The sequence below is a fragment of the Diabrotica virgifera genome, chromosome 3 (assembly GCF_917563875.1).
Source record: "Diabrotica virgifera virgifera chromosome 3, PGI_DIABVI_V3a".
Lineage (NCBI taxonomy): Eukaryota > Metazoa > Arthropoda > Insecta > Coleoptera > Chrysomelidae > Diabrotica > Diabrotica virgifera.
This window is the reverse complement of record NC_065445.1, coordinates 244,905,686-245,406,684: the sequence shown is the minus strand read 5'-3', so window position 1 is coordinate 245,406,684 and position 500,999 is coordinate 244,905,686. Positions and strand designations below refer to the sequence as shown.

Here is a 500,999-nt window from a genome sequence, read left to right as displayed (position 1 = left end):
AAACCCCCCAAATGCTTGTGTACGTTCCAATTAAACTATTATTGTGGTACCATTAGTTAAACACAGTGTTTTTAAAACTTTTGCCTCTATCTTTTTTTCATGTCACCTTTTATCGAGATGTAGCTTCTTTTTCAAAATATACCTGAAAATGTAAATTATAAATAAATTTTCAGATTATTAACAGGTATCTATAATCGTACTTAACCATATACAAATATGTAGTGGATTCGACAAATATTCAAAATATCTCGATAAACACTGGCTTATCGAAAAAGTACTAGGAGGAAAATAAGTTTTAAAAACATTGTGTTTAACTAATGGTGCCACAATAATAATTTGATTGGAACGTACACAAAAGTTTGGGGGGTTAAAGGGAATAAAACCCCCATAAGATTTTTATGTGGTGCAAAAATTTCACTTTAATTTTTTTTTAAGATGTGGCTGCCATAAGAATGCCGCATGTCCATTTTCAATAAAAAATCTCTGAGCGTTTTCGATATATGAAAAAAAATCGATTTTCATTTTGTAACTTCAAAGGACTGTAACTTTTTTTGTGTGTACTATTATATACAGAGTGAGGCAGATAAAGGGCCTATTAGAAATATCTCGAGAACTCAAGGTAAGAAAATTATGAAAATCGGAATACAGGGGTTTTGAGGTGTGCACTATTTAATGAAAATATTTTGGTCTCTTTGCTACTTCCGGTTATACCGGAAGTTGGTTGTAACTTCGTTTTTTTAAATGGGACACCCTGTATATTTTTACATTTTTGGATTCTCCTTGATTTCTTCTTTCTTAAAATATAAGTTTTTGTAATATTATACAGGGTAGGTTAAAAGATACTTACGTTTTTTTATTAATTTCGTAGCAAAATTCACACCCTGTAGAATTGTATTAGTTTGACATAATAAACTCTGTTTATGTTCAAATGATTTTTAATATAGTCTAATATGTTAAGAATTATTGGTATAGTTAAATTTTTCCTTTTTTGTATACAGGGTTGGTCGAAACTCAGAATGAGTATTTTCTGAGTTTTCTTAAATGGAACACCCTATATTTTATTATCGTAATGAAATGATATTTTATGCTACTTTTTTATATCTTAAGCATTCCATATACCTAACTGCTTTAATTTGTGAGTTATTGGTGATTCAAGCCAAACATTAATTTCAACAAAAAATACATGAAATTTTATTAGGTTGGCCGTGAAAATATTCAATCTCAAATAATTTTTCGGAAATAAATACATATTAATCTTGACTGATCTTTAAAATTGCCAATAATGGTTGAGGTATCAAAATACCTACGTAGTTAACATTCTTGGCGCGATTAACAATTAAGCACAAACTAAAGCATTTAGGTATAGGGAATCATCATCATCCAACCAATTTACGTCCACTGCTGGACATAGGTCTCCCCCAATTGTTTCCACACTTCACGGTTTTGTGCTGATTTTTGCCAGTTTTTACTAATCCGCCTGATATCATCTGTCCATCGTGTAGGCGGCCTTCCTCTACTTCGTTTATCTTCTCTTGGTCTCCACTCCATCAGCCTTCGTGCCCATGGTATAGGGAATGCTTAAGAAATAAAAAAGTACCATAAACTGTCTTTTCATTGCAATACTAAAATACAGGGTGTTCCATTTAAGAATATTCAGAAAATCCTCATTCCGAGTTTCGACCAACCCTGTATACTAAAATTTAACATTCAGCTATACTAATAATTTTTAATAATAGTAGACTATATTAAAAATCATTTTAACATAAATAGAGTTTTTGATATCCAACTACTACAATTCTACAGGGTTTGAAAATTGCTAAGAAATTAATAAAAAAACGTAATTAGCTTTTAAACTACCCTGTATAACATTACAAAACCGCATATTTTAAGAAAGAAGACATCGAGTAGAATCTAAAAATGTAAAAATATACAGGGTGTCCCATTTAAAAAAACGAAGTTTTAAACCACTTCCGGTATAACCAGAAGTGGCAAATTGATGAAAATATTTTCATTAAATAGATCACCCTTCAAAACCCCTTCATTCCAATTTTCATGATTCTGTTGCCTTTAGTTCTCTAAATATTTCTAATAGGCCATCAGTTATCTGCCTCACCCTATATAGGTAAGTGAGGTTTAATCAACTTATTTTTGACCCCAGAATTTGTGGTATAATTTATGACCAATCTTTTCGGGACACCCTGTATATGTCTGACGGTGTTTTCAGTACCATACAGTCACCAATTCAGCATTGCGGCGCCTTCTCCACTCTCCTCTCAATTCATCCATTTGAGGGCTAAATTATCATTTTGAGAACCTTCCTTTCACATACCAGCAGCTTATTTTATTTCCCGCTAATGTAGAGTCCATGATTGACTTCCATATAAATATAACAACTGGACGAATAATTGACATGTACATGTTTAATTTAGACTGTCTTTTGACAGAGAGTATAATATAATGCTCTATTCCCCCTATTATCCTTGCCGAGACCTCTTTTTCTATGTGGTTGTCATCTGTGATTGCCGCGTGGTACCACTGCTCCCAGACAGTCTATTTCGCCAGTCGTTTCTGTTGTTCGCCAACCGTTGCCAGTGTGTTGCGCCGATATTATTCTTTCCGTCTTCGTCTAAATGATTCCTTCATCTCAGTATTGGCCTACCCCTAGTATATATAGTGGCTAAAACGCCCTCGTGGGGGTAGCGCCGCTTTTACAGGCTCTCTAGATCATGTTTTCGAAGTGGATCAGTCCTCCATTCTTCTCTTTCTTAAACTGCATTACATATCCGGTTCCAGCTCCTTCTGTCTCTTGCTTTTTCTTCTGCATTTCTAATTCCCATGCCCTCTAGATCTCGCTTCACCTCTTCCAGCCATTTGGACCTCGGTCTTCCTCTTCGTCTCCTTCCCGCCGGAGACCACTTTGTCACTATGTTTATTATCGCTTCTTCTCCTGCTCTCCATACATGCCCAAGCCATCTCAATCTTTGTCTCTTTATTCTCCTGACTATATCTTGCCCCTTCAATTCTTCATTTATTTCGTTATTTCTTCGACTCCTGTATTCACCCTCTGCTGTTTTTATTGGTCCTAATATTGCCCGAATTATTTTTCTCTCAGTTCTTCTCAAATTTTCTTCGTTTGTCTTGGTCATTGTCATCACTTCAGCTCCATACATTAATGTCGGTCTAATTAACGTTTCATAGAGCCTTAATTTAGTAGTTTTTGTTAATATTTTGCTTTTTATCATTTTTTTGTTGGCTTGGAATGCTCTATTTATTGCCAATGTTTTCTCTTTTATTTCGTTTTCTCTTGTTCCATCACTGACAGCATGACTCCTAGGTACTTATATTTACTTACTTCTTCAAATTTGTATCTTCCCACTTTGACTTCTCTATTAGTAGGATTTTTTCCTAATCTTAACATTTTTGTTTTGTTTTCGTTAATACCTAGACCCACTGTTTTTCCTTCTTGAATGAGTTCCTCTACCATTTGCGTTAATATATCTCTTCTCTTTGCCATTATCACAACGTCATCGGCATATGCTACAATTTGACCTCTTCTATTTCTGAGTGTACCTTTGTTCATTTTTCTGGTAATGTAGTCTATTGCCATGTTGAATAGTGTTGTGGATAAACTATCACCCTGCCTCACTCCTTTGTTTGTTTCGAACTCTTGTTTCCCCTATTTGCGTTTTTACACTCGCTCTGGTATGGCTCATCGTCATTTTTATAAGTTTTCTTAATTTAAGCGGTACCTGAAGCGTTTTTAATATTTCTAATAGTTGGTTTCGTTTGATGGAATCAAAAGCTTGTCTAAAATCTACGAAAAGTATTTCTAAGTTTATGTTAGCTTCGTTCGCCTTCTCCATTATTTGTTTTAGTATGTATATCCCATCTATTGTGGATTTTCCTTTCCTAAATCCACATTGATATTGACCTATCTTATTGTCCGCTGCTTCCTGTAATCTTCTTTGTATTATGGTTGACAATACCTTATATACTGTACTCAGTAATGTTATTCCCCTGTAATTTTGACATTCTTGTTGGTTTCCCTTTTTATGTATCGTTATTATTTGGCCTGTTTGCCATTCTTTTGGCATTTTTTCTTCTTTCCAGATGTTTACTATCAGTTTGTGTATTTCCCTATGCAACGGTTTCCCTCCTAGTTTTATGAGTTCGCTGTTTATGTTATCTTTCCCGGGGCCCTTCAGTTTTTGTTATTTTTAATTATTTCGATTACCTACCCCTAGTCCTATTAGGTAATTTTCATTTGCTTTTGACAAATGTTCAGCTCATCGAAATACCTATTTTCATAAAAGTTTACTGTATCCCTAGCACTTACTATTTCTTCTTTATACTTCTCGTACAGTTCGACATTATATTGGCCCCCAAATATTTCTCGCAGATTGCGCCATCATTCTTCTTAATATCCTCCTTTTAAAGACGATTTGCGTATTTTTTGGAGATTCTCTATATTTACAACCCTTACGTCAGCACTAGTAGGAGAGTTCTGTATATTGTTAGTTCGTTTTTTTTTTGGCTTAAATTTATATTTTTAGATGGTTAAGCCCAAAATAACATTGATTCGCTAGCAGTATCCTTCGTTTTATTTCTTCAGATGTGTCATTATCGCTTGTAATGAGAGAATATAGAAGATTTGAAATTATGTGGCTATACTGGAGAACACTTAAGATCTCGTAGACTGACCCGAGACACAAATGACGAGGTACTCAGAATGATCTAGAGGTACTGACCACCAACAAATCTCGAAAACTACAGTACCTTGGACACATTATGTGAAATGAATCCAGATATCGGAATGAGACATAATCGTACAATCCATCTTGCAAGGAAAATAAGAAGGAGACCGTTCTGATTAAAGAACCTCTCAGAATTTGGTTCAACACATCTGTGCAGGTTTTCTACACTGCTACACAGACAAGATTACTATGATAATCGCCAGCATTAGTCACGGATAGTCAATAATCACACCAAGAAGATGAGGGATCCCAGGTAGATAAACTTGAAAATTGTACTAGTCTATGAATCTATCTATCGGCGTGTCTAGCTCTATCTTTGCTATTCGGGATCGATGCCAACACTTTGGTTTTTTCTTCGTTTATTTTACGGCCCATATTTTGTAGAGGCGTTAAAAAGGTGGAAACCAGCTGTTTAAGTTCTCATGTGACGCATGCGGTCAAATCGCAATTCGTCAGCTTAAGCCATTAAGATGCTCTTAACGATCGAAATGCTTCAGTTAGATATTCTGTGGACATACCTATGATGTCTATGTCATCTGCGTATCCCACAATTTGTACTGATTTGTTAAAGATAGTACCATTCGTAGTAATCTGGGACTCTCGAATTATTTTTTCTAATACCAGGTTAAATAAGAGACACGATAGTCCATCACCCTGTCTCCAATTCAATTCTATACTAGGATTTCTTTATACAGAGTTCTGTAAACTCATGTGTATTATTTAATTCTAATGCAGATACGACACTATTTATAAGAGAAAAGTGTGGGCCCATTTGCCTCAAATTTTCTTAAAATAAACATTTTTTCTTTCAAATAATTTAAAAAATAAAACATAATTTTTGTAAGCTATTTATTATCCATAGGTGATTAAATTACAAACTTACTATTACATATTTTATACTGTATGTTCATTTATTTAATCAACTGAACATCAAAAATCACAATATTCAGATACTTGTACAAAACTTACTGTTTTAGTATTAACTCTATCTTCAGACTTAATCAGCAAGGCTTCCCAAAATGTATTCTAGGACATTGAAACCTTTTTATTGTTAAAAACGTTTCACTCAGTCATTTGATCCTAAGTCTTGTAGAGTTACATTATTTCTAAAAGGTTTTTTGATATATCTTTGATCAAGTTTTATATAAAACAACACAATGAAGAAAGATAAACAAAATGTTTTCTAGCACTATACTTTATTCCAAAATACCAACGTAATACCTAGCAGACTAAAAGTTGAGCTTAACTTTTCGTTATTATTTATAATAAACAATTGGTTACGTTTACATTAATTGACATCATTTTTGATATGACCAGCATTTCAGTCTTATCTAGAGCGGCATGAATTGACAATTCCTAGATTTTCCTAGGTCTTCCCAACTGAAGAGTTGACAATTCCTATGGCATGTAATGGAATAAAGTATAGAGACTATCTTTTTTATAACTGAAACATATACCAGATAGAGCAGCGGTTCTCAACCTTTTTGAGTAATGTACCACCTACAGATATTTTTATTATTTTTGGTACCACCTATATATTTTTAAATTGTATTATCAATACTTACTAAGTACTACTATTTTAATTTTTTCTGTTTTTGGTGTACCACCGCCAATAATGATATGTACCACCAGTGGTACATGTACCACAGATTGAGAACCTCTGAGATAGAGGTATTAAATACTTAAACATTTATAGACTTACAAGTAATCTAAGAGACTCATTAATATTTAGCTAAGCGGGTTGCTACTGTTTTATGAAATAATCCTTTGTTTATGTAATTTCACATCTTTAACAATCCGCTGACTATGATTATAGGTCACGTGGTACACTCTGACGTCGCGGAGGACGATCTTATGTGCGATTTACAAACACAAGAGATTATTTAAAATTTTACTATTAATTTTGTGCTATGAATTTTCAGACTGAAAAATGAAGATTTTAAGACTAACAACCGAAGTGTGACGTCACGACTGTCATATTGTTATCATCACTTTGTAAACAAAGGTTGAAAAACCAGGATTTGCCAATTTCAACCGTTTTTAATTCCTATAAAGTTGAAATATTGCTTCTGCTGCTTTTTCTGCTTAAGTATAGTGTTTGTAAGATACTACCATCATAATTCGGTCTTAAATTTCTATGAAATATAGTTTTTTAGTGATATTCACCAAACAAAGGTTAGGAACTTTTGTGAACCATTGTATTTTGTATAATAAAACCGGTTTTGTGCTTTGACCAGGATTGTAAATACTATAGTGAAAGAGGAATATGTAGATTCTTTGTGTTTCTAAAGGATCTGGTTGAAAAGAAGGGGAGGATTTCATTACTAAGGTAAGAAAATATAGTGAAGAAAAAGAACTGAAAATAAAAATGTATACCATTTTTATTCAGTTGCAATGCGAAGGCAAAACAATCTTATTTTTCACTTAGAATACGGAGCGCAGTGCCAGCATTCTGAATCGACGATTTTCGACTCTTGTTGGAGTCTCATCGGAGAGAACGTAGGCCTGCTGCTCCATACTCTAAGTGACCAACACCGAGAGTTTATCCCCCACATCGCAACTGACGTGAATGGACTAGGTGACTAACGTCATCTGGCAATTGAAAGATGAAGTAGTTTTCAATCCTAATAGCAATATTAATAATATTTAAAAATATTACTAAAAGATTTTTAAATTGAAAACTTATTGGTCCATTTTCTTGGTGACACCTCCTAGACTTCTACAATATGCAAGCTAGATAGACTTGCAACCTAATGCATACACGTCAGTTGCAATGTGGGGATAAGCTTTCATGGTTGGTCACTTCGAGTATGGAGAAGCAGGCCTACGTCTCTCCGATGAGACTCAAATAAGAGTCGAAAATCGTCGATTCAGAGTGCTGGACTGTGCTCTGTATTCTAAGTGAAAAATAAGATTGTTTTGCCTTCGAATTGCAACTGAATAAAAATGGTATACATTTTTATTTTTATTAGTATTACTCCCATAGAGTAATTAGGTCCATTTTCCGTTGGAACTTTACTAAGCTGCAGACGGGGGTTGTGAATTGCATAGTGTAGAATTTATTCCCTTTTGTCTTCACTGCAACTGCAAAGTTGCTATTAGGATTGAAAACTTTACCTTTTAAAAAGAACTGAATTTATCGCCCGTGGGGGACGACATACAAATTATGGTATCATGAGAAGCACTGTCGACATGGCATATCCCTTCCATGTCAACCCACCCAACGGATAGCACCCTGCTGATTGAATATTAATAAGGCTCTTAAGAAAGATTGTAAAACCTTACATAATTTGACAGTGTACAGTAGTTTAAATAAAACATTCCTAAGAAGTGCAAAAGCGTAAGAATCACTGGAACAAGTCAATAGATCTATATAATTATATTATTATAAATCATCTTTAATTGCTCATCTGAATATTATTTCATTTACAGACAGTATCTGTATATGCAACGTTACAATAATATTTAAGATTATTTATGATTTCAACAAATTAATGGGGTTTTAAATTTCATAACGTAATAAATCTAATCAAAATCTAACAAACAAATTTTGTAAACAATTAATAATTTAGACTAAAGCCATATAACAATAAATTTCAAATCATTTTCATAAAATAAATTTCATGATGCTCTACTGCTTTATATTAAAAAAATATTTTAATGTAAAGCAGTAGAGCATCATGTTGCTTTTAAGTAATCCATTGGCATCCACTTTGGGAAAAATTCTTTTATACCTTTTACTATGTAGTTGGAACATATAACTTAACCAGTGTTTGGCATTGTGGCTATTTAGCAAGGACAGGGAGTAAGTAATCTTAACTACACTTTTCAATTTTTAACAGTCAAAATTTCACCTTTTTCAATTTTATTAAGTGGGATTACTTACTTTTAGGTTCACTGATGATGGACTGATAAGTCCAAAAACGTTTTGAACGTAATGCTTTTGGATTTTTAAAAATTTTAAATTTTTATTAAAACATACCAACACTACTCCGATGTGTGTATGTAAGTCCCGAAAAGTGCACCTTATTCTTGCACTTCGAATTCGATATTTCCAAAAACTTCGTTTAAAATTTCACAAAAAGAAGAAAAATGGCTTTCCAATTAAAATGGTAACAATGTAAAATGAAAATTAATAATAAATACAAAAATTACTTAATCCACGCAAATAAATATGAATTCGTTTTTAAAAATACAACAATATTTTCCAATCGGAATAGTTGTCAACTTACAACTAATTCAATAAAAAGCAAAAATAAAACAAAACAATACTTATTGTATGATACCGGCTTCAGATACTATTTGTAAATTATTCTTAATTTATAAAATATGAATATAGTAATCTTGAAAATACACCAAGCAGAATATTCAGTAAATCATTATTTTTAAAAACAATTGCTAATATGACACACATAGAACACAGTAAGTTGTGAGATAAAAAGAAATGAAACTAGTGGAAGTGGAAGATTTAGCGATAAAAACCTAAAAATATACGCTCTGAGCTTCGCTGGTGTCGCTACTAGCGGATTACTAATGCAACTTTCGCCGGTAATTTTTAAATTCATTATTTAATTGTTATCGCTTAATATTTACAACGCAAAAAAGTAATTAAATTGTAATCGATTTTTTAAAGATTTTCGGATACTTTCACAATTATCGTGTAGATGGCGCTTAGATTAATTTATAATTACATATCGATGGCCTGGTTAATATGGCGAAATATTAAAAAAACTTAAATTCAGTATTTAAAATGTAAGTATGTATATTTAAGGTAAAAATATACACCACAGCTTTGACCAACTAATATTTTTTCCTATTAATGTTTTTAATTTCAATGTTTTAAATTAATCACTGTGACATTTATGTCAAATTTCCACCGAACGGTCACTGATTTGTCACTACTGGCGCTCACGAAATTTTAAATATCCCCTCTACCTACGAGCTCACAGCGTATACGCTCTGAGCTTCGCTGGTGTCGCTACTGGCGGATTACTAATGAAACTTTCGCCGGTAACTTTAAATTTATTATTTAATCGTTATCGCTTAATATTTACAACGCAAAAAAGTAATTAAATTGTAATCGTTTTTTTTTAAGATTTTGCTAATCATTTAAACGTTCTATTAATGAAATATTAATTTCTTACTTAGGATACTTTCACAATTATCGTGTAGATGGCGCTTAGATTAATTTATAATTACATATTACGATATATTAAAAAAACTTAAATTCAGTATTTAAAACGTAATAGCCAGGGAGGTAGTGTCAAATTTGACCGGAGCATTTTAGCATGGCTGTTTTCTTTTTATTTGGGTAGGTGTTCCAAAGCTTATTAACAAATGATGTGTCAGCTGGCCCAAAACCGGGGATTTTAGACAAAAAAGGTAAAATATGAAAGTTGATGGACAAACCCTACAACTTAAATGTCAAATATTTATATACGTTACTCAGAACATTTGATAGACTTGCTTACTTGGCTCCTACCTTTCACTTAGGAGATCCGGGTTCAAATCCTGGCGCGGAAAATTCTTTTTGTTTTTTAAATTGACATTTTATTTTGAAAAATAGTTATTTTTATAATACCACGGCATGTACACTTGGCCAGCTAACATTTTTTGCAACGTACATGATGCACCTGACGCTTTTTTATTACAATTTAAAATTCATAAATTATTGATTTATACTTTTTAATCTTTGCCACACTAGTCCAAGAATATTTTTTTATTATTAACTAGCTGACTCGGCAAACTTCGTACCGCCTTAAAACTAAATAATGTTTGAAAGTTTAATACCTAAAAATTACCAGAAAGCCAAAAAATACTAAAAAATATTGCGTACCTATACTTTTTTCTACCAAATGCATAGTTTACGATTCCATAAGGGACATAGGTACAGACAAACATTCATTTTTATGTATTATAGAGAATAGGGAAATATTTAGATTGCTATTAAAAAATGGGGGTTGGTGAGAGAAAAGTGAAAATTTAGGGTTGTATCTTTCGGTTCTACAACATATAAAATTAAGAAAAAACAGTTTGTCCAAAAAATAACAAATAATGTCTCCCTTTCCACTTAGATTGTTGGTCTTACCAACTCAGGAACCTTCAGAGGTTCATGTACAACAAATTTGCTTATTAAGATCAATCATAATATTATGACCAAAAATGCAAAGTTTGCGATTCTATAAAAGACAAATAGATTTTTTTATATTGTCTCGTAAAAATAATAAAAACGTGGTATTATAAAAATAATTATTTTTCAAAATAAAATGTCAATTTAAAAAACAAAAAGAATTTTCCGCGTCAGGATTTGAACCTGGATCTCCTGAGTGAAAGGTAGGAGCCAAGTAAGCAAAGCTATCAAATGTATTGAATAACGTATATAAATATTTGACATTTAAGTTGTAGCGTTTGTCCATCAACTTTCATATTTTACCTTTTTTGGTCTAAAATCCCCGGTTTTGGGCCAGCTGACACATCATTTGTTAATAAGCTTTGGAACACCTACCTAAATAAAAAGAAACCAGACATGCTAAAATGCTCCGGTCAAATTTGACACTATCTCCCGGGCTATAAGTGTATTTAAGGTAAACATATACACCACAGATTTGGCCAACTAATATTTTTTCCTATTAATATTTTTAATTTCAATGTTTTAAATTAATCACTTGGACATTTATATCAAATTTCCACCGAACGTTCACTGATTTGTCACTACTGGCGCTCGCGAAATTTTAAATATCCCCTCTACCTACGAGCTCACAGCGTATACATTATATTTATTGTTTCCCACCTTTAGACGTATCAGAGGAGTATGTCAATTAAAATTGTCACTGTGACAGTGGCTGTTGCCAAATTCGTCCGATGCGTCTAAATATGGGAAACAATAGAATATATATTTTTAGGTTTTTATCGCTAAATCTCCCACCTCCACTAATTTCATTTCTTTTTATCTCAAAAACTTAATGTGTTTCCCATCTGTTGCGCTATTTTGCCGGTTATTGGCGCGCTCATCACTGTATATATTAAGTATTAAGTAAATGAACACATATACACTTAATTTTCATTTGGAGTCTTCATCCTACTCCGGAGCCTCCGTCTTCTTATTCCGCAGATCACTTCACTACTACAGTCACTAACACTAGACACAGCATTACAAAGTAAACGGTACAGTGTAAAGTACAAGTCATTGTATTAGTGAAGTAGTTCTGAAACTATTTTCTTGTGAAATTTCTACGTTATCTACTATATTTCACGGGGCCATAATTTTAATTGAAAATAAACGCATTTTTAATTAAAATTAAATATGTTATAGATACCATGGTATGCTTCTTTTCATGAGCATTTTTCAGTGCGTCACAAATGATAGAAAAAAGGTAAGTCCGTGATAATATACATTTTAGTGACATGACATTTTAGTTAAATCTGACAGTTGTCAAAATTTATTTGCAATTTGGCATAAAAACAAATCATTTCTGTTTATTGCATTTATAAAATGGTATTTTCTTTGATTTGTATAGTCTTATAAATTGTACAGATTATATTCGTAGATATATTATATAATTCGAAAATAATTTTTATTTCGATTATAGCGCCATCTATTGACAACTAAAATAAATGTTATAAATGTCACCGACGAAATGTAATCACCGACGTGCGTTTTTTTCTGTCACATGCAATTTAACGCGTTAGAAAGAAAACCAAAAACTGTAACGCACTGAAAGATCCTCATGAGAAAAAGCATAGTGAAGTGATCTAGTGACAGAAAACTGAAGACCCGGAATAGGTCCTGATGAAAACTTCAGAGAAGAGGTTGAAAGCTCCTTTCGATCCAACCCGGAAACTAGGTGACATATGAACGCATGCGTACAGCTTAAAAACAATCACTAAAGTATTACATGTGTCTAAATATTTTCTTGGTGTATTTTAGTAATATATTTACAACAGCAAATGCTTATACGGCGATGGACAAGAGTCTGGAGAAAAATTCATAAAACAATTTATAGCGCTTTGGGAAAATACCAAATTTAATAACTCTAAAAATCTTTTTCTGTTTCCAGACTTATGCCCATCGCTACCTCTATAAATTAGGGATACCTATATAGTTAAAACAAAATCACAGTGTAAATTTCAAACAAAGGTAAGTAAAACAATTATAGTGGAAGTCACATTGAGATGGCAGTGTACGGATATAGGATAACAGTGTTGCCAATTCTACTGCCATTGTAAAACTACATTTTTAAAATAAGCAGGGCCAAACTCAAAAAAAAAAGTTCACAAAAGTGTAGTATTTTTCTATTTTACATTCATAAATATTTCCCAAATTATAATAGGGAACTTGCACATTTTTTTATTACATAATAATGTGCAGTTTTGTTTAAAAATGAGATTTCCAAAATTTCACGCTTCAAAAACTCGTAATAACTTAGAAATACATATTTAAAGTCTTCTGCGGTCTAAAATAGTTCAAACGACCCGTGACGTCACATAGTTTTACAATAGTTATTATTATGGTTATATTTCGCTGTGTCTAGGTACACGCTAACGTGTACGCAAATAAAAAAGTTAGGTACACGCGAATTAAACTTCATCAAGCCAGTGACGTCATTATTTAGCGTGCGCAGTAACTGTATATTTTGGTACATGCTAATTTGATATATTTAGTGTTTGTTTGGTAGAAAAATATTTGTTAAGGGAAGGGAAGCAGAACTATTCAGATGTTTCAAACTTAATTGTAATAAATCAATGTATATATAAAAGTATATATTTAGGTTAGCAAAATAAATATATGTATTTTGTTGACATGACACGTACAAAATATTGTTAAAGTAATTTTTATACGTAAGTTAATTATTATAATCAACTATTCTAAATGGGAAATAAGCCACAATTTAACTAAAAAAAATGATTTTATTAACGTTTCGACGTCCAAATCGGATGTCATTGTCAAAATACAAAAATTAGTCCGATTAAATAAATTATTAGAAAAAATTTTTTACTAAGCAACATTTGTTTAATTTAATAATATTTTGTATTTTGACAACGACGTCCGATTTAGACATCGAAACGATAATAAAATAATTTTTTTAGTTAAATTGTGGCTTAGTTTCCATTTAGAATAGTTGATTACAAAAATGCCACAGGGAAATAGCTTGAGAACAAGTTAATTATTATTGTGAAAGCTTTAGGTCTTCCTTTTATTTTAATTTTGGACGGTAATACTATTTCACTTATAACTAAAAAAATATATATTAATTTATAGTCTCTTAACTTTTTCATACTGTTTTAAAATGTTGTTAAACTCATTAAAACAACTAAATAATTGTCCACACTGCATAGTTAATTTAAAAACAAACACTAAACAAATAAAAAATAAGAAATCTCTTTACAAAAAAAAAACAAATTCCAACACTCTGACACTCTAACTTTTTTATTTGCGTACACGTTAGCGTGTATCTAGACACAGCGTTATATTTAGGTATATTCTTCTTCTCCTTCTTTAGTTTATTGGCCTCCACCTACTTGGGTATTTGGCCAGGTCGTCGTCGGGGAATAAAGGAAAAATATTTATATTCTAATGACATTTATCGTATAATATATACCAGTTTGTTGAGATTGGAGTTTGATACAGTTTTTGAAGGAAAGGAAAGAAGGTTTACTATTGAAAATAAAACCATTTTGTAAAAGTACAAATTTTCTATGAATAGTTCAAACGATCAAAAACACTTTTAACGTCACATAACTGTATTTTTTACTGACGTTTATAATGTCTAATTTAAAATTATATATACAATTGGTGTAGAATGTAAACATACAACGTTGTGACGTCACGACGCGTTTTGGGGTGGCTGGTATAAGTTGAATTTTTAGTCGTCTTTAGGGGCCAAACGAAAAACAAACAAAACTTTTTTATCTTTGATACAGGTTCTAAATTATGTTCTGTTGTGATTTATAACATTTTTTTCGAATTTAAAATTTTATGCAAGTTCCCTATTCTTTTATAGGAGCCGGCCCATAACGTAGATTAAAAACTTTGACAACATTGTAGTTATTTCTGCCATATAGAAACCACAGGCGTATCTCCGTAACGCTGCCATCTGAATGTGAACTTCAGTATAGGATTTTAGAATATCCGCGAAAATTTTGATTACACGATAATATTTGGAGGTTTTATTTGTTTAGGTACAGCTACAACAATGCCCTTCTAGAAAAACTTAAATTTATTTGATCTGTTTTGTGATTAGATGATGGGCCCTGAAAATAATTATACGCAACAAAAAAGAATATAGCCTTAAGTTTAATGCTAATCTTAGAAAATAAGAAATTAAATAAATGAAAAAAATTAAATAAGAACTTAATTTAACTTAAATTTAATTAAATTATTTTAATGTGACAAATTCATTTTTGACGTAGGTTGGTTAATTTACTTAATTAAATTCAAATGAATTTAATTTCAGTTAATTTTAAATCAATTAGATTTAAACTAAATAAGGATTTAAGTAAATATACCTTAATAGAAACGAGAAGGAACGCTATGTCAATATAGGAGGACCGATAAAAAAGACATCTCATCGGGCAGCCTACGAGACGCTAAATGTATTGGTTCCATAAAATTTTATCTAGGTTTTGTATAGTAAACCTAATTTTTCAGCTGTTTTTTATATGCCAGGGTCCCGCGTACCAAAAAAAGTTTATTAATAGCAAGCTGACAATTTGTTAATAGCTTAATGGTGTTTACTCGGACAAACTTTGATGTATGGGAACAATGGAACAGGGAAAGTTTTAATTGTGGAACAGGTTAAAAATTTGGAACGTCAGACCACGAAAACGTCACATGTATTTTGTCCGACAGAACTTACAATTGATTTGTTACCCTTTCATTAAACTGTCATGCAAAAATCAGACTGTTATATTTATCATCAACCGGGCATTTTAATAAGTCCGACACATGGAACATGTCAAATGACAGGAATTATATTGGTGATAAATAGCAGGCTGATTTTTGCATGAGAGAATAATGAAAGGGTAAAAAATCAATTAGAAGTTCTGTCCGACAAAATAAATGGAGCGTTTTCGTATCTGACTTGCCAAACCTGTAACCTGTTCCACAATTAAAACTTCTCCTGTTTCAGTGTTGCTGTACATCAAAGTTTGTCCAACTAGACACCGTTAAGCTATTAACAAATTTTCAGCTTGCTATTAATACGTTTTTTTTTGGTACGCGGGATCCAGGCCTATTATGCCTACCAAGGATTTCAAGTTGATTTTTACAAAGGGAATATAGACAAAAAATTAGGCTAATTGTAATTCCTTTTTTAACGCATATGTCCAATATTAAGGACACATACAAAGAGAGAAGTGATAAGGCTGCTAATCATCTCAATGAACTATTTTTTAATAAAAATGGTGTTACATATACCTAAATACACTATTATTGCATATATTTGTAACCTTGGATACCTAATACATATAAAAATTGACATATTTCAAGGAAATTATAAAAATGTACAACCAAAATTATAAAGCTAGAAAACAGAACTACATAGTTGGCTGTTGAGTAAGTTTGCGGTTCGATAACAGAGGGGGTTGGTACTGACTTAATTTTATTTTGTTATATTGGTACACTCTACATATGAACATATGTGAAGTTTCATTTCAATCTGTCAATTCATTATTTGTTTACAAGCCCTTTAGTAACGAAGTGTCACAGTATTTTTTTACATTGGAAAAAATCAAGTATCGTGCAGTGATCGAATTTTTATTTTTGGAAGGTTTAAAAGCAAAGGAAATTTATGAACGAATGTTGAAAGTGTATAAGGACTCTTCGCCTTCAATCAGTACAGTAGAAAGATGGGTTCTTGAAATTAGTAGAAAGATGGGTGCAAGCCTTGAAGACAATCAACGTCAAGGACGTCCAAAAACAGAAACAACACCAGAAGTCGTAGAACAAATACTGGATATCGTACTGGGAAATCATCTAGTGACTGAAAAAGATTTAGTAGAAGCTCTTGGCAGTGTTGTCTTGTTGGGCAGTGTAAGCAATATTTTGACTGAAGTATTAGGTTCCAAAAAGCTGTGGTCACAATGGGTGCCGCATTCGCTAACAAACAATGTAACAAATACCCATTCGAATGCGACTTTCTCAGCAACATTTAAAGCGTTTTCGAAAGGATAAAGTAGATTTTGTTCGTCGATCCATCACTAAGTACGAGAATTGCGTCTATAACCATGATACTGAATCAAAAGAAGAAGCTAGTGAGTGGTGTGAGCCTGGATCTTAACTTCGAAATGAGTTCGTTCGTGTCCAGAAACCGGCCAAGAAGGTATTAGCATCAGTTTTTTGGGATTTGAAAGGAATTATGTTTGTAGATTACTTACAAACTATTAAAATAATAAATTCTGAATATAGGCTATTGATTATGTATTTTAGAATGGAACTACAACGTTAACGGGGTTTTATTGTTTCATATAGTCAATGGACCTCTAACTATGAAAAAACCGCTGAGTGCTACCATTTAAAGGGGTGCGTTTTTGAGAAAGGGGTGAATTAGTCCCTAGGCACAGGGTGAATTAAGGTGAGTTCTATGCACTTTTGATGCAAACACGTCTACAGCAAAATTGTTTAAGGTTAAATTTACTATCGAATTGTCAGATTTTAAAGTCAAACGTATTTTTTTACAAAAATATATTCAAAAGAAAAGCAAGAAAAAATCACGATAGATAGCAATTTTGTTTTTACCCCATAACTTTTTTCCACGGGGATATAGGTATAGGCATTGCTTCACAGAAAAAACCTCCATCCTTCTTCTTTAAAATGCCGTTTGTTAGAAGTCCCTATGATCCAGAGTTTCCAAAATATGATTTTTCAAAGTTCGCCACTTACAGCGATTTTGGGACATTTTCCTTGTTACTTCGCAAAGATTGTTCTGTAATTTTTTTCTGAGCAGATTTAGGTATATGCAATGCTACATTTAATATGAAGAAAAGTCAATTACCTTGAAAATGATCTACTGCAGAAGGCCGTATGACTGTTTTTAAGCAAGATATTGTTTTTCAAAATTTTTACTTTTAATGATTTTTGATATATTTTACGATTATTTTTAAATTTCTCATTATAACTTTTTTATTGTATATTTAGGTATATACGTTGTACAATAAAAAAGAAACCTTATTTTCTTTACTTTACAACGGTGTATTGTAAAAAATTCTAGGCCTATTTTTAAACAAGATATGCTTTTTCAAAGTGTGACATATACACATGTAATAGGTCCCACTAAGTCGAAACTATATGGAAAACTTTTTTATTATTAACTTTATGCAAAAAAGTTATTCTTTATAAAATGCTCTGCATACTCTAAAACCTAAGATGCAATCATCAGATATAAAATTTTATCAATATTGTACGAGGTATGTTAAAAAATATGAATTTCGCTCAAGAGTAAAGTACCTTTATATTTCACAATATCGAAAAGTGTTATTAAGAAAAGATATTTGGAATTAAAAGTTATGTTATAATATGCAATTATATTCTTCTATATGAAAAAAATAAAAGAATTTAAAATTTTTCTCAAATTACGGATACACTTGGATATCCTACGGATATCTTCTTTAAAAATGGTCCTAGAATTTTTTGCAATACACCATTTTAAAGTAAAGAAAATATGCTTTTCTCTATTTCACAATGTATATTATGTACAAGATCATAATGAAATTTTTTAAAAATAATCATAAAAAATACCTTGAAAAAGCATAACTTGCTAAAAGTAGTCGCACAGCCTTATACAATAGCAATAGACCATTTTAAAGACAAGACTTTTATTTCTACTAAATGTACCATTGCATATACCTAGAAATGCGTTGAAAAAAGTTACAGAACAATGTTTGCGAAATAATGGGGGAAATGGCCCAAAAATGCTGTGAGCGGCGTACTTTGAAAAATCCTGTTTCGGAAACTATAGATCCTAGAGACTTCTGCCGAACGTCATGTTAAATAGGAAGGAGGGAAGTTATTTTTCGCTAAAGCAATGCCTATAGTATTTTTACTACAAAAACGTTATTACGTAGGTCAAAATTTTTGACGTAAGAGAACTGTCAAAATATTAGAATGTGACTTTTCATTATTGCTATGTTTATTATAAACACGGCAATAATGAAAAGTCACATTCTAATGTTTTGACAGTTCTCTTACGTCAAAAATTTTGACCTACGTAATAACGTTTTTGTAGTAAAAATACTATATACCTATGTCCCTGTGGAAAAAAGTTATGGGGCAAAAAACAAAATTGCTTTTTTTCGTGTTTTTTTCTTGCTTTTGTTTTGAGTATATTTTTGCAAAAAAAGATATTTTGCACTTAAAAATGTAATACTTCGACAGTAAATTTAACCTGGAACAATTTTCCTGTAGACGTGGTTGTACCAAAAGTGCATAGAACTCACCCTAATTCACCCTGTGCCTAGGGACTAATTCACCCCTTACTCAAAAACGCACTCCTTTAAATGGTAGCACTTCGCGGTTTTTTCAAATTTAGAGGTCCATTGACCATATGAGACAATAAAATCCCGTTAACGTTGCAGTTCCTTTTAGCTCTCTTATTTTGAACATAGTCAATAACCTAATATTATTGTAACCTTTTAGACCAGCTGAGGGAAAAAATTCGTGAAAGAAGACCCGGTCTGCAGAAGAAAAACATCCTTTTTCATCAGGACAATGCACCGTGTCATATGAGCATTTTGCAAATTGTTGAACCATCCACTGTATTCACTACATTTGGTCCCTAGCGACTTCCACCTGTTTCAATATCGAAAAAAATTCATGCGTGGAAAGCATTTTTCAACAAATGATGAGGGTATAATAGCCGTGGAAGCGTATTTTGCAGCCCTTCCACTTCAGGAATGGAATTCATAAATTGGAATCTCGCTGGAACAAGTGTATTGATGTTGAGGAAGACTATACTGAATAATGAACTGTGTTTCAAACCATAAAATTGTGTTTTTCTTACCGAACCGCAAAATTACTGAACATACTGTTAATAAGGGCGCCAATGATGCTGTTAAAAAATGAAAGAAACTTTATAAGTACAAAAACCCAAAAGCTATCTGATACCCCAAGGCTATCAGAGATTCGCTACGCGAACAAACTTTTAAAAATCTTTATTGCTCATGCGTAAAGACATCAGCATTAAAAAATATACAAGAGCACATTCATAAAAATACCCAATAGTTCTTGTATATTTTCTACATCATCATCATCACATCGAAACACAAGATGTATAATTAATATTCCCGATAGATCTTTGAGCATTGTTAATATTAGTTAAGATAATAAATATTTACTTATTGTCACTATCTGGCTGATATTAAGTAGGAGGATCTTTGCAAATCCTTTGAGCCATTTCTGCTAACGGTTCTAGTTCTTTTCTATTAATTAGTTCAAATTCCGTCACGAAGTAGTAGAAATGCTTGTAACATGTGTTCACGTGGGCTTCCTAAAACAAAGTTAAGTTAAAATTGAACTTATTCTACAACAACAGAAGAGTCAATAATTAAGATAAGCTATATGTTTTCTCTTGGAAAAGCATATAAGGCAAGGAGACTGTAGACACCATCTCTCCTAAACATGTCTTGTCTTGTCCTTCCAGAACATTGGCGATCAGTCGCCTTTTTACTTTGGCAGAGTATTATGAGAAACAATAATTTTATGAACAACTTGAGTTTTACAGACCACATAGTCCTTATTTTAGACCAGGTAGATCATGCATGCCACTTCTTTAAGACCTTCAGAGCTCTTGTGCACGAGTGGATCTTAAAATTAACTTTTATAAAACACAATACATGACCAACCTTTTACTGGCCAAAAACATTTTAAAGTGTGGCACGTAAATTGTATAAGTGTATACCTATAAGTATCTGGGCCACGAGATTAAATTAGGAAGAGACAAGCAAACGACAGAGTTAAAAAGGATAATAAGTATAACATGGACAGTTTACGGAAAACCAACGGAAGTCTTTAGATCAGATAGTCCCATATGCTTAAAAAGAAAGATCTTTGATCAATGTGTACTCCCAGTTCTAACGCATGAAGCAGAAGCATTGGCCTTTACCAGAAAAGTAATAAATACAATACAAGTGGCACAGAGAGCAATGGAGAGGTAAATGTTGAATATATTCTCTAAAAAACTGGTCTTACGGACACTGTTAAACTAATTAATAATAGTCTCCCGTTTTATACCGCACGCGGCTTTGGGAGTATAGCAGGGTAGTCTGCTATATCTAGGGACTACGGTATACAAGGAAGGTAACAGGGCCAGTGCTACGCTTCAACCGCCTATTATTACCCCTGGTTTTACCCAAGGTACTCATTTTATTCAGGCTGAGTCGACCTGGGGCCTATAAACATTTTAAAAATGTCTAGTTGTTCTTGCCGGCGGTAGGATTTGAACTCAGGACCACCGGCATGCGAGGCAAGCACACTACCACCTGCGCTACGCCGGCCCTTTGTTAAAATAATTACAACGCTTAAATGAAAGTCGGCAGGCCATGTTGCTGTTGCTAGAGTTAATAATTCGAAAAAAAAACTTTTATTGGTGTGAGCTCGAGATAGAAGCTCGGCTTGAACTTCGAGCTTGCAGGTTGAGCTCGTGGCTCGTGCCGGCTCGGCTCGAATAGTTCGAGCCGAGCCGAGCCGAGCTCAAAAACATAATAATGAATGTAAAATATAACATTCGTAGTAATTTTTTTTACTTATAATAGTCAAATATAAGAAATAATAAGAAATTCACTAAATGCTTTTCACATAATAGCTACATACTCTGTCATAGTAACGTTAGGAGACAAGAAGAGCGAGATATTTTTTTTCTTAGATTAATGAACAAATAGGAGAAATTAAAAATGTTTATTTCACAGTTTGTCTTAATTTCTGTTTAAAAAACTATGATAATGTATGATTTTAGTGTTCGTCCTGAAATAATGTCAGTCTTTTTAAAATAACCGGATTTAAAGGAAGCCAAGAAAATAGTTTTATCGCTGAGAAACTATATAGGTAGATATATTACGATAGTTTAATATAAATTTCAAATAAGATGGCATATTTGTATTAAGTATTATGACAAGATAGTGGATGAATTGTTTGATAACACCCGGATTTCGTATAGTGTAGTGATAATAAATAATACAAATAACAATAAAAAGTAAAGTCTAATACGACCAGACTAATCCATAAATAATCGGAGTAGGAAAAAGCAGCATATTTTATGAAAACATTTTTTTAAATATCAATATTCATATGTACATACAGTGTGGCCAAGCCAAATGGAATAAATTTATTATTTCGTGAATAAGCGCTTTTGGAAAAAAAAATCCGAAACAGGTCGGTTTTTATTTTTAAATTACAATTTTTTGGCATATACTCGTATATGATAGTAGCTCATTTGAACGGTTATGAAATTCTCTATTCAGTAATATAAATATTAACATAATATACAGGGTGTCCAATTTTTTTTTAATTAAATTAATTGACACAAAAATGGGAATGTATATGTAATTTATTTAATTCAAAATACATTTTGCTACTATCAGTAAACAGAAAGAATGTTCATTTGACAAATAAACATAGCTTTTCACTTAAATTCAATGTTCAAGATGCCACTCACCTGCCTCTTGGTAGTTTGAACATTTAATTTAAGCGAAAAGCTGTGTTTATTTGTCAAATAAACATTTTTTATGTTTTCTGACAGCAGTAAAATGTATTGTGAATTAAATAAATTACATACATTCTTCTTTTTGTGTTAATTAATTTAATTCGAATTTTTTTTTGGACACACTGTATACATAATTATGTTAATATTGATATTACTGAATAGAGAATTTAATAACCTTTCAAATGAGCTAGCACATGACCCCTATTCCCATTTAAAAAAATAATCGATTACGTCATGACGCCCAGATGGATGACGTCATTAGTATGATATATGTAGGTATTATATATGCCAAAAAATCGTAATTTAAAAATAAAAATCGACCTGTTTTGAGATCTTTTTCCAAAATCGCTCATTCACGAAATAATGAATTTATTCCATTTGGCTTTGCCACACTGTATAATACTATTGGTAATATTGTAATGTAGTACCTACCACCTAAAAGGCCTGCATAAATAAATAAAAAATATAAATAAAAAGTATCAAGTATTTTATTGTCTTATATTACTAGATTCGCATAAAATAAATCTTTCACTAAACTTAATACAGATGAGTTGTAACTCTTTTTTTTTTTAATTTAAGTAACTAAAAAACCTGTGTCACCTGAAAAATATTTTTGTACACTTACAGTCAATTATAAATAGGTACATAGTATCTCCATTAATATTTTATATCGGAGATACTATTTAAAAAAAAATTACATTGTTAATAAAAATCATTTACAAGAGGAAAGGAGGAAAGTGTAGGTATATATTTAAAAATAACATTATAACTCTATTCTTACCAAATTATACATATACGACTCTACTTCAACAATAAATAAAATTAAACCTAGAACTAATTTAAACGATTAAAATTAAAAAAAAAAAATTGTTTTACACATTTTTCAAAATTGGGTTTTCTACCCAAGAGTTTAGACATAAGAGGCACTTAGCCGATTCATTAGTCAATCTATTGCGTTGTTTTCGAATAATTAAGCCAGCTTTCGAAAACAATCGCTCAGATGGTACGGACGTAGCAGGAATACTTAGTAAGTCTCTGGCCATTTCAGCAAGAACAGGAAATCTTCCTTTATTTACCTGCCACCACTTTAAAATATCTTCGTTGCCAGTACTTTGCGGGAGTGCTATGTAGTCATAGAATTCAGTACTTAAGTCTTTTGGTTTTGTTATGACCTTTGATTGATAATAGCTTTCGAAATTGATTTCAAGCTCATCTTGTACTTCCATGACCACCGACGATTCAGATGTACTTTGCGTTATATTTTCTACAGCTTGCTGATTTCCTTCATACTTTTTTAACAGTTTTTTAAACACTGAATACGATTCGTTCTTTAAGTCCCTTCCCCAAAGTGAGTTATCAAATGCTTCAAGTTTATGTCTTGGGTCTAAAATAAGTACTGCACAGTAAATCCAATTTGTTTGTCTGTAATGTTTTAAAATTTTATCTCTGGCCTTTTGAAATGCAGTTAAAAGTTGTTCATCTACACAGGAACGATTCGGTTTATCGTCAAGCAACTTTGATTGTAATTCGATTTTGTCTAACAGTATATTTAAACTGACTATCACTGATGGAAGCGTTGCGTATTTGTCTCCTCCAAGGTTTTCGCTTACTATTTTAAACATCTTTAAAAATTTACAGACGGAAGCTAACATCTGCCATTCGTTTTGGTGTAGTCGAAAATTGTTTAATTTATTGACACTGTCGCTTGCACATAGACAGTCGATCCCCTTTTTTAACTTTAATGCGACATCCAACATATCATGAGTGGAGTTCCATCTTGTTGGAACATCCAGAATAGGTGAAATCTGTGTAGATGCCCCAGCAGTTTGGCACGCACTTTTAAAACGGATCCGTAATTTTTCAGATTTTTTTATTTTCTTAAATATATAACGAATTTTATCCAAACAGTTAGTTGGTGTTTGAATATCTTCATCTAGAACATCGTTGTGTTCGAACTCAACCTCTTCATCTACGTTACTGCTTTCTTCATCTTCAGCCTCCCCTCCTACGTCTTCTTCTATTTTCAGAGATTTTAAGCAATCTTGAACAGCCAAGTTCAGAATATGTGCTACACATTTAAAATGTTGATTAACGTCATCAAAAGAAGGAATAAGCTTTTTTAACTCCTGCATGAACGTTGTATTTGCTGCAGTGTTGTCAACAGTTATGCCTTGAATTTTCGATGTGATGCCATAGCTCTGCAAAGATTCATAAAACAACTTGGCAATATCTCTCCCAGTATGAAGCCCATGTGAAGGTGAGAAATCGATAACTACAGACTTGAGTTGCCAATGGTCATCAATAAAGTGGGCGGTGATCCCATAATAAGATTTTCCATTAATTGCCGTCCAGCCATCAATGGTAAAAGATATTCTTGATGTGTTTTGTTGTAGTATATGCATAACTTTTTTTTGATCCTGTTCAAAACGGGACACAACCATTCTCTTTAAAGCTTTTCGTCCAGGCAGGTTTATTCCAGGTTTGATTTGATCGAAGAAGTTCCTTGTTGCTTCGTCGTCAAAAAACGAAAAAGGTAGGTATTTAGTGGCCACCCAATCAACGATAAAGTTTTCATCTTTAGGTTCATTCACGGATTTCTGCAATAAACATAAACGAGTGTAAATTACTTGATATTTGAATGTAAATTTGAATTATTTTTAAAATAAAGCTATTATTTTATTGTATTTATTTTGCTATTTATTATTTCCCAGCCAACATGAATTCACACTAAATTACCAGAGCCCGCTAATAGTTAAAATAGGATTGGAGGTCGTTGGGTAGGTACAATGAACTGCACACTAAAGGGATTACCGAATTGGGCGCTGAATTTTTTGAACTTTTTTTTTGGTTTTTCCATAAATAAACAAATTAAATTGACCTAGTCTTTTAGAAAATTATGAAATATAAAATATTTTAATTATAACTTTTATTTGTTCTTTAAGTCAATATCATTTACATTGTTAAAAAACTAAATCATTGAGAAAAGTAGTAATAGATAATGAGAAATTATCTAATTGTTTAGAATTATTATAGCAGCCCAGCGGGTAAACAAAATTATTTTTACCAACTTTACGGCAATTGAACCAACAAGAATATTAGCAAGAATAAGGAGACAATGGTTGTTAAGTGTTAAATGTTCTTTACGTATTTTATATTTTAATTTTTGGTTCCTTTCAGACTTTTGTAAGCTTTGGTTTCAAACAACACAAAAATAGAAGTAATTAAAAACTAAATTATGGACGAAAACGGCAAGAATTACTTGTCGCAGACGGAAAAGTTTTATAAAAGTAAAATGAAAGTGATAAAACATGGTAAAAAACATAAAAGGGAGTTTGGGTGTGGTACCAATTATTAAAGATAAAATGAGATAAGTTTAAGGTGGTTATGGCGCGTACAATGCGCAAAGGTACCATTTCATCCAAAAAGCGAAAATGTGTGTCGCACCTGGAGCTAGTAAGAGAGGAAGAAGAAGCCGTTATGGTAAAGTTAGGAATGACATGGCGGTAAAGAATATTTATTCTGATTTGGCTCAAGACAAAAAAGGCAAATATGTATAATGATGATGATGTAATAGAAGAGAATATATTAGGCTATTGATTATGTTCAAAATAAGATGGCTAAAAGGAACTACAACGTTCACGGGGTTTTATTGTTTCTTGTTTCATATGGTCAATGGACCTCTAAATATGAAAACACCGCGGAGTGCTTCCATTTACAGGGGTGCGTTTTTGAGAAAGGGGTGAATTAACCCCTATGAACTAAGGTGCATAGTATGAGTTCTATGCCCTTTTAGTACATACATTTCTACAGCAAAATTGTTCGAAATTAAATTTACTATTGAATTATCACCTTTTAAAGTTTAAAAGTGTGTTTTAAAAAATATAATAAAAAAATGTAAATTCATCCTTCCTCTTTAAAATGACGTTTGGCAGAGGTCATCGCTTATAACTCGACAACAACTAATTTTAGACAAATATCACAAGAGACCTTTTTTGCTCAGAATTATCCAAAGAATCTAAAAAGACCTTAATACTATCAATTTCTTTACAGGGCTTCTCATAAAGCCCTTATTTTACCATAATTTGTTAATAACAATTAAACGGACCATATTTGGGCTTCCAGACCACTTCCATTGGATTCAGCGACCCAAAAAACTTATAATACCATCATTAAATCACGGGGAGCTCGAACTTTCCCACGGGACCCCCTCTGTTGCGACTAGACAATGGATCTCGGATTTGCATTTTAGGTTAAGTAGGTATATCAATTTTCATTATAATTAATGCAATTGTTAGTACTGAAAACTAACAGCTTAAAATTTTATAATTTTACTCAGTTTGACAACATTGTTTAACGTTAAGCAATTATTTAATGCCAAATATTTATCAGATTATTACATCGACCAAAATTTTATTAAGAAAATTCCCAAAAAAACTGGTTATGAACAAAAAATTTTATTACACTTTTTTTTCCAACAATAATAAATAAAAACTGAAACATCATGCAAAAAAATAATAAAATATTATTTTTGAATATTTGCATTGTTTTGGCACATCGAAAACTTTGGCGTTAATACTTTGAATATTGACATTACAATAGTAAAATGTGTTCTTACCTTAATTGTTAAGAAATTATGAAGTGGTCCAGCTTTGCTAGTTCCAGGTTGAGAGAGCTTTGGAAAAATAGTACCATATTCCTTTGGATGTTTACTTAATAAGTGCCTTTTTAAAGTAGTTGTAACGGAAAGTTTTACTTTAAACTCACTTTTAATTTTTCGTTTGTTACATAATTTGCATGTCGCTAATTTGTTTATTTTGTCAATAATTTTAAACTCAAAAAAGCATGTAAACTTGCTCCGAAATGTCGAAGTTTCGTCAAGAGTATAATCGCCGCTAACGCTTTCAGTCGACTTAGTTGACACTTCACTATTTTCACTTGGACTTGGAGAAGGAAGATTTGTGTCCATAAAACTATCATCACTATCGTAATTAAACATTTTAAAAACGCGAAAAATTTGGAATTAGGTTCCTAAACAGAAATGGACGAACAGCAACTTCAACTTCTTTCTCAAGACTGAAAAGATTGTAATAACTATTAGATTTCTTTCCTACTACCCGTAAAATACAAACGTGCTAGTTTTCTTAAAATCGGAATTATTTTCTTAATACCTACAGATTTAGCAAAGTTTATACTGAGAAATAAGTTACAATAAAACATTCAACTGTACAGATTAACAGTAAATTTCTATTGTTAAATTCATATCATTATGTCCAAAACCATTCAAGTATGGAGGTACGAGGTAGAATCCCAATTTTATAATCCTCCATAAACTTAAACTGCCTCTTGTAACCTTCTTAAGAATTTGTTTATCAAAAAGACTAACTTCTAGGAATGCGAATATTTACATTTTACCATAACAAAAAAATATGTTCATTAAAATTTTTACCTCTTCCGAGTAACTATAGTAAAAATGAGAAGTACATAACTGCATTTTATAAATCCTATTCAAATATTTAGTGACGATATTAGGGATAATCGAAATGCAAGAATATTATTTAAAAAGGAATTTATACAGAGTGTCCGTAAAATATGTAATAAATTAGATACTTCCTTAATCCTTTTTAAAAATATCTGGAATTCGTGGAGTTTTAATTTTAATGTTCTACCTTCTACCATAAAATTTTATTATACAGGGTGATATACATTAAGCTGATATGTATGAGGTAAATGTACACTCTGTACCTACGTTGTGACATTTTTAGATCGAAAAAATGAGCTGATGTTAAAAAGGTATGATACTTGGGGTCTAACGGACAGAATTTCAAAGATATGCGCTATGAAAATAAATTTTATTGATTTCAAATTATTAATCTAAGAATTTGAAAGTAATCCAGTAATTGATACATGACTTTATCTTAAATTTTCACACTCCCACGTCTTCCAATCCACCTGTTCGGAAAAATTTCGTCTACGTACCTTGGAACATCTACAGCATAATGCGGAGGCGCAATATCCTATTGAAACCATAAACTTTCATCAAAACCTCCAGGATTAATTCTACTGGGAAATAAATAAATTAAAGTAGGTGCGAGATACCCCGTTAAAGACTGATGTTATGCGACTCGTTTCAATTACCTTTGAAAAGTAGGGTCCGATAATTGTTAGCCCACATATTTACCTTTTGCAGGTATTGTGTATGAAGCTGTTATATTTACAAAAAATCCGATGGCGTCATCACCTTTATGTGTATCACTCTGTGTAATTAAATTTGGTTGTAAAATGTAGATCATTAAAATTAAAAATCGACGTGTTTTAGATTTTTTTCAAAAGACTTTTAGTTTAGGAAATATCCCATTTATTTAATACATTACGGACACACTGTATATTGCAAATACATATTTGTCGTCTAAATTACTTATTCTCAAACAAAAGTATCAGTGGTATCAAAAATAAATAGAAAAAATATTAGAGTATTAGCTAAAATATTGACAAGCTCGTTAAGGAAAGCTCGGCTCGTTTCCAATTCAGCTCGGCTCGGCTCGAAAAAAATTTGGCTCGGCTCGAAGCTCGGCTCGCAAGAAACAAACAGGCTTGAGCTCGAAGCTCGGCTCGTCAAACGAGCCGAGCCTCGAGCCGAGCCGAGCTAAGCTCGAGCTTGTGTCCATCCCTACTGAGCTTGTAAAATATAGCCTATCTTTTTAATGTCCACATATTTTCTAGAGCTTTCTACAATTCTATTGTTATTGGATAGTAATACTTACTGCTGCAATGGTAACAACATTTTGGAAATGATGTATATACACATGTACAAACACCCTATGCAGTCTTGCCAAAATCTTACTACAAACGGTCGTGAAATTCTTTGGAAAGGGTCTATCACTCGTGCAGGGAAACACATCTTGATTATTTATTTGGATTTCGATCCAGTCCATGAGATAACTGATGTACTCTTTGGCTGGTAGCGGTGTCGGCTTTTTAAACTTATCGCCGTCTGCCCAGAGATACTCGAACCTGGGCCCTCCTGACATCGTTGGGCATGTCTGCTCGGTGCAAAACTCGCATATGGTTCCATAGATGAGATTAATACGGTTGAAGAAGTCCACAACTAAAAAATATTTCATTGTAAGAATAAATTATTAAAAGCTTTTTTAAACGCTTTTCTTAGTTCAATCGTTTGGATCAAATCTTTAGACGTTAATTTGACTGCCTTTAGACGTTAATCTTCAATGCAAATGAATGAAAATTTGCAAACATATGCATTCGCGTGAACAATACACAAATAGTCAATAAAATTTTTTTTATGTTTATTAATTTTTTGAATAAAAAACGATTTTAATGGAAAATGCTTAAATTCTCTTGTTTTTACAATGTAGAAACTTGAAACTTTTACAGATTGTAGCTAATTATATGAACTATACATAATTTCACTTTTTACGTTAATTCTTTAGGCCCGAAACAATTAACTTGAGCCCGAAATTGGTGTATTTTGTTTTGTTAAGGTTAAAATGGCGCAGATAATTTAATTGTTTATAAAGCGAAAAATGGTACTTCATTCTTCATCAATTATTTATAAGTAAACAATTAAAATTGAATACACTATTTTAAAAACATGAAAACTTGAGACCTTATGAAGATAATGAGACCAAAAAAGCCTTTCTAAACATTGACAAAACACCTATATAGTTATTTGAAAATAGCCTTTTTTCTCAAATGGCATAAACAAATAGAATAATTGTTTAAAAACTATTCGAACGATCGGATTATCTTTTGCGAACCTAGTAACTACATAAAAAGTCGTATTGTGAAATGTGTTTCAAATATTTTTATTGTTTATTTCAATAATTATAAACTATTGAAAAAATTATTACTTTCGGGTTTAATTTGCAATAACTTTTTTGATTAAAACATTTTTTAATTTAGAAAATCTCATTTTAAAGAAGTATTTTCAAGAAGCCTATGTTGAACGTTTTAATGCGTATAATGCGTTTTTGTAGCTTTTGGTCCTCCCACCTTTTCCGTGGCCTTCCTTTTGGTCTTGCGCCCTGCATTTTATTATCTAGGGCTCTTTTCGGCAATCTTTGGGCCTCCATTCTCATTACATAACCGGCCCATCGAAGTCTCTGAAGTTTAGTCTGTAAAGATTTAGTCTGCGGACCACCGGCAAGGAACCGAGCGCGCATAAATTCCAACGCACTCCCACTAGACTACTGATGGAAGCCAGGTGAGGGGCCACCGAAATGATATTTAAGAATAGAGCCGAGGATGAACAATCAGTCTTGCGGCGTTAAGCTCTAGGCTCCCTGGCTAACCAGTGTACTGAACCGGTAGGTCAATCTGGGCGAAGAAACTCTGTAGTGAAGAGATGCTTCGCTCGTAATCAAACAGGATCCGTGTAACCGTGTAGTGAACGGTTGCCGCCATCTCCGATCCGGAGTTGTTGTATGGGTGTCTGTATAGTTATTGATATTTTGATTGTGGGAGTCAAATCCTCCCACTCAATGTGGGATTGCGCGGCGCCGAGAAATAGACCATCCAGCATATGATTGCCGAATGCCCTCGGGGAAAGTATGATGGAGATCCTCTGGACTTCGCCTCTGCAACACCAGCGTCGATTGAATATATTAATACATTAGATGTTAGACTATAACATATGTGTGATAATGTTGTGTATCAAATTGCCATACGCTAAATAAAAAAATACACTGGATTGAAGTGAAATGATGTGTGAGTATGTGCGTAATTGCTTCTTGTATTACATTAATTGCATTTTCTTTTAATAGTAATAAATACAGTCTTATTTTTCTTTTGCAGACATCCGCCAAGGGAGTTTTCTCCGGAACGGAGCAAAGATAGAATATTATTTTATTTTATTTTTTAAATTTTAAACTGTATATAAATAATATCCTTAATACCCCAGGCTGTGGGAGAAAAAACGTGATATAATTCAGGAATTTTTGAAACCTATCAGGTGTTGTAAAGGACGATGCCAGGAATAACTTCTACTAAAATGTAACCAAAAATATGGTGCGCTTTTTTTTCTATTGCGATTTTCATTTGTTAAATTTGCAATTTTTAATGATTTTTAATTTTTCAGCTTAGGATATTGATTTTAGAAAAAAACTTTTTAATAGAAAGTTGTAGTAAATTAAAAAACCTACAATTTGAGCTATGGTAAGTTTAATTTCGTTAATTGGTTATTGCAAAACAGCCTGCGAAAAGTCCAAAATGGCCGTTTTTTACAATTGCATTATTTATTGTACGAATAATTTTTTTTATTTTTTAAAGCTTTAAAATGAAGATCTTTCAATTCCAAACATAAAAAAAAATTGTAAAGCCAGATTAACGAATTTGTTGCTTAGATATTATAAATTGTTTATCCCAAGAGGTCAAATGTCGAAGGCTATAAATTTTTGAAAAAAAATCGTAGAGAGTTAGTGAAACACCCAATCTCCTTCTAAAGAGTTATATTTTCATATTCTGATGTAAATAAATACATAAAACATTTTTAAACCTCTAATTTTTGGGTTTGAAAATAAAGGGGCAAATTTCGTTAAAAACATTTAGAGCTGAAGCGGCCCTGTACATCCTATGAGTTTTTAACTTACAGATTATTGTTGCTGAAGATTATCCGAATATTTATAAAAAAATAAAAAATTTCTACGACCAACTGAAGCCGAGATAATTTTTGGGTTTGAAAATAAGGGGGCAAATTTCGTTATAAACATTTAGAGCACGTAAGAAGTTATACTTCTATTATATGATTTCAGCGAAATAAAATATTTGTATCAGTTTATTTTTTATTTTATTAAATATTAAACTGAGTTTAATAGTTACTTACCACTTTCCAAAAATCCAAAAATTAAAAAAAAGACAGCAAATGTCCGCATTTGAACCCGGGACCTCTCGATTCGTAGGCGAATGCTGTAACAACGAGGCTACGAAGGCATTGTTTTGACGGTTTCTCGGACATTATGACAAGCCACGGTAACAAATTGACGAAGTGAAGTATTAAATAAAAATGTTTTAATAATACGTATTACCTTACTCCCGAGGAGGACAAATCCAAAGACACAAAAATTATAATAAATATATTTACTAAAAACACTAATATATTTTTCCACACCTTTTTTGGACTGATACATATAACTTAAAAGATTTAGGAACGAACAACATACTGTCTCTGTGCGCATGCGCGCAGAATCATAAAAATTCTCTCCCTATCGCGCCTAAAGAAATATAACTTAAAAAAAAAATAAGTTTCTGCATAAAAATAAGGTAGTGTCATGCTCCATGGCACTACCTCACCGGCCGCCACTGCATACTTGTAATTCCGAGAGTCCATGTTTCCACTCCGTATAGCAATATGGAATAAATGAATATTTTTACATTATTACTCATACAGAAGTATTAAATTAGAAAACAAGAGAAATCAGATATCATCAAAAAAAAATATTAGAATACCCATACACTGTACAACACAAAATATCAAGTGCTAATACATATCAAAAAATATTATGCAGGGTAAGATTGATGTTAAAAAGGAATTAAGTCATAGCTAAGAAAGGCAGAAGACACAAAAAAGAAAAAGATTCCATTAATAAGAAGTAAAAAGCAATTCTATAAAATCAATTATTGATTAAATTAATTAATTGATTAAAATAAATTTATTCTCTCCTGTAAAATTATAAGGCACATAACAGGTTTTCAAATATCAGGCCCTGTATGACATTTTTTATTGCATACATTTTTGAAGTACGCAATTAACACCTTAATAAATGACTACTTGTCTATGAGTACAAGTATTTTTTTACGAAATACACTAAAAATTATTACGTAAACAGCAGAATATACTAAATCAACAACTTCAAACTAATATTTAAAATACCTAGTTGAGGTCATATTTATAATTATATAAATAAATTATAGCCTCTCTAATTATAAATTCAAATTTTGTCGCATGAAGGTAACGTATTAATACTACGTAAGGAGTAACAATTCTCTTTTGTTTAAAGTATATTTAAGGGGGTAACTGAATTAATTAAAGATTTTGTGGCACAATTCTTTTATCGAAAGTAAAGTGCATTACCAATAAAAATATTTTTTGCATAACAAGATTAGTAACTTTATCCACTTTAAATTTTCAGCCATATCTGTACTACGAAGTTAAAAATGGGATGCAAAAGAGTGAGATGATACGGTAGCCATTTTGCGCAGATGGTCAAATTTTATTACCCGAGACATCTAAATCCAACATTATACCAACGAATATAGACGCATGTCTTTGCTTACTATGATTATACAGCTCACGACTAAATCAGAAACAATAAACAAAATATTTTCAGCTATTTCATAGCTACATTACGATATTCGTTTACATTAAAATCTATAAATTCTTGTAAATTCTTCTTTTCATAAAAATAAATTTTTATTAGAAAAAATTATAGATGATACTCTACGTGGCAGATGTTTATGCGCGTATGTAAAGAACGCCGATTTTTTACAAAAATTATTGTTTTTAAATTCGTCGCAGGCATTTGGAATTCGTCTCCAAATGTGATTGCATGTTTCTATTTATTGTAAATAAACCATTGATTTAGGTAAATAATATGTAAAAAAGTAAGAACAATCCTACTTTTGTGGGCTAAATGTCCATCATGAATAAAACAAGTTTTGCCGAATCCTCCTCTATCTTTTCTCTTTCGTAAGGATGTATTTTGTATTTGAGTCATCTTTTGACTATTTCTCCCAAATTATCTCTCTCCTGTGCGTGTTGTTTTGCTTCGGAGAATGACTAACTAGCCATGTCCTTTATTTAGTCCGACCATCATGCTGGCGCCCTTCCTCTGAATCTTTTGCCCGCTATGTTGCCTTCAACTTTCATTCGTTCCATGCCTCCTCTCTGGCTATAGTTGTGGTGAGTCTAGTTTTTTTTATTAAGTTCTAACGAATTATTTGTGCGATGTGCGGCCCATGGTATGAACAACATTCGGTAGATGACCTAACCGTAGATCCTATTTCAAATACCATATACGCTTTGAATCTGCTTTTTAACACGTTCAGTGCTGATGACGCACCAGTGCGTCAAGCTGTTTCTTGTAGAGGGGCGCACCGGTGAGTCATATACCTTATCGAATATAATTTAATTTAAGTTTAATTGTATGCTAGCACTTGTAGTATGAGTATCGTAGGAGTGATAGCACTTGTGGTAAGGTATGTAGGTCTCAAAAAATAATCTGGGATTTAAAATTATGTTTTTGTTTATACAGGGTGAGTCACCACTAACGGGACGGAAGATTACAGCGAAATAGTAAAAGATTTGAAAAAATTTTTAAATTAATAGTTTGTAAGTTGATAAAAGCTACATTTTAAAATTATTTTGAAATATACAGGGTCTCCCAATAAATGGCGGCGTATCAAAGTTATATTTTTTCTTATGGAATACCCTGTATTTTATTGCATTTTTTAATTGTCCCCAAAAAATAAGGTATAGTTTCATAAGGCTTCCCTATACCTATGTACAGAGTGTTCTGAGTTATGTTGACGTTTCTTAAAATGTAAAGTTTTAAAAGAAGGTTTAGTCTCAAGTTATTTAAGAAATTATAAAAATATTACTTTTACATATAAATTGTTGGATATTGGTTGAATGTAATCCATGATTAATTATTACACATTTACCTACAGGGTGTTCAAAATTTACAGTTTCATTATTGAAGTATTCAATGTGTCATGTGATGCTTATTTTAAATGGAACACCATGTATATTAATAAATAATTATACTTAACAAATTTACCTCTTTCGAATGGTATATGGATGTCCTATACCTAGGTCTTATAGTTCTTGCGTAATTTACAATTATTTAAATTCTTAATCTGTAAATCGATTTTAAAACAAAAGATGAAGTTAATTATTGACATTGTATGACATTGTCATTTTATGACAATACGGTCTGGTAATTATCTTATGATTAATGCATACCATGATTGATTATTACACATTTATTTACAGGGTGTTCAAAATTTACAGTTTCATTATTGGATTATTCAATGATTATACTAAACACTAACAAAGTGTTCATTACCAAAAAAAAATTATAGTTAAAATTTTTAGTTTGGATTATCAACAATTGTGTAAACCAATTTTTAATAAACATCAAATTTTAACTTTCTACTGCCTATACATGTATAAATGTTTACTTTATGTAAAAGAGGAAATCAATACATATCCAGTAAATTCAGACAATTACTACTATATTGTTTCAGATATATATGGTACTGACTTTATACAATCACTTACCAAAAACAGTAAAAGAAATACCACTTTCCACGAAATTAAAAAAAAATGTTAAAGATTTAGGGCCGGTTGTTCGAATGCTAATCAACAATGATCATTATTAAATATTTAATTACTGTCACCAAAACTGTCAATGTCAACTTTGTTTGGGTTGCTGAAAACATAATTAATTACAATTATGAGATTTATTATTAATTATGTTAATAATTATTGTTATATTAATTGATTATAGTCTCAGAATTGTAATTAATTATGTTTTGACAACCCAAACAAAGTTGACATTAACAGTAATTAATTATTTGATAATGATCATTGTTGATTAGCGTTCGAACAACCGGCCCTTACTCTTAAAAAAAGCCTATTATTCTATAAATGAATATCTTGAGGACCAACTGCAATAGCTTCATATTTTACTTGTAAAAAATGTTATTTTATGTTTTGTGAGTTTTGTTACACTGTGAATATTGTACTATACAAATTGATGATGTTTTTTTTTCATACTGAATTTTGTAATGACATATCCTATACATTTTTAATGTCTTTAGGGATCAATAAATTATGGCTATGATGCAAACAATCACTTTTGTTTTTCTTAAAACATGCGAAAGGCTTAAAAGTGTCACAAAAATGCCTTTGTGATCCCTTATTTATACATATTGAGCCGGATACAGCAGGTTTTACTGTATTGAGAAAACTAAGATAATGTTAGCTGAAGAAGTAGATATCACTCTTGACGATAGGAAGATTGAAAATGTAGAATGTGTACTTGGGACATAAATAAAACAAGGCAAAGAAAATCAAACTGCAGAAACCAGAAGACACCAGAAGAATAAGAATGACTTGGATAGCAGTAGGTAAACTAGGTAAAATCCCAGTTAATTTGAAACATAAGGTTTTTGACACATGTATCCTTCCTGTCATGACTTGGTTGGAAATGGAGACCCTGGCACTTATTAACCAGTCTCTCAACTCTCAACAGACTTATATATAACAACTGAAAGAGCTAATGAGAGACATGATAAATGTCAGCTTAAGATATCACATGAGAAACAAAGATTGAAGAAGAACCATAGTAAAAGATGTTATAGGAGCTTGAGCTATGGCAAAATCTAAATGAAAATGGGCAGGGCATGTGGCAAGAGAAAGCAAAGAGAAGTGCGCAAAAGGAATAATACAATGGTGACCAAGACTACATATAAATGAGGCATACAAAGACAGCAAAAAAGATAGATCTAAGGCATTGATAAATGCAGAAAGAAGCTCATACCAGATAGCTCAGGATAGGCGAATATGGAAAGATAAGGGGAGGCCTATATCCAGGACTGGTCCAGAAGAGGCTGCTAAAGAAGAAGAAGAATAAGAAATAAGACTTAATACTCACTGCATAACACACTTTCAAAATGTATCAAATAAAATGTAGTATGTACATACAATAGCTAAATGTGTAAAGCTTTTGGATACCAAATGTGTAAGGGATTAATAGACTGAATTCTGATAAAGTGTGGAAATGTCAACTTTCTGCCACAATAAAAAACACTTATAAATCATCAAATATAAATGAGAGTGTAATGTACTGCCTCAAATTCTACTTCTATGTACCGGGTGTCCCAATTAGAATGGCTCTCGGCCATATCTCAGGAACCGTTTATAGTATAGCTTTGAGAAAAAAATATTTATAACAAAAGTTGCATTGGGAAAAGCCTGGATATTATTTTCATAATTGTAGGTCCACCGCTAGAGGGCGTAATTGAAATTTACCTAATGAAAGGGCACTGGAAATCCAATCGTCGTATTCTTCATAAAATTCTGCGCATATTTGATTTCACAAGTTTAAGTCTACCTTCGCAAATAAGAGGTGGGGGTGAGTGGGAACCTTCTTAAGAAAAAATGGTTGTAATTCCAGTTTTGCTAAATCGAATTTTACATACTTGGTCTTGTTGAAAGCAGCTCTTTTTCGTCAATCTAAGAGTCTTATTTTAGAAATAGCCTAATAAGGGACCGTTCAAGTATTACGTAACGCAGGTTTGGGGGGGGGGGTCAAAAATCTTCAAAAATTCCGTTACGCAATAGTTAAACGCCCATTAGAGTGCGTTATGTAGGGGGGGAGGGGTCAAAAATCTTCAAAAATCTTCAAAAATCGCGTTACGTAATACTTGAACGCTCCCTAAGTAATTTGCAAGCTAGGAGGCGATATTTAATTATTTTCAGAAATCTAGTTTTCTTTGGAAAATATTAAATGCAAGTACAAAATTAGACCAAATTAGCAACATAATACCGAAAAACGCATGTCGATACCTTTTTTCAATCTCGAGATATCTTAAAAAATGTGTAAATTTTAAACATAACTGTTACTGTCATCGGTAAACGAGATTAAGGAAAAGTAATGTGCTATGGAAAAAACAAATAAACATTTTCCAGATGTAAACGTATATAATTAATTAAAACAATAATAAGACAAACAACACTATAAAATATAACAAAGAAATAAAAGCAACTACAGTGGAACCCCGATAAGTCGGCCCCCGATAACCCGGAAGTCCGGCTAACCCGGACCGATTTTTATCAGACAAACATTACAACAATAAAAATGTATGTCCTTTATGCTGGATTTTCCAATTTCTTTTCAACATCTTAAAATATTTTCTTTTATCTTTTCTTATAAACATATTGTTCGAATACTATAATATCTTATATTTTTCAGGCTAATTTTATTTATCATAATAAACTTTCTTCGTAAAAATTTGTCGTTTTAGCGAATTCCTATGTAGTTCATTCGTTTCAATTTTCAATGTCAAACACATTATACAATGAGAGATAATGCGTATTTGTGTAATTTGATACATAATATACCTTAGTAAAAATAACGGGCATGGCAGACAACGCTCATTCTCGTGTTATCGAAACCAATAGGCATCTGTAGTATCCTTTATTTACTTGAAACTGTCTAGCATTGTTTAGAAAAGACTATTAAAAAATTATTTTTCAAACAATGGTCTTAGTCTTCACTCTCATAGGAACTCATATTAAATAACATAAGTTCGTTCTCGTTGTGAGACGGTATTGTGTGTGTGTAGTAAAGTCTCATTGTTCGTTCCACGTAAATATATTCAGATTTTGTTGTGTTTGCGTGATTTTTTGTCTACGTAATGGCAATAAAACTTAAAATGTTGTTTTTGTTTCAAAATGATAACAAAAGACAGTTTGGACAATCGGTGCAAAGCTAAGAAAGCTAAAAATGAGACTCTCGACGACGCTTTGTATGTGTGGAACGCGAACGTGGTTTACAAGTGTCTGTGTGCCAATTATAACGGAGTTTATCTGTAAGCATACCATATTTTAATAATTTTTACCATTTTCTCCGGCTAACCCGAATTTTCGATAACCCGGATCGACCGCGGTCTCGATTAATCCGAGTTAACGGGGTTCCACTGTACTTACTTAGTCTTAGTGACTGCCTAAATGTTCAAATTGTTGCCCATCATTTACTCTTTCAAGAGTAGATTGAATAGCAACAGATTTAACTGTTTTAGACTTTTATTAACGGATATTTAGATGGATTAAAGACCTTGTTTGTGCCACTAGGCCCACTACTCGAGAAAACATGATCTAGACTAGAATCTAGAGAATATGAAACACCATTCAAAGCATTGCGAAAGCAGAAATTGAGACTGCTGTTCAATCTACTCTTGAATGAGTAAATTCTTGCATCGAAAATGATGGGCAACAATTTGAACATTTAGGTTGTCACTAAGTATAAGTAGTTGCTTTTATTTCTTTGTTACATTTCTAAAACTAGATTTCCGAAAATAATTAAATAACGCCTACTAGCTAGCATATTCCTTATTAGGCTCTCTCTAAAATAAGACTCTTATGTTGAAGAAAAAGAGCTGTTTTCAACAAGACCAAGCATGCAAAATTCGATTTAGCTGAACCGGACTTACAGCCATTTTTTCATAAGAAGGTTCCCACTCACCCCCACCTCTTATTTGCAAAGGTAGACTTAAACTTGTGAAATCAAATATGTGTAGAATTTTATGAAGAATACGATGATTGGTTTTCCAGTACCCTTTCATTAGATAAATTTTGTAAAATTTTGATATTCAATTACGCCCTCTAGCGGTGGACCTACAATTAAGAAAATAATTTCCAGGCTTTTCCCGAGGCAACTTTTGTTATAAATATTTTTTTCTCAAAGCTGTACTATAAACGGTTCCTGAGATATGGCCGAGAGCCATTCTTATTGGGACACCCGGTACATTTAAATAGTTCTTTATCGACAAACTTACCATGAACTGCTATCCAGTCATTTAAATCTTCACCCTGGGGTAGTTTTACAGCGTTTCTTAAATTAATTCCTGAATTTAAACTGGCTTGAGTTATACAGACTATATCATTGTTCCATGAGCAAATTTCTTTTTGGGTCTGAAGGTCTAAAATTAGAAATATGGACCAAAGAAAGAGCCGTGAGGACCACTCCCATAGCAGCTCTTGAGGTTCTGCTGGATTTATCTCATGTAAATCTCATTGTAAAGCACAAAGCTATGATGACAGCCTATTGTCTCAATTGCTCTGGATACTGGTTGGGAATGAATAGGCAGATGGGCTATTGTGACATTTGGAGACAAGTTATCAAGTGTTGTCCTGTGCTTAATATGGTACAAGACAGCATGTGCTGAAAAGATTACAGACAGGGCTTGCTCAGGCAGTGCTAAGGGCTTTGGAAGCGCCCAAGATCAGCTCAGAGCTGGTTCTTGAGTGCAAGAGAGCAGTGGATGATGTTGCTCTGACCAACAGGGTTAGGTTGGTATGGGTACCGGGACATACAGGTGTGGAAGGCAATGAATAGGCTGATGCCCCAGCAAGACAGGGCTCATCCACTCTGCCTATGGGACCCAAACCAGTGATTGGAGTGCCCTTCAGTACTGGCCGGGGTCGGGGTATTCTCAGGGAGCTTCTTCTGCAGAGGTTCCAGAACTTCTGGGTCAGTTGTGGAGGTTTGAGACAGGTTACGTTCCACATACTGGGGCCATCCAAGTCTCATACCCCAACTGCTTCTTCTAGCTAGATCATAGAAGATGCCCCCTAGTGGTCAGTATGCTCACCGGCCACTGTAGAGTCCGACAGCACCTTCATCTGCTTGGATTGGCTGATGGTTCAAGATGCTGTCTATGAAATGAGTAGGAGGAAAACCTCTTCACATGTCCTCTGGGAATGCCCGGCATTGGCCTACCAGAGGTGGCAGCTCCTGGGATCAGTATCTATGTAGCCGAGCCAGGTGAGGAAGTTGCCTTTTAGGAGACTTGTGGCTTTCTGTGAGGCCATAAGGTTTCTGGGGGACAGGATGTTCAGGGTGGCTCTACTGATCACAGACCCTACTGATTCTGACAGACATGGGAGCCTGGTGCAACCTGGGTCCAAGAAACACCTGGTCCGTAAGATAGGGGTGATACAATGGACCCGCCGTAGGAGGTCTAAATGTCTGAAGGGCTCACAAGTGGGCCCTGCCCCGATGTACCATAACCCTATCCAAACACTGAATAACACACTTTCAAAATGTATAAAATGAAATATATAGATACAATAGCTAAACGTGTAAAGCTTTTGGAAGCAGTGACTAACAGGCCAAATTCTAATAAAGTGTGGAAATGTCAACCTCCTGCCACAATTAAAAACCCTTATAAATCACCAAATATAAATGAGAGTGTAATGTACTGCCCCAAATTCTACTTCTGTATATATTTAAATAGTTTTTTATGTACACACTTACCATGAACTGCTATCCAGTCATTTAAATCTTCACCCTGGGGTAGTTTTACAGCGTTTCTTAAGTTAATTCCTGAATTTAAACTGGCTTGAGCTTGTTTATACAGACTATACCGTATTGTTCCATGAGCAAATTTCTTTTTGGGTCTGAAGGTCTAAAATTAGAAATATTTTGTGAGGATTTTATCTCTCTAGCATCCTCTCAAGTCAGTATAACACTAGCAAAAAATAATCCTCTGTATTAAAACATTGATTTACCTTTCCTTTTTGGAAAAAATCTAGGAATCCAGTTAAAGCCATGACTGTGTACTGTTAATATTAATATCGCTAATAAAAATAAAATTAAAAGTGTAAACAAAATACACAATTACGCAAATTCAAAATGTGTTCTTTTCTGTTGCTCTTTTGGGTTTGTTCTTTAAATGTCAAAATTATCAAATGATATAAAATGACAATTGACTGTCCGAGAACTGACATTTCAATTCAAAACAAGACATAGAACTGCAAAATGTTTTATCTACAGTCCGCTTAGTATATATATCGTTGTACGTCATTAAGTTCGTCAGAAATCTAAGTTGACATTGTTGCCAAAGTATAAAAAAATCCTGAATCCATTTTAAATCAAATAGTATCACATTGCAGAAGTGGATTGTATTATAAATAAATAAAAAAAAAATTGAAATAGAAAACTAGAAATAATATTCTTACGTTACAAACAACAAATATAGTATTTTTACTACAAAAACGTTATTACCTAGGTCAAAATTTTTGACGTAAGAGAACTGTCAAAACATTAGAATGTGACTTTTCATTATTGCCGTGTTTATAATAAACATAGCAATAATGAAAAGTCACATTCTAATGTTTTGACAGTTCTCTTACGTCAAAAATTTTGACCTACGTAATAACGTTTTTGTAGTAAAAATACTATCCGCTGGGAGCGTTAACTTTGACACATGGTCACGTGGTACACTGTGGATGTTTGTGGGACGATCTTATGTGTATTCCTTATGGGTGATTTGCAAAAACAAGAGATTATTTAAAATATTACTATTAATTTTGTACAATTGTATCAATACATCACAAGAAATTCGCTATAAATACTATATATGGTAGAAAATGTTTGATATAATACATAAATATAATTTCGATATACAAACTTAGGAAGAGATTTTTAGGTTAACAGCCGAAATGTGAGGTTACGGCTGTCAAGAAGGACTTCGTAAATGTAAACAAAAGTTGCAAAGTCAGAATTTGCCCAATCTCAAAGCCTTTTTAATTCCTATAAAGTTGAAATGTTGCTTCCTCTGCTTAAGTATACTGTTTTTAACATAATACCACCATAATTCGGTCTTAAATTTGTATGAAATATAGTTTTTTAGTGATATTCACCAAGCAAAGTTTACAAACTTTTGTGAACCATTCTATTTTGTATAATAAAAATGGTAATGTGCTTTGCCCCGGATTGTACACAATATTGTGAAAGAGGGATATGTAGATTCTTTGTTGTTCCCAGGATCTGGTTGAAAAGAAGACATTGATTTCATTACTAAGGTAAGAAAATATAGTGAAGAGAATGAACTGAATTTATCGTTGTATAATTGATTCACAGACTGAAAGATAGGGAACCATCTGTCTATTCTTTGTTGGTTTGCTCTTGCCACTTTGGGAATTCCGACCAACAAAATGGCACAGCAGTTTTTGAGCACAACAAAGCCAAAGGTTTTTTGACAGACAATCAACCTTTACTTACATCCAAATTAAAAGAGTAAAGTAAATAATTTTACTTGTGTTGAAATATCTGCTACTTTTTAGAATCTATTTTCAAGGACCCACTCTGCATAAATATAGAATATAGAGGTCCTCTCAGTTCGCCATGTTGATTTTCATTTTTAGTATTATAATATATTTGTTGGTCCATTTATATTTACCTTGTCCGCCTGGTATATAAATTTTCAATTTTGTATACCTAAATTCCAAAATTTATTTCCATTATCTCAAATATACTAAATTTACAATCAAGATGCAGTAAAAATAAACAAACCAAGACACGTTAAATGCTACTAGGAGCACTTCCGAATCATAATTTACAATGTATATACATTTTAAATCCCAAATCATTATTTCTTAAGTTTATACATTGTAAATTATGATTCGGGAGTGCTCCTAGTGTAGCATTTAATGTGTCTTGGTTTGTCTATTTCTACTACATCTTGATTGTAAATTTAGTATATTATTTATTGAGAAAATACTATTTTAGCTTGCCATTTTCATTATAAATTATTTCCAGTAAAACAGTCATTCTCTTTAGATATTTTATTTCAAAACTAATTATTTATCAAGTGCTTAATTTTTTGTAATTTTGTCTTAATAGAAATACCTACTTCTCTATCTGCTAATATTGACCTTCAGGTAATTTCTTTTGCTCATATAAATATGAGCCGGTTTCATTCAGGTTCATTTGTATAGATTCTGTTCAAGTGAAACAAATCTAGTTGGTTTTCTGATTATATTGCTTAATTTTCTGTTCACATTTTTATGAATTGACTAACACATTTGCTAATTTGCATAATATATTTGTTTGATAATTTGATTCATCCAATTAGGTAAAGAAAATATTTGTGGGGTATTTATTTTCTGTTAATGCTAATTCATTGATATATCAGCAGTTATGTTAAATAATAATTTCTCAAGTTTCATTTATCGGTTTAAAAATTTGTTAAATTTATAGAAATATTCGTGATTCAATTAATTTAACAGAAAATTGTATTTTCTGATTAAGGGGTGTTTCAATTAAAACATTTTAGAAAAATAGGAAATGGTTGAATGCTCGAATATATGAATTTTAAAAGTCAAAAGGCAGATATCGAGCACTGAATTTATTAAATCTTGCCCAAGTATACTTTCGCTATCTAGAGCTAGAGCATCCTCAGGGGCATTTCGTCAATAAAAAGAAGGTATCCTCGAATGTCATTTAATTAAAATAAATAATTTGGTGGCAAACTTAAATTAACATCTAACTAAACACTGAAAAGGGACAAAACAGATAAATTAAAGTGCTAGTAGGTTCTACATTCTTGCAATATTCTGCCTCCATATTGCAAGAATGTAGAGCCTACTGGCACTTTAATTTATCTGTTTTGTTCAGTGTTTAGTTAGATTAATTTAAGTTTGCCACCAAATTATTTATTTTAATTAAATGACATTCGAGGATACCTTCTTTTTATTGACGAAATGCCCCTGAGGATGCTCTAGATAGCGAAAGTATACTTGGGCAATATTTAATAAATTCAGTGCTCGATATCTGCCTTTTGACTTTTAAAATTCATAAAACATTTTAGTTATAACTTTTAGTTCAAAAGTAACCTGTAAATTTTTCTGTACTGCTGACAGGGAATATTAAGGTTTTGTTGGCTTGGGTGGTAGGGGCCCTTCATAAATTTATGCTGCGGTTGTCTACATCTTAATTTCTCTTCTAGGCACCCAGGAGAAGGGCATGGCCCTAACCCTCAAATATGAGTATTATAGAAAATTAACAGTTACCCAGGCAACCATCCAATGAGAATCGTAGGAAAATTAACAGTTCCACAGACAATCATCCAGTGACCACATTGTCTCTTTTTGGACATACCATCTGACGCTTTCTGAAGATCTTGGGGTGTAAATAACCCAGGACAGCACCGGAAGAAGCCGTCAGACCACAGGCTAAATTCCTTATTAAAATCTATAGCTTGCCTATAAACAGAGACAGACTATTTTTATATAAAATAACTTCATTAGTTCTAAAATGTAGATCTTGAATTGTGACCATAATAAAATGAGAAAATAAAGTGTTTATACTGAAGTTCATTCCTTTTTACTTTACTGATGCAGCAGGAGCAGAATACAAGAACCCATAAAGGTCTCAGGCTTGCTGTGTTATGTTGGCGATGTTATGTTGAATTTGTTTCTTGGTCCAATGTTGGCACTTGGAAATGAATTCAATATTTCATTATCAATATGATCACGACAATGTATTGAAATTTTGTAGAAATCAAATTCAAAATGTGAAAAATGAAACATTAGTCAGTACTTTCCAGGAGGCCTTTACCAGGACCCAGTACCTCTCGTTGCAAATCTACCTACTTCTCCAGTGAGAAGTGAAGAAGAAAGTCAACCCGGCACTGCCAATGAAGCTACTCAGTTTCTACTCGTTTGGTTGCAACTATGGAAGCTGAAAATGACTTTTTGTAGAATGTCAAAGTACTTCAAGAAGCAGTAAATATTGCAAAGTAGTTGTCTTCTTGTTTTTCATTTAGATGTACTGAAAGTAGTGATGAAAAAATTGTGCTTTATATAGTTCGTCCGCTCTAACTTTTCCGTTTTGACTTAATTTTCAAACAAATTAAGTCAGAATTAAGTCATTTTGTATACTTATACTATATACTACACACATCAGTGTACGTTTCACTTTAGGTTTTGACTTAATTTGTTTGAAAATAAATCGTGACACATGGGAAAAGTTAGAGCAGACGAACTATACTGGTTTACCATGCAAATATGTATTTATGTGTTTATAATATGAGTTTAGACTGATGTCAATTAATTGTTATCAAGATTGAGCTGTGGTCAATGTACCTAAAATTGATCCGTTACTATTTACAGTGATGAAATTGAAACTAAATCTTGTAAATGAAGATTTAGGCATTATATTTAAAATTTCAATGAGGATTTCATCCTACTGAACCTGGTTTAAACATTATTTCAAAATATTATGAAGGATGTTCACAGCAGGAATAAAAATAACTTATTGTATGCCAACATGATTCAAAAATTTTATAAATTGTAGAATAATTTTAGACTGCACAGAAATCTATTGTAACCAACCAAAAAATTGGAAAAACAGGTAGAGTAACATATAGCTCATATAAACATAGAAATACTTTAAAATGTCTAATTGAAGTGGCTCCCAATGGAGTAGTTACTTATGCAAGTAAGGTTCAGTATTTGACAAGAAGATAGTAAAAAATTTAGTATGTATATTACAGCACATGGTATCAGGTGACTTAGTAATTGCTGATAAATGATTTTTGGTTTCCCATTTGTTTCCTTCAGTTGTAAGTTCAAAAAATAGACCACCTTGAACAACTGCTCAATTTACACCAAACCAATAATTGCTAAAGGAAGAATACATGTCAGAAAAATCATAGCATGTGATTTGACTTTAAAAAACACATGCAATGATGACAGTCACATTCTCATGTTAGTGGTCACACAGTAAATCACTAGAAAAAACTCCATTATACTATCCCGACATGGTAAGTATGGGTCATTCGTCATTCTATGAATATACAACTCTCTTGGATTATCTCGATAACGAATATTTTACTGTGCAAAATATGAAGAACGAAAGTAAATTGAAAATTACATTGTTGTTTATGGGAATAATTACTCTAGAGCCATTTACTTTCGTACTTCTTATGTTGCACAGTAAAATATTCGTTGTTGAGATAATCCAAGAGAGTCATATATTTGTTGAATGGCCCATATTTGATCTTACATTTAGTTTACTCTCAAAATTAACATCAAAGTCTGATTTTATATGTATGTTATTTTAAAATATAAATTATGTATCCTTGATATGTTATTGACTTACTAATCATGGTACATATGTTCTTTCTATTGATTTACTCTTTTAATATGGGTAACCACATCTACTTAGGAATTTGCAACACAATTGGGTTCAGTAACATAATTAGAGTCACTTCTTTGATTTTTCTTTTTATCATTCATTATGGAAATAAATATTGTAGAATCAATGAGTGAATGAATTAATTCAATGAGCTATATAGTTAATTTGTTTCAAGTAACATTTTAAAATCAAAAATGTTTTATGCATGTAATCTGGAAAATAAAAATAATAAATTTCTATTTTTGCTATCTTCAATATGTATATGTTTAGATATATAAAATAAACAAAAAAATGTAATTTTAAAGTGCTTTATTTCCACATAAAAATGGTATATACTTATTTATTCAAATAAAATGTTTTTAATAATTTTATATTGTGTTCCCAGCATTCTTCAATACCGACATCATACATGATCGATTCTGAAGGCATCCAGATCACTAGGTGGCACACCTTCCTTTTTATTAATTATAAGTTGCCTTGAATTTGGTTGTAATAATCGTGCTTTGTGTTCAGTACTCATTTTTTCTTTCATTAAAATATATGATATAGTCCCTATAAAACATATCATTAACCAATGATTTGTACTCTTCTTTGTTCTTTTCCAAATTTTATGGCCTTTATTTTCTGAAAAAATAAAAAGAAATATACTTTTATTTTACCTACTTTAAAATCGTTTTATTGTCTTTTATTTATTTATTTTGCTCTGAAGCAACAGTTTGAAGCCTCATCGAAAGGTCAGTCAAAAATGATGTGTCAACAATTATTGCAAAGTTAAAACGAATTTTCAATTAGCTAAATAATGGGCTTGAAATGAAGCAACTAAGTAAGGTACCAGAGTAATGATTATATGCAAAATTCTACATTATTTTACCTGGTCAGTATGAAAGCTAGCTTACAATTAGCAAGGCAGTGCATGTAAACAATGATTTAAGTTGTTAAAGATGTTCAAAATTTATCTACTCGTTTCACAGTAATGGTATATTATTAAAATATTTTTTATCATTTTTTCTCTTTTCTCGATTATTAGTTTTTATTGTATAGTATATAAATTATTCTAATTACTGAATACATAGATAGTGAAAAAATAATCCCATTAATTACATTAATGAATAATTTACGTAATTGTACAAATAATAAATAACTGTTATTCAAAAATTGAACGGAAATATGACCTAGTTCTCATTCATTGCTGATGACGATATTGCTGTCAACTTATGTTTACATCTACTACATTGCTTATGTGATTTTACTATATACTTATATAGTAAATATATACAGGGTGTCCCGAAAAGATTGGTCATAAATTATACCACAGATTTTGGGGTCAAAAATAGATTTATTGAACCTCACTTACCTATATACAATAGTGCACACAAAAAAAGTTACAGCCCTTTGAAGTTACAAAATAAAAATCGATTTTTTTCATATATCGAAAACACTATGGAAAATGGACATGTGGCATTCTTATGGCATCTTATCTTAAAAAAAAATTAAAGTGAAATTTGTGCACCCCAAAAAAATTTTATGGGGGTTTTGTTCCCTTCAACCCTCCCAAACTTCTGTGTATGTTCCAATTAAATTATTATTGTGGCACCAGTAGTTAAACACACTGTTTTTAAAACATTTTTGCCTCTTAGGACTTTTTCGATAAGCCAGTGTTTATCGAGACGTTTTGAATATGTGTCGGATCCACCACATATTTGTAAATGGTTAACTACGATTATAGACCTGTTAATAATCTGAAAATTTATTTATAATTTACATTTTTAGGTATATTTTAAAAAAGAAGCTGAATCTCGATAAAAGGTGACTTATCAAAAAAAGACTAAGAGGCAAAAAAGTTTTAAAAACACTGTGTTTAACTTATGGTACCACAATAATAGTTTAATTGGAACGTACACAAACATTTGGGGAGTTTAAATGGACAAAATCCCCATAAAATTTGTATGTAAATATATTAAAACAGAAGCCGCATCTTGATAAAAACTGGCTTATTGAAAAAATACTATGTGGCAAAAAAGTTATTAAAATGTTGTGTTTATCTAATGATACCACAATAATAAATTAATTGGAACATACAAAAAAGTTTGGGGGGGCTTTAAGGGAACAAAACCCCCATTAAATTTTTATGTAGTGGACAAATTTCACTATAATTTTGTTTTAAGATGTTCCTGCCATAAGAATAATACATGTCCATTTTCAATAAAAAATCTCTAATAGTTTTCGATATATTGAAAAAAGTCGATTTTCATTTTGTAACTTCAAAGGGCTGTAACTTTTTTTATGAGCACATTTATACTAAGGTAAGTTAGGTTCAATCGAATTATTTTTGACCCCAGAATGTGTGGTATAATTTATGACCAATCTTTTCGGGACACCCTGTATAGTTTCACACAATGAAGAAGTAAAAATTTTTGAAGCTGCGATAAAATACACTTGGTAACAAGAAGAAGCTAGAGCTGTCGATATTATGAAGCTACAGCGATGGCGAGACTTAGCAGCATCCAAACGAGATACATCGTAAAGGCAGATGAAAATCACTAGTTTTTTCGTGCATTCTAAACTATTCTATCTACAAAGTCAGATGTAAATCAATGTTAAACTGATTCTAGTTTTATTTTAATCTTTTTTAAATTAATATGTGCATACAGTATACAGTACATAATTAAAGACTTTGAAGAGTAAGCCCATTACAATAGACGTAAACTTGTGTTTCATTTAACCCTCCCTATTATCCGCCATTTTAGCTTATCTGCCCTTCCGTTGGCCCATTTATGGCGGATAACCGAGACTCTACTGTATTTATAGTAAATTAACAATAACAATGGACCATCTTCATCTCCAACAAGTAGACCAATATGCACTAACAGAAGCAGAAATACAAGACGTAATAAAAAAATGAAAAATAACAAGGTCCCAGGATGCAATATAATAACTGTAGAAATATTAAAATATGGAGGACATAGAATACAGAGTGAAATATCAAAGTTAATACTAGAGATATGGACCACAGATATATAATGCCGGAACAATGGAAAGTTGCAGTGATATGCCCTATACATAAGAAGGGAGACAAGTTAGATTGCAATAATCACCAGGGAATATCACTACTAAACGTTGGATATAAAATATTGGAAGGAAGACTAAATAGTATAATGGAACAAACAACAGGGGATTATCAAGGAGGATTCAGAAAAGGCAGGTCAGCTATACATCAAATATTTACAGTAAGACAAATGCTGGGAAAATTCTACAAGCGAAATACCGAACTACATAATCACATCATCTATTTGTAGATTTCAAACAAGCATATGACTCAGTATTTAGAAAGGAATTATATAGCTCAATGCAAGAGGTAAATGTGTCAAAAAAAACTAATCAGATTAGTAAAACTATGCCTAGTCAACACCAAGGCAAAAGTAAGGATCCAAAATCAACTGTCTGATGAATTTAACATTAATGAAGGTCTAACACAAGGGGATGTGCTGTCAACAACACTTTTTAACCTTGCGTTGGAACAAGTAATCAGGAAAACTCCTATAGATAGGTAAGGTACAATATTTACAAAGCTCAATTAAGTCCTTGCTTAGGCAGATATATAGACATAATCAGTTGAACATTAAAAGACCTAGAAAAAATTTATACATAAGAAGCGGCACAGACTATGGGCTACAAGTTAATGTCTCAAAGACAAAGTACATGATAAAAACTGGGGAAAAAGTACAAAAGAATGGCAACAACATATCCCTGAGTGGGCAAATATTTAAAAGAGTAGACTGTTTCAAATATTTACGATCAACAATTACAGAAGGAAATAAAAACAGTGATGAGATAACAGTGAGAATTTCATTTGGAAACAAATGCTTCTACAGCCTACAGAACATCATAAAGTCAAAATCAGTATCTATTAATTCAAAAGTAAAAGTATACACAACAGAAACCTGTAGTAATGTATACATCAGAAATGTGGACTTTGACTAGTGAACAAGAGGAACAACTTCTTAGATGGGAAAGAAAAATATATGGACCTATAAAGGAGAAAGGCGTATAAGGGTGAACCACAAAATAAATAGAGTGTTTAACAGACCGACTTATCATAAAAGAAATGCAAAGTAAACACCTGAGTTGGTTGGGACAAGTAGAAAGGATGGGTTAAATACAAAAAAGTACTTAGAAAATAAACGGGAAGAGACTGAGAGGTAGGCCTAGAAAGAGATGGATTGATGGTATTCACCAGGATTTGAAAGACCTAGAAATATGAGAATGGGAAAAAAACAAAAGAAAGGAAAACATGGGCCATGGGCAACTGTAGTCAAGCAAGCAATACACATAACGCCGAAAAGACCTCAAAAAGAAACAAGAAAGTAATATAGATAAATAACTTTTAGAACTTTTGAGGTGTTACGAGTGTAGCTGGCCTTTGTCATGCAAAACTTTAGAGCCTAGAAACCCTAACGGGTGGCCATGGCCCTCCATGGGCTGTTAGTGGTCACCGATGATGATTTAATTCTTTAATTCAATAGATAAAAGTGAGGTTAACATACTTTTGTCTTTGAATAGCACTAATCCATTTTTTTCTTTGATCCTGCCTATATTTGGATGTAGGAAAACGAAAGAATTTCATTCCACTATTTCTCCATGTACAATGACAGTCAAAAACAACACAAGAACCGCATTTTAAAAAATTAACGGAATAATAATTATTTTGATTTATAGAAGCAATCGCAGGTGACGGTGTTGCCAGAGAAATTTTTGTAAATGCACTGGAGTGACTGGAATATTGACTAAAATGTACTACACCAACACATTTTGTACAAAAACTTAAAAAACGTCGTTTTATGTTATTTGAAGCAAATTTATTATATCACAAAATTTTAGGGTTTTACTTTAGATACTTTAGTATCACAAGTTTGGTTGTTAATTGTATCAAATTGGTACAATTGTACCAACTCTGGCAACGTTTGTGGGACGAGCTTCCAATTTTCGCCACCATGAGAAGAACGGTCGATATGTGTCATCCCCTCCATGTCAACCCTCTCAACACTTTTTTCGTTAAGTGCACTTTACATCAACAATAAATTGAACAATAAATTGACCAAGTTATTCAAGGCCAAATTTGACATGTTCTCAAAGCACAATTTGACATCCAAGTTTGTTCGTTATTAACTTGACGCCAATAAATTCGTGAATTTCTTGAAAGCAAAATTTTCTTGTCCTCAAAAAAATTGAAGGAACTTGGAATAAATGTTGTAAAAATGTCAATATTTTCAGTAGTACCAATGCAATGATTTTTTTATTAGAAGCTTTTGAATGTCGTTTGTTTCTTTGTTTGAGTAAAGTGTTTGATTTGAAACAGAATAGAATAGAACAGATTAATAAAATAAATAAAATAGAGAGATAGATTAGAATAGATATATAGTATAAAATAAACTGAAATAGAATAGAGTAGAATATAATAGAATAGATGTAATATATATGTAGATACTTACTAATAAAGTATTTGATTTAAAACAGAATAGAGTAGAATGTAACAGATTAAATGAAATATATAGATAGATTAGAATAGATATATAGTATAGAATAAAGTAAAATATAATATAATATGTGAAATGATTGTGAAAAACAATAGTTTTAAGTACCTAGGATCGGTATTACAGAGTAATGGAGAAATAGATGGAGATGCATGCAGTAGAATTAGGGCTGGATGGATGAAGTGGAAAGAAGCGAGTGGTGTGTTGTGACAGAAAAATTCCAATGAAGCTGAAGGGAAAATTCTATAAAACAGCCACAAGACCGGCTATGATGCGCGGAACTGAATGTTGGGCAGTGAAAAAGAAAGCGGAACAACGAATGCATGTGGTGGAAATGAGAATGCTTAGATGGATGAGTGGAGTGACAAAGAAGGATAAAATTAGATATGAGTATATTAGGGGAAGTCTAGGTGTGGCACCAATTGATGCCAAAATGAGAGAGCATAGGTTAAGATGGTTTGGTCATGTTCAACATCGAGACGTTAATCACCCAATACGAAGAATAGCTGAAGTGCAGATTCCTGAAAGGAGTAGGAGAGGAAGACCAAAGAAGACGATAAGGCAGGACATGTTGGTAAAGGGGATTAACATTGATATGACTCAAGATAGAATTGTGTGGAGAAATGCAATTAGGGAAGCCGACACTGCATAGGGATAAGGCAAAGAGAATGATGATGATGATAATAGGTGTAATGTGTAGATACTTATATAGAATAGGTTTGAAATAGAGTAGAATATAATAGAATAAAGATACTATATACCTACATCCCTAATAGCACAAGGATGTCCTTCACAGACTTTAGGGAGGTCCGTTTTCGTCCAAGGAACGTCCTATTTTGGTCCAAATGTCGCGCTACCGAATGTCTGTTGGACGTCCACTTAAGGTCCGAAGGGACGTACATTGGACCTTAATCGGACGTCCTAGGGGACGTAAATTGGACCTTAACAGGACGTCCTATTTTGGTCCAAATGCCACGTTGCCAAACGTCCAATGGACGTCCACCTAACGTCCGAGGGGACGTTCAGTGAATGTCAATTGGACCTTCATAGGATGTCCCAGTTTGGTCCAATGTCTTGCTGCCGAACGTCCATCTAACGTCCTGAGAGGACCTCCGGTGGACGTCTAGCATCGATATTTAGACCTGTGGAGAATGTATGGTGGGAAATAAAAAATATATTTTTAAGGAACTTATATTACATCTTATATTAAATTACAATTATTGGATATTACATTATTTACATTAAATTACAATACACTTCTCCAAGAAATTAACGCACCACCTTAAAAATAGGGCATTTTTGATGTCTCGAATTTTCTAAACCTGTTGTCTCATCTGAGTGATTTTTTTATAATATAGCCTAGGCTATAGGTTACATCCTTAAGCTTGTCATGCACTGGTAGCTATACTGTAATATATGTATATTATATCATATCGCTCTCTATAGTAATGAGTGAGCCTGCAGACAGGGAACTAATGGTTCCGTATGTGCAGGCTCACTCATTACTATAGAGAGCGACGTGATATAATATATATTACAGTATAGCTCCCCGTGCATGACAAGCATAAGGCAGTAACCTATAGCCTCAGGCTATATTATTATAAAAAAATCACTTAGATGGGACAACAGGTTTAGGAAATTCGAGACATCAAAAATGCCCAATTTTTAAGGTGGTGCGTAATGCACTGTATATATAGGTAAACTTATATACAGGCTGTAACAAAAATAAAATTTTTGTGTTTATTTAGTTGGCTATCTATTATAGTGTACAATCATCTAGAATATTTTGAACAAACTAAAAACATGAATATATCATCGAAAAAATAATAAAAAGGTCTTAAAATGCTTGGTTAGATATTAAGATCTATTTAAAAAGAAACCAAAAACTGTATATTTTCTACAGAACGTAGATTATGAATTTTTAAGCCAGCTAATCCCATTTATTATACAGGGTGTCCCGAAAAGATTGGTCGTAAATTAAATCACATATTCTGGGACCAAAAATAATTTGAATGAACCTAACTTACCTTAGTACAAATATGCACTCAAAAAAAGTTACAGCCCTTTGAAGATACAAAATGAAAATTCGATTTTTTCGAATATATCGAAAACTATTAAAGATTTTTTATTGAAAATGGACATGAAGCAATATTATTGCAGTAACATCTTAAAGAAAAATTATAGTGAAATTTGTGCACCCCATAAAAATTTTATGGGGGTTTTGTTCCCTTTAACCCCCCCAAACTTTTGGGTACGTTCCAATTAAATTATTTCTGCGGTACCATTAGTTAAACACTGTGTTTTTAAAACTTTTTTACCTCTTTCTATTTTTTCGATAAAGCTCTTTTTATCAAGATATGGCTTCTTTTTAAAATGGTTCAAAATATACCTAAAAATGTAAATCATAAATAAATTTTCATATTATTAGTCTCTACAATCGTACTTAACCATATACAAATATGTGGTGGATTTGACAAATATTCAAAATATCACGATAAAAACTGACTTCAAAAAAGTACTAAGAGGCAAAAAAGTTTTAAAAACATTGTGTTTAATAGTACCACAATAATAATTCAATTGTAACTTACACAAAAGTTTGGGGGGGGGGGTTTAAACGAACAAAACCCCCATAAAATTTGTATGGGGTGTCGGGTGTCCAAATTTCACTATACAGTGGAACCTCGATTATCTGTCTCTCTATTAACTGTTAACCATTTTGTAAGAGAGACTAAAAACTTTTTTTACGGTCACCTCCTGTTTTCATATGATATTTTTTGACATGTTTTGTAGTAACTTCAATTATCTATTTACTACAAAACATGTCAAAATTTACATGTGAAAACAGATGACCCTAAAAATGGTTTTTCGTCTCCTACAAAATTCATGAAAAAGCAGATAGGAGGTATTGTCACATCACCGACGATATACCAGAAGTATATGTGGCCATACCAAATAATACATCCTTGATAAATATAAACATTTTTATTGCACAAAATATATATATTTCTATATATATATATATATTTTTTTCCATAATCATCACTACGATGATGATTCATTTGTATTGAATTGTACATTGCAATTCTCTGATGTTTGGGAAAAAGGGCTTAAGTCAGAATTGCACATCGATAATGTTTTGATGATTTCTGGACCAGAAAAATCGGCTCTTTTTATTGGTACATACAGTTTAAGTCTGCAACACTTTTTTTATGGTCCAGAAATCATCAAAACATTATTGATGTGCAATTCTGACTTCAGCCCTTTTTGCCAAACATCAGAGAATTACAATCTGGTCATAACTGACCAATGAGCAATTTTAATTTAACCTAAATTACTACTGTTCCTTAAAATGAAGAGCTTACCCTATAGCGTCTCTTATCTAATCTAACAAGATCGTGCACTATTCTAACATACACAGGCACACAAGCACTACGCTCTGCTTTTCACTATCACCTATCACTCAAACTAGTTCAAAAGGCTTTGTCCTCTTCAATCTTCTAGTTTGTCCAGTAGTAGATATCGAGGAGCTGGATTTCCTCAATATTCTCATACTTATGAAGTTGTTGTTGCTCATGACCTCCTGCTATCTTCTTGATGACTATATTATCCAGGTTCCATTCCTAGGTCTTGATATTTGTTTATAAAGTAATATCTTATTATGCATCGACAATGTGGAGTTTCTTCCAACTAGTCAACACACTTTTTATAGGTATCTTTCTTTTGCCTTTCATAGCCACAACAAGGCTATAATACGTTTCCTTCCTGGTTTTTTTGTAGACCACTTTCAGCTGATTCTAAAAAATTAAAATGAATGGTAATTTTTCTATTCTTTACAATTAAAAATCAAAAGAAATAGGAAATAGGTACTACTATTTACAGGTAATAATATGCATAAATAATTCGTTTCCTAAAGAATACAGAAAATTGAAAACGTTTTTATAATACTTACATAATTGTTTAAACAAAAGAGACCCAGCCAGAGCAAAACTAACAGACAGAACTGCAAAAAAGCCACTAATTTCCATTTTCCCACCCCCTTATCTTATATGCATTTTCCAATCAAAATTTTTAGGTTGTCATGAACATGAAAGACTCAACCTCAACAAATAATAATAAACAAAAAGCTCTACTTCCACTTCCCGCCAAATGGACACAGGTTGGTGACACTGAATTCACGCCAAATAAATGAAAAAATAGAACAATTTTCTTTTTCGTCAATTTCTTCACGTGAAGTTTATAACGAACAAACTTAGATGTCAAAGTGTGCTTTTACACGTCAAATTTGGCCTTGAATAACTTGGTCAATTTCTTGTCCAATTTATTGTTGATGTAAAGTGGACTTTAGTGATTTACGTTGAAATGTTTTGTTGGTACAACACAATTTTCAAATGTTAATAAATCTTTTTTCTTCAGCTTTATTTAAGTTTCAGTTTTCTGATCCATAGCAATCAGATAAAAATCGATTTCCTTTCCAAACATTTCTAATTTCCTGCGTGTTAAGAAGTTTAGACGTTGGAAATATTTTTTTTTAATTATTTGAAGACTAAATAAGGACTTTGGTTATATGCATATTCATTGATTCATGTGCGATTGTATTAGGTATTTGTTGTTCGTTAATTTGTGAGGTAAGAATATAGATATTTATAAATGGTCATGTTTTAATGTTAAGTAAGTTATTGCTTGTTTAAAACTTTATTTTTTACTATATTTCGTTGTATTTTGTTGTTTTTATCTGGGTTTTAAAGATCATTCAATTTATTTATTAGGTTGAAAAATATTTAAATAATGTTTTATTCTTTTTCAGGTGTTTAGTGATTTTATACCATAAATGACTAATTCGATTTCTCGCAGTTTAAGTAGTGAATCAGGACTTTTACTTGTAATGTAAAATATAACAATCTGTGAAAACCTTGTAATATGGGTCATTCCACGAATATACGACTGTTTTGGTTTATCGCGACAACGAATATTTTTGTGTGCAACATAAGAAGTACGAAAGTAAATGGTTCTAATAATTATTCCAATAAGCAACAATGTAATTTGCAGTTTACTTTCGTTCTTCATATTTTGCACAGTAAAATATTCGTTGTCTAGATAGTCCAAAACAGTCGTATATTCGTGGAATAGGGTATAGTTTTTGAGTTGTTATTATAATATACTCCATCTAATTTACTTACCGTTGCACGTCATCCGCGTCATAGCCCATGACGTCACATGATACCAACACAAAATATGTAGGCGGCAGGTGTGTTCTTTTTTAGAATCACTTTACCGAGTACACTGGCATTACAGCCACTAGACATATTTTATTATATACGCGTATAAATAATATTTAAAGATTTCTATTAATGTTTTTTTTTTTTTTTTTTTTTTATTTTTTTTATAATTGGCTTTGGCATGAACCAATTAGCCAGACTTATTTTTTATTTATGAAATATAAAGGGAGCATTTTTTTTTTGATCCAATATAAATAAATTGATTTTTCAAATTCTCACACCCTAGGATAAATGTTATTGTGTTAGTAAAATGTGTGTTTCTGTTTAGTGCATTTTTTTATATGTATATTTTTTTTTATTTTTTTTAATTATATTTTTGTTTTTTTTTAATGCTTTATTTATGTAGTATTTTGTTTAGTTTTATTTCCTTTTTTTTCATTGTTTTTTTTTTGTTTTTTTTTGTTTATCATTATTTTACTTTTTTTTTTAACTTTTTTTTTTAATTATTTTTTTATGTTAATTTTTTCGTGAACACACTTACAATAATATTTTGTATCGCAGAATTGCTTACAATGGTGTTAGTTTTTTACAATTTCATTTTGCAACGAATTAAATGATTATACAAACATTGATATAAGTTAATATTATTACTAAAAATTATACAATTTAGACTGGTTGGCAAACAGAATTTGAGATTTACCATTTCTTCGAAAAATGATTCTATGCTCTTCTTATTTCTTGAACATTCTAGGATTACATGGTTCATATCACCAACTTCTCCGCATGGACAATATGGGTTTTCATCCAGTCCTATTTTATATTTGTACAAAGGAGTCATAGCATGATTAGATCTTATTCTGTTTATTGTAACAATGAAGTTTCGTTTGGTTAATTCATGAAACCAGCTTTTCAATGGTATGTTATTTTGGTGGCCGACATAGTTAAGCCCTGTGACTGATGAATTATATTCTTGCTGCCACAATTGTTTTAAATGTGAAGTAAACTTGGAGGTAAGATCTGTATATGGAACAATATTGGTGGTTAGATGGTAGCCTGTGTCAGTGGCTGATTTGGCTAGTGTATCCACTGCATCATTACCTTTTATTCCTGAGTGCCCTTTAATCCACACTACAGTTATTGTTTTCCTTTGTTTTGTTGCTTCAAAGTTCAGTTTTAATATTTCTGCCTCTATGTTAGTAAGGTTTTTCGATGATTTCAAGTTTGTTATTCGGTCAACTGCACTTTTACTGTCAGTGAATATAACATGATTCTGTGTGTTTCTCGAATGGACGTATCTAAATGCATTTGCTATGGCAATTGTTTCGGCGGTATATATGGAACACTCATCTGGTAGCTTGAACTTGTAATATTGGGAAGAGTTTGCGTCATAAAAGGCACAGCCTACTTTTCCATTCAACTTGGATCCGTCAGTATATATGTATTGGTGTTCAGGCCATCTTCCATTAATGGTTTCTAGAAAGTTTTCTTTTGGGTCCAGGTAGTATGTTTTTATATGTTTTGAAAAGAAAACATGGGGAGGTTCGGTGTAGATAGGTATAGTTTTGTTGATAGACAGGGAGTTAGAGATTTGTGCCAGTGTGGTATAGCTGTTTACTAGGAGTGGAGTAGCTTTTGAGTGCCAATATGGATGGGTGAGTACTAGGACAGTGAGGTCGTGAATGTTACGAAGATAGCTGGCTTCTTTGGATATGGCTTTAGCCATAAATTTATGACTAATTAGCTGCCTTCTGAAAGATAGTGGAGGTTCTACAGATTCGACTTCTATAATATTTATTGGGGTAGATTTAAGATAACCAAGACATATTCTCAAACTTGTGTTTTTCTGGGTCTCTATTTTGTTTCGGTGAGTATGTGCTGCTATTCCATATAGGTGACTGCCATAGTCTAATATACTTCTAACCATTGTTTTATAGAACAGTAAAGCGGTATTTGGATCTGCTCCCCATTTGGTATGGCAGAATGCTCTCAAAATATTCATAGCGTTCTCGGTTTTTTTTATTGCATGGTGGATGGTATCTTTCCACAGTAATTTTCTGTCTAAATAGAGTCCAAGGTATTTAACACAATTTTTGATTGGAAGAAGATATGGTCCCAGTTGTAACTGTACTTGAGTTATGTCCCTTTTTTTAGTAAAAATACACACTTCAGATTTTTTTTCAGAAAGAATTAAGTTGTTTGAATCTAACCAGTGCTTAACTGACCATAGGTTTGTGTTTAAAATGTTCTGACAATTTGAAATAGTAGTACCGTTGGTGTAGATAACTATATCATCAGCAAACTGTATCATATTCACGTTATTCAAATTTACTTCGAAGTCCATTGTATATAGTATAAAAAGTAGCGGGCTGAGTATGCTGCCTTGAGGGAGTCCTAAATTCGATGTTCGGGATCCTTGAAGATTTTGGTTTAATTTTAGTGAAAGTCGTCTATCGGAGTATAGTGAAATTAAAAATGAACATATTTCATGAGGTATTCCTATTGATGTCAGCTTATGGTACAAAATGTTTAAATTTACGTTATCAAAAGCCGAGGAAAGGTCAATAAAAACTGCAGCTGTATGTTTTTTTATTGTATATCCTGTCAGTATATCTGTAACGAGAACAGTAATAGCTTCGAGAGTGGACCTACATTTCCGGAAACCATATTGTGAGTTTGGTAGGATGTGTTCAAATTCTAGCCATTGTTCTAATCGATTCTTTATTATTCTTTCCAGAGTTTTAAGAATACAAGATGCCAGGGATATAGGTCTGTACGAACTTGAGAGGTCTAGCGGTTTGTCTTTCTTTTTAATAGGTAATATTATATAGTTCTTCCAGCTATCCGGAATAGGACTTGCACCAGTCCAGATACTATTATAGATTTCTAACAGAGACTTTTTATGTTTAAATGGGAGGTGAAACAGCATGGAGTAAGTTATATTGTCCTCGCCTGGTGAAGTATTATTAGATAGTTTCAACGATCTTTCTAATTCCCACATCTCAAAACGTTCAAGTAAGTACAAGTTGTTTCTGGGAACAGTTTTTAAAGATAACTGATTGTATTCTATGCATTCTTTTGCCCAGTCTGGTGAGATTGTGGCATGGAATTCTTCTATCCAATTCGCTTCCAGATCAATAGGTAACTTATTCTGCTGCTTACGATTCTTAAAACTATTTACCTTTTTCCATACTTCAGTGATGGGAGTTGTCTGATTTAGGCTCTCAACATATTTCCTCCACTGAATTCTTTTTGTTTCTTTGAATGTTTTTTTTGCGATGGCATCAACTCGTTTGAATTCAAGTAAATTTTGTATGTTTGGGTTTTCTTTCCATAATCTGAAAGCTTCTTTTCTCCTATGAGCAATGTTGTTGCAGGTCTCATTCCACCATTGTTTTGGTTTGTGCTTCCAGTACTTATTTCTTATTATTGTTCTTTTCGGGATACAAATGTTTGCAGCTGAGTTTATCGTGTCTATGAAATTGTTGTAATTACATGCGGTGCTCATTTCCTCTAGTGTTGTCGTGTACAGATTCCAGTTGGCTCTTTTAAGAACCCATATGTTGTGAACTGGACCATAGGTTTGTAAGCCTGAGTCAGAGTTATTAAACTTCATATATATAGGAAGGTGATTGGATCCATGAGGATCCTGTATGACTGACCAAGATATTAAATGTACTATGTCTTGCGTACAAATAGACAGATCAATGGCACTTTTTCTACCTGACGTAACAAGTGTGGGTGCACCATCATTGAGATACACAAGATTGCAGTGATTAATAGCATTGAGCAAAGAAACACCATAGACATCATTAAACTCACAACCCCAAGAAAGATGATGAGCGTTGAAATCTCCAGCAATTATAAAAGGTCGTGGTAAGTTTTCGAAAAATTGTATCCATTCTCTTACTTCTATCCGAGTCTTTGGTTTAATGTATATTGACAATATGTACACTGCTTTGTTATTAGGTAGAAGTTTCACTTCGATGCATGTACACATCATTCTTGCTGGTTTCTGTACTACGACTTCTGAAAATAATCTATTGGATTTTACTAGTATGGCTACCCCACCGTAACCATCCATACGATCTGACCGAACAATATTATAACCTTGGAAGTTATAAAACCTTTCCTGTTTGAACCAGGTCTCTGACAAAGCTGCTATGGTAGTTTCTGTTGTATTTAAGAGATATTCTAAGTTTTCTTTATTGCCAACTGCAGATCTGCAGTTCCACTGTAAAATGTTGAGTTTGTTTATAGCTGAGAAGACGACGAAGTAGTTGGTATATTGTGCACGTTTAATAATTGTTTACTAATTAATATTTGCTGTAAGTCTTGTTTAGTAACATTGGGATTATTAGTTTCCCTAAAATTTTTAAAAAGTTCGGTAACAATAGTAAAAATTATATCTAAAATATCAGAGTTTGACTCTGTTTGTAGCGTGTGAGAATTTGAATTTAAATTATTTTTATATGAAGGACTATTTATAATTGGAATATTAGTTCCTGATTGTCTAAAGTTAAATGTGTATTCTGGATCTGACTGTGTCAAGACAGGACTATTTGGTCTCTGCCTTTTGCTGCCTTTAGAAGATTTGACGACTGTATATTTATTATGATTACTATTGGCCGAAAATGTGAATGGACGAGTAACAGAAGAGCTATTTAAACTTTGGTTAACAAGAGGGTAATTAGAAGAAGGCAAATTTTGTTGATGAGAATCTTTAATAATGTTATTTGATGTTACGTCTGCATAAGATTTGCGGGGAATTTGTTTGTTGGCATCATGGTAATTAATATTACTATTAGTCATGCATTCTTTAATTAATTTCTGTCTTTTGAATTCTGGACATGACTTAAGATTTGTTGTGAAGTGGTCTCCCATACAACTAAAACATTTTGGGGTTAATGTTGTTTCCTGACACTCTTTTGTATTATGGTCTTTCTGGCAATTGTTACAACGGGGGTTACTCCTACAATGCTTCCCCTGGTGGCCAAATCGCAAACAGTTGAAACAAAGCAGGACTTTTTGTTGATATGGTTCAATTTCTTTCAACACCTTATTTATAGTAACGTATTTTGGAAGTACTTGTGTTTTAAAGCTTACTACACACGATTTAGTAGGAACATAATTTATTTTATCATCGGTAACCGTTTTTCTATTTATTCTAGAAACGTTTACTACCTCAAAATTAGAATTTATTTCGAATTTTTTAATTTTATTTTTAAGATATTCATCGGAGAATTCTGTTGAGACATCCCGTATAACACCTTGTCTAATAATAATAAATTTAGGTATATAAACATCCAAATTGTTTTTAACAAAAACCGGATCGTCTTTCTTGTCGATAAGGTAATTAGCGTTTTTAGAATCCGTAAATTTAATTCTTAATTTATTTCTGCCAATTGTATCGATACTAATTATTTTATTATCTAATTCTGGGAATTTTGTAAGAATAATGTCACCAATTTTTAATGCATTAAGTTTACCTTTAAGATCGCTATCTTTATTTTCAACATATATATGGAACGGTCCACGGTCATTTATGGTATACTTAAAAATTTCTTTTTGTTTGTCATCGTTAGATTTAATAGGATCGGAAGTACTTACAGTTTGGTTGAGTTCAGCCTTACTAAAACCTTTAAAATTGCTAGGGGATTCCATTTCAACATCTGGACTACTAAGGGTGGTATTGGGAGGTCCATCAGGTTCAGGGGGCGGTTTACCGCCCGTGTCCGCACTCATTTAATTAAAAAATAGAAACAAAAACGCGAGTTATTAGTCTATATATTATTTGAATAATTATCGATACTTATTATTCGTATTAGTAAAGCGTTTAGATTACTCGTCAGCACCGGCTATTGACACGTCCGACTCACACGAGAACTAAAACTAGAATGTGATCTATTAATGTTAACTTTAAAGAAATACACAATGATATGTTTAATTTAATTTGTATAAATGGATTATAAAGCGTTTTTATGAAGCACATTTGTTCGGAATACACTGTAGGCCGCGTCTCACCATCAAATAATTTGATCAAACAGTTTGAGCAAACTTGACGTACTTGAGGAAGTACGTCAAAGTGACGTCACAATTGCAGTTTTTTTGAAATTCTAAAAATCTGTGCTCTCACTATCAAGGCCCCGTCTCACCATCAAATAATTGACAGTTATTTGATCAAACTTGACAGTCAAACTTGACTAGTGACACAAACTATACATACTAACTGTCACTTTGTGTCACTAACTGTCAAGTTTGATCAAATAACTGTCAATTATTTGATGGTGAGACGGGGCCTTAAGTCTAGTTTGATCAAATTTTTTGTATTGAGTTGTCTAACTTGTTTGTACTTTATTTAAAATTAAAATTTTTCATTATTATCCACAATGAACACTCAGGATGTGACGTCACTAACTGTCACTTTGTGTCACTAACTGTCAAATTATTTGATCAAACTTGACAGTTAGTGACACAAAGTGACAGTTAGTGACGTCATATCCTGAGTGTTCATTGTGGATAATAATGAAAACATTTAATTTTAAATAAAGTACAAACAAGTTAGACAACTCAATACAAAAAATTTGATCAAACTAGACTGATAGTGAAGTACGTCAAGTTTGCTCAAACTGTTTGATCAAATTATTTGATGGTGAGACGCGGCCTTAACTATAATCGAACGAAGGTGATATTTTTGCCTAAATTGGTAACATTTATTTGACAATTGCGGTGATGACACTTCATATTTGTTTATATTCTTTATAAGTCAGTCTTTGTTTCATTATATTTACTGTTTTTATTATATACTTTAACATAATTAAGATTATAACTTAATTCTTGTTTTCTATTTCTAAAGTTTTTATTTATTTACATTGAATATTAATTTGTTTTGCTGTATACTCCACTTCCGCAAAAATTGTGTGATGTATTTGATTCAAAATGAATTCAAGAATTTTTTGTAATTGGGCAAAAATGTCAACTTAGATCTCTAACGTAGACAATGACGTATAACGGCAAGTAAATTAGACGGACTGTAGTTGTTTTGGAAACAACAAAATATTCCGTGTTGGTATCTTAGGGCCGGTACTTTATGTCTGTGTGTGTGTGTTTATGTTTTATTGGCACTGGTTTAAGCAACCAACTGGCCAGTCAATGTGTTTTGAATTCTCTCTTTTACAAAATATATGCTTAGTATCTAAATTTAAAACTATTAGTACTACTGTTTTTTTTTACTCTGTTTTTTTTATTATTTTTTTTATTATATTTTTTAACATTTTTTTTATTACATTTTTTATTTTTTTTTTTAGTTTTTTTTTTTTTTTTTTTTTTTTTTTTTGTATATTTTTTTATCGCGCTAAGACCTAAACCCGATTCAACCTCGCGGAGGTTTAGATCTTAGTAACTTTTAATTTTATTTAATTATTTTTTTTTTTTTTATTTTTCTTTCTTTTTTTCTCAGAGCTTTAATTTTAAACAATTAACATGGTTGTACAAAATTTTATAAACATCTAGATTGTTTGATTGTAAAAGGTATATAAGATTAAAAGGAAATTGTACATTAACTTGAACTAGATTGGTAAAAAAGTTTGATATTTCAATAAAATGTAAAGGACATTCTAATAGCATATGTTGTAGATCAGCTAGCTCTCCACATAAACATTCATCATTATCTACAAGTCCTATTTCTCTTTTGTAGACTGGAGTCAGACAGTGATTACTTCTTATTCGACAAATAGTTTTGATAAAGCCTTTGTTGGAAACTTGATTAAACCATGTCTTGATGGGAAGTGTAGGCTGGATTTTTTTGTAATAATTTCCTTTGTCTGAATTATTGTATTGTTCCTGCCATTTCGTCCGTTTGATAGATCTCATAATAGAAATTATGTCTCCCATAGGAAGTTGATAAGTATGCAGAGTGGATTCCTTCGTTGTTGCTTTTTTAGCCAGATCATCTACTATTTCGTTGTTTTTTATACCAATGTGTGCTTTTATCCAACACAATATTATATTTTTGCCCGATTTCAAAGCTTCACTGTTCATTGCTATGATGTCACTGATGATATAATTTTCTGCAAAATTATGTACATTATATTTCAATTTCTTTACAATGCTTTGGCAGTCTGTAAATATAACATAATTGAGTTCTTTTTGATTAATACCCCTAATAGCACAAGGACGTCCAATGGACGTCCATTGGACGTCCTTCACGGACTTTAGGGACGTCCTTTGGACGTCCGTTTTCGTCCGAGGAACGTCCTTTATACGTCCTATTTTGGTCCAAATGTCGCGCTACCGAACGTCCATTGGACGTCCATCTAAGGTCCGAGGGGACGTATATTGGAACTTAATCGGACGTAAATTGGACCTTAATCGGACGTCCTAGGGGACGTAAATTGGACCTTAATCGGACGTAAATTGGACCTTAATCGGACGTAAATTGGACCTTAATCGGACATAAATTGGACCTTAATCGGACGTCCTAGGGGACGTAAATTGGACCTTAATCGGACGTAAATTGGACCTTAATCGGACCTTAATCGGACATAAATTGGACCTTAATAGGACGTAAATTGGACCTTAATCGGACGTAAATTGGACCTTAATCGGACGTAAATTGGACCTTAATCGGACGTAAATTGGACTTTAATCGGACGTAAATTGGACCTTAATCGGACGTAAATTGGACCTTAATCGGACGTAAATGGGACCTTAAGCGGACGTAAATTGTACCTTAATCGGACGTAAATTGGACCTTAATCGGACGTCCTAGGGGACGTGAATTGGACCTTAACAGGACGTCCAATTTTGGTCCAAAGGCCAAGTTGCCAAACGTCCAATGGAGGTCCACCTAACGTCGGAGGGGACGTTCGGTGGACGTCATTTGGGCATTCATAGGATGTCCCAGTTTGGTCCAATGTCTTGCTGCTGAACATCCATCTAACGTCCTGGAAGGTCATTCGGTGGACGTCTAGCGACGATATTTAGACCTGTGGAGAATGTATTGTGGGAAATAAAAAATATATTTTTTAAGGAACTTATATTTCATCTTATATCAAATTACAATTATTGGATATTACATTATTTACATTAAATTACAATACACTTCTCCAAGAAATTAACGCACCACCTTAAATATGGGGTATATTTGATGTCTCGTATTTCCTAAACCTGTTGTCCCATCTAAGTGATGTTTTTATAATATTATAGCCTAGGCTATAGGTTACCTCCTTAAGCTTGTCATGCACAGGGAGCTATGCTGTAATATATGTATATTATATCATATCGCTCTCTATAGTAATGTGATATAATATATATTACAGTATAGCTCCCTGTGCATGACAAGCATAAGGAGGTAACATATTCTAGGGCCTAGGCTAGAATATTATAAAAAAATCACTTAGATGCAACAACAGGTTTAGGAAATTCGAGACATCAAAAATGCCCAATTTTTAAGGTGGTGCGTAATGGGCTGTATTTACAGGGTGTAACAAAAATACAGGTCATAAATTAAATCACATATTCTGGGACCAAAAATAGTTCAAATGAACCTAACTTACCTTGTACAAATATGCACATAAAAAAAAGTTACAGCCCTTTGAAATTACAAAATGAAAATCGATTTTTTCGATTATATCGAAAACTATTAGTGATTTTTTATTGAAAATGGACATGTGACATGTGGCATTATTATGGCAGGAATATCTTAAAGAAAAATTATGGTGAAATTTGTGCACCCCATAAAAATTTTATGGGGGTTTTGATCCCTTAAATCCTCCCAAACTTTTGTGTATGTTCCAATTCAATTTTATTATTGTGGTACCATTAGTTAAATTCAATATTTTTGTTTCTTAGTATTTTTCAGATAAGGCAGTTTTTATCGAGTTGTGACTTCTTTTTTAATATGTCCACGTAAAAATTTTATGGGGGTTTTGTTCCTTTAAACCCCCCAAATGTTTGTGTATGTTCCAATTAAACTATTACTGAGCTACCATTAGTTAAACAGAGTGTTTTCAAAACTTTTTTGCCTCTTTGTATTTTTTCGATAAGGCACGTTTTATCGAGTCTGGCTTCTTTTTTAATATGGTTCAAAATATACCTAAAAATGTAAAGCATAAATAAGTTTGCATATTATTACCAAGTCTCCATAATCGTACTTAACCATATACAAATATGTGGTGGATTTGACAAATATTCAAAATATTTCGATAAAAATTGACTTTTTGAAAAAGCAATAAGAGGCAAAAAAGTTTTTAAAACATTGTTTAAATGGTAGGTACTACAATAATAATTAAATTGAAACGTGCACAAAAGCACATTGTTTTCGATACATTGGAAAAAATCACTTTTCATTTTGTAACTTCAAATGAGTGATAAAGGCACAGAGACTTAGATCACGAGGTCACATTGAAAGGATGCCAAAAACGAGGACTCCGAAAAGGGTACTAAACTACACTATAGCTTCAAGAAAGAGAAGAGGAAGACCGGAAAATAGATGGAAGCAAGAGGTCGAAAAAGATTTGGAAAGAATGGTGTTACAGGGTCAGAAAAGAAAAATGAATAAGAGGAAGGAATGGAGAAAAATCACATATCAAGCCAGAGAAGATCTCAGTACATAAAGAAACGTGAAAATGAAGAAAAAAACAAACTTTTCAAGCCATGGGCCTCTAAGGCCCTTGGTGCTATTAATATATAACTTCAAAGGGCTGTAACTTTTCTTTTGTGCACATTTGTACTAAGGTAAGTTAGGTCCAATCAAACTATTTTTGGTCCCAGGATATGTGATTAAATTTATGACCTGTATTTTTGTTACACCCTGTATATATATATATAAAGGTTATATTTGGTTCTTGGGACATCAAAGTATATTTTTTAGACATTCCCTGGATATAGTCACTGATGTGACATACCTCCGATTTGTTTTTTCATGAGTTTTTTTAAGAGAGACTAAAAACTTTTTTTATGGTCACCTCCTGTTTTCATATATTTTTTGACATGTTTTGTAGTAAATCTATCTATTTACTACAAGACATGTCAAAATTTACATGTGAAAGCAGGAGATGATCCTAAAAATGGTTTTTCGTCTCCTACAAAATTCATGAAAAATCAGATAGGAGAATTTGTACATTGCAATTCTCTGATGTTTGGGAAAAAGGGCTTAAGTCAGAAATGCACATCGATAATGTTTTGATGATTTCTGGACCAGAAAAATCGGCTCTTTTTATTGGTACATACAGTTTACGTCTACAACAGTTTTTTGCTGGTCCAGAAATCATCAAAACATTAGCAATGTGCAATTCTGACTTACACCCTTTTTGTCAAACATAAAAAAAAGCAATCTGGTCATAACTGACCAATGAGCAATTTTAATTTAACCTAAATTACTACTGTTTCTTAAAATGAAGAGCTTACCCGATAGCGTCTCTTATCTAATCTAACAAGATCGTGCACTATTCTAACATACACAGCCACATCACGCACTATGCTCTGCTTTTCACTATCACCTATCACTCAAACTAGTTCAAAAGGCTTTGTCCTCTTCAATCTTCTAGTTTGCCCAGTAGTATCGAGGAGCTGGATTTCCTGTTGTTTGTCGGGATTCCTGCTATCTTCTTGATGATTATATCCAGGTTCCATTCCTAGGTCTTAATATTTGTTTATAAAGTAATAACTTATTATGCATGGACAATGTTGAGTTTCTTCCAATTAGCCAATACACTTTTTATATCTTTATTTTGGTTATATCTGGTTTTTTGTAGACCACTTTCAGCTGATTCTAAAAAAAATTAAAATGAACGGTAATTTTTCTATTCTTTACAATTAAAAATCAAAATATTTACAGGTAATACATGCATAAATGATTCGTTTCATAAAGAAAATTGAAAACGGATTTTATAATACTTACATAATTGTTTAAGAGATCCAGCCATAGCCAAAACTAGCATACTAAACAGTACAGTTGAGTACAGCAAAAAAAAGCCACTAATTTCCATTTTTCACCCCCTTATCGATGCATTTTTTTCTAATCAAAATTTTTACTAAATTTTTAGGTTATCTTATGATGAAAATGAAATAAGATGACTTGATGACCAATGACCACGCGACGCTACATAGATACTCGCGCGGCAAATTTGAAAATGAACGCAAATTGAATAGTAAATGGCCTCTCTTTAGAGTATGGAAAATTTTACCCCTCCAGGAGGACATTGTACTCTTTTCATAGAATATCTTGTGGTAACTTTCCAGCCATAATTTAATCAGATGTTCACGGAATAGAACTTTGATAGTAGAATTCCTGGAATGTTTTGTTGTTAGGGGAAACTTTTATTTTATTTATTCTTGAATATTTCCTGTTGTTAAACATTGTAACCAATAATTTACAAATAAGATTTTCATTACATTACATGAAATCAAAACATGTTTTGGATATTAAACTATATAGTTTATAATTGTAATAATTTAATATACAATTTTGAATTAAGATTTAATCTTTTCGATTTAAACTACAGTAAAACTTGTGTTACCGGCCCCCTGCCAACACCGGCCACCTGTACTAACGGCCAGTTTAAAAATTCCCCACACTAATTACAGTAAAACCTGTCAGTAACGGCCGCTAAAAATGAAAAAGCTATTGGATGATATAGAAAGGTGACCAGTATTGCCAGTTTTTGTAGTCTAGATATAATTGGTTTGGGGAATTTTTAAACTGGCCGTTAGTACAGGTGGCCAGTAACACAGAATGTACTGTATATCTAGGCTACAAAAACTGGCAATAACGACCACTTTTCTATATCGGCCAATAGTTCTTTCATTTTAGTGGCCGTTAGTGACAGGTTTGACTGTATTTCATTAACGTAAAGTTAACGCAAGTTAATATTTTATTGAATTATTTTGCTATTTGATCCCGTAATTGGTATAATGTGTCCAATATAAGCGTTCATAAAACGTCCGTATTTCGTCCAGTATGGACGTCCAAAGGACGTTCAACGTCGGACGTCCAAAGGACGTCCATTTTTATTCCTTCCGAAGGACGTCCAACATGGGACGTCCGTTTATAGTCCATGGACGTTAGGACCAAAAATGGACCTATTTTGGACGTCCAAAGGACGTCGTGTGCTATTAGGGAAACTAAAGCAAAACCTGTGTTTCCGGCCACTTGCCAACATAGGCCACCTGTACTAACGGCAGGAGCGTCATTTGAAATTTTGATAGGGGGGGCAAGCATTATATATACAATACATTTATATGCAAACATAATACAAAATTGATCTATTTTTTGTAAATTTCAGTAATTTTCAGGGTTAGGGGGGGGGGCAAATGCCCCCCTGCCCCCTATCAAATGACGTCCCTGACTAACGGCCAGTTTAAAAATTCCCCAAACCATTTACAGTAACGGCCACTAAAAATGAAAAAACTATTGGCCGATATAGAAAGGTGGCCGGTATTGCCAGTTTTTGTAGTCTAGATATGGTTTGGGGAATTTTTAAACTGGCCGTTAGTACATGTGACCAATTTTGGCAGGTGTCCGTTACTGACAGGTTTTACTGTATTTCATTAACGTAAATAAGTTAATATTTTATTGAATTATTTTGCTATTTGATCCCGTAATTGGTATAATGTGTCCAATAGAAGCGTTCATAAATTGTCCGTATTTCGTCCAGTATATATACGTCCATATTTATTCCATCCGAAGGACGTCCAACGTCGGACGTCCAAAGGACGTCCATTTTTATTCCGTCCGAAGAATGTCCAACGTCGGACGTCCAAAGGACGTCCATATTTATTCCTTCCGAAGGACGTCCAACGTCGGACGTCCATATTTATTCCTTCCGAAGGACGTCCAACGTCGGACGTCCAAAGGACGTCCATTTTTATTCCGTCCGAAGGACGTCCAACGTCGGACGTCCAAAGGACGTCCATATTTATTCCTTCCGAAGGACGTCCAACGTCGGACGTCCAAAGGACGTCCATTTTTATTCCGTCCGAAGGACGTCCAACGTCGGACGTCCAAAGGACGTCCATATTTATTCCTTCCGAAGGACGTCCAACATGGGACGTCCAAAGGACGTCCATTTATAGTCCATGGACGTTAGGACCAAAAATGGACCTATTTTGGACGTCCATTGGACGTCGTGTGCTATTAGGGACATATTTTGTATGCTTCTTTGATTGCAATGAGTTCAGCTGTGAAAATTGTCATTTTATCAGGTAATCTGTTGTTTATTTTTATACTTTTTTGTGGGTAATATATAGCATATCCAACTTTTCCTTCCATTTTTGAACCATCCGTATATAATTTCTGATAACTCCCCCAGTTTTTTTGTACACACTGAAGGTGGTCTATTTTAGTAAGGAAGTCTGTCGCACGAATATTACTTAAATGACAGTTAACTGGAGATAAATAATCTTCATAATTTAGCTTTCGAGACGAGCTTTGTTCAATTTGGTGTATGTCGCCAATGGAATTAGAAACGTTGAGGAAGCTTTCCACAACTAAAAGCAGTTTCTTTTTTTCCCAGTAATAATGAGTTAGGTACGAGGTGGTTAAATGAACAATTTTATTTAATAGCAGTTTATCGTTAACCGCTGTTTTAACTATAAATTTCTCACTTAGGTATTCCCTGCGTAATGAAAGTGGAGGTTCATTAAGCTCACATTCCATGACCAATATAGGTGTGCTACGAAGATAACCAGTGCATAACCTAAGTGCCTTATTTTTGATCCTCTCGATTTTTTGGAGTACAGAGTTTGATGCTGAGCCATAAAAAATAGATCCATAGTCTAAGATTGATCTTATCAAATTTCTGTATAGTAATATTGATATGTTTGGATCAGCTCCCCAGTTACTGACACTTACAGTCTTCATGATATTCATTGCATTTTCCATTCTTCGTAATATGTAATTTGTGTGTTCTTTCCAATTTAATTTGGAGTCTAAAAATACGCCAAGAAATTTTATTGAAGTTTTATAAGGAATACTAGTATTATCAAATTGTAGATGGCTTTGAGGAACATATCGTTTTTTAGTAAAGGTAACAATGGTTGATTTACTCTCTGATATTGTTAAGTTATTATCGGTAGCCCATTTTTTTATAATATTCAATGTCGATTTAAGGTAGTTATTACATATATCTATTGACTTATTTTCTGCATATATCGCAACATCATCAGCGTACTGTAGGATTTTTATGTGTTGAGGAAGTTTAGTTTCTAAGTCAGCAGTATACAGTATATATAATATAGGACTTAGGATGCTACCCTGAGGTAGTCCCAAAGATGTGTATCGGGAGTTAGATTGATCTCCATTTAATCTAACGTGAACTGCTCGATTAATGTATAAGTTAATGATGTTCCATGTTACTATCTCGGGTATTCCTATTTCCAACATTTTCGCGTATAGTATGTGAAGATTAACGTTGTCGTAAGCCCCTTTTATATCTAAGAACAAAGCACTAACTGCTTTCTTATAAGTAAAGGAACTATAAATGTCTATTAAAAAGTGGCAGAGGCTATCTTGTGTGGATTTACCTTTTCTAAAACCAAACTGACTTCTTGGTAATAGGTCGTTCTTTTCTAGCCAAAATTCCAGACGGTTTTTAATAAGTCTCTCATATGTTTTTAGTATACAGGAAGCCAGACCGATTGGACGGTAAGAATCCCAATTCTTTGATGATTTTCCTGGTTTTAAAACCGGGATAATAGTGTAAACGTGCCAATCGTCAGGAATCTTTATGCGGCGCATCCAAATTTCATTATATATATTTAGTAGTGCAGCCTTACCAATTCTTGAAAGATTTGATAGCATCGAGTAATGGATATTATCGGCACCTGGTGCTGAATTTGAGTTTTTCTTCAACGCAAAGTTTAGTTCAGTGGCAGAAAATGGTTTGACTAGGAAACGGGTTGGTTCTGGATAGTCGTACAGAGCATTTAGTTGTAAATCAGGAATTACTAATTCTGCAGACGGCGGTGTGATATTTTGATGGAACTCTTCTATCCACGAAGCTTCCGACAGAATAACAGGGACTTTGTTCTTTGTTTTTCTATTTTTTATTCGGTTAACTTTTGACCATACATCTTTAATAGGGACTGACCTATTTAGGGATCCGACATAATCTCTCCAGCTATTTCTTTTAGTTTGTTTAGTGATCTTCTTGACATGTGCATCATCTTTTTTATACTTAAGTAGGTTTTCATGGTTTGGATTTTCTTTGAATATATACAAAAACTTTCCTGTCTTCTTCTGACTGCTTCTTCACATTCTAAATCCCACCAGTATTTTCCTCTGGAAGTCGGTTTTTTTATTTTAAATTTGGGGATGCAGTAGGATGCAGTTGTATTTATATTGTGCAAAATTTGTTCATAAGAATTTATATCTTTAAATTGAGAGAATACATCTTCCGAATACTGTTCATATAATTTCCAGTCGGCATTCTTTAAATTCCACTTTTGTGAATATGGATTATATGTATGAGTTGGTTGATCCTCTAACTCTACTCTTATAGGTGTATGGTCTGAACCAAATAGGTCTTGAAGTGTTTTCCAAGTGATCAGGTGGTTTAAGTCAGGAGTACAAATGGTCAGGTCTATTGCCGATTTCGAGAAGTTCCTAAAGAAAGTAGGAGAGCCATCATTTTTGAATATTAAATTATTATCGTCTATACAGTCCATCAAGATTTTACCTTTCATATCTGTTTGGTTGTCTAGGCCCCAGGCAATGTGGTGAGCATTAAGGTCACCTCCTATTATAAATGGTCTTTCTATAGATGTTATGAAATTGTTCCATTGTTGTAACAATAACTTGGTTCCTGGGGGAACATACATAGATATAAATGTGACAGTATATGACTTAAACTTTATTTTTATTGCTACTTTATTGACGTTTATTAAATCTACTTTCATGGTGACTTCCTCGTAATATAGGTTTGAATTTATTAAAATTGCTGAGCCACCGCCAACAGTTACTGAAAAGCGGTCGTCTCTGACAATATTGTACCCGTGAAAGTTATAATACTTTTCTGGTTTAAATCTAGTTTCTGATAATAATGCGATATCAACTTTCTGGTCTTCTAATAGGTGGATAAGGTTTTCTCTATTAGAGTTAGCCGATCTACAATTCCATTGACAAATTACCAATCTATTCATTATTATATAAGAGAGAACTTAAAACTGATTGAATTGAATTTACTAGAACTGATTTTTCTGGAATTTCAAAATTTTTGTGATTTATATTCGAGATAATACTTGTAACTATATTTGATATTAATTCTGTTAATTCTTTTGATGGTTCATGTATTTTAGATCCTTGTTCTGGATTAAATGTAGATTGATACGAAGAAGAGGTGATAATACCACCAGGTCTGTTGGACATGGGGTTTAACTTTATTATTTTTTGATGTTCCATTGTTACTTGGTCTGGTGAGGAAGAGATAGGTCGTTTGTATTTTGGTGGTTTTATTATTGTATATCTATTTGAAACTGAAGGTAGAGCGAACTGATTGGAAGATGTTTGAGACGTGGACAATTGAGTAAAGGAATATGAAGAGGATGGTGCATTCATATTTGGAGTTTGATGAGAATTTATTGAGGAATTATTGGCTGCTATAGATGCATAAGTTATCTTAGGAAAGAGTTTAATTGTTTCCTTAAAAGATAAGCTGTTTTCAGACATATAATGTTTTATTTTCTTTTGGCGATCAAATTCTGGGCATATCTCCCATTCATTAGTGAAGTGTTCACCTTCACAGGATAGACATTTTTTGTTAAACGATGATAAAGGACAAGAATCGGAAAGGTGAGATTCATGACACTTAAAACAGCGAGGATTACTTTTACACTGCTTACTCATGTGCCCATACCTATAGCAGTGGTAACAGATAATTACCTTTTGCTGGTATTTTTCAACAGTGTGTAAGACATGATTAATTACTACATACTTTGGTATATTCTGGCATTTAAAAGACACAATAACTGATTTTGTTGGATTAAATATTACTTTGTCATCTGCTACTATTTTTCTTGTTATTCGTTTCACATACTCAACCGAGAATTTGCAATGGTGATCAAATTCCTTTATTCTATTTTTAAGATATTCTTCCGATATATCTGAATCTATATCCCTTACTACACCTAGTTTAAACAATTGAAATTTTGGAATGTATGCGGTCAGATTTTTTTGAATAAGGAATTTGGAAGTAACTAAAGCATTTGCGCTACTATAATTTTTAAATGAGACCCTAACTCGGTTGCGTCCGATTGAGTCAATTTTTTTTTATATAATTGTCAATTTCTGGATGTAACGTAAATAGGATCTCGCCTATTTTAACAGCGTTTAATTTTCCTGTAAAATTTAAACTGGAGTTTTCAATGAAAATGTAAAAAGGTCCTAAATCAATTTTTTCGTATAAATAAACAGGCCTGGTTTTTTCTGGTTGATCTGAGTTTACTAAAGTATTTTGTTTTTCATTAATATTGTTAAGATTAATACTACTACTTATCTTATTTTGAGGCTGGTTGGGTAATCCATTTAAATCTTGTAAATCACAGCTACTATCCATCGAATTCTCAATATCAGGCGGTTCGCCTCCACTAGATGACTCCATAGAGGAGTTTTCAAGTAACGTTTAACTTATGAACACTTTCAAAATGTAAACTAAATAAGGAAAAGTTTAACAAAACTAAACAAAACTAAATTAGAACGGTATAAATCAAATAATCCGCAAAAAATTAATATTTTTCGGAGAGATTTCCAAATTTAAATTAACTTTGACAATTATTTTGACGTTTTTTTTTGTACTTTATGTCTCGATTAACAGCCCGTTAGTTAACGGAGGTTTAATCGGGACCTCTTTAGGGTCTCTTGCGTTGTAATAAATGCAATTACAATATTACAAGTATTATAATAATTATAAATAAGTATAATAATAATTATAATTGCCTTTATTACAACGCAAGAGACCCTAAAGAGGTCCCGATTAAACCTCCGTTAACTAACGGGCTGTTAATCGAGACATAAAGTAGAATATAAAATAAACTAGGAAGGAGTACAATGCGAAATGACTACGAGCCAGGAAGGAGGTTGCAAATGGCGATCACCTATCAGATTTGCTTTCTATCTCCAGTGACGTACCTTTGAAAGAGGGAAGAAAATAAATTCTTAACGATTTTATTACATCTTTGATGTTAAACAAACAGCTACAGATCAAGAAAAAATACGTATTAATATAATATTTTGTTGAAAAGTCAGTTAACTAACATTTTATTATACTAATAACTTCAGTTAATTGATTGCATATACATGAGCTTTACCAGATGGTACGCCTATGCACACAGCTGATCCAATACACAAACAGCTTCTACCTCGTTGACAAAAACTTATGAGTCATCCACAGACGTTCAAGATGGCCGGTTCCGCTAGAAATTTAAGGTGTTGTTGATATCATAGAGTTATATACCTCGTCCAATTTACTTACCGTTGCACGTCATCCGCGCCATAGCCTGTGACACGATACCAACACGAAATATTTAGGCGGTGGGTGTGTTCTTTTTTAGAATCAAAATGATTCTAAAGGGGAACACACCTACCGCCTAGATATTTCGTGTTGGTATCGTGTCACAGGCTATGGCGCCGATGACGTGCAACGGTAAGTAAATTGGACGAGGTGTATATTAGCATAGAGAGAGCCTTCACTATGCGCGTCCTGACGACAAGATCTCTTCGACTGGTTTGCGCTATCTCTTTCTAACACATCGTACCGAGAAACTAAGATGACATTAAGGTGTGAGTATTCGCTCCGAGCGTTAACAAAGTGTCAAAGCAAAATCGACCGACCTGCTCATGGTGGCGGTTTTTTGAAATTTTATAAGGACGCTTTGTGTATGTTTAAATGAGACATTTAAAAAAATGTCGTGTCACGCTAGTGATATTATGTATTAATATAAACAGAAAATAAAAACGCACTATAAATTCTTCACTTTCCAATATTGATTATCAGTTTGATTTTGTATGCATAACCTCACTATCGCAGTTTATGTCAATAAATATTTATTAACGAAAAAGAAAATATTTTGTTGCACTATAAATTACAGTATAAATTAATAACTAATGAATTCTAACAATTGTATTCGGTTATTATCACTACAAAATAAAATATTCAAGTTTAACAAAATAATCCCATAAGACTCAATGTTAAAACGTCCTTACAAAATCTGACAGCGTATCACGTGACTGTACGTAGAGGGGAGACGCACGGAGCCAATAGGCACGGAAGAGGAGGAAAACTGTCTCAGCTTAATATGCGTAACAGCCCTAATCCAAAGAAAAAAGATGGTGTCGTCACTTCGCTTTGAATACTCTCTCTATGTCGATATATACCTCTATGGTTGATATATGAAGGGAGAGATTAAATGTCCAGCAAACGACGGCAATGTTGCCAGATTCCTTTTAGCGGGAATTTTAAAATTTTATAAGAGTTTGGTTTTAAATTTGACAGTTCTGTTTTCTCAAGTCAAAAATCTTAACCTTACTTTTACAAGTGATTAGGATTATTATTATTATTTTATTTACATGTAAATTGAAACAATAAATATTGTGGCTGTGTCATAATTTCAAACTCATTATGTTGCAGTCTTTTCCAGTTGATAAAATTGCAATTCAAAAACTTTTAGGTAGGTACGTGTAACTTCCACATATTATTTATTAAGTATTAAGGTTGATGTTGATATCCAAAATTTAGATTTCAAAAGTTTTATGTAGGTAGATACTAATAGAGTAATACTAGATAATAGATTAGATACAAAGTAAGCTGTAAGTAGTATAACTGCCCATGTAATCACCTGTTATGTTGTTTTTTTAGATTTGCACTGTATGGATGGCACAGGAAGAGAAACAAGAGTACAAGAACATGAAACATCCTATTATAAATGTATATGTATGTGATCCTCAAAAAATTATTTTACAAAACAAGATAGAGAAAGAGCTTTAAAATCCCAAGGATCCTGCAAAATGTTTATTTGGTGTACTAGTCGAATAATAGTATCTAAAAATATTGAAACTATTTTATGGGCATGAGGATGATATAGAGCACTTACATAAATACCAAAATCAGATAAATATCTCTTCAAAGTTTATTTTGAGACTTTCTTCAAAAATGTAAGTAAAATATTTGCATATCGACGGCGGAAAGGCAGCACTTCGTAACTGAAAAAATTTTATAACATGAGTTACTTCACTTTTCACTTTAGAATAAGTGTATCGGCAGCTATTAAACAGCGATTACAGCTGGGAAAGTTTCCGGAAGGCTTCCAAAAGGCTTTTCCAGCTCTGAAAGCTGTTTAATAGATGCTGATACACTTATTCTAAAGCAAAAACCGAAGTAACTCATTTTATACAAATTTTTCAGTTATAGTCGGTTCGCTAAACTCAGACCCAACTGGCTAGATATTTTAGTCGATAATTTTTTTGTTTTTTGCCAATTTTGCAGAACTTTGCAAAATTACTAACTATTTAAGTAGTGATTATTAACTATTTAGTAATTATTTTTTGGCAATCTTACTACAATTGGCAAAATTACCGATTAAAATATCTAGAAAGTTACGTCTGAGTTTAGCGAACAGACTATAATATGAGGTCCTGCCTTTCCGCCATCGATATACATAATATAATTTAAAACAAGAATGTTACCACTAAACCACTTTTTAAATATTACTCATGAATATTTACTAGAGTTTACAATTTCAAACTAGTGTGTTTGATTATCCTATACCTATATTTTACTTTTTTAGTAAACTTCAGACTGTACAGGATAGCATAATAGCATAGGAGGCGAATTAAAAAGAATTGATTTACTTACAAGAAAAGATATCACAAACATTAAACTCTCTTATGGCATTGATTTGAAAGATGGGTATATGTACAATGATGATACAACCAGTGTTTATTTTTGGGTTGAATGCTTACAGACTCATGTCCAATATTATTTTACAAACAACAGGGCATACTAATGGATATTCATTATGAATTTAACATTTATGATTTTTGTCTTATGTTCCTTAATACTGTGCCAAAAGTTTGGTAAATCCTTTATCGCAATCGATGGAACTCATGGGCTCAATTCCTATGACTTTGAACTTATGACAGTATTAGTAAAAGATGAATTTGGGAATGGATTTTGTACTGCTTTCTTATTTTCAAATAGAAAAGATACCTACTTTAATTTTCCAATTTTTTTAAATACATGTCTGTGTTGGTATTATATGTAAGAAAAGATACCTACTTTAATTTACCAATTTTTTTAAATACATGCCTGTGTTGGTATTATATGTATAGTCAAATGTTTTCATATCAGGCATAAGCGACACCTTTTACAATGCCTCGTCAAATGTAATGGGTATTGCTCCTAATAGACTGTTAAGTGCCTGGCACATAAATAGGGCATGGTAAGTAAATCTTAATAAAATATCTGATTCTGAAAAAAATCCTATTATGTATACAAGATGTATTAATGATGGTTTAGAGAGTATTAATAGCTTTTTGGGTAGACTTCTAAGTGATGCAGATACATACAATTTTAGTAAGTATTTCCAGTAGAACTACTGCAATAACATCCAACAATGGGCCTATTGTTATAGGAAGGGGTTGTGGAATTAATACCAATATGACCATTCAAAATTTTCATAAAATTTTGGATAAAAGGGTATCCATTAGTTGTTATCAGTTAAGTTTAAAACTTGGCACTCATGGAGAGCTATACCATAATATATAATAGGTATATCTCATAATATTACATCTCATATTGTTCACTACAGTAGTAATGAGTGAGCCTGCATACACAGAACCATAATAATATATTATAGTTCGTGTATGCAGGCTCACTCATTACAATAGTGAGCAATATGAGATATAACATATTATAGTATAAGTCTCTGTGCATGACCAGATTAACATGTTTGGTGCCCATCTCGAACAAGCTCCACTTGGCTGGTACCACATACTTAAATCATTTATTTAGTTACACAGTACTACTCACATAACTTATGTGTCGTCAGTACCTTCCGTAAAACCTTCGTGATGCTACCCATACGTCATGGCCACTGAATGTGTTAAAGCTTGTTAATGTAGGAGAGTTATACTAAAATATATATCTTATATTATATTGCCTTCAATAGAAAAAATATCTTATTTAAATTGTATCCATGTAAGTTTTGATTTAATGAAATAAACCTTTTAATCAAAAAAGTGTTGTTTACTTGTGTACACCTAGCAATATCCTGATCATAGATAAATAATATAGTATTACCGGATCCTGATATGCAGACGCCAATAGGGCTTTTCATCGATTGTCATTTGTTTCGAGCTTCTGTCATGAGTCACATAATATTAATGTATCTACGTCATACGTCTTTGGTTTGTATCATTGGTATATACCAATAACGTACGACGTAGATATATTAATATTATGTGACACATGACAGAAGCTCGAAACAAATGACTGAATGAAATGCCCTATTGAATAGGGCTTTTCATCGATTGTCATTTGTTTCGAGCTTCAGTCAAGTGTCACATAATATTAATATATCTACATCATACGTCTTTGGTTTGTATCATTGGCAATATCAATAACATATGACATAGATATATTAATATTAGACAACACATGACAGAAGCTCGAAACAAATGACTGAGTGAAAAGCCCTATATCATGTAAATACAAGTCATAAAGATGTCTTTCTACGGTTAAAATTTCACAGCCTAAAGACATCATTTATGTAACTTCTTAAGCCGTCACAAAATGACTGCAATAAGAAAATAGAATTTATTAACTCGCCTCGCCCCCAGGCAAAGTAAAGGTGCTAGGCCACTAAGAATGTTTTTTTCAATTTTTTTTTATTTTGCGGCTTTAGCGCTTAGCTATTTAGCCAGATACATGATGAGAATTAATACTATTATAATACATATTAAAACTAATTCAAATTACTAGTAATTTTATTAATATTCTGAATAATTATGTAACCACTTAATACTAAAATAAAAAAGTGTCCATCTATACTATCCCAACACATTTTCACCTTTGAAATCGTAAATTTCCATTCCCATTAAAAAATAATTTGTACTGTATAAGTATATTTCTTTTGAGCTTCATTTTTTTTTTCAAAACACTGCAACATGAGTTTTAAATTATGACACAGTACAATACTTGTTTCAATATTTACATGTAAATAAAATAATCCTAATTACTTGTAAAAGTAAGGTTATATTAAAATTTAAGAATACAGAACTCCAAAGTGGCATTAGACTAATTTTAAAATTCCCGCTAAAAGGAAAAAGGTAAATCTGGCAACAGTGCCGTCGTTTGCTGGACATTTAATCTCTCCCATATTGGGATAAACCGTAATCGTACCCCCTCCTAACTGCCAAAGTGTCATGGCCGCCGTCGGGACCTATTGTGCTGACATTTACAATGTTTACATATAGAAAAGTTTGTTTTTTTCTGCTTATAATACCGTTTTCTAAAGATATTAGTGAACAAAATCGATTTGCTAACAATATTTAATATATTTTAAATGTGCTAAAATTGGATTCAACAGCAAAAGTCGCATAAATAACATATAAATAACGAATTTGTTCACCTATTACAAATGGGGTTATGTGGTTGTAACTGTTTATTTTGGGAATAAAATGAAAATGATCAATTAAACGACTGGAAAACTGTAAGTATTACAATTAAAACATGTTTATCCTATCAAAAGAGTTCACTTCATTTTAAGAAAGCTAATTATTATTATACAATAGACATTTATAAACTGCCATGTACTTTTAAGGTTACTTTTGATCTGTTTTCAAAGCTTATGATTAAATGTTACCTCTTTATTAATTAGATTTGCCAACAAAACATGCATGATTAAGGCCAAATGCAATTCCTTTGCTAAAGTCATAAAAAAAGTACCAATACAGTTAAAAAAATTATTTTAAAAAGGTCTCTCAAAAGACATGAAAATATACAACAACTCAAAAAACTAGAGAATGTAAAGAAAGCCAGGTTATTGGAAATGGAATTCCTGTTTAATTGGAAGCCAGTAAACTATCCAAGACTTTTCAGAATCAAATGTGTCAACTTGTAAAAACGATTCTTCTGACATTTTTAGTAAAAACCAGATTATCCTCAAGAAAAATTCTGTTTAAGTGAGACTCAAAGTCATATTTGTGGATGTGTCATCTTTGAATGAAACAATTTTTTTACCTAAACAATTAAATGTATGGATCTAATTAAAAACAATGCTGAATCAAGTACAGTTACAGAAATACAATCCTTTGAACTTCTAAATGTGATTGTTGAAAGTGTCGAAATAGCTACTGCATAGGGATTCGAAAGGGATAGACTTGTTATGAACGCACTTGATCATGTACTTCTTACTGTTATAAAGTTGAAACAAAACTTATTTTATGCTTTTTTATCAGTCACTTTTAATTGTGTATCAACTTTACGTGGTACATCGTGCAAAAATTGCTAAAAATGCAAACATTATATTTATTTTCTGTGTTACATTGGATAGTATGATTGAATGTCTTCCTCTTTTAGATAGTGAAGTGAAGAACATCTTGAAGTTCCAATGATGTTTCAAGATGAGATAAATCGAAATAATGGTTGTATGTTAGAAGGACAGAGAATACGAAGAAATGTTATTGCTGCATACTTAGTGTAGTGAAATACAAACTTCAAACATTATAATATATTTTTTGATTTCAAACATTTCATATGATTATGAAAGAACATCTTTCTTTTTAAAACAATGAAGAAGTGAAGAACATAATAAAGTTCCAACGAAAATGATTCCAGATGAGGAAAATCGAAATAATGGTTGTATGTTACGTGTATAGAGAATACGAAGAAATGTTATTGCTGCAAACTTAGTGTAGTGAATTAAAAACTTATTGTCAAATACAAATCAATGTATTTCATACTTTTATAATATATAGTGATATAATTTTATATGTGTTCAAATAAAAATATTAATAAATAAAATACAATAAACACAAATCATGTATATCTTACAATGAATTACAAAATCAAAAATTAATTACAAAAATATCAAAATAAATCTAAAATATTAAAAAGTTACATATAATTTTTATAGTACCTACATACTTTGGTTGGTACTCTAATAATTTGGAGATCCATTAAAGTCTGTAGATGGAAATTGCAGGTATCTAAAAAATATAATAATATAAAGTAACTCAACAATCTCTTTTTAATTAGGGTAGCAGTTGATAAAGATGACCCTTGCTCGGGAAATCAAATGTATCTAAAAAAAAATTAAGTAACAGCTTTCTAACAAAACAATCTTAGCACTAAACGGAAACAAAGATACTGGTAAGTATTAAAACATTTTTTGAAAAATCTTTCTGAAAGTGAAAATAAAGACTACTCTCTATGGGAACAACTAAAACTGGGCATGCTTTACAAAAAAATGTATCCAGAACAAACTTCTTCTCTATAAGGCAATACTACGACAAGTCTGGATGTACAGGATTTAAATCTGGGGAACTGCCAGTAATACAAATATGCAAAAACTATTAAGATTCTAATCCGAAGTCGTTTATGATGTCCGATGTTTTTAGTACCACTACCAAATATCATGCTAAACTGAAAATTATAGGGTAAAAATCTGTCTGATCACCCAAACTTTTAAAAGCTGGATGCTTATCTGATCTAGTCCAGAGGCTGGTTTCAGTATTGCAGCTATAAAATACTTAAATAGTAAGCATGGAAATTTTTATTATGGTCCACCTTGAGGCAAACTAGGGCACTAGAGGGTTAAGAAAAGTTACAGATCTCTACACCACTGGGAAGTAGATAGTAGTTACTAATTTGTAAAAAAGTCAGAAATATGGTAATGTAGACTAAATTAATATAAATATGTAAAGAATTCTCACCCCTGAGTGTAGTTCCCACTGTGTCATTTTTTATATCTGTCATATTGTTATAATGATAACAGATTGCATTAAAGTTAAAATAAAAAAGAATTAAAGAAGTTCATAAAAATATTCTATTTTTGAAAAAATATTTAAGTGCTTAAATACTTTTTTAGATAAAATATACATAAAATTTATTTTTTCTACAACCGTGTTAAAAATGCAACTTTCAGCACTCTATACAAGCGTTAAAAACGCTACCTTAAGGCACTAGTGCTATAAAATTTTTATGGCACTGCAGTTCGTATTGACTGTATAGGCAATTTTGATGTAATGTCAAAAAAATATAAAAATGGAATGTCAGTTCAAGTAATAGTTATTTATGATATAAGTGTTAAAAGTACACGTTTAAGGCACTCATGTGAAAGTTTGCAGAATGAGCGATAGCGAGTTCTGCAATTCACATGAGTGCCTTAAAAATGTACTTTTTAACATGCATATCATACAATATTTTTTCTACAAACGTAATTACAGGTACCGTAATTTTGTACAGTAATCTACAAAAACTTTTACTTGAACTTGACCGACATTCCATTTTTATATTTTTGTGACATTACATCAAAATTGTCTATACTGTCAATACGAATTGCAGTGCCATAAAAATTTTAAAGCACTTGTGCCTTAAAGTAGCATTTTTAATGCTCTTATGGAGTGCTAAAAATTGAATTTTTAACACGGTTGTAGAAAAAAGTTTTTGTAGATATTATTCTGTAATTACGTTTGCAGAAAAAATATTGTATGATATGTGTGTTAAAAAGTACATTTTTAAGGCACTCATGTGAATTGCAGACTTTCACATGCGTGCCTTAAATGTGTACTTTTAACACTTATATCATAAATAACTATTAAAAAACTAACAGAAAATAGTAAAAATATTTGATTGAGCATAAGTAAAAAAGTCACTCTCTCAACCAATAAACATTTGTGATTAAAATTAATATACTTAATTGATTATAATATGAATGTGTTCTTGTAGAGTTTCATATAATAATTTCCATTTGACTAAAGAGACACAAGCTGGAATACTTAGGTCAATAATACTTAGGTATGAAACACCCTAAAAAATATGAACTTTTGCATTTGATAATTCAGAGAAAGATCCAAGGTAAATGTGGTTCTGGTAGAATCTCACAATCATAGCTGAACAATCTAAGACCATAGTATGGAAAATCGACTCCATCATCATTAGTTAGAGCTGCTGTCAATAAAGCCACAATAGCGAATATGGTAGCCAATATGATATCCAACAATTGATAACAGTCATGGAACTAAAAAATGTATTATTTCAAAGTGTTTATGGGATAAAATTAGTAAGAGTGACATGATACCTAACAAAAATTTGATTCAGAAGATTTAACATAAAACTTGTAATTCTCTTATACTAAACTCACAATAAAGATGCACCAGAAATAAACAACCCAAGACATGTTGAATGATACAAATAGCACTCCCGAATCATGATTTACAATGTATAAACTTTGTAAATCATGATTTGTGAGTGCTCCTCATAACATTCATCATGTCTTGTGTTTGTTTCTTTCTAGTGCATCTTTATTGTGATTTTAGTATTATAATTATATACAGTGTGTCCACGGTTGGGGTGCCCAAGAGGAAAAACTTTTTTATTTTCAATTTTAGCGAAAAATGTCATTATTGATAAAAAGTTTTGCTTGTTCTAAAACCCCATAAAACGAAATAAAATTCAAGTTTTTTAAATCCTGCTTAATTTTGTAGCCAACTTTATGTAAATCCCTATTTTATGTAAATTTTTGCACTAAGTTTTAAATCTTAACAATAATCTAGTGTTGCCAAGCCACAATGTAGCTTAGTAACTATCAATTTCGATAAATAATTTGCGAATTGTCAATTTTTTTGACAATGTTAAGCTATCAATAAAGAATTTATCTTGTGATAAATTTCATTATTAAAATTGTTGTATTAATAATTATTTAATTAATAAATAATTGGATGATTCAAGGAGAACGACAAAGTCTGGCTTCGTAATCCAGAGAAGTGAAAGGGTTGTTCTCCCAAGTTATTATTGTTACAATTTCGAACTTAGTGCAAAAATTTAAAGGGATTTACATAAAATTGGCTATAAAAATAAGCAGGATTTGAAAAACTTGAATTTTAGTTCATTTTATGGGGTTTTAGAACAAGCAAAACTTTTTATCAAGAATGACATTTTTCGCTAAAATTGAAAATAAAAAAGTTTTTCCTCTTGGGCACCCCATCCGTAGACACACTGTATTACTATTTTTATAATAAAAAGATTATAATTTATAAAATGTGATGCTGTATATGATTTCAAATATTAATCTTTTCTATTACCATACAAAAAAAATATTGCCTTTACTCAAAAACATTTTATTTATCATAAAATTTTTAAAGATATATTTAAAAAGTTCATAAATATTAATATTAATTTATACAAAAACATTAAATATTTTAGTTTTACTGGTTTATGGCTGTAAGGTGTCTCTGAATATTTTTCACTCTTTTATAAGATGTTTCGAAAATTGAAATATCTCTGAAAGTTTTTAATATTTAAAATCAGTTTTCATAAATTTATCATCGGTTAATATTAGAGATCTTAAGTTCACAGTGGCACAAACAACTGAAAATATCTTCTGTAAGTGGAAGAAGACTAACATACATTTTACATACATTAATTGTTTTTATTTATTTGGTTGGATCTATCTATGTGTACTCAAGCTTTAGCTATCTTCATTGTAAGAATTTTAAGTTTAGCGTGATATTTGGTAGTGGTACTAAAAAAATCGGACATCATGAAAGACTTTGGATTGGAATCTTTGTAGTCTTTGCATATTTGTGTTACTGGCAGTTCCCCAGAATTAAATCCTGTACATCCAGACTTGTAGTAGTATTGCCTTATAGAGAAGAAGTTTGTTCTGGATACATTTTTTTGTAAAGCATACCCAGTTTTAGTTGTTCCCATAGAGAGTAGTCTTTATTTTCACTTTCAGAAAGATTTTTCAAAAAATGTTTTAATACTTACCAGTATCTTTGTTTCCGTTTAGTGCTAAAGGCTGTATGACACTATGCATTTTCTTGTATCATTTCTAATATCGTTTCTGATATGTCAAAAAAATGTATAGTGTCATACACAGATACAAGAAACGATATCAGAAACGATACAAGAATTTGTGTCAGGCACAGATTCTTGTACAATAACTGCGCCAATTTCTGCGCAAAGAGCAAAAACGTAAAACCTGCTGGTAAAACTTCTAAATGTCATAATGGCGGCTGAAAATGAGATCATATGATTTATGTCTTGATGAATTTATTTGTGTTTTGTAGGTATTATTTATAAATATTTTATTGATACTTAATATACCGTTTGGTATGGACTACTGTTCTACTAATAACCATATATTTAGAATAACTTTGGGTTTCATATTGCATAATTTTTTAATAGAGGAAAATACAATAGTTCCAATTTGGATCAAACTGAAGATAATTATAATGCAAATATTTTAGCACAAATATCAAAACAAAATAAAAAACACAAATAATCAACAGTCAACGTAAAAATTCTAGTTATTATAACATTAAAATATTTGTTTTTAAAAGTTTATAAATTTTATAAAATCCTTAAAATCAGCTGTAGACACAGTACTACCATAAGTACCATACCAATGTAACGTGACAGGGTGACAAACAAAATTTCGACCAGTCACGTGCAAGAAATGATACAAGAAAATGTATACAAGAAACGATATCAGAAACGATATTAGAAATGATACAAGAAAATGCATAGTGTCATACAGCCTTAAGATTGTTTTATTAGAAAGCTGTTACTTAATTTTTTTAGATACATTTGATTTCCCGAGCAAGGGTCATTCATCTTTATCAACTGCAACCCTAATTGAAAAGAGATTGTTGAGTTACTTTATATATTTTTTAGATACCTGCAATTTCCATCTACAAACTTTAATGGATTTCCAAATTATTAGAGTACCAACCAAAGTATGTAGGTACTATAAAAATTATGGGTTACTTTTTAATATTTTAGATTTATTTTGATATTTTTGTAATTAATTTTTGATTTTGTAATTCATTGTAAGATATACATGATTTGTGTTTATTGTATTTTATTTATTAATATTTTTATTTGAACACATATAAAATTGTACCACTATATATTATAAAAGTATGAAATAAATTGATTTGTATTTGACAATAAGTTTTTAATTCACTACACTAAGTTTGCAGCAATAACATTTCTTCGTATTCTCTATACACGTAACATACAACCATTATTTCGATTTTCCTCATCTGGAATCATTTTCGTTGGAACTTTATTATGTTCTTCACTTCTTCATTGTTTTAAAGAGGAAGATGTTCTTTCATAATCATATGAAATGTTTGAAATAAAAAAATATATTATAATGTTTGAAGTTTGTATTTCACTACACTAAGTATGCAGTAATAACATTTCTTCGTATTCTCTGTCCTTCTAACATACAACCATTATTTCGATTTATCTCATCTTGAAACATCATTGGAACTTCAAGATGTTCTTCACTTCACTATCTAAAAGAGGAAGACATTCAATCATAGTATCCAATGTAACACAGAAAATAAATATAATGTTTGCATTTTAGCAATTTTTGCACGATGTACCACGTAAAGTTGATACACAATTAAAAGTGACTGATAAAAAAGCATAAAATAAGTTTTGTTTCAACTTTATAACAGTAAGAAGTACATGATCAAGTGCGTTCATAACAAGTCTATCCCTTTCGAATCCCTATGCAGTAGCTATCTCGACACTTTTAACAATCACATTTAGAAGTTCAAAGGATTGTATTTCTACTGTACTTGATTCAGCATTGTTTTTAATTAGATCCAAACATACATTTATTTGTTTAGGTAAAAAATTTGTTTCATTCAAAGATGACACATTCACAAAATTATATTTATACATATGACTTTGAGTTTCACTTAAAACAGAATTTTTCTTGAGGATAATCTGGTTTTTACTAAAAATGTCAGAAGAATCCTTTTACAAGTTGAAACATTTGATTCTGAAAAGTCTTGGATAGTTTACTGGCTTTCAATTAAACAGGAATTCCATTTCCAATAACCTGGCTTTCTTTACATTCTCTAGTTTTTTGAGTTGTTGTATATTTTCATGTCTTTTGAGAGACCTTTTTAAAATAATTTTTTTAACTGTATTGGTACTTTTTTTATGACTTTAGCAAAGGAATTGCATTTGGCCTTAATCATGCATCTTTTGTTGGCAAATCTAATTAATAAAGAGGTAACATTATCATAAGCTTTGAAAACAGATCAAAAGTAACCTTAAAAGTACATGGCAGTTTATAAATGTCTATTGTATAATAATAATTAGCTTTCTTAAAATGAAGTGAACTCTTGTGATAGGATAAACATGTTTTAATTGTAATACTTACAGTTTTCCAGTCGTTTAATTGATCATTTTCATTTTATTCCCAAAATAAACAGTTACAACCACATAACCCCATTTGTAATAGGTGAACAAATTCGTTATTTATATGTTATTTATGCGACTTTTGCTGTTGAATCCAATTTTAGCACATTTAAAATATATTAAATATTGTTAGCAAATCGATTTTGTTCACTAATATCTTTAGAAAACGGCATTATAAGCAGAAAAAAACAAACTTTTCTATATGTAAACATTGTAAATGTCAGCACAATAGGTCCCGACGGCGGCCATGACACTTTGGCAGTTAGGAGGGGGTACGATTACGGTTTATCCCAATATGAAAGACTCCTTCCTGTTTTTTTATATTCTAAGGTTGGTATTAGGTGACGTCACGTGCTCTGACGCGGATGACGTGAAACGGTATTTATAATGAACGGTCTATACTTTTTTCAAATTTTATTATTTGCCATTTAGTAAGTGCAATATCAATAATTTAAATAAATGATTCAATTCTACAATTTTTAAAATTCTTTAGACTTTTTCATTTCTTTAATTTCTTTATAAGAATATAAAGGTGAACGTAGAGGAAGTGAAGGCGTAAGATACAAAATTATCAAAATATTAATTAGGACAACCTATAAGATATTATTTTATTAATTTATGAACAGAATAGTTTAAAATTGATTTATAAAATTCTGCGTTCAAAATTTGTTTCGTCGAATGAAGAGACACCTGTGAAAGATTTTGGAAATTATTCGCAATCTCGCAACCCAAATTTAAAATGGCGTCTTGGCATTTGTGGGATGTAGTTTTTTGCAAAGAGATAAATTTGTATGAAGTAGCATAAAGAATTAATTTTACATAATTGTATGAATAAGTTGTTGTTCGTAAAGTCGGTTGTGATATTTTGAAAATGTTTAAACTGCGGACACAATTCTATATTTTGAATTAGCTGTCGCTGAAGTCGAATCAAATTGGCCATGATATATACAATCTCTCGCTTTGTTGTTGAAAGAAAAATGTTGTGAAAATGCCGAAAAATGGAAACAAAATTGTGCCGAATTTGTGGAAAGCTCGGACAAAACTTCATACATATTTTCAAAACAGAAGGATTGAGGAGCAAAATCGAGACATGTCTGCCTATAATTGTGAGTATACAAAGTTTTCAAATAGATCAGTTAGATGCATTCACTTTTTAAAAGAACCTTAAAGTACTTTATTTTGTGCATTGTTCTAGTAGGATTAACGATTATTTCTAGTGAACAGTAAGAAGGAGTAGTAGTCAAAAATGGATCAAAAGCAGAATTCCAAACGCACTGCTGCCAGTGAGCCACAAAATGTTCGCTATGCCTCTAATGCAGCTTCTATAGTCCTTATGGTTGGTCCCAATTTTCGAGTTGGTAAAAAAATTGGTTGTGGCAACTTTGGAGAGCTCCGTTTAGGGAAAAACCTTTACAACAATGAACATGTAGCTATTAAAATGGAGCCTATGAGGTCTAAGGCTCCGCAATTACATTTGGAGTACAGATTTTATAAGTTACTTGGATCTCACGAAGGTATACCAAATGTGTATTACTTTGGACCATGCAGTAAGTACAATGCTTTGGTTATGGAACTTTTGGGGCCTAGTCTTGAAGATTTGTTTGACATGTGTGAAAGAAAGTTTTCATTAAAAACTGTACTAATGATAGCGATCCAGTTGTTGCACCGTATTGAGTATGTCCACTCCAGACACTTAATTTACAGAGATGTAAAGCCTGAAAACTTTTTGATAGGTCGTACTAGCACAAAAAGGGAGAAAATTATTCATATCATAGATTTTGGTCTAGCCAAAGAGTATATAGAGCCTGAAACAAATAAGCACATACCTTATAGAGAGCACAAATCCCTTACAGGCACTGCCAGATATATGTCTATAAATACCCACTTAGGAAAAGAACAATCTCGCAGAGATGATCTCGAAGCCTTAGGACATATGTTCATGTACTTTTTAAGAGGTTCTTTGCCATGGCAAGGTTTAAAGGCTGATACTTTAAAAGAGAGATATCAAAAAATAGGAGATACCAAAAGAGCTACATCTATAGAATCACTTTGTGATGGTCACCCAGAAGAATTTTCTATTTACATGAGATACGTTAGAAGGTTAGATTTTTTTGAAACCCCTGATTATGAATACTTAAGAAAGTTGTTTACTACACTTTTTAACAAAAAGACATATGTGGAAGATGGAGAGTTTGATTGGACAGGAAAAACCATGAACACATCAGTAGGTTCTCTATCTACTACTGCTCATGACAAGGTGACATCACCAAAGAAAGGTCTAACCAAAAACGCAAAAGCAAATGCTGGCCATGTATCTCGTAAACAGCAGCACTTAGGCAATTTGACTCCAGCTGAGCGCCATGATTCAGTTCAAGTTTTAAGTTCGACAAATAACGAACTTAACATTGATGACGCTACTGCTCACAGCAGTGCACCAATTGCTCAACCACAAGAAATTGAAATATTTGATGAGACTAAATGTTGTTGCTTTTTTAAGAGAAAAAACAGAGGTGTATCTAAACAGTGAAGTTTGTGGAAGTTAGACAATTCTTTTTTGTTTTTATTGTTAAAGTAGCCCAAATTTTAGATGCCAATTGAAAGTTCTCTTTTTTGTTAATTGTAAGGACATTAGGAAGTTTTTAAATTTGGTTTTATCTTAGCAAAATGTATTGAATATCCATCTTTTGATACACTCAGGGTTCCCATCAAGCTGTAAATGTTTCAACCGAACCTTGATAGATACAAACAAGTATCTAGTAAAAGGTATCACATCTTAAAATATAAAACTTTGATTTTATACAAAACCTTAAACCAATAATGATGAAAATTTGCTTTTGTCTAGACTGCGTTATATTATAATAATTATATTTGTACATACCACCAAAATTTTAACACACCGAGAGTACCTGACACTGTTTTTTAAGTACTAGATGTTTTCCACCAATGCAAATCAAGTAATAAGTAGATTAATACTTAGTTAATAGTAGAGTTGTTGAAATCACAAAGTTAAAAATTAATAATATAAATAAAACATTGAAAACTATAGTTTTCCAAACTTTCACAATATTTTTTATTTACTGGTGACAGTTGTTGGTATAAAAAGATTACTTTTTCTAGTCATCTTCTACTTTGGTATATTTTTTGCCATTCCTGTTAACTAAATAGAGATTGAGAATAACTAAATAGAGATTGAGAAATAGAGACTTGGACTCTTTGCGCACAAGATCGCCAAAAAATTGATGCCTTTGAGAGGCGGTGCTGGAGAAAAATTCTGCACATACCTTGGGCAGCTCATAGGACAAACGTTTTCATAAACCAACCCAAATTAAAAAAAAACTGCTGTTCACAAAATGTCTGCAACGAATTCTGCAATTCTTCGGTCATGTGGTTCACAGATATGACGATAGTTTGGAGAGATTAATTGTTTCTGAAAACGTTCTGGGGAGAAGATCAAGAGGACGATCACCAACCAGATGGTCTGACCGAATTACGAATTCAGCTGGAAACTCATTCTGTGAAGCTCTTAGAGCAGCTGAAGATAGGGATCAATAATTGTTAGGAATATTGGAAGAAATTACGATCCTCAATAATGGGGAAACGACAAGCGATAGAGAGAGCTAACTAAAACAGGAAGCCAAAATGTTTATTTGTTTTAACAGTGATAAATAGTGACTTCATACATCTTTGACATATGCTTTTGTGTCTTTTCTATTAGCTTTTTGTTAAAATTTGTCTCCTCCTTACTGTCTTGGCCATCTGCTATATTTTAGCATTTGGTTTATACATTTTCTACAACTTTATAATTATAATTGATTTGAAGATCTAATGCTTATCTAGTTTTTCCATTCTGTCATTTGTTCTTGAAGTTCTACAATATTTTTGGTTATTTGGGAAATCTTACTTTTATATACAGCAAAAGTAGATAATGCTTCTATAGCTTCTGGTACCCATAATAATCAGTGGTGGATCTAGAAATTTTCTTGAGGTGGTAACTTCCAATGAAACACCAACCAAACATAAACCCAAACTACGTAAAAGACAAAAATAATAACTATGCATTAAATTCCCTTAATTTCCCTAGCTAGTGGGTTTATTGGGTTGAATTTGTCTGTCTGTGGTTTACATTTCATGCCAGCTAATATATTTTCATGTTTCAACAATTTTTTTCTCTAATTTTTGGACCTTGTTGGGGGTGGGGGGATATTCCCCATTTTCCCTTCTCATGTATCCAGCACTGTACTAAATATTCTTTGTACATTATTATAATATATTTTTTCTTTATTGAATGGTATAACATTTTTCTACTTTGTTACTTAGTGATGCAATCTAACATCTATAAACAATTTAATAATATATCTTTCTTTTGAGTCGTATTTAACTTTTATCCTTTCCTATTGTTTTCTTTATTAACTGTAGGTTAATCAGAGACTGTATTGAAGAAGAGTGCAGAATCCTTTTTTTTTTTCTTCTATAACCTTTATTTTTTATCAGTATACAGTGATCAGTGCACTAAGAGCCAGCAAAATAATGCAAAAGATGGATAACATAATTCCTTGTGGAATAAAAAGAGTTGAAACTAATAGAGGTGTGAAATTATCGATACGAACCTATAAATTTACATTGCATTACATAATTTCCCACCTTTAGACATCTTTGATAGGAGAATTTTATATGCCACAGTGTTAGTCGTCATACTCCTCTGATACATCTAAAGATGGGAAACTATGTAGTGTAATGTAAATTTATATGTTTCTATCGATAATTTCTACCTCTTCTAGTTTCATCTCTTTTTATTTCACAACGTATCAAGTTTTCCATCTTTTACGTTATTTTGTTGCTTCTTAGCACACTCATTACTGTATTTAAACTAAATTTTATTAACCCAGTAGGTATCTGTACAAAAATAGCTTAGATTGTAGTGAGTGAGACATTAAATTTTTATAGAAATGTCTGGTTATTTATAATTAAAATTTGAATTTCCTTCAGCTGAAAAAGTTACAGAAAATACAGCGGCGTAAAGAGTTACATGGGATACCTTATTTCTGCTTTTGCAATCCATGTATCTTTTGCATTTTCTTGGGCAATTCATCTGTGCAGTAAGAGCCATGCTAGTAGACACACAGGTATCTAATTTCTAGGCCTGGGCTAATCTGGCCCGTTCTCACCTTTGACTTTTATGTCTGTCCATTTACTCCATAAGAATATGTGTATATAAGTGAAGCGTGTCCGTGAATGTGTTAATAGTATTGTTACTCTGCTTTTTAAAAACTGTATTCAAACACCAATAATTACAATTACAATAACGAGCGATCCACAATTATTGGGATCAAAGCTAGCCATGCATAAAATTACATATACCTCGTCCAATTTACTTACCGTTGCACGTCATCCGCGCCATAGCCTGTGACACAATACCAACACGAAATATTTAGGCGGTGGGTGTGTTCTTTTTTAGAATCAAAATGATCCTAAAGGGGAACACACCTACCGCCTAGATATTTCGTGTTGGTATCGTGTCACAGGCTATGGCGCTGATGACGTGCAACGGTAAGTAAATTGGACGAGGTATATGTCTTGTTTTAATTTGAATTTATATCATTGGTTTATCAATTAATTTTGATTAACATTATAAAACATAAAATATCAGTCAAAACCTTTAACATAGAACTTTAATCAAAAATAAAAAGAATTAACAAAATTATAAGTAACAATAATAAATAAAATCAAACAAGATGCTGTATATGTCCACCACCAACTATCTCTACATAACCTAACTTTTCTTGTTAAGTTGATGTACACTGCAAAGTTGACGTAAACTGGAAAGTACAGTGGAACCTCGATTATCCGTCAGGGCACCGGACCAAGGGTATAACGGATAATCGAAAAGACAGTTAACAGAACGTTAAAAAAATTCATAGTACAACTCTCAAATTTTATTTGTACTTACTTACTACTTACTTAAGCCGTCCTCTTGTACCTTATGGTGTCGAGGTATTTTATTTGTATGTTTTGTTTAATAATTAATATAAAAGGGATTTGTGTTCGTCCAATCCCAATAATTTGGTTTAGAATATTCTGAAATCTTGTTTGTTTTACTGTTAATTAAAATTTTGCAACGAAGAATTTCTTAATCCACGTAAGATCATACAATTTACTTTATAGTCGAGAATTCCACTCAATAAATTGTTGCATATGCGATGCACCTTCTCTGGCTTCTTTACACAAATCTTTGTTTGTGTAAATGCAATGGTAGCATCACTGTACATTTCAACGAATTTCGTGGCTCATCGCAATGCTCAAAACTTCAATGCTAACAAAATGAATAATTGATGATATACGGACCCTGGAGGTTAACAGAGGTGACGGTTAATGGAGAGACGGATAATCGAGGTTCCAATGTATATCTGAATTAAGAATCGACATGCGCTCTATAGTTAAGGCTCTGTCGTTAAGAGCCACCTATGGTGACAATAATTCTGGATCACACATTACTTTACAACTTTAACACAATGACAACTACAAACTTATATAAACTTCAAAAACTACTGTTCTATAAACTGTCAAACTTTCTATGTTTATATTGATTTTTATACATTTTCTGACATTCTAGACGTCACTAGACATAAAAGTAAACAGTGCAACAAGTAAAGGGTCCAGCATCCAGGACTGTATTAGCTCAATGTACACATGTGTCTAATAGAGTGGCGGTTACTGCATATAATCATATAATTGATATAACTTTAATTCTTTTATATCAAATTTTCATAAAGTTCCCAAAGAGTTTGTCTGTTTCTCACAATCAATAAGACTTTCCCCATGAAGTTTCATTTCCAATTGTGCAAGCAACTATTGATAGGAAGTTTAATTTAATTAAACTTATAGGGGTCAGTAGCATCTTCATATACTCACCTGAGAAACTGCAGACATTAGGATACAATTAGCATCTCTTTGTAAAGACAATGAAGTTGACTTTACTAAGTAACAAGACATTTACCCAACACACACACTACTGGCTGAATGATTAATATCTATGCCATTAATAAAAATCTCTAAAAATTTTTCCAATTTTCCAAAACCCTTTTAGCTGAAGCATATTCAAATATTCTAGATATAAACAAATTTGCCAGACATTTCTACATAAATCTTCTACACATTTTAAAACTATGAGCATAATTTAAAAATGCATAGCTAAGATATTTTTGTCAAATTGATGTTTAAGTAATATACAATCGGAAAAATGAAAGAATACCCATGAACGATCACATCAATCACTTATTTTGTATTTGCTGTCTTTTTCTATTACAAACGTTTGTTATTTATAGAAAAAGACAGCAAATACAAAATAAGTGATTAATGTGATCGTTCATGGGTATTCTTTCATTTTTCCGACTGTAAAAGCTATACTAAAAGCTAAGTTTTTGTTTCTTTTTAGTAGATGTAATTGGTATTTTTTCTTCAGCCTTCTTATTTTTATGCATATATGTAACAAATTATTTAAATTCTGAATTAGGAGTTATCAAACAGTTTTGGACATTTTCAAATAAGCATTTGATTTAATTTCCAATTGAAAATTATTTGAAAACGTAAAGCTAATCTAAAACTTTTGCATCGGAGACATATTACAGTAACTATTGTTATATAAGTAAGTGGTTAACATCCAGTATACGGTAAATATAAAAAAAATTATCAAATATCTATTTAAATGTTGGACTCTTCTTTTAATTTCTAAATATATCCATACATCTTTATTTTATTTATACTAATGTTTACATCAAGATGTGACAAAATTGAAGTTTTTTTTTCAAAGTAGCTATTATATAACAAGCCTTGCACTTTTACAAGTACACATGTGCCAAAGTCCAGCAACTGGTAACTATTTAGCGTGAATCCTTCTTTTCCAAAATGTAGTAACTTTCGCTTCTCTAAGTAAATCCACATAACTATAGTTTTCATAAGAGTTGTTTTCAGTTTCTCTGGAGAATTTCTAAACTCTTCCGTAATTTGTTGGAACAAGTAAGTGAATCTTTTTGTGTGTAAATTTTTTGAGTGCCTAGCCTAAGCATTTTGAAGATGCTTATTATCGATATAAACATATAAATTAACATTACATTACATAGTTTCCCACCTTTAAATGTCTGTGACAGGAGTATTTTATAAAATTCTCTTGTCACAGTGACAGTTTTTATACTCCTTCGACTTCGATACATCTAAAGGTGGAAAACTAGGTAATGTAATGTTAATTTATACGTTTATATCGATAATTTCCACCTCTACCAGTTTCATCTCTTTTTACTTCACAATGTATTATGTTTTCCATCTTTTGTTGGTTATTAGCACACTCATCACTGTATATTATTTGCTACTAAGCTGGCAAACAACATACAAAAGCAATAACACATCTATAACATGAGATAGTATACCTTCTTTCTACATTTAATGCTCTTTAGCAGTTGTTTTCTGCTTGTAAAGGCACCCATTAAATCAATTTTTTTTTCTAATGCTTTTTAATGTCACATCTACTAGCCCAGTGATCATAATATTCCTCTTTAAACCCAGTGTTTGCCTTCAGATTCCTTTCACTATACTCATCATGGTTATTGTGATATAAGGTGATTTTAAGCTTTATTACTTAAAAACATTTCACAGAAATGTTTTGTGGATTTGTGCTTTGGATATGTGTCAAGCTAATAAAAAAATTTAGTTGTATTGCATTTTATTGTTATAATTTAAGATTGTGGTCTATTTATAATTTTTTAAATATTCTTAATAAAGATCCATTGCTGATCTTTTAAAATTTTAGCACACATCACCATCATAGTTGTGTGGTATATTTTTAATACTTTCAAAGGAGAATCTACATACATATTCAAAAATTCATAAATTCAATTTTATTCTATAATATAAATTAATGCCCAAATTATTAATAATATTTATATTTGTTAAATTTTTCATGAATTTGTATAAAAAATTATGCCTTACGATGTTTGTATAAGAATTTTAGACTGTTTTTGTCATTTTGGTTAAGGAACAATTGTCAGTTTTATCGTGTATGGTGCTTAAACCAATATTGTACATTTTAGATAAGTTTTAAACTTTTGTTATTTGTAAAAAGACCTGTATTTTTTCTGTGTTGTGTTACCAATTTTCAAAAAGAAAGATGTAATCTAGATTTTGTTATAGCTGCTCTGTTCATGCTAATATTTTGTTTGTTGTCTCAATTTTTTTCATCTATGTACTGCCACGGAAACAAAAATGTATCTATCTGCATGGAAAGAGGATATTTGGTGGGAACCCTGTATAATGAAGGTGAGTTCATGGAGAACACTGCAACTACTATATTTAACATAAAATCTAGAACATGTGGGATAGGCTTCGTTGTTTTTTGTATTTTGAAAAAATAATAATTTGAGATATGATAATATAACATGTTTAGTAAATACTATTAGTCCAGAAAGCCACTGCGCATCCGCTAGGAAAAATATTCTAATTCGGATTTTTTGCACAATCTTACTCAAAAAGGACTCCTTTTAACAAATTTCCATGTTGCCAGGACCAAAAGGTGGTAAAAAATTTTTTAAACGTTTTTTTTTGTTTTTTTCCTAAAATTATTTTTTTTGCATGGAAAAAAGTTTTTTTAGGTTTTTTGGATCATTCCAAACAGAAAAGGTCTTTAGTGACTTTTTTCTAAAAATGATAGTTTTTGACATATAAGCGATTAAAAATGGAAAAATTGCGAAATCGGCCATTTTTAACCCTCAAAGACTATGTGAAAAACTGAAAATTTGAATGTTGCCAAGGTAGGTAGATATTCTTTAAACATCGATTGATGAAATCCTGAAGAGTTTTTTGCAATACAATATTCAAAACTCCTTTGTTTTTTAATTGCGAATCAAGCGTGCGCGACACTATTTTCCACCGACAGTATGGTGCAAATGAAAGGAATAAATTCGATATTTCGAAAATCGGCGACTTTAAGGAAAAATCCCGAAACAGGTCGATTTTTATTTTTAAGTTATGATATTGTGGCATATATGGTATACTAGTGACGTCATCCGTCTGGGCGTGATGACGTAATCGATGATTTTTTTAAATAAGAATAGGGGTCGTGTGGTAGCTCGTTTGAAAGGTTCTTCAATTCTCTATCAAGTAATGTAAACATTTACATAATTTTTTATACAGGGTGTCCTTCTACTTCTTTTTTTGTCAAACAATTTAATTTAATAAAAATTTTTTGGACACCCTGTATAAATAATTATGTAAATGTTTATATTACGGAATAGAGAATTGAAAAACCTTTCAAATGAGCTAGCACACGACCCCTATTCTCATTTAAAAAATCATCGATTACGTCATCACGTCCAGATGGATGACGTCACTAGTATACCATATATGCCACAATATCATAACTTAAAAATAAAAATCGACCTGTTTCGGGATTTTTCCTTAAGGTACTAGTACACTTTACAGGACCAAAAATAATAATTTTTTTCAAGAATTTTTTTCTCAGACACTTTATTACACATGAACATAAAACTTTTTACATATTAATCTCTAACTCTTAGAGAGTACAAAAAAATGTATCTTTTTTTATTTATGCACGTACACTAATATTGTAGAGGGCGCAAAAGTCGAGGCCTCGAAAAATGATGGCGGACAGTTAATCTCAGGAGTGGGATATCCGAAACAAAAAAATCGTACGGCATTTGAAAAAGGAAGGTTTCTTACGTGACAATTTACCACAATTTAACCAAAAAATAAAAGATAAATATTTTTTATCCGTGAAAAACTGAACAAAATCGGGCGATTTTTTCACAAAAATTTTTCAAATTTCCGTAAAATCTTTATTTTGAGGAATTCTTCACTAACGGTGGTAAATTGTCATGTAAGAATCCTTCCTTTTTCAAATGCCGTACGATTTTTTTCTTTCAGAGATCCCAATCCTGAGATTAACTGTCCGTCATCGAAGCTACTTTTTTTCGAGGCCTCGACTTTGGCGCCCTCTACAATATTAGTGTAAGCACACAAATAAAAAAAGATATATTTTTTTTATTCTTTGCAAAATAAATATTAATATGTAAAAAGTTTTATGTTCATTTTTAATAAAGGTTCTGAGAAAAAAAATCTTGAAAAAATGCTTATTTTTGGTCTTCTAAAGTGTACTAGTACCTTAAAGTCGCCGGTTTACGAAATAACGAATTTATTCCTTTCATTTGCACCATACTGTCGGTGGAAAATAGTGTCGTGCACGCTTGATTAGCAATTAAAAAACAAAGGAGGTTTAAATATTGTATTGCAAAAAAACTCTTCGGGATTTCATCAATCGATGTTTAAAGAATATCTACCTACCTTGGCAACATTCAAATTTTCAACTTTTCACATAGTTTTTGAGGGTTAAAAATGGCCGATTTCGCAATTATTCAATTTTTAATCGCTTATATGTCAAAAACTATTATTTTTAGAGAAAAGTCACTAAAGACCTTTTCTCTTTGGAATGATCCATAAAACCTAAAAAAAACTTTTTTCCGTGCAAAAAAAATAATTTTAGGAAAAAACAAAAAAAAAACGTTTAAAAAATTTTTGACCACTTTTTGGTCCTGGCAACATGCAAATTTGTTAAAAGGAGTCCTTTTTGAGTAAGATTGTGCAAAAAATCCGAATTAGAATATTTTTCCTAGCGGATGCGCAGTGGCTTTCTGGACTATATACATACATCTGTAATGCTTTTTAAATTTCTCATCATTTATTCAAAGAAGTTGACGTGAACTAATTAAATGCATTTGTTATTCATAGTCTTCAAGTATATATTTATCTCAAGTACAGATTATACTTAAGACAAATCATTGAGACATTAGTACTTTTCGTGATCGAATGGAATTGAGGAATTCAATGATTCTTGGTTCTTTAGCAAATCTGAATCATTACTTTTGTTATGAAATTATGACAGGCCCAGATACTTTTGCAATAGAACTGGTATACTATTAGAAATGGACTCCCATCAGCTACCAAATATACAGGGTGTTTCATTAATAATTGGAAATATTTTAACTGTAGATTCTTGGGCTCAAAATATTAAGATTTAACTCAAATACCTTAAATAAAAAGTGGCTCCTTACTGAGTTACAGGATGTTTTATTTAAAAATATAAAAACTATTTGTACCCAGTACTTTAAAACCATTTGACATATCCTTGTCATACTTGGCAGCAAGTGTAGGTACTGCCATAGCCACCTTTACTTAACAAGCCATGAAGTTGAAATTTGGCAACATCTATTGGTAGACCGATTAATTCTGACAGTTCTCCTTTGTTTTTAAATAATTTTCACCATTTTCACTGTATTTACAGAGAAACTGAAATAGTTTACAATATTTCGTGCTCCAAATTATAAAGAACATTAAAAGGTATGTTATTAAGATGATTTTAGTTCAATATAATATATTTTTATATAAACTTGCGTGCATATAGAAATCCGTCCACTTAAAAATTTTGTCATTTTTAATGTCTTATATTTCCTAAACCTGTTGGCAGATTTAAGTAATTTTTTTAATATGTTATAGCCTAATTCTTTTACAATACCGCTGTAATAATATTGTTGCTAACCAGTTAAATTTTTATGGTGTACCGGGCATTTATAAAATACTGAAATTAAAACCCAACTATAGACTCCGGTTTTCTTAACATTCTGTTTTTTTTATTAATTCGCTTATATTTAACAACTAGATTTGTTCTTTATCAATTCAGGGTGTTTCTAAATAAGTGCGACAAACTTTAAGTGGAAAGGAACAAAATGCAAAATTTTGACGCCTGTATTTTAAATGTAATCATTTTTTTCGAATCCTCAGAAAACTAATAAGTATTTTTGAAAAATTTAAACGCAGAATGAAAGATTACTTTATTACCGAGGGCTGAAAGTCCCTTAGAATGAATAAAAAGTTTTTTTAATGACATTTGAAACTAAAAATTACACTAAATTTTCTTAGTTTTTCACCCCTCTAACTTATTAAAATAAACATAGAAGTTTTCAGGGACTTTCGGCCCTCGGTCCTAACGTAATCTTTCATTCTGCGTTTAAATTTTTGAAAAATACTTATTAGTTTTCTTAGGATTCGAAAAAAATGGATCCCGTTTATATTCTTGTTATTGGTTTTTTTTTTTGTATAATAAACGTTACTTACAAGGAATTACTTGTAATATTATTTTGTACAAACTTCTAATTAATAATATTTTCTTGTTCGACTCAAAAAATACTATAAATTTTACCAGAATTTGTACTTTAAAATCGTAGTTTCGAAAGCGGTAGTCCGAAAGTCAGACTACCGACGTCATCAATTGCGACGTTGCCTTTTTCTCTTCATGGCTTGTAAAGTAAAGGTGGCTATGGTACTGTACACCCTACTAAATTATGTTAAACAAACGTTTCTGGCTACTACCAGAGGCGTACGACGGAGAAAAGTGAATGGTTGACCCTTCCCAAATTCTACGCCACTCTTAGTAATATACTCTTCATTCGTAACGATAAAGTCATTAGTTTTTCGAGATATTTGAAGTTAAAAATGAAACAGCACAGTTATTTTGATTAATGTATTATGTCCCGTTTTGAACTTAAAATATATGATTTTATCGTTACGAATGAAGAGTATATTATTTGCATAGAAAGTATTGGAGAATCTAAAAATTATGCTAAAATAGCAGTTTTAGCAGGGTTAAATCTTAATATTTTGAGCCCAAGAATCTACAGTTAAAATATTTACAATTATTAATAAAATACCCTGTACATAACATTTTATTTTAGTAGAGCGTTGTATTATTTACTGAACATGTCATCTTACTAATTAGAAAGAAACAGCGCACTCTATTTTGTTCTTATTTTTAGAGTTTTGTATCTTTCAGTTAGTAGTAACATCTAGGTTTGAATATCTCGAATTTTTATTCTTTTCAAAGTTTCTTTTAAATATGTACATATATATTCGTGAGATTATGCCTGGAAGTATCCCGCTATGCAATATATACAAAATTAAGGAAAAAACTATTAACTTGTGATATATATATTAATAGAAATAAACTAAATTAATCGAATGAATTTGTTTTTTTGTCATTAGTCCACATCATGTGGATCTATTTGCTTGACTTGGACATATTTTATATAAAAAAATCTAAATGTTTAGGCGGTGTGCTCAGTAACTAAATATACAGTGTGTCAACGGTATATATCAGACGTCAATCGCATATATTTTTAATGATATTACATGAAATTTTTTTATGCAAGTCGATATATTAAATTAAAACAACACGATTTGTTCAAAATTTTCGTTTCAATTATTTTTATTTTTCATATTATTTTTATAATTTTTTAAAAATTTTAATTTTTTAAAATTAATTTTCAATTATTTTTATTTTTATCAATATTTTGTGAAAGTTTCTTCTTCACCTTCAAACATTTTTTATTAAACTAAGCATTAACCGATTTTTATAATGGTAAGTCACATTTTATCGTTTATTTTGTGTATTATCCAGTTAGCACCATATATTCTTGAATGGCAGTTTACAAGTTTACAAGGTAGGTGTCTTATTACTGTATGCAACATGTTGTGTATCAAGAGGCAGGAATATTTACACCATATTATAAAGACTTGCAAAAGTTAACGGAAAATGTCTTATCTTCTCCTTCTTTTTATATTAGATCTTTTTTGTCCTAGTGCAGCCAATTGGCTTATTGTTTTCGCCCATTTTACAGCATTAAAATATGAAAACTTTGAATTGTGTCTGTCCGTCCATAAACACAACTCCTCCGTGATTAGAAGAGATGGGATAGCAAATGAGGTGTCGAATTAGAGCTTATAGCGCAAAGATGGTATTAAAGGTGATAAATTTGACCTCGGACCTCTTATAGTACCAAAGTTGTAGCCGGAAGTGCTATTTTAAAGTCACCGAAATAGTATTTTGTAAGCGAAATAGTAAGTGTCACATTATCGTCACAGAAATAGTACACCTGATATGTCAATCGGCGTATTGAAAAGTCGAACTCGAATATTAATTTTTACGGTTTTGATGTTATTTCCGGTTAAAAAGTTATGGCCGCAAGTTTGCCAAAAATGATCAAAAATTAGTGAAATCGTGTATCAATCGACGCAAAGTTACACGAAGAGTTCAAATATCGACTACAGAAGATGGATTACATCTGTGAGTCTTACTCTTGCAGTTCGACTTTTACACTCACAATACACACAATTCTTTCAAAGATATATTTACAGTCTTGTACTTGGTGTAAAAATCGTATGTGTGTTATCTATACCAGAGCAACTGTGTTGGCTCTGGTTTCTATCGTAACACCACTGTAAATCATCAGAAAGTCATATTTCTTTTGTAAATAAAAACTCTTTTGTAATTTCCTGCTCTCTTGTGGTTAAAGACTTACACGTTCCAAGTATATATCTACCAATTCGAAGTACTTTGCTCCCTTTCCATAACTAGTATGATACAGTTGATCCAAAAAACGGCACAACCCAAACATCCAAAGTGAAAGTTATCCTTCAACACCAAATTGTTCTATGGTGTATTCCACGAATATACGACTGTTTTGGATTATCGCGACAACGAATATTTTAGTGTGCAACATAAGAAGTACGAAAATATTTTGCTCTAATAATTACTCCACTAAACAACAATATAATTTGCAATTTACTTTCGTTCTTCATATTTTGCACAGTAAAATATTCGTTGTCCCGATAATCCAAGAGGGTCGTATATTCGTGGAATTTGGTATATTTGGTCCACATATTGTTCATTAAAAAGTCACACCATTTTGAGCGTCGGGTTTGGGGGGTAGGTGGTGGAGAAGTCGGTAAATTCGGAGTTTTTTACGTTTTTCATAAATATTTCTAAAACTATGCGATTTAGCGTAAACAATGTTCTATACAAAATGTTCTACATTTAATTTTAAACAAAAAAAGGTCCTATGCATATGCATAATCCTTCTAAAATGAACGGTTCCAATGTTACGGAGGTAGTATATTATATTGGTCCAAAAAAGGCCTAACCCCGTCATCCCAAATTAAAGTTTTCCTCCAACGCCAAATTATTCTGTATGGTCCACATATTGTCCAGTAAAAAGATACACTATTTTGAGCGTCGGGTTTGGGATGGAGGGAAGGGGAAAAGTCGGTAAATTAGTAGTTTTAGATTTTTCGTCAATATTTCTAAACCTAAGAGGTTTAGCGTGAAAAATATTCTATACAAAAATGTTCTACATTAAATTTGAAACGAAAAAGATCCTATGCATAATTATTCTAAAATCAACGGTTCCGGAGTTAGTGTAAAGTGGAGGTTTCATATATCTTTTACACTGTTTGGATAAATTATAACATTATTACGGAAGAAACTAATTTTTTTAACAGGATTTTCTTTTTTAAATACAATTTGCTATTTCATTGGCCGGTGGTATGTTACTGATAAGCTATTGAAAGAACGTCAACCTCACCAAGAGGCTTCTACAGGCCTAGGCCATATAAATCTCTGGTACGGAGAAACCTAATCTGAACTTTCTATGAACAATATCGCATGAATATCCTTCCAATAGTAAAATTTTCGTTGTAGAACATTTTTGTATAGAATATTGTTCACGCTAAACCGCTTAGGTTTAGAAATATTGACGAAAAACATAAAAAACTACTAATTCGTCGACTTCTCCCTCCACCTCCCTACAAACCCGACGCTCAAAATGCTGTAACTTTTTACTGAACAATATGTGGACGATATAGAACAATTTGGTGTTGGAGGAAAACTTTTATTTTAGATGACGGGGTTAGGCCGCTTTTGGACCAATTATACTACCTCCGTAACTTTGGAACCGTTCATTTTAGAAGGATTATGCATAGGACCTTTTTGTTTTTTTTTTTAAATTCAATGTAGAATATTTTTGTATAGAACATTGTTCGCGCTAAACCGCTTAGTTTTGGAAATATTGACGAAAAACGTAAAAAACTCATAATTCACCGACTTCTCCCCCACCTCCCCCCCCCCCAAACCCGACGCTTAAATAAAATGGTGTGACTTTTTACTGAACAATATGCGGACCATATAGAACAATTTGGTGTTGAAGGATAACTTTCACTTTAAATGTCTGGGTTTGGGTCTACTCATACCATACTAAACTTCGTTGTTCTCTTTCTTTCGTTGGTCGTAATAATGAAATCATTTCTGCTCCGTGTCATATAATCCGGTCTATCGTAGAGTACTAACCTGGCTGTAGACTGACCCTTGTTTTAGCTGTAAAAAAAGAACGGAGTACAGAAAAATGTATAGTGCTTTCAAAATTTTTACTGTGTCAAAACCCTCAAGACATGTTTCAGATTTACTAATTACATAACAGAAACAGGTTAAGTCGACTTTACATTACATGATTTATCATGTGATTTGTCATATGATTTGGTCATGGAGTGAAATTTACATGTTTACACTGTGTGATTTGTCGTATGATTTTGCATTGTTAATACGGCTCGTTTTGTCATAAGCATTGTCATGCGGCTCGTCATGGGAAAAATCATATGACAAATCACATGATAAATCATGTAGTGTAAAGTCGACTTTAGTAAGAACCTGTATGAATCGAGAAACAGTCAGATGGCAATTATTTTCAGAATAAAGGAAGAATCATATTATCCGTTCCAGCACGTAGCGTTTAGTTTCCGAAAAATATTGATTTTAATGGTTTTAAATATGAACAATTCATATTGTCCGGAGCGTATAGTAAATATCAGACAACTCTTTGTAAAATCAGGTTTTTCGGAGACTACGCTATGTGATGTGCCGAAACGGTGCGGGCATGATAATATAATTCTTGCTTTAAGGTCGCGGCAGAGTATCATGCACGAATTGTTTCCAACACGTAGCGTTTAGTTTCCGAAAAATATTGATTTTAATGGTTTTAAATATGAACAATTCATATTGTCCGGAGCGTATAGTAAATATCAGACAACTCTTTGTAAAATCAGGTTTTTCGGAGACTACGCTATGTGATGTGCCGAAACGGTGCGGGCATGATAATATGATTCTTGCTTTAAGGTCGCGGCAGAGTATCATGCACGAATCGTTTCCAACACGTAGCGTTTAGTTTCCGAAAAATATTGATTTTAATGGTTTTAAATATTAACAATTCATATTGTCCGGAGCGTATAGTAAATATCAGACAACTCTTTGTAAAATCAGGTTTTTCGGAGACTACGCTATGTGATGTGCCGAAACGGTGCGGGCATGATAATATGATTCTTGCTTTAAGGTCGCGGCAGAGTATCATGCACGAATCGTTTCCAGCACGTAGCGTTTAGTTTCCGAAAAATATTGATTTTAATGGTTTTAAATATTAACAATTCATATTGTCCGGAGCGTATAGTAAATATCAGACAACTCTTTGTAAAATCAGGTTTTTCGGAGACTACGCTACGTGCTGGAAACGATTCGAGCATGATAATCTGCAGCGACCTTAAGAGAAAATTACTAAAAGAAACTTTTGGGCAGATCAAACTGAAGGTACTGGAAGGTAAAGCAGATCATCCTGTAAGTTAATATTTACAGTACAATTAGTTAAATAATCGTTAGTTGGATTTTTCTCTTTAGAATATGAGTTTATATCAATAATTTGAAATAGTGTCTAACTGAACATAACATTATTAGACTGCATATTATGCTTCATTATAATCTAGGTACTCGTTGACACTCTGTATATTTTCCCCACAGGTACGTTGACGTAAAATTTAATAACACCTAACTACCTATTGTAAATAAATACTTAATCCTTTTCGTTTTAACCATAATCATTATATCACCTTTCTATGATTTAAAATTACATTGGTTTTAATGCCCATCATTCTATCATCGACTAATAAATGCTAAACCGTTGAAAATTGTGGGATGTGATAGAAAACGGTATTAAAAATAAATAATTATTTTAATTTAATTATGTAGAACAGGATTACTAAAAATATAAACAAAAGATTACCATATACATCCTGCTTCATGACGAAGAATCGCCTATCAGTAGTGTCCTGTGTTGCATAAATGGTTCCTCACATGTTTCTTTTGTTTGATGACTCACCTTTTTACGGGTGTCATGTCCCCAATTCTTGGTTTCAATAGAGCGGAAGAAGAAAATCCTGCATATGGAAACTCTTACCCTGACGAAAAATATCAGAAATACTTATATTTAGAAACAGGAAAGTAAGCCAAAAAACTTACTTTACTTTTTAGAGTTTGGATCCGACCACAAATTTTTCTACCCAGTATCTGCTTTTTATTAAATGCTTTTCTTTAGTTCAATAGTTTGCGTCAAATCTTTAGATATTAATTTGACTACCTTTCCTTCAATGCAAATGAATGAAAATTTGCAGATATGTATTCCGGAAACAATACACGAATAGTCAATAATTTTTTTTATGTTTATTAATTATTGTTTAAATAAAAAAAAACGATTTTAATGGAAAATGTTTAAATTCTCTTGTTTTTACAATGAAGAAACTTGAAACTTTTACAAACACCAGTTCTGGTGAACGTAGTGCGTCGAGTTTGATTTTTAAACTTCTAAAATTGGAAAGAAATCCTTTGTAAAAGGCATAAAATTTTTTTTATTAAAAATCCCTTAAAAGGACTACATCACAACAAAACGTTTTCGATTTTTATAAAAAATCATCATCAGTGTTCGATCTAAAAATAAGTATAACCGATTTAATGAATATAAAGTTATTATTTAAATTTTGACAAAGGTTAGAGCAAGTTGGTTATACTTACAAACTGGATGCTAGCTGAGCCACAAAAGAAAAATATTTGGGTAAAAACCCTTTACATAAAATATAGATGCCTTAAAAGTGCATACTTCAGTAAAAAGGCCTGTGATGGTCACATGGCAAACAGGATAATGCCCTAAGGTAAGGTATACAGGTTTCCCAACACGTGGGATCCAAATTGAGTTGATCACATTTCAATGACTTAATGTGATCAACTCAATTTGGATCCCACGTGTTGGGAAACCTGTATACCTTACCTTAGGGCATTATCCTGTTTGCCATGTGACCATCACAGGCCTTTTTACTGAAGTATGCACTTTTAAGGCATCTATATTTTATGTAAAGGGTTTTTACCCAAATATTTTTCTTTTGTGGCTCAGCTAGCATCCAGTTTGTAAGTATAACCAACTTGCTCTAACCTTTGTCAAAATTTAAATAATAACTTTATATTCATTAAATCGGTTATACTTATTTTTAGATCGAACACTGATGATGATTTTTTATAAAAATCGAAAACGTTTTGTTGTGATGTAGCCCTTTTAAGGGATTTTTAATAAAAAAAATTTTATACCTTTTACAAAGGATTTCTTTCCAATTTTGTGATTGATGGTATACAGCCAACTACAGGAAAACCTTTTTCTTTTCCTTGTGGATTTTTTAAACTTCTGTTTTAGTACATTTCATATGGTGATTTCCCATCTGAAATATAGAGCGACACCACAGGTAAGTGGTGTCGCTCTATATTTTAAAAGAATTTCTTGTACTTTCTTATGCATGGGTATACGATCAGTAGATATAGCTTTTAGTCTCATTTTTAGGGTTTGCACGTTTCGTTCAGCTAAGCCATTTGTAGCAGGGTGACCAGAAGCAATAAACTTTTGAAAAAATTCATGGATTTTTGAATTTTTTTAAATTGATCACTTACAAAAACTGTAGCGTTGTCTGATACGATAATTTGAGGATATCCGTGAATAGAACATAATATCTAACAGGAGATTAATGTTTTTTTCTGATTTTGGCGCATCTCTAAGGCTTTTGATTTCAGCCCATCGTGATTTAGCGTCAACCAATACCAAAAATTAAAAACCTTGGAATGGACCCGCATAGTCAATAGTCAATACGAGTGAGCTCCCAATTTTCTGTTGGAGTATCCCATGATGCAGTGGAACTTTTGAAGGTTATTTTCAAATTTCAGCGCAAGGTTGACATGGCTTAGCCATAATTTCAATATCTTTATCTATGTTTTTCCAATAGCAATATTTTCTTGAAAGTTGCTTCATCTTTGTAATCCCTATGCGAGTGCTATGGAGTTCTGATAGGACCAGTTGTGGGAGTTAAGTTGGAATGGAGAGAATTATCTGACCTTTAAAAAGGATTTCGTCTTCTAAAGTGAAATCATGTTCATTTTAATTTTATGATTTTAAATCAGATTTAATGTCTGTGTGGCATCTTTAATACTTTGCTAGGTTAGATCGTATGTTGAAGTTTATTTTATTGGTTCATGGCAGATACATTTAATTTCTTCGTTAAGCATTTACTAGGTTATATCTTATACTATATAGCAATAGTTTGCTAGGTTAGATCGTATGTTGAAGTTTATTTTATTGGTTCATGGCAGATACATTTAATTTCTTCGTTAAGCATTTGTGCAAAAGAAGATGAAGGTTGATTAAAAAAGCTCTAGAAAAACAATCGACCTTAACTTATCAGAAGATTTTGTGTATTCAACTTCGTAATCAAATCCTGATAAAAATTATGCATATCGAAGTAGTCTAGCAGAAGTCATTGAAGGTATCTTTGAATTTTGATGAAAAATTCTCGTCAGAGAGAGCTGTTATCTGTGATGAGTCTTTTGGACAGGATTTTGGACTGCGTTTTCTAAAGTAAGATTCACTCTTCAACGCACGTTGAAATGATGGTTTATATGGTGGTTAATTTTCAATGGCGCTTCTTTCATTTTTAAATTTGGTAATCTTTGAGTGTTTATAGTAATCCACCGTCATATAAATTTATAAATACGTTAACTTCCGTTTGTACATAAGTAAAAGAGCGAGGAAGATTAATAGACCAGGACTATTCTGTAAAAAAACATGTATTTTTTGATGTGAGAGGTGGCATTCGGATTTTTGCAGATCAAGTTAGGCGACACCTTCAGTAATAATAATTGACTTATGCTCCTTCTCAAATATGCCCGGAACATTAATAAAAAAATTAAAATATTTCAAAATTTCGAAAAAGTCGTAGAGAAATAAAATAAAGATAATTGAATTTTGTATGATATACGACTGGTCAAAAATGTCTTTTACCTTTTCTGCAATATAGCAATAAATACAAAATAAGGGGGCAAAATACGCCTGTTGTTATTCATTGTTTCTTAACCACTTTGGTGGCACTTAGAACCTCAGTAATTCGCTTAGAAAATTCTTATAACTTACTTAAATGGTCTAATAAAGTTCATTAAAATCGACCTAATAGACTTTGCATAATAAATTTGCAATGTAAATGTTTTTAAAAAGTTCAAATTTTTTAAAATCTTTCTGAACAAAAAGTAGACCATTTAGAAGTTGGCTAATTTTTTTACATATAAAGAGGTGCTCTACCTATCTAATACACTTTACAAAATTAAAATCGGATTATTTAAGGGGCCTCAGCAATGTTTTAAAAATCGATATTATGTAATTATTCCTCAAGTCCTTTGTTTATAACAATCTTATCGACATCCGGATCAACTGTTACCCAAAAAATTCGTGTTCTACGGGTCAAAATACATAAAAAAACTTGGGTAAGTCCATCTAAATAAAGGAGCCCGTAGCACCCCCTCCTGGACACAGCACTAATTTGTTTATAAGCCAAAAAATTGTTTATAACTTTAAAACATTGCTGAGGCTGCTTACATAATCCGATTTCAATTCTGTAAAGTGCATTAGATAGGTGGAGTGCTTCTTTATATGTAAAAAAATTGACAAATATTTGTATGTTCTAGTTTTTGTTGTGCAAGATTTTAAAAAATTTAAATTTTTTAATAAAAGTTTAGATTGCAAAATCTAGTAAGTCAATTTTAATGAAATTTGGTGGATGGTTTTAGCACATTACAAAAATTTTCTAAGCGAATTAGTTCCAAGTGTAACCTAAGTGATGGAAAAACATTGAATAAGGACAGGCTTGTTTTGCCCCCTTATTTTACATTTATTGCTGTTTTGCAGCAAGGGTGTTAAATTAGGACATTTTTAACCAATCGTATCTGATAGAAAATTTAAGTATCTTTTTTTTATTCCTATACGACTTTGTTCCAAAATGAATCGTTTTAAAGTTAAGCAAAGAAAGTAGAAAAAAAAACGAAATTTTTTGAAATTTTTAAATATTTTATTTTTTTGTTATTATTTTATTATTTATTTTTATTATTATATTTTATTTATTATTTTAATATTATTTTTTTAGAAAAAAAAAACGAAATTTTTTGAAATTTTTAAATATTTTATTTTTTTTATTAATGTTCCGGGCATATTTGAGAAGGAGCATAAGTCAATTATTATTAACGAAGTTATTCATATCACCTAACTTTATCCGCAAAAATCCGAATGCCACCTCTCACATCCACCTAAAAACAGATCCTTCCTGGTCTATAAAATATTATAATTTAATAATGCATTCTATTTTTACACCAATTTCGGCAGAATACAACACCACAAACAATTTTCAACGGTTTTTGCACAAATATTTAATGATTGTAATATGTTTTGCTGTTTATTAAAAATAATTGGTCGAGAGGTAAATCAGGTGGTTCTATAATACCGTTGGCAAAATATATTAAAATCATTTTACGGTTTTGTGATTTTTAACAGCTACTGGAGCGGAGATCGACAAACTTTATTGCTTTAAGTTGAAATAATTTTGTATATTAGATATTGTGCAGATTAAAGCTTTTCAACATTTAAGATCTCCTGACTGTTTGAATAGGTTCCATCTGATGCCTGTTCGATCGTCAGTTACTGCTATCATTACCCAACCTACCATAATAAGGAACAGGATTGACTCCACTTTCAACGGGTATTTCTTCTGTTACTTCACCTGAGTGTTCCAGTTTGGATTTGTATTCTTCGTAGAAGAGTTTAATAAAGTTTAGGATTCTCCACATCTGTACCCTATTTACACGGTCGAAAGTCTGTTCAAAGTCGATAAACTCACATCTATATCTCAGTTTTTTATCTAGTTCCGGCTTCAATCTTTCCAAAATGATTTTGGCCAACGCTTTGGATGTGGCGCTTAGTAGTGTTATTGCACGCCAATTATTGCGTCGACTCAGGTCCCCAGTTTTGAGTATTTTTATTAACAATCCCTCCTTCCACTCCTTTGGTAAACTTTTTGTCAACCATATTTTGTTCAAAAGTTTATGCAACATTTCTATTGATTGCTTAGTATCTGCTTTTATTAGGTTAATGGAGATATTATTGTCAATTCTTGCGGCTTTGATATTTTTTAAAAGTTTAAGGGCCGATACTTTCTGTCCCGATTAAACGATTAGAAAGTACCGGCCCTAAGAATGACAGACTTAATAAATGCAATTAGCTAAGTGTTTAAAATTTTTCCCTTGTAATTTCTCCAATATTCACTTCTAGCTCTGGCGATTCTACGTCGTCTTCAATGATTTAGCATATATTTCTTCCGTCTTTGTTTAGCATATATATCCAGTATTCCTTCCATCTTTATATTATTTCTTTCTCATTTTTTTTTCTTGTTTATCATTTACTTCTCGTATATTTTCTTGTACTTTTCCTGTTAGTTTTCGTATGATTGTATATTGTGTTCGTAGGTGGTTTTCTTCCGCTGCTTTTTCTGATATAATTAGTATAATATATAGTTTCTTCTATCTTTTCTGGTTTGTTTTTTTACTTCTGCATTTTTTGCCTTGTATTTCCTTTCAAGTGCCCTCTCTTCTTTTGATTCTTCTTTTTGTAGGATTTCTTCTTTGAATTTTTCCTTTTTTCTATTAGTTGTAGAGTGCCTTTTGTTATCCATTTTTTATTTTCTCTTCTTTTCAGTCGGATTGATTCTTTTGCTGCATTTATCATTACTTCTCTAAAATGTTTCTTTGGCTGACTCCAGTTTTTTGTGATAGAGTTCGTGTAATTTCCAGTTTCTCAGTGAATTTATTTCTTATACTTTCTTGTTTTAGGTCATTAACGTTGTATTTGTTGTTTTTGTTGGTTTTATCTCTGGCTAATTTTATTCCTAGTTTCGCACTGACTAATAGCATGTGGTTTGACCACACATCAGCACCTCTTAAGCCCCTGACATCTTGCAACCAGCTTATCTAGGATTCGTCTTAATCTTTGTTTAATGTAATTCTGGAAATGTAGTGACAGTGACCTTTTTTAAGAAATTTCAGAAGCGCTCACTTATGATTTCTTAAATGCGCAGGGTTGCTGTCGTCATCAAATAGGGCTTTCCAAGTGTGTAGTCGTCGCTTATATAGTTTATACCAGGTGTTTGTAATGGCCATGTTGTGTTCTTCTAGCTAGAGAATTCACATATATCTCTGGCTCGATTGTTAAGTTGTCCAAGACCATAAGAACATACAGTTTGAATTTATCGACCTTCCCCAATTTTTGCAGCCCCAATAATGCAGCAAAAAGGCAACTTTGGAGCAATGTTTGCCTAGGGAATGGTTTATTTTGTATAACAATTATTGAAATATACTGCTTATTTTCTGGCCTTAATCATAGAAAACTCAGATACTATACAAATAATAAGATTTGACGATCTTGGCTTTAAAAAATCGTTTAAATTCTGGAAAATATCACGAGAAAAGATTAGTTTCTTTATGAATTGGTGCACAATTAATTATTTTCTATTATACTTTCAGATAAAATATTTTGTTAGTGAGCTGTTACTGAGATAATAAAAAACCACTTAAGTCACTAATTTAAAAAAGTAGCATTTGCCAATTACATAGTAAGGGAATTATGGCAGAAACAATCTCAGCTTATTTTTTTTAAAATAGAAGTAATAATGATGGTTATATCTCTACTGATATCTTTCGTTATCAGTCTTGTAATTCATGATTGCTAGAAATCTATGAAAGTCATTCAATAATCGATACTAAGCGTTTTCAAGTAGTTTTGTAAAAAATCTGTACCTATAAATACTTTTTATTTATTTTAATAATCTACCAATAATATAATACTTATAACTTTTGAATTTTATCTTTGCATTTTTGTGTGTGTAAAGTAATCCAACTACACAATTTATATGTATTTAGTCGTCAGAGATAAAAACGCCACTGAACATCTAAAAATCATACGAACAAGTTGAATTTTCCTGAGATCGTCAATTTTAGGATCCAAAAAAGATGCAAAAAGTTTTCCACCACTACCCCTGGGCTTCCCTTAAAACCTCCTTCGTAGGGGGAAACGGAAAACATCGATTTACCAAGAATCTATACGCCGTAGAAAAAATGTTTCAAGCAAGAAATATAGCTGAAATAATTTTGAACAAAAATGTTTATTAGAACTTTTTTTTTAGAATGAACCTTTCTCTCAAAAACAACATTTGAAGTTTTTCAGCGATGAAGTAAATTTGTTTCAAGTTGATGGTAAAAAATCGATATCTTTTGATCGGAGTATCCCATCGACAAAAATCAAAATGGGTGATAACAATTAGAGGTGAAGAGTGCAACTTTCGTATGCGTTTTGTCGCAAATGCAGTCAGTTTCTATAAAGCTGTTAAATAACTAAACGTTGCATGTTTTTCGCCATTTTCAGGATTCTCCTGAGATCAATAAAATTTTTATGACTTCCATTGACCAGTCGCTCTGGAATTTCCATTCTTAGAGCCTAATATTCAAAACCTATAACAAGACATAACTTGGAACATAATATATAGATAAAAGGGCCTAGCCGGGTAAGATGATGAAAAGTGCCCCTAACTCGATTCGAATTCCATATAGGTCACCGTTTAGCATATATAGTGAAACTAACTTTCTGAAATTTTTAGCCCCCTAGGTGGTCATGTGACCCACCTAGAGCCTAATTAGGGTTTTTATTTTTTATCTCAGCCGCATCGAGAACTAGCGAAAAACTTTAAATAAAAAAGTTGTAAGCTTTAAAAAGTTCTGTCCGAAAAAATTTTTTTTTTAAATTTTTGGCGGGAAATTTAAATTTTAGAACGATTTTAAAATTTTAAATGAGTATAAAAAAATAACTAAGACATTCGTTTTCACGAAAAAAATATATAACGTGTATTTTTGCATAATGTTTTACCCTGAATTTTTTCAAATTTTTAAAATTGGTGAAACGTACCTTTAAAAATAAAAAACCGCATTTTTTCGGTTTTTTTTTTCGTTTTTTGATACAATTTTATACATATTTTTCAAAAAAGGTAACACCATTACTGGAGTAGGTAAAAAACTGAAAAATAATTGGGGTTTGTTTAATAAAAATTTTTTGTAACGCCATCCATTTTCAAGATACAGGGCGTTGAAGAAAACAAAATTTTACATATTTTTTACGATTTTGCCGAAACTACTGGCAACATTGTAATAAAACTTGGCGGTTTTAAGAGGTAGTTATTGTGCATGTTTTGACATACAATTAAAGATTTGATATTCATCATTGGCGCGCTTAGGGGTAATGGTCTGAACTTTTCAAAGAAAAAAGATATATTTCAAATTAAGAATCATTTTTGAATTCCTCGTTCAATTTGCGATAAAAAACTATCTTCTCATTTTTTCATACGAGGCGCCGTTTTGCTGCAAAAAATAAAATATCTTAACGCTTCCAAAATATTCGAATTAGTTTTTATAATGGATGTGAGTTTATGTATGTAGATGTAGACTAGAAGTTCGAATACTTTGTAAGGGTTAAGATGATTTATTTTTTGAATAAAAATGGCGCGTCGTATGAAAAAATAGGAAGATAGATTTTTTGTCACAAATTGAACGAGAAATTCCAAACCGATTGTTAATTTGAAATATGTCAGTGGCGTACTATCTTTTTTCTTTAAAAAGTTCAGACCATTACCCCTATGAACGCCAATGATAAATATAAAATTTTTAATTGTATGTCAAAAAATGCACAACTACCTCTTAAAACTCGCCAAATTTTATTACAATGTTGCCAGTAGTTTCGGCAAAATCGTAAAAAACGTCTAACATTTTGTTTTCTTCAACGCCCTGTATATTGAAAATGGATGGCATTACAAAAAAATTTTATTAAGCAAACCCCAATTATTTTTCAGTTTTTTACCTATTCTAGTGACGGTGTTACCCTTGTTGAAAAATATGTAAAAAATTGTATCAAAAAACGAAAAAAAAAACCGAAAAAATGCGTTTTTTTATTTTTAAAGATGCGTTTCACCGATTTTAAAAATTTGAAAAAATTCAGGGTGAAACATTATGCAAAAATACACGTTATATATTTTTTTAGTGAAAACGAATGTCTTAGTTATTTTTTTATACTCATTTAAAAATTTTAAAATCGTCCTAAAATTTAAATTTCTTGCCAAAAATTAAAAAAAAAATTTTCGGACTGAACTTTTTAAAGCTTACAACTTTTTTATTTAAAGTTTTTCTCAATGCGGCTGAGATAAAAAATAAAAACATAAAAACCCTAATTAGGCTCTAGGTGGGTCACATCACCACCTAGGGGGCTAAAAATTTCAGAAAGTTTCACTAGGTATGCTAAACGTTGACCTATATGGAATTCGAATCGACTTGGGGGCACTTTTCATCATCTTACCCGGCTAGGCCCTTTAGTATAGTGGACAGTTCAGACAATAAAAATCATTATTATCGCTTCGTTATCGATCATTCGCTATCTGTACACTAAACAGATACGAAGCGAAGGGTCAAAAATCGAGGTCCAGGTCCGTGGCGAGCGTATTTGGATGGCAGCATAGTCTGGTCTTGTATGTAGAATTTACAGCAGATATTGCTTCGCTAACAGTTGGTAGCTGTAGGTCATGGTGTAATCTCTGGTTCGTAACATACCAAGGAGCATTGCAGATCTGGCGCAATACTTTTGATTGGAATCTTTAAAGTTTTTGAATGTTGGTGTTACTTGCTGTTCCCCATATTTGTGTTGCATATAGCCCACATCAGCATCAGTAGCTCGACAACCCTTTTTGGGTCCTGGCTTGTTCTAGGATTTTCCGCCATTCTGTTCTGTTCCTTGCTTTGTTTTTCCAGTGGGTAATCTCAATTGTTTTCAGATCTTGTTCCACTTGTTTCATGTATCTATGTTTGTGTCTTCCCTTTGACCTTCTCCCTACTGGTGTTTGCCTCACCGTTAGTCATACCGGTTTTAAAATACATTTATAAATCAGAAGTTTGTTCTCCAGGCTAAGATTTGATTTTCGACTCATGTACCAATACATTTTCCTGTAGATTAAGCTGAGTTGAAGACGTTTCTTCCAGATGTGGGTGCCCCAATCAAGTTTACTATCTAAATGAATTCCCAGGTATTTTACTGCGGTATTGACTGGTAGTGGTGTGTTATTTATAGAAACCGGAGGCGCGACACCTTTTTTTTAAGTAAATGTTATCTGTGTTGATTTTAAACTGTTGACTTGGACTCACCAGTTTAAGCCAGCTCTTTAGTTTAATCAGATAATTTCGCAATACCTCGGATGCTTCTGTTGCTATAGAATTTAACGCCATGATAACTGTGTCATCCGCATATGTAGCAATTGTTGTATTAATGGTGGTTGGAAGATCTGATGTGTATATTAAATAGAGTGTTGGTCGTCATATGCTTCCGGAACTCCAGAACATATTGGAAACAGGTTAGTAATTTCCCCTCATCTTTTGACTTGAAAAAATATATCTGTCAGATAGGATCTTAATAATGAACTTACGGGATAAGGAAATATGGATTTAATTTTGGAGGTAAGACCTACATGCCAAACTTTGTCGAATGCCTGTGAGACATCTAGAAATGCAGCTGTACAGTAATTTTTGTGTTCCAGGGAATTTCTGATAGTTTTTACCGCCTTATGAATTTGCTCGATGGTACCATGTTCTTTCCTAAAGCCAGACTGATAAAAAACGAAAACTGGTACGTTTATTTATCTTCTAGAGGTGAATTGATTTTACTAATTGCGAATTTCTAGTACCGGTCATAGGCGTCCGTTTTGGGTAGGTCAACAGTTATTTTATCGCTTTATCGGCTTCGTCTTTAATTTTTAAGCATTTTGATACTAGATTATTAAATTATGAGGTATTCTAGTACTAAAAGTTACTCTTGCTTAAGTCGATAAAATACACCGTTTTTTTTTCAAATTTAAAAAGCGAAACATTTTCAAATCGATTTTTCTACAAAACGGTGTGTCCTACCTACTTAAAGCAAGAGTATTTACCTTTAAGTACTAGAAGACCTCACAATTTAATAATCCAGACTAAAAAATGCTTAAAAGTTAATGACAAAAAAGTTATACGATAAAATAACCTTTGCCCTACCCAAAACGGACGCCTATGTCCAGTTCTAGAAATTCGCATTGGATGGAATCGATTTACCTCTAGAAGATTTTGAATAATAATATTTGTTAATAATGCCTACCAATTTTTGTTTTTCTAACTGGACGGGTTCTGGAGGTATTTAAGAAAAACTAATTATGGTAGGGGAGCAAAGTATGCTAAATGTGCAGTCACTCGAGCGTTATGGGGACCTATTGCGTTGTGAAAAGTAGGTCCTAAAACCAAAAAAAGTTAAGTAAAATTTTCCATTTTAGTGGGCGCTTGCCATTTTTTAATTTAATTTTCCATTTCCAATAATCGTTTTTTCCGATTATAACACCATCTATCCGTAATTCGAAAAAATGTTTCGAATAAAAGTTACTTATTTTTACGTAAGGAATTCAAATTTGCAATAAAAAATGGGGGCTTCTATTTAAGATTTTAAAGTGACCCCCCACCCCACCTCCTTGGGGGGTCGTGTTTGGGGCCATTCGATAGATTTTTTAAAAGTATCAAATAAGTGTATGTTACAGTTTTTCGATCTGATGTTCATTTCGCGAAATATCGCGGGATTCGTATTTAAAATATTAAATTTACCCCCCACCCCTCTCCGTGGAAAGTCGTATTTGGCATCATTCGATAGATTTTTAAAATATATTGAGCACATATTTTTTAGTTTTTTGATCTGTCATTTATTTCGCGAACTATTGGCTTTTATCTTGTGAAACTTTGGGACTCACCCATTTCCTTACGCCCGGTTCAAATCGTCAGATTTTTGAAATATACACTCTTTTGCATGTACTTAACTTACCTTATCTTAATCTGACAATTTGGAGTATTTTTAAGGATAGATTTTTTTTTCGGGCCCCCCTTAACGAACTCCCCTGTGTTAAGAGCCAATATAATATGGTAGAGGTACATCTGCAGGGTACCAGGTTTCTCCCATATGCTAATCTGACGCGCTCGAGTAACTGCAAAAATCCCCGCTTGGGCTCCCCTACCATTACAAAACGCCATCTTCAAAGAGGAAACTTTTACCATCTCACTTAGGAAACATTTACGGACTAGGTGAATTTGGTTAAATTGTCTTAAAATTAGGAATCTTCTGTCTTCGTTTGTAGGTAGAGTTTCTGGACACCCTGTATAAACTGAGTTCACTTAGACCAAAATGCAAAAATTACATAAGAAAACTGCACTCTTTACTTTTAAAAGGCATTTTGATTTTTGTCAATATGACACTCCACTCAAAAAATATCGAATTTTTACCGCCGAGTTGATAAAAATTGTATATAAAAAAATTATTTCACCCGCTTACTGACATTAAAAATCGCCGGTCACTTCAAGCGTTGTCGTTGTTTCTAAGAGAATGGTTCGTTCTACACAAAAAGTGCTAATCAACATTTTTGTTCCAAATTATCTCAGCTACATTTAACGTTGGAAACATTTTTTTCTACGGTTTACAGATTCTTGGTAAATCGATGTTTTCCGTGCTCACCCTACGAGGGAAGGTTTTATGGGGAAGCCCGACAGTAGGAGTGGCAAACTTTTTTTCATCTTTTTGGGTCTTAAAATTGTAGGTCTGGATCCCGCGTATGAAAAAAAAAGTTGATTAATAGCAAGCTGAAAATTTGTTAATAGCTTAAGGGTGTCTAGTCGGAAAAACTTTGATATATGGGAACACTGGAACAGGGGCAGTTTTAATTGTGGAACAGGTTAAAAATTTGGAACGGTCACACCACGAAAACGGCACATTATTTTGTCCGACAGAACAGAAACTCTCCGAACAGAGATTAAACTCTCATGCAAAAATCAGACTGCTATTTATCACCTGTCATAATTCCTGTCATTTGACATATTCTACATGTTCCACTCATTAAAACGCCCATTTGGTGATAAATAGCAGTCTGATTTTTGCATGAGAGTTTAATCTCTGTTCGGAGAGTTTAAGTCTGTTCTGTCGGACAAAATAAATGTGCCGTTTTCGTGGTGTGACCGTTCCAAATTTTTAACCTGTTCCACAATTAAAACTGCCCCTGTTCCAGTGTTCCCATATATCAAAGTTTATCCGACTAGACACCCTTAAGCTATTAACAAATTTTCAGCTTGCTATTATTCAACTTTTTTTTCATACGCGGGATCCAGACCTATTGACATTCAGCTTGTTCGTCCCGTTTTTAGAAATCAAATAAGTATCTGACGACTGGACTAATTCTGTAGTTAGTTAATTTTAGTAAGAGAGATCATTTTCTCATTAAACTGATATCTCGCCCGGATTCAGAATGTATCCTAGAATCGTTTGTCTCCTTTCAAATGATCTCAAACTGCAATTTTCCACTTCATCTTAATCGCGTACGGTAAATCCGGATTGTTTTAAATTTGTGTGATGTTTACCGAAATTATCTCTAGACCGTATCGATACAACAGATGTCCAAAATTATAGGTAAATATCCCGTGAAAACACACACGCGAGCACGCACAGATATTTGTTCATTTAATTTCGTAATATTTATATCTCCAGCCAGGTTTTTATGTTTCATCATGTTCCAATTCTTTAATACCCCAGGAAATCAAGCATTTAAAAATCAAAAAATTACTTGCCGCTATTGTTTAACGGGAATATATGAAGGAAGCCAATAGAAAAAGCGTACCATGTTGCGGGTATCGAAATTTTTACTGCCTCATGGTTTTTTATTAACATTTAAGCAAAAAAGAGACATTTTTCATTCATGTCAATATTGTGAAAAAACTACGCATTGTAGATGATTGTGTTCAACAGACGACTTTCTTGAAAATACTTGTTCTTTAAAATGAGATTTTCTAAATTAAGAAATGTTTTTAAACAAAAAAGTTATTGCAAATTATACCCGAAAGTAATAATTTTTTTCTATTATATATAATTATTAAAATAAACAATAAAAATATTTAAAACATGTTTTATGTAGTTACCATATTCGTAAAAGATAGGCCCGATCGGTGGAGTAGTTTTTAACAATCCTATTTATTTATCCCATTTGAGAAAAAAGGTTAATTTTCGAATGGCTGGCTGTACAGGTGCTTTGTCAATATTTACTAGGCTTTTTTGTAAGGTCTCATAAGTGGCTCATTCTCTTTGTAAGGTCCCAAATTTTTATGTTTTTAAAAAAGTATATTCATTTTTAATTGTTTACTTACAAATAATTGATGCAGATGCAAAATGAAGTACTATTTTTAGCCTGATAAACAAATAGATTTTCTTCGTCTTTTTTTTAACCTTTACAAAAAAACAAAATACGCAATCTGAAAGGTTATGAAAAAACACATTTTAAAAAAGAAGACAGAAGTTTGTACGACATATACAATAGGGTGGTGCGAAAAAAGTCAAGTTGATAATTCCGTGTCGCTATAGTGCGGAAAAGTTGCGATTGGTAATTACAAGAAACACAAAAAAAGAATTATTCAAATCGGACTTTATCTTCCGATCCTGCAACGGGCCTAAAGATTATTAGGTCTGGATCCCGCGTATGAAAAAAAAGTTGATTATATAAGCTGAAAATTTGTTAATAGCTTAAGGGTGTCTAGTCGGATAAACTTTGATATATGGGAACACTGGAACAGGGGCAGTTTTAATTGTGGAACAGGTTAAAAATTTGGAACGGTCACGCCATGAAAACGGCACATTTATTTTGTCCGACAGAACAGACTTAAACTCTCCGAACAGAGATTAAACTCTCATGCAAAAATCAGACTGCTATTTATCACCTGTCATAATTCCTGTCATTTGACATATTCTACATGTTCCACTCATTAAAACGCCCATTTGGTGATAAATAGCAGTCTGATTTTTGCATGAGAGTTTAATCTCTGTTCGGAGAGTTTAAGTCTATTCTGTCGGACAAAATAAATGTGCCGTTTTCATGGCGTGACCGTTCCAAATTTTTAACCTGTTCCACAATTAAAACTGCCCCTGTTCCAGTGTTCCCATATATCAAAGTTTATCCGACTAGACACCCTTAAGCTATTAACAAATTTTCAGCTTGCTATTAATCAACTTTTTTTTCATACGCGGGATCCAGACCTATATGAAAAAAATGAAATTTTACCGTTTTTTCAAAAATTTTTATATAACCTCCATGTACGTTTTATTTATCGCTATAGTAAAATTTATTTACAGTTTGCATATTTGAGTAACAAAAAAATAGTTTTTCTACGGCCGTGCCTAAACAGCCACTTTCTAGCACGCATTTCGTTTCCGAAAGTTGCACTTTTCCGCACCGCGTGCGTAAAAGTAAATTTTCCCGCACCGTGTGCGGAAAAGTAGAATACCTTCTAATACGGCATTATAATATACTATAATACATGCAATAAACTAATATTTAGATATTATTTACTAATTTTTTTCAAATGCATCTTATTGTGTTCATGTTTTAATGAAATTAACGCAATAATTCGATGAAATAAAAATTTTTTGACATAATATTTAAAAGTCAAATCAGTAGACAATTACAATGGTTTTAAATCTTCGTCATGGAAACTAATATCGTCGTCGTGGTAACTCATTATATTGAAAGTTTGGTTTTGACAACCTTGTCAAAGAATTAATTTGTGTATTTTCACTCCTGAATAAAAATTGATATGACTCTATTTTTTGTGGCTTTTTTCCAAACGTACAGCTCTAGAAAAAATATTGTTCCTAACTCATGCGGAAAGTGTCTTCCCCGCACTCGACTGCTTGTCCGAACTCTGCTATCGCGTCGTTCGGGTCAACGGCAGTCTCGTTCGTGAAAGTATCACTTTCCGCACTTTAGGAAAATAACTATTTACGCATTTAACGAATATCTTCCGATCCCGCATGGTCAATCAAAATCTAAAAAAAAAAATGAAATTTTTGATGATTTTGATATATTAAAAAACATTTAGTTATCTCATTTTTCTGTTACATTGTGAAGCTCTTCGCTTGTTTAGATATTGTATGACAATATTTAAACAACCCAGAACTCACAACGAGGAGGTGGTTGCACTTCTAGCTCCATCCACACCCTTCTCTAAAACCAACCAATGAGTGTGTGTTTTATGCATTATTTACATATATGTACATTTCTTTTTGATCTGTTTGTGTCCAGCTTTTAAACGCCAACTTTATATTGTGATTTGGTGATAAAATCTGGCAGCACGGACCTTGATTTAAGTGTTGCCCTGATGAATCCATCTCTTTATTGGGGCCCACATACATTAGACATTAGACGATGCTTCCGTGACCAACTCCACGCACCGCTCGTCAGCTTGCGTGTGGGAAGGATAGTTTTGTACATTCCAGTTTGACATGTCGCCCGATGTAATGCAATAACTTATATCTTCATTTGAAACTCTTCGAAGAAGTGGTGGAGAGGATAGTTTTGCAACATTCCAGTCTATTATTTTAGTTTAGTCCTGTGCTTCAAAATTTTCAAGTGGTAGGGAGAAAGGAAACCCCTTAGAGCTAGGGCTAAGGAGAGCGTTAAAAGCCGGACATACTAATGCCAAGAGCTAAAGTATTAGAAATTTCATTCCCCCTACTAAATTTTGAAGCACATGACTACACTGAAAAAATAGACTGGAATGTTGCAAAACTATCTTATCCACCAGTTCTTCGCAGAGTTTCAAATGAAGATATAAGTTTCTGCATTACATCATGCCAGACTGGAATATACAAAACTATCAATGCCACCCGCAAGCTGTCGAGCGGTGCGGAAAGTTGGTCACGTTGGTTGCATCGTCTAATGTATGTGGGTCGTGGGTCCCAATCAAGAGATGGATTCATCAGGGCAACACTTAGATCAAGGTACATGCTGCCAGATTTTACCACCAAAATCACAATACAAAATTGACGTTTAAAAGCTGGACACAAACAGATCAAAGAGAAATGTACATTTGTAAATAATGTAAAAAGCGCACATTCATTGGTTGGTTGGAGAGAAGGATGTGAGTGGAGCTAGAAGTGCAACCACCTCCTCGTTGTGATTTCTGGGTTGTATAAATATTGTCATACAATATCTTAACAAACGAAGAGCTGCACAATGTAACAGAAAAATGAGATAACTAAATATTTTTTAATTTATAAAAATCATCAAAAATTTCATTTTTTTTATAGATTTTGATTGACCTTGCGAAATCGAAGATATTCGTTAAATGCGTAAAACTATTTTTTTATTACTCAACCATACAAACTGTAAATAAATTTTACTATAGCGATAAATAAAATGTGCATGGAGGATAAATAAAAATTTTTGAAAACCCTAGATAATTTTTTTAGCTTACAGCGCAAATTGTTTTAGGCATGTGGCTTTCGGCAAAAAAGGCCAAATATAAAATATTGCTTTTCTCGCTTCGAAATCACTTTTTAAGGCGAAATTATTCTCAAAATGTTTTTGTAAAATGCCTACTTTATGCGTTAAATGCAATTAAATAATTAAAAATGTCGAAAAAAGCCTTTATTTGTTGAATAATTGTTATAAATTAGCAGTTTCCCGTTGTAAACTTTGGACTCTTCTCACGTGGTTGGAATTTTTTTGGAGAAAACCTCACATATTGGATTTCAATGGCCAACTGACACTGTTCTGTGTTGCCCTGGGTAACATCCAGGCATATCTAGAACATCATTTAAATTTTATATAAATATGTAACATAACATAATCGTTTACATTTAAAGGGTTTTTACCCTAAACATTTTGGTGGCTCAGGCATGCTATTTTTTGGCTTTTAGAACACTGATGATGGATTTCTTAATCCGAAAACGTTTTGAAATATACCTTTTACAACAAATCTAGTATTTTTATGAAAATTTGAGACCTTACAAAGATAATGAGACCAAACAAACCCTTCTAAATATTGGCAAAGCACCTGTACAGTCATTTGAACATGAACTTTTTTTTCTAAAATGCGATAAAGAAATAGAATTTTTTAAAGTTAACTTTTTTTGATAAACATTTTTTAATTTAGAAAATCTCATTTTAGAGAGTAAGTATTATCGAGAAATTCGTCTGTTGAACGTTTTCATCTAAAATATGTAGATAGTTTTTCCACAATATTGAAATAAATGAAAGAAGTCGCTTTGTTGCTTAAATATTAATAAAAAACCATGACGCATTAAAAATTTCGATACCTACAAGATGTGATTGATGTTAGTCTAGTCGCAACATAGGGGATCCCGTGGGCACTTTTATGTCGCCGCGATTTGATGGTGGTATTATAGGTTTTTTGGGTCGCTGAATCCAATGGAAGTGGTCTGGAAGCCCAAATGTGGTGCGTTTAATTGTTATTAACAAATTATGGTAAAATTAGGTGTTTTTCAGGAATTATTAGAAGCCCTGTAAATAAACTCATAGTGTTATGGTCTTCTCTGGTGTATTTTTGGCCGCTGAATCGAATGCGACTAGTCGCGATTACTCAAAATATGTTCTTATTTTGTTAATAACAAAATAATTGTTTATTTGCCGAAAAGCTCGAAATAATGCGCTATCTACAGCAAGTTTGTAATCTTTTTCATAGTATTTTTATACGCTAAATCGATTACCATTAATCGTGATAGCTGAAACCACGTTCCGACTTTGTTATTAATAAATTATTGCAAAAATAACGGTTTATAGTACGTTCACTCACGATTTTTGCTCTAGATTTTAAAAAAACCACTTGGATTGTCATGAAATTTGGCATACACGTAGCTAACATGTCATACAAAACAAGTGATATTGTGCCGATGTCTGCTTTTACCCTGGGGGTGAGTTTCACCCCTTTTCGGGGGTGAAAAAAGAAACCTTTAAAATAAGTCCGGAAGTGGATAAACTGATTAATACTAAGCAACTTTTGTACTATACAGTTTTTCACTAAGTCAATACTTTTCGAGTTATTTTTGTTTTTTTGTTGAAAAATCAACATATTCACTCTCAAATAACTCGAAAAGTATTGACTTGGTGAAAAAACTGTATACAGGGTGTTTCATTAATAATTGTCCATATTTATAGTAACTGGAGAAACCTTAGCACAAAATACGAAGATTTAACCTAAAACACTTAAATAAAATGTGGTTCCTTACTAAGTTACAGGTTGTTTTATCTAACAATTTAAAAACTATTTTTGCTCAGCATTTTAAAACTATACGACGTATCCTTTTCCTACTTGGCAGAAAGTGCGACTACTAGACACCCTACTAAATACTGATAAACAAACGTTTCTAGCTACTACCAGAGGCGTACGACAGGGGATGGTGAATGGTTAACCCTTCTCAAATTCTACGCCACTGGAGGAATTACTATTTTAGTGCCATTTTTAGATAATACTTTCTACGTAAATAATGTACTCTTCATTGGTAACGATAAAGTCATCAGTTTTCGAGATATTTGAAGTTAAATATGAAACGGTACAGTTATTTTGATTAATTTATGATATGATTCATAATGATTAAAAATTAAAAAATCATTTGTACCCAGTACTTTAAAACTATTTGGCGTATCCTTATCATACTTAGCAGAAAGTGTAGGTATGTAGAGGCATACGACAGGGGATAGTGGCTGGTTGACCCTTCCCAAATTCTACGCCACTGACAAAATTGCTATTTTAGTGTAATTTTTTGATTTTGCAATACTTTTTATATAAATAATATACCCTTCATTCGTAACGATAAAATGATTAGTTTCCAGATATTTGAAATTAAAAATGAAGCGACACAATACATTAATCAAAATAACCGTGTCGTTTCATTGTTAACTTCAAAGATATCGAAAACTAATGACTATCGTTACAAATGAAGAGTATATTATTTTCATAGAAAGTATTGGAGAATCCAAAAATTGAACTAAAATAGCAATTTCGCTAGTGGCGTAGAATTTGGAAAGGGTCAACCATTCACTTTCCCCCGCCGTACGCCTCTGGTAATAGCCAGAAACGTTTGTTTAGCATAATTTAATAGTTTGTACAGTACCTATACTTCCTGCCAAGTATGAAAAGGATACGTCGAATAGTTTTAAAATTCTGAGCAAAAATATTTTTTTAATTTTTAGATAAAACACCCTGTAACTTAGTAAAGAACCACATTTTATTTAAGTGTTTTAGGTTAAATCTTCGTATTTTGTGCTAAGGTTTCTCCAGTTACCATATGGACAATTATTAATGAAACACCCTGTATAACAAAAGTTGTTTAGAATTAATCAGTTTATCCAATTCCGGACTTACTTTAAAGGTTTCCTTTTTCAACCCCAAAACGGGGTGAAACTCACCCCCAGGGTAAAAGCACACATCGGCACAATATCATTTGTTTTGTTTGACATGTTAGCTACGTGTGTGATAAATTTCATGTCATTCCAGGTGTTTTTTTTTAATTTAGAGCAAAACCGTGAGTAAACGTACTATAAACCGTTATTTTTGCAATAATTTATTAATAACAAAGTCGGAACGTGGTTTAAGCTATCACGAATAGTGACAATCGATTTAGCGTATAAAAATACTATGAAAAAGACTACAATCTTGCTGTAGATGAGGCGTTTCGAACTTTTCGGCGAATAAACAATTATTTTGTTATTAACAAAATAAGAACATATTTTGAGTAATCGCGACTAGTCTCATTCGATTCAGCGACCAAAAATACACCACAGAAGACCTTAAAACTGTCAATTTCTTTACATGGCTTTTAATATTAACTCAAAAATACCTAATTTTATCCTAATTTGTTAATACCATTTAAACGCACCACATTTGGGCTTCCAGACCACTTCCATTGGATTCAGCTACCCAAAAAACCATCAAATTGCGGCGACCTAAAAGTGCCCACGGGACCCCCTATGTTGCGACTAGACATATATGTCTTTTGTATTGACTTCCCACAGATATTCCTGTTGAAAAATAGCGACCAGTATTTTTCGATTTTCAAATGCTTCGTTTCCTGGGGTATTATATTTTTTGTTGAAAACTTGTGTTATTGATTTTATGTTATACATGATCGTTCATCAAGTCCTTTCCAAACTTAACTTAATATTTTTTTGTTTAACCTTTTGTTATAAGTCTCGTAAAAATCATGGAAGAATAAATATTGATAAACTTTTCTTCTATTAAAATCGTTTATTCTTCATCGATTAGCGACGAATATTTAGCTCAAAATTTATTCTTTGTTTAGTTCAGTTTACGGAAGTCACGAAACTCATAAATTATATGTGAAGTGCAGCTTAAAAATAGCTTTTGATTTCGACGTTATTTTCCAGATTTTAAAATCAATGTTTTGTTTGGTATCTTCAGTGAGGTTAATAAATATACAATGCTTTTGAGAACATAAAAAATTTAAAGAAAATCTTTAACAACAAAATAGTAAATAAAGTTAATTAATTAGTAATAAAGTTAATTAATTAGTAATAAAGCTAATTAACTTTAATATTTATAATTTTTCATAAAAATAAATATAATACAAAAATATAAAGAGTAAGACAATGGCAAACGTAACGCTAAATCGACATTACACTGTACAGTCCCTGGTCATTTTATTATGACCACCTATGAATTTTTACAAAAATCAACTATTCCATTAAGTACGTTTTGTTTAAAATATGATTTTTAAATTTAAGTTTGTTATGCAATGTTAATGTTATTCATTACCTATAATATATTTAATAATAAACAGCAATAAAATATTTGAAAATATTAGATATTTATATTTTTTTAATATTTTGTTCAACTTCTGACCTTAATCAGATGGAAAATATTTGGGAGCTTTTAAAACGAGAAATTTCCGATGAAAAGGTCACTAACGAAATTGTTTTGATTAAAGGACTAATATATCGTTGAAACAAAAAAACAAAAAATTGAAGCAAAAAAATTTAACTGCATTCAAATTCTGCCAAGCCGGGTACTAGCGGTAATCAAAGTTAGAGGGGCTCAGCAAAATATTAAAAAAATACCAATATGTAATATTTTTAAATGGTTTATTGCTGTTTATTATTAAATTTATTATTAAATGTATTATATTTAATAATAAACACCAATAAAATATTTAAAAATATCACATATTTTTATTTTTTTAATATTTTGCTGAGCCCCCTCTAACTTTGATTACCGCTAGTACCCGTCTTGGCATACTTTGAATGCAGTTAATTTTTTTTGCTTCAATTTGTCATTGTGGTTTCAACGATATATTAGTCCTTTCATCAAAACAATTTCGTTAGTGACCTTTTCATCGGAAATTTCTCGTTTTAAAAGCTCCCAAATATTTTCCATCTGATTATGGTCAGAAGTTGAACAAATTGTTAAAAAAATATAAATAATATGTAATATTTTCAAATATTTTATTGCTGTTTATTATTAAATATATAAATATTAAATAGTTGATTTTTGTAGAAATTCATAGGTGGTCATAATATTATGGCCAGGGACTGTAGGTCCCATATATCTGTATATACTTAATAATGGCACACATCTTATCCTCCTCCTCTATCTTTTCTCCTTCGTAAGGATGTAGTGATATCATGTAATTTGTCTGACTAGTTCTGTCCAGTTATCTCTCTCCTATGCATGTTGTTTTGCTTCGGAGAATGAGTAAACAGTCATGTTCTTTATTTGGTCCGACCACTGTGGTGGAGATCTTCCTCCGGATCTTTTAAATGCTACGTTTCCTTCAACTATCATTCGTTCCATGCTTTCTCTTCTTCTAATTTTATGTCCAAAATATCTCGATCAGGATATTGTGGTTGATAGTTGTGGTGAGTCTAGTTTTTACTTTAAGTTCTTCTAGTATGTATTGAATTATTTGTGCAATGTGCGGTCCATGGTATGCGCAACCATGGTACACATTTTATATCTTAACTAAATTATTTTTTAGCTTCTGTTATTCCATTTCCGTCTTTATCTATTAAATTCGTCGTTATGTGTACATTCTTTTGTCTTAGTTGTTTTAGAGTACCATGCAAGTATGCAAGCGTTTTTTATTTTCCCTGTAGTTTCTTGCCATTGTCTGCCCAAATTCCTCCCATGACCTCTGTTTGGCATCTTTGACTGCTATTTTGGCTTGCTTTCTTTATATTAGGGGAGCCTTGGATGCTGAATTTTCAGTTACTAAAGCGTCATGGGGACCTGGTCCTAACGCCAAAAAAAGTTAAGTGTTCCATTTTAATGGGGATTTTCCATTTTTTAATTTAATTTTTATTTCCAAAAACGTGTTATTTATTTATTTCCAAAATGATCTCGAATAAAAGTTGTTATTTTTACGTAAGGAATCCAAACCTGCAATAAAAAAATGGGGGTTCCTACTTAAGATTTTAAAGTGACGCACATCTCCGTGGGGATCGTGTTTGGTGTCATTAGATAAATTTTTGAAAAATATTGAACACATATTTTCCAGTTTTTCGATCTGATGTTCATTTCGGAAAATATTCGCTTTTTTGTGAAAATTTGTGACTTGCTTATTTTCTTACGCCCTGCTCAAATCGTCAGATTTTTTTAAATATACACTGATATTTTCATCTGACGTTTTCGAGTTTTTCTAAGGATATATTTTTATACGGACTGCCCCAACGTACGCCCCTGCATTAAAAGTCCATGTAAGGGTACATTTACAGGGTACAAGGTTTCTCCCCATATGATTTTCTGACGCGCTCGAGTAACGCTAAAAATTCCCACTTGGGCTCCCCTACCATTATAAGTTTCATCTCTTTAATTTTGCATATATCTCCTCTGTCCACCATTCGGTCATATTAACCCTCCGGTAGCCACGTCCAGTAAAGTTACATGAGTGGACACACTACGGTACCTAATAAAAACGGTATTACATGTTAAAAATAATAAAAATTTGTTAGAATAACAAAAGAAAAGCGTTATTATTAACATTTTATTGTATGACTTTTAACATAATGTGACGACTCAGGCGCAAAATAAAAAAAAAGAGTCAGTCTAACTAGTCTAGGCGCCAGAGGGGTCACGGTGTCATATTCAATTCTGATGGACAAACTCAACGGTTTCTTATGGATTTTTGGCTGCTGATTAGGAATTTCGAGGGGGGATTTCGATCCGAGTGGTCAAAAAATTGTTATAAACAATTTAATTGTTTATAAATTGTTTATAAGGCTCTGGCTCATAAACTAAAGGAGATGAAAAAAAATGTTTCAAATAAAATTTGTTCCTTAATAAAAAACCAAGAAAAAACCGTTTACTAAACTTAAATCTAACAATTATAACTCAATATATTGTAAAATTAGTGCACAATCCAAATTGCAAATTGCAAAATAAGTATTTTTCGAAGCTTTATCGATCGTAACTCGGCTTATTAACTCGGTTAACTGCGCATGCAAATGAGTCTTAGAAGGTGTCACTTTAAAGCTTAATTAACACATTCGCGGACACGCTGTCATTTTATACACGTATTCTTATGGAGTAAATGACTTCATATGCAGTCATGACCGCGAATGTGTTAACAGGCTTCCAAACAAAGTTTGTTAAATTACTTGATCTTCATTTGTTTTATACCCGTTTGAAATTACAATTTTCTTAAAAAAATTGTACATTCATTTGTTTATAAGGGTTTCAAGCAAATTTGAGCTATACACATTTATACTTTAATGAACAATAATGATAGAAAAACTCAAAAGGAACAATTTGAGGTTATGAAAATGTTCATAAGTTTATTTTTGGCCAAGAGTCGCAAGATCGGCTCACCGCGTAAAGGTTCACGCGCTAACTTCTCGATGCAAATTATAATTTCTATGTATACATACGTTATCTTCATTTTTCATTTTTGAAGATCCTAATAAAATTTTATCATATAATTCTTATAATTAAATCATCATACTGTACCTCGTAACACCTTTCATTCTATTTACTTTGTCTTCTATTTTTTGCACTAAATGAGAAAAAAACATTAAAAACTAATATTTCAGAAGTATAACTAAAAAGTAAGTTGATATTATTTATTAGTACCATTTTTACAAACATTTTTTTCATGCATCTGCAAATCTGCATAGAGATATACAGGGAATATCAGCTTTTTTACATCTGCATAAGTTCTTAGCCAAATTTTAACAGTTACATGGTGGTACAAGTCTGTTCTTGTAGGCAGTGAAACTAAAACTTTTTCAGGCTTCAGAGTCTAATTATCTATATGATATCCATATAAAGTGGATCTAGTTCTTTTGCAGCATCATCAAGGCCCGTCAATTGTGTGTATGCCGCCACATCATAAATTCTCGTTTTATATGCAATGATGATGCTGCAAAAAAACTCGATCCATTTTTATATGGATATCACATATTGGCTCATTTGCTTGCGTAGAAGCCGAGTTACGATCGATAAAGCGTCGAAGAATACAGGGTCTAGGACATTTCGCCGTCGCCATTTCTCCGTCGAGCCATTTCGCCGTCGCCGTCGAGCCATTTCGCCGTCGCCATTACTTGTATATAAGTTTTGAATGGTTTTCGAACGATTATATTTCGAACACTTTTGCATAATGAAGTTTTTTATTTTTGATACAGTAAAAACAATTGAAATTGAAATCCCTTTTCTCAATATTGTTTATTTCCGGGAATCTGATAATAGTCATATTTTTAATACTGTAAATATTTTATTTTTCAGACGAAAACAATGCATAGTTGAATACGAAAATATAACTTGGTTTAACTACCAACATCAGCATTTTATTTACACTGACATTTAGTATAAAAAAAAGTTAGTATGTTATCACGTTCTTGTAAACTTAACCAATGCCGGGATGGCGACGGCGAACTGGCTCGACGGCGAAACGGCCGACGGCGAACTGGCTCGACGGCGAAACGGCCGACGGCGAAGTGGCTCGACGGCGAAACGGCGACGGCGAAACGTCCCAGTCCGAAGAATACATACTTACTTGACTTTTGAAATGGGAGCACTTTTATAAAAATTATATGTTCAAAAAAAAAGTAATAATTTATATTTTGTTTATTAGTTTTTGTTTAGTTGTTGTTATTTGTTTATTAGAATTGTTTATTAGAATTGTTTACAATTTGTAGTTTTCATAATTAGTAGTAGATTAGGGCTATTGTTAATTAGTCAAATAGAAAAAATTCTTAAAGTAATAATATTGTAATAAACTACTGTAATCCCATCAGGAAACGACCTGGATTAGTCACAAGAGGCCAGGTCAATTGTATAGTACTATAAATAAATAAATAAATAAAACTTTCTTGACTGTGAGCCAATCTTGCGCCTCATAGCGCGCCATTAAACTGTCGACATCTTAGCCAAAAATAACTTACGAACATTTTTGTAAGCTCAAATTGTTCCATTTGAGTTGTTTTATCATTATTGTTAATTCAAGTATAAATGTTTATAGCTCAAGTTTGCTTGAAACCTTTATAAACAAATTAATGTACAATTTTTTTGAAAAAATTATAACTTCAAACGGGTATAACTTTAAACAAATGAAGATCAGATAATTTAACAAACTTTGTTTGGAAGCTTCTTAATTAAGCTTTAAAAGGACACCTTATAGGGCTCATTTGCATGCGCAGAAGCCGAGTTACGATCGATAAAGCTTCGAAAAATACTTATTTTGCAATTTGAAATTTGCATTGTGCACTAATTTTACAATATCTTGAGTTCTGATTGTCGGATTTAAGTTTAGTAAACGGTTCTTTCTTCGTTTTTTATTATGGAACAAATTTTATTTGAAATATTTTTTTCTATTTCTTTTAGTTTATGAGCCAGAGCATTATAAACAATTTATAAACAATTAAATTGTTTATAACAATTTTTTGACCACTCGGATCGAAATCCCCCCTCGAAATTCGTAATCAGCAGCCAAAAATCCATAAAAAACCGTTGAGTTTGTCCATCAGAATTGAAAATGACACGGTGACCTCTATTTGGCGCCTAGACTATACAATGTAATCTGAATAAAGAAAATGTTTACTACAAAAAAAATTCACAAACGTCCCAAAAGTAAAATACCTAAATACAAAATAATTGCATTAGTCTTATAAACACACATTGCACTGAATTTTTTTTTTCACTTTGATTTTTGCAAAAAAATTTATTGAACAGCTATCACTTCAACGCTTAATAGGGCAGTCAATGATAGCAAGAACAGGTTATTACCTCCGAATTCTATCCTACTGCATGGATTTTAATGAAATTTTAGGAATAGCCTGAAAATATCTCCTTATTCAAAGTCTACCCTATGCCGATGTGTGCTTTTGTCTTGGGGGCGGTTCCACCCCTTCTCGGGGGTGGAAAATTTTTTGGTTAAACAACTACGGAAGTTGCTAGAGAACCTAATTCTAAGCAAAAATTGTTCTATAATTTTTTTTTCGAAAACTCAATACTTTTTGAGTTATTCGTGATTGAAAATTGGCCATTTTCATTGAAATATAACACCTTTTCAAACGGTTTTTTGCGAATACCTTAAAAACAATGCATCTAACTAAAAAAATTGTATAAAACATTTTTGTAGCTCATAAAAAACAAAGAGATTCGTTCCTTCTTCAATCTTCTAGTTATAACACAAAAAGAGATATGGTAGGTAAAAAGAGTTTGTTTTTTTTGGTGCATGCTCAAATCAGTGTATTCAACTTGAAATAACAGAGAAACGGTCGATTTTAGGTGTATAATGCTACCAATACCTTTTATTGTGCTTGAAAAGTCCTTTCAAATAAGCAATATTAAATGTCGATTACATTCAAACTAAGCGAGATATGCTGCAAAAAATTGATGACTAACGAATTTTAAGAAAAAAATTGAGAAGTATATTTAACCCCTCATCCACAAGAATTTAAATGCATCGTTTTCCTTCTACAATACATTTTACTACAGTGTTATTTTTATGTTCAAAAAGTTGAGCGGGTTTAAAATGAATGGTTTTTGAAAAAAATAAGATCAAATTATAGAGCGCATATTTAAATTTTCTTAAAAATCTTCCTTTTTTCTCCATGTAACTTGAAAATGATAAGAGATACTGTTATAAAAAATAAAATCAAAATGTTTATCTAGAAGAAACCTACATTTTTGTATGGCATCTCTTATCATTTTCGAGTTACATGGAGAAATAGGAAGATTTTTAAGAAAATTTAAAAATGCGCTCAATAATTTGATCTTATTTTTTTCAAAAATCATTCATTTTAAACCCGCCCAACTTTTTGAACATAAGACGAACACTATAGTAAAATGTATTGTAGAAGGAAAACGATGCATTTAAATTCTTGTGGATGAGGGGTTAAATATACTTCTCATTTTTTTCTTAAAATACGTTGTCATTTTTTTACAGTTTATCTCGCATAGTTTGAATGTAAGTAATCGACATTTAATATTGTTTATTTTAAAGGTCTTTTCAAGCACAACAAAAGTTATTGGTAGCATTATACACCTAACATCGACCGTTTCTCTGTTATTTCAAGTTATTAAATACACTGATTTGAGCATGCACCAAGAAAACAAGTTTTTTTCACTTACCATATCTCTTTTTGTGTTATAACTAGAAGATTCATAAAGGAAAGAATCTCTTTGTTATTTTATAAGCTACAAAAATGTTTTATATGGTTTTTTTTAGTTAGATGCATAGTTTTTAAGGTATTCGCAAAAAACCGTTTGAAAAGGTGTTATGTTTCAATGAAAATGGCCAGTTTTCAACCAGGAATAACTCAAAAAGTATTGAGTTTTCGAAAAAAAAATTATAGAACAGTTTTTGCTTAGTATTAGGTTCTCTACCAACTTCCGTAGTTATTTAAGCAAAAAATTTTCCACCCCCGAGAAGGGATGGGAACCGCCCCCAAGACACAAGCACACATCGGCACAGGGTAGACTTTGTTTCTTGGGCTATTCCCTACTTACTGTGAAAATATCACGTAAATCGATATAGTAGGATGGAATTCGGAGCCACATACCCTCATTGACTGCCCTATAATAATATTATAGGTATTTGATATTATCAAACTGATAAAACACTTCAGAAAATGCAATAGCCGCAGGTAGTGTTTTAAAGATAGTCACTCGTACATATCTAAATAGATAGGGGTGTGTACAAAAGAATATTGGTAAAATTTATTGAAACTTTAAAATGCGGCACGGAGTACCGCAGTGTGGACACCGGGGGGTTAATATATTGTTTTCATAAACAGAAAACGTTTGCCATTGTTCTGTAATGTCAATAATTTTAGATCCTATGTATAGAGCAGATATAGAAATAAGCAAAGGCAATACAATATGTATACTGTACTGTACTGAAAGCTTGTCTAAAAATACAAAAAGATAATAAAAATATAACTAAATGAAGCGTACCAAATAAGACTTACACATTTGTAGTAATACGCAATAGTATTTACATATATCACTGCGTATTATTAGCAAATGTAACTATGTACAAATACCTACTAATCCTATTAATATCTGTCTTAGTTTACTGACGTAATTTTTAACTGAACTGCCTTTTTAGGTCACTCCATACTGTCTTCTGCCAGATACCATCTGCGGAGAATGTGCGGAAAACGTAGACAACTTCTACTCATTCATAAAGAACTGTTTACAGAACATCATCATTCTAGAAGCCCAGTACGATATACAGGATTCTTGTTTGAAGTCTAAACAGAAACGAGACAAGAGCTCCTACACCGACTTCAACCACAGGAAGATCAACAAGGGAAACCAGACCGAAGATCGTTTAGATGTTCTAACCGGATTAAATGGTGGATTCGATGAGTTCAGGCAGAGTTTTCCTCTGACTCTTAATTTCTTAGAAACCCCTCTTAATTTACACATCAAAACTGATACTCGGCTAGTTGAATATGACGTTGAATCCGATTCTAGTCTGGATGAATGCTTCGAAAACAAGGGAGAGGTCACTCTGTGCGATAAACTGCAATCCTTTACTCAGATCTCCAAACTGGTCGAAGCCTTCACCAGTAAACCAGTGCTTCCTCCCAAATCGCAATACTTCGACGATTCCGAAAAGAATTTGATAACAGAAATATCCCAAAGAAAAAATTTGAAAAGAAAAAACGAATTTATAGAAACCAGCAAGCCAAAAATTTACAAACTCGATAATTGTAACAGACGAAAGAATAAAGTACCAAAGAAGTTAGATACTCAAGACGTTAGTGAAGAAAATTTTAGTTTCGAAAGCAGGGAACAAGCTGATAGGACGGATCTTGCTCAGATTAATGATGCAGCTAATGAGGAAATTGAAAATCAGCAGATTGTTGAACAAGTAAATATGTACATTGTATCAGCGCAGTTTCGTTAAGCTTAGAAACTTTTCATTATGTGTTATAAGTTTGCTAACTATATTCTGACCTTGATGAAACATTGCTCTATTATTTTTTGTTTCTGATTTGACCACTATATGGGAATATTAATTTGTATGAAGCCCAGTTTGCCGAATTTATTGTTAAAACTAAGTATCGTGATTGAATGCAACTTTTCTTGTCAAGTTTAGTCTATTATTTATGTTAAAAAAATTGTCGTAAAAACAACAAGCCATCACGGATCCTGCTCTAATATAACACAAGGTCTTACAAATCGAATGTTGTGTCTTTCCGAATCTTTCCAATCCAAATGGCAATTAACAAGTTTTGGATACTGCAGTAGGAAAGATTTCTCAGTGGTCACACCACTTCCTAAGGTCCGTTTGTCATGCATTTTTGCCTTTTCCTACTGACCTTGTACCCTGTAATTTACTTAGTTTGATTGTAAAACTATACACCTATTAATACAACAGCCAACTACTAGGCGAAGCAATAAAGCACTAAAACTGGCCTTACCTCCGAAAAAGAAACGACAAGACGGATCTTAATATTTTTTTTTTGCATTCGATTCGTGAATGCGCCAGAAAACTTTGTGACCCCTAGCCATGAGATAATATTGAAAAACTGCATACAAAAAATGCATTTCTTAAAGTGCATCTTAAACAGACAATAAAAAAAATTCAGAACTCATCAATTGTCGGCGGAAATAAGTTCAATTTTGTTACTCGGGGGGTTTTTGGGGTCGCTGAAAACGAATATGATGTCGTAAGTAATCTCCGGAGTACCTGGTGCCCGGGGTACCTACTGTTTACCTCATCTTCTGGAGTTTTCGCCAAATTCATTAAAAAATTAGTCAAAAATCATTACTCGGGGTTTTTGGGTCGCTGACGACGAATATGACATTGGAAGTGATTTACGGAGTACTTGGTAACCTGGGTATCTGCTGTTTACCTCGTTTTCTGTAGTTTTGGCAAATTCATTAAAAAAAGTACTCGAAATTCATTACTCGGGGTGTTTTTAGGGTCGCTAACGACGAATATGACATCGGAAGTGATCTCCGGAGTACCTGGTACCCAGGGTACCTACTGTTTACCTCGTCTTGTGGAGTTGAGACCCCTAAGTAATGAATTTTGACTAATGTTTTAATGAATGTGAAGAAAACTCCAGAAGACGAGGTAAACAGCAGGTACCTTGGGCATCAGGTATTCCGGAGATTACTTCCGATGTCATATTCGTCGCTAGCGACCCCAAAAACCAACCGAGTAATGATTTCGACTAATTTTTTAATAGATTTTTTGCCGAAAACTCCACAAAACGAGGAAAACAGTAGGTACCCTAGGCACCAGGTACTCCGGAGATCACTTCCGATGTCATATTCGTCGTTAGCGACCCCAAAAACCCCCGAGTAATGATTTTTAATGAACCCCTGAGTAAAGTTTTTAATGCATTTGCCGAAAACCTCACAAGACGAGGTAAACAGTGGTACCCTGGTAACCAGGTACTCCGGAGATCACCTACGACGTTATATTCGTTTTAAGCGATCCCAAAAACCCCCGAGTAACAAAATTGAACTCATTTCCGCCGATAATTGATGAGTTCTGAACTTTTTTTATTGTCTATTTGAGATGCACTTTAAGAATGCATTTTTTGTATGCAGTTTTTCAATATCTCATAGTACATTCTTTCACGGTTTTTGCTGTAAATTTTAAAGAACCGCTTGGATTGACATGAAATTTGGCATACCCATAGCTACCATGGTAACGAAAAAAAGTGATATTGTGCCGATGTGTGCTTTTGCCCCGGGGGTGATATATGTCCAAATGTCCAGGTATATCCAAACCAATCCAGTTTAACAAAATAACCACGTTTTTAGACAGTTTTTCGCAAATCGGTCAAAAAGTAAGTACTTTATCGAAAAAAAAAACATTCCTAGCAAAAATATAGCCTGTAAAAAAGTACAAGAAAATGGTGTACGCATGTGGTCTCTACACCTAGTAGAACCAGAGTTATAGATAATGAAAAATAGGTTCATGTTCGCCAAATTCCAAATAGAATATTTAAATGTGAAATATCAAAATAACTAAGCACTTTTTGGGGAATACTCATTAAAACTTTTTTAAAGTGTTTTAAAAAAGCTTTATTTCTGTTTTTATAAAAAAAGTTTCTAGAAGCAAATTTAAGCAAGTTACGCTCAAAATAAAGTTCGTCTCTTTTGTTTTGGCAAAAAAATCGGGAAGATCAACCGCTAATTAACCACTTAAAAATGAAATTAATCATTGCCGCTTCACAAGTTGCTTTAATTATGTTGTGTTTATAATATGATCTATAGGTTTTATCGATTCAAAGTACTTATTTTTGAAAAAAATTGGTTTTAAAGAAAAAATTTTAATTTTGAAAAAAATGTTTTTTTAAATAACTTAAAATTTGTTAGAGATACCAAAAATCTCAAACATTAAAAAAAGTCGGCTTTGCTTTTCTGAATATTTCGTATTTTTTTGTTTTTCTGTAAGACAAAAATTGGTTAAGATTTGGTGTTTCTCAATTTGCATACACTCCTGATTAGAGAATCGTTCAAGGCCTTTTAACTACAGCCCTTTGAAAAATAAGGACGTTGAACCGATGAAACTTACAGATCATATATAAACAATACATACACGAATAAAGAAACTTGTGAAGTGGTAACGATTAAGGGCCGGTTGTTCGAACGCTAATCAACAATGATCACTATCAAATATTTAATTACTGTCACCAAAACTGTCAATGTCAACTTTTATTGGGTTGCTGATAACATAATTGATTAAAATTATGAGATTAGTTAATCAATTAACATAACAATTATTAACATAATTGATTAAGTAATTTCATATTATGTTTTCAGCAACCCAAACAAAGTTGACATTGACAGTTGGTGACAGTAATTAAATATTTGATAATGATCATTGTTGATTAGCTTTCGAACAACCGGCCCTAAGTTTATTTGAGGTGCTAATTAGGGGGTGATTTTCACGATTTTTTTACAAAAAAAAAGAACCAACTTTATTTTGAGCGTAACTTATTTACTGTTGATGCTAGAAATGTTTTTTATAAAACAAAAATAAAGCTTTTTTTAAACACTTTACGAAAAGTTGTAATGAGTTTTCCCCAAAAAGTGCTTCATTTTTTGGTTATTTCACGTTAAAGTATTCCATTTGGAATTTGACGAATATGAACCTATATTTCATTAGCTGTAACTCTGGTTCTACTAGGCAAAGAGAGTTGGTGTATACATCATTTTTTTCATTTTTTTACAGGCTATATTTTTGCTAAGAATGTTTTTTTCGACAAAATACTTACTTTTTAAGTTATTTCCGAAAAAACGTGATTATTTTGTTGAAAAATGAACATGTTCACTCGCAAATAACTCGAGAAGTATTGCCTTGGTGAAAAAACTCTATAGAACAAAAGTTGCTTAGAATTAATCAGTTTATCGATTTCCGGACTTATTTTCGACATGTTTTTTTCACCCCCAGGGATTGACACTCACCCCCAGGGTAAAAGCACACATTGGCACAATATCACTTTTTTCCTTTAACTTGTTAGCTATATGGATGCTAAATTTTATGTCAATCCAAGCGGTTCTTTAAAATTTAGAGGTTTTGCAATATTTTACCGTTAAAGTACGTACTATCATAGCTAGGGGTCACAAAGTTTCCCGGCCCATTCACGAATCGAATGCAAATATAATTATTAAGATCAGTCTTGTCGATTTTTTTTTTTTCGGGGGTTCAGTGCTTTATTGCTTCGACTATACTGCATGTTTCTTTCCTTGATGTTTAATACTTCTTTTTGTTTACTAATGCGCTGGAGAAGCTCGTCGTTGGTGATCTTTTGCATCCATGAAATTCACAGTATCATCTTGTGTACATACATTTCGAAGGTCTCTATTCTTTTTCGAAAAACTTAAGCTAATAACAGACTTTTTCTTAGTAAATTTAATGAAAAATTCGTCTTGGTAAAAGGTATATTAATTTAAAAAGTCCCTAGAAGGGCTACAAATATAAAAACAAAACGTTTTCCCTCTGTAACAAGAGCATTAACAGTGTTGCAAGAACATGTGAACCACCCAAAAATACAAAGGTTAAAACCTTTTAAAAATATACTAAAAGTCTTATATAAGTGTATACATAGTAAAATCCAAAGGATGGATATAATACCTATATCCATCCTTTGGATTTTACTATGTATACACTTATAAGACTTTTAGTCTATTTTTAAAAGGTTTTAATCTTTGTATTTTTGAGTGGCTCACCATGTTCTTGTAACACTGATGATGCTCTTGTTACAGAGCGAAAACGTTTTATTTTTATATTTGTAGTCCTTCTAGGGGCTTTTTAAATTAATATACCTTTTACCAAGACGAATTTTTCATTAAATTTACTTGTAATTAATGGTATACAGCCAGCTACAGGAAATTCTTCCTTGTGGAGACTTTTTCTTCTTAAAGTGTCCTCTCCTCAGTGAAGGTTGGCTACTACAATTGCAAACTACTCTCTGTCTTCAGCTGTTCAAAATTTAGCCCTGGTCATTGTCGAATGTTTGTTAGCTACGATAGTCTTCTCTTTTCCTCTATGTTTCCTTTCACTATTAGTTGAGCATATTGGTACTTATCATTTCTCAATCTGTAGCCTAGGTATGTTTTCTTAACTTTGACTGTGTTAAAAATTCCTCGTTCCTTGCCTATTCTATGCAGCACTTCTTCGTTTGAGGTATGCGATATCCAAACAATCTTGAGAATCCTCCGGTAGATCCATGTTTTAAGGGTCCACGTTTCAACTACATAGAGGAGAGTCGACCAGACGTAGTATTTTAACAGACTACGGAATTTATTATTTTTTATGTACGTTGGTACGTTGTTTGCTATTAGGACAGTGTCGTTTGCGTACCTGATGTTTATTGTAGTTACGTTCATCTTGATTTCACTTTAGACGTCGTCCAATACTTTCCTAAAAAGAGATTTCTAGTACAAATTAAACAGTATCGGGAAAAGGACATAACCCTGTCTCACTACTCGTCTAATCTGTATCTTCAAATATTTTTTCTATTTGATCTTTTGCTATTTGGTTCCATTAAAGTTATGTAAGTCTTGTTCACCAACATAGGTATTGTTCTGCTTAGGATATTTCAATATCGATATTTTTGTTAATTACATTTAATTTAGGTTATGTACCTTTTATGTCAACTGCGCTATATATCGCACCCCAACTTCAATAGTGCCATAACCCTAAAAAAATGAAAAATCTGTTTTTTGGCCTAACATGTTCCTTTAGGCGTTGTCTTCATTGTGGAATATAATTTACTTACCTTAGAATCTGCATAGTGCGCCTGTGTCGTTATCACCATTTCCGGTTTTGGCTAGCTCAGCATTAGCAAGAGCACCACAAGGCAGTTTGCGTTACCGTGATAAGTACCGTTAATTTTTAAATATTGCCCTAACATGTGATGCATTTGTTAGCTAAGAAAAATTACTCAAGTAAAACTTCTCTAGTGCCATAACCTGTGAACATAAGCCTAGATATAACACTAGAGAACCTAAGCCGCGAATTCTGAATTTGCTTGACTTAGCAATAACGCCTTATCGTATTTAAGGCTGGGTTTAAGGGTAAATCAATATCAATAATCAAAAATAAATACTAGCATTAGATAAATACACACATAACAGTGGCGCAGCTAGCCCCACAGGGGCCCCATATCAAGGTTTGTCGCGAGGCCCTTTTCCACGACTGATATGGGATGATGCTAAAAAAAATGTTCAAAAAGCAAGAATGCTTGTACAGAATATAATGGAAACATGCTGTATCGTCACTGAAAATTTTACAATTTTATGGACAAAGCTTACAAAGAGTCGAAAAAAAAAACAATAACAAATACAGTTTACTGAAATTGCATAAATCGTCAATATTAATACAAAATAAAAGATAATGATATAATAAAACAAAACAATATATTGCAAAATTTAAATAAATTGCAAATTACATAATGCCATACAACTTTAGGAACTAATAAGTTTTGCGTGTATTTATAACACCCAAATATAAATAATATTAATAAACTCTAATAAATCGAAGTCGAAAAATAGACTTGAATTGTTGAAACTCATTGTTTGAAAACAAATTCAGTTTTTTCAATCCAAGGGTGAATGGACATTGAAAATGAGCTTAAACAAAGAAGCTCTGTTCTTATGGTATAACGGCGAGCGGCCGGCAAACAGATATACATAAATACAATTTATAGATAGAGAACATATTACACGAAAATATACCCAAACAATACACACTGCTTCAAAAATGCAAAGGTAAAGCGATTACAAAATTGCAATTTGGCATTGTACATTATACAATATGTCACACACAGCCAACGGTGAATGGACAATGAAAGGTAGCTTGAAAACAAAAAAAGGTTTGTTGTTATGGAATAACGGCGAGCGGCAGAGAATAGAACATAGATAAATATAATTTATATACAAATAAAGAATCCATTACACGAAAATGTCGATATACAAACAATATACACTGTTTCAAAGAGTTTTAATAGTGAAATAATTGTAGAATATTTTGTTAAATTTTTTTAAATTGAATTTTGTTTCGGTCTGCCGCGCTGGCGCTCTGGAATGTCGGGGGCCCCGTATAATTGATACGGCGGTAGCTACGCCTCTGACACATAATCAACATTAGTGCAGAATTTGGTTAACTTAGATAAGGAAGTTGCAGAGAAAAAAAATGAAGAGGTCACTCATACCTATAGGATACTCGTACCTATTAATGTTTTAACAAAAAAAACGGCAATTGTAGGTCTGACCCAGGCTGACCAAACTTATGTGGTGGTCCCTTTATCTTTATTTAGAGAAAAAAGAACCGTATTTTAGCAACATATTTTCTTTTTGTAGAACGAAAACCTGCTGTCATCTTTACCGCAAAGTTGTTTATTGTGTGATACTCACTTTTCTGGACCATCGGCTCTAGCCGCCCATGTTTTTGAATTCCACGGGATCGACATGTCCGAAGTTGTGTCTTCCGGATCGGGGGAGTCTTTTCCAGAAAAGAGCAAAAAGAAGTTACCAAATCTCGTTAAAATATCTGATCTCAAAAAGACTGATTCACTAGGTATGTATTACAACTATACATTGACGTTAAGAGGTTTGTCTTTTTAGTATTGCATATAGCCGCTTAGAGGGCGCCACCAATAAAATCTTCCGACACAAATGTAACCTCAATCTTTTGTGGACATAAATCCAGATTTTCATTGCGATACAACAAGTCGTGTAAATACAATGAACTTTTGAAATTAGCAAGTCGGTCGAAAAATTGATCTTAGCCGAGAACATTTTCGAGCAATATTTTTTTACAATTTTCTGATATGATTATCCCAACAGCAATGTCACGCTGAAATGGTTTCTGTGTTTGGGAATGAAGCATCACACAAGTCAACTATTTCCCGCTGGTATTGCGAATTTCAACGGGTCGCTCCAGTCTTAGCGACGAATCCAAACCAGGTCCACCCAAAACATCAGTCACACAGCAAACAATTGATGCGGTTCATCAGCTAATTAAGGATGACCGCCGTGTAACATACCGGGAGATAAAGGCATCTTTGGGCATTTCAAAGACCTAGATTCAGAATATCCTACATGAAGAACTGGGTGTTGCGAAGTTGATTTCCCGTTGTATCCCCCATTTGCCCACAGAAGAGCAAAAGTGGTTCTCGTCGGATCTACCCCAAAATCCCGACAGCCACAATCCCGACACGCCAGAATCCCGACAGGCCAAAATCCCGACAGGCCAGAATCCCGACGGGCCAAAATCCCGACAGGCCAGAATCCCGACAGGTTTGATAAGTTTCTTTTTAAAATATAATTACATTTATTTCTTGTTTTTTGTTTATGGCTATCTGTTTTTTATTTTTTGTTACTAAACAAAAGTATTTTGTATTAAAAGTATTAAACAAAAGTCGGAATTTTTACTTATGCGAGGATTGTTGCATGTCAAGATTTTAGTCTGTCGGGATTCTGGCGTGTCGGTGTTTTGGCCGTCGGGATTTTGGGCGGCACCGGTTCTCGTCAATTGGTGTCGAAAAACATTGGAACGGTTCAACAAAGGAAGCTCAAAAACATTTATAGTATTGTTAGTGGCGATGAATCTTAGATTTACTTCTACGAACCGGAAAGTAAACGCCAATCCGCTGTACGGGTGTTTCACGACGAGGAAAAACCAATAAAAGTGATCTGTTCTCGAAGTCTGTCAAAGAAAATAGTCGCAACTTTTGTGTCAAAATTTGGTCATCTGGCAACAATTACTTCAGAATATCGAAGAACGGTTATTTCTGATTGGTACATAACCGTTTGTTTACCAGAAGTTATCGCGAAACTCCGACAAAGCAACACACAACAGCGAATCATCCTACAACAGGACAATGCAAGTGCTCACTCTGCCCAAAAGACAATAGAGTTTTTGGAGCTTCAAAACATCGAATTGTTAAAGCATCCACCGTATAGCTCCGATCTAAGTCTTAACGACTTCTTCACGTTCCCAAAGATCAAGAATTTAATGCGTGGGCAGCGATTCCAGTCGCTAGAAGAAACCATCGATGTCTTTAAAACAGCTATTTTGCAGGTGTCAACTGAAGACTGGAATAACTGTTTTACCATTTGGTTTGAATGTATGCAAAATGTATCTATGTTGGTGGGACATATTTGGAAAGCAATTAAATACTTTAAATTCTATATATTTTTTGTTTTTATGGCTATTGGGACCGTGCAAGTTCGGAAAAGCGACACCTGGTTTCATAGCTCAGCAAATTTTTTCGCACTTTTAATTGTATTGACCAATTGCATTAGCCCTGGTTGCTGGATAATTGTCAAGGCCACAGTATAAGAAGAAAAATTAAGACTGAGGTTATGTTATTAAAAGGTAAACAATAAGGATGTTCACAAAAAATTTAATAGTCATTTTAAACATGTAAAACGGTTAAGAAACACCCTAGGAATAATTGTCTAACATATTAAGAAAATTAAAAAAGCCTGTCTATGAAAATCTTGTGATCCTACCCGTTTGACGTTAGTTCGGGTCATTTTATTTTGTATTTTGTTCCATAGATAAAAGGGGGGGGGTTGTGTTCCCTTATTGTTTTATCAGGGCTAACGTGGAGTTTTATGGTGAATTTGTTTAGTTTAAAGTGGATAGACTGTTTCTTAGGACATATTTTGGGTAGTACAAATAAATAAATAAAATGAAATGTTTTAAAATAGCTGATTCGCTTAATCTACCTACTGTACATGTAACAATGGTGAATGGTGTCTGATTTATTGTCATCTTGTAAAGAAATAAATCAACCACAGAGTAGTGGAATGTTTATTTTAATAAGGTACAGGGGCGAAAAAAAAAGAAAATTAAGTGTGATTTTTAATTTCAAATATTCCATTCAAAGGAAAATTTTTGTTTATTCTAACTGATTTTCGGCCCTTAGTAATAATGTAATTCTTAATTCTGCGTTCAAATTGTTCAAAAATATTAGTTTTCTCAGGATTCGAAAACATTTATGCATTTAAATAGCATTTGCCCCAGATTTTGCCTACTAATTTAAATGTCTAGTTTATGGGGCTGTCGGTAATAAATATGTACTTTATTACTACGTTATGGACACCAAGACTTTTAAACCTCCAGACAAATTGAAAGATCATAAACTAGGTACTTGTAAAAATTTTTCTTGCTAACTCATTTCTTTGCCTGGATATTTAGAAACAGATATTTAGAAGTCCAAAATACGAAGTTTTCGGCTGTAGGTATTAAGAATTTTTATAATTTATTTTTTTATAACCAAGCTAACTTAAATCTAAAACATATAATAGAATTGGGTAAAAAAGAGTATGTACTTATTTAAAAACTCATTTATTTAGGATAAGATCCATAACTTACAATAAAGAAGTGATCTTCGCAAGAGAAAAGCTTGGTTTTTATTGATAGGTACATACTTCTTTTTTACGTGTCTTTTTACGATTTAAATTAGCTGGAACTGTAATAAAAATCTTGTCACAATTGTTTTTAGGGGTATTTACACACCAAGGAATAAAACACCACTTATTTGGTTTCATTTTTACTAATTAAATACGTAAAGAACTGCACACATTCAAATAAACTTCGTAAATAAGTATACAAAACTATTCGTCGATCAAAGACAATACGACTGCTGACATCACAGACCGTAGTCTCGATGCAGGGTACCGTTTTTCTAGCCTCCAAGAAAATCAACATTATGAACTCATTTATCTTAAAAAATATACATTTTTAAACAGTTTTATGATTGATACGTTTTTATATATCTTATAATCTATTGCAATTAACTACATATATTTAAAAATTAGTGAACATCCCTATTGTATGTAGTAAATAAAATTAATTATTAATGCAGTACTGCAAGCAAAATACAATTAATTAAATTTAATTTTATATAACATTTGCATATCATATCAATATTGTGGAGCAACATATAGTTTTTCTTCTTCAATGACAGTAGGTATGAAATATACGTAAAGGACATCGCACACATCTTATGGAAAATATAATGTCACTCAAATTCAATAAAATTTATACGAATAGATTCGTTTTAAATTAACGGTCAAATCTTATCATTGCGCCAACTCTTAATTATGATTAATTACGGCGCAAATTGCAATTAAAGTTTATCGAAATCAAATTTTTTAGTCAGTAAAAGTGTCAGGTGCAATCACTATTGCTCTGGGTGCTATTCAAAAGAGCTTAAACCCCGCTGGGCCTAAGCGGATTAGTGAAACTAATCCGCTGATTTATGGAGTACCGACAATTTGGGTATTATAAAATATTTTTTCTCTCTCTAACTTATGTACGTATCCATTTGATTTCAGATTTATTTATATCAATTTCTGCTCTTATTATTGAAGATATGGAGTTGGCGCAATGATAAGATTTGACCGTTAATTTAAAACGAATCTATTCGTATAAATTTTATTGAATTTGAGTGACATTATATTTTCCATAAGATGTGTGCGATGTCCTTTGACAATTTCAATTGATAATATGAATTATTTAAGAAAGTTTCAAGATTTCTCCGATATTTGCACGATCTTTTCTCGTATCCCCTCCAAGTACTTGTACACCGCGAATATGCAAAACTAAAAAGACAACCCATAATAGTTATTTGAGATGTATTAACCACATTACTTACCAAAAGTTTTTGTTGTTTTGACACGAAGAATGTGTTCTGTTTTAGAAAATAACCAGTTCTGTGACCTTCAACAGGATCCTCATTCCATGTATTGTCCAAATTGTTCCAATGTATTCACGAGTAAGCAAGATCTGATGATGCATTTAAGACTCAAACACGCACAAATCGCTGGTTTCGTTTGTGGGATATGTTTGCATCAGTGCTCTTCGTACATGAACCTAAAGGTGCATTTGCAGAGCTGCTCCAACACTCAACTACCCTCTACCAAATATATCTGCCAGGTGTGCCAATATGGAGATGATAACTTCAAGTGGCTGGAGAACCACGTTTTGGTGCACGATTTTTTAATCGAGGCTTGTAAAAAACAGATGAAGATGTTCGATCCCGAAGACTTTATTGATATTAACGAGGCGATTGGTAATACACCATACAAAGGATTGAGTTGTGCAGATTGTGGTGTGAATGAATTTTATTCTTTTAAGGAATTTAGTGCGCACAGGAGAAATAAACACAGTAACTTCCATTGTGATCTATGCAATAAGTTTTATGGTAGAAATTCTCATTTGTGGAAACACGTTAACAGATTGCACAAAGGCCATCCAAGCATTACTTGCCAGCTGTGTTATAAAACCTCGGCTTCCAAATACCATCTTTCCCAGCATTTTAACAAAATCCATCTAGCGAAAGGCGGGAAAAAGTCTTCCTCTGCCGAACTGGTGGAAAAAGAAAATTCACTCAAATTTTCTTCCTTCGATTTTTTGTCTATAAGAGACAAGTTTATCAAAGAGGAACTGGAGTATACTAGCGATCAAGATGAAAATTCTAACCACTCGGATCAAGAGGACGATCTAGTCATTAAAGAAGAGTACGATGATGATGTTAAAGATGACAATCTCAGAGAACCCAAAGAAATAGATTCTTCCCATGACATGTACACTAATATCATAACCAATTATACTCCTCCAATAAACGAAGGCGACTTTAAATGTCCAAAATGCTCGAAGGGTTTTAATAAAAAACTTTTGTTGAAGAAGCACAAGAAGAACTGTAGACCGAGGATGCAAAAAGATCTGCTAACCAGATGTAAATCGTGTGCTAGGATCTTTAAAGATCGTCAGAGTCTCGCCAAGCATCTCATCAATTATCATTCTGAGTACACTTGCGAAATATGTACCGAAAAAGTACAAAGTAAATGCGAAATCGTTTCACATATCAGGTTTAGGCATCCAGGTTGTCCTCTGTTTTGTAGAATATGCACAAATGTTCTCAGAAGCAAAAACGATCTACAAGAACACGTGAGAAATCATTTTGATTCGCACATCTGCCAGTTCTGCGGCGATTCACTCCCGAGCAAAATAAAACTCAAAATGCACATACTCAGTTTACATCGAAAGATATTGAGTCTGTCGTGTGGGATTTGTTTGAAGTTGTTTGAAAATCAGCACGTTTTGAGAGATCACGTCAAACTGGTACACAAAAACGAGCTGGCGCCTCTAACTTCCTGTCCGATTTGCGGGAAGAATTACGGATCGAAGTGGAAGACGTATGATCACATCAACAAATCGCATGGTAGAATATTCAGAGCTTGCAAAACGTGCTTGGAAGTGTTTGATAATGATGCTCAATTACAGGCGCATTGTGACGTTACTGCTCACGGAGGCCAAGTGGGCAGCGCCAATGCTGCCGCGCTCAGAAACAGTATTATGGCCCATATTAAGTCTGCGATGAACGAAGCTGCACAGAACGAACACGACAACAACGACGACACTGATAGTGATGAAGAAGGTAAGTTGTAATGTATGAATGAATTCATATCTTCTATTATACAGGGTGTTTGGTAAAGAATGGGCCAGAGGTTAACCGTAAATTCCTGATGTTAAAATAGGTGGATTTAAGCTAACTTACCTTAGTACGAAAGTTGATAATAACCGAAATACCGGGTGTCAAAGTTAAACTTTTATTTTATTTATTTTTGAATATTTCCTGACACGCATGGAACAACAACACGAAATTTGGTACGTGGTGCTGGTACTGTACACCCTAGCAAATTATGTTAAACAAACGTTTCTGGCTACTACCAGAGGCGCACGACTAGGGAACGTGAATGGTTAACCCCTCCCAAATTCTACGCCACTAGCGGAATTTCTATTTTAGTGCAATTTTTGGATTCTCCAATACTTTCTATGTAAATAATATACTCTTCATTCGCAACGATAAAGCGATTAGTTTTCGAGATATTTGAAGCTAAAAACGAAGGAGCACATTAATCAAAATAACTGTGCCTTTTCATTTTTAACTTCAAATATCTCGAAAACTAATTACTTTATCGTTACAAATGAAGAGTATGTTAATTGCATAGAAAGTATTGGAGAATCTAAAAAGTATGCTAAAATAGCAGTTACGTCGGTGGCGTAGAATTTGGGAAGGGTCAACCCTTCACTTTCCCCTGTCGTACGCCTCTGGTATTAACCAGAAAGGATTATTTAACATAATTTAGTAGGGTGTACAGTACCTACACTTTCTGTCAAGTATCATAAGGATATGTCAAATAGTTTTAAAGTACCGGGCACAAATAATTCTTAAAGTTTTAAATGAAGAATAAATTATTTAAAAAAAATATTACTTTCAAACAATTTGACATATCCGTGTCATACTTGGCAGAAAGTGTAGGTACTATACACAGAGGCGTACTACAGGGGAAAGTGAAGGGTTGACCCTTCCCGAAATCTGCGCTACTGACGTAACTGCTATTTTAGCATAATTTTTAGATTCTCCAATACTTTCTATGCAATTAATATACTCTTCATTTGTAACGATAAAGTCATTAGTTTTCGAGATATTTGAAGTTAAAAATGAAAAGGCACAGTTATTTTGATTAATGTATTATGCTCCTTCGTTTTTAGCTTCAAATATCTCGAAAACTAATCGCTTTATCGTTACGAATGAAGAGTATGTTATTTACATAGAAAGTATTGGAAACTCAAGAAATTGCACTAAAATAGAAATTCCGCCAGTGGCGTAGAATTTGGGAAGAGTCAAGCAATCACGTTCCCCCGTCGTACGTCTCTGGTATTACGTTTATTTAACATAATTTAGTAGGGCGTACAGTACTAGCACCACGTACCAAATTTCGTGTTGTTGTCCTATGCCTGTCAGGAAATATTCAAAAATAAATAAAATAAAAGTTTAACTTTGACACCCTGCATTTCCGTTATTATTATCAACTTTCGTACTAAGGTAAGTTAGCTTGAATCCATGTATTTTAACTTCAGGAATTTACGGTTAACTTATTGCCCATTCTTTACCAAACACCCTGTATAAAAATGAATCCTTATTTCACTATGTTATGGCATGACTTGAGAACGACTTTCCAGAACGAAGTATATCCATTGGGCAGCCTGTACTCTCAATTTCACGATATTTTACTACTCGTTAGATTTATTTAGGGTTTCATGGCATCTCTTAATATAATATGGCATCTCTTAATGGGAATATAACAAAACTAATAAATTGAGGTAAAAATAAAATAAAAATCTGTGGCTAACGGAACCGCATCCAAGCCATTTTTTCACACACACACACACACACACACACACACACACACACACACACACACACACACACACACACATGGCATCTCTTAACACGATAGTTCGTAACCCGAAAATGCGTAACGGCGAGAGTTTGTAACTATACATATTTAATTTTTTTAGCACATTTAGTATTACTGAATTAAATAAAAAAATGCATTTTGCATACATTACTACATATACTAAAAGGAATGCTACTTTTTGAAGACCACTTCTTTTTAGATATATTTCATACATATTTTCGCATATACAGTGATGAGCGCGGTAATAACCAATATAACGCAAAAGATGGAAAACATATTAAGTTGTGAGATAAAAAGAAATGAAACTAGTGGACGTGGGAGATTTAGCGATAAAAACCTATAAACTGTCTACACGAAGTTCTGATATTCCATGTAGCAACCTGTATATAAATTCATTAAATCGTTATCATTTTTCTCGCGTGATCATCGTCGTTTAATCAGTCCGGCTGTTCCTCCTTGAATATTATTCACAACTATATTTTTTCTGGTAGTGTTATTTGTGGTGAGCGTGGAGTGACTTGCCTTGTTCCATCGGTTGGCTGTACAATGACACACTTTAAATACCCTTCAACTGGGCAACCGAGGGTACCATCAGTGTCTTCGTAATTGTGTGGTCTAACCACGTTGTGTTTTAATTTTTATCATTTTGTGAATTAACCAAATTACTAATATTTTTAACGGCCCCACTGACGCGGTGTAATAAATATTCTTGAGGATAGGATGTTCAACACATGGGTCTGACCCATCTTATCATAAAGTAAATACAGTAAAACCTCGATATAACGGACTAATTGGGGGGACGGGGTGTCCGTTAAAGCCGAAAGTCCTTTATATAAAAATAGGTTTAAAATAAATAAAAAACTTCTTTTTTGAAAATATGTACACTGTATTTAAATGTAAACAAGAATCACAAACAAAATTCTATTTAATTATCTTTAGAAATTCGTCGTGAAGTGACGTTGTTTGATATCGACACGCTTGCTTCGGTAATCCTGCTTTGAAAAAGAAATCAAGTTTTGTTTGCACTTTTGAAGTTTGCTGTTTTTTTATAATCAACTCTCTAAAATTACGAAATTGTGTATAATACCGTTGAACTTCGTTGTCTGAATAATCAATAAATGTTATTAGATCGTTAAGATGCGATCTTACCTCTGCCTCTGAGAACTTCATTTTTTGCAGTGTTGTTTTGTCTTTTTTGCTATCTTCACTTCACATGTTTTAGGGTCATAACTTCATGTGTTATTTCACTTTCAGTCGTGATATTATACCCAGGGACACCTTTATCTACTTCTAGCCATTGTAAAGTAAAACATCTCAGCTACCTACTTCTTCTCCGGCATTATTAGATATGTATTGTCTTACAGAAATCAGGAATTTCCAACCCTTCTAATCTCATGTCTGCACCTTGGCCAACAGACATTTTTTTTTACTAGATATTCGTTTGGTTTCCAAAATTATTCCCTGATCCATGGGTTGAATATGCGATGTTGTATTTTTGGAAAAAACATACAACTAAAGTTTCTAGGTAGGTGTAGCATTTGGGGTACATGGGGACCCCGTTGGTATTCAATGTATCTTGGTATGTGACAGGTTAAGCATGCATCAACAGGACGTTTCTAATTTTTTTACATTTGACCGGATTTTTCGTCCGTTATATCCGAAGTCCGTTATATCGAGGTTTTACTGTATTCACTAATTTTACAGTACTGTGGGGTTGTACTGTGCTCTCTGTCGCTTTCACTATTATATATTATTATCTCTCTTTGTCGACGTTGAAATTAGTAAACACTTGAAGCTCGCTTTAACACGCGCTTCAACCTCGTCATGGGTCCGACACTTTACCGGCGTTCACCACGAAGGGGTGTGAGAGTCAGAAATGAGTAGGGGAGACTATGTGAGGCTAGCTGGATACCGCATCATACGCGTCATTGTTTTCGAACCCAATGCCTTTCTAGTTTTCTCTAAGTTAAATTTATATGAAATATGTCTCAAAACTATGATAGCAACCTTTGTACTGTACTGTGATCTCATGTAGTATTTTAATAATTAGTAATATTATTGTTCTAGGCGAATCAGATGGAGAATACCACAAGCAACATTACGATGAACCTAAATTATTTTTATCCCAGGATGCTAAAATATCATTATTAGAAAAGCGACTGTTGGGTAAAACGTCGACTGATGACGAAAGCAGTATTAAATCCAAACCAGCATTAAGTAGTAGCAATAAGAAAATGAAATTGTCTGTGAACGAAATTAAACAAAAACCGTTTAACAAGAAAGAAGATGAATCAGATATGAACAATCCCCAAACAAACTCCTCCAAACGCACAGTGTATGTTAATAGCAATGATCCTTCGTACTGTGAAATTTGCTATAAAACCTGGCCTGCTAAGAAGCATCTTTGGCAACACTATATTCGCTGCCACAAGACTGTAGCGGCAACGGTATGCGGAATATGCTTAAAAACAAATGACAGCTACAAATCTTTGCAAAAGCATTTGAGAGACAATCACCCAAAGTTGCTCCATGGCCAAGGATTCGGTTCTAACTTTATTTGTAGAATATGCGGAAGGTACCACAATGCTAGCTCAAAGTTAAAATTACACATGGTAATACACGAAAACTTTGATTGGACGCTTATAGAAGATAGTAATAAATCTGAAAAAGTAGTGGTTTCTAAACCCACCTCAAACGGCTTTAAACTTGAGAAAGAAGAAACTGACAGAGAGGAATATACTGATAATATTAATTATGAGAGTTTGATCGAACAAGTCGAATGCTCTTCACAGTCAGACAATGATGAATCTGACAACGACCAACCGTTACAAATCAAAGTGGATTATTCTTCAGAAGTACAAGAAGATACCGAGGATTCGATAATGTCGTCCAACACTAATCATGGTCAAATCATCAACGACAAACCACCAGAACCAGTGCAACCCAAGCCTGCTCAACAGCCGGAATATTCCTCTTCCAGCGACGATTCCAGTTCTAGTTACACCGACGGAAGCAAAAGTGAATCTTCCGATGACGACTGTTCTCAAGGATCTCAATCGTTACCGCCACATAACAAATTCAACCCGAGATCTAACTCCAACACTGCGGATTCGGTGCTGGACAGCAACATCTTCAACAGAAAGCCAGAAGAGCTGGACTCTGCTATCAAGTCGATCAGTTACGAGTGTATGGAACCGGTGGATCTGAACGTTGTCGACGATTATTGCGAATTACAGAATAACTGTCTCAACGAGAATGAGATTGAGTCTGCAGTTGGTAGTATTCTTTAAACGTCTGTATATAGTTAACAGATTCTGTTATTTTTCTTAAACGGTTAGCTTTACTATGTGGACTTACCAGTACATCTGAAGTAATTTTATAAGCAGTAGACAAAACCCTATTTGCAGGAAATATTAATATAGTAACAGGTCATACTTGGTAAACAGTTATCGCTACACTTGATAAAAATGGATTAAAAAAATGGTTGTATCACAAAAAATTGTACTAAAAAATCCTTTATAAAAGGTATATTTATTAAAAAACCCTCAAAGGGCCACATCGACATTACAGAACGTTTTCGATCTACAAAGATCATCATCAGTGCTGTTGCAGGCAAATCACATGCTGAGCCACCAAAAATACATGGGTAAAAACCCTTTAAATGTTAACAAAATATGTCACAGTTATATAATTATAAAAAAATCCAAGTAATGGATCAAAATACATAAGGATGTGGCCTTTGGCATCCTATGACTCCCCACAGGGTACTTGGGTTGTTCGTTAGAAAGTATGTCTTTACATTGAGGACAGTGAAGCCATGCCTTGTGGGGATATATAGGATGCCAAAGGGTTTGTACTTATGTATTTTTGGCGGCTCAGAATGAGATTTGCCTGTAACAGCACTGATGATCTATGTAGATCGAAAGCATTATGTGATGTAGATGTGGCCCTTTGAGGGTTTTTTAATAAATATACCCTTTTATAAAGAGTTTTTTACTAAATTTTTAACGCATTTTATATTTTTCATATTATAATATTCTTCGAACTCCTTTTTTGATATGTTATTAAAACTGATGTTGCTAAAATCACTTTATCGATTTTTCTCTTTTCTCGATTATTAATGTTTATTGATGCCAATGGCCATTAGTTGTCGATGCATTAGCTAAATAAAAAAAAATTATTGCATAGTATATAAATTATTATAATCACTGAATACATAGTTAGTGAAAAAATAATTCTATTAATTACATTAATGAATAATTTAAGCAATTATGCAAGTAAGGATTGTCCAAGAATATTCAAAAACTAAACCAAATAGCCATCTTAATTTTGCTGGTGAAGTTAATACTACACTACAGTATAAAGAGGGACAGTAGAACCACTCTCCGAAAAATTGGAAGTAAAATCTGCATTGCTAGTCGCATAGAAACGTACGGGTTTTATACTGTGACTACACGCTGTCGACAACTAATATACTCGCTAATGTTTACTTCTCAGCTCACAGTGTTGTCATTTATAAGGTGTTTATCTAATTTAAAACTCAAAAGTCTGCAATAGAGGAAGATTACACTAAAATTATGTTTATATTGATTTTTTTATGTATTTAAAAATTTGGTTAACCAATTAATTTATTATTTAGAATAATCTGACAATGAAAGAAATGGCTTAGTACTTATATCGTTGGTTCCTGTTGTAAACATTCTAAAAAATACCACTACAATTTTTGCTCATATATTAACTATCGTTATTTAGTCGTAGAAATTAAGTTTCAAATGAATTTGTTGCTCAGATTTTGTCTACTGCTTAGATGTGTATATGGTTATTAATTTTGATTAATTTATATGTATATTTGTGATGTGATGCCATATTATTTTTGATGAGATTTCTTTATAAACGTATCTTGTAGATCTGTATCTCCGGAAGTTGTTTCGATTCGGTTTTGAAATATTTTACTAGTCATAAGGCACCTACTTTATACTACCGAATATCTTAGGGATTTTTGATAAAATGTATAAGCACGAAAACAACAAGAACACTGTTCAAAGATGTTTTATATTGTTGATTTTTTTTTGGTTATTTAATTGAATTTTGATGGGTATGTAATTTGTGACATAATATATATGCCTGGTAACCCAGGTGTTAATGTTAACCCTTTCGTTCACGAATTAAATTTCTTTAAGCTAAAAATCTGAATTTTTGATATTAGTTTTATATTTTAAAATGCACAGTTTGTTCACTACAAGATGCCCTCATTTGAGGACATCGTGAGCCAATGGAGTAAAAGTATTAGATATGTTTTTAAAATACTGACAAAAAACAAATCTAAAGTATTTCATTCAATAAGTAATGCATGGTATCTTATAAAACAATTATTTTAATTACTTATATAATTTTTCCGTTGACTCACAACGTCCACAAACGAGTTCATGCTTTTTGAGAAAAACCACGGTAGCTCATTTTAAGTAAAACCGCTATTAACAGTAGTTTTTTAAGAAATTCTACTACTTATCAACACCATGCGACATATTCAATACAAATTGTTAACATTTTATATCGAAAGAAACTCGAATGAATTGTCACTGTATACACCAGTCATAAGTAACTATAGAAACCCATATTTCAACAAGTTAAATATTTTGTTCCAACAGCGTTAGATATCAGCACAAGTTGGTACTCAGTGGACGGAATAGGATGTCCATAATCGGGGACAATGTGTTACAAGGGTAAAAACACATGGAGCATCATACAAAAAATTATAAATAGGTTGTTCCCAATTGAGGACACGGTGAACGAAAGGGTTAAAACGTAATATAATTGGTATAAAGCCAATGTGCATTACAAGTATCTTTGAGTCTCCTTTTACAGCAGCGAATATCTTCAAAAGAACACATTTCACCGGGGTGCAATTACAATTTTTGCCATACTCGTATAATATTATACTCTATTTAATGTATTATTATTATTGAATTGTTTTGAAATTGAAATGAATTATTTTTAAATAGTTTAGAATTAATCGCTATGAGAATTGGATAGAAAATTTGGTCACACGAATGTGGCATTTGCTAATAACGATTCCATTGACAGCAACCTCTTTCTTCCATGGCCATGTAGGTATAGTCGGTTCGCTAAACTCAGACACAACTTTCTAGTGATTTTAGTAAGTATTCAACTATTTTCAATGGGAAATAAGCCACAATTTTACCAAAAAAATGATTTTATTAACGTTTCGACGCCCAAGTCGGGTGTCGTTGTAAAAAGAACAAAATAATACTGATTATTATTACAGTATTATTTTCTTTTTTTTACGACACCCGACTTGGGCGTCGAAACGTTAATAAAATCATTTTTTTGGTAAAATTGTGGCTTATTTCCCATTGAAAATAGTTGATTATAAAAATGCCACAAGGAAATAGCTTCAGAACAACATTTAGTAAGTAATTTTGCCAATTTGGTAAAATTGGCAAAAAAATAATTACTAAATAGTTAGTAATTTTGCCAATTTTGGGAAAATTGGCCAAAAACAAAAAAATTACCTACTAAAATCACTAGCCAGTTGTGTCTGAGTTTAGCGAACCGACATATACATTGAACATAGTGATTGTTATTCGTGCTTTCCGTTATCAATTATCCTTAAAAGACACGAGAACAAATATGGAGACATGATCTAATTTTATTAAATGCAGCAATTAGGTTAATTTTACTCCAGCGTGTACTCTATGGTACGTTACTTGTTTTCAAACGAAATATTTGCTTTATAAAACCCTCGCATTACTTCTACAAAAAAAGTATTATCTAGTCTATTATTTTCAAAGTATGTATTGTAAACGGGGTTTTTATCATTACGAGGCACATTTTTCTTAGAAAACAATGTAAAATGGTACACCTGGAACTGTATTATAGGGTAAATGTGCATTTCAGAGCAATCATATTCCTAATGATGCACAACTGACACACACGTGTGTGTGCTGTCAATTGCAGACTCTAACACGAACGTGGCAACTTAAGGATGATTAACTCAAGGTCGCTGAAGATGAAGCTTTGGACGGTGTCTTGTCCTGTCTTGTGACTGTCACTGTAAAAGAGACGCCTTTGAGATGTGGTTGTTTTGAAGGATGCTGAAGATCTCTTGGACAGAGCATGTGGCCAACAACGAGGTGCTGAGAAGAATGGGGACTGAGAAAGAACTCCTAAATATTGTAAAAAACAGAAAAACAAGTTATCTAGGACATATTTATTTACAGAGGAGAAAGATACAACTTTTTACGACTCATAATGGAAGGGAAAATGGAAGAAGAAAATGCTCCTGGCTGAAGAATGTAAGAGACTGGACAGGCATAGTAGTACGTTCTTTAATGGTAAAATATTGCAAAACCTCTAAATTTTAAAGAACCGCTTGGATTGACATGAAATTTGGCATACACATAGCTAACAAGTCGAAGAAAAAAAGTGATATTGTGCCAATATGTGCTTTCTCCCCGGGGGTGGTTTTCACCCCCTCTTGGGGGTGAAAAAGTATTCGTCCAAAGTAAGTCCGGAAATTGATAAACTGACTAATTTTAAGTAAGTTTTGTTCTATAGAGTTTTTTCACTAAATCAATACTTTTCGAGTTATTTGCCAGTGAATATGTTCATTTTTTTCAACAAAATAACCACGCGTTTAGACGGTTTGTTGCAAATAACTCAAATTGTAAGTATTTTGTCGAAAAAACATTCGTACCAAAAATATAGTCTGTAAAATTTAAAAAAAAAATGATGTATATATCACGTTTATATACCTAGTAGAAGCAGAGTTATAGCTAATTAAAAATAGGTTCATATTCGTCAAATTCCAAATGGAATACTTTAACGTGAAATAACCAAAAATGAAGCACATTTCCGGGAAAACTCATTACAACTTATTTAAAGTGTTTAAAAAAGCTTCATTTTTGTTTTATAAAAAAATTTCTAGCATCAAAAGTAAACAAGTTACGCCCAAAATAAAGTTAGTCCCTTTTTTTTTGGTAAAACAATCGGGAAAATCACTCCTTAATTAGTATCTCAAATGAACTTAATCGTTACGACTTCACAAGTGTCTTGACTCGTGTATGTATTGTTTATATGATCTGTAAGTTTTATCGGTTCAAAGTCCTTATTTTTGAAAGGGCTGTAGTTAAAAGGGGTTGAACGAGTCACTGATCACGAATGTATACAAATTTAGAAACAGCAAATCTTAATCAATTTTTGTCTAACAGAAAAACAAAAAAATACATGATATTCGGATAAGCAATGCTGACTTTTTTTGTTTTTCGACATTTTTGGTATCTCTAAAAGTTATTTTAAACAAAAGCATATTTTTCAAAATTAAAATTTTTAAAAATTTTCCTTTAAAACAAAATTTTTTCCAAAATAAGCACTTTGAATCGATGAAACTTACAGATCATATAAACACAACATAAGTAAAATAATTTATGGAGCGGTAACGATTAATTTCATTTAAGTTGCTAATTAGGGGGTGGTCTTTCCGATTTTTTTTGCCAAAACAAGAGGGTTCAACTTTATTTTGAGCGTAACTTGCATAAATTTAATGCTAGAAACTTTTTATAAAAACAGAAATAAAGCTTTTTTTAAACACTTTAAAAAACTTAAAATGGGTTTTCCCCAAAAAGTGCTTAATTTTTTGGATATTTCACTTCGAAGTGAAATTTGGGGTATTTGAAATTTAGTGAATATGAATCTATTTTTCATTGGCTATAACTCTGGTTTTACGAGGTCCAGAGACCGAACGCGTACACCATTTTTTTTTTTACTTTTTTACAGGCTATATTTTTGCTAAGAACGTTTTTTTCGACAATATACTTACTTTTTGAGTTATTTGCGAAAAACCATCTAAAAATGTAGTTATTTTGTTGAAAAATGAACATATTCACTAGCAAATAACTCGAAAACTGTTCTTGGCGAAAAAGCTCTATAGAACAAAAATTACTTAAAATTAGGCAGTTTATCCATTTCCGGACTTATTTTGGACTTACATTTTTTCACCCCCAAGAGGGGGTGAAAGTCACCCCCAGGGCAAAAGCACACATTGGCACAATATCACTTTTTTTCTTTGACATGTAAGCTATGCGTATGCCAAATTTCATGTCAATACAAGCGGTTCTTTAAAATTTAGAGCAAAAACCGTGAAAGAATTGGCTATAGACACACATTCGATACTAAGAACAGCTCAAGATTGGGAACAATTTGCTGTAGTTATAGCCAACCTTCAGTAATAGAGAAGAAACCTTAAGAGGAAGTAAAAGAGACTGCATATAATGAATGATGGAAAGTTGCTGGCGTCTTTTAAGTCATTTACGCAGGTCTTTTAATCTTTAGTTTTGTCTTCGGCAGACTGAAATTTTATCGAGGAATTGTAGAATTACAGCAAATTCTCTGATTTGCTCTTATTATATAGGTTACTCCTCTGAGGGCAGTATCTGTTATTAATTTAATTCTCGTTTTGAGAAGGCACTTTGACGTTTCATGTGATAATTTTACAACCATTTTGCTTTCTCCCTCTCTCTGTATGCGTATTGAGCTAGTGATACTGTTAGCCCTGTCGCCAGTGGGGGTACAACGGCCTCCTTAATTCAGATGGACTAACTTAAGTTCTTTTTATGTATTTTGACCCGTAGAACACGAATTTTTTGGGTAACAGTTGATCCGGATGTCGATAAGATTGTTATAAACAAAGAACTTGACGATTCACATAACAGCGATTTTTCGCAAAACAAAACATTTTTTGTATTTTTCGGGTCATTCTAAGCAAAAAATGTTTTTACAACTTTTTTCGTAGGATGCATAGTTTTGGACATAAACGCGGTTGAACTTTCAAAAAATCGAAAAATTGCAATTTTTGAACCCGAATAACTTTTGATTGAAAAATAAAATAGAAATTCTGCTTACCGCATTTGAAAGTTCAAGTCAAATTCTATCGGTTTTGATTATTTTCATTGCTAAAAATGATTTTTTTTATTGTTAAACAAAGCTATAAACACATACAGTCCCTGGCCATATTATTATGACCACCTATGAATTTTTACAAAAATCAACTATTCCACTAGGTACGTTTTGTTTAATATATGATTTTTAAATTTAATTTTTTTATGCAATGTTAATGTTATGCATTAACTATAACATATTTAATAATAAACAGCAAAAAAATATTTGAAAATAATACATATTTATATTTTTTTAATATTTTGTTCAGCTTCTGACCTGAATCAGATGGAAAATATTTGGGAGCTTTTAAAACGAGAAATTTCCGATGAAAAGGTCACTAACGAAGTTGTTTTGTGTAAAAAACTAATATATCGTTGAAACCACAATGACAAATTGAAGCAAAAAAAATTTAACTGCATTCAAAGTATGCCAAGACGGGTACTAGCGGTAATTAAAGTTAGAGGGGGCTCAGCAAAATATTAAAAAAATACAAATATGTGATATTTTCAAATGGTTTATTGCTCTTTATTATTAAATGTATTATATTTAATAATAAACACCAATAAAACATTTAAAAATATCACATATTTTTATTTTTCCAATATTTTGGTGAGCCCCCTCTAACTTTGATTACCGCTAGTGCCCGTCTTGGCATACTTTGAATGCAGTTAAATTTTTTTTGCTTCAATTTGTCATTGTGGTTTCAACGATATATTAGTTTTTTAAACAAAACAATTTCGTTAGTGACCTTTTCATCGGAAATTTGTAGTTTTAAAAGCTCCCAAATATTTTCCATCTGATTAATGTCAGAAGTTGAACAAAATATTAAAAAAATATAAATATGTAATATTTTCAAATATTTTATTTCTGTTTCTTATGAAATATATTATTGGGACCGTGCAAGTTCGGCAAAGCGACAACTATTTCTACGCTCTGCAACTTTATTCGCACTTTTAATTATATTGGCCAATTATATTAGTCCTGGTTACTGGATAATTGTCAAGGCCATAGTCCAAAAAAATAATAAGAAGAAAAAATAAGATTCAGGTTATGTTATTAAAACGTAAACAATTGTATGTAGTAAATAAAATTAGTTATTAAAATGCAGTACTGCAAGCAAAATACAATTAATTAAATTTACCTTTATATAATAATTGCATATCATATCAATATTGTGGAGCAGAATATAATTTTTCTTCTTCAATGACAGTAGATATGAAATGTACGTCAATTTGACAATTTCAATTGACAATATGAATTATTTAAGAAAGTTGCAATATTTCTCCGCTATTCGCGCACGATCGTTTCTCAATTCCCTTCCAAGTACTTGCACACCGCGAATAGTTAATGAATAACATTAACATTGCAGAACAAAATTAAATTTAAGAATCATATTTTAAACAAAACGTTCTTAGTGGAATAGTTGATTTTTGTAAAAATTCATATGTGGTCTTAATAATATGGCCAGGGACTGCTTGAATGATGTTTTCAATGCATTTCTCATTTGAAATCGAACGAGTAGGCGCGCATACAGACAATTTCTACGTAATTACGTACATTAAAACGCATGGATTGGGCACGGGAAACACTATGTGTTTACAGCTTTGTTTAACAATAATAAAATTAATTATTAGCAATGCAAATAATTAAAACCGGTATAATTTGACTTGAACTTTCAAATGCAGTAAGCAGAATTGCTATTTTATTTTTTAACCAAGAGTTATTCGGGTTCAAAAATTGCACTTTTTCGATTTTTTTGAATTTTCAACCACGTTTATCTCGAAAACTATGCATCCTACGAAAAAACTTGTAAAAATATTTTTTGCTGAGAATCACCCAAAAAATACAAAAAAATGTTTTGTTTTGCGATAAATCGCTATTATGAAATTCCTCAAGTTCTTTGTTTATAACAATCTTCTCGACATCCGGATCAACTGTTAGCCAAAAAATTCGTGTTCTACGGGTAAAAATACATAAAAAAAACTTGGAAAAGTCCATCTGAATTAAGGAGGCCGTTGTACCCCCGCTAGCGACAGGACTGTGTTGTTAGTTATGTTCCCAAGCACTGAAATTTTATTTTTACCTGGCTTTTGGTTGCTCCAAAAGTGGGTCCTGGGACTAGGAAAGATACTTCTTGTTCAAAAGAATATCTATGGACTATCTTGTTCTATGAAAAACTATCTAGAAACAAATCTCACACCAGGTACAAGGCGACAGAAATATGTGAAACTGCCAAGGACAGACCGATCGAAAACTATGGTTACTCGACGTTGTCAGATCAATCAGGTTTCAAAGGTTTTTCGTTTTTTTTTTAAGTTATACTTCTTTAGGCACGATTAAGAGTAAAATTTCATAATTCTGCGCGCATGCGCACACAGACAGTATGGCGTTTAGTTGCTAAATCTTTTAAATTATGTATAAATATATCAGTGAAAGAAAAGGTGTGAAAAGAATATATTTAGTCGAGGCATTGAAGGATTGAAGTGTCGATTTTTTTGCAGTAAGATGGATTTTAATGCGGATTGGTGCGTTGGATTCGTGAGAATGTCAGGAAATTTTGTGAACTAATGTAATGAATAAGAAATCTCAAATTGCATTTGTGAATAAGAAAAATGCATTTCAAAAGTGCATTTTGAAATAGGCAATTATTATGTGCAGGTACCTACATGCTTTTGTGTTTACGAATGTTTTGTATAAATGTACCTATTTACGATAATGTTTCTTCTAAAATTTAGGAATATATTAATTTTATAATACATTTAAGTGTGTAGTAATTTTCTTTACAATTTTTCCCAGCCCGAAGTAGTGGATGTGTGAATTGTTCGTAAGGGGATTTTTCCGCATTCTCTATTTCATTTGTTTGTTTTACTTACCTATTTGTTTTTTTATACCTAATATCGCCCGTGTCTAACAAGTGTCTGCGTAGGCTAGCGGTAATGTGTATCTAGTTACGGACGTGTTAGTACTTGGTTCGATTTCCCATAAGGAAATTTTTTTTGTTTATTATTAATGGTTATTGACATCTTAGACTATTATTATATGGACTTAAAAATGATTAAAAGTAATTAAAATAATTAATCGGGATGTTGCCCAACTATTTACAGAGTTGCAAATTTATAATAAGTGCCTATTTCAAAATGCACTTTTGAAATGCATTTTTCTTATGCACAAATGCAATTTTAGATTTCTTATTCATTACATTAGTTCACAAATTTTTCTGACATTCTGACGAATCCAACGCACCAAACTGCATTAAAATCCGTCTTACTGCGCCAAAAATCGACAGTAAGGCCTTTTTGTGCTTCAATGCCTCGACTAATTAGTGTTTTTTAGTAAATATATTTATTATAATTTTTGTGTCTTTGGATTTGTCTTCCTCAGGAGTAAGATGAGTATTATTAAAACATTTTATTGTATATTTATTATACTTCACCTTGTCTGTTTGTTACCGTGAATTGTCATTAGGTACGTCCGAACCGATACAGACACAGTCCTCGTAGCGTATTTGGTATTATAGCATTCGCCTAGATAATTCGCCTTACTGGTAATAAAAAATCTAATAGAGAAGTCTGCGGAATACAACAAACCATTGGCACTGATATTCGTGGACTACGAGAAAGCATTTGATACCATAAGCCAGCAGAAAATGTTAAAAGCATTGACAGAATGCCGAATAGACCATCGCTACATTAACATGATCAAATATATCTACCAAACGGCAACGGCTAGCGTAAGACTGTCTGAACAACAAACAAATACATTCTGTATACAGCGAGGAGTACGGCAGGGAGACACCATCTCACCAAAGCTGTTCACAACCTTTTTAGAACACACATTTAAGAAGGCAGATCTAAACGAATATGGTATCAATATAAATGGAGAGAAGCTCAGTCATTTGAGATTCGCAGATGACATTGTCCTTATAGCCGATCGTATGGATGATGCAATAATAATGTTGAACAAATTATATTACGCTTCCTTAGAGGTCGGACTAAAGATTAATATCAACAAGACGCAAATAATGACTAATCTGGTGCTAAATCGTAATATTGTTGTTGATGGAATGGATATTGAGCAGACTGCATCTTATAAGTACTTAGGACATGAAATTCGGTTGGGACGAGATAACCAGACGTGCGAACTCCCACGTCGCATAGGATTAGCCTGGGCAGCGTTTGGTAAACTTAACTATGTATTTAAATCGGACTTGCCCATATGCCTCAAAAGGAATATCTTTGACCAATGTGTGTTGCCTGTACTCACTTATGGAGCCGAAACATTAACACTAACAAAAAAGGTAGTGAACAAGATTCGCGTAACTCAGAGGGCTATGGAGCGCCAGATGTTGGGTGTCTCCCTGAGAGACCGAATCCCAAACGAAGAAATACGCCGTAGAACAAAAACAACAGACGCTGTCGAAAAAATCGCGTCGCTTAAGTGGAATTGGGCAGGACACGTCGCCAGATTGCCAGACAACCGATGGACAAAACGTATTGTCGAGTGGAGGCCGCGAGAAGAAGCACTACGGAGCAGAGGACGCCCACTAACCAGATGGGCCGATGATTTGAAACATGTTGTCGGTAACTGGATGCAAGCCGCACAAAATAGAGATGAATGGAAAGAGCTGAGGGAGACCTATGTCCAGCAGTGGACGCGTACGGGTTGATGATGATGATGATTCGCCTAGAGATCGAGATGTCTTGAGATCGAATCCGGAGCAACCCTATACTTTTTTTATTTTTTGAAAGCGGTAAGCACAAAATTAGTTTGGTGTTAAAAAAAATTAAGACAAACTGTTTAAAGTATATTTATTTTTAAGAAATCATATAATACAAGTATAACTTCTTACGTGCGTACAAAGTACACACACATTCTTTTTTTTTTATTTGTTACCTGTTTCGCGGCAAAACTTCCTTCGCTTCCTCTTGCGCAAATTTTAAATCATTGTGTATATTTCCTATTTTTCACGACACTTGTAATATTATTATTGTTTATAAAAAAATATTTAGTATATTCTAAATAAACAACTACTCGACCATTTTATCTGGCAATGTCGCAAAACCACTAATTTCATTCACAATGTATTTTAAACGGAAGTTTACTCTTTGCACCAGCGCGTTTAACTAAAGTCCCCTCTCCTTGATTTTCTACATTTGCTTCGCGGTTTCAGATATTTCTGTACAATTGTACGTCCTCATGTTGCGTCGATCGTGTTTGTGCTCAAGTACGTACGCAGCTAAGTTGACTATACTCGAATGCACATTTACCATCTTATATTTATATATTTTTGTAATGTAACATTTCTTTAAGACTGTTTTCTTCACTATGATCGGATTTTAAGCAAATAATGTCAGTCCCTATTTTTGTATTTATTTTATTACTTGAAATTTTAGTGCTAAGTATAATCTATTTAACTTGAACATTCCTTTCTCATACTCACTGTGGTTACTACATAACTGTATATAAACTGACAGTAATAAAGTATTTTGTAAAAAACGTTAATTTTAATTATTCTCCATTTTGTAAGGATGATACTATTTTGCTATTATATATATATTACTCTTTATCAAAAATGTATTTGATCTATAAATACAAAAAGTATAAAAACTCAGTGACTTGACCAAAAGTATATACGTATGCGGATATCTTCTCGCTTACTCTGAGGAAATTTTACTGACGCTAGTGAATCGGATACAGCAATAATAATGGATAATATTGAAAGGGGTTTTAACTAACACTATTAGGTAAATATGCTAATGACACTGTAATAATAGCCGATAATTTATTGAGAAAATCTAGAAAAAATAAAAAATATATATTAAGGCGCACTGGAAAATACACACTCTTTTCCAACATAAAAAAATAAGTTCATGAAACTTATATTAGTAACTGGTGAAAGATGAACAATAAATTAGGATGGCGATCTTACTACCAATTAGTTAAACGTAAGAAGCAACGTAATAAATTCCAAATCGAAGGACCACCCACTGGGGCACTCTATCCCCGCTATTTCTAGTGACTAGTGACCTATCATTGATCTGTATTGCTAGCTCGGGCCTTGAGTCCTCGCGCCGGGCTCGGTTTCCTAAAGAAGACTTCTATTTAAAAAAAATTATATTCCGATGCATTTTCCACAACACACAACTTTCAACAATATTACACTTATTTATACTTGAGGTCTATTCTCCTATCAACTTCTGATAATTGTTGAATGCAGTCTTTTCAATGGATAATAGGGCTAACTTTCAAAGTCTGTCTTCGCTTGTTGAATTTCTTTTAAACTCTTAATTTGAAACTTTTAATGCATTTTAATACTGAAAAACTTGGTTCAACTGATGCACTTATGGCTGGGATAGTTAGTACTAATTCACACAACTTGACCACTTTACACAGTGACTTGTTTAAACCAATAGTTATAAAGAAATACCTAGATTTCTGGATATTAATTCTACAAATTTTAAATCGTTAAAAATTTGAAAGCTAGAATTTATTTGTTGTAAAATATTATCAAAAGGTCTCTCTGTTGCCGACATTATCAATCTTCATTATTTTTCTTTCATGTTCAAATCCCATATTTTCAGTTTTATCCCAAATATTTTTAAACTGCTCTCGTTTTTTAATTATCGTATTAATAAAGTCATCAATTTGTCTTATACAAAATGCAGTGTCATTTGACTTCATCTGTAAAACGTCAAATAAAAGATCAGTAAAAGGAAAAATTTCTGCAAAAAATTTAAATCGAAATATTCTTTAAGTGAATGTATGTACCTAAGCCTAAGCACCCCATAGCAGCAGTAACAGTCGGAGCATCCCACTTTCGGAAGGCGCTAGAACGATCGCTTCCAGGGTCAGAGGCGGCTCTAGCCCATGTAGCGCCCGTGTGCAGTCGATGCACTGGCGCCCTTTGGTAGACATTCAGTCAAAATAAAATAGTCGCATAGGTACCTACCTAGTACTAGTACATATGGTATTAGGTACCCTTATAATGTAAACAAAAATCCAGATGCAAATAGTGCAATATTAAATGATGTCGGGAGCCAATAGGTATTCACGGCGTCCAAACAACCTACCCAAATCTGTTTAAAATATTTAATTAAAAATGAACATTTTTATCCATGAGGTAAGGTTGAAAATTGGTTAAGGAAATTTGACAGGTTTGAGTACAATGATCCTTCACTGTGCGCTACTGTCACTGGCAATGTGAGGTAAATTTTAAGAGCAGTGAACAAATTTGGGAACACTGAAAGTAATTTATTTGTATACAAGTAATTTAAAATATCCAAAGATGTACTAGAATCATCAATAAACTTTGGTAATAATCGTATTTATTATTGGTAATAATCCATTAAGGGGGGGGTATGGTTTGAAATATTTAATTTTTTTATTATTTCAAATAAAAGTACATAATTTCAAGAATACTCTCTGAAAATTTCAAAATAATCGGAGTAAAATTACCAGAGATACAGGGTGTTGAATATCCCTACCTTCGACTCGCTTTGCCGCGGCTTCGCGCCAGCACGCTTGAGCGTAGTGAGAAACGTTAAACAACTGTTCGCCTTCTCTTTTGTGGATTACTCCGCAATTCAAAAAACATATTCCAATGTTCATCACTTTACGATTTGGCAGACAAATAAGAAGATGAAGATGCAGTTGTCAAAACTTTAAACGCATTTTTCTCAAAACTGTTTTTTCAAATGCGGTGGACATTGTAACTAAAAAACTACTTGACCGATCTACCTGAAATTTTGATAGATTTTTTTTAGACATTTCGTGAGGTAACAACGTCGAGGTATTTTTCGTTCTATGCTTATTTTTTGTTCAATAATATTAAATCTCTTGGCTTTCACAAAATTTTTATCAAAAATTTCGTATTTTTGACTTCTGAGTGATACCAAAAATTCAAAAATCATTAAAAATAAAAAACTAGACGTTGTTACCGCGTGAAACTCATAAGCTAATTAAATCTTTTTGAATTTTTTGTTTCGTATGATCCAGTGATGAGTTCTGATGTCCACCGCAAAATCAATTTTTTTTGAGCTGCCTGCCAGTCCCCAATGGCTTATTTTTCAATATTTTGGATTGAATTGTTTCTTAAATATTCTTTGAATTGTACTTAATATGTTTATTTAATTTAAAAATAAAATAATTCTACCATAGCGTCGAAAAAAATTCACAAAAATGTGCCTGATATGTTGATTTCAAACCATACCCCCCCCCCCCTAAAGAGCTCAAACCTAACTACCTGTGAAGAGCCAAAATGAAACAATTTATTTTCTAAATTAAAACAATATGCTCTTTTTGTATCTAACTCTAAATCCTTCCAGTGTTTTAATTTTTGAAGAAATGAAAGTGTCATTATTTTACTTTAAAAATAATCGAAGCGTTCGTCAAAGTTAGTAATTGCGGAATCTAATAGGTAATAGAAAAGTTTACTTTAAAATGTATTTTCGCGTTCGTTACTGGTTTATCTTCCGCCTCATGATTAAAAAATTTTCTACGAGCACGAGGGCGGTAGGTGTGAAAAAATCTGCTATTGCCTCGACTTCTGCTACAGTTTTCGCAGTATGAATGAACTCCTCAAAAGCTTAGTCATTGCGTAATTCAGACAAACTAACTTATATTGAGGCTTACAGAATCAAAACCTGCTAGATCCATGTGTTGAAATTTTGTCAGGAGGCTAAAAGAACATTAAAAATGTAAATTTTCCAAAAATTATCCGGCATTTATCATTCAAAAGAGCATCAATAAATATAAAATGCCACACTAATTTGTCATTTTTCTGCACGCCCCTTGTAGCTTCAGAAATTTGTACTTCAGTTTGGATTTAGCAGAAAGAAAAATTTAGGATTTAGTAGGTTTTGATTCTGATGGGCTCTACTGAAACAAAGCATATTTTGTTTTAAAGCATTTTTTAAGTTGAAACAAAGTAAAAGACCCGCTCTTTGGCGCTCGGCGCCCCCAACATCCCGGCGCCCGTGTGCACCGCACACCCTGCACAATAGGTAAAGCCGCCTCTGTCCAGGGTACCAAAATTCGCGCGACTAGTGGGTGCGGTCATTGAACCCTGACCAATTTTTAAACGGGACAACTGCATGGCAAGCGGCGATTTTGAGATGCGCTTCTGTCAGGAGTGGACCGAATAGTTGAATTGTGTGCATATTGAGTTCGTTCGTACGCGATTAATTTTTAATATTTTTCAATGTCTATTGCCTAGGTAATATGTAGATTACTTGGATTAGGGAAAAATGTTTGATTATTGAATATTAATAAATAATATTTTTTTTATATCGAAGTATAGGGAGCTGTGCTTCCCCCGCTTCCATGGACCGCGCGCCTCTGGTAGCTTTTGAACTATAAGCGAGACACAGAATAAACTAAAATCGGTACTTTTAAACAAAACTAAATATGGCATACACATTTTGCGATGTCTAAACTAATTCCTTTTACTAACTATTACATCCAATACTATTTCAATGCTTGGACTTAGTTGGTCTGGACACGTACGACATTAGATTGCTCAAAAATCTTTAATACAATCAGACCGCTTGTATTAAGTTGAAACAAGAAGTTTCAACTAAAGCTTCTATATTGAGCGTAGTGTCAGACAGGGATGTGTTATGTCAGACATAATGCCTGCATATGTTCAATGCTTACACGGAACCAATTTTTGAGGAAGCCAGATTTTTTGATATGCAGATGACACCGCCATAATGGCAGAGAGTCTCGAAGACCTTTGAACGCTGTAAACAAAGAATGTATTGCAAAGGGCTTAACAATCAACGCAAGGAAAATAAAAGGGATGGTGGTCTGAAAAATTAATATCTAAGACTCAGTACTAAAATTAGATAACAAAATCCTGGAAAGGGTCGAACACTTTAGATATCTGGGTAGCTGGATTGACTGCAGAAATCTAAAAAGGCTTTATTAGCTGGCGTTATGTATTATGCAGTAGAAGTCTGTCATTAAACACACATCTAAAAGTATTGAAGTGCTACGTCTGGTCCGTTTTGTTCTTTGGATGTGAAACTTGGACAACAAAAGTGAAGAATCTCAACAAATTAGAAGCGTTCTAGTCGTGATGGTACCGTCGCATGCTCAGAATTTCGTGGATAGCATACATATCCAACGAACGTGTGCTCTGGAGACCATTCAAAAAGAGCGAGAATTGATCAAAGTCATAAAAATGATAAAGGTTCAATATTTGGGTCATAAAATGAGAGGACCTAAATATCGCTTACTCCGGTTGATCATTCAGGGCAAAATCGAGGGAAAACGCTGGGTTGAAAGAAAACAACTGTCCTGATCAATAGACAATGGATAGGTCGAACGGTCGAGGAATTGTTTCATGTAATAGCTACCGACCGAGAAACATTTAATCAGCTTGTTAATAAGACGATAGGGAACGCTTGAAAACAAGCACACAAAGAAGATTACAACCAAATTCGTTGATAGTCTTTATTACTGCTTTTTGACTGCATTCTACGCAGGATTTTAGGAACAAGTTAACTCAGTAGGTTTATGAACTGAAAAATTATGTTACTACCAGCTTATGCCCAGAGGCGTAGCAACAGTTAAATAAATTTCTTACAGAAATAGTAACAACAACGATGCCAACGAAACCATAATCTAGAAGAACAGCAAATCGAAAGAATAAAAATATTACGTACTTGGAAAATAATACGATTAATCTGGATGGAACAAACTGACCCAGCTAGAAAAACGCTCCTTGATAGAAGCATTGGCCAGAGAAAAAGAGGAAGACTAAGTACAAGAGTCCATGATAACATCGATGAAAATATGAAAAATAAGGTGATGAGGTGAAGAACGACGAAGATGGAGAGAAATTCTCGCGGAGAATAGAATTCATACCTACTGGGTTGTAAAGCCGGAATAATGCTAATATTATATAATATTATTTATTAATATGCTTCTTTTCATGAGCATTTTTCAGTGCGTCACAAATGATAGAAAAAAAGGTATTCTTTTTCTCATGATCATCTTTCAGTGCGTCATAGTTTTTCGATTTCTTTCTAACGCATTAAATTGTATGTGACAGAAAAAAGGCACGTCCGTGATTACAGTCATTTACAACATTTATTCTAGTTATTCTAGTTGTCCATAGATGGCATCATAATAAAAAAAAAATTTTTTAAAATTAGATAATAATATTACAAATATAATCTGTATAATTTATAAGACTATACAAATCAAAGAAAATACCATTTTATAAATGCAAAAAACACATTTGATTTGTTTTTATTCCAAATTGAAAATAAAATGTGACAATTGTCAGATTTTGAATGTCTTGTATTTCCTAAACCTGATGTCCGATTTAAGTAATTTTTTTAATATGTTATAGCCTTATTCTTTATCAATAGGGCTTTTCATCGATTGTCATTTGTTTCGAGCTTCTGTCAAGTGTCACATAATATTAATATATCTACGTCATACGTCTCTGGTTTGTATCATTGGTATATACCAATAACGTACGACGTAGATATATTAATATTATGTGACACATGACAGAAGCTCGAAACAAATGACTGTGAATGAAAAGCCCTATAGGGCTTTTCATTCACAGTCATTTGTTTCGAGCTTCTGTCATGTGTCACATAATATTAATATATCTACGTCATACGGTATTGGTATATACAATGTTACAAATCAAAGACGTATGACGTAGATATATTAATATTATGTGACACATGACAGAAGCTCGAAACAAATGACAATCGATGAAAAGCCCTATATCGCTGTAATAATATTGTTGCTAGACAGGTACATTGTCATTGTATACAGGGTGTACGAATCAAACTGTGTTTTTTTCTCAAACTTTGGAACACCCTGTGGAATGTTCTAGCTTTTATAAAATTCTAAAATTAAAACCCAACTATAGCCACAGATTTTCTTAACATTCTGTTTTTTTATTCATTCGCTTATGTTGGATAATAAAAAGTTAGGCACTTTAACAACTACCCCTGTTTTTCGTCAATACAGGGTATTTTTCAATAAGTACGGCAAGCTTTAAGGGGTAATTCTGCGTGATAAAATAATGACAGTTTGCTTTATAAACGTATGCCCGCAAATGCTTCGTTTCCGAGATAGGGGGTGTTGAAATTGTTCTTACAAACTGACGATTTATTTATTTCTCTAAGACGGTTTGTGATATGCAAATGAAATTTGGTAGATTTTAAGAGCTAGTTATTGCGCATTTTTTGGCATACAATTGAGAATTTTATATTCACCATTGGCGTGCATACGGGATATATCTAAAATATTTATACCCATATGCACGCCAATGGTGAATATAAAATTCTTAATTGCATGCCAAAAAAATGCGCAATACCTCTTAAAATCTACCAAATTTCATTTGCATATCACAAACCGTTTTAGAGAAATAAATAAATCGTCAGTTTGTAAGAACAATTTCAACACCCCCTATCTCGGAAACGAAGCATTTGCGGGCATACGTTTATAAAGCAAACTGTCATTATTTTATCATGCAGAATTACCCCTTAAAGTTTGCCGTACTTATTTAAAAACACCCTGTATTAACGAAAAACAGGGGTAGTTGTTAAAGTGCTTAATTTTTTTATTATCCAACATAAGCGAATGAATCAAAAAACAGAATGTTAAGAAAATCTGAGGCTCTATAGTTTGGTTATAATTTCAGTATTTTATAAAAGCTAGAACATTCCACAGGGTGTTCCAAAGTTTGAGAAAAAAACACAGTTTGATTCGTACACCCTGTATACAATGACAATGTACCTGTCTAGCAACAATATTATTACAGCGATATTGATAAAGAATAAGGCTATAAAATATTAAAAAAATTACTTAAATCGGACATCAGGTTTAGGAAATACAAGACATTAAAAATGACCCATTTTTTGGGGTGCCCGTTTTCTCTGCCGGTGAGTGTATTATCACGGACTTACCCTTTTTCCTATCATTTGTTACGCACTGAAAAATGCTCATGAAAAGGACAATAAGTCCGTGATAATATACATTTTAGTGACATGACATTTTAGTTATAAATCTGACAGTTGTCACATTTTATTTGCAATTTGGCATAAAATCAAATCAATTGTGTTTATTGCATTTATAAAATGGTATTTTTCTTTGATTTGTATAGTCTTATAAATTGAACAGATTATATTCGTAGATATACAGTATGTCCCTGTAAGTTGTATCCATATGGAAAACTTTTTTATTATTAATTTTACGAAAAAAAGTTATTCTTCATAAAAAGCTCTGCTTGGACCAAAACCTAAAATTTAACCATCAAATATCAAATTTTTTGAATATTATACGAGGAATGTCAAAAAGTTTGAATTTCACTCAAGAGTAAAGTAGCTTTATTTTTCACAATATTGAAAATTGCTAATATGAAACGTTGTTTGGAATTAAAAACTATATTCTAGTATGCAATTACATCCTTCTAATGGAAAAAAAATTTGAAAAATTTTGGATAACTATAACATTATTTTCAGTTATTTCAATTCAGATAACTCTTTTATTATTAATTTTACGAAAAAAAGTGATTCCTAATAAAAAGTTCTGGCTGGTCTAAAACCTAAAATACAACCATCTTATGTCAAATTTTATCATTTTTATACGAGGTATGTCAAAAAATATGAATTTCGCTCAAGAGTAAAATACATTTATTTTTCACAATATCGAAAATTGTTATTATGAAAAGTTATTTAGAATTAAAAACTATGTTTCAGTATGTAATTAAATCCTTTTAATTGAAATATTCTGAACTATAAAGGTACTTTACTTTTGATCTAAATTTATCTTTTTTGACATACCTCGTATAAAATTGATAAAATTTGATATAAGATAGTTGTATTTTAGGTTTTAGACCATCCAGATCATTTTATTAAGAATCACTTTTTTCGTAAAATTAATAATAAAAGAGTTATCAGAATTGAAAAAACTGAAAATAATGTTAGTTATCCATAATTTTTCAAACATTTTATTTTTCAATTAGAAGGATGTAATTGCATATTAGAATATAGTTTGTAATTCCAAACAACTTTTCATAATAGCAATTTTCAATATTGTGAAAAATAAAGCTACTTTACTCTTGAGTGAAATTCAAACTTTTTGACATACCTCGTATAATATTCAAAAAAATTGATATTTGATGGTTAAATCTTAGGTTTTGGACCATGCAGAGCTTTTTATGTAGAATAAATTTTTTTCCGTAAAATTAATAATAAAAAAGTTTTCCATATGGATACAACTTAGGTCGATGCCACATTATGCGTTTTGACCGGATGCGGTGAAAACGCATCCGTTTCCAACGCAACCGGACCGACCTGTCACACTATGCGTTTAGTCTGGTGCAGTTTGTAAGCGCGTACCGATGACTCAAAACGCATCCGTTTCCAACGCAACCGGACCGATCTGTCACACTATGCGTTTTCACCGGATGCAACGGAAACGCATCCGGTCAAAACGCATAATGTGGCATCGGCCTTACAGGGACATACTGTATTATATAATTCGTAAATAATTTTTTTTTGATTATAGCGCCATCTATTGACAACTAGAATAAATGTTATAAATGTCACCGACGAAATGTAATCACCGACACAGCATAGAAAACGCAACAGCAGTGACACACTAGTAGGCGGGAAAAGTTCGCGCACTATTACTGCGCAGATCGTCGGCCATTTTGTGCGTAGTACCAGACAATGTAGAAAATCGACAGTGTTGCCGATTTGTACATAATTATCAGATTTACTTAACTTTCAGGACATTCATATTTTTTAACATAATTTTATACGTATGCCTGTGGGAATTATGTCAATAATTGGGACATAACACAAAATATTGACGATCAATGGCGATTGTATTGTTAATCTTTTGCATAAATTCCAGAAATTATTCAAAAATAATCTCTTACTGGTAATAAAGTTGGTGACATCGGCAACACTGATGAACCAACACATCACATCACCACCATAGAGTTAAATATTAGCATAGAGAGAGTATCATTCAGAGCGAAGTGACGACACCATCTTTTTTATTTGGATTAGTGCTGTTTCACTCTTACGCATAGTAAAGCTGCTACAGTTATCCTCCTCTTCCGTGCCTATATTCACACTGAATGTCATTATAGATTCTCGATACAATGTGTTAGAAGGAGATGCAGCAAACCAGTCCCCTGAGATCTTGTCGTCAGGAAGCGCGGAAGGTAGGCTCCCTCTATGTTAATATATACCTCTATGATCACCACTGAGATGTACTACGCGAAAAATGGCGACCCTGTACTTTTCAACTTCAAAGACGGCATCAGGGAGTGTCCTTGCTGGTTTCGTTTATTATGCTGTGTCACCGACGTGCGTTGTTTCTGTCATGAAATTTAATGCGTTAGAAATAAATCGAAAAACTGAAAGATCCTCATGAGAAAAAGCATATTAATATTATGTAGGTAAAGTCACAATGGGAACAAAAACCAACTTATTTCACAAAATAAGAATCGGAAACGAGGATATAACATCTATTCTTCGCATAGAGTAGTGAAAAATTCAAATTTTGTCGAAGTGACTGCACTATCACTATTTATCGATATCGATCATAAAATAAAGAATAAGAAAGATCAATCAATTTTTAACAATATTTCAAATTAAAATATAAAATAGTTATTTGAAAATCATATTACAATGAATTTAAAGAAGGTAATATGGATAAATCCAGACCCTTTGAAAAGAGGATTCCCTAATACGAGGACTGGCCAAGTACCTAAGAGGTGGAGGCCATGAAACTAAAAGAAGAAGACTAAGAATGTCAAACGTCATGTGGAAAAACTAGGTTATATTTTTAAAAGAAAGTAAACTTTACTTTAAATTCATAGAGTTAAATATTAGCATAGAGAGAGTGTCATTCAGAGCGAAGTGACGACACCATCTTTTTTATTTGGATTAGTGCTGTTTCACTCTTACGCATAGTAAAGCTGCTACAGTTGTCCTCCTCTTCCGTGCCTATCTTCACACTGAATGTCATTATAGATTCTCGATACAATGTGTTAGAAGGAGATGCAGCAAACCAGTCCCTGAGATCTTGTCGTCAGGAAGCGCGGAAGGTAGGCTCCCTCTATGTTAATATATACCTCTATGTTTAAATTAGTTGATTTGATTTATTCATAAGAATTAGTTTATAAGTATAAATAAAATGGCTTCGACGTCCACTTCAGAAGTAAATGCAGGCAATAGTAATAAACCTGTGTGTCTAATAGTTTTGGGAATGGCTGGTAGTGGAAAATCATCATTAGTTACAAGATTAGCCAGTTCTGACAAAAAGCCCTATGCAGTAAATTTAGATCCAGCCTGTAGTAATTTAAATTATTTTGCAAATATAGGTAAGTTTATCTTTTTCTTTTTGTAGGTATAGACATGACTCTGTTTGTTTTTTCAATGTGCCTCCAGTAAGTTGTCCTTCCATCATTTTTGTTCTCTTCCCACTAATGGTCTTTCTATTGGAATTGTCTATCGCTGCCCTTACTACTCTATTTGTTGTCATTCAGCGTATGTGGTCGTTCCATTCAACTCTTCTGTTTCTTACCAAGCTCTGCCCCATGACACCTCCATCAATTTTTCTAAGAGTTTTCACTTCTGCTGCTTATAGCATTATTTTTGTCCTCTCTGTGTCAGGGTCTAGCTTTGCAATTGTCTCCATGACATAGTCTCTGCTTCACGACAGTTAATACCTAATGAAAGAGTTAAAATTAGCGCCAAATTAAATGATTGGTTATTTGCAACTATATTACAATAATGTATTTTAGTGGTTAGGTTCAAATACTGCGAAAAAACGAAAAATGAGAAAAATGTCAGATAGGACATTATGCATGTACACAGTCGATATGTCATTGTTAGTGTGATGATTTAGTTTTGTAAATTTTGCCTTTCATTTCTTTTCCGAAATTTTTATTTCTCTATTTTCTTATAAAGATATTTAAACTCCATCACTTGCTCTATTATCTGACTCTCCAGCTCTTATTTACATCTTATATACTTACATAGTTTTTTATTATTTCATCCATGATCAGGTTGAACAACAGAGGACTCAGGGAATCCCCCTATCATATCCCATTTCCAGCTTCAATTTGGTCAGTTAGTTCTTTTACTTTTATTGTGTTCTGATATTTTCCATTGTTTTAATTATTCCTAGAGGTACCTGCCTTGCATACAATAAATGGATAACATCCTTTAATTTGACCCTATCAAATGCCTTCTTAACATACACGAAACATGAATGTGCTGGTTTGTTGTTTTCTAATAATACATCCTGAACTTGAATGATAAACTTAGCTTATAAACATTAATCAAACCTTTTCTTTACATATTGTTTTTTTAGATATTCGAGACACAGTGAATTATAAGGAAGTAATGAAACAATACAACTTAGGTCCAAATGGAGCAATAGTTACATCTTTAAATTTGTTTTCAACAAAGATTCCCGAAGTAATTGATTTTATTAAAAAATCACAGAATGAATTGTGCATATTAGATACACCAGGACAAATAGAAGTTTTCACATGGTCTGTATCAGGCTCGATTATAACAGATACATTGGCATCTTCATTTCCTACAGTTATATTGTATGTTGTAGACTGCGTAAGAAGTACTTCTCCTGTAACATTTATGTCTAATATGCTCTATGCTTGCTCCATCTTATACAAAACCAGGTTACCCTTCATTATTGTTATGAATAAAATAGATATAGTAGATCACTCATATGCCAAAGATTGGATGACGAATTTTGAAGTATTTCAAGAAGCTTTGGAATCGGATGAAAGTTATATTAGCAATTTGACAAGGTCTATGGCGCTAGCCTTGGATGAGTTCTACCAAAATTTGAAAGTTTGTGGTGTGAGTGCAGCCACGGGACAAGGAATTGAAGATCTGTACAAACTTGTTGACAAAGCTGCTGAAGAATATGAAAAGTATGTAAATCTATTATTTTATCATTTGACGATATATTGTTTCAAAGAGAAACGTTTCTATAAACTTTGAATTGGAGTCTTGGCAAAAAAAATAAACGAAATACGAGAAATTGCTGAAGACTTATATCTTTCTAAGTCTACAGTTGTGGATGTACTTAAGCATCATGCATGAGAGTGGAAGTATCCAAATTGAAAATTTACAAACTGTGCTGTTGCAACACTTTATGAGCTATAATAGCACAATGGAACTCAGAAACAGGAAAAAAATTATCAAGGAAATGGATACACAAATCAGGGCTCAGTTTTGTGTAATGTTTTCATTACTTGTAATGTTTTAGGTGAAAAACATCCTCTGCTAATAGGGAAGCAGAAAAGAAATCTCTGCAATTGGACAAAATCAAAAATTTCATGTACCATTGATGGCTGGGCTAGATTCATGTTCAGTGACAAATCGAAATTTGATGTTAACATGGAGGACATTCGAAAACAGGTTGTTAGAAGTAAAAATGAAGCATTATATAAATATTGCCTAAAAAGAACCCTGAAGTCCCAAAGCAATTATGATTTAGGGGTGTATATCATCAGCGGGTATAAGAAAATATGAGGTGGTAGAATGCACAATTATCACAGCAAAGTATCAAGACATTCTGGAAAAGAGTCTTGTAATAAGTGCTCAGGATCTCTACTTGAACTTGAATTTTATATTCCTGCAGGACAGTGCTGGATGCCATACAGCTAAAACAACTAAAATGGTTTGGAGACAATAACATAAAAGTCCCCTCATGGCCTTCTAACAGTCTAGACCTTAATGTTATTGAGACATTGTGGTATAAGATGAAATAGAAATTGTGTAATGATCCCCAGAGGACTGTCGTTGACTTAAAGAAAAGATTAAGTGAATTATGGGATAGTTTTGACCCTGACTGTGTAAGGTCAATCCTTAGTAAAAACAATGCCAGGCAGGATTGCAGTGGTTGTAAAGACATGTGGCGATGTAAGACCATACATAATAATTATTTAGTATATAAATAATAATTTCTTGAATTTTCCAAAAATTTAGTTGCCACGATATCATGCAATATTTTCGTTTACTTTTCCACCAAAAATGCAATTCAAAGTTTATAGAAACCAAGCCATTTCAATATTTTACTATTAACTAGTGATTTTGTCTGTCAGTGACCGGGAATACAATCAATTGGCTTCGACAGTCACTGCACTCAATTTTTTGTGACACCCTCCATTTTTTTCTGATTCCCCCGATTTTTTCTGGCACCCAAAATGGGGGCGCCACAATTAGCTTTTTTTCTGCTGGTGTTATAGAAAAATTAATTTTTTAAATGTTGTTTAAATTTCAGCCCTAATACCCTAATCTGGGTACATCTTGGGAGTCAGATAGGTACCACTCCATTATGGAGTGTGATTGGTTTGATCTTTGGACATGTGAGTCCCACTGTTCCATTAGAACAAACATATGTCTCCTGAGGCTAGCGTTATACAAGTACGTGTGTGTATGCGTGGGGGGGGGCGCCTGTACTAGTTTTACAGGCGGGCACCTCATACCCTATGCCGGTACTGGTAGGGCTCATTTACCGTGATAGACACTGGAATAATATATGTAATAATTTCAATGAAAGAGATATATAAGATAAAAAGACTGACAATCATCTTTGTACTAGATCAAAAGACCATGTTATTTGTATTTTCTACTAAATTTTTATTTTGTAGTGAATATCGAGTAGAGTGGGAAAAACTCAAAGCAGAATCTGATGCCAAAAAGGCAGAACAAAATAAAGAAGATAAAGAGAAGCCTAATGCAGATACATCATCTGGCTCTTTAATAACAGAGCTTCCTAATGGGAGAGAACTGTCAGATATCTATTTGAGGCATCCTACAAATGAAAGTAGTACTGACTCGGAAGGTGAAGAAGAACCTTTTAATGGTATGTTTAATTATACACACACTGGCAAAATTAGCCGAACACCTTAAAAATGGGACATGTTTGATGTCTCGAATCTCCTAACCCTGTTGTCCGATTTGAGTGATTCTTTTAGTATGTTATATCCTTATTAGTTAAGAATATCGGTGTAATAATATTGTTGCTAGACAGGTAAATGTAATTTTATACCGGGTGTTACAATCATACTGTGTTTTTTTCTTAAAGTTCGGAACACGCTGTGGAATATTCTAGCACTAGCATATATAAAATATTAAAATTAAAACTCGATTGTAGACTTAGGCTTTCTTAAAATTTTCTTTTTTGATTCATTTGCTTATGTTGGAAAATAAAAAAGTTATGTGCTTTAACAACTAGCCATGCTTTTTATCAATAAATCCTCATAGTAGGGAAGGAAAGTATGCTAAATTTGCAGTCACTCGAGCGTTATGGGGACCTATTGGATTGTGAAGAGTGGGTGCTAAAACCAAAAAAAAGTTAAGTTAAGTTTTCCATAAAGTGTGGAACTCTCCATTTTTTAATTTAATTTTCCATTTCCACCAATCGTTTTTTCCGATTATAGGAAATATAGGCTATATCTATCCATAATTGGAAAAAATGTTGCGAATAAAAGTTGCTTATTTTTACGTCAAGGATCCAAATCTGCAATAAAAATTGGGGGCTCCTATTTAAGATTTTAAAGTAACCCCCCACCTTACCTCCTGGGGGGTCGTGTTTGGTGCCATTCAGTAGATTTTTGAAAAATATTGAATAGGTGTATTTTGCAGTTTTACGATCTGATGTTCATTTCGCGAAATATCGCAGGGTTCGTATTTAAAAATTTTAATTTACTTCCCACCCCTCCCCCTGTGTCACGAGCCCCCACGGAGGTGGGGTAGGGATTTAATTTAAAATCTTAAATAGGAGCCCCCAATTTTTACTTCAGATTTGGATTCTTTACGTAAAAATAAACAACTTTTATTCGACACATTTTTTCGAATTATGGATAGATAGCGCCATAATCGGAGAAAAATGATTGTTTCAAAATGGAAAATTGAATTAAAAAATGAAAAGTCCCCACTTTATGGAAAACTTAACCTTTTTCTGATTTTAGCACATACTCTTCACAATCCAATAGGTCCCCATGACGCTCGAGTAACTGCAAATTTAGTATACTTTCCTCCCCTACTATGAGGATTTATTGATGAAAAACATGGATAGTTGTTAACGCACATAACTTTTTTATTATCTTACAAAGTAAATGAATCAAAAAGGAAAATGTTAAGAAAGCCTAAGTCTACAAACGAGTATTGATTTTAATATTTTTCCACCTACCTCTACCGAAAGTATACTTTTCCAGACCTGATTGTAGGGAGCAAAGTTGTACTTTTCCTCCCTAGGGAGGAAAATATTTTTCCTCCCTAGGGAGGAAAAGTAAAAGTGACGTCATGGTATTTCATTCATGAAATATAACTTATTGACAATATCTATTTTCGAAGTATCTATACATTTTAACGTTTATTTATAAAACACCCTGTATTTTGCAGAATGGTAAAAAACAGTAAATTGTTATTTTGATTTAACAATGTTTACATTAATGATTTGACTTATATTTGACAGTTGACAGTTATATTGTACATACTTGTTAGTTTTAGTTCTAATAAATTTTGTTGGTTAGTTACATAAATAAATTAAGTAAAAATGAAAAAATGACTTGTTATTTGAGGAAGGTGGAAAAACCATATGTATAACATGGGAGTAAAGTGTCTTTTCCTCCCTTGAATGATTACTCCCCTCCGCTACGCGTCGGGCAGTAAACTTCATTCTCGGGAGAAAAAGTTACACTTTCCTCCCTTGTTATACAAATAGCTATTACATATGCTAGAATATTCCACAGGGTGTTCCAAACTTTAAGAAAAAAACACAGTATGCTTGGTACACCCGGTATAAAATGATATTTACCTGTCTAGCAACAATATTATTACAACGATATTCTTAATAATAAGGCTATAACATACTAAAAGAATCACTCAAATCGGACCAGTGGTTTAGGAAATTCAAGACATCAAACATGTCCCATTTTTAAGGTGTTCGGCTAATTTTGCCGGTGTGTGTATATCTGATAAAGAATCAAATAAAAACAATTTTTATAAATATTTTTAGCTGTAAATAATGAAGAAGAGGCAGAAACATTCCAAAAGGTATTGAATCAGCAGAGGATGATGCAGGTTAAAAGAGCAAAAGAGGCAGAAATGAAAAAATCACAAAACACATGAGCTATTGTATTATGTATTATGCTTATATAATTTTTTTATACATTGATTAAAGATAATTTTTAATAAATAGTTTACTGAGTTATTTCTTTTTAAACCCCTTAATTTTTTGACAACGACCGACCAAAAAAAATTAATTTATTTTTAATGTAAAAAGCGATCCTAGTGCGCAGGTCAGCCCAACTAGTACATGCATTTATCCAATTACTGAAATAATCGCCACGAAACTGTCACTGGACGATTACAACTTTTGTTAGAATAATCGGAAGGACGATGCGATGAACGATCCTAGAAGAGATAAGTTTATATGGATTATGTTTTATACTTGAATAAGCATGTAAGTGTTATTAGTCCGTTCTTTAACGGTAAAATATTACAAAACTTCTAAATTGTAAAGAACCGCTTGGATTGACATGAAATTTGGCATACACATAGCTAACAAGTCAAAGAAAAAAAGTGATATTGTGCCGATATGTGCTTTTGCCCTGGGGGTGGTGTTCACCCCCTCTTGGGGGTGAAAAAATATTCTTCCAAAGAAAGTCAGGAAATGGATAAACTGGCTAATTTTAAGTAACTTTTGTTCTATAGAGTTTTTTCACTTCAATACTTTTCGAGTTATTTGGCAGTGAATATGTTAATTTTTTCAACAAAATAGCCACGCTTTTAGACGGTTTTTCGCAAATAACTCAAATAGTGAGTATTTTGTCGAAAAAACATTCTTAGCAAAAATATAGCCTGTAAAAAATTTAAAAAATGATGTATATATCACGTCTCTACACCTAGTAGAAGCAGAGTTATAGCTAATGAAAAATAGGTTCATATTCGTCAAATTCCAAATGGAATACTTTAACGTGAAATAACCAAAAATGAAGCACATTTCGGAGAAAACTCATTACAACTTATTTAAAGTGTTTAAAAAAAGCTTCATTTTTGTTTTATAAAAAAAAAATTCTAGCATCAAAATTAAACAAGTTACTCTCAAAATAAAGTTAGTCCCTTTTGGTTTTGGTAAAAAAATCGAGAAAATCACCCCCTAATTAGTATCTTAAATGAACTTAATCGTCACGACTTCACAAGTTTCTTGACTCTTGTATATATTGTTTATATGATCTGCAAGTTTCATCGGTTCAAAGTCCTTATTATTGAAACGGCTGTAGTTAAAAGGGGTTGAACGAGTCACTGATCACGAATGTATGCAAATTTAGAAACACCATATCTCAATCAATTTTTGTCTAACAGAAAAACAAAAAAATACATGATATTCAGAGGAGCAAATCTGACTTTTTTTGTTTTTCCAGATTTTTGGTATCTCTAACAATTTTTAAGTTATTTTGAAAAAAAGCATATTTTTCAAAATTTAAATTTTTAAAAATTTTACTTTGAAACCAAATTTTTTCAAAAATAAGCACTTTAAATCGATGAAACTTACAGATCATATAAACACAATATAAGTAAAATAATTTGTGGAGCGGTAACGATTAATTTCATTTAAGTTGCTAATTAGGGTGTGGTCTTCCCGATTTTTTTTTTTGCAAAAACAAAAGGGACCAACTTTATTTTGAGCGTAACGTGCTTAAATTTAATGCTAGAAACTTTTTGTAAAAACAGAAGTAAAGCTTTTTTTAAGCACTTTAAAAAAGTTATAATAAGTTTTTCCCAAAAAGTGCTTAATTTTTTGGATATTTCACGTCGAAATATTCTATTTGAAATTTGGTGAATATGAATCTATTTTTCATTGGCTATAACTCTGGTTCTACGAGATCTAGAGACCTAAAGTGTACACCATTTTTTTTTACTTTTTTATAGGCTATATTTTTGCCAAGAACTTTTTTTTCGACAAAATACTTACTTTTTGAGTTATTTGCGAAAAACCGTCTAAAAATGTGGTTATTTTGTTGAAAAATGAACATATTCACTCGCAAATAACCCGAAAAGTGTTGACTTGGCGAAAAAGCTCTATAGAACAAAAATTACTTAAAATTAGTCAGTTTACCCATTTCCGGACTTATTTTGGACATATATTTTTTCACCCCAAAGAGGGGGTGAAAGTCACCCCCAGGGCAAAAGCACACATCGGCACAATATCACTTTTTTTCTTTGACATGTAAGCTATACGTATGCCAAATTTCATGTCAATCCAAGCGGTTCTTTAAAATTTAGAGCAAAAACCGTGAAAGAATGGACTATATAACTTACAATCCCATGTAAATGATAAATGTCAATAAAACGATCGTTTTTTTTTGCTTTCACATTATTATTTTCAATTCTCGAATGCATTCGAGTGTGACAAATTATAGTAACATAACGTACAACGCCGCTCGAATTATCTCGAGTGTGCACAGTTTAGCGCACTAGATTTAACTCGAGTGTGCACGTTAAGGGGTTATGGTTATGGCACGTCGAGGCAGGACCCACTTGTGAGCCCTTCAGACACTTAGACCTCCTACGGCGAGTCCATTGTATCACCCCTATCTTACGAACCAGGTTCATGAGAACCTGGTCTGTCGGCGTTTATGGGGCCCAGGCTGCACCGAGCTCCCATGCTAGTCCCCCAGAAACCTTATGGCCTCACAGAAAGCCACAAGTCTCTTAAAAGACAACTCCCTCACCTTCTCGGCTGCATAGATGCCGATCCCAAGATCTGCCACCTGAATAGCAAAAATGCCTAGGACTCCCAGAGGACATGTGAGGAGGTTTCCTACTCCTCATTACATAGACGGCACCGTGAGCCATCCGCCAGTCCAAGCAGATGAAGGTGCCGTCGGAGTCTACAGTGGCCGGTGAGCATATACTGACCACCAGGGAACATCTACGATCCAGAAGAAGCAGTTGGGCTGTAAGACTTTTGGATGGCCCCACTATGTGGAGCCTGGCCTGTCTCATACACGTTAAGGGGTTAATAGACTGGTATATAATAAAATATACCCTCACCTTAATGGTGGATTCGCCCAACTAGAATACAATAATTCTATTTGTTAGAGCTTCCTTTGTTCATTGAGAGATAAAGGCATGTATCTAATAACATTTCTTGCCTTTTTACTAGAAAAGAAAATTAACTTATTGACTTGGGCGTTTGGTCCATGGTAACTAGTCCGCCACGGAGTACTTACCTTCCGAGTTGAACAATATTTTTATAGAATGTCGGCAAATATTGGGAAATGTGCTCGAGCAGACACTGTTAGGCTTTCTTCTAGTGTTTCCATATAAATTTTGTCTTCCTTTCAGGAAACTGACTTAATCCACAATATTGTCATTTTCCTTCACAAATTATTTTCTTTTTTTTAAGTATCTGTAAATATGTAAAAATAATTTGGCCGTCTGGATTAAACGTTGGCATCTTTGATATCAGTATCCACAAAAAATTATTGATATATTGCGTTTTTACAATCTACTCTATATACAGGGTGTAACAAAAATACAGGTCATAAATTAAATCACATATTCTGGGACCAAAAATAGTTGGATTGAACCTAACTTACCTTAGTACAAATGTGCACATAAAAAAAGTTACAGCCCTTTGAAGTTATAAAATGGAAATCGATTTTTTTCAATATATCGAAAACTATAGAGATTTTTTATTGAAAATGGACATGTGGCATTCTTATGGCAGGAAAATTAAAAAAAAATAATAGTGAATTTGGTGCACGCCATAAAAAATTTATGGTTGTTTTGTTCCCTTAAACCTCCCCTCCCCCCCAAACTTTTGTGTACGTTCCAATTAAATTATTATTGTGGTACCATTAGTTAAACACAATAGTTTTGTTCCCTTAAACCCCCCCCCCCCCCAAACTTTTGTGTACGTTCCAATTAAATTATTATTGTGGTACCATTAGTTAAACACAATATTTTTAAAACTTTTTTGCCTCTTAGTACTTTTTCAAAAAGCCAGTTTTTATCGAAATATTTTTCAAATCCACCACATATTTTTGTGTATGGCTAAGTATAGGGTAATAATATGAAAATTTATTTATAATTTAAATTTTTAGGCATATTTTGAACAATATTAAAAAAAAGCCACATCTCGATAAAATGTGTCGTATCGGAAAAATATTAAAAGGCATAAAAGTTTTAAAAACACTGTTTAACTAATGGTACCGCATTAATAGTTTAATTGGAACGTACACAAACATTTGGGGGGTTTAAGGAAACAAAACCCCCACAAAATTTTTATGTAAACATATTAAAAAAGAAGCCGCATCTCGATAGAAACTGGCTTTTTGAAAAAATACTAAAGGTAAAAAAGTTTTAAAAATATTGTTTTTAACTAATGGTACCACAATAATAATTTAATTGGAACGTACACAAAAGTTTGGGGAGTTTGGTTTGGTTTAAGGGAACAAAACCCCATAAAATTGTTATGGGGTGTACAAATTTCACTGTTATTTTTTTTTAAGATTTTCCTGCCATAAGAATGTCACATGTCCATTTTCAATAAAAAATCTCCAATAGTTTTCGATATATTGGAAAAAATCGATTTTCATTTTGTAACTTCAAAGGGCTGTAACTTTTTTTATGTGCACATTTGTACTAAGGTAAGTTAGGTTCAGTCCAACTATTTTTGGACCCAGAATATGTGATTTAATTTATGACCTTTGTTTTTGTTTCACCCTGTATAAAGTAATAAGTAAATAGTCTGTAAGTCAATTAAGGTGAATCAGGTAGCGTCCAGTGACGGTTCTATAAGTATTATTGTGGTAGTTCGTCTGGCTATACTCTCTTCAGGCTTCTTTCAGCAAGTGGTTGGGTGAATAAATTATTTATCAATTCGTTGTTGTCGTCAGTGGTGCCATTTTTATATTTTATTAAACGCTCCTTTATTATATCCTTGATTAGTGGGATGTCCATATCATTGTGAAGTATCGGATAGATACGTACAATGGAGCTTTACCGCAGTATTTTGGATTGGAATGTTTGGAGTATCTTCGTATTTGAAGGTTTACTGCAGCCCCATAGTTCTATTCCGTATGCCCAAACTGATATGAGTATATCTTTGTATAAAGCAGTTTATTTTCAAGAGAAAACTGAGACCTTTTGTTAATTAGCCACTTCATATCTTTTAGTTTAAGACCTAATTGTTTCAGTTGTTTCGAGTTTAAGACCTAATTGTTTTAGTGAGTTTTTCATCCAGATGCAATCCCAAGTATTTGACAACTGGTTTTATGGAAATCGGGGTATTATTTATAGAAACTTGATGACATCCAGATTTTTTTGTTGCATGTAAAAGTAATTTGTACTGATTTGCTGGCATTAACATTCATCTTCCATCGCTTAAGCCAGTTTTGTAATTGGTCTAAATGATTTTGTACTTTTTGCCATACTATATTAGGGTCGACACCCACTGCTAATATTCCCGTATCATCGGCAAAAGTAGCTAAAAAGGTATTACTTCTGGTTGGAACGTCGGCTGTAAATATCAGATACAGAAATATAGTATCCAAAAAATGTGCCTCCATTTCTGTGACCAGGGAGTTTTCAATATACAATACATCTCTTTACTTGTAAATATGTTCGCAGCTTTTAAACCAAAGGGAGATATTGTAGGGGGGCTTGCAGAAGGAATAAAAATAAAACCAGATAAAATCAGATGAATTTTTTACTGTGAACACAATATTATACACGTTTTTAAATAAATCCTTTAAAAAAAGACAAAGTCTTTCCTCTCGAAATAACTAACAAAAATGTATACAAAAAAGTATTTAATAAAATCCTACTTGTCATATAAATACATCATACCTAAATATAACTATTTCACAGATTTTTCAAATAACGCACGTTTTACAAACGTGCATTAAAATTAATTAAAAAGAGGGTACCAAACGTCTTTGATTCGTTAATGTTTATCTGTGATTGGGAAATTTCTAACCGCAAAGAGACAATTGGTGAATAACTCTCATGTCTAGGAACTATACATTTCCTTATTCGTGGATCATGTATTTAAAGTAAAACAAGGTATCTGAGACTCCTCAATATTCAGCTGAGCAGGATGATATTGTTCGAGGTGTAAAATTATATAAACACGGAATCATTTCCTAAAACAGGTAGATCCAATGTTTATGGAATTTCACACCTCGAACAATACCACCCCGCCCAGATGAATATTAATGAGTATACCAGATTAGATTTCGATGTAGATTTTTTGTTTCATTCTGACATCTATTTCACCACCTCCTGAACTTTTTAAATTAAAAAAAAAAAAAATAAAATAAATAAATAAATAAGATAAAAAACGTTTATCCTTTTTAATTGTCATTTTATTAGTAAATTTTATATTATGAAAGTTTGTTAACGAATTCGTTCGACTTACGAGACAACACTTACGAGATTCAAAGTAGGATAAAATGGGACTTTTATGATGAAGTGTATCATATACCATACCATACCGACGTATTTTCGCCTCCAGTTACTGGGATCCTAGGACAGATTTGATTTGTGGAGTTTGTAAAATTCCATCAACGAATATATACTCTCCTAGAAGAAGAGTTTGAATGGAACAGATGGTAACGTTTATTTGTCCCTTGAAAATACCGTAGTCATTGTCAGGCCACATGCACCTACTCAGTAGGTGCACAAAATCCTATGCTAAAACGTTACAGGGCAGTGCCATTCTATTACGTCTATATTCTTTGATTCCATTATACCTTAATCGGACATCTTGGATTTTAAAGCACCCTAATATATGTCTGTGTAGATATTGGCATTGAATCCGACCCGGGCCGACCGTCACATGTAACACCGTTGCCGTATCCTCTATTTTTTCATACTATCACGTTACAATTTTTTGTGATATTATATTAAATATATTTTGTGTGTGAAATGTATCATTTTTGTGTATTTTAGGTATGTTCTAATATGTTATGTATATATAGGTTTTTACTTGATTATTTTAAATCATTGTGACGTTTAACTTGCTAGAAACCTTGTAATATTGTGTACCTAATGTGTTAAAAGTAAGTAGTTTTGAAACACCAATTAAGTAAAGTTTATTATGTTGTTGTTTTCACCAATTTTGAAAAAATGTGAAAACATGTCCACGTCCGTCTTGTCTGTCTGTTTGCAAACTCAACTCCTTCGTCATTATACCAGGTAGAATGACAAATGAGGTGTCAAATGAAAGCTTATCCAAGGATGGTACTAAAGGTGAGAAATTTAACCTAGGCTGTCTGTCCGTCTGTCTGTCCGATCGCGTATATGATTCCTTCGTCACTGTACCAGGTAGAATGACAAATGAGGTGTCAAATGAAAGCTTATAATCCAAGGATGGTACTAAAGATGAGAAGTTTGACATATGTTGTCTGTCCGCCTGTCCGTCCGACCTGGTATAGTGACGGAGGAGTTATATTCGCGGACAGACAACCTAGGTCTAATTTCTCACCTTTACTACTATCCTTGGATTATAAACTTTCAGTTGACACCTCATTTGTCATTCTACCTGGTATAGTGACGGATGAGTTATACTCGCGGTCGGACGGACAGACAGCCTATGTCAAATTTCTCACCTTTAGTACCATCCTTGTATTATAAGCTTTCATTTGACACCTCATTTGTCATTCTACCTGGTATAGTGACGAAGGAGTTATATTCGCGGTCGGACAGACAGACAGCCTATGTCAAATTTCTCACCTTTACTACGATCCTTGGATTATAAGCTTTCATTTGACATCTCATTTGTCATTCTACCTAGTATAGTAACGGAGGAGTTATATTCGCGGTCGGACGGACAGGCGGACAGACAACCTATGTCAAATTTCTCACCTTCAGTACCATCCTTGGATTATAAGCTTTCATTTGACACCTCATTTGTCATTCTACCTGGTATAGTAACGGAGGAGTTATATTCGCGGTCAGACAGACAGACGGACAAACAACCTACAATAGGTCTAATTTCTTACCTTTAGTCCTATCCTTGGATTATAAGCTTTAATTTGACACCTCATTTATCATTATACCTAGTATAATGACGGAGAAGTAAATGTTATTATTCTATTATTCTTGTAGGTATATTTAACATTGATTGAAATTATGAAAGAAATATATAGAAAACAGCATGGCAACACTGTGAATAAAAATGCAGCCACAATAGGGTGCTTTAAAATCCAAGATGTCCCCTTAATCATCGGCCTGTCTTGAGCCATAAAAGAACTTATTGTTTATAATGACCCTTTCCCTGCTATTATTCTCAACGCATAACTGAAGAATCATCATCAGTTGACGCTACAGCCTTCGTGAGCCTTGGCTTGCCTCAAAACATTCTTCCTTGTTGAGTACCTGTCTTCTCAATCCCCTTACTTCAATCTCACGGAATACTCCTTAAATCTTCCTGCACATCCTCCAGATATCTGAATTTATGTCACCCCCTTCTTCTTCTTTCGATCGGCCTATTTCATAGACATACATATATACAGGGTGTCCAGCAACTCTACCGACAAACGAATACAGGAGATTCCTCAGATAATTTTAAGACAATTTAACCCAATTCACTTAGTCCGAAAACGCTTCCTAAGGGAGCTAGAGCTATTTGAAGATGGCGTCTGGTAATTAGTTTTTCTTAAATACCTCCGGAACGCTTCTATTTAGAAAAACAAAAATTGGTATGCATATTTATCTTCTAGAGATAAATCGATTCCATCCATTGTAAATTTCTAGTACAGGTCATAGGCGTCCGTTTTGGGTAGGGCAACGGTTACTTTATCGCATAACTTTTTTGTCTGTAACTTTTAAGCATTTTTGACTCTGGATTATGAAATTGTGAGGTATTCTTGTATTAAAAGGTACTCTTGTTAAGTCGATAGGATACACCGTTTTCTAGAAAAATTGATTTGAAAATTTTTTGTTCCTTAAATTTCAAAAAAAAAATTAAAAAAAAACTATTTAGAAAAACGAAAACTTGTACGTTTAATTATATTCCAGAGATGAATCGATTTCATTAATTGCGAATTTCAAGTATCAGTCATATGCGTCGGTTTTGGGTAGGTCAACGGTTATTTTATCGCATAACTTTTTTTGTCTTTAATTTTTAAGATTTTTGACACTAGATTATTAAATTATGACGTATTATAGGAGTAAAAGTTACTCTTCGTTTAAGTTCGTAAAATATACCGTTTTTTGAAAACATTTTTCAAATTCAAGAGACGAAAAATTTTCAAATCGATTTTTCTAGAAAACGGTGTGTCCTATCGACTTAAATCAAGAGTACCTTTTAGTACTAGCATACCTTACAATTTAATAATCCAAAGTGAAAAATGCATAAAATTTAAAGACAAAAAAGTTATACGATAAAATAACCGATACCCTACCCAAAACGGACGCCTATGACCGGTACTATAAATTCGCAATGGATGTAATCGATGTATCTCTGGAAGATAAATATGCATACCAATTTTTGTTTTTCTAACTAGAAGCGTTCTGGGGGTATTTAAGAAACACTAATTACAAGGCGCCATTTTCAAACAGCTCTAGCTCCCTTAGGAAGCAATTTCGGACAAGGTGAATTTGGTTAAATTGTCTTAAAATTACCTGAGGAATCTCCTGTCTTCGTTTGTCGGTAGAGTTTCTGGACACCCTGTATTAACATAAACAGAGTGTCATGTTCAGTGAAGTGACGACACCATCCTTTTTTTTGCTCAGTGCTGTTTCACTCTTACGCATAGTAAAGCTGCGACAGTAGTTCTCCCTTTCCGTGCCATAACCCCACTTAGTTTCTCGATACAACATGCTAGAAAGAGATTCCGCCAACCAAGAGATTTTGTCAGAAAGCGCGGAGGTTAGACTGTCTATCTCAATATACAGGGTGTCCCCGAAAATAGTGCGTTCCTTAAAGGTATAGGTGAAGGCACAATGTAGAGCAAAAAAGTCTTATAACATTTTTTTCTAAAGTGATCCGTTTGACCAAAAAACGAAAATACATTTTGATATGCAAATTGAAGTCTGGCAAAAACGCGCAACTCAAAAATCTAAAGATTAAAAAAGTAGGTTTGTAGGTCGGTTGGATCTGCTAGGTAAAATAATGTAAATATCAACCAAACCCACATCCAACAACCCCAAAAATCACACCTCAAAGTAAATAAACAAGGGGTTATTACTTTAAATTTCCACAGTCACAGCAAGTTCTTCTAGGCTACGTTGCCATGTCATTCAAATTTATGAAAATAAAAACTCACTTATATGGAGAACAATGTAATTTTTTTCTTGGAAACTGTTAACTTTAGAAAAAAATGTTATAGGACTTTTTTGTTCTAAATTGTGTATTATATCCATACCTTAAAGGAACGCACTATTTTCGGGGACACCCTGTATACGTCTAAAGTCCATTTAGCAGTTATTTTGGTAGGATCATTTTCATCCATAAACATAACATGGCCGCCCATCTTGGGCGGTTAATTTTGATAGTTATCATGATGGCCCTAAGTTTGATCTATTACACCCCTATTATACTAGTTGTTGTTGCTTTCGAATGTGCCTTTGACAGCTTATCTCATGCTGCTATATGGAAAATTTTAGAGCTAAGAAACATTCCGCATAAAATAATTTCCATTATAAAGGCGAAACGCAGTGTGATACACAATGGGATCAACATGAGACAGGGACTAACTTGACGTACTTACTGGAGTCAGACAGGAATACGTGTTTTCTCCGTTTCTTTTTAACATAGCTATAGACTATGTTCTCTCCAAAGTGGACTCAGACACAAGAGGGATACAATTGAAGGTAACCACACGCCTAAACGATCTAGAATACACGGACGATATATGCATATTGGGACAAAGGTTCCAAGATGTGGCTGGCCAATTGGAAACACTTTGTACTGAAGCCAATAAAACAGATTTGAAAATCAATATTAGTAAAACCAAGTCCGTGAGAATAAATGCAAGGAACAACACGCTATTTACTAGTGACAATATGCAGAATGAAAATGTGGAAAACTTTACGTATCTTGGAAGAGTCATAACAGAAAACGGAGGTACAGAAGACGATATTCATACGAGGATACGAAAAGCTGAACAAGCATTCAGCATGCTCAACAGTGTTTGGGGGTCTGGCGAGTACACTACAAGGACAAAGATCCGAATATTCCAGTCAAATGTCATGTCTGTTCTACCCCACGGATGTGAAACCTGGAAAGTGACAAAAACCCTTACAGACAAACTGCAGGTCTTTGTTAACAAATGTCTACGAAGAATTGTTCGTTTTCTGGCCTAAAATCATCAGAAACGAAGATCTACTTACACCTGACCGAACAAAAAAAGGATAGAAAATGAAATAATGTCCAGAAAGTGGGGTTGGATCCCCGCTTTGAAAAAATAGTTCCACCGTTGAAACACCCCGAAAAAATAGTTCCAGTATTGCAAAGACTGCACTAGAGTGGAATCCTCAAGGAAAAAGAGAAAGAGGTTGCCCAACACAAACTTGGAGAAGATCCATCATGGACGAGATAAGAAGTCAAGGAAAGTCTTGGAATGGGGTGAAGGCCTTAGCGCAAAATAGAACCCGATTGCGCGTTTTCACTAAAGCTCTATGCTCCACTAGGGAGTTCAAGAACCTTATATATAATATGTAATAATTAAGGATAAAATTAAAAATCAAAAACGTTTGGTTCCCTTTGCTAAGATTGGCTTTCCAAATAAAGAAAAAAAATTAATCCACACGATACGATTCACTGGACTACAATGCAACTCATTTTTGTAGTGCCGCAAAATACTATATTTGCCCTGTATTTGTTTCCTAAAAAGTTACAATTGATATCACAAATTCGAAAAATTAACAAACAATATAAGTTAAGGACGAAAAAATACACTGGCAAATTTGTGATATCAAGTGTTCAACTGATGATAGCGTTTTTACTTCACTTTTCAGTCTCTTTAATCTTCGAAAGTTTTTTCCTCTGTCTTTTCCGCGTCAGACGATAGAGCCTTGATTAAATCGTCTACACAATTTTTTGGAATGAGTGTACCTGTAACATAAGAAAACATGTATTACTAAGTATTACTTTCAATAGTTTCGGCTACATCTTTATACTATTGAAAAGGTGAGACTAAAAAGCGATACATTTGTATTATTTAGAGCAGTGACGGCTGGTAAATAAAAGCTATTTAGCTGTTTGGCCCAAAAGTGGGGTTTTCTGAAGCCTTAAGGTAGACTGTAGGCTAGCGTCACACTGGTATGGATAACAACGCAGTATTTTTTTAGTTTTTGAATTCTCGTTTTGTAGAGGCATGTATCTTGTTTGGGGCAAAAAGTTACGACCGGACTGGCTCAATGAAAAATCTTTCTGGTAATCAGAACTACTAAAAGCCATATTGTAGGACTTAAGGTTGGTTAGAAATATTAGACAAATTAACTAGGTCAAATAAATTATCAAATCTTTGAATGATCTCAGTAGTTCCAACAAGTTTAGGGGGCAACATATTAAAACGAATGTAAAAGGTTAAACCAGCAGCAACTGTGCTACTATGCACCTGAGTTACTAGTTTAAATTTCAGACTATTTGTTCCATCACAAATTAATCCCTTAATTTGTAATCTCACATTAATCTTAACTTACTAAATTTTATAGTTTCACCGGGTATAACTGTGAAACATATCGATTAATAGCTTGATTAGAGTTGATTCAACTTAGTGCAAACTGAATAAACTGCCAAATATCGTTATTTATAATTGAACTTCCGTTGTGTTGCAATCGCATCCTCGTTTAAACTGTAGTTGCAAGCTTTCAAAGTTTTTGTTACTGTGCAAAGTCAATAAACTCATTGCTGATTCGTAGTATTTTGGTGAGATTATAAATTAGCTTTCCGGACTATTTTGAGTCGCGGTCTATTTAGAATAGTTACCTCATTAACGCCGAGTGTAATTATTATCAGTAGCTGTCATTAGGGGCAGTCTATTATAGAAATTTACCTAATCAACACCTGTAATAAAACCATATTTTTTTACTCTACGACTTCAAACATTTATTTATCATCGTCGATCGAGAAGAAACGGACACATGACATTAAAAATCAATTCGAACCTTATATTACAGCGAATTGCCCACTACTTAAAACTGAAAGTATGCAGAAGCGCAGTGAGTTCTGCGACTTTTCGCCCCAATCTGTCTGCACGGAAAATATGCGTGACTTCATCAAGGTCGCAGAGTATCATTACTGTTTGTTATTAATACTGTGGTACCAGGTATTTGGGTAATACACGGCAATAGAGCTGATAAACTTGACAGAAGAGGATCGACGGCCTCACGGACAGATCTACGACGGGAAAAAAGCCTAAATCCGAAAATAGCCAGTAAATTCAGGCGGACAGAGGGAAGAATTTTATATCATCTAGCAAAAACATGTGACCTCGAAGATTATAGAGAAGAGATGGAATCCAAAGCGAAAGCTTACTAGAATTGACAACGTGGGTGACACTGTCAATTCTTTCTTGAGAATTTCTTATCATTGACTTCTTTGTGACATTCCCCAGCAGCTTAACCCGGGAACAGTCGCGCTCTTTTCTGTCATGTAATCGATCGCGCGTTATATTTCGTGTAACAATACGAATTTAGACGCGAATTTACAACAAATCTTTATGTTGTAGTGTTTTAATTTAATTGTAATACTAGAAATATTATTTCTAACAATTATTAAAGCTAATTTTTCTCACCAAAGCCATAAATTCCAAAAGAAGAAAAAAAAATAAACCTACGCATTACTACACTCTTCCTCGAGGCATTTACGAGTTGTGTTGCAAAAGTGAGTTATGTTGCAAAAATGTTCATCAAGTTATCACGAAAAAGGATAAAATGTTAGAATTTTTCTAACGGCACGACTGCTCGCGGGTTAAAGAAAGATTTTAAAATGTAATTTTTTCGTTTTTATTTTTTTTTTGTGGTTAAATAAATTTCAAAATTTCAAAAAATTGTACACGCCTAGTTGAGGCTTTTAGTCTATGGTCTCCAATATTAGTCTGGGCTGATTATCGGAGAATAGGCCATTTTTGGGAAAAGTTATTTACCAGCAATTTTATTGCTGGAATCGAATTATAAGATCCTATATATTAATAATATAGTTATGCAAAGTCCTCAGATAGTGTGCTACTTTTTTTATAAACAAAATGGCGCCCGAAAATCGTGTTTTTTCAATTATTGCTCTAGAACTCCGAAGATTTTAACTTTACAACAAAAACACTCAAATAAAAATTCACCGTGATTAAATTCTGCATAGAGACGTGTTTTTCCCGATCTGCTCCGACGAAAATTTTCCTCGGAAAATGCGGGTTTTCCCAACAAAATTTTTAATTTTCAAATAAAGTTTAGATAAGTAATTATTTACCAATAATTAAATAATTTGGTGACTTAAAAGCCTTCTTGGTTTAGATTATAGTTCCAGAAGCTGGTGAAAATTAAACGAATATTTTAGCAACAATTCAATTGTTAATTAATAATTTACGGTCGCAATAATAACCAAAATAATTATGATACACTGATCAAACTTTGAAATCTTATAAAGATGAGATGCCTATTTAACATTTTGTTGATAAAATATAAATTTTTTATTTTTTTTTTGCATAACCTTTAAATGTTAAAAAAAAATAGTTATAAACAAATTAACGTTTCTCAGAAAGTTTTTATTATATTATAATTTTAAAAAATAGCTAAAATGCGCATTTCAAATATATTGAAAATGAATGCTTTAAATCTTTTTTGCAACCATTTGCAAAAAGTTATGAAACAGCAAAGTAAACATACGATTACTACGGTGTTAATAATTTTTTTTTTAATTCTTTCAAAGCGTAGAAGTGAGTTTAAAGTACAAGCTAATTATTTATAAAACAATATCGATTATCAGCTTAATGGTTATATTTTAATTAAAGATTATAAATATATTTTTTTGTAATTTACACGCGCGAAAGTAGAATAATACAGTACCGTAGCTACCCGCCCACATACACAACTCGCGCGAGTTTAAGCGTGTCAGTCGCTTCGAGTGAACATTTTATCTCCGGCTCTGTATCAAGCCTACTTTCGCGCTAAAAATTACAAAAAAAAGTATTTTTAATCTTTGATTAAAATATAACCATTGCACTAATTTTTGACATTCTTTGTGAGTAATTAGATTGTACCATAGACTCACTTTTAAGCTTTGAAACAATTAAAACAAATTATAAACAATGGAGATATCGTATATTTATTTTGCTGTTTCCTAACTTTATTGCAAATGGTTGGAAAATTTTTTTAAAGCATTCATTTTCAAGACCTATAAAATACGCATTTTAAGTATTTTTTAAAATTAGAATATAATAAACAAGTTCTAAGAAATGTTAATTTGTTTATAACAAATTTTTTTAAACATTTAAAGATTATGCAAAAAAAATGAAAAATTTATATTTTGTCGACAAAATATTAGTTTTATCACACCTTTATAATCTTTCTAAGTTTGATCAATATCGCATGATTATTTTGGTTGTTATTGCGACTGTAAATTGTTAATTAACAATTGAATTGTTGCTAAAATATTCGTTTCATTTTAACTGGCTTCTGAATTTATAATCTATACCAAGAAAGCTTTTATTTCACCAAGCTATATAATTATTGATAAATAATTACTGGCCCAAAAAATGTATTTGAAAATTCGAGGTTTTGTTGGGAAAACCCACGTTTTCCGAGGAAAATTTTCGTCGGAGCAAATCGGGAAAAACATGCCTCTATGTAGAATTAAATTGGGGTGAATTTTTATTTGAGTATTTTTGGTGTAAAGTTAAAATCTTCGGAGTTATAGAGCAATAATTGAAAAAAATACGATTTGTCGGCGCCATTTTGTTTATAAAAAAAGTAGCACACTATCTGTGGACTTTGCATACCTATATTAATAATATATAGGATCTTATAATTCGACTAAAGCAATAAAATTGCTGATAAATAACCTTTCTTTGTACTTTACTAATTAGACCAACGTATTATAACTATTTTTTTTTTCAAAATTTAAAGATTATGCAAAAAAAAGAAAAATTTTTATTTTGTCGATAAAATATTAAACAAGGATCTCATCTTTATAATCTTTATAAATTTGATCAATGTATCATGATTATTTTGGTTATTATTGCGATCGTAAATTGTTAATTAACAATTGAATTGTTGCTAAAATATTCGTTTAATTTTCACCAGCTTCTGGAATTACAATCTACACCAAGAAATCTTTGATGTCACTAAGTTATTTAAATATTGATTAATAATTACTTACCTAAAACTTTATTTGAAAATTATAGTTTTTGTTAGGAAAACCCGCATTTTCCGAGGAAAATTTTCATCGGAGCAAATCGTGAAAAACATATCTCTATGCAGAATTTAATTGCGGTGAATTTTTATTTGGGTATTTTTGTTGTAAAGTTAAAATCTTCGGAGTTATAGAGCAATAATTGAAAAAAATACGATTTGTCGGCGCCATTTTGTTTATAAAAAAAGTAGCACACTATCTGCGGACTTTGCATACCTATATTATTAATATATAGGATCTTATAATTCGATTCCAGCAATAAAATTGCTGGTAAATAACTTTTCCATGAATTTTGCTAATTAGCCCAGAGTATATACGCTGTATGCAGCCTACTGCGTCTACTGCAGACAACCGGCTAAGTCAGTGGGTACTTCAATACACCCCGTAATTTGAATTTGTTTAGAATTACTCTTTTTAACTATTTTCGGTTGTAAGATAGTTTTTGTCCCTCAAAGTTTATTAAAAGTAACGAAAATGAACACATAAAATCCTTTATAAAAGGTATATTTGTTAAAATCCCTATACAGGGCTACATCAAAGACATAACTAGTTTTCAATCGGTTGGCCGATCATCATCAGTGTATTCTCAGAATCTAACATGCTAACCACCAAAGTAAAAAATATTTGGCTATAAACCCTTTATAATTAATCCGTCAACATATGAAAATGATGTGATTTTGAACATGGATGTATAAAATATCCAATGTTTCACGCTCGAGGTACCATGGAGCTCAATTTGACTAGTTCCTGAACTAGTATTTTCCTATGGTGCCATAGTAAACCGAACAATTTTCCTATGGCATGACGCTGTACGCAACCGGCATTTATTAGAGACCACAGCTTTACCAACGAATATAGACGCTGCGTCTTATATATGGAGAGTATATATATTCGTTTTTACATAACTTGTTATTTTTATACAATGAGTGTACACTTCCCGTCATAAAAAACTGGTACACTTTTTTTCCCAATGTAAACCTGTGTTCATACTTGACACAATGGTTCGTGAATCACTTCGTTGTTGCCATTATAGATAGGTAACGGAATTTCACTAGATCTAAAATAACATTCAAAAATGTATAAAAGTTTTTAGATACGTATTATTTTATCATCAAAAAACCGTATCTAATAAATTTAATAACCAGAGAGAGGGTTAAGTTAATCTTAAAAAATCCACTTATAACTGAAAAATTAAACGATTAAACACATTGTATAGAACGGACTAGGTCCAGTCCTCGATGACTTATTAATTACTCGACATCAGTCAGATTTGAGAACATGGTCAAAGTAAATTTTTAACGATGCCATGTCAATTAAGCAAGTGTCATAAAACGAGAATAATTTCTAAAATAGAAGATGGTTGGTCTGTCCGACAATTGGCTCAAGAGTTCAATAATATTTTCGTTGAACTGGCAACGATGCCTCAGAAATTAGAATGACACATTTGACAAGACCAACTTACACAACTTGAAACACACGATTTTCGGTTATAAGAGTTGTACCAGTCTTTTATGACGCAAAGTGTACATAACCTAAAAATGCAATTATTTTTTCGAAAAAAGCGTATATCATTTGTTGGAGTATGGAGTAGGCTACAGGTATAATTTTTATTTAATTAAAAAATATATATTTTCGATTTTTTCGTAAGATGAGACAACTTCAATAAGCCTAAAACGTGGTTATTTTGGGGTTTTTGGGGGTTTCCCGTTTTATAGACTTCAAAATCGACCAAATCAAGGTTTTTTTATAGTTTATATATAATTTGAAGTAAATGGGTCCTTAGTACATTCAAATATTGGGCGAAACACCTTTTAAACCGCCAAAAACATGTTGTTTCAAAACTCGCCAAAACCCTTAAAAATCATGAAAAATAATACGGGTTTTTGGGGTTTAAAGGGTGTTCGCTCAATTTTTGAATGTTCTAAAGGACTCAACTACCGCAAATTATATATAACCTATAAAAAACCCTCACTTGATCTATTTTTGGAGTATACAAATAGGAGAAAATTTCCCAAAACCTCAGTTTTACGTGTATTTGAAAGTGACGCCACTTCAGAGTATTTGGAATGTTCATTTAAAGATGGAGTTACTACAAATAAAATGGTATCTTTGGATGGTGAAATGATTGTGAAAAGCAATAGTTTTAAGTACCTAGGATTAGTATTACGGAGTAATGGAGAAATATATGGAGATGCATGCAGTAGAATTAGGGCTGGATGGATGAAGTGGAAAGAAACGAGTGGTGTGTTGTGTGACAGAAAAATTCCAATTAAGCTGAAGGGAAAATTCTATAAAAACAGCCATAGGACCGGCTATGATGTACGGAACTGAATGTTGGACAGTGAAAAAGAAAGAGGAACAACGAATGCATGTGGCGGAAATGAGAATGCTTAGATGGATGAGTGGAGTGACAAAAAAGGATAAAATTAGAAAAATGAGTATATTAGGGGAAGTCTAGGTGTGGCACCAATTGATGCCAAAATGAGAGAAGATAGGTTAAGATGGTTTGGTAATGTTCAACGTTGAGACGTTAATCACCCAATACGAAGAATAGTTGAAGTGCAGATTCCTGGAAGGAGTATGAGAGGAAGACCAAATAAGACCTGGGGGAGACTATAAGGCAGGACATGTTGGTAAAGGGGATTAACATTGATATGACCCAAGATAGAATTGTGTGGAGAAATGCAATTAGGGAAGCCGACCCCGCATAGGGATAAGGCAAAGAGAATGATGATGATGATGAATGGGCTGAAGTTAACCAATAACAAAATGCAAAAACGTTTAAAAAATTCAATTACAAGTAGAAAGTAATTTATGAGTATGACTTTAACAGCCAAACCTTAGCACATGGTTGAAATTAGAAATAAATAATCAATTTTCATATAAATTTCAATCAATATTTAATACATACTGCAAACAATATTGATGTGACCCCAGACGAAATTATGATGGCTGCCGAGTCAAAACCCATTTATAACCAACCATAAAAGAAAATAAATATCTTTTACACTTACCCACAACTTTAATGTCATCTTTGGTCCGTAAACGTATAACTTGCATCTTATTCTGAGAGCCCGTTTTGCTCGCCAAAACTCCTTCGACTCTACTCCACACCGACAGTACCGAACCAGACACTACGTTGTAGGTTCTTCGTCTTAGTCCGACTTCACAATCGTGTCCTACTGAGACGTTTCGGCAATTACCTCTCCAATATGCGTGAGAACAAGTATTTACAGAAGCGTCGTATTGTTGAGACCAGGATTTTTCTGCTTCGCCAGATTCCACCTTAAAAAACAAAAAAAAAAATTAATACAAAGCATCAAAGATTTTATTCCAAATATGCACCCAAGGGAGCTCAATTAGAAAGACAGAAATCTTTGACCCACTAATAAGCATCACTTTCGGTAACTCCTCTTTTAGTACATTATTTGACGGTTTTTGCTGTAAATTTTAAAGAACCGTTTGGATTGACATAAAATTTGGCATGCGCATAGCCAACATGTCAAAGAAAAAAAGTGATATTGTGCCGATGTGTGCTTTTGCCCTGGAGGCGACTTTCACCCCTCGGGGGTGAAAAACATACGGTCAAAATAAGTCCGAAATTCGATAAAATGCCTAATTCTAAGCAACTTTTATTCTATACAGTTTTTTCACCAAGTTAATACTTTTCGAGTTATACAATTTTTCGCAAATAATTCAAAAAGTAAGTATTTTATCGAAAAAACCGTTGCTAGCAAAAGTATAGCTTGTAAAAAAAGTGAAAAAAATGGTGTATACGCTCTGAGCTTCGCTGGTGGCGCTCCTAGCGGATTACTAATTCAACTTTCACCAGTATTTTTAAATTTATTATTTAATTGTTATCGCTTAATATTTACAATGCAAAAAAGTAATTAAATTGTAATCGATTTTTTTTAAATTTTGCTAATCATTTTGACGTTCTATTGATAAAATATGAATTTCTTACTTCGGATACTTTCCCAATTATCGTGTAGATGGCGCTAATATTATTATATTAATTTATAATTACATATTACGGAACATTAAAAAAACTTAAATTCAGTATTTAAAACGTAAGTATATTTAAGGTAAAAATATATACCACAGCTTTGACCAACTAATATTTTTTATAATTAATGTTGCAAACTTTGCGCATGTACTCAGTTTCGCACCTTTGCGCAGTTTGTCTTATATAGTTTTTTATTCCTTACATTGTAGTCTGTCATATACTGAAGGATTTAATTTGGCACAAGATGGCACAATAAAAGTAATACGCTGTCAACCATTAATTTTATCAAAAATTGGATAGGTTTTTAGACATTACTTTTATATTAGCTATCCACATAAATGAAGTAATAATTAAAGTAAAAGGCAGCCTCTGAGGATTTAAATTTGATGTATAAAATTATATTGAATTTTGTACTTTTGATCATTAATACATCTGGCCCTAACAAACATAAAAAACCAATTTTTGCTGAGAAGTTGCATCATGAGTAGTACAAACAAACCCCTTAATTTCGGCATTCTCAGATTTATTTTTTTTTGTACTTACGATCACGTTTCCTTCAATTTTGAACACTGTGCGCCCTGGGAACCAGATTTTTTATATACAGTGCCCAAAAGTAGCTGAACGGTCGAAAATTTGATAAAATGAACATCCGATCGAAAAATTGAAAAATACGTGTTAATAGTTTTCAAAAATCTATCGAATGATACCGAACACTGTCCCTCCTCCACCCCCTGGAGCTAGGGTGGGGGGTAACTTTAAAATCTTAAATAGGGGGCAACTTTAAAATTTTTAAATCCCCATTTTGTATTGCAGATTTTAATTCCTTACGTAAAAATAAGTAACTTTTATTCAAGACATTATTTCGAACTGTAGATAGATGGCGCTATCATCGGAAAGAAACGATTTATCCTGACACACTGAGTAAATTATAGAAACGGTCTAATATATCGAGAAATACACTTCCAAATGAAAAATTAAAAAACACTTTTTCAAAAACCTATCGAATAACACTAAACACAACCCCACTCCATCCCATGGAGGTGGGATAAATAAAGAAAAAAATAGAAAATAAAGGTAATAAAAAAACTTACTTTTTTGTATTTTTTCTCTAGTTCAGCTAAACTCTCCTGTCTGAATTGCAACCCTGTGTTCGGCCTGTACACGGAAAACATCATATCTTTCTTGCTTTCCTTTTTACCTTCCTTCTTGCCTTTGGTGCCTCCCCCACCACCACCAGTATCTACAGCGATGGCTAAGATGGCAGTCGTTTTACCATTCCGGATTTGATGCGATATCCAGAAACCTACAATAGTAAAATGTTATGTTACCTGTTTGTTCAGATCCCAAGTAAACAATGCTGACTCCACTATACCTATACCTAACGGTACAATAACCGGCTTATAGTACATTCGAGGGAAAACCACTAATCTAATCCCCGCTGTTCGAGACCAGTTGCCGCCTTCTAGACAATTCGACGGGTCAAATAACTGGTCAAATGAGAGCCGGAGTTTCGTAGATGATTCGAGAAAATATATGTTCCGAAATAGAGATTTGTATTGAACCAACCAGTCTGAATATATAAAATGTCTCCTAAAGTTTGAATGATAAATCGGAATTAACTGTACGCGGTATTAAGCCAGGAATTTAATAAATGTATTACATATATAAATTATCTTTTAGTGTAAATAGCTTAGTATAAATAAATTACAAATAAGTGTAAATAAATTAAAATGAAAACTAAATAAATTAAGTGTTAAATTCATTGCAATATGTGTTTCAAGGGGGAACTTTTTTTATTGTAAAAGTTGTATTAATTTTCATTAATATAATCTTCCAAATACTAACCTTCATGTTCTCCAATCAGATCTGAAAACTTTTCTAAGGCCTCTGGCCACGCCATGCCTCGTTCCACATGAACCGTATGAAGTTCTGTGGGAGCGATACCTGTCGCGTGTTTTCTTAGGAACGTCACCGTGCGAACTCGTTTCACTAGTTCTCCTCCAGCACCAAGATCCAGAATACCTTAAAAAATAACAATAATGACATTAAGTATGCCCAATTTTGTTCTTATAATTGTTTATTATAAACTGATGATAGTTTAAAGCAAACTTGGTATGGCCCGGGTCATGCTTTGAGTAACATTTACATAATTCATAACAAAAAATGTGGTATTTTCTGTCTTGCTAGAATAGAATAGCGGTTTCTTTCTCATTGCGTTCTACTCGTAAGTAGGCTATTATCGCGTGTAATATTGATTGAGTTTGCACGCAACCTCACGTAGGCGTAGTAGATGTCTGTGTATTGGTAGCATAGTGATGTGAAGTACAATGCGTGTGTTAAGCGGCCCAAAAATTGAGTTATTGTTCGACGAGCAAGTCTGTTCGAACAAAAATGATGCAAAGCAAAACGGAAGTGTGTGGGTTGAAAACTGTCGTTCTTCCTCGCTTGCAAAAATGATGCAATAATCATTTTTGTTCGAACAGACTTGTTCGTCGAACAAAACTGTCGAGCAAGAACGCAACTTATGGGCCGCTTTAGTCAGTATTACCCCAGCGGCTGTAAGTATGATTTATGTTTCTATAGTTTTGTTTTTAATGTTTTTGAAGTTATACTTCTTTAGGCGCGACAGTATGGTATTAGTCGTTATACGGGCTCTGATTGGGTGTTGAAATGATCTGTCAATAATAAATAACTGTTCAATATGAAGGTAAACAAATGTATAATATATTAGTTTTATTGTTGTGAGGACAGAAACAAAAAAGTTTATAATTGTAGTGACGTTTAAATAGTTTTTAAAAGCAACAGGTACGTAATAATTGTAAATGTATCATAGGTACCTATCTATTTGAACCTACCAAAATACATAGTATGTAATACTTTTATTTACATAATTTGATTACCATCAAAATTTCTATCAATGTTCACCTAATATATTGTTTTCTTACTCTATGTTTTGTAGTATTTTTTCAATTCTAAATCATTTCAATTCAAAATCAAAATAATTTAATTTAATTCAAAAATGTCTAAAGCTTAATCCGTTTAGTTAGTCGATCTTCGCACATAATGACAAATTGCCTCCGTGGCGAAGCGTTTAAGGCGAATGAACCCCAATATACCAACCGCGCTGATAGCTGGTTCGAATCCCAATAAAACCTTTTATTTTTTATTTTTTTTATACATTTTATGATTGTAAGTATATTTATTATATAATTTTCTTTTCAGAAAATACGTATTTAGTTAAAAATTTTTCCGCCAATTAATGTTCAGAAATCATTTGTGGCATTTTTAATGTGTTTGTGTGTGTTTTATTCTTTTATTATTTTAATTTTTGGCACTGTTTTAATAAAAATGTTTGAGAAGTAGTAAGTATAAATTAGTTTAATATTTAAATAAAATATAAATAAAAAGTATATTAATTTCGTTTAAATCATATAATAGAAGTATAACTTCTTACGTGCGTACAAAGTACACACACATTCTTTTTTAACATTATTTACCGTTACAATGGTAAGTAAAGAACGTATAGTGAGTCAGAATGTCGCCTTTTTAAAGATGTGTGGAATTGGAACTACGTTTTCCCGCCTATTAAGGATAAATCTGTGTGTCTCATTTGCAATGAAGCTGTGTAGTATGCAAGGAATTCAACCTTGCACGAATATGACAAAACATAACAACGTCACTTATGAAACTATGACCGAATGAGATCGGAAACAAAAAGCAGAAGATCTACAAAAAAAAAAAAGAATGTGTGTGTACTTTGTACGCACGTAAGAAGTTATACTTCTATTATATGATTTATTAAAAATAAATATATGTATTTTGAACAGTTTGTTTTAATTTTTTTTAACACCAAACCAATTTTGTGCTTACCGCTTTCAAAAAAATAAAAAAAAGCATAGGATTGCTCCGGATTCGAACTCAAGACCTCTCGATCTCTGGCCGAATGTTATACCAAATACGCTACGAGGACTGTGTCTGTATCGGTTCGGACGTACTTAATGACAATTCACGGTAACAAATAGACAAGGTGAAGTATAATAAATATACAATAAAATGTTTTAATAATACTCATCTTACTCCTGAGGAAGACAAATCCAAAGACACAAAAATTATAATAAATATATTTACTAAAAACACAAATATATTCTTTTCACAACTTTTCTTGCACTGATATATTTATACATAACTTGAAATATTTAGCAACTAAACGCTATACTGTATGTGTGCGCATGCGCGCAGTATTATGAAATTTTACTCTCAATCGCGCCTAAAGAAGTATAACTTCAAAAAATTACTTGAATTAATTGATAAGCGACTTTAAATTTCTTTTGCGTTGTATAAAAGTACAAACATCACTATAGAGCTCAAATTATTGATATTTATAAAAGATATTGATTTATGTAGTGACTTTTGTGTTATTCAAGAATTAGGTTGAATGCGTTTATTATAGTGAATGACAAAAAGATCAGACATTGTAAAAAATTTCAAGAAACTATCACGTCGTTGAAATTTCTATTGATCAATATTGGTAACAATACTATGTATGAAACATTGAATAGGAAGGGACGAAATCTAGTTTTGTAGGTATACAGTGATGGGCGCGCTAATAACCGGCAGAATAATATTTAAGGAAATAATATTTTTCATTGCTTTTTCAAACAAGAAAAAGAATGGACGAGTGTCAACATTTGATATTTATTGCAGGCTTTCGGACATTTTTTACATATTTTCACGTTACATCATTAAAACTCCAAGAAAGCAATCTATTAATCTATCTATGATATAAGGGGTGATATTAGGGATTTGAAAATGCAGTTGAATATATTTTTCAAACAACTAGAAAGGCTTGTCATTTTCCAAGGCCGTTGCAGGTAGGGAAGACAAACAAGAGCCATGAGAAGAGCATGAAATGTCTTCATGAAGAATTTTGAAGCATTTTAAAGTTATCGAACAGGTCCTGGATATTTTTAGCATTTATTATAACATTTAGCATGTCATTTAATGCAGATTGTGAATAAGTCAAACCAGAATTGCAACATGAACTGATTCGACTTACAATGTAATACTGAACTGAAGCTATTTCTCAAATTTCTAAAATTGAGTTCTGTAAAGCTTTATCAAAATGAAGTTTGCCAAACCTCAGGATATGATTGCATCTTCCTACATCTGTGAATAGATGCTTTCTTCTACGAAACAGTGTTAGAAACCGATTAACTGTCCACCATTTAAATTTATTAGTGTGTGACGCAATCAGATTTTTCTGATAGTTCGTCTAATGCCCTAATAACCGGCAGAATAACGCAAAACATGGAAAACACATTAAGTTGTGAGATTAAAAAAGAAATGAAACTAGTAGAGTTGGAAAATTTAGCGATAAAAACGTACAAATTTACATTACATTTATTGTTTCCCACCTTTAGACGTATCAGAGGAGTATGTCAACTAAAACTGTCACTGTCACAGTGGCAGTTGCCAAACTCGTCTGATACGTCTAAAGGTGAGAAATAATCAATATAATGCAAGTGTATATGTTTTTATCGCCAAATCTCCCACCTTCACTAGTTTCATTTCTTTTTATATCACAACTTAATATGTTTTCCATCTTTTGCTCTATTTTGCCGGTTATTAGCGCGCTCATCACTGTATACAAGATGGCTGCCTCCACAAAACGAAACTTCAAAAACTTCAAAGGCGCCAACGAGAGTGTTAAATACACGATGTTTGTTTTTAATACTGTGACTTAGTAGCCGAAAATCTCTATAAAAACTTATTTTCCGGAACTATTGGCCACATTTTCAACATTTCGTCCCTCTGTGCATCAAAGTAACTATTACTTACCTAGATCGAATCTGCCGGATTTTTTAGCTGATGTGATGATAGCAGCAAGAGTATCAGTAAAATACCTACAATAAAAATGAAACAATGTAAATGTACTCACTTGAAAGAGTTGTAAAAATGTACTCACTTGAATAGCCTATTCTGCAATTCTACAGGCATACCCAAAATACGGTTAAGGAACTTGGACATATTATTATAATCCTTATCTAAGGACAGCACTCCCGGCATATTTTCGCTATTTACAATCATCCCCACGCCGATCAACGCAGCGGCGATGTCTTTGAAGAAGTCGCCCTTGTAGTCTCGTGGGGGCGGGACTACCGGTTGTTCGTAACCCATTACGGCCTTCATGGTCGCTTCCAAAGCGGAACGACCGTACTTGTTGTCGATGTTGAATTGACTGAGATCGCGCGTTTCGGTCGCTCGACGGTCGCCGTGGGTCAGAGCACCTAAACTTTCTAACCTAAAAAAAACGGACAAGAACCTAAGTTAGATATTGTTTCAATGTTATCACAGTATACAATGTTTCAGCTTAATGAAACTAAATCGGAATTATTTCACCGAGATATCGAAGAGGCACTGAAAATAGCGAAACCTAAAGAAATCACGATAGTCCTAGGTGATCTCAATACAAAGATTGGAAAGAAGCAAAGTGGAAAGTGTGTAGAAAATGATGGTCTGGGAAATCGCAACGAGAGAAGGGAACCGTCTATTACAATTTTGCCAAGAGCAGAACTTGATTATTACAAACACATTTTCAATCTACCAACCGGACGACTGTATACATAGCTATCGCCCACAGATACATCAGAGAAATTGGTTAGGAACCAGATAGACTACATTATGATAAATGAAAGATACCGTAATGCTGCTAAAGGCGTGAAAGCATATCCCGGAGCAGTCGTGGCATCAGATCACAACCCACTTGTTGCGAGGACTACACTCACATTTAAAAACATTAAAAGACATCAAAGAATTTCTACAATAGACAGAAGCAAGCTTAAAGAACTCAAGGTAAAAGAATGCCTCCAACAAGAACTGCATATTTATGAACTGTAGCAAACTGAACATAGACACCAATGATATTGACGAGCACTGGGATTGATTAAAACATTGTCTACTGAAACCGTGTAAAGAAATACTACTAAAGACTTCCGCAAGAAGAAAAGACGAGCGGAAAAAAAGACGAACAAGTTCTTTTAAAATCTGCAAAAATATACAGGGTGTCCCATTTAAAGTAAATAAGTTAATGGTATTTCCGGTGAAACCGGAATTGGAGTAGTAACAAAAAATATGGCATTAGATGCCTTTTGCGTCACTGTACTTGCATGCAAAGTTTCATAAATATTGTTCTTTTCGTTTCAAAGATATTTGCTTGGTTCCATACTTTATACCAACTCTGTATATGGAGCAGTAATCGAAAACACGGTGAAATTACAAGAAATAGTAATGGGAAAAGACTACTGGAATTTTGTATTAACAATGATTTAATAGTAACAAATACTTATTTTGAACATGAAGAGATTCATAAGATTACTAGAGAAAAATCGAGCAGAGGAGAAAAGTCAATAATAGACTATATATTGGTAGAAAGAAATAATACAAACTCAGTAAGGGATGCTAGAGTTAAGAGAAGCTATGAGTTGAACAATGACCATTACTTGCTAATAGCTAAATGCAGAAGCGAAGAAAATAGATCAGAGACATGCAAAGAAAAGAAAAAAGGACAAATAAAAATAAGGACTTACAAACTGAAAAATAAAGAGATAGTAGAAAAATATCAACAGATAGTATCGCGAGAAATAAATAAACATCAAGAAAAAATGATACAGAGGCCGCTACAAACAAAATGGGAAACCTTTAAAAATATTGTAATACAAGCAGCAAAGGACGCCTGTGGGACTTACTTACAATAAAGACAACAATAAGAAACAAACATCTTGGTGGACGAATGAAATTAAAGAACAAGTAAGAAAAAAGAAGAAAATATGGAAAGAATATTTAAATAATAGAACAGAAGCAAATTATACAAGTTACAAGAAACAGAGACACATAGTAAAACAAATGGTAATGAGGGAGAAACAGACAAGTTGATCAGAATTTGGAGAAAAAATGGAAAGCGATAATAACGGAAATCAGAAGCTATTCTATAAAGTTCTCAAAAATCTTAGAAAAGAAAAAGTAGATATAAATACAACTGCAATAAAAAACGAAATTGGGGAGATACTGATAGAGGAGGAAGAAATAATGGAAAGATGGAAAGGATACTTCAAGAATCTACTAAACACAGAACAGAAAGCAGGCAATCAAGATAATGAAATGGAAGAGGAAGAATGGAATATGGAAAAGGAGGTACTAAATGAAGAGGCAACTAGAAAAGAGTTAGAAGAAGCAATAATGAGTCTAAAGAACGGCAAAGCGCCAGGAAAAGATAATATAACATCGGAAATGATAAAATATATGGAAAATAGTGGAAAACTAGTATTGTTAAATATATATAGACAAGCATGGAGGGAAGAAATAACGCCTGAAGATTGGAGAGTGGGCCTAATAATGGCAATACACAAGAAAGGAGATAAAGATTGTAACAATTATAGGGGACTAACATTATTAAGCAGAATAACAAAAATATACGAGAAAATAATAGAGAAAAAATTGAAATTTATCACAGAACAAACATTAACAGAATCTCAAAGTGGATTTAGAGAAGGTAGAAGTACGTAGGATCATATTTATATTCACTTTGAAAGAAGTTATTAGCAGGAAGTGGATGGCGGAGAAACCCATATATTTACCTTTATGGACATGGAAAAGGCATTTGATAAAGTTAATAGGGCAACAATTTGTAAATGTTTAAAAAAGAAAAATGTAAATCAGAAACTAATAAGGGCGATACAAAGTTTATATAAAGAAACAAATAAATGTGTAATAAGATATAATATGACATCAGAAAAATTTGCTACAAATGTAGGAGTTAGACAGGAAGGGGGATTGAAACATGGAACAACAGAAACAGATTCCTACACCTCAGGGTAGAAGGGATAAAGATTATATGTACCGGGTGTCCCAATAAGAATGGCTCTCGGCCATATCTCAGGAACCGTTTATAGTACAACTTTGAGAAAAAAATATGTATAATAAAAGTTGCCTCGGGAAAAGCTTGGAAATTATTTTCATAATTGTAGGTCCACCGCTAGAGGGCGAAATTGAATATCAAAAATTAAAAAATCAAAATTTTACAAAATTTACCTAATGAAAGGGCACTGGAAATCCAATCATCGCATTTTTCATAAAATTCTGCGCATATTTGATTTCACAAGTTTAAGTCTACCTTTGCAAATAAGAGGTGGGGGTGAGTGGGAACCTTCTTATGAAAAAATAGCTGTAAGTCCGGTTCTGCTAAATCGAATTTTGCATACTTGGTCTTGTTGAAAACAGTTCTTTTTCGTCAATGTATGTGTCTTATTTTCGAAATAGCCTAATAAGTAGTATGCAAGCTAGGAGGCGTTACTTAATTATTTTCAGAAATCTAGTTTTCTTTGGAAAATATACAAGTATGCATTTTTAATCATGTATTACAAAATTAGACCAAATTATCAACATAATACCGAAAACCGCATGTCGATACCTTTTTTATATCTCGAGATATAAGAAATGTGTAAATTTTAAACATAACTGTTACTGTCACCGGTAAACAAGGTTAAGGAAAAGTAGTGGGCTATGGAAAAAACAAAGAAACATTTTCCAGATGTAAACGTATATATAATTAATTAAAACAACAATAAGACACACAACAATATAAAATATAACAAAGAAATAAAAGCAACTACTTAGTGACGACCTAAATGTTCAAATTCTTGCCCATCATTTTCGATGCAAGAATTTACTCTTTCACGAGTAGATTGAACAGCAGTCTCAATTTCTGCTTTCGCAAGGCTTTAAATGGCGTTTCGTATTCTCTAGATTCTAGTTCTAGATAATATTTTCTCGAGTAGTGGGCCTAGCGGCAAAAACAAGATCTTTAATCCGTCCCCATAAATAAAAAGTCTAAAACAGTTAAATCTGTTGCTATTCAATCTGCTCTTGAAAGAGTAAATGCTTGCATCGAAAATGATGGGCAACAATTTAAACATATAGGCAGTCACTAAGACTAAGTAAGTAGTTGCTTTTATTTTTTTGTTATATTTTATATTGTTGTTTGCCTTATTGTTGTTTTAATTAATTATATACGTTTACATCTGGAAGATGTTTATTTGTTTTTTCCATAGCCCACTACTTTTCCTTAACCTCGTTTACCGGTGACAGTAACAGTTATGTTTAAAATTTACACATTTCTTAAGATATCTCGAGATAGAAAAAAGGTATCGACATGCGGTTTTCAGTATTATGTTGGTAATTTGGTCTAATTTTGTAATGCATGATTAAAAATGCATACTTGTATTTAATATTTTTCAAAGAAAACTAGATTTCTGATAATAATTAAGTAACGCCTCCTAGCTTGCATACTACTTATTAGGCTATTTCGAAAATAAGACACATACATTGACGAAAAAGAGCTGTTTTCAACAAGACCAAGTATGCAAAATTCGATTTAGCAGAACCGGACTTACAGCTATTTTTTCATAAGAAGGTTCCCACTCACCCCCACCTCTTATTTGCAAAGGTAGACTTAAGAGGAAACAGTAGCGATCAACAGGTAGCGAAAACGCGTTCCAAGATTGCGGCTGTAATTTTGAATATTTTTTCGAGATATTTGGCACACGTATTCGTAATATAATAAAGAATGGCGGTACAGAGCCCAATTTTAAAAATATATTAATATGTGGAAATTACTCTGTAATTAAATACAATATTAAAAAACGAGCCTGTACCGCCATTAAGAAGAACAAAAAATACACTTTCTTCAAATAAACTTTTTTATCCGATGCCTAGATTTTGTGTCATTTTGGAACTACTAAAATTTTTTATTTCAATAGTAGTCTCTGATTACACAGAGAAAGATCCAAGGAAAGAAAAAAATAGAGAGACATAGAATATAATGGATACGCAACCTGAGAGAATGCTATGGATGAACATCAAATGAATTTTTCTGAGCAGTCGCCTACAAAGTCAGAATAGCTATGATGATTGCCGAACTCCATCGCGGAGATGGCACTTGAGAAAATTTGGTTTAAATTTCGTGTGTGGGAGTGAATCATACATATAAACGAAGGAAGGTTTATTACATAGCCTATCTCAACTACGATTTTGTTTGATAATAAATCAAATTAAACATCTGAATGTAAAATACTTGTTTGCTTACCTTTTTGCGACAATAGATGCGAATCTTCGTTCTCCGGCAAGATCAGAAATAAGGAATTGGTATTCAGGAGCATTAACTTGATTACTCCTGTGAGTTCTTCCGAATTGCTGAATAGCCCTATCGGCAGACCAAGGTAATTCTAATGTGATGTGTACCCTCCGTCTTTGATTCTTAACTCGCCTGTCACTCTGAAGTGAAATACCTATTTAAAAAAATAAATATTGATATTAATTATAGAGAACTTTTCAACAATGAAAATTCATGAAATCGATGTACAAAATATTAAAAATTTGATAATTTAAAGAAAATAATTAAATTGTCCCCTCCATCCTCCATAATATTGTGACATTATTTATAGGCCGCTCACATCCAGGTCTATTTCGTTCCGGAAGCTTCTGTCGTCAAACTGTCAGACCCTATCTGCAGACGAGACAAATAGAAACTTGTTCGGCGCTTCTAGAATGCCATCGATGAACCTTTTTTTATTGCTCTGTAAATAATATTTACCTTTCGATGTTTCTGGAAATCAGTAGACTAATTGTACATAACTATATAAATAGACATTTTTGGAATTAGAGTTTAGTTGTGAATTTGAAATCGTCGGTGTACTTTGATATGTAACGGGCGCGGAATATTTTTGAATTTCTAATTAGATAAATTAGTATCTTGTTCTCATGATCATTTTTCAGTGCGTCATTAATTATGACGTCATATACTGTATTGGGTGTGTCGAGACTTATTTCATGTAATTATTGACGAATCTGACAGATGTCAGAATCGTACTTAGCCATAGGTGAAAAGCTTGTGGAATTAAACTAATTAGTAATTTAGTAGATTTGATTTTTACACAATATGTTAACATGTAGGTATTTTTTATAAAGGGGAATAAAATTAAAAAGTAAACAATATTGGTAATTAAATTTATAAATATGGAAACATTAAAAAATGACACAAAACTATCCATAAACTGTGTTTTTATCTTCTTCTCTAGGTGCTGTCTCCGCTTCAAAAGTTGATAATCATCAGAGCGATCTTTATTTCTGAAACCGCGGCTCTAAATAATTCATTGTTATTACATCCAAACCATTTCCTAAGGTTCTTCAGCCATGAGTTACGTCTCCTTACTATGGATATTTTTCTTGCATAAAGACGTGGAGTATAAACTAACTTCTAACGAATTAAATTCTAAACCAAAATACAAAACTAACTTTTAACAAACTAAATTCTAAACCAAAACACAAAATAATGCACAAAAACGTTGTGAAACACAAGGGAAGTCGAATTCGAAATTTCAAAATGACAGGTACACAAAATACTGACCTGAATAATAACAGTCACTTGACTCTTTGACACTTCTAAAAAATGGACAAAATGGACGAAGTTTTCGTCAAATGTTCGTAATATGTGTATTTGATTGGCTAGAAAAAACGCGCATTCTAAATATCAACGAATCAAACGTAGGTTAGGAATAGACATCTTATGTATATAACCATTGTAATGCTGCATTATTTTTGTGTTTAATCACGGAGCTACCGCTTTTCCGTCTCATCAAACTTAATGCATAAGAGAGAAATCGAAAAACTGTGACGCACTGAAAAATGATCATGAGAGCAAGAACAGATTTGGTGTAATACATAAATTAGATATCGTAGTTTGTAAAATAAAAGATATAAATTCAGTGTTTTTCATTTGTTTAGTTGTAAGTTATTAAAAATAAATGAAGTCAACTAAAATTAAACATTAGTGCCTAAAAGATCATAGAAAAGTTTAGTCAGTTTTGTAACAATATTTTGCCACACTTCACCGCCATACACCAACGCAGAACTTAACATACTGTAGTATACCTTTCATTATATGACCATAGATTTACCGATTACGTTCCGGTTTGACCAGGACGGTTCCGGTTTGAGATCCCTGCCCCGACGTCCCGGCCGGTTTGCATTAGCGTCCCGGTCAAACTTGAACAACACCGACACCCCGGTCATTGGTCAAGGACCATCTAAAGTGCTCGAAACACAAGACCAGCGCAAGTGCCATTCTCTCTCCCCAAACTCTTCTGCCATCGTTTTTCAAAAATGCCGAACTCGCAAAAAAGAAACTTTCCATTGCTGCTAAAGAAGCTATTTGCATATATAATTTTAAAAACAATTGCTTTAAATTAATATCAAAGCTGTTTGAGCCCAAATTCGGGTCTGTGCATACCAAGTGCGAAGCAATTATCGCGGGAGTGATCGCAATGATAATGATGGAAAGAGATCACGATCACAACGAAAGAATTACACAACGAGCTAAAAGAATGCAATTTTTTTAGCATTTCAACAGATATATCATACAGACATTATGTTAAATTGGCACCCATAGTTGTTAAGCACCTGAGAAAGGCATCTCTGTAAAATTACACGATTTCGTCTATTCCAGGCTCAAGGAAGGTTAACATAAAAGGCATTGGTTGCAGCGCACACATCGTTCATAATACAATCCAACATGCAGCTGACATCGAGTACAAAAAATTAGTGAAATATGGAAATACAGGATTTCTGTTTTTATTAACAGCTGTGGAAAGAATCCTGCAGCTATACGAAGGCCTGAAATCTTATTTTCTTACTGCCCACTGCCCTCTAACATTGCGACAGTTCTTCACAACAGAAATTGGACCACTTTTTAAAATACTAGCTCAACAGATGTAGGTATGGAGTTGACAAAGTTAAAAACTAATCTTCAAAACAGGATGGAAAACAAATTTCTTCCTCAAGCAGCTAAACAACTCTTAAATAAATTGAGAAATTTCCTAAAAAATGTCGAAAACTTAATGAGTGACGTTCACGCTTTTTATGAGCGATGCATTTCGTATTTAGAATCGTGGAAAAAGAGCTTCAACGGAGCCGAAAATTTTGAGTGGATCGGCTTGAAAAATTAGCTTATAAAAAAATAAAATGAAAAAGCTTTAATCGAAAACCCAAATAATTATTGATGAAGTGTTATTGGCAAAAGGCTTCTTCCAAAATTATAATATGTAGTTACTCCTGAGAAATGGAGTGCCAAAGTGAAAAACACAAATTAAACGAAAATCAAAACGAAAATGAGACTCTTCCTCTTCTGGGTCCAGGTTTGGCTCTTTGTAATTATGGTAAGCCTAACCATAGAGGACCTAAATATCGCTTACTCCGGTTGATTAATTATTCAGGCCAAAATCGAAGGAAAACGCTAAGTTGGACGAAAAAAAATTATTGTCCTGGCTGCGTAACATTAGACAATGGACAGGTGGAACGATCGAGGGATTGTTTCATATAGCTGCTTACCGAGAAACATTTCATCCGCTTGTTAACACGACGATAGTCAACGCTTGAAAACAACCACGGCACACAAAGAAGAGAAGAGTATACCTTTCCTTTCAGGTCTTCCCCCCCCCCCCCCCCCCGACTTTTCGATCACAGAGTACCCTGTTAAACCAACCAGCCTGTATCCCGTGGGAAATTTCTCGATCTAGTGTCTCATTTTGGCTTATGTAGGTTTTTCTTCACTTTACAGTTGGTAACCTCTTTTAGCTGGCTTCTTCATCATCACACAGATCACAAAATTAATATTTTTAAGTATTAACTTAATTAAGTTATATCCTAACTATAAACCCCTCACTCTTTACATAAACCAACAATTGTATGAAAAGCGCCCAAATTCAACATGGATCTTATTCCGACTCCCATCCAAACGCCTCTTCAGTGAACCACGTTATCATCGACAGTATAAATGAAGCTTCCCAGACAATAAACAGGAGCAATGCAGTGAACAGTGAAGTAATAAACGAATTTATACACTGGTCCTTCGAGGCGGATATGAAAGAGCGATCTGATATACAGTCCACTAGTGAAATGATCTGGGGGCTGAAGAGACTGAGACCTTGGGCGCACTGATAAGACTTCAGAGAGGAAGTCAGAAACACTTAGAAAATACACTTAGAAAATTAAGTAAGTTTAAAATCAATTTTTGGAGCAATATTAATTTTACCTATAGATTGTATTGTACTAACCGCAAAAGCCTTTCAAATGTAATAAAACTTACTAATATTTAGGGTAATTGATTAGCTCAATAGCTCCGCTATAGTAATAGATAGCAATAAAAGTTAATAACAAAAATTGTAGCCACCTTTGAGCTTCATATTACAAAATTAGTTAGAATGTTACAGGGTGTTCGATAACACAGTGGCAGACCAAACTTATGTTTTTTAAATGGAACACCCTATATTTTATTTTAAATTCGAAATCCTGTTAATAGTCCTGTCGCCAGGGGGGGTACAACGGCCTCCTGTATTCAGATGGACTTACCCAAGTTTTTTTTATGTATTTTGACCTGTAGAACACGATTTTTTTGGATAACAGTTGATCCGCATGTCGATAAGATTGTTATAAACCAAGAAGTTGAGGAATCACATAACAGAGATTTCTCGCAAAACAAAACATTTTTTTGTATTTTTTGGGCCATTCTAACCAAAAAATGTTCCTACAAATTTTTTCGTAGGATGCATAGTTTTCGAGATAAACGCGGTTGAACTTTCAAAAAATCGAAAAATTGCAATTTTTGAACCCGAATAACTTTTGATTAAAAAATAAAATAGCAATTCTGCTTACCGCATTTGAAAGTTCAAGTCAAATTATATCGGATTTAATTATTTGTATTGCTAAAAATTTATTATTTTATTGTTAAAAAAAGCTATAAACACCTAGTGCTTGAGTGATGTTTTCAATGATTTCTCATTTAAAATCGAACGAGTAGGTAGAAGAGGTAAAAGTGCAAGCGGGACTATTTCTACGTAGCATGCATTAAAACGCATGTATTAGGCACGGGAAGCACTATGTGTTTATAGCTTTTTTTAACAATCAAAAAATAAATTTTTAGCAATGCAAATATTCAAAACAGATATAATTTGACTCAAACTTTTAAAGGCGGTAAGCAGAATTGCTATTTTATTTTTTATTCAAAGGTTATTCGGGTTCAAAAATTCCAATTTTTCGATTTTTTGAAAGTTCAACCGCGTTTATCTCGAAAACTATGCATCCTACGAAAAAACTTGTATAAACATTTTTTGGTTAGAATGACCCACAAAATACAAAAAAATGTTTTGTTTTGCGAGAAATCCCTGTTATGTAATTCCTCAACTTCTTTGTTTATGACAACCTTATCGACATCCGGATGAACTGTTACCCAAAAAATTCGTGTTCTACGGGCCAAAATACATAAAAAACTTGGGTAAGTCCATCTGAATTAAGAAGGCCGTTGTAACCCCCTGGCGACAGGACTATAACTTCTCCATCACAAAAATATAAAGGTTTGTTATGTTATACAGGGTATTTACAAAGGTATAACCAATTTTATATGAAAATCGTAACAAGTTCAACTCCCTGTATTGGGACCGTGCAAGTTCGGCAAAACGACACCTATTTCTACGCTCTGCAACTTTATTCGCACTTTTAATTATATTGGCCAATTATATTCAATTGTATTAGTCCTGGTTACTGAATAATTGTCAAGGCCATAGTACAAAAAAATAATAAGAAAAAATCAGATTCAGGTTATGTTATTAAAACGTAAACAATTGTATGTAGTAAATAAAATTAGTTATTAAAATGCAGTACGGCAAGCAAAATACAATTAATTTAATTTACCTTTATATAATAATTGCATATCATGTCAATATTGTGGAGCAACATATAATTTTTCTTCTTCAATGACAGTAGATATGAAATGTACGTCAATTTGACAATTTCAATTGACAATATGAATTATTTAAGAAAGTTTCAATATTTCTCCGCTATTCGCGCACGATCGTTTCTCAATTCCCTTCCAAGTACTTGCACACCGCGAATAAATAAAAATAAGCAAAACAACAATGGTTTATTAATGCCATATTTTTTAACGTATTGTCAAAATTTTCAAGAATGGTCGATATTGCTAATTTTCTTTATATCAAATACAGGGTGAGTCAAAACGCAAGTACATTATTTTCTCAGTAATTTTAAATGGAACACCCTGTATTTTATATCACTATTGAAAAGTACCATTACCGTACTTTTAATTTTTAGATAACATTCCCTATGTCTAAATTTATTAGTTTTCGAGATATTTTCATTTTCAATGGACCAGTAGCGTGGCCACCAAAATCATCAGAATTTAATAAACTGGACTGATTTTTTTGGGGTTACGTTAATAATGAAGTTTATAAAATACCTCCAACAACAAGGGATGAGATGAAAAATAGAATACAAAGTGTATTTCGATGTGTTAATTTACAAATGCTCCGTAGAGTAAGCAGCTCATTCAATGATCGTTTTAAGGAGTACATACAATAAATGTGTTAGGAGATAATTTTGAACACCTTATGTAATTAAATATTAAAAATATTTTATTAAAAGTACAGAGCGACAAGCGAGAGGTGGCGGCTGACCTTCTCGTATTCTGCATTTGACGCTGTGTATTTTCGCTCAAGGTCACGCGCCAGCACTGACTTTTCGGATAGTAGCTTCTAATTTTTTCAAACATGTTTTTTTGCAAAATGTATTACTGATAAATTATGTTTCGTTCTTTATTTGTTACATTGTTACATTTACATACAAAAGTAGTGTTTAATTGTCTTCACAAAATATTGTATTTTGTGTTTGTGTGTTTTTTTGTAAAATGTATTACTAATTTTCTTTGTTTATTTGTTGCAATTACATAAAAAGATAGTTTTTAATTGTTTCAAAAATGTTGCATGTAATGGTTGTGTTTTTGTTTGTAAAATGTATTACTAATAAATTTTTTTATTTCTTTATTTGCTACAGTGTTACATTTATTACCGGATTGATAATCGGTAATCTTCAATTGTCAATTCAGTCATGGCTTACTTAAAATTTAGATAAATTTAAACACCTAAATAATTTTCTCGGAAAAATGAAAATATCTCGAAAACTAATAAATTTGGGCATAGGGAATCTTATATAAAAATTAAAGTTCGTTAATGTTACTTTTCAATAATGATATAAAATACAGGGTGTTCCATTTAACATTACTCAGAAAGTAATGTACTTGCGTTTTGACTCACCCTGTATTTGATATAAAGAAAATTAGCAATATCAATAATTCTTAAAAATTTTGATAATAAATAAAAAAAATATGGCATTAATAAACCATTGCTATTGTGACTATTTTTTATTTATACAGGGAGTTGAACTTGTTATGATTTTCATACAAAATTGGTTACAACTTTGTAAATACCCTGTATAACATTACAAACCTTTATATTTTTGTGATGAAGAAGTTAACAGGATTTCGAATATAAAATAAAATATAGGGTGTTCCATTTAAAAAAAAAACATAAGTTAGGCCTGCCACTGTATTATCGAACACCCTGTAACATTCTAACTAATTTTGTATTGTGAAGCTCAAACGTGGCTAAAATTTTTTTATTAACTTTTATTGCTATCTATTACTATAGCGGAGCTATTGAGCTTTACCCTACTAATCAATCACCCTGTAGACCAACTTCAACTTTCGACATGAGCTAAATTGATGAAAATGCAGAAATCAAAGAGAAAATTAAAAAAGCACAAATATACTTATCAAAGTTAACTCAATGTCTTTAAAAATATTGCGGGTTTGTTTATATACTCACCACTTGATGCAGCTTCTGAAATAATAGCCACATCCTTCTCGCCATCCATGAACCTTTGTTTTTCTGTCAGATTTAATGTTTCTAAAGGAACATCATTTTCTGACCTACTCTCATACTGAATTCCGCCATCTTCTGTCGACACTACTCGTCCTTTACGACCAGTCATCTCGGCGACGTTTTCCGGACCTCCCAGTTCGTCTATGAGCTGATCCAATGTATTAGGCGGCAGTTTTTCTCCCAACTTCTCGATAGCTGTCAGTAATTCTTCTTTCATGCTACAGGCGCGTTCGATGGCGTCCATCGGTGGGGCTACGGGCGGGAAACCGCTCCCGTTTGGTTTGTTAGCTGTAAAAAGTATCGCAATAAAATAAATAAATATAACTATCAACAAAAATTTGGTCTAAGGCTGATTTATCTTAGAACGGGACGTGGACGGCATAGTTGTCTTGCTGGGCCTCGATTTTTGACCTATCGCTTCATTATCGAACGTATTCGCTTCGTATACTAATAGCCTAATAAAATAAAAAAAAGTCAAAATGTAAATTCGTACAGGTTAAAACAAATTTTATATCAAAGTTTAGGTGGGTACAAAAGATATTTTCAAGAAAGTATCCAAATCATACAAGGGGATCATTGTTTAAATAAATAAAAAGGGGTCATTTTTTGCAAAAAAATACTTTTTTAACTGCTAAGGTAATTCACTTTTTAATGAAGGTCTATGGAATTTTTTTCTGCAAAGTTGAAGGGTAAATATTTCACATAAGACTTACTAAATTAAATTTGACCCCCTATTTATTTAAATAATTGTATATAAAACTTTAAAAACAAATTTTCAAAAGATTATTTTTAGCGTTTTAAATAAGCAATATAAAATATCTTATTTTACAAACTAAGTTGCTCTATGTTATCAGTATTAAGCAAAAAAAAATTGGTCGAAAAATACTTAACATTTTTTGAGATATTGAATTTGTTTGGTAAATGTTACTATATTTTAAATTGCAAAAACGCGGTTGTTGACAAAGAAATATTCACCTGCTTAAGATGTTATTATTTTTATTTTTATGTATATTTTCGATAAATGTATTGATAAATTCACATTTCAATTAAACTCCCCCCTAAAATGGCATTTGAAAATTATTCAAATTTGTTTATAATTTGTTTTTTTAATAACGTCGCGGGGATTAAGTATTTTGAAATGTCGTTTCGGTAATTGGGTTCCTGGGAATTTTCTACTAATTAACAAAATTTTTTTGTTGTTTTTTCTTCTTCTTTTTTTTTTCTTGGAGTTACATTACTACAGGCCCTTTTAGCCCGACCGACATCAAAGAAACATGAAACGTAAATTACGTTTCATGAAAATAAACCACTGCTAAACAAATATACGTCCGGCCATTTATGAAACTCTCCGAAAATAAAAATGTGTCATGAGCATGAATCACACTCGTTTCATTGGTAGGCGGACTTTGAGATTTGTTTAGCAGTGTTTTAGTTTCATGAAACATGTTTTTCGTTTCATGTTTCATGTTTTTCGTTTCATGTTTCTTTGGTGTGCGGCTTGGCTTAGGGTTAAATTTTATTAAGAATGTCGAATCTCTGAGTTGTAGATTCTAGACCTAAAAATATTAAGATTTAACTAAAATCTCTTAAATAAAATGTGGCTACTTACTGAGTTACAGGGTGTTTTATTTAAAAATTTAAAAATTATTGTTACCAAGTACTTTAAAACTATTTGACGTATCCTTATCATACTTGGCAGAAAGTGTGGCTATTATACACCCTACTAAATTGTGATTAATAAACGTTTCTAGCTAGTGCCAGAGGCGTACGACAGGGGATAGTGAATGATTGACCCTTCCAAAATTCTACGCCACTGAGTGAATTACTATTTTAGCGAAATTTTTCGATTCTCCAATACTTTGTATGTAAATAACTTTATTGGTATTGATCAAGTCATCAGTTTGAGAGATATTGGAAGTTTAAAATGAATGAATGAATGAATTAAAATAACTATGCCGTTTCATTTTTAACGTCCAATATCTCGAAAACTAATGACTTAATCGTTACCAGTAAAGAGTATATTATTTACATAGAAAGTATTGGAGAATCGAAAAATTTCGCTAAAATAGTAATTACCTCAGTGGCGTAGAATTTGGGAAGGGTCAACCATTAACTTTCCCCTGTCGTACGCCTCTGGTAGTAGCTAAAAACTTTTATTTATCACAATTTAGTAGACTGTATAGTACACACACTTTCTGCCAAGCATGATAAGGATACGTCAAATAGTTTGAAAGTAATTGGTAAAAAAAATTTTAAATTTTTAAATAAAACACCCTGTAACACAGTAAGTAGTCACATTTTATTTAAGTGATTTTAGACCAATCTTAATATTTTTATGTCTAGAATCTACAACTTAGAGATTCGACATTCTTAATGAAACTTAACCCTAAAATGGCCCGTAATAATATAACTCCAAGAAAAAGAAAAGAAGAGGAAAAAAAGACAAAAAAATTTGTTAATTAGTGAAAAATTCCCAGGAACCCAATCATCTAAACAGCATTTCAAAATATTTAATCCCCGCGACGTTATTAAAAAAACAAATTATAAACAAATTTGAATAATTTTCAAATGCCATTTTAGGGGAAGTTTAATTGAAATTTGAATTTATCAATACATTTATCGAAAATATACATTAAAATAAAAATAATAAGATTTAGTACAGGTGAATATTTCTTTGGCAACAACCGCGTTTTTGCAATAGAAAATAGAGTAACATTTAATAAACAAATTCAATATCTCAAAAAATATTATATATTTTTGAACCAATTTTTTTTTGCTTAATACTGATAACATAGCACAAATTAGTGTCTAAAACAAGATATTTTATAGTGCTTATTTAAAACGCTAAAAATATTTTTTTGCAAATTTGTTTTTAAAGTTTTATATACAATTATTTAAATAAATAGGGGGTCAAATTTAATTTAGTAAGTCTTATGTGAAAGACTTACTCTTCAACTTTGCAGAAAAAAATCTCATAGATATTCATTAGTAATTGAATGACCTCAGCAGTTAAAAAAGTAATTTTTTTGCAAAAATGACCCCTTTTTAATTATTTAAACAATGATCCCCTTGTATGATTTGGATACTTTCTTGAAAATATCTTTTGTACCCACCTAAACTTTGATATAAAATTTGTTTCAACCTGTACGAATTTACATTTTGATTTACATGTAGTGTAATTTTATTTTACTAGACTATAAACAGATACGAAACGAATACGTTCGATAACGAAGCGAAGGGTCAAAAATAGAGGCCCTGGTCATGTTGAAGAATCGTGTGATATGAAAGATATTGGCTAGTTTATAGCACAACGGAACGGAGCGACAACAGGGACGTGCGCCGCCTATTGTTCACCTGCCCGTGTCGTACACGTCCCGTCCTGACATAAATCCGGCTTTACTGAGATTGGTGCAGTAGATTTTGAGAAAAACGTTTCCAAGTTTTGAAATGAAAAATGCGATTTCAAGAAAAACGCCTTTAAAGTGTTTTTACTTTAATCGAATAAAAATGGTCATATTTGTTTTTTTGAAGTTATACTTCTTTACCGGCGATAGAGGGTAAATTTTTATATGGGAAAACCTAGCGACCGGGCGCATGCGCATTATAACTTTGTTCTGATTGGATGTTCAAATGACATGTCAAAAATTATTCAATATGGTGGCTGTGGCACAGCTGTAGTTAGATTATTTGTGGTTGTCGCGTTTTAAAATTTGTGTGAAAAGAAACAACAAACAAAAGTTAGTTAATAGTTATACTGCCTTTTTAAATAGTTTTCATATACCTATATTTTTGGACTTTTGGACTATTTTGGACAAGGAAAACTCATTCTAATTTGGTAAGTACCTAGTTTTTATTATAATCATATTGTAATTATACATTTGGATTAGGTTGAAATACATACATTTATTTTCTCAAGAATGCGGATTTTAGAGAGAAATCCCAAATTAGGTTCGATTTTTATTTTTAAATTATGATTTTTTGGCGTAGATTTATTTATCTAGTAGGTATGTAATGCTTTGATTTACATACTTAATTTGATTACCAACAAAAGTTCTACCAATCTTCATCTAATATATTGTTTTCTTACTGTTTTGTTATATTTTTATATTTTCTTCCACAAAATTTAAACTACATAATTTTCAAAACAATTGTCAAACAGTAAAACGTTCAGTTACCATGTTTTTCCACATGATAAATAATGTGCGATTGGACGAGTGAGTCTACGCTTCGATTACGAGTCAAAGCGGCACGAAATTCAAGGGTTCAATTCCCGATGCAAGTTTTATTTTTTTATTTTTTTATGCATATTATGATTGTAAGTATATTTGTTATATAATTTTTTTTTCAGCAAATGCGTATTTAAAATTTTTGCCAACAATTATTATCGTCCAGAGATCATTTTTTCTTTGTGGCATTTTTCAATGTGTTTGTGTGCGTTTTATTCTTTTATTTTTTTAAATTTTTGGTATAGTCTTAAAAATCACATAATATGTAGTAGAAGTATAACTTCTTACGTGCGTACAAAGTACACACACATTCTTGTTTTTAATAAAACGGTCATTTGTGACTTTTGGATACTCTCACATAGGGGTCGCCAACTTCTTGAAAATTTTAAGATCTTGTCTTGATTTCAAGACAAGATCAAGACAAGAAGTAATTTTAGATTTCAAGACAAGACAAGAAATTTTATGTCAATACCAAGATTTCTTGTCAAGAAAACAAGAAATCTTGAAATATCTTGACTACCTAATCATAAAAACTAGATTTTATTTTAAATAACAAATTTAGCCCATTTTTAAACCGGAATTGATAAGCCATTAATTATGGCAGATAACACTTCTTATGGAGTCAATACCTAGCTGATTTCTTGGCTTTGTTATTGCTAAAGTTGCTCTTGAAAATAGCCTTTTAGCAGGTACACATTTTGCTGGCGTTCCGAGAAAATTCTTGGCCATTTTCGATAATGATGGGTAGATATTTTCGTGTCTTCTCCACCAATCAAGTATGTATATTCTCAGAATCTTCTGACCTAGGCTCATTTAAGAATTTTTCAATTTCATACTTCCAATATTGTAAGTTATCATTATCAGCTTTCTTAAATAGGTAAGTAATATCTAAATCATTCGTTATCTTCTTTTTTCAGACTAAGTACTGGCTCTAGTATTGGATTCTATTAAAGTAGTTAGCTTTAAATATTTATTCAACTTTTTGTACTGCCTCTGATTAAAGAAGCTTTTTCCAAGATGAAGAGGAAAATGCCTCTACTTTATGGCGAGAATTCAAAATAACAACAATACAGTATAATGTCCAATTAGTTTTGTTTCAGTATTTTATCTCTCGCAGCTTGAATGCAGTAAATTAATTGCTCATCGGTAGCGTCTTAATTTTATTATTAAGTTCATGAGCCCATATTTCCAATTGTACAAAAGTAAATTTACTCCAATTACCACCAATGGGAGTGTGCAAAATTTTTACGCTTCGAGAATTGAAGAAATTTGTTTTAAACCTTCTCAGATACTGACAAAATTTACTGATCAGAACTATTCTTTATCTAACATTTTCCAATTATTTAGATTTTGGTTGTCATAAAAAAACATAGTTTTAAGCATTTTTTCCACTTAAGCACCATGTTAGCATCTCGAAAGTTGAATGCCATACTGTAGGCACATCTAGTTCTGGCATAGTCATCTTACAATTTATGGCCTCGCAAGCACTATTTAAGTTGCATTTGCTCTGAGTTTTTGCTTTTTCTTACAAGGTATTTAATTTTACTTACAGGAGAGTTAAAATCTAAAGTAGTAGTAGCATTTATAGCATTTTCTACTTCAATCTCATCCCCCAAATAATCAAAATCCTTTTCGATGTCTAAACTGTTTCGATTTGGCTTAGCAATTTTTATGAAATCCTGGACAGCTAAGCTTAGAATATGTGCGAAATATACAAAATGCTTATTGTAAGCATGCAACTACACATCAATTTTGGGTTCGTCAGGAAACAAATGCAGATCATGGACTCCCCCAGTGGCAGTGGAGGCCGTGTTAGCACGCAATGCAATAAAAAGGTCGCAGTCGAATCACCCTACCGGGTAATCAAGAAATTTCAAGATCTTGAAATTTCTTGAACGAAGACAAGATATAAGATATCAAGAAAACGTCAAGACAAGATTTTTTTAAATTTCTTGATTTTTTCTCAAGACAAGACAAGAAGTTGTTGTCAAGACAAGAATTCTTGTCTTGTCGACCCCTACTCTCACAGTCCAGTAAAAGTTGTAAATGGGCAGTCAAAGCTTTTTTACAATTCTGCCGTCTTTTGATGTTTGACTGCTCCTTCTATTGGCTTGAGCAATACTAGCTTCGTCGATATTTTCCGACCAACTGATTGTTATTTCTCAAATTTTTATTCCTATAAGGTACACGCAATTCATCACTACTTTTAAATTTTTTTTGACAAGGAACTGTGTAATTCAGAATTTTTTTCTGCAGTAAACTGATTTCCTCTAAATTGTTTTTTAATATTACATATATTTATTTCGATGCGCCCCCTTATTTCAACTGCCATTTTAAATGACCACCAGATCTAGAAATTTTTTCCGATTTTCAAAATAATAATTTTCAATAAATTTCAATAATATGAAACAAGGGCTCGCTTTATAAGTTTTAGAACCCAACTGTGGAATTACAACTGCACAGGTCAGCAGTCGCGCACGTTGTTGTATACAAACGAGTTATAAATATAACTATAACTTCGTTTCTATTTCCAATATCTTAATAAAATGTTAGGACAGTATTTCTAACATACTAAGGAATGCTTTTACATTAAAAAAAAAAACAAAAAGACTGACAGCCTCTTTTTCCCTGCATTGTCAAAGTGTCATGTGAGTAACATGTACTCAATCCAGAAGATAAACTCAAATATTGAGCCAAATTTGTTACTCGGTGCAAGGGACTTGTTATGCAAGGTAAACTTAAAAAACTAAAAAATAAAAATCGTCATGGCCTCATGGGTCAACATGATCTAAAAGAGCTGCAGCATAAATGACAGGTTAACTGTGTACCACATTTGGTACTCATGGCAGTCAGCCTATTTGATCATTAAAAATAAATTCAATACGAACCTTTACTAGTCTTCCTACTCAACATCAACGACAGCTTATCCTGAGCAGAAATCTTCTTTTTCGGGGGTTTTTTCTGCTTCTTTCCCTTCTTCTTTCTATTCCAAGGATCGTCATCTGAGTCGCTGCCCGACTGGAATGGATTGAAATCACTACTGACGTTGGAATCGGAATGTTCTTCGGATATTTCGCTTTCCGCCTCTGACATTTCGAAATCAGAACCGTCGCTTTTGATCGATTCTTCAGTGTCTGACGTCGACCATTTGTTCCGTTTATTTGCTCGAGCTGCCGCTTGTCGAACTGTGATAATTAAAAATACGTTAAACATAAAGTTCTTAAAAAGAAGAATAAACGAAACAAGCAATTGGACTTTAGTGGTAAGAATAAAGAATAATTTTTGCAAAAAAATGTTTTTTACCAGATAGGTCTGGGACTTATTAATCGACGGGTTAGTTTTTTCATTCATAGATAACAAGTGAATTAATATTGACTTTTACAGACCTTATTTAGCATAATTTCAAGTTGGAGTAATTAAAGGAAAAATAATGTGGTTATAATACAGAGTGAGTTTTATGTATGGAAACACTCAATTATCTCGAAAATGGCTTGGAAGATTTTTATATATTTTGGTAGGTAGGGGTTTTCTAATGCGGCCGATATTATAGTGCTAATTACATTGTTGTCATATTTTCCGTTTTTCTGGAAATCTAATTAACTTTCTTATTTCAAATGGAACATCCTGTATATTTTTTGCGCTTTGAAGTCCTTAAGAAATACTGATTATTTTTTATGTTATATTCCCTATACCTAAATGCCATAATTTCGGAGTTATTGCTACATTTATTTAAAAAAAATTTTTAACAAATTATAAAAATCAATATTTTTGGCCCGGGTAAACACTATTTTAGGTTGTTTGGATCATTGGGAATAAAAAAGATCTTTTGTAATTTTTCTCTGAAATTAATCGTTTCCGAGTTATAAACAATTTAAAACTGAAAAAAATTGAATAATGACGATATTCAAGGTCCAAGAACACAAGTAAAAAATATAATTTTTAAAATTCTAAAGTACCTAAATTCAAGCCCAACTCTTTTTCTAATAGCTTGCCATAAAATTTTTTGCCTCCTTTTATTGTATAATATTGCTTTTTAATTTTTAATGAAGTTCATATGAGAGGACGGGCATTAACAACTAAAAAACAATGTTTTAAAATGAAACAATCTCAAATTACTTATCGGTAACTGATAAAATAAGCCTTGAGCTTGAATTTGGGTACTTCGCAGTTTCAAAAATAACATTGTTAATTTGTGTTCTTGAACCTTGAATATCGTCATTATTCTATTTTTTTCAGTTTTAAATTGTTTATAACTCAGAAACGATTAATTTCAGAGAAAAATTACAAGAGATCTTTTTTGTTCCCAAGGATCCAAACAACCTAAAATAGTGTTTACCCGTTCCAAAAAAATTGATTTGTATAGTTTGTTACATTTTTTTTTTAAATAAATGTAGCAATAACTTCGAAATTATGGCATTTAGGTATAGGGAATAAAACATAAAAATAATCAGTATCTTTTAAGGACTTCAAAACGTAAAAAATATACAGGGTGTTCCATTTGAAATAAGAAAGTTCATTAGATTTCCAGAAAAACGGAAAATACGACAACAATGTAATTAGCACTATAATATCGGCCGTATTAGAAAATCCCTACCTACCAAAATATATAAAATTCGTCCAAGCCGTTTTCGAGATAATTGAGTGTTTCCATACATAAAACTCACTCTGTATGTTAAACAACACTCAAACAAAAGTTGCAGTTTTATATGTTTAAGTACATCGACTGAAGATGATAAGTCGATGTGCGACCGAAAACAGTAGCGGAAATTGGTAAAGATTCGCAATATGACTATAATGATGTCATATAGTATGAGTAACAGGTGATGGACCACTAAAGTCTGTAGATAGCTGAGACTAAAAAGTGTGGCACATTTTTCAGCTCAATCGAAGAAACCTTGTTACAAGAACAAAAAAAAAATAAAAGGAAAGTAGGTGACGAATATCTAAGAAACATTGGGCAAAGTATATTGAACTAAATGGAGACTAGATTGATTAAAAAATGAATAATTTCAAAAATAGTTGTAAAAAATGTGGTTGTTTCCCTAGAAGACCGAAAACCCCTTCCTTAGTGCAATTTCCTTAAAATGTCTTATCTAAATTAGATATACATGTAAAGAAAAACTATTGTTTATTTTTCTTTAATAGCTTTTCTTTTAATATTTATTTATATTCTCATTTTGTTACGCCACTGTCAAAACATTAAGTTCTTCTTTTTATTTTTATGTTGACTTATGACTTGTGAGGTGTTTTGACAGTGACAATTCATTAATTTCGATGATTGAAATATTTGTTACCTGCTGAGCATTATAAACTAAAATCTAGAATATAAGCTTTAAATGTTGTTTCTTTTTCTTACAGGTAACGTTTTTGTAAATCGTTAATATTGTACATAAAATAATAAAGTTCCTTTTTCTTACAGAGAGAAACACAATTGAGTTTTTTATTCACCAAAAATTTGATGGTTAAAAACATTATTACAAAACAACATTTTTGCTGATAGAAATATAATAATTTTCCATTATAAAATGCCAAAACTGAGATTTGAATTTACCGTTAAATCATTGCAGACTGATACAAAAACAAATATCATCACGATCACCTCAATTGAGACTGAGGAAAATGAAATTTTTTCAATACCTAATGATATGCAAAATATTTCCTATCATAAAAAAATCCAGACGACAGCAGCTTTTCAGAAAGTAAAACGGGTTCTAACAAAACGGGGCACTACAAGAAAAGTTTGGATCGCAGATGAAGATATTTTGAAAGTTTATATGGACGAATATGGGAATATACAATTCAATGATTTTCTCTTAGAACAACAAAGCATTCAAGGGAGAGAATCTTTAACATCCACACCTGGTATCTCACTAGATACGTTAGAACAGATCTTAGAGAGAGTATCAAAGTCAAATGAAACACAATGTATTGAATCCTTTAATAAAAAAAAAATCAGAACAATTTGTGATAGAAAAATTTACAGGAAAAAATGTGAATGTTTTACAATGGATGGAAACATTTGAAAATGAGTGCACAAGATTGCAAATAGATCAAAATACTGAAAAAATTGAAATTCTAAGACTATTTTTAGAAGAATCATGTGTGGATTGGTATAGGTCAATGCTTATAAAATATTTAATAAATTCTGATTGGGATGAATGGAAAGACAAATTTTGTGATACCTATGCAGACAAAGGGTGGACTCCAGTGAGGTATGCGTTTGAGTTCAAATACATGAATGGTTCTTTATTAGAATATGCTCTTAAAAAGGAAAGACTCTTACTACAAATAAACAAGTCATTGAATAAAAAAATTATGATTGATTTGATAGCTATTGGACTCCCAAATTATATTGCTGATAGAATTGATAGAGACACTTTGAAAGAAACGGAAGATCTCTTCAATGAAATTAGAGGTCTAGAACACTTAATAAAAATGAAGACTTCAGAAAAAAAAAAGAAATACCATACTTTAAGAAAAAACAAGCCTGCAAAATTTGTGAAAAAGAAGGAAAAGGTTTACGTTATCATCTGGAATCAAGTTGCTGGTACAGAAGCAAAAGTGAAGTCCCGAAAAATCAAGAGGTAAGAACTGTCAACAACCATAAACTAGAATTAGAATTAAACGAAACAAATCCAAAAAACTGTTAATTCCACCACTAATTAGAATCAAGTTACTATTAAATGACACTTTAGAGATCTATGGAGTATATGACTCAGGACCAATATATCATTGATTAATGCAAACTTATTACAGATAAAGGCACATAATAGAGGTGACCTTCAAATAGTAAACTTGAGGACAATTAATGGTGTGAAAAAAACAAATGGTATAGTAACACTTAAGATAAAAATCTATGACAATGAAAAAAAAATGGATGTATTTATTGTAGATGATGAAAATTTCAATTATGATTTTTTAATTGGGTTAGATTGTATTAAAAGTTTTAGATTAATTCAAAATGAGGATCTAAGGATCACACAATGCAACAGCTCTAAAGAAATTGAAAATGTGTCAACTATTGATAAAGTAAGCATTCCTGAGTTTCCAGGTAACATATATTTAAATGCATCTAAAGAAAAGATTAATGATATATTCAAATATGAAATAAATTTTAATGAGAGTATAAATACTGACAATTTTGAAATAGCAATTAATCATTTAGATTTAAATCAGCAATCAGAAATTGAACAATTGATTAATAAATATAAATCAGCATTTGCTAAAGACAAATATGATGTAGGTACTATAAGAGAGTATGAAGCTCATCTTCATGAAACTTCTCCAAGGGGGGGAGATGTAAAGAAAAACTATTGTTTATTTTTCTTTAATAGCTTTTCTTTTAATATTTATTTATATTCTCATTTTGTTACGCCACTGTCAAAACATTAAGTTCTTCTTTTTATTTTTATGTTGACTTATGACTTGTGAGGTGTTTTGACAGTGACAATTAATTAATTTCGATGATTGAAATATTTGTTACCTGCTGAGCATTATAAACTAAAATCTAGAATATAAGCTTTAAATGTTGTTTCTTTTTCTTACAGGTAACGTTTTTGTAAATCGTTAATATTGTACATAAAATAAAGTTCCTTTTTCTTACAGAGAGAAACACAATTGAGTTTTTTATTCACCAAAAATTTGATGGTTAAAAACATTATTACATACATACTAATTAAAAATATTCACCTGGTTTACGTTTGCTTGAAGAACTGTTCGCTTCATCGTTTCCGTTTGTAGCAGGAGCTTTTTTAGCAGGAGCAGGTTCCAAACCTAAAAGCTTATGGATACGATTCCGATCAGGCGCAGGAAAGTGTTTCTCGACCAACGTTTGAAATACACCTATAAAATAGATTAATAATGTACATAGTCTACAATATTAGTACATAAATGGTACAAATTTTTGTTTGGTTAAATCTTACAAACCTTTGGCAGTAGAAACAAAATCGGATAATTCTCCGTCATCTCTTTCTAACTGTTCCAGAGTTCTGGCTTCTCCTGTACTTTGTAAACCTATTACTACACATTTTCCCATTTTTATAGCTTCGTGTGCAACTGCTACAGCGTGCGGTACCTAAAATTAACAAAAATGTGATATTTTAATTTCGTAAATCGGTGTTAACAAATTATTAAAATAGACAAAAATCCTAAATTTTAAGAGCTTTAGTAAACCTTCAAGTGGTCCAGAACCAACGGTATGGCAGTTTTAATTTTAACTTTAATCTGACGTGTCAAATACGCGCATTCGTTATTTGTTCCTCTGGACGTGACCTTATGTAGTAACGCATGTTTTTCGTTTATATTGTCAGCAGTACTAGCGATCACGTTTTGTAAATTATTTCATCAAAAAGTTAATATTTAAATAAGAAAAATGAGACGTTGGGCGCTAAAATCGGAGCATATTTTTGAAATCAGATTTTAACAACCTTTCGAAGGAAGTATTACATGATCCTCTTTGATATTTAAAAAATTGAGGGTGAGGCTGTCACCTGAAGGTGTCTCATCGAAATACCGACATTTTGATACCGACAGATATTGGAAAAAATTAAAAAATCGACGTGTCCGAGCAATTTTGTTTTATCTTTAAAATAAATGAGTTGAAAAGGGGGTTGACTTTAAATATTTGTTTTCACTTACTCTTCAACCCTTTACCATTCCTAAATCCCATTTTTTTTTATTATAAATATTATCCTTCAAATCTCAAAGCAATTATACAGTGCGTCCATAAAGTAACGCATAAATTCATTATTTCGTAAACCGGCGACTTTAAGGAAAAATTCCGAAACGGGTCGATTCTTATTTTCAAATTACAATTTTTTTGGCATATATATCATACTAGTGACGTCATCCATCTGAGCTTGATAACGTAATCGATGGTTTTTTTTAATGAGAATAGGGGTCATTTGAAAGGGTATTTAATTCTCTATTTACTAATACAAACAATAACATAATTAAAAATGAAAAAATCAAAAATGATTTTTTTATTTGATTCATTCACATGATTCATTTTTGATTTACATTTACTCCTTGTGGAGTATGAAGGGAACCATTCTCGTTGGAACTTTACCGCGCTGAGCAGATGGGACATGAATTGTAAATTGTAGAATTCCCTCATCTTCCTTAGTCTCAGTATCCGCATGGCTTGCAAATTGTAGAAGCCTCGGAGGTGTAACCAGAGAAGGTTCCCATTGTTTTCATTCTGGTGGGATGTAGAATAGCATTATGTTGTTTTATATGCCATTAGAGTGAAAACTTGTCTTCTTCTTAATAACATAATTATTTATACAGGGTTTCCAAAAAGAATTTTTTAATTAAAATAATTGAGACAAAAAGAAGAATGTATGTAACTTATTTATTTAATTCAAAATTCGTTTTACTTGTGTCAGAAAACAGGAATAAATGTTTATTTGACTAATAATAAGTATCGCTTTTCGCTCAAATTCAATGTTAGAGCTGCCACCCACCTGCCCCTTGGAAGTTTAACATTACGCTTAAGCGAAAATCAATGTTTATTTTTTAAATAAAACTTTTTTATGTTTTCTAGCACCAATAAAATATATTTAGAATTAAACAAATTACTTACATTCATCTTTTTGTACCATTTAATTTAATTAAAAAAAACATTTTTTGGACACCGTGTATAAATAATTATATTAATGTTTATATTATTGCATACACAATTACATACCCTTTGAAATGAGCTATTACATGACCCCTATTCTCATTTAAAAAAATCACCAATTACGTCATCACGCCCAGATGGATGACGTCACTAGTATGATATGTATGCCAAAAAAATCGTAATTTAAAAATAAAAATCGACCTGTTTCGGGATTTTTCCTTAAAGTCTCCGGTTTACGAAATATTGAATTTATGCGTTACTTTATGGACGCACTGTATTTTTTCGAAATGAAAAAATCTGCGGTACAAGATTTATGTTCATTGCTTGACCTTTCAACTCTTTATACCAAAAAATATATAATACAGTGATGAGGGCGCTAATAACCGGCAAAATAACGTAAAAGACAGAAAACATAATTAAGCTGTGAGATAAAAGGAAATGAAACTACAGGAGGTGGGAGATTTAGCGATAAAAACCTATAAACATTACATTCTATTTATAATTTTCCACCTTTAGACGTATCAGAGGAGTATGACAACTAAAACTGTCACCGTGGCAGTGGCAGTTGTCAAACTCGTCCGATGGGTCTAAAGGTGGGAAACAATAAGTAGAATGTAAATTTATAAGTTTTTATCGCTAAATCTCCCACCTCCACTAGTTTCATTTCATTTTATCTCATAACTTAATATGTTTTCCATCTTTTGTGTTATTCTGCCGGTTATTAGCGCGCTCACCACTGTATATGCTTACCTTAGCTGCTATACAAAGATATTTGAAAAACCGTTGATGCGACGACCAGAACTGTCCCCACATAGTCTTGCGCATTCGATTTTCGGCGTCGACTAGCTCTGCAGCTTCGTGAAACTTCTGCATCGCTTCCACCCACAACTTCACGCTGGCATCATATACTTTTTCGAAATCTTTGGAAAGGGGAACTTCTTCTATCTTAAAAGCTACACCATGGAAACTAAGTTGTCTCGCTAGAAATAATAGATATGGTTGGTCAGTTAACTTTTGGAATTGTTACAAGTGTACAGATATATCTGAAACTGCGAAGGTCACTCAGGTAGCAAATCAAGGAGAGGGAACTTCAGTTAAACGGGTTGGCGCAAAGAGTCAACATCTATTTAAAATGCATTGTCCACGAAAACAGTGGTTTTGTGACATTTCATCATATACGTTGCACCATAATTTTCGATTCGTATCAAAGAACGTCTTAACTGAGAATGAGACGAAGATGCAATCCACGTGGTAATCCATTGTGGCAAACTGAAAATTGAACTAAGACTCAATGGTGCAACGTGTATTTCTCGTATGCTGAGCTTAATACACGTCTTAAGCTTAAGATCTGTTGGTGCAACCAGGCATTAGACATTAGACAACCAGGCATCAAGAACATTAAAAAAGCTAGGAAGAAAATAAGTGAATTGTTTTCACTGCTGAGACTTGTTAACCAGTCATACTTCAAACAAAACTTGCGAGTGATCCTATTCTTCGTTTCACGGTCACCTTTCAGTACAGACTCTTATGAAGAACAGTGTTGCCAAGAGATATATTTTAAGCAATTAATATTTTTCTGTTTTAAGAAGTAAACATCATCGTTCGTTGCCGTTAATATCGTATAAATATGTTTCATAGTTCTTATCTATGAATTAGATATAAATAATAAAACCCACAGATTTTCAAATCAAGATGTTTCGGACTTCTGGAATATTCTATTTAGACGGACTTTAAGTTCGTCTACTTAAAACCGGCAACACTGAGCTGCAAGGTTTCATAAGATTTATATGGGGATATGCTGCTCACACTGCAAAGTGACTGCGGAATGCACAATAGTAATAATGAATTAATGCCTGGTTGCACCGACAAATCTTAAGCTCCAGCTTAGCCCAGCTCAGCTCATAGATAGGGCAGCTTTAAGTCCCACTTACGTTGCATCATAATTTTCGATTTTTATCGATGCAATCCACGTGGTAATCCATTGTAACAAGCTGAAAATTGATCTAAAACTCAATGGTGCAACGCGTATGTTGTTTCATACGTTAAGCTTAAAATCTGTTGGTGCAACCAGGCATAAGAAAACCAGATTCAAGAAATTTAGCTTTCTACATTGATGCCTGGTTGCCCCCACAGATCTTAAGCTTAAGACGTGCCTTAAGCTCAGCCTATGAAACATACGCGTTGCACCATTGAGTCTTAAATCAATTTTCAGCTTGCCACGTGGACTGCATAGATAAGAATCAAAAATTATGGTGCAACGTATGTTACACCTAAAGCTTCCCTATCTATAAGCTGGAGCTTAAGATTTGTCGGTGCAACCAGGCGTAATAGACGTTTGTTGGTTGAAGTCATTAATAAAGAATTAGTATTCCTTATTTGTATTTAACTGAAATAAGTGACAACATTGGTATCAATTTTACTTTGAAACAGGTGACAAATAAAAAACCGAAAAACCTTTGAAACCCAATTGATCTGACAACGTCGCGTAACCGAAGTTTTTGATCAGTCTGACTTTGGTGGTTTCAGATATTCCTGTCGACCTGTACTAATTTACATTTTTCGTGAAATCAATGCCGGGCGTCAGGAACTGACGTAAAATTGTATCTATAGTATAATAATTACCTATATACATTCCTCTTAACTTCATATCCATGGCTACAATTTCCATAGCTCCTACACCTCTCTTTTCAACTGCCGATATAAAATCTGCAAATTCTTTGAAAGGTGTACCTTCACCCCACAATCCTAATCTCACCATGTAGGCCATGTTTCTTGGTTCTGAGGCTCCTGTAGCTGACGCATAAATAACCCTCGCCTGGGGAAGCTTATTTTGTAATTCGAGGACAGTTAAACCTTAAAAGCGAAAAAGTAAATGTAACATGAATTCTAAAAAGTTCCAGACATAAAGAGTTTTAATACTCTGGGCTAATTAGCAAAATACAAGGAAAAGTTATTTACCAGCAATTTTATTGCTGGAATCGAATCTTATTATTGTATGTATTAATAATATAGATATGCAAAGTCCGCAGATAGTGTGCTACTTTTTTTATAAACAAAATGGCGCCCGAAAATCGTGTTTTTTTAATTTAAATTTCGTTTAAATTTTTGCTCTATAACTCCAAAGATTTTAACTTTAGACCAAAAACACCCAAATAAAAATTCACCGCAATTAAATTCTGCATAGAGACGTGTTTTTTCCGATTTACTTCAACAAAAACTTTCCCCGGAAAAAGTGGGTTTTTCCAACAAAATCTTTAATTTTCAACTAAACTTTTAGATAAGTAGTTGTTATCAATAATTAAATAACTTGGTAACGTAAAAGCCCTTTCCGTATATATTATAATTCCAGAAGTCTATGGAAATTGAATAAACAGTTTAGCAACAATTAAAATGTTAATTAAAAATTTACGGTCGCTATAATAACGACAATAATTATGATACATAAAAATAACTATGATTTTTTCATAAAAAGACACTATACCTATCTAATGTACTTTACAGAATTGAAATTGGACTATTTAAGCGGCCTCAGGAATATTTTAAAATTATAAACAATTTTTTGGTTTATAAACAAATAGAATATCTCGGGAAATATTAAACTTAATTAAATCGTGAAAACGGTATTCAAAAGACAGGGGCAGGACGCTTGTTTTAAAAGAAAAAACGTTTAATTATGATGAGTGGTTCCTGAGATACAATCGGTCAAAGTTGACCGGAATTTACGGCAAAGATATAAACAATAGGATCATAATTTTCAAACCATCACCTTTTTATTTTTGTCCTCTTTCTCCACACCAATTTTCATATCTTTAAAATCCTCATAACATATATTATTATAATAAAAACTTTGACCGGTTGTATCTCAGGAACCACTCGTCATAATTAAACGTTTTTTTCTTTTAAAAGAAGCGTCCTGCCGTTGTCTTTCGAATACCGTTTTCACAATTTAATTTAGTTTAATATTTCCCGAGATATTCCATTTGTTTATAAGCCAAAAAATTGTTTATAATTTTAAAATATTCCTGAGGCCGCTTAAATATCCAATTTCAATTCTGTAAAGTAGATTCTGTAGATAGGTATAGTGTCTTTTTATGAAAAAATCATAGTTATTCTTATGCATCATAATTATTGTCGTGATTATAGCGACCGTAAATTTTTAATTAACATTTTAATTGTTGCTAAACTGTTCATTCAATTTCCATCGGCTTCTGGAATTATAATATATACGGAAAGGGCTTTTACGTTACTAAGTTATTTAATTAATGATTAACAACTACTTATCTAAAAGTTTAGTTGAAAATTAAAGGTTTTGTTGGAAAAACCCGCTTTTTCCGGGGAAAGTTTTCGTCGAAGTAAATCGGGGAAAACACGTCTCTATGCAGAATTTAATTGCGGTGAATTTTTATTTGGGTGTTTTTGGTCTAAAGTTAAAATCTTTGGAGTTATAGAGCAAAAATTGAAAAAAACACGATTTTCGGGCGCCATTTTGTTTATAAAAAAAGTAGCACACTATCTGCGGACTTTGCATATCTATATTATTAATATATACAATCATAAGATTCGATTCCAGCAATAAAATTGCTGGTAAATAACTTTTCCCAAAAATGGCCTATTCTCCGATAATCAGCCCAGACTAAGGCCGGCGCCCACTTATACGGAACAGTCCGCTATGGAACGGACCGCGACAATCGGTATTTTAATATTTTCGCGTATTCAAATGGCTCAGCGCCTCCTTTACGGAATCGTAGCACATAGCGCTGAGTCATTTGAATACACGCAAATATTAAAATGCCGCTCGTCGCGGTCCGTTCCGTAGCGAGCTGTTCCGTAAAAGTGGGCGCCGGCCTTTAGTCGGAACAGTTTTCTACATTCTATATAGAAACCATAATTTCCTTTCAATTCTGAATGGGAGAACATAAAATATTATTCGTCGTCCATAAAGGTGCACAATGGGTGCATAATAAAAACTAGTATGGCAGTTGAACAAAAACTAAATAAACAAATTGGTATTTTTTAAATATTTCGAAGCTTACTAAGAAAATTGGGGGTCCAAGCCACGTTAAGGGGGGGGGGGTATGGTTTGAAATATTAAATTTTTTATATTATTTCAAATAAAAGTGCATACTTCCAAGAATACTCTCTGAAAATTTCAAAATAATCGGAGTAAAATTACCAGAGATACAGGGTGTTGAATATGCCTACCTTCGACTCGCGTTGCCGCGGCTTCGCGCCAACACGCTTGAGCGTAGTGAGAAACGTTAAACAACCGTTTGCCTTCTCTTTTGTAGATTACTCCTCGATTTAAAAAACATATTCCAATGTGCATCACTTTACGATTTGGCAGACAAATAAGAAGATGAAGATGCAGTTGTCAAAACTTTAAACGCATTTTTCTCAAAACTGCTTTTTCAAATGCGGTGGACATTGTAACTAAAAAACTACTGGGCCGATCTACCTGATATTTTGCACATATTTTCTTTAGACATTTCATGAGGTAACAACGTCGACATATTTTTCTTTTTTTGCTTATTTTTTGTTCAACAATAATAAGTCTGTTGATTTTCACAAAATTTTTACCAAAAATTTCATTTTTTTGATTTCTGAGTGATACCAAAAATTCAAAAATCATTAAAAATAAAAAACTCGACGTTGTGACCTCGTGAAACTCATAAGCTGATTAAATCTTTTTGAATTTTTTGTTTCGTATGATCGAGTGACGATTTCTGATGTCCACCGCAAAATCCATTCTTTGGTGAGCTGCCTGTCAAAATTTGTCACCAATGGCTTATTTTCCAATATTTTGGATTGAATTTTTTTCTAAGCATTCTTTGAATTTACTAATATGCTTATTTAATTTAAAAATAAAATATTTGTACCAAAGCTTCGAAAAAAATTCACAAAAATGTGCTTGATATGTTGATTTCAAACCATACCCCCTCCTTAAACGAGGAAGTGACTGCGCTTAGAGATAAATAAAAAAGTAATCAAAATGTAACGGAAAAACATTTAACCCTCCGTTACACGCACACGGTGTGTGGGACTGGCCCTGTGAATAACTTCCTCACGGTGAGCGTGAGGAAGTAAGGAACACGTTATTATCTAATTTACTATATCTTCAACTTTTTTGTTGGAATATCTTCTATAACTCAAAAGTAGACAATACAAGACAAAATTTAAATCTGCTAAGCGTCCCTTTAAAAAAAAAACGATTTTTTCTAAAAAATATAAATTTCTGAAAAGTAACATTTTACATAAATATTTTGCAATAACTATCGTTGTAATCGTTTTCAAAATGAAAGAAACGTTTATTCAAACTTCTATATTAATAGTACATGAACACAGCAATAATAAATACAGGGTGGGCCAAAGAAAAGAGTCCACCTCGATATTTGGCAATAGTTATTCGCTTTTAAGAAAACAGGTCGATTTTTATTTTTATATTGCAATTTTTCGCATATATTTCATACTAGTGACGTCAGCCATCAGAGCGTGATAATGTAATCGATGATTTTTTAAATGGGAATAGGGGTCGCATGGTAGCTCATTTGAAAGGGTGTTCAATTTTCTATTCAGTAATATAAACATTAGTATCAATATTTATACAGGGCGACCAAAAAAATATTTTTTGAATTAATTAATTGACTCAAAAAGGAGAATGTACTTTTAATTTATTTAACTCAAAATACATATATATATATGCATTTAGGTCGATGCTGTCAGAAAATAGAAAAAAATGTTTATTTCACAAATAAACATTTTTTTCCGCTTAAATTAAATCACAAACAGCCTCCCACCTACCTCTTGTGACAGTTTTAACATTTAATTTAAGCGAAAAGCAATGTTTATTTGCCCAATAATTATTTTTTTCTATTTTCCGATAGCAATAAAATGTATTTTGAGTTAAATAAATTACATACATTCTTCTTTTTGTGTCAATTAATTTAATTCAAAAATATTTTTTTGGCCACCCTGTATAAATAATGATATTATTGTTTATACTACTGAATAGAGAATTTAACACCCTTTCAAATGAGCTACCACACGACCCCTATTCTCATTTAAAAAATCATCGATTACGTCATCACGCTCAGATGGATGACGTCACTAGTATGAAATATATATCAAAAAATTGTAATTTAAAAATGAAAAACGGCCTGTTTCGGCATTTCCTTAAAATCTAATAACTATTGCCAAATATCGAGGTGAACTCTTTTCTTTGGCCCACCCTGTATAAATAAATACATATCTAATTTTTTTTCTTTTATCCACTAGTATGCAAAAAAATGCAGCGGGTGGAGGATATGAGGGAGGGTTCAAGAAATCCTTCAGAAATTTCTGAGATTTATATTTTTTTTTAGAAAAAATCGTTTTTTTCAAAAATGGACGCTTAGCGGATTTAAATTTTGTCTTGTATTGTTTACTTTTGAGTTGTAGAAGATATTCCAACAAAAAAAGTTGAAGATATCGTAAATTAAATAAAAAAAATTAAGGCACTCGTGGGAGTGCCGACAGAAGTGAAAACTTCTTATAGTATATAAATTACGAGCTCAATACTTTTACCCCATCCTAAAAGAAGTGCTATACCTATATCATATACGATATACGCGATGCGTATGCCCTATGCTATTTATGTATACATACACATAATTTATATAATATGTACAAAATTTATTTCAGCGAAGTGATGACGGTCGCAAATTCAATACTTTTTCTCCATCCAAGAAGTGCACAACATCCCTAAAGAAATTTTCAATTCAAAAAGTTATTTCGTCGAAGCGATAACGGTCGCTAATTTACTACTATTTCCCCATCCAAAAAGTGCACATCGTCCTTCAAGAAGTTTTCACTTCTAATATTTATTTCGTCGAAGCGATGATGGTCGCTAATTTAATACTTTTTTACATCGAAAAAGTGCACAAGTCCCTAAATAAGTTTCACTTCAAATATTTATTTCGTCGAAACGATTACGGCCCTAATTCAATACTTTTCCTCCATACAAAAAGTGCACAAAGTCCCTATAAAAGTTTTCACTTAAAAAATTTATTTCGTCGAAGCGATGACGGTCGCTAATTTAATAATTTTTCCTTATCCAAAAAGTGTACAACGTCCCTCAAGAAGTTTTTACTTCAAACATTTATTTCGTCGAAGCGATGAAGGTTCGCTAATATAATATTTTCCCCATCCAAAAAGTGCACAACGTCCCTCAAGAAGTTTCCACTTCAAAAATTGAGTTCATCGAAGCGATGACGGTTGCTAATTTAATACTTTTTTACATCGAAAAAGTGCACAACGTCCATAAATAAGTTTCACTTCAAATATTTATTTCGTCGAAGCGATGACGGTCCATAATTCAATACTTTTCCCCCATCCAAAAAGTGCACAACGTCCCTCAAGAAGTTTTCACGTCACGAATTTATTTCATCGAAGCGATGACGATCGCGATGAGGGTCGATAATTTAATACTTTTTTCCATCCAAAAAGAGCACAACGTCCCTAAAGAAGTTTTTACTTCAAATGTTTATTTCGTCGAATCGATGACGGTCGCTTATTTATTACTTTCTCCCCATTCAAATTTAATAATTTTCCCCCATCCAAAACGTGCACAACGTCTCTAAAGAAGTTTTCACTTCAAAAATTTATTTCGGCCGAAGCGATGACGGTCGCTAATTCAATACTTCTTCCCCATCTAAAAAGTGCGCAACGTCCCCAAAAGAAGTTTTCACTTTAAAAATTTATTTTGCCGAAGCGATGACGTTCGCTAATTCAATACTTTTCCCTATCTAAAAAGTGCACAACGTCCCCAAAGAAATTAGGTCCGTAAAGTTGGCTTGTCCACTTTTATATAACAATAAAATTTTCATGCCATAATTTAGTGCTCATTTAGTGCTAATTTTGTACCGCAGTCCCGAATTTTGTGCTCTTTATTTATTTAAAAAAGCAGGTGGACAAGCCAGCTTAACGTTAAGCTGGCTTGTCCACTCTTAGTACACAATGAAAAAATAAAATTATTCAGATTCTAAATAGGCTATAATTTAGTGCTCATTTAGTGCTAATTTTGTACCATAAACATTATAATGAAATATTTGTTTAAACAATTTGTTATAAACAAAATTTTAAAAAATTAAAAAATCGAAAAAAATTTTATGCTAGAATTTAGTGCTCATTTAGTGCTAACAAAATATCCATATCCTGAATTCTGTGCTCTTTATTTATTTAAAAAATCAGGTGGGCAAGCTAGGCTTTACGTTCAGCTGGCTTGTCCACTCTTAGTACATAATGAAAAAATAAAATTATTCAGATTCTAAATAGGCTATAATTTAGTGCTCATTTAGTGCTAATTTTGTACCATAAACATTATAATAAAATATTTGTTTAAACAATTTGTTATAAACAAAACTTTTAAGAATTAAAAAATCGAAAATTTTTGTCCATAATTTAGTGCTCGTTTAGTGCTAACAGAATATCCATATCCTGAATTTTGTGCTCTTTATTTATTTAAAAAATCAGGTGGACAAACTAGCTTAACGTTAATCTGGCTTGTCTACTCTTAGTATAAACAATGAAAACATAAAATTATTCAGATTCTAAGTAGGCTATAATTTAGTGCTCAGATAGTTATAAACATTATAATAACATATTTGTTTAAACAATTTGTTATAAATAAAATTTTTAAAAATTTGAAAATAGTAAAATAAATTCTTTTTGAAGTTATACTTCTTTACCGGCGATAGAGGCTGAATTTTTATATGGTAAAACCTAGCGACCGGGCGCATGCGCATTATAACTTTGTTCTGATTGGATGTTCAAATGACATGTCAAAAATTATTCAATATGGCGGCTGTGGCACAGCTGTAGTTAGATTATTTATGGTTATTGCGTTTTAAAATTTGTGTGAAAAGAAACAACAAACAAAAGTTAGTTAATAGTTATACTGCCTCTTTAAATAGTTTTCATATACCTATATTTTTGGACTTTTGGACAAGGAAAACTCATTCTAATTTGGTAAGTAGTTTTTATTATAACCATATTGTAATTATACATTTGGATTAGGTTGAAATACATACATTTATGTTCTCAAGAATGCGGATTTTAGAGAGAAATCCCAAATTAGGTTCGATTTTTATTTTTAAATTATGATTTTTTGGCGTAGATTTATTTATCTAGTAGGTATGTAATGCTTTGATTTACATACTTAATTTGATTACCAACAAAAGTTCTACCAATCTTCATCTAATATATTGTTTTCTTACTGTTTTGTTATATTTTTATATTCCACAAAATTTAAACTACATAATTTAATTTTCAAAACAACTGTCAAACAGTAAAACGTTCAGTTACCGTATTTTTCCACATGATAAATAATGTGGGAATGGACGAGCGAGTCTACGCTTCGATTATGAATCAAAGTGCCACGAAATTCACGGGTTCAATTCCCGATGCAAGTTTTATTTTTTTATTTTTTTATGCATGTTATGATTGTAAGTATATTTGTTATATAATTTTTTTTTTCAGAAAATGCGTATTTAAAATTTTTGCCAACAATTATTATCGTTCAGAAATCATTTTTTCTTTGTGGCATTTTTCAATGTGTTTGTGTGCGTTTTATTCTTTTATTTTCTTAAATTTTTGGTATTGTCTTAAAAATCACATAATATGTAGTAGAAGTATAACTTCTTACGTGCGTACAAAGTACACACACATTCTTTTTTAATAATTTGTTATAAACAAAACTTTAAAAAGGTATAAAAATGTAAATATTTTTATTCTGCAACTACAGTAAAACCCAGATATATATTATTTTCGGTCCTTTACTGTAATAATAACTAATAACTTACTTTTTGCTAACAAAATATGTATTCCTTGAATGTTGTGTCCTTTGTTTATTTTAATCGAGCCTAAATCATATTATGTGATATAAAAAAATATTTTAATAATTTATATACTGTAATGTATTATAAATAGTTTATTCCGTTTAAGATAATTTGACCTTAGGAGCCAGGATATCACATCTTTAAAGATGGCACGTCATAAACCCTTTTGTATTGAAAGGGACTTTTATGCGTGAAATATACCTCCAATAGTGTTTTCTCATGGTTTTTAACTACAGTAGAAAAAATTGGAGACTTTAACTAAGGCTCAAACAGGAACATATGTTTTAAATCCTTTTATGATTGGGTTGCTAAATAATAAGAAATACTTTTTTTTTAAATCTGTAAAGTCGAAATAATTTCCGCACCCTGAAGTCAGTATTCGTCTTGACGTTGACTTGACCACTTCTGTAATATTTTGTTTATTAAACAGGCACTTAATAATTGCGTTGTTATTGAATGTGATTTATGTATTTACGTGAGTGATATTTGTTAAGGGGGTTCTTACATATGTAAAAGTATATGCAATTTTAGCGATTTTTGTAAAGGCCTCCTGACAAAACTAGAAGAGATATCGAATATCCCCCCTTAATAGTGAAATATCGAATATCCCCCTTAATAGTGAAATAATTGTGAAAATGGGTATCCCTCACGTTGGTAGGAAAAGGAACATTTCACCGTCTAGAGTGGAAACTGCTTATGAAAAGTGGAAGCATCCGCTTTATTATGATGACGATTTTAAAAAATTAAAAAGTAAAGAAGTATGGCTTGTCTTCTGTGAAGAGCTGGGTGGCAAATTAAAGCATACTACGTTATATACTAGAGTATGTAATTTAAGGAAAACGAAATTCACCGAACCCACAATTGATGAAAATATTAGCAAATGTGTAATTAATAAAGATCAAGACAGTTTTTTTTTCGAACAGTGACGAAATTAGCTTTATAATTTATGGTAAAAAATCAGAATATGAAGCCTTATTAGTACAAAAGACATATAAAAGACGCGAAACAAGAAAAAACAAAGTTTATACAAGGCAGTCATTGCGTTTAGATTCATCGCGTAATTATTCGCGATGGATTACGTTTGCAATTTGGGCTGGAACAAAAATACCCTGTGGATTCAATATTCTGAATCATTCAATTACTGATAATGGTAATTATGGTACTCTTCAAGGTAAGTTTTTTAACATTTTCTTCATTCTTTATAACTTAAAATCAAAATTAGAATTAGTGACACAACAAAAAAATTTAGTAGTATAATTTAAAATTATGCAATAGTTTATTTCTTTCATTAACTCTTTGAGCATGAATATTCCCTAAATCTTATTTGGCATCAATTTATACATGTTAAATTTATGATAAATGTCATTTATGGTAAATAAGTTTGATGGAAAATGAGATTTCGGCCAAATGAAATAAAAGCCAAAAGAAATTTCAGTCAAATGAAATTGATGCCAAATGAGATTTAGAGACTATAAATACACTTCAAATAAGTTTTTATTTTAAATAAAGTTCCGAAATACCTACATAATTATCTATAGCAAATTTGTTATAATCGTAATATTAGGACTATGAGATTTTATATCTCTGACTCTGACTGACCAAAACAGTTTAACAGTTAAACTCTTAGAAAATTACGATTATCTCCTAAAATGAAATCGACAAAATGGGGCCTTTTCATGCGGACGTACACATATAAGTATTAGGGGGGTAATAAATTATGAAGATATTTCGATTATTATTTTTGCCCTGGCTATTCCATTTGCCCAGAATAGCGACTGTATCGATAAAAATAATAATCGAAATATCTTCGAAATAAGTGTGAAGAAGTTTGGATTAGATTATTACCTTTGCCCCGGTCTACCCTAGGTATTTAAGTATTTTTGAGTTCCTATTACATAATAAATAGACTTAATAGATTATGGATAAATAGATTAAATAATAAATAAATAAATAGACCACAAAAATCTATCTATCAACCCACAAAATGTTCAATGATACGCTTCTAATTTTTAATACGAATAAAAATTTATCAAATCGAATTTGTCCACATTTGTATTTCATTAAGTATGAAAAGTGACATTTCAAAATTATATTGATACCTAAATATGTTTATGTTTTCAATCTTTTAATTATAAAATTTGTGTACTTATTTTTTATAGACTTATATTTGTAGACTTATTTTACGTTATTATTATTACATTATAATCTTATTTTTTAAACTTTAAATCATATAAAAATTTTATTTAGAAAAATGTAATTTTTTTAGGATATTGTAGCTGTGGTAGCAAACTTCTTTGTACACTTGATAATGAAACTTATTTTGAAGATGTGCAAATGGAATGTGTTGTCAAGAAAGGAAAAAACTTTGGCAAATGCAAAAAACGCTATTTGAGGGAACCATTTCGGACGGAAGTTGCAATTGAATTGACTAATAAAGGAGCAGAAATGTATCGAACTGAACAAGCTAGAGGAAATATGGAACCAGGCGATCAAGAACCACCTTTTATGCCTAGTGCACCTGTTTTAAGAGTTGCTAAAGCTGGACATGTCCGTTCACAATACATTCATTCAGACTTTTTTGAAGCAATACGTATTATGAAAACTTCTACCTGGAATAACGCAATTCATGGCATTGGTTATGATCCCTTTTTCGTGCACTTTTGGACCGCACATCAAACAAGATTATACTTTTATTATGCAAAAAATGAAATTACAAGCGTTTGTCTAGATGCGACAGGAAATATTGCAAATAGCATTGAAACGATTGGAGGAACAAAAGCAGGCCCTGTTTATTTATATTCGATTGTTGTTAACAACGATGCAGGACAATTTAGTGTAGCACAAATGCTGAGCTCAGTACATAATACTAATGCAGTTATGTACTTCCTTAACGAGTGGACTCGTTTAGGTGCCCCTCAACCTAAAGAATTCACGTGTGATGGAGGAAAAGCGCTCATAATCGCCAGGATTAAAGCATTCACTCAGTACCGCACCATCGAAGAATATGTTAATGCTTCTGACCTCCCTCAATGTTTTATTAGAATGGATGTTGCTCATTTCATTAAATTGTACGTTAATTTTTTGAGTGACTTGACAAAATCTAAGAAAGTTAAAGTATTTTATAAAGCTGCTATAGGACAATTAATATTATGTCAAACTATAGAAAGAGCAACCACTATTCTAAAAGCAATTTTAATAGTGGCTTCTTGCGAAACAGATGGATTACTCATTAATACAAATGAAGACAGTAGTTGTGAAACGCAAAAACAATTTTTAAAAATATAGTTCAGCCACATGGTTTAGAAGAGGCTCTTTTCGACGAAGAAGTAACAGAAAAATGGGAATCAATGAGGCCAACTAATGAATCTATTTTTGACGACACAAACGAAGAAAGTGAAAACTTAACAGATAAACCAATAAATTGTTGGTCAGATTGGTTTGAAAATGTTGAAAAAGAAGTCGAAATGGTGAAAACAAAAGAAATAGGAATACATGACAATCCATTTATTTTGCCCGAATTTTGCGCACGTTTAAAGAAAGACATTAAAAGCTTCCCGTTATGGTCTTGTATTTGGGTACAAAAATTTGGATTTGGTAAAATTCCGGCTTCCAGTTCTGCAGTAGAAAGCGAAATAAAAAATATAAAAAAAGATTTAATTGAAAAAAAATTGAGAGCCGATGCAGCAGTTAATGCGATTTTAGAGTACCTGGTTGGTCGCTCTAATATAATTCAAGCGAAAACTGATGCAATGGAAAACAAAGAAGATAACGTTGAAATTACTAAAGGATCTGGAAATGAATCGGAGAAAGATCTTGATGCAGAAAGAAATTTAATAATTGCTACTGAACCAAAGTCAATCTCAATTAAGGAAGATAAAGAATTCGTAAAAGGTATGTAAAAGCTTCTAACTGAAGTAGGTATTTCTTATTCATTACACCTTGTTATATATTTTACAACTATTTTTATTTTCTCTCATGTTTACAGATACAATTCAAGAAGAGAACGTAAGAATAATTAATACCAAAGAAATAATATGCCAATTTTGTTCATCCAGTTGTGCACAACAAAAAAAAAGGGAGTAGTGAAATGTTGTGTAACAACTGCAGTGCTGTAAACAACGTACAACAAATAATCGACTTGGGAAAAGAAGAAAATTGGCGTGGTCAAGTCACTAAGGCATCAAAAAATACAACTAAAAAATCGAGAACAAAATCTGCAAAGTTATCAAAATACTTGGATCAAAACCAAACTACTTTTGATTCACTGTTTCAAGATAATTTGCAGAAAGTGCCTATTCTGAAGAATGGAAATGCTTTAATTTAAAGGTAAAATTAATCAGTTTATATTAAATATTACTTTGTGTTGCAAAATAGTTAATAGTGAATAATTACTTAATTTAAATGAACTCAGTTCAATCAAATTATGAATTTATTACGATAAACAAAATAATTAAAATATTTAAAATTTTATACCGGTTTCTTTTATTCTAGGGTGTGAAAATTAAAAAACAATTGTATTCATTTTATAACACGTGTGCAATAGATTCAATTGTACAATCGTTTATTGTTGGAGCAATAGACCATTCTGAAGTCGAAAATGCATTAAAAACATTACAAAAGGATTGTCCATATTTATTGCACTTGCACTATATATAAAAAAGATGGGAGTTGCACAATCTTATGTAAAACGAGGCAGAATTTTACTGGAGTTTCATGAAAGTGCTATACAGAAGACACTAAACAAAACAAATAATGAACTTCAAAAAGTAATACACGTAGACTGCAACACAAATGCTTTTGACATGATGTTAAAATTAATTGAAAAATTACCAATTAACAGAATAGTCATAAACTGTAATAATGGTTGCCCTCAAAGAACCCGAGAAACGAATTATTATTTTTTGGATAACTTACTCTTTAAGGAAGCTTTAAGCGAAGTGGAAATGCAAGAAGCATTAACAGCTGACAGAGATTGTAGCAGAAGAGGATGCTTAGGACAATCAGAAGTGCAATATGATTCAAGTGGTACGTTTTAAATGATTAAAATCAACAAAAGTATTTTATTTTTCACGTGTACACATAAATTAAAGAAAATCCATATACTTAAAATAATTTCTTTACAGGTCCAATTATCTTAATTCAATTAACGGACATCAGGACATTAACTCATCTGGATAACATCCCGATAAAATTTCCCGATGTACTTGGGACCTCTGATTATTATTTACTGGTAGGAGTAATCCGTTACATTAACAATGACCTTACGTCGACTAATGGATTAGGAAAACTGTCCATGGGACACTACACAACAATCTGTCGCAGAAATAATCTGTGGACCGAGTTTAATGATCTCAATGCAGGAACACAAAGAACTCTAACCAAAGATGTGGACAAAAAAGTCAACATAGAATTTCTAATATACATTAAAGTTGAAAAAACGTATAAATAAAATCAATTAAAACTGTATCACCATGCCTTTATATTTAGACTGTAATTCTTTTCTACATTAATAAAGAGCACCAAATTTGATCTCACGATGTCTTATTTATTTGCACACAATTTGCGCTAAATTGGATCACTAAAAATTTTCGTTTGTATTACTGTTTAAAATTTTAATGTTTTATAATAATCTTTATGGTACAAAATTAGCACCAAATGAGCACTAAATTATTGCATAAAATTTTTTTCGATATTTTAATTTTTAAAAGTTTTGTTTATAACAAATTGTTTAAACAAATATTTTATTATAATGTTTATGGTACAAAATTAGCACTAAATGAGCACTAAATTATAGCCTATTTAGAATCTGAATAATTTTATTTTTTCATTGTGTACTAAGAGTGGACAAGCCAGCTTAACGTTAAGCTGGCTTGTCCACCTGCTTTTTTAAATAAATAAAGAGCACAAAATTCAGGATATGGATATTTTGTTAGCACTAAATGAGCACTAAATTCTAGCATAAAAAAATTTTCTATTTTTTCATTTTTTAAAATTTTGTTTATAACAAATTGTTTAAACAAATATTTCATTATAATGTTTATGGTACAAAATTAGCACTAAATGAGCACTAAATTATAGCCTATTTAGAATCTGAATAATTTTATTTTTTCATTGTGTACTAAGAGTGGACAAGCCAGCTTAACGTTAAGCTGGCTTGTCCACCTGCTTTTTTAAATAAATAAAGAGCACAAAATTCGGGACTGCGGTACAAAATTAGCACTAAATGAGCACTAAATTATGGCATGAAAATTTTATTGTTATATAAAAGTGGACAAGCCAACTTTACGGACCTAAAGAAATTTTCACTTCAAAAATTTATTTCGTCGAAACGATGACGGTCGCTAATTTAATACTTTTTCCCCATTCAAAAAGTGCACAACGACCCTCAAGAAGTTTTTACTTCAAAAATTTATTTCTTCGAAGCGATAACGGTCGCAATGACGGTCGCCAATTTAATACTTTTTCCCATCCAAAAAGTGCACAATGTCCCTAAAGAAGTTTTCACTTCAATATATATACGTACAAAATTTATTTCGCCGAAGAGAGGACGGTCGTGAAATAAATTATTTTTCCCTATCGAAAAATAGGTTTTACATTTATTTTAAATTTAAATACTTCTATACAATTTATGTATAGATACACATAATATAGATACGTACAAAATTTATTTCGTTGAAGAGATGACGGTCGCTATGACGGTCGCGAAATAAATATTTTTTCTCCATCCTAAAATAGGTTTTACATTTATTTTAAATTTAAATACTTCTATACAATTTATATATACATACAAATAATATATAGCATAAGCGATGACGGTCGCAATGACGGTCGCGATGACGGTCGCAATGACGGTCGCGAATTCAATGCTTTTTCCCTATCCAAAAATCGCACAACGTCCCTAAAGAAGTTTTCACTTCAATAACATGTTTCAAGCTCACCGTGTTCCTGTAACTCTGATTGTAATGAGGATTCTGAATTGCTGCTACATATACCTCTTCAGTCCTCAGTCAACTGTGGGTGAAGTCCACGTGCAGTGTAAAAAAGAGTATTGTACTTTTACTATCAGGCAACACGGTGCAGTACACCGGGTGCGAGTATTTGTGCACAAATTTTTGGGTTTGGATCAGACATCGAGAGCTTTAATTAGTAAGGTAATTTAAGACCGTTTTCTTATTTTCTTATTTATTAATGTTTATATATTTGTTTATTTGTATTTAGATATGGATTACGAGAAGGAGAAGCAAATATTATTAAAATTATTTGAGGAAGTATCGACTGACGAGGAAACATATGAAGATGTTTCAAATAACAAAATTGTACACAATTTTGCAAAAAAAATTAATTATTGCTGACCCATATTTTTCGACACGGTCTTCTGTAAATGGCCGAAACCTGAATTTTCTGCACTTCAAAATAAAAAAACACGAGCAAAAAATGCGAAGAATACCGTACGATAAGCCTCATGAGTCACAAATGAGGAGGTCCTCAGAAGAATAAAGAACAACCGAGAGGTACTGACCAGCATCAAATCCCGAAAGTTATAATACTTCGGGGACATTATGCGAAATGAATCCAGATATGCCCTACTACAAGCCATCCTGCAAAGAAAATTATTTGGAAAGCGAGGTTCAGGAAGAAGAACATCCTGATTGCAGAACCTCAGAACCTGGTTCACAACATCTGTGCAGCTTTTCCGCGCTGCTGCAGACAAGATAAAGATTACCATGACAATCGCCAATATACGTCACGGATATGCACATCAAGAAGAAATAAAGCATTATATTAACGTTTCATTATCTATTAGTACTTATATCGTAAGACTGATTCATGTTGGATATTTACCGGTTTTTGTGGGTTTGGATGAACCAACGGGACATAAATTCTTAGCTCTATGACACTCGTCAAAAACTATAAGCCCATCGAAATCAGATCCACACCACTGCAACAACTGCTTCAGTCTGGACTTATATTTTCCCCCGGCCGAGTTGCTTTCCCCAATCAAGGCAGAATAAGTGCTAAACACGACTCCTTTCTTCACGTTGCCATTGGTACTGGAATTGATTTTGGCGTATTTGAGTTTGTTGAGAGGGTGCACGTCTATTTTCCCGGCGCCGATGTCTCGCAAATCACGTTCGGCATCGTATTTGAGATCGTTCGATACCGAAACCCAGATGGCTTTCTTGCGGCCTTTCAGGTAATTTTCGAAGATGATTCCGGCTATGGTACGGCCTTTGCCAACACCCGCACCATCACCTAAAACAAATAAGATGTTTATAAAATATCTAGGTCTCCATACAAAAACTACACTACTCCAAGAATTTAACACACCACCTTAAAAATTAGTCATTTTTATGTTTCGAATTTCCTAAACCTCTTGTGCGATTTAAGTGATTTTTTTTAATATGTTACAGCCTTATTCTTTAACAATATAGTTGTAATAATATTGTTGCTAGACAGGTAAATTGTTGCTGTATACCGGGTGTACCAATCAAACTGTTTTTTCTCTCTCAAAATTCACCACATCCTGTGGAATATTCTAGAATTTATAAAATATTGAAATTTAAACCCACCTATTCGCGGTGTGCAAGTACTTGGAAGGGAAACGAGAAACGACCGTGCGCGAGTCGCGGAGAAATATTTCAACTATCTTAAATAATTCATATTGTCAATTGAAATTGTCAACTTGACGTATATTTCATACCTTCTGTCATTGAAGCAGAAAAATTATATATTGCTCCACAATATTGATATGATATGCAATTATTATATAAAGGTAAATTTAATTAATTGTATTTTGATTGCAGTACTGCATTTTAATAACTAATTTTATTTACTACATACTTTGTTTACGTTTGCATAACATAACCTGCATCTTATTTTTTCTTATTATTTTTTTGGACTATGGCCTTGACAATTATCCAGTAACCAGGACTAATATAATTGGCCAATATCATTAAAAGTGCGAATAAAAGTACAGAGCGTAGAAATAGAGGTCGCTTTGCCGAACTTGCACGGTCCCAATAGCCTCAGGTTTTCTTAACATTCTGTTTTTTGATTCATTCGCTTAAGTAGGATTATAAAAAAGTTAGTTAACAACTAGCCATGTTTTTCATCATTTTCATCACATGAACTAACAGCACGTACAGGTCTTGTTCCTTTACGTGGAATTTCTCTAAACAGTGAAAGGTACATAACCTTATATTGTTAACATTTTTTGCTAATGCACGATAATGCAAAACCTCACATTGTACGAAGTGTAGTCGAATATTTCAACAGGTAAATCTTCGGACTTAATATCGAACACATAAGTGAACACGGAATAAGTGAATGAATCAAAAAACAAAATATTAGAAAGATTAGGCAACCATTGAGTTTTAATTTCAATACTCTACATGCTGAAATATTCCACAGGGTGTCCCAGACACTAACAATTTGACATCTATTCAATTGTTAATTTCTCATAGTCTACTTTAGGCTTGTGTATTAAACTAAGCAGAAAATGAGGATTTATTGATAAAACATATGATTAGTTGTTAACGCATCTAACGCAAGGCTGCAATAGGGAACTTGCATAAAATTTTAAATTCGAAAAAAATGATATAAATCACAACAGAACATAATTTAGAACCTGTATCAAAGATAAAAAAGTTTTGTTTGTCTTTCGTTTGGCCCCTAAAGACGACTAAAAATTCAACTTATACCAGCCACCCCAAAACGCGTCGTGACGTCACGGGGTTGTTTGTTTACATTCTACACCAATTGTATATATAATTTTAAATTAGACATTATAAACGTCCGTAAAAAATACAGTTATGTGACGTTAAAAGTGTTTTTGATCGTTTGAACTATTCATATAAAATTTGTACTTTTACACAATGGTTTTATTTTCAATAGTAAACCTTCTTTCCTTTCCTTCAAAAACTGTATCAAACTCCAATCTCAACAAACTGGTATATATTATTACGACATATTACCACGACCTGGGCAAATACCCAAGTAGGTGGAGGCCAATAAACTAAAGAAGAAGAATATACGTAAATATAACCATAAACGGAACCACATAGTTAAACTCTGTGACTTCACGGGTCGTTTGAACTATTTTAAAATAAAGAAGACTTTAAATTTGTACTTCTAAGTTATTATGAGTTTTTGAAGCGTGAAATTTTGGAAATATCATTTTTATACCAAACTGAACATTATTATGTAATAAAACAAATGTGCAAGTTCCCTATTGAGTTTCAATTTAAATATTTCTATATGCTAGGATATTCCACAGGGTATTCCGAACTTTGAGGGAAAAACACGTTAATTTTCCTGCTTAGTGTATGATTTCGATTTAAAGAGTGAATTTCTTACAATGACAAAAGCGAGTTTAGGCAAAAACATCTAGTTTTAAGTAAACGTACCTATCAAGAATCCAGCCCTTGACTTATTTGGTAATATGTGTGAGTGTGCTTGTGAAGCATAAGTAATACTCTCCAACTGCAAAGCAGACAAATGTCCTTTGTTTATAGTCTCGTCCGGTATCGACAGTTCGTACCAAACGTCGGCTGGAGCTACACTAGATAACGAAGCTGTTTCGACAACGGGGTCAGGATGTTTTCTGCCCAGCTTCAGTTTCGATGGCATATAGTCGGCGTAGGTTTCAGCAACCCCCAGTTCTTCGTCGTCTACCTATTTGGACAAATAAAATTATATTAGAAATGCCAGTTAGTTACTACTGAAGGTAAAGATGTAAATTAGCCACTTTTTTGGTCAATATGAGAATATAAACACTCGTAATTAAGTAGGTTGTGGATTACATTAAAGCCGATGTAAAATGTGCAATTCAGTGTAAAATATAAACATTGTTTAAGGGGACTTTCACTTTCAAAATTTTCAAAAAATCAAATTTTATTATAACCAAGTAGTTGCTAGGAATTAAATATTTGGCGTAAGTACGTATAATATGAGTAAGTGCGGCAGAGAGCACCATATAATGCGGCGGCTTAAAAATCGAGTAGACGCGCATAATTAACAATTAAAAGACAACAGTCTAAATTGAAATAAGCTCTGATTACTCTTTAGAATCTTGAAATTAAATGTTAAAACTTGCCTCGACTGCATCAAGCCTCGAAAATGCGTACTTTCGCATTTTTCAGATTTTAAATCACTTATAACTGGAAAACTATCGACTTTGGAGAAAAATGACAAGATACATTTACAGTAAATGTCTCTTGGCAAAAAAACCTAAAAAAGTATACCGGAGCGAAAAAGGTAATTGTTGTAATTTGTTTTAAAAAAATTGTTTAAACAATTTCTGCCAAAAATTTTACCCGGCACTCGGATTTGTTTAAAGGGAACATTTTTGAACAGGAATCCGCCAAGAAACTGAATCAGAGAAACATTTTTCATATGGAAGCGGCCTCACAACCTGGACTATATCATCTTTTTTCTTCTTCTTTTGCCCTTTAATTCGTCCAATTTTGAACATAGGCTTCCCCCAGTTTCCTCCATTCGCTTCTGTTTCCAGTGCGTTCCTCCTATCTTTTTAATGTCGTCTCCCCATCTCATCTGGGGTCGTCCTCTTGTCTCTTTCCTGTCCATGGTCTCCATTGTTGTATCGTGGTATTCCACCTATTGTCCGTTTGTTTAGCGTTATGACCTGCGAAGCTCCATTTTAGCCTGGTTATATGTTGTCCTGCGTCTTTGACTTTTGTTTTATTTCTTACCCAGTTGTTTTGCTTTTTGTCTGTCAATTTTACTCCTAACTGGCTCTTTGTGTCTTCATTATTTTATCCACGTTTGCATTGGTCAAGGTCCATGTTTGGCATGCGTATGTGAGAATTGGGAGTATGCACTGGGTCAAACACTCTTGTTTTTAAGTACTGTTGCATTTTTTTATTCTTTAGGGCCCATTTTAATTTCCCAAATCCTGCCCAGGCTAATCTGACCCTTCTTTTTACCTCCGCTGTTTGGTTTTCCTTATTTATTTTAATCATCTGTCCCAAATATATATTATAATCATTAACCGCTTCTATTGTGGTGTCGTTACTATATATCATGTCGTGGACTATATCATATAAAGTAAATAATAATAAAATCTTTTAATGATCAACAACAAAAAATCGATCAGATGAAAAACATAATATCGTGCCGCTTAAACAATGGTGGTGAATCATTTATACATTTTGTTTATATAATAAATTGCATGAATTATCTATTGACTCAATTACCCAATATTAAGGATAAAAAATGTTAATTGCTATTTAAACAAAGGAAAAAAATGGGAATTCCACATAACTATTCCATTATGCCATAACACATTCTTTTCGTGATAATGAAATTTTCAATTACAACGAATATTTGTAATGATTCAATTATTTTCAAAGATTGACATTCACAAACTAAAAAAAATTAATTGAAAATACTGGAATGTTCAACAATAGTGTTATTTTCGGTATTTTAAATTAAAATATTTGCTACTCTATTCTCAGGTTCCGTATTTAAGAATTCGGGATTAGAGATCTAATATTCATGTGATTTACTAAGAGAATAAAACACCGGTGACACAATTATACTTGTAATTTTTGTAAAATGCAAACAAATGATTAAAAATGCCGAAAAAAGCCAATTTAAGCGTTTTTGAGACATTTTTCAATGAGTTGAATTCATATTGAGCATATTGATCACAAAACATATGAGATGAAAGCATAAGTCAAGTTTCACAATTATTTTATTTTGATTTTATTTTGCAGAAGTCAGTTTAAACTATCCATAAACAAATTTATATACCTTTGCGTTTCAGAAGACAAACTTATGAACTTTAACGTTCGAAACACATTGTTTATTTCTTACCCACAAGATGGTCTTAATCGAAAGAATATGATGCTACAATATTAGCTAAATAAAGTTTACCATGAGAACCTGTTTAAACAAAAAAAAAAAAAAAAATAAGTGTTTGCAAATAAAAAGAAGTTTTTTTATTTGTTAATTAATAGTTATAAATAGGCAGGTTCCGTGGTAGACTTTGGGTAAACTTTTACTCTGTTAGAGTATGGTCTAAATATTAAGGTTTCACACTAAGAACCAGCAACCGACATTGTGGGGGTTCTATGTTGAAGTGATGCAAAATCAAGAAAAAGTTCAAACATCACCTAATATTTTATACAAAAATGTAACTTTATACCATTTAAAGGGTTTTGACCCAGATATTTTTGGTAGCTAAAAGCATGTATACCTGCAAACAGCACTGATGATGGAATTGTTATTCTGAAAACGTTCTGTGATGTAGCCCGAAAGGGTCTTTTTTAATATAAATATACTAATCCGGTCAACATAGACATCAAAATAGTTGGCAAATAACAAAAATTGCCGGAGAGATAAATTTTGGTGGAGAGCTAGAGTTTACCATAACAAATAAAGTTTTAAAAGTCCCCATCGATCCCATGTGTGCAACAAAAGTTATTCGGGGTCAAAGGTCAAAATTTGAGATTTTTTGGATTTTTCTCGAAAACGGTAAGTTTTATAAAAAAAAAAACATCAAACCAAAGTTGTAGGTCTTAACAACAGTTTTTAACCCCTTCGGTACGGTGATGCACCTGTGTGCATCATGCTCGACTGTCCGCTCAGTGCGGTGATGCACACGGGTGCATCATGAGTTTTCGTTCGTCATATACCACCATCTATACCGCCACCATCTGCATCATAACCTATTTCAGGTATTTTTGTTCCGTCCGAATCACCTTATTCAAATCTAAAAGTGGAGAAACCACGCCCAAAAGTGGGTGATGTCCAGAAGGAGCTTAAATTTAGTTAATTTGATTGGTGATAAGGTTGTTTGGATGTTTGACTGATGGGATTGTGTGGGAGGTGGTTTGTTAGGAGGGGGAGGTTACTATCCCTTGCAAGATAATTTGGATGGAATTTCCCAGAACAGGAGACTGGGACGATATCAAGCACAAAATAATCTGGGAAATTCCATCTGAATTATCTTGTTTATCTTTTTTAATAATTTTTGTTTAAAATGGTATTTTATGGTTAAAATTTAATTTAACTCACATACTATGTAGAATAATAAATTTAATAAAAATAGTTTTATTTCTAAAATTAGTGTTATTGTTACATTAACTTTAATTAGTTGTAGTGTGATACTGTATTTTAACCGACCGCGCGAAGTCGCTCGCTAAGCGCTCAAATCCGTATATAGGAGCTGACTTGCCGAATGACGGTCCGGTACGAAGGGGTTAACTACAAAAACATCATCGGGTTCCGAGATTATCTTTGATGAAAATATAACAGTTCCAGCGAATCAACAACAATTTTTCGCTAACATTAATAATAAATCTCGTTCATTTCCATGTTAACTGACAAATTAACAGCTGCGAATATTAAAGTGAAATAAGCTAAAAATGACGCAGATGTCCTTATAATTGAGACTGCAATTGAAAAATTTAAGGCAACAAACACAACAATTGTAGTTGGTGAAGATGTTGATTTGTTAGTATGTACTGCTTACTGCAAAGACTCCAGTAAATAAAGTTTATTTATTTTCTGAAACCTGGAAGGGCTCAATAGCGAACAGATATATTCTTCGAAAAGTCTATCGACTTATCCCAAATGCCAAAAGTACATTTTATTTTTGCATGCGATAACCGGCTGCGACACTACGTCAGCAATGTACAGAAGGGGCAAAACGTCAGTACTTAAATTTTTCGAAAAAAAAAAGATTTGACTGACTGCTGTAAAGTTTTTACAGAACTTGATTCCACACCGCAAACAATAATTACGGAAAGAATTTGCTTTCTTCTTGCGGTTTATGGAGCTCAAAAAAAATTAGTTGTCTTGATAAATACCGATACTTAACTTTTGTAAAAAATACGCGAAACAAGAAACAAGTACAACTATGATGTCTTCCTCCAACATCAGCAAGTATATTATCAAGTTCAAACATGGCTAGGCAATGAACTGAATCCAGAAGACTGGGGTTGGAAATTAATAGATAATACTCTGGAACCGATTAAAACCTTACTCCCACCTGCTCCAGAAAAACTCCCTAACACTATTTTTTGCAATTGCAAAAAAGGTTGTAGTGCCAAATGTGGATGTAAACAAGTCGGGTTGCTGTGTTCTCTAGCGTGTACCAACTGCCAAGGACAGTCTTGCTCAAATGTCCAGTTTAGTACAACAGAGGAAGACTCCTGTGATTTTAATGAAGAGACCAATGACTCAGTCACATTTGAACAATTTTTGAACATCCAGCAAGAGGAAGAGGAAGAAGATGAAATCGAAGAAGACTTGATTGTTGAAGTAGACTTTCAAGAATATGAATCTGATTAAAATATCTAAAGAAATCAAAACAATAGATAACCTAATAATCAATAGGAATATCAATAATGAATATCAATAATAAGGTAATATCTAGAACTTGACCGGTATTGTTTCCTTAAATTATCCTAAAATTTTTGTTGCACACATGGGATCGATGGGGACATTTAAAACTTTATTTGTTATTGTATACCCTAGCTCTCCTATTTCAAATGTCTATATAGACCGAGTTATACCTTTTATAAAGGATGTTTAATTAAATACTTTGCATTAATAACACACAGTGATTGTGTGATACAAATTCACGGTAATTTGAGGAAGATACAACACGACTTTTTGCACAATACTATATGAATGACTGCGCCATTTGTTACCTTTTTAGTACTCATAACGGTTAGATAATATACAATGAACAGAATAGAGCAATATAATAACTTGGTAACTTACTTCCTCCTCTTCTTGATGAGGCATGGGTTTGTTATCCATCTGGTTCATCCACATGGACTGGACAGCTTTATTGCTAAGAGGTCCGCCCCACGGAGCCATGTTTCCGCCAGGGTAGAACATCGAGAAATATCCGGGGTTAAAGTAGGGATTAAGCATCTCCACTAAAAGGAATTTTATGTTAAATATATTGACAGGCAATGAAATACATCTCATGATAAACGAAAGAATAAAAAATCCATTATTTATAAAGAGTCATCTAATAGTATATTACTAACTACTGTACTGTATAGTATTGTTCTATTTATTCTTTTTCTACGAATTATTCAAACACAAAAAAAATATCGACTAAGTGGGACCGAACTAGTTATAATATAGTGCCTTCATTATCCTGACTGCCTCTTTAAAATGATGGCAAAGCCATAAAAATGATCCCATCTTATAATCTTCTATTGGTGAAAATTTGTTAAGTTTTAAGAGCAGTACTAGGTACAAGCAAAGAACTTTGAAATACATCCTATAAAACAGTGGCTCCCAACCTTTTATGTCTGGTGACCCACCTTCTGATGTTTTTTCATATTCGCGACCCATCCCTCACCTACATAGGTTGTAAGCCCGACACATTTGAACCAATTATGTAGTTCCATTTTTGCGAATAAAACTATCCAAGGAATCCAAAATGTCTTGGCTAGTTATAGTGAGTGGTGTTTTGGACCAAGAGTCAACGTCAGAAAAAAAAGTATTTTAAGACAAAAATGGTTGGTTCTTTAATATATTATTCCCTATGCTTCCTCGAACATCGTACCGGCCATCTGGCTACTGATACAGGTTGCGTTCATTACTGCGCAGCACACCTGTACAGGTAAATATATCGAATTTAAAATTATTTCAAGACGAAAAAATGTTTGTCATTACTTTTTAAACATTATTACAAATATTATTTATAATTGCCAGACATTTCTGTGGTTTAAAAAGTAATGAAAAAAAATTTTTTCGTCTTAAAATAATTTTAAATTCAATATACAGGGTGATTGATTAGTGTGATAAAGCTCAGTAGATCCGCTATAGTAATATGTAGATAGCAATAAAAGTTAATAACAAAAATTGTAGCCAACTTTGAGCTTCACATTACAAAATTAGTTAGAATGTTACAGGGTGTTCGATAACATAGTGGCAGACCAAACTTATGTTTTTTTTTAATGGAACACCCTATATTTTATTTTATATTCGAAATCCTCTTAACTTCCCATCACAAAAATATAAAGGTTTGTTATATTCTATAGGGCTTTTACAAAGTTATATTTTCTATGAAAATCGTAACAAGTTCAGCTCCCTGTATAAATAAAAATAAGTACAACAGCAATGGTTTATTGGTGCCATATTTTTTGTTAATTGTAAAAATTTTTAGGAATTGTTGATATGTATTGTCAATTTTCTTTTTAACGAATACATGATGAGTCAAAACGCACGTACATTCTTTTCTCAGAAATTTTGAATGGAACACCCTGTATTTTATATCACTACCGAAAAGTACCATTACCGTACTTTAATTTTTCTATAATATTCCCTATGTCTAAATTTGTTAGTTTTCGAGATATTTTCATTTTTCAGAGAAAGTTATTAATTAGGGTGTTTTCCATATAAAGAAAATTAGCAATATAGACCACTTTTATAAATTTTGTCAATCAACAAAAAATATGGCACCAATAAACCATTGCTGTTGTGCTTATTTTTATTTATACAGGGAGCTGCATTTATTACGATTTTTATAGAACATTGGTTAAGACTTTGTAAATACCCTACCTACATAACAAACCTTTATATTTTTGTGATGGGGAAGTTACGAATATTTCGAATATAAAATAAAATATAGGGTGTTCCATTAAAAAAACAAAAGTTTGGTCTGCCACTATGTTATCAAACATCCTGTAACATTCTAACTAAATTTGTAATGTGAAGCTCAAAGTTGGCTACAATTTTTGTTATTAACTTTTATTGCTATCTACTACTATAGCGGATCTACTAAGCTTTATCAATCACACTAATCAATCACCCTGATTTTGTATTTACCTGCACAGGTGTGCCGCGGAGTAATGAACGCAACCTGTATCAGCAGCCAGATGGCCGGTACGGTGTTCAAGGAAGCATAGGGAACAATATATTAAAGAATCAGCTGTCTTAAAATACTTTCTCAAAAACGCTGTATGTAAAACCGTTAGTTTATTGAGAAGTGTTAAGACGCTGAGCAACGAATATTTTTGTATTAATATAAACACAGCCAACCTTCTTCCACTGGTCTGTTTGTTTTGATAATAATTACGTCAACGTCAATCTTATGGTCTCTTAGACCATTTAGTGTGTGGCAAAATAACATTTCTTCTTCAACTGATCCATTGACATTAAACCTTACCAAGCATAACAAATTAACTTTGTCAGCAATATCTGTAATTTCGTCTAATTGTAAAGAATAAGTCAGTTTCTTTCATAGCAGATATTAAACTTTACGTTATAATATAACGTTATAATATTATTATAACAGACATTTTCTCGATTCTACGTTTGACTGTGGTGTTGGATAGGATAGGAGTATTTTACAATCTGTTGACCTGCTTTTTCGTCAAACAGAAGAAATTATTTCTGCCCCGGGCAAAATAAGGTTCTCGTCTGATGTGTGCGGAGCTCTATTTGTTGCTATTAGCAAAGACAGCTGGTAAGAGGCTATGGCAATTTTATTTATTACCTTGTCCCAACGACACATTCTCCATATTCGACTGAGTCGAAGTATGTAATATTTTTGGAAAAACATCAAAAGTTTATTTAAAGTTTCTGGATGTTTAGTTGAAATGTGGTTGAAATTAGGTTTTAAAGACTTCATTCATGCTTTCGTTGGCCAAGGTTTCGAAACAAAAGGTATACTTTAGGCTTTAGGGTATAGGTTCTTCTTTCTTACCTATGAACGTGAATCCGTATTAAAAGCATTCAGGACAATATTTTCGTAACATTTTCTACCCTTTCTTAACATTTGAAAATACTTAAGAGGCTTTAGCGTTATTGCTAGTAGATTAGGGTGACCAAATCATAAAACAAAATGAAAAAAACGGGACACATCCAAGGAGCAGGGGAGGTGGGAGATTGGGACGATACCCAAACGGTAGGGGCGATTGAAATATGGTCTTTTAGCTAATTTGGGACCTTTAAATCCTTTTCAATTTACCTTTGAATATGTCATTTATGTACGATCAAAAGACTGCGAAACAGACAGAACACTAAAAACCTCCGCGAGAATGACATGGATCAACAACCCGTCAGAACAAAACAGGGAAGAATACAAAATAGCGAGAAACAAAGCCAACTCAACAAATAAAAAGAAGAAAAATGACTGGTTTCGGAGAGAGGGTATTGAAAAAGACAGAAAACCATAAAAGATCAGAGCAACAAAAAATACGCCCAGCATTAAAACAAGAGGACTAAAAAACCAAAAAGGAGGAACCATATTTGAAGTTGAAGACGAACAGATTAGCAGAATATGGGAAGAACATTACGAAAAAATGCTATCCACTATGAAGGAAACACATTACGATGAAGAAGTACAAATTTTCACAGAAGAAAAAGTACAGAAACATATATATTAAAAACCTAGGAAACGAAAAAGCAGCAGAAGAAGATGAAATAGCAGTGGAATTAATAAAATACGGAGGAAGAGAATTACATAAATAAATAAAGGAGCTAATACAACAAATATGGATAAAATAGACTATAGTCGGTTCGCTAAACTCAAACACAACTGGCCAGTGATTTTAGTAGGCAATTTTTTTGTTTTTTGCCAATTTGGCCAAAATTACTAACTATTTAGTAATGTTTAAGTATTTAGTAATAATTTTTTTTGCAATTTTAGCAAAGGACATCGCACACATCTTATGGAAAATATAATGTCACTCAAATTCAATAAAATTTATATGAATATATCCGTTTCAATTTAACGATCAATTCTTATCATTGCGCTAAATCTTAATTTTCAATAATAAGAGCAGAAATTGATATAAATCAATCTGAAATCAAATGGGTAGGTACATAAGTTAGAGAGAGAAAAAATATTTTAAAATACCCAAATTATAGTTAGTTCATAAATCTTCTCGAGCTCTTAAGCATCTTATTATAATAGTTTCACTAATCCGCTTAGGCCCAGCGGGGTTTAAGCTGTTTTGAATAGCACCCAGAACAATAGTGATTATAACTGACATGTTTATAGACTCCAAAAATGTGATTTCGATAAACTTTAATTGCAATTTGCGCCGTAATTAATCATAATTAAGAGTTGGCGCAATGATAAGAATTGAGAGTTAATTTAAAACGAATCTATTCGTATAAATTTTATTGAATTTGAGTGACATTATATTTTCCATAAGATGTGTGCGATGTCCTTTGCAAAATTAGTTATTAAAATCACTAGCCGGTTGTGTCTGAGTTTAGCGAACCGACTATACCTGACGATTGGAACACAAGTATTATAGCACTTATATATAAAAAAGAAGATCGAGAGGAAGTTTATTAAATACCACCTTAAATCGGGAGAATACAACAGAGAAATGCACCTAATCATAGATTTCAAAAGAGCTTTTGATACAATCAATCAAACGAAAATTATGGAGAAACTAGAGAATGTTGGAATCCCAGAAAAATTAAGACATAAATGCCAACAGTGAGCCTATAGATTACCAGAACAAGCATCAGTTTCAACGGAACAACTTCTAAGATTAATGTAAATAAAGGCGTGAAATAAGATGACTATCTCCTTGAGATTATTTAATCTGATATTGAAAGTAATCATAAGGAGGACAAACTTTGCAAATAAAACATGAAACATGATCAATGATGCAGATCTACTTACTTCAACTAGTGGCTAGTGGCAAAGCAGATGATCTAGTCATCATAGCGAAGATGACACTTATAAAAGCAGTTGGAAAATTAGATAATGAAGTGAAAAGAATAGGACTGAATATAAACCAGCACAAAACAAAATATATGACGATAGGGAAGGATAACAACAACTCAGAAAAAATATCTGAGAACACAGAACCATAAATTTGACACTGTGTCCACCTTTAGCTACTTAGGAGTAACAATAGGGAAAACCGGAAAAGAGAGAACACAGGAAAGAATTCTAAAAGGCAGAAAAACATATGGAATGAATAAAAATCTGCTGAGAATTAAGACTCTAAGTATAATATGAACCTATTAACACCTGTTGTTACATATGGGATGGAAACAACGACGATTAACAAGAAAGAGGAAGATAGCCTTCTGAAATTTGAAAGAAAAATAATAAGAACAATACTGGGCCACAATGTAACAAGAGAGGGAGAAATATGAATGAAAACAAATGCTGAAATTGAAGAAGAATTAAAGAGAGCAAATATAGTCAGATACATAAAATCAACCCAACGTAAATACGGGACATTTGGGCGTCCCGAGAGACTTTTTCGGGACCCCGGGACAAATCGTTAAAAAACGACAATCCCGTTTTTACGGGAAGTTTGGTCACCCTATAGTAGATGGACGATTAAACTCACCTTCTCCAGTAGATTTCGGTTTTCTAACACAAGAACCGCTTTTCAGCCAGTTTTCCATCTCGTTAAATACCTAGTATCAAGCCGCTGTCGTATGTTAAGTACTCGGGCAACGGGCAACACTGTGTCTGTATGCTTACTCAGTACTCTACTCAGTCAGTGTACTCGTATTCCCTCCCGTGCCGTCAACAAAACAATTGAGTTCCTTCCCGCCTAGCTAAGTTAATCCCACAGCCCACACGTGTCAGGGTCACGGTTTGGTAGATAGTCAAGAGAGGAGCAGGTAAAGAAAGAGCAGAGAAAATAAGTGTTCAAGGAAATAATTTTTTAAGAGGTTTCCAACCTTGAAATAGCTATTTATGATTGCTATTTCAAGCATGTATCCAATGTTGGATAGGAGTATGTATAACAGGCAAAATAACGCAAAAGATGGAAAACATAATATGGTTCTTTTCATGAGCATTTTTCAGTGCGTCACAAATGATATAAAAAAAGGTTAGTCCCTGATAAATACACATTTATGACATTTTAGTTAAATCTGACAGTTGTCACATTTTATTTGCAATTTGGTATAAAAACAAATCAATTTTGTTTATTGCATTTATAAAATGGTGTTTTCTTTGATTTGTATAGTCTTATAAATTGTACAGATTAAATTTTTTTATATAGAATAATATATTATTTAATATTATATTATTAGCGCCATCTATTGACAACTAGATTAAATGTTATTAATGTCACCGACGAAATGTAATCAGCGACGTGCGTTTTTTTGTCACATACAATTTAATGCGTTAGAGAGAAATCGAAAAACTGTGACGCACTGAAAAATGCTCATGAAAAGAACCATATGTTCTGAAATAGAACGAGATGATATACTAGTCAAGGTGGAAAATTTAGCAATAGAAACCTACAAATTTATATTATATTGATGGTTTCCCACCTTTAGACGTATCGGACAAGTATGGCAACTACCACTGTGACAGTGACAGTTTTAGTTGACATACTCCTCCTATACGTCTAAAGGTGGGAAACTATCAATATAATGACAATTTATAGGTATCTATCGCTAAAGTTCTCACCTCTACTAGTTTAATCTCGTTTCATTTCACAACTTATTATGTTTTCCATCTTTTGCGTTATTTTGACGATTAGCGCTTTCATCACTGTATATAATACAGGGTGTCCCGAAAAGATTAGTCATTAATTATACCACAGATTCTAGGGTCAAAAATAGATTGATTGAACCTCACTTACCTATATACAATATTGCACACGAAAAATGTTACAGCCCTTTGAAGTTACAAAATGAAAATCGATTTTTTTTCATATATCGAAAACTCTTAGAGATTTTTTATTGAAAATGGACATGTGGCATTCTTATGGGGGAACTTACACAAAAGTTTGGGGGGGTTTAAGGGAACAAAACCCCCATAAAATTTTTATGGGGTGGACAAATAATCACGCTATAATTTTGTTTTTAGATGTTCCTGTGATAAGAATGGCATATGTCCATTTTCAATAAAAACTCTCTAATAGTTTTCGATATATTGAAAAAAATCGATTTTCATTTTGTAACTTAAAAGGGCTGTAACTTTTTTTATGAGCACATTTGTACTAAGGTAAATTAGGTTCAATCGAACTATTTTTGACCCCAGAATGTGTGGTATAATTTATGACCATTCTTTTCGGGACACCCTGTATATGAAAAAATGTCAACACGTAGAACATGTCAAATAACAGGGATTTTATTGGTGGTAAAAAGCAGTCTGATTTTTGCATGAGAGTTTAATGAAAGGGTAACAAATCAATTGAAAGTTCTGTCCGACAAAATACATGGGACGTTTTCGTAGTCTAACGTTCGAAACCTTTAACCTGTTCCACAATTAAAACTTTCCCTGTTTCAGTGTTCCCGCACATCAAAGTTTGTCCGACTAGACACCGTTAAGCTATTAACAAAACTTTTTTTTGGTGAGCGGGACCCAGGCCTATGTCTTCGTTAATAGAACCGAAACTAAATAATCGAAAAGGTGCATGGATTAGCTGCCTAAAGGAACAACAAATGACGTTGGAACCAAAAACATCAGAAATCATGATAAACGAAGAAGTTCACGTTCACAAAAGCAAGCATGAAGTACATACAAACAACACTTGAAAAACTAAAGAACAAAAAAATGGTGAAGGTGGAATACCAAATGAATTGTTAAACTATGGTGGACGGATCAACGGACAACATCAATTAGGGCTTGTCCATATGCAGGCGGTTTGCCAACGTTGACGTCGCGGTTTACCTGTGAAACTTCAAAGGCGGCATTAGGGTGAGATCAAGTAAAACAGGTAAACCGCGCAGTCGACGTTTGCAAACCGCCCACATATAGACAAGCTCTTAACAAGATTAAAGGTCACAATAAAATACCAGAAGAATGGAGGACAAGCGAGCTAATCTTATAATTCAAAAAGTACGATAAAAAACAACTGAAAACTATAGAGGTAACAATTTACTACTAAGTACAACCCTTACAACACATACCGGGTGTTTGGTAAAGAATGGGCCATAGCTTAACCCCAGGTTCCTGAGGTTAAAATAGGCCGATTTAAGCTAACTTACCTTAGTACAAAGTTTATATTAACCGAGATACAGGGTGTCAAAGATAAACTTTTTTTTTTATTTATTATTGAATATTTCCTGACAGACATGAGATATCAACACGAAATTTGGTATGTGGGGATTTTTTGGGACGAGAAAACTAAATTCCCTACCAAAAATTATGTGTTGCCCAGAGGGCGCCACATAAGCCTTTCAGCACTCATTTAATATGTTTAATTATTTTTATACGTCACTCCGTATAATTTTGACATTAAAATTTTTATTCCCCTATTAGTGTTACTTAAAAAAGGTATACCTCTTTCACCTCCCTAAACTCAACCGTTTTCGAGATAAACGCATTTTAAATCTGCGATGCAACATAATTTTTAGCATAATATCATTGTAGTTACACCAGAAAAATAACAACTTAAAACCATAAAATTATCCAAAAATGTATCGCAAATTTCTTCAAATGGAATTTGCGATGCAATGACATAAATTTGAGAATTGGCACAATTATTATGGTTTTAAGTTATTTTTCGGGTGTAACTACAATGATATTATGCTAAAAATGATGGTGTATCGCAGATTTAAAATGCGTTTATCTCGAAAACGGTTGAGTTTAGGGAGATGAAAGAAGTATACCTTTTTTAAGTAAAACTAATAGGAGAATACAAATTTTAATGTCAAAATTATACAGAGTGAGGGATAAAAAAATTGAACGTAATAAATGAGTGCTGAAAGGCGTATGTGGCGCCCTCTGGCAATACATAATTTTTGGTAGGGAATTTAGTTTTCTCGACCCAAAAAACCCCCACATACCAAATTTCATGTTGTTATCTCATACCTGTCAGGAAATATTCAATAATAAATAAAAAAAAAGTTTAATTTTGGCACCCTGTATCTCGGGTATTATAAACTTTGTACTAAAGTAAGTTAGCTTAAATCGGCCTATTTTAACCTCAGGGACCTGAGGTTAAGCTATGGCCCATTCTTTACCAAACACCCTGTATAACTAAAATTTTACAATAACGAATAAATCTACTTATAAACTTATCAGATGAGCAACAAGGTCTGTACTTGAAGGTCATATACAGATGCAATTTCTTTATATTGTATTTTATAACTTATAACAATAATTATTTGCGGACAATAGATTACGACACCCAGCAAGACAGACTTCTTCGTCGACAGGAAGAAGTAGGTATCACCTGGCAGTGAAATAGAGATTGATTCAGAAGATGATTGTTCTGAGACCAACAACTTCAATAATTGCGAAGTCCAATATGAGTCATCGAATACCGAAGAGGATGTAAAAATAACAATAAGTCAAAATACTATTGCAAAATTGCCATGCATTTTATGCCTCAAATAATATATGTCAATATTTATAGACTAAGAGCCGCTATAGGTGAAATTTCTTAATCATTTTAGGCACGATGGGACCCTATAACTTAAATAGTAGAACCTAAAAGAAAACGTTTGAACACTGTGCCGTCACTTTTCAGTGGCACATGCGTCGACAGTGGCGCATCAAACTTTCCACTTATGGACGGGATAAATAAATTAAAAGTTAGGTAACAGAACTTACTAACAGAATTAAATTTTTTTATTTTTTTAAGTTCTATGTGATTAACACATAGGATTCATCGTGATTTTAACTCACCACCCCCTTCCCCCACCATCAAAAACTTCATTTTTCGTTTTTATTTTTTTTGGTGGGATGCAATAAATTTTAAAATTTCAAAAAATTCACACGCATAGTTGAGGCTTTTATAAAACATGCCTATTTTTTATAGACCCATAGGTAGAGTGTACATAACCTCAAAAAATTAAAAGAAATTTTTTTTTCAAAAAAGCGTATAACTTTTTTTGAGGAATAGCTGCAGGTCTAATTTTTTCTTAATCTTGTGTGTTTATCAAACACTATATTTTTAATTTTTTCACATTTTTCCGTAAGTCTCCCCACCTTCAAAAATCCGAAAAACTGTTTTTTGGGGGGTTTTGGGGTATTTTCCCTATTTTATAGACTTCATAATATATCAAGTCAATTTTGTTTTTATAGGTTATATGTAACTTGAAGTAACTGAGTTCTTTAGAATATTTAAAAATCAGAAAAACACGTTCAAACCCCCTAAAACCCCCTTAAAAAACAGTTATTTGGATTTTTGAAGGTGACTAACGTTACAGAAAAATCTGAAAAAAATTAGAAATATAGTGTTTGATAAAATACACAAGACTAAGAAAAAATTAGATCTGCAGCTATCCCAAAAAAAAAGTTATATACTTTTTTTCAAAAAAAAAATTTTAAAATTTTTTTGGGGTTATGTACATTCAACCTACACGTCTATAAAAAATAGAAGTGTTTTATAAAAGCCTTAACTATGCGCGTAAATTTTTTGAAATTTTAAAATTGATTGCATCCCACCAAAAAAAAATAACATCGAAAAATAAAGTTTTTGATGGTGGGGGCAGGGAGAAGGGGGTGGTGGGTTAAAATTACGATGAATCTTATGTCTTAATCACATAAAACTTAAAAAATGAAAAAAATTAAATTCTGGTAATGAGGGAGGGTATTTTTTAATTTATGTATCCCGTTCATAAGTGGAAAGTTTGATGCGCCACTGTAGACGCATGTGCCACTGAAAAGTGACGGCACAGTGCTCAAACGTTTTCTTTTAGGTTCTACTATTTAAGTTATAGGGTCCGGTCGTGCCTAAAATGATTAAGAATTTTCACCTATAGCGGCTCTTTAGTCTATTACTGTGGTTCAACTGAATCGATTATTATTTTATGATTTTTAGTTTGTTTCAGTATTACTTTTTATGTTTCTTTAAAATAAATATGTCATGTTTTATTATTAGGGGGTACCTAAATAATTTTTTTATAATTAAATGTTTTTTGTATAAAAATGTAGGGTTGTAAGGAAATGTCAAAAAATATTGAAATAATATACTATTTAATATCATTTTCACACAAGCGTATTTATAAGAAGATAGTTAATTAATAAAGGCAAAGAAAATATTTAAAAATATACAAATATATATATATATATATTTATATATCGGGTCTGGTGAACCCGGCGCATCAAATTTGTGTTCAAAATAGGCGCTACCACCGCAGGGAATTTAAGCATTTTCCATTAAAATTGTTTTTTTTATTTAAACAATTATTAATAAACATAAAAAAAAATTTATTGACTATTCGTGTATTGTTCCCGCGAATGCATATGTCTGCAAATTTTCATTCATTTGCATTGAAGAAAAGGCAGTCGAATTAACGTCTAAAGATTTGACCCAAACGATTGAACTAAAGGAAAGTGTTTAATAAAATATAAATAATGGATTTTTTATAAAAATATTTTATTCAAATTCTACTTCAACAATATCCCACATATACCTCGAAATGTTTAAGAAGCCAAGAAAGTTTCTAGTATGGAGCAGGTTTATTTCTACAGCAGATTAGAATTTCTACGCAATTATATTATTTTACAAAAAAATTACATAATTTTTACTTTGTAGCTTTAATACTGAAATACCATGCATCATGCAAATTGGTGAATATAGAAATGGCTTTTTATTTTAAGAGCCTAATATAAAATTTTACCTGTTGGGCAACCTGCAAAGATAATTATTGTTCAGAACCATTACAAAAAACTGCTCGTCATTTCACTTAACCCTCGTAAGGCGGTGCGGGGTGAAGCTGCACCCCAGATCTCGTTCTTCTCACCCATCTTTTTTAATAATTTTTTTTTTTATTTTTGTCCATTTTTTTTATTCGCATTAAATTCAATTTTAAACGCATTCCACCCATTACAGCATTTAAAACTCTTTGTGTTTACGTGTTTTTTTTTTTGGAAAAAAGACTAAGCTGCTAATGATGAAAATTTCATCCTGAATTAGACGTTTCTGCTGTTCCACCTGGAACTAACAGAGCTATGGGACAATGTCGGTGTTATTTATGTCAGAGAAAAAGACCGGAAGTCCCGGCATAACTGTATTGTATGTAAAAACTTTGTGTTGCTCACACTGTGAAAAATTTCATGTGTTTGTCTTGCAGCGGTAATATTGTTTTTAAGAAAAAATGAGTACTTTGTTTGTAACAGTATGTTGTATGTTTCATAATATGAAAAACAAGTCCTAATTATCTTTCAAATCAATTTCCCCAACGTTCAAACTTCAGTTTAGAAGTAAATTCTTCAGTTTTATTTAGGTTAAAATTTTTTTGTCTAATATCCATTTACTAAAGTTATCAACATCCGTTCGAAGACATAAATATTAAATATTATGGTATTAAGTACCATCTCTGAGAACCATAAAAAATAATAGGTAAACACCGGCACTTAAAAAAAATGCTGATTTTCTTACACATTTTTCTTTTATTACCACAGTTCCCTGGCGTAGAGTGTAGAGTGTTGCATCAGCTTCGACCTCGGCGACAACCGATTAACGATTATTAGAAAAATCGAAATTCAGTTTTTTTAGAACATTGAAAACCCTTCTAAATGCCGATTTTTGAAAGTTTAAAAGTTAATTTGTTGCTATGCAAATTGCAAAATAAGTGAAAATCGTTATTTGTTAATAACTTTTACTAAAACTACCGTAGAACTTTAGTGTTTCACCCAACGTTGGACATTGCGGTACTTAACAAACCCTCAAAATTTGAGACTGATCCATTAATTAGTTTGAGAGTTATTCTATTTGTTTATCCCAGATACCTTTATTTTGCAATAAGATAAGACAGAAAATAATGAAGATAGTGCAATTCTGAGTATGCCAAATGAAAGTAGAAGAGTGATAGTATCAAACTGTATTAAAAAAAGATAAAAAAATAATTAACATAGTCAAAAATCCTAATGCCAAATTTTTAAAATGTTGTAGTTTAAAAACATTTAGAATAACTTTAAAAATGTTGTCTGTAGAAACAATATTTTTATATATTCGAAAAGATAGTATTTTAACACGAATTTTCAAATAAAAAAAATTAGCCTGGGCTCATTTGGTACAAAGTCAGCCATATGTTTTTTTTTAATTCACAGCTAATTTGTTTATAGTAATTAAGAAATCTCATTAATGCCGTTTTAAAGAATGGGATTTGTATTTTTTTTTTAAATTTGCACAAACAATATACCTTCACAGCACCCTCTACGATTTTTCAAAAATGTAGTGCAAACGATTACTAGGGGGAATCTACAAATCCAGCGAGTTAAAATACCGAAAAAGCAATTTCAAACGAATATAATTTGCTGTATCTCCATATCAACTCAATGGATTTTGATCTTTCTTTTTTTAATTGGTATGTAATTTTTACGTACATTACAAATATGTAATTTGTTTATAAATTTATTAATTAATAAACAGTCTAATTTGTTTAAACAATTCTTGAAAAAAATATTTTCTTTACAAAAATCTATTTTTTTTTTCAGATCATTATTTATTAAAGTATACCTTAACTTTTTCTATGATTAATAGGGATAGTATGATTAAAATCATGGATTTTTGGGAAAAAATTATTTTTTCAAAAATTGTTTAAACAAATTAGACTGTTTATTAATTAATAAATGTCTAGACAAATTGCATATTTGTAATGTACAGAAAAATTACGTGCAAATTAAAAAAATAACGATCAAAATATATTCAGTAGATCCCGAGATATAGAAAATGATAGTAGTTTTAAGTTGCTTTTTATAGTTTTTGAACTCGTGCATTTGTCGGCTCCCAGCTCCCCCTTCACTTACCACGACTAGTCACCAATTAATCTACATTTTTAAAAATTTGTGTAAAATACCAGCTTTTCTAATATGTAAAATGACTTTTTCTACAGACAATATTTTTTAAAGTTATTTTAAATGTTTGTAAACTACAAAATTTCACAAATTTGGCATTAGGATTTTTGACTATATTAGATAATCTTTTTATCGTTTTTTAGTTTTTTAGTACATTTTGATAGTATCAGTTTTCTACTTTCATTTGGCATACTCAGAATTGCTCTATCTTCATTATTTTCTGTTTTATGTTAATGCAAAATAAAGGTCTCTGGGATAAACAATTAGAATAACTCTTAAACTAATTAATGAATCGGTCTCAAATTTTGAGGGTTTGTTAAGTACCCCAATACCCAACTTTGGGTGAAACACTAAAGTTCTAAGGTAGTTTTTGTAAAAGTTATTAACAAATAACGATTTTCACTTATTTTGCAGTTTGCGTAGCAACAAATTAACTTTTTAACTTTCAAAAATCGGCATTTTGAAGGTTTTTTAATGTTCTAAAAAATTAAATTTTGTAATTTTATGTCAACTATTTAGCTTTTGAATGGGGTGCAAAAAATAGAAAAAATCGCGATTTTTGCACTAAATTGTTAATAATTAAAAAACGGACGCAAACTCTAAGCAGCAAACAGGTAGGTTTTCTTCCTATAGGTCTATAATAACTAAAAAAGTAGTCAGCTACCTGGATCTTTGAGTGTCCCGAACATGGTCTATTTCTAGCTTATTGCCCTGGTCTTAAGTGGGAACGGGCTGTTATTGCTTTGATAGACGTTTTTAATAATTGTTTTTATAATATCCAGCGGGCTATCTTTATTAATAGAAGAGATGAATTACAGCCGTAAGTCTCTGCCAAATTCGTTCAAGTAGATCAAACAAAGAAATGAGTGTCTAGTCTATTGCACTCTAATGCTTTTTGTGTAATATATTTTATGACAAATGTTGCATCTGTACACAAACTTTTCCTACTAGACCAGTAAGGATCTGTTTTTAGGTGGATGTGAGAGGTGGCATTCAGATTTTTGCGGATAAAGTTAGGTGATAACTTCGTTAATAATAATTGATTTATGCTCCTTCTCAAATATGCCCGGAACATTAATAAAAAAAATAAAATATTTAAAAATTTCAAAAAATTTCGTTTTTTTTTTCTACTTTTTTTGCTTATAACCTAAAAACTATTCATTTTAGAACAAAGTCCTATAGGAATAAAACAAAGTTAATTAAATTTTCTATCAGATGCGATTGGTTAAAAATGTCTTAATTTATCACCCTTGCTTTAAAATAGCAATAAATATAAAATAAGGGGGCAAAACAAGCCTGTCCTTATTCAATGATTTTCCATCACTTAGACTTGGAACCTTCCGAATTCGCTTAGAAAATTTTTGTAATGTGCTAAAACCGTACACCAAATTTCATTAAAATTGACTTACTAGATTTTGCATAATAATTTTGCAATCTAAACTTTTTTTAAAAAATTAAAATTTTTTAAAATCTTGCACAACAAAAACTAGAACATACAAAGATTTGTCAATTTTTTTACATATAAAGAAGTACTCCACCTATCGAATGCACTTTACAGAATTGAAATCGGATTATTTAAGCAGCCTCAGCAATGTTTTAAAGTTATAAACAATTTTTTGGCTTATAAACAAATTAGTGCTGTGGCCAGGAGGGGGTGCTACGGGTTCCTTTATTTAGATGGACTTACCCAAGTTTTTTTATGTATTTTGACCCGTAGAACACGAATTTTTTGGGTAACAGTTGATCCGGATGTCGATAAGATTGTTATAAACAAAAGAACTTGAGGAATTACATAAAATCGATTTTTCGCAAAATAAAACATTTTTTTTGTATTTCTTGGGTAATTCTAAGCAAAAAATGTTCTTACAAGTTTTTTCGTAGGATGCATAGTTTTCGAGATAAACGCGGTGGAACTTTCAAAAAATCGAGAAATTGCAATTTTTGAACGCGAATAACGTTTGATTAAAAAATAAAATAGCAATTCTGCTGACAGCATTTGAAAGTTTAAGTCAAATTATACCGGTTTTAATTATTTGCATTGCTAAAAATTAATTTTTTATTATTAAACATTGCTGGAGCCCCTTAAATAATCCGATTTTAATTCTGTAAAGTGTATTAGATAGGTAGAGCACCTCTTTATATGTAAAAAAATTAGCCAACTTCTAAATGGTCTACTTTTTGTTCAGAAAGATTTTAAAAAATTTGAACTTTTTTAAAAACATTTAGATTGCAAATTTATTACGCAAAATTTATTAGGTCGATTTTAATGAAATTTGGTACACGATTTAAGTATGTATGTTACAAAGAATTTCCTAAGCGAATTACTAAGGTTCTAAGTGCCACCAAAGTGGTTAAAAATATTGAATAACAACAGACTTATTTTGCCCCCTTATTTTGTATTTATTGCTATATTGCAGAAAAGGTAATACCTTAAGACATTTTTTACCAGCCGTATAACATACAAAATTCAATTATCTTTATTTTATTTCTCTACGACTTTGTTCCAAAACGAATCGTTTTAAAGTTATAAGCAAAGAAAGCAGAAAAAAATCGATGTTTTTCGAAATTTTAAAATATTTAAATTTTTTTATTAATGTTCCGGGCAGCATATTTACAGATGCTTGCGTGTGTAGACACCAGGGTGTTGAAATCAGTTAGGGTTTGGAGAAACGGTACATTTACAGATGCTAGCGCGTGATGACACCACGGTGTTAAAACCAGTTAGGGTTTGGAAAAACAGTACGTTTACAGACGCTAGCGTGTGTTGACACTAGGGTGTTGAAATCAGTTAGGGTTTGGAAAAACAGTACAGTTACAAATACTAGCAGATTTGGACACCATTTGGCTATTGACTTTGATTTTATATACCTACTGCTGTGGAAAAATATTTAAGTGATTTAGGTATTAGTAAATAATTAAACGTTGTTGGGATATACACAATAATATATTAACACAAAAGAACAACATAAAAAATAATGTTGCTCTGAAGCTATTTGCTTGTGGAATTTGTATAATTAACTATTTAGATGGGAAATAAGCCACAATTAAATTGAAAAAAATAATTTTATTAACGTTTCGATGCCCAAATCAGGTGTCGTTGTCAAAATAAAAAATACTACTACAGGGTGTTTGGTAAAGAATGGGCCATAGGTTAACCTCAGGTTCCTGAGGTTAAAATAGGCCGATTTAAGCTAACTTACCTTAGTACAAAGTTTATAATAACCGAGATACAGGGTGTCAAAGTTAAACTTTTTTTTTATTTATTATTGAATATTTCTTGACAGGCATGAGACATCAACACGAAATTTGGTATGTGGGGGTTTTTCGGGACGAGAAAACTAAATTACCTACCAAAAGTTATGTGTTTCCCAGAGGGCGCCACATGCGCCTTTCAGCACTCATTTAATACGTTCAATGTTTTTTATCCGTCACTCCGTATAATTTTGACATTAAAATTTGTATTCCCCTATTAGTTTTACTTAAAAAAGGTATACCTCTTTCATCTCCCTAAACTCAACCGTTTACGAGATAAACGCATTTTAAATCTGCGGTGCAACATAATTCCACTCGAACGCTCACTGTCCACGCTGCGCTCAAAAGCCATCTCCTGACCGCCCACGAGGGGCGCAGGTTCGCCTGTCGTTGTAAAATGGTTTCTAGGGAGACTGGTCGAGAGCAAAGCACGGACAGTACACGTAAATGTCTATGGAACCAACAACAATCCATCAAAACTTTCTTCTCTGTTGACTTTTAGCCTTCTGGACACCACCGTCCGGCATAACCAAGGAAAAACACCAGGACACGACACTTGCCCCAGTGCGGTTTTCGGACTGTTTGCTATTACTGCCACACAATACATTCACTTCAAACCCTGAAGAGGACAAAATCCTAAACGGGGAAGCACATTGAACGCATTTCTTCTTAGCAATTATCTAGACAAGCAAATCAAACAATGTGGCATGGCATAATTATTAGCATAATATCATTGTAATTACATCAGAAAAATAACTTAAAACCATAAAATTACCCAAAAATGTATCGCAAATTTCTTCAAATGAAATTTGCGATGCAATGCCATAAATTTGAGAACTGGCACAATTATTATGGTTTTAAGTTATTTTTCGGGTGTAACTACAATGATATTATGCTAAAAATGATGGTGTATCGCAGATTTTAAATGCGTTTATCTCGAAAACCGTTGAGTTTAGAGAGATGAAAGAAGTATAGCTTTTTTAAGTAAAACTAATAGGAGAATAAAAATTTTAATGTCAAAATTATACAGAGGGATAAAAAAAATTTAACGTAATAAATTAGTTCTGATAGGCGTATGTGGCGCCCTCTGGGCAATATATAATTTTTGGTAGGAAATTTAGTTTTATCGACCCAAAAAAACCCCACATACCAAATTTCATGTTGTTATCTCATATCTGTCAGGAAATATTCAATAATAAATAAAAAAAAGTTTAACTTTGACACCCTGTATCTCGGTTATTATAAACTTTGTACTAAGGTAAGTTAGCTTAAATCGGCCTATTTTAACCTCGGGAACCTGAGGTTAAGCTATGGCCCATTCTTTACCAAACACCCTGTATATTAAACAAAAATGTTGTTGCTTAGTAAAAAATTCTACTAATAATTTTTTTAATCTGACTCATTTATATTGGCAATTCATACATATATTATACATTTTAAAGTATTTTTTACTAAACAACAACATTTTTGTTTAATTTAGTAGTACGTATTTTGTATTTTGACAACGACACCCGATTTGGGCGTCGAACCGTTAATAATTTTTTTTTTTATTTATTTAATTGTGGCTTATTTCCCATCTAAATAGTTAATTATAAAAATCCCACAAGCACATAGCTTCAGAACAACATTATTTTTTATGTTGTTTTTTGTGTTAATATATTATTGTTTATATCAGAACAACGTTTAATTATTTATTAATACCTAAATCACTTAAATATTTTTCCACAACAGTAGGTATATAAAATCAAAGTCAATAGCCGTTAGCATCTATGCATGTATAACCACTAAAAAAGCTAGCTGGTTTCAACACTCTGGTGTCCAAATCTGTTAGTATTTGTAAATGTACTGTTTTTACAGACCCTAACTGATTTCAACACCCTAGTGTCAACACACGCTAGCGTCTGTAAACGTACTGTTTTTCCAAACCCTAACTGGTTTCAACACCGTGGTGTCATCACGCGCTAGCATCTGTAAATGTACCGTTTCTCCAAACCCTAACTGATTTCAACACCCTGGTGTCTACACACGCAAGCATCTGTAAATATGCTTCCGGGCATATTTGAGAAGGAGCATAAGTCAATTATTATTACTGAAGGACGAAGGTGTCACCTAACTTTATCTGCAAAAATCCGAATGCCACCTCTTACATCCAAAAATAGACGTTTTTTCGCAGATCCTTACTAGTCTATGTTAGGAAGGAGCGTGCACGATATGTGTCGTAGAACAATAGAAAGCGCACATCCCCGGCACTTCCCGGTGTCGCCACGTTCCGTTGTATGATAAACTAGTCAATGCTTTTCATATCTGACGATTCTTCAACGTGCCCTGTAAGACAGTCGTGTCGTCCACGTCCTCGTTCTAACATAAATCGGACTTATTCGTTCTTGTTCTTGTAAAATTTTAGTTGTGTCAGGGTATTTTTTTTTTATTTTTTTTAATGTAATATTTACAATCTGTCCTTAACTAAGAACAATAGGTAAATTCTTTGACAAAAATTGAAAATTTGACCTGTAGAGGGAGATCCAGTGATCACCCTCTTTACATAAATTAAATTAAAACAAGTTAAAAAGTTTAGTTATCACAGATTATTCGAATCTTCTTGCTAGGTCCACTACTTTGAATCTCTTCAGGCGTCGTACATCATTGTGGTCATCAGTGAGGTTGCTGGCTAACTCGTTTGGATGAGATTCTAGTCTCTTGGAATATTTTTTGTAATATTCTGTTATTACTGTTTTTATGGATGGCACATTGAGGTCTTGCTCTATCACATAGTTTGGCACGTACCAAGGGGCATTGAGCATTGTTCTAAGGACTTTCTTCTGGAATCTCTGCAGTATTTCTAGGTTAGTTTGACTGGCTGTCCCCCAAAGTTGGATACCATAGGTCCACACTGGTTTTAATATAGATTTATATATCAGCAGTTTGTTTTCAAGAGATAGATTTACGACGGATGATCCAGTACATTTCTCGGAATTTTATTCCTAGTTGTTTTCTTTTTGTAAAAATGTGCTTTTGCCAAGTTAATCTCCTATCAAGATGGATTCCTAGGTACTTGACAGTATCGGTTTGTGGGAGTTGCGTTTCATTTAGTGTTACAGATGGACATGTTTGTCTTTTCATGGTGAAGGTTACATGGATGGGTTTACTCTCATTCGCCTTTATCTTCCATTTTTTAAGCCATCTTTGTATATTATTAAGGTCTTTCTGAAGGATTCTGGATGCTGTATTTGGATCATGGTGAGAGGCTAGTACAGCAGTGCCATCAGCAAAAGTTGCACACGTTGTTCTGTTACTTGTGGGTAGGTCAGCAGTGTAGAGCAAGTACAATATCGGTCCCAAGACACTTCCTTGTGGTACTCCGGCTTTTATTGGTCTTAGGCTTGTGTATTCATTATCCTGCTTGACTAGGAAATGTCGGTTGGAAATATAGCTTTTTAGGATTTGATAAAAAGGATGGGGAAAGTTTTTCTTTAGTTTAAAGAGCATACCAGCATGCCATACCTTGTCGAAGGCCTGACCAATGTCCAGGAATGCAGCAGAACAATACCTTTTATTTTCTAGATCACTGCTGATGTGTTTTACCAGTCTATGTACCTGTTCTATCGTTCCGTGTTGTGTTCTGAACCCAAATTGGTGTTGGGGAATTAGTTTCCTTTCTTCTATAACTGGGGATAATTGTTTAAGGAGAAGTTTTTCCAAGATTTTTGATAGAACAGGTAGCAGGCTTATTGGTCTGTATGAAGTCACCTGAGTTTTATTTTTCGCTGGCTTGGGTATGAGAATAATTTGAGCAACTTTCCATTGTTCTGGGTAGTAACCTACCCTAAATATTGCATTAAATACTTGCGTTATCATTTTCAGACCTTTGCATGTCAATTGCTGCAGTACTTTCCCGTTGATCAGGTCATACCCTGGAGCTTTTTTGGGACTTATTTCATGGTGGATAATATTTTTAACTACTTTAGTGGTGATTTTTTGTATAGGTAAGTCCATCTGGTAGAGCGATTCCAGGAAGTCATTTATTTCTTCCTCTGTATCACCATCTTCCATGGGATGTGGCTGGAATACATTAGTGAGGTAATTTGCAAATGCTTCGGCTTTTTCCTTATTATTTCTACACCAGTTTCCCTCTTGGTTCCGTATTGGTGGTATTTGTTGTTTCGGGTGTTTGATTTTTCTCGTGGCCTTCCAAAGGTAATATTCACTATCTGCGTTTGCTGATAAACCTGTAAGATATCCTTGTATTTTATTATTTTTGATATTATGCAATTGTAGTTTAATTTCCTTGGTGATTTTATTTAATTTTGTCTTGTTCTCAGGTGTTCTTTTTCTTCGCCACTCCTCCTTTATTTTTCTCTTTCTAGCAATCATTTCCTGTATTACAGTTGGGCAATGCTCTTTAAATTCTGTTTGGTAGCAGTCAGGGGTAGCATACCAAGCAGCTTCTTGTATAGATTTCTGAAGATTTTCTACTGCTGGGTAGTATTTAGCACACTTATAACTCCGTAGTTTTCTGGTTATTTCTTATAACCCTTTTTGAATAATAAGATTAGTTCACTTGTCCTCCATTTTTCTGAAATATTCTATCTTATATGCTTGTTATTTTGTCAGTTGATCCGTCATTGTCGCTCCAGCTTATTTCAACAACTCATTTGATATCCCATATTTACCTGCAGCTTTTCTGTTCTTTAGGTTTTCAAGAATTTATTGTACTTCATGCTTGCTTTTGTTTATGGTGATTTCTGGTGTTTATTGTTCCTCTGTATAAACTTCTTTAGGTAATCAATCCATGCATCCTTTTAGATGTGTTTCAGATATATTAATTCCTTCATCTTCGCTCTTTGACCTCTCTTTTCTTTGAGTACCGTGCCCAAATTTTAGGCCTGGATAGCTTCCATGACAATTTGCCGATATCGTTCTCGATCTTGCGCGGAATGTAACAATTCATATGCTGATATTGACGAAGGTTTCGAAGCCATGAATATTGCTTCCTACCAATTCCCCTTCTTCCGCCGATCTTTCCGTTGAGTATTAACTGCAGTATCCAGTATCTGCTACCTCTTATTATATGCCCCAGATATTAAAGTTTTCTCTTTTTTATCATCTTAATTAAGTCACCTTCGCTTTGACCTTAAGACTACTCGGTTTGAAATGAGTTGAACCCAAGAACCCATTAGTTGACCTCTTATAAAGAACGATATTTATTTTTGTAAATCATGCTTTCATTTTTTGAGAAGCGTTCCCGTTGCTAGTTTTTAATACTTCTTAAAAGTTTATGTTTCATTTCTTATTCTCTGGTAATATTCATGGCTTGTTGCGTCTTGTTTGGCATGTCCTTCAGGTAAGCTTTTTTCTTTTACTTGCATTTTTCATTCATTCCTGTCAAAAACCACTGAGTTTTTCGCTTTGGGGAGGGCATGTATTTATCTATCTTTCTTTCGCCTAAATACCTTGTGTAGTCCTGCAGATTTTCAACTTTTATCTTTGTGGTGCATTATGTAATTTTATTTTGTGATATATATTTTCATTCGGATTTTGCATGATAATAAATTATTATAGCTTCTTATGTGTACCAATGTTAGTCCCTTACATCCAAAGTTTGGGAAGGAAGTAGCTCTCTATTTGAAGGAGTTTAGTTGATCATAGATCTTTGTCCTCCGGTATTAAAGGTATATTTTGGTTGTTGTTTGTGAAAAAAAGTATTGCTAATACGTAATTAATTTGTGCTGCAGAACTGCAGAAGAATATACTGTATAATATATTATATCAAAATATATTTTAATTTTATGTATTATATAAAAATATTATCTTCAAACCGGAAAGTGTTTTGAAAAAGGGTTCACCACAGGCTTGATATCTACATAAAGTATAAAAAAACAATAAATTAACTTTCGACGATAAATATTCGTTTTACCAGCCTGTCAGCAAACTGATTTCTACTACATACAGTCGAAAAAATGAAAGAATACCCATGAACGATCACATCACTTATTTTGTATTTGCTGTCTTTTTCTATAAATAACAAACGCTTGTTATAGAAAAAGACAGCAAATACAAAATAAGTGATTGATGTAATCGTTAATGGGTATTCTTTCATTTTTCCGACTTTATTTGTTACCTAAATTGCAAAATAGGTTTGTAATGCAAAAAATCACATCAAGGTTTGTTAAATAAAACAAAAACTGGATTGATTGATAATAATATGCTTTATCCTATTTTTTTGGCTACTAATAAGTAGGTACAGTTTTATCGAATAAGATTATGAAATTTTTCGGTAATGTCGCATGGTGGGTTATTAAAACATGTTACTTGAGATAAACTAGCTGTTAATTTTTAGATAACATCCATATTTCGACAATGCGGTAGTTTTACATGTGAAGAGCATTCACGCAAAAGTTAATAAGTCCACAGTTGAAATTTTTTAGCTAGGCATGGATTCGGCATCTAAAAGCAAATATCTATCAATATTTTCATAAAAACTCATACTAAAGTTGATCAATACAAAGTAATAAACATTTTAAAGGTGTTTATCTAAATAAAAAATTCAGTTGCTTCAAAGAGTAATAGCAAAAGAACAAGTTTCTCAAAATTGGTGTAATTGGACTTATCAACTTTTGCGTGAATGCTCATGTTATTTCAATTTTCATGATTTAGTTGCCTTTAGTTTTCGAGATATTTCTAATAGGCCCTTTATCTGCCTCACCCTATATATATATTAGATTGAAAACTTAGTCTTTTGCTAGCAGTTGCCGCTATGGCATCCCTGACATTTCGTAGGACTAATAAGTTTCGAAACCGGTAGAGGTGCTTGCTGCACTCTCTGATTGAACTAGAATATAATGCGGCTGTAGTTTCGTGTTGCAACGAAATTCAAAATGGATATTCATATTTGATTTACATGTTTACTCTGATTGAAGTACGAAGGGAACCATTCTCGTTGGAACTTTACCGCGCTGAGCAGATGGGACGTAAATTATAAATTGTAAAATTCCCTCATCTTGTTTAGTCTCAGCATCCGTTATGGCTTGCAAATTTTAGAAGCCTCGGAGGTGTAACCAGAGAAGGTTCCCGTTGTTTTCAATCTGGTGGAATGTAGAGTAATATTTTTAATATTATTTTATGTGCTATTAGATTGAAAACTTAGTATTTCGAAAACAATAGCCATTGATGGGATTAAATAAATTATTTTAATTCCTAAGTAATTCACATTATCTAAAAGATACTTTTACCAACTTGTTAAAAAAAGATATTGTTATGTTTAGTATTAAGCTATAAAACTATTGATACACTAAAACCTAGGGCAGTGCACTATCAGATAAAAAGCCAAATCTCCATTCTACCATTCTACGTGCAGCGGAAAAATAATGCCTTATATGTCTATGCTTATAGTAAATTCTATCTTTTGTTATTTCAAATATAAAGTTATAATGTGACAAACACTTCAGTACAGATCATTGGCAAATGGAATGATCATTAAGCGAATGAAAAGGTATACCGGGTGGTGAATTGGAAAACGGGCCATAGGAAACTCAATGTAAAATTCTAAACTGTTGAATTCCTGCTTCCCTAATTATTTTACATTAAAAGGTATTAGAAACTATTTGTAGAGGATTAAAATCTGCATTAAAAATAAAAGTTAAAATTGTTCTACGATTTAAACATACTCCCAAATTTTGAAAAATAGAATACATTTGCCATACATAAGTAAGTGCGTAAAAGTAAGGCCACACGTTACTATTTCTGACAGTACGCAAACTATTGACTGAATAAAACATCTTTATTATTACTACTTTCTCCTCAACTGATGACATCTTTGCGACTTTATTGTTTTTTAAACGATAAAATAAAAATACTGACAGTTCAAAATATTGTTAATATAATAATTTCATTGTGACCGAAGGCAACCTTAACACATTCTTGCACTGTGTGTGGCCTAAATTTGGCAAATACATACTTTGATAAAATTTATATTCTACAAAATTTTGGAATGTGTTTAATTCGTAGAACAATTTTAACAATTGTTTTCAATAAATATTTCAATCCTCTACAAATAGTTTCTCGTGTCTTTTGATGTAGAATAATTAGGGAAGCAGGAATTCAACAGTTTAGAATATTACATTGAGTTTTCTATGGCCCGTTTTCCAATTCACCACCCTGTATATCATCATCATCCAGCCTAAAAACTCCATTGTTGAACATAGGCCTCTTTCTCGTGTTTCCAACCTTGCAACTTTCCAACCTCTCGTGTCTATCTTGCACCGCGCTCGTCCAGTTTTTATTTAGCTTTCTTACGTCAGTCCATCTTGTAGTTGGTCGACCGACGCTTTGTTGTATTCCCTTGCAGTGGCGTGCTGGAACTTTTCAAGCGACCCGGTGATTTTATAGGAAAGCGGCCTCCCATCCTCTATCATTAGAATTTTTTATTCATTATTTGAAACCTTATTTGACCGGCCTCAACAGGCTGCGGCCTCTCGGTGATTGCACCGATTCATTTATATGGCCAGCACGCCACTGTTCCCTTGGTCTCAGTTTAAGACTTCTCTGTTTGAAATGCGTTGAACCCATGATATTCTGAGCCTTCTATATGACCACATCTCTTGTTCATCATATTTACCTTCATGATCCAGGTTTCACACCTATATAGTAATACATAATAGTCCAGAAAGCCACTGCGCATCCGCTAGGAAAAATATTCTGATTCAGATTTTTTGCACAATCTTACTCAAAAAGGACTCCTTTTAACAAAGTTGCATGTTGCCAGGACCGGTGGTCAAAACTTTTTTAAACGTTTTTTTTTTGTTTTTTCCTAAAATTATTTTTTTGCATGGAAAAAGTTTTTTTTAGGTTTTTTGGATCATTCCAAACAGAAAAGGTCTTTAGTGACTTTTCACTAAAAATGATAGTTTTTGACATATAAGCGATTAAAAATTGAAAAATTGCGAAATCGGCCATTTTTAACCCTCAAAAACTATGTGAAAAACTGAAAATTTGAATGTTGCCAAGGTAGGTAGATATTCCTTAAACATCGATTGATGAAATCTCGAAGAGTTTTTTGCAATACAATATTTAAAACTCCTTTGTTTTTTAATTGCTAATCAAGCGTGCGCGACACTATTTTCCACCGACAGTATGGTGCAAATGAAAGGAATAAATTCGTTATTCCGTAAACCGTCGCCATACTGTCGCATGTCGGTGGAAAATAGTGTCGCGCACGCTTGATTAGTAATTAAAAAACAAAGGAGTTTTGAATATAGTATTGCAAAAAACTCTTCGGGATTTCATCAATCGATGTTTAAAGAATATCTACCTACGTTGGCAACATTCAAATTTTCAGTTTTTCACATAGTTTTTGAGGGTTAAAAATGGCCGATTTCGCAATTTTTCAATTTTTAATCGCTTATATGTCAAAAACTATCATTTTTAGAGAAAAGTCACTAAAGACCTTTTCTGTTTGGAATGATCCAAAAAACCTAAAAAAAACTTTTTCCCATGCAAAAAAAATAATTTTAGGAAAAAAACAAAAAAAAAAAACGTTTAAAAAATTTTTGACCACTTTTTGTTCCTGGCAACATGCAAAGTTAAAAGGAGTCCTTTTTGAGTAAGATTGTGCAAAAAATCCGAATCAAAATATTTTCCTAGCGGATGCGCAGTGGCTTTCTGGACTAAAACATAACATTTTAGGAACTGGATTCTTGGTTGTAACTTCAGCTGAGAATTGCTCAGAATGGTTTTAATTTTTATAAATGCTCCTCTTGCAATTTCTATATGAGTTTTAATTTCTAAATCAGGATTTAGTGTCTCGTTTATCCAACATCCTAGGTATTTAAAATGGTTAACTTTTGTTATCGGTTCATTACTGACAATTAGTTGCATAAGGCCGACATCTTTGCTAACCACAAGTAACTTTGTCTTTGTTGTATTTATGCTAAGTTCGCTATACTAGGAGCATTCTCTAGTGACTCGATCTACAAGGATGAAGATCTTCGATGAAGGGGAAGATTGAAGATCTTCGATACTTTCAGCCATGACCGCTGTGTCTCCTGCATATCTGATGTTAATAGTTTCTCTCCCAATTCGAACTCCACATTGTCCTTCCAAGGCTTCGTTAAATATTATTTCTGAGTAAATTTTAAACAAGTTGGGGATAACACAACCCTGTCTGACACCTCTTTGAATACAAATTTTGTCAGTTTCTTTGACGTCTACCAGAATAGAAGCGTCTTGTAAGATGTTACCTAGATGTTGTAAAAGTCTCAGATCTTTATCATTTCTTACAATCATTTCTAGAAATTCAAACAGCCTACCATAAAGCAAACGTAGGTTGATTTTTGGAATTCCAATGATCGTTGAAATAATGTTAGCATTGAGAACAAAGCTTCCCATGTTCCCAATCCTTCCCTGAAACCGAATTGTTTCCAATTGCTTATTCACAATTCTGCTTAATCTCATAATTTCATTTCCTAGGTATGTATTTATATTTATCTACGAGTTCTATTTGCCCTCCAATACTGACGTTCTGGTTGGGTACCACATATTTGACATTATTTTTGTTTTCGAGTTGTTTATATTTAAACCTACATTTTCTGTAGCCACAACGAGTTCTTGTAAAATCTCTCTTGCGATTGTTAAAACTAACTATAGGGCGTTTCACGTAAAAAACGGAACGTTTCATAAAAATGGCTACGTATTTCTTATGGACGATAGAAGCGCGCCGATGCCGCTTCTATCGTATCGAGAATGAATCGTATATCAGCAGTCTATGTAATAGCAACCCGTGCCTGAGAGTTTTGGCAACACTGATCTGCATAAGCCAAACGTTCCGTTCTTAACGTGAAATGAGTATAGAATTGTAGAATTGTCGATAGCTTTGTTCGTCACAATTATAAAACGATATACTTCAAACAACAAAAGACGAAATAGTCCAGGGTAATAAGGATTTTCTCGGGACACTCAAAGATCCAGGTAGCTGACTACTTTTTTAGTTATTGTAGACCTATAGGATGAAAACCTACCAATTTTTTAATTATTAACAATTTAGTGCAAAAATCGAAATTTTTTCGATTTTTTGCACTCCATTCAAAAGCTAAATAGTTGACATACAATTACAAAATTCAGTTTTTTAGAACATTGAAAAACCTTCAAAATGCCGATTTTAGAAATTTAAAAAATTTGTTGCTACGCAAACTGCAAAATAAATGAAAATCGTTATTTGTTAATAAGTTTTACTAGAACTACCTTAGAACTTTAGTGTTTCATCCAAAGTTGGGTATTGGCGTACTTAACAAACCTTAAAAATTTGAGACCGATCCATTAATTAGTTTAAGAGTTATTTTAATTGTTTATCCCAGAGACCTTTATTTTGCAATAAGATAAGACAGAAAATAATGAAGATAGGGCAATTCTGAGTATGCCAAATGAAAGTAGAAGAGTGATAGTATCAAAATGTATTAAAAAAAGATAAAAAAATAATTAACATAATCAAAAATCCTAATGCCAAATTTTTGAAATTTTGTAGTTTATTAACATTTAGAATAACTTTTAAAATGTTGTCCGTAGAAACAATCTTTTAATATATTCGAAAAGATAGTATTTTAACACGAATTTATAAATGAAAATTTAGCCTGGGTTCATTTGGGACAAAGTTAGCCATATTTTTTTTTAATTCACAGCTAATTTGTTTATAATAATTAAGGAACCTCATTAACGCCATTTTAAAGAATGGGATTTGTGTTTTTTGTTAAAAAATTTGCACAAACATTGTACCTTCACAGCACCCTCTACGATTTTTCAAAAATGTAGTTCAAACGATTACTAGGGGGAACCTACAAATCCACCGAGTTAAAATACCGAAAAAGCAATTTCAAACGGGATCAATTCAATGGATTTTGATCTTTCTTTTTTTAATTTGTATGTAATTTCTACGTACATTACAAATATGCAATTTGTTTATAAATTTATTAATTAATAAACAGTCTAATTTGTTTAACCAATTCTTGAAAAAATATTTTTTTTACAAGAATCTATTTTTTTAATCATAGTATCATTAATGATCATAGAAAAAGTAAACGTACACTTATATAAATAAATGATTTTTATTAGATTAATTTTATTTTTCTACAACCGTGTTAAAAATGTAATTTTTAGCACTCCATACGAGCGTTAAAAATGCTACTTTAAGGCATTAGTGCTTTTAAAAATTTTTAAGGCACTGCAGTTCGTATTGACCGTATATGCAATTTTGATGTAATGTCAAAAAAATATAAAATTGGAATGTCAGTCAAGTTCAAGTAAAAGTTTTTGTAGATATTGTCCTGTAATTACGTTTGTAGAAAAAATATTGTATGATATGCGTGTTAAAAAGTACATTTTTAATTCACTTATGTGAATTGCAGAACTCGCTATCGCTCATTCTGCAAACTTTCCCATGCGTACCTTAAACGTGTACTTTTAACACTTATATCATAAATAACTATTATTGAAGATAATTTATTTATTAAAATATACCTTAAATTTTTTTATGAATAATAACGATAGTATGATTAAAATCATGGATTTTTGGGAAAAATTATTTTTTTTTTAAATTGTTTAAACAAATTAGACCGTTTATTAATTAATAAATGTCTAGACAAATTGCATATTTGTAATGTACAGGAAAATTACATATACATTAAAAAAACAATGATCAAAATATATTCAGTAGATCCCGAGATATAGAAAATGATAGTAGTTTTAAGTTGTCTTTTTTAGTTTTTGAACTTCTGCATTTGTCGGCTCCCAGCTCCCCCTTCATTTACCACGACTAGTCACCAATTGAACTACATTTTTAAAAATTCGTGTAAAATACCAGCTTTTCTAATATGTAAAATGATTTTTTCTACGAACAATATTTTTAAAGTTATTCTAAATGTTTATAAGCTAAAAAATTTCACAAATTGGGCATTAGGATTTTTGACTATATTAGATAATTTTTTATCTTTTTTTATTACATTTTTATAGCATCAGTTTTCTACTTTCATTTGGCATACGTAAAATTGCCCTATCTTCATTATTTTCTGTCTTATGTTATTGCAAAATAAAGGTCTCTGGGATAAACAATTTGAATAACTCTTAAACTAATTAATGGATCGGTCTCAAATTTTGAGGGTTTGTTAAGTACCCCAATACCCAACTTTGGGTGAAACACTAAAGTTCTAAGGTAGTTTTAGTAAAAGTTATTAACAAATAACGATTTTAACTTATTTTGCAGTTTGCGTAGCAACAAATTAACTTTTTAACTTTCAAAAATTGGCATTTTGAAGGTTTTTTAATGTTCTAAAAAATTAAATTTTATAATTTTATGTCAACTATTTAGCTTTTGAATGGTGTGCAAAAAATCAAAAAAATCGCGATTTTTGCACTAAATTGTTAATAATTAAAAAACGGACGTGAACTCTAGGCAGGAAACAGGTAGGTTTTCTTCCTATAGGTCTACAATAACTAAAAAAGTAGTCAGCTACCTGGATCTTTGAGTGTCCCGAACATGGTCTATTTCCAGCTTATTACCCTGGACTAAAAACCCACCGAGACATGACATCGTGTAGAGCAAAAGAAAAATTCAAGTAAGAAAATAAAATAAACATCTATTACGACACTCACAGCTCCTGATATAGGACTTACTCTGCTGCAGAAACTGTGCAGCGTTGAAGCCAGGTCCTGCTCCCGTGCCAGAAGCTTGGGGTGGGAATAAAGAGCTGACGTTGATCGGGCTCCCCAAACTGTTGAGCATACTTGCCATTGCGGCCACACTGCTCATCCCGTATGGGGAACCCACTGGAAAATATAATCAACAAATAACAACAATAACGTTTTTAATGTTCTACTATTACATAAACTTTTAATGTAACTACAATACATAAATATGTTGAAAATTTATTTTTATGTTCTAAAATAATATACACTGCGGTGCAAAAAAATCGATCCACTAAAAACTTGGTCATTTTTGAAGTTTCGAATTTCCTAAACCTGTTGTTCGATTTAAGTGATTTTTTTACCATGTTATAGCCTTATTCGTTGACAATATCGCTGTAATAATATTGTTGCTAGACAGTCAAACTGTCATTGTATACCGGGTGTACGAATCAAACTGTGCCTTTTTCTCAAAGTTCGCATCACCCTGTGGACGATTCTAGCATTTATAAAATACAGAAATTAAAACCTTACTATAGCCTCAGGTTTTCTTAACAATTTGTCTTTCGATTCATTCGTTTATATTGGATAATACGAGGGTCGTTTTTTTTCAACCTCCGTTTGTCCATAAAAAATTCCCGTGAAGCGTTTCGCCATTGCGGTGCGCAGTGGGCGACAGCGCATCTCCCCCGCTACACTCTACATTAATCCCGACTTCCAGGCATCAGTCTGTACTGTGCTACACACGAAACAACAGGGCCGCGACAATTAGTTCTCCCGCCAAGTGTGAATTACGCGCTGTCATTCGCGCAATAGTGCAGTTGCAATTCATCGAAGGGTGTGTCAAGTGTACGGAGAAGGGTTTATGAGTGATGGAGTTGTGCGTGAATGGTGCCGAAAATTCAAAGAAGGACGAAATGATGTGCATGACGAAGGGGGTCAAGGTCGCAATTCTGTCGTTACAGATGAGCTTGTTCAACGTGTTGATGAAGCGGTGAGAAACAACCGTCGCTTCACTTTAACATCGTTGGCAATGGAATTTCCACAAGTTTCATTTGACACACACACTTGACACATCCTTGATGTGTCAAATGAAAGCGAATGACAGCGCGTAATTCACACTTGGCGGGAGAACTAATTGTCGCGGCCATGTTGTTTCGTGTGTAGCACAGTACAGACTGATGCCTGGAAGTCGGGATTAATGTAGAGTATAGCGGGGGAGATGCGCTGTCGCCCACTGTGCACCGCAATGGCGAAACGCTTCACGGGAATTTTTTATGGACAAACGGAGGTTGAAAAAAAAACGACCCTCGTAAAAAAGTTAGGTACTTTAACAACTGGCCATGTTCGTCATCAGTAGAGGGTGTTTTTAAATAAGTGTGACAAACTTTAAGGGGTAATTTTACATGAGAAAATAATGACAATTTTCTTTATAATCAAACAGGGTGGGGCATTAGTGTGACAAAGTCCAATTACTCGTTTGTCATAAGAGATACAAAAAAGTTATTTAGGTAAAAGTTGGGGCACGGATGGGACCATAATTTAAAAATATTTTCAGATATACAGGGTCACCCGTATTGACAGGATGACACAAACTTATGTTTTTTTTTAAATAGAACATACTGTATCTTTTTACATTTTTGGATTCTCCTCGATGTCTTCTTTCTGAAAATATAGGGTTTTGTAATGTTATACGAGGTAGATTAAAAGATAATTATGTTTTATTATTAATTTCGTAGCAACATTCACACCCTGTAGAATTGTAGTGGTTAACATCAAAGTTTCTATTTATAGTCAAACGATTTTCAATATAGTCTACTATTGTTAAACATTAATAATATAGCGAAAAGTTTAATATTAATATACAGGGTTGGTCAAAACTAGGAATGAATATTTTCTGAGTTTTCTTAAATTGAACACCCTGTATTTTAGTATTCTAATGAAATGATATTATATGGTAATTTTTTATTTCTTAAGCATTCCCTATACCTATCTGATTTAATTTTTAAGTTATTTGTGATTCTTTAATCCAAACATTAATTGCAACAAAAATTACGTAAAATTTTATTAGGTGGCTGTGCAAATATTCCATCAAAAATAATTTTTCGAAAAAAAAAGTAGATATTAATATAGACTGATCCTTAATTTATTAATTTTGGATGAGATATCCAAATACCTACGTAGTTAAGATTGTTAGTGCGTAAAATATGAATAAAAACATACAAAATTCTACCTAGTTGGCTATGACAATAAATTTGCTAAAACATTTGACATTATACTATTTTTATAATTCCAGTTGCTTTGTTACCATTACTAATATTAATTTTTTTAATAAGTAAATGATGAGTGATTGATTAAAATGGTTTTTCTGCGAGAAGAGTATAACAAAAATTTTGCTACTGCTACTAGCAATAAGAATTTTTCATCAGCAATTCCCTGATAAACGAAAACCAAGAAGAGAAACTTTTGAAAGTATACTAAAACGGTTTCAATGGACTGGATACTTAAATTACGAGAAACCTGATCGAATGAAACTATTGTAAATGAATAAAATGAATTAAATGTAATCCTTAGTGTAACTGCGGATCTGCATATTAGGAAGAACGTTCTTATAATCTTACTATCTAGACCGAAACTGTTGAAATCGTTTTAGTGTGCTTTTAAAAGTTTCTCTTCTTGGTTTTCGTCTATCAGGGAATTGCTGATGAAAAATTATTATTGCTAGTAGCACATTTTTGTTATACTCTCCTAGCACAAAAACCGTTTTGATCAGTTACTCATCAGTTACTCATTAAATAAATTAATATTAGTAATGGTAACAAAGCAACTCGAACTATAAAAATAGTATAATGTCAAATGTTTTAGCAAATTTATTGTCATAGCCAACTAGGTAGAATCTTGTATGTTTTTATTCATATTTTACGCACCAACAATCTTAACTACGTAGGTATTTGGATATCTCATTAAAAATTAATAAAGTAAGGATCAGTCTAGATTAATATCTACTTTTTTTCGAAAAATTATTTTTGATTGAATATTTGCACAGCCACCTATTAAAATTTCACGTAATTTTTGTTGCAATTAATGTTTGGATTAAAGAATCACGAATAACTCAAAAATTAAAGTAGATAGATATAGGGAATGGTTAAGAAATAAAAAAGTAACATACAATATCATTTCATTAGAATACTAAAATAGTTCCATTTAAGAAAACTCAGAAAATATTCATTCCTAGTTTTGACCAACCCTGTATATTAATATTAAACTTTTCGCTATATTATTAATGTTTAACAATAGTAGACTATATTAAAAATCGTTTGACCATAAATAGAAACTTTGATGTCAAATCACTACAATTCTACAAGGTGTGAATTTTGCTACAAAATTAACAATAAAACGTAATTATCTTTTAACTTACCTCGTATGACATTACAAAACCCTATATCTTGAGAAAGAAGACATCGAGGAGAATCCAAAAATGTAAAAAGATACAGGGTGTTCCATTTAAAAAAACATAAGTTTGTGTCACCCTGTTAATACGGGTGACCCTGTATATCTGAAAATATTTTTATATCATGGTTCCATCTGTGCCCCAACTTTTACCTAAATAACTTTTTTTGTATCTCTTACGACAAACGAGTAATTGGACTTTGTTAACCACCCCGTATGTCCCACCCTGTATGTCCGCAAACGCTTCGTTTCCGAGATACGGGATGTTCAATTTTTTTTACAAACTGTCGATTTATTTATTGCTTTAAAACCAGTTGAGATATGCAAATCAAATTTGGTGGGTTTTAAGACGTAGTTATTGCACATTTTTTGACATACAATTAAGAATTTTATATTCACCATTGGCGCGCAAACGGGTATTATGACCGATAATATTACCCGTATGCACGCCAATGGTGAATATTCTTAATTGTATGTCAAAAAATGTGCAATAACTACGTCTTAAAACCCACCAAATTTGATTTGCATATCTCAACTGGTTTTAAAGCAATAAATAAATCGTCAGTTTGTAAAAAAATATTGAACATCCCGTATCTCGGAAACAAAGCGTTTGCGGACATATGATTATAAAGAAAATTGTCATTATTTTCTCATGTAAAATTACCCCTTAAAGTTTGTCACACTTATTTAAAAACACCCTGTACTGATGAAGAACATGGCCAGTTGTTAAAGTACCTAACTTTTTTATTATCCAATGTTATGAAGACAAGAATGAGACAAAATGTTATGAAAACCTGAGGCTATAGTAAGGTTTTAATTTCAGTATTTTATAAATGCTAGAATCGTCCACAGGGTGATGCGAACTTTGAGAAAAAGGCACAGTTTGATTCGTACACCCGGTATACAATGACAGTTTGACTGTCTAGCAACAATATTATTACAGCGATATTGTCAATGAATAAGGCTATAACGTGGTAAAAAAATCACTCAAATCGAACAACAGGTTTAGGAAATTCGAAACTTAAAAAATGACCAAATTTTTAGTGGATCCATTTTTTTGCATTGCAGTGTACTTCAAAGAATTCAGATGGTAATATAAAATAGCATTAAATACATGATATACACATAGGAAGTTTCCAACAGTACATAAAAGAGGTGCATGTTACACAGATTTATAAGTGCCGTTCATTGTAAAAGTGAATTACATCGTATTTGAATTATGAAATCATAAGCATGAACACAGCCTTTGGACCGATAATTTTTGAGGCCAAAAAATAGTAACAGGCTGGAACCCTTTGTAAAAGGAAGAAAATATAGCAAAATTAATAATCTACTAAACTTTCCAACCTCAGATCGCCTGTATAAAATTAAAATAAAACATAATATAATTTATAAGTATTCCTATAATAACCGGGTTATTCTAATAACCGATCATTGGTTGCTAGTAGAAACGTTTCGGGACCTCAAATTTCTATGCCTTAAACCGGAATATTCCTATAACAGGTATTCTAATAAGCGGGTTCGACTGTATTACTGCACAACTAAATAATAAACTATTTCAGCAGAAAATTCCGAAATAAAATTCTTCTTATAAAATTAATCAGAATTTCTATGAAATTACCTAAAAATGACTATTAGGTATTTTAATTTGGTATGCAAATCGCAATATGATTAAAATCCTTCAAATTATTCATTATTTGAAATTATTATTGGAAGACGGGACCTTAACACGAGGCGGATGGAGATTTCAATGCAATTTCCTCTTCTCTGTAGATAATAGCCCGGGAGGTAGTGTCAAATTTGACCGGAGCATTTTAGCATGGCTGGTTTCTTTTTATTTAGGTAGGTGTTCCAAAGCTTATTAACAAATGATGTGTCAGCTGGCCCAAAACCGGGGATTTTAGACAAGAAAAGGTAAAATATGAAAGTTGATGGACAAACGCTACAACTTAAATGTCAAATATTTATACACGTTATTGAGAACATTTGATAGCCTTGCTTACTTGGCTCCTACCTTTCACTCAGGAGATCCAGGTTCAAATCCTGGCGCGGAAAATTCTTTTTGTTTTTTAATTGATATTTTATTTTGAAAAATAAATATTTTTATAATATGTACCACGTTTTTATTATTTATACGAGACAATATAAAAAATCTGTTTGTCTTTTATAGAATCGCAAACTATGCATTTTTGGTCATAATATTATGATTGATCTTAATAAGCAAATTTGTTGTACATGAACCTCTGAAGGTTCCTGAGTTGGTAAGACCAACAATCTAAGTGAAAAGGGAGACATTATTTGGTATTTTTTTGGACAAACTGTTTTTTCTTAATTTTATATGTTGTAGAACCGAAAGATACAATCCTAAATTTTCACTTTTCTCTCACCAACCCCCATTTTTTAATAGCAATCTAAATATTTCCCTATTCTCTATAATACATAAAAATGAATGTTTGTCTGTACCTATGTCCCTTATAGAATCGTAAACTATCCATTTGGTAGAAAAAAGTATAGGTACGCAATATTTTTTAGTATTTTTTGGCTTTCTGGTAATTTTTAGGTATTAAACTTTCAAACATTATTTAGTTTTAAGGCGGTACGTAGTTTGCCGGGTCAGCTAGTTAATAATAAAAAAATATTCTTGGACTAGTGTGGCAAAGTTTAAAAAGTATAAATCAATAATTTATGAATTTTAGATTGTAATAAAAAAGCGTCAGCTGCATCATGTACGTTGCAAAAAATGTTAGCTGGCCAAGTGGACATGCCATGGTATTATAAAAATAACTATTTTTCAAAATAAAATGTCAATTTAAAAAACAAAAAGAATTTTCCGCGCCAGGATTTGAACCCGGATCTCCTGAGTGAAAGGTAGGAGCCAAGTAAGCAAGTCTATCAAATGTTCTGAGTAACGTATAAAAATATTTGATATTTAAGTTGTAGCGTTTGTCCATCAACTTTCATATTTTACCTTTTCTTGTCTAAAATCCCCGGTTTTACGCCAGCTGACACATCATTTGTTAATAAGCTTTGGAACACCTACCTAAAAAAAAAAGAAACCAGCCATGCTATAAGGTTTATAGGTGCTATAAGGTTTATAACATTAGATATAACGGTAATACTAATAAACTTTTGATATCGAATTTCGATCTATTTCCTCCTCAGTAATATATTAACCGAATCGGTCGTTTGAGGAACCAGACATGTCCAAAAAAATCGATTTTCGTTTTTTTCCTTTTTACTTACCTTAAATAGAGTCACATGTTTCAAGACGAACCTAGAGAGTTGAGAATTTTTTCTGAATCAAGAGAAACCCGGCAACCACGAGATGTTTTTGTACTTTTCCACAATTTGTTTTTGTGGAGATGTCCGGTTTCTTAAAAGACTGATTCAATTTATAAGACATCTATCTAGTTTGTCTCATCGTCGAGCAAACATTCCATTTTTTTATACACACATACATCTACAGAAAAGTTGTTCAAAATTAAATTTTCTATCGACATGTCACTTTGTAAAGTCAAAAATATTTTTTTAACCAAAATACATTAAAAAAACTAAGCAAAAAAAACACGACTGAACGCGGTTTTGTTTTTTTGCCCCATAACTTTTTTCCACAGGTATATAGTTATAGGCATTCCTTCAGAGAAAAAACGTCTATCCTTCCTTTTCAAAATGACTTTTGGTAAAATTCTTTACGATTCCTAATATCCGAGATACGATTTTTCATAAAAAGCAAAAAAAAAACACGAATGAACGCGGTTTTGTTTTTTGCTCCATAACTTTTTTTCCACAGGTATATAGTTATAGGCATTCCTTCAGAGAAAAACGTCTACCCTTCCTTTTCAAAATGACGTTTGGTAAAATTCTTTACGATTCCTAATATCCGAGATACGATTTTTCAAATTTCGGCACTCACACATTTTTTGTGCCACTTTCCCTATTATTTCGCAAACATTGTTCTATTGCTTTTATCTACTAGTCCATGTGGTGAGACCTCTCCCGTCTGGAAAAATTTCTGATTCGGTTTATTTGTGGATTCCTATTTAAAAATTTCCCCTTTAAACAAATCTGAAGGTGCCGGGCGGAATTTTTGGGCAGAAATTGTTTAAACAATTTTTTTAAACAAATATAAAAGATAACGTTTTTTGCTCCGGAACATATATTTTTGACGTTTGTGGGTCATTCTGAACAAGAAAGATATCTTGTAAATTTTCTCAGAAATTGATAGTTTTCGAGTTATATATATATATATATATATTGTTATATTTCTATTTGATATGAAAATTAAAATTTGATAATTATAGACAAAATTCAATTTAATATAAAATATTTTCAATTTTCTCAACCACGGGCATATAAATTTAGAACAACCTGTATACAACAAATTGTTATATTTAATTTTAAGAAGTGATTAAATAAGACTCAAGTGAAATCGTTAATAGGTCATTATCGTTGTTCGCGGAAGGCTCGATCATTAGCCGATGCTAAATAAGACTAAGTGGAAATAGAGAATAGGTCATTAAAATTTGTATATAGTAGAAAGTAATTTTAGAATGGGAATTAACTATTTTCTTTGAAATCCATTAAGCATATTTAGAAAGTTTAAAAATTGGTTTTGAGGAATACTGCGAATGAGAGTTGGTGGTGGAATTTTGATTTGTGAATCTGGAAGGGATATTTAGAAAGTAGGGGAATGAATGACAAATAGAGATCAGAATGTTTTGAGCTGTCGAGAAGTGAAGTCGAGTAGTAGACGGTAGTGTACGGAGAGTGAGAAAGCCGGTGTAGTTCCGTGAGTGTGGAGTATCTATCGTAGAACGAGAGGTAGGCCAGGTTGAGAGTAAAAGAACCTCCTTGAGCCAAGAGTTCCCGGTAGCTGATTGCAGTTTCGAAAAAGGTAGAACACAGCATCACGACAGAAGCAGGAAACGAGAGCTATACGAGCTAGTTTCAGAGGAGAACATTACTGGAAGCCAGGACGAGGTTTTGATTGCAGCCAAGGATAGCAGGAAACGGGTCTTGTGTGAAGACATTCTCAGTGCACCAGAAAAAGGTCAGTCTCATTTGTTTGGACATGAATGTATGGGTTTTTCGTAGTAAATACCACATTTAAAATTGAAGAAACATAATCAATAATATCAGAAAAGCTTCATCAAACTTAAATAGAATTGTTGCTAATAAATCATAATAGTTAAATGTTAATAAAAACTTTCAATTGGAAATCAAAAGGAAATAAGATTCCCATGTGTAAATGTTATGTTTAAAAATAATAAGATATAGCAAATATTAAGCAGTGATTGCCATTTAAATAAAATAAACAATATTTTGATTACAATTGTAACCCATATGTGTTATGATTTTACTCTTTTCTTTCCTATCCCGATTAGGAATCATTAAGAAATACTTAGAAGCCACGTATGTAAGTAATTAATTTTATAAAAAGCCCTGAGATTGAAAACATATTGATATGTGATCTGGTAAATTAATTAGATTATTATTAATGCATTGATTAAATTAAATGACATATAAAAATATTATCTCATATCAATAATTAAGATCATATCAACTGTCGTCCAACGTGGAGGGCATTGTAAAGTATTTCTAGTGGCAAATTTGAAGGATAGCAAGAGTAAAGCCGGTATTTGAAAATTTATATGCCTGTGGTAAAAAGTGAGATACTTACATTTGATAACATAAAATTTTAGATCTCTTTAGGTACAAATTTTACATAACTGATTTAATATTTTATTTTTACGATATTTACATTTGATATATTTATTGACAATTTATAATATTTGGGTGAGAAAAAGTCGTCTTGGTAACATACTAGTAAAATTTCATATTTGGCGGGGACAGTACTTCTTGAAAACAAATGTCTGTGACAAGAAGCCAAAGCAAAGACAACAAAAAACAAAAAGAACATTCAAATCAAGAGAATAATTCAGACCAAGAAGATATTTTAGACACGACAATCATGGCATCAGAACAGCAAGAATTATCAGGAATAGATAAAATATTACAACTGATGCAACTCCAGTCACAAAAAATGGATAAAGTGGATCAAAAAATGGATGAAACACAACAAAAATTGGATCAAAAAATGGATGAAACAAAAAGAATAATGCAAGAAAATCAGAAGGAAACAAAACAAGCCATAGAAGAGAACAACAAGAAAATGGAGGAACGCATAGAAAAGTATGAAATGAAAATTCAAGATAAAATAAAGGAGTTAACGAATGGCCAGAAAAAAGAAATGGAAAGTTTGGAAAACAAGTTGCAAAACGCTATTCAAGCAATCAGAGAAGAAATGGAAAGAAAGATTGCGGAAATCAATATTCAACAAAATGTAGGAGAAAGAAGAGAAATGGTTATACATAGCACAGATGACGTGAAGATAAGGTTTGGCGGGGATGTAAGAAGATTACACCCAGTGCCGTTCATAAATAGCCTGAAAAAGAAAATACAGCACATCGGAAATTTCGAAACAGCAAAAGAAACTATCAGAAACCATCTAAAATATGAAGCGAGCCTATGGTTCGATTGCAAAGAAGAAGAATTTAACAGTTGGCAACAATTTGAACAAAAATTTTTGAATTATTTCTGGGGAAAAGTCCAACAATTGGAAATTAACAAGGAATTGCAAAATGGGAAATACAATGATAGGATGGGTATATCAGAAAGGACATATGCATTACAAATTTACTATAACGCAAAACATTTACAATATAATTACTCATCGGAACAATTAGTCGAACTGATTGCAAGACATTTCGAAGAAACGCTGGAAGACCATATCACATTGCAAAACTACAAAGACATAGATAGTTTATGCCAATTCCTACAAATAAGAGAATCACGTATAAGAGAAAGAAAATCAAGAAGGTCGCGAGAAGATTACAGGCCCCGAGAAACACAAGATTACAGAGATAGAAATCAAAATAGGAGGTACTATACAAGACGAGATTTCAATCCCAGAAGGGAAAACGAAAATAGAGACAACGGAAGAGGAAATTATGAACAAAGAAATAGGCAATGGAATGAGGACAGAAATCGAGAATACCAGAATAGAAACACCACACTCGCAAATCAAGAAAACAGAAATAATGGTAGACAAAATGAACAGGGATATCGAGAAAACCGAAACAGATCCGACAGACCAAGAGAAAATAGAAGAGAAGTAAATAATACCCAGACAGATGAATATGACGGAGAGAGACATTATGACGAAAATATAAACAACGATGAGCAACCGGCGTCTTTTCACGACGGCGCTCACTAAAAACCAAAAATCAAACAGGAATCTTTTTTAACCCCAAGGAGTTTATTAAATTGGCAAGAAACAACGAAAAGAAAAATGGAGTTAATTTAAAATTTGTGGATAGATTTATCAACGAGAAACCAATTAAAATTATGATAGACACTGGATCTGAAATAACATTGGTCAACAGAAAACTAATAGAAGAAGTTAACTTAACAAATTTAATTTACAAAATACCTAGGGTAAATTTAGTGGGCGCAAACAAACGGACATTGGCAACTATAAATGAAGGCATACGAGTAATAGTACGACTGGGTAAGAAGATGTATGCACTACAATGTGTAATAATGCCAAACATGTCACATGACATGATAGTAGGAGTTGACGAATTGGCAGAAAAACATGTAGTGATAGATTTTAAAAATAATACGATGAATCTAACAGAAGAAAAAGAAGAAGAACAGGACAAGGAACAGGAGAAACAAAATACGGACGAATCAGGTAAAGAACAAACAGTGGAAATGAATTTGGCAACGAAGCAAGGACAAAGAAGAAAAGGGAGAAAAAGTCAGAAAAAGCCAAAAGAAAATGAAACCTGTGGCTCCTCAAAAGAAGAGTTGAGCCCAGAAGAAGAAAAATTGAGAGTATCAAAAGCAAAAGAAAACTGGGATTCCTCAAAAGAAGAGATGAGCTCAGGAGAAGAAGAAATAAAACTAACAAATGAAAGCGAAAAAGATATGATCGAAACAGGGGCATTTGAAGAGGAGGCATATGAAAACGAGGATGCAGAATACACGGTAAAAGTATGTGAAAAATCTGAGGAAAAAGACAGAAGATTGATATGGGAAAAAGGGAAAGACAACATAATAGCCGAGACTCTAACACAGGATGAGGACACTGAAAATAAGGAAACAATTACTCTACAGGTGGGACTAATTAGAGTAATACAAGAAGAAGGGGTATAAGACGTCGATTAAAGTAAGGAAATATACAGGGAGTTGGTTTTGCCTCGAGAAAATTTATTTAAAAATGCAGATAAATTTTATCGAATACAAGGCGGGGATTTGTTATATTTCTATTTGATATGAAAATTAAAATTTGATAATTATAGACAAAATTCAATTTAATATAAAATATTTTCAATTTTCTCAACCACGGGCATATAAATTTAGAACAACCTGTATACAACAAATTGTTATATTTAATTTTAAGAAGTGATTAAATAAGACTCAAGTGAAATCGTTAATAGGTCATTATCGTTGTTCGCGGAAGGCTCGATCATTAGCCGATGCTAAATAAGACTAAGTGGAAATAGAGAATAGGTCATTAAAATTTGTATATAGTAGAAAGTAATTTTAGAATGGGAATTAACTATTTTCTTTGAAATCCATTAAGCATATTTAGAAAGTTTAAAAATTGGTTTTGAGGAATACTGCGAATGAGAGTTGGTGGTGGAATTTTGATTTGTGAATCTGGAAGGGATATTTAGAAAGTAGGGGAATGAATGACAAATAGAGATCAGAATGTTTTGAGCTGTCGAGAAGTGAAGTCGAGTAGTAGACGGTAGTGTACGGAGAGTGAGAAAGCCGGTGTAGTTCCGTGAGTGTGGAGTATCTATCGTAGAACGAGAGGTAGGCCAGGTTGAGAGTAAAAGAACCTCCTTGAGCCAAGAGTTCCCGGTAGCTGATTGCAGTTTCGAAAAAGGTAGAACACAGCATCACGACAGAAGCAGGAAACGAGAGCTATACGAGCTAGTTTCAGAGGAGAACATTACTGGAAGCCAGGACGAGGTTTTGATTGCAGCCAAGGATAGCAGGAAACGGGTCTTGTGTGAAGACATTCTCAGTGCACCAGAAAAAGGTCAGTCTCATTTGTTTGGACATGAATGTATGGGTTTTTCGTAGTAAATACCACATTTAAAATTGAAGAAACATAATCAATAATATCAGAAAAGCTTCATCAAACTTAAATAGAATTGTTGCTAATAAATCATAATAGTTAAATGTTAATAAAAACTTTCAATTGGAAATCAAAAGGAAATAAGATTCCCATGTGTAAATGTTATGTTTAAAAATAATAAGATATAGCAAATATTAAGCAGTGATTGCCATTTAAATAAAATAAACAATATTTTGATTACAATTGTAACCCATATGTGTTATGATTTTACTCTTTTCTTTCCTATCCCGATTAGGAATCATTAAGAAATACTTAGAAGCCACGTATGTAAGTAATTAATTTTATAAAAAGCCCTGAGATTGAAAACATATTGATATGTGATCTGGTAAATTAATTAGATTATTATTAATGCATTGATTAAATTAAATGACATATAAAAATATTATCTCATATCAATAATCAAGATCACAACAATATATATATATATATATATATATATATATATATATATATATATATATATATATATATATATATATATATATATATACAAGCTGTACGCTCCCGAGGAAGCTGAAGCTGTTTTCACTTGAAGATCCTTTTTGTGGGGGATCATCCCATTCTGACTTTGGTTTTACAATTGCTGGTGTGACTTCGCTGTTTCCACTACCTTTCTCCATTCTTCTCTCTCTCTGATTTTGCTTCCTATATTTCTAATTTCCATACTTCTTAAGTCTTCTTCCACTTGTTGTCTCCATCTGAGTTTAGGCCTGCCTCTGGTTCTTGTACCTGGTGGTATCCATTCGGTTATAACTCTTAACGGATTGTTCTTCTCTCTTCTCATTATGTGTCCATACCATCTAATTCTCTGTGCTTTTGTTGCTCTTACTATGTTCTCTTGACCCATCCATTCTTGTATTTCGTGGTTCATCCATTGCCTTGCATCCTCTTCGTTTTCCCTCTTTGGTCCCAGAATTCTTCTCATAATTTTTCTCTCAAAAACTTTCAGCTGCTCTTCTTCTCTTGCTGTTAATGTGAATATAGCCTCCAAAGCATATAGCACTATTGGTCTTATGGTCGTTTTGTAGATTTTCATTTTTGTATTTCGGCTTATCTTCTTATCTTTGAAAATTTTTTTATTTCTGTAGAATGCTTTGTTTCCTGCTTGAATTCTTCTTTTCATATCTACACTTTCATTTCTTCTGTTGACTAATACTCCCAAATATTTGAATGTTTCAACCTCTTCGAAGCTGTGTGCGTCTATTGTCATTTCTGTCAGTTGCGTCTTCTTTTTTTTACTTACATTCATGTATTTTGTTTTATTTTCATTTATTTCCAGTCCTCTTAGTTTGGATTCGTTTTCTATTTCTTGAAAGGTTTTCTTTAATGCCTTTTTATCTGTTGCTACTATGGTTATATCGTCCGCATATCCAATTATTTGTACTGTATTTTTATTTATAGTTCCTGCGTTTGACAACTTTTTTATTATCTTATCTAATGATAGAATAAATAGTACAGTTGAGAGCGCATCTCCTTGTCTTACTCCATTTTTAATTTTTATTATTTCTGTTCTCTCTCTTCCGGTGTCTATTGTTGCTTGGGAATCTCGCATTGTCATTTCTATCATTCTTATAATTTTATTTGGTATTTTGCTCTCTTGTAAGTCTTGGATCATTTTTCTTCTACTTAGTTTGTCAAAAGCCTGTTTAAAGTCTAGAAAAAGTATATGTGCTTCTCCGTCGTACTCGTATGTTTTCTCTATCGCTTGTTTTAGTCGTATGTTTTCTCTATCGCTTGTTTTAGTGTATGGATAGCATCTATCGTGGATCTTCCTTTTCTGAAACCGTACTGGTAGTCTCCTATGCTTTGTTCTGTGTATATTGTTAGTCTGTCTCTAATTATACCAGTCAGTACTTTATATGTTACATTCAGTAAATTAATTGCTCGGTAGTTTTTACATATCCTGTGGTCTCCTTGTTTTGGGATTGTCACAATAATTCCTTTCTTCCATTCTTCGGGCATTGTTTCCTTATTCCATATATTCTGTATTAGTTCATAAATCTTTCTGTATAGTGCTTCACCCCCGTATTTTATAAGTTCTGCACATATTCCGTCGTCTCCCGCTGTTTTCCCGTTTTTCAGTTTGCCTATTGTATCTTTTACTTCTGTATAGGTCAATTCTTCTTCTTCACCTTGTTCCGGGTTCATTATTGTTTCTCTTTCTTCTTCCACATCCGTTTCTTGATACATTTCTTCGAAATACTTCTGCCATGTTTCTGCTTCTATGGCTACATTAGCTGTCCGTTTTCTACTACCTAGCTTTAAGTATTGGTACAGTGGTTTTGAATTGTGTCTCTTATTTTCTGTTTCGATCTCGTTCATAATATCGTCTACTTTTTTATTTTTCTTTGATTTAAACAATTTCTTTGTCTTTTTCCTTTGATCTTGGTATTTTTCTCGTTCCTCTTCTTTACCTGTGCTTAGCCATTTCAATCTTGTTTTATTCTTTTCGTCCACTGCTAGTTTGCACTCTTCGTCAAACCAATTTTTTCTTCTTTCTTTTTGCATTTTTCCAACTACTTTCTCTGCTGCAGTGTTTATTCCTTGTTTGATTTTTTTCCACTGCTCCTCCATTTCTTGTTCCTCCTTGAACTGCATCTCTACATTTACTTCTTTTACAAATCTTCTTTTTACTCCTTTATCTTTTAATTTATCTACGTCCCATCTTCCCTGTGCTTTTCGTCTTTCATTCTTTGTTGTTTTTATTTTACATTTTGCAATCACTAGCATATGGTCCGAATCGATGTTTGCCCCTCTGTGAGATCTCACGTCATTTATCGACTGTTTGTGTGACTTTTTAATAAGTACATGGTCTATTTGATTCCCCTCCAGACTGCCTGGTCTCATCCATGTTATCTTGTGTATGTTTTTGTGTTTATATCTCGTGCTACTTATGTCCATGTTTAATGCCGCTGCTAAATTACATAATCTTTCTCCATTATTGTTTGTTGTGCTATGTAATGAGTTTTCCCCTGCAACCTCCCTTTCGAGTTATAGGCGATTTAAAATCTGAAAAATGCGAAAATACGCATTTTCAAGGCTTAAAAACTCATATTCAAATTAGTATTTTTGAGGTTTCCAGATACTTAAATTGAAGACTAAATATTCAGCTTAAAGATTCTGAAGAGTGATCGCATCTAACTATAATTTATACCGTTATTTTTTAATTGTTAAATATGCGTGTTTATCCTATCTTTTTGCCGGTGCGGCGCGCTCCGTTTCAAAAATCTCCTATTTTCCTTCGAAAAATATTTTTTCTAGATTCTTTGGGACATTCTAAATAAAATAAGTTTCTTGACATTTTTCTCAAATAGTTTTAAAGTTATAAGCGATTTAAAATCCAAAAATGCGTTTTTTGTCATTTTTCGGATTTTAAATCGCTTATAACTTAAAAACTATTAACTTTTGAGAAAAATGGCAAGAAACTTATTTTATTTAGAATATTACAAAGAATCTAGAAAAAATATTTTTCGGAGGAAAATAGGAGATTTTTGAAATGGAGCGCGCCGCACCGGCAAAAAAATCGCATAAACACGCATATTTAACGATTAAAAAACAACGGTATAAATTAAAGTTAGACGCGATCACTCTTCAGAATCTTGAAGCTGAATGTTCAGTCTTCAATCTAAGTATCTGACAACCTCAAAAACATTAATTTATGAGTTTTTAAGCCTCGAAAATGCGTATTTTCGCATTTTTCAAATTTTAAATCACCTATAACTCCAAAACTATCAATTTCTCAGAAAAATTACAAGATACCTTTCTTGTTTAGATTGGCCCAAAAAATCTAAAAATATAATGTTCCAGAGCAAAAAAATATGATCTTTTGTATTTGTTTAAAAAAATTGTTTAAACAATTTCTGCCCAAAAATTCTGCCCGGCACCCTTCAGATTTGTTTAAAGGGGACATTTTTGAATAGGAATCCACAAAGAAACCGAATCAGAATTTTTTTCAGACGGGACCGGTCTCACCACATGGACTATACGTAGTTTTAGGTATATGCACTGGTACATTCGATGGAAAGAAGAATCAATTACATGTAAAATGGTCTATTATAGTAGATTCTAGATCTAATTTTAAGAAAAATGTGGTTCTCCAAATAGACCAGGGCGCATCTGTAAAAATATTAGTACATAATTTGGACGTTGAGAGGTGACTCAAATTTTTTTGCAGAAATTGCTTGAAAATAACCGAAATAAATAATATTTAGAGTTATCCTCCCTCTCAAAAAGGTCCGGAACATTGTTTAGATAATCAAAATGTCAAAAAATGAAGGAAAAATTCGATTTTTTTCATCGTTTTTTGATTATAACTTTAAAAGTATTCATTTCCGAGAAAAGTTGTACTGGCATAAAAGTTGCGTAATTCAATTTCCTATAATATAGAATTGGTTAAAAATTTAAAAAATAGTCACCCTTGTTGTAAAATAGCAATAATTGCAAAAAAAGCATACAAAAACAAGTATTCGCATTTTACGTTTTTCAACAATTTATACTACACTTAGGACCTTCATATTTCACCCAGAAAAACTTTATGATAAAGTTTGCAATCCAGCTTTCGCAAAAAAAATTCATTTTTTCAAATTGTTACAGGACTGAAAATAAAGCAGATAGCAAGTTGAAATTTTTTTTTTGCATAGAAGTGTACTGTACCATTCATTTGCAGTTTGCAAAATTAAAATCTAATAACTACCACGGCGTCAGGAATTTTTTTAAATAAACATTAATTATTGGTGCTACGCGCAGGACAGCGGATGAATACATTTTAATTTTTATTACATTTCGATATAAATAAATAAATTTGTTTATTGCAAAATAAAAACACATACTCTATCCTTTGAAATAACACTTTTTTAGCAAAAACTTTCTATGTTTATATATTTTAACTTGGAGAATAAAAGTTTATTATTTTTAAACATATGCAATTGTTTTAACAATATTTCACAAACAATAATAAAATTAGTTTGATTTTTGTGGAATTAAAATATTAAAATACAACAAAATATAGAGTAAGAAAATAATATATTAGATAAAGATTAGAAGACATTTTGGTGGAAATCAACTTGTGTGAATCTAACACCGCTGTCCTACGCGTAGCACCAAAAATTAATGTTTATTTAAAAAATTTCCTGACGCCGCGTGGTAATTAATTGATTTTAATTTTGCACATTTCAAATGAAAGGTACAGTACACTTCTATAAGCAAAAAAAAATTCAACTTGCTATCTGCTTTATTTTCAGTCCTGCAACATTTAAAAAAAAAGATTTTTTTTGCGAAAGCTGGATTGCAAAACTTATTTTGCAAAATCTATTCAACCGATCTTAATAAAATTTACAGTGTTGTTTTACTATATCATAAAATTTTTCTGGGTATAATATGAAGGTCCTAAGTATAGCATGAATGGTTGAAAAACGTAAAATGCGAATACTTGTTTTCGTATGGTTTTTTTCGCAATTATTGCTATTTTGCAGCAAGGGTGAATATTTTTTAAATTTTTAACCAATTCTATATTGTAGGAAATTTAATTTCGCAACTTTTATGTCAGTACAACTTTTCTAATAAATGAATAGCTTTAAAGTTGTAATCAAAAAACCAATAAAAAAATCGAATTTTACCTTCATATTTTGACATTTTGATTATTTAAACAATGTTCCGGACCATTTTGAGTGGGAGGATAACTCAAATATTATTATTTGAGTTATCTTCAAGCAATTTCTGCAAAAAAATTTGTGTCACCTCTCAACGTCCATCTCAAAACAGATGCGCCCTAGACTAAAAATCTGCTACGTTTTACTATTTTAGCTAACTTTTACAGCTATTCTTTAAATTTCTTGTTTAACTTTGTTCCTTGTACATTTAAACATATAAATTGCTTTGCATTTCGATAGGAAAGGTAATTTTGAAATTTTTTGCTATATATGTATACCTACAGTCCCTGGCCAAATTATTATCACCACCTATGAATTTTTACAAAAATCAACTATTCCATTAGGTACGTTTTGTTTAAAATATTTTTAAATTTAATTTTGTTATGTAATGTTAATTCATCAACTATAATATATTTGAAAATGTTTGGGAGCTTTTAAAACGAGAAATTTCCAATGAAAAGGTCACCAACAAAATTGTTTTGGTTAAAGAACTAATATATCATTGAAACCACAATGACAAATTAAAGCAAAGTGAATTTACCTGCATTCGAAGTATGCCAAGACGGATACAAGCGGTAATCAAAGTTAAAGGGGGTAGGTATCTGACATTTGAAAATATCACATATTTATATTTTTTTAATATTTTGTTGAGCCCCTTTAACTTGATTAACGCTTGCATTCGTGTTGGCATACTTTGAATGCAGTTAAATTCACTTTCCTTTAATTTGTCATTGTGGTTCCAATGATATATTAGTTCTTCAATCAAAACCATTTTGTTGGTAACCTTTTCATTGGAAATTTCCCGTTTTAAATGCTCCCAAACATTTTCTATGGGATTGCGGTCAGGAGCACAACAAAATATTAAAAAATATATAAATATAATGTTTTAAATGTTTTATTGCAATGTTATATACAAAATATTTAAAAATATATAATGTTTTCAAATGTTTTATTGCTGTTTATTATTATATTATAGTTATTATTAAGTATTTTCTATGGGAAATAAGCCACAATTTTACTAAAAAATGAATTTATTAACGTTTCGAAGCCCATACCATAGAAAATACTTAATTATAAAAATGCCACAAAGAAATAGCTTCAGAACATTATAGTTATTATACAGGGTGTCCCGGAAAATAGTGCGTTCCTTAAAGGTATAGGTAGAAGGCACCATGTAGAACAAAAAACTCTTATAACATTTTTTTCTAAATGCAACCGTTTGACCAAAAAATTAAAATGTATTTTGGTATCCAAATTTAAATCTGACAACTATGTGCGGTACGCAAATTTAAGCATAGACAGTCCCATGTAAACAGATAGAAGATGATAGTAAACAGATAGTTTTAAAGAATCCTGTTTAGTGTCAATGCCGAAAATGTTTTCGAATAGTGAGTGTATTACCTATTATGTTATTACCTATGAATGGTGTTTGTGAAAGGTTACTTGAAACATCTATTCGGTATATTAATTATTTTCAAGTAAGTACAACTTAGTTATTTCAGTTCACAAGTAAACAAATTACTGAGACATTATCTGGTGTATTTAAGTTCCACTGTAAACTATTAAAACTATGTAATTCAGTTAAAGCCCTCAGCAATACTCAGCATTCAACCCATTTAAACCTTTCTAAATACATAATAGTAGTTTAGTTAAAAGATGTGTTTTTATGTTAAAAGATGTGTAATTCGTTTAAAATTATGCAATAGGTATTTCAATACATTTCAAAAGAAAATAATTTTAGTAAACAAATAGTAAATACATAAGTATTACCTACTATTAGGTTGGATTATTTTAAATACTGTTAATCACAATCACAAACGAGTTCTTATTATGTTATTATGCCGTAGTGCGTACGATGTTGCCAGTTTATTAAAATTTCCAAACATTAAAATACAGGTACAGTGGAACCTCGATAACTCGGATTAATCGGGACCACGACCGATCCGGGTTATCGAAAATCCGAGATAGCCGGAGAATATGGTAAAAATTAATAAAATACGGTATACTTACAGATAAACTCCGTTAGAATTGAAATAACATGAAATATTTTTATAAATATGCACAGTACATATTACCTACTCATTACAATTCTAAAAAAAACACCAAACCCAAACAATACAAGACACACAATACTAAAGACCATTGTTTATAAAAGAATTTTTTAAATAGTCTTTCCTAAACAATGCTGACAGTTTGAAATAAAAAGGAATAGATACTACAGACAGCTGGCTGTTGTTTCTGCGGCGTGTACTATGAGTAATTTTTAATCTCGTGTTCAAATTACACACATAAGTACACGACACAGAGAGTCTAGACACATTATCTCTCAAATATTATATTACATACACTTTTATTGTTGAAAGGATTGTCTGATAATTAACTATTTTGATTGGAAATAAGCCACAATTAAATTGAAAAATACAAAATATTGAAAATCAAAATGTTTATCTGATGAAAATCGGTCCGGGTTAGCCGGACTTCCGGGTTATCGGGGGCCGACTTATCGGGGTTCCACTGTATATGGAAAACAATGTTAACTTTTTTTTGGAAACGGTTAACTTTAGAAAAAAATGGTATAGGACTTTTTTGTTCCAAATTGTGTATTCTCTCCATACCTTAAAGGAACGCACTATTTTCGGGGACACCCTGTATAACATTAACATTACATAACAAAATTAAAGTTAAAATAATTTTTAAACAAAATGTGCTAGTGCAACAGTTGATTTTTGCAAAAATTCATAGGTGGTCATATTAATTTGGCCAGGGACTGTACGTACGAAAGTGCATAGAATTCACCCTAGTGCATAGGGACTAAAATTAACCTCTTTCTCAAAACCGCACCCCTTTAAATGGTAGCACTCCCCAGTTTATTTATATTTGGGGGTCCATACTTTTTCAAATATGAAGTTAAACAGCTTTTACAATGAAATACATATATTTATACTTCTGATACAGTATGGGTCTAAAGTCTTCCCCATCATATTTTATGAACCATAAAACTTATAGTAATTTTTTGTTGATAACTAAACTATGGCACCTGCTTATAATTTTTATGATGTATTAGGCTTAACCACTCATCACAGCATTTTGCACGATTAGACAAGGCGAAAACGGCGGGTTCGTTGGAACAAATATTCCCATGAGATTTTTTTGCATAATCACATTTGTATTAATTACACCCCAGAATAAGGTTGAAGAAGTCGCGCACGAGAAAAGTGGTCCAAATTTTTTTTAACAATTTTTTTTAATCAAATTGTAAAAATTATTATTTTTGGTCTGGACAATTTTTTTTTTAGGTTTTTTAGACCATTCTGGACAAAAAAGGTCTCTTGTAATTTTTCACCAAAGTTGATGGTTTTCGAGTTATAAGCAATTTAAAATTTGAAAAACGCAAAAATGGCCATTTTTAAGACTTAATAACTCGGTTAAAAATTATTATTATGGAAGTCAGAAAGTGACTAAATCAAAGTTTAAAGCCCCCCCACATGATCCTGAAGAAATGTGTGTCATTAATTTATTACTAAGCTGTTATTTTTAATTATTAACAATGAGCCGTAAGAGCGTATTGACGCGGCTGTAAATGTGAGTGCGAGTAAGATGCCCCATTGGACTGCCGGACTGGCATCTCTCTCGCACTCACCATAGACGGCCGCCTAATACGTGCTGGCGCTCATTATTATTACTTAAAAAGAACAGCTTAGTAATAAAATTATGACAAAAATTTCTTCAGGATCTTGTAGGAGGGCTTTAAACTTTGATTTAGTCACTCTCTGACTTTCAGAATAATAACTTTTAACCAATTTATTAAGCCTTGAAAATCGCCATTTTTCGTTTTTTTTTTTCAATTTTAAATTGTTTATAACTCGCAAACGATCAACTTTAGAAGAAAAATTACAAGAGACCTTTTTTGTCCAGAATGGTCCAAAAAACCTAAAAGAAATTTGTACGGACCAAAACATTGATTTTTGCAATTTGATTAAAAAAAAATTGGACCACTTTTCACGTGGACGACTTCTTGAACCTTATTCTGGGATGTCTCACGAATGTGATTATGCAAAAAAATCTCATGGGAATATTTTTCCAACGAACCCGGCGTTTTCGCCTTGTCTAGATCGTTTTTAAATGGGATCATGTGTCAAATAATACCTTATTTAAAATCTTTTTCAAGTTCTGTTCAATGATACAATTTCAATAAAAACACAATGCAAATATATTTATAGAAACTATATTTTCGACAAATATTTGTAGCATTATTACTGATATAGCTCTACACTAAAATTCATCCCATGTAACTAAGTACTTTGCTAAAAGAATCAATAATTATTTCGTAAACGATTACTACTATTTAATCCCATTGATAACATACACTGACAAGCATAAAATTAGAGTCACCAGGTAATTTTGAAGTTATTTTAGAACATTTACACTTCCTATTTTTTTGGATGCACCATCATAGTTTACCAATTGTTTGAAAAAATTGCTGATTTGATAAGAGTGACAAAAAAGGGCTAGTTTTTAACTACTATCAGCAGAATTTTTGTTCATGTAGTTCTGTTGATTGCAAGTTGTTTGTATAGTATCATTATTACTATTACTGTATTGTAATGAGCATAAATTGTGATATTGCAGCAAAGCCTATGACAGCTCTAGAAGATGACAGTGGCCTGTGAGAAAGTTTAGTGAGAGAATCTTGAGTATGCAACGACCATGGTTCCCAGTCCAGATTAAAATCCTATTGAACACATTTGCATATTGATGCAGGAATAGAACAATCTGCAGAATGCTATCCAAAATCTGATACAATGCATGCCTCGTCATTTGCAAGCTGTTACCACTGTCAGGAGGAAAAACTCAGGTATGAAGTCCGTAACATTTCTTTTGTTAGCGTATCAATTACTAATTTTCATTACTTACTTACTTTTAATAAACTTTGACCACAAAAATATTTTTGCAAGCAATCAGTAAACTATCTTACAATAAAAAAAAAATAAAAAAATAAAAAAATATATAATTTTTAAAATAAAACTACAAATTACTGGTTGATCCGATCTTTATGCTTTCTTTATGCTTGGCGATGTATGTTATTACTACACTAAGATATTCAAATTGAAAAAAATAACGAAAATATAGTGGCTACTATACAAAAATAATTTGAAGTACCTATATATTATATTATATTAACAATAATTGAAAAATAGTGGATTGTATACTAGAATATACTTTGTAAAGTGAAAGCAACAAAGTAATGAGCAAAATTATAATCATGAGACCTGAACTTTTTGCTAATCTTTCTGTAGTAAAAGTGTACTGGACGAAATAGAAAAATATGTCTTAAAAAATCATACACTGAAGATATTAAAGTATAGTTCTGCAATCGAACTAAGAGAGTCGTTAATATTCAGGTGAGGGATCATTCCATAAAATACCTTGTTAATCGAGTTTTACACCTCGAAGAATAGCACCCTGTCGAGTTGAATATTAATGACTCCCGTAGTTTGATTGCAGAACTATACAGGGTGTTTGGTAAAGAATGGGCCATAGCGTAACCTTAGATTCCTGAGGTTAAAATAGGCCGATTTAAGCTAACTTACCTTAGCACAAAAGTTGATAATAACCGAAATACAGGGTGTCAAAGTTAAACTTGTATTTTATTTATTTTTGAATATTTCCTGACAGACATGGGACAGCAACACGAAATTTGGTAAGTGGTGCTGGTACTGTCCACCCTACTAAATTATGTTAAAAACCGATTCTGGCTACTACCAGAGGCGTACGACGGGGGAACGTGAATGGTTGACCCTTCCCAAATTCTACGCCACTGCCGGAATTGCTATTTTAGTGCAATTTTTTGATTCTCCAATACTTTATATGTAAAAAACATACTCTTCATTCGTAACGATAAAGCCATTATTTTTCGAGATGTTTGAAGCTAAAGGAGCATAATACATTAATCAAAATAAGTGTGCCTTTTCATTTTTATCTTCAAATATTTCGAAAACTAATAACTTTATCGTTACGAATGAAGAGTATATTATTTGCATAGGAAGTATTGGAGAATCTAAACATTATGCTAAAATAGCAGTTTCATCAGTGGCGTAGAATTTGGGAAGGGTCAACCATTCACTTTCCCCTGTCGTACACCTCTTAACATAATTTAGTAGAACGTACAGTACCTACACTTTCTGCCAAGTATCATAAGGATATGTCAAATAGTTTTATTATACCGGGCATACATAGTTCTTAAAGTTTTAAATAAAGAATAAATTATTTAAAAAAAAATACTTTAAAATAATTTGACATATCCTTGTCATACTTGGCAGAAAGTGTAGGCACTGTACACCCTACTATATTATGTTAAATAATCGTTTCTGGCTACTACCAGAGGCGTACGACAGGGGAAAGTGAATGGTTGACCCTTCCCAAATTCTACGCCACTGATTAAACTGCTATTTTAGCATAATATTTAGATTTTCCAATACTTTCTATGCAAATAATATACTCTTCATTCGTAACGATAAAGTTATTAGTTTTCGAAATATTTGAAGATAAAAATGAAAAGGCACACTTATTTTGATTAATGTATTATGCTCCTTTAGCTTCAAACATCTCGAAAAATAATGGCTTTATCGTTACGAATGAAGAGTATGTTTTTTACATATAAAGTATTGGAGAATAAAAAAATTGCAATAAAATAGCAATTCCGCCAGTGGCGTAGAATTTGGGAAGGGTCAACTATTGATGTTTCCCCGTCATACGCCTCTGGTAGTAGCCAGAAACGTTTATTTAACATAATTTAGTAGATTGTACAATACCAGCACCACTTACCAAATTTCGTGATGTTGTCCCATGCCTGTCAGGAAATATTCAAAATATTAAAAAATAAATGAAATAATAGTTTAACTTTGACACCCTGTATTTAGGTTATTACCAACTTTTGTACTAAGGTAAGTTAGCTTAAATCGACCTATTTTAACCTCAGGAATCTAAGGTTAAGCATGCCCATTCTTTACCAAACACCCTGTATATAAAAAATGAAATTATTAAAAACACGACTAAAAATAATTTCTTTGATATTATGAGCATATTAAAAACAATGAACTATTATATTTATTATTTTCCAATTCATAAATGTTGTCTAAACTAATAATTCACTTACTTGTAGGTGCTCTCATCATGTCATATGTACTGGGATGTATATTCTGGGCCATTTTGGGGAAAGCATTCATTGGCATTTGCATCATTTTAGCCATGTCGGGTTTGTATTCTTCTTTGAAAGGTTCTTGTTTTAGGGCCTCTTGTTTAAGTTGTTTCTCCCTCGATTCCAGCATCGCAGCTGCTGCAGCCAGATCTTTACCGCCTCCTATAAAAGAGTAACATTGCAAAAGTTTTATTAAAATGGTATAAAAAGGTATAATAGTAATGGAATAATATAACTTGGCCAAAGTTGATAATGATAACATAGTATTATTAATATGTTTTGTTCTATTTTCTTCTGGCAACTTGATATACTTATTTTAACTTGCTAATTTACTACATTTGATTTTTGTTATCAATTTTATCCATTATAAGTATGAAGATATATCCAGTTTGTCTATGTCCAGTTTCTCTATAAAACAGTGTGTCTTCGGACTTATAATTGGGATGAATTATTATTAAATCACTCAGTCAATAATATGGTAAACATTTTTTATGATATTCTGTACTTTTTTGTTCATGCTGTAATTCCCAAAAAAAAGTATTAGGTCTGGATCCCGCGTATGAAAAAAAAGTTGATTAATAGCAAGCTGAAAATTTGTTAATAGCTTAAGGGTGTCTAGTCGGACAAACTTTGATATATGGGAACACTGGAACAGGGGAAGTTTTAATTGTGGAACAGGTTAAAAATTTGGAACGGTCAGACCACGAAAACGGCACATGTATTTTGTCCGATAGAACAGACAAACTCTCCGAACAGATATTAAACTCTCATGCAAAAATCACACTGCTATTTATCACCAAATGGGTGTTTTAATGAGTGGAACATGTAGAATATGTCAAATGACAGGAATTATGACAGGTGATAAATATCAGTCTGATTTTTGCATGAGAGTTTAATCCCTGTTCGGAGAGTTTAAGTCTGTTCTGTCGGACAAAATAAATGTGCCGTTTTCGTGTTTTGACCATTCCAAATTTTTAACCTGTTCCACAATTAAAACTGCCCCTGTTCCAGTGTTCCCGTATATCAAAGTTTATCCGACTAGACACCCTTAAGCTATTAACAAATTTTCAGGTTGCTATTAATCAACTTTTTTTTCATACGCGGGATCCAGACCTATATCTAAAAGAAAATTTTCATTATGGTTTACCCCAGAGTTGAAGCAGCTGACAATCCAGAAAAAACAGGCTCACAAAAGATTTAAAAATTCAGGGTTAAGAGGTGATTATGTTGATTATAGCATACTTCGAGCTGAGTGTAAAAACTCAATTGTGCTACCTACAGTTCGTTGAAAAATCTGAATTTTCTTTAACAGATCAAAGAAATATAAAACAGTTCTGGAACCTTGTTAAGAGCAAGCGAAGTGGAAATGAATTACCACCTTTGTTGTTCTTTAATGATCAAGAATGTCAGTTGGGACCTGATCTGCATGATCTTTTTGCTGACAAAAATATCAATCCGCAAAGTAAACCCTCATTTAATCATATTTGTATCTCTGATTATAATATTCCTATATCAACCATTTATGAGGAGATGGCTAATATTGACATAACCAAGGGACCAGGTCCAGATGGCATCATTCCTTCAGTTCTGAAATCTTTTAGTTTTGTTCTTTCACATCCACTTCATGTGATATTCAATAAATCTCTTGCTTCAGGTATCTTTCCAGATTTCTGGAAAGCGAGTTATCTTACGCCTATCTATAAGTCTGGTAACAGAGCTGATATATCCAACTATAGACCAGTATGCAGTCTTAATTCCATTCCAAAATTATTCGAGAAAATAGTAGTGGCTCATTTTAGGATCAAAATTAAGTTTGACAGTAATAGAAGAGCAGTTTTGGTTTCTTAGCAAAAAATCTGCAGAATTAAATTTAATTACTTTTGCTAACTATCTGTTGGACGTCTTGGATGGGGGCGGGGAGGTTCATGCGATCTACACAGACTTTTCCAAGGCATTCGACAGGGTAAATCACAAAATCTTGCCCAACAAACTAGAAACTGCTGGTATTCAGGGAACATTATTGGAATGGCTAGCCAGTTATCTAACTGATAGATGTCAAACTGTAAAGGTCAATAATTACATGTCTAAAAATATTCCCAACCCCTCTGGAGTACTGTAAGGGTCTCACCTGGGACCCTTATTATTTGTATTATTTGTCAATGATATTTCGGACTGTTGTAGATTTGCTGAATTCTTGTGTTTTGCAGATGACCTGAAATGCTACCTTAAAATTTCCTCCCCAGAGGACTGTCTTTAACTTCTGTCAGATCTGGCCAGACTTGATGAATGGTGTGAGATCAACGCCATGGATCTAAACATCACTATGTGCAACTCCATAACTTTTACTAAAAAACTTAATAAAATCAATTTTGAATACAGTATTAAAGGGACACCATTGTCCCAAGTCTCATCTATTAGGGACCTTGGAGTCACAATGGACTCCACACTCTCTTTTATGTCAATCACATTGACATAGTTTCTAGAGCACTTAGGATGCTTTGATTCATTAAGCAAAGCACAGATGACTTTAGGAGTATTAATGCTATTAGATTGCTGTACTGTAGTCTTGTCAGGCCTTTGTTGGAATATTGTTCTTCAGTTTGGAGCCCCCATTATATTCACACATTCACAGAATTGAACAGGTGCAGAGAAAGTTCCTTAGGTACCTAGCATATAAATCCAATATACCTCATGTAAATGAGTTTTCATAAGATTTTGCATTATTACAAGATACATTTTCCCTGCCTGCTTTGAAATGAGGAGGGATCAGGCAGATCTCAAAATATTTTTTCAACTCAATAATAGCATGATTGACTGTCCTTCACTGATTTCCACAATATTGTTAGCAGTTCCAATTAGAAACACCAGATCAGTTAACGTATTTCATCAGCCATTTAGAAGAACCAATGTTGGCTTTAATTCTTATATACCTAGAGTGTCACAAATGACTGTTATGCTGATAGTTTGGATTTTTCTAATGAAAGCTTTAGTAAATTTGTGAGCCTGTTAAGGGCACCCAAAGTCCGAAAATTTAACTTTTTTGGGTTATGATTGAAAATTATTCTCTGAAATCTTCTCTTTCCAACGATATATAACACATTATAGTATAAAATATCCATGGTTACAAAACTATTTGTTTTCTGAACGTCTGCACTCAACTTACCGTGTAGTCTGCACTCAACTTTATAGCCTATTAGAGTGTTTAATGTTTTTGCAATTTCCCGAATACAGTAAAACCTCGATAGAACGGACCTCTATTTAACGGACTTCGGATATAACGGACAAAAAATCCGATCGAATGAAAAACAATTTGAGTGCAAAAAATATGAAAAATCGAATTCTGGAAGAAAAATTAGCAAGGAAAGGATCGCGGCACTAGTTTGTATTCAAGCCGATGGATCGCATGGATTGACTGTTATAATTATTGGCAAATCTCGTAAATCTATGTAGGGCTGTCAAATATAATAATGCATCATCTGCCCGTTTCATATTATCGCTCTAATAAGGCATGGTTCACCACAGATATTTTCAAAAATTAAGTGTGCTAATGAAAAATCCTTACATGAAAAGGATAATCAGATTTGTGATCTAAGGAAGACTATTGATGAACTGAAATGCAACTCCAATGCGCCAGGTTTGCCATTTGAGGAAATGTTCATAGAAATAAATGATAGAATTGTAAAATCTAACAATATTATGTTATTCAATGTTCCCGAATTGAATTCTGAGAATATTGAAGATAGGATAAAACAAGACAAAGCCAAAGTCGAGGAAATTATGAAACAAATGGGAAAAGATGAAGCGTTGGAGGATTTAGTGAAGGTTGTTCGAGTAGGAAAGAACACGGGTGGTAAGTCTCGTCCACTTAGAGCTATTTTTTCCAATAATGGTGTTGTTAAGGACATTTTAAGGAGTAAGAAAAGACTACAGAACTCAACAATCAAAATAAATAGTGATCAAACAAATATGCAAAGGGATATGTTCAGTAAAGCTTGGAAAGAATTAAAAGACAGACAAAATAAAGGCGAAAAAGACATTGCCATAAAATACAGAAATGGTGTACCAAAAATTGAATCATTCAAGAAAGAAGGAAAAAACTAATCTCATCCCCATTACAAGTTTATTGTCAGAACGTCGGAGGACTTCGTACAAAAATTCAAGATCTGATTAGTTCTATTTTATGTTCTGATTATGAAATTTTTATATTTGTTGAAAGTTGGTTAAACGAGGATATTTTAGATAGTGAAATTAAAATACCTTCATATAGAACTTTTAGATGTGATCGTGATAATAGTTATAAGTCAAGAGGAGGAGGTATTTTGATTGTTGTTAAAGACTACATTAAGGTAACTGTGCTGAAACCCTTGTACAAATCTATTGAACAACTTTTTCTTTTATGCTCATTTGGTAAAGAAAATTTTATAATTGGAGGGGTATATATTCCACCAAAATCCGTAGAACAAATATATGAACAACACTGTTTATTAGTCGAAGATATATCCCAAAGGTATAATCATCATAAGACATATATATTCGGAGACTTCAACCTTCCGGAAGCTTCATGGGATAACAATGAATCAGGTGTCTTGGTGAATTGTCCTCAAGGTTCACATGCATTGTACTTAGCTGAGTTTTATGGGTACTTGAATTTTTTCCAGATGATTAATATTCCAAATGAAAGAAATGTGTTTTTAGACTTAATATTTACAAATGTTTGTGATTTACAAGTAGCAAAAGCCTCAGATCCGATTTTTAAAAATAGTTATCATCACATAAGTTACACTTACAATATTAGTTTGTGTGAACATCGAGGTAAGTCATTAGAATATACTGAATTTTATCATGATTTTGTAAATGCAGACTATGAAGGTCTCAATAACTATCTTTCAATGATACATTGGAAAGACCATTTGAATTTGTCAAATGTTGATGTTGCTTTAACAGAATTTTACAACATACTTAATATGTCACTATCATTGTTTGTACCGGTGAAAAGATTTAAAACTTCTAGTTATCCAAAATGGTTTGATGCCAACTTGCTTTATTTAGTTGTACAGAAAAAAATTGCTCATAAAAATTATTTAGCTTCCTGTAATCAAGAGGATTATGTGATTTTTTCAGAACTTAGGAGATTGTGTAAGGATCTATCAAATCAATGTTATAACACTTATCTGAATCAAGTAAATCATAATTTATGCAGTAATCCTAAGTACTTTTGGCAGTTTGTAAACAGTAAGAGAGCATCAAATGATTTACCAAACAGTATGTACTATGGTAATGCTATAGCAACAAACGAACAACAGATTGCAAACTGTTTCCGTCAATTTTTTTCAACAGTTTATTCGCCACAATCAAATATTAATAACTTGGAAGTAAAGGGAAACAACAATCTTTTATACCTAATTTTTCAATATCAGTGAAAGATATTTTCAACAACATTTTATCCCTACCCAATAAGTTAAGCAGTGGTCCAGATGGTATTCCCGATTGCTTTCTAAAGAACTGTATATATTCACTAACTAATCCTTTATATCTTCTTTTTGAGTCATCATTAAAGACATCAGTTTTCCCAACTTTATGGAAGCACTCTTATATCTGTCCAATTTTTAAATCAGGTAATAAACAAGACATAACAAATTATCGAAGCGTTTGTAAACAATCCTCTATACCAAAACTTTTTGATAGACTATTGCACGATCAATTAAAATTTTATTGTAAAGAGCGTCTAATACACAATCAACATGGATTTTCTCAGAATAAATCAACGGTAACAAATTTAGTACTCTTTGAACAAAAAATATTAAACGCGTTGGAGAATAAAAGTCAGATGGATACTATTTATACTGACTTCTCCAAGGCATTTGACAGAGTAGATCATAACATGTTATTGGGAAAATTAAATGCTTTTGGCTTCAGTCATCAATCCTTACAATGGTTCAATAGCTTTTTAAGAGATCGCACACAGCAGGTGAGAGTAGGTTGTTTTAATTCAAATATAATTCATGTGACATCAGGAGTACCCCAAGGAGCTCACTGTTCACCTTTGTTATTTAATATATTTGTGAACGATATATCAGAGTGTTTTAGAAATTGCGATTTCCTGATGTTTGCAGATGATTTGAAATTATTTAAATCCGTAGATTCAAATGTTGATGTAACATTAATTCAAGAAGATTTAGACCGGTTGAGTATTTGGTGTGAGAATAATATTTTGCATTTAAATGTTGCTAAATGCTGTTATATAAGCTTTTATAAAGGTAATAAAAAATATGATACTTCTTACACAATTAATGAAAATGAATTGTCTTATGTTAAAACAATAAAAGACTTAGGAGTCACATTTGATGAGCAGTTGCGTTTTGTGCAACATATAAATGGTGTAACAGTAAATGCATCAAAATCTTTGGGCTTTATCATTCGCAACTGTCTGAGACTATCTGTAGGGGCTTTAAGAACGGTATATTATGCTTTGGTTGTATCTAAAGTGGAATATGCATCTATTGTATGGTCTCCACAATACCAAGCTCATTCTACTACGTTGGAGAGATTGCAGAATAAATTTTTGAGATATTGTGCATACAAATTAAACATACGCATTACTAATCATGATTATACCTATATTTTAAAAACACTCAACATGAATTTATTAAAAACTCGACGAGATAACTCTGATTTGGTATTTGTGTTTAAATTAATAAATGGTTTAATTTGTTGTTCTGAACTTCTCCAATCTATTAATTTATATGTTCCCTCCAGAAGTCTCAGACATGTTGATTTGTTTTATATACCTTTTCATCGGACAAACTATGGTATGCATTCGCCCATTGAGCGAACACTAAAAATTATAAACGAGAATAACTTGGAAATGTTTGGTGTCTCCTTGGCTGGTTTTAAGAATCGGATTAAAAGAGCTTGACAGGTACTTTTTGTTTATTTGAACTGATTTGTGTAATAGATGTAATAATATGTGTAATGGATAACTATTAATATTTCGTTTTTGTTTAATAAGTATGTAATTAAGGTTTATTTTACTCTAGTTTAGTAGATATTACAGAGATTGATTTTATACTGTATGTGTTGTAATGGGGGTAATCCCGTAAATAAATAAATAAAAATAAATAAAAAAAAAAATTGGTTTTTTTTAAGTTGTAACTGCAGTGAAAAAATTTCAAGAGAAGAAACTGGAAATACCGCAGAAAGAGGTGAATTGTTTATTGATTTTAGACAACACTCCTGCTTATCCCCCTGAAAATATTCGTCATTCAGAAGATGGTAACTTTAATTGAATCGTTTTTTCCAAAAAATACATAGCTTATTGAACGCATGGATCAGTAAATAATTTTGGCAACCAAACGAGTATATTGTAAAAAGGTTTGAGATGAAGTCGAGAAGTAAAAAAGTAACAAACAAAACTTAATTTCTCTCTTAACTTAGAGATTTGTACACTGCATCTAAAGTACTACGGCATATATTTTCAAAAAAAGAATTTGATTGATTTTAAACCTATTTTTATATAACGGACTTTCGGCTTTAACAGACATACCGTCCCCCCAATTAGTCCATTGTATCGAGGTTTTACTGTACTAGGTTTTTAACCTTTTGATGTCAGATATTTTGCATGATGATGATACAAATTTTTACAGTAATAATTGTAGATAGATAATATCTAGGTCCGCGTAAATTTTTATTGAAAAATGTACAAAAACAAGTAAAATAAAAAATAAAATCTAAACTTTTTTGGGTTTTTTTGTAAGAGTATTTTAAAAAATTTTAAAATAAATGTTTCTTTCACTCTACACTTTACAACTAAAACACTCTACAACTCTTTCACTCTACAACTTTACAAAAATCAACGCGGGACTAAACAATACATGTAGTTTCAAAATAAAACAAAAATTAGGTCTCTAAGTGCTTTGGTTACAGAGCTATATGACATAATGTTAACATTATCGTTAAATGGGACTTTGGGTGCCCTTAAAGCAAATTGTGATATAAATTTTTCAATGTGACGGTGTAGGAATATTGTAATAACATGTAACTAATGAATTTGTATCTGTCAGTTTCATATATCAATGTTGTATTGTTTTATTATTTTAACTTTAACTTTATTTTTCTAAGCACTTTTTAGACTGTATGTAGACTGTCTTTATGTTAAGATTTTATTACTTGACTAATTCTATTGAGGTTTTTAAACTGTAAATTGTACTAAAAGTGGGCAAGGCCCGTTGATAAATAAATAAATAAATAATTTCCCACCTCTACGAGTTTCATCTCGTTTTATTACACAATGTATTACATTTTTTGTTTTTTCCATTATTTTCACTGTTATAAGTGCACTCATCACTGTAAGTATATTAGATCAAATCCACATTTTAGCACATTCGCTGCCACTTATATAATCAGTTACTTTAGTAAGGAGCCAATACGAAAATAACCCTATCTAACTCCACAGTTTGTGAAAGCAAAACAGCAACAGCGGCACCTGACATGGTGACATTGGTTCAGTCTCAATTATTCTGGATTACTGGGACTCCACTGTACAAACAATACAATCAATATTGGTGAATAACGTAGCCTGACACCTGGATTATTCCTTGTATTACAAGCCAAAGCTGTCAGAGAGGCTAGAGGGTTTACCAAGGGATCTACCAAGACGAATTACTGCCACACTGAACAGAATAAGAGCAAATTGTGAATTGGTGGTGCTCCTACTGACTTTTCAGATGGGGAAAAATACCCTCTCCAAATTGTGATTCCAGTGCTTCAAGGCAAAAGATTAAACATCTAGATTAGAAGTGCCCGATAAGTTCCTACAATTGAAATTAGTCCAATTTTTGTTTGTAAAGATTAATTATTGTTATTTAGGTACTATCTATTTGTAACGCATTGTCCTGTTTAGTTATAGACAAACTCAACTGTGATGCAGCCATACGCTAAATAAATAATAATGTACAGGATCAGTTGGACCAAAACACTACAATTATGTTACCGTCAGAAAAAATGAAAGAATACCCATGAATCACATCAAATCAAAGCTATCTTTTTCTACAACAAAAGTTTTTTATTTATAGAAAAAGAAGGCAAATACAAAATAAGTGATTGATGTGATCATTCATGGGTATTCTTTCATTTTTCTGACTGTATGTAAATTATGTAAATATAGAACCATATAATCAAAATTTCATTAACATAAAGAAATGTTCATAGCACACCCCTGATGCCCAGATCGAAGCTCTTTAAAGCATTAACCCTCCAGCAGATAGGCGGAATTTGTATTTCCATGAGTGAGACCTGACAGGCCTCACCTGCCCGCTGGGGGGTTAGAGTAATGATGTGAATAACATGTAAAAATTAATTGTTAAAACTTTTGCCAAGTTACCTGAGAAAAATATTACAATGGATGTGATTAAACAATTAGTAATGAGATGAGATTAAAACTACGAATACAGGATGTATGTACTTACCTGGCACCTCAATTTTATCAGGATCTTCATCTTCCCCAAAGTCACTATCAGACATATTTTCTTCTTCGTCCGTCATCTTTTTAGACTAGCAAACAAACAGTAAGAGTATTGTAAATCTTTAATTCTGTAATACAAACATTTAGGTGTTAAATAATCTACCAAGCAAAAATAAATAAACAAGCATACAGTTAATTTCCTATATTGTAGCTAGAAATTGACTGATTCAAGAATTCTTAGGAGGAGGAAGGGTAATTCATATATTATTAAAGCTCAATATAGAGGCATCAAAAATTCATAAGGAGTTAAGTAACAGAGGCTGAAATTTTTATTTCAAGACAAATATGGCGTTAACCAACGCCCTAAGATTACTGAATAAGATTTCCAAGCTCCATCAGAAAGTTTAAACCATCGCAATCAACCTCTACTAAGCCCAGAGACCTGAAAGAGAAGTTTTTTTTTGCACTTTTTGGTTATGAATTTTTAACGCAACTACAAGCAAGAAAAAAAGAATAAAACGTAAAAAAACTACTTAATCGATAATTTAGAAAGGCGCAAATTGCATTTTAGCTTCATATTAAGCACTACAAAATCAATTTAAAAAAGAAAAATGAAAAATAAACAGATCAAGCAAATAAAGAAGGATCTTTGAAAAATGACATTACCATTTTTTTACTCATTCGCAGACATGCAGAAAGTATATAAAGCGACTAATATACTTAAAATAGAATAGCTCTGTATTCTAAATATTCACTGACACGATAATTAACTTACAACTTTCTTAGAACGCGGCATTATTTTGTTTTAAAAGGGAGAACAACGACGAAAACCAGTCACGCTAGTACGCCATTCGACATCCCAAATTGTACTAACGCTTGCCAACATTGATTTCTGGTGACAAAAGAATATCCAGACACTAAAAATTTAGGGACTTTTTATTTAATTTAGTTACGACCTGCGCCACCAGATGGCTAAAGGATAAAAATTAAGGGTGTGTCCAGAATATCCACTTTTTGAATTTAAATTATTTAAATAGAAATAGCTTATTATCATTAAATATGCAGTATTATAGAAATATTACACCATTTTAACATATAAACACGACTAAAAAAGGAATTTTTTCCGTTAAATTCTTTTAAATTTTTATGGAAAAGTAATTCAAATACACTAAATAAATAGAAAAATTTTTAAAAATTTTATTGCAATTTTTACACATTTTGTGGTATATTTATAAAATAATTGTGCAACTTTTAATTAAAATACCACTTACACCAATATGTAAATGAGGTTGCCTATATGCAGGATTTGCTTAATTTCTGAATTTCCGATGACGCAGCCGACGCAGCCGCATTATCAACATTTTTTACCAAAACATCAATATCAAAATATCATAAAATCCTTTTAAAAAGTATTAAAAATTAAATTAAAATCTATTTTTAGCGTATTCTGCAAGTAATTCGCAATGTCGGACGAAAACATTTTTATATTCGTGCCAAACATAATTGGTATGTATAAAAGTCTACATGTTATTCAAATTTAATTATTTCTTTTTAGGATATGCAAGAATCGTTTTGGCTATAATTTCCTTTTATTTTATGCCAACAAACTATATTATTGCTTGTTCATGTTATGTAATATCAGCCCTACTGGACGCTTTCGATGGACATGCTGCCAGGTAAGCCAAATAATTTTTCAAATTCCTAAGATACCTGTAACAAATCCTGTACCCTGCTTAAACTGCAAGTCATATAATTTATATAACTAACTAAGGGACCAAGGTATCAATGAAATAAGGGTCAAATGTACATGGGATGATTTCTTTAATAATGATTACAACAGTGAATAATTAAAAAACAGTAAAATCCTGTTTAAAAGGTATATTTAAAATCCCTCAAAATGGCCACATCAAAATCACATAACTAGTGTGGCCCTTTTGAGGGATTTTAAATATACCTTTTATACAGGATTTTACTGTTTTTTGTATTATATGGTATACAGCCAACTACAGGAAAACTTTTTCCTTGTGGATTTTTTAGTAAATAATTTAATCTATTAAATTGCATAGTAATAGTATATTATTAATATCACTTGTTCTCTTTTCTAGGATTATTAGTTTTTATTGTATAGTATATAAATTATTGTAATCACTGAATACATAGATAGTGAAAAAATAATCCTATTAATTAAATTAATGAATAATTTATGCTATTATACAAGTAACTGTTATCAAAATTATTCAAAACTGAACCAAATATCCACCTTGTTCATTGCTGATCATGACATCACTATTAACTAATGTTTACATCTAGTGAATAGCTCATGGGAATAAACTGTATATGTGCACCTCATTCCTTGCTGATGACTACATTGCTGTCGACTAATGTTTACATCTAGTGCATAGCCCATGCGAATAAACTGTATACTTAAGTAGTCAAACTATATTATGTTTCACTTGCTTTACTATTGACACAAATGGATTTTTTACCAACTTACTACCATTTTTAGAAACATATTTCGGGTATCTGCTATCTAAATTTGCAGTTTGGCTAAGGCATCAATGAAATCTGCAGTGCCATTCTTATTATCACTAACATACAACACATTGCCCTCTCCATGAGTCTCAGTTACTGTATCTATTTCTTCTATATCAGTATCACTGTATTCTATTGTCAAATCATCAAAATCACTATCCCAGTCATCTATTTCTAGTAATGCTAATAGTTCTTTGTCAGTGAGCTTTTTCCAATATCGAAGTTTAGATGTTTTCTCATTTTTATTTACTTAAATGAACAACATAATTATACTAAAACCCATACAAACTGCTGCTGCTGCTGTAAAGAATTTGCCATTGCAGGACATGTCTAGCGGCTGACCCACTATTTGTGCCGTGTAATTTGGGTTTCCTATATGAACTTGAATCAGCGAAATGGGCATATAAACATATAAATAATAAAGTTTTGCTGTATTAACCACATTAAAAATTCACATTGTAAGGCATGAATGAATCAAATATGTAGTACCTTTTTTGTAGATGTATTTAAAAATGAAACTGAAAAGTTATTACTATAAAGAGTGATCTGTAGTTACCTATAACTGTGGCTATGCTTGACTTAAATAAAACAATGATTAGATATAAAAAATCACAAATTTTAGTAAATTTGGGAAGTATCATAAATACAAATACCAATGTTAAAAAGTATTTAAATACTAAAAATGTACCTAGGTTCTTGGGTAAATTTTTTTCTTGAATCATTCACCTTTTTTGCACATTTCATATGTTTAACTTGGTATCAGAGCCAAAGGGCTGTATTTCAAAATGTAAAGATATTTAAATACTTTAGACTTTAGAGCATTTAAATACCAAGTACTTATTTATAATTATAGAGTATTTAAATACTTGGCATTTAAATACTCTAAAGTCTAAAGTTTTAAATATGTACTTACAAAAAAGTATTTAAATTTGGCTCATCAGCTCTGATACCAAGTTAAAAATGTGAAATGCGCAAAAAGGGTGGATGATTAAGAAAAAAATTACCTACCCAAATACTTTTCCAAATTAAATAAAATTTGTGATTTTTTCCTATATCTAATCATTGTTTTATTTTAGTCAAAACTTCTCAGTTTCATTTTTAAATAAATCTACAAAAAAGTTACTACATATTTGATTCATTCATGACTTACAATGTGAATTTTTAAATTAAAACTTTAAACAAAACTTTATTATTTATAGGTCCATTTCACCAATTCAAGTTCATATACAGTAGAAAAAATGAAAGAATACCCATGAACGATCACATCAATCACTTATTGAAGTTATACTTCTCTAGGCACGAGGGTGAGCTTTTACATTCCCTGGCGCATGCGCGCACCGATAGTATGGTATTAGTCACTACATCTTTATGTAGCGCAAATAAGGTGTGCGTGAAAAGAATATATTATTAGTGTTTTTAGTAAATATATTTATTATAATTTTTGTGTCTTTGGATTTGTCTTTCTCGGGAATAAGATTTTTATAATATTAGTAAGTATATTTAAAGTATTTTTGTATACTTCACTTGGTCTATTACATTTGTCAGTATGTATCAGAAATCTTGTAACCTTTCAAAGCAAAGGGAATATAGCTCTGTGGTAGAGCGTGTGACCGGAGATCGAGAGGTCCCCGGTTCTAATCCCCGTGTGTTTTCTATTTTTTTTATTTATGGTATTGTTTTAATAAAGATTTTTAGAAAGTAGTAAGTAAAAATTAGTTTAATCTTTAAATAAAATACAAATAACCTGTTGAAAGTATATTTATTTCGTTGAAATCATATAATAGAAGTATAACTTCTTACGTGCGTACAAAGTACACACACATTCTTTTTTTTTTGTATTGGCTGTCTTTTTCTATAAATAACAAACGTTTGATATAGAAAAAGACAGCAAAGACAAAATAAGTGATTTATGTGATCATTCATTTGTATTCTTTCATTTTTCCGACTGTAGGCAACTCAAATCACACGGCACAAAGTAGTGGGTCAGCCGCTATAAGTCATTGCAGGCACATACATTGGGGAATCCCAGAACCCGCTGGATAGGTATACAGAGAATACCCCTTATTCTATTTACATGAAGTGATTTTACACTGCAATGTTGAAAGAAGCAAATAATATACTAACAATCTAGGGGGATGTAACTGTACCACAAGCAATAAATCTTACCATAATTTCTTCTTTCAAGATCAGGGGAGACTCTTTAGTCTCTGGTACTTGGTCATAAGGCCTTTGTACCATACTTTATTTATTTCCTTAAACTCCAATAAGTTACGTGGCCTCAGCAAAGGACAACAGTTTTCTTATTGCTAGTTTTAGGATCTCTTCTGGTTCAAATAGTCGGAGAGATAGAAGCGGATTTTGTGCGTGATAAGTAATATGGAAAAACTATACGGGGATATGTTGAATTAGTTGTGTATATGACTTTCCCCAACGGCTGGAAAGCAGAGTGGGGGACGAGGGTAGTTATAAAGCGTCAAAGTCGCGGTTTTTATTATTTTTTTTGTGACACTAATGATCGAGATAGTGCACCAAAATTTGGGAATAAGTAGGTCATGACGTAAATATGTAAGTAAAATCTCTAGGGGCGGAACTCTGCGTGGCCAACAAAGGGATGGGGGTAGGGGTGAATATAAAAAATATAAGGGGTTTTTTGCGACGTTCGTGATTGAGATAGTGCACCAAAATTTGGGAATAAGTAGATCATGACATAAATAAGTAAAATTCCCAGAGTGGGGGACGAGGGAAGTTATAAGGGGTCAAAGTCGCGGTTTTTATTATTTTTTTGTGACGCACATGATCGAGATAGTGCACCAAAATTTGGTAATAAGTAGGTCATGACGTAATTAAGTAAAATCTCCAGGGGCGGAAGGCTTTGTGGCCGACAAAGGGGTGGGGTCAAGGGTGAATATAAAAATTATAAGGGATTTTTTGTGACGTTCGTGATTGAGATAGTGAACCAAAATTTGGAAGCAAGTAGATCATGACGTAACTAAGCAAAATCTCCAGGGCGGAAACCAGAGTTAGGGATGAGAGTAGTTTTAAATGGTCAAATTCGCAGTTTGTATTATATTTTTTGTCACGCAGCACGACATTTTTGTCCCCCACGCAGCGTTCCGCCCCTGGATATTTTACTTAGTAATGTCATGATGTACTTATTCCCACATTTTGGTGCACTATCTCGATCACGAACGGCAAAAAAAGCCCTTATATTTTTATACTCACCCCTGCCTACCACCTCTTTGTACCCCAAGCAGCGTTCCGCCCCTGGAGGTTTTACTTAGTTACGTCATGACCTACTTACTGCCAAATTTTGGTGCACTATCTCCATCATGAGCGCCACAAAAAAAATAATAAAAACCGCGACTTTGACCCCTTATAACAAACTATCCTCGTCCCCCACTCTGGTTTCCGGCTCTGGGGATTTTACTTAATTATGTCATGGTCTACTTATTCCCAAATTTTGGTGCACTATTTCAATCACGAACGTCGCAAAAAAACCCTTATATTTTTTATATTCACCCCTACCCCCCCCCCTTTGTCGGCCACGCAGCGTTCCGCCCCTAGAGATTTTACTTAGTTACGTCATGACCTACTTATTCCCAAATTTTGGTTTACTATCTCGATCATGAGCGTCACAAAAAAAAATAAAAACCGCGACTTTGACCCCTTATAACTACCCTCGTCCCCCACTCTTGTTTCCGGCTGTTGGGGAAAGTCATGTACACAACTAATTCAACATATCCCCGTATAGTTTTTCCATATTACTTATCAAGCACAAAATCCGCTCCCAGCTCTTAGACTAAAACCTCAGTTGACCAGTGAATTACTGCCTTACATCGCGTAGCACATCCCTTACCCTCTTATTGAGGTTCATCAAACTTCAGGAGTTTTTTTATCAGTATCCTTGATTATTTTTTAGTCTGTATTTGCCCTTGAGTGGCTCTCCATTTCTTTTGATGATTCCCTATCAGCCATTTCTGAACCTCGTTTTTCTTAGCATCTTTAGTGATGCCACAGAAAGGTTCTGGGCCTTCAAAAGTTTCTCTCGAGCCTTGCTTTGCCAATATATCTGCTTGTTCGCTCCTATGCACTCCTTCATGACCCAGCACCCAAAGACACTTTATTGTCTTTTGCCAGGTTGTTGTTGAGATCTTTGCAGTTTTTCACCAGTTTTTACCATGATTTGTTAAAAAGAATAGCAAATAATTAAATATTTTTTATGCTATATTTATGGCCGATACTTTATATCCCAATTAAACCCCGGTTAGCTAACCGAGGTTTAATCGGGACAGAAAAGTACCTCTTAGGGTCTCTTGCGTTGTAATAAATGCAATTATAAGTTATTATATAATTATTTATGATGATAATAATAAGTATAATTGCGTTTATGTCTATGTTATGCATATATTTCTGTCCCGATTAAACCCCGGTTAGCCATAGGCGTAACCAGCCCCCCCCCCCCCCCATTGGGATGTACTTTGAGCTCTATACGCTTAACACCATACCCTTCGGAGATCTTCCAGTAGTTGTAACCCCCCCCCTTTCCAGTAGTTGTAACCCCCTTAGGGTTATCCTGGTTACGCCTATGCGGTTAGCTAACCGAGGTTTAACCGGAACATAAAGTACCGGCCTTAAGAATATGTATTTGACAAATATCTAAGACAAAATAAATAATAAAAAATTATTTTGGCATTTATTTACAAGAATTAATAACTGGGTGCACTTGCATTCTACTCAAGTTTGTGAAGGTTAAGAAAAAAATATCTTGGTAATATGTATATATTTTCAAAAAAAAAAAAATCTTTTTACCACATAGTGGTGTAAGGCTATCTTGGTAATAAACAAAGTTATAAGTTACAAAAAAGCTATAAGTTGTATAGGTGGACATTTTTTACCTACCCTTGGGCGTTTAAGGGTTAAGAATATTATGTATTTGACAAATATCTAAGACTTCTTCTTCTTCTTTTTTTATATAGGCAGTACTGCCTGTTTTTCTTCAACAATGCCTTTCATTCTGCCCCTAAGTTGTCATTCCATTTTTTCCTTGAGCGTCCTATACTTCTCCTGCCTAACGGTAACTTGTCCCTGGCTATTCTTACTATGACATCCTGCTTATGTGCTCATTCCACTAATATCTAAGACGAAATAAATAATAAACAAATTATTTTGGCATTTATTTATAAGAATTAATAACTGGGTGCACCTGCACTCGCTCAAGTTTGTGAAGCTTAAGAAAAAAATATCTTGGTAACTGAAGTTATAAGTTACAAAAAAGTTATACTTAAGTTATAATTAGAGTTATAAGTTACAAAAAGGGTTTACTTTTATTTTCCCTTTATAATTATTTATTTATTTATTAATACTTACATACAAATTACTTATTTTAGGTACTTTAATCAAAGCACCAAATTTGGTGCTATGCTTGACCAACTGACAGATCGCTGTGGTACCATGGGATTGGTGGCAGTACTGGCCCATTTCTACCCCAAGTATATGTTTCTGTTTATTCTATCTATGTGCATTGACATTGCCTGCCATTGGATATATCTACATTCGTAAGTTAATTGATAGGTACATTTTTTTGTTTAACACATTTATAATTCAGTTACTTTAGTCCCAGTCAATACGAAAAGGACATATTTAATCACATAGTTTGTGAATGCTAAAAGACAACAATAGGACAAAACTTGTCACTACTACTCAAAACTACTCTTATGCCTGGTTGCACCAACAAGTCTTAAGCTCAAGCTTATAGATGAGGCTCGGCTACCTTAGCACGCCTTTACTGGTAAGTTTAACATGCAATCCACGTGGAAATCGATTGCGGCAAGCTGAAAATTAATCTAAGACTCAATAGTGCAACGTGTATGTCTCATAGGCTGAGCTTAAGACACGTCTCAAGCCTAAGATCTGTTGGTGCAACCAGGCATTAGTCAAGAAGGACAAAACTCCTTTTGGTTACAGTACCACGTGACTCAAACAATCAAAACGCCTTTTAGTGACATGGCAGCGAATGAAGTTCATGAAATTCAAAAACGTCTTTACGAACTCTGACTTTGACCTGAACCTAAGATTAAGATTCACGAAATGCTATATATGGTCGGTGCTCCTATATGGCATGGACTTTAAAAATAAACACAATGAATAAGCTAGAGGCATTTGAGATGTGGATTTATCGACGAATCCCCAAAGTTCCCTGGGCCGCACGAATAACAATTGAAGAAATCCTGAGAAGAATTGGTACAGAACGGGAACTGCTACGCACAATTAAACAGAGAAAAACGGCATACCTGGGTCACCTAATTAGAAACGAAAGATACCAGTTTCTGCAAACCTTAAATGAAGGAAAGATCGAAGGAAGAAGGGGAGTGGGCAGGAAGAAAATGGCATAGCTCCGTAATGTCAAACAATGGACAGGACTAAGAAACATAGGAGCATAGTGGCATAGCTCCGTAATGTCAAACAATGGACAGGACTAAGAAACATAGGAGACCTAACACATACTGCAAGGGATAGAGAAAAATGGTCAAACGTGATCGCGAACATCCATTAGTGGATTGCATAAGCAGAAGAAGAAGGCAGCGAATGTGTTAATTTGTGAATTAAATATTACTTCTATTTAACTTGTAATTAAGATGAGTCACTATAATAAATAAATTTAACACATTCGCTGCCATTTGTATTCAGTCACTTTCTTATGGAGCCAATACGAAAAAAACCCTTTTTAATTCCACAGGTTAACTCCAGATGGCGTCAGCAGCACCTGACTCAAGTAGCACAAAACACCTTTTGCTTTCAGTAGCAATGAATGTGTTAAACTATTTATACATTGTTTGTTATAAAAGTGGGCAAAAATATTAAGCGATTGAAAGGAATTTAAAAAAGTATATAAAAGTGGTAGACAAAACAACTCTTAGGAACAAGGAGCGAATTATTTATCTTATGGCTGTGACACCTTTGAAATTATCAATGTGGAAAAAATATTTCAAATTACATACTGATTTATAACAATCTAACTATTTATACCTTTATAGGTCCATTTTGCAGGGCAAAACAAGCCACAAGTTTGTTGACATGTCAGAAAACCCAATAATGAGACTCTATTACACCAATAAAAACGTGCTGTTTGTAATGTGTGCCGGTAATGAAGCATTTTATGCTGCTTTATATCTTCTCCACTTTACTGAAGGCCCTATTAGTAAGTATATTGTTGATTTTAAACTAGTTTATATTTTATAGAAAGAAGAAAGATGTTTAGTTTAGTATTATTGGTGTAGGCTTCCCTAATTACATTTATCCATAAGTTTCTATCTTTGTTCATACCAATATCAATCCTCTTTACTGTTGTATCCTGCCTAAGCATCTCACTGTTCCTTGTTCCTCTTTTTAACTGTCCAGCATTCAGTTGGAATTCAGTTCCGTACATAATAGTTGGTCTTATCTTATTTTTACAGAATTTTCCTTTCAGTTTCATTGGAACATCTCTGTCACACAACACACCACTTGCTTTTGGTTTCGTCACGGGTCATACTACCCGTATGCACGCCAATGGTGAATATAAAATTCTTAGTTGCATGTCAAAACATGCGCAATAACTATCTCTTAAAATATACCAAATTTTATGTGCATATCTCAACTGGTTTTAAAGCAATAAATAAATCGTCAGTTTGTAAGAAAACATTTAACATCCCGTATCTCGGAAACGAAACATTTGCGGACATATTAAACATACCCCTTAAGTTTGTCGCACTTATTTATCAACACCGTTGATATTGATGATATTGATGAAGAACATGTCTAGTTGTTAAAGTATCTAAGTTTTTATTATCCAACATAAACGAATGAATCAAACAACAGAGTGTTAAGAAAACCTGAGGCTATAGTTGGGTTTTAATTACAGTATTTTATAAATGCTAGAATATTAAACAGGGTGATGCGAACTTTGAGAAAAACACAGAGTTTGATTGGTACACCCGGTATACAATGAAAATTTACCTGTTTAGCAACAATATTATTACAGTGGTATTGCTCAAGAATCAGGTAATAACATGTTCAAAAAATCACTTAAATCGGCCAACAGGTTTAGGAAATATGAGACATCAAAAATGACCAAATTTTTAAGTGGGCCGATTTCTATGCACGTAAGTTTAGTTAACCAAACCATGCACCCTAAATAATCACAGAGCTAATCTATTAATATATTTATTTATTTAGCGTATGGCTACATCCAGTTTTTAACTAGAGAGGACAATATATTAATTAAAACAGTAAATAACAATGGTAATAACAACGTATGTAGCACCTAGTAGATCATAGCCAGGAAGTTTTCTTCTTGAGCTCTATTGGACTTCGTTTTCTGTATGTTTCTTGTTACAGTGTTTGTCACTCCGAGAAATCAGTACAGGCTCTTACGGGGCGCAACGATGCCAGTCCGCAGCCACGCATGCCAGTTCGCGGCCTCAATTTATAAACAGGGGCTCCTTTACTTCTTATTTGAAAAGCATTGCCGTATTTGCGGTGTGCAAGTACTTGGAGTGGATACTAGAAACGACCGTGCGCGAATAGTGGAGAAATCTTGTAACTTTCTTACGTAATTCATATTGTCAATTGAGATTGTCGAATTGACGTATATTTCATACCTACTGTCATTGAAGAAGAAAAATTATATGTTGCTCACAATATTGATATGATATGCAATTATATAAAAGTATATTTAATTAATTGTATTTTGCTTGCAGTACTGCATTTTAATAACTAATTTTATTTACTACATACAATTGTTTACCTTTTAATAACATAACCTAAATCTTACTTTTTCTTCTTAAAATTTTTTTGGGCTACAGCCTTGACAATTATCCAGCAACCAGGACCATATGATTGGCCAATATAATTAAAAGTGCGAAAAAAGTTGCCGAGCTATGAAACCAGGTGTAGCTATTCCGAACTTGCGCGGTCCCAATACAAGGTGTACTGACAAACACTATAGTATCGTTTCTAGTCAATAGCGTTTTATTTCTGTGCAGAATTGCTTTATATCTGTGCTTCTAATTGGCACTTAGAAGGTGCATTTGTTAGTACTATGATCCTTAATAACTTTGAAAACTGTGATTTCTCTCTGCCAGATCTTGTGAAAGATTGTTAATTATTTGATATTAATTTTAATTAATTAATTTTTATTCTAGTTGCAGGTTTGGGATTATGGAGGATCATCATATTCCTTTCAGCGCCAATATGTTTCATTAAGACAGGAATCTCCCTTCTTCACTGTGTTGTGGCCTCAAAGAATTTGGCTATCATCGATATTAACGAGAGAAAGAATGCTACCAAAAAAGCATTTTAAAAGAAGTCAATTTTCCAAAGGCTTTGCTTACTTAACAGACTGGAGAACATATTGTGTCAGTACCCCTAATAGAAGATTTGTGACCAAAGGATAAATAGTTGCTCCATTGTAATGTTGTTTAGGTTTGTGTTAAGTCATACTGTTGTTTTTTGAGGTTAGCTCATTTTATTTCTAATTTTCTATATTACTGCTCATTCATTTTAAACTCTTTTCAACAATTTCATATTAGTTATTATACCTCGTTTTTTAAATAGGAGGAGTAATTAAAATTTACCACACCGTAATGCTTTTTTGCAATTGGTCGCACTAAATTATAAAATTTTGACATTTATGAAATTTTCACACTAATGGCATTTAAAATTTATAGGTTAATTAAGTTATATCGGCGATTTTTAGTGTTTTCTGTCATATTCGTTTAATTTTTAGATTTTTAGTCTGAATTTATATAAAAAACAGTTGATTTTAGAACTCTTTAGCGACGTATTAGTATAATATATATGTTGTTCTGAAGCTATTTCCTTGTGGAATTTTTGTAATCAACTATTTTTAATGGGAAATAAGCCACAATTTTACCAAAAAATGATTTTATTAACGTTTCCTAGCCCACATCGGGTTTCGTTGTCAAAATACAAAATACTACTTTTGTATTTTGACAGTATTTTGTATTTTGACAACAAAAACCGATTTGGGCTTCGAAACGTTAATAAAATCATTTTTTTGGTAAAATTGTGGCTTGTTTCCCATTGAAAATAGTTGATTAATATATAATATATATGATTTACCGTCAAATACCGACATGATCAACCAAAAAAGAAGATGGATATTTTTCTAGTGACAATATTGGGTGTAAATCTGTCATTTGAATTTACTCCTATTTAAAAAATGAACCATAGTATATTTAATTTGTAAATATTTTTACTAATAATACAGCGAAAATGATAGTCATATGATGAACTACACACAGCTGTCAAACTTACAAACAAACTATACTAAGAAAATAGTTTAATTTTCCATCAATAAATGTTAAATATTACAAATAAATTCACAACAATCGTCTGAAATGAATAGTTTTGATAATAGGGCTTTTCAACGCTTCTCATTATTTGTTTCAGGAACTTGTCATATGTCGTAGATTAATATTATAGGACAGATGACAAGTTCCCGAAACAAATGAGAAGCGTTGAAAAGTCCTGTAGGACAATTTAGATTGTGAAATGAGCCGCAAAAACTTTACAAAAAAATGTCATTTAGATATTACTTGCGAGGCGTATACAGGTTGATATTCGGGTCTTTAAATATTAATATTTTTTATTTTAATTTAGCATATAACGTGATATTATGAGGCATTTCGTTTTTAAAACATTCCTGATACAGATTATTTACTTTGTTAGGCAGTGTGTCCAGAGAGGAACTATACAATTACCGATTATTATTATTACTAGATATTACCAAAAAGAAAGTATATCATCTAAAAATATGACATGCCGGATAGACTTATTACAAAATATGTCTAGAAACCTTGATAAAAATATTGAAGCAAATGTACGCGTATAACATCCAATGTCTCCCTTTTAGAATATTTTTATTGGCTTTTATAGTCTATAAACTATTAATAGTTTATAAACTATCTTCTTATTTTTTTTGATTAGTATATTAACTCAGATTAGTCTATATCAGTATGACAGCCAAATGGAAATTTGATTTATCACATCTACCAAATATTAAGTTTAAAAAGTGATATTAATTTATTTCTATTAGGATGTGTAGATTGTTGATTTGTGATATTGTTCCTAAAATTTACCTAAAAGATATATTGAAACATTAAATGTTAGAATTTATATCTTATTTTAAACAGTCCTTATTGTGCATTTATGTAATAATTTACTACATATATTTATGTCAACAATAAATACTTAATATCAGTTTGTATTATTTATTGAAACCCGATACCATTGTTTAAAAAAGAATAGTTGGTCAACGCAATAAATAAATTTGTTTGATTCTAATTGAGAGTCACCAGATGTCACCACCATTTCTGTCAGAGTTGCAATGTCACGCATAACTATGATAAATTTAAAATGCATAGACACCAAGTTGGATACGAACCTATTCATAACACACCAACTCGCATACATATTAAGAAAAATAAATATATGGAGGAATATATTTGGAAATAGAATTAATGTCATGCTACTATACATTATACGAGCCCTAACAACTATATGTTGGAACAAGCAGTTATTTTTCAAATAAAATGCCAATTTACCGAAATTCTTTTATTTAATTTTTTTTTAATAATTGTAGATATGCAATTAACAACTTTTTTTTGTGTGTAGAATTATTTTTACAATTTAATTATATATGTTATGTTGATTACTATTTAATTAATTGTTAGATAATCAAAAATGCTGACAATTAAATATTGGAACAAGCGGTTTTTAACAAATAAAAATTAAAATTAATAAGGCGTAACGTCGCCCTTAGCTTGAATAACAGCCTGAAATCTATTAGGCATTGTATCAACTAGGCCTTCACAAAACTCAGGAGTGAAACTATCCCATATTTCTTGCAATTTAGTATGTAGTTGTGGCAAAGTACGCTGAGGGTTATTTCTTAGGCGTTGTTTCATTTTGTGCCAAAGTCTCTATTGGATTAAGATCCGGGCTACTAGAAGAATGTGACAAAACTTTAATGTCATGTTCTCCCATCCATTTTTTTGGTAGATTTAGCTGTGTGGCATAAGGATCCGTCCTGTTGAAAGATAAAATCTCCGGATGGAGATAACGTTGACTTACTTGGTAAAAACGAATATTCAAGAATATCTTTATATTTGGCTGCGTTTACTATGCCTTCAATAAAATATAAAGTTCCCACCCCTTTGGCCTGTGGAAACTTTATAGTCCTTTTAAGACAATGTTTATGGAATGCTTCTGTCTTTTCCCTAATCACACGCTTTCGGTAATCTCCCACACAGACATCAAATTTGCTTTCGTCGCTATATATAACTTTGTCCCAGTCAAGTTTGGTCCACGAAAGTTTAGATTTAGCCCAAATATAACTATTCCTTTTCTGAGTTTCCGTCAACAACATAGGCGTAACCAGGATGATCCTAAGGGGGGCTACAACTACCTGAAAAGGGGGGGTTACAACTAATGGAAGGTCTCTGAGGGCTATGGTGTTAAGTACATCAAAATGGGGGGGATATAAACCCCCCTTGGTTACGCCTATGGTCAACAATGGTTTTTCTTTGGCCTATTCAAATAAATAAAAAAATAGAAAATTTATATCGCAAATAAGAACCTATCAAGCATACCTTATAAAAACTAAGACCGCTTTTGTGGATATATTTGCGACAGCATTCTCTGGAAACATTCATCCCAGTTTCTCTATTCCATCTAGCAGTTACTTCTCGTAGTGTATTTCTTCGTCCCGACTTACATATTCTGATTAAACGTCTGACACTTCTTTGAGAAACAGCTTTTGAACGGCCTGAGCTTTTGCCGCGAACATCAATACTGGCAGTTTCACCATATTTCTTAATTATACAGTTAACACAGTAGTTGTTGCTACCGTTAATTCACTGGAAATTTCACGCATTGTTTTCCTCTTGTGGTACTGATGAATAATAATTTCCCACACTTTTGGATCAGTAGGTTTTCCACGTGCCATTATTGTATTTTACTGATAATAAAACTGACAGTTGTTAATTTATTCAAACTCAAATGACGCGTTATAATTATTGTTAACAACAAACTAGCTACTCGTATGTTTGATTTCAAAGCCTTCTTTCCGTCAAGCTTATAAAACTTCACTCGTTTCTCGCCAGGCACGCTAAAACTCGAGGACAATTTAAAATGTTACAATATTTAGTTGTCAGCAGTTTTCGATTATCAAACAATTAACAGTACTAAACATAAAATATATAATTAAACCGTAGAAATAATTCCATACATTCCATTCGGTAAATTGGCATTTTATTCGCCAAATAATTGCTTGTTCCAACATATAGTTGTTAGGGCTCGTACATATAATAGCATGACATCATTAATTCAATTTCTAATCTAAATTCAATTTCATCTAAATGTGGTTGTGAGAGCCAGAGTGGCCTCTGATAAGAACATTACATAATCAAAGAAAATGATCAGAAGCTAACAATGTCCGATTGTTTTAGTAAATGTATGTTGACCAAGAATCATTATTGGTCAACTTTTGATACTATTGGCATTGATAGCTTTTGATTATGTAATGCTCTTATCAGTTAGGCCACTCTGGCCCTCATGTCCTCAAATGTATTCTTCCATATATAGTGATCAGGGACGCGTCGTCCACCTGTGAGGCGCATGCAGGCGCCAGCAATTTAGGGGCGCCACTAGAGTTATTTTAGAGAACTTTTAGTTATTTTTTAGAAAATTGCGAATTTTTTGAGCGCCATTAAGTGTTTTGCACACAGGCGCTACCACGTGCTGGCGCAGCACTGACAGTGATGAGCGCGCTAATAACCGGTAAAAGATGGAAAACAGTACATTAAGAAATAAAAGGGACGAAACTAGTAGAGGTGCAAATTCGATATAAACGTATAAATTAACATTACATGACATAGTTTCCCACCTTTAGACGTCTGTGACAAAAGTATTTTATAAAAATCTCCTGTCACACTGACAGTTGTCATACTCATCCGATACGTCTAAAGGTTGGAATGGAAAATGTAATGTTAATTTATACGCTTATATCGATAATTTCTATCTCTACTAGTTTCTTTTTACTTCACAATGTATTATGATTTACTTCTTTTACTTTTTACTTCACAATGTATTATGTTTTCCATCTTTTGAGTTATTTTACCTGTTATTGGCGCGCTCATCACTGCGTCTATTTTTCTTAATATGTATGCGAGTTGGTGTGTTATGAATAGGATCGTATCCAACTTGGTGTCTATGCATTTTGGATTTATCGTAGTTACGCGTGATGTTGCGACCCTGACAGACACATTGCAAACGTAATATTTGAACATTCAGATTCTGAGCCCTAGACTAAGGTCTGATCTTGTAAAAAATGTTTTCAAGTTCATGCATATTTGTCTCTCTTGTTCGATTCTAGATATAATTTCTTTGTTTGGGTTACACTGACTGTTGATATTTGGTCCCAAATCTTTTATGGAAGTTACCTGTTCTATTATTTGTCGCTTGTGATATCAATGTACGTTTATTGGTATTTTTGAAAAAACTAGATTTAACCCGAACATTTCGCTATCGTGAACTACCGAATTTATTATACAAGGTGTCCAGAAACTCTACCGACAAACGAAGACAGGAGATTCCTCTGATAATTTTAAGATATTTTAACCCAATTCACCTAGTCCGAAAATGCTTCCTTAGGGAGCTAGAGCTCTTTGAAGATGGCGCCATGAAATTAGTTTTTCTTAAATACCTCCAGAACGCTTCTATTTAGAAAAACAAAAATTTCTATACATATTTACTTTCCAGAAATGAATCGATTCCATCCATTGCGAATTTCTAGTAACGGTCATAGGCGTCCATTTTGGGTAGGGCAACGGATATTTTATCGCATAATTTTTTGTCTTCAACTTTTAAGCATTTTTTATACTGGATTATTAAATTGTGAGGTATTCTAGTACTAAAAGGTACTCTTACTTTAAGTCGGTAGGACACACCGTTTTCTAGAAAAATCGATTTGAAAGTTTTTAGTTTTGGGAATTTAAAAAAAAATTGAAAAAAAAATTTAAAAAAAACGATGTATTTTACCAACTTAAAGCAAGAGTAACTTTTAGTACTCGAATATCTCATAATTGAATAATCTAGTGTCAAAAATACTTAAAAAAATTAAAGTTAATAAAGTTATGCTATAAAATAACTGTTGACCTACCCAAAACGGACGCCTATAACTGGTACTAGAAATTCGCCATTAATGAAATCGATTAATCTCTGGAATATAAATAAATGTACCAGTTTTCATCTTTCTAAATAGTTTTTTTAATCTTTTTTTTGAAATTCAAAGAACGAAAAATTTTCAAATTGATTTTTCTAGAAAACGGTGTATCCTATCGACTTAAAGTAAGAGTACCTTTTAGTACTAGAATACCTCACAATTTAATAATTCAGAGTCAAAAATGCTTAAAAATTAAAGACAAAAAAGTTAGGCAATAAAATAACCGTTGTCCTACCCAAAACAAACGCCTATGACCTATACTAGAAATTCGCAATGGATGGAATCGATTCATTTCTGGAAAGTAAATACGCATTCCAATTTTCGTTTTTCTAAATAGAAGCGTTCTGGAGGTATTTAAGAAAAACTAATTACATGACGCCATCTTCAAAGGGCTCTAGCTCCATTAGGAAGCATTTTGGGACTAGGTGAATTGGGTTAAATTGTCTTAAAATTATCTGATGAATCTCCTGTCTTCGTTTGTCGGTAGAGTTTCTGGACACTCTGTATTTTGTAGTTCTTGTGCGTTGCTTACTATTACAACGGTACCATCTGCGAACCTGATGTTGTTTCGTTGATCTTGATTCCACCATGGACCTAATATAATAAATACATCGTCGTATCTTTAACTGTAACTCTAATGAAAACAAACACCATTTTTAAGAAAAAATCAAGTTTATTTCGAAGGTTTATAATAAAAAATCAACTACTTCTAAAACCAGTAAAAAGCAACAAAACAAGTTTAAAAACAGTAGAATAAAAAGTTACTTATCCAAAACTTTGAAAAATTCGATGTAGAAATCAAATAAATTGTAATTAACAGTAACCGCCACCCTACTAGACACATTGGAACATTGAGCTATTACAGTCCTGGACCCTTCACTTGTTGCAATGTTTATTTTTATGTCTAGTGACGTTTAGAACGTCAGAGAGACTGAATATTAACATAGAAAGTTGACAATTATTAATAGATCAGCTGTATTTGACGCTTATAGTTGTCATTAAAGCTGTAAAAAGTTTTAAAGTATTGTAATATTCTTGAATTGGTGTTTGAATAAAGTTATTTTAAAGCAGAGTAACAATACCATTAATTAATGTATTTTTTGTATATAAAAACAATTATTTTGAATAGTTTATTGACAGTAACATGACAGAGATGAAAGTCACATCTGAGAACGGACCGGATTAGCCCATAATCATAGGAATTAGGTACCTACCCTATGTATCTAGTAGCGTGGTGCTTACTGTATATTATAATTTATTTTAGTTGGATCACCTATCAAACACTTATCGGCAACATGTGCAATCTTTATATTACCATATAAAAGATCAAGAGGCAGACTTGTACAAGATAATGTACATGTAAAACCATTTTATACCATATAATAGATAAAGAAAAATGTGGTTAAGAAACAAGAATGTAAAACTAATAGAGTAAAATTGTTTACAAATCACAAATTGGCTCAGAATCTCTGGCATAAATAGAAACAACTAGTTTCAACATATGTATACTGTATATGTCCATTTTTCGATTAATAAATATCTTTCTGTTATATTTTTTTGAAAAGTATATTATGTTTTGGATAAGTTTAAGCACAGTAGTTAAATATAATACTTAAATATATCATTGGCTTCTAAACTTAACATAATTAGCTGAAATGACGGGCACTAAAAAATAAGAGTAACAGGAGGTCCATGCAAGATATTAAATTGTAAATTGTTAAAAATTACAATAAACAGAATGAACATCAATTAACAAAAAAAATCTAAGAAAAAGTCAAATTTGATGTGACGAGTTCTTCGTCTTAATGATAATTCACAGATTGTATGACGGTCGGAGATGACAATTACTAAAAAAGAGTAAGAATACTTATCAGAATCAATTTCGAAAAGGTATTAATGTACGGAGCCAAAATGAAGCTAAGTACCGAGGTACCATAAGTTTTTATGCCTATTTATTTGTTAAAGTCGAGTATACATCAGTAATGTACAAAATCTTTGCAACATTCTTACATAGACGTCCACAACAAAAGTAACAACTTTTTTATTTCCTCACTGATTAAAATTATTTAACAAAGTTGTACAAAAATATATCTCAGTATTTTTTCTATAAGCTATTAATGGTTTTTCAAAAAAACTGTCCATACATCAACAAATATTTGTCTTGAAAATAAGTGATTATTTCAACAAAACTAAACTAAAATAAATATTGGTAAATTGAAATTTGTTTCTATAAGCTATTAATGGTTTTTCAAAAAAACTGTCCATACATCAACAAATATGGATCTTGAAAATAAGTGATTATTTCAACAAAACTAAACTAAAATAAATATTGGTAAATTGAAATTTGTTGCAATGAATAAATAAAGCAATAGTTGCAAATGATAAACTGTTAACTGCATATAAGCTGCAGTGACTGATTTTAAATTATGTTTCTATTAGTAATGATCGTCGAATTAGTCTGAAATTTGAAGGGTGGATTGTGGTTTACTTACAACTCAAGTTCGTATATATTTCTTATTTAAAAAACTGATATTTTGACATTAATTTTAAAACGCATTCTGCATGATAGCTGCTTTAAACGAATTGCGTATGCGTACAGCATAGTTTTTCGAACAAATGTAATGTGGTATTAACCCTGAAAATAATAATATTGTAACAAAATAAAACTTATGTAACGAGCCGGCCCTGTGCTTCTCTGGCCGAGCTGTATGATGTCTCCCTTCAAGAATCGAATGAATCGCAGAGACTGCGCGGGAGAAAAAGATTAGAAGATGCTGACACACGAATCGAGTCGGTGGGAAAAGACTCTGGACTATTGTTACATTTTTTTATTATTCTATTATTGTAGTAACTATACTGTTTGTTCATGTTTTGTTGATCACGGAATATAATATGTGGTGTGAACCGAAAGTTAGTGCATTTTACCCATAGTCCTTTTCCTCCCGCCATTCGCTATTGCTCAATATCGCCCCGTGGTGACCATAATCTATCACGCGAACCCGTACCCCGTTACACTTACATATTTTGTTATATATAACATAATCTCACATAACCTAATTTTAATCAACATTTTTTTAATAGTTTACACTAACATATTTTGTTATATATAACATAACCTAATTTTAATCAACATTTTTTTAATAGTTTTGTTTCATGCCTTCAGTATTAACAATACTGGACAAACTAGACAATCCTTACCTTTTCTTCTAACAAATTTACACAACGTGTTAATTAATTGTTATCAGTTTACCATTTACAACATCGTGGAAAGTACACAGTCAAATAAAAGATGCAACAAAATCTATTAATCCCTATTAGTTTTAATAGAAACTGATTTTTCGAAAACAAGATCAGTTTTTGAGGGATAAACCACTTTTAGTTGCTCCTGCTCGTCTACAGTCTTTACTTGCTCCACCTCCAAGTCTTTCTCAAATAACAGCACCATGTCTTTGAGCAGCGTATTCAGTACGTTTTTACAAGAGTGCGGTGAGAGAGAACTGGTAACCTCGATGAACATTCGGGTTGTTGTCACTTCAATCTGAAAAAAAGAGGTATAACTGTAAGATATACATAATATACAATGTATAACATAACAATTTAACAATTGCTTAAGGGCATAGTGGATGCAACTTATTCATTCCTTCTACATGCTTTATGATAGTCTATTGACTGCCTATATACATACTTAGTAGCTGTATACACTTCCATGGGAACTCGTGTTTCAATGATTATATCAGCCCTACATAGCACCTAATACCTTCTTCCCACGGTTTGCGATTCTACGGATCATCACGCACAGCTAGCGTTACCAGGTGTCCCGATTTTCGCGAGACGTCCCGATTTTCAAGGGTCTGGGGACACGTACCGATTTGTACCTGATCGAGACACTAAATGTCCCAATAAATTTCACCAACGAAAACCAATTTCAGCATGACTTGCAATGAAACAAAGCACCCCAAAATGGCAACATCGAATGAAAAATATAATTTTAATAAAAAATAAATAATTTACTTATGTCCAGTTGCACCAACAAATAAACGATTGATTTGGATTGCCGTTTATTTTAGAATATAACTGTAAAAAAACTGTCCAATTAGAGACATAAATTTTAACGATTCTCACAAAAAATATAATTTTAACCTTTTTCGAAAGAAAAGAAAAGTATTCGGTTATTATATTTGATGGTAAAAAATTTAATATTTTTCGGGAGAATCGTTAAAATTTCTGTTTTTAATTGACAGTTTTTTGACAATTATTATATTTTAAAATAAAAGGCCAATCTCCAAATCAAAAAATCAATAATTTATTTCTTGATGCAACTGGACATTAATCTACGATTTTGTTTTGTAATTTCGTCTGATTATTATTATTATTATGTAGGATTAAATACAGATTATACGCTGTGAGCTCGTACGTAGAGGGGATATTTACAAATTCGCGAACGCCAGTAGTGACAAGTTTGTAAACGTTTTCCGGAAATTTGACATAAATGTCAAAGTGATTAATTTAAAATTAAAATTAAAAACATTAATTATAAACAATATTAGTTGGTCAAAGCTGTGGTATATATTTTTACCTTAAATATACTTACGTTTTAAATACTGAATTTAAGTTTTTTTAATGTTCCGTAATATCTAATTATAAATAATCTATTATAATCTTAGCGCCATCTACACGATCATTGTCAAAGTATCCGAAGTAAGAAATTGATATTTTATCAATAGAACGTCAAAATGATTAGAAAAATCTTAAAAAAATCGATTACAATTTAATTACTTTTTTGCGTTGTAAATATTAAGCGATAACAATTAAATGATAAATTTAAAAATTACCGGTAAAAGTTGAATTAGTAACCGCTAGGAGCGACACCAGCGAAGCTCAGAGCGTATAGAAACACCATGTAGTCCAGTAAATGAACGCGAAATGCGGTGATACCGTGTAATTTTCAGGGTAAACTCCGAATTGCATGAAAATTTGGACTAAGGTTCTACCTTAATATTTACTTCAAAGTTGAACTTGTGCCGTAGGTTACTTTTAATCGGTTGGTGACAATCATCCCTAGTCGGGGGTGAAAAACCGTGCGTTTAATATAAGTCCGGAAATGGATAAATTCTAAGCAACTTTAGTTCTATAGAATTTTTTAACTTAGTTAATACTTTTCGAGTTATTTGCGATTGAAAATGTTTCTTTTTTGACAAAAAATTACGTTTTCACGCAGTTTTTCACAAATAACTCAAAAAATAGGTAAGTATTTGATTGAAAAAAAAATATTCTTACCAAAAATTTAGTATATAAAAAAATGAAAAAAATTATGAATTCGTAAAGTCCATAGACCCAACAAAAGCAAAGTTGTAGCTCATGAAAAATACGTTCTTATTCGTAAAATTCAAAATCAAATATTTCAACGTGAAATAACCAAAACATGAAGCACTTTTCGGGAAAAACCCATTAAAAGTTTTTTTTTTAAGTGTTTAATAAAGCTTTATTTTTATGTATTAAAAAGTTTTTAGCATCAAAACTAAACGAGTTCTGCTCAAAATCAAGTTGACCCCTTTTTTTGGTAAAAAAAAGTAATGAAAATGGCTTTACAAACAATTTAGTTTAATTATGTATTTTTAATATGATCTGTAAGTTTCACAGGTTTGAAGGGCTTATTTTTGAAATAGTCATAGTTGAAATGGCCTGAACGAGTCACTAATCACGAGTGTATGCAAAACATGAACAGCCATATCTTAACCAATGTTTGTCTTACAGAAAAACAAATTGAAACTCATATTTATAAAAGCAAAACCTACATTTTTTACTCGAGATTTTTCGTATCACTAATACTTTTTTAGTTATTTTGAAAAAAGGGCATTTTTCCAATATTTTAGAAAAAAAATTTTTTACTATAAAACCAATAATTTTTTTTCAAAAATAAGCACTTTCAACCAGTAAACTTTGCAGATCGCATAAACAATACACATATAAAGTAAATGGTAAAGCAGTAACGATTAATTTTATTTAAGGGAGATTTTCACGATTTTTTTTTTTTTACAAAAAAAAGGGGATTTTTTTACAAAAAAAAAGGGGCCAACTTTATTTTGAGCGTAACTCGCTTAGTTTTAATGCTAGAGACTTATATACACAATACACATATAAAGTAAATGGTAAAGCAGTAACGATTAATTTTATTTAGGGGGAGATTTTCACGATTTTTTTTACAAAAAAAGGGGATTTTTTTTACAAAAAAATGGGGCTAACTTTATTTTGAGCGTAACTCGCTTAGTTTTAATGCTAGAGACTTATATAAAACAAAAATCAAGATTTTTTTTAAACACTTTAAATAATTTTAATAAGTGCTTCCCGAAAATTGCATCATTTTGTGATTATTTCGCGTTGAAATATTCGATTTGGAATTTGACGAATAAGAACGTATTTTTGATGAGTTACAACTTCGCTTTTACTGGTTTTATAGACTTTCTGAACACACAATTTTTTTTTTATTTTTTTATAAGCTACGATTATATAACGAGCTACGATTATATTTCTGCTACGAATATTTTTTTCGATAAAATACTTACTTCTTGAGTTATTTGCGAAAAACCGCCTGAATAGGTGGTTTTATTATCTAAAAATAAAATTTTCAATAAAAAATTACTCGAAAAGTGTTGACTTAGTTAAAAAATTCTATAGAACAAAAATTGTTTAGAATTAGTCAATTTATCGATTTTGGGACTTATTTTAAACGCGCCTTTTTTCACCCCCGAGAAGGGATAACTCACCCCCAAGTAAAAGCAACCAACGGTACAAGTTCAACTATGAAGAAAACGGTAAGTAGACCCTAAAACCAAATTTTGATGCAATTCGGAGTTGACCCTGAAAATTACACTCCAATACGGTCATTTACTGGGCTATTTACTGGGTCATTTATTTGTCCCGATCTACAACCCTAAATCCCGATTTGTTTTACCTTATGTACCGATTTAAAACAAATCGAGCCTGGCAACACTACGACCACGGACGGCAACGCACCGCAGACGGAGCTCTTCCCATAGTCCGTGACAGTCTGTATAGGTCCGTCTGTGTAGTGTTTGATTTAACCATTTAACTCGCTTCTTTTTTAATCTAAACAGTACTATCCTTCAATTGATTCTTTATACGGTACCATGCATCGTATATATCGTTCCTGTTCTTATGCTTTTGCGTTGTAGAATTTCATAAAGTCGGTTCATCTTGATACAGATTTAAAAAATCAAAAATAAGCCCATACCGCACCTTTGATCTTCCCGACTCTCGACGGATAGCACGCACCAGCAGACACTTCCCACGGGGCGTTGGTGCTCCTCTTGGTTTAAAAACAGACCATAGTTTTGTCAAAGTTCATTATAATATAACAAGGGTGGCCAAGATCCTTGATAGTCCGAGCCACTTTCCAAAATTTGAAATTTTTCGCGAGCCGCAATTAAACAATTATTTAAAAAGTGTAAAAAAGGTATTAAAGTTTTCTCTCAGTGTTTTGGATTTCACGAATTTTACAGTGAAACAAAATAGTTCACATCGTCGCGGTCGTTTCAAATATGCAAATAATTCTACAAGCAGCCTTTACTAATTCAGGATTCGTCGATTCTTCATAATCGTTCCAGCTTTTTATGGGACGGCCTACTGATCTTCTACCGTCTCTCAAAAAACACTGTCTTAAGATTATGTCTTCCTCTGATCTTACCACATGACCTGCCCATCTTATCTTAGCTTTTATAATATGTCTGACGATTATTTCAGTACATACACAGTCACCAATTCCGCATTGCAACGCTTTCTCCACTTTCCTGTTAATTCATCTCTTTGAGGCAAAATATCATTCAGGAATGAGAACCTTCTTTTCAAATACCAGCAATTCATTTATATCCTGCTGATGTTTTACTTCCATATGTAACAATTGGACGAATAATTGGCATGTACATTCTTAATTTAGATTTTTTTAGCAGCTTTTTGATCTTAATAGCAGATCTTAATAATGATGGTAGGGAGTAGTATAATGCTCTATTACTATCCTTGCTGATACCTCTTTTTATTTGTGGTTGTCTTCTTTGATGATATTTAAACTCTTGCATTACTTCGAAGTTATGGTAATTAATAGTTATGTTATGCCTAAGTCTTGGTCTTGGATTTTTGGCTACTAACATTATTTCGTCTTCTCTTTATTTATTCGAAAGCTCAAACTACTTGTTTCTTCCTCGAGTTTTGAAAACACACCTCTCACGTCTCTTGTAGAATGAGGGACTGCATGTAGATCATCACCAATAGTTTTGATCCTCGATTCGCAAATCCTCCTGTCAGCTCAGATGATATTTTACTTATTACAAATTCTAATACCAAATTGAATAGCAACAGTGATAAGGGGTATCCTTGTTGTATCAGTCCTGCGATGTTACCTTAGTCTTTTATATTTGTTGGCAGTAATTTAAGACATTTTGAAACACAAAAATTAAAAGAAATTCAGGTACATTTTTGAGAGCCACAGATTATCCTTCAAAGATCCACATGTGGCTCGCGAGCCACAGTTTGGCCACCCCTGTAATATAATGTAATAGCACAAAGTTTGTGATGTTTCGCGTATACACCTCTTTTTATACTATCGCTATTTTATTATGTGCTCTCATCCTTTCTACATGTCTAAATGTTACTATGTACAAGTCTAAATTTACTCTGAATTTATATTAGAGCAAGATGTTGATGTTACAATTTTGAGCTCATTTAGTAACTTCTAATTTTGATCCCGTTTTGTATGTTACTTTGGACAAAAATGTTAATACAATCATTGTATATATTGCTTCCATATAAATGATTAATTTAAAAATATGATAAAAGGCAATACAATCAATATATTTTAAAAATTATTATTTTTAAAATTTGTTCCAAAATTATTTGTATCTTATTTTATTTTTAAAAATGTTTTTGTGAAAAAATAGTCACAGAACAAACATGTTTTTACAAAAGTAAACGAAATGTAATAAACTTTTATTTAAAAAAATATTTATTATAAAATTTTTACAAATATTACAAACTAAACTTAAATTCTACAATTAAAAGCTTTCTTAACAGTCGATAGACTTCTTTTTATTCTCTTTTAAAGTTTTTCTTTTTATTCTCTGCTTTCATCGGTTTTTTCTTAAGGACCTCCAAACTGTGTCTTAAATTTACTGATTTCTTCGTGATCTTCTTGGAAACGTTAGCTGCAAATACTCTTTTGGCATCCTTTCTGGAAATAGTTATTGATTTTGCAGGATTCCGGAAAATTTCTTCGGCCTGGCGTCTTTCAATCTCTAAAGCATCCCGGAGATTATTTCTCAACACGCTGTCACCAAAACAAATACTCTTGAATCTAGGATCTGATCTGGCAGTTGCCAATAAAGACAATGGATCCAACAATCTGAAATATAAAAAAATATATCAGTATACAAATTAAAAAAATAAATATCGTAAAAAAATAAATATTGTAAAAAAATAAATATTAAAAAAATAAATATAAGACATTAATAAACACTTACCTTAAAATATTAGACCACATTTCCACGGGAAGCGCCATCAACTGGAAGCAGGATGCAGCGATCACTGGCAACAAACGGAACATTTCGAACACTACGTAACAATAGCACTTAATCACTTCAAAGTACAAACTGAACTGACTACAGTGCGCAGATACCGCTGTTATATACGCTAGTTTGCGCGGCAAATCATTTGCATAAAACGCGCGCCGTCTGTAACGCCACGTCAGCCATAAAGCCGACAGCATCAACAAAAATGCGCGCTCAGTGTAACGAAAATTAAACAGGACCAATATTACAACCGAATAAAATTGGTAATCATCAATACGCTCATTATGCTATTCCATAATGCTGCAACACTTGTAAGTAACTATTATTTTTAAATTAATAAATTTTTAGACATTTTTTTTATTTTGATTTTTTGCCTTTTTACTATTTTTTAAATTTTCAGTAAATTTGTATGTTCTTATATAAAAGGTCGCAAAATTTTGTTTAGTCTGGATCGTTCAAAACTCTAGAACAATCCCTGAGTAAATGTAAATGTGTACGGAACAAAAATAACTAAAGTTAAATTCAAGTACGTGGACAACTGGATCGATAAGAATCTACTCTGTTTCAAATGTAAGAATCAGTATGTAGTCCAGGGTAATAAGGATTTTCTCGGGACACTCAAAGATTCAGGTAGCTGACTACTTTTTTAGTTATTGTAGACCTATAGGAAGAAAACCTACCTGTTTTCTGCCTAGACTTCGCGTTCGTTTTTTAATTATTAACAATTTAGTGCAAAAATCGCGATTTTTTCGATTTTTCGCACTCCATTTGAAAACTAAATAGTTGACATAAAATTACAAAATTCAGTTTTTTAGAACATTGAAAAACCTTCAAAATGCCGATTTTTTAAAGTCAAAAAGTTAATTTGTTGCTGCGCAAACTGCAAAATAAGTGAAAATCGTTATTTGTTAATAACTTGTACTAAAACTACCTTAGAACTTTAGTGTTTAACCCAAAGTTGGATATTGGGGTACTTAAACAAACTCTTAAAATTTGAGACCGATCCATTAATTAGTTTAAGAGTTATTCTATTTGTTTATCCCAGAGACCTTTATTTTGCAATAAGATAAGACAGAAAATAATGAAGATATAGCAATTCTGAGTATGCCAAATGAAAGTAGAAGAGTGAAAGTATCAAAATGTATTAAAAAGAGATAAAAAATAAAAATCAAAATGTATTAAAAAGAGATAAAAAATCCTAATGCCAAATTTTTAAAATTTTGTAGAGTCTAAACATTTAAATGTTGTCCGTAGAAACAATCGTTTTATATATGTAATAATGAAAACCTGGTATGTAAAAGTCTAAAAGGCTATTTATAAAGAAATAGAAGAATAATAAATATTCTGACACAAAATTGACATAAATCTTGTTCCGTCAATTTTAAAATCTAATTTAATATTTTCTTACATATTTGTTAATTTTTTTCGTTTAAACTTGTTAATGTATTATTTGTTATTGTTAATTTAAAGATTAGAATGTTAAAGACTTATAAAACCGATTTTCTTTAAGGTATGTAAATATTTTGTCATAATTGTATTCAAAATTAATAAATTTTGTTCTTTAAGGAGAAAAAACGGTGTTTAGTCTATGTCCCGAGTTTCCAGAGTTTCTACATTATATATATTCGAAAAGATAGTATTTTAACACGAATTTTCAAATAAAAAAATTTAGCCTGGGCTCATTTGGGACAAAGTTAGCCATATGTTTTTTTTTTAATTCACAGCTAATTTGTTTATAATAATTAAGGAATCTCATTAATGCCATCTAAAAGAATGGGATTTGTATTTTTTCTTAAAAAAATTGCACAAACATTATACCTTCACAGCACCCTCTACGATTTTTCAAAAATGTAGTGCAAACGATTACTAGGGGGAACCTACAAATCCAGCGAGTTAAAATACCGAAAAAGCAATTTCAAAAAAATATAGTTTGCTGTATCTCCGGATCAACTCAATGGATTTTGATCTTTCTTTTTTTAATTGGTATGTAATTTTTACGTACATTACAAATATGCAATTTGTTTATAAATTTATTAATTAATGAACAGTATAATTTGTTTAAACAATTCTTGAAAAAATATTTTTTTTACAAAAATCTATTTTTTTAATCATAGTATCATTAATGATCACAGAAAAAGTTTAAGTACACTTTAATAAATAAATGATTTTTATTAGTTAATTATTTATTGAAAATAATTTATTTATTAAAGTATACCTTAACTTTTTCTATGATTAATAGGGATAGTATAATTAAAATCATGGATTTTTGGGAAAAAATTATTTTTTCAAAAATTGTTTAAACAAATTAGACTGTTTATTAATTAATGAATGTCTAGACAAATTGCATATTTGTAATGCACAGAAAAATTACATACAACTTAAAAAAAGAACGATCAAAATATATTCAGTAGATCCCGAGATATAGAAAATGATAGTAGTGTTGCTTTTTTTAGTTTTTGAACTCGTGCATTTGTCGGCTCCTAGCTCCCCCCTCACTTACCACGACTAGTCACCAATTGAACTACATTTTTAAAAATTCGTGTAAAATACTAGCTTTTCTAATATGTAAAATGACTTTTTCTATGGACAATATTTAAAGTTATTCTAAATGTTTTTAAACTACAAAATTTCACAAATTTGGTAATAGAATTTCTGACTATATTAGATAATTTTTTATCGTTTTTTAGTACATTTTGATAGTATCAGCTTTTTACTTTCATTTGGCATACGCAGAATTGCCCTATCTTCATTATGTTCTGTCTTATGTTATTGCAAAATAAAGGTCTCTGGGATAAACAATTAGAATAACTCTTAAACTAATTAATGGATCGGTCTCAAATTTTGAGGGTTTGCTAAGTACACCAATACCCAACTTCGCGTGAAACACTAAAGTTCTAAGGTGGTTTTAATAAGTTATTAACAACTAACGATTTTCACTTATTTTACAGTTTGCGTAACAACAAATTAACTTTTTAACTTTCAAAAATGGGCATTTTGAAGGTTTTTTAATGTTCTAAAAAATTTAATTTTGTAATTTTATGGTAACTATTTAGCTTTTGAAAAGGGTGCAAAAGATCGAAAAAATCGCGATTTTTGCACTAAATTGTTAATAATTAAAAACGGACGCGAACTATAGGCAGGAAACAGGTTGGTTTTCATCCTTTACGTATACAATAACTAAAAAAGTAGCCAGCTACCTGGATCTTTGAGTGTCCCGAACATGGTCTATTTCTAGCTTATTACCCTGGAGTAATGGTCGCATATTGCAAGTGGGTTTGCCGTTCTGTAAATTATCATAAATAAATCCTCCTTTTATTATTTCACAGCAGTTAACACCGACAATCCTCTAGAAGTGCCTGCAAATACTACCTTTCACGGCCGCTGCAGTGAAGAACGGCAACATTGTCAAGAGAATTATCATTTAGTTAGCATAGGGCTATCCTTGTACACTACATCGCATGTTCGAAATACGCTGTAAAATCCGACTTAAAAGAGCTCGGATTGAAATAGTCAGATGAAACATTTTAAAAATATACATAGCCTCCTAAGCGATAGATCGCTCGATATACAAATAAGAAACAAGTTCGTAAAGTATTATATTCCACACTTTTGTATGGGGCAGTTAAAGCATGGACGTTAAAAGCAGCCTGAATAGACCATCTTGTATGTTACTTTGGACAAAAATGTTAATAACATAATCATTGTATATATTGCTTCCATATAATAGTATACATTATTAATTTAAAAATATGATAAAAGGCAATACAGTTACCATATTTTAATAATTATTATTTTTAAAATTTGTTTGTATTATTTGTATCTTACTTTATTCTTAAAAATGTTTTTGTGAAAAAATAGTCCACGAACAAACACGTTTTTACAAAAGTAAACGAAATGTTATAAATATTTATTTAAAAAATACTTATACAATTTTTACGAACTAAGTAAACGAACTAAGATAAAAATTTATTTCAAAAAACACTTATTATAAAATTTATTTTTTACCAAAAATATTTCTAACCTTAAATTCTACAATTAAAAACTTTTTTAACAGTCGATAGACATTGGTTTTTCTTTTTATTCTCTGCTTTCATCGGTTTTTTCTTAAGGATCTCCAAAATGTGTCTTAAATTTACTGATTTCTTCGTGATCTTCTTGGAAACGTTAGCTGCAAATACTCTTTTGGCATCCTCTCTGGAAATAGTTATTGATTTTGCAGGATTCTGGATAATTTCTTCGGTCTGGCGTCTTTCAATCTCTAACGCATCCCGGAGATTATTTCTCAACACGCTGTCACCAAAACAAATACTCTTGAATCTAGGATCCGATCTGGCAGTTGCCAATAAAGACAATGGATCCAACAATCTGGAATATAAAAAAATATATCAGTATACAAATTAAAAAAATTAATATCGTAAAAAAATAAATATTATAAAAAAATAAATATTAAAAAAAATAAATATAAGACATTAATAAACACTTACCTTAAAATAGTAGACCACATTTCCACGGGAAGCGCCGTCAACTGGAAGCAGGATGCAGCGATCACTGGCAACAAACGGAACATTTCGAACACAACGTAACAATAACACTTAATCACTTCAAAGTACAAACTGAACTGACTACAGTGCGCAGATACCGCTGTTATATACGCTAGTTTGCGCGGCAAATCATTTGCCTAAAACGCGCGCAGTCTGTAACACCACGTCAGCCATAAAGCCGACAACATCAACAAAAATGCGCGCTCAGTGTAACGCCAATAAAACAGAGAATCAATATTACAACCGAATAAAAGTTATTATCAATACGCTCATTATGCTATTCCATAATGCTGCAACACTCGTAAGTAAATATTATTTTTTAAATTAATAAATTTTTAGAAATTTTTTTTATTTTTACTATTTTTTAAATTTCCAGTTTTGTATGTTCTATATAAAAGGGGGCACAAATTTTTGTTTAGTCTGGATCGCTCAAAACTCTAGAACAGGCCCTGAGTAAACGTAAATGTATATGGAACAGAAATAACTAAAATGAAATTCAAGTACGTGGACAACTGGATCGATAAGAATCTACTCTCCGTTTCACATGTCAGAATCAGTATGGTCGTATATTGCAAGCGGGTTTGCCATTCTATAAATTATCATAAATAAATCCTCCTTTGTATCCCGAATAAAGTACGTGCCTCCTAGTGGCGAGATATGGGCAACTTTAAAATATTAAATAGCAACCTCCACTTTTTATTACAGATTCGGAGCCGTCACGAAAAATTAAGCAACATTTATTCGAAACATTTTTTAGAATTGTTAATAGATGGCGCTTTAATTGGAAAACTACGATTTATTAGCGCCATCTATCAGAAATTTTAAAAAATGTTTCGAATAAATGTTGCTTAATTTTGTATGGCGAATCCGAATCTGCAATAAAAAGTGGGGGTTGCTATTTAAGATTTTAAAGTTGGATTTTAACCCCCCTCCAGGGGTTGGGTTGGAGGGTCATGTTTTGTGTTATTCGATAGGTTTTCGAAAAAGATTAAAAATCTGTTTTTTGGTTTTTTATTTGGAAGTGTATTTCGTGAGATATTAGACCGTTTCTATAATTTACCTATGGTATCAGGATAAATCGTTTTTCCCTATTATAGCGCCATCTATTCACAGTTCAAAAAAATGTCTTGAATAAAAGTTGCCTACTTTTACGTAAAGAATCCAAATTTGCAAGAAAAACTGGGGGTTTCCATTTGAGATTTTAAAGTTACCCCCCACCCCACCTCCAGGGGGTGTAGTAGGGATTGGTGTTTGGTGTCATTGGATAGATTTTTGAAATAATTGAACAAGAATTTTTCAGTTTTTTGATCCGATGTTTAGTTCGCGAATTATTCGACCGTTCCGCTACTTTTGGGATACCCTATAATATAATAAAAGTACATACCTTAGAAATATCTGAATTCGTAATAGGTGGAAATGATATGACTTCCTTATTCGCATTTATGACACATGGATATTGCGGTTTTCCTTCAATCAGGTATAAAAATTTGTGAATTCCACTATATGTGCTCCTCTTCTTTTCCTTCCTTAAATTATTGGCTTCCGTTTGAAGTTTTGTAAATAGCTCAGCACCACTCATTACGGTCGCTCTGTTTAAAGGTTTAATCATCAGTTCAGAAGGTTGAGAGGTTGAGTAGATTAAATCTCCTGGAGGCTAAAAAACAAGAAATATTTTTGAAGCTATACTTCTTTAGGCGCGACTGAGAGTAAAATTTCATAATCTGCGCGCATGCGCACACATACAGTATGACGTTTAGTTGCTAAAATATTTCTATAATAGTTATGTATAAATATATCAGTACAAGAAAAGGTGTGAAAAGAATATATTAGTTTTTTTAGTAAATATATTTATTATAATTTTTGTGTCTTTGGATTTGTCTTCCTCAGGAGTAATTATTAAATTAATTAATTAATTATTAAAACATTGTATTGTATATTTATTCACCTTGTCTGTTTGTTACCGTGAATTGTCATTAGGTACGTCCGAACCGATACAGACACAGTCCTCGTAGCGTATTTGGTATAGCATTTAGTCGAGGCATTGAAGGATTGAAGTGTCGATTTTTCGAATGTTTTGTATAAATGTACCTATTTACGAATCTTTCTTCTAAAATTTAGGAATATATTGATTTTATAATACATTTAAGTATGTAGTAATTTTCTTTACAATTTTTACTTACCTATTTGTTTCTGTTTATACATAATATCGCCCGTGTCTAGCAAGTGTCTGCGTAGGCTAGCGGTATGTGTATCTAGTTACGGACGTGTTAGTACTTGGTTCGATTCCCCATAAGGAAAATTTTTTTGTTTATTATTAATGGTTATTGACATCTTAGACTATTATTATATGGACTTAAAAATGATTAAAAATAATTAAAATAATCGGGATGTTGCCCAACTATTTACCTTGCAAATTTATAATAATTGCCTATTTCAAAATGCACTTTTGAAATGCATTTTTCTTATGCACAAATGCAATTTCAGATTTCTTATTCATTACATTAGTTCACAAAATTTCCTGACATTCTTACGAATCCAACGCTCCAAACTGCATTAAAATCCGTCTTACTGCGCCAAAAATCGACAGTAAGGCCTTTTTTTGTGCTTCAATGCCTCGACTAATTCGGCCAGAGATCGAGAGGTCTTGAGTTCGAATCCAGTGTAATCCTATACTTTTTTTATTTTTTTGAAAGCGGTAAGCAACAAAATTAGTTTGGTGTTTTAAAAAAAAATTAAAACAAACTGTTTAAAGTATGTATAATAAGCACAATAAGCACAGAAATGAGATTTTTGAGAACAATAGAGGGAAAAACAAGGAAAGATAAAATTAGAAAACAAACCTTTAGAGAAAATCTGAAAATACACCCAGTTACAACAACAATCGAACAAGGACAACTTAGATGAGCCGGACATGTACTGAGAAGACGAGAAGAAAAAATAGTAAGACATATATATTAAGCGAGAGGAAGACCAAGAAAGACGTGGACAGAAAAAGTGAGGGAAGCAGCCGACAAAATAGGAATATAATGGGATCAAACAAAAGCATTGGCCATGGATAGAAGAAAATGGAAGGAAATATGGAAGAAAACGACGGAGAACCTAACTCCGTAATAACTGTTTAAATAATAATTGTTTAAAAGGAAATTACTTCAAAACCGGAACTAAATTCAACTTTTCAATATGCTTCGATTGATGTCATGTACTATTTCTGCGACTATAATATGACTATAATATGGTTAGAATTTTAGAACCGGAAATTATATAAAAACCAAAAGTATACATTTGTTCTCGTCTTACTGAACGTCGAATAATATATCGCTTATACTATTTCGGTGACTTTAAAACGGTACTTCCGGTTAAAACTCTAAAACCGAAAGTTCGCGGTTAAATTTTTCATCTTTATTAATATCCTTCGGTTATAAGCTGAGGACATCTCATTTGTCATTCTATCTGTATTAATAACACAGGAGTTATATTCGCAGATAGTCATGAAACCGGAAGTATATATTTACTCTCGTCTTGTTAAGGCGCGTCGAATAATATATCGCTTGTATTATTCCGGCGACTTTAAAACAGTACTTCTGGTTGTATTTCTAAAACCGGAAGTCTTAAGTCAAATTTCTCACCTTTAGTACCATCTTGGGTTATGAGCATTCATTCGACACCTCATTTGTCATTCTACCTGCTATAGTGACGGAGGAGTTGTGTTCACGAACGGAGAGACAGGCGTGGATAATTCAACGTTTTCACATTTTGCAAAATTGGGTGAAAACAATACAAAACATTAATAAATTAAAAAATTTTCTTTTTGTTGCTTCGTAAAAAAATCTTCTAATTTAATTTTATCGGAATCATTCATATTGACAATGATTGAAACATATGGTAGTTTGATATATAACATAGTTCATATTATGAAGTGGATGACTTAAAAATGATATTACCAATATTTATGAGGTGCGTTCATGGGACGACTTTATTGGAAGATAGTTCATGTGACAAGATGACAATAAAATTCTCCTGTTAGTGATCCCATAGTACCCAAATCATGAGAAAAAAACCTCATGATACTATCCCGACGTGATAAGTTTTTGGTCTTACATTTAATTTACTCTCAGAATGAATACCAAACTCTACTTTATCTGTATTTTATTTTAAAACATAAATGATGTATCTTCGATATGTTATGGACTTACTATGAAAAAAATAATAATAAAAAACATTTTGAGATCTATTTTATCTGAAACTAAACCTAACAATGAATAAGAAAAAATAAAGAATTGTATTTATTAAACAGTTTGCGAATGCGAACACTTTTATTTAGAAGAAACATCAAGACCATTAAACCTTAGAATAAGTGAACGCCAATTAACCTACGTTAACTCTGCGCATTAATTCATCTTATCAGTGACGTGGTGTTTTATTATCCGCGCCGTGTTGTATTGGCGCAAAATGCAGTTAATTTGGCGGTACACTTTGCGCGCACTTTTGTTGATGTTGTGAGCTGTATGGCTGACGTGGTGTTACATTCTGCGCGCGTTTTTGGTAAGTGATTTGCCGCGTAACCTAGCGTATATAACCGCGGCATCTGCACGCTGTAGTCAGTTCAGTTTGTGCTTTGAAGTGATCAAGTGTTATTGTTACGTAGTGTTCGAAATGTTCCGTTTATTGCCAATGATCGCTGCATCCTGCTTCCAGTTGACGGCGCTACCCGTGGAGATGTGGTCTACTATTTTAAGGTGAGTGGTTATTAATTTCTTTTATTTTTTATTCTTGTTTACAGTGATATTTATTTTTTTAATTGACTTTTAATTTGTATACTGATATATTTTTGAAGTTATACTTATTTACCGGCGATAGAGGGTGATTTTTTTATATGTTAAAACCTATCAGCCCAGCGCATGCGCATTATAACTTTGTTCTGATTGGATGTTCAAATGACATGTCAAAAATTATCCGATATGGCAGCTGTGGTTTGGAGGTAAAGGTAAAGGTAAACAAATGTATAATATATTAGTTTTATTGTTGTGAGGACAGAAACAAAAAAGTTTATAATATTGTAGTGACTTTTAAATAGTTTTTAAAAGCAACAGTTACGTAATAATTATTAATGTATCATGGGTATAAACCTACCTATTTGATCTGCCAAAATACATAGTATGTAATACTTTAATTTATATAATTTGATTACCATCAAAATTTCTATCAATATTCACCTAATATATTGTTTTTTACTCTATGTTTTGTTGTATTTTTTCAATTCTAAATCATTTAAATTCAAAATTAAAATAATTTGATCAATTTTCAAAATATCACAAGTTTAATCCGTTTAGTTAGTCGATCTTCGTAAATAATGACACATAGTGTCCGTGGCTAAGCGGAGAAGGCGAATGAATTCCAATACCAGCCGCTCTTATCAGCGCTGGTTCGAGTCCCAATAGAAACTTTCTTTTTTGTTTTTTTTAATACATTTTATGATTGTAAGTATATTTATTATATAATTGTATTTTCAGAAAATACGTATTTAGTTAAAAAAAATTTCGACAATTAATGTTCAGACATCATTTGTGGCTTGTTTAATGTGTTTGTGTGTGTTTTATTCTTTTATTATTTTAATTTTTGGCACTGTTCTAATAAAAATGTTTGAGAACTAGTAAGTATAAATTAGTTTAATATTTAAACAAAATATAAATCAAAAGTATATTAATTTCAAAATCCACGAGGAAAATAAACTTCCTGTAGCTGGCTGTATACCATAAATCACAAAAATACCAAGTTTCTTGTAAAAGGTATATATTAAAATACCCTAAATAAGGGTCGCAATACAAAACGTTTTCGGATTAAGGAATCCATCATCAGTGTTTAAAAGCCCTAAAATTAAGTATAACCTAATTAAATGAGATAAAAGTTAAAATTGACAGAGGTTTTCAAGAACAAGAGGTCATACTTACAAAATTTGCATGCCTGAGCCACCAAAATGTATAGGGTAAAAACCTTTTAAATGTAAATAATAAAGATATTTTACATATTCACATTATATTTACATTATATAAATATGTAAAATATCTTTATTATTTACATTTAAAGGGTTTTTACCCTATACATTTTGGTGGCTCAGGCATGCAAATTTTGTAAGTATGACCTCTTGTTCTTGAAAACCTCTGTCAATTTTAACTTTTATCTCATTTAATTAGGTTATACTTAATTTTAGGGCTTTTAAACACTGATGATGGATTCCTTAATCCGAAAACTTTTTGTATTGTGACCCTTATTTAGGGTATTTTAATATATACCTTTTACAAGAAACTTGGTATTTTTATTTTTATATTAATTTCGTTTAAATCATATAATAGAAGTATAACTTCTTACGTGCGTACAAAGTACACACACATTCTTTTTTTTATATTTCAGATTGTTGGATCCATTGTCTTTATTGGCAACTGCAAGATCAGATACCAGATTCAAGAGTATTTGTTTTGGTGACAGCGTGTTGAGAAATAAACTCAGGGATGCTTTGGAGATTGAAAGACGCAAAGCCGAAGAAATTATCCGAAATCCTGCAAAATCAATGACTATTTCCAGAGAGGATGCCAAAAGAGTATTTGCAGCTAACGTTTCCAAGAAGATCACGAATAAATCAGTAAATTTAAGACACAGTTTGGAGGTCCTTAAGAAAAAACCGATGAAAGCAGAGAATAAAAAGAGAAACCAATGTCTATCTGCTGTTAAGAAAGTTTTTAATTGTAGAATTTAAGTTTAGTTTGTAGTATTTTGCAAAAAATAAATTTTGTAATAAATATATATATTTTTAAATAAATTTTAATCTCATTGCTTTACTTCTGGAAAAAAAAACGTTTATTTGACTATTTTTTCACATTATATTTAAAATAATTTGCCTAGTGGTGAATGGATTTAGTGTCCGCAGTCATATAAACCCAAACAAACAACAATTAATTTGCCCAGCAAATAATTTTGAAAGAAATATTAAAAATTATTATTAATAATTATTAAGAAACTTTAATAATTGTCGATTTTAAATTAAGTTTATATGCGTAAAAAATAAATTTTTGTAATTAATATTTTTTACAACAAAATTGTTATATTATGTCATTTAAGTATGTTATTTTGAAACGTAAATTTTGTATCCTCGATATGTTATTGACTTACTAATAATAATAAAACAAACACATTGAGATCCATTTTATCTAAAACTAACCCTAATAATGAAATGTATTTATAAAACCACTGGTGAATGCGAACATTTTTATTTAGGTGAAACATCAAGACCATTGAATGTTAGAATAGGTGAACACAAATCTTATATTAAAAATAGAGAATTTTATAGATCTGAACTATGTACGTAAGGGCGTTCAAGTATTACGTAACGCAGTTAGGGGGGAGGGGGTCTTGTAAAAGGTTACGGCGCATTGTTTTTTAACTTAAATAAAAAAACTACACAATAAAAATCTCCCAACTTTCGTTTATTTTTTACGGTGAACCCCTGGATTGTACCTTCATTTAAGTTCAAATGGAAACTTAGGTGTTACGTAACGTTTAGGCAGGGGAAGGGGGTACAGAAAAACGTTACAGTGCGTTATATGGGGCGAGGGGGGTAAAAAATCTTCAAAAATTGCGTTACGTAATACTTGAACGCTCCCAAACACGTATGGTGAAAAGAACATAGAGTTAAGTGGAAAGATTCAATTATAGTCCTGATAGATTAGACAATAAAATTCTCCTGTTAGTGATCCCATAGTACCCAAATCATGAGAAAAAAACCTCATGATACCATCCCGACTTGATAAGTATTTGGTCTTACATTTAATTTATTCTCAAAATGAATACCAAACTCTACTTTATCTGCATTTTATTTTAAAACATAAATGATGTATCTTCGATATGTTATGGAGTTACATACTATAAAAAAATATTAATAAAATAACAAACATTTTGAAATATATTTTATCTGAAACTAAATCTAACAATGAACAAGAAAAAATAAAGAATTGTATTTATTAAACAGTTTGTGAATGCGAACACGTTTATTTAGGAGAAACATCAAGACAATTAAACGTTAGAATAAGTGAACTCCAACGCCAATCAACATACGTTAACTCCGCGCATTAATTCATATTATCAGTGACGTGGTGTTTTATTATCCGCGCCGTGTTGTATTGGCGCAAAATACAGTTAATTTGGCGGTACACTTTGCGCGCACTTTTGTTGATGTTGTAAGCTGTATGGCTGACGTGGTGTTACATTCTGCGCGCGTTTTTGGTAAGTGATTTGCCGCGCAAACTAGCGTATATAACAGCGGCATCTGCGAGCTGTAGTCAGTTCAGTTTGTGCTTTGAAGTGATCAAGTGTTATTGTTACGTAGTGTTCGAAATGTTCCGTTTATTGCCAGTGATCGCTGCATCCTGCTTCCAGTTGACGGCGCTACCCGTGGAGATGTGGTCTACTATTTTAAGGTGAGTGGTTATTAATTTCTTTTATTTTTTATTCTTGTTTACAGTGATATTTATTTTTTAATTGACTTTTAATTTGTATACTGATATATTTTTTTATATTTCAGATTGTTGGATCCATTGTCTTTATTGGCAACTGCAAGATCGGATACCAGATTCAAGAGTATTTGTTTTGGTGACAGCGTGTTGAGAAATAAACTCAGGGATGCTTTGGAGATTGAAAGACGCCAAGCCGAAGAAATTATCCGAAATCCTGCAAAATCAATGACTATTTCCAGAGAGGATGCCAAAAGAGTATTTGCAGCTAACGTTTCCAAGAAGATCACCAAGAAACCAGTCAATTTAAGACACAGTTTGGAGGTTTTCAAGAAAAGGCCGATGAAAGCAGAAAATAAAAAGAGAAACCAATGTCTATCTGCTGTTAAGAAAGTTTTTAATTGTAGAATTTAAGTTTATTTTGTAGTATTTTGCAAAAAATAAATCTACTTTTAAATAAATTTTAGTCTCATTGCTTTACTTTTGTAAAAAAACGTTTGTTTTTCACATTGTTTTTAAAATAATTTGCCTAGTGGCGAATGGATTTATTGTCAGCAGTCCTATAAACCCAAACAACAACAATTAATTTGCCTAGCAAATAATTTTGAAAGAAATTTTAAAAATTATTATTAATCCTAGTGGCGAATGGATTTATTGTCAGCAGTACTATAAACCCAAACAACAATTAATTTGCCTAGCATATAATTTTGAAAGAAATTTTAAAAATTATTATTAATAATTATTAGAAAGTTTTTAATAATTGTAGAATTTAAATTAAGTTTATATGCATAAAAAATAAATTTTTGTAATTAATATTTTTTACAACAAAATTTTTATATTATGTCATAAATATGTTACTTTGAAACGTAAATTTTGTATCCTCGATATGTTATGGACTTACTAATAATAATAAAACAAACACATTGAGATCCATTTTATCTAAAACTAACCCTAACATTGAATTGTATTTATAAAACCATTGGTGAATGCGAACATTTTTATTTAGGTGAAACATCAAGACCATTAAATGTTAGAATGAGTGAACACAAATCTTATATTAACAATAGAGAATTTGATAGATCTGAACTATGTATGTAAACACGCATGGGAAAAAGAACATAGAGTTAAGTGGAAAGATTCAATTATAGTCCTGATAGAAACCTAATATGGTAAAAAAAATTCAAAGAATGATATACTTATTGCGTTGCAAATTCCTCGGCAGAATGCAGTAGAATCTGGTTACTTATATTAAAATAGGAAATCAATAGAGAGAAAATACTACGATTAGTAAGTCAATGAAATACCGAGGATATATCATTTACGTTGTAAAATAAGATGCATCTAAAGTCAGAGTTTGGTATTAATTTTGAGAGTAAATTAAATTTAACACCGAATACTTACTATGTAGGGATAGTATCATGGGGTTTTTTCATGAGTTACTATGGGATCACTAACCTGTTGTCCGATTTGAGTGATGTTTTTAGTATGTTATAGCCTTATTATTTAAGAAAATCGATGTAATAATATTGTTGCTAGACAGGTAAATGTCATTTTATACCGGGTGTAACAATCATACCGTGTTTTTCTTAAAGTTCGGAACACCCTGTGAGATATTCTAGCATATTTAAAATATTGAAATTAAAACTCATTTCCTTTTTTGATTCATTTGCTTATGTTCGATAATAAAAAAGTTGGGTACGTTAACAAGGAGCCATATTTTTCATCAATAAATCCTCATTTTCTGATTAGTTTAATAAACACGCCTAAAGTAGGCTATGAGAAATTAACAATTTAATAGATAAAAATAATAAACTTAAAGATAAAACCCATAACTAAATTAAAATTCCTGGTGACGTTTCAATTATTACTTTAATCATCGTCAGAATAATAAGTTTCTTGAGCGGATGCTTTAAAATAATTTTAAAGGAACAAACAATAATTAATGAAAACGTAAAAAATGACATTGATAATCATTGGGTTACGTCAATAATTTCAAACACGCCATGTCTTGTTGCGTGTTTAAGGGTGGCTTCAAAAGAAATAATATGGATAATGCCTCCTTGATGCTGAGTTCTGTTGGAGAACTTGCATGACCAATGATTGAGAAGTCCTTACGACTAATAAGGTGGTCAGAATCAGTCATATGTTGGAATGCCGCTGAATTTGGAACTGTTCTTGATCGTCTTCCCGACGTACGTAGCTGCACGGCTACTACATTTGAATTGGTATATAATGTTAGATGCGAGATTACTAGGAATCATGTCTTTCACATGGAAACGAGATCCTATCCTTTCCAAAGTCGTGAAAGCAAATCTTAATTATATAGAGGGAAATGCTTTTTTAATTGTTCTACGGATGTTGCGTCGGATTTGTAAGCTGTGGTAACCAGTATATGGAAGTTTGATATAGATCTTTTCTTTGATTTCTTCTACTTTGCTGTTTGGTTGGAATTTGTTATTGAAAAAACGTCTGATGTATCTTTCTAAGAAGTTCAACGAAAAACCATTTTTACTTAAGATCACCTTTATGTTTTCTAACTCTTCATGTAGGAATTGCCAGGTTGAACAGATAGTGAAAGCGCGGTGAACAAGTATATTGATTAAACTTGTTTTGTATTTGTTGGGAATGAAGCTATCTGCGTTTATATACAGGTCGATGAAGGTTGGTTTTCTGTATATTGAAGTGGAAAAACCTGAAGGTGATCTGAAGATGTTAATTCCTAAGAAGGGCAGATTTTCATTGACTTCAATTTCACACGTAAATTTCATATTGTGGTGTTTCTGGTTGAGATAATCTAAAAAATGTTGAATGTGATCGGTATGTTTGAAGATGAGAAAAATATCATCCACGTATCGTCTATAAAGAAGTGGCTTAAAATTAATTGGACAGTCAGCTAACCATGTTTTCTCATGGTGACATAAAAAAGTGTTCGCGAAAACTGGTCATAAAGGAGAGCCCATTGCAACGCCATCTATTTATCTATACACTTTTCCGTCAAAACTGAATAGACATTCTTTGGCAGCTAATGTCAGTAGATCTTTAAATTTTGACTGCTTCATTACTTGAATTGGAAAAAGCTTGAATTGGAACTTGGAAAAAGTGAATTTATTATTATGTTGATGGTTTCATCTAAGGGAACGTTTGTAAACAGACTTTCAACGTCGAAACTGACCATAATTCCATCTTTGTGTCTGTTTTGGTTGGTAATTTCCTTCGCAAATGAAAATGTATCTTTTACTGTGAATTCGTTTTCAGTCAGTATTTGAAGGTGTGGGACAAGATATTTAGCTAACAGATAGTTTGGAGTATTGATGGAGCTGAGAATCGGTCTTAGAGGGCATTAGATATTAGACAATCTCTAATATATAGATGTATAGACAAATAGATGGCGTTGCAATGGGCTCTCCTTTAGGACCAGTTTTCGCGAACACTTTTCTATGTCACCATGAGAAAACATGGTTAGCTGACTGTCCAATTAATTTTAAGCCACTTCTTTATAGACGATACGTGGATGATATTTTTCTCATCTTCAAATATACCGATCACACTCAACATTTTTTAGATTATCTCAACCAGAAACACCACAATATGAAATTTACTAGTGAAATTGAAGTCAATGGAAATCTGCCCTTCTTAGGAATTAACATAACTTATCTATCTATCTAACATCTTCAGATCACCTTCAGGTTTTTCCACTTCAATATACAGAAAACCAACCTTCACCGACCTGTATATAAACGCAGATAGCTTCATTCCCAACAAATACAAAACAAGTTTAATCAATATACTTGTTCACCGCGCTTTCACTATCTGTTCAACCTGGCAATTCCTACATGAAGAGTTAGAAAACGTAAAGGTGATCTTAAGTAAAAATGGTTTTTCGTTGAACTTCTTAGAAAGATACATCAGACGTTTTTTCAATAACAAATTCCAACCAAACAGCAAAGTAGAAGAAATCAAAGAAAAGATCTATATCAAACTTCCATATACTGGTTACCACAGCTTACAAATCCGACGCAACATCCGTAGAACAATTAAAAAAGCATTTCCCTCTATAGAATTAAGATTTGCTTTCACGACTTTGGAAAGGATAGGATCTCGTTTCCATGTGAAAGACATGATTCCTAGTGATCTCGCATCTAACATTATATACCAATTCAAATGTAGTAGCTGTGCAGCTAAGTACGTCGGGAAGACTCGACGTCACTTTAATGTCAGATGTTGCGAACACTTAGGTGTCACTCCTCACTTAGGAAGACGATCAAGAACAGTTCCAAATTCAGCGGTATTCCAACATATGACTGATTCTGACCACCCTATTAGTCGTAAGGACTTCTCAATCATTGGTCATGCAAGTTCTCCAACAGAACTCAGCATCAAGGAGGCATTATCCATATTTCTTTTAAGCCACCCTTAAACACGCAACAAGACATGGCGTGTTTGAAATTATTGACTTAACCCAATGATTGTCAATGTCATTTTTTACGTTTTCATTAATTATTGTTTGTTCCTTTAAAATTATTTTAAAGCATCCGCTCAAGAAACTTATTATTCTGACGATGATTAAAGTAATAATTAAAACGTCACCATGAATTTTAATTTAGTTATGGGTTTTATCTTTAAGTTTATTATTTTTATCAAGTTTAACGGTGTGTCCTTATCTACATAAATTTAATAGATAGCAAATTGTTAACAGTCAAAAAGTGTCTGGTTTGTTGTGAAAATTAGTAGATTTATTATTTAAAGTTTCAATTAAGTCTGTATTTTTTTTTGTTGTTTGGTGGACATGGAACGCGCTACAAGGTATTTGGCCCGCGATGGGTGTGTTCAAGCAGATATCTTACATAGCGAAGGAATTTGCTACCATGCTATTGGCTCCTTATATTGGTAACAATTTTTTGCTACTTAGGCTACGGCTCCACGGGCTGGAAATTGACGCTAGCAGTAGCCGCAAAACGAACTTAAGGTTCCGCAGAACGGAATAGGAATAGCCGAACTGTACCGACTACAGGACTTGTGCGTAGTCGGTTCAGTTCGGCTATTCCTATTCCGTTCCGTGGAACCTTAAGTTCGTTTTGCGGCTACTGCTAGCGTCAATTTCCAGCCCGTGGAGCCGTAGCCTTAACGATAATGCAAGACGTCACATTTACGAACTGTAACCGAATATTTACAACAGGTAAATCTTCGGGCTTTGAATTGGTCATCGCATGGCCCAGATCTTAACCCGATCGAACATTTGTGGGACATAATTGGCAGAAGACTACGACAGCAGCGTTTGCCGCCTCCTGGAACCTTACAAGAGGTAGAAACATGGCTCTCGAGATTTGGAATGATATTGATCAAGGCCAAATAGCATATGGTTCTTTTCATGAGCATTCTTCAGTGCGTCACAAATGATAGAAAAAAAGTTTAATCCGTGATAAATACACATATATATGACATTTATTCTAACATAACATTTTAGTTAAATCTGACAGTTGTCACATTTTATTTGCAATTTGGTATAAAAACAAATCAATTTTGTTTATTGCATTTATAAAATGGTATTTTCTTTGATGTGTATAGTCTTATAAATTGTAAAGATTAAATTTTTTTTATATAGAATAATATAATATTATTTAATATTATATTATTAGCGCCATCTATTGATAACTAGATTAAATGTTATAAATGTCACCGACGAAATGTAATCAGCGACGTGCGTTTTTTTCTGTCACATACAATTTAATGCGTTAGAGAGAAATTGAAAAGCTGTGACGCACTGAAAAATGCTCATGAAAAGAACCATACCTCATTTTTAATATAAAAGTACATATGTATCTCTTTTATTATCGAACATAAGCGAATGAATCAAAAAACAGAATGTTAAGAAAGCCTAAGGCTACAATTGACGTTTAATTTCAATATTTTATATATGCTAGAATATTCCACAGGGTGTTCGAACTTTACGGAAAAAAAAATATGATTGTTACACCCGGTATAAAATGACATTTACCTGTCTAGCAACAATATTATTACATCGATTTTCTTAAGTAATATGGCTAACGGCTAATATAGGAAATTCGAGACATCTAACATGTCCCATTTTTAAGGTGTTCCGTTAATTTTGCAGCTTATAGACCAGGGCGGATCTGTGAAAAAACGTCTATTTTTGGATGTGCGAGGTGGTATTCGGATTTTTGCAGATAAAGTTAGGTGACAACTTCAACAATAATAATTGACTTATGCTCCTTCTCAAATATGCCCGGAACAATAAAAAAAATTAAAAAATTTTAAAATTTCGAAAAACATCGATTTTTTTCTACTTTCTTTGCTTATAACTTTAAAACGATTCATTTTGGAACAAAGTCGTAGGGAAATAAAATAAAGATAATTGAATTTTGTATGATAAACGACTAGTTAAAAATGTCTTAAATTATTGCCCTTTCTGCAAAATAGCAATAAATACAAAATAAGGGGGCAAAATAAGCCTGTTTTTATTCAATGTCTTTCAACCACTTTGGTCGCACTTAGAACTTTCGTAATTCGCTTAGAAAATTCTTATAACATACTTAAATCTTAAATCGTTCACCAAATTTCATTAAAATCGACCTGATAGATTTTGCAGAATAATTTTGCAATCTAATTTTTTTTAAAGTTAAAATTTTTTAAAAACTTTCTAAAGAAAAAGTAGACCACTTAGAAGTTTGCTAATTTTTTTACATATAAAAAGGTTCTCTATCTATCTAATACACTTGACAGAATTAAAATCGGATTATTTAACGGCCTCAGCACTGTTTTAAAGTTATAAACAATTTTTGGCTTATAAACAAATACAGTGAGGACATTTGAGTTGGCATAAATTCATTTTCTCGAGAATATGCGTCTCTGGAAATAAATCCCGAAACAGGTCGATTTTTATTTTTAAATTCTAAATTTGGTGTATATATCATACTAGTGACGCCATCCATCTAGGCGTGATGGCGTAATCGATGATTTTTTTAAATGAGAATAGGTGTCGTGTGATAGCTCAATCGAAAGGCTATTCAATTTTGTGTTCACTAATATAAACATTAACATAATTATTTATACAGGGTGTCTGCGTAACTTTGCACCATATGGGAAACTTTTTTAATATCAATTTTACGAAAAAAAGTCATTCTTTATAAAGTGCTCTGCATAGTCTAAAACCTAATTTGCAATCATCAGATATCAAATTTTGTCAACAGTATACGAGGTATGTCAAAAAATATTAATTTCGCTCAAGAGCAAACTACCTTTATATTTCAAAATATCAAAAAAATTTGTTATAAAAAGTTATTTGTAATTAAAAACCATATTCAAATATGCAATAACATCATTTTTATTTATTAGACCTGTAATAACTCTTTTATTAATAATTTTAGGAAAAAAAGGTATTCTTCATAAAAATCTGTGCATGGTCTAAACCTCAAGATGCAACCATCAGTTATACAAGTTTGTTAATTTTATACGAGGTGTATCAAATAATATGAATTTAGAAAGAATTCTTTCTAAATTCATATTATTTGAGATATTATAAAGAATTCTTTCTAAATTCATATTATTTGACACACCTCGTATAAAATTAACAAACTTGGAAAACTGATGGTTTTATCTTGAGGTTTAGACCATGCACAGATTTTTATGAAGAATAAGTTTCTTTCCTAAAATTATTAATAAAAGAGTTATTACATGTCTAATAAATAAAAATGATGTTCGGAATCTGTAATTAGGAAAATCTCAGAATTTTTTTTTCACGTAGAAGGCTGTTATTGCATATTTGAATATGGTTTTTAATTACAAATAACTTTTCATAATAAAATTTTTTGATATTTTGAAGTATAAAGGTAGTTTGCTCTTGAGCGAAATTAATATTTTTTGACATACCTCGTATACTGTTGACAAAATTTGATATCTGATGATTGCATCTTAGGTTTTAGACTATGCAGAGCACTTTATAAAGAATGACTTTTTTTCGTAAAATTGATATTAAAAAAGTTTCCCATATGGTACAAAGTTACGCAGACACCCTGTATAGGGTTTGAATTAAACAAATTTTTTTGAATTAAATTAATTAGGTACAATATTTAGATTACGTCATCACATCCAGATGGATGACGTCACTAGTATGATATTTATGCCAAAAAATTATAATTTAAAAATAAAAATCGATCTGTTTCGGGATTTATCTACAGAGTCGCCCATTCTCAAGAAAATGAATTTATTCCAACTCAAATGTTATTTGTTTATAAGCCAAAACATTGTTTATAACTTTAACACAGTGCTGAGGCCGCTTAAATAATCCGATTTTAATTCTGTAAAGTGTATTAGACAGGTAGAGAACCTCTTTATATGTAAAAAAATTAGCAAAATTTTAAATGGTCCACTTTTTGTTCAGAAAATTTTTAAAAAATTTGAACTTTTTTAAAAAAATTTAGATTGCAAAATTATTATGCAAAATCTATTAAGTCGATTTTAATAAAATTTGGTGGACGGTTTAAGTGTGTTGTAAGAATTTTCTAAGCGAATTTTGAAGGTTCTAAGTGCAACCAAAGTGGTTGAAAAACGGTCTTTTTTGCCTCCTTATTTTTCATTTATTGCTATTTTGCAGAAAGGGTAATAACGTAAGACATTTTAAACCAGACGTATATTATACAAAATTCAATGATCTTTATTTTCTTTCCTTAATTATATTTAAAGATTATATTTAAATTTTTTTATTAATGCTCCGGGCATATTTGAGAAGGAGCATAAGTCAATTATAATTATTGAAGGTGTCACCTAACTTTATGTGCAAAAATCCGAATGCCACCTCTCACATCCACCTCAAAACAGATCCGCCCCCTGGTCTATTAGTGTAGTAAAGAAACTTATGTTAATAATTTCAACACAGAGAAAAATATAACAGAAACTTACCAATTTATTGAAATCATGAGTGGCTATAGTTGCTACATTCCTTTTCTCACAGACTGAATCATGGAGCTTGTTTTGTAATTGGATAAATTTCTTGAAAGATTCCTCGGTAAATGACACATTGTTGACAACGCAGGCAGCAAAGTGCTCTCTTACCGTTTTAACGCCATTTTTAATAATCACCTACAAGTTTAATGTACTTTTTAGTCATAATTTATCTTTAAAAAAGTATACAGTAAGGGCCACCCTACTAAATATATGGCTAGGTACCTAATTGCTATGCTTATGGACTAAAATCCGATCCGTTCTCAGATGTGACTTTCATCCCTGTCAAGAAACTATTCAAAATAATTGTTTTTCCATACAAAAAAAATATATTAATAGTATTAATGCCCTGCTTTAAAATAACTTTATTCAAACACCAAGAATATTACAATACAGTCGGCAAAATGAAAGAACACCCATGAACGATCACATCAATTACTTATTTTATATTTGCTGTATTTTTCTATCAATAACAAACATTTGTTATAGAAAAAGATAGCAAAAATAAGTGATTGATGTGATCGTTCATGGGTATTCTTTCATTTTTCCGACTGTATGTCGGTCCTTGTAAAACTTTTACAATTTTAACAAAATGACCACTATAAACGTCAAAATTAGATCAGCTGTATTTAATACAGCTGATCTATTATTTGTTATTTGTCAACTTTCTATGTTAATATTCAGGTTTCTGTACATTTTCTGGCGTTCTGAACGTCACAAGATATAAAAATAAACATTGCAACAAGTGAAGGGTCTAGTACTGTGATAGCTCAATGTTCCTACGTATCTAGTAGGGTGGCGCTTACTGTATAATACGAATAAACACGACAAGCGAAAAACGCGTTAACCGAATTTTATATTACAGAATTCTATTTTCTCTGGTCGTCTAGCGGAACAGATCGAGCTCCTAACGTTAAATGAGCTACAGTGTTGTCAAGAATTTAAATATTTATTCTTCTAACTATCGTCTATTCTAACTTCTAATTTTGACCTGATATCGTATGTTACTTTGGATATTAAAATGTTAAGAGCGTGGGCGCAAAATTTCGGGCCAATGTTTTTTAAATGCCTTCATTTTTTTGGAATTCTGAGAAAACTAACAAGTATACTTGAAAAATTTAAACGCAGACTGAAAGATTACATTATTAACAAGGGTTGAAAGTCCCTTAGAATAAACAAAAAGGTTCTTTTGAATGAGCATTTGAAATTAAAAATCACACTAAATTTTCTCTTTTTTTCCACTTTTGTAACTTATTAAAATAACAATATTGAAATTTTCAGGGACTTTCGGCAATGGATAATAAAGTAATCTTCCATTTTGCGTTTAAATTTAAAATACTTATTAGTTTTCGCAGGATTTGAAAGAAATTAAAAATTTCTTTTAAAAAACATTTAATTTAAAAAACATTGACCCGAAATTTTGCGCCTATGCATTTAACAATACCTTCGTTGCAAAATATTGCTCCCATATGATGGTACCCATTTTTATTTTAAAAATAATGATAAAAGGTAATACATCCAGTTAATAATACCTAATTTACCTATGTTGTTCTGAAGCTATTTTCTTGTGGCATTTTTACAATTTTAACTATTTATAACGGGAAATAAGCCACAATATTATTAAAAAAAATTTAGTATTTTGTATTTTGACAACGGCACCCGATGTGGGCGTCGAAACGTTAATAAAAATCATTTTTTAATAATATTGTGGCTTATTTCCTAATTTACATAGTTTTGCAAAAATATATTTTTGATAAAAAATAAATTTTATAATATATATTTTTTTAAATAAATTTTTATCTTAGTTCGTTTACTTTTGTAAAAAAAAACGTTTTTTATTTGACTATTTTTTCAAAAAAAAAACATTTTTAAAACTAAAATAAAATACTAGCAAATAGTTTTGGAACAAATTTAAAAAATTATTATTAATAAATATTAACATATTTTTAAGTTCAAAATGTTTGAAACTATTGAAGAAAGAAAGAAAGAAAAGCGTTTAAAAAAGTATACAGTAAACGCCACCCCATAGTGCAGTCACTGAAGGTTTTCACCTCCGATTTCGTTGAACCTCCATTGATTTTCATGAAAATTGGTGAGCAGTTAGAGGATACCTCAAGGAACAAAGGTGACATGATGCCAACTTGCGCTGTTACCTGGGGTGGATCTCGCCCCTTTTCGGGAGTGACCATTGTTTTATTAAAAATATTACCATAAATCGATAGAGGGACAAATTCTAAGGAAAATTTTTTATATAAAGTTATTAACATAAATCAATACTTTTTAAGTGATTAAAGATCAAAGATTTTATTATTTCGTAAACAAATGCATGTTGTTTTTCACGTACCTATAAGTCAAAAACTATGAGCTTTTACAAAAAAACTATTACGTATTAGCAAAATAATTGAAGATAATAAAAAATTTAATACATGTACTCTTCACAAACAAGTAAACTAATGTTAATTCAAAGTGAGTTGTGGGTAATTGAATGTATATATTTTTTTCGACGAGTACTCAAATCTAAGTACATATTCAAGCTTAAAAAACGGAAAAACGATGCATTTTATAAAATATATGTACCTGCTTAACACTTGTCAAAATACTTCAGAATACCTATCAAATGAGCTCCAGAAGAAGTTAATAGCATCAAAATTAAGCAAGTTAGAATGAAAATAAGAGAAACCTGTCGAATTTTTTAGGAAAAAGTGGAAAATAAAACATACGCCATTTCCACAAAAATTAAAATTTATAGTAATCCTTACAAAAATGTCTTTGTATTAGCATAAGTAATGATTTCAACAATTTTCACCGTTTTTTGCGTATTTTCAAATAAACGTTTTTATTTTTTGTAAAAATAAACGAGATAAGACAAGAATTTTATTGTAAAAAAATATGTAACTAATAAATAAACTTAAATTAATAAATGATATAAATTTGAAACGTAAAAATAAACTAAGTTTGAAATTAAAATTGTGGTTTACAGGAAAAATATTTATTATAAAAAAAATATTTATTATACAACTTATTTTTTACACCTACTATACACTAAAATTAAATTCTACAATTAAAAACTTTCTTAACAGTCGATAGACATTGGTTTTTCTTTTTATTTTCTGCCTTCATCGGCTTTTTCTTGAGAACCTGTAAACAGTGTCTTAAATTTACTGATTTCTTGGTGATCTTCTTGGAAACGTTAGCTCCAAATACTCTTTTGGCATCTTCTCTGGAAATAGTAATTGATTTTGCAGGATTCCGGATAATTTCTTCGGCCTGACGTCTTTCAATTTCCAAAGCATCCCGGAGATTATTTCTCAACACGCTGTCACCAAAACAAATACTCTTGAATCTGGGATCTGATCTTGCAGTTGCCAATAAAGACAATGGATCCAACAATCTGAAAAATAAAAAAGTATATCAGTAAAAAGATTAAAAATATAACTAAAAAAAAAATAAATATCACTGTAAATAAAATAACAAAAGAAATTAAATAAACACTTACCTTAAAATATTTGACCACATTTCCACGGGAAGCGCCGTCAACTGGAAGCAGGATGCAGCGATCACTGGCAACAAACGAAACATTTCGAACACTACGTAACAATAACACTTAATCACTTCAGAGCACAAACTAAACTGACTACAGCGTGCAGATGCCGCGGTTATATACGCTAGTTTACGCGGCAAATCACTTACCAAAAGAGCGCGCGGAATGTAACACCACGTCAGCTATACAGCTCCGCGCGCGCTTGATGTTGTGAGCTGTATGGCTGACGTGGTGTTACATTCTGCGCGCGTTTTTGGTAAGTGACTTACCGCGTAAACTAGCGTATATAGCAGCGGCATCTGCACGCTGTAGTCAGTTTAGTTTGTGCTTTGAAGTGATTAAGTGTTTTGTTACGTAGTGTTCGAAATGTTTCGTTTATTGCCAATGATCGCTGCATCCTGCTTCCAGTTGACGGCGCTTCCCGTGGAGATGTGGTCGAATATTTTAAGGTAAGTGTTTATTTAATTTCTTTTATTATTTATTATTATTTTAGTTACAGTGATATTTATTTTTTTAGCTACATTTTTAATCTTTTTACTGATATACTTTTTTATATTTCAGGTTGTTGGATCCATTATCGTTATTGGCAACTGCCAGATCAGATCCCAGATTCAAGAGCATTTGCTTTGGAGACAGCGTGTTGAGAAATAATCTGCGGGAAGCTTTGGAGATTGAAAGACGTCAGGCCGAAGAAATTATCCGGAATCCTGCAAAATCAATAACAATTTCCAGAGAAGATGCCAAAAGAGTATTTTCAGCTAACGTTTCCAAGAAGATCACCAAGAAATCAGTAAATTTAAGACACTGTTTGGAGGTTCTCAAGAAAAAGCCAATGAAAGCAGAAAATAAAAAGAAAAACCAATGTTTGTCGACTGTTAAGAAAGTTTTTAATTGTAGAATTTAAGTTTAGAAATATTTTTGGTAAAAAATTAATTTTATAATAAGTGTTTTTTGAAATAAATTTTTATCTTAGTTCGTTTACTTTTGTAAAAAAAACGTTTTTAAAAATACATAACATAAAATAATTTTGGAACAAATTTAAAAAATTATTATTAATAAATATTAACATATTTTTAAGTTAAAAATATTTACTATTATATGGAAGCAAGATCATTCAATGAATACTCATATATCTATTATTAACATTTTATTGTCCAAAGTAACATACAAGATGAGATGAAATTTAGAATTTATCTACAAATGGAGTTCAAAATTTTAACGACATATTAGTGCTAATATAAATTTTTCTAGGTATAAAAATTATTTTTTATTACTTCTATTAGGTACAGTTTATACCTAGAAAAATTTATATTTATGTACCACGTATATAAAAAGACATGTTATTTATAAATATATATAACTAAGAGAGGATGTTACTAGTTGATTTTATTAATCAGAGGTAAGATATTGACATATAACATATTAAATATTTTTTTCAATAAAATCTTTAATCTCGATTACTTTTGTAAACAACGTTTGCTATTTGACTTTTTTCACAAAAGCACATTTTCAAAAATTAAAAAAAAAAAAAGTAGTTTTGCAACAAATTGTATTAAACATTGTGGTTGTAACATTATAAGATGTATTGTCTTGTATCATAGATTAACATCATTATCATATATTAACATATAGTGAGCCTACCTTCCGTGCTTCCTGACGACAAGATCTCATGAACTGGTTTGCGGCATCTCTTTCTAACACATTATATCGAGAAACTAAGATGACATTAAGTGTGAGTATAGGTACGGAAGGGGAGGACAACTGTCGCAGCTTTACTATGCGTAAGAGTGAAACAGCACTAATCCAAATAAAAAAGATGGTGTCGTCACTTCGCTCTGAATGACACTCTCTCTATGCTAATATAAATATACTCTATGGGCCGGTTGTTCGAACGCTAATCAAGAAGTTGATTATAATCAATCATTTATTGTAATTAATTTTCTTGATGGGAATCAAATCGCGACATGAAAAATACATGCAACACACTAATCAGTTATTGATTGTAGGTAAAACAGTAATTAAAATATAGCCGCAGCTCTTAAATTATTAAAAATTGCTTATTATTATTATTGATTTGTAAGTAAAAACAATAAATTAACATCAGGAAGAGTTTAGTTATGTTTTATTTTAAATTAAAACCAAAATAATAAAATAAATCAATCAGCATAACCTCAAAATGCGACATATGTCAGAAGTACGCTTAATCAAATATAATTGTAATTAAATATTTGATAATGATCAGTTTTGATTAGCGTTCGAACAACCGGCCCTATGTCTTGTATCATATTTTTAAATTAAAAATGATTGCTATCATAATATGATAGCATTAGATTACTCACATAATATTATGTGAGTAATATCATACAATGAATAAATTATTAACATTTTAATGTCCTAAGTAACATAATAAGAGATCAGATCAAAATTCATCAATTAGTTGGCCTCACTGACACAGTTGTAATGTAGTAATGAGCCAACCTGGGTCAACTGTATATGTGTTAAGAGTATTCAATTTGTACATATGCTACTTGATTACCATATATATGTTTTAGCAATTTTAAATCATAGTTATTTAATCCTATCTTCATGCAAGTAAAAGTAGGTCGTGTTGAACTAGATCATATGCCTTTTCAAAAGTTTTTGAGTTGTTTTCAAAGTTTTTAAGAAAATCACAAGTTTTTGGAGAATATACATACAGAATAGTTTTTTTTTTCTGATTCCTAAGCCATTTCTAAAGCCACCTGTTCATCACCCATTTTACTTTCCAAATATATGGAATGGAAGGTTTTGAATTATTTTCCCAAAAAGACTTCGCTGCACTTCATAGATTTATTTATTGTACACCTCTACCCTATAAACTTACAGCACGACAAGATTCACTTTGTATTTGAGATTTGGATGCGCACTGTTGTTGACGTTCGGTTTTTCCACATTTTCTGAATTTTATTTTGGTACCATGCAGGTATTTTACTTGGCGAGATGTAACCAAAATAAAATTTAAAAAATTTGGAAAAACCCAATGTTAACACCAGTTCGCATCCAAATCTCAAATACAAAGTAAAACTGGTTGTGCTGTATGTGATACTAAATATAGAGTATCCCAATGAGCTGGTATTTCACTAATGGAAAAGCTTGACTCTTAAGGTGGATACTCACTTAAAGACGAATGCGCATGAGGCAAGCCAAGGCAGTTAATGAGGATGTTGTCCATTTTTCTAGACTCAGGGCATTCAGTGCTGCCTCGGCTTGTCTCATGCATATTTTTATGCTCAAGTGAGTACCCAGCTTTATATTTTGCAAAAGACATAATTTATATACATACCAATATTCACAGGAAACTTTGATTTTGATAATAAAGTTGAACTTAACGTAACTTACCTTGAAATTATTGTTGTGACTCTTAACATTAATAGAGTACTTATAATCTGCAACACTATTATCATCCTCCTCATCATCATTTTTACTCTTATTTTTCTTTTTAGATTTTCCTTTGTTCGCAACATCACCATTAGTAGTCTTTGGACAGTTCTGCTTGACATAATCTAAGACTTGTTTTGTTCTACATTGATCAATTAATTTCAACAGACGCCTGTCTGAGACGGGATTAGATTTTAAATTTAAATCTAAAAATAAATTATGCATATCACAAAATATACTTTACAAACTAAAAATGAAAACACAAAAGAAGTTTTCGGAACTTATAAAAATGCAGCATATTGAGAAGTACAGTAGAGCGTCGATAATCCGAACTCTGGTAATCTGAACGTTCGCTAATCCGAAGACACAAAAAAATTATAAAATTAAAAAATATGATCGCGGACTGACTTTTTGGACTTAATATGACAATATGGGCAAAATATGACCACGGATTTTTGTTTTGTTTATGCAGAAATACATACAATATACAGTCGGAAAAATGAAAGAATACCCATGAACGATCAAATCAATCACTTATTTTGTATTTGCTGTCTTTTCTATAAATACAAACGTTTGTTATACCAACTATACGTTTGAACTGATGAAATAATTGGGGATACCAAGTAAAATTGTCAGGATGGTAAAGATGACGATGGAAAACACAAGAAACGAAATAGCTTGGAAAGGATATACATCCAAAAAGTTTGAAACCAAGGAAGGATTACGACAAGGAGACCCACTATCAACAACGGCATTCAATCTAACATTGGAAGGAATAATCAGGAAAAGCAGAATAAACATGCAAGAAACGATATTTAAAAACGGCCACCAATGCATAGCATTTGCAGATGATCTGACGCTATTTGCAAGAAGCAAAAAAGAACTACAAAAGTTAATGAAAAACATAACAGAAGCCAAAAAATTCGGACTTAAAATAAATGAAGAAAAGACAAAGTATATGATAATGGGAGAGACCCAAAAAGAAAAAGAGAATAACATACTCGTTCAAAAGAGCCAAAGAAATTATTTACCTGGGAGCCAAAATAGATGAAAACGGTCATGAAGAAGGGAAGATAAAGGCAAGAATAGCTAAAGAAAATAAAAAATATGGAGCATTACGCACATTATTGAAATCCAAATACGTATCAAGAAAAACAAAAATAAGAATTTATAAGACTGTTATCAGACCTACAGTAACATACGCATGCGAAACATGGGTGCTCAAAAAGTCAGAAACAGACCTTTTAGAAAGATGGGAGAGAAAAATGCAAAGAGCAATATATGGAGGTGTGAAAATAGAAGGTGAGTGGAGAAGAAGAACCAATAAAGAATTGGAAGAACTATATCAAGAGTCAACGATAACGACGACGATCAAAGCACAGAGAATACGATACTTATGGCACATCGAGAGAATGGGAAGTAAACGAATGCCAAAAATGGTACTCTCACGAAGACCAATACAAAAGAAGAGGAAAGGCAGGCCAAGGAAAAGATGGAAGGACAGTGTGTATGAAGACTTGAAGAAAAGTAACATTGAGAGATGGAGAGAACTAGCATTGGACAGAAGGAGATGGAGGGAGGTGGTGAAGGAGTGTATAAAAAGACTGAAGTGTAATTAAATAAACTTTATAAGTTTTATAAGTTATGTAAGTTATATTAAGTTATTTATTATATTATTTATGTAATCATAAATGTAAACATTTTAGCCCTAGGCCTACAAGGCCTGTTGCGCTTAATAAATAAATAAAATAGAAAATGATAGCAAATACAAAATAAGTGATTGATGTGATCGTTCATGAGTATTCTTTCATTTTTCCGACTGTATTTGTTTAGTATGCAGGTGTTTTATTCCTTGTAACTAAAAGGTAAAATATGTAGGTACATATGCACTATGTTTATGAGCTTTGTATGTATTTTGAACCTATTTTCGATAATCCGAACAATTTCATAATCCGAACTACCCCTGTACCAATTAGTTCGGATTATCGACGCTCTACTGTACATTAAAATGTTGAAATTGAAATTATTTATTGAAATAGAAATCCTACTAACAATATTTAAATATGAATTTGCTTAACCTTTAACTACACGCGCTGGCGTATTTTGTACGCCAGATGTAAGAATTCTACTGCAAATATATTTAAAAATTTTATTTTTGACCTTGTTTATGCCTCTAACCTATCAATGGAATGTGCTTCACAATTTGGTGTTAGTTTCGTTATAATCGGCGTTCTGGGAAGATCGTAATTTACAGTTTATTATTTGTTGTTTCCGGTGGTGGACAATATGCGCCACCATTATATTAATATAAGTAGTAGTACAAGTACATATTTCAATTGTTTTTTAGTCATTATGGCACAAAATACATTTTTCTTTATAAACAATACTTTTTCTCCCGCAACAAATCACATTTCAAAAAATTTTTTATTAGCAATTTTATTTATCGTGAAATCCAGTTATTCCATGATTTCAGTTATAAATCCCGGAATTGGCTTACTGAGAAGGAACTCCAAGTATTCACTGATGTCGAATAAGGTTTATAACAAACAACTAAGTGTATTTAAAAAAAAACAAATCCGCTGTTATCGTGTATTTCCTTGTGGTGTATAAAGTACGCCACGCGTGTAGTTATGTCATAACTTGATGCGCGGGTAGTTAAAGGTTAATTAAATGTAAAATACAATATACAATATACAATACATGCAATATATATACAAAACATACAGACTTATTAGAAATTAATTTTTATCCAGGTAAAATATATGTTTTCAGTAATTTTTTAAAAATTTGAACTGTCACTGCATTCTTAACATTGGGGGGATGATGGTTAAATTCATTCATACATTTGTAAAACAAGGATGTCATTGTGCTATGTTTATTAGTTTTTTGAATGTCAAAATCTTCAATATTTCATTATTTGACCCCTCAATGTAACATATTCATTAAAATATGCAGGCAACATTCCTTTTTTTAATTTAAAAATGAAAACCATAGTAAGGTAGTAAAGCCTTTGTTGAACTGAAAAACAACCTAACTAAAGTAGAGTACATCATCTCAATTGGTGTGTAGCGATTGCATCGAAGAATTGTTCTCATACCTCTGTTATACAAAATTTGCAATGATTGAATTGATCCTTTATCACCTAAATATAAAACACTTGAATAGTAGTCAAAATGGGGCTGAATTATACTTCTAAATACAGTGATCCTTGAAAATAATGATAGATCTTTGCTAATTCTATTAAAGAAAAATAATTTTTTAGATATTTTCTTGCAAATATATTGAAAATGAGGTTTCAGAGAGAGTGTGTTATCCAGTATAAATCCAAGATATTTAATTTCATTGACCCTTTCGATGCATTCATTATTAACTTTTAGTTTCAAATTTTCCATACTTATATTATTTAATTTATATCGATTAAAGACTATCATTGACTTTGTTTACTCGCATTAAGTTTTAACTTGTTAGCATCCAAAAATATCTCAATTCTTTTTAACAACCACTGCATCCTTCTAACAACCTCCACAATATCATCACCACCGCATACAATTAATGTGTCATCTGCAAAAAGACTAATAAATTCCAGACCCTCAACATAATTTACATCATTGATAAGAATAATAAATAATAATGCTCCAAGTACACTGCCTTGTGGTACACTAAAACAATTAGGTAGTTCTGTTGATTTACTTTGGCCTAACTGCACATAATGAGTTCTTTTTTTGAGATATTCGTTAAACCATTTTATAACATTTTGTTTAAAACCATAGTACCTCAATTTTTTAATTAACAAATCTATGTCTATAGTTTCAAAAGCTCTTCTAAAGTCTAAGAATACAACTACTACATATTTATTGTTATCAATAATTAGTTTCCACTTTAAGATGGTAAGTTGATTAAGTTGTAGATACTGTTAAACACAAAATAATTTGGGGAAATTTGAGTCTCAGAAAAATATGTTGAGAAAAATATTTTGCTGCATTTTAGCAATATAGCTGCATAACCACACAATACACAAATAAGTAACATAAAAACATACAAAATAGTCAGAATATGAGATCCCAAGGGTATAAACACTACCCTCAGATTTTTTTCAACAAAAAGCTATTGCCTACAAGATCCAGGCCAAGTTTGTCAAATAACAGCTTTAAAAAAAACATAAGCCATAATACATTTTTGCAGTTCTTTAAAATAACCTTTTTTTGTTAAGATTTCCAGAATGAAAATTGAAACGTCAGCAGTAGTTAAAAATGTAATTTTCATTATCAACTGAGGCTTAATCCCACATAAACATAATGTTTAAGGCTATGGGTACATAATTCGCAAATATTTTACGTGTATCCCTACTTTTTCTGTCTTTACACGGCAAATTACGTGTAGTAAAATTCACACTGGTATGGATATGTAAACATTACTAGAATGTCATTCTACTTGAAAATGTCATCATTATTTTAAAGAGATGGCTTTTGAATGTTCTTGGATAACTGTTATTTTTATAATTGCAAATTATTAATTCAGTTAATAAATGTGATAATTTTTTCACTAACTATGTATTCAGTGATTGTAATAATTTATTTGTACAACAAAAACTAATACTCAATCGAGAAAAGAGGAAAAGTGTTAAAGTGATTTTTTAATAATATATTGTTTTGGAACGCTTACAATTTTGAACCTCTTTAACAACAAAATACTTGGATCACAGAATATATTAACCTGATGTATTAGGTCTGGATCCCGCGTATGAAAAAAAAGTTGATTAATAGCAAGCTGAAAATTTATTAATAGCTTAAGGGTGTCTAGTCGGATAAACTATGATATATGGGAACACTGGAACAGGGGCAATTTTAATTGTGGAACAGGTTGAAAATTTGGAACGGTCAGACCACGAAAACGGCACATTTATTTTGTCCGACAGAATAGACTTAAACTCTCCGAACAGAGATTAAACTCTCATGCAAAAATCAGACTGCTATTTATCACCTGTCATAATTCCTGTCATTTGACATATTCTACATGTTCCACTCATTAAAACGCCATTTGGTGATAAATAGCGGTCTGATTTTTGCATGAGAGTTTAATCTCTGTTCAGAGAGTTTAAGTCTATTCTGTCGGACAAAATAAATGTGCCGTTTTCGTGGTCTGACCGTTCCAAATTTTTAACCTGTTCCACAATTAAAACTGCCCCTGTTCCAGTGTTCCCATATATCAAAGTTTATCCGACTAGACACCCTTAAGCTATTAACAAATTTTCAGCTTGCTATTAATCAACTTTTTTTTCATACGCGGGATCCAGATCTATATTCTTTGCTTGGATCTTCCACAAATAATACACAATAAATAACTTTTTATTAAGTTCACGCCTTAAATCAATTATTTATCAAATACACTATACGCTGTGAGCTCGTACGTAGAGGGGATATTTACAAATTAGCGAGCGCCAGTAGTGGCAAGTCTGTAAACGTTTACCGGAAATTTGACATAAATGTCAAAGTGATTAATTTTAAATTAAAATTAAAAACATTAATTATAAAAAATATTAGTTGGTCAAAGCTGTGGTATATATTTTTACCTTAAATATACTTACGTTTTAAATACTGAATTTAAGTTTTTTTAATGTTCAGTAATATGTAATTATAATTTAATCTAAAAATCTTAGCGCCATCTACACGATAATTGTGAAAGTATCCGAAGTAAGAAATTCATATTTTATCAATAGAACGTCAAAATGATTAGCAAAATCTTTAAAAAATCGATTACAATTTAATTACTTTTTTGCGTTGTAAATGTTAAGTGATAACAATTAAATAATAAATTTAAAAATTACCGGTGAAAGTTGAATTAGTAATCCGCTAGGAGCGCCACCAGCGAAGCTCAGAGCGTATATATCAATAATATTTAATCAATAACTCAAAATATTCCCGATGCAATGTCAAATATTTAAAATTGTCACTGATTGTCAGTGTCTGACTGACAATATATGCTGACAATATTATATTCGGCTGAGTGCGTTGTAAGACAAAGATAGATTTGGAAAATATTACCACGGCATTGTGTTCATTTTTTTCGAATCCTGAAAAAACCAATAAATATTTTTGAAAAATTTAAACGCAGAATGAAAGATTGAATTATTACCGAGGGCCGAAAGTCCCTTAGAATAAATAAAAAGATAATTTTGAATGAGATATTTGAAATTAAAAATCACACTAAATTTTCTCTTAGTTTTTCACCCCTGTAACTTATTAAAATAAACATCATAGAAGTTCTCAGGGACTTTCAGCCCTCGGTAATAATGTAATCTTTCATTCTGCGTTTAAATTTTTCAAAAATACTTATTAGTTTTCTCAGGATTCGAAAAAAAATGAATCCCCATTTGAATAGCATTGCAGCCGAAAATACGTACCGATCCTCTTAACATGCCACAAGAAAACAATTTCAGAACCTTTCTGTAATTTTCGTAATACGAAATATGTGTAACTCAACCTTTGTGCTGACTTGTTTTTTCTCTGCATTTATCTCTGCCATCTACGTCGAGATGGCCCTGGAATTGCTTCATCCGTAATATGAATCTAAACTCACGTTTAAAACTCATTTTCATTTTTATCTACACACTCAATAGTAAGACAACTGGCTTCAGTCAAACAAATACAGTAAGGTCTCGTTTTATGTGGTGGATACGTTCTTCAGAAAACCGCATATAAAAAAATCGTGTAAAAAAGACTTTACTTGCATTAAAAAGGTAGGGATATGTTCCGTGATTTTCTAAAATCACATAAAATGGTGGACGTTTGTCCACCAAAAATTGTGTCTTAGATGTTTCTTTTTCTTCATTGGGCCAAATAAAATCTTAAAGAAGAAATTAAAAACGCAGACTAACGATATTGAGATTGCAAAAACCTCTTCTATATGAAACATAAAACTTTACGACACTTCATTAAATGTTTCAATCCAGAAATCAAAATGTGCTGTTTATTATACTGCAACTTGAAATCAGCAACATTTAAATTTAATTTCAAAACAATTATTACAGGTTAATAGGTCTGGATCCCGTATATGAAAAAAAAGTTGATTAATAGCAAGCTGAAAATTTGTTAATAGCTTAAGGGTGTCTAGTCGGACAAACTTTGATATATGGGAACACTGAAACAGGGGAAGTTTTAATTGTGGAACAGGTTAAAAAATTGGAACGGTCAGACCACGGAAACGTCACATGTATTTTGTCTGACAGAACTTCCAATTGATTTGTTACCCTTTCATTAAACTCTCATGCAAAAGTCAGACTGCTATTTATCACCTGTCGTAAATCCTGTCATTTGACATGTTCTAAGTGTTCCACTCATTAAAATGCCCATTTGGTGATAAATAGCAGTCTGATTTTTGCATTAGAGTTTAATGAAATGGTAACAAATCAATTGGAAGTTCTGTCTGACAAAATACATGTGACATTTTCGTGGTATGAACATTCCAAATTTTTAACCTTTTCCACAATTAAAACTTCCCCTGTTACAGTGTTACCATATATCAAAGTTTGTCCGACCTTAAGCTATTAACAAATTTTCAGCTTGCTATTAACCAACTTTTTTTTATACACGGGATCCAGACCTAATACCTTTTAATGCGAAATTCAGATTGATATAATAGCTGCATGGTACATCATGTAACAAGGGGAATACCCGAATTGCAAACTCTCAGACTACTTAATGGGAATAGTTAATATTAATTATACTAATTGTTAATAATAGACATTTTTGAATGAAATACCAACCGCATAACTTCAAAATCGCATAAAAATAATCCGCATAAAAAGAGACCTTACTGTACTAACCTTTAAACGAATGTTGTGAATATCCACATATCGCACCCTCAGTGCAAGACTGCAGTAAGTCAAAAGAAGTTTCGAGATAAAGACGATTTTGTTTATTTTTTGTGCTAATATTGGTGAAATAAGGCAAGTTTTAAGAAAAATTAACATTTGATTATGATTTTGCATGCTTTTCAGGCCTATATTCATCATCATCATCAGGGCTTTTCATTCCAGGTGGAATGTTTGCCGCTCTTACTTAGAACTCTCAGATTCGCTTATTGAGGTGAATCACTCCGCATTCCACTTGTATGTTGTCAAAGTTTGTCGTATGACTTGGCTTTCGTTACTATTTTCTTCCACTCATTTCGATATGTGCATAGTTCCCTCCAGTTTCTCACTTCCAGAATTTTGATATCTCTCATGACCTGGTCCTCCCATCTCTCTCTGGGTCTTCCTCTTGGTCTTTCAGTTGCCGGTTTCCATCTGGTGATCTTCTTAACCAGTCAGTCGTTTTTCCTTCTTTCTATGTGTCCCAGCCATCTCAGCCTCTGTGATTTAATAAATCTAACTATATCTTCTCCCTTCATTATGTCTCTTAGTTCATGGTTCATTCTTCTTCTCATTTCTCCGTTGTCCATTCTTATCGGGCCCATGATGCGTCTGAGGATTTTCCTTTCGAATATTCTCAATTTTTCTTCATCTCTTTCCGTGAGGCACATTGTCTCAGCTGCGTACGTAACTACTGGTCTGATTGCAACTCTGTATATTTTCAGTTTTGTATTTCTGGATAAGTTCTTGTCCTTCATAAGCCTATGATATCTCCAGTATGTTTTGTTGCCTGTTAGTATTCGTTCCGTTACTTCTTCACTTCTCTTGTTTTGGCCATTCACTATTACTCCCAAATATTTAAATTGTTGGACTCTTTCAAAAGTGTAGTTTTCTATTTTGATTTCTCTCATCCTGTTATCTTCTCTTCTAGAGCAGAGTAGATATTTTGTTTTTCCTTCGTTAATTTCTAGACCTCTTTTCCGTGCTTCTTTTACCAGGATTGTTACTGCTTCTTTTAATCTTTCCTTGTCTCTTCCCATAAGAACTAAATCATCTGCATATGCAACTATTTGTGTTGAGGAGTGGGCTATAGTTCCTTTAATTTTGCTGGCCTTTGACTGTTCCTTCTAGTGCTATGTTGAATAATGTGGTTGACAGGGAGTCGCCTTGTCGCACTCCTGTTTCTATTGCAATTGATTTTGTGCTACCTTCTTCTGTTGTTACTTTGGCTCGAGCTCCATCCATGGTCAATTTTGTTAATCTGATTAATTTTGCTGGTATATCTTGATTTTTCATTTCCATAAATAATTTATTTCTTCCAATACAGTCAAAGGCTTGTCTGAAGTCTACGAAGAGGATGTGGAGTTCTATGTTGTGTTCAGGCCTATATTACATTAACAAAAATAGAAATTTAAATAAAATAATATTAATGCAAAAAAAATTAGGAATTTCAAAGTTACAACACTTTTGCATGGAAAAAATTGTTAATAGAATAGAATAGAATACTTTATTGGTATAGCTTTACAGCTGCCATCATAAAGATGGATATACACGTCAGATATACAACACAATATAGTCACAGACACATAATCAAATACCTATACATACACTTAAATTTTAGATTTAACATAATGTACATTGATAAATATGAAAATTATTAATATTAGACAGAACTCATAACAGCAATCTAGTTGCTAAGTATTCTTCTACACTGTAGAATGCATGTTTACATAGTATACTTTTCACAACTCTTTTGAATTTCACCGGATGCAAAGATCACTACTAATCACTACACATTTAGTATTAGAATTTCAAAGTTACAACAGTTTTGTATGGAGAAAATTGTAAAAAGTGTAGACACATTTACTTTTACAGTAAAACCTGTGTTACCGGCCACCTGCCAACATCGGCCACCTGTACTAACGGCCAGTTTAAAAATTCCCCAAACCAATTATGTATATCTAGACTACAAAAACTGGCAATACCGGCCACCTTTCTATATCGGCCAATAGTTCTTTCATTTTTAGTGGCTGTTGCTGACAGGTTTTACCATAGTTGATGTCCCCTTCTCGTACATCATCTTGTGCCAAAATATTTTTATAAAAACTATGGTGGGACCTCTCAGTATTGTCAATACACAAGTTTTAAGATAACTGTTTTTCCTTTCATGAGAAAAAATACTTTTTGGTCGTAAATAATTAGTCTTAATTTATGTGGTTTTAATCCAATCTAACAAATAAATGGTCAAACGACATCGCACACATCTTATGGAAAATAAATATAATATCACACAAAGGACATAAAATTTACATGAATAGATTGGTCTCGAAAATATTTGTTTATTGTCTCAGCCATTAATGGATTACGTAGACACGCTGTATATTAAAATTAAACACCACAGATATAGATATTAAAATAACAAATATCTTACTTTTTTCATTGCTTGTTATCGAATCCGTTGCAATGTTCCGTGCAAAACTGTTGTAACTCTGTTACATTAGAGTTACAACAGTTTTGCACGGAACTTATGTTCAAAAACGCAAAATAGTTAAACTGTTGTTGTTGTAATATTTAGCCCATTAAACATTTGAAAGTTACTAAAGTTTTACAGGGGATAGATATGCATGTTTACAATCGAATTCCATGATTACTTCATTTTCATAAAATTTTGAGTTACTGCAGTCTTGCACTGAGGGTGCGATATGATGCCTGAAGCCATCATACACACCTGACAGTAGTAATGGTATGATATCTTTAGGCGTCATCAACATTCAAAGGGTTAACAGTTAACCTTTGTTCTTTTCACAATACTTATCAAAACGGTTGTAACCATTAATAAATAAATAAATAAAAATTTGAAAGTTTGCAAAAGTCAAAATGACTACAGTTATCATCATCTTGGTGCTATAGCCCTTAGAGGGCCTTGACCTTCTCAAGCTTTCTACCCCATTCTGTTCTGTCCCTTGCTTGCATTTTCCAGTTGCTGACTCCGATCTCCTTGGCATCTTGTGTTCCCCGTCCATCCACCTCAGCTTTGGTCTACCCAGTCTTCTCATTCCCACGGGGTTGTGCTTTTAGAATCTTTTTATCATGTTCGATGCAGGGACCCAGGCTAATATGGAGGCGTAAATATAACTTTGAACTACAGAATATCTACAAGCATACGTTTGGTGGAAAAGATATTACCACTATAATTAAGCAAAAACCACCTGCAGTGTGCAGGACAAAATGACTACAGTGAGTGTTTTATCCAAGGTTAGAAATATTGTCATCACACCAAGCATAACACCAGCAAAAGAGGAGTCATAAAAACCTTAACAAATTGTGGTACTCAAATGTGAACCTGAATATTTAGGGAGATAACTGACATATCTTGAGAAACCGTTGTGACAGAACGAGAACGCTTATGCTCCAAGCGACACCAAGCTACATGTCAAATTCACAAAATTTTAAAATATGTCACATCCATCTTCAAACCAAGGAAGATGATGCAATAAGTTTACAATTCTCCAAAGATACCAAAGAAATGTAAACATTTTTGTATACCAAAGAAATACACACAAAATTTGTTAAAATAAATGTTAGCAGCATTTCTTACCTTTTAATTTATGACATTCAGCAAGCTCCCCAGGAAGTGTTTTTATTTTATTCTCGCTAATATCCAGCAATTTCAGGAGAGGTAACACATGTATGTTGTTCGGAATTTCTTCGATTTCATTTCCATGTAACTTCAACTCGGATAAATTAACTAATTCTTCGGAACAAACTCTAGGGAACAACTTCAGCTTATTATTAGAAAGATCTAAGACCGCTAATTTACTATTCTTCGTAAATTCAGGAAAAGATTCAAGCCTGTTCACGTTTAAATTTAAGGTCGTTAGTGGTAAATCTGCAAAACCATCAGGAATCGAAGTTATTAGATTTCTCGACAAATCTAACATTTTAAGTTTAGTCAACTTGGCTATGTTTTCATTGGCATGCTCTAACTTGTTGGAATGCAAAACCAACGTCTGCAAATTCGCTAGCTTGCCGATATCATCAGGAATTGCCGAGAGCTCTGTTCCACTGATATTCAAAAAATTTAAGCCCTCTAAAGTGAAGACAGATAAATCCAAACCATTTTTCGCAATCTTCGATGCTATTTCTTTTCCAGAAAGAACAAGTTCGTGCCTGTTTTCGATTTTTGCCTGTTCTATCTCTGGCCACATTTTGCCTACTTGTAGGTTACAATAAACAAAGTATGTAATACAAAAATATAAATCTGAAAATAAAACTTAGTTTAGATTATTGTTACTTTAAACAAAATCTATAACTTACCGTATATACACCTATTGAAATCAAATTCAACTTTACAAAATCACAGCCAATATTGTGTAAAATTTCGAAAATTAACTCTCCCCGAATCGAATGATATGAATTCTGAACAATATAATTTGATAACGGATAACGGATGGGATAACCGCCGGGCGCGATAAAAAAACCGCCTCTATTGACAGCTAGGAGAATGTCAAAATGAAGTGTACTGTGAATTTTATGTTTCATGGTGTTTTATACAGGGTGATGTATGCTGTGTTAGGACATGGGACCACTGGGGCACTTTTTTACATTTGGTGCACAAACCATACATACTCATAGACGTTTCACGTAAATGGTCAAGGTCAAGAGAGCAAATTAGTTACCATTCCAATCCAGAGATGTCGCTGTCAGTCAATTCTCTTGTCATATTTAACAACTGACAGTTTACAATTAAATTAATTTGTTAATTTACTTTTTATTTTACAGTTTGTGGCCAGTGGTGTTACGTTTTTAGTAATCACAATTTTAATCAAGTGTATTAACCTCCTCTCCGTTTTTATGAGTAGAATTTTTAGTTTACATTGATCATCCCGTGTTGTGTTTCTCCACATTAAAAAAACAATATAAGAGATCCTGAAACAGTTTATTCCAATAGACAAGTGTCTCACCAACATTTCGGACCTATATATTTTTGGAAGTTTGTAAAAGATTATAAGGTAATATTTATCTAAACAATCATCCTACAAGATTCTTTCAAAAATTTTCATTCAACTCGATACACATCAGTGCTTTCACGTGACACATAGCAGTAGTGTTTAGCATTTTGAAAACAAATTGGAATATTTGAAGTTTTCAGTAAAATATGGAATAAAAATAAAACATTGAATTTGTCTTTCTGTTGTTTTAATTTCCTGTTGTTTTAATAAAAATCCCGCAAAATTTATAATTTGAAATTCTCACGTAACTAAAATTTGTCAATTTAGTTCCGAAAGATTAACATGGTCGTGAAACGTCTATGAGTATGTATGGTTTGTGATTTGGTGGGGCACTACATTTTAAAAATTCTAAAGATTACAAATAATTTTACCATAATATACCTAAAAATCTACTGTGATTTTACTTTAAAAGCTAAATTTGACGTTTCGATACCCACTTCGACATTGTTGCCCAATTACAAAAAATTCTTGAATTCATTTTAAATCAAATACATCACACAATTTGTTCGGAAATACAGGAAAACAAATTTATTCAATGTAAGTAAATAAAAACTTTAGAAATAGAAAACAAGAATTAAGTTATAATCATTCTGCCTTACTAATAAAACACTCGTATTCTAAGGTTATTCCGTATTTATATCTAGAATAGTTAAGGCTGTATGACACTATGCATTTTCTTGTATCATTTCTAATATCGTTTCTTGTATACATTTTCTTGTATCATTTCTTGTACGTACATTTGTGCCCTGTATGACACTATGCAAGTTCTTGTATCGAAAACTGTATGAAATTCGGCACGCGATTGGTCGAAATTTTGTTTGTCACCCTGTCACGTTACATTGGTATGGTAGTACTGCGTCTACAGCTGATTTTAAGGATTTTATAAAATTTATAAACTTTTAAAAACAAATATTTTAATGTTATAATAACTAGAATTTTTACGTTGACTGTTGATTATTTGTGTTTTTTATTTTGTTTTGATATTTGTGCTAAAATATTTGCATTATAATTATCTTCAGTTTGATCCAAATTGGAACTATTGTATTTTCCTCTATTAAAAAATTATGCAATATGAAACCCAAAGTTATTCTAAATAAATGGTTATTAGTAGAACAGTAATCCATACCAAACGGTATATTAAGTATCAATAAAATATTTATAAATAATACCTACAAAACACAAATAAATTCATCAAGCCATAAATCATATGATCTCATTTTCAGCCGCCATTATGTCATTTAGAAGTTTTACCAGCCAGCAGGTTTTACGTTTTTGCTCTCTGCGCAGAAATTGGCGCAGTTATTGTACAAGAATCTGTGGGAATATCGTTTCTTGTATCTGTGTATGACACTATACATTTTTTGACATATCAGAAACGATAGAAATGATACAAGAAAATGCATAGTGTCATACAGCCTTTATTCTAAGTATAAGGTAGATATAATACAAAAATAATTTGTTACCAATAAACTCCGTATAAGTTAGTTATAAGTATTCCCACTTTATTCCGAAATATTAGTTTGGCAACGACGCAATCTTCTACACAAATGCATAAAACAACGATATATTGGGTAAAATATGTCAATTTTGACTTTTCTCTACAAATAATACACCAAATTCCGTCATTTTTTGATGAACTACCCGCAGTTGCTTTTCCCTTTATGAGTCGTATAAACTCAAAAAATATGTAGATTACATAATTTTTTGATGGACTATGGCCGTTGTATTCTCTGCTATATTTTAATAAATCGTTATTTCTTATATTGTATATTGAGTTTGAGCATTTCATAAAATGGCTTCGAATAAAAGGAACTTTGTATTTTCTGCTGTATTGTAATAAATCGTTATTTCGTATGTTGTATGTTATGTTTGAGCATTTCATAAAATGGCTTGAAATAAAACAGAACGTTACATTAAATGGGAAAGTGAAGAAAAAGTAAACTTTATTTATTTGACTTATAAATGCAATGTAAATATGTTAATTTCAGCATATTTTGAAGAATATTGTGAGAGATTTTCTACATATTATAGAAAATAAAGACCTTATTTTTCTTGTAGAGTGGAGGATAAGCCTCCTCCTCGCTTATTCACAATAAGTGAATCACCTACTAATTTTTCTAAAAATCTTACATCATCTTTAGGAAACCGGATTTTTATTCTGCTTTGTTTGAAAAAGAATTTATGCTTTCTTTGAAAGTTTTTAATCATCATGTTAATTAAATTATCAACTTCCTCGTTAGCCGCAATACCTCTTAAACACATTTTTTTATTGTATATCTACTCACAAAACAAATCAAAAAATAATATATTTTTGTCTCTGATGACTTTGACAGTCATAAAATAGGTTATACCAGACTTAGCCCCGTATTTATAGTCAGTACTCAAGACTGATCTCGAGACCGGTCTCAGCCAAGACGATCTTACGGCAACGTCGAGCTCAAGACCACGTTCTGTTTTATAAACGAGTCTTCGGCTGATCTCGGCCAAGATTGATCTCGAGGCTGGAAAATTATGGATTTTAAGCAATTTTGACATAGAACACCAACTAAAAACTGTCAATCGTCAAGTTAAATATCTTTGAAATGTTTTTATATTTATTTTGTTTTTTGAAAATGGATTATTAAAATGTTTTCAGTTAAATAAAGTTTATTTTATTAGTGGATAGTTTACATTTTTATTTTTTCTAAATCTTACATGCTATTTGTTCAAAGGTTAATGACCTCTCATTTCTTTCCATTATGAGGTAAAGGATTTCTTTTCTTTGTGGTAAAGGATTGCATATTAAAGGAAAGTATAAATATATTCTTTGATATTACCCCAGTATATAACAGAATACTGTGATATTACTTTATTCTTCGTTGGAGATATCCTTTATTTCTTCTGAGAGAAAGCAAATAAAACTATGGTACTTCCTAGTATTACCTGCCTTTTTATTAATGGTGTAAGCTTTCTTGTATGTTTATATTCTTCATCTGACTTAAAACAAAGAAGAAACCATGACAGGTGGAACTTATATAAAATGCAATTACTATTTTCATGGGAATAAGCTGCAATTTAAGTTTGAAATTAAATTTATTTAATGTTTAAATTCTTAAAGACAGGTCACATGCTATAAATTTTGTGACGGATATTATTGAGTTAAAGTTGATTTTATGTAATCGAATTAACTATATTTTAATAAAATCGTCCCAGGAACGCAACTCATAAATATTGGCTATATTGCTTTAAAGTCATCTACTCTAAAATGTATAAATATATGTCTGAATTGTCAATATGAATGAGTCAGATAAAATTAAATTATTAGAAGAATTTTTATCAAGCAACAACAATATTGATATAAAATATTAACAATCTTACCCAAATAACAGCACAAAAGTAAATATAGCCTATCCATTTCTACTGGACATTAACGCTCCTCCTCCAATTCTACACTTCTATATCATCCAAATCTCCTTACTGCTTCTAACAACTCTTTTCATGGTCTTTCTCTTTTTTTTCCTCCAAAAATAATCTGTTACATGTCGCTCTTACATTCAAGTAATGTTGACCTAGCCACCTGACTTTCCATATCTATTATTTTTTGCCAGTCCTAACTCAGAACTGCCAGCCCCTACCAGTACTATGTCTATTTTCATTTCATCTTTCTTATTAATTGTTTCAAGTGCCACAAGCATACAATGCCACTTAAATAACTGCTTCATAATACATTTTTGCATTATAGTTGTCCTACATACGTTTTTGACTTCAATCATATACCATCGATCTGCTTACTAGCTTACTCTTAGTAGTATCTTTTCTATTTCTTTTTCTTCTTCCCATTTATCAATTATTGCCACTCCTAAATACTTGAATTGGTTGATATTTTCAATTTTGTATGCCTTTGTTCCTGTTTTTAGTGTGAAAAATTTATTCTACTTCATTTCTCCATACATTTCAATACACTTAATATTTTATTTTTGTTTCATTTATAGACATGCAATTTTCTTGCTTCACCTCTCAAGTTTCTAAACAACTTCAGCTTTTTTTCTTGTTAAGAGGACTATGTCATCTGCATAAATAATGGTATACAGTGATGAGCGTGCTATTAACTGGCAAAATGACACAAAAGATGGAAACATATAGTATGTTGTGAAATAAAAGGAGATGAAACTAGTAGAGGTGTACAATTATCAACCTACAAATTTACATTACATTACATAATTTCCCACCTTTAGACCTCTGCGACAGTTGTCATACTCCTCCCACACATCTAAAGGTGACAAACTATGTCATGTAAATTTATAGGTTTCTATAGATAATTTTACATCTCTTTTTATTTCACAACATATGTTTTCCATTTTTTGCGCTATTTTGCTGGTTATTAGAGTGCTGTTTACACGCCTGGACCTCGGAGGTAATCTACACTATGTCGACATGGTGTTTTTTTATTAGTTGGATTATACACATTGGTTATATATTATCATTAAAATATAGTCATATTGTCTTTTAACTAATTATGGGATATATCAGATTTTTATTAACATCCTAAGTGCTCTAAACTTTGTTGCAAACAAACGCTAAACACAGTTGCTCGAAATGACATAGTGTAGTTTAGCTCTGAGGTCCAGATGTGTAATTAATTTTATATTTGGTAAGGAAAGGTTTGTCAAATAAATACTTATTTAAGAAGAGGGAAACTCATACTCATTTATTTTAAAATAAAATATAAAAAATACATATTAAGAAATAAAATAAAAAATAATATATCTAACATAATACAGATTCAATAATGTATTCTCAGAATAAATAAACAAATTCCAGTTGAACAAGAGAAAGACAGAAGGTATATTTATATTCCAAAAATATATGGTGAAAGTACAATAGTAGAGTAGCAGTAGACAGGTAGGTAAAATAAATGATGATAAATTGATAAAGCACTGGAAACAACGATAAAGCACTAGAATCAGGCTAAATAGCATCTAAAATATGAAGACCAGAGAAGATATAATTTTGAACTATACAGGGCATACCATGATTCATATACATTCATCAAAATAGGACCACGTTCTAAGAGGAAAGATGGAATCATATGAAATATAATTTTGAACTATACAGGGCATACCACGATCCATATACATTCATCAAAATAGGACCACGTTCTAAGAGGAAGGATAGAAGCATATGAAATATAATTTTGAACTATACAGGGCATACCACGATCCATATGCATTCATCAAAATAGGACCACATTCTAAGAGGAAGGATGGAAGCATATGAAATACTTTCCAAAATAAACACACAAATGTCAGCTGGACATATAACGAGAGAAAGACTATAGATTAGATATAAGGAACAAACAGAATAAGACATTGATATTTTAAAAATAAAAAATTGCAAGAACAAATCCTGAAATAGATTGGAATGGAGCTGTATTCCTCAAGAGACCAAAACTCAAACAAAAAGGGCTGTCGAACAATGATCATGATATTTTGAGAAATAATAGACAAAAAAATCAAACACAATAAGAGTAGGTATTCAATAATGTATTCTCATGCAAAATATTTTTGAAAAAAATGTCACCAAAAATTTAGAAATTGTTCCACATCATTAACATGTCTATTTACCACCAGATCATTATTTACCTAGATTGTAAGGTACTGCTGTAGCACATATTATTGCAAGACATGTATATAATTTGGTTTGTAGACCTTGTTGAAGACAAGGAAACTCTTTTCCAGGTTCCAAATAGCTTTTCTACATTTCTTGTTCTCACATGAGTACTATGGTAAAAATCTTATTTTCTTGATCATTACCTAAAAAGATATTTATGTCTATTAAATAACCTACTATTTATTTAGCAATTATCAATAAATACCTGGGTGTAATACTGGGGTAAGTAGATAGTGTCTGCATGCATACCCACTACTGTCATCTATTCCTATTAATAATCCTGGAATTTCACTTCTTTCCATTTCACAATTTCACTCTTAATGCTCTTAGATCAAATATTGAATGACTTGATAACCTTGTTGTTGAACAATAATACACATAATTTCTCTTCTAGTACCTACAAATTCATTTACATAAGAGCCTGAATAACATAATATATTGTATGTCTTTACAGTACCTGTACATTTTTGGAAAGCGGGGTCCTCATAAAAACTGGTTATATTCCTATAAGTAGCATAAAACCTTTATTGTTTAAGTTAATGCGCTGATTCGCTGATGAACTTCAATATTGTAATACTCCATTGTATTTTAGATTATATTTTTATCTTGAATATATCGCTTTTGTATACTTCCCGGGCGATTTTCTTCTCCAATATTATCAATAAACTCTAAAAATGCTTTTACTTCTTCATACATTTTTGTTGTAATTAGAAAAACAAAAAATATATGTTGGAACTGAATTTAAAATATTCAAAATTCAAACAATAACAAACAAAGTTAGGTTAGAATCGCGGTCTTGAGGAAGGTCGATCGATGACTTGAGATTCGCCTGTCATTTTACACTTCCCAAGACAACGTCGTGTCTCGAGATCGGTTTATAAAACACAAAGTTGGTTCAAGGTCGGTCTTGAGCATCGACGCTGTCTTGAGACTCAACTATAAATACGGGCCTTATAAACAAGGGTGTGGGTCGGTATAAACTTGGACTAAATTCTTATACCAAGTATAACCTATACCTAAGTTATTCCATGTTTATTGGTAGTGATTTTGGGACCGTGCAAGTTCGGCAAAGCGACCTCTATTTCTACGCTCTGTCATAGCCACCTTTACTTTACAAGCCATGAAGTTGAAACTTGGCAACATCTAAGCGTAGACCGGTTAATTCTGACAGTTCTCATTTATTTTTAAATGTTTTTAAATAATATTCACTGTATTTACAGAAAAACTCAAACATTTTACAATATTTCGTGCTCCAAATTATAAAGACTATTAAAAGGTATGTATTAAGATGATTTTAGTTCAATATAATATATTTTTATATACTATATTTTATAGTATAATATATTTTTATATAAACTTACGTGCATATAGAAATGCGTCCACTTAAAATTTTTGTCATTTTTGATGTCTTATACTTACTAAACCTGTTGGCCGATTCAAGTGATTTTTTTAATATGCCTGATTCTTTAACAATACGCTGTAATAATATTGTTGCTAAGCAGTTAATTCTAAACCCCAACACTTCACATCAAACCATGTGAGAAATTGTTGTTATAGTTATTTCTAGCGATATTTGTATATAATTTAAAATAAGATATTATTTACTTAAAGTAAAGTATTTTACACATATTCTTGTTATTGGTTTTTTTTTTGTATAATAATAATAATATATTAAAACCCAACTATAGACTCTGGTTTTCTTAATAACATTCTGTTTTTTTTATTATTTCGTTTATGTTGGATAATAAAAAAAGTTAGCTACTTTAACAACTAGATTTTTGTTCTTTATCAATTCAGCGTGTTTCTAAATAAGTGCGAAAAACTTTAAAGGGAAAGGAACAAAATGCAAAATTTTGACGCCTGTCAAAATTTTCAGTGTATTTTAAATGCAATCATTTTTTTCGAATTCTGAGAAAACTAATAAGTATTTTTGAAAAATTTAAACGCTGAATGAAAGATTACTTTATTACCGAGGGCCGAAGGTCCCTTAGAATGAATGAAAAGTTGTTTTTGAATGACATATTTGAAACTAAAAATGACACTAAATTTTCTTAATTTTTCGCCCCTGTAAATTATTAAAATAAACATAGAAGTTTTCAGGGACTTTAGGCCCTCGGTCCTAACATAATCTTTCATTCTGCGTTTAAATTTTTGAAAAATACTCATTAGTTTTCTTAGGATTCGAAAAAAATTAATCCCATGTATATTCTTGTTATTGGTTTTTTTTTGTATAATAAACGTTACTTACAAGGAAGTACTTTTAATTTTATTTTGTACAAACTTCTAATTAATATTATTTTCTTGTTCGACTCAAAAAATACTATAAATTTTACCAGAATTTCTACTTTAAAATTGTGTTTTCAAAAGCGGTAGTCCGAAAGTCGGACTACGCACGTCATCAATTGCGATGTTGCCTTTTTCTCTTCATGGCTTGTTAAGTAAAGGTGGCTATGGCTCTGTACTTTTATTCGCACTTTTAATTATATTGGCCAATTATATTAGTCCTGGTTGCTGGATAATTGTCAAGACCATAGTCCAAAAAAATAATAAGAAGAAAAAATAAGATGCAGGTTATGTTTAGCAAACGTAAACAATTGTATGTAGTAAATAAAATCAGTTATTAAAATGCAGTTCTGCAAGCAAAATACAATTAATTAAATTTACCTTTATATAATAATTGCATATCATATCAATATTGTGGAGCAATATATAATTTTTCTGCGTCAATGACAGAAGGTATGAAATATACGTCAATTTGACAATTTCAATTGACAATTTGAATTATTTAAGATAGTTGCAATATTTCTCCGCGACTCGCGCACGGTCGTTTCTCGTTTCCCTTTCCAAGTACTTGCACACCGCGAACTCAGTACTTCGTTTATTAGTAACAGTGTAAGTACATAATAAAAACAGTAAATATAGAATTGTCAAGGCCGCGTCCCACCATCAAATAATTTGATCCTTAGAATATAAAATAAACTAGGAAGGAGTACAATGCGAAATGACTCCGAGCCAGGAAGGAGGTTGCAAATGGCGATCAGCTGTCAGATTTGCTTTCTATCTCCAGTGACGTACCTTTGAAAGAGGGAAGAAAATAAATTCTTAACGATTTTATTACATCTTTGATGTTAAAGAAACAGCTATAGATCAAGAACAAATACGTATTAATATAATATTTTGTTGAAAAGTCAGTTAAATAACATTTTATTATACTAATAACTTCAGTTAATTGATTGCATATACAGGAGCTTTACCAGATGGTACGCCTATGCATACAGCTGATCCAATACACAAACACCTTCTACCTCGTTGACAAAAACTTATGAGTCATCCACAGACGTTCAAGATGGCCAGTTCCGCTAGAAATTTAAGGTGTTGTTCTATTTATGAACCTTGGGTGTTGTTGATATATGACAGACTCCTTCCTGTTCTTTTATATTCTAAGATTTGATCAAACTGGTTTGAGCAAACTGAAAGTGACAGTTAGTGACGTCACATCCTGAGTGTTGACCTAATAACAGGATTAATACTGAAACATCTTCCGAGAAGAGCATTGGTCATGCTAACTACAATATACAATAGTGCACTCAGACTGACATATTTCCCAATCACATGGAAATTTGCGCAAATAATAATGATTCACAAACCGGGTAAACCTCCAAATAAAACATCATCCTATCGACCAATCAGCTTGTTGCCGATAATGTCTAAGATCTTCGAAAGACTACTACTTGGTAGACTGAAGAATGACATTAACCTGGATGTAGAAATACCCACACACCAGTTTGGTTTTAGAGAGAGACACTCCACAACACAACAGACTCATAGAATTATAACAAAAATCCTTACTGCTATTGAGGAAAAAAAATATTGCACAGCGGCATTCTTAAAGGCCCCGTCTCACCATCAAATAATTGACAGTTATTTGATCAAACTTGACAGTCAAACTTGACTAGTGACACAAACTATACATACTAACTGTCACTTTGTGTCTACTAACTGTCAAGTTTGATCAAATAACTGTCAATTATTTGATGGTGAGACGGGGCCTTAAGTCCGCGTCCCACCATCAAATAATTTGATCAAACTGGTTTGAGCAAACTGAAAGTGACAGTTAGTGACGTCACATCCTGAGTGTTCATTGTGGATAATAATGAAAAATTTTAATTTTAAATAAAGTACAAACAAGTTAGACAACTCAATACAAAAAATTTGATCAAACTAGACTGATAGTGAGAGCACAGATTTTTAGAATTTCAAAAAGACTGCAATTGTGACGTCACTTTGACGTACTTCCTCAAGTACGTCAAGTTTGCTCAAACTGTTTGATCAAATTATTTGATGGTGAGACGCGGCCTTTAGATGTAGAAATGGCATTTGATAGAGTATAGTATGGCATACTGGACTTTTATACAAACTCAAATGTATTCTTCCAACCCCCTACTAACTAATCATGAAATCCTACATTGAAGATCGTTACTTCCAAGTAAAATATAACACAGCAACTTCCACATATTTTCCCATTAAATCAGGTGTACCACAGGGTAGTGTCCTGGGCCCTCTCCTTTACCTATTATTTACCGCAGATATCCCAACCACTGAAACAACCCAAATCTCAACATTCGCTGATGACACCACCATAATCGCTGTCAATGAGGACCCTATTTTATCGCGTCTGCACAACTGCAAAACCACCTTGACCAATTGGGAACATGGCTCAACAAATGGAAGGTGAAAGTAAATGAAACGAAGTCAACCCAAATTACATTTACAAACCGAAGGGATGTATGTATGTCCAACAATAACACTAAATGATACACAATTACCAGTCAGCACACAAGTCAAATATTTGGGACTAACCCTTGACAAAAGATTAACATGGAAGCCGCACATTCAAGCCAAGAAAACCCAGATCAACATCAAAATACGACAAATGAGCTGGCTTATTGGTCGAAAATCAAAACTCAATATTGAAAATAAACTGCTCCTCTATAAAACTATGATAAACCCAATTTGGACCTATGGTGTTCAACTCTGGGGTTGCTCAAAGCCATCAAATATCAAGATAATACAAAGAGTCCAATCAAAAATATTGAGGATGATATTCAACGCACCCTGGTATGTAAGCAATAAAACTCTACACGAGGACTCAGCTACACCCTTGGTAGAGGAAGAAATTCCAAGGACCACAAAGAGCTACCTTGATGGACTGAGAAGTCATCCAAATGATGAAGCAAGACTGCTGAACACTCCTCCCGAATTCGCAAGACAACTGAAGAAACTATGGCCAACAGATTTAATAAATTAAATATACCTACATATTGTGATCAAATGTAAAAAATTATAATAGGAGGGTTGCCACAGGGCAGCTTCTCCCTCATGTATTTAACATTCAAACTATTTGCTTATAGCTTCGATGAAGCAGATTGTAAATTAAAATATGCAATAAAAAAAAATTTCACAGAAACGAATATCATCAACTCTGATTAACTTATATATTTAAAAAATCTATGTGTCCATAAATGTGTGACAAGCCGCCACTGCAAGACATGCAGTTGTTAAAATCAATGGATGACAAAATATTATATACAAACATCTAGCCAGTGGTGAATGATGAATACTATTTGGAGTTACAGATTCTTGACCCAAGCAGCTATTTTCACTGTCCAGAGGAGACTGAGTCCGAATGGAAAGGTCTAAGGAAACGTTGTCGTCTACTTTATCTTCGGTGTACTCGTAATTTGAATCGTCTACTTCAATATCCATTGGTACTACGATATCGTTCCACACGAAGACCTTATTCTCCATTGGATGAGGCTTCATTTCCATTTCGTCTTTTCCTTCATCTATCCTTAGTTATCCTTATCTATCCTTTTCCAGGGCGGAAACCAGAGTTAGGGATGAGAGTAGTTTTAAATGGTCAAATTCGCAGTTTGTATTATATTTTTTGTCACGCAGCACGACATTTTTGTCCCCCACGCAGCGTTCCGCCCCTGGATATTTTACTTAGTAATGTCATGATGTACTTATTCCCACATTTTGGTGCACTATCTCGATCACGAACGGCAAAAAAAGCCCTTATATTTTTATACTCACCCCTGCCTACCACCTCTTTGTACCCCAAGCAGCGTTCCGCCCCTGGAGGTTTTACTTAGTTACGTCATGACCTACTTACTGCCAAATTTTGGTGCACTATCTCCATCATGAGCGCCACAAAAAAAATAATAAAAACCGCGACTTTGACCCCTTATAACAAACTATCCTCGTCCCCCACTCTGGTTTCCGGCTCTGGGGATTTTACTTAATTATGTCATGGTCTACTTATTCCCAAATTTTGGTGCACTATTTCAATCACGAACGTCGCAAAAAAACCCTTATATTTTTTATATTCACCCCTACCCCCCCCCCCCCTTTGTCGGCCACGCAGCGTTCCGCCCCTAGAGATTTTACTTAGTTACGTCATGACCTACTTATTCCCAAATTTTGGTTTACTATCTCGATCATGAGCGTCACAAAAAAAAATAAAAACCGCGACTTTGACCCCTTATAACTACCCTCGTCCCCCACTCTGGTTTCCGGCTGTTGGGGAAAGTCATGTACACAACTAATTCAACATATCCCCGTATAGTTTTTCCATATTACTTATCAAGCACAAAATCCGCTCCCAGCTCTTAGACTAAAACCTCAGTTGACCAGTGAATTACTGCCTTACATCGCGTAGCACATCCCTTACCCTCTTATTGAGGTTCATCAAACTTCAGGAGTTTTTTTATCAGTATCCTTGATTATTTTTTAGTCTGTATTTGCCCTTGAGTGGCTCTCCATTTCTTTTGATGATTCCCTATCAGCCATTTCTGAACCTCGTTTTTCTTAGCATCTTTAGTGATGCCACAGAAAGGTTCTGGGCCTTCAAAAGTTTCTCTCGAGCCTTGCTTTGCCAATATATCTGCTTGTTCGCTCCTATGCACTCCTTCATGACCCAGCACCCAAAGACACTTTATTGTCTTTTGCCAGGTTGTTGTTGAGATCTTTGCAGTTTTTCACCAGTTTTTACCATGATTTGTTAAAAAGAATAGCAAATAATTAAATATTTTTTATGCTATATTTATGGCCGATACTTTATATCCCAATTAAACCCCGGTTAGCTAACCGAGGTTTAATCGGGACAGAAAAGTACCTCTTAGGGTCTCTTGCGTTGTAATAAATGCAATTATAAGTTATTATATAATTATTTATGATGATAATAATAAGTATAATTGCGTTTATGTCTATGTTATGCATATATTTCTGTCCCGATTAAACCCCGGTTAGCCATAGGCGTAACCAGCCCCCCCCCCATTGGGATGTACTTTGAGCTCTATACGCTTAACACCATACCCTTCGGAGATCTTCCAGTAGTTGTAACCCCCCCCCCCCTTTCCAGTAGTTGTAACCCCCTTAGGGTTATCCTGGTTACGCCTATGCGGTTAGCTAACCGAGGTTTAACCGGAACATAAAGTACCGGCCTTAAGAATATGTATTTGACAAATATCTAAGACAAAATAAATAATAAAAAATTATTTTGGCATTTATTTACAAGAATTAATAACTGGGTGCACTTGCATTCTACTCAAGTTTGTGAAGGTTAAGAAAAAAATATCTTGGTAATATGTATATATTTTCAAAAAAAAATCTTTTTACCACATAGTGGTGTAAGGCTATCTTGGTAATAAACAAAGTTATAAGTTACAAAAAAGCTATAAGTTGTATAGGTGGACATTTTTTACCTACCCTTGGGCGTTTAAGGGTTAAGAATATTATGTATTTGACAAATATCTAAGACTTCTTCTTCTTCTTTTTTTATATAGGCAGTACTGCCTGTTTTTCTTCAACAGTGCCTTTCATTCTGCCCCTAAGTTGTCATTCCATTTTTTCCTTGAGCGTCCTATACTTCTCCTGCCTAACGGTAACTTGTCCCTGGCTATTCTTACTATGACATCCTGCTTATGTGCTCATTCCACTAATATCTAAGACGAAATAAATAATAAACAAATTATTTTGGCATTTATTTACAAGAATTAATAACTGGGTGCACCTGCACTCGCTCAAGTTTGTGAAGCTTAAGAAAAAAATATCTTGGTAACTGAAGTTATGTTACAAAAAAGTTATACTTAAGTTATAATTAGAGTTATAAGTTACAAAAAGGGTTTACTTTTATTTTCCCTTTATAATTATTTATTTATTTATTAATACTTACATACAAATTACTTATTTTAGGTACTTTAATCAAAGCACCAAATTTGGTGCTATGCTTGACCAACTGACAGATCGCTGTGGTACCATGGGATTGGTGGCAGTACTGGCCCATTTCTACCCCAAGTATATGTTTCTGTTTATTCTATCTATGTGCATTGACATTGCCTGCCATTGGATATATCTACATTCGTAAGTTAATTGATAGGTACATTTTTTTGTTTAACACATTTATAATTCAGTTACTTTAATCCCAGTCAATACGAAAAGGACATATTTAATCACATAGTTTGTGAATGCTAAAAGACAACAATAGGACAAAACTTGTCACTACTACTCAAAACTACTCTTATGCCTGGTTGCACCAACAAGTCTTAAGCTCAAGCTTATAGATGAGGCTCGGCTACCTTAGCACGCCTTTACTGGTAAGTTTAACATGCAATCCACGTGGAAATCGATTGCGGCAAGCTGAAAATTAATCTAAGACTCAATAGTGCAACGTGTATGTCTCATAGGCTGAGCTTAAGACACGTCTCAAGCCTAAGATCTGTTGGTGCAACCAGGCATTAGTCAAGAAGGACAAAACTCCTTTTGGTTACAGTACCACGTGACTCAAACAATCAAAACGCCTTTTAGTGACATGGCAGCGAATGAAGTTCATGAATTCAAAAACGTCTTTACGAACTCTGACTTTGACCTGAACCTAAGATTAAGATTCACGAAATGCTATATATGGTCGGTGCTCCTATATGGCATGGAAGGATGGACTTTAAAAATAAACACAATGAATAAGCTAGAGGCATTTGAGATGTGGATTTATCGACGAATCCCCAAAGTTCCCTGGGCCGCACGAATAACAATTGAAGAAATCCTGAGAAGAATTGGTACAGAACGGGAACTGCTACGCACAATTAAACAGAGAAAAACGGCATACCTGGGTCACCTAATTAGAAACGAAAGATACCAGTTTCTGCAAACCTTAAATGAAGGAAAGATCGAAGGAAGAAGGGGGTGGGCAGGAAGAAAATGGCATAGCTCCGTAATGTCAAACAATGGACAGGACTAAGAAACATAGGAGCATAGTGGCATAGCTCCGTAATGTCAAACAATGGACAGGACTAAGAAACATAGGAGACCTAACACATACTGCAAGGGATAGAGAAAAATGGTCAAACGTGATCGCGAACATCCATTAGTGGATTGCATAAGCAGAAGAAGAAGGCAGCGAATGTGTTAATTTGTGAATTAAATATTACTTCTATTTAACTTGTAATTAAGATGAGTCACTATAATAAATAAATTTAACACATTCGCTGCCATTTGTATTCAGTCACTTTCTTATGGAGCCAATACGAAAAAAACCCTTTTTAATTCCACAGGTTAACTCCAGATGGCGTCAGCAGCACCTGACTCAAGTAGCACAAAACACCTTTTGCTTTCAGTAGCAATGAATGTGTTAAACTATTTATACATTGTTTGTTATAAAAGTGGGCAAAAATATTAAGCGATTGAAAGGAATTTAAAAAAGTATATAAAAGTGGTAGACAAAACAACTCTTAGGAACAAGGAGCGAATTATTTATCTTATGGCTGTGACACCTTTGAAATTATCAATGTGGAAAAAATATTTCAAATTACATACTGATTTATAACAATCTAACTATTTATACCTTTATAGGTCCATTTTGCAGGGCAAAACAAGCCACAAGTTTGTTGACATGTCAGAAAACCCAATAATGAGACTCTATTACACCAATAAAAACGTGCTGTTTGTAATGTGTGCCGGTAATGAAGCATTTTATGCTGCTTTATATCTTCTCCACTTTACTGAAGGCCCTATTAGTAAGTATATTGTTGATTTTAAACTAGTTTATATTTTATAGAAAGAAGAAAGATGTTTAGTTTAGTATTATTGGGGTAGGCTTCCCTAATTACATTTATCCATAAGTTTCTATCTTTGTTCATACCAATATCAATCCTCTTTACTGTTGTATCCTGCCTAAGCATCTCACTGTTCCTTGTTCCTCTTTTTAACTGTCCAGCATTCAGTTGGAATTCAGTTCCGTACATAATAGTTGGTCTTATCTTATTTTTACAGAATTTTCCTTTCAGTTTCATTGGAACATCTCTGTCACACAACACACCACTTGCTTTTGGTTTCGTCACGGGTCATACTACCCGTATGCACGCCAATGGTGAATATAAAATTCTTAGTTGCATGTCAAAACATGCGCAATAACTATCTCTTAAAATATACCAAATTTTATGTGCATATCTCAACTGGTTTTAAAGCAATAAATAAATCGTCAGTTTGTAAGAAAACATTTAACATCCCGTATCTCGGAAACGAAACATTTGCGGACATATTAAACATACCCCTTAAGTTTGTCGCACTTATTTATCAACACCGTTGATATTGATGATATTGATGAAGAACATGTCTAGTTGTTAAAGTATCTAAGTTTTTATTATCCAACATAAACGAATGAATCAAACAACAGAGTGTTAAGAAAACCTGAGGCTATAGTTGGGTTTTAATTACAGTATTTTATAAATGCTAGAATATTAAACAGGGTGATGCGAACTTTGAGAAAAACACAGAGTTTGATTGGTACACCCGGTATACAATGAAAATTTACCTGTTTAGCAACAATATTATTACAGTGGTATTGCTCAAGAATCAGGTAATAACATGTTCAAAAAATCACTTAAATCGGCCAACAGGTTTAGGAAATATGAGACATCAAAAATGACCAAATTTTTAAGTGGGCCGATTTCTATGCACGTAAGTTTAGTTAACCAAACCATGCACCCTAAATAATCACAGAGCTAATCTATTAATATATTTATTTATTTAGCGTATGGCTACATCCAGTTTTTAACTAGAGAGGACAATATATTAATTAAAACAGTAAATAACAATGGTAATAACAACGTATGTAGCACCTAGTAGATCATAGCCAGGAAGTTTTCTTCTTGAGCTCTATTGGACTTCGTTTTCTGTATGTTTCTTGTTACAGTGTTTGTCACTCCGAGAAATCAGTACAGGCTCTTACGGGGCGCAACGATGCCAGTCCGCAGCCACGCATGCCAGTTCGCGGCCTCAATTTATAAACAGGGGCTCCTTTACTTCTTATTTGAAAAGCATTGCCGTATTTGCGGTGTGCAAGTACTTGGAGTGGATACTAGAAACGACCGTGCGCGAATAGTGGAGAAATCTTGTAACTTTCTTACGTAATTCATATTGTCAATTGAGATTGTCGAATTGACGTATATTTCATACCTACTGTCATTGAAGAAGAAAAATTATATGTTGCTCACAATATTGATATGATATGCAATTATATAAAAGTATATTTAATTAATTGTATTTTGCTTGCAGTACTGCATTTTAATAACTAATTTTATTTACTACATACAATTGTTTACCTTTTAATAACATAACCTAAATCTTACTTTTTCTTCTTAAAATTTTTTTGGGCTACAGCCTTGACAATTATCCAGCAACCAGGACCATATGATTGGCCAATATAATTAAAAGTGCGAAAAAAGTTGCCGAGCTATGAAACCAGGTGTAGCTATTCCGAACTTGCGCGGTCCCAATACAAGGTGTACTGACAAACACTATAGTATCGTTTCTTGTCAATAGCGTTTTATTTCTGTGCAGAATTGCTTTATATCTGTGCTTCTAATTGGCACTTAGAAGGTGCATTTGTTAGTACTATGATCCTTAATAACTTTGAAAACTGTGATTTCTCTCTGCCAGATCTTGTGAAAGATTGTTAATTATTTGATATTAATTTTAATTAATTAATTTTTATTCTAGTTGCAGGTTTGGGATTATGGAGGATCATCATATTCCTTTCAGCGCCAATATGTTTCATTAAGACAGGAATCTCCCTTCTTCACTGTGTTGTGGCCTCAAAGAATTTGGCTATCATCGATATTAACGAGAGAAAGAATGCTACCAAAAAAGCATTTTAAAAGAAGTCAATTTTCCAAAGGCTTTGCTTACTTAACAGACTGGAGAACATATTGTGTCAGTACCCCTAATAGAAGATTTGTGACCAAAGGATAAATAGTTGCTCCATTGTAATGTTGTTTAGGTTTGTGTTAAGTCATACTGTTGTTTTTTGAGGTTAGCTCATTTTATTTCTAATTTTCTATATTACTGCTCATTCATTTTAAACTCTTTTCAACAATTTCATATTAGTTATTATACCTCGTTTTTTAAATAGGAGGAGTAATTCAAATTTACCACACCGTAATGCTTTTTTGCAATTGGTCGCACTAAATTATAAAATTTTGACATTTATGAAATTTTCACACTAATGGCATTTAAAATTTATAGGTTAATTAAGTTATATCGGCGATTTTTAGTGTTTTCTGTCATATTCGTTTAATTTTTAGATTTTTAGTCTGAATTTATATAAAAAACAGTTGATTTTAGAACTCTTTAGCGACGTATTAGTATAATATATATGTTGTTCTGAAGCTATTTCCTTGTGGAATTTTTGTAATCAACTATTTTTAATGGGAAATAAGCCACAATTTTACCAAAAAATGATTTTATTAACGTTTCGTAGCCCACATCGGGTTTCGTTGTCAAAATACAAAATACTACTTTTGTATTTTGACAGTATTTTGTATTTTGACAACAAAAACCGATTTGGGCTTCGAAACGTTAATAAAATCATTTTTTGGTAAAATTGTGGCTTATTTCCCATTGAAAATAGTTGATTAATATATAATATATATGATTTACCGTCAAATACCGACATGATCAACCAAAAAAGAAGATGGATATTTTTCTAGTGACAATATTGGGTGTAAATCTGTCATTTGAATTTACTCCTATTTAAAAAATGAATCATAGTATATTTAATTTGTAAATATTTTTACTAATAATACAGCGAAAATGATAGTCATATGATGAACTACACACAGCTGTCAAACTTACAAACAAACTATACTAAGAAAATAGTTTAATTTTCCATCAATAAATGTTAAATATTACAAATAAATTCACAACAATCGTCTGAAATGAATAGTTTTGATAATACGGCTTTTCAACGCTTCTCATTATTTGTTTCAGGAACTTGTCATATGTCGTAGATTAATATTATAGGACAGATGACAAGTTCCCGAAACAAATGAGAAGCGTTGAAAAGTCCTGTAGGACAATTTAGATTGTGAAATGAGCCGCAAAAACTTTACAAAAAAATGTCATTTAGATATTACTTGCGAGGCGTATACAGGTTGATATTCGGGTCTTTAAATATTAATATTTTTTATTTTAATTTAGCATATAACGTGATATTATGAGGCATTTCGTTTTTAAAACATTCCTGATACAGATTATTTACTTTGTTAGGCAGTGTGTCCAGAGAGGAACTATACAATTACCGATTATTATTATTACTAGATATTACCAAAAAGAAAGTATATCATCTAAAAATATGACATGCCGGATAGACTTATTACAAAATATGTCTAGAAACCTTGATAAAAATATTGAAGCAAATGTACGCGTATAACATCCAATGTCTCCCTTTTAGAATATTTTTATTGGCTTTTATAGTCTATAAACTATTAATAGTTTATAAACTATCTTCTTATTTTTTTTTATTAGTATATTAACTCAGATTAGTCTATATCAGTATGACAGCCAAATGGAAATTTGATTTATCACATCTACCAAATATTAAGTTTAAAAAGTGATATTAATTTATTTCTATTAGGATGTGTAGATTGTTGATTTGTGATATTGTTCCTAAAATTTACCTAAAAGATATATTGAAACATTAAATGTTAGAATTTATATCTTATTTTAAACAGTCCTTATTGTGCATTTATGTAATAATTTACTACATATATTTATGTCAACAATAAATACTTAATATCAGTTTGTATTATTTATTGAAACCCGATACCATTGTTTAAAAAAGAATATTTGGTCAACGCAATAAATAAATTTGTTTGATTCTAATTGAGAGTCACCAGATGTCACCACCATTTCTGTCAGAGTTGCAATGTCACGCGTAACTATGATAAATTTAAAATGCATAGACACCAAGTTGGATACGAACCTATTCATAACACACCAACTCGCATACATATTAAGAAAAATAAATATATGGAGGAATATATTTGGAAATAGAATTAATGTCATGCTACTATACATTATACGAGCCCTAACAACTATATGTTGGAACAAGCAGTTATTTTTCAAATAAAATGCCAATTTACCGAAATTCTTTTATTTAATTTTTTTTTTTAATAATTGTAGATATGCAATTAACAACTTTTTTTTGTGTGTAGAATTATTTTTACAATTTAATTATATATGTTATGTTGATTACTATTTAATTAATTGTTAGATAATCAAAAATGCTGACAATTAAATATTGGAACAAGCGGTTTTTAACAAATAAAAATAAAAATTAATAAGGCGTAACGTCGCCCTTAGCTTGAATAACAGCCTGAAATCTATTAGGCATTGTATCAACTAGGCCTTCACAAAACTCAGGAGTGAAACTATCCCATATTTCTTGCAATTTAGTATGTAGTTGTGGCAAAGTACGCTGAGGGTTATTTCTTAGGCGTTGTTTCATTTTGTGCCAAAGTCTCTATTGGATTAAGATCCGGGCTACTAGAAGAATGTGACAAAACTTTAATGTCATGTTCTCCCATCCATTTTTTTGGTAGATTTAGCTGTGTGGCATAAGGATCCGTCCTGTTGAAAGATAAAATCTCCGGATGGAGATAACGTTGACTTACTTGGTAAAAACGAATATTCAAGAATATCTTTATATTTGGCTGCGTTTACTATGCCTTCAATAAAATATAAAGTTCCCACCCCTTTGGCCTGTGGAAACTTTATAGTCCTTTTAAGACAATATTTATGGAATGCTTCTGTCTTTTCCCTAATCACACGCTTTCGGTAATCTCCCACACAGACATCAAATTTGCTTTCGTCGCTATATATAACTTTGTCCCAGTCAAGTTTGGTCCACGAAAGTTTAGATTTAGCCCAAATATAACTATTCCTTTTCTGAGTTTCCGTCAACAACATAGGCGTAACCAGGATGATCCTAAGGGGGGCTACAACTACCTGAAAAGGGGGGTTACAACTAATGGAAGGTCTCTGAGGGCTATGGTGTTAAGTACATCAAAATGGGGGGGATATAAACCCCCCTTGGTTACGCCTATGGTCAACAATGGTTTTTCTTTGGCCTATTCAAATAAATAAAAAAATAGAAAATTTATATCGCAAATAAGAACCTATCAAGCATACCTTATAAAAACTAAGACCGCTTTTGTGGATATATTTGCGACAGCATTCTCTGGAAACATTCATCCCAGTTTCTCTATTCCATCTAGCAGTTACTTCTCGTAGTGTATTTCTTCGTCCCGACTTACATATTCTGATTAAACGTCTGACACTTCTTTGAGAAACAGCTTTTGAACGGCCTGAGCTTTTGCCGCGAACATCAATACTGGCAGTTTCACCATATTTCTTAATTATACAGTTAACACAGTAGTTGTTGCTACCGTTAATTCACTGGAAATTTCACGCATTGTTTTCCTCTTGTGGTACTGATGAATAATAATTTCCCACACTTTTGGATCAGTAGGTTTTCCACGTGCCATTATTGTATTTTACTGATAATAAAACTGACAGTTGTTAATTTATTCAAACTCAAATGACGCGTTATAATTATTGTTAACAACAAACTAGCTACTCGTATGTTTGATTTCAAAGCCTTCTTTCCGTCAAGCTTATAAAACTTCACTCGTTTCTCGCCAGGCACGCTAAAACTCGAGGACAATTTAAAATGTTACAATATTTAGTTGTCAGCAGTTTTCGATTATCAAACAATTAACAGTACTCAACATAAAATATATAATTAAACCGTAGAAATAATTCCATACATTCCATTCGGTAAATTGGCATTTTATTCGCCAAATAATTGCTTGTTCCAACATATAGTTGTTAGGGCTCGTACATATAATAGCATGACATCATTAATTCAATTTCTAATCTAAATTCAATTTCATCTAAATGTGGTTGTGAGAGCCAGAGTGGCCTCTGATAAGAACATTACATAATCAAAGAAAATGATCAGAAGCTAACAATGTCCGATTGTTTTAGTAAATGTATGTTGACCAAGAATCATTATTGGTCAACTTTTGATACTATTGGCATTGATAGCTTTTGATTATGTAATGCTCTTATCAGTTAGGCCACTCTGGCCCTCATGTCCTCAAATGTATTCTTCCATATATAGTGATCAGGGACGCGTCGTCCACCTGTGAGGCGCATGCAGGCGCCACTAGAGTTATTTTAGAGAACTTTTAGTTATTTTTTAGAAAATTGCGTATTTTTTGAGCGCCATTAAGTGTTTTGCACACAGGCGCTACCACGTGCTGGCGCAGCACTGACAGTGATGAGCGCGCTAATAACCGGTAAAAGATGGAAAACAGTACATTAAGAAATAAAAGGGACGAAACTAGTAGAGGTGCAAATTCGATATAAACGTATAAATTAACATTACATGACATAGTTTCCCACCTTTAGACGTCTGTGACAAAAGTATTTTATAAAAATCTCCTGTCACACTGACAGTTGTCATACTCATCCGATACGTCTAAAGGTTGGAATGGAAAATGTAATGTTAATTTATACGCTTATATCGATAATTTCTATCTCTACTAGTTTCTTTTTACTTCACAATGTATTATGATTTACTTCTTTTACTTTTTACTTCACAATGTATTATGTTTTCCATCTTTTGAGTTATTTTACCTGTTATTGGCGCGCTCATCACTGCGTCTATTTTTCTTAATATGTATGCGAGTTGGTGTGTTATGAATAGGATCGTATCCAACTTGGTGTCTATGCATTTTGGATTTATCGTAGTTACGCGTGATGTTGCGACCCTGACAGACACATTGCAAACGTAATATTTGAACATTCAGATTCTGAGCCCTAGACTAAGGTCTGATCTTGTAAAAAATGTTTTCAAGTTCATGCATATTTGTCTCTCTTGTTCGATTCTAGATATAATTTCTTTGTTTGGGTTACACTGACTGTTGATATTTGGTCCCAAATCTTTTATGGAAGTTACCTGTTCTATTATTTGTCGCTTGTGATATCAATGTACGTTTATTGGTATTTTTGAAAAAACTAGATTTAACCCGAACATTTCGCTATCGTGAACTACCGAATTTATTATACAAGGTGTCCAGAAACTCTACCGACAAACGAAGACAGGAGATTCCTCTGATAATTTTAAGATATTTTAACCCAATTCACCTAGTCCGAAAATGCTTCCTTAGGGAGCTAGAGCTCTTTGAAGATGGCGCCATGAAATTAGTTTTTCTTAAATACCTCCAGAACGCTTCTATTTAGAAAAACAAAAATTTCTATACATATTTACTTTCCAGAAATGAATCGATTCCATCCATTGCGAATTTCTAGTAACGGTCATAGGCGTCCATTTTGGGTAGGGCAACGGATATTTTATCGCATAATTTTTTGTCTTCAACTTTTAAGCATTTTTTATACTGGATTATTAAATTGTGAGGTATTCTAGTACTAAAAGGTACTCTTACTTTAAGTCGGTAGGACACACCGTTTTCTAGAAAAATCGATTTGAAAGTTTTTAGTTTTGGGAATTTAAAAAAAAAATTGAAAAAAAAATTTAAAAAAAACGATGTATTTTACCAACTTAAAGCAAGAGTAACTTTTAGTACTCGAATATCTCATAATTGAATAATCTAGTGTCAAAAATACTTAAAAAAATTAAAGTTAATAAAGTTATGCTATAAAATAACTGTTGACCTACCCAAAACGGACGCCTATAACTGGTACTAGAAATTCGCCATTAATGAAATCGATTAATCTCTGGAATATAAATAAATGTACCAGTTTTCATCTTTCTAAATAGTTTTTTTAATCTTTTTTTTGAAATTCAAAGAACGAAAAATTTTCAAATTGATTTTTCTAGAAAACGGTGTATCCTATCGACTTAAAGTAAGAGTACCTTTTAGTACTAGAATACCTCACAATTTAATAATTCAGAGTCAAAAATGCTTAAAAATTAAAGACAAAAAAGTTAGGCAATAAAATAACCGTTGTCCTACCCAAAACAAACGCCTATGACCTATACTAGAAATTCGCAATGGATGGAATCGATTCATTTCTGGAAAGTAAATACGCATTCCAATTTTCGTTTTTCTAAATAGAAGCGTTCTGGAGGTATTTAAGAAAAACTAATTACATGACGCCATCTTCAAAGGGCTCTAGCTCCATTAGGAAGCATTTTGGGACTAGGTGAATTGGGTTAAATTGTCTTAAAATTATCTGATGAATCTCCTGTCTTCGTTTGTCGGTAGAGTTTCTGGACACTCTGTATTTTGTAGTTCTTGTGCGTTGCTTACTATTACAACGGTACCATCTGCGAACCTGATGTTGTTTCGTTGATCTTGATTCCACCATGGACCTAATATAATAAATACATCGTCGTATCTTTAACTGTAACTCTAATGAAAACAAACACCATTTTTAAGAAAAAATCAAGTTTATTTCGAAGGTTTATAATAAAAAATCAACTACTTCTAAAACCAGTAAAAAGCAACAAAACAAGTTTAAAAACAGTAGAATAAAAAGTTACTTATCCAAAACTTTGAAAAATTCGATGTAGAAATCAAATAAATTGTAATTAACAGTAACCGCCACCCTACTAGACACATTGGAACATTGAGCTATTACAGTCCTGGACCCTTCACTTGTTGCAATGTTTATTTTTATGTCTAGTGACGTTTAGAACGTCAGAGAGACTGAATATTAACATAGAAAGTTGACAATTATTAATAGATCAGCTGTATTTGACGCTTATAGTTGTCATTAAAGCTGTAAAAAGTTTTAAAGTATTGTAATATTCTTGAATTGGTGTTTGAATAAAGTTATTTTAAAGCAGAGTAACAATACCATTAATTAATGTATTTTTTGTATATAAAAACAATTATTTTGAATAGTTTATTGACAGTAACATGACAGAGATGAAAGTCACATCTGAGAACGGACCGGATTAGCCCATAATCATAGGAATTAGGTACCTACCCTATGTATCTAGTAGCGTGGTGCTTACTGTATATTATAATTTATTTTAGTTGGATCACCTATCAAACACTTATCGGCAACATGTGCAATCTTTATATTACCATATAAAAGATCAAGAGGCAGACTTGTACAAGATAATGTACATGTAAAACCATTTTATACCATATAATAGATAAAGAAAAATGTGGTTAAGAAACAAGAATGTAAAACTAATAGAGTAAAATTGTTTACAAATCACAAATTGGCTCAGAATCTCTGGCATAAATAGAAACAACTAGTTTCAACATATGTATACTGTATATGTCCATTTTTCGATTAATAAATATCTTTCTGTTATATTTTTTTGAAAAGTATATTATGTTTTGGATAAGTTTAAGCACAGTAGTTAAATATAATACTTAAATATATCATTGGCTTCTAAACTTAACATAATTAGCTGAAATGACGGGCACTAAAAAATAAGAGTAACAGGAGGTCCATGCAAGATATTAAATTGTAAATTGTTAAAAATTACAATAAACAGAATGAACATCAATTAACAAAAAAAATCTAAGAAAAAGTCAAATTTGATGTGACGAGTTCTTCGTCTTAATGATAATTCACAGATTGTATGACGGTCGGAGATGACAATTACTAAAAAAGAGTAAGAATACTTATCAGAATCAATTTCGAAAAGGTATTAATGTACGGAGCCAAAATGAAGCTAAGTACCGAGGTACCATAAGTTTTTATGCCTATTTATTTGTTAAAGTCGAGTATACATCAGTAATGTACAAAATCTTTGCAACATTCTTACATAGACGTCCACAACAAAAGTAACAACTTTTTTATTTCCTCACTGATTAAAATTATTTAACAAAGTTGTACAAAAATATATCTCAGTATTTTTTCTATAAGCTATTAATGGTTTTTCAAAAAAACTGTCCATACATCAACAAATATTTGTCTTGAAAATAAGTGATTATTTCAACAAAACTAAACTAAAATAAATATTGGTAAATTGAAATTTGTTTCTATAAGCTATTAATGGTTTTTCAAAAAAACTGTCCATACATCAACAAATATGGATCTTGAAAATAAGTGATTATTTCAACAAAACTAAACTAAAATAAATATTGGTAAATTGAAATTTGTTGCAATGAATAAATAAAGCAATAGTTGCAAATGATAAACTGTTAACTGCATATAAGCTGCAGTGACTGATTTTAAATTATGTTTCTATTAGTAATGATCGTCGAATTAGTCTGAAATTTGAAGGGTGGATTGTGGTTTACTTACAACTCAAGTTCGTATATATTTCTTATTTAAAAAACTGATATTTTGACATTAATTTTAAAACGCATTCTGCATGATAGCTGCTTTAAACGATTTGCGTATGCGTACAGCATAGTTTTTCGAACAAATGTAATGTGGTATTAACCCTGAAAATAATAATATTGTAACAAAATAAAACTTATGTAACGAGCCGGCCCTGTGCTTCTCTGGCCGAGCTGTATGATGTCTCCCTTCAAGAATCGAATGAATCGCAGAGACTGCGCGGGAGAAAAAGATTAGAAGATGCTGACACACGAATCGAGTCGGTGGGAAAAGACTCTGGACTATTGTTACATTTTTTTATTATTCTATTATTGTAGTAACTATACTGTTTGTTCATGTTTTGTTGATCACGGAATATAATATGTGGTGTGAACCGAAAGTTAGTGCATTTTACCCATAGTCCTTTTCCTCCCGCCATTCGCTATTGCTCAATATCGCCCCGTGGTGACCATAATCTATCACGCGAACCCGTACCCCGTTACACTTACATATTTTGTTATATATAACATAATCTCACATAACCTAATTTTAATCAACATTTTTTTAATAGTTTACACTAACATATTTTGTTATATATAACATAACCTAATTTTAATCAACATTTTTTTAATAGTTTTGTTTCATGCCTTCAGTATTAACAATACTGGACAAACTAGACAATCCTTACCCTTTCTTCTAACAAATTTACACAACGTGTTAATTAATTGTTATCAGTTTACCATTTACAACATCGTGGAAAGTACACAGTCAAATAAAAGATGCAACAAAATCTATTAATCCCTATTAGTTTTAATAGAAACTGATTTTTCGAAAACAAGATCAGTTTTTGAGGGATAAACCACTTTTAGTTGCTCCTGCTCGTCTACAGTCTTTACTTGCTCCACCTCCAAGTCTTTCTCAAATAACAGCACCATGTCTTTGAGCAGCGTATTCAGTACGTTTTTACAAGAGTGCGGTGAGAGAGAACTGGTAACCTCGATGAACATTCGGGTTGTTGTCACTTCAATCTGAAAAAAAGAGGTATAACTGTAAGATATACATAATATACAATGTATAACATAACAATTTAACAATTGCTTAAGGGCATAGTGGATGCAACTTATTCATTCCTTCTACATGCTTTATGATAGTCTATTGACTGCCTATATACATACTTAGTAGCTGTATACACTTCCATGGGAACTCGTGTTTCAATGATTATATCAGCCCTACATAGCACCTAATACCTTCTTCCCACGGTTTGCGATTCTACGGATCATCACGCACAGCTAGCGTTACCAGGTGTCCCGATTTTCGCGAGACGTCCCGATTTTCAAGGGTCTGGGGACACGTACCGATTTGTACCTGATCGAGACACTAAATGTCCCAATAAATTTCACCAACGAAAACCAATTTCAGCATGACTTGCAATGAAACAAAGCACCCCAAAATGGCAACATCGAATGAAAAATATAATTTTAATAAAAAATAAATAATTTACTTATGTCCAGTTGCACCAACAAATAAACGATTGATTTGGATTGCCGTTTATTTTAGAATATAACTGTAAAAAAACTGTCCAATTAGAGACATAAATTTTAACGATTCTCACAAAAAATATAATTTTAACCTTTTTCGAAAGAAAAGAAAAGTATTCGGTTATTATATTTGATGGTAAAAAATTTAATATTTTTCGGGAGAATCGTTAAAATTTCTGTTTTTAATTGACAGTTTTTTGACAATTATTATATTTTAAAATAAAAGGCCAATCTCCAAATCAAAAAATCAATAATTTATTTCTTGATGCAACTGGACATTAATCTACGATTTTGTTTTGTAATTTCGTCTGATTATTATTATTATTATGTAGGATTAAATACAGATTATACGCTGTGAGCTCGTACGTAGAGGGGATATTTACAAATTCGCGAACGCCAGTAGTGACAAGTTTGTAAACGTTTACCGGAAATTTGACATAAATGTCAAAGTGATTAATTTAAAATTAAAATTAAAAACATTAATTATAAACAATATTAGTTGGTCAAAGCTGTGGTATATATTTTTACCTTAAATATACTTACGTTTTAAATACTGAATTTAAGTTTTTTTAATGTTCCGTAATATCTAATTATAAATAATCTATTATAATCTTAGCGCCATCTACACGATCATTGTCAAAGTATCCGAAGTAAGAAATTGATATTTTATCAATAGAACGTCAAAATGATTAGAAAAATCTTAAAAAAATCGATTACAATTTAATTACTTTTTTGCGTTGTAAATATTAAGCGATAACAATTAAATGATAAATTTAAAAATTACCGGTAAAAGTTGAATTAGTAACCGCTAGGAGCGACACCAGCGAAGCTCAGAGCGTATAGAAACACCATGTAGTCCAGTAAATGAACGCGAAATGCGGTGATACCGTGTAATTTTCAGGGTAAACTCCGAATTGCATGAAAATTTGGACTAAGGTTCTACCTTAATATTTACTTCAAAGTTGAACTTGTGCCGTAGGTTACTTTTAATCGGTTGGTGACAATCATCCCTAGTCGGGGGTGAAAAACCGTGCGTTTAAAATAAGTCCGGAAATGGATAAATTCTAAGCAACTTTAGTTCTATAGAATTTTTTAACTTAGTTAATACTTTTCGAGTTATTTGCGATTGAAAATGTTTCTTTTTTGACAAAAAATTACGTTTTCACGCAGTTTTTCACAAATAACTCAAAAAATAGGTAAGTATTTGATTGAAAAAAAAATATTCTTACCAAAAATTTAGTATATAAAAAAATGAAAAAAATTATGAATTCGTAAAGTCCATAGACCCAACAAAAGCAAAGTTGTAGCTCATGAAAAATACGTTCTTATTCGTAAAATTCAAAATCAAATATTTCAACGTGAAATAACCAAAACATGAAGCACTTTTCGGGAAAAACCCATTAAAAGTTTTTTTTTAAAGTGTTTAATAAAGCTTTATTTTTATGTATTAAAAAGTTTTTAGCATCAAAACTAAACGAGTTCTGCTCAAAATCAAGTTGACCCCTTTTTTTGGTAAAAAAAAGTAATGAAAATGGCTTTACAAACAATTTAGTTTAATTATGTATTTTTAATATGATCTGTAAGTTTCACAGGTTTGAAGGGCTTATTTTTGAAATAGTCATAGTTGAAATGGCCTGAACGAGTCACTAATCACGAGTGTATGCAAAACATGAACAGCCATATCTTAACCAATGTTTGTCTTACAGAAAAACAAATTGAAACTCTCATATTTATAAAAGCAAAACCTACATTTTTTACTCGAGATTTTTCGTATCACTAATACTTTTTTAGTTATTTTGAAAAAAGGGCATTTTTCCAATATTTTAGAAAAAAAATTTTTTACTATAAAACCAATAATTTTTTTTCAAAAATAAGCACTTTCAACCAGTAAACTTTGCAGATCGCATAAACAATACACATATAAAGTAAATGGTAAAGCAGTAACGATTAATTTTATTTAAGGGAGATTTTCACGATTTTTTTTTTTTTACAAAAAAAAGGGGATTTTTTTACAAAAAAAAAGGGGCCAACTTTATTTTGAGCGTAACTCGCTTAGTTTTAATGCTAGAGACTTATATACACAATACACATATAAAGTAAATGGTAAAGCAGTAACGATTAATTTTATTTAGGGGGAGATTTTCACGATTTTTTTTTACAAAAAAAGGGGATTTTTTTTACAAAAAAATGGGGCTAACTTTATTTTGAGCGTAACTCGCTTAGTTTTAATGCTAGAGACTTATATAAAACAAAAATCAAGATTTTTTTTGAACACTTTAAATAATTTTAATAAGTGCTTCCCGAAAATTGCATCATTTTGTGATTATTTCGCGTTGAAATATTCGATTTGGAATTTGACGAATAAGAACGTATTTTTGATGAGTTACAACTTCGCTTTTACTGGTTTTATAGACTTTCTGAACACACAATTTTTTTTTATTTTTTTATAAGCTACGATTATATAACGAGCTACGATTATATTTCTGCTACGAATATTTTTTTCGATAAAATACTTACTTCTTGAGTTATTTGCGAAAAACCGCCTGAATAGGTGGTTTTATTATCTAAAAATAAAATTTTCAATAAAAAATTACTCGAAAAGTGTTGACTTAGTTAAAAAATTCTATAGAACAAAAATTGTTTAGAATTAGTCAATTTATCGATTTTGGGACTTATTTTAAACGCGCCTTTTTTCACCCCCGAGAAGGGATAACTCACCCCCAAGTAAAAGCAACCAACGGTACAAGTTCAACTATGAAGAAAACGGTAAGTAGACCCTAAAACCAAATTTTGATGCAATTCGGAGTTGACCCTGAAAATTACACTCCAATACGGTCATTTACTGGGCTATTTACTGGGTCATTTATTTGTCCCGATCTACAACCCTAAATCCCGATTTGTTTTACCTTATGTACCGATTTAAAACAAATCGAGCCTGGCAACACTACGACCACGGACGGCAACGCACCGCAGACGGAGCTCTTCCCATAGTCCGTGACAGTCTGTATAGGTCCGTCTGTGTAGTGTTTGATTTAACCATTTAACTCGCTTCTTTTTTAATCTAAACAGTACTATCCTTCAATTGATTCTTTATACGGTACCATGCATCGTATATATCGTTCCTGTTCTTATGCTTTTGCGCTGTAGAATTTCATAAAGTCGGTTCATCTTGATACAGATTTAAAAAATCAAAAATAAGCCCATACCGCACCTTTGATCTTCCCGACTCTCGACGGATAGCACGCACCAGCAGACACTTCCCACGGGGCGTTGGTGCTCCTCTTGGTTTAAAAACAGACCATAGTTTTGTCAAAGTTCATTATAATATAACAAGGGTGGCCAAGATCCTTGATAGTCCGAGCCACTTTCCAAAATTTGAAATTTTTCGCGAGCCGCAATTAAACAATTATTTAAAAAGTGTAAAAAAGGTATTAAAGTTTTCTCTCAGTGTTTTGGATTTCACGAATTTTACAGTGAAACAAAATAGTTCACATCGTCGCGGTCGTTTCAAATATGCAAATAATTCTACAAGCAGCCTTTACTAATTCAGGATTCGTCGATTCTTCATAATCGTTCCAGCTTTTTATGGGACGGCCTACTGATTTTCTACCGTCTCTCAAAAAACACTGTCTTAAGATTATGTCTTCCTCTGATCTTACCACATGACCTGCCCATCTTATCTTAGCTTTTATAATATGTCTGACGATTATTTCAGTACATACACAGTCACCAATTCCGCATTGCAACGCTTTCTCCACTTTCCTGTTAATTCATCTCTTTGAGGCAAAATATCATTCAGGAATGAGAACCTTCTTTTCAAATACCAGCAATTCATTTATATCCTGCTGATGTTTTACTTCCATATGTAACAATTGGACGAATAATTGGCATGTACATTCTTAATTTAGATTTTTTTAGCAGCTTTTTGATCTTAATAGCAGATCTTAATAATGATGGTAGGGAGTAGTATAATGCTCTATTACTATCCTTGCTGATACCTCTTTTTATTTGTGGTTGTCTTCTTTGATGATATTTAAACTCTTGCATTACTTCGAAGTTATGGTAATTAATAGTTATGTTATGCCTAAGTCTTGGTCTTGGATTTTTGGCTACTAACATTATTTCGTCTTCTCTTTATTTATTCGAAAGCTCAAACTACTTGTTTCTTCCTCGAGTTTTGAAAACACACCTCTCACGTCTCTTGTAGAATGAGGGACTGCATGTAGATCATCACCAATAGTTTTGATCCTCGATTCGCAAATCCTCCTGTCAGCTCAGATGATATTTTACTTATTACAAATTCTAATACCAAATTGAATAGCAACAGTGATAAGGGGTATCCTTGTTGTATCAGTCCTGCGATGTTACCTTAGTCTTTTATATTTGTTGGCAGTAATTTAAGACATTTTGAAACACAAAAAATTAAAGGAAATTCAGGTACATTTTTGAGAGCCACAGATTATCCTTCAAAGATCCACATGTGGCTCGCGAGCCACAGTTTGGCCACCCCTGTAATATAATGTAATATCACAAAGTTTGTGATGTTTCGCGTATACACCTCTTTTTGTACTATCGCTATTTTATTATGTGCTCTCATCCTTTCTACATGTCTAAATGTTACTATGTACAAGTCTAAATTTACTCTGAATTTATATTAGAGCAAGATGTTGATGTTACAATTTTGAGCTCATTTAGTAACTTCTAATTTTGATCCCGTTTTGTATGTTACTTTGGACAAAAATGTTAATATAATCATTGTATATATTGCTTCCATATAAATGATTAATTTAAAAATATGATAAAAGGCAATACAATCAATATATTTTAAAAATTATTATTTTTAAAATTTGTTCCAAAATTATTTGTATCTTATTTTATTTTTAAAAATGTTTTTGTGAAAAAATAGTCACAGAACAAACATGTTTTTACAAAAGTAAACGAAATGTAATAAACTTTTATTTAAAAAAATATTTATTATAAAATTTTTACAAATATTACAAACTAAACTTAAATTCTACAATTAAAAGCTTTCTTAACAGTCGATAGACTTTTTTTTATTCTCTTTTAAAGTTTTTCTTTTTATTCTCTGCTTTCATCGGTTTTTTCTTAAGGACCTCCAAACTGTGTCTTAAATTTACTGATTTCTTCGTGATCTTCTTGGAAACGTTAGCTGCAAATACTCTTTTGGCATCCTTTCTGGAAATAGTTATTGATTTTGCAGGATTCCGGAAAATTTCTTCGGCCTGGCGTCTTTCAATCTCTAAAGCATCCCGGAGATTATTTCTCAACACGCTGTCACCAAAACAAATACTCTTGAATCTAGGATCTGATCTGGCAGTTGCCAATAAAGACAATGGATCCAACAATCTGAAATATAAAAAAATATATCAGTATACAAATTAAAAAAATAAATATCGTAAAAAAATAAATATCGTAAAAAAATAAATATTGTAAAAAAATAAATATTAAAAAAATAAATATAAGACATTAATAAACACTTACCTTAAAATATTAGACCACATTTCCACGGGAAGCGCCGTCAACTGGAAGCAGGATGCAGCGATCACTGGCAACAAACGGAACATTTCGAACACTACGTAACAATAGCACTTAATCACTTCAAAGTACAAACTGAACTGACTACAGTGCGCAGATACCGCTGTTATATACGCTAGTTTGCGCGGCAAATCATTTGCATAAAACGCGCGCCGTCTGTAACGCCACGTCAGCCATAAAGCCGACAGCATCAACAAAAATGCGCGCTCAGTGTAACGAAAATTAAACAGGACCAATATTACAACCGAATAAAATTGGTAATCATCAATACGCTCATTATGCTATTCCATAATGCTGCAACACTTGTAAGTAACTATTATTTTTAAATTAATAAATTTTTAGACATTTTTTTTATTTTGATTTTTTGCCTTTTTACTATTTTTTAAATTTTCAGTAAATTTGTATGTTCTTATATAAAAGGTCGCAAAATTTTGTTTAGTCTGGATCGTTCAAAACTCTAGAACAATCCCTGAGTAAATGTAAATGTGTACGGAACAAAAATAACTAAAGTTAAATTCAAGTACGTGGACAACTGGATCGATAAGAATCTACTCTGTTTCAAATGTAAGAATCAGTATGTAGTCCAGGGTAATAAGGATTTTCTCGGGACACTCAAAGATTCAGGTAGCTGACTACTTTTTTAGTTATTGTAGACCTATAGGAAGAAAACCTACCTGTTTTCTGCCTAGACTTCGCGTCCGTTTTTTAATTATTAACAATTTAGTGCAAAAATCGCGATTTTTTCGATTTTTCGCACTCCATTTGAAAACTAAATAGTTGACATAAAATTACAAAATTCAGTTTTTTAGAACATTGAAAAACCTTCAAAATGCCGATTTTTTAAAGTCAAAAAGTTAATTTGTTGCTGCGCAAACTGCAAAATAAGTGAAAATCGTTATTTGTTAATAACTTGTACTAAAACTACCTTAGAACTTTAGTGTTTAACCCAAAGTTGGATATTGGGGTACTTAAACAAACTCTTAAAATTTGAGACCGATCCATTAATTAGTTTAAGAGTTATTCTATTTGTTTATCCCAGAGACCTTTATTTTGCAATAAGATAAGACAGAAAATAATGAAGATATAGCAATTCTGAGTATGCCAAATGAAAGTAGAAGAGTGAAAGTATCAAAATGTATTAAAAAGAGATAAAAAATAAAAATCAAAATGTATTAAAAAGAGATAAAAAATCCTAATGCCAAATTTTTAAAATTTTGTAGAGTCTAAACATTTAAATGTTGTCCGTAGAAACAATCGTTTTATATATGTAATAATGAAAACCTGGTATGTAAAAGTCTAAAAGGCTATTTATAAAGAAATAGAAGAATAATAAATATTCTGACACAAAATTGACATAAATCTTGTTCCGTCAATTTTAAAATCTAATTTAATATTTTCTTACATATTTGTTAATTTTTTTCGTTTAAACTTGTTAATGTATTATTTGTTATTGTTAATTTAAAGATTAGAATGTTAAAGACTTATAAAACCGATTTTCTTTAAGGTATGTAAATATTTTGTCATAATTGTATTCAAAATTAATAAATTTTGTTCTTTAAGGAGAAAAAACGGTGTTTAGTCTATGTCCCGAGTTTCCAGAGTTTCTACATTATATATATTCGAAAAGATAGTATTTTAACACGAATTTTCAAATAAAAAAATTTAGCCTGGGCTCATTTGGGACAAAGTTAGCCATATGTTTTTTTTTTAATTCACAGCTAATTTGTTTATAATAATTAAGGAATCTCATTAATGCCATCTAAAAGAATGGGATTTGTATTTTTTCTTAAAAAATTTGCACAAACATTATACCTTCACAGCACCCTCTACGATTTTTCAAAAATGTAGTGCAAACGATTACTAGGGGGAACCTACAAATCCAGCGAGTTAAAATACCGAAAAAGCAATTTCAAAAAAATATAGTTTGCTGTATCTCCGGATCAACTCAATGGATTTTGATCTTTCTTTTTTTAATTGGTATGTAATTTTTACGTACATTACAAATATGCAATTTGTTTATAAATTTATTAATTAATGAACAGTATAATTTGTTTAAACAATTCTTGAAAAAATATTTTTTTTACAAAAATCTATTTTTTTAATCATAGTATCATTAATGATCACAGAAAAAGTTTAAGTACACTTTAATAAATAAATGATTTTTATTAGTTAATTATTTATTGAAAATAATTTATTTATTAAAGTATACCTTAACTTTTTCTATGATTAATAGGGATAGTATAATTAAAATCATGGATTTTTGGGAAAAAATTATTTTTTCAAAAATTGTTTAAACAAATTAGACTGTTTATTAATTAATGAATGTCTAGACAAATTGCATATTTGTAATGCACAGAAAAATTACATACAACTTAAAAAAAGAACGATCAAAATATATTCAGTAGATCCCGAGATATAAAAAATGATAGTAGTGTTGCTTTTTTTAGTTTTTGAACTCGTGCATTTGTCGGCTCCTAGCTCCCCCCTCACTTACCACGACTAGTCACCAATTGAACTACATTTTTAAAAATTCGTGTAAAATACTAGCTTTTCTAATATGTAAAATGACTTTTTCTATGGACAATATTTAAAGTTATTCTAAATGTTTTTAAACTACAAAATTTCACAAATTTGGTAATAGAATTTTTGACTATATTAGATAATTTTTTTATCGTTTTTTAGTACATTTTGATAGTATCAGCTTTTTACTTTCATTTGGCATACGCAGAATTGCCCTATCTTCATTATGTTCTGTCTTATGTTATTGCAAAATAAAGGTCTCTGGGATAAACAATTAGAATAACTCTTAAACTAATTAATGGATCGGTCTCAAATTTTGAGGGTTTGCTAAGTACCCCAATACCCAACTTCGCGTGAAACACTAAAGTTCTAAGGTGGTTTTAATAAGTTATTAACAACTAACGATTTTCACTTATTTTACAGTTTGCGTAACAACAAATTAACTTTTTAACTTTCAAAAATGGGCATTTTGAAGGTTTTTTAATGTTCTAAAAAATTTAATTTTGTAATTTTATGGTAACTATTTAGCTTTTGAAAAGGGTGCAAAAGATCGAAAAAATCGCGATTTTTGCACTAAATTGTTAATAATTAAAAACGGACGCGAACTATAGGCAGGAAACAGGTTGGTTTTCATCCTTTACGTATACAATAACTAAAAAAGTAGCCAGCTACCTGGATCTTTGAGTGTCCCGAACATGGTCTATTTCTAGCTTATTACCCTGGAGTAATGGTCGCATATTGCAAGTGGGTTTGCCGTTCTGTAAATTATCATAAATAAATCCTCCTTTTATTATTTCACAGCAGTTAACACCGACAATCCTCTAGAAGTGCCTGCAAATACTACCTTTCACGGCCGCTGCAGTGAAGAACGGCAACATTGTCAAGAGAATTATCATTTAGTTAGCATAGGGCTATCCTTGTACACTACATCGCATGTTCGAAATACGCTGTAAAATCCGACTTAAGGGGGTATTAGTACGCTATGGTCAAAATAGGTGGCCAATTTTTAAACTAACGTTTAACAGTTCTTTGAATAGATGGCAGCACGTACATATATTTTATTATTAAATTTAGTTCTCTGAACGACACCGCATTGATGCCATGTATTGCAACTTAGGCTCGGCACATCTCGATCTTAATCGTACTTTGTATTTACAGACGACAGTTGTTAATCCTTTCTTTACCTGCCTAGGGTAAATTCTCATTAATAGATACTAAACGTTCATTCATTTGGATATAGTTTATTATTTAATATTGTATTATACGGCAATTCGTAATTCTTTACCTGCTCAAAAGGATTTATTTCAAACTAAAGTAATTTGCAATTATTTGAAATACAAGTAAGTGCCTATCTAAATGACCAAAAAAGAATTATGCTAATTCTCAGAATGAAGATCGAGTATAAAATTAGTATTTTTAATAAATGTAAAATACGTAAGTCAATTGAAAAACAGAGTCACTACAATAACTTTTTTCATATTGAATGTTTTTTCAACAGGGAAAGTTTTTTCCTCGGAAAATTTCACATTTTCATTTCATTTCTCATTTCAACTTGCGAGGCAGAATAATAATTAGCCTAATGAACCACTTACTTAAAACATTTTTAAAAGTAATATACTGCAGAATACCTATATAAAAAATGCGAAGAACAAGTATCACGGACAAAGATTTGATTCCGCAATGCCTTGCCCTTAGGCACCCGAGAGGCTCTATTGACTGTCTAAGTGCTATATATTTGTTTTATCGACTACAAAAAGGCATTTGATAGAGTACAACATGATAAGCTGCACATACTCATAAATTATCTTGGAGGAAACTGGATTAGATGATAGATCTAAACAACATTAGATATGCCGACGACGCAGTAGTTTTTGCAGATAGCCTAGATGATTTGCAAAGAATAATGTCGCGCATATAAGACATAAGTAGTGAACATGGAATTTCAATACGAAAAAAAAAGAAAGTAATGGTAGTCATTAAGAGCGAAATATATTACATACACGGCTTTTCGTTAACCAACAACCAATTGACAAAGTGGACAGCTACACATACCTTGGTACCTACATAAACAGTCAATGAGACCACTCTAGTGAAATAAAACAACGCATAGGAAAAGCGAGATCAGCGTTCATAATGATGAAGTCTCGTTTCAGAAGTCACATTTACCACTTGTTAACAAAATTTCTATTATCAGATCCTATGTATTTTCTAGATTATTATACTGAGTAGAAGCCTGGACTCTTTCCGAAACTTCTTTAAGAAAACTCAAGGCATTCAAGATGTGGTATTACAGTCGCATTTTAAGAATTTCGTGGATGAGTCGTGTGACTAATGTTGAGGTCTTACGTAGAATGGGCAAGGAATGCGAGATTATTAACACACATTATTATCAAAGAGCGCAAAGTAGAATATCTTGGCCATGTTATGAGGAATGAATAGAGATTGCCGCTACTCATTCTTCAGGGCAAGGTAGTGGGAAGAGAGGACCAGGGAGAAGAAGAATATATCTGAGAAACTGGTTCAATACCTACATCGACAAACAGACTATTCCGAATAGCAGCATGCAAAGTTAGGATAGCCATGCTGATCGCCAACATTCGGAACGAATAAGCACCGTGAGAAGAAGAATATCTCATTTTAAATTCTTCTTCTTCTTCTTCATGTGCCTCGTCCGTTGCGGACATTGGCACGTTAGTCCAAACCATTGGCGTAAGTTTTGAAGCCATGAGTGTCTTCTTCTTCTGGGTCCACGTTTGCTCTCTATTTTACTCTGTATTGTCAGTGGCAGTATACGATATTTATCATGTCTCATAATATGATCGAGGTATTCAGGTTTCCGTTTCTATTGTGAAACAGATTTCTCATTTTTGTTTTCTCCTCAGCGCAATACCTCTACGTTGGTAGTGTGAGTCGTCCAGGACATTTTGAGGATAAGTCGGTACACCCACATTTCGAATACCTCTAGCCTTTTCGATAATGTTTCCGTTATTGTCCAGGTCTCTGCTCCATACAACAGGACTGGAAATACATAGCATTTTAGCAGCCGTATTTTTAGTGGGACAGATATGTCGCAATGATTGAATATATTTCTCATGTTAAATGTAGCTCTGGCCTTTTCAATTCTACATCGTATTTCGGTTGTTTGATCCCATTTCTAGTTGACGACTGTTCCAAGGTATACATATACTTCTACGTGTTGAATTGGTTTTTATTTTCAATTATCTGGCAGGTTTTTGAGTTTTGCTCACCAGTGTCCATTTTTGTTTTATTTATGTTGATGGTTAAAATCTCTTTTTTCACTCGCTCTTTGTAGGTACCCGGGTATGACAGGCCTGTCGATACTGCTAGCAACCACAACTGTATCGTCTGCATATCGGTTTATCTAATTATTACTCCAGTAAATTTCAATATTTTTTTTCACTTACGGAAATATTTGACATAAATTAATCAATGATTATACAATATTGTTTTGTCTACAATTTTTTTATTAGGATAATGCCTCAATAAATACTAATGGCCATTGGCATGTGTAATGTGTGTAAAAATGTCGACGTCATCGTCTTTACAAAGAGACGCTAATTGTATCCGAACAATGCATTATTTGCGGCCCTATAAAAATTAAATTTGCCAGAAAGTGAATAAAACTGAAATTGTTTTTAGATCCGCCCCACATAACATACTAGATCTTACTTATGTTATTTATGTATTATGTCAAAACTAGTATAATCCCCCAGTAAACACTTTGAGTCATTTTGAACCTCGTTTAACTTTCAACCATTCGTATAACGTCACGGTTTCAAGCATAAAAAATGTATATTTGTATTGTTAAGACACTGTGACGTTATACAATCATGATTGAAAGTGAAAGTCAAACAAGGTCCAAAATACGTACTGGGAGGGGGTGGGGCCACTTTTCTAAACAAAACCGCGTGATTCATCGTATTTCCGTGGTTACAAAACTCGTTTTCAATTGTTTGTAGATTTTCTTAAAATCCGGCAAACGCGCATCTGTCTCCATTTAATACATCACTGCTGCCATCTACTAAATGACACGTGAACTCATCTTCTCATCTATTAAGTGACAGCGGAACTAATTTATCACTAGAAAAATGCCAACTTATTGCTGTAATTTCAACAAAATCCCCAGATTGCAGCTTTTAACTAAAATTTTTACTTTTAGGTACAGTTAATTTAAAAATTATGGCAGTATGGACAATGAAATTTTGTTTAAAATAAAGCTTTTTGCATAGTTAATCGTTTCTGGTAGTTATTTTCCACCCAAGTTCAAAAATTATTATGCAAAACGAATTTTTATAGCAAGTTACTAAGTAAGTTATGACATGGACTCCTTTAAGTACAGTTATAAAAAATATACTGCTTTCTTTGGAAATTTTAACTAGATACTATTAAAATAGAAAGTCTACAGTTCACGTACATACCCCTAAGTTGAAGATTGGTTTTGAAATAGTGACGGTAACTGTACCTAAAAACTATATAAATTTTAACATTGTGTCATACCACCTTAAAAGAGCTCGGATTGAAATAGTCAGATGAAACATTTTAAAAATATACATAGCCTCCTAAGCGATAGATCGCTCGATATACAAATAAGAAACAAGTTCGTAAAGTATTATATTCCACACTTTTGTATGGGGCAGTTAAAGCATGGACGTTAAAAGCAGCCTGAATAGACCATCTTGTATGTTACTTTGGACAAAAATGTTAATAACATAATCATTGTATATATTGCTTCCATATAATAGTATACATTATTAATTTAAAAATATGATAAAAGGCAATACAGTTACCATATTTTAATAATTATTATTTTTAAAATTTGTTTGTATTATTTGTATCTTACTTTATTCTTAAAAATGTTTTTGTGAAAAAATAGTCCACGAACAAACACGTTTTTACAAAAGTAAACGAAATGTTATAAATATTTATTTAAAAAATACTTATACAATTTTTACGAACTAAGTAAACGAACTAAGATAAAAATTTATTTCAAAAAACACTTATTATAAAATTTATTTTTTACCAAAAATATTTCTAACCTTAAATTCTACAATTAAAAACTTTTTTAACAGTCGATAGACATTGGTTTTTCTTTTTATTCTCTGCTTTCATCGGTTTTTTCTTAAGGATCTCCAAACTGTGTCTTAAATTTACTGATTTCTTCGTGATCTTCTTGGAAACGTTAGCTGCAAATACTCTTTTGGCATCCTCTCTGGAAATAGTTATTGATTTTGCAGGATTCTGGATAATTTCTTCGGCCTGGCGTCTTTCAATCTCTAACGCATCCCGGAGATTATTTCTCAACACGCTGTCACCAAAACAAATACTCTTGAATCTAGGATCCGATCTGGCAGTTGCCAATAAAGACAATGGATCCAACAATCTGGAATATAAAAAAATATATCAGTATACAAATTAAAAAAATTAATATCGTAAAAAAATAAATATTATAAAAAAATAAATATTAAAAAAAATAAATATAAGACATTAATAAACACTTACCTTAAAATAGTAGACCACATTTCCACGGGAAGCGCCGTCAACTGGAAGCAGGATGCAGCGATCACTGGCAACAAACGGAACATTTCGAACACAACGTAACAATAACACTTAATCACTTCAAAGTACAAACTGAACTGACTACAGTGCGCAGATACCGCTGTTATATACGCTAGTTTGCGCGGCAAATCATTTGCCTAAAACGCGCGCAGTCTGTAACACCACGTCAGCCATAAAGCCGACAACATCAACAAAAATGCGCGCTCAGTGTAACGCCAATAAAACAGAGAATCAATATTACAACCGAATAAAAGTTATTATCAATACGCTCATTATGCTATTCCATAATGCTGCAACACTCGTAAGTAAATATTATTTTTTAAATTAATAAATTTTTAGAATTTTTTTTTATTTTTACTATTTTTTAAATTTCCAGTTTTGTATGTTCTATATAAAAGGGGGCACAAATTTTTGTTTAGTCTGGATCGCTCAAAACTCTAGAACAGGCCCTGAGTAAACGTAAATGTATATGGAACAGAAATAACTAAAATGAAATTCAAGTACGTGGACAACTGGATCGATAAGAATCTACTCTCCGTTTCACATGTCAGAATCAGTATGGTCGTATATTGCAAGCGGGTTTGCCATTCTATAAATTATCATAAATAAATCCTCCTTTTGTATCCCGAATAAAGTACGTGCCTCCTAGTGGCGAGATATGGGCAACTTTAAAATATTAAATAGCAACCTCCACTTTTTATTACAGATTCGGAGCCGTCACGAAAAATTAAGCAACATTTATTCGAAACATTTTTTAGAATTGTTAATAGATGGCGCTTTAATTGGAAAACTACGATTTATTAGCGCCATCTATCAGAAATTTTAAAAAATGTTTCGAATAAATGTTGCTTAATTTTGTATGGCGAATCCGAATCTGCAATAAAAAGTGGGGGTTGCTATTTAAGATTTTAAAGTTGGATTTTAACCCCCCTCCAGGGGTTGGGTTGGAGGGTCATGTTTTGTGTTATTCGATAGGTTTTCGAAAAAGATTAAAAATCTGTTTTTTGGTTTTTTATTTGGAAGTGTATTTCGTGAGATATTAGACCGTTTCTATAATTTACCTATGGTATCAGGATAAATCGTTTTTCCCTATTATAGCGCCATCTATTCACAGTTCAAAAAAATGTCTTGAATAAAAGTTGCCTACTTTTACGTAAAGAATCCAAATTTGCAAGAAAAACTGGGGGTTTCCATTTGAGATTTTAAAGTTACCCCCCACCCCACCTCCAGGGGGTGTAGTAGGGATTGGTGTTTGGTGTCAATGGATAGATTTTTGAAATAATTGAACAAGAATTTTTCAGTTTTTTGATCCGATGTTTAGTTCGCGAATTATTCGACCGTTCTGCTACTTTTGGGATACCCTATAATATAATAAAAGTACATACCTTAGAAATATCTGAATTCGTAATAGGTGGAAATGATATGACTTCCTTATTCGCATTTATGACACATGGATATTGCGGTTTTCCTTCAATCAGGTATAAAAATTTGTGAATTCCACTATATGTGCTCCTCTTCTTTTCCTTCCTTAAATTATTGGCTTCCGTTTGAAGTTTTGTAAATAGCTCAGCACCACTCATTACGGTCGCTCTGTTTAAAGGTTTAATCATCAGTTCAGAAGGTTGAGAGGTTGAGTAGATTAAATCTCCTGGAGGCTAAAAAACAAGAAATATTTTTGAAGTTATACTTCTTTAGGCGCGACTGAGAGTAAAATTTCATAATCTGCGCGCATGCGCACACATACAGTATGACGTTTAGTTGCTAAAATATTTCTATAATAGTTATGTATAAATATATCAGTACAAGAAAAGGTGTGAAAAGAATATATTAGTTTTTTTAGTAAATATATTTATTATAATTTTTGTGTCTTTGGATTTGTCTTCCTCAGGAGTAATTATTAAATTAATTAATTAATTATTAAAACATTGTATTGTATATTTATTATACTTGTCTGTTTGTTACCGTGAATTGTCATTAGGTACGTCCGAACCGATACAGACACAGTCCTCGTAGCGTATTTGGTATAGCATTTAGTCGAGGCATTGAAGGATTGAAGTGTCGATTTTTCGAATGTTTTGTATAAATGTACCTATTTACGAATCTTTCTTCTAAAATTTAGGAATATATTGATTTTATAATACATTTAAGTATGTAGTAATTTTCTTTACAATTTTTACTTACCTATTTGTTTCTGTTTATACATAATATCGCCCGTGTCTAGCAAGTGTCTGCGTAGGCTAGCGGTATGTGTATCTAGTTACGGACGTGTTAGTACTTGGTTCGATTCCCCATAAGGAAAATTTTTTTGTTTATTATTAATGGTTATTGACATCTTAGACTATTATTATATGGACTTAAAAATGATTAAAAATAATTAAAATAATCGGGATGTTGCCCAACTATTTACCTTGCAAATTTATAATAATTGCCTATTTCGAAATGCATTTTTCTTATGCACAAATGCAATTTCAGATTTCTTATTCATTACATTAGTTCACAAAATTTCCTGACATTCTTACGAATCCAACGCTCCAAACTGCATTAAAATCCGTCTTACTGCGCCAAAAATCGACAGTAAGGCCTTTTTTTGTGCTTCAATGCCTCGACTAATTCGGCCAGAGATCGAGAGGTCTTGAGTTCGAATCCAGTGTAATCCTATACTTTTTTTATTTTTTTGAAAGCGGTAAGCAACAAAATTAGTTTGGTGTTTTAAAAAAAAATTAAAACAAACTGTTTAAAGTATGTATAATAAGCACAATAAGCACAGAAATGAGATTTTTGAGAACAATAGAGGGAAAAACAAGGAAAGATAAAATTAGAAAACAAACCTTTAGAGAAAATCTGAAAATACACCCAGTTACAACAACAATCGAACAAGGACAACTTAGATGAGCCGGACATGTACTGAGAAGACGAGAAGAAAAAATAGTAAGACATATATATTAAGCGAGAGGAAGACCAAGAAAGACGTGGACAGAAAAAGTGAGGGAAGCAGCCGACAAAATAGGAATATAATGGGATCAAACAAAAGCATTGGCCATGGATAGAAGAAAATGGAAGGAAATATGGAAGAAAACGACGGAGAACCTAACTCCGTAATAACTGTTTAAATAATAATTGTTTAAAAGGAAATTACTTCAAAACCGGAACTAAATTCAACTTTTCAATATGCTTCGATTGATGTCATGTACTATTTCTGCGACTATAATATGACTATAATATGGTTAGAATTTTAGAACCGGAAATTATATAAAAACCAAAAGTATACATTTGTTCTCGTCTTACTGAACGTCGAATAATATATCGCTTATACTATTTCGGTGACTTTAAAACGGTACTTCCGGTTAAAACTCTAAAACCGAAAGTTCGCGGTTAAATTTTTCATCTTTATTAATATCCTTCGGTTATAAGCTGAGGACATCTCATTTGTCATTCTATCTGTATTAATAACACAGGAGTTATATTCGCAGATAGTCATGAAACCGGAAGTATATATTTACTCTCGTCTTGTTAAGGCGCGTCGAATAATATATCGCTTGTATTATTCCGGCGACTTTAAAACAGTACTTCTGGTTGTATTTCTAAAACCGGAAGTCTTAAGTCAAATTTCTCACCTTTAGTACCATCTTGGGTTATGAGCATTCATTCGACACCTCATTTGTCATTCTACCTGCTATAGTGACGGAGGAGTTGTGTTCACGAACGGAGAGACAGGCGTGGATAATTCAACGTTTTCACATTTTGCAAAATTGGGTGAAAACAATACAAAACATTAATAAATTAAAAAATTTTCTTTTTGTTGCTTCGTAAAAAAATCTTCTAATTTAATTTTATCGGAATCATTCATATTGACAATGATTGAAACATATGGTAGTTTGATATATAACATAGTTCATATTATGAAGTGGATGACTTAAAAATGATATTACCAATAAAAATGATATTACCAATATTTATGAGGTGCGTTCATGGGACGACTTTATTGGAAGATAGTTCATGTGACAAGATGACAATAAAATTCTCCTGTTAGTGATCCCATAGTACCCAAATCATGAGAAAAAAACCTCATGATACTATCCCGACGTGATAAGTTTTTGGTCTTACATTTAATTTACTCTCAGAATGAATACCAAACTCTACTTTATCTGTATTTTATTTTAAAACATAAATGATGTATCTTCGATATGTTATGGACTTACTATGAAAAAAATAATAATAAAAAACATTTTGAGATCTATTTTATCTGAAACTAAACCTAACAATGAATAAGAAAAAATAAAGAATTGTATTTATTAAACAGTTTGCGAATGCGAACACTTTTATTTAGAAGAAACATCAAGACCATTAAACCTTAGAATAAGTGAACGCCAATTAACCTACGTTAACTCTGCGCATTAATTCATCTTATCAGTGACGTGGTGTTTTATTATCCGCGCCGTGTTGTATTGGCGCAAAATGCAGTTAATTTGGCGGTACACTTTGCGCGCACTTTTGTTGATGTTGTGAGCTGTATGGCTGACGTGGTGTTACATTCTGCGCGCGTTTTTGGTAAGTGATTTGCCGCGTAACCTAGCGTATATAACCGCGGCATCTGCACGCTGTAGTCAGTTCAGTTTGTGCTTTGAAGTGATCAAGTGTTATTGTTACGTAGTGTTCGAAATGTTCCGTTTATTGCCAATGATCGCTGCATCCTGCTTCCAGTTGACGGCGCTACCCGTGGAGATGTGGTCTACTATTTTAAGGTGAGTGGTTATTAATTTCTTTTATTTTTTATTCTTGTTTACAGTGATATTTATTTTTTTAATTGACTTTTAATTTGTATACTGATATATTTTTGAAGTTATACTTCTTTACCGGCGATAGAGGGTGATTTTTTTATATGTTAAAACCTATCAGCCCGGCGCATGCGCATTATAACTTTGTTCTGATTGGATGTTCAAATGACATGTCAAAAATTATCCGATATGGCAGCTGTGGTTTGGAGGTAAAGGTAAAGGTAATCAAATGTATAATATATTAGTTTTATTGTTGTGAGGACAGAAACAAAAAAGTTTATAATATTGTAGTGACTTTTAAATAGTTTTTAAAAGCAACAGTTACGTAATAATTATTAATGTATCATGGGTATAAACCTACCTATTTGATCTGCCAAAATACATAGTATGTAATACTTTAATTTATATAATTTGATTACCATCAAAATTTCTATCAATATTCACCTAATATATTGTTTTTTACTCTATGTTTTGTTGTATTTTTTCAATTCTAAATCATTTAAATTCAAAATTAAAATAATTTGATCAATTTTCAAAATATCAAAATATCACAAGTTTAATCCGTTTAGTTAGTCGATCTTCGTAAATAATGACACATAGTGTCCGTGGCTAAGCGGAGAAGGCGAATGAATTCCAATACCAGCCGCTCTTATCAGCGCTGGTTCGAGTCCCAATAGAAACTTTCTTTTTTGTTTTTTTTAATACATTTTATGATTGTAAGTATATTTATTATATAATTGTATTTTCAGAAAATACGTATTTAGTTAAAAAAAATTTCGACAATTAATGTTCAGACATCATTTGTGGCTTGTTTAATGTGTTTGTGTGTGTTTTATTCTTTTATTATTTTAATTTTTGGCACTGTTCTAATAAAAATGTTTGAGAACTAGTAAGTATAAATTAGTTTAATATTTAAACAAAATATAAATAAAAAGTATATTAATTTCAAAATCCACGAGGAAAATAAACTTCCTGTAGCTGGCTGTATACCATAGATCACAAAAATACCAAGTTTCTTGTAAAAGGTATATATTAAAATACCCTAAATAAGGGTCGCAATACAAAACGTTTTCGGATTAAGGAATCCATCATCAGTGTTTAAAAGCCCTAAAATTAAGTATAACCTAATTAAATGAGATAAAAGTTAAAATTGACAGAGGTTTTCAAGAACAAGAGGTCATACTTACAAAATTTGCATGCCTGAGCCACCAAAATGTATAGGGTAAAAACCCTTTAAATGTAAATAATAAAGATATTTTACATATTCACATTATATTTACATTATACAAATATGTAAAATATCTTTATTATTTACATTTAAAGGGTTTTTACCCTATACATTTTGGTGGCTCAGGCATGCAAATTTTGTAAGTATGACCTCTTGTTCTTGAAAACCTCTGTCAATTTTAACTTTTATCTCATTTAATTAGGTTATACTTAATTTTAGGGCTTTTAAACACTGATGATGGATTCCTTAATCCGAAAACTTTTTGTATTGTGACCCTTATTTAGGGTATTTTAATATATACCTTTTACAAGAAACTTGGTATTTTTATTTTTATATTAATTTCGTTTAAATCATATAATAGAAGTATAACTTCTTACGTGCGTACAAAGTACACACACATTCTTTTTTTTATATTTCAGATTGTTGGATCCATTGTCTTTATTGGCAACTGCAAGATCAGATACCAGATTCAAGAGTATTTGTTTTGGTGACAGCGTGTTGAGAAATAAACTCAGGGATGCTTTGGAGATTGAAAGACGCAAAGCCGAAGAAATTATCCGAAATCCTGCAAAATCAATGACTATTTCCAGAGAGGATGCCAAAAGAGTATTTGCAGCTAACGTTTCCAAGAAGATCACGAATAAATCAGTAAATTTAAGACACAGTTTGGAGGTCCTTAAGAAAAAACCGATGAAAGCAGAGAATAAAAAGAGAAACCAATGTCTATCTGCTGTTAAGAAAGTTTTTAATTGTAGAATTTAAGTTTAGTTTGTAGTATTTTGCAAAAAATAAATTTTGTAATAAATATATATATTTTTAAATAAATTTTAATCTCATTGCTTTACTTCTGGAAAAAAAAACGTTTATTTGACTATTTTTTCACATTATATTTAAAATAATTTGCCTAGTGGTGAATGGATTTAGTGTCCGCAGTCATATAAACCCAAACAAACAACTATTAATTTGCCCAGCAAATAATTTTGAAAGAAATATTAAAAATTATTATTAATAATTATTAAGAAACTTTAATAATTGTCGATTTTAAATTAAGTTTATATGCGTAAAAAATAAATTTTTGTAATTAATATTTTTTACAACAAAATTGTTATATTATGTCATTTAAGTATGTTATTTTGAAACGTAAATTTTGTATCCTCGATATGTTATGGACTTACTAATAATAATAAAACAAACACATTGAGATCCATTTTATCTAAAACTAACCCTAACAATGAAATGTATTTATAAAACCACTGGTGAATGCGAACATTTTTATTTAGGTGAAACATCAAGACCATTGAATGTTAGAATAGGTGAACACAAATCTTATATTAACAATAGAGAATTTGATAGATCTGAACTATGTATGTAAACACGCATGGGAAAAAGAACATAGAGTTAAGTGGAAAGATTCAATTATAGTCCTGATAGAAACCTAATATGGTAAAAAAAATTCAAAGAATGATATACTTATTGCGTTGCAAATTCCTCGGCAGAATGCAGTAGAATCTGGTTACTTATATTAAAATAGGAAATCAATAGAGAGAAAATACTACGATTAGTAAGTCAATGAAATACCGAGGATATATCATTTACGTTGTAAAATAAGATGCATCTAAAGTCAGAGTTTGGTATTAATTTTGAGAGTAAATTAAATTTAACACCGAATACATACTATGTAGGGATAGTATCATGGGGTTTTTTCATGAGTTACTATGGGATCACTAACCTGTTGTCCGATTTGAGTGATGTTTTTAGTATGTTATAGCCTTATTATTTAAGAAAATCGATGTAATAATATTGTTGCTAGACAGGTAAATGTCATTTTATACCGGGTGTAACAATCATACCGTGTTTTTCTTAAAGTTCGGAACACCCTGTGAGATATTCTAGCATATTTAAAATATTGAAATTAAAACTCATTTCCTTTTTTGATTCATTTGCTTATGTTCGATAATAAAAAAGTTGGGTACGTTAACAAGGAGCCATATTTTTCATCAATAAATCCTCATTTTCTGATTAGTTTAATAAACACGCCTAAAGTAGGCTATGAGAAATTAACAATTTAATAGATAAAAATAATAAACTTAAAGATAAAACCCATAACTAAATTAAAATTCATGGTGACGTTTCAATTATTACTTTAATCATCGTCAGAATAATAAGTTTCTTGAGCGGATGCTTTAAAATAATTTTAAAGGAACAAACAATAATTAATGAAAACGTAAAAAATGACATTGATAATCATTGGGTTACGTCAATAATTTCAAACACGCCATGTCCTGTTGCGTGTTTAAGGGTGGCTTCAAAAGAAATAATATGGATAATGCCTCCTTGATGCTGAGTTCTGTTGGAGAACTTGCATGACCAATGATTGAGAAGTCCTTACGACTAATAGGGTGGTCAGAATCAGTCATATGTTGGAATGCCGCTGAATTTGGAACTGTTCTTGATCGTCTTCCCGACGTACGTAGCTGCACGGCTACTACATTTGAATTGGTATATAATGTTAGATGCGAGATTACTAGGAATCATGTCTTTCACATGGAAACGAGATCCTATCCTTTCCAAAGTCGTGAAAGCAAATCTTAATTATATAGAGGGAAATGCTTTTTTAATTGTTCTACGGATGTTGCGTCGGATTTGTAAGCTGTGGTAACCAGTATATGGAAGTTTGATATAGATCTTTTCTTTGATTTCTTCTACTTTGCTGTTTGGTTGGAATTTGTTATTGAAAAAACGTCTGATGTATCTTTCTAAGAAGTTCAACGAAAAACCATTTTTACTTAAGATCACCTTTATGTTTTCTAACTCTTCATGTAGGAATTGCCAGGTTGAACAGATAGTGAAAGCGCGGTGAACAAGTATATTGATTAAACTTGTTTTGTATTTGTTGGGAATGAAGCTATCTGCGTTTATATACAGGTCGATGAAGGTTGGTTTTCTGTATATTGAAGTGGAAAAACCTGAAGGTGATCTGAAGATGTTAATTCCTAAGAAGGGCAGATTTTCATTGACTTCAATTTCACACGTAAATTTCATATTGTGGTGTTTCTGGTTGAGATAATCTAAAAAATGTTGAATGTGATCGGTATGTTTGAAGATGAGAAAAATATCATCCACGTATCGTCTATAAAGAAGTGGCTTAAAATTAATTGGACAGTCAGCTAACCATGTTTTCTCATGGTGACATAAAAAAGTGTTCGCGAAAACTGGTCATAAAGGAGAGCCCATTGCAACGCCATCTATTTATCTATACACTTTTCCGTCAAAACTGAATAGACATTCTTTGGCAGCTAATGTCAGTAGATCTTTAAATTTTGACTGCTTCATTCCTTGAATTGGAAAAAGCTTGAATTGGAACTTGGAAAAAGTGAATTTATTATTATGTTGATGGTTTCATCTAAGGGAACGTTTGTAAACAGACTTTCAACGTCGAAACTGACCATAATTCCATCTTTGTGTCTGTTTTGGTTGGTAATTTCCTTCGCAAATGAAAATGTATCTTTTACTGTGAATTCGTTTTCAGTCAGTATTTGAAGGTGTGGGACAAGATATTTAGCTAACAGATAGTTTGGAGTATTGATGGAGCTGAGAATCGGTCTTAGAGGGCATTAGATATTAGACAATCTCTAATATATAGATGTATAGACAAATAGATGGCGTTGCAATGGGCTCTCCTTTAGGACCAGTTTTCGCGAACACTTTTCTATGTCACCATGAGAAAACATGGTTAGCTGACTGTCCAATTAATTTTAAGCCACTTCTTTATAGACGATACGTGGATGATATTTTTCTCATCTTCAAATATACCGATCACACTCAACATTTTTTAGATTATCTCAACCAGAAACACCACAATATGAAATTTACTAGTGAAATTGAAGTCAATGGAAATCTGCCCTTCTTAGGAATTAACATAACTTATCTATCTATCTAACATCTTCAGATCACCTTCAGGTTTTTCCACTTCAATATACAGAAAACCAACCTTCACCGACCTGTATATAAACGCAGATAGCTTCATTCCCAACAAATACAAAACAAGTTTAATCAATATACTTGTTCACCGCGCTTTCACTATCTGTTCAACCTGGCAATTCCTACATGAAGAGTTAGAAAACGTAAAGGTGATCTTAAGTAAAAATGGTTTTTCGTTGAACTTCTTAGAAAGATACATCAGACGTTTTTTCAATAACAAATTCCAACCAAACAGCAAAGTAGAAGAAATCAAAGAAAAGATCTATATCAAACTTCCATATACTGGTTACCACAGCTTACAAATCCGACGCAACATCCGTAGAACAATTAAAAAAGCATTTCCCTCTATAGAATTAAGATTTGCTTTCACGACTTTGGAAAGGATAGGATCTCGTTTCCATGTGAAAGACATGATTCCTAGTGATCTCGCATCTAACATTATATACCAATTCAAATGTAGTAGCTGTGCAGCTAAGTACGTCGGGAAGACTCGACGTCACTTTAATGTCAGATGTTGCGAACACTTAGGTGTCACTCCTCACTTAGGAAGACGATCAAGAACAGTTCCAAATTCAGCGGTATTCCAACATATGACTGATTCTGACCACCCTATTAGTCGTAAGGACTTCTCAATCATTGGTCATGCAAGTTCTCCAACAGAACTCAGCATCAAGGAGGCATTATCCATATTTCTTTTAAGCCACCCTTAAACACGCAACAAGACATGGCGTGTTTGAAATTATTGACTTAACCCAATGATTGTCAATGTCATTTTTTACGTTTTCATTAATTATTGTTTGTTCCTTTAAAATTATTTTAAAGCATCCGCTCAAGAAACTTATTATTCTGACGATGATTAAAGTAATAATTGAAACGTCACCATGAATTTTAATTTAGTTATGGGTTTTATCTTTAAGTTTATTATTTTTATCAAGTTTAACGGTGTGTCCTTATCTACATAAATTTAATAGATAGCAAATTGTTAACAGTCAAAAAGTGTCTGGTTTGTTGTGAAAATTAGTAGATTTATTATTTAAAGTTTCAATTAAGTCTGTATTTTTTTTTGTTGTTTGGTGGACATGGAACGCGCTACAAGGTATTTGGCCCGCGATGGGTGTGTTCAAGCAGATATCTTACATAGCGAAGGAATTTGCTACCATGCTATTGGCTCCTTATATTGGTAACAATTTTTTGCTACTTAGGCTACGGCTCCACGGGCTGGAAATTGACGCTAGCAGTAGCCGCAAAACGAACTTAAGGTTCCGCAGAACGGAATAGGAATAGCCGAACTGTACCGACTACAGGACTTGTGCGTAGTCGGTTCAGTTCGGCTATTCCTATTCCGTTCCGTGGAACCTTAAGTTCGTTTTGCGGCTACTGCTAGCGTCAATTTCCAGCCCGTGGAGCCGTAGCCTTAACGATAATGCAAGACGTCACATTTACGAACTGTAACCGAATATTTACAACAGGTAAATCTTCGGGCTTTGAATTGGTCATCGCATGGCCCAGATCTTAACCCGATCGAACATTTGTGGGACATAATTGGCAGAAGACTACGACAGCAGCGTTTGCCGCCTCCTGGAACCTTACAAGAGGTAGAAACATGGCTCTCGAGATTTGGAATGATATTGATCAAGGCCAAATAGCATATGGTTCTTTTCATGAGCATTCTTCAGTGCGTCACAAATGATAGAAAAAAAGTTTAGTCCGTGATAAATACACATATATATGACATTTATTCTAACATAACATTTTAGTTAAATCTGACAGTTGTCACATTTTATTTGCAATTTGGTATAAAAACAAATCAATTTTGTTTATTGCATTTATAAAATGGTATTTTCTTTGATGTGTATAGTCTTATAAATTGTAAAGATTAAATTTTTTTTATATAGAATAATATAATATTATTTAATATTATATTATTAGCGCCATCTATTGATAACTAGATTAAATGTTATAAATGTCACCGACGAAATGTAATCAGCGACGTGCGTTTTTTTCTGTCACATACAATTTAATGCGTTAGAGAGAAATCGAAAAGCTGTGACGCACTGAAAAATGCTCATGAAAAGAACCATACCTCATTTTTAATATAAAAGTACATATGTATCTCTTTTATTATCGAACATAAGCGAATGAATCAAAAAACAGAATGTTAAGAAAGCCTAAGGCTACAATTGACGTTTAATTTCAATATTTTATATATGCTAGAATATTCCACAGGGTGTTCGAACTTTACGGAAAAAAAAATATGATTGTTACACCCGGTATAAAATGACATTTACCTGTCTAGCAACAATATTATTACATCGTATTTCTTAAGTAATATGGCTAACGGCTAATATAGGAAATTCGAGACATCTAACATGTCCCATTTTTAAGGTGTTCCGTTAATTTTGCAGCTTATAGACCAGGGCGGATCTGTGAAAAAACGTCTATTTTTGGATGTGCGAGGTGGTATTCGGATTTTTGCAGATAAAGTTAGGTGACAACTTCAACAATAATAATTGACTTATGCTCCTTCTCAAATATGCCCGGAACAATAAAAAAAATATAAAAATTTTAAAATTTCGAAAAACATCGATTTTTTTCTACTTTCTTTGCTTATAACTTTAAAACGATTCATTTTGGAACAAAGTCGTAGGGAAATAAAATAAAGATAATTGAATTTTGTATGATAAACGACTAGTTAAAAATGTCTTAAATTATTGCCCTTTCTGCAAAATAGCAATAAATACAAAATAAGGGGGCAAAATAAGCCTGTTTTTATTCAATGTCTTTCAACCACTTTGGTCGCACTTAGAACTTTCGTAATTCGCTTAGAAAATTCTTATAACATACTTAAATCTTAAATCGTTCACCAAATTTCATTAAAATCGACCTGATAGATTTTGCAGAATAATTTTGCAATCTAATTTTTTTTAAAGTTAAAATTTTTTAAAAACTTTCTAAAGAAAAAGTAGACCACTTAGAAGTTTGCTAATTTTTTTACATATAAAAAGGTTCTCTATCTATCTAATACACTTGACAGAATTAAAATCGGATTATTTAACGGCCACAGCACTGTTTTAAAGTTATAAACAATTTTTGGCTTATAAACAAATACAGTCAGGACATTTGAGTTGGCATAAATTCATTTTCTCGAGAATATGCGTCTCTGGAAATAAATCCCGAAACAGGTCGATTTTTATTTTTAAATTCTAAATTTGGTGTATATATCATACTAGTGACGCCATCCATCTAGGCGTGATGGCGTAATCGATGATTTTTTTAAATGAGAATAGGTGTCGTGTGATAGCTCAATCGAAAGGCTATTCAATTTTGTGTTCACTAATATAAACATTAACATAATTATTTATACAGGGTGTCTGCGTAACTTTGCACCATATGGGAAACTTTTTTAATATCAATTTTACGAAAAAAAGTCATTCTTTATAAAGTGCTCTGCATAGTCTAAAACCTAATTTGCAATCATCAGATATCAAATTTTGTCAACAGTATACGAGGTATGTCAAAAAATATTAATTTCGCTCAAGAGCAAACTACCTTTATATTTCAAAATATCAAAAAAATTTGTTATAAAAAGTTATTTGTAATTAAAAACCATATTCAAATATGCAATAACATCATTTTTATTTATTAGACCTGTAATAACTCTTTTATTAATAATTTTAGGAAAAAAAGGTATTCTTCATAAAAATCTGTGCATGGTCTAAACCTCAAGATGCAACCATCAGTTATACAAGTTTGTTAATTTTATACGAGGTGTATCAAATAATATGAATTTAGAAAGAATTCTTTCTAAATTCATATTATTTGAGATATTATAAAGAATTCTTTCTAAATTCATATTATTTGACACACCTCGTATAAAATTAACAAACTTGGAAAACTGATGGTTTTATCTTGAGGTTTAGACCATGCACAGATTTTTATGAAGAATAAGTTTCTTTCCTAAAATTATTAATAAAAGAGTTATTACATGTCTAATAAATAAAAATGATGTTCGGAATCTGTAATTAGGAAAATCTCAGAAATTTTTTTTTTCACGTAGAAGGCTGTTATTGCATATTTGAATATGGTTTTTAATTACAAATAACTTTCATAATAAAATTTTTTGATATTTTGAAGTATAAAGGTAGTTTGCTCTTGAGCGAAATTAATATTTTTTGACATACCTCGTATACTGTTGACAAAATTTGATATCTGATGATTGCATCTTAGGTTTTAGACTATGCAGAGCACTTTATAAAGAATGACTTTTTTTCGTAAAATTGATATTAAAAAAGTTTCCCATATGGTACAAAGTTACGCAGACACCCTGTATAGGGTTTGAATTAAACAAATTTTTTTGAATTAAATTAATTAGGTACAATATTTAGATTACGTCATCACATCCAGATGGATGACGTCACTAGTACGATATTTATGCCAAAAAATTATAATTTAAAAATAAAAATCGATCTGTTTCGGGATTTATCTACAGAGTCGCCCATTCTCAAGAAAATGAATTTATTCCAACTCAAATGTTATTTGTTTATAAGCCAAAACATTGTTTATAACTTTAACACAGTGCTGAGGCCGCTTAAATAATCCGATTTTAATTCTGTAAAGTGTATTAGACAGGTAGAGAACCTCTTTATATGTAAAAAAATTAGCAAAATTTTAAATGGTCCACTTTTTGTTCAGAAAGTTTTTAAAAAATTTGAACTTTTTTAAAAAAATTTAGATTGCAAAATTATTATGCAAAATCTATTAAGTCGATTTTAATAAAATTTGGTGGACGGTTTAAGTGTGTTGTAAGAATTTTCTAAGCGAATTTTGAAGGTTCTAAGTGCAACCAAAGTGGTTGAAAAACGGTCTTTTTTGCCTCCTTATTTTTCATTTATTGCTATTTTGCAGAAAGGGTAATAACGTAAGACATTTTAAACCAGACGTATATTATACAAAATTCAATGATCTTTATTTTCTTTCCTTAATTATATTTAAAGATTATATTTAAATTTTTTTATTAATGCTCCGGGCATATTTGAGAAGGAGCATAAGTCAATTATAATTATTGAAGGTGTCACCTAACTTTATGTGCAAAAATCCGAATGCCACCTCTCACATCCACCTCAAAACAGATCCGCCCCCTGGTCTATTAGTGTAGTAAAGAAACTTATGTTAATAATTTCAACACAGAGAAAAATATAACAGAAACTTACCAATTTATTGAAATCATGAGTGGCTATAGTTGCTACATTCCTTTTCTCACAGACTGAATCATGGAGCTTGTTTTGTAATTGGATAAATTTCTTGAAAGATTCCTCGGTAAATGACACATTGTTGACAACGCAGGCAGCAAAGTGCTCTCTTACCGTTTTAACGCCATTTTTAATAATCACCTACAAGTTTAATGTACTTTTTAGTCATAATTTATCTTTAAAAAAGTATACAGTAAGGGCCACCCTACTAAATATATGGCTAGGTACCTAATTGCTATGCTTATGGACTAAAATCCGATCCGTTCTCAGATGTGACTTTCATCCCTGTCAAGAAACTATTCAAAATAATTGTTTTTCCATACAAAAAAAATATATTAATAGTATTAATGCCCTGCTTTAAAATAACTTTATTCAAACACCAAGAATATTACAATACAGTCGGCAAAATGAAAGAACACCCATGAACGATCACATCAATTACTTATTTTATATTTGCTGTCTTTTTCTATCAATAACAAACATTTGTTATAGAAAAAGATAGCAAAAATAAGTGATTGATGTGATCGTTCATGGGTATTCTTTCATTTTTCCGACTGTATGTCGGTCCTTGTAAAACTTTTACAATTTTAACAAAATGACCACTATAAACGTCAAAATTAGATCAGCTGTATTTAATACAGCTGATCTATTATTTGTTATTTGTCAACTTTCTATGTTAATATTCAGGTTTCTGTACATTTTCTGGCGTTCTGAACGTCACAAGATATAAAAATAAACATTGCAACAAGTGAAGGGTCTAGTACTGTGATAGCTCAATGTTCCTACGTATCTAGTAGGGTGGCGCTTACTGTATAATACGAATAAATACGACAAGCGAAAAACGCGTTAACCGAATTTTATATTACAGAATTCTATTTTCTCTGGTCGTCTAGCGGAACAGATCGAGCTCCTAACGTTAAATGAGCTGCAGTGTTGTCAAGAATTTAAATATTTATTCTTCTAACTATCGTCTATTCTTAACTTCTAATTTTGACCTGATATCGTATGTTACTTTGGACATTAAAATGTTAAGAGCGTGGGCGCAAAATTTCGGGCCAATGTTTTTTAAATGCCTTCATTTTTTTGGAATTCTGAGAAAACTAACAAGTATACTTGAAAAATTTAAACGCAGACTGAAAGATTACATTATTTACAAGGGTTGAAAGTCCCTTAGAATAAACAAAAAGGTTCTTTTGAATGAGCATTTGAAATTAAAAATCACACTAAATTTTCTCTTTTTTTCCACTTTTGTAACTTATTAAAATAACATTATTGAAATTTTCAGGGACTTTCGGCAACGGATAATAAAGTATCTTCCATTTTGCGTTTAAATCTAAAATACTTATTAGTTTTCGCAGGATTTGAAAGAAATTAAAAATTTCTTTTAAAAAATATTTCATTTAAAAAACATTGACCCGAAATTTTGCGCCTATGCATTTAACAATACCTTCGTTGCAAAATATTGCTCCCATATGATGGTACCCATTTTTATTTTAAAAATAATGATAAAAGGTAATACATCCAGTTAATAATACCTAATTTACATATGTTGTTCTGAAGCTATTTTCTTGTGACATTTTTATAATTTTAACTATTTATAACGGGAAATAAGCGACAATATTATTAAAAAAAATTTAGTATTTTGTATTTTGACAACGGCACCCGATGTGGGCGTCGAAACGTTAATAAAAATCATTTTTCAATAATATTGTGGCTTATTTCCTAATTTACATAGTTTTGCAAAAATATATTTTTGATAAAAAATAAATTTTATAATATATATTTTTTTAAATAAATTTTTATCTTAGTTCGTTTACTTTTGTAAAAAAAACGTTTTTTATTTGACTATTTTTTCACAAAAAAAAAACATTTTTAAAACTAAAATAAAATACTAGCAAATAGTTTTGGAACAAATTTAAAAAATTATTATTAATAAATATTAACATATTTTTAAGTTCAAAATGTTCGAAACTATTGAAGAAAGAAAGAAAGAAAAGCGTTTAAAAAAGTATACAGTAAACGCCACCCCATAGTGCAGTCACTGAAGGTTTTCACCTCCGATTTCGTTGAACCTCCATTGATTTTCATGAAAGTGAGCAGTTAGAGGATACCTCAAGGAACAAAGGTGACATGATGCCAACTTGCGCTGTTACCTGGGGTGGATCTCGCCCCTTTTCGGGGGTGAAAATTGTTTTATTAAAAATATTACCATAAATCGATAGAGGGACAAATTCTAAGGAAAATTTTTTATATAAAGTTATTAAACATAATTCAATACTTTTTAAGTGATTAAAGATCAAAGATTTCATTATTTCGTAAACAAATGCATGTTGTTTTTCACGTACCTATAAGTCAAAAACTATGAGCTTTTACAAAAAAATTATTACGTATTAGCAAAATAATTGAAGATAATAAAAAATTTAATACATGTACTCTTCACAAACAAGTAAACTAATGTTAATTCAAAGTGAGTTGTGGGTAATTGAATGTATATATTTTTTTCGACGAGTACTCAAATCTAAGTACATATTCAAGCTTAAAAAACGATGCATTTTATAAAATACATCTTGTCAAAATACTTCAGAATACCCATCAAATGAGCTCCAGAAGAAGTTAATAGCATCAAAATTAAGCAAGTTAGAATGAAAATAAGAGAAACCTGTCGAATTTTTTAGGAAAAAGTGGAAAATAAAACATACGCCATTTCCACAAAAATTAAAATTTATAGTAATCCTTACAAAAATGTCTTTGTATTAGCATAAGTAATGATTTCAACAATTTTCACCGTTTTTTGCGTATTTTCAAATAAACGTTTTTATTTTTTGCAAAAATAAACGAGATAAGACAAGAATTTTATTGTAAAAAAATATGTAACTAATAAATAAACCTAAATTAATTAAAATTAATTTAAAAATATATATAAAATATATGAAACTATAAAATATATTTAAAATATATTTATTTTATAATAATATAATATATTTAAAATTATATAAATTTGAAACGTAAAAATAAACTAAGTTTGAAATTAAAATTGTGGTTTACAGGAAAAATATTTATTATAAAAAAAATATTTATTATACAACTTATTTTTTACACCTACTATACACTAAAATTAAATTCTACAATTAAAAACTTTCTTAACAGTCGATAGACATTGGTTTTTCTTTTTATTTTCTGCCTTCATCGGCTTTTTCTTGAGAACCTGTAAACAGTGTCTTAAATTTACTGATTTCTTGGTGATCTTCTTGGATCTCGGGCCATAGTGTGAGATGGGTGTACTGAAAAATGGAAAAAGACAATATGGTTTCCCTACCGACAACATCAAGTGAAACATTACTTTTTCAACAAAATCAAGTGCTCTTTACTGAGAATCAAGCCAGAAGTCAAAATGAGCAGATGTTCTACAACGCCTGGTTACAGGAAAAACAAGAAAGAGAAAATCTACATATCGTCATACAACAAATGAAAATCCAAATAGATACCCTACAAAAGAAGATAGGCGAAGAAAAACAACAGCACAATGAAGATATAGAATATCGCACAGACGACGAAGAACTGAGTAAAGAAACGGAATGGATTCGAGTCCAAAATTCAAAAAAAAGGAAGATAAGCAACTCCCCAAAGGAAGTACAGCCCCACTCCCACCAACAGAGAAGTAAACCAGATGAGACACAAACGGCACGTAAACCACCACCAGTCATTATAAACAAATTGGAAAAATACGACACCCTAGTCAGCCACTTATCAGGTAAGCAAATATCTTATCAAACTAGCATGCTTGCAGGTGGAAATATAAAAATTAATGTCAAAGACGAAAATAGCTACAGAAACCTAACCAAGACTCTAAATGACACAAATCTCGAATGGTATTCGTTTGAAGATAAACAAAATAGACCTCTAAAAGTGGTTGCAAGAAAACTGCATCAAACTTGCCAAGTTAAGAACATAACGGAAGACCTAAAAAATAAGGGATATAAAATAGAAAACGTAACCCAATTACTAAGAGGAAAGGACAAATCGCCACTGCCACTTTTTGCACTTACTTTTAGTAAAGAGGAAAATACAAAAAAAGTGTATGAAATTACGGAAATTTTAAACATGAAAGTGACGATAGAAGCTTTCAGAAAACCGAATTTGATTCCACAATGTAAACGGTGTCAAGAGTACGGACATACACAAAATTATTGCAGAAGAGAACCGAGATGCGTAAAATGCATCGGAAAACATTTAACAAAAGATTGTAAGAAGCCACAAGATAAAGAACCCAAATGCATACACTGTGGTGGTGCCCACCCAGCTAGTTATAGAGGTTGCACCACTGCTATATCTCTTCAAAAATTACGGAACAAACAGAGACCTACAACCAAACCACAAAACAAGGCAGCAGACATGGAGAATCCTACGCAAATCCATCCAAGAGAGGTTAACCAAAACCAAACATATGCCCAAATAGCCTCTAACCAGCCAAAACAACCAGTAGAGAATGATCTCAATTCGATATCAAACATGCTACACATACTAATAGAACGCATGAACAATCAAGAAGAATTCAATAAAAAAATCCTAGAAAGATTAAATAGCATAGAAACTAGTAGACGATAAAATGGCGGAAGAGTTAAGAATTTTACATTGGAACGCAAACGGCCTCTTGCAACATCAGCAGGAGATGCTGTTTACCTTAAATAACCAAAAAATCGATATATGTTTAATATCAGAGACACACTTCACTAAACAAACATATATTAAACTGAGAGGATATCAAATATATCAAGCTCTTCACCCTAGAAACACAGCTAGTGGAGGAGCAGCAATAATCGTTAAGAGTAATCTAATTCACCTCGAAAGAGAAAATATAGAGACTGAAGCCATACAGGCAGCTAGTATAAGTGTCAAAACAAAAAAATATGAAGTAACAATAGCAGCTGCATATTTTCCACCCAAACACAATCTAAAAAAAGAAAATTATGTCCATTTGCTTAACACGCTTGGAGAAAAATTTATTATTGGTGCAGACTTTAATGCTAAAAACACTGTATGGGGTTCAAGGTTAACCAATACAAAGGGTAGAGAACTACATGCAGCAATAGAAATATAAACGGTAAATGGCACTCAACTGGAAAACCAACATATTGGCCCACTGATCAAAATAAAATACCAGACTTAATTGACTTTTTCATTTCAAGAAAAGTTGCAACAAATTTTATGAAAATAGAAGAAGTTGATGGTCCCAGTTCTGATCACTCTCTAATACTACTCACAATCAGTGAGCATATAATACTAAGAGAAAATAACCCAACATTAACCAATAAGAGAACGGACTGGTCTAGCTTTAGACAGGAGTTAAGTGACAGAATTGAGCTTAATGTACCAATCAAAACTAATGAACAACTTGATGAAGAAACAGAGACACTAACCATAAATATACAACAAGCAGCTTGGAATAATACCAAACAAATTATAAGAAAAACCAAAGTACAAAATTATCCCAAAGAAATTCGAGAACTGGTGCAAAGAAAAAGAAAAGCCAGGAAGACATGGCAAAAAAGCAGAACTGCAGAAAATAAAAATATATTAAACAACCTCACCCAACAGTTAAGAAGGGAAATAGATTTAATTAAAAATGAATCAGTAAACCAATACCTAAATGATCTGACAGATGACCAAACCACTGACTACTCGTTGTGGAAATGTACAAAAAGAATAAATAGACCAACGCAACAGATTCCGCCGATTAGAAAAGAAAATGGAACATGGGCAAGAGATGGAAAACAAAAAGCAAATCTTTTCGCTTTATACTTGGAAAATGTATTCCAAAATAACGAAATGGGAAATAATCATCAAGCCGAAAACGAAGATGATCAAAGCACTGAAATTGATTTGAACAATACTGATCAAGACATAATAAAGCCTACTACTCCTAAAGAGGTTACCAACGTAATCAAAAACAATATCAATCCCAAAAAGGCTCCAGGATTTGACTTAATAACAGGAGAAATACTACAACAATTACCTAGAAAGGCCATCGTAAAAGTCACAAACCTTATAAATGCAGTATTCAGGTTGCAATATGTACCAATAACGTGGAAAACATCTGAATTAATCATGATTCCCAAACCAGGGAAACCAACCAACAAGGTAGAATCATACAGACCAATATCTCTGCTACCAATTTTATCCAAACTATTTGAGAGGATATTGCTAGCACGAATGCAACCTATACTCGACCACAGGGAAATTGTTCCTTCCCACCAATTTGGATTTCGCAATAAACATTCAACAATAGACCAAATTCATCGAATAACAGATATTATAGAGAGATCTCTGGAGGAGAATAAAATATGCTCAGCTATTTTTCTAGACATAGCAAAAGCATTTGACAAAGTGTGGCACAAAGGCTTGTTACTAAAATAAAAAAGATATCTTCCCATCCAATTTGTACATCTAATACAATCATATTTGGAAGATAGAACTTTTAGAGTTAAACAGGAAGGCGAATATTCAGAATTACGGCCAATTAAAGCAGGAATCCCACAGGGCAGTGTTCTGGGACCCATACTATATTTATTATATACTTGTGACATACCTGTTACAGAAAATATTAAACTGGCAACATTTGCAGACGACACTGCAATACTAGCAGTCGGTGAAACATTCGAAGAAACAACTAGACACCTGCAAAATGCAGTAAACAAAATAAACACCTGGAATAATAAATGGCGCATAAAAATCAATGAAGGGAAATCTGCCCATATCGATTTCACCTACAAAAGAATAAATAGTCACCCAGTTAGAATAAACAATAAAATCGTTCCGTACAAGAAAACAGTTAAATATCTAGGGCTACATTTGGATAGCAAATTAAAGTGGCAGGAACATATCAGAAAGAAAACCGAAGAACTAAAACTGAAGTACAAGAAGTTATATTGGTTATTAGGTAGAAGCTCACAACTTACAATCAAAAACAAAGTATTAGTTTACAAACAAATTCTCCAACCAGTATGGTCCTATGGTCTACAGTTATGGGGCTGTACTAGTGAGAGTAACTATGCTTGCCTTCAAAGAGTCCAAAACCGAATACTAAGAAACATAGTCAACGCTCCATGGTATATCCGCAACAAAGACCTACATCGGGAACTTCGTATAGCAACAATCAAAGAAGAAATAAAGAAGATTGCCAAGGGTCACGAAAAACGACTCCACAACCATACAAACAGGGAAGTGTTAGAACTTTTAGATAATCAAAACCTAGTCCGCAGGCTCAAACGCACCAAACCTTTTGAACTTGTGTGATAGTGATAAATCTATAAAAATGTCAGTGTCAGTTTAAATTCGGACAGTGAACCTAGCCACAACAGTGATGTGTGCAACAATAATTATTAATTTCTAAGGTGAACCGTTGGGAATACCTAGGACAGTACAGTAGTAGATTAAGTTAAATGTAAAATGCTGGTTAGTCTTAAGATTAGGTGCATTGTTAATTTAATAAATAATAAAAAAAAAAAATTTTATAATTTTAACTATTTATAACGGGAAATAAGCGACAATATTATTAAAAAAAATTTAGTATTTTGTATTTTGACAACGGCACCCGATGTGGGCGTCGAAACGTTAATAAAAATCATTTTTCAATAATATTGTGGCTTATTTCCTAATTTACATAGTTTTGCAAAAATATATTTTTGATAAAAAATAAATTTTATAATATATATTTTTTTAAATAAATTTTTATCTTAGTTCTTTTACTTTTTAATAAAAAACTTATTTGACTATTTTTTCACAAAAAAAAAACATTTTTAAAACTAAAATAAAATACTAGCAAATAGTTTTGGAACAAATTTAAAAAATTATTATTAATAAATATTAACATATTTTTAAGTTCAAAATGTTTGAAACTATTGAAGAAAGAAAGAAAGAAAAGCGTTTAAAAAAGTATACAGTAAACGCCACCCCATAGTGCAGTCACTGAAGGTTTTCACCTCCGATTTCGTTGAACCTCCATTGATTTTCATGAAAGTGAGCAGTTAGAGGATACCTCAAGGAACAAAGGTGACATGATGCCAACTTGCGCTGTTACCTGGGGTGGATCTCGCCCCTTTTCGGGGGTGAAAATTGTTTTATTAAAAATATTACCATAAATCGATAGAGGGACAAATTCTAAGGAAAATTTTTTATATAAAGTTATTAAACATAATTCAATACTTTTTAAGTGATTAAAGATCAAAGATTTCATTATTTCGTAAACAAATGCATGTTGTTTTTCACGTACCTATAAGTCAAAAACTATGAGCTTTTACAAAAAAATTATTACGTATTAGCAAAATAATTGAAGATAATAAAAAATTTAATACATGTACTCTTCACAAACAAGTAAACTAATGTTAATTCAAAGTGAGTTGTGGGTAATTGAATGTATATATTTTTTTCGACGAGTACTCAAATCTAAGTACATATTCAAGCTTAAAAAACGATGCATTTTATAAAATACATCTTGTCAAAATACTTCAGAATACCCATCAAATAAGCTCCAGAAGAAGTTAATAGCATCAAAATTAAGCAAGTTAGAATGAAAATAAGAGAAACCTGTCGAATTTTTTAGGAAAAAATGGAAAATAAAACATACGCCATTTCCACAAAAATTAAAATTTATAGTAATCCTTACAAAAATGTCTTTGTATTAGCATAAGTAATGATTTCAACAATTTTCACCGTTTTTTGCGTATTTTCAAATAAACGTTTTTATTTTTTGCAAAAATAAACGAGATAAGACAAGAATTTTATTGTAAAAAAATATGTAACTAATAAATAAACCTAAATTAATTAAAATTAATTTAAAAATATATATAAAATATATGAAACTATAAAATATATTTATTTTATAATAATATAATATATTTAAAATTATATAAATTTGAAACGTAAAAATAAACTAAGTTTGAAATTAAAATTGTGGTTTACAGGAAAAATATTTATTATAAAAAAAATATTTATTATACAACTTATTTTTTACACCTACTATACACTAAAATTAAATTCTACAATTAAAAACTTTCTTAACAGTCGATAGACATTGGTTTTTCTTTTTATTTTCTGCCTTCATCGGCTTTTTCTTGAGAACCTGTAAACAGTGTCTTAAATTTACTGATTTCTTGGTGATCTTCTTGGAAACGTTAGCTCCAAATACTCTTTTGGCATCTTCTCTGGAAATAGTAATTGATTTTGCAGGATTCCGGATAATTTCTTCGGCCTGACGTCTTTCAATTTCCAAAGCATCTCGGAGATTATTTCTCAACACGCTGTCACCAAAACAAATACTCTTGAATCTGGGATCTGATCTTGCAGTTGCCAATAAAGACAATGGATCCAACAATCTGAAATATAAAAAAGTATATCAGTAAAAAGATTAAAAATATAACTAAAAAAAAATAAATATCACTGTAAATAAAATAATAAAAGAAATTAAATAAACACTTACCTTAAAATATTTGACCACATTTCCACGGGAAGCGCCGTCAACTGGAAGCAGGATGCAGCGATCACTGGCAACAAACGAAACATTTCGAACACTACGTAACAATAACACTTAATCACTTCAGAGCACAAACTAAACTGACTACAGCGTGCAGATGCCGCGGTTATATACGCTAGTTTACGCGGCAAATCACTTACCAAAAGAGCGCGCGGAATGTAACACCACGTCAGCTATACAGCTCCGCGCGCGCTTGATGTTGTGAGCTGTATGGCTGACGTGGTGTTACATTCTGCGCGCGTTTTTGGTAAGTGACTTACCGCGTAAACTAGCGTATATAGCAGCGGCATCTGCACGCTGTAGTCAGTTTAGTTTGTGCTTTGAAGTGATTAAGTGTTATTGTTACGTTGTGTTCGAAATGTTTCGTTTATTGCCAGTGATCGCTGCATCCTGCTTCCAGTTGACGGCGCTTCCCGTGGAGATGTGGTCGAATATTTTAAGGTAAGTGTTTATTTAATTTCTTTTATTATTTATTATTATTTTAGTTACAGTGATATTTATTTTTTTAGCTACATTTTTAATCTTTTTACTGATATACTTTTTTATATTTCAGGTTGTTGGATCCATTATCGTTATTGGCAACTGCCAGATCAGATCCCAGATTCAAGAGCATTTGCTTTGGAGACAGCGTGTTGAGAAATAATCTGCGGGAAGCTTTGGAGATTGAAAGACGTCAGGCCGAAGAAATTATCCGGAATCCTGCAAAATCAATAACAATTTCCAGAGAAGATGCCAAAAGAGTATTTTCAGCTAACGTTTCCAAGAAGATCACCAAGAAATCAGTAAATTTAAGACACTGTTTGGAGGTTCTCAAGAAAAAGCCAATGAAAGCAGAAAATAAAAAGAAAAACCAATGTTTGTCGACTGTTAAGAAAGTTTTTAATTGTAGAATTTAAGTTTAGAAATATTTTTGGTAAAAAATTAATTTTATAATAAGTGTTTTTTGAAATAAATTTTTATCTTAGTTCGTTTACTTTTGTAAAAAAAAACGTTTTTAAAAATACATAACATAAAATAATTTTGGAACAAATTTAAAAAATTATTATTAATAAATATTAACATATTTTTAAGTTAAAAATGTTTACTATTATATGGAAGCAAGATCATTCAATGAATACTATTAGTACAATGATTACTATATATATATCTATTAGTATCGTTCGCGGTAACGATTCCGTACTTGTCCAGGACAACTTCGCATGCGCACTTTAAAAAAGAGCGTTCTCTTTTTTAAAGTGCGCATGCGATTTTTAAAGTGCGCATGCGAAGTTGTCCTGGACAAGTACGGAATCGTTACCGCGAACGATACTATTATTAACATTTTATTGTCCAAAGTAACATACAAGATGAGATGAAATTTAGAATTTATCTACAAATGGAGTTCAAAATTTTAACGACATCTTAGTGCTAATATAAATTTTTCTAGGTATAAAAATTATTTTTTATTACTTCTATTAGGTATAGTTTATACCTAGAAAAATTTATATTTATGTACCACGTATATAAAAAGACATGTTATTTATAAATATATATAACTAAGAGAGGATGTTACTAGTTGATTTTATTAATCAGAGGTAAGATATTGACATAAAACATAATAAATATTTTTTTCAATAAAATCTTTAATCTCGATTACTTTTGTAAACAACGTTTGCTATTTGACTTTTTTCACAAAAGCACATTTTCAAAAATTAAAAAAAAAATTGCAACAAATTGTATTAAACATTGTGGTTGTAACATTATAAGATGTATTGTCTTGTATCATAGATTAACATCATTATCATATATTAACATATAGTGAGCCTACCTTCCGTGCTTCCTGACGACAAGATCTCATGGACTGGTTTGCGGCATCTCTTTCTAACACATTATATCGAGAAACTAAGATGACATTAAGTGTGAGTATAGGTACGGAAGGGGAGGACAACTGTCGCAGCTTTACTATGCGTAAGAGTGAAACAGCACTAATCCAAATAAAAAAGATGGTGTCGTCACTTCGCTCTGAATGACACTCTCTCTATGCTAATATATAACTCTATGTCTTGTATCATATTTTTAAATTAAAAATGATTGCTATCATAATATGATAGCATTAGATTACTCACATAATATTATGTGAGTAATATCATACAATGAATAAATTATTAACATTTTAATGTCCTAAGTAACATAATAAGAGATCAGATCAAAATTCATCAATTAGTTGGCCTCACTGACACAGCTGTAATGTAGTAATGAGCCAACCTGGGTCAACTGTATTGGGACCGTGCAAGTTCGGCAAAGCGACCTCTATTTCTACGCTCTGTACTTTTATTCGCACTTTTAATTATATTGGCCAATTATATTAGTCCTGGTTGCTGGATAATTGTCAAGACCATAGTCCAAAAAAATAATAAGAAGAAAAAATAAGATGCAGGTTATGTTTAGCAAACGTAAACAATTGTATGTAATAAATAAAATCAGTTATTAAAATGCAGTACTGCAAGCAAAATACAAGTAATTAAATTTACCTTTATATAATAATTGCATATCATATCAATATTTTAGAGCAATATATAATTCTTCTGCGTCAATGGCAGAAGGTATGAAATATACGTCAATTTGACAATTTCAATTGACAATATGAATTATTTAAGATAGTTGCAATATTTCTCCGCGACTCTCGCACGGTCGTTTCTCGTTTCCCTTTCCAAGTACTTGCACACCGCGAATATGTGTTAAGAGTATTCAGTTTGTACATATGCTACTTGATTACCATATATATATTTTAGCAATTTTAAATCATAGTTATTTAATCCTATCTTCATGCAAGTAAAAGTAGGTCATGTTGAACTAGATCATATGCCTTTTCAAAAGTTTTTGAGTTGTTTTCAAAGTTTTTAAGAAAATCACAAGTTTTTGGAGAATATACATACAGAATAGTTTTTTTATGATTCCTAAGCCATTTCTAAAGCCACCTGTTCATCACCCATTTTACTTTCCAAATATATGGAATGGGAGGTTTTGAATTATTTTCCCAAAAAGACTTCGCTGCACTTCATAGATTTATGTATTGTAAACCTCTACCCTATAAACTTACAGCACGACAAGATTCACTTTGTATTTGAGATTTGGATGCGCACTGTTGTTGACGTTCGGTTTTTCCACATTTTCTGAATTTTATTTTGGTACCATGCAGGTATTTTACTTGGCGAGATGTAACCAAAATAAAATTTAAAAAATTTGGAAAAACCCAATGTTAACACCAGTTCGCATCCAAATCTCAAATACAAAGTGAAACTGGTTGTGCTGTATGTGATACTAAATATAGAGTATCCCAATGAGCTGGTATTTCACTAATGGAAAAGCTTGACTCTTAAGGTGGATACTCACTTAAAGACGAATGCGCATGAGGCAAGCCAAGGCAGTTAATGAGGATGTTGTCCATTTTTCTAGACTCAGGGCATTCAGTGCTGCCTAGGCTTGTCTCATGCATATTTTTATGCTCAAGTGAGTACCCAGCTTTATATTTTGCAAAAGACATAATTTATATACATACCAATATTCACAGGAAACTTTGATTTTGATAATAAAGTTGAACTTAACGTAACTTACCTTGAAATTATTGTTGTGACTCTTAACATTAATAGAGTACTTATAATCTGCAACACTATTATCATCCTCCTCATCATCATTTTTACTCTTATTTTTCTTTTTAGATTTTCCTTTGCTCGCAACATCACCATTAGTAGTCTTTGGACAGTTCTGCTTGACATAATCTAAGACTTGTTTTGTTCTACATTGATCAATTAATTTCAACAGACGCCTGTCTGAGACGGGATTTGATTTTAAATTTAAATCTAAAAATAAATTATGCATATCACAAAATATACTTTACAAACTAAAAATGAAAACACAAAAGAAGTTTTCAGAACTTATAAAAATGCAGCATATTGAGAAGTTCAGTAGAGCGTCGATAATCCGAACTCTGGTAATCTGAACGTTCGCTAATCCGAACACACACAAAAATTATAAAATTAAAAAATATGATCGCGGACTGACTTTTTGGACTTAATATGACAATATGGGCAAAATATGATCACGGATTTTTGTTTTGTTTATGCAGAAATACATACAATATACAGTCGGAAAAATGAAAGAATACCCATGAACGATCAAATCAATCACTTATTTTGTATTTGCTGTCTTTTCTATAAATACAAACGTTTGTTATACCAACTATACGTTTGAACTGATGAAATAATTGGGGATACCAAGTAAAATTGTCAGGATGGTAAAGATGACGATGGAAAACACAAGAAACGAAATAGCTTGGAAAGGATATACATCCAAAAAGTTTGAAACCAAGGAAGGATTACGACAAGGAGACCCACTATCAACAACTGCATTCAATCTAACATTGGAAGGAATAATCAGGAAAAGCAGAATAAACATGCAAGAAACGATATTTAAAAACGGCCACCAATGCATAGCATTTGCAGATGATCTGACGCTATTTGCAAGAAGCAAAAAAGAACTACAAAAGTTAATGAAAAACATAATAACAGAAGCCAAAAAATTCGGACTTAAAATAAATGAAGAAAAGACAAAGTATATGATAATGGGAGAGATCCAAAAAGAAAAAGAGAATAACATACTCGTTCAAAAGAGCCAAAGAAATTATTTACCTGGGAGCCAAAATAGATGAAAATGGTCATGAAGAAGGGAAGATAAAGGCAAGAATAGCTAAAGAAAATAAAAAATATGGAGCATTACGCACATTATTGAAATCCAAATACGTATCAAGAAAAACAAAAATAAGAATTTATAAGACTGTTATCAGACCTACAGTAACATACGCATGCGAAACATGGGTGCTCAAAAAGTCAGAAACAGACCTTTTAGAAAGATGGGAGAGAAAAATGCAAAGAGCAATATATGGAGGTATGAAAATAGAAGGTGAGTGGAGAAGAAGAACCAATAAAGAATTGGAAGAACTATATCAAGAGTCAACGATCACGACGACGATCAAAGCACAGAGAATACGATACTTGGGGCACATCGAGAGAATGGGAAGTAAACGAATGCCAAAAATGGTACTCTCACGAAGACCAATACAAAAGAGGAGGAAAGGCAGGCCAAGGAAAAGATGGAAGGACAGTGTGTATGAAGACTTGAAGAAAAGTAACATTGAGAGATGGAGAGAACTAGCATTGGACAGAAGGAGATGGAGGGAGGTGGTGAAGGAGTGTATAAAAAGACTGAAGTGTAATTAAATAAACTTTATAAGTTTTATAAGTTATGTAAGTTATATTAAGTTATTTATTATATTATTTATGTAATCATAAATGTAAACATTTTAGCCCTAGGCCTACAAGGCCTGTTGCGCTTAATAAATAAATAAAATAGAAAATGATAGCAAATACAAAATAAGTGATTGATGTGATCGTTCATGAGTATTCTTTCATTTTTCCGACTGTATTTGTTTAGTATGCAGGTGTTTTATTCCTTGTAACTAAAAGGTAAAATATGTAGGTACATATGCACTATGTTTATGAGCTTTGTATGTATTTTGAACCTATTTTCGATAATCCGAACAATTTCATAATCCGAACTACCCCTGTACCAATTAGTTCGGATTATCGACGCTCTACTGTACATTAAAATGTTGAAATTGAAATTATTTATTGAAATAGAAATCCTACTAACAATATTTAAATATGAATTTGCTTAACCTTTAACTACACGCGCTGGCGTATTTTGTACGCCAGATGTAAGAATTCTACTGCAAATATATTTAAAAATTTTATTTTTGACCTTGTTTATGCCTCTAACCTATCAATGGAATGTGCTTCACAATTTGGTGTTAGTTTCGTTATAATCGGCGTTCTGGGAAGATCGTAATTTACAGTTTATTATTTGTTGTTTCCGGTGGTGGACAATATGCGCCACCATTATATTAATATAAGTAGTAGTACAAGTACATATTTCAATTGTTTTTTAGTCATTATGGCACAAAATACATTTTTCTTTATAAACAATACTTTTTCTCCCGCAACAAATCACATTTCAAAAAATTTTTTATTAGCAATTTTATTTATCGTGAAATCCAGTTATTCCATGATTTCAGTTATAAATCCCGGAATTGGCTTACTGAGAAGGAACTCCAAGTATTCACTGATGTCGAATAAGGTTTATAACAAACAACTAAGTGTATTTAAAAAAAAACAAATCCGCTGTTATCGTGTATTTCCTTGTGGTGTATAAAGTACGCCACGCGTGTAGTTATGTCATAACTTGATGCGCGGGTAGTTAAAGGTTAATTAAATGTAAAATACAATATACAATATACAATACATGCAATATATATACAAAACATACAGACTTATTAGAAATTAATTTTTATCCAGGTAAAATATATGTTTTCAGTAATTTTTTAAAAATTTGAACTGTCACTGCATTCTTAACATTGGGGGGATGATGGTTAAATTCATTCATACATTTGTAAAACAAGGATGTCATTGTGCTATGTTTATTAGTTTTTTGAATGTCAAAATCTTCAATATTTCATTATTTGACCCCTCAATGTAACATATTCATTAAAATATGCAGGCAACATTCCTTTTTTTAATTTAAAAATGAAAACCATAGTAAGGTAGTAAAGCCTTTGTTGAACTGAAAAACAACCTAACTAAAGTAGAGTACATCATCTCAATTGGTGTGTAGCGATTGCATCGAAGAATTGTTCTCATACCTCTGTTATACAAAATTTGCAATGATTGAATTGATCCTTTATCACCTAAATATAAAACACTTGAATAGTAGTCAAAATGGGGCTGAATTATACTTCTAAATACAGTGATCCTTGAAAATAATGATAGATCTTTGCTAATTCTATTAAAGAAAAATAATTTTTTAGATATTTTCTTGCAAATATATTGAAAATGAGGTTTCAGAGAGAGTGTGTTATCCAGTATAAATCCAAGATATTTAATTTCATTGACCCTTTCGATGCATTCATTATTAACTTTTAGTTTCAAATTTTCCATACTTATATTATTTAATTTATATCGATTAAAGACTATCATTGACTTTGTTTACTCGCATTAAGTTTTAACTTGTTAGCATCCAAAAATATCTCAATTCTTTTTAACAACCACTGCATCCTTCTAACAACCTCCACAATATCATCACCACCGCATACAATTAATGTGTCATCTGCAAAAAGACTAATAAATTCCAGACCCTCAACATAATTTACATCATTGATAAGAATAATAAATAATAATGCTCCAAGTACACTGCCTTGTGGTACACTAAAACAATTAGGTAGTTCTGTTGATTTACTTTGGCCTAACTGCACATAATGAGTTCTTTTTTTGAGATATTCGTTAAACCATTTTATAACATTTTGTTTAAAACCATAGTACCTCAATTTTTTAATTAACAAATCTATGTCTATAGTTTCAAAAGCTCTTCTAAAGTCTAAGAATACAACTACTACATATTTATTGTTATCAATAATTAGTTTCCACTTTAAGATGGTAAGTTGATTAAGTTGTAGATACTGTTAAACACAAAATAATTTGGGGAAATTTGAGTCTCAGAAAAATATGTTGAGAAAAATATTTTGCTGCATTTTAGCAATATAGCTGCATAACCACACAATACACAAATAAGTAACATAAAAACATACAAAATAGTCAGAATATGAGATCCCAAGGGTATAAACACTACCCTCAGATTTTTTTCAACAAAAAGCTATTGCCTACAAGATCCAGGCCAAGTTTGTCAAATAACAGCTTTAAAAAAAACATAAGCCATAATACATTTTTGCAGTTCTTTAAAATAACCTTTTTTTGTTAAGATTTCCAGAATGAAAATTGAAACGTCAGCAGTAGTTAAAAATGTAATTTTCATTATCAACTGAGGCTTAATCCCACATAAACATAATGTTTAAGGCTATGGGTACATAATTCGCAAATATTTTACGTGTATCCCTACTTTTTCTGTCTTTACACGGCAAATTACGTGTAGTAAAATTCACACTGGTATGGATATGTAAACATTACTAGAATGTCATTCTACTTGAAAATGTCATCATTATTTTAAAGAGATGGCTTTTGAATGTTCTTGGATAACTGTTATTTTTATAATTGCAAATTATTAATTCAGTTAATAAATGTGATAATTTTTTCACTAACTATGTATTCAGTGATTGTAATAATTTATTTGTACAACAAAAACTAATACTCAATCGAGAAAAGAGGAAAAGTGTTAAAGTGATTTTTTAATAATATATTGTTTTGGAACGCTTACAATTTTGAACCTCTTTAACAACAAAATACTTGGATCACAGAATATATTAACCTGATGTATTAGGTCTGGATCCCGCGTATGAAAAAAAAGTTGATTAATAGCAAGCTGAAAATTTATTAATAGCTTAAGGGTGTCTAGTCGGATAAACTATGATATATGGGAACACTGGAACAGGGGCAATTTTAATTGTGGAACAGGTTGAAAATTTGGAACGGTCAGACCACGAAAACGGCACATTTATTTTGTCCGACAGAATAGACTTAAACTCTCCGAACAGAGATTAAACTCTCATGCAAAAATCAGACTGCTATTTATCACCTGTCATAATTCCTGTCATTTGACATATTCTACATGTTCCACTCATTAAAACGCCATTTGGTGATAAATAGCGGTCTGATTTTTGCATGAGAGTTTAATCTCTGTTCAGAGAGTTTAAGTCTATTCTGTCGGACAAAATAAATGTGCCGTTTTCGTGGTCTGACCGTTCCAAATTTTTAACCTGTTCCACAATTAAAACTGCCCCTGTTCCAGTGTTCCCATATATCAAAGTTTATCCGACTAGACACCCTTAAGCTATTAACAAATTTTCAGCTTGCTATTAATCAACTTTTTTTTCATACGCGGGATCCAGATCTATATTCTTTGCTTGGATCTTCCACAAATAATACACAATAAATAACTTTTTATTAAGTTCACGCCTTAAATCAATTATTTATCAAATACACTATACGCTGTGAGCTCGTACGTAGAGGGGATATTTACAAATTCGCGAGCGCCAGTAGTGGCAAGTCTGTAAACGTTTACCGGAAATTTGACATAAATGTCAAAGTGATTAATTTTAAATTAAAATTAAAAACATTAATTATAAAAAATATTAGTTGGTCAAAGCTGTGGTATATATTTTTACCTTAAATATACTTACGTTTTAAATACTGAATTTAAGTTTTTTTAATGTTCAGTAATATGTAATTATAATTTAATCTAAAAATCTTAGCGCCATCTACACGATAATTGTGAAAGTATCCGAAGTAAGAAATTCATATTTTATCAATAGAACGTCAAAATGATTAGCAAAATCTTTAAAAAATCGATTACAATTTAATTACTTTTTTGCGTTGTAAATGTTAAGTGATAACAATTAAATAATAAATTTAAAAATTACCGGTGAAAGTTGAATTAGTAATCCGCTAGGAGCGCCACCAGCGAAGCTCAGAGCGTATATATCAATAATATTTAATCAATAACTCAAAATATTCCCGATGCAATGTCAAATATTTAAAATTGTCACTGATTGTCAGTGTCTGACTGACAATATATGCTGACAATATTATATTCGGCTGAGTGCGTTGTAAGACAAAGATAGATTTGGAAAATATTACCACGGCATTGTGTTCATTTTTTTCGAATCCTGAAAAAACCAATAAATATTTTTGAAAAATTTAAACGCAGAATGAAAGATTGAATTATTACCGAGGGCCGAAAGTCCCTTAGAATAAATAAAAAGATAATTTTGAATGAGATATTTGAAATTAAAAATCACACTAAATTTTCTCTTAGTTTTTCACCCCTGTAACTTATTAAAATAAACATCATAGAAGTTCTCAGGGACTTTCAGCCCTCGGTAATAATGTAATCTTTCATTCTGCGTTTAAATTTTTCAAAAATACTTATTAGTTTTCTCAGGATTCGAAAAAAAATGAATCCCCATTTGAATAGCATTGCAGCCGAAAATACGTACCGATCCTCTTAACATGCCACAAGAAAACAATTTCAGAACCTTTCTGTAATTTTCGTAATACGAAATATGTGTAACTCAACCTTTGTGCTGACTTGTTTTTTCTCTGCATTTATCTCTGCCATCTACGTCGAGATGGCCCTGGAATTGCTTCATCCGTAATATGAATCTAAACTCACGTTTAAAACTCATTTTCATTTTTATCTACACACTCAATAGTAAGACAACTGGCTTCAGTCAAACAAATACAGTAAGGTCTCGTTTTATGTGGTGGATACGTTCTTCAGAAAACCGCATATAAAAAAATCGTGTAAAAAAGACTTTACTTGCATTAAAAAGGTAGGGATATGTTCCGTGATTTTCTAAAATCACATAAAATGGTGGACGTTTGTCCACCAAAAATTGTGTCTTAGATGTTTCTTTTTCTTCATTGGGCCAAATAAAATCTTAAAGAAGAAATTAAAAACGCAGACTAACGATATTGAGATTGCAAAAACCTCTTCTATATGAAACATAAAACTTTACGACACTTCATTAAATGTTTCAATCCAGAAATCAAAATGTGCTGTTTATTATACTGCAACTTGAAATCAGCAACATTTAAATTTAATTTCAAAACAATTATTACAGGTTAATAGGTCTGGATCCCGTATATGAAAAAAAAGTTGATTAATAGCAAGCTGAAAATTTGTTAATAGCTTAAGGGTGTCTAGTCGGACAAACTTTGATATATGGGAACACTGAAACAGGGGAAGTTTTAATTGTGGAACAGGTTAAAAAATTGGAACGGTCAGACCACGGAAACGTCACATGTATTTTGTCTGACAGAACTTCCAATTGATTTGTTACCCTTTCATTAAACTCTCATGCAAAAGTCAGACTGCTATTTATCACCTGTCGTAAATCCTGTCATTTGACATGTTCTAAGTGTTCCACTCATTAAAATGCCCATTTGGTGATAAATAGCAGTCTGATTTTTGCATTAGAGTTTAATGAAAGGGTAACAAATCAATTGGAAGTTCTGTCTGACAAAATACATGTGACATTTTCGTGGTATGAACATTCCAAATTTTTAACCTTTTCCACAATTAAAACTTCCCCTGTTACAGTGTTACCATATATCAAAGTTTGTCCGACCTTAAGCTATTAACAAATTTTCAGCTTGCTATTAACCAACTTTTTTTTATACACGGGATCCAGACCTAATACCTTTTAATGCGAAATTCAGATTGATATAATAGCTGCATGGTACATCATGTAACAAGGGGAATACCCGAATTGCAAACTCTCAGACTACTTAATGGGAATAGTTAATATTAATTATACTAATTGTTAATAATAGACATTTTTGAATGAAATACCAACCGCATAACTTCAAAATCGCATAAAAATAATCCGCATAAAAAGAGACCTTACTGTACTAACCTTTAAACGAATGTTGTGAATATCCACATATCGCACCCTCAGTGCAAGACTGCAGTAAGTCAAAAGAAGTTTCGAGATAAAGACGATTTTGTTTATTTTTTGTGCTAATATTGGTGAAATAAGGCAAGTTTTAAGAAAAATTAACATTTGATTATGATTTTGCATGCTTTTCAGGCCTATATTCATCATCATCATCAGGGCTTTTCATTCCAGGTGGAATGTTTGCCGCTCTTACTTAGAACTCTCAGATTCGCTTATTGAGGTGAATCACTCCGCATTCCACTTGTATGTTGTCAAAGTTTGTCGTATGACTTGGCTTTCGTTACTATTTTCTTCCACTCATTTCGATATGTGCATAGTTCCCTCCAGTTTCTCACTTCCAGAATTTTGATATCTCTCATGACCTGGTCCTCCCATCTCTCTCTGGGTCTTCCTCTTGGTCTTTCAGTTGCCGGTTTCCATCTGGTGATCTTCTTAACCAGTCAGTCGTTTTTCCTTCTTTCTATGTGTCCCAGCCATCTCAGCCTCTGTGATTTAATAAATCTAACTATATCTTCTCCCTTCATTATGTCTCTTAGTTCATGGTTCATTCTTCTTCTCATTTCTCCGTTGTCCATTCTTATCGGGCCCATGATGCGTCTGAGGATTTTCCTTTCGAATATTCTCAATTTTTCTTCATCTCTTTCCGTGAGGCACATTGTCTCAGCTGCGTACGTAACTACTGGTCTGATTGCAACTCTGTATATTTTCAGTTTTGTATTTCTGGATAAGTTCTTGTCCTTCATAAGCCTATGATATCTCCAGTATGTTTTGTTGCCTGTTAGTATTCGTTCCGTTACTTCTTCACTTCTCTTGTTTTGGCCATTCACTATTACTCCCAAATATTTAAATTGTTGGACTCTTTCAAAAGTGTAGTTTTCTATTTTGATTTCTCTCATCCTGTTATCTTCTCTTCTAGAGCAGAGTAGATATTTTGTTTTTCCTTCGTTAATTTCTAGACCTCTTTTCCGTGCTTCTTTTACCAGGATTGTTACTGCTTCTTTTAATCTTTCCTTGTCTCTTCCCATAAGAACTAAATCATCTGCATATGCAACTATTTGTGTTGAGGAGTGGGCTATAGTTCCTTTAATTTTGCTGGCCTTTGACTGTTCCTTCTAGTGCTATGTTGAATAATGTGGTTGACAGGGAGTCGCCTTGTCGCACTCCTGTTTCTATTGCAATTGATTTTGTGCTACCTTCTTCTGTTGTTACTTTGGCTCGAGCTCCATCCATGGTCAATTTTGTTAATCTGATTAATTTTGCTGGTATATCTTGATTTTTCATTTCCATAAATAATTTATTTCTTCCAATACAGTCAAAGGCTTGTCTGAAGTCTACGAAGAGGATGTGGAGTTCTATGTTGTGTTCAGGCCTATATTACATTAACAAAAATAGAAATTTAAATAAAATAATATTAATGCAAAAAAAATTAGGAATTTCAAAGTTACAACACTTTTGCATGGAAAAAATTGTTAATAGAATAGAATAGAATACTTTATTGGTATAGCTTTACAGCTGCCATCATAAAGATGGATATACACGTCAGATATACAACACAATATAGTCACAGACACATAATCAAATACCTATACATACACTTAAATTTTAGATTTAACATAATGTACATTGATAAATATGAAAATTATTAATATTAGACAGAACTCATAACAGCAATCTAGTTGCTAAGTATTCTTCTACACTGTAGAATGCATGTTTACATAGTATACTTTTCACAACTCTTTTGAATTTCACCGGATGCAAAGATCACTACTAATCACTACACATTTAGTATTAGAATTTCAAAGTTACAACAGTTTTGTATGGAGAAAATTGTAAAAAGTGTAGACACATTTACTTTTACAGTAAAACCTGTGTTACCGGCCACCTGCCAACATCGGCCACCTGTACTAACGGCCAGTTTAAAAATTCCCCAAACCAATTATGTATATCTAGACTACAAAAACTGGCAATACCGGCCACCTTTCTATATCGGCCAATAGTTCTTTCATTTTTAGTGGCTGTTGCTGACAGGTTTTACCATAGTTGATGTCCCCTTCTCGTACATCATCTTGTGCCAAAATATTTTTATAAAAACTATGGTGGGCTTCTAGTATCATACCCGAATGGCATAAGTATACCAAATCTTTCTTTTTGGCCATTTGAATTTTTGACTGTTCTTTGGCAAGTTTTCTGAGAATAGATATTTTTGACCTCTCAGTATTGTCAATACACAAGTTTTAAGATAACTGTTTTTCCTTTCATGAGAAAAAATACTTTTTGGTCGTAAATAATTAGTCTTAATTTATGTGGTTTTAATCCAATCTAACAAATAAATGGTCAAACGACATCGCACACATCTTATGGAAAATAAATATAATATCACACAAAGGACATAAAATTTACATGAATAGATTGGTCTCGAAAATATTTGTTTATTGTCTCAGCCATTAATGGATTACGTAGACACGCTGTATATTAAAATTAAACACCACAGATATAGATATTAAAATAACAAATATCTTACTTTTTTCATTGCTTGTTATCGAATCCGTTGCAATGTTCCGTGCAAAACTGTTGTAACTCTGTTACATTAGAGTTACAACAGTTTTGCACGGAACTTATGTTCAAAAACGCAAAATAGTTAAACTGTTGTTGTTGTAATATTTAGCCCATTAAACATTTGAAAGTTACTAAAGTTTTACAGGGGATAGATATGCATGTTTACAATCGAATTCCATGATTACTTCATTTTCATAAAATTTTGAGTTACTGCAGTCTTGCACTGAGGGTGCGATATGATGCCTGAAGCCATCATACACACCTGACAGTAGTAATGGTATGATATCTTTAGGCGTCATCAACATTCAAAGGGTTAACAGTTAACCTTTGTTCTTTTCACAATACTTATCAAAACGGTTGTAACCATTAATAAATAAATAAATAAAAATTTGAAAGTTTGCAAAAGTCAAAATGACTACAGTTATCATCATCTTGGTGCTATAGCCCTTAGAGGGCCTTGACCTTCTCAAGCTTTCTACCCCATTCTGTTCTGTCCCTTGCTTGCATTTTCCAGTTGCTGACTCCGATCTCCTTGGCATCTTGTGTTCCCCGTCCATCCACCTCAGCTTTGGTCTACCCAGTCTTCTCATTCCCACGGGGTTGTGCTTTTAGAATCTTTTTATCATGTTCGATGCAGGGACCCAGGCTAATATGGAGGCGTAAATATAACTTTGAACTACAGAATATCTACAAGCATACGTTTGGTGGAAAAGATATTACCACTATAATTAAGCAAAAACCACCTGCAGTGTGCAGGACAAAATGACTACAGTGAGTGTTTTATCCAAGGTTAGAAATATTGTCATCACACCAAGCATAACACCAGCAAAAGAGGAGTCATAAAAACCTTAACAAATTGTGGTACTCAAATGTGAACCTGAATATTTAGGGAGATAACTGACATATCTTGAGAAACCGTTGTGACAGAACGAGAACGCTTATGCTCCAAGCGACACCAAGCTACATGTCAAATTCACAAAATTTTAAAATATGTCACATCCATCTTCAAACCAAGGAAGATGATGCAATAAGTTTACAATTCTCCAAAGATACCAAAGAAATGTAAACATTTTTGTATACCAAAGAAATACACACAAAATTTGTTAAAATAAATGTTAGCAGCATTTCTTACCTTTTAATTTATGACATTCAGCAAGCTCCCCAGGAAGTGTTTTTATTTTATTCTCGCTAATATCCAGCAATTTCAGGAGAGGTAACACATGTATGTTGTTCGGAATTTCTTCGATTTCATTTCCATGTAACTTCAACTCGGATAAATTAACTAATTCTTCGGAACAAACTCTAGGGAACAACTTCAGCTTATTATTAGAAAGATCTAAGACCGCTAATTTACTATTCTTCGTAAATTCAGGAAAAGATTCAAGCCTGTTCACGTTTAAATTTAAGGTCGTTAGTGGTAAATCTGCAAAACCATCAGGAATCGAAGTTATTAGATTTCTCGACAAATCTAACATTTTAAGTTTAGTCAACTTGGCTATGTTTTCATTGGCATGCTCTAACTTGTTGGAATGCAAAACCAACGTCTGCAAATTCGCTAGCTTGCCGATATCATCAGGAATTGCCGAGAGCTCTGTTCCACTGATATTCAAAAAATTTAAGCCCTCTAAAGTGAAGACAGATAAATCCAAACCATTTTTCGCAATCTTCGATGCTATTTCTTTTCCAGAAAGAACAAGTTCGTGCCTGTTTTCGATTTTTGCCTGTTCTATCTCTGGCCACATTTTGCCTACTTGTAGGTTACAATAAACAAAGTATGTAATACAAAAATATAAATCTGAAAATAAAACTTAGTTTAGATTATTGTTACTTTAAACAAAATCTATAACTTACCGTATATACACCTATTGAAATCAAATTCAACTTTACAAAATCACAGCCAATATTGTGTAAAATTTCGAAAATTAACTCTCCCCGAATCGAATGATATGAATTCTGAACAATATAATTTGATAACGGATAACGGATGGGATAACCGCCGGGCGCGATAAAAAAACCGCCTCTATTGACAGCTAGGAGAATGTCAAAATGAAGTGTACTGTGAATTTTATGTTTCATGGTGTTTTATACAGGGTGATGTATGCTGTGTTAGGACATGGGACCACTGGGGCACTTTTTTACATTTGGTGCACAAACCATACATACTCATAGACGTTTCACGTAAATGGTCAAGGTCAAGAGAGCAAATTAGTTACCATTCCAATCCAGAGATGTCGCTGTCAGTCAATTCTCTTGTCATATTTAACAACTGACAGTTTACAATTAAATTAATTTGTTAATTTACTTTTTATTTTACAGTTTGTGGCCAGTGGTGTTACGTTTTTAGTAATCACAATTTTAATCAAGTGTATTAACCTCCTCTCCGTTTTTATGAGTAGAATTTTTAGTTTACATTGATCATCCCGTGTTGTGTTTCTCCACATTAAAAAAACAATATAAGAGATCCTGAAACAGTTTATTCCAATAGACAAGTGTCTCACCAACATTTCGGACCTATATATTTTTGGAAGTTTGTAAAAGATTATAAGGTAATATTTATCTAAACAATCATCCTACAAGATTCTTTCAAAAATTTTCATTCAACTCGATACACATCAGTGCTTTCACGTGACACATAGCAGTAGTGTTTAGCATTTTGAAAACAAATTGGAATATTTGAAGTTTTCAGTAAAATATGGAATAAAAATAAAACATTGAATTTGTCTTTCTGTTGTTTTAATTTCCTGTTGTTTTAATAAAAATCCCGCAAAATTTATAATTTGAAATTCTCACGTAACTAAAATTTGTCAATTTAGTTCCGAAAGATTAACATGGTCGTGAAACGTCTATGAGTATGTATGGTTTGTGATTTGGTGGGGCACTACATTTTAAAAATTCTAAAGATTACAAATAATTTTACCATAATATACCTAAAAATCTACTGTGATTTTACTTTAACACCTTGATGGACAGAGACGCTGTGCAGCGTCTTTTTTTAAAATTGTGTTGTGGCAGAACGCTGTGAAGCGTCCTTAACAAAATCTAATATCGTGGCAGAACGCTGTACCGCGTTATAATTATAATATAAATACATGGTAACACGTAAGCCACTGTCATAGAATACCTATCTATACCTTCCAATCTGTTACCCGTCTGGTAAATTCCACCTCTCTATTTCACCCCACCCATTTAAAGTATCTAACCGGCTAAGTCACTTGCGGTTAGCGAAAACCAAATACTTTGGCTTCGGAGCTTCTAGACAATTGACAGTTATAATTATTGGGGACTTAGAAATTTTACACCCGTATTTTGAATTTCTCTAATAGATGGTTTGTTTAAACCCTAAATTTTCCTTTAAGGTTTTTCTTATTAATTGAAAACAATCATTTTTGTTTAAGAATATTTTTATTATGTGAAATATTTATGTTTTTCTTTGTTAGTAGGTACCTACTGTTTTTGATAATGTGGTAATAATATAACTTTTATAATATGGTTAATTATTTGACTGTAATTTATAACTTTCCTATGGTAAATTATTTTATAGAGAAATTCAAAATACTGGTAAAATTGCTAAGTCCCCAAGAGGTACCGAACTATAAGTAACATATCCTATACATATATAAGTACATATAAGGTACCTACATGACAAAGTTTTTATTTAAAATATTGCATATAATTAAGTTAATAAGTATATTTTGAATTTCATTTACATTTATATAGATAATCTACCAAGCGAATTGAGGTTTTTCATTTACTGTCTTAAACTCAATGATGTATAAGTTGTATATGATGTATAAGTAGTATAGGTACAATATATATACTTTTCAAATTGCCCGCCAAATCCAGAGAACTGTCAATTGTCTAGAAGCTCCGAAGCAAAGTATTTGGTTTTCTCTAGACGCAAGTGGCTAAGTCACACGCGAAGCTGTACAGCGTCGCCAGTTATATTGAAGTATGCGGTGTGTGTTGTACTGTGCCGCAGATAGTAAAACACGTGGTTAGGTTAGGTTGAATACGAGTTTTACTCGAAAAATGTAAGTAAAAAATAAATTTATTTAGTGTGATATTTTTGTGCCTAATATTTTATGTTATTATAGTAGGATGTATAATTTAAAATATATTATTTTGCTTTCAGATGGCGGACCGTGACCCGTATAAGAGAGAACAGCAGCGGTTGATTCAGCTGTATGACGATATTACGTCGGATGAAGAGAACTCAGATGCTGCTTATGAGGGAGAGTTCAGCTCAGATGAAAACTATGTACCCAGTGAGTCGTCTGCCTCGCAGTCAGATGAAAGTGAAGACTCTGATTTAAACGAACTCCCCGAGCTCTCCAATGTAGAGACGTCTAATAATACTCTTCACAATCCCCAGCAATATAATCTGCCAGAGGAAAGTGAAGTAGAAGAGCCCGACGCATTGGACCAGGATTCCCAGAAAATTATTCAGAAATCTCAAGACAGTATACCCCTACAAGCACTGCAGAATCAAAATTCTGATTCTTCAGATGACATAGATACAGAATGGGAGTTTACAACTGCAGATATACCAGATTTCAACTTTGATGAATCCACTAATCGTCTGAAAATTAATTTAAATGCAGAAGATAGTCCAAAAGATGTTTTTGAATACCTATTTACCGATGACATAATGAGCTATTTGGTGGAATGTACCAACAATTATGGAGAAGATTTAACAAGATCTAATAGACCCAAAACAAGGAATGCTCGAGATAATAGTTTTAGACCTGTGACTATCGACGAAATGAAGAAATTTTTGGCACTGTGTTTATTGCAGGGTCAAATTACAACTTCAAACATGCGCAGGTTGTTTTCATATGGAGATGTATTGTACTTTCATCCAATTTTTAGTTACATTATGTCAGGAAGAAGGTTTGAAAAAATATTGAGAACTTTAAATTGCTCTTCGAGAACCGCAAAACATAAAGAAAAGATTCAAGCATTCTTAGACATGCTTATAGCCAAATTCCACAATGCTTATGGACCGTCTAAAGAGTTGTCTTTAGATGAATCCCTCTTACATTTTCGTGGCAGGCTTGGATTTAGAGTTTACCTCAAAAATAAAAAGGCACGTTACGGCATTAAGTTTTATGAACTGACAACCTCCGATGGGTATCTTTTAAATACTGAAATGTATAGTGGGGATATTCAAAACGCTTCCGATGTGGGAACTACAAAAGTAGAAGCTATAGTTATGAGGTTGATGAAGCCTTACCTCATGAAAGGACACGAACTGTTTATGGACAACTTTTATAATAGTTCTATATTATCTGAAAAGTTATTAAGCTTAAAAACTCATACTAATGGAACTCTCCGGTCAAATCGCAGGAATAACCCCAAGGAACTTATAAAGAAAAAACTCAAGAAGGGTGAACATTTCTGGATGCGTAAAAAGAATGTCTACGTTTCCAAATGGCGTGATAAGCGCGATGTTCTTGTTATCACCACAAGAAATCACCCACGATTGATACAAGTGAAAAACAGATATGGCCATGAGAAAATAAAACCTGAAGAAGTTGATGTTTATAATCGTCATATGTCAGGCATCGACAGGTGTGATCAGATGACCTCAACTTATTCAACGCCAAGGAAAACGATACGTTGGTATAAGAAGGTAATTTTCCATTTATTAGATGTAACTGTATGGAACTCTTTCTACTTATACCGAAAATATTGTAAAAATAATTCCAAGACGTACAGATATTTAGAGTTCCGTGACAGTCTCATTAAATCCTATTTGAAGTTACCACCAGGTTTAGAAGCAAAGAATTTAGTTCGTCGAGAAAAACATGATAACAGGTTACCGGAAAATTCAAACTACGAGCCTGAATGTTTCACAAATGAAACAAACTTAGCAAATCATTGGCCTGAAAGAAATCCAGGCATTCCAAGTGCAAAATCGAATAAGAAAAAAGTGTTTTTGAAGTGTAGACTGTGTGCCAAAAAAGGTCAACGGAAAGAATCAGGATATAGATGTAAAGGATGTCCCCAGAAGCCTCCGTTATGTCCAGACTGTTTTGAAGAGTGGCACGAAATAACAAAAAATCAAGAATAATTTTTTAGATATCTTTGTATAAGTTAGCTTTATGCGTAAACTATGTTGATATAAATTAATATTTTTGACTTCTGAATACGTTTTAAGAATCATTATGTCTTTTTGGTTTCTTTAAATAAATATTGCTTTATTTAAATACGTTTTCTTAATGAAAAATATTTCGCTGATAGACGTCGAGTCACTGCATGTATTAGGTTGAAAACGACAATAGGCACAACGCTGTATGACGTCGAACGCATATCAGCGTTCCGCCAAGATAGACTTAATACTAGTCTTATATTGTGGCAGAACGCTGATAAGCGTTAAAACTTAAACAATATTTTCTGTAAAATTTTAATACTTGGAGTAAAATTTCAGGTCGCCCTAGTTATATTTCATCCTTTTGAATAATAATATCGACAAAAAGGGCACTGTACAAATTGACCATTTTTGAAAAACTTAGGTGTCCGTCAAGGTGTTAAAAGCTAAATTTGACGTTTCGATACCCACTTCGACATTGTTGCCCAATTACAAAAAATTCTTGAATTCATTTTAAATCAAATACATCACACAATTTGTTCGGAAATACAGGAAAACAAATTTATTCAATGTAAGTAAATAAAAACTTTAGAAATAGAAAACAAGAATTAAGTTATAATCATTCTGCCTTACTAATAAAACACTCGTATTCTAAGGTTATTCCGTATTTATATCTAGAATAGTTAAGGCTGTATGACACTATGCATTTTCTTGTATCATTTCTAATATCGTTTCTTGTATACATTTTCTTGTATCATTTCTTGTACGTACATTTGTGCCCTGTATGACACTATGCAAGTTCTTGTATCGAAAACTGTATGAAATTCGGCACGCGATTGGTCGAAATTTTGTTTGTCACCCTGTCACGTTACATTGGTATGGTAGTACTGCGTCTACAGCTGATTTTAAGGATTTTATAAAATTTATAAACTTTTAAAAACAAATATTTTAATGTTATAATAACTAGAATTTTTACGTTGACTGTTGATTATTTGTGTTTTTTATTTTGTTTTGATATTTGTGCTAAAATATTTGCATTATAATTATCTTCAGTTTGATCCAAATTGGAACTATTGTATTTTCCTCTATTAAAAAATTATGCAATATGAAACCCAAAGTTATTCTAAATAAATGGTTATTAGTAGAACAGTAATCCATACCAAACGGTATATTAAGTATCAATAAAATATTTATAAATAATACCTACAAAACACAAATAAATTCATCAAGCCATAAATCATATGATCTCATTTTCAGCCGCCATTATGTCATTTAGAAGTTTTACCAGCCAGCAGGTTTTACGTTTTTGCTCTCTGCGCAGAAATTGGCGCAGTTATTGTACAAGAATCTGTGGGAATATCGTTTCTTGTATCTGTGTATGACACTATACATTTTTTGACATATCAGAAACGATAGAAATGATACAAGAAAATGCATAGTGTCATACAGCCTTTATTCTAAGTATAAGGTAGATATAATACAAAAATAATTTGTTACCAATAAACTCCGTATAAGTTAGTTATAAGTATTCCCACTTTATTCCGAAATATTAGTTTGGCAACGACGCAATCTTCTACACAAATGCATAAAACAACGATATATTGGGTAAAATATGTCAATTTTGACTTTTCTCTACAAATAATACACCAAATTCCGTCATTTTTTGATGAACTACCCGCAGTTGCTTTTCCCTTTATGAGTCGTATAAACTCAAAAAATATGTAGATTACATAATTTTTTGATGGACTATGGCCGTTGTATTCTCTGCTATATTTTAATAAATCGTTATTTCTTATATTGTATATTGAGTTTGAGCATTTCATAAAATGGCTTCGAATAAAAGGAACTTTGTATTTTCTGCTGTATTGTAATAAATCGTTATTTCGTATGTTGTATGTTATGTTTGAGCATTTCATAAAATGGCTTGAAATAAAACAGAACGTTACATTAAATGGGAAAGTGAAGAAAAAGTAAACTTTATTTATTTGACTTATAAATGCAATGTAAATATGTTAATTTCAGCATATTTTGAAGAATATTGTGAGAGATTTTCTACATATTATAGAAAATAAAGACCTTATTTTTCTTGTAGAGTGGAGGATAAGCCTCCTCCTCGCTTATTCACAATAAGTGAATCACCTACTAATTTTTCTAAAAATCTTACATCATCTTTAGGAAACCGGATTTTTATTCTGCTTTGTTTGAAAAAGAATTTATGCTTTCTTTGAAAGTTTTTAATCATCATGTTAATTAAATTATCAACTTCCTCGTTAGCCGCAATACCTCTTAAACACATTTTTTTATTGTATATCTACTCACAAAACAAATCAAAAAATAATATATTTTTGTCTCTGATGACTTTGACAGTCATAAAATAGGTTATACCAGACTTAGCCCCGTATTTATAGTCAGTACTCAAGACTGATCTCGAGACCGGTCTCAGCCAAGACGATCTTACGGCAACGTCGAGCTCAAGACCACGTTCTGTTTTATAAACGAGTCTTCGGCTGATCTCGGCCAAGATTGATCTCGAGGCTGGAAAATTATGGATTTTAAGCAATTTTGACATAGAACACCAACTAAAAACTGTCAATCGTCAAGTTAAATATCTTTGAAATGTTTTTATATTTATTTTGTTTTTTGAAAATGGATTATTAAAATGTTTTCAGTTAAATAAAGTTTATTTTATTAGTGGATAGTTTACATTTTTATTTTTTCTAAATCTTACATGCTATTTGTTCAAAGGTTAATGACCTCTCATTTCTTTCCATTATGAGGTAAAGGATTTCTTTTCTTTGTGGTAAAGGATTGCATATTAAAGGAAAGTATAAATATATTCTTTGATATTACCCCAGTATATAACAGAATACTGTGATATTACTTTATTCTTCGTTGGAGATATCCTTTATTTCTTCTGAGAGAAAGCAAATAAAACTATGGTACTTCCTAGTATTACCTGCCTTTTTATTAATGGTGTAAGCTTTCTTGTATGTTTATATTCTTCATCTGACTTAAAACAAAGAAGAAACCATGACAGGTGGAACTTATATAAAATGCAATTACTATTTTCATGGGAATAAGCTGCAATTTAAGTTTGAAATTAAATTTATTTAATGTTTAAATTCTTAAAGACAGGTCACATGCTATAAATTTTGTGACGGATATTATTGAGTTAAAGTTGATTTTATGTAATCGAATTAACTATATTTTAATAAAATCGTCCCAGGAACGCAACTCATAAATATTGGCTATATTGCTTTAAAGTCATCTACTCTAAAATGTATAAATATATGTCTGAATTGTCAATATGAATGAGTCAGATAAAATTAAATTATTAGAAGAATTTTTATCAAGCAACAACAATATTGATATAAAATATTAACAATCTTACCCAAATAACAGCACAAAAGTAAATATAGCCTATCCATTTCTACTGGACATTAACGCTCCTCCTCCAATTCTACACTTCTATATCATCCAAATCTCCTTACTGCTTCTAACAACTCTTTTCATGGTCTTTCTCTTTTTTTTCCTCCAAAAATAATCTGTTACATGTCGCTCTTACATTCAAGTAATGTTGACCTAGCCACCTGACTTTCCATATCTATTATTTTTTGCCAGTCCTAACTCAGAACTGCCAGCCCCTACCAGTACTATGTCTATTTTCATTTCATCTTTCTTATTAATTGTTTCAAGTGCCACAAGCATACAATGCCACTTAAATAACTGCTTCATAATACATTTTTGCATTATAGTTGTCCTACATACGTTTTTGACTTCAATCATATACCATCGATCTGCTTACTAGCTTACTCTTAGTAGTATCTTTTCTATTTCTTTTTCTTCTTCCCATTTATCAATTATTGCCACTCCTAAATACTTGAATTGGTTGATATTTTCAATTTTGTATGCCTTTGTTCCTGTTTTTAGTGTGAAAAATTTATTCTACTTCATCTCTCCATACATTTCAATACACTTAATATTTTATTTTTGTTTCATTTATAGACATGCAATTTTCTTGCTTCACCTCTCAAGTTTCTAAACAACTTCAGCTTTTTTTCTTGTTAAGAGGACTATGTCATCTGCATAAATAATGGTATACAGTGATGAGCGTGCTATTAACTGGCAAAATGACACAAAAGATGGAAACATATAGTATGTTGTGAAATAAAAGGAGATGAAACTAGTAGAGGTGTACAATTATCAACCTACAAATTTACATTACATTACATAATTTCCCACCTTTAGACCTCTGCGACAGTTGTCATACTCCTCCCACACATCTAAAGGTGACAAACTATGTCATGTAAATTTATAGGTTTCTATAGATAATTTTACATCTCTTTTTATTTCACAACATATGTTTTCCATTTTTTGCGCTATTTTGCTGGTTATTAGAGTGCTGTTTACACGCCTGGACCTCGGAGGTAATCTACACTATGTCGACATGGTGTTTTTTTATTAGTTGGATTATACACATTGGTTATATATTATCATTAAAATATAGTCATATTGTCTTTTAACTAATTATGGGATATATCAGATTTTTATTAACATCCTAAGTGCTCTAAACTTTGTTGCAAACAAACGCTAAACACAGTTGCTCGAAATGACATAGTGTAGTTTAGCTCTGAGGTCCAGATGTGTAATTAATTTTATATTTGGTAAGGAAAGGTTTGTCAAATAAATACTTATTTAAGAAGAGGGAAACTCATACTCATTTATTTTAAAATAAAATATAAAAAATACATATTAAGAAATAAAATAAAAAATAATATATCTAACATAATACAGATTCAATAATGTATTCTCAGAATAAATAAACAAATTCCAGTTGAACAAGAGAAAGACAGAAGGTATATTTATATTCCAAAAATATATGGTGAAAGTACAATAGTAGAGTAGCAGTAGACAGGTAGGTAAAATAAATGATGATAAATTGATAAAGCACTGGAAACAACGATAAAGCACTAGAATCAGGCTAAATAGCATCTAAAATATGAAGACCAGAGAAGATATAATTTTGAACTATACAGGGCATACCATGATTCATATACATTCATCAAAATAGGACCACGTTCTAAGAGGAAAGATGGAATCATATGAAATATAATTTTGAACTATACAGGGCATACCACGATCCATATACATTCATCAAAATAGGACCACGTTCTAAGAGGAAGGATAGAAGCATATGAAATATAATTTTGAACTATACAGGGCATACCACGATCCATATGCATTCATCAAAATAGGACCACATTCTAAGAGGAAGGATGGAAGCATATGAAATACTTTCCAAAATAAACACACAAATGTCAGCTGGACATATAACGAGAGAAAGACTATAGATTAGATATAAGGAACAAACAGAATAAGACATTGATATTTTAAAAATAAAAAATTGCAAGAACAAATCCTGAAATAGATTGGAATGGAGCTGTATTCCTCAAGAGACCAAAACTCAAACAAAAAGGGCTGTCGAACAATGATCATGATATTTTGAGAAATAATAGACAAAAAAATCAAACACAATAAGAGTAGGTATTCAATAATGTATTCTCATGCAAAATATTTTTGAAAAAAATGTCACCAAAAATTTAGAAATTGTTCCACATCATTAACATGTCTATTTACCACCAGATCATTATTTACCTAGATTGTAAGGTACTGCTGTAGCACATATTATTGCAAGACATGTATATAATTTGGTTTGTAGACCTTGTTGAAGACAAGGAAACTCTTTTCCAGGTTCCAAATAGCTTTTCTACATTTCTTGTTCTCACATGAGTACTATGGTAAAAATCTTATTTTCTTGATCATTACCTAAAAAGATATTTATGTCTATTAAATAACCTACTATTTATTTAGCAATTATCAATAAATACCTGGGTGTAATACTGGGGTAAGTAGATAGTGTCTGCATGCATACCCACTACTGTCATCTATTCCTATTAATAATCCTGGAATTTCACTTCTTTCCATTTCACAATTTCACTCTTAATGCTCTTAGATCAAATATTGAATGACTTGATAACCTTGTTGTTGAACAATAATACACATAATTTCTCTTCTAGTACCTACAAATTCATTTACATAAGAGCCTGAATAACATAATATATTGTATGTCTTTACAGTACCTGTACATTTTTGGAAAGCGGGGTCCTCATAAAAACTGGTTATATTCCTATAAGTAGCATAAAACCTTTATTGTTTAAGTTAATGCGCTGATTCGCTGATGAACTTCAATATTGTAATACTCCATTGTATTTTAGATTATATTTTTATCTTGAATATATCGCTTTTGTATACTTCCCGGGCGATTTTCTTCTCCAATATTATCAATAAACTCTAAAAATGCTTTTACTTCTTCATACATTTTTGTTGTAATTAGAAAAACAAAAAATATATGTTGGAACTGAATTTAAAATATTCAAAATTCAAACAATAACAAACAAAGTTAGGTTAGAATCGCGGTCTTGAGGAAGGTCGATCGATGACTTGAGATTCGCCTGTCATTTTACACTTCCCAAGACAACGTCGTGTCTCGAGATCGGTTTATAAAACACAAAGTTGGTTCAAGGTCGGTCTTGAGCATCGACGCTGTCTTGAGACTCAACTATAAATACGGGCCTTATAAACAAGGGTGTGGGTCACGGTTCTTAGACATTACTACCACAAACCATACATACTTATAGACGTTTCACGACCATGTTAATCTTTCGGATCGAATTAACGCCATCTCTTGATTGGAATGGGAACTAAATTGACAAATTTTAGTTACGTGAGAATTTCAAATTATAAATTTTGCGGGATTTTTGATGAAATTTCGCAGGAAATTAAAACAACAGAAAGACAATTCAATGTTTTATTCCATATTTTACTGAAAACTTCAAATATTCCAATTTGTTTTCAAAATGCTAAACACTACTGCTATGTGTCACGTGAAAGCACTGATGTGTATCGAGTTGAATGAAAATTTTTGAAAGAATCTTGTACATAGGATGATTGTTTAGATAAATATTACCTTATAATCTTTTACAAACTTCCAAAAATATATAGGTCCGAGTTGATGACACACTTGTCTACTGGAATAAACTGTTTCAGGATCTATTTATATTGTTTTTTTAATGTGGAGAAACAACACGGCTTTATCAATATAAACTAAAAATTCTACTCATAAAAATGGAGAGGAGGTTAATACACTTATTAAAATTGTGATTAAATCTAATTAAAAACGTAACACCACTATAATAAAATAATTAAGCCACAAACTGTAAAATAAAAAGTAAGTAACAAATTAATTTAATTGTCAACTGTCAGTTGTTAAATATGACAAGAGAATTGACTGACAGCGACATCTTTTGATTGGAATGGTAACTAATTTGCTGTCTTGACCTTGACAATTTACGTGAAACGTCTATGAGTATGTATGGTTTGTGATTACTACGGTTGCCTAAATCGACTAACCAATGAACATTAAGGGTGAGATTACGTCACGAGAGTTTACTGTCATTTGAATCGTAATATGATTTTTTTCGAATCCTGAGAAAACCAAGTATTTTAGAAAAATTTAAACGCAGGATGCAAGATTACATTATTACCGAGGGCGGAAAGCCCCTTGAATAAACAAGCAGATTCTATTGAATGAAATATTTGAAATTAAATATTACACTTCTCTTTTATTTTCAGCCCTGTAACTTATTAAAATAAACATTATAGAAGTTTTCAGGGACTTTCAGCCCTCGGTAATAATGTAGTCTTTCATTCTGAGTTTAAATTTTTCAAAAATATTTATTAGTTTTCTCAGGATTCGAAAAAAATGAATACAATTAAAACACATTGAAAATTTTGACATGCGTCAAGTTTTCAGCCCAAACTTAGGCAACACACAATGCAATAATATTCACATTTTTGAACTGTCAATATTTTTATTTTATCATCTATTGTTTAAAAATAATACAGTTGATAAGATACCCTCAGTTGCGGAGAAAGGATTAATAATAAAGATTTTTTTATTCAGTCAATGGTGTGAGCACTGTCAGTTAAATAGTAACGTGTGGCCTTACTTTTACATGCATACCTGTTGTGGCAAATGTATCATATTTTTCAAAATTTTGGAATGCATTTAAACCGTAAAACAATTTTAACTTTTGATTTTAATACAGATTTTAATTCTTTACAAGTATTCTCTCATGACTTTTGATGTAGAATAATTAGGGAAGCAGGAATTCAACAATTCAGAATTTTACATTGTTTCCTATGGCCCTTTTTACGATTCACCACCCGGTATAAGATAAAATGTGTACTATTTGTCTTATTATTTCATAATAACACAAATAATACACATATATACAAAATAACACGCATTCAATGATCGAAAATAATTTAAAAATATGGGAATATAAACTCTTGTGACGTAAAGTCAAAAATATAAGTCTCCCCACCACCGTCGGACAAGACTACCGTAATAAAGTCTAATAACCGTGGGTGTGGGTCGGTATAAACTTGAACTAAATTCTTATACCAAGTATAACCTATACCTAAGTTATTCCATGTTTATTGGTAGTGATTTTGGGACCGTGCAAGTTCGGCAAAGCGACCTCTATTTCTACGCTCTGTCATAGCCACCTTTACTTTACAAGCCATGAAGTTGAAACTTGGCAACATCTAAGCGTAGACCGGTTAATTCTGACAGTTCTCATTTATTTTTAAATGTTTTTAAATAATATTCACTGTATTTACAGAAAAACTCAAACATTTTACAATATTTCGTGCTCCAAATTATAAAGACTATTAAAAGGTATGTATTAAGATGATTTTAGTTCAATATAATATATTTTTATATACTATATTTTATAGTATAATATATTTTTATATAAACTTACGTGCATATAGAAATGCGTCCACTTAAAATTTTTGTCATTTTTGATGTCTTATACTTACTAAACCTGTTGGCCGATTCAAGTGATTTTTTTAATATGCCTGATTCTTTAACAATACGCTGTAATAATATTGTTGCTAAGCAGTTAATTCTAAACCCCAACACTTCACATCAAACCATGTGAGAAATTGTTGTTATAGTTATTTCTAGCGATATTTGTATATAATTTAAAATAAGATATTATTTACTTAAAGTAAAGTATTTTACACATATTCTTGTTATTGGTTTTTTTTTTGTATAATAATAATAATATATTAAAACCCAACTATAGACTCTGGTTTTCTTAATAACATTCTGTTTTTTTTATTATTTCGTTTATGTTGGATAATAAAAAAAGTTAGCTACTTTAACAACTAGATTTTTGTTCTTTATCAATTCAGCGTGTTTCTAAATAAGTGCGAAAAACTTTAAAGGGAAAGGAACAAAATGCAAAATTTTGACGCCTGTCAAAATTTTCAGTGTATTTTAAATGCAATCATTTTTTTCGAATTCTGAGAAAACTAATAAGTATTTTTGAAAAATTTAAACGCTGAATGAAAGATTACTTTATTACCGAGGGCCGAAGGTCCCTTAGAATGAATGAAAAGTTGTTTTTGAATGACATATTTGAAACTAAAAATGACACTAAATTTTCTTAATTTTTCGCCCCTGTAAATTATTAAAATAAACATAGAAGTTTTCAGGGACTTTAGGCCCTCGGTCCTAACATAATCTTTCATTCTGCGTTTAAATTTTTGAAAAATACTCATTAGTTTTCTTAGGATTCGAAAAAAATTAATCCCATGTATATTCTTGTTATTGGTTTTTTTTTGTATAATAAACGTTACTTACAAGGAAGTACTTTTAATTTTATTTTGTACAAACTTCTAATTAATATTATTTTCTTGTTCGACTCAAAAAATACTATAAATTTTACCAGAATTTCTACTTTAAAATTGTGTTTTCAAAAGCGGTAGTCCGAAAGTCGGACTACGCACGTCATCAATTGCGATGTTGCCTTTTTCTCTTCATGGCTTGTTAAGTAAAGGTGGCTATGGCTCTGTACTTTTATTCGCACTTTTAATTATATTGGCCAATTATATTAGTCCTGGTTGCTGGATAATTGTCAAGACCATAGTCCAAAAAAATAATAAGAAGAAAAAATAAGATGCAGGTTATGTTTAGCAAACGTAAACAATTGTATGTAGTAAATAAAATCAGTTATTAAAATGCAGTTCTGCAAGCAAAATACAATTAATTAAATTTACCTTTATATAATAATTGCATATCATATCAATATTGTGGAGCAATATATAATTTTTCTGCGTCAATGACAGAAGGTATGAAATATACGTCAATTTGACAATTTCAATTGACAATTTGAATTATTTAAGATAGTTGCAATATTTCTCCGCGACTCGCGCACGGTCGTTTCTCGTTTCCCTTTCCAAGTACTTGCACACCGCGAACTCAGTACTTCGTTTATTAGTAACAGTGTAAGTACATAATAAAAACAGTAAATATAGAATTGTCAAGGCCGCGTCCCACCATCAAATAATTTGATCCTTAGAATATAAAATAAACTAGGAAGGAGTACAATGCGAAATGACTCCGAGCCAGGAAGGAGGTTGCAAATGGCGATCAGCTGTCAGATTTGCTTTCTATCTCCAGTGACGTACCTTTGAAAGAGGGAAGAAAATAAATTCTTAACGATTTTATTACATCTTTGATGTTAAAGAAACAGCTATAGATCAAGAACAAATACGTATTAATATAATATTTTGTTGAAAAGTCAGTTAAATAACATTTTATTATACTAATAACTTCAGTTAATTGATTGCATATACAGGAGCTTTACCAGATGGTACGCCTATGCATACAGCTGATCCAATACACAAACACCTTCTACCTCGTTGACAAAAACTTATGAGTCATCCACAGACGTTCAAGATGGCCAGTTCCGCTAGAAATTTAAGGTGTTGTTCTATTTATGAACCTTGGGTGTTGTTGATATATGACAGACTCCTTCCTGTTCTTTTATATTCTAAGATTTGATCAAACTGGTTTGAGCAAACTGAAAGTGACAGTTAGTGACGTCACATCCTGAGTGTTGACCTAATAACAGGATTAATACTGAAACATCTTCCGAGAAGAGCATTGGTCATGCTAACTACAATATACAATAGTGCACTCAGACTGACATATTTCCCAATCACATGGAAATTTGCGCAAATAATAATGATTCACAAACCGGGTAAACCTCCAAATAAAACATCATCCTATCGACCAATCAGCTTGTTGCCGATAATGTCTAAGATCTTCGAAAGACTACTACTTGGTAGACTGAAGAATGACATTAACCTGGATGTAGAAATACCCACACACCAGTTTGGTTTTAGAGAGAGACACTCCACAACACAACAGACTCATAGAATTATAACAAAAATCCTTACTGCTATTGAGGAAAAAAAATATTGCACAGCGGCATTCTTAAAGGCCCCGTCTCACCATCAAATAATTGACAGTTATTTGATCAAACTTGACAGTCAAACTTGACTAGTGACACAAACTATACATACTAACTGTCACTTTGTGTCTACTAACTGTCAAGTTTGATCAAATAACTGTCAATTATTTGATGGTGAGACGGGGCCTTAAGTCCGCGTCCCACCATCAAATAATTTGATCAAACTGGTTTGAGCAAACTGAAAGTGACAGTTAGTGACGTCACATCCTGAGTGTTCATTGTGGATAATAATGAAAAATTTTAATTTTAAATAAAGTACAAACAAGTTAGACAACTCAATACAAAAAATTTTATCAAACTAGACTGATAGTGAGAGCACAGATTTTTAGAATTTCAAAAAGACTGCAATTGTGACGTCACTTTGACGTACTTCCTCAAGTACGTCAAGTTTGCTCAAACTGTTTGATCAAATTATTTGATGGTGAGACGCGGCCTTTAGATGTAGAAATGGCATTTGATAGAGTATAGTATGGCATACTGGACTTTTATACAAACTCAAATGTATTCTTCCAACCCCCTACTAACTAATCATGAAATCCTACATTGAAGATCGTTACTTCCAAGTAAAATATAACACAGCAACTTCCACATATTTTCCCATTAAATCAGGTGTACCACAGGGTAGTGTCCTGGGCCCTCTCCTTTACCTATTATTTACCGCAGATATCCCAACCACTGAAACAACCCAAATCTCAACATTCGCTGATGACACCACCATAATCGCTGTCAATGAGGACCCTATTTTATCGCGTCTGCACAACTGCAAAACCACCTTGACCAATTGGGAACATGGCTCAACAAATGGAAGGTGAAAGTAAATGAAACGAAGTCAACCCAAATTACATTTACAAACCGAAGGGATGTATGTATGTCCAACAATAACACTAAATGATACACAATTACCAGTCAGCACACAAGTCAAATATTTGGGACTAACCCTTGACAAAAGATTAACATGGAAGCCGCACATTCAAGCCAAGAAAACCCAGATCAACATCAAAATACGACAAATGAGCTGGCTTATTGGTCGAAAATCAAAACTCAATATTGAAAATAAACTGCTCCTCTATAAAACTATGATAAACCCAATTTGGACCTATGGTGTTCAACTCTGGGGTTGCTCAAAGCCATCAAATATCAAGATAATACAAAGAGTCCAATCAAAAATATTGAGGATGATATTCAACGCACCCTGGTATGTAAGCAATAAAACTCTACACGAGGACTCAGCTACACCCTTGGTAGAGGAAGAAATTCCAAGGACCACAAAGAGCTACCTTGATGGACTGAGAAGTCATCCAAATGATGAAGCAAGACTGCTGAACACTCCTCCCGAATTCGCAAGACAACTGAAGAAACTATGGCCAACAGATTTAATAAATTAAATATACCTACATATTGTGATCAAATGTAAAAAATTATAATAGGAGGGTTGCCACAGGGCAGCTTCTCCCTCATGTATTTAACATTCAAACTATTTGCTTATAGCTTCGATGAAGCAGATTGTAAATTAAAATATGCAATAAAAAAAAATTTCACAGAAACGAATATCATCAACTCTGATTAACTTATATATTTAAAAAATCTATGTGTCCATAAATGTGTGACAAGCCGCCACTGCAAGACATGCAGTTGTTAAAATCAATGGATGACAAAATATTATATACAAACATTAGGTTTGTTCCAACATGAACTTTTGGACGGTCCAGAAACCGTCACGAAACTACTTGTACCGTTTGTTGTGCGCATGTTCGTAATTGTATCGCCCAGTTATCGTCCCATGACGGTAATCATATATTTGTCATTTTTGTT

General features: G+C 32.2%; 18 protein-coding genes and 11 long non-coding RNA genes across 38 annotated transcripts; 12 read left to right on the top strand and 17 right to left on the bottom strand.

Annotated features, from left to right (window-relative positions):
- Nucleotides 1–5,588: 5,588 nt before the first annotated feature.
- Nucleotides 5,589–41,936, bottom strand: LOC114328681 (MOB kinase activator-like 3). Its single transcript, XM_028277601.2, has 4 exons — nucleotides 41,760–41,936; nucleotides 41,506–41,656; nucleotides 29,209–29,552; nucleotides 5,589–20,236 (listed from the first exon to the last, which is right to left on the bottom strand). Exons 1-4 carry the CDS (start codon nucleotides 41,799–41,801, stop codon nucleotides 20,108–20,110), a joined length of 666 nt encoding a protein of 221 aa, XP_028133402.1. The 5' UTR covers nucleotides 41,802–41,936; the 3' UTR covers nucleotides 5,589–20,107.
- A 355-nt stretch (nucleotides 41,937–42,291) lies between these two features.
- LOC126881642 (uncharacterized) lies at nucleotides 42,292–45,345 on the top strand. The gene is made up of 2 exons (XR_007696947.1): nucleotides 42,292–43,055; nucleotides 44,981–45,345. It is a non-coding gene; the product is annotated as an uncharacterized LOC126881642 (long non-coding RNA).
- Nucleotides 45,346–47,466: 2,121 nt separating this feature from the next.
- On the bottom strand, nucleotides 47,467–52,122 carry LOC126881644 (uncharacterized). Its single transcript, XR_007696950.1, has 2 exons — nucleotides 51,717–52,122; nucleotides 47,467–47,796 (listed from the first exon to the last, which is right to left on the bottom strand). It is a non-coding gene; the product is annotated as an uncharacterized LOC126881644 (long non-coding RNA).
- Nucleotides 52,123–55,670: 3,548 nt separating this feature from the next.
- LOC126881638 (uncharacterized) lies at nucleotides 55,671–57,042 on the bottom strand. Its single transcript, XR_007696946.1, has 2 exons — nucleotides 56,653–57,042; nucleotides 55,671–56,497 (listed from the first exon to the last, which is right to left on the bottom strand). It is a non-coding gene; the product is annotated as an uncharacterized LOC126881638 (long non-coding RNA).
- Nucleotides 57,043–67,911: 10,869 nt separating this feature from the next.
- Nucleotides 67,912–70,149, bottom strand: LOC126881637 (uncharacterized). Its single transcript, XR_007696945.1, has 2 exons — nucleotides 69,819–70,149; nucleotides 67,912–69,689 (listed from the first exon to the last, which is right to left on the bottom strand). It is a non-coding gene; the product is annotated as an uncharacterized LOC126881637 (long non-coding RNA).
- Nucleotides 70,150–77,204: 7,055 nt separating this feature from the next.
- LOC126881636 (uncharacterized) lies at nucleotides 77,205–77,456 on the bottom strand. Its single transcript, XR_007696944.1, has 2 exons — nucleotides 77,386–77,456; nucleotides 77,205–77,326 (listed from the first exon to the last, which is right to left on the bottom strand). It is a non-coding gene; the product is annotated as an uncharacterized LOC126881636 (long non-coding RNA).
- Nucleotides 77,457–78,324: 868 nt separating this feature from the next.
- LOC126881632 (uncharacterized) lies at nucleotides 78,325–80,244 on the top strand. 2 transcript variants are annotated; one of them, XR_007696940.1, is made up of 3 exons: nucleotides 78,325–78,584; nucleotides 78,769–79,064; nucleotides 79,697–80,244. It is a non-coding gene; the product is annotated as an uncharacterized LOC126881632 (long non-coding RNA). The 2 variants fall into 2 exon arrangements; XR_007696939.1 differs by having other exon boundaries at nucleotides 78,328–78,580.
- Nucleotides 79,867–81,890, bottom strand: LOC126881635 (uncharacterized). The gene is made up of 2 exons (XR_007696943.1): nucleotides 80,184–81,890; nucleotides 79,867–80,118 (listed from the first exon to the last, which is right to left on the bottom strand). It is a non-coding gene; the product is annotated as an uncharacterized LOC126881635 (long non-coding RNA).
- A 456-nt stretch (nucleotides 81,891–82,346) lies between these two features.
- Nucleotides 82,347–83,640, top strand: LOC126881634 (uncharacterized). Its single transcript, XR_007696942.1, has 2 exons — nucleotides 82,347–82,621; nucleotides 83,491–83,640. It is a non-coding gene; the product is annotated as an uncharacterized LOC126881634 (long non-coding RNA).
- A 5,342-nt stretch (nucleotides 83,641–88,982) lies between these two features.
- LOC126881633 (uncharacterized) lies at nucleotides 88,983–91,205 on the bottom strand. The gene is made up of 2 exons (XR_007696941.1): nucleotides 90,323–91,205; nucleotides 88,983–89,441 (listed from the first exon to the last, which is right to left on the bottom strand). It is a non-coding gene; the product is annotated as an uncharacterized LOC126881633 (long non-coding RNA).
- On the top strand, nucleotides 91,199–104,434 carry LOC114328683 (casein kinase I-like). Its single transcript, XM_050646009.1, has 2 exons — nucleotides 91,199–91,466; nucleotides 91,578–104,434. Exon 2 carries the CDS (start codon nucleotides 91,607–91,609, stop codon nucleotides 92,885–92,887), a length of 1,281 nt encoding a protein of 426 aa, XP_050501966.1. The 5' UTR covers nucleotides 91,199–91,466; nucleotides 91,578–91,606; the 3' UTR covers nucleotides 92,888–104,434.
- LOC114328682 (zinc finger protein 91-like) lies at nucleotides 99,481–167,930 on the top strand. The gene is made up of 5 exons (XM_028277603.2): nucleotides 99,481–99,666; nucleotides 138,966–139,736; nucleotides 146,696–146,912; nucleotides 151,051–152,790; nucleotides 156,686–167,930. The coding sequence occupies exons 1-5, from the start codon at nucleotides 99,613–99,615 to the stop codon at nucleotides 157,906–157,908; spliced, it is 4,005 nt and encodes a 1,334-aa protein (XP_028133404.2). The 5' UTR covers nucleotides 99,481–99,612; the 3' UTR covers nucleotides 157,909–167,930.
- Nucleotides 167,931–180,493: 12,563 nt separating this feature from the next.
- On the top strand, nucleotides 180,494–186,810 carry LOC114328684 (GPN-loop GTPase 1). The gene is made up of 4 exons (XM_028277604.2): nucleotides 180,494–180,947; nucleotides 181,943–182,531; nucleotides 184,257–184,471; nucleotides 186,629–186,810. The coding sequence occupies exons 1-4, from the start codon at nucleotides 180,761–180,763 to the stop codon at nucleotides 186,739–186,741; spliced, it is 1,104 nt and encodes a 367-aa protein (XP_028133405.2). The 5' UTR covers nucleotides 180,494–180,760; the 3' UTR covers nucleotides 186,742–186,810.
- Nucleotides 186,811–192,318: 5,508 nt separating this feature from the next.
- On the bottom strand, nucleotides 192,319–333,026 carry LOC114328685 (protein strawberry notch). 7 transcript variants are annotated; one of them, XR_007697319.1, is made up of 21 exons: nucleotides 332,894–332,988; nucleotides 332,123–332,207; nucleotides 322,617–322,820; nucleotides 297,119–297,292; nucleotides 266,296–266,456; nucleotides 260,949–261,216; nucleotides 258,385–258,795; nucleotides 242,294–242,524; nucleotides 240,422–240,651; nucleotides 237,976–238,123; nucleotides 237,739–237,891; nucleotides 232,938–233,234; nucleotides 225,767–226,111; nucleotides 218,125–218,326; nucleotides 212,950–213,285; nucleotides 212,823–212,887; nucleotides 208,830–209,006; nucleotides 208,076–208,287; nucleotides 205,993–206,263; nucleotides 194,416–198,685; nucleotides 192,319–194,291 (listed from the first exon to the last, which is right to left on the bottom strand). XR_007697319.1 is itself a non-coding variant. In XM_028277608.2 (20 exons), the coding sequence occupies exons 2-20, from the start codon at nucleotides 332,196–332,198 to the stop codon at nucleotides 198,594–198,596; spliced, it is 4,053 nt and encodes a 1,350-aa protein (XP_028133409.2). In that variant the 5' UTR covers nucleotides 332,199–332,246; nucleotides 332,785–333,026; the 3' UTR covers nucleotides 192,319–198,593. The 7 variants fall into 7 exon arrangements, 6 of the variants coding, with proteins under 6 accessions (XP_028133409.2, XP_028133410.2, XP_028133407.2 ...); XM_028277608.2 differs by having other exon boundaries at nucleotides 192,319–198,685; nucleotides 332,123–332,246; nucleotides 332,785–333,026; XM_028277609.2 differs by having other exon boundaries at nucleotides 192,319–198,685; nucleotides 332,123–332,246; nucleotides 332,894–332,995.
- LOC126882390 (uncharacterized) lies at nucleotides 255,180–256,071 on the top strand. The gene is made up of 2 exons (XM_050647301.1): nucleotides 255,180–255,567; nucleotides 255,666–256,071. Exons 1-2 carry the CDS (start codon nucleotides 255,204–255,206, stop codon nucleotides 255,989–255,991), a joined length of 690 nt encoding a protein of 229 aa, XP_050503258.1. The 5' UTR covers nucleotides 255,180–255,203; the 3' UTR covers nucleotides 255,992–256,071.
- A 429-nt stretch (nucleotides 333,027–333,455) lies between the features above and the next one.
- On the top strand, nucleotides 333,456–345,912 carry LOC114328686 (CDP-diacylglycerol--inositol 3-phosphatidyltransferase). The gene is made up of 5 exons (XM_028277612.2): nucleotides 333,456–333,624; nucleotides 333,674–333,794; nucleotides 340,038–340,205; nucleotides 341,685–341,848; nucleotides 343,833–345,912. Exons 1-5 carry the CDS (start codon nucleotides 333,582–333,584, stop codon nucleotides 343,988–343,990), a joined length of 654 nt encoding a protein of 217 aa, XP_028133413.1. The 5' UTR covers nucleotides 333,456–333,581; the 3' UTR covers nucleotides 343,991–345,912.
- Nucleotides 345,913–350,589: 4,677 nt separating this feature from the next.
- On the bottom strand, nucleotides 350,590–400,809 carry LOC114328687 (leucine-rich repeat-containing protein 47). The gene is made up of 6 exons (XM_050647293.1): nucleotides 400,639–400,809; nucleotides 399,920–400,582; nucleotides 388,434–388,678; nucleotides 381,473–381,652; nucleotides 365,440–365,709; nucleotides 350,590–353,474 (listed from the first exon to the last, which is right to left on the bottom strand). Exons 2-6 carry the CDS (start codon nucleotides 400,527–400,529, stop codon nucleotides 353,241–353,243), a joined length of 1,539 nt encoding a protein of 512 aa, XP_050503250.1. The 5' UTR covers nucleotides 400,530–400,582; nucleotides 400,639–400,809; the 3' UTR covers nucleotides 350,590–353,240.
- Nucleotides 359,018–359,581, bottom strand: LOC114328688 (uncharacterized). Its single transcript, XM_028277614.2, has 2 exons — nucleotides 359,467–359,581; nucleotides 359,018–359,348 (listed from the first exon to the last, which is right to left on the bottom strand). Exons 1-2 carry the CDS (start codon nucleotides 359,547–359,549, stop codon nucleotides 359,036–359,038), a joined length of 396 nt encoding a protein of 131 aa, XP_028133415.2. The 5' UTR covers nucleotides 359,550–359,581; the 3' UTR covers nucleotides 359,018–359,035.
- On the bottom strand, nucleotides 363,456–364,115 carry LOC114328691 (uncharacterized). The gene is made up of 2 exons (XM_028277618.2): nucleotides 363,999–364,115; nucleotides 363,456–363,879 (listed from the first exon to the last, which is right to left on the bottom strand). The coding sequence occupies exons 1-2, from the start codon at nucleotides 364,079–364,081 to the stop codon at nucleotides 363,537–363,539; spliced, it is 426 nt and encodes a 141-aa protein (XP_028133419.2). The 5' UTR covers nucleotides 364,082–364,115; the 3' UTR covers nucleotides 363,456–363,536.
- On the top strand, nucleotides 368,492–373,006 carry LOC114328692 (uncharacterized). 2 transcript variants are annotated; one of them, XM_028277619.2, is made up of 2 exons: nucleotides 368,492–368,791; nucleotides 372,628–373,006. In XM_028277619.2, exons 1-2 carry the CDS (start codon nucleotides 368,709–368,711, stop codon nucleotides 372,968–372,970), a joined length of 426 nt encoding a protein of 141 aa, XP_028133420.2. In that variant the 5' UTR covers nucleotides 368,492–368,708; the 3' UTR covers nucleotides 372,971–373,006. The 2 variants fall into 2 exon arrangements, with proteins under 2 accessions (XP_028133420.2, XP_028133421.2); XM_028277620.2 differs by lacking the exon at nucleotides 368,492–368,791 and adding an exon at nucleotides 372,321–372,523 and having other exon boundaries at nucleotides 372,628–372,996.
- Nucleotides 384,489–385,152, bottom strand: LOC114328689 (uncharacterized). Its single transcript, XM_028277615.2, has 2 exons — nucleotides 385,011–385,152; nucleotides 384,489–384,905 (listed from the first exon to the last, which is right to left on the bottom strand). The coding sequence occupies exons 1-2, from the start codon at nucleotides 385,091–385,093 to the stop codon at nucleotides 384,563–384,565; spliced, it is 426 nt and encodes a 141-aa protein (XP_028133416.1). The 5' UTR covers nucleotides 385,094–385,152; the 3' UTR covers nucleotides 384,489–384,562.
- Nucleotides 385,389–385,999, top strand: LOC126882387 (uncharacterized). Its single transcript, XM_050647298.1, has 2 exons — nucleotides 385,389–385,504; nucleotides 385,617–385,999. The coding sequence occupies exons 1-2, from the start codon at nucleotides 385,422–385,424 to the stop codon at nucleotides 385,957–385,959; spliced, it is 426 nt and encodes a 141-aa protein (XP_050503255.1). The 5' UTR covers nucleotides 385,389–385,421; the 3' UTR covers nucleotides 385,960–385,999.
- Nucleotides 400,810–405,990: 5,181 nt separating the features above from the next.
- On the bottom strand, nucleotides 405,991–407,906 carry LOC126882389 (uncharacterized). Its single transcript, XR_007697318.1, has 3 exons — nucleotides 407,440–407,906; nucleotides 407,188–407,379; nucleotides 405,991–407,125 (listed from the first exon to the last, which is right to left on the bottom strand). It is a non-coding gene; the product is annotated as an uncharacterized LOC126882389 (long non-coding RNA).
- Nucleotides 407,907–414,576: 6,670 nt separating this feature from the next.
- LOC126882385 (CDP-diacylglycerol--inositol 3-phosphatidyltransferase-like) lies at nucleotides 414,577–421,118 on the top strand. Of its 2 annotated transcripts, none has more exons than XM_050647295.1 (4): nucleotides 414,577–414,625; nucleotides 415,239–415,406; nucleotides 416,892–417,055; nucleotides 419,040–421,118. In XM_050647295.1, exons 2-4 carry the CDS (start codon nucleotides 415,270–415,272, stop codon nucleotides 419,195–419,197), a joined length of 459 nt encoding a protein of 152 aa, XP_050503252.1. In that variant the 5' UTR covers nucleotides 414,577–414,625; nucleotides 415,239–415,269; the 3' UTR covers nucleotides 419,198–421,118. The 2 variants fall into 2 exon arrangements, with proteins under 2 accessions (XP_050503252.1, XP_050503253.1); XM_050647296.1 differs by lacking the exon at nucleotides 414,577–414,625 and adding an exon at nucleotides 414,917–415,100.
- A 4,662-nt stretch (nucleotides 421,119–425,780) lies between these two features.
- Nucleotides 425,781–483,668, bottom strand: LOC126882384 (leucine-rich repeat-containing protein 47-like). The gene is made up of 6 exons (XM_050647294.1): nucleotides 483,498–483,668; nucleotides 482,779–483,441; nucleotides 471,185–471,429; nucleotides 458,023–458,202; nucleotides 444,214–444,483; nucleotides 425,781–428,665 (listed from the first exon to the last, which is right to left on the bottom strand). The coding sequence occupies exons 2-6, from the start codon at nucleotides 483,386–483,388 to the stop codon at nucleotides 428,432–428,434; spliced, it is 1,539 nt and encodes a 512-aa protein (XP_050503251.1). The 5' UTR covers nucleotides 483,389–483,441; nucleotides 483,498–483,668; the 3' UTR covers nucleotides 425,781–428,431.
- On the bottom strand, nucleotides 442,247–442,888 carry LOC126882388 (uncharacterized). The gene is made up of 2 exons (XM_050647299.1): nucleotides 442,772–442,888; nucleotides 442,247–442,652 (listed from the first exon to the last, which is right to left on the bottom strand). The coding sequence occupies exons 1-2, from the start codon at nucleotides 442,852–442,854 to the stop codon at nucleotides 442,310–442,312; spliced, it is 426 nt and encodes a 141-aa protein (XP_050503256.1). The 5' UTR covers nucleotides 442,855–442,888; the 3' UTR covers nucleotides 442,247–442,309.
- Nucleotides 467,016–467,678, bottom strand: LOC126882386 (uncharacterized). Its single transcript, XM_050647297.1, has 2 exons — nucleotides 467,537–467,678; nucleotides 467,016–467,432 (listed from the first exon to the last, which is right to left on the bottom strand). The coding sequence occupies exons 1-2, from the start codon at nucleotides 467,617–467,619 to the stop codon at nucleotides 467,090–467,092; spliced, it is 426 nt and encodes a 141-aa protein (XP_050503254.1). The 5' UTR covers nucleotides 467,620–467,678; the 3' UTR covers nucleotides 467,016–467,089.
- LOC114328690 (uncharacterized) lies at nucleotides 467,888–468,515 on the top strand. Its single transcript, XM_028277616.2, has 2 exons — nucleotides 467,888–468,031; nucleotides 468,144–468,515. The coding sequence occupies exons 1-2, from the start codon at nucleotides 467,949–467,951 to the stop codon at nucleotides 468,484–468,486; spliced, it is 426 nt and encodes a 141-aa protein (XP_028133417.1). The 5' UTR covers nucleotides 467,888–467,948; the 3' UTR covers nucleotides 468,487–468,515.
- Nucleotides 483,669–492,428: 8,760 nt separating the features above from the next.
- On the bottom strand, nucleotides 492,429–494,342 carry LOC126882383 (uncharacterized). Its single transcript, XR_007697317.1, has 3 exons — nucleotides 493,878–494,342; nucleotides 493,626–493,817; nucleotides 492,429–493,563 (listed from the first exon to the last, which is right to left on the bottom strand). It is a non-coding gene; the product is annotated as an uncharacterized LOC126882383 (long non-coding RNA).
- Nucleotides 494,343–500,999: the final 6,657 nt, after the last annotated feature.

What these genes read in the sequence shown, in the direction of transcription:
- LOC114328681 (XM_028277601.2), bottom strand. Translation starts at nt 41,801, where the DNA reads ATGGCTTTAACTGGATTCCTAGATTTTTTCCAAAAAGGAAAG. An exon ending in TGACTGGATAGCAGTTCATG is followed by an intron (nt 29,553 to 41,505) that starts GTAAGTGTGTAC and finishes AATATTTTTTAG; the next exon opens with TTGTGGACTTCTTCAACCGT. An exon ending in ATGTTGTTACCATTGCAGCA is followed by an intron (nt 20,237 to 29,208) that starts GTAAGTATTACT and finishes ACTTTGTTTTAG; the next exon opens with GAAGCCCACGTGAACACATG.
- LOC114328683 (XM_050646009.1), top strand. Translation starts at nt 91,607, where the DNA reads ATGGATCAAAAGCAGAATTCCAAACGCACTGCTGCCAGTGAGCCACAA.
- LOC114328682 (XM_028277603.2), top strand. Translation starts at nt 99,613, where the DNA reads ATGTATCTATCTGCATGGAAAGAGGATATTTGGTGGGAACCCTGTATA. An exon ending in ATCAGCAGATTGTTGAACAA is followed by an intron (nt 139,737 to 146,695) that starts GTAAATATGTAC and finishes TTCTTTTTGTAG; the next exon opens with AACGAAAACCTGCTGTCATC. An exon ending in CAAAAAGACTGATTCACTAG is followed by an intron (nt 146,913 to 151,050) that starts GTATGTATTACA and finishes GTTCTGTTTTAG; the next exon opens with AAAATAACCAGTTCTGTGAC.
- LOC114328684 (XM_028277604.2), top strand. Translation starts at nt 180,761, where the DNA reads ATGGCTTCGACGTCCACTTCAGAAGTAAATGCAGGCAATAGTAATAAA. An exon ending in GCTGCTGAAGAATATGAAAA is followed by an intron (nt 182,532 to 184,256) that starts GTATGTAAATCT and finishes TTTATTTTGTAG; the next exon opens with TGAATATCGAGTAGAGTGGG. An exon ending in TGAAGAAGAACCTTTTAATG is followed by an intron (nt 184,472 to 186,628) that starts GTATGTTTAATT and finishes AAATATTTTTAG; the next exon opens with CTGTAAATAATGAAGAAGAG.
- LOC126882390 (XM_050647301.1), top strand. Translation starts at nt 255,204, where the DNA reads ATGGGAGTTGCACAATCTTATGTAAAACGAGGCAGAATTTTACTGGAG. An exon ending in AGTGCAATATGATTCAAGTG is followed by an intron (nt 255,568 to 255,665) that starts GTACGTTTTAAA and finishes ATTTCTTTACAG; the next exon opens with GTCCAATTATCTTAATTCAA.
- LOC114328685 (XM_028277605.2), bottom strand. Translation starts at nt 332,914, where the DNA reads ATGCCGCGTTCTAAGAAAGTT. An exon ending in TAAGTCCTATATCAGGAGCT is followed by an intron (nt 266,457 to 297,118) that starts GTGAGTGTCGTA and finishes AATTCCTTTTAG; the next exon opens with TGGAGATGCTTAATCCCTAC. An exon ending in ATCCAAACCCACAAAAACCG is followed by an intron (nt 242,525 to 258,384) that starts GTAAATATCCAA and finishes TTCGCTTTTAAG; the next exon opens with GTTTAACTGTCCTCGAATTA.
- LOC114328686 (XM_028277612.2), top strand. Translation starts at nt 333,582, where the DNA reads ATGTCGGACGAAAACATTTTTATATTCGTGCCAAACATAATTG. An exon ending in TTCGATGGACATGCTGCCAG is followed by an intron (nt 333,795 to 340,037) that starts GTAAGCCAAATA and finishes TACTTATTTTAG; the next exon opens with GTACTTTAATCAAAGCACCA. An exon ending in CTTTACTGAAGGCCCTATTA is followed by an intron (nt 341,849 to 343,832) that starts GTAAGTATATTG and finishes TTTTTATTCTAG; the next exon opens with TTGCAGGTTTGGGATTATGG.
- LOC114328688 (XM_028277614.2), bottom strand. Translation starts at nt 359,549, where the DNA reads ATGTTCCGTTTGTTGCCAGTGATCGCTGCATCCTGCTTCCAGTTGATG. An exon ending in ATGTGGTCTAATATTTTAAG is followed by an intron (nt 359,349 to 359,466) that starts GTAAGTGTTTAT and finishes TTTATATTTCAG; the next exon opens with ATTGTTGGATCCATTGTCTT.
- LOC114328691 (XM_028277618.2), bottom strand. Translation starts at nt 364,081, where the DNA reads ATGTTCCGTTTGTTGCCAGTGATCGCTGCATCCTGCTTCCAGTTGACG. An exon ending in ATGTGGTCTACTATTTTAAG is followed by an intron (nt 363,880 to 363,998) that starts GTAAGTGTTTAT and finishes TTTATATTCCAG; the next exon opens with ATTGTTGGATCCATTGTCTT.
- LOC114328692 (XM_028277619.2), top strand. Translation starts at nt 368,709, where the DNA reads ATGTTCCGTTTATTGCCAATGATCGCTGCATCCTGCTTCCAGTTGACG. An exon ending in ATGTGGTCTACTATTTTAAG is followed by an intron (nt 368,792 to 372,627) that starts GTGAGTGGTTAT and finishes TTTATATTTCAG; the next exon opens with ATTGTTGGATCCATTGTCTT.
- LOC114328689 (XM_028277615.2), bottom strand. Translation starts at nt 385,093, where the DNA reads ATGTTTCGTTTGTTGCCAGTGATCGCTGCATCCTGCTTCCAGTTGACG. An exon ending in ATGTGGTCAAATATTTTAAG is followed by an intron (nt 384,906 to 385,010) that starts GTAAGTGTTTAT and finishes TTTATTTTTCAG; the next exon opens with ATTGTTGGATCCATTGTCTT.
- LOC126882387 (XM_050647298.1), top strand. Translation starts at nt 385,422, where the DNA reads ATGTTTCGTTTATTGCCAATGATCGCTGCATCCTGCTTCCAGTTGACG. An exon ending in ATGTGGTCGAATATTTTAAG is followed by an intron (nt 385,505 to 385,616) that starts GTAAGTGTTTAT and finishes TTTATATTTCAG; the next exon opens with GTTGTTGGATCCATTATCGT.
- LOC114328687 (XM_050647293.1), bottom strand. Translation starts at nt 400,529, where the DNA reads ATGTGGCCAGAGATAGAACAGGCAAAAATCGAAAACAGGCACGAACTT. An exon ending in GTCACAACAATAATTTCAAG is followed by an intron (nt 381,653 to 388,433) that starts GTAAGTTACGTT and finishes TTAAACTTGTAG; the next exon opens with GTGATTATTAAAAATGGCGT. An exon ending in CGAATTCAGATATTTCTAAG is followed by an intron (nt 353,475 to 365,439) that starts GTATGTACTTTT and finishes TCTTTTTTTCAG; the next exon opens with ATTGAAGTGACAACAACCCG.
- LOC126882385 (XM_050647295.1), top strand. Translation starts at nt 415,270, where the DNA reads ATGCTTGACCAACTGACAGATCGCTGTGGTACCATGGGATTGGTGGCA. An exon ending in CATTGGATATATCTACATTC is followed by an intron (nt 415,407 to 416,891) that starts GTAAGTTAATTG and finishes ATACCTTTATAG; the next exon opens with GTCCATTTTGCAGGGCAAAA. An exon ending in CTTTACTGAAGGCCCTATTA is followed by an intron (nt 417,056 to 419,039) that starts GTAAGTATATTG and finishes TTTTTATTCTAG; the next exon opens with TTGCAGGTTTGGGATTATGG.
- LOC126882388 (XM_050647299.1), bottom strand. Translation starts at nt 442,854, where the DNA reads ATGTTCCGTTTGTTGCCAGTGATCGCTGCATCCTGCTTCCAGTTGACG. An exon ending in ATGTGGTCTACTATTTTAAG is followed by an intron (nt 442,653 to 442,771) that starts GTAAGTGTTTAT and finishes TTTATATTCCAG; the next exon opens with ATTGTTGGATCCATTGTCTT.
- LOC126882386 (XM_050647297.1), bottom strand. Translation starts at nt 467,619, where the DNA reads ATGTTTCGTTTGTTGCCAGTGATCGCTGCATCCTGCTTCCAGTTGACG. An exon ending in ATGTGGTCAAATATTTTAAG is followed by an intron (nt 467,433 to 467,536) that starts GTAAGTGTTTAT and finishes TTTATATTTCAG; the next exon opens with ATTGTTGGATCCATTGTCTT.
- LOC114328690 (XM_028277616.2), top strand. Translation starts at nt 467,949, where the DNA reads ATGTTTCGTTTATTGCCAGTGATCGCTGCATCCTGCTTCCAGTTGACG. An exon ending in ATGTGGTCGAATATTTTAAG is followed by an intron (nt 468,032 to 468,143) that starts GTAAGTGTTTAT and finishes TTTATATTTCAG; the next exon opens with GTTGTTGGATCCATTATCGT.
- LOC126882384 (XM_050647294.1), bottom strand. Translation starts at nt 483,388, where the DNA reads ATGTGGCCAGAGATAGAACAGGCAAAAATCGAAAACAGGCACGAACTT. An exon ending in TGAATGTCATAAATTAAAAG is followed by an intron (nt 471,430 to 482,778) that starts GTAAGAAATGCT and finishes ATTTATTTTTAG; the next exon opens with ATTTAAATTTAAAATCAAAT. An exon ending in GTCACAACAATAATTTCAAG is followed by an intron (nt 458,203 to 471,184) that starts GTAAGTTACGTT and finishes TTAAACTTGTAG; the next exon opens with GTGATTATTAAAAATGGCGT.